This window comes from Felis catus, chromosome A2 (assembly GCF_018350175.1).
Source record: "Felis catus isolate Fca126 chromosome A2, F.catus_Fca126_mat1.0, whole genome shotgun sequence".
Classification (NCBI taxonomy): domain Eukaryota; kingdom Metazoa; phylum Chordata; class Mammalia; order Carnivora; family Felidae; genus Felis; species Felis catus.
Genome location: NC_058369.1, coordinates 14,457,327 through 15,021,656, shown reverse-complemented (window position 1 = coordinate 15,021,656; position 564,330 = coordinate 14,457,327). Strand labels below are relative to the sequence as shown.

General features: G+C 49.2%; 18 protein-coding genes, 8 long non-coding RNA genes, 1 other non-coding gene and 1 pseudogene across 88 annotated transcripts in view; 14 read left to right on the top strand and 14 right to left on the bottom strand.

Moving 5' to 3' along the window:
• CDCP1 (CUB domain containing protein 1) overlaps positions 1–15,852 on the top strand; it is a 71,289-nt gene extending 55,437 nt beyond the window's left edge. The window contains exons 9-10 of one of the 2 annotated variants that reach the window (XR_006591959.1): positions 6,538–6,865; positions 15,319–15,852. Coding sequence is in view for 1 of the 2 variants with exons in the window: in XM_023248002.2 (XP_023103770.2) it covers positions 1,755–2,169 (415 nt within the window). In the remaining variant the exon portion in view is untranslated. Of the gene's footprint in view, positions 1–1,754; positions 5,101–6,537; positions 6,866–15,318 lie in introns of those variants that run through there. The other variant, XM_023248002.2, reaches the window with a different exon arrangement.
• A 1,985-nt stretch (positions 15,853–17,837) lies between these two features.
• LOC111557263 lies at positions 17,838–24,397 on the bottom strand. 2 transcript variants are annotated; one of them, XR_006591962.1, is made up of 5 exons: positions 24,027–24,397; positions 22,495–22,570; positions 22,287–22,347; positions 22,086–22,200; positions 17,838–19,168 (listed from the first exon to the last, which is right to left on the bottom strand). It is a non-coding gene; the product is annotated as an uncharacterized LOC111557263 (long non-coding RNA). The 2 variants fall into 2 exon arrangements; XR_006591960.1 differs by having other exon boundaries at positions 17,838–18,148.
• A 103-nt stretch (positions 24,398–24,500) lies between these two features.
• On the top strand, positions 24,501–26,136 carry LOC102900895. The gene is made up of 3 exons (XR_439698.5): positions 24,501–24,793; positions 25,236–25,364; positions 25,865–26,136. It is a non-coding gene; the product is annotated as an uncharacterized LOC102900895 (long non-coding RNA).
• A 4,059-nt stretch (positions 26,137–30,195) lies between these two features.
• On the bottom strand, positions 30,196–34,361 carry LOC109495124. The gene is made up of 2 exons (XR_002150344.3): positions 33,619–34,361; positions 30,196–31,294 (listed from the first exon to the last, which is right to left on the bottom strand). It is a non-coding gene; the product is annotated as an uncharacterized LOC109495124 (long non-coding RNA).
• A 264-nt stretch (positions 34,362–34,625) lies between these two features.
• Positions 34,626–42,352, bottom strand: CLEC3B (C-type lectin domain family 3 member B). The gene is made up of 3 exons (XM_003982138.6): positions 42,123–42,352; positions 38,155–38,253; positions 34,626–35,119 (listed from the first exon to the last, which is right to left on the bottom strand). Exons 1-3 carry the CDS (start codon positions 42,229–42,231, stop codon positions 34,719–34,721), a joined length of 609 nt encoding a protein of 202 aa, XP_003982187.1. The 5' UTR covers positions 42,232–42,352; the 3' UTR covers positions 34,626–34,718.
• Positions 42,353–44,379: 2,027 nt separating this feature from the next.
• EXOSC7 (exosome component 7) lies at positions 44,380–91,640 on the bottom strand. Of its 11 annotated transcripts, none has more exons than XR_006591909.1 (10): positions 91,359–91,640; positions 79,020–79,121; positions 78,636–78,730; positions 69,942–70,107; positions 64,676–64,746; positions 59,274–59,397; positions 58,047–58,202; positions 52,836–53,076; positions 46,449–46,556; positions 44,380–45,580 (listed from the first exon to the last, which is right to left on the bottom strand). XR_006591909.1 is itself a non-coding variant. In XM_045049010.1 (8 exons), exons 1-8 carry the CDS (start codon positions 91,638–91,640, stop codon positions 46,527–46,529), a joined length of 1,026 nt encoding a protein of 341 aa, XP_044904945.1. In that variant the 3' UTR covers positions 44,380–46,526. The 11 variants fall into 11 exon arrangements, 3 of the variants coding, with proteins under 3 accessions (XP_044904945.1, XP_044904958.1, XP_003982186.2); XR_006591912.1 differs by having other exon boundaries at positions 44,380–44,864; XR_006591906.1 differs by lacking the exon at positions 52,836–53,076 and having other exon boundaries at positions 44,380–44,864; positions 45,352–45,460.
• ZDHHC3 (zinc finger DHHC-type palmitoyltransferase 3) lies at positions 91,613–151,514 on the top strand. 7 transcript variants are annotated; one of them, XM_019820386.3, is made up of 8 exons: positions 91,613–91,752; positions 109,780–110,109; positions 125,667–125,791; positions 132,473–132,569; positions 133,226–133,307; positions 133,418–133,510; positions 137,201–137,331; positions 148,778–151,514. In XM_019820386.3, exons 2-8 carry the CDS (start codon positions 109,804–109,806, stop codon positions 149,033–149,035), a joined length of 1,092 nt encoding a protein of 363 aa, XP_019675945.1. In that variant the 5' UTR covers positions 91,613–91,752; positions 109,780–109,803; the 3' UTR covers positions 149,036–151,514. The 7 variants fall into 7 exon arrangements, with proteins under 7 accessions (XP_019675945.1, XP_019675952.1, XP_019675926.2 ...); XM_019820393.3 differs by lacking the exon at positions 148,778–151,514 and adding an exon at positions 139,859–141,584; XM_019820367.3 differs by lacking the exon at positions 148,778–151,514 and adding an exon at positions 137,954–138,326.
• Positions 151,515–152,532: 1,018 nt separating this feature from the next.
• On the bottom strand, positions 152,533–167,901 carry TMEM42 (transmembrane protein 42). 12 transcript variants are annotated; one of them, XR_006591938.1, is made up of 5 exons: positions 167,615–167,750; positions 167,051–167,448; positions 165,397–165,543; positions 159,469–159,659; positions 152,533–155,725 (listed from the first exon to the last, which is right to left on the bottom strand). XR_006591938.1 is itself a non-coding variant. In XM_003982134.6 (3 exons), the coding sequence occupies exons 1-3, from the start codon at positions 167,873–167,875 to the stop codon at positions 164,509–164,511; spliced, it is 549 nt and encodes a 182-aa protein (XP_003982183.2). In that variant the 5' UTR covers positions 167,876–167,895; the 3' UTR covers positions 164,006–164,508. The 12 variants fall into 12 exon arrangements, 1 of the variants encoding a protein (XP_003982183.2); XR_006591935.1 differs by lacking the exon at positions 167,615–167,750 and having other exon boundaries at positions 152,533–153,543; positions 153,722–155,725; positions 167,051–167,561; XR_006591936.1 differs by lacking the exon at positions 167,615–167,750 and having other exon boundaries at positions 152,533–154,449; positions 155,617–155,725; positions 167,051–167,560.
• A 2,679-nt stretch (positions 167,902–170,580) lies between these two features.
• On the bottom strand, positions 170,581–252,563 carry KIF15 (kinesin family member 15). 6 transcript variants are annotated; one of them, XM_045048991.1, is made up of 35 exons: positions 252,445–252,562; positions 243,840–243,882; positions 242,626–242,809; positions 240,290–240,366; positions 234,220–234,257; positions 232,146–232,243; positions 230,654–230,833; positions 222,891–223,100; positions 219,545–219,670; positions 219,262–219,384; positions 215,696–215,819; positions 212,022–212,098; positions 211,580–211,789; positions 210,307–210,484; positions 205,587–205,728; positions 204,327–204,468; positions 197,791–197,988; positions 196,622–196,729; positions 196,090–196,195; positions 194,963–195,128; positions 191,800–191,950; positions 191,506–191,591; positions 190,442–190,511; positions 189,966–190,052; positions 189,061–189,165; positions 188,006–188,128; positions 182,899–183,045; positions 181,765–181,866; positions 181,331–181,495; positions 179,484–179,593; positions 176,683–176,755; positions 176,166–176,203; positions 171,841–172,006; positions 171,487–171,618; positions 170,581–171,158 (listed from the first exon to the last, which is right to left on the bottom strand). In XM_045048991.1, the coding sequence occupies exons 1-35, from the start codon at positions 252,461–252,463 to the stop codon at positions 171,096–171,098; spliced, it is 4,167 nt and encodes a 1,388-aa protein (XP_044904926.1). In that variant the 5' UTR covers positions 252,464–252,562; the 3' UTR covers positions 170,581–171,095. The 6 variants fall into 6 exon arrangements, 5 of the variants coding, with proteins under 5 accessions (XP_044904926.1, XP_044904927.1, XP_044904930.1 ...); XM_045048992.1 differs by having other exon boundaries at positions 205,587–205,719; XM_045048995.1 differs by lacking the exon at positions 211,580–211,789.
• Positions 216,872–223,420, top strand: LOC123382859. Its single transcript, XR_006591946.1, has 2 exons — positions 216,872–217,034; positions 222,935–223,420. It is a non-coding gene; the product is annotated as an uncharacterized LOC123382859 (long non-coding RNA).
• An 83-nt stretch (positions 252,564–252,646) lies between the features above and the next one.
• On the top strand, positions 252,647–258,773 carry KIAA1143 (uncharacterized protein KIAA1143 homolog). Of its 3 annotated transcripts, none has more exons than XM_045049070.1 (3): positions 252,647–252,832; positions 257,471–257,615; positions 258,157–258,299. In XM_045049070.1, the coding sequence occupies exons 1-3, from the start codon at positions 252,725–252,727 to the stop codon at positions 258,255–258,257; spliced, it is 354 nt and encodes a 117-aa protein (XP_044905005.1). In that variant the 5' UTR covers positions 252,647–252,724; the 3' UTR covers positions 258,258–258,299. The 3 variants fall into 3 exon arrangements, with proteins under 3 accessions (XP_044905005.1, XP_044904995.1, XP_003982181.2); XM_045049060.1 differs by having other exon boundaries at positions 252,648–252,832; positions 258,249–258,523; XM_003982132.5 differs by having other exon boundaries at positions 252,651–252,832; positions 258,293–258,773.
• Positions 258,774–261,188: 2,415 nt separating this feature from the next.
• Positions 261,189–269,367, bottom strand: ZNF501 (zinc finger protein 501). Of its 10 annotated transcripts, none has more exons than XM_045048963.1 (4): positions 267,162–269,367; positions 266,052–266,204; positions 265,670–265,744; positions 261,189–263,285 (listed from the first exon to the last, which is right to left on the bottom strand). In XM_045048963.1, exon 4 carries the CDS (start codon positions 262,820–262,822, stop codon positions 262,034–262,036), a length of 789 nt encoding a protein of 262 aa, XP_044904898.1. In that variant the 5' UTR covers positions 262,823–263,285; positions 265,670–265,744; positions 266,052–266,204; positions 267,162–269,367; the 3' UTR covers positions 261,189–262,033. The 10 variants fall into 10 exon arrangements, with proteins under 10 accessions (XP_044904898.1, XP_044904912.1, XP_044904906.1 ...); XM_045048977.1 differs by having other exon boundaries at positions 261,189–263,176; XM_045048971.1 differs by having other exon boundaries at positions 267,278–269,367.
• A 968-nt stretch (positions 269,368–270,335) lies between these two features.
• On the bottom strand, positions 270,336–285,770 carry ZNF502 (zinc finger protein 502). Of its 2 annotated transcripts, none has more exons than XM_003982131.6 (3): positions 285,621–285,770; positions 275,221–275,334; positions 270,336–274,721 (listed from the first exon to the last, which is right to left on the bottom strand). In XM_003982131.6, exons 2-3 carry the CDS (start codon positions 275,273–275,275, stop codon positions 273,148–273,150), a joined length of 1,629 nt encoding a protein of 542 aa, XP_003982180.1. In that variant the 5' UTR covers positions 275,276–275,334; positions 285,621–285,770; the 3' UTR covers positions 270,336–273,147. The 2 variants fall into 2 exon arrangements, with proteins under 2 accessions (XP_003982180.1, XP_019675887.1); XM_019820328.3 differs by lacking the exon at positions 285,621–285,770 and adding an exon at positions 284,959–285,612.
• A 7,355-nt stretch (positions 285,771–293,125) lies between these two features.
• Positions 293,126–300,265, bottom strand: LOC101092007 (annotated as a pseudogene).
• A 3,879-nt stretch (positions 300,266–304,144) lies between these two features.
• Positions 304,145–309,345, top strand: LOC102900361. Its single transcript, XR_891275.4, has 3 exons — positions 304,145–304,521; positions 305,233–305,397; positions 309,286–309,345. It is a non-coding gene; the product is annotated as an uncharacterized LOC102900361 (long non-coding RNA).
• Positions 309,346–309,922: 577 nt separating this feature from the next.
• On the top strand, positions 309,923–315,186 carry LOC109495070. The gene is made up of 2 exons (XR_002150267.3): positions 309,923–310,506; positions 311,583–315,186. It is a non-coding gene; the product is annotated as an uncharacterized LOC109495070 (long non-coding RNA).
• On the top strand, positions 310,955–311,088 carry LOC111559633. Its single transcript, XR_002740757.1, has one exon. It is a non-coding gene; the product is annotated as a small nucleolar RNA SNORA70 (small nucleolar RNA).
• An 8,502-nt stretch (positions 315,187–323,688) lies between the features above and the next one.
• On the top strand, positions 323,689–340,582 carry ATP13A1 (ATPase 13A1). Its single transcript, XM_023247905.2, has 26 exons — positions 323,689–324,107; positions 326,384–326,473; positions 326,600–326,790; positions 329,133–329,205; positions 329,426–329,581; positions 329,746–329,815; positions 329,893–329,999; positions 330,488–330,617; positions 330,744–330,799; positions 331,395–331,521; positions 331,599–331,736; positions 331,817–331,937; positions 332,301–332,458; positions 332,847–333,022; positions 333,094–333,204; positions 334,208–334,333; positions 335,176–335,284; positions 336,706–336,905; positions 336,988–337,084; positions 338,072–338,232; positions 338,302–338,416; positions 338,509–338,705; positions 339,504–339,646; positions 339,845–339,956; positions 340,043–340,186; positions 340,274–340,582. Exons 1-26 carry the CDS (start codon positions 323,712–323,714, stop codon positions 340,382–340,384), a joined length of 3,615 nt encoding a protein of 1,204 aa, XP_023103673.1. The 5' UTR covers positions 323,689–323,711; the 3' UTR covers positions 340,385–340,582.
• Positions 340,583–342,107: 1,525 nt separating this feature from the next.
• On the top strand, positions 342,108–351,510 carry GMIP (GEM interacting protein). 3 transcript variants are annotated; one of them, XM_019820297.3, is made up of 22 exons: positions 342,108–342,263; positions 343,182–343,266; positions 343,728–343,803; positions 343,916–343,973; positions 344,283–344,408; positions 344,493–344,557; positions 344,633–344,740; positions 345,150–345,230; positions 345,333–345,503; positions 345,597–345,734; positions 346,019–346,215; positions 346,535–346,641; positions 346,715–346,804; positions 347,164–347,241; positions 347,310–347,464; positions 347,680–347,868; positions 347,964–348,101; positions 348,203–348,399; positions 348,739–349,126; positions 350,032–350,082; positions 350,518–350,581; positions 350,711–351,510. In XM_019820297.3, the coding sequence occupies exons 1-22, from the start codon at positions 342,245–342,247 to the stop codon at positions 351,082–351,084; spliced, it is 2,955 nt and encodes a 984-aa protein (XP_019675856.1). In that variant the 5' UTR covers positions 342,108–342,244; the 3' UTR covers positions 351,085–351,510. The 3 variants fall into 3 exon arrangements, with proteins under 3 accessions (XP_019675856.1, XP_044904865.1, XP_003982177.1); XM_045048930.1 differs by lacking the exon at positions 348,203–348,399 and having other exon boundaries at positions 347,680–347,828; XM_003982128.5 differs by lacking the exon at positions 350,032–350,082.
• LOC123382816 lies at positions 350,462–352,263 on the bottom strand. Its single transcript, XR_006591825.1, has 2 exons — positions 351,898–352,263; positions 350,462–351,720 (listed from the first exon to the last, which is right to left on the bottom strand). It is a non-coding gene; the product is annotated as an uncharacterized LOC123382816 (long non-coding RNA).
• Positions 352,264–352,402: 139 nt separating this feature from the next.
• Positions 352,403–355,524, top strand: LPAR2 (lysophosphatidic acid receptor 2). Its single transcript, XM_023247902.2, has 3 exons — positions 352,403–352,545; positions 353,599–354,340; positions 355,069–355,524. The coding sequence occupies exons 2-3, from the start codon at positions 353,599–353,601 to the stop codon at positions 355,380–355,382; spliced, it is 1,056 nt and encodes a 351-aa protein (XP_023103670.1). The 5' UTR covers positions 352,403–352,545; the 3' UTR covers positions 355,383–355,524.
• Positions 355,525–358,115: 2,591 nt separating this feature from the next.
• On the top strand, positions 358,116–402,370 carry PBX4 (PBX homeobox 4). Of its 3 annotated transcripts, XM_023247888.2 has the most exons (9): positions 358,951–359,085; positions 359,773–359,901; positions 377,659–377,732; positions 394,878–395,125; positions 395,404–395,594; positions 395,863–395,998; positions 398,905–399,046; positions 399,258–399,364; positions 401,712–402,370. In XM_023247888.2, exons 3-9 carry the CDS (start codon positions 377,684–377,686, stop codon positions 401,802–401,804), a joined length of 966 nt encoding a protein of 321 aa, XP_023103656.2. In that variant the 5' UTR covers positions 358,951–359,085; positions 359,773–359,901; positions 377,659–377,683; the 3' UTR covers positions 401,805–402,370. The 3 variants fall into 3 exon arrangements, with proteins under 3 accessions (XP_044904870.1, XP_003982223.5, XP_023103656.2); XM_045048935.1 differs by lacking the exons at positions 358,951–359,085; positions 359,773–359,901 and adding an exon at positions 358,116–358,251; XM_003982174.5 differs by lacking the exon at positions 359,773–359,901 and having other exon boundaries at positions 358,850–359,085.
• A 12,306-nt stretch (positions 402,371–414,676) lies between these two features.
• Positions 414,677–423,895, bottom strand: CILP2 (cartilage intermediate layer protein 2). Of its 2 annotated transcripts, none has more exons than XM_003982126.5 (9): positions 423,666–423,895; positions 423,282–423,428; positions 422,156–422,254; positions 420,914–421,186; positions 420,098–420,253; positions 418,750–419,028; positions 418,238–418,346; positions 417,886–418,043; positions 414,677–417,646 (listed from the first exon to the last, which is right to left on the bottom strand). In XM_003982126.5, exons 2-9 carry the CDS (start codon positions 423,343–423,345, stop codon positions 415,311–415,313), a joined length of 3,474 nt encoding a protein of 1,157 aa, XP_003982175.2. In that variant the 5' UTR covers positions 423,346–423,428; positions 423,666–423,895; the 3' UTR covers positions 414,677–415,310. The 2 variants fall into 2 exon arrangements, with proteins under 2 accessions (XP_003982175.2, XP_044904795.1); XM_045048860.1 differs by having other exon boundaries at positions 423,733–423,895.
• A 106-nt stretch (positions 423,896–424,001) lies between these two features.
• Positions 424,002–432,027, bottom strand: YJEFN3 (YjeF N-terminal domain containing 3). Of its 2 annotated transcripts, none has more exons than XM_003982125.6 (6): positions 431,476–432,027; positions 428,137–428,245; positions 426,188–426,298; positions 425,849–425,962; positions 425,618–425,768; positions 424,002–424,268 (listed from the first exon to the last, which is right to left on the bottom strand). In XM_003982125.6, the coding sequence occupies exons 1-6, from the start codon at positions 431,532–431,534 to the stop codon at positions 424,060–424,062; spliced, it is 753 nt and encodes a 250-aa protein (XP_003982174.3). In that variant the 5' UTR covers positions 431,535–432,027; the 3' UTR covers positions 424,002–424,059. The 2 variants fall into 2 exon arrangements, with proteins under 2 accessions (XP_003982174.3, XP_019675819.3); XM_019820260.3 differs by having other exon boundaries at positions 425,640–425,768.
• A 140-nt stretch (positions 432,028–432,167) lies between these two features.
• On the bottom strand, positions 432,168–440,954 carry NDUFA13 (NADH:ubiquinone oxidoreductase subunit A13). The gene is made up of 5 exons (XM_003982124.6): positions 440,721–440,954; positions 434,274–434,352; positions 432,997–433,068; positions 432,585–432,654; positions 432,168–432,361 (listed from the first exon to the last, which is right to left on the bottom strand). Exons 1-5 carry the CDS (start codon positions 440,812–440,814, stop codon positions 432,242–432,244), a joined length of 435 nt encoding a protein of 144 aa, XP_003982173.3. The 5' UTR covers positions 440,815–440,954; the 3' UTR covers positions 432,168–432,241.
• A 483-nt stretch (positions 440,955–441,437) lies between these two features.
• Positions 441,438–442,950, top strand: TSSK6 (testis specific serine kinase 6). Its single transcript, XM_003982123.6, has one exon. The coding sequence runs from the start codon at positions 441,650–441,652 to the stop codon at positions 442,469–442,471; it is 822 nt and encodes a 273-aa protein (XP_003982172.1). The 5' UTR covers positions 441,438–441,649; the 3' UTR covers positions 442,472–442,950.
• A 2,731-nt stretch (positions 442,951–445,681) lies between these two features.
• On the bottom strand, positions 445,682–550,630 carry GATAD2A (GATA zinc finger domain containing 2A). Of its 5 annotated transcripts, none has more exons than XM_023247858.2 (13): positions 550,318–550,630; positions 508,063–508,151; positions 484,560–484,828; positions 461,106–461,238; positions 460,848–460,979; positions 459,006–459,095; positions 458,261–458,392; positions 457,926–458,093; positions 456,041–456,320; positions 452,846–453,144; positions 452,091–452,165; positions 451,611–451,806; positions 445,682–449,235 (listed from the first exon to the last, which is right to left on the bottom strand). In XM_023247858.2, exons 2-13 carry the CDS (start codon positions 508,075–508,077, stop codon positions 449,105–449,107), a joined length of 1,920 nt encoding a protein of 639 aa, XP_023103626.1. In that variant the 5' UTR covers positions 508,078–508,151; positions 550,318–550,630; the 3' UTR covers positions 445,682–449,104. The 5 variants fall into 5 exon arrangements, with proteins under 5 accessions (XP_023103626.1, XP_023103625.1, XP_019675791.1 ...); XM_023247857.2 differs by lacking the exon at positions 550,318–550,630 and adding an exon at positions 535,394–535,523; XM_019820232.3 differs by lacking the exon at positions 550,318–550,630 and adding an exon at positions 535,394–535,438 and having other exon boundaries at positions 484,560–484,823.
• On the top strand, positions 535,912–549,102 carry LOC102899840. 6 transcript variants are annotated; one of them, XR_006591785.1, is made up of 4 exons: positions 535,912–536,074; positions 538,053–538,225; positions 542,814–542,962; positions 548,604–549,102. It is a non-coding gene; the product is annotated as an uncharacterized LOC102899840 (long non-coding RNA). The 6 variants fall into 6 exon arrangements; XR_002739243.2 differs by lacking the exon at positions 548,604–549,102 and adding an exon at positions 547,425–548,024; XR_002739249.2 differs by lacking the exon at positions 542,814–542,962.
• Positions 550,631–564,330: the final 13,700 nt, after the last annotated feature.

The following is a 564,330-nucleotide window of genomic DNA, read 5'->3' as shown; positions in this document are numbered from 1 at the left end:
GGGGCCATGAGCACACAACCGAAATTCCTGCCCAACAGTGAGACTGTCCAGAAATGTCTCTGCTGATGAGGAGGGGGCTGCCCACGGCCGATATGGGGAAACACCTCTTCTCCATGAGATGGGATTGTATATATATCGCACGGGGAGAAAGGACTTCTTTTTGTGAATCATCGATTTATGGTTTCTCTAGGAAGCTTCCTTGTCTGGGGTGCAGTCTCTTCCACCCAGACCAGAAAGCTCCGTGTTAACACTGGGCCCCTGCCCATCAGGAGGGAACCGGGCGACGAGAGGGTCCAGCTTCTGGCCTGAGAATCGCCAGCCCTGGCCTTGCGGTGGGGGAGGCCACCAGCTGTAGGAGGGCAGGGAGGTTCTGCAGTGAGAATGACGGCCTCCTGGACGTTGGGGACCGTGCACGGTGCTGGGGATGCAACAGTGAGCAGGACAGAGTCTCTCCCACCGCCCGGTGTGGGGGCAGAGGGACGAAATGAAGGACCAGCTTCAGAACTGCCTGAAAAGAGTGTTCGTGGAGAGCATCGAGGCTCTGCGAAGCACGAATGAGGGGCGTCCGTCTCAGGGCTTCAGGCTGGAGCCTTCGGAACCCATCAGTCCAGCCAGCCAGACACGCGGTGTTACAAGCTAAATGTACTAGATTATTTTTTTTATCTCAGAAAAGGACAGAGAGCCTGTCCACAGTTAGTGAGCCGCCAGCCTGTGCGTTATACGGTCCATTATGTTAATTGGGCTAATGTCCTCCATTTCAACCACTGGTCAGCTAAAAAGCCAGCGTCCCCTGCTTTTGGCTCGTGGCGATGGAGGGCGAAGCTTTGTTTTCCGTGGCGGCGAGTGCTAATGCCCGTCCACGCCCAAGGACCAAAGAACATTACAAACCAAAGGTTAATGGTGTTACCGAGGAACTCTGGCGTCCCGGCCTAAATGCTGTTTTCTTTTGAGCTCTTTCTCCTTATGCAGCTTCCTGCATAAGGAAGGGGCTGGATCCCTCTGCTAATACTGACTTCCATTGTCCCCGGCTCCAGCTAAAAACTAGGATACAGCCTTCCATCCTGAGTCTCCTATGTCCTATCCCTGAGAATGCAGACGGTCAGAGATCTACCCGTGCAAAGGAGGGGTGAAGCCTTAAGCTACGGGAAGGACTGAGTCGTAGAGGGTTGGCCTGGGCATGACCGCACCTGATGTGGTCGGGGTGGGGCACGGCCCTTTCTCGTAGGAGGGGAGCTGGTTGTCAGATGTTTCCACCCCGGGCTACTGCGCATTCGCCGAAGCACATCCAAGCGCAGACAGTGTTAAAACGGGCACTGTCTCCACCACCCTGTTTCCACTGTGAACACTGGAGACAAAAGCTGGTCCCCTTTTTTGTTTTTTTAGTGTTTATGTATTTTGAGAGAGAGAGCATGTGAGCAGGGGGAGGGGCAGAGAGAGGTGAAGACAGAATCCCAAGTGGGCTCCACACTGTTAGCACAGAGCCCGATGCGGGGCTCGATCTCACAGACCGTGAGATCATGACCTGAGCCGATATCAAGAGTCAGATGCTTAACCGACTGAGCCACCCAGGCGCCCCGGAAGCTGGTCCCCTCTAAATTCTAAGGACAGGAGTTTCCACTTCAAGGACCGAGGGATTTGGGAGACTTGGGGGAGACGTGTGGGAACCCCAAAGTGCCCGAGTTCCGGTAGGGGCTCTACAAATGGAACACAGCTAAAGTCGTTTCCTTCCTGCCCTGTTCCCTTTCTGCCGGTAGGAAAAAGAAGACAAGCAAAGGCCCATCTGTAGGCATCTACAACGGCAACATCAACACCCAGATGCCGATGCAGCCAAAAAAGTTTCAGAAGGGACGAAAGGACAGTGACTCCCACGTGTATGCAGTCATCGATGACACCATGGTGTACGGCCATCTGTTGCAAGATTCCAACGTCTCCTTCCTGCAGCCACAGGTGGATACCTACCGGCCGTTCCAGGGACCCACGGGGGACTGCCCTCCCTCCCCACCCCTCACAGGCTCCAGGGCCCCGACTGCAAAGCTGACCGTAGACGAGCCATCCCCCAGCTTCCCTGCTGAGTCTGAGAGTGAACCATATACCTTCTCCCACCCCAACAATGGGAACACAGACATTCCCTTGCTGGACACCCATGAGCCCACGGAGCCTGGGGAGTAACCTGGACCCATCCCAAAGACTTTTGCTGAAAGTGGGGCACTGAGACACCCTTTAGGGGCCTCCAGCAGAAACCCTAAAGAGGAGTTTTATGGAAGGAACAGCAGGAGGTTTTACTGGACGCCACCAACCCCTGATTTCCAAGCGGGCTCGTTCCGACAGTGGGACGTTGAAAGTGATGAACGCCTACCTGGATACAGTCGTCCCAGTCCGTATCCTTCTGAGGCCAGGCTGGGTTGTAAACCAGCCGTAAGGAGAGGGGAGGGCTGCGAGTCACCCCGTACGAGGTCGTAATGAACTCTGGATCTGGATTTGGAACTCTTCAGGGCGACAATATTGATCCCTAGGAGCCCATCCAAGGTCCCTGCTCCCCCCGGAGCCCCCTAGATGAAAAGGACGATGTGCCTTATTATTATTATTTATTTGGGGGTCCTGTGTTTTTAAGAAGTCGGAGGTATGACCACGCAGTTCTTTTCACCTGACGTAGTGACAGCTCGCGCTCTCTGGTTGGATGGCTGGCTTTTGACTTCTCCCGACCACTAGATAAACGTGTGCCTGTTCCCTGGAAGATGGGAATGATTTGCGATCTGTCCAGCCAGAAAAGGGTGTGCATGTTTGAGGGCATTGACACTTACCTGCTTTGACAAGAGGCTTCGTGGTGCTCTTGCTCTGCTCGTGGGCATCCTCACTGTCCTTCAGTCCCAGAAGGAAGAGAAATTTCCTTGAGTTGCCGTGGGTGGCTGTCCCAGCTCCAGCCGTACTTCGGTATTTAAACAGAAATGTAGAGAGGATTTGCATCCCCTAAAAGTGTTTAATGACACAGGGGAGACCGGCCACTGGGCTCCTTTCCTATCGCTACCGTAACCAATTATCTCAAACCCGGCGGCTTAAAACAACGCAAATTTCTTAGCTTCCGGTTCTGGAGATGGGAAGGGCATAGATGGGTTTCACGGGGCCAGCTAGCATCAGGGTGTTGGCCCCTTCTGGAGGCTCTAGGGGAGAGTCGGTTGCCTTGTCTTTTCAAGCTTCTAGAGGCTGCTCACACTCCTTGCCTCCGATGGGGCTGGGCACACCGTGGCACCCGCACTGTCACTGGCAGGGTGACCCTGATGCCCCTCTTTCCTTCTTTCGTTTAGAAAGCCCACCCACCCGGATGATCCGGGATCATCTCCCCGTGTCGAGCTCTTTAATTTAATCACACTGAAGAGTCCCCTTTTGCCGTGTGAGGTACCATATCCACAGGTTCCTGGGAATTAGGCACATCTCTGGGGAATCATCGTTCTGCCCATCACACCCCCCTGCCAGTGCAGGACAGACTATGAAAGGACCCAGCCCGCCAGTGTGCTTGGTTTGGCCTAAGAATCTTTTTTATTTTATTTATTTTTTTTTTTTGAGAATTAGCCACTAACATTTAAAATTCTAAAATGTTTGCGTAAAAATCCGGATCGGGACGTGCGGCTGGCCTGGGGGGCTCACGCTGTCACCCAGCAGCCGCTGGCTGGAGCTGGTAAAGCAGGTCCAGTTTTAGGTGGGACACCTGGTGTCCCGGTTCAACCCAGCCTCCCCCCCCCCACCCCTGCCTCCACATTTCTTCTCGCCTCCCACACTGATGCTGAGTCTGTGGCTAAAGATCAGTGCGCGTCCCCCCACCCCGCTGCAGGGTTGCTTTGTTTATAATGAATTGGAAAGTTTGGGCCCTAGATCTCTCATCGAATGAGAAGACAGGCCTCGAGGCTGGTGTGTGTTTCAGGAAAGGTTTTTCCCACACACAGCCCCGCGTCCCTCGTTCATACTAATGACCAGCCGAGCTCCTGTGGGCGTTTGCCTTTGCGGCCCCTGCTGTCCTCTGGGAGGAGAGGGATGGTGTTCCGGCTTGACAACACCATCCAGAGGTCAGTGTTTCTGTGGCCAAACCTCCTTTAAAGGTAAACCGGCTTCATCGTGTTCGGTGAATTCACCTGGGAAACACCCGGCCTAGACTTCGCTACTTTGCCTCCATGAGGACTTGTGCAGTCTCCGGACTGGTGTATCTTCTGAGGCCTCTTGGACTCTTTCCAGAAGGAAGAGTCGGTTGTTTTAGTGATGACCTTGGTGGTGCCCCCGGCACCTTTTCCTTCTGAAAGGCGGCCCCCTACCCAGTTACCCTCGGCCTCTTGGCCTGAGATGCGGGCGACCTCCCCCATGAGGGGCCAGCGGAGGGCTGGGGCTTCCTGCCCACAACTGAAATTGGATCGTTGCTTCCAGTCCCTGTAGGAGCCCCAGCCTCCACCTGCCGCCCTCCCCGACCTCCTGGGCTCTGCGGAAGCCCCCTCAACCCATGCCCTGCATCTTGTAGCCACGAAGCGTGGCTGGCCACCCTTGGGCCCCGTGTGGCCATTTTTTAACCGAGAGCTCAAAGCCCCAGACCCAGTTGCCTTCTTCCTGAGACCGCAGGTGAATTGAACCATTTTCTGAAGCTTTGCCTCCCTGCAGGAGCCGGCCCAACATACCCCTGGCCCTTTTCTTGAAAGCCCAGACCCCCCACTTACGTAAAGTACCTCGGGGTCACTGGAAACCAGTCGGACACGTTTGCTGATGCCTTCTGTGCTGGCACGGTGCCCTCCCTGCTGGGACTGCCTGCACCGGGGCCGCCCCCACACCCGTCTGCTGGGCTGGTGAAGAAGCCCGGCTCGTCCAGGCCTGGGCTGTAGCGCTGGGGTCATTTTGCCCAGGAGGAGAAAGGCCCAGGAAGAGTCAAGGGGGAAAAGCGTATGTCCGGGGGGACGTAACCTTGGTCACGGTTAGAGAACCGGTGTGTGTGGATCTGTAATCCTTCGCTGGAAATAATTTATTTTGTTGTCGATACTTTTTAGGTGCCGTTTTCTTCATTTCCTACACTTTTTGTTTTTGTTTTTGTTTTTTTAATAAACAAATGTACAGGAAAGAAAAACGGGCGTTCAGTTGTTTACATGCTTTTGGTCCTTTGCCCCCCCCGGGTCGGCTGAGGGCCAGATTCCCCAGTTCACTGTGACGGGCTCAGCACAAGGTCAGGAGATGCCGTGTCTTCTGGGTGCTTATGGCACGGGATGCCAGGCTTTGGGCTGACAGTGGGTACCTCGGACGCCAGAGCGCGCTCGGCTCTGTCTTTGTTGAGACGACACGCGCCTCCCTGTGTGACCGCTCGTGATTTGCTCCTGCCACTGTTCCTGGACCACTCTCTACCAAAAGCTGTGCCACCTGCCTCCCCTCCTGGCGAAAAGCCTACCAGCGCTTCAGAATCCACCATAGCCCACTTCCTCCAAGAAGCCCTCCAGCACCCCCAGTCTCTCCCTCTGAATAGCAGTAGTCTGCACGGAGGGACATTAGTTTTATTACTTAGAAATTTGTACTTGCGGGGGCCCCTGGGTGGCCCAGTCGGTTAAGAGTCCGATGCGTGATCTCAGCTCAGGTCGTGATCTCATGGCTCGTGGGTTCAAGCCCCGCATCAGGCCCTGCACTAACAGTGCAGAGCCTGCTTGGGATTCTGTCTCTCTCTCTCTCTCTCTGCTCCTCCCTGCTGTCTCTCGAAATAAATTAAAAAAAAAAAAATCAAATGTACACTTCAAAAAAGGAAGTTTGGGGGCACCTGGGTGGCTCAGTCGGTTGAGCCTCCGACTGCGGCTCAGGTCATGATCTCGCGCTTCGTGAGTTCGAGCCCCGCATCGGGCTCTGGGCTGACAGCTCGGAACCCAGAGCCGGCTTCGGATTCTGTGTCTCCCTCTCTCTCTGCCCCTCTCCTGCTCACGCTCACGTGCTCTCTCTCTCTCTCTCTCTCTCAAAAACAGATAAAAACATTTTAAAAAATGGAAAAAAAAAAAAAAGGTTATACTTGTGTTTTGCCCAGTACGATTGTATTTTTCTTGGAGGGAGGAGTCTGTATTTTGTACTTGGTTCGGCTTCCTCATACTGCCCAACACAGCAGATGCCCAGAAACAACATCTGGGACGTTAACTGTCACAACAGAGACATATTGTGCTTCCGCAGTGACATCAGGCAGGTATATCCTACTTGAGGCTACCAGATGGAGGGCGGGGATTAGATGCCAGGCAAAGACCGTGCTAGAAGCTTTCAAGCCTTCCCTTGCGGCAGCCGCTGCCGACTCCCAACAGCAGTGCTTCATCCCGTTTACTGGTGAGGAAAGGAGGCCCGGAAAGATGGAGTCACTTGCCCAGGGACACAAACCCAGAAGAGGCGGAGCAACAAATGTATAGCAGCCTTTCCACCTTGCTCCCCTGCGCAGTTCAGCCCAGGAGGGCCCAGTTCTGGGATCCGGGATCAGGTGAGGGGCTGCCAGGGGTGGCCCAGGACTCCCATGGGATCCTTTTCTCCCCCATCTTTTTCCCCTTCCTACAGGAGGCCGTGAACTTCGGGGGAAGGAAGCCTCAGGGACTCCGTAGCCGCCACAGGCCCTCTCTGGACTTTGTGCTAGCGGCCCCTCCCCCTTGTCGGGGATGCCTGGGAATCTGGTGTCAGCCACAGAGCCAAGGGCCTGCAGCCCTCCAGGCCCTGCCAAGTCCAGCTCCCCACACTCACCCCTGCCAGCGGCCACATCTCTGAAGGATTCCTGCTCCTGAGGGGAAGGGAGGAGTCACGCTTCACACCTGTGTGGCCTCCCGGGTTGCTGCCAGAAAGTGCCATCTCCAGGCACTGATGTGACCTCAGCCCAGGCTCTCCTCCGGAGGTAAGCAAACAGTTCCCTACCCCAGGGCTCACTGTCCTCTGTTTGGGGGTTGATGGGGCTGCTTTTTGGCTTTAAAGATGCTTATTGGGGTATTGGGGGGGGGGGTGGCGCCGAGGTGGCTTAGTCAGGTAAGCTCCCGACTCTTGGTTTCCGCTCAGGTCACGATCTCACAGTTCATGGGTTCAAGCCCCGTATCAGGCTCTGTGCTGCTGGCATGGAGTTAGGATTCTCTCTCTCTCTTTCTCTCTGTCCCTCCCCTGCTCGCTCTCTTTCTCTCTCAAAATAAATAAACTTAAAAAAAAAAAAAAAGTTTAAAAGCTGGAGCACCTGGGTGACTCAGTTAAGCATCCGACTTCGGCTCCCGTCATGATCTCAGGTTCATGAGTTCAAGCCCCACGTCAGGCTCTATGCTGGCAGCTCGGAGCCTGGAGCCTGCTCTGTCTCTCTGCCCCCTCCCCTACTCATACTTGCTCACTCTCTCTGTCTCAAAAATATATAAACATTTTAAAAGTAAAAAAAAAACATTAAAAACTAAAGAAAGGTGCTTATGAGGAAACAGGGAGACATGGAACTCAATCTAACTCCCACCCCCGCCCGTCCCCTCCTTTCCTCTGCCGATCCGTGACTCACAGAGCTGAGCTGTAACGGCCTCTTGGCCAGTCTTTGCTGAAGGTAATTGCCAGAAGCTAGACTGTGGTCGTTTCAGACCCAGACGACAAATAGGCCTAGAAAAAGATTTGCTGCAAAGCAGTCTAAGGATGTGGAAAGAGGAAAGACCCAGAACAGATGCCAGGAAAGATCTCCCACCCCAGCCTTCAGCCCCAGGCCAGTGCAGCAGGCGCAACAGACCCCCTGAGCCCACTCTTTTCACCACTTAGACCACCCAGCAGACCCTTCTCAGACCCTAGAGGCAGCTTCACGTGTGGGCCCCCTTGCAGCCACACAAGCCACGTGTTCAACAGGACCTACGCATAGTTCAGCACTCCACTGTGGCCAGTTCGAAATTCTTTTTTTTTTGGGGTGGGGGGGGAAGGTGCAACTTAGCCAGAGGCAGAAAGCGGGTGGGGAGAGAGGGAGACAGAGAAGAGCAGGGCTCATCCGAAGCAGAGCTCCTGTTTGACCAGAAGCGGGGCTCGTGTTCACCCCACTCAGGGCTCGAGCTCACCCGGAGCAGGGCTCGTGTTTTACCCAAAGCGGGACTTGTGCTCACCGGATGTGGGACTCGAACTCATAAACCATGAGATCGTGACCTGGGCCGAAATCAGAATGCTTAACAACTGAGCCACCCAGGCGGCCTGCCAGGTTGAAATAACTGTGGCACGAGGGGCCTCACGTTTTTCTTCTGCACGGGACCCCACCAATGACGTGACCACCTCTGCCTGGAGGTCAGGGCTGTTACGACCCCTCATCTCAGAGGGTGAGGCTGGCTTGGAGACGTCCGGTAACTCGTCAGGGCCCCGCAGCCAAGGGACAGAAGCAAGATTCGAGTCCTCAAGCGTTTTCAATTCTATCCCTCTTTCTTCAAGTTTTTTGCCCTCCCGTGCACCTGACTTTTGAAACGCTACCGAAGGGCCTTTCTATACCACTCACTTATTAACCGGTTAAAACACGTAATTATTAGGCTGATAATCTGAAGAGAAATTTATAATAGGTCACGGGATAGACCACAGAACCATTCTGTCCAATACAGGAAGGAGCCACATGCGGCTGTTTAAATTTTAAGATTAAATTAATCCTAATGTAGTTAAAGTTTAAGCAGGTTGGGGCACTAATTAGTACATCAACATATATTGGGGCTTTCTTTTTCAAATTAAGTGCACGTGGTTTTGTATGGAGGGGACACCAAGGTCCCAGGGTGGGAGGATGAGGAAAACGGGCCTGGGGCTCACACTTGGCTTGAATGTTCAGCTAAGGGTGTTTGTCTGGATGAGGTACACTTTGTGTTGGAATTGAATTTCACGAGACTGCCGTGTGTCAGCCCCTCCCATAATGTAGTTTCTCAATTGCACTAGACACATGTTCAAGTGCTAAGTACCCACCTGTGGTTAAGTGCTAAGTATGGGACTGCACATCACAGAAAATTCTGCTATGAGGCACTAATAGTGTGTGTGTGTGTGTGTGTGTGTGTGTGTGATATGTAAAGTACCACCTTCCTCGCACAGAATGCTTCCTATGTACCAAGGACTCTTCCGAGGGGTTTATGTGGCCAGCTTGACAAGCAGTGAACACCATCTCTCACTCTTTCCCCGTGAAATATTTTTTTCTCTTGGCTGTGATGGCCCCAGGCTTCCTGGTTTTCCTCCTTCCCCTCTGGTTTCTTGTCAACCTTCTTCACTGGTGCCAGCTTGCCTCCAAATCTCTAAACCTCAGAGGGGCCTGTGGTTCAGGATTCAGATCCTTTTTTCTCCTCCACCCTCACTCACTTGGGGACGTCCCCCAGTCACGTGACGTTGAAAACCCGTCTACATCCTGATGGCTCCCGAGCCGGATCTCTCCCCTGAACTCCGAGCTGTGTGTCCCTCTCTACTCAGCATCTCCACCTGGCATCTGATGGGCATCTCAAATTCAAAACATCCGAAGCTGACCTCCTGCTATTCCCCCTCCAAATCTGCTCCTCCCATTGAGGGTAAGAGTAGAGGAAACAGTTTGCTCCAACTCTGTTGATGGCGATCCCAACCCTCTGGTTGCTCAGTCCAAAACCTTTGGAGTCCTCCTTGACTCTGTCTCTTACATGCATGTTTGGTCCACCAGCAATCCTGTTTTGTTTTTTTTCCAGTATGCTTTACTCCCAACGTGGGGCTCGAACTCGTGACCTTGAGATCAAGAGCCATATGCTCTCCTGACTGGACCATCCAGGCCCCCCCGGGGCCACCACTCAGCTTAATGGCTCTTCCTTGTATCCAGGATCCCCTATCTTCCTATCCCTCACCTCGACAATGCCGTCACCTCCTCATCAGTCTCTGTGCCTTTGCCCTCTGCTCCCTCATCTCAAGACAACGACCACAGTGATTCTGCTCATATATAAGGCAGATCTCGTGACTCCCTTGCTCAGAACCTTCCCCATCGCTCCATCTCATTCAGAGAAGAAGCCGAAATCCTTCCAATGGCCCGTGAAGCCCTGCTGGACCCTGCCCCTATCACTTCTTCTTTTTTTTTTTTTTTAATGTTTATTTTTGAGAGAGAGAGAGACCGAGTGTGAGCGGGTGAGGCGCAGAGGGAGAAGGAGACACAGAATCCAAAGCAGGCTCCAGGCTCCGAGCTGTCAGCACAGAGCCCGACGCGGGGCTTGAACTCACGAACCACAAGCTCATGACCTGAGCCGAAGTTGGACACTTAACCAACTGAGCCACCCAGGCGGCCCATGGCCCTATCACTTCTTTGAACGTCAGCTCCTAATACCTAATCCCTCAATCATCCAGCTCCACTCACGCAAAACCCTTGTTCATTCTTGAACATTCTGGCCTCACAGCCTTTGTGTTTGCTGTTCTCTCCAACTAGAATGTTCTTCTACCAGAAATCCCTCTGTTCTCACCCTTACTTCGGCCTATTTTCTCACATATGTGACGTTCAGAGGTGGGACCTAGGTTCCTATCTTTCTCCTTCACCATCCTGGCTGTGGCTTCTACTGTCAAGTTTACCTCATGGTCTCACTATGGCTGCTGGAGGTCCAGAAGCCACATACACATTCCAGGCAGGAAGAAGAGAGGTGGGGAGTAAACACCTTTCCTGGGAACTCCGCTTAACTTTTTATTGCATTCCCACCTCTATCTTCAAGGATGACTGGAAAGTTAGCTAGGCACATCGGTGACTCTAGCAATGTAAAACTTTGTTGGAGGGGGGGGAATGAGAACATGAATACTGATTAGGCACCTTGGCATTTTCGCTTCGTTTCTGGTTTTTTGTGTAATTGTTTGCATGTGAATATGATTGTAAATCTCAAAAATGTTCAGTGTTTGTTTCAGCATAAAGTAGCGGGCATATCCGATTAGATGGCCAGATTGGCTAGATTCTCTTCCCTCAGACATTTATGCATCTAGGTGTTCTTTTATTTCCTGCCTTATTGGGGCGCCCGGGTGGCTCAGTTGGTTGAGCATTCGGCTCAGGTCATGATCTCGCGGTTCGTGAGTTCGAGCCCCACGTCAGGCTCTGTGCTGACAGCTCGGAGCCTGGAGCCTGCTTCGGATTCTGTGTCCCCCACCCGCCATTCTCTCTGCCCCACCCCTGCTTGTGCTCTGTCTCTCTCTGTCTTTCAAAAGTGAATAAACATTAAAAATATATATATATATTTCCTGCCTTATCAATTTAAGAACCTCTAAGGAGATTCCGCCTTATCCTATCCCTATCCCTAGCTTATTAGAGACCATGCTAAAAGTCACCATGTGTTTTAAGTAGGTCAATCCTGCCCTTATGAAGTAGAGAAATGTCTCCATTTATAACAATGTGTCAGAGCACCTGGGTGGCTCAGTCGGCTAAGCGTCTGACTCTTGATTTCAGCTCAGGTCATGATCTCACGGTTCGCGAGTTCAAGCCCCACATCAGGCTCTGTGCTGACGGCATGGAGCCTGCTTGGGATTCTCTCTCTCTTCTCTCTCTGCCCCTACCCCCTTCTCTCTCTCTCTCTCAAAATAAATAACATAAACTTAAATAGGTTCTGTCACAAGAGCAGGGCTTTAAAAAACTATTGGGTCGTTGGGCATTCAAGTTTTTTTCAAAAATGAAAATGAGCCTGTTGTCGGCAGGCTTCAAGTGAGTGCCGTCCTGTAATACAAACACAGCCCATTATAACGCCGTAGAAAGATCTTGAGCCTAGCTGTAACATGATGATGTTTTGTTCTGTTTCGTTTTGTTTCCATAATGGACATTAACTAACCTCAAAGTGCAATCTGCCACTGAAAGTCTCTGCATGTGACATAGAGCTCTGGGCACCAAAGAGGCCCAAGTGGGCAGATCCGGACCAAGAACGAGCTAATTGGAGCTGTCCATCCACTTAGGAGCTTTCATTATATAATAGTTCATCTTTATTTTCCCCAGTTCCAAGTAGGGCCTGAGTCTGTTCACACTCAAGGCCTCCTTAAGACTTGCTTGGGTATGATCTTTGCCCTTGTGGCCTCGGTGGAAAAGCTTCTAGACGTTTTCTGCCTCACCCCAGCTGATTTCCCATTCCAGGGCCCAGGAGTGTCTCAGTGTGATTTCTCAAACCCGTGTCCAAATTGCCTGGAGTCCGTAAATCAAATGCGAATTTCTGGCCCCAGCTGTGACCGCGCTAGTCAGGATCTCCGGGACTGGAGTTGCCACGTTCTCAACAGGCTTCCTGGGCTTGGGCCAACCGACCAAGACTTTCTTCAGAAAGGGGACTCACAGGGGGGCCTGGGTGGCTCAGTCGGTAAAGCGGCCGACTTCGGCTCAGGTCACGATCTCGCGGTCCGTGAGTTCGAGCCCCGCGTCGGGCTCTGTGCTGACAGCTCAGAGCCTGGAGCCTGTTTCCCATTCTGTGTCTCCCTCTCTCTGACCCTCCCCCGTTCATGCTCTGTCTCTCTCTGTCTCAAAAATAAATAAACATTAAAAAAAAATTTTTTTTAATAAAAAAAAAAAAAGAAAGGGGACTCACAGGTGACGAGACGGGGGCTCACTTTCTGGCCCGCCTGTGTCACCATCACCTGTTTGCTGCTCCTTGGAGCACCAGTTGGGGAGTGGGCTCGCCTTTGAGGGAGTCACTGCTATTGTGACCGCTCGCTGAAGAGTGTCCCACAGAGGACGCCATAGGCCACTCGCCCTCCATGTGTCAAGGAAATGGTGCAGGTCTATCGATTTGTGTTCACGGGTATGTATGGCAAACCCAGCCTGTCTTGTTTTGAGGGAACGTTTGTCCCCAGACCGACAAAGACCTCAGAATTGCTGAGAGGTGGCTGTGAAGTCCAGCTGTTTCATCTGAGCAAGCTCCTTCGCTTTTTTGAGCCAAAATATCCTCAACTACAAAATACGAATCCTAACGCCTACCTAACAAGGTGATTGCGAGGGTGGGGGGAGGTGACGTATATGACAACGTCTGAATTTTAGTGGCCAACCTTCATTAAATCCGCGTCCGAAAGGAAAACCATCGCCGGTAGTCGGCTCATTCTGGCTCGGGCTCGTCTCCGGCAAGCTGGTTGCCTTTTCCTGTGAGTTGACCGTTCTCCAGCTAGCTGCGTCACATTTGAAGATGCCGTTCTCCTCATCTTCTCCAAACCCACTTAGCTGTCAGCTCCAGCAAGCTGGCACGTGATCGCACAGCTTTTGCGCAGCCCTAGAGAGAGCCGTTCCTGGAAGGAGCGTCATGGCGTGAGCCGTGGGAGCTCAACCGCCAGGGAAGAGGGAAGTTCACGGTCTCATCTTGTAACACTCTAGCGGTGAGCTGAGATTTGGCGGCCCGTGTCTGAGGCAGCCCTGTGTGTTTGGGTCTGCCTGGTGAGCAGTGGACACCAATGGAGAGGCATGGCGGGGTGGGGGGGTGCGGGGGGAGGCAGCATTCCCAGCGCTGCGGCTTATAGTAACCGTAACAACTGTCCAGTCTTTTCTCCCTGCCCCATCTCACTTGCCAAAGGACAACGTTCCTCACTGACAAGGGGATGGACAAACACCACCATTCCTTTTAAAGATGGTGCTGGGGAGGGGCGCCTGGGTGGCTCAGTCGCTTAAGATGTCAGCTTAGGTCACGATCTCTCCGTCCGTGAGTTTGTGCCCCACGTTAGGCGCCATGCTGACAGCTCAGAGCCTGGAACCTACTTCGGATCCTGTGTCTCTCCCTCTCCCTGCCCCTCCCCAACTCGCGCTCCATCTCTCTCTGTCTCTCAAAAATGAATAAACGTTAAAATAAATAAATAAATAAATAAATAAATAGATGGTGCTGGGGAGGAAAAATTTTTCTCTGTCCTTCAAGATTCTTCTAGCTGGTCTAGGAATTAAATTGACACGAGATAGATTAACAGGGGGAAATCTCATTTAAGCTTGTACATATGGGGAATCTACACACACACGAGATTCCAAAGACAGTCGGGCAAAATGAGGTACATATGTCATCCTGAACTAGAAAGAGGGGGGAGAGGGTCTGGGACTTCAAAGGGAAGGAAAGCAATTCACGGGAAGGTGAAAAAAAAGTAAAGGTTTGGTAAACACGTGTTTGCCGGGGCCCTCAGAAACAATGGGACAGAGGGAGGAATTTTAACAAACAGACTTGCCAAATCCCTTTCTGTCTGTGCTCTGGTTCATATGATCAGGTAGTTATCTAATGTAGCAAAATCTCCTTCAGGCAGGCTCTTCATCTACATCCTTTCAGACAGTTAGGGGGAAGGTCAAAGTTCCTTCCTGGGTCTTTGGGCCATGATTATTTTGCAACTCTGAACCCCTGCCATGGTCAGAAACCACCCCGATTCTTCTCCCGTGTAGAGTTCAGCCAGTGCCTTGAAATAGCCTCTAAGCATCTGAGAAGTTTTAAAAGCAATTTTTTTTAATTTTTTTTTAACGTTTATTTATTTTTGAGACAGAGAGAGACAGAGCATAAACGGGGGGAGGGTCAGAGAGAGAGAGAGACACAGAATCTGAAACAGGCTCCAGGCTCTGAGCTGTCAGCACAGAGACCGACGCGGGGCTCGAACTCACGGACCGCGAGATCGTGACCTGAGCCGAAGTCGGACGCTTAACCGACCGAGCCACCCAGGCGCCCCTAAAAGCAATTTTTAAAAAATCTTGTTAAACAGAAACTGTGAAGTGTTTGCCTTCATGGAAGGAAACTGTGAGATTGGGAATCTTGTCACCATATACCCTTCTGTAACTTTTGAATCTGAACCTAGAGAATGCACCTCATATTTTAAAACGTAATAAGGGGCACCTGGGTGACTCAGTCGGTTGAGCGCCCGGCTCTTGATTTTGGCTCAGGTCATGATCTCATGGTTCATGGGTTCAAGCCCCACCTAGGGCTCTGCGATGAATATGGAGCCTGCTTGAGATTCTCTCTCTCCCCCCTCTCTGTTCCTCCCCTCTCTCTCTCCTCTTTAAAATAATAAAAAGTTTAAAAAATAAAACGTTTTTTTAAAAAATACAATAAAATTGGGCACCTGGGTGGCTCAGTCAGTTAAGCGTCTGACTTTGGCTCATGTGATGATCTCACAGCTCGTGGGTTCGAGCCCCACGTCGGGCTCTGTGCTGACAGCTCGGAGCCTGGAGCCTGCTTCGGATTCTGTGTCTCCCTCTCTCTCTGCCCCTCCCCGGTCACGCTCTGTCTCTCTCTCTCCCTCAAAAATAAATAAAGGTTTTGAAAAAATATTTTTAATACAATAAAATGAAGATGAAAACTTCCGTGTTAAAACGCAAGATTCTGCGGTTGTTAAATGTCTCCGAAAAGTACGGCAGTCTTGCCAGCCTCGCTTAAGTCCAGTTTTTCAGACTTTGAGCCTCTCTTCTCCCCTCCCCACCCCCAGGTGCTGCGACCGGTTTGGCCAGATTTCACCCCCACCCTCTGGTCAGAGATCCGAGGTTACTCCCGGAGAGGCTAATGGCTGGAAAAGACTGGAAGGTGTGGCGGCAGAAATGCCGCTCACACCCTGCCAGAAGCTTCTTCTACACACCTCTGGTGACTCGGAACCCCATCGCCCCGCACGCTCCTCAACTGTTGGTTCTCCCAAGCCAAGATGTCTCCAGAGGGCTGGCAACCAGCCCTGGGGGAGGGGGTGTTGGGCTCCCACCTGGAAAGAAGAGTCCCGGCACCAGCTAGCGAAGTGACTTCAGAGCCCTTCGAGGGTTCTCGTGTCACCCAGGCCGTTGAGATCTGACCTGTCAGAGGCCCAGGCTCCAATGACTAAAATCCGCTCAGACCTTAACCTTGGGACTCGGGCTGTGAGGGGGCCAGGCTGCTCCTCAGAGTTCAGGGAAAGCAGTCTGCCATAGGAGAAGGGCTACTCAGAAGCTCGTTTGGGGGGCGCCTGGGTGGCTCAGCCGGTTAAGCGTCTGACTCTTGGTGTCGGCTGGGGTCATGATCTCGTGGTTCGTGAGTTCAAGCTCCGTATCAGGCCCCTCGATGACAATGCAGAGCCTGCCTGGGATTCCCTCTCCCTGTCTCTCTCTGCCCCTCCTCCACTTGCACTGTCCCTGTCGCTCTCAAAATAAATAAATAAACCTAAGAAAAAAGAAAAAGAGATTTGTTTTGTGGCTGTTCTGTCATTTTAGGAGAGAATATATTTTTACCCAAGATCCAGGTCCGCAAGCCTGCGGGAGTGAATGGAAGAGCCTCCTGCTCTGCCTCAGACTTGGGACTCAAGCGTGTCCTTTGGACCCCACGTGGGCTCGCTCGGGCTCAGGAGCTGAGTAGCCACCAATTCCATTCTGGGTCCCTTTCTTTTCACAAGACACCAGTCGCTTGGCTGCTGGCCACCCGCTGTGTTGTCTGAACTTGTTTGCAGGCTGAACACCAGCAGGATCGTCAGACATTCCTGAGTTAAATCTCTTTTCCCACCATCACCACCCCCCACTCTGGTCCCTGCAGCCACCCAGGAGACCCAGCCTGCAGGCTGTCATGGGTCTTTGATCGCAACTAATTACACCTTCTCTTTTGGTTTACAAAACACCCTCACAAACCTTATTACAGGTTTATCCCACTGGGCACTGTGTACCTGTGTACCTTAACAACTCAATAAACTCGGAATTCGTTCTCATAACCATCCCGTGAGTCCTGCAGGCTAATTGTCTTCTTCCTCTTCTCTTTCTTTCTTTCTTTCTTTCTTTCTTTCTTCTTTCTTCTTTTGTTTTAATTTAAATGAAGAAATACAAAGAATGTGTGGGTTTTGCCTAAGGCCACCAGCAGGAGAGGCGCAGACCTGTGGATGGGCTCCAGCCTCCTTTTTTGCCGACTAGGGGAGGCGCAAGGGAGGGCTACCCAGACACCATGTGGCACTCCAAAATGCAATTGATATTCACAACGACATGGATGGGCCTAGAGGGTACTATGCTAAGTGAAATAAGTCAGACAGAGATAGACAGATATCATAGGATTTCACTTAGAGGTGGAATCTAAAAACCAGATCAGAACAACAACAAAACCCAGAAACACATTCATAAATAGAACAAACTGGTGGTTGCCAGAGGGTCGGGAGGGCGGTGGGAGGATGGGCAAAACAGGTGAATGGGATCAAAAAGTACAAACTCCCAGTTATACAATAGATAAGTCACAGGGATGAGAAATACAGCATAGGGAATACAGTCGATAATACTGTAATAACTTTGTATGGTGACTGCACTTGTCATGGTATTTCATAATGTATGTAATTGTCGAATTGCTACATTGTGCATCCAAAACTCATATAATATTGCACGTCAACCATACTTTAATTAAATATATATATATTCATAATAATATATAATAATATTATATATTATATAATATAATAATATATATTAATATAATATTAATTAATATTATATATTATATATATTATATATTATATTATTATATATATTATATATTATATATTATAATATAATATATAATATATCATAATATATTATAATATATTAATATAATATAATTACTATAATATAATATAATATAATATATAATAATATAATATATTATATATTATATATTATATATTATATATTATATATATTATATAATTATATATAATTATATATTATATATTATATAATAATATATAAACATATATATATGTTTATATATAAATTTAAATATATATTAATAAATATTAATAAATATATAAATATAATAATAAAATATATAATAAATAAATTAAATAATAATAAATGATTAAATAAAAATAAATAAAATAAATAATAAAATAAATTAAAATAAATAAAATAAATAATAAAATAAATTAAAATAAATAAAATAAATAATAAAATAAATAAAATAAATAATAAAATAAAATAATAATAAATAATAATAATAAATAAATAAATATATATATATATTTATAAAACTGTCTAGTGGCTGCTGATCTCTTTACTCAGGCAGCATTTTGGTTGTCCCAATGGCACGGACCCTACAGAGCTTCAGGGCAGGCATTCTCCAAAGGCCTTCTTCAACATAGGGATTACTGTGACTCCGAATCAGGCCTATTTTCTTTCTTCTGCTTAGATGTCTTTGTATAAGTAAAGTCACAAATGGGCCAAAAAGCTCAATTTAAAGTTGCCAAGGAAGAATGAATCAATCTTTTTACTCACAGTCCCAATTTCCAGGAAAGCCAAACGTTCTTGAGCAATGGTCTTTCCCATTCCAGGAAGACACCAACCAGGAAGCTGCAAGAAATAACTCATTCATCAGATTGTACTGAGACATCGCCATTTCCCCCAGAGGACAGAGGAAGAATCCGGGGAGAAAGACATCTGATATGGTCGTGATGAGGTTTGGAGAAGTAGGGATCTGGAGCTGATGGCCAAGAAAGAATTCTTGAGATGTCTTTGATGCAAAAAGGTGATATTGTTAAAGCAAGGGGACAAGACCCCTGGGCAGAAAGTGCGGCACTGGGGTTGTAGAGTGACTAGTTATATACTAAGGAGGTGGGGAAAGTTAAAGGCAAAAGGGAGGCCTCCAGAAGGACTTCCATATGCTAACGAAGGCTCATAAGATACTGGAGGCCTAGCTATTGTCAAGCTAAGGTTGTTCACTTAGTAAGGTATTCAAGTTCAGACAGGAGGGAGTTCCTGGAAGAATGTTATACTCTGTATTTGCTTCAAGTATTTGTCAATGGGCTGCGGGTTATCAGGAAATTTAATTTTACCTACCCCGTTTCCTTTTTGCCTTTGTTCCCCACATCACTATAGTGGGGAGGGTGATGTTGGGTCTTCAGGAAACTGAGTCTATAGCTTTCTGGAGATTAGGCTATTGATAAGATTGCCTTTTTCTCACAATTTACTAGAACACTTGTAAACTGAAAGGACAGTGATCTCTATCAGTTAACCGTTTGTTTTTCCCTGTCCTTTGTTCTTGGGCAGCCAGGAGTGCCTGAGGAATGCCAGACCTATCCACATATTCCCCCGGGCAGGAGGGGGGGTGCAGGTTGCAGGGGAGGGGGAGAAGGGGGAGGTGTCAGCTTGCCTGATGCTCCCTCATCAGTAGCTCGAGCTGCAGCGGCTCCACAGGCCATGGAAGAGGCACTTGTCCCTTTAATGACGCTTGGTTATTATTTTGCAGGGGTGTGGGCCATCACGTGAAGAGAGACAATCCAAAACTCGAAACTTACACAAAATGATGGACTGAATGTCCTTTCCAAGTCTCCCGGAGCATTGTCTAAGTTCACCTAAGGATCATTCAGTGCTCTAGGGAAATGAAATTGTGGGTTGACTCACTATTGATTGGGACCTAGACCCTGCTAAGAGTATATGTTTATTTGTAGAAAACTGACAAGTTGCAAATGATTTTTGTCAGGTAGACAATGCAAATGAACTCTGTCCAGTAGAACAGATAACCTTAAAGGTTATGGTTTCATTGCCCTGTAGGACATTAACCAGTCTTGTATCTAACTTTGCCTTCTTGTTCTACATTATTTATCCCACTGAGTAAACATTTACTATGCATCATGATTCTTCAGAAAAATAAATCATTCTTAGGGGCTGTTTTTCTAAAACAAGCTACCAGCTTCAAGAGAAGAACAAAACCCATCTGAAAAGCCCAGCAATTCTGCTCCCTGCTGTTATCCACTCGGAGCCTTTGGGGTTGGCTACCCCAGCTGTTGCAAAAAGAAAAAAGAATAGAAGGGAAGACTCCACTGGTATTCAGCTGCAGGAGATACTTTAAGAATATCCTCATCCTGGGTGGCTCAGTCGGTTGAGCGTCTGACTTCGGCTCAGGTCATGATCTCGCGGTATGTGAGTTCGAGCCCCGCATCGGGCTCTGTGCTGACTGCTCAGAGCCTGGAGCCTGTTTCCGATTCTGTGTCTCCCTCTCTCTCTAACCCTCCCCCGTTCATGCTCTGTCTCTCTCTGTCTCAAAAATAAATAAACGTTAAAAAAAAAGAATATCCTCATCCTGTGAGAGAAAGCTATTTGTTTCAAGGCGGTGGGGGCGAGAGGGGTGGAGCCCCCATGTGGGGCATCCTCCAAAGGTCTAAACAGAATCTTATCTCTTTATCCAGTAACAGAGGCTGACGTAGTTAAACTGGGGCTCAGGCTAGCTACAGAATTGCTCACTCTACAGCGCTAGGGTATAAGCCCCCTGAGCACAGAGACTGGGCCTTTGTTCACCTCTGTGTCCCGAGGAAAGTCAAAAAATGGGATGCAAAGGGAAGATGTATGTGTCTGCACTGAAGATCCAGTCTGATGACGACCCACTACAAAAGGAAATGAGGGAACTTTGGGGGGTGATGGGGATGCTGGTTTGTCTGGAGGCAAATATTTGTTGAAAGTGATCAGCAGTACACTTCAAATGTGTGCATTTTAGTGTAGGTAAATAACACCTCAATAAAATTGATTTAAGAAGAAAAAAGCACTAATTGAGATTTCCAGTATCTTTGGGGTGCCTGGGTGGCTCAGTCGGTTAAGCGTCCGACTTCAGCTCAGGTCATGATCTCACAGTTTGTGAGTTCGAGCCCCACATCGGGCTCTGTGCTGACAGCTCTGAGCCCGGAGGGAGCCTGCTTAGGATTCTGTGTTTCACTTTCTCTCTGCCCCTTCCCCACTCGCGCTCTATCTCTCTCAAAAATAAACATTAAAAACATTTTTTTAATTAAAAAAAAAAAGATTTCCAGTATTTTTAAGATAGTCTGTGACTCATTCCAAGCGATGCCTGGTTTACAGAAGGCAGACTTCACTCTCCTGCTATTTTCAGAGTTTCTATTTGAAATGCAAACACTTACCAATAAACACAAATACTTTGGGAGACCTAGTGAAAGCAGAAGTCTTTTCTTATGGAATCACATTTAAGAACAAAAAAAACTAAGATTCATCATTTGGTATTAGTTGACCAATTGACCAATTGCCCTTCATTTCGGCCAGCAAAAAAACAAAAAACAAAACAAAACAAACAAAAAAAAACCCACTAAATAATTGTGAAAATTCTAATTAGAAAGAATGTTAACAATTATCTAGTGACCAGCCCATTCATTTAACAGATGTGGAAACTGAGGCCCAGCTAAGAAAGGGCAATTGGGAAATGTGTTGTTCAGAGGTGATCCTTCCAGTCTGGGGTTAGATCTTTCCAGAAATCTTCCTCACTTCCTCTTGAATGGCAACCCAGTGATATTTCTGCAGATAGTCTCTTTGAGAAGCACTGGCAACAGAGAGACTTCCAATAATGAAGATAAAATGTCCTACACCTTTTAAAAAATGTCTAATGTCAAATTGGTCCAGGATACCCAGGATGAAGTTGTATTTTCAGTTATGTTTTCCTTAAATAAAATGGATTAGGGGCGCCTGGGTGGCTCAGTCAGTTGAGCGTCCGACTTCGACCTCAGCACAGGTCATGATCTCACGGTCTGTGAGTTCGAGCCCTGCGTCGGGCTCTGTGCTGACAGCTCGGAGCCTGGAGCCTGCTTCTGATTCTGTGTCTCCCTCTCTCTCTGCACCCCCACTCGTGCTCTGTCTCTGTCACTCTCAAAAATGAATAAATGTTAAAAAAAATTTTTTAATGGATTCAAAGCCCTTTTTGAGATAATAAAGTCTCTGTCTTCGGCATTAAAAACAATTAATCTAGTTTATTTTCTTCCACCGATTTTTATTTATTTAAAAAAAATTTTTTTTTCACGTTTATTTACTTTTGAGACAGAGAGAGAGAGCATGAATGGGGGAGGGTCAGAGAGAGAGAGGGAGACACAGAATCGGAAACAGGCTCCAGGCTCTGAGCTGTCAGCACAGAGCCCGACGCGGGGCTCGAACTCACGAACTGCGAGATCATGACCTGAGCGGAAGTCAGCCGCTTAACTGACTGAGTCACCCAGGCGCCCCTCTTCCACCGATTTTTAAGATAAAAATTTACACTTGCAACAGATGTTGCAAGGGTAGACTTCTTGCACAGATAGATCAAGACGTTTGTTTGTCTTCAGACCCTTGCCAAGAGTTAAGCAATCATTGAACATGGCATCACATCCACTTTGGTCCCCATGAAGAGTTTTAGCACACTCCTATCAAATACATACGATGTGAAAGATGCGGTGCTAAGCTAAGTGTGGGTGGAGAAGCCCCTGCAAGTGCTAGAAGGAAGGCGGGCGGCAGGGGGTGAGGTGAGGGGTGGATTACAAACCTTTGGTGGTAGCGTTCATTCATTCATTCAACAAGTCTGGCTATGGCGTGCTCTCCTGAGCTGTTAAGACACTTCTAAACCACCAGAGGGGATGACTGTGGGGCCGAGGCTGGAGCTGCAGTAAGAAAGTGTGATGAGGGCTCTTTGCCAATTTCCATTCTGTTCTCCCAATTCAGAGGGAAATTTCCCATTGTTTCTCACCTGCTCCCAAGGCAACAGACGAGTTGCGAGCTGTTTACACTAGCAAGCAAGCTGTATTGATCTATAAACCGAGTAAAGCATATTAAAATGATTTCTTAGCAATAATCCTTTAACTAAGAACTTACATTTTGGATGCTGTAAGGGAAAATCATGCACTCCATCATGGCCCCCAGCAATGCCGAAGGCCAGAGCAGCGAGATAGGCTCACCTCAAGACTTAATCTTGATTCCAAACCTTTGCAGAAAGAACTGTTTCTTTCATAGCAACCTGGTATTTTCTCTCACCTGCAGGGGAGAGGAAACCCATATTCAGGCGACCCAGAAAAAAATAAAATAAAATAAATAACCAAACAGGCTCAGCTGGAGAGGGTGGCCCTCTGGGGTATTCTTTTTTTTTTTTTTTTTTAATTTTTTTTTTCAACGTTTATTTATTTTTGGGACAGAGAGAGACAGAGCATGAACGGGGGAGGGGCAGAGAGAGAGGGAGACACAGAATCGGAAACAGGCTCCAGGCTCTGAGCCATCAGCCCAGAGCCCGACGCGGGGCTCGAACTCACGGACTGCGAGATCGTGACCTGGCTGAAGTCGGACGCTCAACCGCCTGCGCCACCCAGGCGCCCCGACCTCTGGGGTATTCTTGACCCATCGCATCATACCCAGGCTTGGGGGTGGAGAGGGCAGACGCTTCTAGAATGCTTTAGCCCCATCTCAAGTTTCTGAATTAACATTCTTCAGGTCCTCTTTCCCCAGATCTTTAAGCACCCAAACAATCGGGAAGAAAGTGTTTGTTTTTTTTAACATTTATTTATTTTTGAGAGACAGAGCAAGACAGAGTGCGAGCCGGAGCGAAGAAGAGAGAGAGGGCAACACAGAATCTGAAGCAGGCTCCAGGCTCTGAGCTGTCAGCACAGAGCCCAACGTGGGGCTCAAACTCGTGAATCGTGAGAACATGACCTGAGCTGAAACCAAGAGTCAGACGCTCAACCCACTGAGCCACCCAGGTGCCCCAGGAAGGGTTTTTTTTGCTTTTTAAATGTTTATTTTTGAGAGGGAGATAGAGAGAAGCAGAGAGACAGAGCATCTGAAGCAGGCTCTGTGCTGACACAGAGCCCAACATGGGGCTCGACCCCACAAACTGAAATCATGACCTGAGCGGAAGTCCGATGCTCAACTGACTAAGCCACGCAGGTGCCCCAGGAAGGTTTTGAAGATAATGGCTACATTAGGGATGAGCTTCTGCAGAATAAACACCATTCGCGACCGTTCTCTGAACAGATGCCCCAAGATGCTGAGTAAGCAATATGACGTGAGGACAGGGGAAGGGAACCATGAGCTTTGTCTCCTTGGTTGGTCAAATTCTTCCAGCAAATCCCAATGAAAGAGCTCTTGCCACTGAGGACCATTCAATACAGGACTGCTGGTGCACAGGGGACAGCTTCCTCCCCAAAATCTCAAAGAGCTGCCCCCAAATGCCAACTAAAACAAAAAGCCCCATCCGAAGATCCTGGTTTACTTCAGGCCCTAATCCTTCCACATCTTTCTACGTAATAAGGTAGAACTCTCATCCTGGGACTGCGGGGCGAGAGCGCCTAGGTCAGACATCCAGACCCTTCCTGCCGCTTCATCTCTAAGGGAAGAATGAGACAGGTCTTGAGATGTATGCCCAAACCAGCTACTGTCCCTGCTCTCCAACCTGCCTCCCACTTCCAAGCCACGATTTTAAACTATGTTTAAAACGGACCATGGTGCAAAATACGCCTGGGCCTCACAGGTTCAGCGGGTGAGAAAGACCCTTGAGGCCTGGAGGAGGAGACTCCGTGGGCGATGCCTAAGAAAGGGGCGGGGCCCGAGGCCAAGGCGGACTGAGGGCGTGGTGGACTTGGTGGGGGCGTGGCGTCTACGAGGACTTACTGGGCGTGGCAGGGTGAGGTGGGCGGGGCTGCGGGCGTGGGGCGTGGCTGGAGGACGCGGCGGTGACTTGCTGGGGCGTGGCGGGGCGTGGTAAGGTGGGGTGGGCGTGGTTGTGGGTGTGAGACAGGGGCGTGGCGGACGTGGTGGGGCGTGACGTCGGTAGGGACTTGTAGGGAGGGCGTGGGTGTAGGGGAGAAGCTGGGCAGGGCCGGGCGGGGCCGGAGCTGGGCCGGGTGAGGGGGGGCGGGGCCGGAGCTAGGCGGGGCTGGAAGGGGCGGGGCCCAGCGGCCTTTGGCTGGATCTCACCCGGCGGTTGGCGCCGTTAGTCTCGCGGAGTGGAGCCTGTCGGTGTTCCTTGTTCTGAACGCCCGCCCTATCGCCATACAGTGGATAAACCGCTCTCTGGTTAGGGTGGGACGACTGCAAGGAGGCCCCGCCTGGCCCGGCCTCCGGGTAGAGGGCACTGCTCAGGGCGCAGAAACCTGTTGAAGCCACGGCAGCAAGCCAGTGAGGAAACTGCTAGGACCCCCAGGCGAGGATGTAGGCAGGTGGAGAACGAGCCGGTTCATCCATGAAACTGTCCCAAGGGCTTACCGAGTGAGTTTCTGGTGAACGTTTTCACCGCTGAAGGCAGAAGAGGTTTGCCCTAGAAGACACCCCTCTTGGTTTGGGCCCACGTTTTTTAGGGGGGGGGAGCATGCATCTATCTCCCCACCTGGGGCCCCACAGCCCTCCCTCAGTGAAAGAAAGCAGGCAGCTCGAGAGGGTGGCAGTGTGCAGGGGTTGGCGAGGCTTGGAGGCCCCGACCCCGGGCCCTGGGCAGCCTGCACACCGCCCGCCGTCCCGGCCCGCGCCCCGGCCCACCGGGCCGGGTGGGACGCGCGGAACCCCTTCCAGGCACCCTTCTTTTCCTCGTCTGGGCCCTCCCAGGACGCTTTGTTTTCCTAACTGGAGCATTCTGCAGCCTCTACACTTGTCATTTGGCCTCTGAAGTCTCTGGAAGCCACCCTCATTATTGATCTGTCGTTTCTCCTGACAGGCCTGTGCACTTCTAAATTGCACATCAAACCCGAGGTGGAGACTTGGGGAGAGTACCATACAAGCTGCCAGGAGGCTGGAACCTGGCGCCTACTCCGGAGTCTAGCTTCCTTCTGAAATACCCAGGAAGGTAATAAGGGGATCCCGTGCCCATCCGCGGCTCCTCCTTCAGCTCACACTCAGAGGTGGACTTTGAACCCCATTCCCCAGGCGTGGATGTCCCCCTCCTCTTCTCCCTGACCCTTCCCTTGGTGCCCATTTGCCCAATCTTGCCAGCCCCCCCCCCACCATTTCTCTGGTGCGGTTCTCCGTGCCTCCCCAGATCCCTTCCTTTGGCTGAGGGAGACTTCCAAGGGCAGGGGGTTCCCAGTCGGGATGGACTTGGTCTCCCCTTTTCTCTGTCTCCTACAGTTCTATTTACAGCTTTTCCCCCAGATGTTCTTGGCTCTTCTCTCTCCCTAAGATGATCCTGCTTTCACCATCTCTTGGTTCACCTCCTCGTGTTCCCTGTACCTTCCGTCTTTCCCTCAACCTTCCGGCTCCTCCTAGCCGTGAACGAGCGGGTTTTGTGTGCCGGCCATTGGGCACGGCTTGTTGTCATCCTTGATGTGTTTAAAACTCACTCTGCAGGTCTGCGAAGGATAAATGGTTCTCCACTTTTGTCTGAATTGTTCAAGGCCATGGAGCAACTCGTTAGAATCGGAGCCACAGTCAGGAGACCCATCTACACCTCAGCTGCTGTATGGACGAAACCTCTTTCTTGCCTACAGTTCTTTTTCTCTCCTAGGATGGTTGTGGCACCTTGGAGACAGACCCAGGAGCCAAAGTCATAGAACAGGCCAGGGTCTGGCCACCTGTGGACCTCCTGTCCATGCCCATAACCAAAGACCACCAGGAACAAAGTTGGATTTTCTGATTTGTTGCCGACGACGTACGGGTATAGCCGAGGAGTCCTGGGGCGTCTCAGTACGAAGGTGTCACAAGGGACTTATAACAGAACTTGTGTTAAAAACCGTAGGGGGGGGGGTGGAGTTTCAAGGAAGCGGGGGGTCATTCTGGACTGCATGCTTTCAGGAAGCAAGATCCATTCTGTGATTGAGCATCTCAATTTTCATAGAGAAGCTGAGACAAAGGCAGAGCTAAAACTGCGATTGGTAACCAGACAGCCATCGCTGGGGGGCGGGGGATGTTGGGCGGTTTTTGTGGTGCGCACAGTGGCCTTCATTTTGTCTGTGCTTGGACACAAGCGTGGAATAGTCCTGTTTGGTCAGGCCTTGTCTGATGGTGGCTATCCAAGAGACTGGCTCTGTTCAGGCCTAGCTGTGAGCACCTGGCTGATCAGAGCTAGCTGCCAGGGACTACTTTTCTCTTTCTCACCGCAAAGGCAAAGCCTTGACCTTCAAGGGCCAGCCTTCTGTCCATCCTAGTCTCATACCTTCATGTTGGGATAAGGATCATCACACTGGAAAAGGAAGAGGGATGGACAAGAACAGGGAGGGGGAGTTTCCTGGGGGTGGGGGTGAAATAGCAGCCTAGCTTAGGGTGTTCATGGCTCTGTGACTTGAACGGATCCAGGGTTCCCTTCCTCTATTGGAGGAAGCTCTGATAAAGAGGTGGGGGGAGGGCAGTAAATGGCCATTCTTAGTACAGATAATCCTCACTTAGAAACACCATCCATTCTCTTAGGAAACCTAGGTGGAGTGATCATACGTCCCAATTTTCTGGTACATTCCTGCTCTCAAGTGTTACAACTACTCGATTACTGTGGATATAGTTTTGCTACATATTTTATAGAATTCAGACTTTTTAGTGAAGGGAATCCATTACTTGTCTGACCCTATGAGGCGCAGACAGCAAAATGGAATTCGAAGTGCAAGAGATTTATTAGGGGGAACACCTGTGAGGGATCAAGGGTTTGAGGGAGCAGGAGCCGGCAGGGGGAGCCCTCTGCAGCTCGGCGCGGGGTGGGGGGGTGGGGGGGGAGGGGACGCTTGTGCGGGCTGACCGGGGAGAGAGGGACTGGGTAGGGAGAACCACGGGCCGCAGTGCACTTCTGAGAAAATCTTGGCCAAGCCGCTGGGGACTCCCTGTGTTTACCTGCCTCATCAGAGGAGTCCCCTTATTTAGCGGGACAGTGTGGCCTCGGTGCCCCTGTCCTGCTCAGTCATTGCCCAGAGGCAGCGAGGGAAAGACTGGCCTCCTGTCCCTGGGGGGCAGCAGCCGAGGCTGGGGCTCTCTTGTAGACATCTGGGCCAACCCCCTCCCCAGGGGGCCATACATTTCTTCAGTGGGCAGTTCGCTTATTTTGAGCCATGGAACCAGTTTAAGTGCCCCCAGAAGCGGGCACCAGGATGGGATTAGACATGCAAGAGATTTATTGAGGGGAATGGCCGGCAGGATGAAGGGGGGAAAGAGAAGAGAGGGAAAAAAAAACAGAAAACCCTACACAAATGTGATACAACCTGTGTACTACTGGTGAAGAAATAAATTCACAGAAGAAGGTTGTTTTTTAAGCCTCTGTTAAGTCACGTGTGCTGAACTTTGGCGTGGGAAATACGGTTTCTTCATAAGCCATGGAATCTGATACCTCAAACAAGGTCTGCCTCAATTATTTTTTGCACGGCTCTTTTTTGTGAGGGCTTCTCAGGTATCTACGGCTCCCCAACTTCTCAGTGGGGGGCAGGGGGTGATTTTTGCCTTCCCCCAGGGGACATGTGGCAATGTCTGCAGACATTTGGGCTGTCACAGTGGAGTGGCTGGTGGGCAGATGTCAGGGAGCTCCTTAAACATCCTGCCGTGTGCACACAGCAGCGCCTGTACAGCAAAGGCTCATCTGGCCTCAAATGTCAGTACCGAAGGTGAAGAACTCTCCCTTGCCGATCCTCTCTACCCTCTCACAAAGAAACTAGCCACGTGGGCCTAGTGGGGAGACCTCCAGAGCCTGGGACCTCCTGGATAGAGATGCAGCCCCGAATCAGCTCAGAGCAATGGAGCTGTGGGCAGCAAAAGACCTAACACAAGACCGTGTGAGAGAGACCCAGCATCCTGCAGAAGGCTAGACTGCTTTTCTATTTAAATAGCAACTTTTTGTTTAATGAATGCCGCAGACCCCCCTATAGATTTCCAAAGCTGTAACTAAAACGCATGAAATGCCTTATGTAAGTTACAGCAACTCATATCAGAGAGTAAAATGCTTGCAAACCTGATCCACCCCCCCCCCCAGCACTATGCTTTATATGCAGTAACCTCTGAGAGCTGTACCCAGGCCTGCCTGCCCTGACATTCTGTCAGTTGTATTTAGAAGGTAATTCGAAACTTTCCCAGCCTGTCTCGCTTAACATCTGCGTTTGGGGGACTCTCAACAGAAATGGTTCTTCTAAACACTGGCTGAAAAACACGGACTTTGCTTTTTCTCCTTCCCATTGACCCTGAGTGTTTTCTGTTTTACGTCCCAGCCAATGTGACCAGCAGCCTCGAGGGAATTCCGGGACACATTGAAAAAAATGGAAACCTGGATTCCCAGATCTGTTCACTTCGTCCTTACTGAGGTGGTAGCACTGAGCACCAGAGGTGCAGGTGACTTCCTCCTTGACTGCAGGGCATGGACATAAAAATAACAGCACATGTTCGATGTACTTACGCCCCTGTCCAGGCTCCACCCACCTCTCCCCTGTCCTGTGCCCCGGGAGTCTGAGCAGACCGCATTGCCTAGACCCAGTACTGTTAGCTGCTTTTCAGTGGGGTTCACCCAGTGAGCAAGAAGCACACTGTCAAGCTGAGAGGGTGGGCACAGGCAGGTGTTTGGCTAGTTCTCCCAGTCTCCCCTCTGTGCTCCGGGCTGCATTTCCTGGCTGTGGTTGTGTCCCCCTGCACAGAGCTCTCTTCCCATGTGCTCCTGCTCAGTGGTTCCCAGGAAGCACTATCTGGCCCCCAAGCCCCCGCTGCTGATCCTTCTGCCCCACAGGGTGCTTCCTGCTGTGGCCAGGGAGCTTACTTGCTGAGAATGCCCATATCTCTGTAAATACAGGAGTCCTCACGTCATCCACTGGTCGTGGGACTGTAAAAATGCCCAAGCAAGCTGCAATTGTGCAAAACAACCTTCGTGATCAATGGAGTGAATTACGATCCACCTATCAAAAAGTTCGTGAACACATTAAAACCCTCTTGCTGCTGGTAAGAGAAAAGGCACAAATATTAAATACAACAGTTTGAATCACCCCCGGCACTGAGAAAGTATTTCCTCGGAAAAGTCTTGCCAGGAGGAATTTGAACAGTGCCTTGCATGTTTCTCCCCGCCGGCTAATCTTGCTATAGAGTGGGCATCTTTTCTGTGCTTCGGCAAATTGTCACACTGCTTTCTAAGTTTGGATCAGCTTCCAGCATTTATCTTGCAATTTTTTTTTAATTAAGTTTATTTTGAGAGAGAGAGGGGTGGGGAGGGGCAGAGAGAAAGGAAGACAAAATCCCAAGCAGGCTCTGCACTGTCAGCATGTAACCTGACCCAGGGCTCGACCTCATGAAACCGTGCCATCAAGAGAGTCAGACGCTTAACCAACTGAACCACCCAGGTGCCCCTATCTTTCTTACTATTTAAAAAAATTTTTTTTAAATCAATTTTGAGAGACAGAGCGCAAGCAGGGGTGGAGCAGAGAGAGGGAGACACAGAACCTGAAGCAGGCTCCAGGCTCTGAGCTGTCGGTTCGAACTCAAACGGGTGAGATCATGACCTGAGTTGAAGTTGGACGTCCAACGGACTGAGCCACCCCGGCGTCCCCATCTTGCTTACTATTAAAGTCACAAAATACCCCCAAGAGTTCCCCTCACGTGAACTTTGCTGGCATCACTTCTTCAGGGACATCATCAGTTCTTCACTTTCTTACTTACGTATTACAAGTTGACCTTCCCTAAGTTCCTCCAGCCCCATACGGAGTCTCCAAAGGCAGCGGGGTCACTCCTCCATCAGCTGTTTCTTCTCTAACCACGCCCCCTCCCCGGTCTATATTCAGATTTCTCTGCTGCATTATTAGGGTTCATTGCTGGGCTGCATTTTCATCATCATTGGCCAGTTCCCTGTTTCAGGTCTCCGTCTTTGCACAATGTCCCCTGGGTTCATCAGTGGGAGACAGGAGGCAACACGACTGAATACTTTGCTGTCTGTCTTGAAAGAGGTGACATGATTGGTCACCGATCACACAGCGTACCTGCTGTTCACATAGTGATTTCCGGTCTGAAGAGCCAGCAGTCCAACTACACCTTACGTTGAAGCTTGAGACAATTGCTCAGAGTGAATAATACACCAGTGGAATGGAGATTGGAACCATTTTGCTGTGGGACCGGCGTCATTTAAAATAATTGAAATTATCCATAATTGAAATTCATATCTGTCAGAACGGTGCAAAACGAGGGCCTCCCATAGGCCTTTCGTTACAATCCTTCTTACTGCCTGAATTGGATTCGGCTTCCTGCTGGGACCGTAAGTGATACAGTGTGCAACGAACTCTCCAGGGGAGTGAAAGAGAAAGCTTCACAGACAGAATGCAGCCAGGGTCAGCCAAGGTATGCCCTGTGGCTTTTGACCCCAGACGGGCAATCACTGATTCTACCACCCAGGTAAGGGCAGGCAGGAAGCACCTGGGGGTTACACCTTTCTTGGTCTGGGCTCTTCAGGAAGACGGCTGCCCTGGGAGACCACTGACCCCAAACTGAGGCTGAGATGGCTGTGCTTAGGAACTAGGAATTTGTTGAAATTCCTAGGGCTTGACCCAGATGCCCAACTAAAAACAAGTCGGAAGACCCACAGCAGCAAGTTTGGGGGAACAAGATGAACAAATCATTTCTTCTTCAAAATCACTTAATTTGGCCTCCTAGTTTCTAGTTCCCTCCCACGGTCAGGCTTTGGGTCTGCAATGGCTCCATACTACAACTCCAAACGGCTAGTTACCTACCATTTACCCCTTCTTCCTTAAAGACATTTGGTTTTATTTGGAGAGTGAAGGTACCTACCTAAAGGGTTGTACTTTTCCTCTTTTCTTGCAGATAGGCATTTGACAAAGTTCTGGCCTATGAAACATAAGGAAAAGAGAAGAGTCCTTAAAGGGAGCTGACTGGAACTCTCTTGCCCATTCTCCATTGTCTTTTACTCGATGCCTGGAATATGGGTAATAATGGCTGGCACTTCAGCCGCCATCATGGACCATGAGGTGACCCCAAAGACAGAAAGTAGACACTATAATGGTTGAATGGAAAAAATAAAGGGAACCTTGAATACCCTGTGACCTTAGAGATGCCATATCAGCATTGGACGATCTGCCTCCAGATTTCTGTCTTAAGGCCCTGTTATTTGGGATTTTTCATTATATGCAACGAAGTCTAATTCCAGCTGGATAACCATGTCTACTTTCTAGTGAAATTAACTTCTACTAACTCCTTCAAGTTGAGCCTCTGCATCCTGTCAAAATCAATATAAAACAGTAACCAGACTTCTTTTGGCCAATCCTGATTAGCGTGCATTAGGCTTAGAATGCTAGGAGATTCAGACCGAGGCAGACCAAAGAGGAAGATGTTCTGGGGCTGTTGGGCTGTTTCCAAAATCCTAACCTCATAGGTAGCTGGCTTCCCAAAGTGAGCAGTTCTCAACCGCTATTGTTTTGAATTGCCTGGAAGGCTTCAAATACTCCAGTGCTTGGGCCCGCTCCCCGGAGATTCGGATTTAATTGGTCCGGCGTACAGCCCGGGCAGGCGGTTCTAATGTCTGGCCAGGGTTGAGAGCCACCGGCCCGACCAGTAGTTCAAATTGTCCGTTTGTTCGGCATCCCCAAAGCTTCTTACACGCCAGGCAACACAGCATGAGGAAGAGAATAAAGGCCGATTGCACAAGAGGCCTCAATATCAGTTCCAGGGGAATATTAGGACATTTCTTTCCAGGAGAAGTTGAAGTCCTAAACCCCAAATTCCTATCCTTGCTTACATACACCTTGGAAGATTCTCCAAAGTTTGTACCTCTGAGCCGGGGCCAGGACTAGTGAGGTGAGTAAAGCACCGTGTGGAGCAGCCACCCGGGGGTACAAAATTTAAGGAAGCACCCAAAACAAAACAAAACAAAACACAAAAACAACCTTAGTAATCATGATAACTCATATTTCAACGTGATACTCAAAATGAGTGCCAAACGGTCCATAACACAACAGTCCAAAAACACAGAGTGCCAAAAATTAAAATAAAAACAAGAAAAGGGCGCCTGAGTGGCTCAGTCAGTTACACATCAGACTTCAGCTCAGGTCACGATCTCACCATGTGTGAGTTCGAGCCCCACGTGGCGCAGAGCCCGCTTCAGATCCTCTGTCCCCCTCTCTCTCTGCCCCTCCTCTGCTCGCTCACGCTCTCTCAAAAACAAAGTAAACTTAAAAAAAACAAGATCCTGGGACAGGTGTACCCCAGTTTGCCATCCACTGGTCTCCGTTTTTCCAAATGTTAGAGCATCTGTGGCCCTATTAGCGATGCACAACGATTCTCTTGGCCATACTGCCACCTGCTGCTGGAGGCGGGAAGTGCTGGCTGCCTGCCCAAGAGGCACCCGGGTGACACCTCTCCACTAGGACCCGTGCTCACACGCAGAGGCATGGTGCCCTCTTGCGGGCAGCCACCCGCGTCAGGAACTCTGAAAAAAAAACCCTGGTCACTTGCATCCTGCAGCTGAGTGGGGTAAAAAGAGCCCAAAACTCAGGGCTGCAAGGCCTAGATTTGTCTCAGCTTTGCATTTGAACAAATGGCATCAGCCTTCTGAGCCTGTCTCCACAACTGGATTGTATTACCTCTTCCCATAATTACTGAATTACACAAGAGGCTTCCCGTGTCAGTGCCTAGCAGATTGACTGACATGAAGTACGCACACCGATCACTATAAGCTACCTCCCCCAGCCCACCCTCCTGCCATGCAGCAAATCAAACTGTTATCAATTCATTCCTGAAGGCAAGATACACTAAAAAACCGCCAGGGAGAAAAAGGTGGTGTGGACGTCCAGACTGTGGAATGATACCAGGACTGATGGGACAAGGAAGACTTCCCCTAGGGAGGTGTCCCCTAGGGAGGTCACACCAGGAGCTGGCCAGTAGCCTTTGGGGGGGAGGGGGGGTCACTGCACCACTTTTCTATTGTTTTATTTCCAGAAGGTTCCAGTACATGGAGCAAACAGACATCACAGCGGTGGTGGAAAGGCCAAGGCCTTTGGAATCAGCCCTGGGTTAAATCCTGGCTCTGCCGTTTACTCGCTGGGTGACCCCAAGGGAAGTCACTTAACTTCCCTGAGCTTCAGCTTCCTTTTCTGCAAAATGGGAATAATAGCACATCCCGTCCTGGGGGGATAAGATTAAATAAAGCAACATACTTAAAATTCCTGTACTCCGGTGGGCTCAGCAAGTGGTGGGTGTCATTGCTAGCCTGGAGCTTCCTGTAAGGAGTGGGAAGGAGGAGATACACCAGTCAGGCAGTATTGGCAAAAATCGGCCCCCAGGGTGTGCTGGGGGAGGACAGGAATGCAAATTATCTTGCGGGGACCCTCCTCTCTCATCCCCCACCCCAACCCCTCAGTCCTCAGCAGGACTCAGATGTCGGGGCATCCCAGAAATGGATCCACAGCGGGAAGGATTGCAGGGGGTGGGGGGGTCTCCCCTTTTCTGGAGCTGGGGAGGGGATGCTGGATTCCAGCACGTGGAAGTGGAGTTTCCAAAAGGAAGCCTGGACATCGGAATCAGGGCAGTAAGCTAGACAGCAACATTGCGCCAGCGTCAATTTCCCGACTTTGATAACGGTGCTGTGCTTATGTAAGAAAATGCCCTTGTTCTCAGGAAGTAAATACCCGGAAGCATTTAGGGGTCAAGGGGAATCATGTCTGCACTTTACTGCCAAATGGTCCAGAAAAAGATAAAAGGATAAAGCAAATATGGGGAAATGTTAATTTTTGGAAGATGGGGAGGAGGGGGACCTGGGAATTTTTGCAACTTTTCAGTAAGTAGGAAATTAAACGAGAAAATGTTACGCAAAGAAAAGAGGCAGTCGGGGGGGGGGGGGGAATCGAAGTCTCCCCTCATTTTCCATCCTCCTGCAGAGAAACCCTTGGTGGTGTGAACCGTGTGTCCAGCTCACCTTCCCTCTCCTCTCCTCTCCCCCTCTGCCCCTCCCCTCGCCCCTCCTCCTTTCTCCTCCCTTCTTTATACTTTCCCCTCCCCCTCCTCCCCCTCCTCTACTCCCCTCCCATCCTCCCTTCTTCCCCTCGTCCCTCCTCCTTCCTTCCCCCACCCTCCTCCTCCCCTCCCCCCACCCTCCTCCTCCCCTCCCCCCACCTCTCCGGAGCTCCTAGCCCGGTGGGCCCAACACAGACACAGCCACTCCGGGTCCAGAGGCACCGACTTTATTTGCACCACCGACCGGGGATCCGGGCTGGGCGCCCCGGTCCCCGCACCGCCCCCCTCCCCCGCCCGCCGTTGGCTACACGATGGCGAACTGGCAGATGTAGGGCAGCTTGTCCCGGCAGCGCTTGTCGAACCACTTGCCGTTGGCCGCGCCGGACAGGGCGGCGCAGTTCTCGACCTTACCGCCGTCGGGCTGCGCCGTGATCTCCGTCTCCCAGTTCTTGTAGGCGATGTGGCCGCCGGTCATGTCCACCCAGGCGCCCTCGGCCGCCATGTCGTTGAGGCCCAGCCAGATCTCGGCCTCGGCGCCCACGCTCTGGCGCAGGTACTCGTAGAGGGCGTCGTTCTCCGAGCCCGTCTGCGGGGTGCCCAGCGTGCCCCCGCGTGAGATGCAGTCCTCGCTCGCCTCGTGGAAGGTCTTCGCCTGGGTGAAGGCCAGGAAGCACTTCATGTGCACCTTGGTGCCCTTCAGGCAGACTGCAGGGGGCAGAGATGGCCATCACCCAAGGTCTGCAGGTTCCCGAGCCCAAGGCCGACCTCCAGGGCCAGGCCCACTCTCCTGCGGTTCCCGCCCGGCCACCCCCATGGCCCTGGAGGGCCCCCAGGCCAGAAGGGGTGCCGTGACGGACACCGATGCAGAGCCCTCGTCCCCATGCCAGAGGTGGTAAGGCTAGCCCTTCAGCTGCAGACAGCCCCTAGCTCAAGGTCAGGGCCCTTCCTGGGTGCCACCTCCAAGGCCTGGGGCACGCGGGAGTGTAAAGGCGGGGACATCTCTGCCCGAAGCGGGAGAATTCTGGAAGGCCCTATCAGCTTGGGAGGCCGTGAACCTCCTAGGAATCAGCAGGCATGGGGTGGGGGCGGTGTTTGGACTGCCATATGTCAGAGGCTTTGTGCCAGGAAGTCCCCACCACATCCTCACCTCAGGGGGCAAGTGGCACACGGGTTACACGGACTTTGTCCAAGCACAAAGCTTAGACATGAGAGAGAGAGACTTAGGGCCTGTTGTGCAATCTGCCCACGCACCTCCCACTGTACTGAGGAGGAAACCGACACCCAGAATGGCACTGTGCTCACTGGGAACATTCCCTCGGTGTTCCCGGATACTGCCACCAACAACGGCTGATCCAACCAACATCGGTTCCCAACTCCTCTCTCTCTTGTCTGCCTCGACTACGGAGGCTGGAAAAGCTTCCTTCTTGTAATGAAGCTACTGGTGGTCCTGCGATAGAGCTCTAATCAGCAAGATGGGAATAGAAGACCTCCATTCTCCTGGTAAATGGCTGGTCCATTCTTTCTCCATCTTGCTTCAAAATGCACTCACGATGCCTGGAATTGGAGCAGCCATCTTGGGGCCGTGAGGCAAAGCTTCTGAACAAAAACTCAACAGCTACCCTCTTTCAGACTCCCTTTTTGTTTAATCTACTATGAGGTGTTCTATTACTGCAAGCCAAAACATGGTAGACCCTTCCCTTTCTAGAACTCCCTGACCCCAGCTGCTATGTTAAGCTGGTTGAAGAAAATCATTTCTCTTCAGAAATTTAGTGAGTGCTGAGGGCGGGGGTGGCTCAGTCGGTTGGACATCTGACCTTGGCTCAGGTCAGGATCTCACAGTTTGTGGGTTCGAGCCCCGCGTTGGGCCCTGTGCTGACACCTCAGAGCCTGGAGCCTGCTTCAGATTCTGTGTCTCCCTCTCTCCCTGTCCTTCCCCACCCCTTCTCAAAAATAAAGAAACATTAAAAAAAATTCTTTTTAGAAATTTGCTGAATGCTGATATGTGGCAGGCACTATGTTGGGCAAGTTGGTGGAAGAGATAAGGTCGTCAAGTGCAAACATGGTCCCTGTGTCCCTGGGGCTTATCATCTAGCAAAGGAGGCAGACGTAAATCAACCAATGAATATATCATTACAAACTGCAGTAAATGTGATGCAGGAAAGAACATCATTTTGTGAGGATGATAACCGAGGAGACTGATTGAGACAAGGGACGAGAGAGTCCTGAGACAGTGATGCCAGAAGCACGTATTAGGTGGATCTTGGGAGAGCAATTCAAGCTGCCGAAACAGCATGGGCAAAGGCCCTGTGGTAGAAGGAACAGAGCGTGGCACTTCAGAGGGCCAGAAGGATGGCCAGTGTGGAGGCTGAAAGGAAAGATCTTGGTGGGAGGAAGCGTGCGCAAACCCGCCCAGTGAGAAGGATCTGGAGGTCTCCGAGGACGCAGGAGGGGAGGGGAGATCCAAGGCTCAGGAGCTGGATGCACCTCGGTCACCCTAAGTGAGAGGGTGGCTGTGAGCACAGGGAGGTTGGCAGATTTCCTAAGAAGGGACGAAGGTGATTCCCAGATGAGAACCTGAGAGGCAGCGGAGCAGAGCTAAGAGCGAGACTCTGCTCCGTCTGACAGTTGGCAAGACACTCAGCTTCTTGGTGGAAAATGGAGGCGGGGTCCTAGTCATAAGCCCCGCTACGTGGCTTTTCTGCGGAGAAGGAGTTCACGTACAGAAAGCACTTGGAACAGTGCCAGGCGTGCAGCAAACTCACGTTGTAAGCGTAATCTATTACCATTAGCCTGGTTCTCTGGGGCAAGGTCGCAAAGGAGTAGGCGAGTCTGAGCCGCTATGAAAGGAACGTGGTTGAGAGAGAGAGACTAGGTGGCCCAGGTAGAGCTGGGGCAGGTGGCAGAGCCCTGACCTCGCCCCCGGGCTCTGGGGCTGTGTGACGGGGTCCATCCTGGCTTGTCTGGTTGGCGCAGGGCCAGGCAGACCAAAACCCACCCTTCCTCCCACCCAGCCTGCGCAGGCTGCTTGCATTCAGACCCTAATCTGTACTAACCGGCCAGGTGAGTGTGGGCAAGGAACAGGACCTGTCTCTGCCTTGGTTTCCCCATATTCATTTTTTTAATTTATTTACTTATTTATTTGGAGAGAGAGTGAGAACAGGACTAGCAGAGGGAGAGAATCCCAAGCAGCCTCCACACGGTCAGCACGAGGCGGGGCTTGAACCCACAAACCGTGAGGTCATGATCTGACTCGGAATCAAGAGTCAGCTGCTCAACCAACGGAGCCACCCGGCCGCCCCTAGGTTTCCTTAAAATGGCTGTGATAAACCCTGCCTCAGCATCATTACGATGATCAAGAGTGACAGCTTCAGCAAATTTGCTGACACGCAGGGGAGGCAAGCCAACTGCCCCTTAGGGCTGTGGGGCTGGCTGAGGGGACGGTCCTCTGGGAGCTCTTTAGGAAGGCTGCTGGCTGGCTCCACAGTGCTCCTGGGGCCACGATTCCGGTGGGTGGCAATGCACTTCCTGGGGGAGAGTTTTTGTCCTTTGAGAACATTCCCGTTTGCACACACGTCCGGGGACCTGCCCAAGAGGAAGCGGGCCGAGGAGGGGGTTCCCTGAGCCCCTCGGTTCTTGGCCTACAGCCGGGGCCCCGGTACTGGCCGCAGGCACACTGCTGGCTGCCGCCTGAGCCCTCCTCTGGCCCACACCTGCCCGGAGAGGCTGTCATCCACACTCACCTGTCTGCAGGGCCTGTTGTTCCTTCAGCAGGGCCACCTCCTGGGCCAGGTTGTCCAGCTGGCTCTTAAGCTCCTCAAACATCTTTGGGCTCACGACATCTAGGATGGAGACAATCACAGACCCGTGAGGAAGGCAGTTAAGGATGCGGGCCGGCAAGGATGGCGTGGGATAAACGCTACCTGTATCCACCACAAGGGGACAAAGGAAAAGACACCCCTAGACCTTGATATCTTGGACTACTTTCTCTCTGTCCCCGTTGGTGGTAGCCTAAGTCACTGTGATTTTCCATCTGCTGGGGGGAGGGGACCCATCCTTCACTTGCTCCTCCTTAAGTGAGACCTGTACATTTGTTTAGGAATATTGCTGGGGTTCAGATGGGGTCAGGGTTGGCAGGGGCTGGGGGTGCACGCCCAACGCTGCTCCCAGCTCCAGAGGAGAACAAAGCATAGGAAGCAGAGCCAGATGCCCTTGAGCCCTGCCAAGTTCACCCCCCTAGGCTGGAGCAGCAGGACACGGCCCAGCAGGGCACACGCTCCAGCCTGGGGGCTGAGTGTGACAGCACAGGTGCGTGGGCTCTGAGGTCACAAGGCTGTGAGCAGCCTGGGGTGAGTTGCTCAGTCTCTCCGAAGTCAGTTTCCTTATCTGCGAAATGGGATGCTAACGGCCCCACCTCTGAAGACTAGAGCCTAAGAGAAACAAAGGGTGTGAACAGTGCTTGCCTCTTAAATCAACCCTACTGACCCGGGTAATGCGTCTCTCTTCTATCGCACCGCACTGCATCACAAACAGCAAACTGAAGCCAGGAGGAAGCAACTCGCCTAAGATCTCAGAGCCAGCAGCAGGCAGGGCTGGCCCGAACCCAGGTCCACCGGGCTCCAAGCTGGGCCTTCCCCACCCTTGTGACAGCACATGAGTAGGTTCCTGACCTGAGCCATCCTGAGCACAAAGGCCCGTTGGGAGCTGGTTATGCGTGGGCCGGCAGGGGCAGGTGGGAAGTATCTTCCGGTGTGTGTGTGTGTGTGTGTGTGTGTGTGTGTGTAGGATGAAGGCTCTGTGGGTGGACCCTGGTCTTACTGAAATCCCAGGGGCTTCAGGAAAGGCTGCAGGGCTTGGGGTAGAGGGTGGGGAAGCACTTCCGTGGTCCATTTAGCTGTGCCTGCATAAAGTCCAAGGTCACGAGCGATGAGGTCAGAGCCTTTGTCCACCCATAAGAGGCTTTTGCAGGGGAATCGCAGGAAACAAATGTGAGCAAGAAACATACTTGTATGTGCAGAATTTAGTGATGTAACTTATTAAATATGAGGAAAATAACACCCAGATGAGCAAGGCAATAAAAGGGAGGGTTTGAGGCTGGCAGACTAGCCTGGTGGGGTTATGTGTGCTTCCTGCTGGGCCTCGGCCGGTTCACTCGTTCCTGGGATCCTCAATCCTGGCGGCTCCTTGGAAGCACTGGAGATTTGGGGAAGACACAGATGCCTCCCGCCTCCTCCCCTCCCACCCTGCATCCAGCATTTCCAGGGGTGGGGCCCAGGCTCCTGGACTGTAATGTATTCCCCCGCCCCCAGATGGCGCTGGTGCCCGAGTGAGAACCACCAAGGTTTTTGCTCCAATTTGCACCTTAAGAGCAGGCTGGCGATCCTTTGTCAGGATGCTCAGCACATGTCTTGGCCCCCGTGGAGAAGCATTCCGGAAGCATTTGCTGTGTATGTGGGCAATCGGTGGAAGGAAGAAAAACCAGGGTGAGTCAGAACACTGAAGCGGGGCTCAGGGAGAGGCCGGGGCTGTGGTCACTGTCAGCTGTTCTGCAGGCCTCCAGGGTCCAGGGCCTCCAGGGGCCGCCACAGAGACCACCTGGGGCCAGGGTTCGAGGGCGACAGCTGGAGAGGGCCAAGGCATCATCTGGTCTGACCTCCTTTCTCAAATGACAGAACACATGGTTCACGTGATTAAATAAATACTAAATCTTTGGTGGTTGAGAAATCAGCAACTCTTTCCACATGTAAAAATTCTATAATTTGCCTTTGGAACTGTGTGTCCTTTACAAAGATCTCTACGTGGCAGTTTTAGCCAATGCTCATGGACACAACCATGCAGGGTATTGACTCTTCTCTTTTTACTGACAATTTTGTAGAAGGTAATATCTGCATATAACTTTTTAAAAACCCAAACCGGGGCGCCTGGGTGGCGCAGTCGGTTAAGCGTCCGACTTCAGCCAGGTCACGATCTCGCGGTCTGTGAGTTCGAGCCCCGCGTCAGGCTCTGGGCTGATGGCTCGGAGCCTGGAACCTGTTTCCAATTCTGTGTCTCCCTCTCTCTGACTCTCCCCCGTTCATGCTCTGTCTCTCTCTGTCCCCAAAATAAAAATAAATAAAAAACGTTGAAAAAAAATAAAAAATAAAAAAAAATAAAAACCCAAACCGTTCAAAATATCAGTCGCCTTTCCAACTGAGATTGCTGTCAGCTACCCAGTTTTTCTTCCCAGAGGTAATCACTGTCACTAACTCTTGTGGAGCCTTCCAGAAAAATTCTACCCATATAAAAGTAAATGTGTACGTGTATATAAATCTGCTTTTCAAAATAAATGCCAGCAGGGTATCCATTCTGTTTTGAACTTTTAAAAAATGTCTATTTATTTTGCGAGACAAAGAGAGAGTGCAGGGGAGGGGCAGAGAGAGAGGGAAAGGGAAAAGTCCAAGCAGGCTCTGCACTGTCAGCGCAGAGACTGACACGGGGCTCGAACCCACAAACCGTGCAATCATGACCTGAGCTGAAGTCAAGAGTCAGATGCTTAGGGCGCCTGGATGACTCAGTTGGTTAAGTCTCCAACTTCAGCTCAGGTCATGGTCTCTCGGTTCATGAGTTCAAACCCCGAGTTGGGCTCTGTGCTGATAGCTCGGAGCCTGGAGCCTGCTTCGGATTCTGTGTCTCCCTCTCTCTCTGCCCCTCCCCCCCACCCCTCTCTCTCTCTCTCTCTCTCTCTCAAATATAAAGAAACGTAAAAAAAAGAGTCAAATGCTTCGCCAACTGAGCCACAGCCCTGTGGGTCTCCACTGTCCCAAGGCACCTTTCCACACTCCACCAGTCCCTGGCCAATGGGCAGCTGTCGTTTACAGAGGAGGCTCAGAGAGGGGCCGGAATGTGGCCCACGCCCCCTTGCCTTGCCTTTTCCATGCTCTTGGCTCCAGCCTGTCTGTTTCTCTGCCTAAATCCACAATCTCATCCCCTGGAACTCTCTCTCTCTCGGAGCCTCTGAGCCCTATGGGGGTGACAGCCCGGTTCATTGCCATGGCATTTCACTAATGTTGTCTCAACACAGCCTGGGGTGACCTCACCACAGGCAGGGCTCCAAGGGCAGGCCGTGCAGCAGCCAAGGCGACCCAAAGATACCCCAAACCCAGAGGCAACAGAAGGAACACGAACCCGTGTTCTGGTGTCCTCGTTGGGGGTTGCACATTTTTATTTCCTCAAGGCTGTGAGATGCACTATCACACAGAGAATTAACTTGGTCCTTTTATTCCCCCCCTGCACCTAAAGTATATCCCACGCGCCAGGCACTGGGCTCAGCACTTGCATGTTTGGGATCATGAGATCCTAACCAGAAGCCTTTCAGCAAATGCCACGCTCCCCATCTTCGAGCTGAGTGACCGCAGTTTCGGAGATCACAAAGTAGAGCCCACTGGCACTGCCAGACCAAAGGTTTGATTTCTTCAACGAATTTGGGGCGGGGGTGGGGAGTGGGTGTCAGTTTAGGTGATCTGGAAGGTTCTTTCCCAATCTGAGAGTCAACGATGCTTACGATGCTGACAACCGCCCCCAGTATTGGAGAAGTCTCCCCGGGCTCCAAGCGTACCTCACTAAGGTTCCCGGGACTTATGAAGAAGGAAAATGAAGGTGGGGAGGAAAGCAGAAAAGGACAGGGTGATCGGCTCCCTGGAAGATGGGGGAGGCGCCCTGTCCCCCTCCTTACCTTTCCTGACGTTTGCAGCCTTCTTGACCTTGGGGGTTGGCGGCTCGGTGGTGACCTGGGTCAGGAGGGAGAAGAGGCAGAGGAGCAGGTAGGCCCCCCACAGCTCCATGCTGCTGCACTGGCCTGGGTCGGAGAGCAGTGGCGGCCGCGGCCCAGCCCGCACGTCTTAAGGCAGCGGCCACAGGGACTTCTGTCCAGGAAACCCTCCCAGACTTGGCTGCGGGCGTGCCAAGAAAGAAAAAAAAAAAGCCTGCAAAAAAGGAAGGCCTGGGAGAGCCGCGCTGCCCAGGGAACACCCACCCGGTGTCCTGGCCCTGCCTTCTAAAACAGAATCCCTATTTTCTAGGATTCTGAAAAAGACACGATACTTGTCAGAGCTCACATCTGCGGAGCAGTTACCTTGGGCAAGTGCAGGGTCGTGTGCTCCCCTGGCATTAGCTCACGGAGGGCTCGTACTGGCAACACGAGGGAGGTACTGTCATCTCCCCAGTTTCTAGTTGAGGAAACTGAGGCCCAGAGAGGTGAAGGAACCTGCCCCAGCTATGCAGGGGCAGTGCCGGTGTTTGAACCCAAATGGGGGGGGGGGACTCCAAAACTTACCAGTTCTGGAGGCCTCTTTCCAGCGTGGCCTGGGGCTGAGTGCCTGATTGCGTAGAATGTTTGTTATGATCGGGGCGCCTGGACGGCTCAGTCAGTTAAGCATCCGACTCTTGGTGATGGCTCAGGTCACGATCTCGTGGTTCGTGGGACTGAGCCCCGCATCGGGCTCTGCACTGCTGGTGGGGGGCCTGCTTGAGATTCTTTCTCTCCCTCTGTCTCTGCCCCTACCCCACTCGTGTGTTCTCTCTCCCTCAAAATAAATAAATAAACTTAAAAAAAAAAAAAAAGCATTCAACTCTTGATTTCGGCTCAGGTCGTGAGTTCAAGCCCCGACTCGGGCTCTGGGCTGACAGTGCAGAGCCTGCTTGGGATTCTCTCTCTCTCCCTCTTTCTCTGCCCTTCCCCACCCGCCTTGCAAAATAAAGAAATAAACTTTAAAAAAACAAAACAAAACAAAAAAGAATGTTTGTTGTGATTATTTTGCAGTTCTGTCCCTAGACGCTTGGTGCGTTTTTGGTTAAGAATATGAGGAAGTCCTCTCCTTTCTTCACATTCTGTTTCTTGACCATCCCGTCCTGAAGCAGAGGTGGCCCCAGGGGGGAGAGTGGAAGGTGTGGTGCCCCAGAGAGGGATCGGGGAGAAAAGAATATCCTGGCCCTGCAGGGTGCAGAGGGGCATGGGGGATGGGAGCAGAGGCCCTGCGTGGAGTCCAAGCCAGGGGAGGAGGGGATCCTGCACAGGAGGTGGGGGTGGCAGGGATTGAGAGGTAGGGTACATACAGGGGCACCCGTCGAATAAGCACATCTATCAAAGACAACGGGAACCAGGTTTCTCATGATCAGAGAAGTACAACTATGGAGACAGAGACAACGAGAATGAATTGTATGGTGTAGGATGAAATTCAAAGCTATGGATGTGTCAGGGTGGACTTCAACATATAAAGACGAACCCATACATTTAACAGAAGGGTTTTTTTTTTATTTTTTTAATGTTTATTTATTTTTGACGGAGGGAGAGACAGATAGACAGAGAGACAGAGCATGAGTGGGGGAGGGGCAGACAGAGAGGGAGACATAGAATCCGAAGCAGGCTCCAGGCTCCGAGCTGTCAACACAGAGCCCGACATGGGGCTCGGACCCACAAACTGCGAGATCATGACCTGAGCCAAAGTTGGCTGCTGAGCCGACTGGGCTACCCAGGTGCCCCACATTTTCTTAAGATACCTTTCCTTGTTGACGCTGAGGTCTTTAATCCATCTGGGTCTTTAACCCGTACGTTTAGATGGAAATGTGCACATCTGTTCCCTAGCCATCCCTGGAGGGCCGTGGAGCAGGGACCCCTCCTCCAAGGCCTCGAGCCCTCCTAGCCTCCAAGTACTGGCTTCAAAACACAGCCTCCCACGAAAAGCCACCAGAGCACCTGGGAGACAGGCCTGATTCCAGGGCTGGGGCAGGGAAAGTCAAAAAGGAGCCCAGAACAACTTGTTTGGTCAGATAGCAGGAAAGTGCTTAAGGAATGATGGGAACGTGCCAGCAGCACAGGGAGGCAGCTCGGGGGAGCTTCCGGGGGGCCGAAAGTCAGCAAAAGAGCCATAGCAACACGGAGTAGGAGAGCTGAGCACCCACAGACGTAAATAAGCAAATGAATCCACTGCAAATCTGATGAAGAACAGGCTCTATTCATAGACTCAAATTACTTGGCCACAAAATACTTATCGCTTACCAAGAGAAAAAGAGAAAGCGCACGGGGAAGGAGCCTGGCCGCCACCAACCTTCGTCAAGTGAGCAGAGTAAAAGCATCAGGGATCGAGGGGCAGACGGAAAGCACGCAGACCCCCACCCCCACCCCCATGTCCAGGAGATTCCTGCCAAAGAAACATCACACGGACCCAACCGAGCGGCCTTCTGCAAAACTGTGCTCTTTAAAACTGGCCAGACTGTGATTGAGGAACCGTCTCGGACTGAAGGAGACTGAAGGCACAGAACAGCAGACGCAGCCTGGGATTCTGGCCCCTTCCGCTCGCAAGGGTGCCACCGAACCAGTCAGAGAAACCCGAGCGGCACGTGGCTGTGACGTGTCCCTGCTGCTGTCCCGAATTGGACGGTGCGCTGTGATTCCGTAGGACGGATTCAGTGGCCTTGCCTGGAGGAGACACACACTGTCGGATGAAGCCAGTGATGGGGCATCGGGCTGACAACTTACAAACGACTAAGGGGGCAAATGGTCTTCCTGCTGGAATTGACGATTTTCTGTGAGCTTAAGATTGTTCAAAAAGAAAACACAGTACTATGTAATTTGGGCTTTTCTTCCAGGGAGTCTGCCTTAACCCCATCAGATTTTGGCGGGGCTGGCCCCAGGGACTGTGTGGTGGCCCAGGGCGGGAGCCGGGGGCAGGCAGCAAGCACTGGGGGACCCTTTGGTGACACCGTGCTCCGCATCTCCTGTGCTCAGGGCGGGAGAGGATTTTAGAGGTGCAGCTGGGCCCTCGGGGAGACAAGTTGGGGCCACGGAGCACCCAGTCCAAAAGGGAGCCTTGCTTCCTGGAACTCTGGGTGGGTAGCACCGGGCAAAAGAAAACGACTGATCTTTTTTTCTCTTACTAACTCCTTTGCTGTCCTGGTTTTCTCACCTTGGTTCTTCGGCCGCAGGGAAATGGAAGGAGTTTGTTCCAAACACGGGGCAGCCAGAGGTACCACGTTCACCATGAGCTTGGCTGTAGAGGCCTTGCCCTAGGTATACTGGGGAGGAGGCCCCAGAAAAGCTCTGCCGTGGCAATTCAGAAAACTGGAGCCCCTTGCTCCGTGTCTTGTCACGCAGGAGCCACACAGGAGCCACGCTGTGCCAGGACACGGCTGGAACTGTTAGCGTCCCATTAGTCCCTCATTCCCTCCGTGATGTGCCTGGGCATCGGGGGTTCAATATGAGGGGCCCGCTGTGCCATTGGGACTGAGGGACTACGCTGGGGTCTCCCAGGGCACCTAATGGGGTGGGGCGCGGGGGGTGGGAAGGAAGGCAGCCCCCAGCTGAGGGGGGGGGGACCACAGAGGGAAGGGGAGGGGACAGGAGGAAGAAATGTGGACAGGGCTCCTGGTGGACAGAACCCTGCACATTCTCCATCCTGAACACTAATCGGGGTGGGGATGGGGAAGGAATAAAGCCGCAGATGTAGACAGGGCAGACCTCAAAGCGCTGCTCGAGCCAACCTTAAACTTTGGACACAGACCGGGGCCGGGGGATGTAGCAGAGACACATTCAGCCTCTGTCCAGCTTTAGCGCCCCCAAGCGAGGCTAATGGGGGAGTGTGACTCTCTCCTAGGTAACCTGGCAGGTGAACTCTCTGTTCTCCAGGAAGGAGGCTTGCTTAGAGAGTTTTCTAGTAAGTGGTGAGCAGTATCTGTTTTTTTTTTCACCCTGCAACTTTTCGTCGGTGTGTGTGCATGTGTGTGTGCAATACACGGAGCCCCTCTGCAAGCAACTGGGAGTCAGTGTGCTGTTAAAATGACTTATGGAGGGGCGCCTGGGTGGCTCAGTCGGTTAAGCATCCAACTCTTGGTTTTGGCTCAGGTCATGATCTCATGGTTGGTGAGTTTGAGCCCCGTATCAGGCTCTGCCCTGACAGTGTGGAGCCTGCTGGGGATTCTCTCTCTCCCTCTCTCTCTGCCCCTCCCCTGCTCATTCTCTCTCTCTCTAAACTTTTAAAAAGTTAAGTCAAGTAAAATGACTTACATAACATCGCGACAGGGAAGGTGTCTTTTGCCTTGGGGTCTCCCCAGGTGTAGGCTTGGCATGTCTCCCAAGGAGGGTCTACGCAGCCCTGGAGATGCACCCACAGCCCTAAGAGAAGACAAGTTCATCGCACACTTAAAATTGTTTTTAATGTCTATTTATTTTTGAGAAAGAGAATGGGAGCCGGGTAGGGGCAGAGAGAGAGGGAGACACGGAATCCGAAACAGGCTCTAGGCTCTGAGCTGGCGGCACAGAGCCTGATGGCAGGGCTTCAACTCACAGACCGTGAGATCATGACGTGAGCTGAAATCAGGAGTCGGCTCCTCAACCGCCTGAGCCACCCAGGCACCCCATCAGAATGATGCTTTATTTTATTTTATTTTTTTAATTTTTTTTTCAACGTTTATTTATTTTTGGGACAGAGAGAGACAGAGCATGAATGGGGGAGGGGCAGAGAGAGAGGGAGACACAGAATCGGAAGCAGGCTCCAGGCCCTGAGCCATCGGCCCAGAGCCCGACGCGGGGCTCGAACTCACGGACCGCGAGATCGTGACCTGGCTGAAGTCGGGACACTTAACCGACTGCGCCACCCAGGTGCCCCAGAATGATGCTTTAAAAGGGAGTCCCGTCTTGTGAACAGCATTTGCCGTGCATGGTTGTCTGTGTTAGAAGGGCGGTATCGTTAACGGCAAACATTTAACATACATCACTATTTTTGTAAACCTATTTTGACATTTCATCATTTTTTAATTGCTTCGGTGGGCCTCAGAAAATACAAGCGGCGCACTGTCTCTCAGCCTCTGAGTTAAAAAGCAGGTTGGAAGATGCAGTCTGGTGTCTTAATGAGGGATGCCCCTTTCCATTGACCCTCTCAGACTCCCTGGACTCGCTTAAACCCCTCCTGGGATGGGCAGCTCACTACTCTGCAAAGCAGCTCGTCCATCATCAGAGTCTCGGCTTGTTGTGAAGTTCCCCTGCAGTGAGGCAGGGGAGCAATCCCGGAAGAGGCCAGCAAATACCTACAACTGGCCATTGTGACCCTTCTCGGTGTTTTTTTTTCCTTTTGCTCCCATCTTCCTCTACAATATGGTTCCTGGACCTTTTTTAACCTTCTGGAAAATCACCTTTCGACAGAATTCTGCTTGTTACTTGTTTTCATTATGGTTCAGCTCCCAGAGCAATACATGTTCTCGAGGGGCCTGCCTGTGGTCAGAATGGTCACTGTTCAAAAAGACACGGACTCATGGGGTCTCTGCAGCAGCCGTGCCTCATTTGTTGCCAATGTCGAGCTCACAGCCATTAAAATATCCGGCTCCCCTTGTCCACCGCCCGCTGTCCCTGGCCAGTGAGGCCCACCATTGTGGTCACCTGTGATGGACTCTCGGACAGCCCTGGTGGAATTGATGGATTCGATTCTCCCAGAATGAAAGACCTCCTCTGCTGGCCCTGGCTGTGAGGCCTCGGCCAGCCGGAAGAGCAAGTCGGGGATGGTTTCAGCCAGGAGAGTCGTGCTAATGTTCACGAGTGTCCGCCTCCCTCCCCTGGGACATGTCCATGCACCAACACACGGCCTTCCGGGTCTAATCTTTTCGTGCCAATTTCCCTGAACAAAGAATGATCTTGATAACAAAGCCCAGAGGCAGAAAACCCAGGAGAGCTCTAAAGGGCATATTTTTGTTTTTAAGTAAGGTTTTTTGGTTTTTGGTTTTTTTCCATCTCCAAAGTTGTTGGAAGTCTCAGTTATATAAAACGAACCCTGGCCACCCCACCCATGTCAGCCCAAACACCACGAAAACTTCTGGCCCAACATGGAGCCATCCCCCACCCCCTACCCTCGTCCTGCACAGCTGTTTCCTTTTAGTTTCGCTGGCCCTGTATCAACAGAAATGTGGCCCGCCTGTGGAGGCAGAGAACTTTCCAGACTCTCTTCAAAGGTAAGAGCATGAAGGGTACGCACCTCCAAAAATATCGCAAAGGCAGTCTCGGCCCTTCGTCAAAACCAAAGACAAATGGCGTATAACCTTGGCCTCCAGGACCCTCTCATCAGGACAGTCATTTGTTCCTTTTCAAACCTGGTTGGCCTGGTGCTGTCATGCATTCAACCAGTATTGCCAGGCCCTGGGGCACACAACACTGGGAGAGGCGAGACACCACCTAGCCAAGTTCTTGGCTCTTAGGGGGCTCACGTTCCTTGGTTGTCTTGTCTCTAAAGGTCAACAATGGCCCAATGAAGAGAGAGCACTGGCGTCCTGGATTTCAAACCCAGCTCAGACATCTGGCACTTGCAACCTTTGGGGCAAGTTATTCAAGACCCAGATTCCTCGTCCGTAAAATGGGACAATAATCTCTCTCCCACCTACACATGGGATCCTTGCAAGGACACACGCAGACCCCAGGTGTGAGGCAGGCTGGCGACTTGCAAAGGTGTGGGAAGAGGAGGACTGGTCTGAGAAGGCACATGGTCCTCAGGGCTCAATGGCATCTGTCCCTCCCTTTATTCTGTCCAGTCCAGGGGCGAGACAGTAAATCATCTGATTTGTAAATTTGCGAAGGATCAACTAGGCATGCTCAGCCCAGTTATAATCTTGGCTATGAAAGCATACACAAGAAGAAACAGAAAACCTGATTAGCTCTATAGGATACAACAGATTTCAATCTACCTTACTAAAAGTCCCTGCCTCCCCAGATAGCCTAAGAATTCAACAAATGTAAACCTGGCTGTGTTATTAGGGATCATGAGGCTTCCAAATCATCACCCTAGCCCTGCATAATCTTGCCAGGTTTTGCTGGTTTCTCCCACCCGCCTCCCATTAGGATCCTTCTATGTGCACCAAATCTGATCCTTAGTGCACGGGCAGAACCTGCAAATATCCCCAGGGAAGAAAATGGCTGATGATGGCCTGATCGCTTCTGATCTCTCCCTTCTCTGGAATTAAAAAAAAACAAACAAACAACTTTTGGTTTCATTAGTTTTCTCTATTGATTTCCTGTTTTCAATTCCACTGATTTCTGCTCTCATTCTTGTTATTTCTCTTCTTCTGCTAACTTTGGGCTTAATCTGCTTTTCTTTTTCTAAGATGGAAGCTTAGCTGACTGATTTTGGATCTTTCTTCTTTTCTAATAATATGCATTCAATTGCTATAACTTTCCCTCTAAGCCCTGCTTTAGCTGCATCCCACAAATTTTGATAAGTTGTGCTTACATCTTCATTTAGTTCAAAATATTTTTTTAATTTCACTTGAGATTAAGTGAGATTTCTTCTTTGGCCCATGTGTTACTTAGAAGTGTGTTGTTTAATCCCCGAGTATTTGGGGACTTCCCAGCTATCTTTCTGTAATTGATTTCTCGTTTAATTCCGTTGTGGTCTGACAGCAGAACGTTGTGTGACTTCTATGCTTTTACATTTGTTAAGGTGTGTGTTATGGCCCAGAATGTGGTCTATCTTGGCGAATGTTCCATGCGGGCTTGGGAAAAATGTATATTCAGCTGTTGATGAAGTAGTCTATACAGGTTCTTTATACCCAGTTGACTGAAGGATTTGTGGTTTGGTGTCTGACATTAATTTGGGAGAAATCTTCGGTCATTACTGTCTCAAATATTTCTACTGTTCCTTTCCCTCTTTTTCTGGTATTTCCATCATGCCTATGTTACACCTTTTATCGTTGTCCTACATCCCTTGATATTCCATTCTGTTTCTCAAGTATTTGTCCTCTTTGCTTTTCATTTTGGGAGGTTTCTATTGATATATCCTCAGGCTCACAGATTCTTTCCTCTGCCATGTCCAGCCTGCAGATAAACCTGTAAGGCATTCTTCATTTCTGTTACAGCATTTTTATCCCTAGCAATTCTTTTTGGTTCTTTCTTAGGATTTCCAGCTCTGTGCTTACATTTCCCATCTGTTCTTGCATGCTGTCTACTTTATCCATTAGATCCCTTACATATTAATCGTGGTTGTTTTAAATCCCCAGTCTGTTAATTCCAATATCCCTGCCAAGTCTGGTTCTGGTGCCTGCTCTTTTTGTCCAAAGTGTGTTTTTTGCTTTTTAGCATGCCTCATACTTTTTACTTCACGGACAAACACAATGTCCTGGGTAAAAAGGAACTGCCAGAAATAGGCTGATGAGGGGAAGTGATCTGTGGTTGTGACCAGGTCTCTTAGGGTGCCTCTCCTCCTGGACTGTGAACTTCACGCTGCTTCTCAGCTACCTGACTCTGACTAGCCCCCTCACACACATACACCCCTAGGTGAGACAGAGCTGTCCACACTGAGCCTCCAGCAATCTACCAGTTATAATGCAGGTTTCCCTCCCCTGGGCCGGTTCCCTTATTGGTTTCCAGGAAGTTGCGGCTCTTTGTTGCTCTCTCCAATTTGGGGAGCAGTGGTTTGCCCTGTGACCTCACCACTCTTACGCATCCAAGAAGAGTTGTTGCCTTTTCTATGTGTGTTCAGTTCTGGCATCTCCTCCTCATTTACTTCAGGTCCAAACTTCAGGGGGCTACCCCAGCAGGGAACTAGCAACAAGTCGGACCTCCTTACCAGGACATGAAATCTTCTTTTCAGCCATAGCCCTGGTCCAATACCCTCAAGACCCACTCCTATTCCCACCTCCCTGGTACATGCCAAGCCAGGTCTTGCAATTATTTTGCACGTGTTTCTTCCAGGAAATGGCTGCTCTCCTTCAGCTAGGGGGGCGGGGGCTTCTTCTGTCTGCCCAAAGCATTCAGGGAAATACTGGGGATGAAAATCCTGTCTTTATCCCAGGTCTCAGTCCCTTTGTCTCCTGACAAAAGCCCTGACTTTGGCCAAGGAGGCAGCCTGTCTCCTTCGCAGCTCTGCCAGTCATGCACAAGAACATCCTGGGTCTGAATGTCAACACCTTCTATGTAGTAGCTGCAGATCGGTTTCCTTAAACTGTACTATGAAGGTCCCCGGTTTTTATGCCACACCACAAGTTGAGAGTTGGCCGACGAGCCTTTCATTCCTTTCTAAAAGGCTTTTCAGAGTTAATAGAAGCCAGTCAACTAAACAATCCTCATAATTACCACTGACTCCATGCTTCCATGTGGTAGAGCTTTCACATGACCCCACATGACCTCTCCTGGACCTCATCCCAACCCACCACAGGCAAGTTTTGGTAATGATGACACTGATCACTGACCCACAGGGCCTTTGCTGCTATCTGCCAATGACTGGTTTCGTTTCCAAGACCCATTTGGAGGGTCTGCTTTTTTAAGGCCACGTCTAGTACCAAATGCTTAGTCTGGGTCACTCCCCAAGTCAGAGCCTGAGACAAGGACTCGTGTTTGGTAGTTTATTTGGGAAGTGATCCAACAGGGAGGGACTGGGGAGAATAAACAAGGAAGGAAAGGACTGACCACAGTCATGAGGTCATGAGGTCATGAGGCACGGTCCCACTGGCGTGTTTTGTCAAGAGTACCGAGTTAACTCTCAGAAGCGTCCACCCGAGGATCAGATGGAACAGCATGTCTCCATGGTTCCTGTCCCCGCGTGGTTGTGGGTTGCCTCAGGAAGGGTTAAGTCCCCAGCACTTTTGGGGTGCACATACTTCAAGGCCGAGCGGGCTAATATTCTAAACGGATGTATTTTGTAGGCTTAAATTTACATGATTTGGGAGACCAAGAAATCACAGAAACAAGACGACCAACTTAGGGGCTCAGGTCATGATCTCACGGCTTGCGAGTTCGAGCTCTGTGCTGACAGCCTAGAGCCCGGAGCCTGCTTCAGATTCTGTGTCTCCTTCTCTCTCACCGCCCCCCTCTTCCACCACTTGCACTCTGTCTCTGTCAAAAATGTATAAACGTTAAAATTTTTTTTTTAAAGATCAACTTGAATATTCTAGAACACTGCATTCCCTGATGATTATTTAATGGCTGCTAAGGACAGCTCTCTTTCTGCTGGAGGAAACACTGAGTCTCTCCAGGACAGTATTTTTCCAAGTCTTTGCCAGTCTCTGCCATCAGTTTTCTCCTCCTTTATTCTGAAAGCTGCAATAATCACATATTTCCAATATATGAACCTCCTGGACAGACCTTGCTCATTGGGTGTTCCATTTCGTGTGTGATGTATACTTTTTAAAAATTTTGTTTTAAACTTATTTATTTTGAGAGAGACAGAGAGTATGTGAGTTGGGGGGAGGGCAGAGAGAGAGGGAGACAGAATCCCAAGCAGGCTCTGTGCAGGCAGCATGCAGAGCCCGACACAGGGCTCGAACCCACGAACTATGAGATCACGACCTGAGCTGAAATCATGAGTTGGACGCTTAACTGACTGAGCCACCCAGGCGCCCCTGTGATATGCACTTCTTACCAAGAGGGGTGGCCTTCAGGAAAGGTGGTGGCAGAGACAGATGCTAACATATTTCTCACCTCCATTTTCACCGCTCGGCCAGTCAGCCCAGTTGGGCAGCGGTCATACCCCCCAGCCTGGCAAAGCCTCGTCCGTCTGAGGTCTTTAATCAGCAAGACTGAAGCTTCTAAACTTGATCCAAAGTCTGGCTGCCTCTTGACCACTGTCAATGTTCCATCACGGGCAGTCAGCCAGGAGCAGGGGCGGGAGGAGCAGGCTGATGTGTTGGGAGCACTGTCACGGTGCCTGGAGGAACAATCGCTGGAAAAGCATTTACGAAAAATGAAAACCCAGGTTGTGTTCTCGAGAGGGCGGCAGCCCCAAGTCTAGGCACTATTTCTCTCTGCTGGACGGACCTGGCCATGCCGGAAGGTGCCATGCCAGGGCCTCTGGGACGAGTCTGCAACGGCTTCAGCTCACATTATGTTCCTTCCATGAGGCATTAAGTTCCTAACTCCTCACCCTATTTGTCTAGCCGAAATGCAGAGGGCAAGTGCCATGGCTGAAATACTCGCCCTTGGTGAATCAGCTCCTTCCCCAGAGCTCTGTAAGACTGACTGGGGAGTTTCAGTTTGGAAAAAAACAGAGATTGCTCAACCTGTGAGCAGACTTAATTCTAACACACTGCGCTGTGAGTCAAATACAGGCTATGAGGAGCCTTCTGGGGCCATCAAGAATGGCCTTCCCTCTGTCCCCAGAGTGTGAAGACAGGCTGAGTAATCACATGACAACATCTCTGAAGCAGCCTTCTTCATGCTGATAAAGCAAGGAAATCTTATGAAACACAGGGAGTGGTTACAAAATGCAGAGCGATTTCAAAACGAGTGATAAGAAAGCTGTGGCTGAGGGGCAAAGTGGCCACTAAGCACCCCGACCCTAGGGAGCTCGGCGTGAATTTCTTGGGAGGGCAGGAAGCAAGAACTGGGCTTCCCCGGGACTGAGGAAGGTTCACCGGCCCAGCAGAAGCCACGGGTATGTATCTGGGGCATATGCCTCCCTTCTCTCCCTCAGAAGCACCACATCCACAAGAATGAACCGTGTGTGTGTTTTTCTTGTTTTGAAAGCCCTACAGGGGAAATAGTTTTCACAAAATACATTATCATAAGCATTTCCTTTAAACCACTTTTCTGGCAGGCCCTTATTCTCATGTTTGTGTTGTTGTTGTTTTGAACTCCTGCAGCAGGAGATAAAGGAGTCTCCCTGGAGAGGCACGACCAGAGAATTCCCCCTCGGACCGCAACCCTGGGCTCAGCTGCCATTGGCTAGACGAGGGCCAGACGTTCCGGGCGGTCACCGAACAGCACCTTGGCTTACAGCTGAAGAACTCTAGCCATACCGAACCGGACTAGAAAACAGACTTTAATTTTACACGTACGAATGTCAGCTCAGGTTTACAGCAGGTAAGAAAAATATATACAAACTGCGACTTAAAAAAGGAAAAGGAAGAAACACGCAGCCCGTGTTTGCGCTGACGTGAGTCATCCCAGGAATCCGACTTTCTGTCTCTTGGGCCCCAGGCTTTCCTCCTTGTGTAGTATGCTCTGCAGGGAGGCGTGCAGCACCTTGCCCACTCGCTTGCCAGTCTGCAGGGCAGAAGAGAGCACACACCCACTGTGAGGCACACACACCCAGACCAGGAGAGCTTCCCTCGCTGCCTGCCAGCCGTCCAAACTATACCGGCTCCATCTGCCTTAAGGGACTTTTATTTAATTAAACAAGTCAATACAAAAACAACCCCAAACAACAACAACAACAACAACAGAACAGTTACCTTCTGGAAAAATCTCCTACTAAAAACAAAAACAAAGGAGAACACCTACCCCCAGGCCCAGGCGGCCAGCAGGAAGCAGCCAAGGCTGCCTCAGCCATTAGCTCCCGCTTAGCACTCCCGCTGCCATTACGACAAGCAGCAAAACCGTCAAGCAGACCTGGTTTTGGTTACTGCCGAGTCCTGCTGCCCGGTGGGGAGAAGGCAGAGGGAGGCCACAGGGAACCGAGAGTGTGTCTAATGAAGGAACAGATGGCTCTGGGGACACGTTTGAACAAGCAGTTTCTCATTCACCTGCCACCAAATCTCTAAGCAGGACTGTTCAGAGGGGACCCAGCTGATACCTGGGTAGGGTCTCCGGTATCGCTGCCATGCAGAGACGCTAAAAGCATGGGATGTCAGGAGCAAGACGCATCAAGAGGTCAGACAACCCGCAGACTTCCTAATTAGCCCCCACACAGGAGACACGAGGGGGCCCCTCAAAAAGAACTAACATACAAAAATCTTTCTCTATGAAACTGTTTTCTGTGTCTGAGCTCATGAATAATTTTTTTTAATGTTTATTTTTGAGGGGGAGACAGAGAGAGAGAGAGAGTGAGCAGGGGAGGCGCAGAGAGAGGGGGACAGAGGATCTAAAGTAGGCTCTGCACTGACAGCACAGAGCCCAACGCGGGGCTTGATCTCATGAACCAGGAGATCATGACCTGAGCTGAAGTCAGACGCTTAACCGACTGAGCCACCCAGGCACCCTGCTCATGTGTATTTCAAGACTATGATGAACCAACCACAGGTCTCCACGTCGTCAAGTCTTCCACATTCCCATAGAAGTTTTCATTCAGTTGTGCTGCCGGTTCCATTCTCGGCAATGTCAGGGAGAAAGATACCCAGGCCTAGACCCTCGCCTCAACCCTCCCAGTTACGAGGAACTTCTCCCCTGGCCCCTAACTGGAACACAGGATGAGACTCCAAGTATTGCCGGAAATTCATATGAAAAGATCTCATCCCAAAAATGGGAAGTGTTCACTTGCATGAGATGCAAAGTCAGGGCTAAGGACCAAAGTGACCAGAAAGGTTTTTTACTATAACATGAGAGAAGGAGAACATGTCAGAGTCGATCAGAGAGGGGTACTGATTACTCATATGAATGAAGGTGAGGGACGGGGTAAGAGGGGACGGGACAGACAGGACACTAGGACTTGGGAGGTCTGAACGTGAACGGCAGAGGCCAACCCCCCACCGATGTTTTAAGCTTCACAACAGGCATTTCTGGATTGCTGCTTCCCTGGGTGAGGCCAGAGCGGTCAGACAGGACCACGGGGCTATGGTTCCCCCTGAGCTGGGTCTGCAGACCTCATCTGCCGAGCCCCGGAGGAGGATGTAGCTCGGCTCACCAGACAGAGCTCTGGCTCTCCTACCAGCCACGGCAGCCGCAGCCTACCTGGTTCGTAGGGTCAAAAATAGCTCAGTGTGGCTGCAGGGGTGCCAGGGCAGCCCTAGAAGCGCACAGTCTGGGTGTGAATCCTACTGCCGGCATGATGACCTGGGAAACCCACAGGCAACTTACCTATCTGCTACCTGTCTCAATGTCCACGTCTGCAAAACCAAGGATAACAACAATGGTTGCCCCACAGGAAGGCTAAGGACTAAATGACAATAGGTTGGGTGCCTGGGTGGCTCAGTCGGGAGGAGGCATCTTGACTTTGGCTCAGGTCATGAGCTCGTGGTTTGTGAGCTGGAGCCCCGCATCGGGCTCGCCGCTCTCAGCCTGTCAGCACAGAGCCTGCTTCGGGTCCTCTGTCCCCCTCTCTGCTCCTCCCCCACCTGCGCTTTCCCGAAAGTAAATTAAAAATAAGTAAATAGATAAATGACATAATATGTTTAAAGCACTAAACACAGAGCACCTGACACATAGTGAGTGCCCGGTAAATTGTCGTGATTCCTCACTGCTTTTCTTGTTTTACGTACTGGGATTCCCGTAAAATTCTCCTGGAAGAGGTGGGGGAGAAGAGCTCCTTCCAAGACAAGGTTTCAGAGCCACTTGTGTAGAGAGGCAGAATTTATAAAGTATTTGAAGGGTTTTTTATTTTTTTTTTAATTTTTTTTTTTTAACGTTTATTTATTTTTGAGACAGAGACAGAGCGTGAACAGGGGAGGGTCACAGAGAGAGGGAGACACAGAATCTGAAACAGGCTCCAGGCTCTGAGCTGTCAGCACAGAGCCCGACGCGGGGCTTGAACCCACAGACCGTGAGATCATGACCTGAGCCGAAGTCGGACGCTTAACCGACTAAGCCACCCAGGCGCCCCTGAAGGGTTTTTGTTTTTAAAAAAACTAACCAATTAACCAACCGGCCACGAAGAATCCCCCTGCCGTGCACGGCGAGAGACACCTGAGCTCCGGGCAGACCCACGCCGCGACACTGCCGCACCCCCACGCCCTTGGGGGCCGTCATGGGGCCTCACAACACGCCCAGCGGCAGGCACCCCGACCGCTGTTACGCTCTCCCTGAGATGAGCTGCCTCCCAGCCCGGGTGGTCTGTCTTCACGCCTGAGTTCTCGACACCGTGCACACCGCTCAGTTTTGCTTTCCAGTAAGACAACAGAAAGAGAAAAGGGACTTTAAATGCTTAGAGCCTTCAGTGCAAAGTCAGTGTTTCCAGGCGTGAAGGAAGAGTGGGCGTGGCAACCTTGCCTGCTAGTCAGCCATGACCTCTGGGCGTTGAGTTGTGATGCAGTACCCAGAGCAAAAAACCTGGGTCTGGCCAACTCTGTTCCCGGCAAGTCAGTCAGTCAGTCGGTCAGTGTCAGAGTCCTCAAAGATTTCTGGAAAGTCAAGGCGAATGTGGGGGAAGGGGAGTCTGGGAAGACACAGGTGGTCCTTGCCACGGGGGCCTTTCAGGCCTGTAAGGGAGACACACGCATCACCCCAATGGTTGGTGCTGCCTGACAGCCTGAGACCCGTGGGGAGTGACCCACCCCGAGGCAGTTGGAAGGATTTCCTGTCTGTCTCCTTTTGAACACTTCTAGAGCCATACGGGGAGACGGCATCCTTCAGCCCCCCGGCTCTACCTTTTCTCATTCCCTTCAAAGGACAGGAAGCAGTCAGGCGGGACCCCAGTTCCCTCATCAGATCGCGGAAGCCTGGGGTTTTAGTTACAAGCGATTCCACGTTATCAGTCCAACACACTCATCCGTTTCATCTAGAACCATGGAAATGTGAGATCAGAGAGGGAGAGGACAAGGAACGATCACTGACAGGTTCCTTACCTCCCAGTCCGGAGCCCCCCACGGCCACCACCCTTTGCCATGTCAGTAGAAACCAGCTCACACCAGCTGTTCTCCCAGCTCTAAGTCTGGGGTCAAGGGCGCCAAGGCAGAATTCCCCTGGTGTGACCAAGGGGGTAAGAAGCGGCAGCAAACACTCCCAGACAATGCCTGCACCTGCTTCAGGGCCAAGCCTTACCTCCATCATCTCGAAGATGCTCTCTGGGTCCAGGCTGCCCTTCCCCACTTTCCTCATGCATGTCACGACTCCCTTGCTGGTCACGGACACCAGCAAGCTGGCCAAGGAGCAGGCCTCCTCCTGGAGAGTAGCATCCACTACGTGCCGGTAGCCAATCTGCAAGGTCAGAGTGCACACGCGGGTAACACACATCCCAGATGCCCACCCTGGACAGCCTCGTGGAGGGAGTATCTCCACCAGCAAAGAACCTGCACTGCCCGTTCCAGATCTTATTTTAGATTCTGCTCATATGGAAAATGCCTGAAACGATGTTCAGCAATTCTACCACGGGCCACTCTGCCAGCAGAACAACAAAAGCATACAAAGGAAACGTGGGGTGGGAGTGGGGTTAGAGCCATAATTCAGAGACTATCCAAGTGAGTCTCCAACAGAGGGGCCCAGGGAGAAACTGACACGTGAGGCCACACAGATGTTTCACTGAAAACAAAGATGAATCAAGGGGGTGCCAGCTAAGTCACATGCTCAAAAATGAGTCAAGTGCAGATGGCTTTGGCCAGTCCCCACATTTCACCAAAGCCCCAGGCTCGTGAAGTGACTTCAGTGGAATTAAACCTGACCCATACAGTCCTGTTTTTACATGAATCCTGTGCGGAATCAGGGACAATCTCAGCCAACGCAGGCCTGTCTGCACGGCCTTGGGCAGCGCCAGGTACACAGCAGCATCAGCCAGAGCTTGGGCTCCACGGGCCTCGGTGCTAATGTAAAAGCCACACTTGACACAACAGATGCCCAGATCCTGCTCTAACCCCTCATTTCACAGATATGGACACTACAGCCCACAGAGGGGGCAGTGTTCGCCCTTCAACCTCCCTATTATTCTTCCAGCCTAGACCCCACAGAATTGAGGGAATTAAGGGAAATGTGCACACAGGGTGTTTCAGGGAGATGCCTGGTATGGAGGAGCTTAACAAACTCTGGCTACTATTACTATGAACCCCCTCGGGTCCCCCTGCGACTCCGTCATGCCTTCCAATTAAAACAAATAAAATAAAAGGAAAAGCTGCTCATATAGTGGCTTCTAAAATAATCAAATTACTGGATTTGGATTAAAGCTATTTCTATATGATTTGTGAAGCTGTAACTTCTCAATCTACTAAGTAACCTTAATGGGTTGGGGTTGAAGGAGACTCACAAGGAAGTCAAAAGCCGTCAGATACAACCACATACCTTGCACAGGGTGACAATGCAGGGGACATTCTCCACACTTAGCCGGATGCAGTCATAAGGGTCATCCGAGAGTTCAATATCCTTGGACCCCTCTTCATCCTCTAGAACCCGAACTCTTGGGATCCTAGAAACAGAAGCCCAATCAAAATCCCCACTTACTGTGAGGAAGAAAGAGAACTTCTTTTTCTTGAGACTGACAACAGGGGTCAGAATTCCTGCGCCTCACAAGATGAAGTCACACTCTGCTTGTACTTTATCATCCTCGTCCCTACCATCCCTGCCAAGAGTGCACAGGCAACACTGGAGAGCAGTGGAGGAAGGAGGTCTTTTTAAAAATAACACTTGGTCAGGGGCGCCTGGGTGGCGCAGTCGGTTAAGCGTCTGACTTCAGCCAGGTCACGATCTCGCGGTCCGTGAGTTCGAGCCCCGCGTCAGGCTCTGGGCTGATGGCTCAGAGCCTGGAGCCTGTTTCCGATTCTGTGTCTCCCTCTCTCTCTGCCCCTCCCCCATTCATGCTCTGTCTCTCTCTGTCCCAAAAATAAATAAATGTTGAAAAAAAAAATTTAAAAATAACACTTGGTCAATCAGATATGCACATGGGGGGAAGAAAAGGAATCTTGATCCCCGCCTCATACCATATATAAAAATCCATACCAAATGGACTGTAGAGATAAAGGGGAAAGACAAAACAATAAAGCTTTTAGAAGAAAAACTAAAAACCTAAAACCAATCTTCATCATCTTGGCGTAGACAAAGATTTCTTAAACAGGACACAAAAAGGGCTTACCATAAAGGGAGAAAAAAAACAAAACAAAACCCGATAGATTCAATTGTGTTGAGAACTGTGAACTTCTGAAGAATCATAAAACCTAACACACAGATTTCTATATTGTGTTGTTTGTGAACAAGGCAAAGAATCTTAACCTAAGAGTGAATCCCTTCATGCTTAAATTACACAGGGTGTGAGGGACTTGTTAGGGAATGTGATGAGTTATTATGTGATCAGTTATATGAGATTCTTCTTGGTTTTTACCTTGTTACTTTCACGCAAAATTCATTTGTTACTCAGAAACTCTTCTTTGACATTGGAGGCCTTTGTATCCAAGATATTCTGAATATGTAAAATTATGTGTGCCAATGGAATACACTACAATAAAATAATACCATGTACCTGGATAATCCTCTAGAGTTTATTGGAATCCTTCCACATTTATTATTTCATTGAAAACAAAAAAGCAATGAAATAGATAAGAGTTGGACATTTTAATTGCCTGTTACTCAGTTATGTTCTTCAAAGACAGAAAAAGACAAATGAAACCATGGTCAATGTTATCCTCCCCCCCCCCCCCCCCATCCTCAGAGTCTAACACACTAACTGCCACAAGGAGGGACTCATTTATTGCCTAAGATTTAACTACTTGTTCAAGGTCACAGGCACTAACAATTGTTGGAGCAAAGACTAAACGCAGGCCTTCGGGCCCCAACAGCAGTGTTTGCTCTGCACCACTGCTAACGTAACAGCATCTGCCTATATAAAGGCAGAGAAACTAGAAAACCAGAGAAGAATAATGTACATGTGTCTGTATTTTCTCTGAAACTGACCAACCTGTCCACTTTTAACATGCTGGCAGGTAAACAGATGATGAAGATAAAGCCTGGGTCACTAAGGACTTAGGCAAGTGCTGAGGAGTCCCTGCCCATAACTACCGTCAATGTGTCCATCTGCTCTATATTTAGAAACACTTGTCCAAATTAACATATTTAGACCCATGGAAGTGAAGACCATGTTCTGAAAGGTATTAGCAAGTGCTACTAAGGCTGATGAGAAAGCCTGGGGGCTAAGAGAGCATCAATAGCTAACATTTCATTATTCTGGAAAGAGCTACTTAAGCTAGTAGAGACATTCCCAAAGGGGGGAATGTCTCCAGAGCTATCTAAAGGGATAAACCCGACCTCTTTGATTTCATTGGCCAGGGCCTCTGTACACAAGCTGCATTTATTGCTAATTTTTTATCTTGACTAAATGGATATTAGAAATGAAATGATCTTCCCACATCAGGCTGATGTTCTACTTTCAGAAGAGCATGCATAATCAGCACAAAGCAGAATGAGACATTTTCTCAATGGCCCTCTGTACAATGTTTCAAAATTAATTATTATGTGGATCCTGAGAAACTTAACTGAAGTCCATGGGGGAGGGGAAGGAAAAAAAAAAAAGAGGTTAGAGAGGGAGCGAGCCAAAGCATAAGAGACTGTTAAAAACTGAAAACAAACTGAGGGTTGATGGGGGGTGGGAGGGAGGAAAGGGTGAGCGATGGGTATTGAGGAGGGCACCTTTTGGGATGAGCACTGGGTGTTGTATGGAAACCAACTTGACAATAAATTTCATATTAAAAAAAATTAAAATATATATATATGAACTTCTGTTTGTCAAAAGACAGCATTTAGAAGTTAAAAAGAGAATCCAGAATGGAGAAAAATATTTGCAAACGTGTGTGTGCGTGCATGTGTACATATAAGCGGACATATTACGTAAAGAATTCCTACCAAACGTAAAAGACAACCTAACAGAAAAATAGGCAAAAAATCTGGAATGGGGACTTCGTAAAAGAGGCCACTAAAGTAGTTGATAAACATACAAGAAGATATTCAACTTAAATATTCATCAAGGAAATGCAAATTAAAACAATATGATACCAAGAGACACTCACTAGAATGACGGATATTAAAAAGACAAAAAAAAAAAAAAAAAAAAGAGCCCACAAGTTGGCAAAGATATGAAGCAACCCAGGACGCTTATACAACACTGGTGGGAGTATCATCCAGTAAAAGCACTTTAGAAAACTGTTTTTGCAGTGTATCTACTAAAACCAAACACAGCCATGCCTTATGATCCAAAACTTTCACCCATACCCAACAGAAATGGGTAAATACGTGCAAGAAAAATACAAAAATGTTCGTGTTTGGAATAGCCAAAAAAACTGGAAACTGCCCAGATGCTCATCAACAGCAGAATGGATAAATCAACTGTGGCACAGTCACACAATGGAACAGCAGGCCGCGTAGAGCAAACTATGACTCCGGGCCACAATACGAGTGTCTCAAAACATCATGCTCAGTGAATGAAGCAGACACACAAAAACACGACACGGTATGATTTCATTTATATCAAGGACAAAACCATTCTATTGTTACAGGACAACGGTTCTCCTCAGTGGGTGTAGTGACTGCACAGGGGTAGAGGGTGAGAGGGCTTCTGGGTGCCTGAACACGTTGTTTCTTAAGCTGCGTGCTGGAAAATACATTTAACCCACAGAGTTCATTCATCTCTGTCTGGGGTGGGGGAGCCAGGGAGGAAGAGGCGGTCCATTCAGCTACCGTGATAGAAACAGCGTTGGTGCTTTTCCCTGCTCCTCTAACAAAAGCCGTCGATGATTCCAGCCCTGTTGGCTGTCCCTACACAAGGCAACATCCACAGCAGATAAGCCGCGGCCAGGGAATGTCCACAGGAGCCAAGGAGTCCTGCTAGGGTCTGCCCTGGCTCAAAGTCTCCGTGTCAAGGGTACCCAGAGTGGAAGTACTAAGTAACATCCTATTTGAGCAAGTCAGGTAATCCATTTGATTTTGGGTCAGTTATGTTAACACACACACACACACACACACACACACACACACACACACACACACTCTCCTTCCTGACACTTTGGCCACAACACAGTTCAGCAGAAGGGCTACAGAAGAGCCTCTGTCCTTCTAAAGGACACGAACTGGACGTATGGTCTTTCCATGTATCAGGGGACCTGATGTCTCACATGGTCCACATCCCTTGCTATCTGCAGGGCTATTCTTGTTCTGGGGACAAGACTCCTGGCTACACCCAGGACAGGTGTCCTCCCCAACTTGAGCAGCTGGGTCTTACCATCCTGGGGCACAGCTTGCCCAGCGCTTCCCCCCACAGCCAGACAGCCTCGAGCCTTGTCTGGTTCTACTCTCTCTTTTTGCCCTGGTGCCTGTGGAAAACCAGCTGGCAGATGGGGAGTCTTTCCAAAGCTCCAGGTCCAACAGATGGCCACTTCCTTTCTTCTCCAATAGAGCCCGAGCACAGGCTGACACAAATGGCACTGGTACTTGGGCCCCACGGTGGCCACAAGTGCGTGGCCCACCTCCTGACTGGTCTCAGCCAGGGGTCTAGTGGCACAGCTTGGGGTGGGGGTGGGGGGCTCCACAGCTTTCGTTCTCAGCAGGTACTCCATCCTGCAATGTCTCACCTGAATTTACTTAACTCTGTTTTTGTTTTCTTCTGAATTACCCAGGTAGTCTAAATCCACCATAGAAAACCTCTAAAATACAGATGAATGTTAAGTCGCCTATGATGGGAGCCCTAGAAAAGAATCACAATGACCATCCGGGGACATATCCAGACATATTAAATATACGAGTTCCCAAAAGTAAAAATCAACAAAACAAACAAGATGAGAGGTCTGTGTTTAATGACTGGCTTTCTGTATTAACAAACTTCTAAAGAGGCTGCCGTGCAGGATTTCAATCCCCTATGTTGGGACACTCCGGTTGTTCTCAACTTGTCACCATTACAAAGAGGCTGTGATGAACATTCTAGAATAACACCCTCGCCTACTTATCCAATTAACCCCTTAGACGATAACCCTAGAAGTCTCTAACCCTCATTTTCTAAACCCCACGGTCCTCCACTCCCTCAATGTAAGCTCTCTCGTGGCATGAACGTCACCACCCATGTATTTATTTTTGAATGCTGCAAACCGTCCTCAAAGAAGCTGGCATGTAGAAAGGGAGAAGGCTACAGGATCAAACGGTTAGAGGGAATGCCAACTCCAAGAAGGCTGAGTGCCTCGTCCCTTGCTGCACATCTGGTCGGGGAGCCTAACCACAGTGGCGTAACCACTTCCTGCTCTTAAACCCAAATGCAGGCTGCCGCCCTGCGTTTAGAACATTCTTGTGTCCGATCGGGGAATATGGGAGCACCTACTCTGTGTCAGGCATTGCTAGTGGTGGTGGGGATGTAGCAGACTGCACAACAGGTGAAACCCACGCCCCCAAAGTTCTATACCCAGTAACAGTATTTGGACAGTCGACCTCTGGGTGGTTTTCACTCCGTTTGCTTCTCTGTGGTTTTCTAACATTTTTCTACATGGGACATGGTTACTTATGAAAATAATAACATAAAAAACAAATACAGAAATATATGCATGTATTTAGTTTTATCTTGTGAAATCCAGAGCTTACCATTAAAGGCCACCATTTTTCATGCTAAAACCCTTGTCACCTTCCCCTGGAAGCTTTGGTAGAAGTGTCCTGAGTCTTCCATCACAAGTGTCTGCTGGGGTTCTCCGCAGGCCCACGGGGCTGTTTCCAGGAAGACTCACCTTGTATTGAAGAGAGCAGCCTTTACAGCAATGGAGATGGTATCGAACAAATTCCCGCCACATTCCAGCAGCTAAGAGAGGCAGGGAGTGAGGTGGGAAGAAAAAGCAAGGGTCATTTCTTACTCTAAGTATTATCCTAATTAAAGGACACTGGTTCCTAAGAAATACTGACCAAGTATTTACAAAATAAAGAAAAGAACAGGCGGTTGCTCTCCTGGCTGACACTCCAGGCGTCACCCTAATTGCAAGAAGCACCTGGAGGCCGTGCTGGCCTGGGCCCCACGGCTGAGGTCACCACTGGCATCGGCTGTGGGGCCACCACTCAGGCCCCGGCTTGCAGTGGATCTCCTCTAAGTGGCCCCCCAGCCAGTTGGGTCTGCACTCAAGGAGGAAATGATCACCTGCATTTTGTCCCAAATGGCTCCTGATTGCGGAGCCTGGTGGCTACTTACCAAAGGCAGACGGGTCCTAAGCCCGGGCCTTCCGAACCCGACTCAGAATCTGGCGCGTTTCCTTCACTCGCTGCATTCGTGCCCGGGGCAAATCTCTAACTTCCCTTTAAGCTCGAACCTCAAGTGCAGACAGCACCCTTCCCACGATGCTGCATAATTACTGCTTATTAAAATATGACCTCCCCTGACTCCCCACCCCACCAGCCCGTACTACTGCCTGGCTTTGTCACCGCAGCCTACTCGCCTAGCACGCGACTAGCCCTTCTCTACGCTGGTTCACACACACTGCCGCACAGCGGAGAGCTCCAGCTGGACTCCTGAGTCAGACTGTCTGCTAGGATCCCCATGCTCACCAGGCAGCCGGGAGCTACCTCAGCGCTCCGCACCTCATGAAGGGCAAAAATCACAACTATGTCACAGAGTTGTCACCAAGGCGGAAGGAGCCGGGGCGCCTGGGTGGCTCAGTCGGTTAAGCAGCCGACTCTTGACTTCCGCTCAGGTCATGATCTCATGGTTCATGGGATCGAGTCCTGTGTGGGGCTCCGTGCTGGCCGTGTGGAGCCTGCTTGGGATTCTCTCTTTCTCTCTCTGCCCCTCCCCAGCTCACGCTCTCTCTCAAAGTGGATGAACAAACTTAAAAAAAAAAAAAATTTTTTTTTTAAAGAAAAAAGAAAAATGTGGGGTGAGACCCTGGCATGTGTACTTTAGTCTCGAGGTGGCCCTGAGGATCAGCCTGGGCTGAAGGCCACCATTTCACACTCCACTCTTCCACAGCATCTACTTTATGCAGAGAAAGTGCTCCAGCAGCCATGGGGCCCCCCAGTCGGGAAGGACCCTGGAGAGCCCATCACCCACCCTTACTTGGCAGGTGGGGACACAGAAGCCCTGTCACTCGTGCACAGTGGCCCGATACAGACTCTGATTTTCAACATTCTGGCTTATCGGCAAGAGATGAAATCAAGAGGGCCCCCCAAAGGGCAGGTACCAATCAGCCCGCCCTCCTCCATGGATGCAAGGGATGAGCCCGCTCCAGGCCTCAGGTCCGCCTGCCCAGGCTCCTCAGGCTGTGCCACACGATGGGGTAAGCCAGGTGGGGCGCTGTGAGGCTGACGCTCTTCTCTGCAGCTTGCTGGCCACATACCTTCCGGGATTCAGTTTCCCCGTCAGGAAAACAAAGCCACGCTTCTCTACTGGGTGACCGTGAGGATTAAATGAGATCACATCCTTACCATTCCTGGCACATAACAGGGGCTCGAAGGCCCTACCTTCCTCTCTTGGAAGCCAAGCGGGTGCGGCCTAGCGAGAACCTTTCTGCCAAACACAGTGGTACAGCCAGGAGGCAGGGGAGAGTGGGCGCGATATGAAGACCCAAAGCGGCCCGACCCGGTGTCTGAACAGGCCCAGGCAAGCTAGGAGAGAACGGGAGGTGTGGGACGTCTAGCGTTACCGAGAGCCTGGGCCGTGGTCCCGGCTCCAGGGCGAAAATCCCTCCTATAACAGAGGTGGGGAAGCAGCAGAAGTGGAGAAGAAGAGGACACACCTGGTCACAAACACACCTTCCCCTGTCAGGTGCACGGGTTCCAGAACACTTCTTTTAGGGGAAGAGCACAACTTATGCTGTTGGCCTTCTGGGAATGAGGGGGTTTCTTTTTGATGTCTTCTCTTCTTTTTTTAATGTTTATTTATTCATTGTTTAGAGAGAGAGAGAGAGAGAGAGAGCGAGAGAGAGAGAGAGAGAGAGAGCGCGCATGGGAGGGGCAGAGAGAGAGGGAGACAGAACCGGAAGCAGGCTCCAGGCTGTCAGCACAGAGCCCGACGCGGGGCTTGAACTCATAAACAGTGAGATCGTGACCTGAGCTGAAATCAGACACTTAACTGTTTGAGCCAGAGGGGTTTCTTTTCACAAGGCAAACCTCCAAAACTGTAATACTGCTAGGACGCACAAGTATAAAACATGTCTCCCCACAAGACACCTGCTCCTCCTGGACTTCCCCTCAACCATCCTCTCAGACCCCCGGGCTCAGCACCTCCAGCACCACACATAGCCAGCTGCCAGGTGCTGCGGTCGCTCCCCCGCTCCCCCTGCCTTGCCCATGCCCAGTGCCATGGACCACGTGCCAGCCTCTCATCCCCACTCCCGGGGCTCATCACAAGACAGCCTTGTGACGGTCTCCCCACCAAAGGTCGCCTGTGTGCTGTCAATGTGACAGAGTCCTGACAGTTCTCCCACTCGGAGTCACAACCAGGCCACCGAAGGAGTGCGAAGCGGAAAGAAGAGGGAAGCGTCCAGGAAGTTACGTTTCTAGTCTCATAAAATACCCCAATGGAGGTAAAAAGAATAATACTGGAAATAGGTGGTTGGTCTGACTGTAATAGGTTTCAAGTAAAGGCACCTACACTAAAAGCATAAAAACATGGAAAGTTGCCCAGCGAATATTTGGTTGAAAGATGGGCTCCGCCTGAGGACTATCCAGACCGGTTGGTAAAAATACATCGAGATTCACTCACTTTTGCAATTCCAGTGGCAAGACTGGATTCCCACCATCTTGCTTCAAACATGGACTCGATGTATCCCGCGTATTTTTAGATGTAAAAGATAAAACAAAAACCCACGCGTGCCTCGCACGCACGAGGCACATTCCCATCAAGGCTGAAAGCAAACATTTGCTTTCACAGAAGTGGAAGCCTCCACAGATGCGAATTACATGAATGACAAAAACGGATCTACCTCAATAACAGAATTTCAAAAACTGCTTTCCTAATTCATTCAAAACTTTTCTGAGGATGACAACATTTCAAAAGATCATGTCTTATTTCCAAAATAAGACAGAGCCTGGAGAAAAAACAGGCGAGAAGAAATCCAAATGCGAGGAGTCTTAAAAGGAAAGGTCTGCAGGTGACGGGGACACAGTGTGCCACTGAGACACCTGCTAACCATATTTTCCCCTACCCCACCCCCACCCCGCCCCGTGGAAGAGGGCGCCGGTTCTAAGCTGAGACAACATCCGATATTCATCCATCTTGCACAAGCCTTCACTCAGAGAACAGGTCTCTTGACTAAATCATAAAGTGGATCAGGACCCCTCACCGGGCCAGCCTCCTATAAAAATCACAAGCGCGGACAAATTCTGACGAGGAACAAAAGCAGGATCGCCAACGGACAGGTGCAATGCACCACAACACTCCTGCCTTTAGCTTCTTGGGGAGGAAGGAAAAGAGAGAATGTTCTTCAGACACAGGGTGGAACCTTACAGTTCGTACCATGGGGCTGCACCTCCCCAGGCAGCTATGAAGCCCGCCCCTTATCAGTGAGGACTGGAGGCTGCCGGCTCCCGCCTCATCACATCCAGCACCTGCAAAAGTACTTGCTTAGTAGGAATCACACTAAAAGGTACATCCCGCTTATCGGACATGAGGAGAAGCAAACGGACTTGTCATTTCATTATTTTTACCCATTAGCGTCAGCGTCCAGAACACCCCTAACCTGCGGGACAATGGTAACCACTGTTACCTTTTGGCTAGTTGTGCTCCATCCATTATCAAATTAATTTAAAAGTATCCAGAAAGCCCCGCCCTGTTTCATGCAGGGCCAACATCTGGAGACAGCCAGGCTCTTCCTCATCAAGAAGTTCCCTCTCAGTCCACGGAATCTGCTTTATCTCTAGATTCACGAAAGAATCTGTTTGGTTGACGGCCTAGCCTTGTGACCTCAATCTGAAGGGGAAGATGTAGCCACTCATCTCAAGGTTTATGAAATTTCACTAAAAGGAATAAACAGACCCAACGAGAGCCAGCCTTACACGAATAAGCACGTGGCACAATTAATCACACCGTCCAGGGGCCAAAACCAGGCGAGGAGCATTTGGGAAAACATCAGCAAGGAAATGGGAGATTGGCCTAGAGAGGCTCCTGTAGGAGTAGACTCGGGGGAGAAGGCTGCAGGGTCTCAGGGTCCTCCCCTGGGAAGTGAGGAACACACCAAGGGTGGGTTCCATGGTGCTTTCAAGGGAGGAGGGCTTGGTGAGGTCAACAGCAGGCACCGGCATTAGAGACCCAGCTTTGAGTGCCAACACCACTACTCACGAGCTGAGACCTCTTGCGCCAGGTCACTCTACCTCCCTGAACCTTCGTTCCCTCACCTGTAAATGGGGCAATAGCACCGGCTCGCTAAAGAGTTGTAAGGGCTAAGTGAAATGCATAGAAAGAGTTCATCCCCATTCCACGCAGAAGAGTACCCCAACTTGTCTAACTTCTGCCTATAACTTCTACCTGATAGCATCTAGAAAGCATCTCTTGTTTTTTATTTCTTCCCTGATGAGCTCGGTGGATAATTTTAGGTGCTACCATGATATGACTATGATTTCACTGTAGGATGGTATTATATATACAATACATATGTTATATTAATTTAAAAGACTCAATACAGGGGTGCCTGGGTAGCTCACTCGGTTAAGCGTCCGACTCTTGACCTCGGTTCAAGTCATGGTCTCATGGTTTGGGGGTTTGAGCCCCGTCAGGCTCTGTGCTGGCATCACGGAACCCGCTTGAGATTCTCTCTCCCTCTCTCTCTGTCCCTCCCCACTTGCATGCACGTGCACGCGCTCTCTCTCTCAAAATAAATTAATAAATAGATAATGAAGTTTTACAAAATGACAAAAATAAAACTTTACAGGACATCATTCTTTTTCCATCTCATCTCACCCTGGAAGTTGAAAGCATCCACTTGAAGAGGGCAAAAGCACCAGAAGGAAAGTAGGCCAACCAGCCTCCAGCAAAAGCAGAGAGTGTGGCCGTTGCAGCAACGTGATACGTACCAGCACGTCCACATAGAGAATCCAGCAGTGCTCCCGGGGACTGATGCAGAGGGACTTCAGGTCAACGCTGCTCTTATTGTTAAATATCCGGTAGAGGGTGTTAGCAATCTCCGTGCCGAGGTCATCACCTCCCCGGCCTTCAAATTCAGGAGTAGCGTTGGCTGAACTACATAGAAGGGCAAGAGAAAAGCTGTGTGAGTCTTTTCAGAAACAAAGACAGAGGCACACGGCTTTGTTCCAGTTTCCTTATGGAATGCTGGACGGGCCAGCGGCTGTACAAGAAAAGTCACTGAAGTCAGGAGAGGATGGCACCTGCCACTTTTCCAGCCTCCAGACACACGCAATGAGCCAGACTGGCACGGTGCCCTGGATCTGTCAGTGTGTGTGACGGGGGTCCCCCCCCCCCCCCCGCCGACTTCTAACAGAAGCCATCTTTATCCAAAGAGACACGAGAGAACAATAGTAAAGTGAACCTTGGCCAGTAATAATTAACTCTCTTATCTTGACAGTAGAATGCTCTTCTCGGACAGGCCCAGGAGGCCAGGAGGCCTAGAGTCAAGCAGTCTGGCCATGGAGGGGTCACATCACATACACCACCCCGAGTTTTCCTTTAAAATGCACCACGATGGGGCGCCTGGGTGGCGCAGTCGTTTGAGCGTCCGACTTCAGCCAGGTCACGATCTCGCGGTCCGGGAGTTCGAGCCCCGCGTCAGGCTCTGGGCTGATGGCTCGGAGCCTGGAGCCTGTTTCGGATTCTGTGTCTCCCTCTCTCTCTGCCCCTCCCCCGTTCATGCTCTGTCTCTCTCTGTCCCCCAAAAAATAAATAAACGTTGAAAAAAAAAATTTTTTTTAAATAAATAAATAAAATGCACCACGAGGGGCGCCTGGGTGGCTCAGTCAGTTAAACGTCCAACTTCAGCTCAGGTCATGATCTCACAGCTCGTGGGTTCGAGCCCCGCGTTGGGCTCTGTGCTGACAGCTCGGAGCCTGGAGCCTGCTTTGGATTCTGTGTATCCCTCTCTCTCTGCCCCTTCCCTGGTCCTGCTCTGACTTTCTCTCTCAAAAATAAACATTAAAGAAAATTTATTTTTCTGTTTTTTAAATGTACCACCAAACTCCCAAAACAAAAACCACAACGTTAAGTACCATGACCTTCCTTGAATGATTTAGAAGATATGTATGATGGTATGCCAATTATATCACAAACTAGATTATCACTGTACTGAAAAGCAGGAAAATGAAATGAGAGAGACGGCCAGCTGATTAAATATTAGAATAGCCCTTTTACTTTATTTGCTCTTTTTCAAGAGAAAAAAACTTTTCCATTTTGGCCTCTTGAATCTTATGCCCAATTACCTCAACAAAGAATAAACAAGCATCGACATTTGCTGCCCTAAGCATTATTCAAAAGTATTTTGGGGGGTGCCTGGGTGGCTCAGTCGGTTAAGTATCGGTTAAGTATCTGACTTCAGCTCAGGTCATGATCTCACGGTTTGTGAGTTTGAGCCCTGCGTCGGGCTCTGTGCTATCAGCACAAAGAGCCCTCTTGTTCTCTCTCTCAAAATAAACTTAAAAAAACTTAAAAAAAACTTAAAAAAAAAAAAGTATTTTGAGGGGGAAGGCACCTGGATGGCTCAGACAGTTAAGCATCTGGCTTTTGATTTTCGCTCAGGTCATGATCTCGTGGTTCATGGGATCAAGCCTTATGTCTGGCTCTGTGCTGACAGCTCAGAGCCTGCTTGAGATCCTCTCTCTACCTCTCTCTTTGTTCCTTCCCCGCTTGCACAAGCATACATGCATTCTCTCTAAATAAACATTTTTTTAAGTTTTTTTTTTTTTAAGATTTTCTTTTTCAGCAATATCTACACCCAACACAGGGCTCGAACTCACAACACCGAGATCAAGAGTCTCATGCTCCACCGACTGAGCCAGCCAGGCACCCTATTATGCAAAAGTATTTAATGGGAAATTTTTGAGGGTTTTGGCTTAATAAAAAACAAACCCTCAATACATTATATACATCTGTGAGATAAGTAACCATTCCAATAATCACTTTGCTGTAATGAAGAGGGTCCAGAAAAGTAACAAACCAGCTGTTTCAGTCAGTACGGTCTCTACAAAATCATGTATTGAAACTTTCTATTCCACGCACTCATCCATCTAGAAGGTACCAGCTCTATGCTAGTACTGGAGACGGAGAGACTGAGCAAGGTGGATGCAGGCCCTAAGTTGGCAATTTCACAAAGTCAGGGAGCTTCATGATAGGGAGCAAAGAGCAGGAGTAGGGCTGGGGAGGATGTCAACCAGTGCCGAGGACCTCAACCCAGAAGGTGAGCAAAAGTGGGTCAGGGTACAGACAGGCAGGGGGGTTCCAAGCAAAGCAAAACCCACATGAAGGCTCAGGGCTGTGCCTACCCCATCTGCACAATGCTAAAAATCTCACCTAATGTATTTAAACATCCCTTTTGTCTAGACCATTCTCATATAGGTGTCAGGACGACCCCTAAAACAATCAGAATGTATCACTATATAATAACTCTGTTTCTCTAAATATATAGTCTTCCCTTACCACTATGAGCCAGCCAGAGCCCTAATTTAAAATCCCCAAGAGAAACTTCATTACTGCCACAGCAACCTTGCTCTTCCCTCACGGCCTCTGCTGGACTCGGGCACTGAGCCACAAAAAGCAGCTCACTTAAGGTGAAATAATCAAGTTACCAAGGACCAACTTAGTAATTTTGCACAGCCAGCACACAAAAGCTGCTTCTAATTTACACACTCATCAATATCAAGATCTATCTTTTAAGTGTGTAAAAACACATCTCTATAGAGCTAAATAGACAAATCTAGTTAGGAGGTGCTTATGCTTAAAATGTGTCCCTTTCCCTGACTGCAGTGGGCCACACCCTCCTGGGTATGACTAATTAATTACTTAGGGATCGATGCATTCCCTCTTCTACAGCCCCAAGGGCTGATTTACAGAACCTCCTGGGTCCAACTGGCTAAATTCATCTACCCGTAAGACCACGCCCCACTGTTTTTTTGTGGTTTTTTTGACATTAATTTAAAGTGGGAATTTTTCCTATTTTAAAAGTTGTTTGTTTTTTTTTTTTTTTTTTTTTTTAACACATTGTACTTTCAGCATAGCTGGTAGTCAGGCAGAGAGGAAGGTTTAGAGGCTCATGAGACCATGAAAAGCTCCCGCATCTGGATGGTGTCAAGGCCCCTGGAGTGACTCTGGGGAGAAGGCTGGGAAAATGGAAGGGAATCGTCGGGGGCCGGGCGTTGGGGCACAGTAACTTCAGGTAACACAAGAAGAAAAGCCAAAGACCCTATATTCTAACAAAAGATGAAGGGTAGGGCTGGGGAAGAGAACTGAGGGTCCCCCCCTCATCACTAGGGGTGCTCCTAGCACAAGGACACTTCCTAGAAGAGGTGGACGGAGATGCCGGCCATGTCAGAGGACAAGAAACCGAATGCCCGCAGAGGCCAGCCAGGTGACTACGTGCATCTGAACAAAGAGCAACCGGAGATCGGTGATCCGTGAGGGAGGCTGACAAACTGTCCAGCCGCTCCAAAGGCATTTTAACTCACCTCTGAAAACAAACTCCATTAGTGAAACAAAAACCTCACAAGTGGGGTCTGACCTACGGGAGAATGTGGTGAGACCTCAGATGGCCCAACCCTCTTGTTATACAAGGTGGAAAACTTTAACAGCTCTTTTGAATGTTTACTATGTGCTAGAAGCCACTCTTAGCACGTTAGATGCGCCAGCTCAATCAATTCTCACAACCCTACTATTTACGACCCCATTTTAGAGAAAATGAAACAGAGTCCCAGAAAGGTTATATAATTTGTCCAAGCTCACACAACTAGGGACGGGGGAGCTAAGACTCCAAGCCAGGCAGCCCAGCCCTCATCTGCAAGGCTGCACCGGACTCTCCCTGAAGGTGGAATTCGGCATGCCTGGCTTGTAGCCTGACATGAGTCAAGCTAATGAATGGATGCTCTGGTCTTGAGATTTATTGTTAGACCACAAATACTGGAGTCAAGGAATGCAGACCAAAGGAGCCCTAAATAAAACGCTTCTCTATTAAGTGCAAAGTTTAAAAAGAGGGAAAGCACAACAGGCAGTAATCCTGGCTCCCTGCTCAGAGGTATCACAATACATTCTTTCAGCAGGGGAGTGTTTGCTCAGGGTTTGGGGCATAAAACCAAGTGCTTTCTCTGTTTACAACTGCCAAAACCAATTCAGATCCTTCCTAAGTATGACCCAGCCCCTTTTCCAGGGCAGTTGGGAAATTGCTTGCTGAGCCAATAAACTAATAAAAATCCTGGGAATGCTGCCCCACCCAGATCTCCACCCATCCTGACTCATCACCTCTACTGTGCTCCTCCTGCCTGGCACATCCCTGATTTAACTGGGGTAGAGTGAGATCAAGGCCATGTCCACCTGAGACAGGATTTCAGACACTAGCCCATTGTTTCCCTTGTGATCCATCTAGCCTGCAAATCTATAGAGTCTTACAGCCAGGTCAGGCCAGGACCATGACAGAGGACAGTGATTTAGCAGGTTCGTGGGGCAGGGCTAGCTCTGGGCCTCACCTCTCCAGGAGTCAGTCAAATGGTCCCGGCAGCAGGTCCCAATCCCTCCCATTCCCCTGTGTGCACATGTGCTCATTTCTGAACCTGCAGAAGCTTCCTTATGAGTGGGGATGGGAACAGTAACACATTTTGAACTGTTCATTGTAAGTCTCTGGGGAGAGTTATCAGTTCTTTCTGGAGACTTTCAGAGTACAGCCAGCTTCAAATGAGTTCTGTAGTTTGCCTGTCTGCTTTGTCCCCCGTCCATCAGGCACCAACAGGGACCCCCGCGAGCAGCACTAAGCATTGAGGAACAGAGATCAAGTGGCTCCTTCCACCAATTCAGGGCTTGAAGCTTCCGGTTCAATATTAGTGACAAATACGAGCGACCACATCGAAAAGTAAAGATCCCACCGGGAAGTGGCAAGTGTTGAGCACACCAAAATGTCTATGAATGAAACATGTTCTCCTCAGCTCCCTCAGTGAAAAACTGAAGCCGCTGGGAGAGGCTTAACCACGCTTCCTAACCCCCCATCAACATGGTGTCAGAGCAGAGACTAGATGGACCGCCACCTAGTGGTAGCCCAGACTGACACACCAGCTCACTCAATTCTTACCTTTCCTCCAGGTTTCTGATAGAAACCATCTTTTTCAAAGTTTCAAAGTTCTTACTTAAAACAGCCTGGTCTCGGGTTATGACTAACAAATCGAAGACAGGAGATGGGAGTTAGAAGGTCCCAGATTGCTCCCAGTTTTGATGTGTGTTGCCAGGCATCCCTGGGGCAGTGCTCAGGAACCCCAAGTCTTTACTACTCCACTGGGATGGGGATCAGGGCTGGTACAGCTGAGCAGCCCCCTCCCAAGGGAAACATCCCCTAGGCACAGGGGAAAATGATGGGGGTGGGAGGCCAGGTCTACCTCAGGTTCCATGTATTATTCCAAGCCAACAAAACCAAAGTAGGACGAGTTAGTGGAAAAGCAGTTAGCTCTCTAATCACCAGGAATTGAAATAATTAAACCCTGGAAGTTGCTGATGAGTCAAGCTGGGCTCAGACTGACAGCCCCACCCTGCCCCAATTCCTGTCCTCCGGCTGGGTAACACTTCGGCTTCAGTCTGTGGATGGGCAGATGCCCTGGGCTCTCCTGCGGAAGGGCTTCGTGGGTAAAAGCCTTAGAGCTGGGCACATCTACATTCCTAGTCACTGGATGGGAATAAAGGGGTTTGTTTGTTTATGCAATTAAGAGTTGCTCTTTAGGGCGCCTGGGTGGCGCAGTGGGTTAAGCGTCCGACTTCGGCTCAGGTCATGATCTTGCAGTTCATGGTTCGAGCCTTGTGTCGGGCTCTGTGCTCACAGCTTGGAGCCTGGAGCCTGCTTCGGATTCCGTCTCCCTCCCTCCCTGCCCCTGCCTGGATCGCACTCCATCTGTCTCTCTCTCAAAAACAAACATTAAAAATAAAAAAAAAAAGAGTTGCTCTTTGAAGATTCAGATGAGGCTTTGATAAAGGTGGCAGTCAGCAGTGCTTGGTGAATCAACATCTCCCTTCTCTGTAGGAATATGAGGTTTTGTGAATCTCTCATGGTGATTCTATCACAGTAACTGAGCCGCTTAAATAAGACACTAAAATGTGCCACTTGAGACTATCCATCTTGAAAGAGAATCAAGGAGGACTCCCTGGGAACTGGAGCTTCTGGGCCTGTTGAGGGTCTCCTGAGAGAAGAGAGGGGAGAGAAGAGAGGAACGGGCAGCCCAGCTCAGCCGGGAGGGGGAAGCTACTCCTGGGAGCCGGATCTTGGGAAGAGGCAGTTCCCTGCCTCCTCCCACCCTGGAGCCTCCCTTCCTTCACAGTTGGGACAAGAGCAGCAGGCTAACCCGGAGTCGTGTTCAGACACGGAGCCACAGTGAAATGTGTCCCCTATACCTAGCATCTGAAGGCAACACCTTCCCTTTGGTGTGGCTGGGCTGACTGCCTGTGGTCTGCCAAAGATGAAGGAGGTAGAAGACAGTGAGGAGGAAGAAAAGAAAAGCAAATTACAGTTCCCCACACATGGTGTCTGCCCCTCGGTGACCGTTCACTACACTGAATTAGGCAGGTCAAGGCCAGGAGAGACATTTTTCTTCCACCGACAGCAAAGGAATCAGCTGGAGGCCCGAACAGGGTCACCACCATCCACGGCAGCTTAAAGGATGAGCCAGTCCCACTGGACAGCTCAGATCGGCGAGGGGAGGCGGGTCCAACCAGAAGAGGAGACGGCTGGCTGGGGGCGGGGGGTGGGGGGGCGTCTCGCAGGGCAGGGTGCAGGAATGGGCTGGAAGGAATACTGGCCAGAAAGCCGAACGCGGATACGTTCTCGGAACTCTGAGCACCACACCCCCGGCAAGCTGGCTTCTGTAGGCTGCGCGAAGTAGAACAAGGCAAGACTCAGGGTCGGAGAGGCCCGAGCCGGCATTACTAGCTCTGTGACCCCGGGGGTTTGTTTACCTTCTCTCAACCAAGTTGGTTGTCTCTCTCATAGGAATGTCGTGAGGACAAACTTCTGAGTTTGGAAGAAGATCAGAAGAATCTAACTCACCATGTAAATGGAGGTTGGCATCTATGCCGAAAAGGCGGACACAGCGGGCCCAAGGCTGCTATCTTTGGAAGGGCCTGCTTGAAAGGTGGGCCCTCGGCTGGCATCTGGGAACTTGACTCAGAGTGTTTCCAGTCAACAGTGAACTGTGGTCTGCTGTGCCTAGACTATTTGTGCAAATAATATGATAAGGGGAGGATCTGCTTTCCTTCTGGGATTTGGAAATTTTGGTACGTGTTAAGCAGAGGGAGCCCATGTGACCAGCCCCAGTGAAAATCTCGGGGGCCGAGTCTCTAATGGGCTTTCATGGGCAGAATCATCACACACGTTGCCGTGTTTCGTGGCTATGATAAATCTCAGCTGCGAGTACAACTATATGCTAAGTCCTGGGGGTCCTTCCAGCAAATCTCCAAATACGGGAGTGGTCTTGGGGACTCCCATACAGAACCAGTATTACAGACCTGCACCCAGCATGAGCTAATAGAGAGCCTCACTCACCTCGAGAAAGCCTGCCGTCACCATCTAGTTAGAAGCAACGTTCTAGACAGAAGAGGGACTGAGCTAGGATCCCAGGTTTAAAAAGCCCAAGGCCGGAGAAAGGGGAGGCAACAGGAGGGAGAAAGAACACTCACGGAAAGCCCGCTGGGAGCCAGTCACGGTGCTGGCACTCACTCTGCCTTCCTTATTTCATTCTGTCATCCTCACAAGAGTATTAGTACCCCGATTTTTTAGATAAAGAAACTTAGGCACAGAGAGACTAGGTAACCAGCCTGAGATCACACAGCTGGCCAGAGAAGGCTGGCTGCTGCAGAAACTTTGGAGTCCTCACTCTTCTAGCAGCCGCGCGGCCTGCCTAGCTGCCGCTCCCTCTGTCTGTCAGGCTATTTGGCCGGCCCTCGTCCTTGCTCTGCCAAGCAAGTCATGAAAAGTTTTCTGCAAAACTAGAGCAGGAGGAGAAACAAGACATTTTAGACCAAATGATCCTTATTTACCTATGTTTGATATTCTTCAAAGCACTGTAATACCCACCATTTCACCGGACTCTCATAACAACCATGTGCTGGGCTGCCTGGTGCCCTCCTTTCTCCAACAGGGACGAGGCCCAGTGCGGGCCAGGTGACTAGGACAAGGGCAGGACTCGAGCCAAGGCCTTCTTCCACACACCCCAGTGCCTGGCGCATAGGAGGGGTGCAGGAAATACCTGCTGGCTGCAGAGGTGATGACTGAATACAAAATCAAAGCGGGCTCAAAGGAAACCAGAGATCCAGTCTCCAATCTACCTACTCACTTACTTACTTTCTTATTTATTTGAGAGAAGGTGCACCTGCAAGTGGGGGAGTGACAGAGGGAGACAGAGAGAGAATCTTAAGCAGGTTCCACGATCAGGGTGGAGCCTGAGGCGGGGCTTGATCTCATCACCATGAGATCATGTCCTGAACTAAAATCAAGAGCTGGACACTTAACCGACTGAGCCACCCGGGCACCCCTCTGAATCTTCTTTTAAATCGTTTTTCTTTAAAAACACATGCATGGTACTGACCAGTCAACGAAGAACTCCAAGTACCCTTCATTGGGTTTCTCCAGCTTCGGCGTCCCCATTTCGGCTTTCACTCCCACCAAGATGTCTGTGTGACCCTGCAGACACACGCAAGAAGGGTCCTCACTCAGGGCAGGTAGCCAGATACCCAACCGCCTCCTTCCTCTCCCAGACTGTGCCCCCGGGGACTCTCAGGAACTTGTGAAGTGGCCCTTTGGAAAGGTAAAGGGTCCTTCAGATCTAGACAGATACCCGCCCAGAATTTGGCTTGGGTCTTGGGTCTACCCCAGAAATGTATGTGCTCCCAAAGCCCCGAGGGGCCTGCAGCTGGTCCCCTAGGACCTGCCCATCCTCCCCCCAGGCATGGACCGTGGCCACAGTACTCACCAGCTTGACCCTGGCAGACCCACTGGTGTTGGACACCACGTCGGTTTCCACTTCGACACATCGGTAGTCCTCACAGCCACGGCCGTCCACACGGAGGTCTTCCTAAGTGCAACGACCACAATCCTAACACAACCACAACCAAAGCACCAACAGACTCCCCAACTCATCCGTGCCATTTCCCTCCTAGAGAACTAGGCAGTACAACATCCCCTTCCCCCTTAGCGAATCATCCAAAACTCTCTCCTTTTGCTGGTAACAATATTCCTATTTTACATCTGAGGAAACAAAGACTCACAGAAGTAAAGCGGCTTGACGGATGTGATGCAGCCATGATGCAGCCATGTGGCCGACGTCCCACAGCTGGTGAGAGCACACTGGGTTTCTACCCAGGTACGTCCCAGCGCAAAGTCCACACCACATCCCACTATACCAAACAGACACACGGAACAAACAAAATCGGAACAAGAGGCGAAATAAGCTGCCTCTTTCCAAGTCTGCAAGTCCAAAACCGCACCAGGAGGTATGCACTGTCGGGGCCACAGAGCCCAACTCTCTCGGCCGCAGGCCTCCCGCTCCCTAACCTGAACAAAATCTACTCTGTTAACGGCTAAAAAACCCAGCTATCATCTCTACCCTGGGCATTCTCTAGAACAGGGACGGCACACCTCGGCACGAGGGCCACCTGCTTCTGTAAAACGTCTCGCTGGAGCACGGCCAGGTCCGTTTGCTGAGGTTGTCCATGGCTGCTTCACACTCCCAACGGCAGAGCTGCACGGTTGTGACAGAGATCTTACGAGCCACACGCCCCAAATCTTCACCATCTAGCCCCTTACAGGAAAAGCTTGCCGACCTCTGCTGCGGGAGATGCGTTTCAGGGTGGCCCACGTCCTGCCTGCCCTTTATCCCTGTTTATTTACTCTTATCCACGTATCTCACAGATACCCACTTTATGCTGTGGTTGTGATCCAGTACGACCATTACTTATCCTGCTGCTCAACGCGTTCCAGATTTGGCCACTGGGAGTTCCTTTGGGTTGCTTCCTGCATTCTTTCAACACACTTGCGATCTTTCCCAAGCACACCTTTACTTCTGACAAGACATGATGTTCCAGCCTCTTGTATTTTTCCCTGCCCTGGCCTTGGGGTCAGCCCTTTCTCCGAGGAGTCCTGGTTCCTTTTATTGAAGAATGGTGCTTTTAAAAACCAGGATCTGGGTGCTAAGCAAGTTCCCTGCTACTGGGGTGTCATTGCTTCCAGACCTTCTCAGCAGACAGAGCTCGATAACTACATATGTACTTATACTCACCCACACAGCACTAACCCATACAGCTCTTCTATCCATGCAGCTCTTAAAAGGCCCTGATATGGGGCACTTGGGTGGCTCAGTCGGTTGGGCGTCCGACTTCGGCTCAAGTCATGATCCTGCGGTCCATGAGTTCGAGTCCCGCATCGGGCTCTGTGCTGACAGCTCGGGGCCTGCAGCCTGCTTCGGATTCTGTGTCTCCCTCTCTCTCTGTGCCCCTTCCCCACTCATGCTCTATGTCTCTCTCTCAAAAATGAATAAATGTTAAAAAAAAAAAAAAAAAGGCCCCGATAGCTGGTTCTAACTTTCCTTCATGTCTTATTTAGAACTTCTTTCTCAGACAGGGAGACACCTGGCTCTCATTATCCACAAGGTATTTCTTAAATCTTAGTATACTCATGAAGTACTTTCAGAATTGCTAACCCATACCCCTGCGAGCAACAAATTTACTAGTGAACAGTACTTGTGTGGCGTTCTTTTTGTCTTTAGCCTTACAGTGAGTGCCCACCCCACATCCCATTGTCCATCGTCTCCCCCTCCTTGAGCGTGCCTGTTATTCCCTCCTACCCCTGTGAGGCTCATCGGTACCTGTTTGTGCTCGAGTCTGGGGGCCCCGCATCCTGGCTACTTTTAATTACTCGTTTACATTGTGGGTATGCAGACTAGCACCATGACTCTAGAAGTCAAAGCTATCAGAAAAGGTGTGCTCAGGGAAAGGTGGCTCTGCCCTCAGCCCTATTTTCACACCCCCATCTTTCTGCCTCGTTCCCACCCACCCCGGGCAGGTAACCAGGCTATTTACTATTTAACTGCTGGTTCATAGTTCCTGTATTTCCTTTGCACAAATGAGCAGATCCATGAATATATTTTATCCTTCTTAAATGAGGAGTGGCACACTACAGATACTCTTTTACACTTTGCTTCTTTTTCTTTCTTTCTTTTTTTTTTTAACACTTAATACATATGTGGGCAATCACTATACATCAGCTCATGGAGACCTTCCTTATTCTTTGTAAACATTTTCTTTAAGATTTTAAGTAATCTCTACACCCAACACGGAGCTCGAACTCAAGACCCTGAGATCAAGAGTTGGATGCTCTTCTGACTGAGCCAGCCAGGCGCCCCTTTGTAAACATCTTTTGAAAGCACTTTTTTTTTTCTTTCAGAAAAAGACTCATTAGCTTATGAGATTCTCAAAGGGGCTAGTGCTCCTCAAAAAGTTTAAAAACACTGTTCTGAAGTATGTAACTGTCACAAACTTATCTTTAAACTGCCTGGCTAACTGCATATATGACTGAGGTTTTGATTCTGAGACACTGAAATCCAGCAAAGCCCAACCCCCACCATCTGCCCTGTTCGTTTCTACTCTTTTCTTCCCCCAATTCCTGTTAATGAAGAGAAAATAAGCATCAGGAGTCAGCTTGAAGTCCCTTTGCCGGCTCATCCACTCCCCAGGCCATTCCCTTGCTGGAGGCAACCCCCATCGTGAGTCTGGGGAGACCTGTACTTGAAAGCAACAGAATTTCAAGTCTAGGAAATGAGTTAGATAAAGTGACCCCTCTTCACGAAAGGATCCCAAAACGATGTAACTGTCTCTTAACAACCCCACAGCACACAGCAGCACAGGAAAGGCTTCCTAGGTCAGTCTCTGATGCTCCACCCCCCCCCCCCCTTCCCTGCTAGGAAAGTGAAAACAGGGCCCAGAAACATCCTTTACAAAAGACTCCTTGAGGTGCAAGTAAAGTGCAAGTGTGATCAATCACTACGAGTATTAGTCATGGGCTCTGGGCCTGGGCCTGCCATGACTAGCTGCTTGACCTAGGACGAGATGCTCTAGACTAGTTCCCTCCTCTGTTAAAAGAATGGACATTGAATCAGAAGGCCTCAAAGGTGCTGCTCTAATTCTTCAGACCTGTAAATTGAAACAGCCGCAATCATTTGCAACAATGAACAGTAGCTACTACCTGAGTGCCTTTACCACATAGGAAGTGATGTGCCAGGAAATGCTACACAGTTGACACATTTAATTTTCAAAATAACCCTGTAAGAGAGTTTTTTTTCATTCCATTTTACAAATGAGGAAAGAGGCTGAAAGATGCTAAATGGCCGGCTCAAGGCCACAGCCGATAAGGAGCACCCGAACCCCGCACCAGACCTCGGAACAAGTCCACGTGGCCTCCTGCGTTCTAAAGGGTCTCTCCACCGTGCAACAGGAGTGAGCACGGCCTCCCTGCGAGGATGCTGGCTATACCAGTTGGTCCTGTTGATGAAGAGGACTCTGCACGCAGGGAGGCCACAAGGTGACAGGCTTCCCCACCATGGCTTTAAAATACCACTTCTCGGGGCGCCTGGGTGGCGCAGTCGGTTAAGCGTCCGACTTCAGCCAGGTCACGATCTCGCGGTCCGGGAGTTCGAGCCCCGCGTCAGGCTCTGGGCTGATGGCTCGGAGCCTGGAGCCTGTTTCCGATTCTGTGTCTCCCTCTCTCTCTGCCCCTCCCCCGTTCATGCTCTGTCTCTCTCTGTCCCAAAAATAAATAAAAAAACGTTGAAAAAAAAATTAAAAAAAAAAATAAAAAATAAAATACCACTTCTCTGGGGAGCGCCTGGGTGGCGGGGTTGGTTAAGCGTCTCACTTCAGCTCAGGCCATGACCTCATGCTTTGTGAGTTCACGCCCCGCCTCAGGAGCCTGCCTTCTGTCTCTCTCTCTCTCTCAAAAATAAATAAAACATTAAAAAAATAAAATAAAATACCACTTCCCTGGAAAGACCTAGTCACAACCCTTTGTCGTGACATGCCCCTTGTTCCAGGATGGGACTGGGAGGGGGCCAGAAAACTGGGCCTCACCAAGTATTGCCTTTCCAACCTTTACATCACTCTCTGTTCCCTGGGGAAGGCTCTATGGGAAGGGCTCAGGTGACAAATAAGAGATAAACAAAAAGCTACAAATTTTTCTGTGCAAGCATGCATAGAATTTTTTTTTTTTTTTGGATAGGGAAAAAGGACTGGGATGCCTGGGTGGCTCTGGTAGTTAGTTGAGCATCCAACTCTTGATTTCAGCTCAGGTCATGATCCCAGGATCATGGGATTGAGCACCATGTCAAGTTCTGCACGAAGCATGGAGCCTGCTGAAGAGTCTCTCTCCCTCTGGGGCACCTGGGTGGTTCAGTCGGTTAAGTAGCCAACTTGATTTTGCTCGGCTCAGGATACGATCTCTCGGTTCATGAATTTGAGCCTTGTGTCGGGCTGTGCTGACAGTGTGGAGCCTGCTTAAGATTCTGTGTCTCCCTCTCTCTCTGCTCCTCCCCTGCTCAAGCTTGGGTGCTCTCTCAAAATAAATAAACTAAAAAAAAAACAAAACCAAAAAACCTCTCCCTCTTCCCCTCCCCCACTCACCAGCATATAATAAAAAATATATATATAAAACAAAAACACAAAAAAACACCTAAGAGAATAGAGAAAAACAAACCAAAAAACCCAAACAAATTAGTCTATGAATCACTGCACCCACAACTTTTTTTTTTTTTTTAATCCAGCATTCCTCATAAAAGGCTTAAAAATCACCCAAACCTGCTTGGCCTGGCTCAGAGCCAGAGGCCGGACCAAAATATTTATTCTCTGGTAGTATTCAGAAGCCAAGGAATTAATCCCTGTGTGAACATTTAAACAGGGGCCGCCCTGAAGTGAAAGCTCATTCAAAAACTCAACAGAGACGTCAACATGTGCAGGACGACACCACCAAGTGGGGCCCTGTCCTTCCGAGGGGGCGGGGTGGCTCCCGGGACTTTCCAGTTGTTAACTCGCAGTTGGGTGTGGCGTGATGGGGTCCCCTCCAGCCTCTATTTAAACCTTTCCTGTCACATACCAGCTTTGCGACCTTACGCAAGTTAGTTCCTCAACAGCTTGGGGTCCGTCCGTCCAGAAAGGGGAACTGACCCCAACCTTATAGAATTACAGGAGAATCCAGAAGCCAGGAGTCATTTCAGGGGACCCTCAGCGCAGTGTAACACGCAGAATGCCCCCTCCACAGTTCCCTTCCCCTGTTCTGGGGCACGTATCAGCTCACCGAATCCTCGAAAACAACCGTGGAGAGAGGTTACTGACAAGGTCCCTGAGGCACCAGTCTCGCTGTTTGTGACAGACTGGAAGGACAGGTGACTCCACCCAGAGCTGCTTTCCTCACACCCAGACAACCCAGTCCTATGGCTCCCTAACCGAAGCTGAAAGTGGGCTCTGCTAGCCTAATGTGCTTGGGGAGGTTCAGACTGTGTCCTCAGTGATGTTAACCCCCTCCACCTCGCTCTGACATGTCCAACACCTCGGACGTGCTAGCGAACGGTAGCTGGAACGCCACCCCTACTGGAACATGACCCCACTTAGAAGGACCACATCAGATCCAGCTCTGCAGGCCCCGCTCGAGTCACCGCAGGCAAAATCAGATGTCGATCCTCATTCCCCCTCCAAGCTTGTTTGAGTAGTCCTGCATTTCCTCGCAAGGGTGGGATTCTGTTCACCTTGTAAAGTGCCTGAGCGCGGACTTTCCGTGCCGTGGGCCTGCAAATGGAAAGGGCATGGGGCTCCAGATCAAGAGCCCTGAGGGCTGGCTCCAGTTCTGCATGGCCAGGTTGAGCAGCTGAGTACCGACTGCTCAATCTTACAGCTAAAGACCTGTCTCAGCCCTGCTCCCCCTTCTGTGCTGCTCCTCCAGCGACGCTTACGAAGAAAGCTAGAGCCACAAGAAAAGAAACTGAAACCATCAGCTGAGCTACACCTCCCTTCAACTGCCAAGAAAAATTCCATAACATGGCTTTGCCAAAGCTCCAAGGGGAATGCCTCCTGGTGGGGCTAATCCATTGCTAGGGTGGTCTAAACCTATGGAGTCCGGTTTAACGTCCAGGTCATGGCCAGAGCACCAGTAAACAGACCTCTGGAAAGCCTATCGTGTCTACTGAGCCCACATGACCGAGTCACCATCCGCCCCCAACAGCCCGAGCCAATGGTAGGTGCTCACAACCCAGAGAGCAACCAGCTCCTCTGGCATGAATCATATTCTCTCCTTGGAATGTGATCTCTGACCTGGGAAATACTCAAGGAGAAGGGAGTTAAAGAGGAGCGGACACGTCAGGTGTGGAGGGAGGCTGGAGAGGCCACATAGAAGAAAGGCAGGGGGCGGGGGTTGGGGGCGGGGTCAGATTATACCAAGATGAAGGGAAGCTAGACAGCAAATGGCTGCAGAGAAGGGATACGCTTCAGGACAGAGAAGGGGAGGTGTCGCCAGAGACATAAAGACAGGCAGACAGTGCAGACCATGTGATCCACGCTGGAGCCCATGGGATGTGGTGCCTTGGAGCTCCCTAGGGACTTCCTAGCCCTTGCCACAAATCCCCTTTCTCTTTTCTTTTTTTAATTTTTTTTTTAATGTTTTTATTTTTATTTTTGAGAGACAGAGAGAGACAGAGTATGAGCAGGGGAGGGGCAGAGAGAGAAAGAAAGACACAGAGTCTGAAGAGGCTCCAGGCTCTGAGCTGTCAGCACAGAGCCCGACACGGGCCTTGAACTCACAAGCCGTGAGATCATGACGTGAGCCGAAGTTGGACGCTTAACCGACTGAGCCACCCAGGTGCCCCAAATCCCCTTTCTCTTGAGATAATTCAATCATCTCTAGCCTTCCACGCTGAAAGAGCTTAAACCTCAATAGCCACAGCCTGAACCCCTAATGGGGTCACTGTGAAGCCTGGGGCTACAGTGTGTATGGTTCGGGACAAAGTCATACTTCTGATGGAAAAAACAAACTTGAAAAGGAGCCAACGTTTCTTCAGGGTTGACCACACGCCAGGCGCTGTGTATTTTGTCATCTCATCATTCCTCACAACCCCATTCGGCCCCCAGATGGGCATGTTCTCATTTTACGTGTGTGCAGGTGGGGGAGGGGGGCTAGCTCCACTACTCAGATAAAATCTCCCTGGCTGTGAATGGCAGAGCTGGGAAAGGGGGCTGCAAACACAGTGGGCGACCACGTGACCTCAGGCAGGCGGGAGCAGAGACTCCACGGCAGGCTCTCAGCTGGACCAGGCCAGTGGTCTGCCCAGGGGCCAATGTCTGCTGGCTGCATCAAAATCTCCCAACATTTTATGACAATGTCCATTCCCGAGCTCCGGCCCCAGAGGTTCTGATTCAGAAGGTCTGGGTAAAGCCTGGGAATCTGTACTTTGTTGCTGAGTAAAAGCTACTTCCAGGCGTCAGAATCACTGGGCTGTGACGGAGGTTAGCGATGTCTTCTCTTGAAGAAAACACACCTCTAGCCAGTGAAGCAAACTCCAAAGAGGACAAATCCTAGATTCTGCAAATTCTGAAATCTGTCCCCCAGTTCCTGAATATTGTAAACAGGGAAAAAAAAAACAGTTTGAGACACAAGTTAGTAACACAAAAGCTGTACAAGAAAAGGCAAATAGGGTTCTAACAGAACTTATAGCCAATATGGAAAAAATACTGCCTGAAAAGATAATAATATATGTCATACACTTTTTTAAGTCTAGAAAAATGGTACAGGGGGGTGGCGGGTGAGTCAGAACTTTCCCTCCTCCTTCCTGTTTGCTCACATGCTTCCAGATGAAAAAAAAAAAAGAGAGAAGTAGAAATGGGGATTCTCTCTGGCCTTTGTTTTCAGATCCTTATTTAAGGAAGGGAAGACAATGGCTTTCACTGAAGGAGGAAAGCAGCATGAGGATCTGGTATGGGCTCTGCAATCAGACAGATCTGGATTTCTGTCCTCGCTCCACTACACACTTTCTGTGTCACCTTGAACAAGTGACTTAGCCTGTCTGAGCTCAGTTCTTCATCTACAACGTAGAGATAATAATATTCACCTTCAAGCCTGTTTCAAAGATTCAGTGACATAAAAATCATAACATGTACCTGACAGGGGTGCCTGGGTGGCTCAGTCGGTGAAGCATCCGACTTCGGCTCAGGTCATGATCTCGCGGTTCCTGAGTTCGAGCCCCGTGTCGGGCTCTGTGCTGACAGCTCAGAGCCTGGAGCCTGTTTCGGATTCTGTGTCTCCCTCTCTCTCTGCCCCTCCCCCGCTTGCATCTGTGTGTGTGTGTGTGTGTGTGTGTGTGTGTGTGTGTGTGTGTGTGTCTCTCTCTCTCTCAAAAATAAACATAAAAAAAAATTATAATATGTACCTAACAAAAGTGGGACATCCCAGCCTTCAAGGGTGAGAGGCAACCTAACAGAAACCAGTCCAATCGTATGCTAAGAATATTGATGGATCAACCTTTCCATTTTTCCTGCCCCACTTCCTCAGATCCATTCTCCATCTTTCTCTGCTCTCATCTGTGCACCAGGCTGACTCCTTCCAAACTGCATCACCTGGGCTCCCTTTACTGGCTTGTGGCTGGGTTTGGTCAATGAAAGGTCGAAAAGGAGGGGAGACAATGCTCCCCGCTCCCTATCCCCAGCACCCCTAATTGGTACCACATTTCTGACAGCACCTTCATCTACCCAAGCCTACAATTTCTGTTGAGCAGTCATTCCTCCACTGTTCCAATTATCACTAGCATCTGGTAACACAACTGCCTCCTTTGGCCCCCTTCAGCCCAGGGGTAACATCTACTCCCTGGTTGCTCATCTTTGGGCTCCCTGGTCTCTCTTATTGATCCTTGAAACCCCCCCATAGCATTATCAAGAGTGATATCATGAAAGTCTCCTGAATTATCTGAATGAGGTTCCGTATTCTGCCAGGACCTAATGATTCATCTTGCTTGCTCTCAAACTGCTCTCTCTCAAGGGTGCCTCATCCTCCCAGTGGCCAGCTTGAGCCTGTCTATCCATTCCCTCAGGAAGGGACGGTTTCTTATAGAGAGGAACTGTAATCCCAGGAGCTAAGAGGTAACCATATTCTTTCTAACACATGGCCTGAGAAACAGAAAGCCACTCTGAAGACGGGTAAGAACAAAGCAAAAGCATAAAAGCAGCAGAGCAAGGAAGAGCCTGAAGATGACCTTGAACTCCTGGAGAAACACTTGTAACCTTCTAATACATACTTTTTTTGCTTGGGCCAGTTAGTTGGTTACCATTACTAGCAACTGAGTCCTCAACACACATTGTGAAGTTAATTTCAACTGCTTCTAACCACCACCAAACCAGGATGAAATACCCCTAAGATAGTAAAGGAATCAAAGGCTGAAAAAAAAGAGATGACAGAGGGGCGCCTGGGAGGCTCCATAGGTTAAGCGTCTGACTTCAGCTCAGGTCACGATCTCGCGGTCCATGAGTTCGAGCCCCACGTCGGGCTCTGGGCTGATGGCTCAGAGCCTGGAGCTTGCTTCAGATTCTGTGTCTCCCTCTCTCTCTGCCCCTCCCCCATTCGTGCTCTGTCTCTCTGTCCCAAAAATAAATAAAAGTTAAAAAAAAAAAATTTAAGGGGCGCCTGGGTGGCTCAGTTGGTTGAGCAGCCGACTTCGGCTCAGGTCACGATCTCGCAGTCCGTGAGTTCGAGCCCCGCATCGGGCTCTGTGCTGACAGCTCGGAGCCTGGAGCCTGTTTCAGATTCTGTGTCTCCCTCTCTCTGACCCTCCCCCGTTCATGCTCTCTCTGTCTCAAAAATAAATAAACGTTAAAAAAAAAATTTAAAAAAAAAATTTAAGAAAGGGATGACAGAAACTGAAACTGACCACACTGAACCAAAGGTGAAAAATAAAAAAACGAGTAGATCTATAGGTAAGGGCAAGAACAGGATTCCAGCGAGGCACTACTGGCACTCAAAGACCAAAACAGAAGTTGGTCAAAAGACAAAACAAAAGTTGAGGTGATTTAAAAAAAATTAACTCAGTCTTTCTTTTTTTAATGTTTATTTTTTATTTTTTAATGTTTATTTTTGAGATAGAGAGTCAGAGTGAGAGGAGAGGGGCAGACAGAGGGAGACACAGAATCAGAAGCAGGTTCGAGGCTATGAGATGTCAGTACAGAGCCTGAAGCAGGGTTCAAACCCAAGAACTGCACGATCATGACCTGAGCCGAAGTCGGATGTTTAACTGACTAAGACACCCAGCTGCCCCAAAAGTTGAGGTGATTTTAGAACTGAGTCGGTGGAAGCTCAATCACCTGCCTTCTGACCTTTATTCAGATGGTATAAATTCAGTTTCCCTCCTCCATAAATACAGCAATTTTGTGGCCAACGTTAATAGTCCTTACAAAGAGATTTATTTAAAGTCAGTTACTCTGTATGGCTCTACCATACACAGAACAGACCATTTAACAATTGTGGCCCTAATATGTTCATGGTACTGGTAAGACAGAGGTTTAATTTTAAAAATGAAAACAATGTCCAACTGACCTCCTTTTTAAGAAATACCCTACTCAACGTCACTGAGTATCTACTAAGTGCTGGACACTGGCGAGGTTTTAAAAGTACCACACAGACAAATCAACAGATTATTACCTCCCAAGATCTATGATGGAGTGACTGAACCTCTAAAACTCCTAGATCAGGTTTCTAGCCACCTCTGCAACCTAATCTCCCACCACTACCCCCAGCCCACCCCTGTGGCTCCACACTTTCTCCACCTGAAAGCCTGTGGGTGGACTCAGCGTCCCTTCCTCCTGCAAGGCTCAAACCTACTTAATTAATTCTTAAGCGTACTGAAAGCTCAGTTCAAATACTATTTCCTTAAGGAAGCTTCCCCTGACTTCCCAGACTAGATCAGGTCTCTGATTTTTTTTCCCTTCACAGCTATCAGTACAATTTTACATACAAGCACACAAAGAGATCTATAATTTCTGTCTCTTCCTTCTAGCATGGGAGCTATATAAGGGCAGGCTCCTTCCTATCCCTTGAGTCTAGCTCAGTTCTAGGTTGAATGAATGAATACTGAGTCCTGAAAATACACAGGAGGGACCCTTAACATAGATTAGGGGAGCAATTCCACCTCCTTAGGGAAGCCCTCCGAACATCACAGACCAATATTGTATAGCTCCTTTAATCTCCACAAACTATACCACTCCCTTAGCAAACATCTTATATTCCATTGCCTTTACTTTATTCATCTTTGGAATAATAAAGGAATCAAAGGCTGATGGAAAGGGGACACCAGGAATTAAATTCGACCCTATTGGACCAAGAGTGAAAAGTAAAACACAAAATGATTAGGTCTCTATGGGCAAGAACAGGACTATGGTGAGGCTTTGCCCAGACATCTGGGGATGTGTTACAGATAAGGTACATCTGGGTAGGTTACAGATAAGGTCACACTTGGCTTTCCCTGATAGTTCATTAGGCCCAACAGTCTCCAACTCTCGCTCTGGAGAGGTCAAGACCTGGGACCGAAGACTAAGCACAGAAGATCTGACTATAGTTACAGCTGCCTCTGGGAATCTCAGACCTCCACGGCAGAACTAAGGCCACCGGCTGTAAATCCGCCTTTTTTTTTTTTTTTTTTTTTTTTTTTTTAAGTAGGCTTCACGCCCAGCGCAGAGCCCAACCCGGGTCTTAAATTCAGGACCCCGAGATCAAGACCCGGGCTGAGACCAAGAGTCCGGTATTTAACCGACTGAGCCTCCCAGGCGCCCCTCCGGTGGGCGATTTGTATTTTCAAAGCGCTTTCACTTCAGTGTCTTCTCTCCCTGTGCTTCCCAACCACGAGGTAAGGAACAGCGGGCCAGAAGCCCACCGCCAACCCCCATTTCCTAGTAGAGAAAAGCGAGGCTCAGCCCAGTGATGCGACGCGCGAGAGCTGAAGAGTCTGTCCCGGGGGCGATGCTCCCTCATTGAGAAAAGGCCTCAGGGACTGCCCACCCCTTCCCATCCAGGTTTGGAACCTTGTACACGCGGAAGGCTGCAGGTACGCACACACTCCTAAGTGGACGCTCGCCGTGGGGTCCCGAACACAACCGCATCGCGCGTTTCGGGAGGCACACGCCGGCCGCCGTGCTTTCTAACCACAAGGTAAACCCAGCCCGCCGCCTCCCGAGCGAACCGAGGGCGCGCCGAGACGCGCAGGGCCAGGGGCACCCGGGGCCTGACGCCGCGGCGTAGCTACCTGAACGCCGTGCACGATATACACCTTCTCGGCCTCGCTCAGCGCCACGGACGCCATGCTGCCGAGCAGCCCCGTTCGCCGCACGTCATCGGCTCGCGTCGCTCCCGCGCCGGCCGCGCGCCCCCCCCCCCCATGCGCTTGTGCGTCATCAGCCGGCGCGGCGGCCGCTCCTGCAGCCACCGCTGCTGCCGCCACCGCCGGCAGCTCGATGGGCTTCTCCTGCGCGCCGCCCCGTGTCTGGACGAGTCCAGGAAGCCGCGGCGCCTCGTGCCGGGGAGCCATCGCTGCAGCCCGAGGCCGGGTCCCGGGTCGGGGGCTGCAGGGGGAGGCGACGGCGGCGGCGGTGGGAGCCCCACCGGGGGCCTGGGACTGGGGAACTGCCTCCGGCTTCACGGTCAGTGGGGAGGGGGAACTGGGGTTGAGTGAAAAAGGCTGGGGTGAGGCCAGAGGCGTGGGCCGGGGCGGGAGCTTAGGACTTGCAGTGGGAGAGGCGCGCGTCGCAGTTTGCTGGGAGCTGGAGTTGAAGTAGCAGGTCGTGCGTGCGCGCGTGTGTGCGTGTGCGTGTGTGTGTGTGTGAGAGAGAGAGCGAGAGGGAGAGAGAGAAGAGAGACCGACCCCGAGTGAGGGGAGGCGGACGTCGTGATTGTCCTGAGGGGCTGTCTCCTTGCTCTCCTCCTCTCTTCCCCTCACCCCCCGCCCTCCCTCCTGCGTTTCCCTAGTCCCTAGAATGGTTGAAAAGAAGAGACGATGAAGCCCTCTTTACTTCCTTCTCGGTGGGAAGGGTCCGAGCCAGAAGTGAGTGCCCATTAGTCCCGAGGCGTCCTACACCCCAAGGATTCCACCTCCCTGCCGGCTCTCTGGGGCTGACCAGACGCACACCCAGAACCTTGCGGGATCCCCCTTGTCCGGGGTGGTCGCTGGAGCATTCTCCCAGAGGAGGGGGCAGAGTCTTGGTAACCGGCGCTGGCGAAGGACACAGTGCCCAGCCATCTCCAGCGATGGCTGGAAGCTCGGCCTAAGGGAGTGATCGCTGGGAGCTGTGGACTGTTGCCCACCCCCCCCCCCCTCCCCGCCGAAAAAAAGCCAGACCTGGCGGTAGCAAAGTAAAAGTATGGGCCTTAGATATCCAGAAAGGATACCTGCAAGGTGAATATAGGGTCACTGAAGGAGCCCGTTAAGGTGAGGCAGATAGGGTTTGTACAGATTTTAAAAAGGTTATGTGGATAAATGGGGGAAAGTTAACCCAAAGTGATTGAAGCAAGGGGATCTGATGACTTTTCCAAATGTCCCTCCTCTAAGGAGCCTGCCTCCCTGTTCTCAAAAGCGAAAGTACAATAACCCTTGACAGCTTAATCATCTAAAGAATGTATTTCTCAGATAGTAGCTTCAGTACTGTTTCACAGATTACTGAGAGCTTACTATGGATGGGCTTTGTGCCAACCTTGGAACACCAAAACAAATAAAACACAACTTCTGCCCAGAGAAGCTCCCCAGGCAGAGGGAAAGGCTCTGGGTCAACCTAACCACAGGACGTGGTTAAGAGCTATGATGGTGGCACCAATGAGCACACTGGGGTTAGGGAGGTGGGTCACAGGAGGGTACAGGGAAGAAGGACCTGCCCATACTCTTAAGTTCTAAACTGCTGAGTTCCAAAATAAATGATCACTTCTTAGTAGACTGGACATCAGTTCTTTCTTATGTCTCTACATAGTTCTCCGTAGGTGCACTTATAGGGAAGACATCTCACATGGTTGGACTTTGCCCTTCAGGGAAACTGGGAGAGGTGAAGCCGAAAGGGTTTTCTTCTGAATGAAAGCACAGGTGCCCCACCTGTTGTGGCACATGGGGATCTTTTTGATGAGGTAACAAGGGACTGCTGATGTTAGAAATGATATTTTATTCTAGAAGATTGCTCAGAAAGTAGAGACCCTGGACATGGAATTTTAGTAGCTAGGATATCTAAGAGGATTGAAGGTTTAAAAGGTGGCAGCAAATGGACAGATCAGAAAAGACAGAAGGGGGGCTCAGTCGGGTAAGTGGCCAACTTAGACTCAGGTCATGGTCTTGCGGTTCGGGAGTTGGAGCTCTGCATTGGGCTCTGTGCTGACAGCTCTGAGCCTGGAGCCTGCTTCAGATTCTGTGTCTCCCTCGCTCTCTGCCCCTCCCCCGCTTGGGCTCTGTCTCTCTCTCTCTCAAAAATAAACATTAAAAAAAATTTTTTTTAAAAAGAAGGAAGAGTCTGAGTTGGATACCATGGAATCATCTTTATATAGAAATCTTTCAACAGGTCTTTAAAAATATAGAACATATATTTGAACCGCTCCCCTGACAATTGGCTAAAGTTTCCTTGCTGGAGAAGGGTTGGCATAATAATATTATTATGATATTAATATTATGAATGATGTCTGACATTTTAGGCTGACTAGGTCTGAAAGGTGTAAACAGTGGAATGTTTACTTTAAATTCTCTACTGAAACAACGGCACCTTCACTAATCATTCTATTCCAATGCTTCCAAAACATTTTTTATCACATTGGTTGTGACAGTGCATTACACATGTTTAAAACTCACAAACTCAGACTTCTTTTTTGATTTATTGAAGCAATTCAAAGAATGCACATTAGCCAGAAAACGAAGAAGCCAAGGATAACACCTTAGTCTGTAAAACCAACATGTTTTCCCATCACTGTCAGATTCCTTGGGGGGCGTACTCTTTTGTTGGTCTGTCCATTCTGAATCTCTGTACTCTATTAATTTTATTTAACACTAACTTGCATAGTGCCCGTTACACGCCAGGCACTGTTCTTAACCGATTCGATCCTCACATGAGCCCTATGAGGCAAGTATTATCCCAGTTTTACATATTGGGAAACCGAGGGGCAGAGAGGTCGATTGTCTTGATCAAGGTCACAGGTCACATGACTAGAAAGTGGCAGGGCCAGGATTTGAGACCAGGCAATCCAGCTCCCATCCTTACACTCCTAAGCATCCCTTTATGCAGTCTTCCCACCAGGCTCCCCTCTGTGTTCCTGGAGTATTTGGTGAAGGAGGCCTGTGTTTGTTATGGAATTGATAACTGCCCTAGAAGCTGTACTTTTTATTCCAAAAACAAAGGAGCTCTTCAAGCATAAGTTCACATCCCTTGAATCCTTTTTCTAAGGGAAATGTAGAAAACTGCATAGAACGTGGTGCTGAGGGGGACACTCCGATGTCTGTTTCAGTCAACCCTCTTATTATTTTTTTAATGTTTATTTTAATTGTGAGAGAAAGAACGAGAGTGGGGGAGGGGCAGGGAGAGAGGGAGATACAGAATCCAAAGCAGGCTCCAGGCTCTGGGCTGTAGCACGGGGCCCAAGACAGGGCTCGAACCCACAAACTGCGAGCTCGTGACCTGAGCAGAAGTCGGCCGCTTAACCCACTGAGCCACTCAGGCGCCCCTCAGTCGATCCTTTTAGATAAAGGAAAAGGTTACATACAGGCCAAGTACAGCTTAACTCAGAGTAGCTGAGGAGAGCCCTCAACGACAGAGAAGGATGATGGATCTGGGACGGAGGATTGAGATAGGCATGGAGACCCAGATTCTAACCATGTGCCTTCCTCCCAGAATAGACATCCGGAAGCTCTTCAAACAGGAAGTGTTTGTTTGCAGGCCTGGGAGTGTCTAGTGTTCTTGTGGGCCCGAAGAGATGAGACACTGAACACACCTGCCTAAAAGGAGTTTAGGGTTTACTCTAGCTGGGGAGCCCAGGCACTTGAACAAGCGCATGAACAAGACAATGAAACAAAGTGCTCAGTTGAGCCCGTGTAGTAATTAGACGTGAGGCCAACCTATAATAAGGCGCTAATTGTGCAGGCCAGGCATCAAGGGGGAGAGGTAAAGGCCTGCCGCCAGCCACTAGCAAGCAACAATGACATTACAGAGGTGGAGTAAATCTGTCCCACCTAGCCTTGGTTAATTAAAGCAATAAAAGCCAGTTACAGAAGAGCTTGGGGCAATGCTGAGTCTGTGGGGTCAAAGTTGCAGAGAGCTCTTCAAAGCCCAGCAGGGAACATCTTCTTTCCAGTCTTTAAGAGAGGTAGCCAAGTTCTAGGCTTTTCTTTACCTTTGCATTTTCGCAATCAGCCCAGCACCCCAGAAAAGCAAAAGTGAGCGACCCTGTTTCCCTATAGAACTGTTTCCTTTAAACCCTCTGATTTGTCCTGCCTGTACCTTGTCTGAAAACACACTCGATGTAAATAACCTGTCAGTCAGGCCAGCAGGTCTTGCTCTTCTAGAAATTACAACTTGTAATTCCACTGGTAGAAAAATTGATAGGAATACATGGGTGACGCTTATTCTCATTAGAGGAAGGGTCTTCACGTGTGTTTCATTTTGAGAGGGCAGCGGGGCGCTTCTTAAGTCCTTCATTAGGGCACGTGTGGAAAAAAAGGGGTCCCATATTCTGATTAGCCAATCTGGAAATACTTAAGCACACTTACACATGCTGATAGCCACAGAATCCAAACAGAAATGGTGGAGTGAGGTCTGGACATTGACCTGTTGGGGAAAAAAAGGAAGCAAATGCCATGCCTCCAGTTTCTTCCTGGTTTTGCATGTTTTCATCCTTTGCTTTCCTCTTTGAAAGCGGATTTCCAGAAACAACGGCTAGGTTATTCCTGGCTGTGAGCTCTGAAGGTAAGAAGGCTCCAGTTCCGTGTCCCACCTAGTTCAGTTATTCTTCCAAGAAATACAGGGAAATACCAAGAAAACTCCATCTTTTCTCTCCTCCAAACTAGAACCTTCCAGGGATGTAGAAACTTGACATTTGAACCCTGAATTTTCTGGGCCACCCGAGACATGAACTTCTCCTTGTCAGGGTCTGTGGGGATGGAATGCCTTTGGGTGGGATAGGTACCTCACCTTAGAAAAATAAACCTAGCGGGACAAAGGCAGTTCTGGCCACGGTTCTGTTGCAGTAAGTATTGGCTTTGCTATGTGTGTGTTCCTAAACCAAGAAATAGCAGACAATCTAGAAAGGTCAGATGATGAGGAAACTAATGATCTGTAGTGGAAAGACTACTGGGTGTCTACTCCAGTGATCTGGGCTTTGCTGCACGTCATTTTTTCTGATTCTGAGTAAGTCAGTTAACCTCTCAAAGCCTCATTTTACCCTAAAATTTGTATCTTTACCAGATAGTAAATAAAGCTCAGAACCGATCATGGATTTACATATACTTAAACAATGAAAAATGATCATTAGATTTTAAGGTTTCTCTCTTTGGGGCACCTGGGTGACTCAGTTAAGCATCCGATTCTTGAATTCGGTTCAGGTCATGATCCCAGGGTCATGGGGTCAAGCCCCACATCAGGCTCTGAGCTGAGTGTGGAGCCTGCTTAAGATTCTCCCTCCCCCTGCCCCCAATTTGCACATTCTCTCTCTAAAAAGAATAAAATAAAATCTGTTACAAGATTTCTCTCTTTTACCACTTGGATGCATTTTGATAGTGCTTTTTCCACTCTGAAAAAAAAATTAAGTGAATTAACAAAAGGAAATGGTAATTACATGCCATACTTTAAAAAAAGAAATTTTTTTTTAATGTTTTATTTATTTCTGAGACAGAGAGAGACCGAGCATGAGCAGGGGAGGGGCAGAGAGAGAGGGAGACACAGAATCCGAAGCAGGATCCAGGCTCTGAGCCATCAGCACAGAGCCCGACGCGGGGCTCGAACTCACGAGCTGTGAGATCATGACCCGAGCCAAAGTCGGACGCTCAACCGACTGAGCCACCTAGGTGCCCCTACATGCCATACTTGATTGAAAAACTGAACACGCTCAGGAAGATTGCTAACAGTTATTGGTGGATTTCTGTTTGAATATTAACAAACAACGAGGAAAGGAAGTTAAGGGATGCTTTTGGTAGAAATATAAAACCCAAGAAATTAACAATGAAAATACTGAATTTGTTCACGAGAACAAAGGAATCAGAATCTCAACCCTGAAAGGGATCTTAGCAATCAGCTCAGTCTTCTCTCTTGTTTTGTAGAAGACGACACTGGGGCTCCTGGGTGGCTCAGTTATTTAAGCATCTGACTTCGACTCAGGTCATGATCTCATGGTTCGTGGGTTCGAGCCCCACATCGGGCTCTGTGCTAACAGCTCGGAGCCTGGAGCCGGCTTCAGATTCTGTGTCTCCCTCTCTCTCTGGCCCTCCCCCACTCATTCTCTCTCTCTCTCAAAAATAAACATTAAAAAATGTATAGTTATGGATGAAGACACTGAGGCCCAGGGAGGGCAACTGTCTTGTCGGAGATCATGAGATAGGAAGCTGTAGGAGTGGGAATAGAGTTCTGGCATCCTGACTCCAAGCCCAGTATTCATTTAGCACTAGCATCCATCTGTCTCCAGAGCCCTCAAATAGGTGCCAGAGAGCCTGTTGCCTTGGTAGGCAGGGGCTACGGACTTGGACAGCCTTGTTCCTTGGTCCCGGGCTCCTCCGGGGCGCTGCTCTTGCATGACACTTACTGATGTCTGGGATAAGGGGTATCAGACATCTGAAAGCTAAATGGCTGTCCTGCTTGTGGCCCGGTGCCATTGCAGTGACTGTTTTCTCGTTCTGTCTCATAGCTCTTCTCCGATCCCTCCAAGGGCTTTGGCTTTTAGTCTTTCAAAAAGCCAAGCTCTTGCCTGGGTGATGTCACAGTGGCTGCTTGTCCGCACATGGCACAGTGTGGGGACAGGTGCCGTTTTCAGCACCCTCAGGTGGGACCCTTTGCTGGTTGGTCTCTGCCTAGCATGGGGGGGGGGGCTTTCTCCCCGAAAAAGCAGCGTGCTGGAACTTGGCCCCACAAGAAGCATTCCCCACCAGAAGCAGGTTTGAGGGACCCAATCTTAGGGTGACTCTCCTGGCTGAAGCTTCACATCCTTCCTGCTTCCTAGGTTAAGGCAGGATCAGCCTTCCAAATGTTCGCCGGTGCTCAGCCAGGGCCCCACCTGAGAGGACAGAATGCTTAAGTTCAGGCCTGGGGCCTGTGAACGCCCCCACACGTAGCCCAGCCGATACCGCCACCTCCTCATAACCGTGTGTGGGCAGGACACCAAACAGTAAGTCCCCCAAGGTCACGGTGGAGGCCCCAGCACACCTCTCCCTTTGGTTTTCTAGTCATGGGGCAAAATGAATGGTTGTAGTGAGGCATAAACAGCAGGCTCTGGAATGAGAGCAGGCTTGGGAGGCTGTCACCTGCTTCTTAGAAATAGGAACTCAGCAGGGCGCCTGGGTGGCTCAGTCGGTTAAGCGTCCGACTTCGGCTCAGGTCAAGATCTCACGGTCCGTGAGTTCGAGCCCCGCGTCAGGCTCTGTGCTGACAGCTCGGAGCCTGGAGCCCGCTTCGGATTCTGTGTCTCCCCCTCTCTCTGCCCCTCCCCTGCTCATGCTCTGTCTCTGTCTCAAAAATAAATAAAAACATTTTAAAAAAATTAAAAAAAAAACTTGCCCAGTTGGTTGAGCATGACTTTGGCTCAGGTCCTGATCTCACAGTTTGTGGGTTGGAGCTCCTTCATCGGGGTTCTGTGTCAGCACAGAGCCTGGAGCCTGCTTCAGATTCTGTGTCTCCCTCTCCCTCTGCCCCTCCCCCACTCGTTCTCTCTCTCTCTCTCTCTCTCTCTCTCTCTCTCTCTCTCTCTCTCTCTGTCAAAAATAAATAAACATTTAAAAAAAACTAAAAAAAAAAAAAAAAGAAATAGGAACTTAGGCAAATCTCTCCATGCCTCGGTTTCCGCATCTCAAAGGGGGATGGGAAAGCCAGGGTTTATATCAACAAGATAGAGTAGATGTGCAGATCAAACAGGATGAGACATGTCTAGCACCCAGCCCGATGCCTGGCAGGGCAGGGTAGTAGACACCCAGGAAGAATCCGGACCCCGCCCTTACATTCAGCGTGCCTACCCGGACAGAGGCCAGAAGGCAGTTCAGGGCCACATGAGACCACTGCACCTGATTACTAAGGGTTCACATTCAGTGAGAGTAACACACTCCGACCATGTTGAAGGTAGCTAGGTTGGTGATACATTGTTACCTTTGGAAAGAGTTTGCTGCTAAGTTGCAGATTTCTGGAAGGAGTTCCTTCAGGGAGATGGCAGCACAAGCCAGTGGTAGATGCCGTCCACTAGACCGAGAGGGGAAGTTAGCCCCCTCTCTAGATGTTTTTTTGGAAGTTGAACTCACTCCTGGGGCTTTATTTCTTTTTTTTTTTTAATTTTTGTTTTACATTTACTTATTTTTGAGAAACAGAGCGAGACAAAGCGTGAGCGGGGGAAGGGCAGAGAGAGAAGGAGACAGAATCTGAAGCAGGCTCCAGGCTCTGAGCAAGTGGTCAGCACAGAGCCTGATGCGGGGCTCGAACCCACGAACGGTGAGATCACGACCTGAGCCGAAGTCAGACGCTCAACCGACTGAGCCACCCAGGTGCCCGTAGAGCTTCATTTCTTTACCTATCTATAGAGCGGGCTGGACCACGGAGCACCTCGGTGCCTTAGTCAGTTGAGCGTCTAACTCTTGATTTGGGCCCACGATTCGTGGGTTCAAGCCCTGTTTTGGGCTCTGTGCTGACAGTGTGGAGCCTGCTTGGGATTCTCTTTCTCTTTCTCTCTCTTTTTCTTTCTCTCTCCCTCTCACCCACGCCCCAAAAAACAGGCTGAACCAGAGTTTGGAAGAGGTCAGGTAATTCCTACAGTCTCTTTCTGAAAGGCTGTGTGTTAAAAAAAAAATTTTTAATGAAATGGTTTATCTATGTCCTCCCTCATCATAGGCATTTAGTTCATGTTGGTGCATGCCTGAAGACAGCACTGCATGTTTTGTCTAAAACTTATATTTTCAACAAAATCTCAAATGGGCTTCGATTTCCTCATCTATGGAACAGAAGGAGTTTGACCAAAATCGAATAGATGGTCTTTAAGGTTCCTTCCAGCTCTAAAATTCTGGCCCAGACAGTGATTTTTATTTATTTATTTATTTACTTTATTATTTTATTTAAAAAATTTGTTTTAATGTTTATTTATTTTTGAGAGAGAGAGAGAGAGAGACAGAGAACACAAGCAGGGGAGGGGCAGAGAGAGAGGAAGACACAGAATCCGAAGCAGGCTCCAGGCTCCGAGCTGCCAGCACAGAGCCCGACGCGGGGCTGGAACTCACGGACCACGAGATCATGACCTGAGCTGAAGTCGGACGCTTAACTGACTGAGCCACCCAGGCGCCCCTGATTTTTATTTTTTAATCAGTTAATCTTTTTTTTTTTTTTTTAATTTTTTTTTTCAACATTTATTTATTTTTGGGACAGAGAGAGACAGAGCATGAACGGGGGAGGGGCAGAGAGAGAGGGAGACACAGAATCGGAAACAGGCTCCAGACTCCGAGCCATCGGCCCAGAGCCCGACGCGGGGCTCGAACTCCCGGACCGCGAGATCGTGACCTGGCTGAAGTCGGACGCTTAACCGACTGCGCCACCCAGGCGCCCCATTAATCAGTTAATCTTAAGCATGGTCTTGTTTAAAGTCTCGTGAATTTTCCACATTGTCATCACATATCACGAAGCATACCTAGAAAAGGAGAACGTAGAACGTGTTACCCAAACGAGTGTAGTTCCTACTGATCCCCAACGTTTGTGCCCTATGTTACGGCATCCTATATGCGAGTATGTGTTTCTTTAATAGATCTAGAAAGTCACGAGGTGGTGAACTAGTGGAAGGAGTGTTAGCCCCCATGAGCTGTCCAAATCCCAGACTCTGTTCTGAAACGAAGGCCTACTGTTAGAAGTCTGCGTGTGCACACAAGTGGGTTTTAAAAGAAGGTGTGGCCAGGGGTACCTGGGTGGCTCAGGACTTCGGCTCAGGTCATGATCTCACGGTTTGTGAGTTCAAGCCCCGCATCGGGCTCGCTGCTGTGAACACAGAGCCCACTTGGATCCTCTGTCTCCCTCTCTCTTTGGACCTCCCCTACTTGTCCTTTCATCATAAGAAAGAAAGGAAGGAAGGAAGGAAGAGAGAGAGAGAGAGAGAGAGAGAGAGAAAGAAAGGCCAGTTATGAGGCAAGAAGGCAAATTTAGCTTACTGACCACTACCTGATTTTCTCCGTAAACTTTAATGTCAATAGGATTTGGCTTGGGGTGTGATGTTTTACCGTTTTGTTTTGTTTTGTTTAAGTGTTTTGTTGAAGGTTGAGTATGTCAGAAGACAAGAGGCGGGCAGAGCGTGACAGACCCTCCACGGAGGGAGGAAATCGTGTAGACCTAGAACAGGCCAGGTGCTTTCCCTGCCTGGACATCCTCCTTGGCTGGCAGCTTGTGATACAGATGATAAGGCACCTTTCCTTTGAACCACACCCTTACCTTTTGGGGAAAAAAAAGTTTAGTGACTCATTTTGTTTTTGGTTTTGTTTTTAATGAAATATATCAAACATAGTGACTCATGGCTCATTCTTTGTTTTTCTGAGAACCATCTAAAAATGGGCATAAAATTGGGACTCCTGGCTGCCTCAGTCGGTAGAGCTTGCAACTTTTTATCTCAGGTTTGTAAGTTTGAGCCCCACACTGGGTTTAGGGCTTACTTAAAAATAAAATCTTCGAAGGAAAAATAAGTGATAAAAAATGGGTGTAAAATTTGCAACCCTTTTAGATCCTAGCACAAATTAAGAGAATTGTAGCTCCGATTAATTCGTCTTTTACTTTGCTTCAGGTTCCTTTCTAAAGCTTCTAGGATATAGACCATTTATTCATCTTTGAAATTGTAAGGCTGGCTTTTGAACACTTTTAAGTCTATCACTCTGAAATGTGAGAAATTCTAAAAGAGGCAGACACCATATTCTTGAGACAGTGGAATTTAAACCAGGAAGGTTATCGATATACCCGTTAAGATGAATTTCTTAACGTTAAGATGAATTGAGAAAAATGGTAGAAATATCAGAAAAGATGCTACTTTCTTCCAGGGGGCCTTTTAAGGGATTGTAGGGGTAGACAGAGTTATTTAACTGCAGTAAAAGTTAGTTCAGTTGGTGGGGCGCCTGGGTGGCGCAGTCGGTTAAGCGTCCGACTTCAGCCAGGTCACGATCTCTCGGTCCATGAGTTCGAGCCCCGCGTCAGGCTCTGGGCTGATGGCTCAGAGCCTGGAGCCTGTTTCCGATTCTGTGTCTCCCTCTCTCTGCCCCCTCCCCCGTTCATGCTCTGTCTCTCTCTCTGTCCCAAAAATAAATAAACGTTGAAAAAAAAATTTAAAAAAAAAAAAGTTCAGTTGAGAGTGCAACATTTAGGGCAAGTTCAAGAGGATACAAGACAAGCCCCCCCGCCAACGGCAATTCAGCATAATACTAGATTTATTAACATGTTAACTATTCACCTGAAACAAATTTTGACCTAAGCTAAAAGCCTTCTAGTTAAGGGTTTCTACTACCTTGCTATGTTCATGACATCTGCTCAAGAGGGGATGAAATTGAGTTTCAACTATATAGTTCCCACTTGTAGGGATCCAGAAAGCTTAATCCTTAAAAAAAAAAAAAAAAAATTTGTGTTTTTGAGTATTTGGATGATCCTTTTCTCTATGTCAAGGGAAAAAAATTGCACCTGATTGGAGCTGATGAAGCCAGACTGCAGACAGATATTTCATACAAGCCATAATGGTTGGGTTTGTTTATGCTGCTTTAAATCTGTACAGTCCCAAAACCTTCTTCTATGCTGTGGGTGACTGCATGCGTGGATGTGAGAACGTGAGTGGGTGTGGTGTCTTAGGAAAGTAAAATTCACAAAGTACTTCGAGATGCTTCTAAGGATTTTAGATCTAGCTCCGCTGATCCATGACTCTTCAGTATAGGATCTTATGTCATGAAAGCCGGTGAAGTTGGCAGTCTGAGAGGATCTGCCGTCCCTGGGACCCTTGTTGGATTGAGAACAGTTGAGTTTGGGGACTCTGATGCATCCATCACAGAACTTGGATGTCATGGCTTTGATCCTGGCGCATAAAGCCTGGGCTTTGGGTCAGTTGTCTTAGGGCACGTGATGAATTTATAAGGATTTGCTCCTCCTTCAACAAACGATGATTAAGTCCAGGCACTAGATCTGGACTCTTCCCATTGCTGATGGTCAGCCTGCAGATGGGCCACGGGGAGATGGGGCCTGTGAACTTGGCCTTAGCATCAGCCTCTCAAACCCCTTTGGTGTGGCTCCGCTGTGGATGGGCAGCACGGGAACTGAGTCGTAAGTGGCATCCCGCAAAGCCAACGCCACACCCCAGTCCCTGGGGCTTGTAGGGCCCCGGGCTGCGTTTCACTAACCACATTTGTGTCTGCCTGTCGGCGTGAGTGGAAGGGCACACTTGTGGTCAGGGATAATGAAGCACGTGAGTTATTGATGGATCTGGAGGCAGTTCCCCGGACCAGATGCAGTGGCGTGTGTTTTTGTTTTTGTTTCAGGGAATTAACACTAATTTCAGTCATTTCTTGCTTTTTGTTTCTGAAAGTCTAAGAAGGAAGGCTAGAGGATTTCCTTAGATTTACCCCACACTGCCCCCAACAGAGCTCAGATGGTCATTCGGCCAGTGCATCTTCCTTCTCGCGTGGATCTCTAGCTCTAGGGAGCCTCAGAAGTCCTCTGCTTCTGTGAATCCACCTCGGACTTCCTTACCCCCAGGGCTTAGTCCCTCTGCCTTTCTGGGCCTCGCCGCACTCCTCTGCCAGGCGGAAGAATAATTACTTCGGGCCTGGATTACGTGTGGACAAGCCAACTCTTTTTAATGCTACAGAACCCTTGGCCAAAAAACCACAACACAATTACTATAATTAAAATTGCAAAATGATCACTGTTTTCAGTCTTTCTTCAGAAACAACATGGAAGAGGAACAGAAAACCTCCTTCCACCCAGCTGGAACTCTCACCTGTTGCCTGAGTGCCTCTCTGGGCTCTTTGGCCTCTGGTGGACTCTGAGTGTATGCACACTCACGCACAGCACCCTGGACATCCGGCTCCCCCGGGCTGCATCACCACTCCCCCTGCCTTTGGCCAGAACACTTCACCTGGCTCCGTGGCCTGCTCAGAGCCCCTCCCTTTAGATGTCCTGGCCGCGAGAAAGCCTATTTATCTCACTTCTGGGCTTTGTTTGCTTTGGGGTGGTGCTGTTTGCCTCTCCATTGGGCTGTTCATTAGAAACCTGCGTGTTAGGATCATTGTGGGGTGGGTCTGTGCAGTTTCTGTTATCTGTTCGCTCAAGAAATATTGATTTGAGCATAAACTCATGAGATACCAGGCTCCAATGCTAAACGAAATGGGACCTGCAGGTTCATAGAAGAGAGCAAATGAGACTGGTCTTAGCAGATGGGAGCTGGGAGAGAAGTAATGGCAGGGCCCGGACAGGGCAGCACACGCGCACTATTGCCCTCTCCATCCCTTGTGTGGGAGCCCCCTGCATAGTTCCTGACATATAGTGGCTGCTCCAGGAATATCTTTCTGAATTGAAACAAACTGAATTGAAGACAGAGTTAAGAGGGTAAACAGGGCGAAGGAATGAGATGAAAGGGGTGGAGAGGGAGAATGGAGGAGGCTGCCCCTCCGAGGGCATGAGCTGGCAGGCAGGATTGAAGCCTCCCCCCCGCCAGCCTCCTTGCGTGTGCGCCCCAGAGGCCCGAGCAAACACTTCGTGCACGCCCCAGAGGCCCGAGCAAACAATTCTGCCCAACTCTTGCAAGCAAGGACTCTCACGTGGGGAGTAGGTTATGGGCAAAGAGCCACTTCTCACCCCCAAGGATTAGAGTTTCCCCAATTCAAACTAGAAAAGGAAAAGAGGTCAGTGTTTGGCTTTTTGAGTGTTGTCTTCAGAGGTAGAGTGAAGGGAAGGTGGGCAGTTTGTTCCAGGTGAGTTTTCCCCCGTGTTTCTCAGATTCTCAGTTGGCTCATTGAAGGAACAAATCCTTACTGGCACACTACTGCATTGCTCTTAAGGGGCCTGGGGGTTAGGTGCACTTTTTATAGCAGTATGCCTTGATTGGTTTTGAGCAGGGTATTTTGAGACTCTAAAGTGTGGGTTAGAGTGTGAACTTCAGCCCAACACTTGGTGTGTCTAGCTCTGCCTGGTGTGCCCTTGGCCGAGTGCTTTCCCAGATCGCAGACCGTCCCTCACCAACGAGGGGCAACAGGACAACAGAGCTCCTCTATACACATCTGGTCCCGCATTGTTTAAGGATGGAACATTCCAGTTATGGCCCTCCACCTACTTCATAGTCCTACTTGCTGCACCCTCCACCATCTAGAATATGGCCATGCCCCTGAAAGTAAGGCACACGGGGCCTCCAGAGGTGGGCCTTTTACTCAAGGCATTTTACTCCAGCATTCGTGTAATGACACGCATAGTAAGTGGCCACTATGTGCCAGGCCCTGGGCTAATGAAAAGACATCCAGCCCACAGGAACTGTTCGGTGGGAGAACATAGCACCTTCCTAAAGTCCTATTACCTAAAAGGAGTACCCTTCTGTTACAAAGAAATCTAATCGTGGTTTAGTTTCATTTGTTTTCCAGCCTTCGGCCCGTCAGTGATCATAAATGGACAATTTGTCGGGAGTCACTGTAGACACAGAAATGACAGTAGCCAGCAATGGAACAGGAAGACAACCATACAAAGGAGACGTTGGAATTAAAATTATAGTAGTCTGAACAGGCCAGCTGGTGTGAGGCCGAGAGCCCGCAGTGAATCTCTGTAACCCCTGAGGACATCATTACCTAACACACTCCAGTAGTTGATGCTCTGGGTAATGACCTTAAGTCACTCCAAAGAAATGGACGGTTATTGTACTTAAGACAGGGACAGCTATCAGTAGCTTTTTTTTTGTCTTTATCTTACTTGCATTTTTTATTTTTCATTTCTAAATTTTTTTTTTTTAACGTTTATTCATTTTTGAGACAGAGAGAGACAGAGCATGAACGGAGGAGGGGCAGAGAGAGAGGGAGACACAGAATCGGAAGCAGGCTCCAGGCTCTGAGCCGTCAGCCCAGAGCCCGACGCGGGGCTCGAACTCACGGACCGCGAGATCGTGACCTGAGCTGACGTCGGACGCTTAACCGACTGAGCCACCCAGGCGCCCCCAAAATGGATAAACACTTAAAAAACACACACACGCCTTTCTGATCATTGAAGAGTTTGATGGAGCACACAAGTTGAGCTGACGCTCAGGCTGCAGAGGACAGGAGGTTATGCTGCCACAGACGTTGGAGGGGTGGGGCGAGTTGTGACCGACCACCAGTGTCACACTGAGCTGCTCAGTGGGTGGCTAACAACGGCCTGAAACCGTAGGTCAGCAAACTTCTGCACTGAGATAGAGAGTAAGTACTCCAGGCTGGCCGGTCAGCCAGCCTCCCTCACAGCTGCTCAGCGGTGCCAACGCAGGGCAAAAGCAGACATAGACAGTATGTGTCCAAATGGCATGGCTGTGGTCCAATACGACTTGATTGGTTTAGAGCCCGAGTACCCGCAAATCTGTACAGCAGCAGGAAAAACCAAGGGAATAACATGGGCATTGTCAAAATGGGGAGCTTTGATCAGCTTTCGAATCGCGGTGGGATTTCATGGGATTTCAGCCTTCCACCTGTTGGCTTTGGGTTGAGCGGAGCTTGGAATTTTAGAATTTGCTGGGCCCAGGTCGAGTCCTAGACATCCCTGTCTACGAGCTCCTGCAGTCCTTCCGTGTGGTGCTTCAGAAGGTATGCTTGCATCTTTAATGCCTCTGAGTTGTCACTGGCAACACTGATTGCCATTGTCTTGTGGACAGCACTGGCTTGCTTTGTTAGAAGATTCTGGTTGGTGGCCTATTGGGAACTGCTGCTCTTACTCATACTTGGGACGGTCATTCCCTGTGTGTTGCGACTTCTCTTTCCTCAGCTCCCAGCATAGGGTACCCAGCATGTGATAGTCCCTCTTGAGTATTCGTTGAGTCGATGTTGCTTTGGACAAGTACACACTACACGTTTAGCTGCCTTTCGGGCACCAATTCTCCGCCGTGCTGGGAGGGGAGGCCCTGGCCTTGTTCTTTCATTACTAGTCTGTGCAGCGTTTGACTCCAGAACGTCTGTCATTTTGAGTAGTAGTTACTGCTGTCCCCTCTCAGCTTTCTAGACACATCCGTACTCATCATGATGGTAGCGTATTCAGTCCAGAAGCAGGCAGCGGAGGCAGAAGGCAAAGGGTGAGAAAAAGCCGACACAACCATTGAAAGTTTGCACTTGCCCTTTAGAGCCACGGTCTTCAGAAAAACCCACGTCGCCAGTGCTGCTTTTGAACGATTTCCTCTGCTACGAAGTGAGTAGCGTTCTCAGAGGACCAAGATGTCCTTTGCTGTGCTGCGGACTGTGCTACGGCGGCTTCTCCGCGGCCCCGCCATCAGGGTCAGCCCCCCCGCCGGCACAGTGTCTGACTGAGAAACCCACCTGGTGATACAACAGGCCGCCACGTGTACGATAAAGAATCGGAGGAGGAAAATCTGTACTTGCTATGTTTTGTGGCGCGTGCCGTGGACAGATAGACTTCATTATCGATCCTTAGCTATTTCATTGCTGTCTCCAGAGACGCGAGCTGCAGCCGTTAGGAAAAAGGGGCGTGTTGCTCAGCGCTTGTTTAGGAAGGAATGGACGTCTTTCCTAGAGACAATACGTGCGTGGTGTGTAAGGGCTATTCCAGGCCACGGGATTCATCACGGGCACCTCCTGCTCCATCGGCCCTCACACCAGCCCTTTGACGAGGAGTCTGGGGTGAGGAGGCAGGTGAGGCGACCAAGGCTCATGGAGCCCCATAGCCAGGCAGTGCGGACACATTGTTGGACTCATTGTCCAACATTCTCCACTTGACCCCGTCACCCAAGAGGAGGGCAGAGCTAAGGGAGTCTCTTATTCCCGGAAAATCAACCGTTTTGGCCCTAGGATTAAAAAGCCTGGTTTGTTTCGAGAACCTTCCCTATCTAGGTTTTGCCTTTACCATCAGCTAATGCAGTAGTAAGTTAGCATGTCTTTTTTTTTTTTAATTTTTAATGTTTATTCATTTTTGAGAGAGAGAGAGAGAACAAGCGGGGGAGGGGCAGAGAGAGAGGGAGACGCAGAATCTGAAGCAGGCTCCAAGCTCCAAGCTATTATTAGCACAGAGCCCCATGTGGGGCTTGAACCCACGAACCATGAGATCATGACCTGAGCTGAAGTCAGATGCTCAACTGACTAAGCCACCCAGGCGCCCCCCCCCCCCCCCCCCGCCCCGTAAGTTAGACTGCAGCTTAATGGTTGCAGCTTAAGCCTGGTTCTGGGGAAGCAGGTACTCTCGTTCTGCTCATCCCTGTTAACCGCAGACAGCCTCAACATCAGTCTCTGGGTTTGTCCTTGGTGTAGAGGCAGCAGTGCTAACACTGAAGAGTTTTCCCAGAGTGCTTGGCACTCTGTGCCCCATCTTGCCTTTGAAGTCACAAGTGGAATATAATCTGTTGAGACACTGTCTTCCCAGCAGACCCCTAACAAATGAAGAGACCCGCATTCTAGTCCCACTTCTGAGCTGGCGTCCCGTGTGTAGCTGTTGGTCTGGCTGACCTTGGGTGAGGCATTTGCCCTTCAAAGGCTCCCTTTTCATTATCTGTCATGCGAAGGCTTTGGGCAAGGTGGCCCTATTTTGCAAAGGCTAAGTTAACTCTCAGAAATAGGGAAGAGAGCTGAGAACTCACTTTTTTTTTTTTTTAAAGGAAACTCAGTGCCCAGCGTGGGGCCCAGACTCACAACCCCAAGATCAGGAGTCACATGCTCTAGCGGCCAGGTGTCCCAAGAACTCACATTTTATTTATTTATTTAATTATTATTATTTTTTTAATGTTTATCTACTTTTTAGAGAGAGAGAAAGTAGGGGAGGGACAGAGGAGAGAGAGACATAGAATCCGAAGCAGGCTCCGGGTTCTGAGCCGTCAGCACAGAGCCTGACGCGGGGCTGGAGCTCACGAATCGCGAGATCGTGAGCTGAGCCGAAGTTGGACGCTCAGTCAACTGAGCCATCCAGGCGCCCCAAGAACTCACATTTTAAATTTTTTTTTTTTTAACATTTATTTATTTTTGAGACAGAGAGAGACAGAGCATGAACGGGGGAGGGGCAGAGAGAGAGGGAGACACAGAATCGGAAGCAGGCTCCAGGCTCTGAGCCATCAGCCCAGAGCCCGACGCGGGGCTCGAACTCACGGACCGCGAGATCGTGACCTGAGCCGAAGTCGGACGCTCAACCGACTGCGCCACCCGGGCGCCCCAAGAACTCACATTTTAAATGAACAGAAGGTTTAGGCGGCTTTCCTGCGGGAAGTTCGCACATCGACACTCATGGCTCACTTTGGAAAGATAATTTTGTCAGGTCTCCTTGATAACAAGACAACACCAAATTTCTGGGTTCTTTCTTCTCTTCCAGATGCCAGTATGGACAAAATAGCTTATGATGCTTATCCCCACCCACCACTTCCGAGACATTGAGCGGAAGCCAGAATACCTCCAGCCGGAGAAGTGCGTCCCACCTCCCCACCCCGGTCCTGTGGGAACCATGTGGTTTATCCGCGACGGCTGTGGCATTGCCTGTGCCATTGTCACCTGGTTTCTGGTCCTTTACGCGGAGTTTGTGGTCCTCTTTGTCATGCTGATTCCATCCCGAGACTATGTGTACAGCGTCATCAACGGAATCGTGTTCAACCTGCTGGCCTTCTTGGCCCTGGCTTCCCACTGCCGGGCCATGCTGACGGACCCCGTGAGTATGTCTGGGCTTGTTTTGACCGGCCCACACTCTGCTCCTCTGGTCCTGGCATGGCCGCAGCCTGCATGTTCCTTCCCCTGGACCTTGGGCGTGTGGAGATCAGGAGGGCCAGGGCTGGGGTGGGGAAGTGGACTCAGGGCCCCCGGAGGACGCCATCTGTGCCCCAGCGTATCCGTCTTGGTCGAATGATTCTGTCCGTATACTGATGTAGACGTTAATGGAGGCTGCTCTGGGAGAGCTCCGGTCCAGGTGAAATCCAGCCTCTAGTTAGAAAGGCTCAGCCCGATAAGCATGGCGACCGGGGACCGGTCATCAGAGTGGCAAGCATGCTCGGGGGCCGGGGGGAGTTTGGTCAGGCCGGGGCTTCCCGGCGAAGACAGGACTGCAGCTAGGTGCTCTCGAAATTAAAGCCGTATCCAATTCCAGGAACCTGCACGGAAATGGCCTTCACTTTGTTTGGGCGAGGCTCGCCTTTTCCTGAAAAGCTGGACAAGCCTGTTTCAGGCCGCAGCAAGTGCCTCTTGGTGAATATCTGTGGGGAACGCGGTGGTGTTCTGCCTGAGGACTTAGCGAAATACACCAGCTGTGCAAGTGGCCATTGACTGTCGTGTACCCTGGCATTAAATCCTCTGTTCCCGTTCATTATCTTGTGTAGGGAAAGGAGAGTGCGTGATTTGATAAAGACCTCCTGTGGCTTCATTGTCTGAGTGCGTAGGACGAGTGGGTTTAAATTAGGAAAGGGAAGACACCGCACAGACTTTGTTTCTGTGAGCCCCGGGGAAAGCACACTCGAGACCCTGGGTCCCGGGCCGGTTCCCTTCTCAGAGGGCTCCGTTTCGTGCGGGTTCGGGTGGTGGGTGTTACCCCATCCCCCGGGGAGAGGCAGCTTTCGCAGCGCAGTTCCGCGTCCAGATAGCGCCTCTTCTCGCGCCAGGACCATCTGCGGGGTCACCAGACAGTCGGCGCCTGAAGGAAACCAAGTCCAGATTTCCCCTGCTATCTGAGAGTAGAGAGCTCCCGGGAAACCTGTCAGGAGCTAGAATCACATAAAGCGAAGAAGCAGTTGCCGTTGTGTAAGAGCAAAACACCCTCTTCAGATTTGTTTCGGTTGGCAAAAGCAGGTACTAAAGTAGGTCTCTTGGAAAAGCAAAGCGACGTAAGGAGAACGGTTTATAATTGAGGGGAAGCCTGCGCCCGGTTATGACCGGGGTGCCCTCTGTCTAGAGAAGACGGGTGAGGCCAGCCCTGTGCGACTGAGGCTGTGGCGGGGGAAAGCGCCAGTTGCCGTGGAAGAGCAAGGGCGGGGACGTTCACCAGTCTGGACGGCGATGGCTGCTCGGCACACCCAAGCCAGGTCTTGTGAGCGCTGTGTATGCTGTCGGGGGAGGTGACGGGCGGTAGGGAGGGAGGACACTGATGGTGTGCCAGGCAGAGAGAGTAACATGGACGAAGACAGGAATGCAGGCATGTGGCTCCTCGAGGCCCCCAGGAGCTGTTTGCGATGGTGGGAACTTAGGAGGGCGATAGGTTTGGGCTGGCGGTGTGCGCGGAGTGCCAAAGCAGTTGGGTGACGAGGGGCAGTCTAGAGCCCCTGAGGATTTTAAATAAAAGAGTGGCGGCGTGCCTGGGTGGCTTAGTCAGTTAAGCGTCGGACTTCGGCCCAGGTCACGATCTCATGGTTGTGAGTTCGAGCCCCGCATCGGGCTCTGTGCTGACAGCTCGGAGCCCGGAGCCTGCTTCGGATTCTGTGTCTCCGTCTCTCTCTCAAAAATAAATGCACATTAAAAAAAAAAAAAAAAAGTGGCAAGATACAGGTGTCATTTTACAGGGATCACTCTGGCAGTGGTGAGGAGGAGCCCTGGGGGCACCGCGGGATGGGATCCAATGAATGGCATGTGCATTGAGTGCCTCCTCTGTGAAAGGTCCTTTTTGAGCAATGGACACAGCTGTGAGCAAGTCAGACCAGACGCCCCTGCCCGCCTGAAGCTCGCGTCCCGGCACAGGGGTCAGGCAGTGAAGACATATGAGAACAAGGGAATTTCAAACAGCAATGAGTGTTTTAGAGACAATCGAAGGGTGTGACCGAGGTGATGTGGCAGTGACTTTTCTGCGGCGCAGGGGGCCTTCTTTACCTGAAGGGAGTCTGAGAAGACCTCAGAGCAGTGCCACCTGGCTGAGACCACGAAGCTGTGAGTCAGGCAAACGAAGCTTTGAGGGCAGAGCCTTCCGGGAAGAGGAGAGAGCAGGTGCAAAGGCCCAGAGGTGGGCTCGTGCTTGGGGGTGTTTGAGGAACAGGACTAAGACCTGGGTGACCAAAGCGTGGTGAGTCGGGGCAAGAGGAGCCAGAAGAGGTGGATAGAAGCCAGATTGGGGACCCTGAGGGCCTCACGAAAGCTTTGGTCTTTACCCTAAATGCAGCAGGAAGCCATCAGAGAGGCATGATGTAACCTGATTTTTTTTTTTAATGTTTATTTAATTTTGAGAGACAGGGAAAGAGACAGAGTACGAGCAGGGGAGGGGCAGAGAGAGAGAGGGGGAGACACAGAATCCGAAGCGGGCTCCGGGCTGTCAGCACAGAGCCCAACGCGGGGCTCAAACCCATGAACTACAAGATCATGACCTGAGTCGAAGTTGGACAGTTAACCGACCGAGCCACCTAGGCGCCCCAGCATAACCTGATTTTTAAAACAACATTGCCTTGTGCTTGTGATGGAGGTGGGGCAGAGACCCAGGAAGATCACCGGGATTGCAGTGGCCCACACAGGACAGGGTAGTGGCTCAGACCAAAATGGGAGCTGTGAATCTGGGCAGAAGCTATTGGATTTGGAGTATCTTTTAAGCCACTAATTCTCAAACCTGGCTACACATTGGACTACTTTAGGGAGCTTTGAAAAAGTACCGGTGCCCGGGCCCCGCCCCCAGAGATTCTGCTCTGATTGGTTTGGGGCAGAGCCCTGGGTGTTGGGGTGCTTTAAAGCTCCCAGGTGTCCCTTGTGTTCAGCTAGGTCTGAGAAGCTCTGTGCAGAAGGGTTGATTGACCGAATGGAGAGGGACTGGACAGTGTGCCATCCAGAGCCTTCGCTTGAGCAGCTCTAGGGGATTATTGGTGCCATTTAGTAAATGGGAACATCTAGGAGAACAGATTTTGGAGAGAAATCAAAGCTTCTGTTCTGGCCAACTGTGTATCACACATAAGCAGAGATGCCAGGTAAGCAGTAGGTAGCCAGGTGGAGGGTCAGGATCAGACAGCAGGGTTGAGGTCATTGGTGTCTAGAAGGCATGTGAGTCAGGGAACTGGATGTCAGGAGGAGGGCAGCTGGAGGGCTTCTGCCCTGGCATTCACGCCTGTGTCCTTTCACCCCATATTGACTTGCGTGGCCTCTCCAGGGATCTCCCCGGTCTAGCCCCTTGCACTTGGATGCAGGAGCGAATGGTTCTCACGGCTGCCGATCCCAAATGAATGAGAACCAAAGACTATTCCCCAAACACCAGTCTGCTGCTCATTCGTGTGTTTCGCTAGTGGCCCCAAAGAAACCTGGGCCCCAAAATGAAGCAACTCAAACGTGTCCTAAATACATGCCCCATCTCACCTGCCTTTCCCCTCCCAGCACATGACATGTTATGCAAAACCCGGTGTGTACAGAGAGAGTGGGAGGCCCTGGGGCCGAGTTGGGAGCCTCGATCTCACACTGAAAACAGATCAACCTGGGGCTCCTTGCTAACACTGCAGGGGAGTCTGTTTTTAGAAAGGTGTCACTAAGGGGTCTAAGGAGTTCCGTAACAGGATTATAATGTTTTGTATCTCAGGAATTCGTGCTGTATACGGTCCTGCAGGAGAACCTATATGCAAAGGTTATAAACAACATATAACAACGTATGCATTGTTTCCCATTTGGGTTTGTTAGTATTGCTGGGTTATAATTAAAGACAAAAAGTCTCTCACAGTCTTCCGCAAACAGTTAACAGACCGCTTCCAGCTTTGAAATTCTTCCTGCAGTCGTAACAATTGCAGTTGAACAGTTGCAACCACCCCCAGCTTTCTGGACCATTTAGCAATCATTTCCTCCGACACAGTAGGAAATGGGTCCATGTAGAGCTTGAGCAGAAAAGGGAAGAGGGAAATGGCACACAAAGGTGTGAATGGCCGCCTTGGAGGTGAGGTTCCCATGGGAAATGGGGTAAAAAGGACAGGCCTGGAAGGAGAGAGAAAGAGGCCAAAGGGGCCTCACTTGGCAGGGGCGCTGGCCTAGAGGTCACAGGGTGTGGGCAGAGCACAAGTCAGATCGGTGTTTGGTATCTGGTGCCCTCTCCTTGCTCGCTCTAAGAGGATGTGATGTCATCAAGGAGCTTTTTGTGTTCCTGAAACACTTAAGAGGTCCAGAGAGGCTCTGAGTGCCTGGACTCAGAAACTCTTATCTTGGTGCCGGTCTCCCTCCCCGCCGCCCCGCCCCACCCTCCAATTTCATCACTTCTTCCTTTCCCTTTGCAAATCCATTTCAGTGCCTCATCCTGTGAGCTTCTTCAGGAATCCCGAGGGATTCCTGTTAACATTTAGATCTGGGACAATGTCTATCTCCCGGAAGCTGCTTAAAGCTGGAAGGCGTAGCTTGTCTCTTTCTGTCCCGGCTGCCAGGAAGCTCAAAGCTAAGCGCTTCATAATCTCGCAATAATTGTGTAAACCCTTTTGGTCATTTACTAACTAATCGCTTACTAACCTCATTATAAACTATCTCAAATCTGAGGGGCCCCTGGGTGGCTCAGTCAGTTAAGCATCTGACTTCAGGTCAGGTCATAATCTTGCAATTCATGAGTTCAAGCCGCTCGTCATTGGGTTCTCCACTATCAGCACAGAGCCTGCTTGGGATCCCCTGTCTCCTTCCCTCTCTGCCCCTCTCCCCTCAAAAATAAATAAACATTAAACAAAATTTATTTGATTTTAATTTTTTTTAATGTTTATTTTTGACACAGAGAGAGACAGAGCATGAGCGGGGAAGGGGCAGAGAGGGAGGGAGACACAGAATCCAAAGCAGGCTCCAGGCTCTGAGCCGTCAGCACAGAGCCCGACGCGGGGCTCGAACTCACGGACCGCGAGGTCGTGACCTGAGCCGATGCCAGACGCTCAACCGACTGAGCCACCCAGGCGCCCCTAAAAAAAAGTTTTTTTAATTATCTCAAATCTGAGATTTGACAAAGGAGGCCTATAAATCAATTTAACTACATTGTTAAGGAAAAGAAAATTCATCAGTCTGTCTGCCGCTGCCTCTCCCTCCCTTCGAGTCCCGTCTTGTGAACACCTTGCTGTAGACAGACCTCGCGTGACTATCCCAGACCACTGCAGGCCACTGATTTCGGTTCCAGCTGCCGAAACCCATCCATGGATATCAGGACCCATTGTGCAGTTCGTGTGTTCCCTCCTGGAGCCTCTCTCGGCGACGTTATCGATCGCATGTTGCATGTAGAGTCAGTTAGCAAGTACAGTAAACCCTTGTGTGCTAGCGTAATTCATTCTGGGAACATGCTTGTAATCCAAAACACTCGCATATGGAAGCGAGTTTCAAGAACTGTTGGCTCAGTTGTGATCATGCGACGTTCTGCATCCCATACGACTCACGTTGCAAGACATCGCTCATTTATCAAGTTAAAACTTACTAAAAATGTTTGCTCATCTTGCGGAACGCTCGCTGAAAAAGTTACTGGCCATCCGAGGTTTGATGTATTTACTTGGACCAGCGGCAAGACGGCGTGGTGGCAGGCCCGCAGAAACAGAGGAGGAACAGCACCGGGCCCTCCCCCCAGCATGCCGGGTGAGGGTGGAGGTACTGACCCAGTCCCCAGGTCAGGGGGTAATTCGAGCCGGCTGCTACATCCTCCCTCATTCCAGGCAACATCTCATAGCTGTCACGGAGCAACTTAGAAACACCCCCTGAAAAATCTTTCGGGCCCCAGAGAGAAGCGAGTGACCCATTTAGGGATTACCTACCTCCACCTTTCTGTGAAGGAGACAGGTGGCCTGTGACACAGGCCTGAGGCTGGTCACCATGTTCCTGGCAGAGCTGATGGAGAGAGAGTTTCTGCCTGGACAGCAGGTGTGCTCACATCTCCCTCCCAGGGCCCCTGCAACACTTTAGGCAAGTTTCATCCTTGTTGCTTCAAATACATGAGGATATTGAGGCCTTAGATTCGTTGGTATTTCTTTGGAAGTTTCTCTGTTGCTTTTTTTTTTAATGTTTATTTATTTATTTTGAAAGAGAGAGTACAAATGGGGAGGGTCAGAGAGAGAGAGAGAGAGAGAGAGAGAGAATTCCAAGCAGGCTCCATGCTCTCGGCACAGAGCCCACCTCGGTGCTTAATCTCATGAACCGCAAGATCATGACCTGAGCTGAAATCAAGAGGCAGCCACTTAACTGACGAAGCCCCCCAGTCACCCCTCTATTACTTTTCATCATGTCCTTTTTACGCCATCATGTTGTCCTAGATACTTACTGAAACGGGCCTGCTTCAGTTTTTGAGAGAGAAAACATATGCACACACGTGCACATGCACAGGGGGAGGGCAGAGAGACAGAGAGAGAGAGGGAGAATCCCAAGCAGGTTCCTTGCTGTCAGTGTAGAGCCTGATGCAGGGCTCGATCTCACGAACCGTGAGATCGTGACCTGAGCATAAATCAAAGAGTTTGACCCTTAACCACCTGAGCCACCCAGGTGCCCTGATACAGGCCTGTTTCAGTCTTAATGGTAACATGCTGATACAGTTGTTGGCAGAATAATATTATGGCATGAGGGCAGTTTGAAAAAGCCTCTTCAGGGCTCTTAACAGCAATGTCCGATAAATACATACGTTGTCTTCTGATGGAGGTGAGGGCTCTAGACTTGGATTGCCTGGGTCTGAATCCTGGTTCTGCCATCTGTTAGCCATGTGACCTTGGGAAGTTGCTTCATTTCTTTGCTTTAGTTATCTCATCTGTAAAATGGGTAATAACAGTCTCTGCCTCACAGGTTTATTGGCGGAATTAACTGACAAAATACAGTAAGGCACGTGGAACGGTGTCTGGCATAGAGCACTCCATAAATGTCTGTTGTATCATCATTATCATTCAGCTTGGTTTGTTGAATACACGCTCTGTGGCAGGCCCTGGGCAATTCACTGGGGCTGCAAGTTGAAAGACATTGTCTCTATCCTCCAGGAATTTATAGCTGTGGAGGAGAGATCAGCGTGTACTTAAGCGATCCGTGTTGAGACCAATAAATACAGGCTGGAACAGCACAAAAGCCAAGTGATGGCTTCTCTCTTGGGTGTGGCCTGGGGCCACGAGGAAGAAGGCAGAGGAGGTGATCCCTGAGTGGGTTTTGGCTCCGGTACAAGAGGCGAACAGGCTGGGCAGAGGTGCTGATGTGAGTCCCTGGGGGTACAAGGTGAAAGTCTCGGAGAGCATGGTGCCTTTGGGAAGCCGCAGGTGGTCCACAGCCAGGGGACTGCTGGGGCAGGGACAGGGGGAGACCCTGGGTCAGTGGTCTGAGGCTGCGTTGTGGTGGCCCTGCTCGAGCCCTGACCGGGAGCTCGGACCCTGGGCCGGGCGAAGGCTCTGCGAAGCCTGTGAAGGTGTCCAGGCAGGGAGAATAGTATGATCAGATTCCCATTTTAGAAAGTTTACTCTGGGAAATAGGAGAATAGGCCGGGGTGGGAGGTGGCTCTAACATCTGGGGCGCGTGAGGATGGGCCGGAACGAAGGCCGTGACAGCGGCTTGGAGGGGAGGATATGGGATTCGAGGCACGGTTTGGGACAGGAGTAACCTGGTGGAGTAGGAGGGGTAAGGGGTAAGCGAGGGTAGATAGAGGCACCACGGGCCAGGGAAGTGAGAATGGGAGGGGCGGTTTGGAGCGAAAGGAATGGATTCAGTTGTAGCATGTTGAATCTGGGGGGTTGGTTTTCCTCGGTTTTAATGTCTCTTGAACAACCAGGTGGAGATGTCTGCAGCCCGAAAAGAGGCCTGAGTTGGAGCCCACGATTGGGCATCACCACTGGGTGTGATGGGGGAGGACTGTCAGCAGGGGGCCGGGTGCAGAATGAGCAGGGGACGGGGCTGGTGGGGGATCCCTGAGGGACACCGGGGTCCAGCAGGGGTAACAGCCCAAGGGAGAGCAAGAGGCAGGGGGACACCCAGAGGGAGCAGAGCAGCCTCAGGAGAGAGTGACAGAAGGAGGGACTGGTGGTCACAGGAGATCCAAGGGAGTTGAGGGCCTAGAACCGACCTTTGGGTTTGGCCACAGGGAGTTGCTCAGTGACCTGGTGACAGGTGTTCCTGGTGTGAAGACGACAGGCACCGAGAGCAGTGAACCAGAGTCAGGGAGAGATAGTAGAGACAGAAGTGCACACGACCTCGACAAGCTTAGCTGTGAGGGGTGGGAGGGCCCGGAGTGTGCGCACAACATGAGGGAGAAGCTTTGAGCTAAAGGTCTGGGGCCCCTGAGGGCCAGGATTAGCCGGGACCCTCACCCTCCAAGCTGGTGGTTTATCCCAGCTGCCTCAGTTTTCTCTGAAATAGAAAAGGAAGTAGGTGGGGGTTGAGGAAGGTACTGGAAGTTTGGGCTAGCCCCTAAGGGGAACGATTGACAGAATCATATCACACCTCCCTGCCCCAGATTTAAACGGATTCCACTACGAGACCAAACATATATTTGAGGAACGTCTGAGTATCATGGGCCTATAAATTCTTTAGTGTCTTAACTTGCTGTGTGCACAGAGAAAAGACTGGAAGGATATGCTCCCAAATGTTGATTATACAGATCTCTGGGCGATAAAATCAAAGGGTAGGTTTTTCCCTTTTAATTTTCTCGTCTATTTTTTTTTAATCATGAAGAAGTATTACTGTGGAAATGAGGGGGGGAAATCGGTACATTGTGGTCTGCCAGGCTGCAGTAGCCTGGGAGCCCCAAGACAGCCCTGTGAGATGCGTAAGGACGGGGGGGTGGGCGGTTCTCAGTAACGCAGGCGTCACAACATTGGCAGAAATGTCTCAGCAGGCCTAGCGACTCCCTGCCGTCTGTCCAGAATGGTACAGAACGAAATTCCTTACCATGAACTAATCACAGGAAGTTCTGAAGTCTGTGGAGATAAGCACAGAAGAGAATATTAAGGAAGGGAGGAAGGGAGGAAGGGAGGGAGGGAAGGAAGGGAAGGGAAGGGAAGGGAAGGGAAGGGAAGGGAAGGGAAGGGAAGGGAAGGGAAGGAGGGAGGGAGGGAGGGAGAAAGGAAAGGAAAGGAAAGGAAAGGAAAGGAAAGGAAAGGAAAGGAAAGGAAAGGAAAGGAAAGAGGGAGGGAGGAAAGGGGAAAGGAAGGGAAGGGAAGGGAAGAAGGAAAAGGAAAAGACGTTGGAGGCAAAGGCAGGAAAGCACCTGTGTCACAGATCCTCTGTCTCAGGGACTGGCCCAGCTGGCCTCTGGGTCTGAAGGATGGACTTGCTGGGCAGATGGGGTCTTGCCTGGAAGGGAATGAGCCTTCTAGGGGATTTATGTAAATAGAGTCCTGCTGGAGGGGACAGGCTTTTAAAAAAAGCTGAACTGTGGGGCACGTGGGTGGCAGTTGAGCATCTGACTGTGAGCTCAGGTCATGATCTCACAGTTCGTGAGTTCGAGCCCCGCGTCGGGCTCTGTGCTGACGGCTGGGAGCCCGGAGCCGGCTTCGGATTCTGTGTCCCCCTGTCTCTCTGCCCCTCCCCTACTCGCTCTCTGTCTCTCTGTCTCTCTCTCTCTCTCTCAAAAATTAATAAACGTTAAAATAAATAAATAAAAATTAAAAAAAATAAAAAGGCCGTGCTGTTACATGATGTGCCCTGGTCTGGAATAGCAGGCGATAATGAGAATACCGGAAGAGAGTTCCAATTGCCCTTTGCAGTTTAGGGTTTTCCTCTTGTAGGCCTTTACGTGGGGCCTCCTGAGGTTTACAGCAAATTCTGGGACCTTAAAAACTGGATGTGGGGGGAAAATAGCGACCTGAGCCTTCATTTAGGAAAACTCTGCCCCATTGATTTATCTCCTTGGGCAGACGGTGTTCCTTAGGGCTTTTCCTTTGTGCATGAGGAGTGACATCCAGTTGTGGTTTTGTGCCTTCAGGATTCATACAAGTTCACACGGTTGCCCAGACTCAATGACCTTTTGCATTAAAGAGTATTAATGTGGCCTTCTGGGCTTCTGTGGGGCCCTCTCTGCCTGGACCAGAGCCCTTCCCAATCCCCTTTTATTTTTTTATTTTTTCAAAGGGTTAAGAACATTTTTTTAAGTTTGTTTATTTATTTATTTATTTTGAGAGAGAGAGAGAGAGAGACAGCATAAGTGGGAGTGGGGCAGAGAGAGGTGGGGAGAGAGAGAGAATCTCAAGCAGGCTCCAAGCTGTCAGTACAGAGCCTGACGCAGGGGTTTGAACCCACAAAGCCGCAAGATCGTGACCTGAGCCAAAACCAAGAGTCGGACGCTTTAACTGACTGAAGCTACCCAGGCACCCTCCTTCTGGATCCTCTTTCAAAGTCCAGTCATATGGGTGGTCGGGGTCCAGCTTTGCCCTTGTAAAGACTTCCAGACCCTAGTGCCTCAGGGCAGGGCCTCAGATAGCTCAAGATGAGATGTTCATAGCGTTTTGAATATAAAATTTAGTTAAGTTGGGCATATTCCTACTTTGGGTAGTTCCTTCCTGAGGTATATTTTTATGCTTGTATTTTTTAAAAAAAAAATTTTAGTGTTTATTTTTGAGAGAGAGAGAGAGAGAGAGAGAGAGAGAGAGAGAGAGAGAGCAGAGGAGGGGCAGAGAGAGAGGGAGACAGATGATCCGAAGCAGGCTCTGTGCTGAGATCAGAGAACCCGACTTGGGGCTCAAACTCGCTAACCATGAGATCGTACCTGAGCCGAAGTTGGACACTTACCCGACTGAGCCACCCAGGCGCCCCTTGCCTGTATTTTTAGAGTTTCTTTCTAATTGCAAAAGCCATATGTTCATATTAGAACATTTAAGAAATATGGTCAAGAAAATGCAAATAACCTGTGATCTGACTATGTGAGATATCCATTAATAATTTGGCACATGTCTTTGCCTTTATATATATATACAGCTGACCCTTGAACAATGTGGTATGAACTGCACGGGTCCACTTATACACGAATTTTTTTTATAAGAACAGTCCAGTACTGGAAATGTGTTTTCTCTTCCTTATGATTTTCTTAACATTTTCTTTCCTCTAGCTTTATTGTAAGAATATAGTGTAGGATACAAATAATGTACAATATATGTGTGAGTTGACTACTCACATTTTTGGTATTCTGGTCAACAGGAGGCTATTAGCAGTTAAGTTTCAGGTGAGTCAAAAGCCATATGTGGATTTTTGGCTGCACGGACCCCTCAGCCCTGCATTATTCAAGTGTCAACTGGGTATCAGATCTGTTCCGGAATGTCTTATATGCCATATACTCTTTGGAAGTCTGTGTGCCTTTAGCCATCTGTCATAGATGTTCTCCATGCTGATAGCTGTATACTTTTATAGCATATTTAATGCCAAGAAGGACGTCCTAAATGGCATCATATATATCACAGAGTCCTCACCTATCAAAGTTTGTTTGCTTTTAAAGTTTTTTTTTTTTTTAATGTTTTTATTCATTTTTGAGAGAGAGAGAGAGACAGAGCCCAGTGGGGAAGGGGCAGGGAGAGGGGGAGACAGAGAATCTGAAGGCTCCAGGCTCTGAGCTGTCAGCATAGGGCCTGACATGGGCCTCAAACTCACGAACCGTGAGATCATGACCTGAGCCAAAGTCGGACGCCCAACCGACTGAGCCACCCAACGCCCCTGCTTTTAAATTTTCTATCATAGGCTTTTCTGGCATCTGACGGTGTTTTGCAGACTAGGTGGGGTTTTTTCCTACTTTTTAAAAAAAAATTGTAATGAAACATATGACACAGTTGAAAGGGCATGAAGGATAATACAATGATATGATAATATGATCTCTCCACGCCCCCAGCCTCATACATAAAACATTACAAAGGTGGTTTAACCTCTTTGTTTCCCCCCCCACCCCCACTTTTCCTCTCCCAGCCTCCCCACCACCACGGAGGTGACTGTTACTCTGAATCACATGTAGTTTTCAGCATCTTGGTGCCCATAGTGCCTGTGTATCAGGATCCACATTTCTAGAAGTTTCTTCTCAGGACCTCATCTCTGTCCCACTCAAAGTCCTGAGCCTCCACCAATGAGAAGAGCATTCATGTGGATGAGCATGCCTTTGGCTTTTCTGGGCTCGTACTTGTCTGTTGCCCCATCGGCCTCAGGCAGACCAGTGGGGAAGCACAGCACCGTTCCTAGTGACATGTCGGCCACATGCTGCCCATCTCGAGTGTAAGCGGGTCCTTAACGAGACGGGAGAGCAGAGAAAGAGCTGGTGACGGAATGGTCAGCAGGGGAAAGTTGGCGGGGGGGGGGGGGGGGGGGCGCCAGCAAAGAGCCATATGAGGAGAGGGTGCATGCTGGCTGGAGACCCCAGAGAGGCACCCGAGGCCCTCTTTGAGACAACTTGCAAGTCTTCCCATAACTGAACCGTGGTCCTGAGTTGTTTCCTCCGCTGCCTGGGAGACACCCCTGCGCGTGCCCTCTGGCTCTGGTGCTCCTGCTCTATCCATCATCCTCTGGACAGGCCACCTCTGGCCACTGCTTGGACTGCCTCCGTCCCCAGGTGCCCCTGTCCTGCTACGTCCACCAGGATCCTCCCGGCCTTCCCGCCTCCCCTAGCTCCTGATGCACCAGTGGCCGTGGCTTTGGCCGGGTGCTCAGCCTCCTTGCTGTGTCTGGGCATCTGGGCATCCGCCCCAGCAGCTGTTTGGGACCCAGGCCCCCATCACTTCCATGCACTTTCCCACAATGCTCAGTGCGGTGTAGACTTTCGGGAGAGGGTCGGTACTTGATTTGTCTTTGCAGTTTCCATAGCTAGGGTCTTTGTCCCCGTGAGTCATTTTCGTAGCAAAAGACAAAACTCCAGCTCCCTGGTCTGTACAGCTTCTTCAGGGGCTCTTCCTATCCCAGAATTTCTCCTTCGTGGGAAAGGTGCTGACACCCCGTCTTCCTCCCCTCTAACCCGGGAACCCCTCGCTTGGCCTGTTACAGTCCGTCAGCCCTGAAATCCCCACCCACCCACCCTAGCCGACCGCACTGCCCCTCACCCGGGCCCCTTCGGGACTTGGGCGTGGCCCCCAGTTCTGTGGGCAGATGTTGCGTCAACTTCCCTGACGGTGGTGTCCCGTGGGCGCCCGCTGATGAGCACGGCCTCCTGTCACCTAGACCTTAGGTGGGGGGTGTGGAGCCGTCCCATCCCAGAGCCATGACTCGACCCAGTGTCAGGCCTGGTTCTTGACAGGGAGCCGGGCCACGCTGCTGGTGCCCCCCAGGCTGGCACCCTGAGCCCCCTCCTTTCTTGTCCTGCTTGCTTTTGCTCCTCCTTTTACCCCGTGCTAAAACTGACAGACCTTTTCCAGGCTAGAGGCTCTGGTGCTGAATGAGGTAGACCCGTCATGGAGCTCCTGGTCTAGCATAGTAATTCTCAGCCCTGCTGAGCGCTTTGTAAAAACGCGGGTGTCCACGCACCCTGACAGTTTTGTGTGGTAACCCCGCATTAGAGTCGGGGCATCCGGAGGTTGTTACAGGCGCAGTGTTGCGTCCAACACCCGGCCAAGAACACAGGCTACCTGCCTCGGTCCGTTTGGGGTGTTGTAACAAACTGTCAGAGACGGGCTGGCTTATAAACAAGAGAAAGTTATAGTTCTCGCTGCTCTATAGGCTGGGAAGTCCAAGATCGCGGTGCTGGCAGATTCAGCCTCTGGGGGAGGGCCCACTTCCTGGTTCGCAGACGGCCATCTTCTCGCTGTGTCCTCACATGGCAGAAGGGGTGAGGGAGCTCTCAGCAGTCACTATAAGGGCGCTAAGGCCCAGGCGCAAGGGCTCCACCCTAGTGACCTGACCACCTCCCCGAGGCCCCACCTCCCAATAGCACACACTGAGGGTTAGGAATTTGGGAGACACATTCGGTCCCTTGTTGTGCCCTGTGCTGAGCACTCTCTCAAGCTGGCCCCCTGCCCGTCCGTCCAGCCTCCCCTCTGCCTCCCCTGGATTCCACCGTGCCGATTTTCTCACCAGCCCCCAGACGGGCCGGGCTCACTCTCACCTTTTTGTCTTTACCTATGCCCCTCCTCTGGCCAGAATCCCTCTCCTCCCTCAGGACTACCTGGCATGCCTTAGGACCACCCTTAAGCCTCACCTCTTGAGAGGCGTCTGGGTGGCACAGTCAGTTCAGCATCCAGCTTCGGCTCAGGTCATGATTTCGCAGTTCGTGGGTTCGAGCCCTGCGTCAGGTTCTGTGCTGACAGCTCAGAGCCTGGAGCCTGCTTCGGATTCTGTGTCTGCCTCTCTCTCTGCCCCTTCCCCACTCGTGTTCTCTCTCTCTCTCTCTCTCTCTCTCTCTCTCTCTCTCTCTCAAAAATAAAAAAAACAACAAACCTCATCTCTTGAAACCTCTCTGGTTCCCTGGCTAGTTGGTACCTATTCCTCTGTGCTCTCTCAACACAACTGTCTTCTAGCATCATTAGCCTCCCAGAGACCAAGGGCCTAATGGGACAGAGACCTTGTTTGATACCTGAATCCATAGCAGTGAGCACTGGAGCACAGGCTGAGCACCAAGTAGGCCCCTGGCGAAGGCTGGTCATTGAGACCCTGCATAGGCCTGGACACCGCCCACTTTCCTTCTGCTTGGACAGGCACACGGGCCCCAGTAGACGCTGGTGGCACTTTGGGTCTGCTGTTGGCTCCACCGGAGGTGTTCACAGCTAGAACAAAATGCAGAGCACTCACGAGCATACGAAAGGATGGGATGGCAAACCGGGAGGGCACGTCGGGTCAGAAAGCAAGTCAGAGATCCGAAGGCCATGGTTCACAGTTGCTTTTGGATTCACAAGGACCAAATGTAGATTACCAGTGCTTCCTAACAATAGTATTGGTAAGAGAATAAAATAAAACGATTCTAGTTTAAGCAGTAGCCAGTGACATTCAGAGCTGCAGACTTTGATCTGGAAAAACTGAGCTGTGGGGTGTGAAGCCCGTTAGTAAAACTGCGCAAAGGCCCAAGGTGTTACTGGGAAATTTTAACGTAGACCAAACGGGAATGGGCGAGTCAAATCCTAACTGTAGTATTTACGTAGGAAAGAACGGATTCAGTGAAAACCACGTCACTGAGATGAAAGCAGAAAGATCATTAGGAACAGCCTCACTGTCTACTGGGGAAAATCATTTACTTTTCCACAGGAAAACTCATTGTCCATAAGTATCCATCGGTGTTGGCGTGATTCTGAACAGAGTCCACGTGTTGTTGGGATGAGACTGTCCTGTCCGTGTGTGTGTGTGTGTGTGTGTGTGTGTGTGTGTGTGTGTGTGTGTGTTTAGCTGCTGCTTCCAGGTGACCATCTCCACCACGGGGCGTCAGAACCGACGGAATCCCTGGCCCAGCCCTGACCCCTTTCCTCTTTCTCACAGGGCGCGGTGCCCAAAGGAAACGCCACTAAAGAATTCATCGAGAGTTTACAGCTGAAGCCCGGGCAGGTGGTGTACAAGTGTCCCAAATGCTGCAGCATTAAGCCCGACCGAGCCCACCACTGCAGGTACGCGTGCGCCCCGACCCCCTCCTCCCGACCTGGGCTCGCTTCCTCCCCTCCCCCACCTCTCACCTGCTCTGGAGTAGCACCCCCCACCCCACCCTGCCGCCTGCTTCAAGTGGGTGCCGTCAGCAACAAGACTTCTGGACGTCCCCTGCTCTGGGCAGGGAATGGCCACTGTGACTCTCCCTCCCCATCCCCGTGAGCTCACTAGATGGGAAAGGACGTTTGGTTTGGGCTCAGGACACCTGTCCTAAGACTTGACTCTCCCACAGCTGATGAAGCGCCCTGCCCTGACAGTCAAGCGCCCTTGACTGTCTCCGCCCGTTTCCGGATCTGTACAATTGAGGGGGTTCCTCCTCTTCCTACCTCGCGGCTTTATTAAGGGCACAGGAGACAAAGCTTTAGAAAATCATTCTGTGAGTGTCTAATACTTGACACACTTAAGAGGTGGGCCCCATTCGCTTAAATTTTAGCAAAGGGGTTGTTCTTGAATGAAGGCTTCTCTTTAAAACAAAACTTCGGGCACCTGGGTGGCTCAGTCAGTTGAGCGTCTGACTTCGGTTCAGGTCACGATCTCGCGGTTCATGAGTTTAAGCCCCACATTGCGGAGCCTGCTTTGGATCCTCTGTCCCCCTCTCTCTCTCTGCCCTTCCCCAGCTTGTGCTCTCTCTCAAAAATAAATTAACTTGAAAAAAAAAGGAAAAAACTTCTAGGGGCTCCTGGGTGGTTTGGTTGGTTGAATGTCTGCTCTCGATCTCAGGTCTTGATCTCGGGGTCGTGAGTTCGAGCCCCAAGTTGGAAGCCGCGCTGAGCATGAAGCCTACTTGGGGAAAAAACAAAAACAAAGCAAAACAAAACAAACAAACACCACACAACAACCTTCTAGAGGTTGTGACAATTGTAGAATTCGGCCCCGAGGGCCATCTCCCCATCTCCTCTGTGGTGATTTTTCCCTTTGGTTTTCAGATTTCTTCATTGTTTTGAGTCTTCTCAACAAGAAGACATCTAGCTGAAAACTGCATTTTCTCATTACAGGGGAACTTTAAATGATAAATTACAGAAATACAAACGTGTCATTTGGTCCCTTTTTCGGACTGGTGTGTGTTTGGGGCGGGAGGGTCACACCGAGGTCGCACAGCAGGTGAGTACCAGAGACAGGATTGGCTCCCAGTGTTTGCCGCTCCGGTTGGGGGGCTCTTTCCACTAGAATTCCAGTTTGGGGGGGGGGGAAATCATGTGACCTGATGTAATCGTATGGACGTTTCTCTGTCAGAGAGGTGGCGACCTCCCCAACAAGCTGGCACCTCTTGAACATGAGGGCCGAGGAGCTTGGTCATTGCTGTCTACTGTGGGGTGTTGGGCGGTTTGGAGAAGCTAAGTGTCTTTGCGCAGAGCCCGGTGTGGGCTGGTCACTTTACCTCTGAGATCTGTGACGGGGGCACCCGTCTAGCCTTTTCTGCCATCCGAGGCGTGGGAAGCCAGCTGTTTTCATCACCTGAACCAAAAGGCCCAGCTTGCTTGTGTGGTTCCTCAGGCCGTGACTCCAGGCGGCCCGGTGTGGTGGAACCGGCTCCGGCCTTGGCGTTGGAAGGCCAGCCGTGTCCCCGCCACACGTGTCCCCAGACCGTGGACCAGGCAGCACATCGCTCTGAGGCCGGCTCTGTCCCCCCGTAAAGGGACTTGCTGCCCCCCGGCTTGTGGGGGTTGAGTCTGGATAACGGAGTCAGCTCGCTGTCCAAGCAGAAGCCGTTTGTGGGTGGAGGCGGGTGCGGGCACTGGGGGTGCGCAGGGTTTATAGAAGAAACACGGAGCTGCGACCTTTGTAGAAGAGGACGTTCGGTGACCACAGTGGTTCTTTCTCTTTCCTCCCTGGGCCCTCGGCTGCCTCCCCTGCCTGGCATTTTCCTCACCGCCGCCTCCTCGCCTTTCTCGCCAGGATGATCCGAGGGAGGTATTCTTGAGTGCTAGTAAACAAATCAGCTTGAGCAAACAAGAGCCGCTGACTCAGATGAACTCTGGTGAGGCTGTCTGTGTGTCCCCTGTTCCTGCGTCAGGAAGCGTGTGCGACGGCTGCTCGTCTGTGAGGGCCCGTGGTGGCCCGGGCCGTCTGGGGACCCGCGGTTTGGGATACGCACGGTCTCCAGCCCGCCAGACGCAGCCGGGTTTTGCCTGGGCCGGGAGGCCCGCTGCCTGACTCGAGGGTTGCGGTCAGTCCCCCTGCTCAGGGGAAGGTGCGTGTCCACGTCCGTGAGCGCACACCCAGCTCTTTGGTTCCTGACCCCCCAACAGAGCCCGTGGAATTTACAACTGGCCCCGTTCCCTGAGCTCTGGTGGGTACCACAGACGCTTCCTGACCCTGGATGTGTAGATGCTCTTTCCAGCCCGGTGGTGGGTGGGTGGGTCTTCTTTCCACGGAGGGGCACTCTGGAACCCCAGGCTGCTTTCATCCCGGCGCTGAGGACCACGGAGGCATGTGGAAACCCCATAGGGAGCCGTTCACGCTAACGTGGACAGCCAGGGTGTTGGACTCATGCAATAGGTTCCTCTTGCACGAGGAGGCGGAGACCTGTGACCCTGGCAAAGCCTCACACCCCTCCACACACCCCTCGCCCCCACACGCACATAACGTGCTGAGGCTGGGACGGTCACGGACTGCTCAGGGCCCCTGTCTCTCTCTCGTGGTTATTATGACTGCCGATAAAACTTACACAGCAGTCGTATTGTTTTAAAAGCATTTGACCTACATCATCGCTAACCTTGGGAGATCGGGTCGGGGCCAATCCTGCAGAGGGTGGTTCGGAGAAGCTGAGTTTCTCTGCCCGGGGCCCAGAACGGGGATCTGAGAGCAGTGTTCTGTCCGCTACGCTGGACTGCCCTACCCGAAATTGTTGCGGAGCTGGGACCGGGATGCGGTAGATGTGCCTTTTTGCGTCTTTCCTCCTGTCCTGCTGGGCGTCCCATTCTGATGTGGTGGGGCCACTTCCCAGGCTAGCTCTTTCCCATCTGTGGCATCAGGACCCGCACTCAGCCGACCCTTGCTTGGTAAGCGCCTCTGCAGGGAGAGACACAGGCCCTCACGGACACAGCTGTGTCTCCCTGGTGGGCCATCACCCAGGCCAGGCAGGGGCCTCAGCCAGCTCCTCTGGGGCTGAGCGCCAAGGGCCTTCGGACCTCGCCAGAGAAGGAACACAGGCGAGAAGGAGCCTGAGGGCATGGGAGCCCGTGAGCTTGTTGGGCTCCACCAGGCATTTGACGGAAGTGCTTCGGGGCGTGAAAAATGGCAGGGAACCTGGAGGAAGAGGGAAGGAGAGGCATCGCCGTCTTCTGGAACATTGATTTAAAAACACGGAAGGGCTCAGGAAACCCCGAAGGCAGGAACGTCAAAAAATACCTCCGTCGAAGACGTTTCGTCTCTCCAGTGACTGTTAGCGCAGGTTGAGGACCAGCCGCCAGGCCCTGGTGCCTGTGCCCCAGGAGCTCGCCCGCCCGCAGCGTCTCGCACGGGGGGCACAAAATGGTGCCCAAGAGGAGTCCCAGGAGGGGGCTGGTGCGCTCAGTACGGAAAGAGCAGCGAGGAGCCCCAGAGAGAAGAGGTTCTGCCGGGCGGCAAGCCTGGGTAAAGGGCCCCCTGCCTGCCTTGTCTGGGGAGGGGACCCCGCAGAGCCCCCGGCCCACCCAGCCACGGGGAACGGGAAGAGGGCTGGCTCTGAGGCGACCGATACCCCAGTGAGGTGTCCAGGGTTGTGGGAGGCCGCATTTTTTCCTTCCTCCTGACAGATGGCCCCTGAGGCGGAGCAGCTGGGCGGCCCCGGGCAGGCCTTGCCCTTGTTCTCCAGGCCCCAAGTGCAGAACCGTTCAGGCTGCTAGTTTTGAGAGCCGTGGGTGAGACGGCCCCTGATCAGGGCCATGTTCACAGATGGACTCCCCCCACCCACACGTGCCACCTCCCGGCCCCAGAGCCTGCCTCCGAACAACGGCGCCAGCCGGGAAAGAGGGACCACCTCGGCATTCCGTGTCTCCGCGGGCAGGAAGCTCGGAGCCTGGCACTCGGGGCCACCTTCTGTAGCCCAGCTGCTGTCCTCACTTGTCCCTGCTCCCTGGAGGAGGAGAAGTGTTCTGGTGTGGCCTCCCAGGGACACGTAACCCGTTGCGAAACTCACTTCTTGGGGCGCACGCGGGGTCTCTCGAGAAGCTGGGAGGAGAGCAAAGGACGGATGTGACAGCTCGTGGAAACCCTGGGCGGCTTTCGGAGGATGTCAGGCCACTCGACCCCTCCGTGCTGCTGAGCAAACACTGCCTCAGAGCACCTACCAGAAGCCCCTTGGAGAAGGTGGCGGTGGCACTGAGCTGCCAGGCACCCCTCCCCTCGGGAGTTTGGGCCCCAGATTGGAAGGGAGCTAAGACCCCAGGGCTGAGGAAGGACTTGCAAGGTGGCCCCATGAAGGGAATGTGGGGCCTGGTGGCTGCGGCCCAGGATGCAGGGAGCAGCTCATTCTTCACTGTCTACTTGTCTGTGCTTTGAAACTTGTCTACTAGAGGAGGCGCCCGGGTGGCTCAGTCGGTTCAGCGTCCGGCTTCGGCTCAGGTCATGATCTCACAGTTCGTGAGTTCGAACCCCGCATCAGGCTCTCTGCTGTCAGCGCAGAGCCTGCTTCGGATCCTCTGTCCCCCTCTCTTTCTGCCCCTCCCCCACTTGCACACACGTGCTCTCTCAAAAATAAACATTTTGAAAATTATTAAACGTGTATACTGGGAACAAGTGTTAGCTAATGAAATATACATTACACATATTCACATGTATGTTTGTAATTGGAAACACATGCATACAGAGAGAGATGGGTTTATATCCCTGACTTTATATCCCTCCAGGTCCCTTTCGTGCCTCCTTCTTCTCCTGCTCTCCAGGCTCCCAGGGAGATTCTGGAGCCGGGCCAGCATCTCTGAGATGTGCCCATTTCCCCTGTATTAGGGAGGACCTTCAAGGTTGTGGAGAAGAACAAGGGTGGAGACTGACCAGGCCCCCCCAATCTGTTGTCACCTTTTCCTTACAACACTTACCTCCTGTGGATGGGGAAACTGAGGCCCCCAAGCTTGGCCAGCCTGACCAGGGTAGCTCAGCAGCCCCAGGTCTGGCTTGCCACCAAAGCTCACACTGTGCTTAGAAAAAGCCACACGTGGGGCACCTGGGTGGCTCAGTCGGTTAAGCGGCCGACTTTGGCTCGGGTCATGATCTCACAGTCCGTGAGTTTGAGACCCGCGTCGGGCTCTGTGCTGACCGCTCAGAGCCTGGAGCCTGTTTCAGCCTCTCTCTCTGACCCTCCCCCATTCATGCTCTGTCTCTCTCTGTCTCAAAAATAAATAAACATTAAAAAAAAAAATTAAAAAAAAAAAAAAGAAAAAGCCACACGTCCTCCTTGGGGTGCGGATGAGTCCACAGCCCCGAGTTGGCCGTGGCTGTCCTTCAGAGTGGTCTGCGCCTCCTGGCCTGGAGTGTGGGGAGCAGCTCACGTCCACACCCAGAAGAGCTCCTTCCCTGCTGTCCCTGCCCTGACTGTCGGCCAGCCAGAGCTCAGCAAGTGTGAGCTCCCCCCGTGTGACCCTGATGAGAGCCCTTCTGCCGGGCTCCACTTGCCACAGCCCACGGTGTGCTTGATGAACAACCTGAGATAAAGTTAGTTGTGGAAACGGGTGGAAAGAAAAGCTGGGGTGAACTGAGGGGCCTTCGAAAGAGAAAAACCTCTCATCACCTTATTTCCGAGTTTACCTTTACGGTATTTCAAACTGTGTGGAATAATACTCTCAAGGAAATGTCAAGGAGCCTATGTTAATAAATTGAGGAAGGACCAATTTCTCAGTCCCAAAATGAGCCCAATCCCAAGGTAGTAATTTGCAAATTAGAGAGAGAGTGTGTGTGCACACAAGCACAAGTGGGGGCGCAGAAGGGGCAGAGAGAGAGGAAGAGGGAGAATCCCAAGCAGGTTCCATGCCGTCAGCTCAGAGCCCAATGTGGGGCTCGATCTCAGGAGCCACGAGATCATGAGCTGAGCCGAAGTTGGATGCTTTAACCAATTGAGCCACCCAGGCGCCCCAAATTAACAGGATTTCTGATCGACACTTAAGCTCAAATACATTCTGCTTTTTCAGCTAAGTGGATGCTGTCTTAGAGGTAAAAGGTTCTTGAAGGGGCCCTTCCTGCCGCCCCGAGACATCCTGCACTTGAGCCCACTCTGTGCCCTTCCAGCACCCTCCCTGCTAGCGCCCGGCCCTTGGGGTTTTGGTCTTTGGGGGGGGAGTTAGGAGCGGCTTCTTTCTATACCCACCCCAGCCTGTCCACTTTCAAAACTGTTTCTTTGCTCTGTCCCTCTCAACAAACCAGATTCCCAGCCCAGTTACCGCCAGAGAGCAGCTTCCCGCTCAGATCCCCTCAGTTCCATCCTGTGTCTGTGTTAAACAAGAGAAGGGGCCTTGTTGGCAAATGACTGTCCCCTGTTTGGAATGACGTGACCCTGGGGGTCCTGACCCCACCTTCCAGGCCCCTTGCAACACACCCGGCAAGCGGGACACGGGGCAGAGCCCGAGGAGGCCCCAGCCGCGGAGTAGAGCTGGGGGGTGGGTTCTCTGCTCCCCTCGGGTCCCCGCCACCGTGAGGACACCACTAAAGGTCTGCCTTGCGGGTCCTTTCAGTGTTTGTAAGCGGTGTATTCGGAAGATGGACCACCACTGTCCCTGGGTCAATAACTGCGTCGGCGAGAACAACCAGAAGTACTTTGTCCTGTTTACAGTAAGTCAGCTTCCAAATCCTGCCCCACCCTCCGCCGAGCGATGGGGCGCTTTGGGCCTCCGAAAATTCCCGGCACGCAACGATGGTTTTTGCTGCTGTCCCAAATACCGCGTGGCCACGTAGACCTGCGCCTTTCTGCCAAAGCACTCCTAGCCCAGCCACGGCCTGCTCGTAGGCCCTTCGCCTGAGCGTCTAGAACACGGGCTCAAGCGGGTTGGCTCTAAGCAAGGGCCTTGTTCCCGTCCCAAGCGTCCAGTCTGAGTAGCTAAACAAGGCAGTTCTGGTGATGACAACAAGCCCTCCCGCAGCTGCCGGTGGATAGAGGATAGTGTGAGGACTAGAGCACCTACTGGCAGTCAGCACCTTGACTTTCTGAGTGAAGGGAAGCCACGGGCCCGGAGCGCCCCCGCCCACCCAGGGCCCTGGTCACGCCTGGTCACAGGCGCTCGTCCGTGCACTCCTGCTCGCCTCGGTCCCAGGCCTGGGGTGCCAGACCGGTAGGGCAATCAGCAGATGCCTCCCTGGCTCTCTCCTGGTCAACCCTCAAGTCTGACTGAGTGTTCCGGAATGGGAGGTTCTGAGGGCCCCTGCCCCGGGAGCCTGCGCGGTCAGAAGGTTCTCGCAACAATGGCGTCTGCCCCGCTTTCCTGTTTCAGATGTACATAGCTCTCATTTCGTTGCACGCCCTCGTCATGGTGGGATTCCACTTTCTGCATTGCTTTGAAGAAGACTGGACAAGTGAGTATATGCCAGGGCCCCCCTCCCTGCCCCCGGGGGCAGTGTGTGACCCAGGCGGGGCGGGCTCTCGGTTTGTCTCATGGTGCCAGGGGCCAACCCCATTTTATCAGATCAGCAGCAAGCCTACAGACTGCCCAGGGAAGGGACAGCAGAGGCCCGAACCTCTCTTCATGAAATAAAGCAGCCCCTTAAAAGTTCCACAGGTAAAGTAGTGAGGCGGACAGACCGCGTAGCCCGAGGGCGCCTGGGGGAAATGCAGACCCCCCCCCCGCCCCCCAGAAGCACGTCCCAGGGCGTGGGAGCCCTGCCTGGGAGAGGACCTTTGCTTCTGTGTCTTTAAGAAGAGGCACTTTAATCAAAAGTCATTTCCTTCCGATCTCCTGGAAATCCGTCTTGAACTTTGGGGTTGTTTTGTTTTGTTTTGTTAGTGGTTGTCTTTTAACTGCATAATTCCCAATCTACGTAAAGATCGTAGAGCAAAGCTTCCCGCTTTAGAGAAGTACCCGTCTCACAGCGCAAACACCAAGGAAGGAGCTCCAACCAGACGACCGCATAAATCCTGAGGAAAAAGTAGATGCTGAAGGAAGTCGGTGCCGTTTTGTGATTTTTAAAGGAGAATAAAAAAATAAGAGATAAGGAAAAGAATTTTAAATAGGTGCTGGAGGAATTAAGAGAGGCCACGTGCTGGGCGAGATCTCGCACACATACGGTCCTTGAGAGCAGAAACATCAGACGGGTCCCCATTTTCATTCTCCCGTCTTCCAGAAGTTTCGCTCTTCCCGCACGTACTGTCTTCTCGGCTATCTTGCTGGTCCTGTTCCGCAGAACCGGGGAGCCCGTGGGAAGCGGGGGGATCTTTAGCTCCCAGCCGGCTGCGAAGAGACTTTCCCTGCCTCTGCCCGTGGTTTGGCATCCACCGCCTTCCGCCCTCTGTGGCCCTGCCCCCTGCCCTGTCCGGCCCAGCCCCGCCTAGGGGAAGAGACCCCACGAGTCTCCGTCTGTGCGCTGCCGTGACCAAGTACCATGGACTGGGTGGCCTAAGCATTTATCTCTCACCGTCTGGAGGCTGGGAAGTCCAGGATCAAGGTGCCAGCCGGTTCAGTTCCTGGTGCGGGCTGTCTACCTGGCTTGCAGACGGCCACCTTCTCCTGTGACCTCACACGGCAGAGAGAGGAAAGCAAGCTTTCTGGTGCCTCTTATACGGGCACTAACCCCACCGTGAGGGGCCCCTACTGTCACAACCTCGTCTAACCCTCAATACCTCCCCAAGTCCCCATCTCCAAATAATATCACCTGGGGGGTGGGGCTTCCAAATACGAGTTTTGCAGGTGACACAATTCAGTCCATGTCCCCGTGTCCCCCAGTTTTCGTGACTGCTGCATTTCTGGCGCCAGCCGGAGAGGGGTGGGTCAAGCTAGTGGATAGTGGGGAGAAGAGTAGGGGCATCCACAGCATCCTGCGTAGCTGGGCAGGGCACCAGCGCGTTCCTCGGTGAGCATTCTGAATGTACATGTATCCTGCCAGGCCCTGGGGATCCAGTCCAACTCCAGATGTGGCCTTGGCGACTTGACGGTGGAGTCTGACAAGGACGTTCTATCAACCCCATCGCTCCCCCTACCCCCCGCCGTCGGGCTAACAGACACAGGCAGTGATGAGAGTGACACTCGCCATCAATGAGGCAGAACGTCTCTGTCTTCGGCTCGCAGCTGGTAGGGGCCATCTCATTAATGCCTGCCAAGAGCCAGCGTGAGCAGTGCCTTATTTCAGCGTCACCACAAGCCCGCAGGGCGGGAGAGATGCTCCCACTTAGCAGATGATGAAAGCTGGGGCTCACAGGGGCGAGCAAGTCCCCAAGCTCACACAGCTAAGAGGAGGGCCGTGACTCAAGCGCCAGCCCGGAGCGGGTTCTTCCAGCCCCGCCTGGATGACTCCAGCGCCCTGGGTCCTCCCTGCATGTGCTTGATCGTCTGCAGTCAAGGTCCGTGACCAAAGAGGCTTGGGGCACCAGTTCCTGTGGCAGCTAAGGCTAGGAGGACCGTCCCCAAAGCGGAAGCCTGAGATTGGCCGTGCATGACGGTCACCACCATCACTGCTCAGCCGTGGATGAGCGGCCTTGCATCCAGCTTGTGCAAGAAGGGAGTGTCCCCAGAAGGAGGGCATTTGAGTTGATGTTGAGAGAAGGGTCGAGCGGTAGTTCCGCGCGCCCTGGGTCTGGCTTCTGCCTCCCCCACTCCATTCGTAGTCTCCGGGGCCCACTCAGGAGGCCATGGGTGGAGGACATGCCGTGGCCCTGGGCTCTGCCGCCAGCTCCAGCCCCAGGGCAGCCCAGGTGGCTAAGGAAGGAGCAAGGACCTCCGTCCGGGGAGCACCCGCCACGTGCTCACCCTGGGCCGGTGCCGAGCTGTGCAGATGCTCTCCCGTGCATTCCTGAGCGGACCGCCGAACCAGAGCTCAGAGAGCCCCGGCCTTGTGCCCACAGTCTTTCGTTACCAGGCGCTGCTCCGAGGCTGGTTGTACCGCAGGGAGCCAGCGTCCCTTCCTCCTGGAGCCGGAGTTGTGCTGGGAAAGGCAGGCAGGAGGCAAGGGCGGGAAGAAACACGACCGCACGGTGCGCGGGACGGGGAAGACGCAGGAGCCAGAACGGAGTCTCCGTGGCGGCATCTTAGTAGCGGCTCGTGGTCGGGAGTTTCTTCCAGGATCCTCACCCTGCTGCGTCTGCCTGACCGCAGAAGCGTTGGCCTGCCCACCACCCGGCCTAGCACAGAGGCAATAAGGGAAACGTCTGGAGGCATTGTTACGTCCCGAGAGAAACGTGAGGAGATCAAGGCAGTTGGAGGAGATGTTCCTCACCCCCACCACCCATACGGTGCCCATTCCCAGGTTCGACCTCCCTTGCCCCTCCGCACCTTCCTGTGAGGGAGGCGGCAGGGTGGCTCAGAGGGGCACCGAATCCCCAGATTCCCTGAGTTCCCAAAGCCCAGGGAAGCCCGACCCTGCCAGGACCCCTCCAGCCAGGGAAACAGGCCTGAGCACCGGGGCAACAAGAAACGTGCACCACGACCCGGGGTGACAGGCCCAGGCGGCTGTCAGCGGAGGCAGGAGTCCCACAGTAGTGAGCAGTGTCAGCTGGGACCCCCACCGCCCAGTGTCTCCCCCAGGTGCCCCCGCTGAGGGAGACCTCACCGTCTCCCATAACACCTCTGCTTTTGTCTCCATTTGCGGGGGGCGCGGGGGGCGGCTTCTGAGTTAGACTTGGTTCAGACAGAGGATTCTGCTGTTGAAGACAGAGCGGTGAAACCTTGCTGCTGTACCGAGGAGGGAGCGGAGGCCTGGACGGTCAGCCTGGGCTCGGAGAGAGGTTGGGAGAGTGAACGCGCCAGGCGGCCCTCCGGTTGGACCGACCGTCTCAGTGATGCGGACGCTCCCGAGAAGGACGTTTCCCACGGGGCTTGTTTCACACCCGGCTCGGGGCCAAGCCCGGCAGCCAGGCCGCCCCCTCGTAAAACCTCGAGTCCCAGAACCACTTGAGTGATCCTCCAGATGTGCCCCTTCCGGTCACCCAGAAGCAGACAGAGGGACCGGAACGTCCAGAAAATTCACAGCCAGACCAGAACCAGACTGAGGCCGCTCCACCTGTACAGCCCACGTTGTGCTGAGGAGAGGAGGGCCTCCCTGCCTTCATGCCTCAGCCCCGGGGGCCCTTCTGGGTCCTTCCACGTGCTTGGCACCAGGATACAGACACACTGGCCGGGAAAGAGAGCGAGCAAGGAACAGGGGTTAGGAGGGGCGGGATGGGCCCCACCAGGCCAGGAGGAGCCGAGTCCCGCCGGGCCGAGCAGTGCGAGCGGGCGGGGGGGGGCAGCCCCAAGTCCCACATGCCCCTTTTCTTCCAGAGTGCAGCTCCTTCTCGCCACCCACCACGGTGATCCTCCTCATCCTGCTGTGCTTCGAGGGCCTTCTCTTCCTCATTTTCACATCAGTGATGTTTGGGACCCAGGTGCACTCCATCTGCACAGACGAAACGGTAAGCGGGCGGCCTGCCCACCAGGTCCAGCCCTGGGCTCGGGGCCTGGGCGGGGCGGGGGGGGGGGGCGCGGTGGGTGTGGTCGGCTTGCAGGCCAGACCCGGGAGCCCAATGCCCAGGGCCCAGGTGTGCAGGGTGTGCACATATGCGCACACACACACACACACACACACAGATCCCTCCTTGGGGCCGGCACGGCAGGTTGCACCAGGAATGGGACCCAGCAGCCTTGGGAAGGGTGCTCGTTGCCAAAAGACCTTCCGTCCTCCCTTGATGGTTCTGTCTTACACACTGCGCTGTGTCAGGCACTCTGCTGGGCCCGGGGACATCCTTCCCACCCGACGGCCCTAGGCCTGCAGAGAGGATGATGGACAAAGGAAGGGTGCCTTAGCTGGCACGGGCGGGGTCAATTTCCCACAGGAGGTGACTTCAGGAGCAGGTCCAGAGGGCAGAGTCAGGAATCAGCCTGCCTCAGACCCCGCCGAGCGGTGGGCAGGGGCTCTCACCTGGCCTCTAGGTACCTCTGCCTGGCCCAGCTCTGGCCCAGCTCGCCGTTTGCCTTCTCCCCACACCCCACCCCTACCTCCACCCTACCCACAGCCCCACCTCTGGGAACTTTCAGGCAGCTGGCTGGGCAGGACTGAGGCCCACTCACCCGGCGCCACGGACGACACCGCCTCCTGACTGTCCTAAGTGTCCAAAGCCTCAAGGTGGTCAATCCATTGCTGTGATGTGGGCGTTTCTTCCTTTTTCGGCTTTGGGTTCCAGACGAGGGGCCCCAGGTCGTAGGTCCCTCCCGCCACTATTCCTGCCTTCCCAAGGTCCCCCCTCAGGTGGCCAGCCTCGGTCATCTACGGGCCCTCCGGGGCGGCTCTGGGCCTGCTGACTAGTCAGCCTCAGGTGGTGGCTCATAGGAAGACACACTCCCTGCCCCTGCTGCCTAGGCCCCTCCCTGCGGGCGTGGAAAATCAGGCGTTTACCCTCCCGGCAGCCAAGGCAACATCGTTTAGATCGTGGGGGTCCCTGGCGGTGTAGAATGTGGGGGCTTGGGGGGCTCTCGGCAACTTTTTTATCCTTTATAAGAGATAGCGTCATTGTAAGAGTTTCTTTCAAAATAGTAGCCCATGGTATAGTTCCAGCTGTGTGTCCAAGCAGTAAATGCAGCCAACTTCTCTGCATAAGACCTGCAGGGACCCCAGAGGTGACCGGCCCGGCCCGCCCCCTGTTGGATGCTGCCAGGCCCCACAGGCCGTGGTGTGGGGGAGCCCGAAGGAAAGCTCACACAGCCCGGGCCCTAGTCGTTCTCCCCCTTCAGGGCCTTTCCTGAAGGGGACTGTGTTGGGAAGGAAAGGAGAAAAGAAGGAAGGGCCCCGCTTGGGAAGGGATGCCTTCCCCTCCACCTGCATCCACCCAGTCCCTGGCCAGGAATGGAGGCTTCACTTAGGCTGGCCCCTCAGGCTCCTCCCTACTCCTCCTCCTCACCAGAGACCAGGCAGCCAGCTGCTCCAGCCAGACGCTCGGCCAGGCTCCCGCCAGGCTGCTTCTCTCCAGTTCCGCCCTCAGGCCCTGCCTGCTCACCAGCTCCATGGGAAGGGGGGAGAAGGGAGGGAACTCTTCCTCCCCAGCCTACTCTCCCCGGGAGACTTTGGGGGGGGGGGATAGCTCTGGACAACCACCAGGTGGCCCCTGGCCCCACTTCTTCCCAAGGGAGCACTAGGAAGCCGTTTGCCGTGCCTGGGGCTGGCTGTCTGTCCAGGCAGCCCCTCTAACCTTTACTAATCCCTTTCCTTCCTCCTCTGTGGTGGCTTCTCCCCTCCCCCGCCACGGTCTCTTACTCCCGGTGGACCTTCTCAGGTCTGCCTTGCCAGCGCCGCTAAGCAGGGTGGCTTCTTGACCTCCCAGACTGGCAAGACTCACAGCGCCAGAGTGGTCATTGATTTGTTTGTTTCTTTCTTCCTTTCTTTTTTTTTTTTTTTTTTTTGTCTGCAAAGTGGTCATAGTGGCATCAAACTTGAACCTAGCCCAAATGAAAGGCCAGCAACGGCTCTCACGATCGCGAGCCCCTGCCCGCTCCGAGGCTTGTGGCACCAAAGCCTTCTCCGTGCTCCCACACACCGCCGGGCCCGGCACCAGGCCGGAAGCGCCCCTGCAGAACCTGGGCCACGTAGATGTGCGCCTTCCCTTAGCAAAACACACCGGAAGGGCATGACCAGAAATGCTGGCCTAGCGGCCCACAGGCCTGGGCGTGAGTTTGCCCGTGAGTTTGCCCGTTTTCCCCTCCCTGCCTGGAGGGGCTTGTAGACTAGGTGCCCATGCCCCACCCCCCACAAAAAGCGTGATTTTTTGTTGTTGTTGTTCCCTTTAACACCTTTTATGAGCGAAAGGGAAGAAAAGCCGTAGCATGCAGATAGCTTTATGGCTTTCAAAGGAAGCATTGACTCCATTCACCTCAGGCTAATGGACGTCCCTCCCCAAAAACCACAGCAATAAAGTGCTTGACTGAAAGTATGATTGTTCTTGTTTTCAGGGAATAGAACAATTGAAAAAGGAAGAGAGAAGATGGGCTAAAAAAACAAAATGGATGAACATGAAAGCCGTTTTTGGCCACCCCTTCTCTCTAGGCTGGGCCAGCCCCTTTGCCACGCCAGACCAAGGGAAGGCAGACCCATACCAGTATGTGGTCTGAAGGACCCTGACCAGCACTGCCCCTCAGACACAAACCACATCACAGCACTACCGTCCCATCCGTCCTCATGAATGTTTAAATCGAAAAAGCAAAACAACTATTCTCAAACTTTTTTTTCGTTTTTTTTTTTTTTTACATCTCAAGTAAAATGGCTGAGCATTGCAGAGAAAAAAAAAAAATGTCCCCATGTTTTATTTTTAAAAGATCATCCTTTCTATTTTTTGGTGACCGAAGCTGCTCTTCCCCCCCCCCCCACTTTTTTTAAATCACTTCTCTGGCCTTTGGTTTCCTCTCTGCTGTCTGTCTGGCATGACTAACGTGGAGGGTGCTGTCTCCGGGCCAAGCCCACCTCTACTAACTGAGTGAGACTTAACACCGGTACGCGGATGGACCGGCCCGGACGCCCAGTTGGGGATGCGTAGGAGAGGCAGGAAGGCCATGACCTCCCACTGCCCAGGAGGCGGTGGCAGGCACCCCGATGGGACTTAAAACCTCACCGAAGACACCAAAAGAGGGGCAGGATCAGGGCTGGAGCCCTAAGACGGGCCCTGGACACGGCGGCCTCATCCCCCACGTGGACACGGTTTGCCTCCTCGCACGCCATGGGATTGGGGTGCTTAGAGTGACTTTTGGGGGGAGGGTGGTGGGATCAAAGGGGTCTCATTTGTATTCTGAATCACCAATTATATTCCCGCTGATTATTTGGACGAATGTGAAAGACAGAAGTTTTTCCAGTTCAAAATGCCTTACACAGTCAAAAGGAGAAAAAAAAAAACCACGCGATTTCAGGTTTCCTTTGTCTGATTACTCTTAGCACCCGCCCTCTCCCCTGTCCTAGCAAGGTGTCAGTTAAGCGGCAATAATGCTGAGTGACAGAGTGACACAGCACAGTCCCCAAGCGCCCAGCCCCGCCGTCAACCAACCCCCTCCCCCGAACCCATTTTGTAAATCGCTAAAGTGGGCTCCCCTTCTGATATTTTAGACACATAAATGTACACGTACCCACGTCTTCTCTATATTTTAACCTGGGAGGCTGTCTTCCTGGCCTGGGGCTGCCCACGATGCGGGGGCGACATTACAGCCCCCAGACTTTTGAAAGCTGGCAGACGGCCACCCCTGCTCCCCGGAATCATCAATCGGCTGGCACCGGGGACTGAGGTGCGTTTCCACCTGGAGGCACTTCCTGTGTGAAACCCCATTTAAAAGAGGAAGGCCTGAAGATAGCGGGGAGATGAGACGGGAACGGGGAGTGCCCGCCGCAAATGCAGAAATCACTGACATCTGAGCGCTGCCCATCTGTGAATCCGTACACGTGGATTGGGTTTTTTGGTTTTTTTTGTTTTTTTGTTTTTTTTTTTTTTACGTGATCACCACGAAGCTCCTTTTTTAGCTTGTGCTTGGGGAGGGGCGGGGGTAAGGGTTATTAAGCCCAATCAGGATAGGGAGGAAATTCCTCTAGCCTATGTGATTTTCCATGAACAGTAAGTGGAGCGTGCTGCCTCTCTTCGATTCTGTCCGTGCTTCCACATGGAAACAAAAATGCAATAAAATTTTTCCAAAACCTGTTCTCCTTGAGCCGTGCTCTCTCACCTTGTTCCCTTCCGGGAGAGCCCTGGCGGGGCCTTCGTTCCATTGCTCTTAAAGGATCTTTATCTCTGCTGCTCTTGAGCGAGGTTTCGGCCGTGTTGTTTTTAAAGGACGCTAGGCACCCCGCTCTTGACCAAGCCTGCCCCTGGGCCTTAGCTCTGGCTTTCGGCAGCCTGAATCCCTCACATGTTCCTGGGCTACAGAAGTCTTCAAGTCTGCAGACTTTGCTTAGTCCCACGCGTGGGGAAGAGGCGCGTCGGCTGCTGCCCACCCAGCAGAAAGCAGAGTCGGGCCAGGGGAAGTCGCTGAAAACCTCCACGGACAGTGCCAGTGCTTCGAGGAGTTCCTCATCCCCCGTCCCACGTGAGCCGCGACCCTTCCCCAAGCCAGTCAACTCTGCCTTGACTCTCCTATGCACTTGATATTTGCTAGAAGTCAGGGCTGAGATCTGAAGCGGGTTGGGTTTTTATTTTCAGCAGTTTTAAAAAAAAATTTTTTTTCTTAATATTTATTTGAGAGAGAGAGGAGCATGAGTAGGGGAGGGGCAGAGTGCGACAGACACGGAATCCAGAGCAGGCTCCAGACTCTGAGCTGTCAGCACAGAGCCTGACGTGGAGCTCGAACCCACGGGCTGGGAGATCGTGACCTGAGCCGAAGTAGGATGCTTAACCGACTGAACCACCCAGGCGCCCCTGAAGTGGTTTTTTTTAATGCTCTGTTTAAATCTCATTTATAGCATTTGTTTCCTACAGGCTTTTTTCCCTTCCTTCCTTCCTTCCTAACAGTTCCCTGAAGTGTGTGAAGAAGTGTCTCTGACCTGCTCCCTCCCCTCAGGGATCCATCCCGTGGGAGGTATTGCTGCCTTTCTGGTCCTCCCTGCTGGGGGTATATTTTTTAAGTATTTGGTTGCCCTCCTAACACTCCATCTTCAAGGCTTTTTTTCTTTTTTAAGTGACCCAGGTTGGTTCTTTTCCCCATGGAATTTCTAAGGAATGCAGCAGATAGTGCTGAAAATGTATTGATTTTTTTTTTTTGAGTCCTAAAAATAGAAATTCATCCTTTAAACCTGAGCCTAGTATGCATATCCTCCCCAGAGAAAAAGGCTGCTTTTGACAGCCTTTTCCCGTATGATTCTACCTCTGGGCTTTGACGAGCCCTTGGGCTGAAAGAAGGAATGTTCCCAGGCTCTTCAGCCAGAGGGATATGCTGCTCTCAGCAGATAGGAATATCCCAAGACTCCCGGTGGATTTCCTAGTTCACGTTCATGGAGATGGAAGACAGTTTCCCGGGAGTTATTAACTAGGGAACGAACGTGGCTGTTGTTGGGAGTAGAGTGACTGGTCCGCAGCCTGGCGTCCGCACAGGAAGAAGCGATCCCCGCCGAGCTCTCGGCATTCCCAGACGGCTGAGGACACAGGACGTGTCTCCCCACAAAGGCGGCCCAGCTTTTGGCCCTGACGGCGCTGGACGGCACGCACTTGCGAAATGGGTCTGTAGCAGCCGTGGTCTTTCGGAGTGGGGGCCCTGGAGAGTGGCCGGGAAAAACCAAGGAAGGTGAGGCGGCCGGCTGGATTGGGTGACTCCCTCCCCCCTGTGACCTCAGGTTTGTGCCCACAGCAACCGGACTGACCGTGCAAGAGGCCTGCGTCCGGGCAGATCTCTGCCTACGTGCCCGGGCTGGGTGAGCTTGTGCCCACGAAGTGAGCTTGGGCAGCCGTGCGTGTGTCACATCCCCTGCTAGTCACACCGTCTCGTCTCTGGAACACTTTATCTTGGAAGAACCAAAAGTCAGGCACCCGGAATCACCAGTTCTTGCTCATTCTGGCTCGGCCGCTGAGAAAGTTACGACCCCCCTTCCTGTTGCAGGGATCTTTCCGATGAGGGAAGTTAAGAAATGTTTATTAACCACCCGTGTGACGTGAGCATCCCTCAGAAACTTCGGACTTCAGGAGCCCACCTTGGGCTCTCCCAGCCAGGCTGACGGGCTTTTAGCTTCTCTCATCTCACGGCTTGTGGTGCATCGGCCAGACGGGTGAGCCAGCCAGTGGAGCCGGGGGGTCTCAACATAGAGGGCGCCCTTAAATACCAAAGAAATGTGAAGAGAGGAAGATTTTGCCAGAATCCTTCTCAAGAATCTTCCTGCTGGCGGTGCCCCGAGGCAGTGCTGGTCTGGTCCCCAGACCAGCAGCATCCGCATCACCTAAGAACTTGTTAGAAATGCCCATGCTGAGGCCCCAGCCCAGACCCTACCCAGTCGGAAACTCTCGGGGCCGGGCCCAGCGATCTGGATTTCACAAGCCCTCCACGTGACTGGGACACACGCTCAAGACTGAGAGTCCACTTGGGGCGCGCGGGGGTCACCCCTGAGTTGGTCGGCCCCTGGTGCCTGCCGACGATACGGTCCCATGTGATGCTGGGTGGGGCGTGCTGACCGGAAGCCCCTCTCCCCTCACGACCCACAGCCTCCCCAACCAATGAATGCTGAGCAGACGGGAAAAGTCTCTCTTGGAAGGGGAGCCAGGCTAGTAGTCTGTCCAGCGGCCTTTCCGCACATGTCATCTGTCCGACTGGGTTCTGCTCCAAGGGGTCCACAGGATAGAAGGACTTCACGGTGACACGGAAACAGGCCGCTGGCCACTGTACTCTCCCCAGCCCCAGACCTCATTGGTGACCAAGAAAGTCATTGGTGACCTGACCATCGTGAGTACTCTAGCAAATCCGAGTGGCCGCTGGGGGAAGGCACATGGTCTCCCAGGGATGTGAGGATGCCCCACATTTCTGCTGCTGTAGTGTAGTCCGGTCACCACGTCCTTCCTGTGTGACTTTGGGCACTTACGCCTCCATCTCTTCTGTGAAACCGGGGAGCTTGTCCAAATCGCAAGGTTGCGGTGAGGATTACATGAGGGTCGTGAATGTCAGCGTGACGATGGCTTTCGTAGATGTTGGCTCCGTTAGACCTCTGCTGTTTCAAAGCGCGCTCACAACTGTTGGTGATCTGTGAGATGGGTTCACTGGGGTTCGCCACGGCAGTTTTTAAAAAAATAAACATAAAAATGCATTACAGTTGTAGAATACGTGTGGTTTCGTGAAGCTTTGCGGGGGGCGGCGCCGGGCCGCACAGAAAAGCATCACGTGTTGTGGGTCGCCGTCGAAAGATGTGAACCACAGATGCGGCGAGAGTGATCGGACCGTCTGACGAGGAGGGCGCGAGGCACGGGCAGCAGCGGCTCCGACTTTCTCCATCCGATGATGTGGGGAGCAGGGGGACAATGAGCTTTTGCTCTGTGGGCCTCAGTTGAGTCTTTACTTCCTCAGTTGAGTCTCTGCCTTCCTTGGGAGCCTTAGTCCTGGTACATTCAATGTGGGACCTCGGTGGGTTTGCTTGCAGATGACAGTTCACGTGTCTTCCTGGCCGAGGGGGCCCAAAAGCCCCCAGTCACACACTCCCTCCTAGACATGCTGGCTTTAGCCGTTGCCCCAGAACCAGGAATCGACCATTCTTGTCTGCTTGAGCCTGAAGTGGGTATTACTGTCGCCTCTGCGGACCTCCAGCTTAAGAACTCTGCCTTCGGGACGCCCCGAAACCCACACAAAACTCAAAATCGAGTCCTACCGGGAAAAAGAAACCCCATTGGCCCCTCCTGAGCCAGACCCTCGGGCCTCATTGTAGGCATCAGATTTGTTTGGAATATTTGCTTCTGTCCAGACTCAGGACTGACACACCTGGATGTCGGGAACTTTATCTGGTGGACAGGCCGGGCGCTGGGTGGAATTTGTTTTACGAGCTTGGGGAAGAGATTGTTCGCCTGGGAACACACGGCTGGAACGGAACATAGTAATCCCGCTGGGCTCTCTTGCTTCATTTTCCTCTGTGGCTTTGCTCTGCCTTTGCGGTCAGCACGGGGAGAGTGAGAATTTGTAGTAGGATTGAAAACGCGTTGGGCAGAAGGAAGACGCTGGTTCTCGCCACGGCTCTGACGACCAGGACAAGCTTCGGCCGCTGTAAGGGCCTCTCAGAAACCCCTGGTTTTCCATCTGCCAAGTGTCAATACCAACGCCCACGTCCCCTCAGGGCGGTTGTAAGGATCCACAGTCGCGGCTTGGAGTGAGCCCAGTCAGTGTGGATACATACGGTGCATCTGTCATTTCCGGGTGTCCCCTCTGTAGCCTGGCCTGCCTCATGATGATGCCTCAGCTTCCCTGACGTCATACTTAAAATGCCTCTCTTGACCGGCTGCAAAGGATGGCAAAGTGGTGCAGTCATTTGGTGACCCAAAGCAGGTCACCCTCGGTTGGCCATTGCTGCTTGTGCTGAATAAGGAGGCGTGGAGAGGGGCCAGTCCGTGAGCTGCACCACATCAGGTGCTCGTGACCGAAGGGAGGCCCCCTCAAAGGTTGTCAGCAGGGTCCGTGTCCTGAAATAGCTGTTCTGCTCTGATTGTAAAAGCAACACCTGCTCGTCGGTGAAACCTTGGAACGTGTGGAGAGTCCACAGAAAGAAATACAAACCATCTCACATCCCGTCCCCAAAGGCCCCATGATGTCCTGTGCAACTAACTTCTTTGTTCCCTTGTTAACCACGTGGACAGGATTTTCCAGTGCGACATGAAGCTGTATTAGCCCCATTTTCCATGGCTGACTTAGCCATCGCTATTGGACGTGTTGGCTGTTTGCAGCTTTTCACGCTGTTACTCAGTACTCGAGACTGTTGCTCACGTCTGTGCGTCTCAGGTTTTTTTAAACTTTTTATTGTGAAAGAATTTCAGACTTACAAAAAAAAGGGGAAAACATAGCTCAAAGAGCTCCCCAGAACCCCTTCCGTCAGTTTTTCCAAATGTAAACATTTCATATAACCATGATACAAATGCAGGAACCTGGAAACGCATTGATATCATTAACTGATCTATATGCTTTATTCAGATTTCTCCAGGTGCCCCACTGAGACCCTTGTCTGTCCCAGGAGGCCACAGTTCATCCCTTGTCATGCTCTAGTCCAATCCGTGACATTCCTCAGGCTTTGTCTTTCGTGAACTTGACCCCCCTTTTTAATTTTTTTTTATTAAAAAATATTTTTAATGTTTATTTTTGAGAGCGAGCGTGCATGCATGAGAGGGGGACAGAGTCTCCAAAGCGGGCTCCGTGCTGACAGCAGAGAGCTCAATGCAGGGCTCAGACTCACGAACCATGAGATCATGACATGACCTGAGCCAAAGTCAGACAACTGAACCACCCAGGCGTCCCGAACCCTTTTTAAAAAATGTTTATTTATTTGGAGGGGTGGCACAGAGAGAGAAAGAGGAAAGAATCCCAAGCAGCCTCCCGCGGTCAGCACAAAGCTCCATCTCATGAACCGTAAGCCAAAATCAAGAGTCAGACCCTTGGGGGGCCTGGGTGGCTCAGTCGGTTAAGCGTCCGACTTCAGCCAGGTCACGATCTCGCAGTCCGTGAGTTCGAGCCCCGCGTCGGGCTCTGGGCTGATGGCTCAGAGCCTGGAGCCTGCTTCCAATTCTGTGTCTCCCTCTCTCTCTTCCCCTGCCCCGTTCATGCTCTGTCTCTCTCTGTCTCAAAAATAAATTTTAAAAATGTTAAAAAAAAAAAAAAAGAGTCGGACCCTTGGCCGACTGAGCCACCCAGGCGCCCTGTGACCCCTTTTTGTCAATTGAGGTGAAATTCACATAACATAAAATCAACCAATTTCGTGTGTGCAATTCAGTGGCATTTGGCACAGACCTACTTCTGTACACAGTCACCACTCTTTCTGGTTCCAAAGCATTTCCATCAGACTTCGACCCTTTTGAAGGTTGGAGGTCACGTATTTGGTAGAATAGCCTTCAGTTTGCATTTGTCTGATGTTTTCTTGCAATTAGGTCAAGCTTGTGCATTTTGGGCAGGGCGACCGGGGCGAGGTCCCGGGTGTGTCTCGTCCTGAGGCGTATGATGTTGACACATCTCAGTGATGTTAACTTCGATTTGGGTAAGGTGATACCCGCAAAACATTCCCTCACTGTAAAGTTACTGGTCCGCCCTTTGTAATTAGCAGCTTACGAGCAGATTCTTTAAACTACAGTTTTTTCCAAAAGCCAAGACACTGAAATCTGTGAGATGGGGTGGGAAGAGAGAGTGCTGGAGGAGAACTGGCCCGCAGGATGGGGCAGAGCTCAGTCTATGCGTGCCTCAGTTTCTCTTTCCACATAACAGAAGGGATCATTCCGGTTATGTGAGGCTCTTGTGTGGAGAGGAGGAGGAAACCTAGAACGAGGTACTCAGGGATCATTCCGAGGTGGAATGAGTCGTGTGAATGAGCAGGGCCCGTGCCCGGCAAACCCGCAGCACATTCCCTGGGTTTCCGGAAGGGACGGAGAAGGCAGAGGCCCCCGTGCTAACGGTGGGGCTAAAGGCCTTTGTGGAGGGTGCTGTGGCCTGAAGAGCTGGCCTGGCTGTGCCTTTAACTCCTGTGGGCTTTCCCCCTTACCCGACACCCTCTTTCTGTGGCCTGGCAGCTGAGTCGCCGCCGACGCCCAGAGGCAGGTGAGTGGGCAGCTTGGGAGCAGCGGCAGGGCGTGTCTGCGCATGAGTGGGGCCCGACGCCGGCCCGGGCCTCCCCACGGCGGCCCCGCGCGCCCCCGGCTGCCCGCCGCATGTTGGCATTAGCTATGCACACCCCCGCTTCCTCAGCCCCAGCGTTGTGTGTACCTGTGCCCTGCCCTTTCCGCCTGCATCCCTTCTTCGTGCTAAGTCGGCTGCACCTGCTGGGGGGGGGTGGGGCGCGGCCCAGAATCCCCAGGGAGGGGTCGTCTCTCTAGGGCTCTCAGGGCAGATGCGACGTCACTCCTTGGCCCTGGACCCCTGGGCGGCCTGGACTGACTTAAGGAGGCTGGGCGGCCCCCCAGCACCTGTGGGAGGAAAGGACAGAGGCCTGGGGTGGGGGGGTGGGGGACACGGGCCAGCTCCCCAGGAAGGCCCTGCTTGCTGTGCCGCTCTCCACTGCTCTCCGCCCGCACCCCATCGGCCCCTAGGGCCCCACAGCCCTGACCTGGCCCCGGCAGTCCGTGTCCCGCCGGCCCCCTCGCCCACGCCCTGGGCCTCCGTGCTCTGCCGTGCCGGGGCTGGGGGTGAGCTTGAGGGCGCAAGGCCCGCACCACGCTGACCCTCTTTGTCCCGTTGTCCCTCCAGGGCATCGAGCGCCTCAAACGAAAGCACCAGCCCAGGGAGCGCAGGGCCAGCTGGAAGTCGGTAAAGGAGACCTTTGGTGGGGACTTCTCCCCGAACTGGTTCAACCCCTTCTCCCGACCGTGCGACCCAGAGCCTCTCAGTGACAGGGACTGGGTGCGGCAGGTGGCCTCGCTGTCCGACATGGGCAACACGGAGACGACAGAGGAGCAGTCGGAGGAGAGGAAGGATGAGGACTCTGTGGAGGTGATAGATGAGTGAAGCTGCCGTGGAGGGAGGGCCGGACACTGAGAAGCCGCTGGCGCCCCCGGCTGCGGGTGTCACGGCCACGGCGTGTCGTGATGCGCCACCCTGCACCCCTGCACCCCACCGCTCCCTGCGGACCCCTCGCTGTCATCGCCAGCCCCTGTGCCCCCTCCTATCTCCCCAGGCCGGGGGGGGGGGTGGTGGTGGCTGGGGGTGACAGGGGGACGAGAGACTCTGAGGGTCCATCTAAGAAGAGTCTGCCCAGAGCGGGATTGTCTGTTCTTCCAGAGGGTCCTTTGTGACCGGCACGGCCCGGCCAGCAAAGGACGCTCTAAACTGGGCAGCCCAGGGGCAGGGAGGAACTTGCCTTTGGATTTTCCTGGGATGTCTGTCTCCTCTTGGGAAGGTTGGCGCCCCGGCTCCTGACTTTTGAGAACAAAGGCCATGATGTTATGACGGGACAGGGCAGGGCTGGCCTCGGGGCCTGGGGTAGACACTGACACCAGGAGAGACCAGCCTCGAAAGTTTGCAGAGGCCCAGCTGCTCCCAGAAAGGCTTCCCTGAGCCTGTCCACACAGAAGAAGGGCAGGGCTGCCACAGCAGCTGGCACAGGCCAGGCTGGGTCTGAGGAGGGCCCCATGCCCCCTACTGGGCTGCGCACACACACGTACGTGCGACACGTGCCCGGGGTTGGAAACGTGGGTTCTGACCGTAACTGTGTCGGGACAGTGGCACCAAAACTCAGCTCCCTTTCCATCCCAAAGACACTAGAATCGTCACTGAGCCGGGCGGCTTGGAGCCACCCTGCCTTGTGGCTACAGGTCTGTCCATTCACAGACAGGGACGGGGGAGAGGACCTATTCAGAGCTGCTGGGGACTCTCTGACCGCCCCCCTGAGAGCTTAATTAACTTTCCCTCTGGAGGGAGTCTAACAACCCAGTTGTGCAGAACTGACCAGAAATCTGGCCCCTGTGTTTTAGGCCACGTCTCCTAAGATAGGGTCCAACTTGTCTCTCTGAAGGGTGGGTGGTGGCCAGGGCCTGCAGATGGATGAACCGGGAAGACCAGACAGACGCACAGACTCACGAGCACACACACACACACGCGCGCACACACACACACCGCACTTTGCCAGGATGAGCCTGGACCCCGGCCACTCCGTGTGAAGCCTGAAGTGTTCGTGGCCATCACTGAAGGCCATGGCAGGGGTCCTGAGGCTCTGAGACCCCATTCCAACAGGTGGCGAAGAGGCGTCTTCCACACAAAGTCCTACCGAAGGGTTCGGGTCTCAGTCTGGTGTTAAGACTGGATTCACCACCCCACTTCCCCTAAGTAAACCTTGGTTCTCTCTGGCCCGTCGTCCCAGGGTCAGCGGGCACCAGCATGGGAGGAGGGCTCAGGCACCGAGGCACAGCCTGCCCGTGCCAGGTCTCTGTCCCGGGCTCCAGGCAGAAGAGCAGGAGCCCCCCCACCGCCCCCAGAGGGCCTATAGCCCCAGTTAAGTGGGGAAGAAGGTCAGAGTTTGGAGGCACAGCCCAGGTCGCTTAGGAAGGAAGCTTGTGGGAACCGTAGGAAAGAGGAGGGCCAGGCAGCGGCCTAGTTCTCAGGTAGCAACTGTGAAGGGCAGTGACTCTTGTCACAGAGAGACCCCCTGTCTGCAGTTAATGACCTACCAGGCCCCAAGGCTAACTGCTCAGAGGGGCTGGTGTTCACATAGCCACCTGTCTTAATCTCAGCTCAGAGCCCTTGGAAGACGTCCCGTGAGGGGGGTGATGGCAGGGCTCTCGCAGTGACAGAGCAACCGGAAAGGCCCGGACCTCCCACACCCAGGCTGTAGCCCTATCCTCTTGGTCCACATCAGCTTTAATATTTATTAATGACGACGTCAGGAGCCCTGGTCAGCTCCGAAGGCCGTTACCTCGCACTCTGGGCAGGCCACGGCCACTTGCCACTTTGGGAGAGCCGTTCTAAGGTCGCAAGAGGCCTGCCGTTTGCTGTCCTAGCCCGGAAGGCAGGCAGACTGCATACCAAAGACTCCACACTGCGGCATCACCCCTGGAAGGCAGTTAGAATAAGGGAAGAGGGTTCCCCGGTCGCTGCTGGCAGGCCCGTGCTCAGAGGGGTGTTGAAGCGCCTGCTCGGGGCCATTGGCCTGAAAGCAGAGGCACCCGGCAACCCCAAAGCCAGTTCTGTCTCTGGCTGTGGGAGACATGTCACCTGCGGTCAGACTGGCCTCCCCAACGCGTGAGCTCCTCTCGTGCTGGCCCTCGGCCACGGCAGAGCCCGTTCTGGGGGCACAGACGCGTCCGACCCTGAGCTCCCCCCACACCACTGACAGGCGGCCTGCCCTCCTTGGCGGCTGTCGACAGCATAACGCTGTGCTTGCCTCAAACTAACGGGATCGTAACTTGTCCACACATGACGAGGACCACGGGGAGGGAGGCTGGGCGCAAGCTTCCACCTCGTGCTCTGGAATAAAAAGCTCTTTGCTCGACCTTGGTGGCTGGAGTCTCCTGTCTTCGGCAGAAGATCCCGGTCAAGATCTCTGGGCAGTGTCCTCCCTCTTAGGGCAGCTTGAGAGCACCTCTAAGGAGGTCCCTTTTCTCCATTCCCAGTGTGGGACACAAGTGAATGTCACACACAGGCACCAAGTGATGCATGGAGAATTACTACTCAGATCTCTCTGGGTCATCTCCTGGGTGGCACTTCCAGCAGAAGGAAAACTTACCTTTCTTTCTTTCTTTCTTTTTTTATTATTTTTATTATTTTTTTAATGTTTATTCATTTTTGAGAGAGAGACCAGGGGAGGAGCAGAGAGAGAGAGACACAGGATCCGAAGTGAGTCCCGTACTGGCAGCAGAAAGCCTGATGTGGGGCTCGAACCATGAGATCATGACCTGAGCCAAAGTTGGACGCTCAACCAACTCAGGCACCCAGGCGCCCAGGAAAAGTTACCTTTCATGCATTTATCGAACTACTGTATGCCACAGAAGTGGGCATTTGGGGCAAGAGTGCCCAAGGTTGAGGGGTTTTGACTTTAGAAGCCAGGCCACTGCCCCTGAATGTCATGCAGATTACACACTAAAAGACACTCATTCAACACATGACTCTGCCAGAATGTGTCTGATAGGGTTACAGCCTCTGAGAGAGGGGCGGGGTGTCCTGAATAAGGCTCAATAAAGAAGCCCGACCAGGGAGACTGAGGGGCTCAGTCGATTGAGCGTCCCACTCAGCTCAGGTCATGATCTCACAGTTCATGGGTTCGAGCCAGCGTCATGCTCTGTGCTGAGCCTGCTTAGGATTCTTTCTCTCTCTGCCCCTCCCCTGCTTGCTCTCTCTCTCAAATAAGTATTAAAAAAGAGAAAAAAAGAAAGCCCAACCTCTCAAGAGGCCCTTGACCCGGGAAATTCAGAGGATCAGATGGCTCCCCAAGGGCCCACGTGATGCCCAGCACAAGATACTTTAAGAAACTTGTTGGCAGAAAGAAGAAAATGACCCAGGGGACCACACAGTCATCTTGAAGCAGTCTGAGTTTTAATTAAAAGCATATTGATCATCTGTGCTCTGGAGGGCACAACACCAAGGAGCACCTTCGGTGAACGAAGAAGGGCGTTCAGTCCACACGAGGAGGTACCTCCTCCCGGGAAGACGAACCTGCCCCCCACCCCAGAACAGACCCCTGCTCAAGGGAAGGGGGACCTGCTGGCCACGGGGTCTCCCTCCCCTGTGCCTGCCCAAGTCTCCCAAGCTGGGCCGGCCCACGCCCTGCAAGAGCCCGTCTGCAGACCTGGGCGCCTCAGGGTGGGCTCCTGAACGGCCTGCTGGCCATGCTTCCAGACCCACTGGGGCACGGGTGGGCAAGGTGGGAGGCTTCAAGTGGGGTGCCCCTTGGGGGGTATCTGCTTTACCCCAAGGTCAGGAAAGGGCACCTTGTTTGTTTTTTAATGTTTATTTTGTTGAGAGAGAGAGAACGAGTTAGGGAAGAGCAGAAGGGGACAGAAGGTCCCAAGAGGGCTCTGAGCTGTCAGCACAGAGCCCGATGTGGGGCTCACACTCGCGAACCTTGAGATCAAGACCTGAGCCAAAATCAAGAGTCAGCCGCTTAACTGACTGAGCCACCCAGGGGCCCCCAAGGGGCACCTTGTTTAAAATGCTCTTCTCCCAGGCTACTCAAAGTTGGAATCCCCTTGACTGACCTGATCTTTCTGCGCCCTGAGGTGGAGGCCCCCAGGGTCCCAAAGGCAGCGTTAGCCCCGGGGAGCAGTGGATGGGGAGGACCCAGGGGTGCTGGAGTAAACGGTACTTGCTTGGCCGAGAGGGGCTGGAGCGTAGAAGATGGAACCGAAGCAGCAGATCCGGCAAATTCACAAGCCGGCCTGGGGCCCCCGCCCGTGGCCGTTCCCACGTGAGGCCTTCCTGCAAAGGGGAGCACGTCCCTTCATTCAGTGCAGATTCCCAGCCTCCACCGCTGGGGGCAAGGGCACCGGTCCAGGACGCTGCCTGTACGCACACCTCCAGCTGATCTGCTTGTGAAAAATACTGCATTTCAGGAGCAGTGGACACCTGTGTACAACTTGGATCAGTCTCTGAGAGCGGTTGGGGCCTCCACGAGTCTTGGGGGCGGGGAGGGTCTGGAGACCGGGTTTGTGCTGGAAAATTCCTGGGAGAGGGAGGAAAGGGAGGGAGGGGGCGGGCCCCTACCCGACAGGGTCTCCAGTTTCTCTCATCTCGCTCCGGTGGGTGTCCACTCTGAGGTTCTTCTCACGTCGTGGGCTGGATCATAGGTGGATTCAGTGCGTGCTGGGGTGGGGACCCCACGCTCTCAGCTCAGAAATGCCAGGCGGGGTGAGCAGCGACTGGGGGTGCTGGGAGCCCCACTCCTGGGGCCTCTCCCCTCTCCCTCCTGGTATCCTGCCGACCTGTGCTCAGGGTCCCGGAGAACACCGGGTAGAGCCTAGGGCACCGCCCGCCCACAGGTACCAGCCAGGCGCCTCTGGTAGCTCCCGGACCAATTCCTGGCGAGCACGTCCATCTGACGCACGCATGAGGGGTGGGCATCAGCGTCCACCCCGGTGGAACAAGGGGTTGCCAGCCCAGCCTGGCACCCCCGCCCAGTGTGGCTCCCCAGAGCATCACAGAACACATGGAGGGCGTGGCCTGTCCGGACGGGCAGGGTGCCCAGGAGGGCCTGTGCACACACTCACCGTGTGACCTGGGACAGATGCTCACGTTCTGTGCCTCAGTTTCCTCCTCCGTGAAATGGTGATCGTTAAAATGTTTATACCCATTTGGGCATCTTCTATTTTGGAAATTAACTGGGAGTGGCCCGCATCTCTCCCAAACCCTGATGCGTCCCGGCTGGACATTCTTCCACTTTATGGAAACCGGAGAAAGGGCAAAGCCACTTGAGTTCCTCTTTTATTATTATTCTTTTATGTTTATTTTTGAGAGTGAGAGAGGCAGAGCATGAGTGGGGGAGGGGCAGAGAGAGAGAGGGAAACGCAGAATCAGAAGCAGGCTCCAGGCTCTGAGATGTCAGCACAGAGCCCAACGTGGGGCTCGAACCCACAAAGTGTGAGATCATGACCTGAGCCGAAGTCGGATGCTCAACTGAGAAAGCCACCCAGGTGCCCTGAGTTCCTCTTGGAAAAGCACTTACAACAGTGCTTGACGCATAGTAAGTGCTATATAAATGCAAAAATAAATGAGCAGAGGGCCCTAACGTAGACTTTTGATGTAATCTCTAAAAAAGGCTGTACAGGCAAGTGCGGGACTAAAATGACACTTGTCACAAATCTCTGAACCCGTGGCCTGGGTTCGACCACACTCCTTCCCCTTCTGTCCAGAGCATGAAAGTTCTTTGCAAACTCCATCAGGCCTGGTGAAAACCACAGTCACACTTCCCTCTGTCTCCTGAATATTAAAGACACCAGTTTATGGGGCGTCTGGGTGGCTCAGTCAGTTTAGTGTCCGACTCTTGGTTTCAGCTCAGGTCATGATCTCACAGCTTTGTGGGCTCGAGCCCTGAGTCGGGCTGTGCACTGCCAGGTCGGAGCCTGCTTGGGATTCTCTCTCTCTGCCCCTCCCTCACGCTGCGTCTGTCTCTCAAAATAAAGAAATAAACTTAAAAAAAAATTATGTATATATATAAAGATACCAGTTTGTTAAATTCAGGCTTTTACAATGTGCCACAGTTCCTGAAGCCTGTTTTGGAGGTCGTTTGGTTTTAATTTATAAGGAGCCTCAAAAGACAGTGCGGCCTGGGCCTCCAGTGTCCTGTCAGGCAGCCCGGCTGGACGACACGGTCCACCTCTCCTGATTCAGAGGGAACGAGCACCACCCCACGCCCGGGAGTGGTCAGAAGGGACACAAATACACCGGAGAGAGACGGACAGAGGGTCCGGCTGAAGAGGGACACACACACCATCTTAACTGAGGACCCAGGCACCTCTCTTCTCTGGCTGCAGGTGCCCTCCTGTCCCGCCTAGTGGCCCACCCCACCTGTCCCTGCCCTGTGCCTCCAGGCCCCATGCTGATGACAGAGCAATTCAGGGAAAGGGAGGTGGAAGGTGAGGCTGAGCCCCAGTGATACTCACGCTTTCAGAAATCCCAATGGACGATTCTAGTTCCTGCAAAACAAAGCAAATCCCTCTTCCAGGTGTGCTGGGCAGCCTCCTGCCTGTGGAACGCCCCGGTGCCTCGCTTCTAAACAAAATCCAGGAGAAGTGGTGAATGTCACATCTGAGGTTAGGTTACAAGGAGCCTTCGGCTTCCGCCCTGGGTGCGGCCACCCTCGCTCTCGGCTCTGATGGGCCGACGCCCGGTGGGGACCCGTCCTGGGGAGAGGCCCACGGGGTGAGAGACCGAGGCCTGCCGCAGTGGTGTGCAGGCAGCCTGGGCCGGGCCCCCCCCCCACCCCTCTGAGAGGCCTGCAGGCCGTGAGGGGCCCTGATGGAGTCCTGGTGAGAAGCCACAGGGTTGTGGTTTGAAAGCACTGCCCTCGTGGGTAATTTGTTGCGGGGCAGCGGGAAACTAACGCCCTAACTGTTGCATCCAGTTTCCCCCACCCGCAGTGGGAGCCCTAGTTACACAGTCGCAACCAGAAGCCCCAGCTGGTGGCCGTGGCTCCACAGCCAACCCAGCAGGCCCGCTCGTGGTCACACATTTCTCACGGTGAAGAAGCAGTAGCGGTAATGGGGCACCTGACAGGGGAAAGTCGTCGGGCCCCCAGCAGAGGACCTCGGAGGTCAGCTGGGGTTCAGAGATTCCCAACCTCGTGACCTCATCTTCTGTCACCTAAACTTGGACGTGACTCTTGCGACACCTGGGCGTTCTAGTTGCTCCTGCTTGGCTCACAGCCTGCAGGGCTGGGCTTGGCGGACGTCCCGAGGGAGCACTGCGCCGGGAGTCAGCAGAACGGACTCAACCACTGCCTTGCTGGGCAGCCTCGGGCCACCGGCCCCATCTCTCTGGGCTGGTTTCCTCATCTCTGAAGCAAGCAGAGGGGGCTCAGCCCGCTGCTTCCCAAACCCCAACACTGGTGAGCGCCACCCGGGAACAGGCCACCAACGGGCCCCGGCCGTGTCAAGCACTGTAGCAGGAAATTGTTATATGCGGCCGAACCTCCTAACAACCCCCCAAAATGAGACGACCGAGCCTCCAGTCGCCAGAATGTGCCAGCACAGGAGGGGAAGGAACAGGCACGTCTTTCCGTGGACACGGAAAGACCCGGCGGTCAGGGCGGGTCAGCAGCCTCTAACTGGGATGAGCCGGCCGGCCGTGGGGAACGGGAGCCCCCACCGTTTACAGAGCACACGCTCACAGCCGCCTGGCAGAGGGAGCACTTCAGACTCACCCAGCAATGGACACTCGTTGGCCGGCCACCCACATGCAAGCACAACCACGTGGCTAGAGTCCCCGCGGGCCCCTGGAGAGCGTTCTCAGTGTGGCCGGGGCTCCCCGGAGTCTAGAGGCCTGCGAGTCTTTGTACAATAATCCCAAGAGCTGCCTCTTTGTTGTCATCCCCTCAAGGGTACAGTGATGTGGCTCAGAGTCCACACTGCCATCGGCTTTAAGAAACTACCACTGGTGGCGGATGGGGACAGTATCAAAGAAGAACACCCGTTATGTGAAAAGGCTGTGGAAATATTCCTGCCTTTTTCATCTCCGTATCTGAGTGAGGTCAGATTTTCTTCATAGATTTCAACCAGAAAAAAAATGCATCTCAAGGACTGAATGCAGGGGGCGCCCGGGTGGCTCAGTCGGTTAAACATCCGACTCTTGGTTTCAGCTCAGGGCGTGCGTGACCCCACGGTTCGTGAGTTCGAGCCCTGACTTGTGCTCTGTGCTGACGGTGTGGAGCCTGCTTGGGATTCTCTGTCTCCCTCTCTCTCTCTGCCCCTCACCCACTCTCTGTCTCCCTCTCTCTCAAAAATAAATAAACATGTTAAAAAACACAACTGAATGCAAAAGCAATTGGGAAAATCCAGCTGAATTCTACTAAGCCAGATATTAACAAGATTTACAGAAATGTAAAACAATGCTACTCTCTTCTCTACATTTTAGGCTTCCAAAAAAATATAGCTGTTTTTCATAAAAATACGTTATTTATGTAATGGGCGGAGAATTTATTATTCTTCTCTCAGAAGAAAATAAATATTTTTTTAAACTTCTCAGTTTATGGAGCACCTGGGTGGCTCAGTCGGTTGAGCATCCAACTTCGGCTCAGGTCATGGTCTCACAGCTTGTGAGTTCGAGCCCCGCGTCGGACTCTGTGCTGACAGCTCAGAGCCTGAAGCCTGCTTCGGATTCTGTGTCTCCCTCTCTCTCTGCCCCTTCCTCACTCGCATTCTGTCTCCGTCTCTCTAAAAGTACATAAACATTAAAAATAATTTAACTTCTCAATTTACATTTCTGAAATGGTAAAAATTTGCGGGTAGAAACGTCATAACCACAAGCTGACTGGGGTCTTCGATAATTTGTAAGTGTGTAAAGGGGACATGAAACCAAGCTGCCTGAGTACCGCTGCTCTGGGTAAATGGAGTTTCGTGAACCGAGTGGACTTTGGTGACCAGCCCTCCTGTCTGCCCAGGACTGAGAGTTTCCTGGGACACAGCACGCTTAGTCCTAAAACCAGGAATGTCCGGGGGGAACTGGAATAATTTGCTCACCCAAACTGAAGCCCAGCCAGAAGGCAGGAGGGGACCTTCTGTGTAAACCGTTGGCAGCTGGGGAAGCTGAGGCTGGGAGAGGCGGGGCCACTGGGAGAGAGGCTGGGTTCTAAGCTCAGGTCAGACCTGAAAACCTGCCTTCAAGGGGCACCTGGGTGGCTCAGTCGGTTAAGCATCCAGCTCTTGATCTCAGCTCAGGTCTTGATCCTGAGTCCTGAGTTCAAGCCCCGAGTTGGGCTCTGTGCTGGGCACGGAGCCTACTTAACCTGCACTCAGAATAGACATCAGCCAATGTGTATTTCTTGACAGTTTTGACGGGTTGACCAGGAATAGCACTGTCGCGACCGGAACAACACTATTGTGTGGTTCAGATGCCAGCTGGGGTAAAAAACCTAAAACCTGCCGAACAATTGGTGAACGGTACAAGGCAGCATCAGTGAGGCACCGGCCCAATGCCCACCCCCAAGGCTCCTCACCTGCCTTCTGGCTCCTGGGGCCCCAAGATCTGCAGCCTTTCCCCCCCCCCCCCAGCTGCCTCCCCTTCCGGGGAGGCCTCAAGGCCTCCTCTGCCCCGAATTCCCAGGTTTAATTTTCTGCTCAACGTGGATGACTCTCCTGTGCCCCCTGCTCTCCGTGCCCTCCCTGATCCCCCCGAGGGAACTGGGCCTCCCTCTTGTGAAACACTTTGCCGGGGCCTCTGCCACACGTGTCATGTCACGTGTCCCCATCTGCTTTGCTGCTGCCTGCTTAGCCCTTGCCGGGCTCTGCCTCAGATGGAAGGGCTCACTTGCCGTGGGCGGCCTGGGAAGAGGCAGGGGCCACTGCCAACTCTGCCAGCTATCGGAGATCCTGGGGTGTTTTAGAATGATTTTTTTTCATGTTTTATTTATTTTTGAGAGCACGCAAGCAGGGGAGGGGCAGAGAGAAAGGGGGACAGAGGATCCGAAGCAGGCTCTGTGCTGAGAGCGGCGAGCCCAACGCAAGGGCTTCAACTCACGAGCCCTGAGATCATGACCTGAGCCGAAGTCGGTCACTTAACTGACTGAGCCACCCAGGCGCCCCTTGAATCTTCTTATTTAGGAATCAAAGAGATTCCAGACAGGATGGAAAGTGATCAATGCCCACTGTAAAAACTAAGTCTCTCCCACCACAGACCCTCAGACCCTCTCTCCAGAGGCCACCAGTATAAAGTATCTTTCCAGTTTCCTCTGCCATAGACATTTACTGACATAAGCGGGGGCTTTCTCAACATCCCATCCTGTACGAGCTAAAACATACCTTGGAGTTGATTTCTTAACCATCCAAGTAGACGTCATTCTCTTCAGCGGCCACTACTGCCTCTGGGTGGGCCTTGAAGTTGTTCCAGACCTCATACGTCACTTCCTCGCACACGTCTTTGCACTTGCGGGTGACAACATCTGTGACATAAATCTTCCAAAGTCAACTGCTGGGTCACAGGATACATACACCTGGAATTTCAGTACATGCTGAAAGAGCCTTCCAGAGACTGTGCCAGTGGCTCCCACAAAAAGATGGGAAGATGCCTTTAAAAACCAGCCAACCAACCAAACCCTGGCCACTCCCAAACTTTTCATTGTGGCCAGTCTGATAGATAGATGGATGGATGGATAGATGGATGGATGGATAGATAGATAGATAGATAGATAGATAGATAGATAGATAGATAGATAGAAAGATAGATAAGCAATCTCAATGTTGTTTCGATTTTATTCCATTACCACCGCCCCCCCCCCCATCACAAGTAAGACTGAGTATCTTTTCATAGAATACTCTCGGCTACCTAATACTGTGCCCTTATCTTTTGGAGTGTGGGTCACGTTCCTATAGATCCACAGGAGCTCTTTTTAGACTTCAGAATATTCATTACCTTCTGACTCTGAGTTTTGCTACACATCCATTTTTTTTTTTTTTTAACTTTTATGGAGTCGGTTTATCTTTCCCTTTGTTTCTAGGTTTCCCGTTTCCTTGGAAACATCTTCGCGCCAAGATTACTTTTCACACACGCCTTCATTTTCCTCTCCTTTACAGTTTCATCTTTGACCCTTCTGGAATTTATGGCAGAATAAGGCATGAGGTAGGAACCCTGCTTTATTTTTCTCTAAATAGTAACCAGGTGTCTCAATGTCGTGAATGGCACGATCTCTTTTAGCAACATTTAACCATGCCTACCACCATTGCCCAGGTCCCTGGAATGATGTGACCTTTGAGAGGCGTTGGAAAAACAAATGCAGTGCTGCTCCTGTGAGCCCAGAGAGGCATTGCACGCCAGACCACTGCAAGGTGGGTGGTGAGGTTACTGGACCAAGCCCTGTGGAAAGGGAGCCTCACACAGCACAAACCCCCTCCCACCCACACCCCAACGCTGGAGACCAGTCCTTTACAGGATAGATGTTTTGCAAGTATTTTCAGCCTCTGGCATGCCTTTCTCTTTTCTCCTCACTGTGGTCTTATTTGCATTTTCCTATTACCAGTGAGATTGACACGTTGTGTCTGTTTATGAGCTGTTCAATCTTCGTCTTCTATGAATTATCAATTCATATGCCTTGCCCAGTTTTCTCTTGAGGTGTCCTGTCTTTTTCTTAATGACTTAAAGTTTGGGGAACTTTGAGAAAAGAACTTCTACGAGCCCCTTCCAACCACGTCCAGCCACCTACCTGGCTCTCTGCCCGCGGACGGCCGTTCCTGACCTCTGCAGTGAGATGTCCGCATTCCTTGCTAAGCCAACCCTCACTTGCGCATCGGACCCCAGCTCACCTTGGGCTCAGTGCTCTTTTTTTTTTTTTTAATTTTAGGTTTATTTTATTTATTTTGAGAGAGAGAGAGAGAGAGAGAGAGAGAGGGAGGGAGAGACAGTGTGAGTGGGGGACGGGCAGAGAGAGAGAGAGAGAGACAGGGAGAATCCCAAGCAGGCTCCATGGTTAGTGCAGAGCCCAATGTGGGGCTCAAACTCACGAACCATGAGATCATGACCCCAGCTAAAATCAAGAGCTGGATGCTTAACCAAATGAGCCACCCAGGTGCCCCTAGGCTCACTGTTCTTTAAACAGCTCCCCTTCCTGGGGCGCCTGGGTGGCTCAGTCGGATGGGCATCTGACTTTGGCTCAGGTCATGATCTCACCGTGTGTGGGTTCGAGCCCCACATCGAGCTCTGTGCTGACAGCTTGGAGCCCGGAGCCTGCTTCGGATTCTGTGTCTCCCTCTCACTCTGCCCCTCCCCGACTCAAGCTCTGTCTCTGTCTCTCTCCACAATAAATAAATACTAAAAAAATTTTTTTAAACAGCTCCTTCCCTGCACCTTCAGTCTTCTCACTGATAGATCACTGCCATTAGCCTACCTAAATATGCTATTTCTCCTCTCACAACCAAAAATAAAACCAAACAACCCTCCCTCTCTTGTCCCCATCTTCCCTGCCATCTACTGCCCCTTTGTAGAAAAACTTGTTGAATGAGCCTTCACCACTAGCTGTCTCTAATTCCTCCTCCTACCATTCCCTCTTTTCTCTGTTTTGCCCTGTTTTTTCAATTGCGGACAAATACACATTAACGTAACATTTGCCAGTTTTAAGTTACAATTCAGTGGCATTAAGTACATCCACAATGTTGTGCAACAATCACTACCATCCGTCTCCATAACTTTTTTGAACAGAAGCTCTGTCCCCATTAAACACGAACTCCCCACCCTCCCTCCTCCCAGTCCTTGAGCAGCCCCCTGTACTTCCTGCCTCTATGAATTTGCCTGTTCTAGATGCCTCACATAAGTGGGATCATACAATATTTGTCATTTTGCATCTGGCTTATTTAACTTAGCGAAATGTTTCCAAGGTTCATCTTCGCTGTAGCCCCTGTGTTAAATCTTCATTCCTTTTTTTTTTTTTTCTTTTTAGTGTTTTATTTTTGAGAGAGACAGAGCATGAGCAGGGGAGGGGCAGAGAGAGAGGGGGAGACACAGAATCGGAAGCAGGCTCCAGGCTCTGAGCTGTCAGCACAGAGCCCGAGGTAGGGCTTGAACCCACGAACCCACGAACCTGAGCAGAAGTTGACCTGAGCAGAAGTTGGACGCTTAACTGACGGAGCCACCCAGGCGCCCCGATCTTTGTTCGTTTTTAAGGCTGAATAGCCTGTTGTATGTATACACCGTATTTTGTTTGCCCATCCTTCTGCTGCTGGGACATTTGAATTGTTTCCACCTTCTGATTACTGTCAGTGTTGCTATGAACATTGGTATACAAGTAGCCGTTTGAGTCTCTGCTTTCAGTGCTGTGGGGTATCTCTCTAGACCTGGACTCACACAATTGTTCAGCTTTTTGGGGAACTGCCAGTATGGTGGCTGTTACCATACTACATTCCCACCAACAACGCACAAGGGCTCCAATTTCTCCACTCTCACCAATGCTTGTCATTTTCTGTTTCGCTTGTTTCATTTTTGGTTTTGTGGCAGCCATCCTAATGGGCACGAGGTGGCATCTCACTGTGGTTTAGATTTGCAGTTCCCTAGCGACTCATGATGCTGAGCGTCTTTCAACGGGCCTCTTGGCCATTTGTAGATCTCCTTTGGAGAAATGCCTGTTCAAGTCCTTCGCCTGGTGACAAGGAAGGGTCCACAAGTTCACTCTTTTGCACACAGAGATCCAGTTTTCCCAGCACCGGTTGTGGAAGAGGCGGCCTTTTCCCGTTGAATGGTCTTGACATTCAATGTCAAGTCTTCTCAAATGGCTTATTTCTGGGTTCTCTATTCTGTACCCTTGGTTCCTGTCTGTATGCCAGTCACTATCCCGTTTTCATTATGCAGCTTTGCTGTAAGTTGTGGAATCAGGGATGTGGAAGTCCTCCAATCCTGCTGTCCTTTCTCAAGACTGTTTGGAGTCGGGGGTCCCTTGAGGGTTGATACGAATTTTAGGATGGGCTTTCCTATTCCTGCAAAACGCCAAGCATGGAAGCGGGGCTGGACACGGTGGACTCGAGAACTGTTGAGATGCGAATATTTGGGGCAACTCAAACAGAGTAGGTGCAGGGGTACTAAGGAGGCACCGAGAGAGAACTGGAGAGGTGGGCTAATGCCAGATCCCACTCAGTAGGAGCCACGAAACAGTGTTAGGAAGCACATCTGTCACCTGTGCAATGAGCAATAGAGGAGGGCAGTGAGGGTGCTATGCGGGCGGGAAGGAGGGGACAGCCTCGTTCCCCGCCCACCACCAAGTCCCTCTCCACTGTAGGGAATGTCTGAAGAAGACGTGGAGGTGGTCAGCCTCAGGAGAGCTGAAGGGGGCGCTAGGACACCAGGGGAGCCCCCCAGAGAACTAGAGGTGAGCATCGCACGTGAAGCTATGCACAAGAGAAGGTGAGGCAGCACACAGGCCGCGCTGAACTAGGAATTACACACTGTGTAAGAAACAAACAAGTCACAGGGATCTGGGAAAGAAAACCAAAGGACAGACGGGGCCTAAAGGGGAAATGGGGGTGTGGGAGCAGCATCTGGGCCAGTTTCCTTTCCCAACAAGTAAAACAAAACTAGGTCCCCAGAGGAAGGTCAAGTTTTCCTCCTTGTGTACCAAGAAAATGGACAGGCCCTCCTGAACGTGAAGGGCACCAGCCTGGGTGACATCAGGAAGGAACTGTGTGCTCCAGCTCACAGACAGTAGAGCGCATGGGCCCCAGGCCCGGGGGGCGGGAGGCAGGGGCAGCTCTTAACTCCATTCCAAGAACTGCAGCTCACCTAGGCTGCTCCCTCGCACTCCAAAAAATTAGGAAAGGAGGGGGGAAGGCAGGAAAGAACAAAGATTTCACACCTGCTCCCTTTGACTGACAAAAACAAGTGTTTATTAATCCAGTTTCCCTTCCCTTGCCGTACTGCAGAAGGGCCACACAGATGTCCTGATACATCAGCGTGAAGCCATCAGAAAGCTCCACCAGCAACCGATTCCAATGCGACGCGACAGGACTACGATTACAGAGTGGTCTCAAGTCCCTACACCAAGCAGACCAACCCCGGGGTCTCCAGCGTCTGCCAAGGGGCACTGGGTGGGCCCAGGAGCGTGAGAATCAAAAGCACTGTGCGGGTGTCATCAGGGCTCCGGGCAGAACACAAAACTGTGGATGTCCTTCCTGATCCAGAAGCTCCGGCTGGCCACACTCCAGGCTGCTAGGTCAGAGGCCTGCTTCCCTTGGGGGCGCCTTCCTCTGGCTGACGCTCAGATGGCTGCATGCCCAGATCACCCTGGGAAGTGGTCCCCCCACACGCCAGCCCGTTCCTCGGGCCTTCGCGTTGTCTCTCCAGCCAGTCCGTCCAGTCAACCGATGTCACTGTTGCTTGTGTGGAGGGGCCTTCCCGCTTGGTGGCAGCTTCCTGTGGATCAGGCTGAGTCCGCACAGGATGAGGAACACACCTCCCCACCACAAGACCTCCTGGCACTCTCCATACAACACAAAGCCCAGGAAGGCCTGTGGGACAGAGACCGCTGTGAGGCCAAGTAGACACATGCCCGCAGGACTTGACCACAGTGGGCAGGCACAACCTCACTCCCCCTGTGCCTGACTTCCCTCCTGGGGCAGGAGGAAAGGTCTGGAGCTGGAGGTCTGGAGCCTGAAACCCAGCTGTCACCTTCCGCAAGGCACTATCCATTTCTGGCTCCCCTGGAGAGGTGGGGGGAGTGTACCTTCCTTGCAGCATTGGCCCCGAGCAAAGTGCGCAAGAAAGATTCGCAGAGGCCAGCAGCGAAGGCCCAGCACACAGCCGGTGCCTGGTGTTTGCTGATCCAAACAGGCCTGCCATGTCCTCCCTCCCTCGACGGCAGGACTGACTGGGCTCAGCCCCACCTGGTTGACATCAGGCTGTCGGAGGAAACAGCGTCCACCCTCCATGTCTCACGCTCAAGTTTACAGACCCCTAGGAGACAGCTTGCACAGAGGTTACAGAGACATCAGCATGAGGGCTGCATCCTGAAGGGGCAGCAGGCAGGTGGGCTTTTTTTTTTTTTTACACTTGGCCTTCACTCCCAGCTAACACTTGAGGATTCTACCAAGTTCGAGATCAGAGGAGCAGCCACCAGGGCTCAAGCCACAGCCCAATCTCTGCTTCAGCTCTTGTCTTTCCTCCTATCTGGGAGGGTGGGTTCCCCAACTCACCCAGGACCCTCCCAGAACCCAGGTTTGGGACAGGGGTACTGACTGTACCCTCAGGCTACTCACCGAGCTGAGGATGTTTGAAAAAGTCACCGTGACAGATGCAATGGCCGAAGACATGGAGAAACTGAGGCCCCGGCTAAAGAACGTCCACATGAGAGAATTGGTGGTGGCCATCACGATAATGCCTAAGATGCAGAAGACCATGTTCACCTGCGGGAGAGAGTGTCACTGCAGCCGCGCTCGGCCAAGGCAGACCCGCAGCCTTCCTCCCAGCACACCCAGGGCCCTGATGGGCAGCAGCTGGGCCCCTTCTGAGATCCCACCAGAGCCTGGGTGGGCCGTTCCTGAGCTTTCCTGCACAAGACTTCACTTAACGCTGTGCTCAGCACACCCGTTTTATGGCTGAAATAAACCCCGAGGAGACTTCTTCAGCCATCTTGCCGGCCATGTGTCCTTGGGAAGAGTAAACTGCTAAGCCATAACCAGTACTTTCTCTGGAACACCAGTCACTTGTTGGTGCTAAAAGATCAGTGCGAGACAGCCAAGCAGTTATCGGTCAGTATGTCGTATGAGTAAACCAGGGGCAGAGTCCTCACTTCCTGGGATCAGGTAAAGCATGAATTAGCCCATGCCCCGCCACCCCACCCCATCCCATGCAGGCTACAGGACACTCAGGTCAGTCCCGCTGGGCATCCTCGAGCTTTTTTTTTCACTCTGTGCCAGGCCCTGTGCCAAGTGTTTCAAGTGCATTCTCATTTTTTTTTTTTTTTTTTTTTTTGGGGACAGAGAGAGACAGAGCATGAATGGGGGAAGGGCAGAGAGAGAGGGAGACACAGAATCGGAAACAGGCTCCAGGCTCTGAGCCATCAGCCCAGAGCCCGACGCGGGGCTCGAACTCACAGACCGCGAGATTGTGACCTGGCTGAAGTCGGACGCTTAACCGACTGCACCACCCAGGCGCCCCAAGTGCATTCTCATTTATTCCTTACCTTTACTTTACAGATAAAGAACCTAAGGCATTACATAACCTGCCTAAAGAGCCAAAGGCTGGTGGTAGTCACCAGGATTCAAACTCAGGCAGTGTGGCTCCATGCTCTTAATCAGGACACAGCCCTGCTGTGGGAAGGGAAGCCACCACCGACTTGACTACTGATCCCAGACATCACTGGGAGAATCCGCGGCCTTTTTTTCTTTTCCTTTCCTTTCCCTTTTTTTTTTTTTTTTTTTTTAAAGGCGAGAACCTGGAGGAGAGGATCTTAAATTAAGCCTCCTACACAAAGAATATGCAAGACACCCTTGCTTGATTTTGAGTTAGAAACCTTCCTGCAAACAGAGCTGCTTCCTCTGGGGGTGGCCATCCAAATATCAGGCTCTTATTTCTTACAACAGTTTTCCAGCTGCTGAAAAAAGAGTGTCTTAAGGAAAGGGTGTCTTTGTATAATTTTCACAAAAGCACTCTTTGTGCCAGTGGCAGTCTGCTTATATAGTCACTAAGGCCTGGTGCACAACTAAAAAGACTAGAAAACCTCATGGTTCAGAGTCACTCATCTAACTTTGCATCACTTCAAGAATTACACCCAACAGAACGCTAACCTCAAGCATAGTGGTTCCCACTGGATTGGCCCTAAACAGGCTTACCCGCCCCCTGGCCCCTCCCCTTCCCCCCCCCCCCCCCCCCCAAGAATCAGTCTGTAGGCTGTCCAGGTAAGGACCTAACCCTGGGTTGCAGATGCGATGAAATCCCTCCAGCAGCAGAGGAGAGCCTGTGACTTGGGATGGGAGGGGCAGAGATACACTTCAGCAGGCGTGGGGAGGCAGTTTAGGAGTTCTCGGCATCAGGGATGGGAATGTCCAAAATGTTTCTCTGTCCTCTCATGTCTAGGTGTCCCAAACTCCCAATTTTCCGGGCAGCAGGGTATATACTGGTCAAAACACCCGTTAATTACGGATTAAAGATGGGCAACAGGCTTCTCACCTTGAGTTACGAGGAGAGAAAGGTCCAGGCATAAGGGGCTTAAAATGAGAGGTAGAGAGTGGATGCAGGAAAGCGAACTAACCCAGTCGGAGGGCTGAGTTTAGGTCCCTGGTAGGGAAGAGGCTCCGGTCTCTTACCGCCTACACGGGACGAGGATTTGAGGTGATTTAGAATAGAAGGATGCTCCCCCGCCCAGCTGACTGCAGCGCTCGGCAGCTGACCTGGCGAACAGACCCCGCCCCCCCAGCGCCCCCCATCCGCCCGGACCCACCCGCCCGCCTGCCGCAGCGGCGCCCCGGGCTCCACCTCGCTGCCGAAGGCCAGCTTGGCGGAGGCGGCGGCCAGCGCCCCAAACGCGCCGGCGCACAGGCAGTTGAACACGCCCCAGAAGCGGCGCCGCATCGCGCCGGCCTGGAGGTGCGGGGGGAACTCCGCGGGGGCGTCGGGGTAGGAGGCTGGGCACACGGCGCCGCCTGGGGACTGTAGCCTCTCGGCCATGGTGCCCGCTTCCACCTCTCCCGGCTCCTGGGGCACCAGCAGCCGGCAGGACCGAGCGCGCGCCGCCATTGGGCGGTGGCCTCACGTGACGCGACGCTCACGTGATCAGGGCAGCCAACTAGGGCGCGGGGAGGGCCTCAGAGGGGCAGGGCAGGGGCGGGGTCGGGGACCGGGGCGGGGCGGAGACTAGGGAGCCTGGGTGGGGTGGAGGGCAGCCAGCCTCCGGCGTTGAGTTTAGGTTAACCCGGGAGCTGTCCGGGCCTGGCGTCTGAAGCCCCGGCGGTACCGTGTGGTTGCTGTTATAGAATTAACTATCCATGACCCGGCAGTTTCAATCCTTGCCAGAGTGTTGCCAAGCTTCGGCTTTCCTTGGGAATTTGTTAAAAATGCCCAATCCAGGCCCCGCCCAACTGCCATTGAATCAGAATCTGCATTTCAACAGGAGCCCCAGGAGATTGACCTGCACCTTCCAGATTGAGGCGCAAAGTGGAAAGACTCCTCAGCAGAGGGCGCTAGAGATCTCCACGACTCAGGAAGAAGGCGAGCTCGGGTTAGGGTTTTCGGACAAATCAAAAGGCGCAGATGTATTTTGAATATAGAGTAAATCATCCATATTCACTCCAGTCAGATAACCAGGATTAACGTTACTTCTAATTTCCTATGCACTTAAATGTTTAAATATTATTAGAGTACTTTCTATGCATAGTTTTATATATAGCACATGTTAAAAATAGTTTATGTAATCTGTATGAGCCTTTTTTATTTAGTATGATTTCACACTGAACTGTTCAGTAGTATTTTTTTTTCCATTCAGAAAGTTTTTCATGAAGTCCTTCCTTGCCCCCCTCTCTCACAGGGGGGTTTGTTTTGTGGCTCAAATTAAGGCAAAGATAATCCTGATAACTGCTATTTATAGGCTGAATTGTGTCCCCCTCCCCACCCCAAAAAGATACGTTTAAGTCTTAATCCTCCACACCTGTGAATGTGACCTTTACTGGAAATGGAATCCATTGCAGATGTAGACAAATTAAGAAGTCATTAGCATGAGCCCTAATTTCACTGGTGTCCTTATAAGAGACAGAGTCACAGGGAGAACACCATGTGATAAGGGAGGCAGATTGGAGTGATGCATCTACCAGCCAAGGAATGTCAGGGGCTGCTGTCAATACCACGAGCTAAGAGAAAGGCATGGAACCGATGCTCCCTCAGAGAGAACGGCCTTGCCACACCTTGATTTCGGGACTTCTAGCCTCCAGAAATTATGAATCAATTTGTTTTCAGCCCCCCCCCCCTTTTGTGGTAATTTGTTCTAGCAGCCCCCAGACATTCCTATAGGTGAGTGAGTTGAGACCCAAGCCTCTTTAGTACCAGCTTCAATATTCCAACCCTTCTCCACCTTCAGGGCGTTCTCAGTTTCTACTCTCTACCTTACACAGAATTTTATTATTCAGATTTTATTTTTAAGTAATCTCTTCACCCAGCGTGGGGCTTGAACTCACAGCCCCAAGGCCAAGAGTTGCATCCTCCATCAGCCGAGCCCACCAGGTGCCCCCTTCATGAATTTTAATTTCTTTTCTGTTTCTGACTCTCAAGGATTTACTATTACTCCTTGAGAATTCAACTAGGCACTAATTTTTTTTTAGTGTTTTATTTTTGAGACAGAGACAGAGCATGAGCAGGGGAGGGGCAAAGAGAGAGGGAGACACAGAATCCGAAGCAGGCTCCAGGCTCTGAGTTGTCAGCACAGAGCCCGACACGGGGCTCGAACCCACGGACTGTGAGATCATGACCTGAGCTGAAGTTGGACGCTTAACCACCCAGGCGCCCCTAAGCATTAATTTTTTAAATTGTTTTTCCTTGGCTTTATTGAGGTATAATCTACAAACCATAAAATGAAACCATTTTGAATATAGTTTAATTTTTAGTAAACTTACAGAGCTATGCAATCATCACAACAAACCAAATCATTTCCCCCCTATCAAAAAGTTTCCTCCTGCCCATACGGTCACCCGCTCCCATCCCCAGCCAACAGCAACCGCGGGTTTGCCTTCTATCTCTATAATGTTGCCTTTTCTGGACCTTTCCCATAAATGGAATCATACAGTATTCGATCTTTTGGGTTTGTCTTCTTTAACTTTTTGAGGTTCCTTATGTTGTGGCATTTGTCAGTTTGCCTCTTTTTTATTGCTGAGTACCGTGTTCTATGTAACAAATGCTTAGTATCATTAGTCATTAGGAGAACGTTTACATGATGAGCCACTGCACCCCACCGGGATGGCTACAGTAAGAAACCTGACCAGAACAAGGGTTGAAGACATGGAGAAACTGAACGCCCTGCTGGTGGGAACATAGATGGTGCAACCAAATAGCACATCTGGAAAAGTAAACTGGCGTCTTAAAAAGCTAAACACAAACTTAGCGGCAATTCCACTCCTAGGTGTCTACTCAACAAATAGGAAACGTAAGTCACCACCCAGACTTCTATACAAATATTTATAGCCACATTATTCAGGGTAGCCCCAAACTGCCAACGGCTCAGATGTTCATCAAATGGTGAGTAAATACAATGTGGCCTATCCTTTCAATGAGATATTCACAACAAAAAGGAATGAAGTGCTAACACACAGAAGCTCCTGGGGGACAGCAGGCTTTGTTTGCTGTGTTCACTGACAACCAGTGCCAGGCGGAAGACGGACGCTCATTAAGTACAAGTTGAACGAACAAGCCTTTAATTCAGCTTTCCGAAGTGAACAATGTAAATCACTTTACGAAACTGTGTTTAAGGGATTTTATTACATTTTGAAAACTGGCCATATTTACAGTCATAAAAAAAATGCTCATGAGAATAAAGTAGGAATACAAAATAACCTATATTAAACAAGTTTGCCTTTCACACATGCTACACGAACATGAACCTCATGGCAAGTCCTGAAACCACCACATATTGTTAGAGCTTCTGCTACAGGCCTCCGAGGAGAGTATGATAGCATCTAAGGAAGAAATGACCTGGCCAACACCCACTGCAAACCTTGGCTACAGGTTTTTATTTTAAAAAGGCAAAAGGTTTTCCCAGTATTTACAGTCGATTTAAAGCTCTGAAATGGGGTGGTAACTTCTAAGCCCACTGCCACAGGGTGTGTGTGGATGCAGAACTTGAATGTCAGCCCTGCTGCCCCACACGCAGGAATCATGCTCTTAATTCGGCTCTGTTAAATGCACAAGTGTAGGTCTTACTTTTGCAAGAAGAAAGCCTCCCAAGAGGTGATGCCTACGTAGTTGACCAAGATCCTTACGATTCATTTCTTTTCTTTTCTTTTAAAAATACATTTTCAGCACGCAACTTTTCAGTCTCCTAGGGAACACATTTTTTAAAAAAGGAAAAGAAGAAAAAAATTCAGGCTCTAAGGCTTACAGGAAGATATGCTTTGCATTAAGTTTATATGTCAAATTAAGATGACAATTTTCAATTCGTAAACTACTAAATGTCAAACAAGAAGCTGATGTGTAAGAGTCTGATAACGGATTGAGTGATGCTTGGAAATGACGATGACTGATTTTTTCTTTTTTTTAATTCTAAGTGCCCCCCCAAAAAACAGTTAAGTGATTCAATGATTAAACTTTAATTACACACTCATTCTAAAACCCGACTGAGTCTCCTTAGAATCATTCCCAGAGCTTACCTCGGCGAGCCGGACATTCTCCTTCTTCAGCCGCACCACGTACTGAATCTTCTGATGGAGGTTCTGGTGACCTACCAACTTTCCATTTTCCTCAGCAAGACTCTCCACCTGCTTCCTTAACATTTCCATCTCCTGCAGGCAGATCAATCCAGGGAGGGGAAAATGAACCGCTCTTAATTTTTCTCTTACAACAACATTATTTCATGCCTTCCAAGAGCACAGGGCGTTAGAGGGCCCGGGTTCCCAGGTTTCCTGACCAGACATCTCCACGTGTGCTACAGTGGCTCTGAACCACAGGACGTGTGGTCCTACACGTGTCCTAACTATATGCGAAAAACCAACGCACAAATGCACCTGGAATATTCTCTCCTTTTCTTCGTACAACTCTTCCAGCTTTGATCTCAGTTGTTCCTTTTCTTGGAATGCTTTGGATTCCAAAGTTCTGGTCCGTTCAACTTCCTCAGCCATTCTAAGGCAGTCCATTTCTTTGTTCTGAAGGGCACTCTGGACTTCCTCTAGGCTGTAGCAACAAATATCACTTTGTGGTATTCCAAAGGAACATAATTACAACAGTATTCAAATTAGACATTTTTCACCCAAGCCCAGAATTTTGATTTGAAAGCGTCACAAATTATTCAGCCCTCCCCTACTGACAGCCTAGGGAGATAGCGAGGGCTGCAGATAGGCTTTGTTGTTGTTACTTTACCAAAGACTTTCATTTTGGAAAACTCCTCAAACTATTTCTTAAATAATGAAAATTTAAAAGGTAAACTTTTGGATTCAGCCCATCTGGAGCAAATGTAATTTAAGTATTATGACGGTCTGCATCATTTATTCAAGGCTCCATATATTAATCATTTTTTTTTAATGTTTATGCATTTTTGAGAGACAGAGCACGAGCAGCGAAGGGGCAGAGAGACAGGGAGACACAGAATCTGAGCTGTCAGCACAGAGCCCAACACAGGGCTCGAACTCACGAACTGGAGATCATGACCAAGCTGAAGTCGGACGCTTAACTGACTGAGCCACCTAGGCGCCCCTATCTTAATCATTTCTGATTCCAAAAACTGGTTCTCAGACCATGGGACCTTAGTCATTTCTTCAAGGATGTGCTATTTAGAATTTATACACTTTTGAAAAGGAACATGAGGAACAAAGTTATCATGGAGTTCTATAGAATTTCACTGTTTTAATAAAATTGTGTGAATCCTAGAGGCTTCCCAAAAGAAACAAATATGCATATGGAATAGAAGGATTCTTTAATGACATAATACTCAGAATTTAATATACCACTTAAGGCCAACTAATTTCAGGAGCAGTGTTTTTAGACTACACTCCATGAAACCTCAGAAGAATAGCAGGGGGCGGAGGGCACGGACCTTTCCCCCAGGTCACTTGGAGCTGTTCTCCATTTGTCTTGTGTATTTTGCTCCAGTTTGATGAAAAGGTTCTGAGGCATCGGCAGACCCTGCTGCTCACCCAAGGGCCATTCCCTTACTTCCTTGCTTATAAGAACTCACTTTACGTGGGGAAAAAGGAGAAAAAAAAAAAAAGGAGAAGCACACCGAGTTCCCAAGGGTTGGTAAAAAAAAGTAAACTAAGCATGGATCTCTCCACCCCACTGCCAGGTACTGGTTTCCTCAGCTTGCTGGAAGTGTTAATTCTGTCCATGAAGCATAGTCTGATTCTTGGGAGCTACTAGGAGGTTTTCCCCCGACAAAAGAAAGCCTTTTTGAACCCATCTCACCATAAGCCGGGAGCCTCTTGTTTATGACATCTGGGGCTATGGCAGCCATCTCGTGGCAAAGAGGCCACAAGCAAGGGTGCCAAAAGCAAAAGAATGGTAAGGGTATGGGTCCCTGATGGCATTATTGAGTCAATGCACCTCCAGACTGCTTGTGGTATGAAATTAAACATCTCGTGCCTACACCACTGTTAGCTGGGAATTGGTTTCCTTATAGCTTTTTAAAGGAGCCTCACATACACAAATAGATAATAACATTATGGTAAAAATCACTGCTGTGGGTTGGGACCGATAAAACCGGGTGTGCCATTTTCTAGTGCGTGCTTCTCTCGCACACAGTATCTTCTAGAGACAATGTATCACTCGAGACTCTTGGCCACTAGATTATGAAATAAATCACGTGCCAACTTACACAGCTTTTATTCTTTTTGCTAGAAGGTCTAAAATGGGCATTATTTCTAAAATAGCCGCAATTCTACACACTATACAGCTGGATTCTCATAGATCCTGTAAGTGATCAGTATTTCTATCCTAGCTCTACAACAAACTGTCTGGGAGCCAGTCCCTGAACTGTATGTATGATCCAAGTGTGAAACGAGCTCTGTTCCACATCTACACTCTTTGATGCTCTAAAACAGATGACTGGGTAACAAATCTTTCACAAGATAGCTAGTTTTTGTCAGCTGATCACTGAAAAGAATTTTTGATGACAGATTATATAATCTTTGATGTACCAACTTGGAGCTCAAATAATTAATTGTATGACAGGATTCTAACAAAATTTCTTCTGTTGTCATTTACTTACTATATGAATAAGATTTCTCAGCACATATAGTTGTAAAAACAGAAAGTAGGAATAGAATTGATACTGAATATGGTCTCATTCCAGAATTAAGTATAACAGAAAAAGGAGCTCATTGAAGCAAGAGCACTAAAATAAAATGCACTGGGATATGCATTTCCAGTGAAATTTTACCAGGTATACTAATTATTTATAAAAACTTATAATAAATTTAGGACACTGTGAGTAATAATTGTAATGAATACTCAATCTGGAAAAAAGACAGCACTAGACCCATATGAATAAAAAAACACTTACAAATTATTTCCCACTTATATAAATATTTTTGTTGCCAAGGGTACAAAAAATTTTCCAAACAATATGTTAAATTAGGATATAATTCTGTGTAGGTAGGGAACGGAAACTCAGTCTGAAAGGAAAAGGAACAATGTACAATTTTAAGTTCGGGGATTTATTCCTGTGTTGCTAAATGGATAGAAAGTAGCAAGTCAGTTGGATACTTTTAAAAGAACACCACCTGAGCTTTATTTCTATGGCCAGTTCAAGGTGAGACTTTTGATAGGACAATGGCTGGAACAAAAATGGAGACAGGTCAGAAGTGGGATTCGAGCCCACACCTCCAGGTGGAGACCAGAAGCGCTGACCAGGAGAAGCAGGAGCTTGAGGCTGGTGCCTTAGACCGCTTGGCCATCCTCATGCCGAGATCTTTATTCCTAAATGGCACTATTTTCAGTATGAGGGAACTTCCATCCTTTCAATGAAAAATTTCAATGATTTCAATGAAATCAACTCAAAAATGTGCAAGAGGGTATATGGTGTTCCAAAAATCTCTTAAGAGGTATATACAACAACTGAAAATGTTTGAGGACCTCTGTTCCAGATGAATATCTATTCAGGGTACACTATCTTTCTAATGTTTTACCATTTTATTTAATACCAACCAGTATACTTATTTTGAACTTGACAGAAAATACAGTATATCTTGTTCATCAAAAACATGAAGCAATTTATGGGGCCCCTGGGTGGCTCAGTCGGTTGAGCGTCCGACTCAGCTCAGGTCATGATCTTGTAGTTTGTGAGTTCAAGCCCCACATCAGGCTCACTGCTGTCAGCCTGTCAGTGCAGAGTCCACTTTGGATCCTCTGTCCCCCTCTCTCTGCCCCTCCCTTGCTTGCACTCTCCCCCGACAAAATAACTAAGAAAAAAAAAAAGAATGAGGCAGTTTATAAGATTACATAAATATGAAAACTGTATGAATAAACTAAAATTCCTGTTTACAGAACACATGTAAAGAGACCCAAAGTCAAGACAAGAAGAAATCAAGAGTATTGATCTGTGGGTCTCAGGGGGCCTCAAGGTTTTATTTTTTAATTTAAAAAATAATTTTTTTTAATGTTTATTCATTTTCGAGAGCGAGCAAGTGAGAGAGAGTAGGGGAGGGGCAGAGAGAGAGGGAGACACAGAATCCAAAGCAGGCTCCAGGCTCTGAGCTGTCAGCACAGAGCCCAACGTGGGGCTCAAACCCACGAACCACGAGATCATGACCTGAAGTCGGACATTTATTTATTTATTTATTAAAAAAAAAAATTTTTTTTTAATGTTTATTTATTTTTGAGACAGAGAAAGAGACAGAGCATGAACGGGCGAGGGTCAGAGAGGGAGACACAGAATCTGAAACAGGCTCCAGGCTCCGAGCTGTCACCACAGAGCCTAGTGCGGGGCTCGAACTCAGGGACTGTGAGATCATGACCTGAGCCCAAGTCGGTAGCTTAACCAACTGAGCCACCCAGGCGCCCCGGGCCTCAAGGTTTTAAATCAGAGGAAACCAGATGGCGTGAAAGAGTAACCGGGTCAGTTATACTGTTCTCACCATCCACGAGGAGAAGATTCATCAACTACTCAAGAGAAACTAAGCCTTTCGTGACACTTACTTCCTTAAGAATTTGTTTGGAATGGCTTCACGTGAGGAGCCCCATGAGCCAGTGGTGTTTAGGAAAACACCTGCTGTGTCGTGTCCACATACTACTGCAGAAGGCAAGAAGTCACCTACCTTGTGGATACAGGAAGTATTTCCTCCCTGAGAGAAGAAAGAGAAGACCAACAAGAACTTCAATTATGAACAAGTGCACTTACTCTGCTTTCATTTTCAGCATCTCTTCAACTAATTTATTCTGTAATAAGATAAAAAAAAAAAAAAAGATGGCTTAAGTTTTTACTGTTGCCAAGAAAAAGACTGAAAGTAAGCAGTCCATGTCCCTCATGATAATGAAATTAAACCAACACCTTTTTCTAATATCCCAACTGCGCACCCATAAAGGGAGTACATGTCTCTAAGACTTCATGAACTGTGCCCTGGGAGGCCTCACAAAGATGCCCAAAACTTCCTTCTATTCTAAATGCAAAACTGTGTGCAGACAACCGAGCAGCAGACTAACTGTGGAAACGCATGAAGACAAATTCGCTCTCGATTATCAGTGATGTCTAAAAACTGATGGTAAGTATCAATCTGAACAGTGGGAATACAGAAAAAACAAGTTGCAAAAGTAAAAATGGTTTCTAAAAAACATATAACCACAAATCCTAAGTATAAAAGCATTTCTTGGACAAGAAAAACAACTATTACGTAAAAAAAAAAAAAAAAAAATTGTACCTTAGCAAGTCTTTCTTTGATCATTTCTTCTTGTTCATTCTTCAGTTGTTGATGACCTGGATTATTCTGTTGGCTGCATAGATGAGAAAGGGAGGAAGGGGAAACACTGTTAAGCATATTCGAGTAGCAATGTCATATCTATTGTATGCAGCAATGCCAAATTCTGCAACAAAAAGCTAACTCTGGTGATTAGGCCAAGTTAGCACAGTTCACAATGTGACTGATATATGGGGATGAAATCAGGCACCTCCCATGAATTCAGGATGCCCCTCATAAAAAATGAGGTGAACAGAGCAGGGAATCTAATCAAGGCTTGGCTGAAAGTCAAGTAGAAATTTAGCCCAGAATGGTATCTTATGAGGCTCAAATGTGAGCAAAAGGGGCTGAGAGATGGGTGGCCCAGAAGCCTGGTGATCAGCTGGGAGGGGGCATCTCTGGGTATGGGGAGGGTACCTTGGGCCGGCCTGGCACATGGAGCCCCAACACTCCATCTGCTTGGATTTCATGGTCAGCTGGCAATTTTCTGATGACACTCTGGCGTCCCATGTATGCTGACACCAGGAAGGGGATTCCCTGAGCACCAGACATAAATCTCTGGACGGAAAAGGAATGCTCCTCTATATAAAGAAAATGACATTCTGGACGATGCATCAGTATCATGTGAATTTGACTAATGTGAGTTCATTCCCTGTAAGCCTGACCAGGGCAGGATCATAAATTGAGTGTCTGCGGGCAGCTCCTGGACCAGGGGGACATCCCCCAAGGAGAAGCTGCCTGAATGCCACAGGCTCCTCTAGAAATATTTCTCACTGATGAGGAAAAGATCGTTTCTTGAAAGAAAGCAGAAGCTCCAGTAGTTTCTTTCATTTAATGAATCTGGCAGCCTAGACAGAAATGGTAATAAGACCTCAGTGAGGAAAACGCCCGGAAGCATTAGGGAAGTGTTTTCTATGCTCTACTCTAACAGTAAACTTTTTCCTGTCCGGGGCCAGACAAAATGTTCTAGGCTTTGGGAGCTGTGGGGTCTCTGACACAACTATTCCACGTGGCTGCTGTAATGCAAAAGGAGCCACAGCAGTATTGAAATGAAACAGCGTGACTGGGATCCAATAAAACTGTCTTTACCAAACGCGCTGTGGGCTGGATCCGACCCCAGAGTCACAGTTTTCTCCCACTCTAATCTTTCAGGAAGGAGGTTCTGTATGGCTCCTCATAAGGGACATGTGGCTATGAAATAAAGGTGTTTTTTTTTTTTTTTAATTTTTTTTAACATTTATTTATTTGAGAGACAGAGAGAGACAGAGCATGAGCATGTGAGGGGCAGAAATAGGAGGAGACACAGAATCTGAAGCAGGCTCCAGGCTCTGAGCTGTTAGCACAGAGCCCGACGTGGGGCTCAAACTCACAAACTGCGAGATTGTGACCTGAGCCGAAGTTGAGGCTTAACCGACTGAGCCACCCAGGCGCCCCGAAATAAAGTATTTTTTTACCTGTGATTTTATAAATGGGCTAGGAACATTCTATCTTCCATGCTCAAACTAGCTCTTGATAAAAGACAATGTACCAAGTACAATGTTCTTCTTTATTGGGGGCGGGGGGGGGGGGGTTGGTGGGGAGCACGTGGCCAGGCTGCGGACGACCTGCATTGGAATCACCTGGAAAGGGAAGTGAAATCCCCGGGAGGGGCGCTACTAAAATGAGCATGTCCGACGCTCACTGAAACCTGAAGCATTTAGGAAAGGACTGTCAGCACAGCCACCACTACCGTCTTCCAGTATCTGTTGTCTTCGTTAGGTTGCGGACAGAGCATCTCAGGCCCACTTCCGGGCAGGGAAGGGGAACTGCAGGAGGGGAGAGTGTCTGCCCGAGACCTGCTGGCAGCAGCAGGAACAGCAGGCACCCCTAATCTGGGAAGCTGAATTCAGTAAGGGCCTTCATCCCAAATGGAGACCTCTCTCTGCTTCACTTCAACCTGCTATACGATTTTCCTGGTCACCCTCATCTCTAAGCCCTCACTCGGAAACGTTCACAGAAGGGCAGGATCCTAATTCCGCCTTGTATACCTAATATCTGCCATTTATTGGCTGACTCCCTTCTGCCAACCACTGTAACCGGCACTTTATACATGTTATTTTTGGTGTTTAAAACACCTTGTGAGAGAGCTATCATTTTCCTCATTTGATGGCTAAGGAAACTAAGTCACTAGAAGTCAAAAACTGTGCCCAAAGTCACAGGACTTTCAAGTGTCAGCGACAGGACAAAGCCTAGCTGCCTGGGACATACTGCCCTGTCACTAGCAAATACAACTAGAAAGCGCCTCGGCTAAAGGCAAACCACCTGCACAGAGGTACCCAAACCCAAGGGAACGCTCCTCAGTAAAGCTCCTTCCTGCGCAGGAGCATTCCCTGGACCATGAGTCATGGAGCCAAAGAAACTGGTAGGAAATCCTCCCTTTTTCTGCTGGCCCTCTTGAACCTTCTCTGTTGCTTCCCCACCCCAACCCCCTTTTCTTAAAATAGAAGTAGACAGTTTGGTTCAAATTTTTCACAGGTTTCAAATTCCTTTCAATAGCTCTACAACAATGCGAAGGTTAACAGAGTAGGTGATACCATGAAGGCCTATTCTCCCACTCAAAAAAGCGACCCCCTCATCAGACCTGACTCCAAAGCAACCGACAGAGCACCCCCTGGACTGGGGGTGAACGCTGCGCATGCCGTGAAACCAATTTCAACCGCTTTCTAACTAACTGTACACGGGCAGGCCAAGATTTAGCCCACAGAGTTCTGGTGGCTCTTTCTCACCTCTTGTGCTGTTCCCTTTCAAGATCATCCAGCTGACTTTGCAGGAGCCAGTTCCTTTCTCTTAGCTGCTCAGCTTCCAGGCGGAGGTTTTCCATTTCACACAACTGCTCCTAAGAAGACAGCAAATCGTGTCTTTTTAGAAGACACATTGTAGTAGGTGTTATTTGGCTCCCCAAGGCCGCAAATGAGACACATATTCATCTTTTTAGCCCCTTCCTATGCAAAGAACACTGCACTGGGTGTCACTGGATAACAAGTAGACCACGACAAGCTTTTGGGGATTTTCATACCCACTGGGTGTTAAACATAGTCTCTTATCAATAGCACACAATTCATTAAAATGCCTTTATGAAAAATGACGGCCAAAAGTCCATACTTTGATAAACGCTCTATTTGATTCTATTTAATAAATTCTAATTAAAAACAAAACTGATATAGGGAATAGAGTCAGTAATACTGTAAAAACGTTGCATGGTGACAGGTGGTAACTACACTTGCGGTGAGCACAGCATAATGGATGGAACCATGTTGTACACAGTGTGCAACTGATGTGCCACAGCCATCACTCAAAATCCCCAAGTGAGCTCTAATTTGAAAATCACGGGCATAACCATCCAGAAGAAATAAATGCTTGTCTGCAAGGGGTGTCCTTTTCCATTTACTTCTCCTTGTCCATTGTCCGATTTCTTTTAAGCTGACCCAATTTCCTCTGAGTACTAAAAGCATGCCAATCTGGGTAACAGCCACATTCCTCAGCAGATTGAGAGCTGCCCTAATTAAAAAGGCAAGGAGTGATCCCCTCCACGAGGAACGAAGCTTGAGAGACTGTCTTTGCATACTTCACATCACTTGGTTACAGGAAGCTAATTCTGTTCCTGAACAAAACCTCGCTCCAGCGCCAAGGCCTCACAGCCTAAATGTGATCTGTGAAGCATCCTATCTACTCCACCCACACCCGTCCACACCTCCACACCACACACCTCCCTCTACTCGATACTCCTCGAAACACACTCTCCCTGTGCACAATCACCATAACCCCAAGTCCCTGAGTAAAAAAAAAGTAAAACAGAAGTTTAAAGGAATGGCAAACAAGAGAAGATTATTAACTACCTGAGACAAAAGTGAATCTCTAGAATATACAGAGAATGCCTACAAATTGTTAAGGGAAAGTCCAATGATAGCAAGACGGACGAAGGATATAGGTCAGAGAAACAAAACGTGCTCCGTCTTACTCTTTTTTCTTTTTAAGTTTTTTTTAATGTTTATTTATTTTTGAGACAGAGAGAGACAGAGCATGAACAGGGGAGGGTCAGAGAGAGAGAGAGACGCAGAGTCCAAAGCAGGCTCCAGGCTCCCAGCTGTGAGCACAGAGCCCGACGTGCGGCTTGAACTCACGGACTGTGAGATCATGACCTGAGCTGAAGTCGGACGCTCAACCAACTGAGCCACCCAGGTGCCCCTCCATCTTATTCTTAATGAGAAAAATACAAATTTATAACTGTAGCAAGACAGCGTATTTAGCTATGAAACTGGCAAGGATGTAAGTCAGGCAGCACTGTGATCAGAGCAGCTGGCACAGCCTGTGTTTGACACCATCGTAGAAACAGGGAGATGACGGCTGCAGACTTGGTTATATGGAAATGGGGCTACTGTGAGAGCCTCCAGGGACCGTCAGCCAGGTAGTCTGCAGTCGGCGGGGAGAGGAAGGCTTTTCTGCCTGCCCTTTATTTAGTTCTGTGCCTGTTGAATTCTGTACCCTCAGTAACCATGAAAGATACTGTTTCTTTCGTTGATTTTGGATACTGTTTATTTTAAAAGATTTTTTTTGAAAAAGATGATCCAGTTACCTTCATTCTGAGGATTTCAGCATTTTTGACTTCTCGGTCTTCGTTTAGCTTTGTGACAAGGTGTTGCAAAGAAACCTTAGACGCTCTTCCGTCTTCTATCTCTTGTTCTTGGGTTTCTAGGAGTTTTGCCAAGTGTGTTTGAAAGTGAGGTGGTGTTCTAGGGCTCTAAAATAAAATTAAATTCCATCCAAACACCTGATTAAGTGATATTTTATAAAGATTTCATTTCAAATGAAAACACTTAGCTATTCAGCCTGTCATTCTAATTCCTGTGCAGGTGAAACAAATAAAACACCAGTACCTTTTTATCAAGTAAAGAGCAGAAAAGGTACTGGCAAAAATCTCTTTCTATAAAAACACAAAGCTACAGTCTTAGTAATGTCCACACTTGCAATCCCTCACGAAACCGTTCCATGTCCCCAGAGCACAGGTACCTGGGGATGCTCGGCAGCAGAATCCATTACGTGTTCGAGCTGTCTCATTTTGAAGTTATATTCATTCTTTTTCTGTTCTACTTCCTCTTTCTTCTGGTTTAGCTGAGAAAATCGAACAGATGAAGGTGGCAAGTTAGAACTGGGCACATGGCCCGGTTAGAACAGACAAATTTCCCAAGGTGTGAGGATACAGACTTTTCACATTATTTTCTCAGGCTTTCATTAAATACTGCTTGAAAAGCAGTAAGGTGTTAAAACCAACCCAAACCACAGCAATGCTCACAGTCCGTAGCTGTCGACCCTGCGGCTGCCGTTCACGTCCGTAAACGCTGGTTGCTGCTACAACCCTCCCCTCTCCCTCTCTCCCTCTCTCCCACAGACTTATTTACACTTTTTTTAAAAAACATTTTTAATGGGGGCGCCTGGGTGGCGCAGTCGGTTAAGCGTCCGACTTCAGCCAGGTCACGATCTTGCGGTCCGTGAGTTCGAGCCCCGTGTCAGGCTCTGGGCTGATGGCTCGGAGCCTGGAGCCTGTTTCCGATTCTGTGTCTCCCTCTCTCTCTACCCCTCCCCCGTTCATGCTCTGTCTCTCTCTGTCCCAAAAATAAATAAAAATGTTGAAAAAAAATTTAAAAAAAAACATTTTTAATGTTTACTTATTTTGAGAGGAAAAGACAGCATGAGCGGAGGAAGGGCAGAGAGAGAGGGAGAGGGAGAATCTGAAGCAGGCTCCACACTCAGCACGGAATCCGATGCGGAGCTCAATCTAACACTCGTGAGATCATGACCCGAACCAAAATCAAGAGTCGGACGCTTAACTGACAGAGCCACCCGGGTGCTCCTAAAAACAACTTTTTAAAGCTTCGCTGGTAATCAAAGGGTCGTTTGAGGAAAATAAAATGTAAAACAGCAGCCAAGAGGAGGATACAAGTCAGCCATAACCTTGCCCCAGAGGTTAGAACTTGCTGGCACGTTGCCAGGGGGCCGAGGGTGGGCAGAGAGGCAGCCGAGCAAGTCGGAACACACGTGAGCCACCAAGTTGTTCAGAGCCCGCAGCGCAGCCTGACCACCTAAGTGCCCTGTTGGCCCACCTTGCTGTATACAGAGAGAATGAGCCGCGGCACTGGACCTCACCTCGTGCTGAAGTTCTTGGATCAGGGCCTCCTTCTTGGCCATCTCCTCCTGGGCAGACTGCAGCAGCTCTGAGTGCTTCTTCGAGGCCTCGGTGAGCTTGTTCAGTTGCTCGGTGGCATGAGCCAGGTCCTCGCAGAGCATATCCCTCTGTCGGGATGATCCCCGCAAAGAAAGATTGCTTTCATAATTGTATACTCCACTAAGGATTTGCAAATCACTAGTATGTGCAAATTGCAAAAGGTTAAAAAGTCTTAAATAAGAACTTTTAACTTTTTTTTTTGCTTATGTGCTAATCCAGTCCAAAGCAAACAAGCAGTTAATATTATTTATTTATTTATGTATTTATTTATTTATAACATTTACTCATTTTTTGAGAGACAAAGAGAGACAGTACAAGAGGGAGAAGGACAGAGAGAGAGGGAGACACAGAATCCAAAGCAGGCTCCAGGCTCTGAGCTGTCAGCACAGAGCCCGACGTGGGGCTCGAACCCGTGAGCAGTGAGATCATGACCTGAGCCAAAGTCGGACGCTTACCTGACTGAGCCACCCAGTTACCCCATTTAAGAACAGGTCTAAAGAGAAACATTACACGAAATTCATACAAGTATCCCAATTGGGGTTTCAGTGCATTCCACCCCTTTCGCTTAACACTGAACATTTCCTCTGACCCCCCAGGATCTCAAAGCTGATTGATCGCTCTTTCCGTATGAGGACTCCAGAAACAGGTCCCTAGCTTACCTGCTGTCTGACCAACTGACTCTAGTCCTTTATACATTGGAAGGTAAATAGCTATAAAGATGGGTACCCCTCAGCCAGTTGGGGAGGGGCTGGGCAGTCACCAGGTAGTGATACATTGTCATAGGCCATCAGAGTTTCAGAGGAGTCGCTTGATGGAAAGTGGCAGAGAGAATTGGAAGTCCTGTGGGTTGCACACATAATTCCTGTGTACACAGCATGTAATCCCTATCAAGTTAGAGCAGAGTCTGCTTACTCTAACTTTCCAAATGTGCATGTATATATGTACGTATACATATTTATATCACTATAAATATGTTAACATGTATAATATTGCATATAACAGGTATATGTGATATATATTAACATGTGTATCACCTAAAAAATGTACGTACATATATAAATGGTATGATATAGAAGTATGTGGAAAATGTTTGTAATACGTCAGGCATACATGCACGCACACACACATACTTGATGTATCACAAACACTTTTCCACATATTCTTTTATCACATCATTTTTCATTGGGCGGGCTTGAGTTCATCTTAAGTATGCACCACAATTTAGCCCATCACTGAATACTTTGGCTGATTTGAATTTTTCACTATCATATGCATTATATTCTCATACCTAGATTCTTTCTTTTTTAAAAATTATTTTTTAACATTTATTTATATTTGAGAGAGAGAGAAAGAGAGAGAGAGAGAGTGTGAGCAGGGGAGGAGCAGAGAGAGAGGGAGACACAGAATCCGAAGCAGGTTCCAGGCTCTGAGCTGTCAGCACAGAGCCTGGCATGGGGCTCGAACTCATGAACCGTGAGATCGTGACCTGAGCAGAAGCCAGATGCTTAACCAACTGAGTCACCCAGGCGCCTCCCTACTGGATTATTTCTTTAGGCTAATTTCTAAAAAGTGCAAACTCGAAGCATATGCAAAAAAATTAAGGCTGTGTATTACTAGACCACCTCCCCAAAGGCTGAACTTAAACTTCATCACAAGTGTCAGTAATCACCCTTCTCTGCATATCTTAATATTTACTAGCTGTAAGATCAAACGGTAGCTTTGTGCTTAATTTTGCATTTCTTTTAGCAAGGTTTCTAGGCCACTATCTTCTTCCTGGGGGAGCTGCTCATGCACCTTCCTGTATCCATTCACCACCAGGGTGTGTCTGTCCTTTCTTGAGTATTCTGACCTAAAAGCTCTTCTATGGATTAAGGCAAGGACCCCTTTGTCATCAGTTGTAAATACTTTAGCTGAGGAAGCCAGGTGATTAGTAAAAGGGGGAACGTGAAGTGACTGTGGGATGATTCCCCTCGAATCTAAGATACTTCAATATGCACTGTCACACATTTTTTAAGAGAAGAACAAGAAAGACAGGAGACAAAGGGAGTAAGGAAGAGCCTGGAGGTGAATTGTACTGAGCTCCCATCAGTAGCCACTCCCACTCAAACAGCCAGGCTTCCCTCCACACTTGGGCAACAGGCAGTGTGGAAATGAAGATTTAGTCCCCATTTTATACTTGTACAAGACCTTAGGGTGTGACGTTTGTGTGCTACTTTCCACTTTCTTTTTTTTTAATGTTTATTTATTTATTTTGAGAGGAGTGGGGGGACGGACAGAGAAAGAGAAGGAGAGAGAGAATTTGAAGCAGGCTCTGCACTGTTAGCGTGGAGCCCAACGTGGGGCTCGATCTCACAAACTGTGAGATCATGACCTGAGCCAAGATCAAGAGTCAGATGCTTAACTGACTGAGCCACCCAGGCACCCCTAAATTTCTTTTTTTTTTTTTAATTGAAGTACAGTTGACACTGTGTGCAAACTTTCCAACTCACCTCCTAAAAATACTGCCAGCTCCCACGGACTGAGCAACTCACAAGCTGCCAGTCAGTTCCTAAGCCCTTTCCATGTGTCACCTCATTTCACCTCCTCTTAGGCACTAGGCGGCAGTGTTATCTCTGCTCCAGAGACGTGACGAATGAGGCAGAGACAAGTGTAACTTTCACAGCGACACACAGCCAGGACTCAGACTCCATAGCAGCCAGCTCCGCAGCCTGTGCCCTAACAGCTTATTACTCTTGTCTTGTGCTCCTGCGGCCTGGACCGTCCTTGTCTATTTTCATCTCCTTGCACTGCAGGTGTGTCAGCTTCGAGTCCTTTCTGGCATACAGGAGGCTAGAAATACAGACTCCTGGGTAAATCTGCCTTGGAGATCTATCCCCACAGGTTCTAAAGCTCAAAACTAGCGCACACACCGTGTGTTTCACCAACTTTCCCCAGGCCGCTATTTCTCCACCTCAGACGTACAAGGAACCGCCTTCGGTCACTGTGGCTAGAGCCCTCGGCACCCACTCTGCTTGCTGTTGCCACGGCACACGTCCTGCGGACCCCACAACTGCCTGCTGAACTTCTAAAGCACTGCTCAGTTCTAGCTTGCCAACATTCCCACCACCACTTCTGGGCTCTGGCCTTTTCGCCTTTGGCCTGGGCTTGAAGTCTATGCAGCCGACACTCTTGGAGACGCTCCGTGACACAGACTCCATCCATCTCCACCTCAGCTCTCCCCCCACAGCCGGACAGGCCCCACCACCACCCACAGCCCCCTCCCTAGCGAAGCCTTGTACAAATACTATCTCCTTTGGGAAGTGCTCTGCGATTTTGGCACAGTCACTCCCCTCCTCCCTTTCCTGTGCTCCCAGATCCTTTGTTAGATCAAGATACATTTAACTCTTAAAGTAGATAGCATATTTTGACGTAAGTAACAGTGTTTCAATCATTCTTCCAGGCAAGGACAAATGGTAGGTGGGGTCAATAAATATTTGTTGTTTCTTTCATGGATAGCATAGTTTAGCAAGAAAGCTTTACTTCTAAAGCAACCACAGAGTAGTATATATGGTGGGTTACCATTTGTGTGAGAAAAAGAAAACTAAATGTATATGGGATTTGCCTAAAATGTGTCTGGAAGTAGGGCATCTGGGTGGGTCAGTTGGTTAAGCGGCCAACTTCGGCTCAGGTCATGATCTCATGATTCACGGGTTCGAGCCCCACATCGGGTTCTCTGCTGTGAGCGCAGAGCCTGCTTCAGATCCCCTGTCCCCCTACCTCTCCCTCCCCCATTCACACTTGCTGTCTCAAAAATAAACATTTACTAAAAAAAAAAAAATCTCTGGAAGGATACATGACAGAATATCTACTGCTTTATGTAATTTGAATTTTGAACGATGTGACAGTACTGCTTGCTTGTTTATTTACTTACTTATTGAGAGAGAGAGAGAGAGAGAGAGAGAGAGCGCGAGCGAGCACACGTGGAGGGGAGGGACAGAGAAAGAGGGAGAGAGAATCTTAAGCAGGTTCCACGCCCAACGCAGAGCCTGACTCGGGGCTCAACCTCACCACCCTGGGATCATGACCTGAGCCAAGATGGAGAGTTGGCCGCTCTACTGACTGAGCCGCCCAGGCGTCCCAGTACTACTTCATTTAAAAATAGACACATTTACACCAACAACGAAAAATTAAAACCCACTTTAGCTAAAACCTACCTCAGCTGGTTAACCTGTTAACCAGATCTTTCTTTGCTCCCTGCTGCTACCACTCCACCAAGTAAACGCAGTGGCCAATCTGCTCCCCTTTGGGAAGAGGGTCAGTTACAGGAACTTACCAGCGTAAGGGTTAAATTGTAGTGTAGGGCTAAAGCTTAGCTTGAAAAATAACAGCTTTGTGTTGACACTGAAGGTTAAGAGATAACAGCCTTGCTTTGCTCTTGTAAACTACGCCTCATACCCTTGTAAATTAGGCTTCAATTCACCAATTAAGGAAACAAAAGTCCAAAGAAAAGAGCATCAGAGGCAGGGTCAAGGAGATCCACTGGTTGCAACTTCGAGGCAGAAAGTCTAAAGTAAACACCTCATTAGGCAACTGTTTCTAACTCATCTGGCAACTGTTTCTAACTCATCTGGAACCTGTTTCTTTGTTCTGTTCCCAGGTGATGATAAAACGACGTGATCGGTTATAAAAACTCTGTACCCCAGCTGTTCGAGGCCGCACTCTTATGAAGAGTGTTGGTCCCGGTTGGTCGGCCTTGCCTCTCATTGTAATAAACTTTGTTGTGACTGTCACTGGTGCCCGTAGCATTCTGTTTCAGGTGGATGCAACACCAGGTGTTAGCACAAATGAATGCATATCAACTGGATAAAGTATAACAATTTTAGTGTTATCTATTACTGGCCTAACTACCCTATGGGAAAATGGCTCTAATTATGACTTGTCCCTTTAAAAAGCCCTCTATTTCTTCATTAATAACCTCCACACACACATACACATACAAACATTGACAAGGAAAAAGGCAAAAAAGAGTCAGGATGTGTTAACATGTACCTCTATGTCCTCAGAGAGTATTCTCAGTCTAAGGGCTTCTTTCAGGTCCAGAATCTCCACTTCCTGTTTCTTAATCAACACTTTGCTCTCTTCCTTGTCAGCCAAAGCAGAGCTGTGTTTGCACTGCAGAAAGAAAGTTGTAAGAGCTGTCTGCTTTCCTGTGCTTACTTTTTCACTAAAATAACAAGAAGGAGTCTGAGCTCCGAGGTGATGATGAGACTAACACAAATAGTTCAATAACTACTTATTGGACAAACGAATGGAAGAATAAGTGCGTGAATGGTGAAGAGAAGTCAAAAAGTCCCACAGGGAGCGGTGAAAAACCACTCGGGTTTTCTTACTGTTTTTTGGTCATCTCTGCCCCTAACAATGGGGCTCAAACTCCCGACCCAGAGACCAAGAGTCGCACTCTTCACCGACTGAGCCAGCTGGGCGCCCCATATTAATTATTATCACACCTTTATCAAGAAACTGCCTTCAGCAACAAACGTGAGAACAGCAACCTCCCTTTGTAGCAGAGGAATGACCAACGTGGGCAAAAAACTTCACCTTGACCCGAGGTGAGGAGGAAGCACCAACATTCAACTTAGATATGTGCGCGCGTGAGGGGGAAAGTAGTTACTCGTAGAAAATACTTACTTGAGGAAACCAGAAAGTCCAATAATGGAAAAACTCACTCGCTATACAAGGAATGTCTCTGAACTTAACCAAAATGTGTCATTGTTTTTCCTCAAAGCAACGAAGGAACACCACATACCCTTAACTATCACAGATTACAACCGGCCTGCTTCTGATCAGCAATTCCCAATCGGTGCACACAGAGCACTGAACCCAGGCCAGGACGATCAGAGCAGGGCGGCAGCGGGCACCGCCTCACAGGGGTCAGCATATTAAAAGCTCTGTAAGTTCTGCGAATCCAGAAACCTGTTGAGGCTTTGACTAGGATTTCCAAACCGATTTGACCACAGCAATCCTTTTGCTCTGGTGTAGCATTTGTCAAACTCTTGAAGAATCTGGGGAGTGCTCAAATGTATCTTGTCGGTTACAGAACTTACACCAATGTCCTTCAGTTCTTGCTTCAGGGTGTCTATGGTTTCTGTTTTTTCACACACCGATGTTCTCAGCTCCTGGATCTGGCTCATGAGGTCAGCTACAACTTCCTGATGAGGAGAGAAACAATGTCTTCACACCCAATGACATTAAGGAGGAGACCATTACTGAGGTAAACAACAGTTTACCTCTCCGAAAGACAACAGAAGTCCATTTTGTTTTAGCAAAATACGTCACATTATATTATTATCAGTTTGTATATTAATGGCCTTACTCTATTTGATTTAATCATTTGCTTTGGTTTTTCTGAATGAGTTATAGGTAGGCATATAAGAAATTTATACCTAATTTTATACTTGGACATGCATATTTCATTTACTATCCTAATTAAAGACAACACACCAGAAATCTGACAGTTTGTATCATGGGACTCAGAGTCAACCAGAAAGGCTCACACTAACAGCAGCCTAGTAAAGAGAGAGGCAGGATGGGTTTTAGAAACAGTGCCACCAGCGGGCCACCTGGGTGGCTCAGTCGGTTAAGCATCCGTCTCTTGATTGCAGCTCATGTCATGATCTCACGGTTACTGGGATCAAGCATGCTTAAGATTCTCTCTCTCCCTCTCCCTCTCCCCCCACCCCAAAATAAAAAAAAACTATAAAAAAATAATAAAAATAGAAACAGTGCCATCAGAAGTAGAACAGTTTCCTCTTGAAGTTACATGGAGAATTAATAATAATAATAATAATAATAATAGAAGATCCCCTTCTCTGCCAACCTTGGAAGACAAACAAGGCCTAAGTGTCTACAGGAATGCCAGCTACCAGGCACCCTGAGGGCAGGGGACGGGAACATTAAAGCCTCACTTATGAAGAAAATAAAGAGGGATTCAGCTTCAACCTCTACCAACCTTGTCAGCATCTCTAGACTTTTCCAGAGAACGAATTACTTTTTCGGTAGCATATAAACTCTCTTCCAGTTTCTGTACTTTTGCCATCTATGGGGAAAAATAACTATTTTTAGAAAAAGAATTAAATTCCAAAGCCAACCACATACACATATAGGGGGGAAAAAAAAAGAAGGTGAACTCTCCTTTTCATATTGTGTGGTGCTCATCAGGTAACACTTGGAAAGGAGAAACTGGGTTAAACGGCATTGATTCTGTGGGTCTCCACCAGGGGGCCACCAACAAAGTATGATTATAGCCTTCCAGGAGTTAGAAAAACAAGAGTTCAAAAATAATACAACCAACCAAAAAGCCCATCTATTTTTACTACCTATTTTCGACACCTGAGAGCTGAAACCTTGTTCATAATGCACCTCTCCAGACACCGGACCGGGAGTTACAGACCTCAAAGGCTAGAATTAAGAGCACAGATCACTCACCTGCTGCTCGCATTTGGCTATTTCTTTCTGTTTCTCCTGGTGCACAACCTCAAGAACTTCTAATATTTCTCTGAAAGAAAAGAATGATCTTTTTTACTCATGACTTCATCCAATGGAAACAGGAAGTGGGTGCATTTGTACAGAAGAGATTCCGTGAACGGCACCGGAACTTTGTTTGGCACACGCTTGGCATCAGGCATTGCGTTCCAGCAGGAGTCAAGATCTGAACCCGTTTCTTCAACAAACCAAAGAGAACCTATCTTTGTGCTACGAGTTTCTCTTTCTTTGGAGCACTCAGGACTTGCTGACATAAGCATGTGTTTATTACCTATCTCTCTGTGCTAGAATGTGAAACTCATGGGGATGGGGATATTTTGTTCACTGTCTTACCTCTAAATAAATGTTCTGGCACTTACCAGAATAGTGCCTGGCTTGTTGGATATCACCTAGTGTTTGAACAACTAAATGGTTAACTGTTTCCCAGCTAAGATGTATGCCCACTAGATGTAGTTACCTCCGTATCCCCAGGCCTAGAAGAGAAGCCGAGTCGTACTAAAAACTCTACAGGTATCTGCTGAATAAACAAATACTTCCTCTTGCTACAGTAATGATCATCCTGCTGGCTGAGGCCAAGAGACTGACAGAGATCACCAAGGAAAAGAACTTGGAGAGACAGGCAAGAAGGACAATGGCATTCCGTATTAAAGGACCAAGAGAAAAACAGAGCAGCTAGAAAAAGAATAGTAGAGACAGAAATAAAAATCAGTCCCCACCTTCCAGTTATAAAAATACCGAGATTTATTTATAGAAGGACCAGAGTTCTGATCACCATCAACTGCTATTCGTTTCAAAAGTAGCGTAGCTACTTCCTGAATGCTTTTGAAAAATTAAGTTTCTCTACACAGCCTCTTATACAAAAGAATCGGGATATTCATTTTGGAATGTTTTAAAAAAATAACCTTACAGGGCATCAGCAATAAAAAAAAACCCAAACAACTCAAGATAAAGAATGTGATAGTAAAGGATACTCTAGTCAACTAATGGAAAAGATAAATAGCACTCACTTAGAACTGTTTTCTTTATCTTCTTCAAATTGTAATAATAATTTGTTATTGCGTTCTTTTTCTGCCTCAAAAAGCTCCACCAAATTCTAAAAGACAATGTCATGTTAGATTTTAAGAAATTGTTACTAGCAATGCACAGTCAACAAACACATCAAGTACCTTCTATGTGGGCAGGCACGAGGGGCCAGTACAGAAGTTAGGAAGAGGTCAATAAACAGGCCTTGCCCTGTGCTCCAGGGAACAATCACACATTCAGGACAAATGCATCAATAACCAATACCTTTCTTAACTTACATTCAGATCAGATTTCAGAGTTTCATTTTCATTTTTGCAGTTTTGGAGGTTTTTTGAAAGTTGGTCAATTTCAAACTTCATTACTTCTTGTAAGTTGTCATAGGAATCCTGTAGGCAGGCTTTGCTCTCAAGAAGCTTTTCCTTTTCTAATCTTTATCAGGAAAACATTTTTACAATGGTCAATATAAACATCAAATGTAGTTCTGCGAATTCAATTGCCGGCAGTTCCACTGCTCCTGTCTACAGACCGTGCCCAACTTACAGAAGCCTTGACTGACGTGACCGTGTGTGGGATGCCCACGATGCACAAACATGTAACACACAATGGACCACAGAGCAGTGTGACGGGGCCGGAGGAGACAGGGTGGGCATGTTAGCTTGAGCCATATACCTCCTCATTCTGCCTCCCATGGTCTCACCCAGACATGCTTAACTCGTGGGCAATTTTGAGTCGTGGATTCATTTTAGGGAGTTCCAGACCTAACCCTTCCTTACGTAAGCTAGGAAATGGCCGTTCACTTAATTCTGTTGACACCTCACCTCTATTCATTCATCACACATCCTCTCAATTCTAGGAAGATTTTAAGATGGCAAACGTGGCTTTGGTTTGAGCAAGAGAGTAACTCCCTCAGAAAGAACCATTTCTTAATTCACGTGATTATTGTTTCCCGCTTCTCAGGATCTCATCCTCTCGTTCTGCGCTGCACCTGCTGTGACAGGCCCAAACATCCAGGGCTCGGCCAAGAACTAGTGAACAATGAACCTGACTCTGCACCATCCAAAAGAGATGTCCCAGCTTGTAAACAGATTAGGCAGGGATTCATCTGCTTTACTTGCTGAAAGCAGAGCAGAAGTGGCACATTACAAAGCGGTACAGGGGTGTCTGGGTGGCTCAGTCGGTTAAGCGTCCGACCCTTGATTTCGGCTCAGGTCATGGTCGGTTTGTGGGTTTGAACCCTGCATTGGGCTCTGTGCTGAGAGCGTGGAGCCTGCTTGGGATTCGCTCTCCCTCTCTGCCCTTCCCCTGCTCATGTGTGCTCTCTCTCAAAACAAATAAACTTACAAAAAAAAACCCAAAAAACAAAACCAAAGTGGTATAAATCAATTGCTAAAGAGAGGCATACAGACAATAGACCAGAGGAGAGATGTGTGTATTTATGATACAAACTGTGTATGGAAAGCAGCCAAATGATTCAAGGAACACATAGCGGTATTGGGCTATTTCACGCAGGGGCCTTCTCACCACCTGCGGGGCCATGGAGTATAAGCAGCCCAAAGAGTGATACACTCGGTTTGAGCAAGAGAGTTAAACCTGAGACACTGAGAAAAACTGTATCAAATTTAAAAAGCAAAGAAGTACTCGCTATTTTTAGGACAGAATTTAAGTACACAGTCAAATATAGTGGATTCTTAATATTTTAGATCTGGTTCAAATGACTTAGAAACATGAGGAAATTAAAATCCAACGAGATAAGTGGAGTGACCTTTCCAAAAAACGCACACAAAGTTCATTTATGACACAGCCAAGATCAGGGTCAGTGATTCAGATGTTAAAAACAAATGCCTGGTGGGGCGCCTGGGTGGCTCAGTCGGTTAAGCGTCCGACTTTGGCTCAGGTCATGATCTCACGGTTCATGGGTTCAAGCCCCGCATGGGGCTCTGTGCTGATGGCTCAGAGCCTGCAGCCTGCTTCGGATTCTGTGTCTCCTTCTCTCTCTATTCCTCCCCTGCTCATGCTCGCTCTCTCGCTCTCTCTCTCTCTCTCTCAAAAATAAATAAAGATTAAAAACAACAACAACAAAAAAAAACCCCACAAATGCCTGGTAAGAAAAAAACAACAGTGCACCAGGGATGACAAATGACAACTCGGTGCTGGGGAAACAGGGGCAGTGGAGGCTGACATCGTCCCACCAACTCACGGGAAAGGAGTCATTCGGGGGGCAGGGATGGGATTTCAGGGGATGCTGAAAGATGGATTTTTATAAGAAAGCTCTCAATCTTAAGAATGCAATGCGAAACTTTTTTTTTAAATGTTTATTTTTGAGAGAGAGAGAGACAGACAGACAGACAGAGGCAGGCAGAGAGACAGGGAAACACAGAATCCGAAGCAGGCTCCAGGCTCCGAGCTGTCAGCACAGAGCCCAAGGCGGAGCCCGAATTCACAAACCATGAGATCATGACCCGAGCCCAAGTCAGATGCCCAACAACTGAACCACCCAGGCGCCCCTATGCTAAACTTTTTAAAACCACACTGGGAAGATCCAGCAAAAACATGTTTATGGATGAATCCGGTCTGCAGATCTCAAATTTTCTTCCTCTATTTGAATTCCTCGTGCAGAAAACACATAAAAACTTCAGATTTAAACCTTTGCAACGTGTATCATGCTCACAGCATCACGTGCCAAATGTCCATTATTAAATTATTGCCAAGGACCCATACGATGGCAACCAAAACACAAAATGATTTTATAAAAGGTTGAAATTGGCAAGGAAAAGAGTAGTAAAAACAAACCCCTTACATCTGTCATTCCTTTATTTCAAGATTACCAGCACTGACTCCTGCCAGCCTCTGACAAGTTACTGTGGACAACAGTGACAACTACTGATCTGTTCTACCTTGTACTGTCCCTTCTTCTAATAAGAGCATACCTCTCCCTCTGGAAAAGGTGCATCACCTATGTTGGGCCTATATCACCTCAAACCCCTGGGAAGTGACTGGTCCGCAGGTAAGCAGAGGACTCCTGCAAAACCAATTCAGATTTTCCCTGGGATTGATACATGCCTTCTGGGACAGAGGATTTCATCACAGGGGTCATTACGCTAAGAGAATATGCAGCGGTCTGAGGCGATCTGTTCCCCGTCACAGAGAGGAAGGTTCTCAATAGTAGGACTGAGTAAGGGCAACATAATGAGGGAAGCAGAGCAGGAACTGAGAGAGACAGAGACAGAGACAGAGAGAAATGTGCACTGACAGTATCTTTTGAGACTCGGTCTAGTTTGCCCCTGAAACCAAAATCACCTCTAGGCCTCCCCGTTATTGTGAGCCAGTAATTTACCTTTTTGTTTAACTAGTTTGAGTTGGGTTTATAGCACTTGCACGGAGAGCAGTCCTGGACTGCAGGCCCCAACCAGGCAACTGGACAGCATAACAGAACAACTCTACCTGACGCTATCCAGCTGGAGCTGTGTGTGCGCGTGTCGATCAGAGAGGCTACTCAGCTCTCTCTCCTGACTCTCTCTGAACGAACTATACTCCAGCCTCACGGAAGACAGCTCCTTGTCTGCAGAGTGAAGAACTACTCGCAGGTCATGCACCTCACTTTTCAAAACTAAAAAACAAAACAAAATACATTCTCAACAGGTTTCTTTACACACACACACACACACACACACACACACACACACACACACACACACATTTTTTTTTTTTAACAAAGTAGACAAAGAGGTTGGATGGATATTTTCACACAAACAGCAAAAACAAGTTGGAGAGACCAATCTTAAGATGTTGAACAACCAAGTGGTAGGTACCTACTAGGAGCACAGAGATTTCTATTTTATTCCTCCTCATTTATGATTTTTGGTATATTTCTACAAAAAAAGTAAAGGGTTAACATCTGTCCCTGATCTGCAGGTCACTTGACTATTCCACTTTCTCCTGAGGCATGTGTATGGCAACTTTTAATATAAGGGAGAAAAAAATCAACAGATTTAACATATTTTAAGTGACCTAATCTTACTTATTGAAAACCCTTTGGTGATACACCAGAACATTCCAAAATGGGTTAAACACTGCTGGTCTTCTAAGAAAACTCCAATTGGAGGTGACATCAAGTAACTCTTTAGATCAAAGAAAACATAATGGCCACCTTTTGTTTTAGCTTTATTACAAACTGCTGCAAACACTTTGATGAAAGGAGAAATAAACTGCAAAAAATTGGGAATCAAATGATACTCCCACCTCTATGGACATATACAAATACATAGTTATTCTTTATTTTCTCACTGTCAAAATATTATTCATCTTATGATTTCAAGACACTTCATTTTCAAAGCAGTATTAAAAGGTTCAGCAACCAGTTCAATCACTTGTTTATGACCAGTCCTGAAGCAAAGCACCCTTTCTGATATGAGACTATTACTTACCACTGCCTTGCAGACCCAAGTCTGGTCATCTAATTAAAAACAAAACAAAACAACCAAAAACACAGGGGCAAGATTTACTCATAGAGGTCAGGAATACTGAGTCACGGTATTCAGATCACAAAGCTCCCAGCCGTTCGAACTTACACTCATTCTTAGTTTGAGCGTCCCGAAGCTGCTTTTCAAGGACATTCAGTTGTGAGAGATGCTCTTGCTGCTGTCTGGTCCAATCAGTTCTTTCTGACGAGAAAAGCTTTGAGAAAAAGATAAATTTATTAGAAAAAGGTATACTGGCATGCTAAGATACTCTCCAAATCATTACCTTGTTTCTGTTTTTAACATCTAGCTTCAGGTGTCTGACAGAAGAAAGTCGGCTGTTCCCACGAACTACAGTGAGGAAGACCAACAAAGAGGCAGGGCCACTGCAAGCACCTGGGCCATCTACCCTGCCTTGTTCCGAACCGAGAGCAAGGGCCCTATCTGTGCTGTCCACTAAGTGAGCTAGAATTCAGCCTAGGCGGTGTGTGTCATTATCAGAGCAGTGTGTGAAGTAACACAATAAAGAATACAACCCAAATGAGCCTTGACAAAGGCTTTGCAAAGTCCTGTTCTTCTTGTAACGCTCTTCCTTTGAGGATCTGTTTCATACATCTTCTGAGGCCCTGCTCTTGGGTCTCACCTCCCGCGTCTGTACAGAATGATGTTCCAGTTTGTCAATGTGCTGCTGAAGCTTCAGGTTTTTATGCTCTTCCTCATCCAACTTGACTTGAAGGGCACTCATCTGTTCCTGCAACACACAAACTTGAGTTGTCAAAAATTCTTTTCAGTGGAAATCGCAAACATTCCACTAAATAAAACAAAATAGAATAAAATTCAAAACCTCACACAGACAAAGATATCAAAGGCCAGTTTGGAGCCAGAAAACAAGTTCCAAAGACTACACTAATGACTTCTCATGTTTCAGAATTACACTTGTGGTCCATCAAAGCGGATAATTTGAAACACAAAGGGGAAAAATGATTCAATGGAATCAATCCTAGAGCACCTTGAGACTTCTAAGAATCTTTCCCAAGGCTGCATGGAGTGACTTTACAAGAATGGCCTCCATGCCTTGGAAAGGGCGAACTTTTGGAATTTGAGGGTAGTCTGGCTCACTCTAAGTATTGTCAAACAGCAGAAAAACTTTCTGAAAAAATAAATCACCAGAATTCTGAGATAAACACATTTCACATGTTCTTTCAAATACATCAAAAACTGTCTTGGGGCGCCTGGGTGGCGCAGTCGGTTAAGCGTCCGACTTCAGCCAGGTCACGATCTCGCGGTCCGTGAGTTCGAGCCCCGCGTCAGGATCTGGGCTGATGGCTCAGAGCCTGGAGCCTGTTTCCGATTCTGTGTCTCCCTCTCTCTCTGCCCCTCCCCCGTTCATGCTCTGTCTCTCTCTGTCCCAAAAATAAATAAACGTTGAAAAAAAAAAATTAAAAAAAAAAAAAAAACTGTCTGCAATTCGATGTATAAGAAGATTCTTTCAATTATTTTAATTTTCTTTGCAGATACAGTACTGTGCTATATAAACCCGTTCTGGAACTTGAAGCTGGGGACAAGACTGGTCTCTTCATATAGGAGAGAGCCAAAACCTGAGGAGACTAGACAGTGGGACTTGCTAAATACCGCAGAGCAAACAAAAAGAACGAGCAAAAGCAGGCTGATTTCTGCTTTCACACACCCGTGTTTAACAAGATACAATTTTAATACCACACAGATTTGAACACTACATATTAGAGCTGACAAGATACAGGGAGTTTCTCAATGAATGTCTAGTTACTTGCTTTTTCTAAAACTAACCATTACCTGCACCATCCTAAGCTCTTCAGAAATGGCCTCAAAAGCCTGTTCATTCATCTCAGGTGGAACTGGCTCATTCAAGATATTATCATCTAATGTGCTGGGATTCTGAGCAAGCACAGGGCCAGAGCTCCCTGCTTCGGGGCTTAGTTTTGGTACTGGTCGAGACCAAAGTTGATAAGCCTTGGTTGGTGTAGTTATAATCTGCGGCAAAAAGTGATTATGGACAACATTAGCACTCGTGAACAACACAGCCATAGCACTGAGTAATAACCATGTGAACAGAAAGGATAAAATTGAAATTCTAATCATCAAAAGAAGAGTATCCTTGAGAGGCAGCAGAGAAATGCCCAAGTAGAAACAAATCTATCAATTCAATGCGGTCTCAAGGAAAATTCTCTTAAGATTTTTAAAACTGAAACTAGATCAGCCAATTCCAAACTTCATACAAAGAGTAATTGTACAAGAAGAGACAAGTGAAAGGAGAACAAATTGGAAAGATTTCCCTGGCCTACATCAAATACACAGAAAAAGAGTGATTTATGTTGAAAGTTCAAATTAGTGAGAAAAAAAAGGACTATTAAAAGTTAAATCCCTGGTGCGCCTGGGTGGCTCAGTCTGTAGGGCATCCGACTTCGGCTCAGGTCATGATCTCAAGGTTCGTGGGTTTGGGCCCCGCGTTGGGCTCCGTGCTTCGGATTCTGTGTTTCCCTCTCTTGGCCCCTCCCCGGCTCACTCTCTGTCTCTCTCTCTCTCTGTCTCTCTCTCTCTCTCTTTCAAAAATGAACATTAAAAAAAAAAAAAAGTTAAATCCCTAAGTCACACCATTCAAAAATAAAATAGCAGATGCATTAAACATCTCAGTGTAAAAATAAAATTATACTGATGATCTTGAGACTGTCTGGGCCTTTAAAAATACATAAAAGAGGCTCTCTGCTCCTCCCCGTTGGACAGACAGCCTCATCTTCCGCTGTAGCCAGCCATGTCCCCGAGATACCATGGTGAAGGTCAGGGTAACCGGATTCAGCCAAATTAGGCACTTGGTCATCAGCGATGATTTTAACTCCTGGCTAAGTGGATATTGTTGCCATTAATGATCCCTTCATTGATCTTAATTACATGGTCTACATGTTCTAGTACGATTCCAACCAAGGCAAACTCCATAGTACAGTCAAGGCTGAGAACTGCAAACCTGTCATCAATGGAGAGCCCATCTCCATCTTCCAGAAGCCAGATCCCACCAACATCAAATGGGACAAGTCTGCTAGGGTCTTCATAACCATAGAGAAGGCTGGGGCTCATGTGAAGAGTGGGGCCAAGAGGGTCATCACCTCTGCCCCTTCTGCTGATGCCCCCATGTTTGTGATGGGCGTGAACCCTGAGAATTATGAGAACTCCCTCAAGATTGTCAGCAATGCCTCCTGTACCGCCAACAGCTTGGCCCCTCTGGCCAAGGTCATCCATGAAAACTTTGGCATCATGGAGGGACTCAAGACCACAGTCCATGCCATCACTGCCACCCAGAACATCAGCTCTGCTTCTACTGGTGCTGCCAAGGCTGCAAGCAAGGCCATCCCTGAGCTGAACAGGAAGCTCACTGGCATGGCTCTCCATGTTTCCACTCCTAATGTGTCAGATCCATGGATCTGACCTGCTGCCTGGAGAAAGCTGCCAAATACAATGACGTCAAGAAGGTGGTGAAGCAGACATCGGAGGGCCCCCTCAAGGGCATCCTGGGCTACAGGGAGGACCAGGTTTGTCCTCAACTTTAACAGTGACAACCACTCTTCCATCTTTGATGCTGGGGCTGGCATTGCCTCAATGACCATTCTGTTAAGCTCATTTCCTGGTATGACAATGAACTTTGCTACAGCAACCGGGTGGTAGACCTCATGGTCCACATGGCATTCAAGGAGTAAACATCTCCTGGACCACCAGCCCTGAGGAGAGCAAGGGGAAGACAGAGGCCCTCAGCTTCTGAGGAGTCCTTTCCCCAACTCATCCCCAACACACTGAGAATCTCCTGACCTCTACACAGTTTCCATCCCAGGCCCCCTGAAAAAGGAGAGGGGCTTGGGGAGCCCTACCTTCTCACATACCATCAATCAAGTATACTGTACCCAGAAAAAAAATACGTAAGTCACAAATACGAAAGATGAATAAACCTGGCTATATCAAAATTGAAAAAGTTCTTTTTAACAGAATCACATACAAAAGGACAAACAACCTGATGGCGAATACACTGGCAGTAGTACGTACAACACACAAAAGAGTAACACGTTAAAAACTACAAATCAGAAGGTAAAACAACTAATAGGAAAACAGACTTATTTTTCTTTTTCCTCCATGAAAAAGGACAGCAATCATAGATATGAGACTTTAACAGAAGTAAAAGAAATGAGGCTTAAAACCTTCACAAGATAACATCCCTCACCCATCAGACTGTCAAACATTAAAGAGTCAGACAGTGCCAGTTCCAGGGGCTGGCGCTGGGCAGTGAGGGCTCCCAGACCTCCTGGGAGAGCACATGGTGCAGACACCCAGTGGTCACTTGAATGGGAATGACCCCACTCCTGAGACATCAGAAGACGACCACTCCGTCCACAGACTCCACCCCCAAAGAACACCTACCTACCCTGGCAAACACCTAAACAAGCCATGGGTTGTCCAAAACATGGCAGCCTAGATGTAAAATGAGGTAGAGCTCTACGTACTAGTTAATGTGGAATGACCCCAGCATAACCCAGTTAACAAAGGTCCACTGAAGAATAACATACGTAGGATGATTCCATTGAATTTTAAAAACAAAGCACAACAAAAAAACAATGTATGAAATAACTTGGTATATTTTCCCAGTCCATGCATATTTACCATAGAAAACTGCCAAGTAAAAAGATTCCTAAACTGATAACAAATGACTCCCAGGGATGGGGGATGAAGGACTGGATTAGAACCTGACTGGCAAGAGTGCTGAAAAAGAACTTGAACCGAAACTTACAGATGTATGTATATGTTTCTTCTAAACAAGAAGAACGTATTCATAAAGTACTCATATAGTTGAAAACGAACAACAACGAAAGCTCTGAAGGGCTGGGCTACTCTTGGCAAAACGTTATCACTTTAGTCTTATGTGCAGAGCTATAAATGGAGGAAGTAGGACTAGCCTGCCATGCATGGTGCTTCAAGCTCTAGAATTCTACCAAGGTAGAGGGCTACAAACACAGGATTATAAAACATTTGGCAATGTTGTACAAGTATTTTTTTAATGTTTATTTATTTGATAGAGACAGAGAGTGGGGAATGGGTAGAGAGAGAGAGGGATGGAGAATCCCAAGTAGGTTCCATAATGTCAGTGCAGAGCCCAACTCAGGGCTTAATCCCATCCACCGGAGCCGAAATCAAGAGTCAGACACTTAACTGACTGAGCCACCCAGGCACCCCAGGAATTTTTTTTTTCTTAGTTTATTTTGAGAGAGAAAGAGAGAGCGTGTGCAAGTAGGGGAGGGGCAGAAAGAGAGAGAGAATCCCAAGCAGACTCCACACTGTCAGTGTAGAGCCCGATGTGAGGACTGAACCCACAAACTGTGAGATCATGACCTGAGCCATAACCAAGAGTCAGATGCTTAATGAGCCACCCAGGAGCCCCTCTGCAAATATTTTAAAATAATCTCCTACACAGAATTTAAAGGCCATCATTTTTAAAGACCAAAGAAAAACATTCTACCTTTATTTTTTAAAATAGCATTTTCGAGGTTAAATAAATCATGATACATCCATAGAACAGATTTATGTGCAGCTGTCAAAAAACAAAACAAAACAAAACAAGAGAGAAAGTTCTTTTTAGTCATGGGACACACTCTAAGGAAAATCCAAAAAAAACCAGGTGTAGAATGATATGTATAATACGTTACCATTTGTGTAAAATAAGAAAAAAGGAATAAGCAAGTGGGACATCAAAGTAAAAGGCTTTTGCACAGCAAAGGAAACCACCAACAAAACAAAAGGGCAACCTACTGAATGGCAGAAGATACTTGCAAATGACATTCAATAAGAGTTTAAGATCTAAAATATATAAAGAACTCATAAAACTCAAAACCAAAAAACCCCAAATAATCCAATTAAAAAAGGACAGAGGACCCAAATAGACATTTCTCCACAGAAAACATCCAGATGGGCAGCATGCACATGAAAAAATGCTCAACATCACTCAGCATCAGGGAAACACAGATCAAAACCACCATGAGCAATCAACACCTCACACCTGTCAGAATGGCTAGTATTAAAAGGACAAGAGAAAGGAAGTCCTCCTGCACTGTTGGTGGGAATGTAAATCGTGCAGCCGCTGTGAAAAACAGTATGGAGGTTTCCCAAAAAGTTAAAATAGAACTACAATAGGTCCAGCAAAATTCTACTGCTGGGTATTTACATAAAGAAAATGGAAACACTAATTTGAAAAAAATATATGCACCCCTATGTTTTTCTGCAGCATTATTTCCAATAGCCAAGACATACAAGCAACCCAAGTGTCCATCAATAGACGAATGGATAAAGATGTCACACACACACACACACACACACACACACACACACACACACGAATATTACTCAGCCATAAAAAAGACTGAGATCTTGCCATTGGTGACAGCATGGATGGACATAGAGGGTATCATGCTAAGTGAAATAAGTCAGAAAAAGACAAATACTATATGATTTCACTTAAATATGGAATCTAAAACAACAAAACAAGGGGTGCCTGCGTGGCTCAGTCAGTAGACTGTGAGACTCTTGATCTCAGGGTTGTGGGTTCAAGTCCCACAGTGGGTGTGGAGATTACTCAAAAATAAACATTAAAAACATTTTTTTATAAATCTTTTTTTAATGTTTATTTATTTTGGAGAGACACAAACACACAGCACGAGTTGGGAAGGGATAGAGAGAGAGGGAGACACAGAATCTGAAGCAGACTCCAGGCTCTGAACTGTCAGCACAGAGATGTTTCGAACTCATGAGACATGAGATCATGACCTGAGCCGAAGTCAGACGCTTAAATGACTGGGCCACCCAGGGGCCCCTATTAAAAATTAATTAATTAATTAAATACAAAACAAAACAAACCAGAAATAGACTCATGGTGGTTGCCAGAGGAGAAGGGGTTGGGGAAGATAGGTGAGATGGCCTAAGGGGATTAAGAGTTACAAACTCCCAGTTGTAAAATAAATAAGCCAAAGGGATGTAATGTACAGCATAGGGATTACAGTCAATCATATTGTAATAACTCTGTATGGTGACAGATGGGGACTATACTTACTGGGTAAGCACTGCACAACGTATAGAATGGTCACATTACTATGTTGTACATCTGAAGCTACAACAATGATATTGTATGTAAACTAGAATTCAATTAAAATTGAAAAAAAGAAAAAATTAAAAATTAAAGGATGGAAACCAAAACCAAGACTGAGTAACAGTGACTACTTCCAAAAAGGGCCTTGGATGGTCGGCAGGAAGGACAGCAGGGAGAGACTTGTCACCATATATTCTTTGTACCTTTAACAATTCCAGTCATGTGAATTGCCTATTCAAATGAATGAATAAAACTTCTTTTAAAAGAAGTCTCCTATTAAGCGACACCAAAAATATCCCTTGTAAAATAACCAGTAGGGATAAACATCTATTTTTAAGATGTATAAGAAACATTTTTTTAGCCTTCAGAGAATTTGGTCCAAAAGCTCAATCACTGGCATCAGCATCATCACCTCTTTAATGTTTTGCTTCTCCTCCTCTCCACATTCTTAGATGTTCATTTTTTTTTCTTTTATGAAGGCTATGGCTGTTTAGGGAAAGAAGCCCTCCTAGTATTATTAGTGTTACCTGGATCCTTTAGGGGTCTTTGTCTTTAAAATGTCTATTCTTCTACAACAGCTGTGGGTACACAGTACATTATAGCAACAGCTGCCGAGATCCACCAGGCGCCAGGCACTCTACTATCCCATTTGATGTTCTAAAAAACCTACAGTCAAATTAGTCTCACCCTTAATTTGGAGATCATAAATATGAGGCTTGGACATTAGGAAACCCTGGGGCGCCTGGGTGGCTCAGTTGGTTGAGCATCTGACGTCGGCTCAGTTCATGATCTCATGTCTCATGAGTTCGAGACATCTCTGTGCTGATAGCTCAGAGCCTGCTTCGGATTCTGTGTCTCCCTCTCTCTCTGCCCTCCGTCAACTTGTGCTCTCTCTCTGTCTCTCAAAATATAAATAAACATTAAAAGAAATATTTTTTTAAAGAAGTTAGGAAATCCTGCCTAAGTTTAGTGACAGATGAAAATTTGAACCCAGGTCTGATTTCAAATGCCACATTCTTTCCCACCCCACCCCACCCCTGGAGCACCCCATCAGAACACTAGGACCAGAGTCACCCTGGAGTTAACCGTCTGCAAGAGATTCTATCGTATCTGGCAACCATCAGTGCAGATTCTCTCCACTGTTAACAAAATGAGATCAAACTGACTTAGGATCGAAGAAGTGCTTCAGATCGCCTACCTTAAGCGTTTCGGCATGAATTTTATTCAGCTGAGAAACTTCTTGTCGCTTGCAGGCTTTTGTTGCTTCCAGAAGGTTTTCAAGATTAAGGTTTGCTTTTTGCAAAGACTGAAGCTCTGACTCCAATTCTAGCTGCTTTTTCCTAAGAGATATTTAAAAGTCAAGTACTTTAGGTAATAAGTAATGTTATACATTTGTAAAACACTTTACACTTAAAATTTTTTTTTATCTTTATTTTTGAGAGAGAGACAGACAGACAAACGGAAAGAAAGAGTGCGAGTGGGGGAGGAACAGAGAGGGAGACACAGAATCTGAAGCAGGCTCCAGGCTCCGAGCTGCCAGCACAGAGTCCGACACAGGGCTCGAACTCACGTTCGTGAGACCATGACCTGAGCCGAAGTCGGACGCTCAATCGACTGAGCCACCCAGGCGCCCGAACACTTTACACTTTATACTCTCACATTACTTGATAGTTTTCTAACTCAGAGATATTCTCAGATTATTACCTTCATTTTCCAGTTGGGGAAAATACAGCATATGAGAATTAACTACAGTGTAAAGTATTTAACTAGTAAATGGTAGAGTTCCAATTCAAAAGCCCAAGTAGTCCATGACGATAGCACACATGATATATTATTTTTAAAATGAACGCTTCTTTTTTTTAGGACAGGATTAATCTTAGTTATAATATGAATGTGGTTCATCTTCGTTTTCTTTTACACAAAGAGCATAAAGAATATTAACAAACCTATAATTTCTAAAAATCTTGACTTCATTCATAAAAACACTGATTTAAAATTGGTAACCAGATACAGGTGTATCAGTGAAAACATCCGTATCATTTAGTTCATTAAATATATTAAAAGAGGGGCGCCTGGGTGGCGCAGTCGGTTAAGCGTCCAACTTCAGCCAGGTCACGATCTCGCGGTCCGGGAGTTCGAGCCCCGCGTCGGGCTCTGGGCTGATGGCTCAGAGCCTGGAGCCTGTTTCCGATTCTGTGTCTCCCTCTCTCTCTGCCCCTCCCCCGTTCATGCTCTGTCTCTGTCCCAAAAATAAATAAACGTTGAAAAAAAAAATTAAAAAAAAAAAAATATATATATATATATATTAAAAGGGCTTTTTCTTCATGCCACAGGTTAGTTGCTAAATGCGAATTCATATTTAAAGTAAAATGCTCAAATTATCAATATTAAACACGAAAACAACTCAACACTAAAAGATACTGAAATAGGTAAGCACGAATGGGTATTTACACCTTACCTCGTTAGTTCTTTGAATTCTTCATATTCTTGCTTTGAATTATTCAGCTCTGCCTGAATTTGCAGGAGTTGTGTTTTCAACTTCTCAGTGTTCACTAAAGAACATGGCTCCTTTGGTGCTTTAGGAGAAAATCCCGGTTGACCTGGTAATAAGGAAACAACTCAGTCTTTGAAAGACAAGAATAACAGAGCACATTTTTTTTTAATTTATTTATTTTTTTATTTTTTTTTATATGAAATTTATTGACAAATTGGTTTCCATACAACACCCAGTGCTCATCCCAAAAGGTGCCCTCCTCAATACCCATCATACCCTTTCCTCCCTCCCACCCCCCATCAACCCTCAGTTTGTTCTCAGTTTTTAAGAGTCTCTTATGCTTTGGCTCTCTCCCACTCTAACCTCTTTTTTTTTTTTCCTTCCCCTCCCCCATGGGTTCCTGTTAAGTTTCTCAGGATCCACATAAGAGTGAAACCATATGGTATCTGTCTTTCTCTGTATGGCTTATTTCACTTAGCATCACACTCTCCAGTTCCATCCACGTTGCTACAAAAGGCCATATTTCATTTTTTCTCATTGCCACGTAATATTCCATTGTGTATATAAACCACAATTTCTTTATCCATTCATCAGTTGATGGACATTTAGGCTCTTTCCATAATTTGGCTATTGTTGAGAGTGCTGCTATGAACATTGGGGTACAAGTGGCCCTATGCATCAGTACTCCTGTATCCCTTGGATAAATTCCTAGCAGTGCTATTGCTGGGTCATAGGGTAGGTCTATTTTTAATTTTCTGAGGAACCTCCACACTGCTTTCCAGAGCGGCTGCACCAATTTGCATTCCCACCAACAGTGCAAGAGGGTTCCCGTTTCTCCACATCCTCTCCAGCATCTATAGTCTCCTGATTTGTTCATTTTGGCCACTCTGACTGGCGTGAGGTGACACCTGAGTGTGGTTTTGATTTGTATTTCCCTGATAAGGAGCGACGCTGAACATCTTTTCATGTGCCTGTTGGCCATCCGGATGTCTTCTTTAGAGAAGTGTCTATTCATGTTTTCTGCCCATTTCTTCACTGGGTTATTTGTTTTTCGGGTGTGGAGTTTGGTGAGCTCTTTATAGATTTTGGATACTAGCCCTTTGTCCGATATGTCATTTGCGAATATCTTTTCCCATTCCGTTGGTTGCCTTTTAGTTTTGTTGGTTGTTTCCTTTGCTGTGCAGAAGCTTTTTATCTTCATAAGGTCCCAGTAGTTCATTTTTGCTTTTACTTCCCTTGCCTTTGGGGATGTGTCAAGTAAGAAATTGTTACGGCTGAGGTCAGAGAGGTCTTTTCCTGCTTTCTCCTCTAAGGTTTTGATGGTTTCCTGTCTCACATTTAGGTCCTTTACCCATTTTGAGTTTATTTTTGTGAATGGTGTGAGAAAGTGGTCTAGTTTCAACCTTCTGCATGTTGCTGTCCAGTTCTCCCAGCACCATTTGTTAAAGAGGCTGTCTTTTTTCCATTGGATGTTCTTTCCTGCTTTGTCAAAGATGAGTTGGTCATACGTTTGTGGGTCTAGTTCTGGGGTTTCTATTCTATTCCATTGGTCTATGTGTCTGTTTTTGTGCCAATACCATGCTGTCTTGATGATGACAGCTTTGTAGTAGAGGCTAAAGTCTGGGATTGTGATGCCTCCTGCTTTGGTCTTCTTCAAAATTCCTTTGGCTATTCGGGGCCTTTTGTGGTTCCATATGAATTTTAGGATTGCTTGTTCTAGTTTCGAGAAGAATGCTGGTGCAATTTTGATTGGGATTGCATTGAATGTGTAGATAGCTTTGGGTAGTATTGACATTTTGACAATATTTATTTTTCCAATCCATGAGCAGGGAATGTCTTTCCATTTCTTTAAATCTTCTTCAATTTCCTTCATAAGCTTTCTATAGTTTTCAGCATACAGATCCTTTACATCTTTGGTTAGATTTATTCCTAGGTATTTTATGCTTCTTGGTGCAATTGTGAATGGGATCAGTTTCTTTATTTGTCTTTCTGTTGCTTCATTGTTAGTGTATAAGAATGCAACTGATTTCTGTACATTGATTTTGTATCCTGCAACTTTGCTGAATTCCTGTATCAGTTCTAGCAGACTTTTGGTGGAGTCTATCGGATTTTCCATGTATAATATCATGTCATTTGCAAAAAGCGAAAGCTTGACTTCATCTTTGCCAATTTTGATGCATTTGATTTCCTTTTGTTGTCTGATTGCTGATGCTAGAACTTCCAGCACTATGTTAAACAGCAGCGGTGAGAGTGGGCATCCTTGTCGTGTTCCTGATCTCAGGGAAAAAGCTCTCAGTTTTTCCCCGTTGAGGATGATGTTAGCTGTGGGCTTTTCATAAATGGCTTTTATGATCTTTAAGTATGTTCCTTCTATCCCGACTTTCTCAAGGGTTTTTATTAAGAAAGGGTGCTGGATTTTGTCAAAGGCCTTTTCTGCATCGATTGACAGGATCATATGGTTCTTCTCTTTTTTTTTTGTTAATGTGATGTATCACGTTGATTGATTTGCGAATGTTGAACCAGCCCTGCATCCCAGGAATGAATCCCACTTGATCATGGTGAATAATTCTTTTTATATGTGGTTGAATTCGATTTGCTAGTATCTTATTGAGAATTTTGAGCACATTTTTTTTTAAGTTCTCGGCCAGGTATTCATTTTGAAGCAAAGAAGGAAAAATGAGAGATGGGTTGGAAGGTGGACCCTAAAAAACAAGAGCCTGTATGTAGCTCAGTAAGAGACAAAGACACCACACAGGGTGTCAGAGAGTACTGGTTTTTGAGAGGTTGAGAAGCCACAGGATGTAGGGGTGTATTTAAGGCAACACGTTTTCCAACAGGGGAAAGAGCAAGCCATGAAGTACAACACACACACCGCTGGATGGTGAACCATCAATGGGCGAATACTGCAGAAATTCATGCCAAAGGCTAATATCACCAGTCAATAAATTATTTAGAAGAGGAACCAAATAGCAAAGGCAGCAAGTTGAAAGAGCTTGGTACCATCTAACAGGTGGAAAATATTTTCAGGGATTGTTTAGAAGACTAATTATGTTGAAGAGAGTTCCAATGAGTTCCACCGAGGGAAAACTTCATGTAACAGTTATTTAGAGAATGATTCTTGTTTGGAAGATGGTGGGATCCAGAAATGACCATTAGTATCTTTCAAAGGTATGTAAGCCAAGGAATTATTTGAGGCCAAAATGGCGAAAAAACTAGAGAGCATTGTAAGGAAAAATAGCTGAAATAAAGAACAAAAACTGTGACCTTAACTTCACGTCTAAAATCAGCCTCTCTACAAACCAAATACTGTGAATTTTATTCTTTTATTGAGTCATAACAGAATGGAAGAAGGCTTGCAAAATGAAAATTTAAAAAGGGCACAGTGGTGCCTGGGTGGCTCAGTGCTGACAGCTGAGAGCCTGCAGCCTGCTTCAGATTCTGTCTCTCCCTCTCTCTTGGCCCCTCCCCCACTCACGTTGTGTCTCTCTCAAAAATAAAAAATAAACATTAAAAAAAAATTTGGGGGGGATGCGCCTGGATGGCTCAGTCAGTTGAGCGTCCGACCTCGGCTCAGGTCATGATCTCACCATCTGTGAGTTTGAGCCCCATGTCAGGCTCTGTGCTGACAGCTCAGAACATGGAGCCTGCTTTGGATTCTGTGTCTCCCTCTCTCTCTGCCCCTTCCCAGCTCATTCTCTGTCTCTCTCTGTCTCAAAAATAAATAAACGTTAAAAAAAAAATTTTTTTTTTTTTAAATAAATGAACAGGCTTCGTCATGAGTGCTGGTAACATTAGGGTTTTCTTAATTGCAACCGGGAATGACACAAAGGCTGCCACCGAATATGAGAAGAGCCCACAAAAATACTCACTCTAAGAATGGAGCAAATGCACTGGGGTACCTGGGTGGCTCAGTTGGTTAAGCGGCTGACTCCTGATTTCAACTCAGGTCATGATCTCACAGTTTGTAAGTTTGAGATATGCATCGAGCTGTGCGCCAGCAACACGGGAGACTGCTCGGGATTCTCTATCTCCCCCTCTCTCTGCCCCTCCTGTTTGCGTACCCTCTCTCTCCAAATAAGTAAAACTTAAAAAAAAAAAGTGGGGCAAACACAGACTTTGTTGCCAAATCCCACTAACTGGGCCACTTTTCACAGACTACAAATAGACGGGAACCGCCTAGGACTAACAGTGTATGCTGGTCAACATAACTGGCACCCATGTCTTCAGGCTGCAAGCGCCGTGCTGGGATCAGGACCCTGACCTTCCATTGCCTCTCGCGCTGCACAGACCTTAGCTGGCCAGGTAAACGTCTCTACTCAACATTCATCCGTGTTGATTAGTTAAGCACTTTTAATTTCAAATACTTCTAACAGGTAAGTTTCATTTAATAAAAATTATAAGTAATATCTGAATCTTTTATCAACAAAACAGAAATAAAAACTGTCTTTATCAACGCAACACAACTATGTTTCATTGACATGTCAGTTAGCCTACATAACTCACTACATGTGATTTGTGAAAAAAAGCTTTAGGAAATGCCTTTTGATAACATAAAAGCGTAAGTATGTATACGCACACCAGGTCTAGAGGCTACAATGAAGACCCCGCCTGTGAGGTAATATAAATGCCCTTTCAAACAGCCTCCCAGCCCCTACAAGGCATGCAGACAACCATCATTTCTTACCCTTGTCCTTTTTCTCTGTGCCAGATAGTTCGGAGAAAGCTTTTTCTAGTACTGCAATGGTCTGGGCATCCATTTCTTGGGCTCTTTTCACAGGCTCTAACAATCTCAATCTTCTGTTCTCCTCCCTGAGGGAATGGTTTTCCATAGCATACTTTGCAACCCTGGGGTGGTGCTCTATCTGCGACACAGAAGAAGGACAGGCTTACGTATGGACAGACATTTCTCCTTAATGGCCAGTCTTGCCGCAAAGCCATCAGGAAACGTTAGGAATGCTGCGTGCACCGGGGGCGGTGGCCCGTGGCAAGGACTGTGGACAGCAACCGGCGTGTGTGATCACACTAAACATGCCCATCGCCTCCAGCGCCATTTTTCCCCGCCTGGGTCGTGCCTTGAGATTTTCGTGCAGGCACGGGCTCGTAAGGAGAGAAGTGCAAAGGGTGCACACTGTGGCCGACTCTTCATGCAGTGGGGACTGGTGACATGAACACAGTGTAAAGAATAAGGAAAACTCTCTCTTGACCGGAATTCAGTGCCCTCCAAGACACACTACAGGAAAAGAGCAGCAGTAAAGCGTGTCAGGTAAGTTGCCTTTTGTGTTAAAAAGGAACAAGAGGGGCGCCTGGGTGGCTCAGTCGGTTAGGCGTCCGACTTCAGCTCAGGTCTCGATCTCACGGTCCGTGAGTTCGAGCCCCGCGTCGGGCTCTGTGCTGACAGCTCGGAGCCTGGAGCCTGTTTCAGATTCTGTGTCTCCCTCTCTCTGACCCTCCCCCATTCATGCTCTGTCTCTCTCTGTCTCAAAAATAAATAAACGTTAAAAAAAAAATAAAAAAAAAAAAAAAAAGGAACAAGAGTGAAAATATCCACGTTAGTTTGAGTATGCGTTAAAAAAAGCCTCGGAAAGATACAAAAGCCAGAAACAGATTTTCTTCGTTTTTTTAAGGATGTGCCTGTAGTAACCGCCCATCCTCTCCAGGAAAAGGAAAACCGGCAACAAGTCGGAAGGAACCCACTGTAAGGATAATCTGCCCATTGAGACAAGCACAGCGGCCCGCCTTGCCTGGGAGGAAGCGCTAACAGCAACTTTTCGAAGCTCCTCCCCTCCCCCTTCGGCCGGCCATCTTGGAAAATGGAGGCAGGGGAGGTGCAACCACACTTCAGCTGAATTCATTCAAAACACTTTCCACTGTATTAACTTAAGCGAATTTGGCGACAGACTTATATTTGCCTCAAACCTTCTTTCTTTTTAGAAATACTACAAATGTCATGCACTCACTTGTTCCCGCAGGGTTTGGATCTCATCCCTTAATTCCGACAACAAGCGATCCTGCTCTGCAGGCAGAAAACTTCCCCGGGATTCCTTGTGGAGCTTCTCCAGGCGCATTATTTGATCCTCTCGGAATTTCACAATCATTTTATTAGACTGAATAAATTTTTCTTTTTTGAGGGTGAGGTCTTCTAACTGGGTAACTTTTTCTACCAGAGACTTAAGAAATTCATAATTTGGTTAAACATGAAAAGTAAATCAGCCTCCCTAAATTTCCACAAACCAAGCAACAAACGCTAACTTGACACTTAATCTCAAAGGCAAAATTAGATTTTCCATAGCTTTCCTTTGTTTTATTTAATTGTGCCACTTTTTATTTCACTCAGAAAGGTACCACGTAGTGAAAGTCTAAAAAATCTGGAATCCGCTTTATACCGACTCGGTTTCCTACCTTCTTTTCCTGTTCGGATTTCTTAAAGAACAACATCGCCTCTTGGAAATACTTCATGTAATTAGTCTCATCTTTCCCTGTAATTGATCCAGTAAGAAAGAAAAGGAAACAGGAAAGAAATGTTTATCTCTCAATTTTTAGGACCAAGAATTGAGCTAAAATAGCCTCTGACTGACTGCTCTCAATGAATCTAAAAGAATCAGACTGTCATCACCAGATCACAGATTTCATATTAACCCAATCTAATTAGCGACTCTTTGAAGAAAAATAAGTTTCTCTTATCCTGTTTAGTAATCATAATACACATTACATATGACAGAGTCTTGAAAGTGGATCTAAATGAAATTTATTAATATCTCTTTTTAGCACTTGTAAGGGAAGAATTGTTCAAAATTATTTCTACTCCCCCTTCCCCACCACATCCCACAGAACTCCGTACACATGGTATCTGTATCTGGTTACAAAGTACAGGCATTCTTTGTTTTATTGTGCTTTGTAGATGCTGCGTGTTTTACACACTGAAGGTCTGCACAAGCCTGCACAAGCCTGCTGGCACCATTTTTCTGCCAGCAGTTGCTCACCTCGTGTCTCTGTTCACATTCTGTTAATTCTTGCAATATTTCAAAAATTTTCATTATTATTACTCGTTATGGTGATCTGTGATCAGTGATCTTTGAGGTAACTACTGTCATTATTTTGGGCACCACAAACCATGCCCATATAAGATGGCGAACTCAATCAATAAATGTGTTTTCTGACTGCTTGACTATCTGGTTCCTTCTGTCTCTTCCCATCTCCTCAGGCCTCCCTGTCCGCAGAGACACAACAATATGGAAATCAGGCCCATTTAGTAACCCTACAATAGCTTCTAAGTGTTCAAGTAAAAAAAAAAAAAAAAAAAAAAAAAAAAAAAAAAAAAGTCGCATGTGTCACTTTAAATCAAAAGCTAGAAATGATTACACTTATTTAGGAAGGTGTGCCAGAAACCAAGACGGGCTGGCAGCTAGGCCTCTTGTACCAGTTAGCCAAGTTGTGAATGTGAAGGAAAAGTTCTTGAAGGAAATGAAAAGTGCTCCTCCAGTGAATATATGAATGATAAGAAAGCAAAACCGCGTTATTGCTGATGTGCAGAAACTTTTAATGGTCTAGACAGAAGATCAAACCAGCCATAACACTCCCTTGAGCCAAAGCCTAGTCCAGAGCAAGGCCCTAACTCTCTTCAATTCTGTCAAGGCCGAGAGAGGCGAGGAAGCTACAGAAGAAAAGTTTGAAGGTAGCAGAGGTTGGGTCATGAGGTTTAAGGAAAGAAGCTATCTCCCTAACACAAAAGTAGAAGAAGCAAGTGTTGTAGAAGCTGCAGCAAGTGGTCCAGAAGATAATGAAGGTGGTTATACCAATAACAGGTTTTCAATGTGGATGAAACCACATTGAAGAGGATGCCATCTAGGACTTTCATAGCTAGAGAGGAGAAGTCAATGCCTGGTTTAAAGCTTCAAGAGACAGGCTGACTCTCTTGTTAGGGGCCATGCAGCTGGTGACTACAAGCTGAAGCCAGTGCTCATTTATCCTTCTGAAAAATCCTAGGGCCCTTAAGAATTAGGATAAATAGGGGCACCTGGGTGCCTCAGTTGAGTGTCCAACTGTGGCTCAGGTATGATCTCTCTGTTCATGGGTTCGAGCCCTGCATCAAGCTCTGTGCTAACAGTGCAAGCCTGCTTGGGATTCTCTCTCTCTGCCCCTGTCTTACACACACTCTCTCTCTCTAAGATAAATAAATAAACTTAAAAAGAAAAAAGAGTTAGGCTAAAAAAAAAAAATCAACTTTACTTCTACTCAACAACAAAAAAGAATTATGCTAAATCTACTGGGCCTGTGCTCTGTAAACAAAACAGCACAGCCTGGATGACAGCACATCTGTTTGACATGGCTTACTGAATATTTTAAGGCCACTGTTGAGCCACAGTGCTCGGAAAAAGATTCCTTTCAGGATGGCTAAGTCAGTTGAGCGTCTAACTCTTGATTTCGGCTCAGGTCATGATCCCAGAGTCTTGGGATGGAGCCCTATGTTGGGCTCTGTGCTAAGCATGGAGGGAAGGGGAGGGAAGGGGAGGGAAGGAAGGGAAGGGAAGGGAGAAAAAGATTCATTTCAAAATATTACTGCTCATTGACGATGCACCTAGTCACCCAAGAGCTCTGATGGAGGATGTATAATGAGATGAAATGCTGTTTTCATGCTAACACAACATCCATTCTGCAGTCCATAGATCAAGGAGTCATTCTGACAAAATTTAAGTCTCACTATTTAAGAAATACATTTCTAAGGATATAGCTGTTACTGATACTGATTCCTCTAATGTATCTGGGCAAAGTCAACTGAAAATCTTCTGGAAAGGATTCTCCATCCTCGATGCCGTTAAGAACAGTCCTGACTGATGGGAAGAGGTAAAAATACCAACATGATCAGAAGTTTGGAAGAAGTGGACTCCAGCCCTCATGGATGACTTTGAGGGTTCAAGACTTTAGTGGAGGCAGTAACTGCAGGTGTGGTGGGAACAGCAAGAGAACTAGAACCATAAGTGGAGCCTGAAGATGGGACCACAGTGCTGCAATGTCATGATAAAATGTGAATGGAAGAGGAGTTGCTTCTTTTTTTTTTTTTAAGTTTATTTATTTAGTTAGTTAGTTAGTTAGAGACAGCGTGAGTGGGGTATGGGCAGAGAAAGAGGGAGAGAGAGAGAATCCAAAGCAGGCCCTGCACTGCCAGCGCAGAGCCCGGATGCAGGGCTCGGACCCGTGAAGCCGCTAGATTGTGACCAGAGCTGAAACGAAGAGTCAGACGCTTAACCGACTGAGCCACCCCGTCCCCCCAAAGAGGAGTTGCTTCTAATGGACGAGCAAAGAACGTAGTTTCTTCAGCAGGAACCTACTCCTGGTGAAGATGCTGTGGAGATCGCTGAAATGGCAACAAAGGATTTGGAGTATCACATAAACTTCGTGACAAAAAGAGCAGCAGGGTTTGAGAGGACTGACTCCGATTTTGAAAGGAGTTCTACTGTGGGTAGAACATGCCATCAAACGGCATGGCACGCTACAGAGAAATCATTCATGAATGGAAGAGCCAACAGATACAACAGACTTCACTACTGTCTTCTTTTTAAGTAAATGCCACAGCCACCTCAACCTTCAGCGACCACCATCCTGATCAGTCAACAGCTGTCAACATGGAGGCAAGACCCTCCACTGGCAAAAAAAAAAAAAAAAAAAAAAAAAAAAGGCTCTCCACCATCACAATTCGCTGAAAGCTCAGATGATGGTTAGCATTTTTTAGCAATAAAGCATTTTTTAATCAAGTATGTACATTGTGTTTTTAGACGTGACGCTACTGCATACTTAACAGACTACAGAGTAGCGTAAACAGAACTTTTCCCCGGCACTGGGAAACCAAAAAATTTATTTGACAAGCACTGTTGCAGTATTTGCTAATTTATCGCAATGGTCTGGGACCAAACCTGCAGTATCTCCGAGACATGCCGGTCTCGTGTTCCTATGTAAGTCAAATAGACTTGTTCAAAAGTTTGGGTAGCTTTATTGTATTGTGCCTGTCGTCACAGGGTTCTCCCACTAATATCCGCACACGGTCTTCCCCGGGATAAAGGACACTGTGTTCATCTTACCTTTGGTCAGAAAGCTCTCTGGTAGTAACTGCCCTGAAGTAAGCTGGGCCAGCTGTTCTTTGAGCCTCTTCACTTCAGCTTGGAGCTGGCTCACATTTCCTTGGGTGTCTTCATTTACTACTGCCTGTCCAAGAATTTTTTTAAAAAGTGTTAAAGGAATACTTTTGCATCATCCAGTCTTGTGTTCATGTTTGTTTGTAGGATCTGGAGTGACAAACACCAAACAAAACTGTGCTTCGACAGTCACAAGGCCACTAGGATCACAGGGTGCTGGAGTGGGGAGGAGGCTTCCTCTCCCTGTGCCTTGTACCTTCGGGCTGGGGCTCTCCCCCTCACCACCCCTCTCATATGCTCCCCCTTAGGTATACTACCCTGTTGGGCTGGGTCACCCCGGGATCTGGGTATGTTTACCTAACACTGCCTGCTTCCTGGGACAATCCCACCCCCATGGAAAGTAGCAAACTCCTCTTCCCCTCGGGAAGGACTATCCCCTCCCCTCTGTCCTGGCGCACAGTAAGGATGTGATGAACTGCAGAGGTGGCTTGAGCTCCATCAGCCTGGCAGAAACCACTGTCTCCAAAGGAACCCACCCTATATTTCCTAATAGCCCTCCTGGAGGGAGGAGTTGGTCAGACAGCTCCATTTCTGTTTTACTACCACACTAAATGTTACTTTAAAGAAATGTCTCTTGAGAAATTATCTTAAAGAAATTACTTCTTTGAGACATCTTCTAAGAGGTTCAAAAGGCCCATAAAACCCACAGGGTGATAGTAAGAGCCAACAGTTGGCTACCAACCAGATCAAAGGGACCCAGTTGTGAAATACCCAATATCCTAGAGAGGGAAAAAAACTGACAGTCCCAAGGTCCCCGTGTTCTTGTCTCAAGCCAGGTTTGCCCATTGGGAAAGATCTAAATAGCACATCCTTAAACAAGTCCCAGATATCCTAGCCACTTTCCACCGGTAGGCTGCAGAAGGGGACTTACCATTGATAATGACTAGCATAAGTCTCCTGGTTTTATTGTTTGATGTAGTCAGAAGTCATTTCTAGTTGTTTCTGCTGCTAACGGCCAGCCTCATTATAAGGCACTCCTGTATATTCTGACATCACTGTCACATCAGTGACATCATAATCCTAATTATCCCTGCAGTTCTCCCCTCTCCAAAAGCTTCTATTAAGTTCAAAGAGATAGGGTCAGGAAGCTGTAATGATTTTTCCTCCTCATATTACAAATACCCCACACAGCGTCATAATCCAATAAAATGCATGAGTAACTAGATTTATAGTCTTCTGGTTTACCCAGGAGAAGAGGTAACATGGACCTTTTCACTCTTACATGGTAAGATGATCAGAGAGTCTACTTGGCGGGGTAGAAATGACCAACTTCTCCTTTAAAAGAAAGAGGAAATTAATCTGCCAGTTCATGATACTATGATTCTTTTGTCTAGAACCAAAGGGATCTCTAACGTTTCCAGAAGGAGTGGGGAATCCTTGGTGTTTTAACAGTCTGCACCAGAGGGTGGCAAAGCACTACTTGCTCGTGGGCCAAACACAGTCTGCTGTCTGTTTTTATAATTTAGGCTGCACTGGATCACAGCCATGCCCTTATGTTTACATACTGCCTGTAGCTGCTTTCTCACTAACAAGGCAGAGCTAAGTAGCTGGGATACGGACTATCCAGCCAAAGAAGTCTAAAATATTTACCTTTACAGAAAAACTTTTCCGACCACTGGTGTACACAAATATCAAGGAAGTTTCTTACATATAAGAAAAATGGGGAATCCCTGCAGGTATAGACAACTTAAAAGACAAAGCTTGCCAATATCATCAAACTATTTTCATAGCAAAACCACACACACGTACACACACCTCTGATTGCATTGGTTTAGGTAAATAAATTTAGTCTCCAACCCAACTGCAAAGGAAAAACTTTGCCTTTGTTTAGGAAAACACAAGTAAATTAATACTAACCATAAGACCTAATCTAGATCTCAAACTACATGAGCAATACAGAAGGCTAGGAAAGATGAAATAGAAATCTTGCTTAGAATCAATAGCCAAATTATGGAAAGAGCCCAAATGTCCATTGACTGATGAATGGAAAAAGAAGATGCGGTGTATATATACAATGCAATATTACTCAGCCATCAAAAAGAATGAAATCTTGCCATTTGCAGCAATGTGGATGGAGCGAGAGCATATTATGCTAAGTAAAAGAAGTCAGAGAAAGACAAATACAATACGATTTCACTCATATGTGGAATTTAAGAAACAAAACCAGATGAACTTAGGGGAAGGAAAAAAAGAGAGGGGGGAAGCAAACTAAACAGACTCTTAACTATACAGAACAAATGGAGGGTTGATAGAGGGAAGTGGGTGGGGGGTTGGCTAGATGGGTGATGGGTATTAAGGAGGGCACTTATTGTGATGAGCACTGGGTGTTGTATGTAAGTGATGAATCACTAAATTGTACTCCTGAAACCAATATTACACTCTCTCTATATATATACTATATAATGTATGCTTTATATTATAAAATATATACATTTTAGTTACATAGTGTATAAATACACTAACTAGAATTTAAATACAAATTTAAAACAAACAAAAAAAGAAGTCGTGCTTAGAGATAAGCTTTCACAGAGAAATAAATAGAAACTAGTATTAATATTAGGGCAATCACAAAAGTGAGATGCTACAAGCTTAAGTATTTTTCCAATTTATTGTACTCAGTATTTTACCTTATTTTCTTAATGGTTATTTATTTAGAGAGAGAGACAGAGTGAGCAGGGGAGGAACAGAAACAGAGAGAGAGAGGGTGGGGGGGGAGAGAGAGAGAGAGAATCCCAAGAATCTCAACCTCACAAACCGTGAGATCATGACCTGAGCTGAAATCAAGAATTGGACACCCAACCAACTGAGCCACCCAGGGTCCCCTACCTTATTATTTTTTTTTCCAATACATGAAGTTTATTGTCAAATCGGTTTCCATACAACACCTAGTGCTCATCCCAAAAGGTGCCCTCTTCAATACCCATCACCCACCCTCCCCTCCCTCCCACCTCCCATCAACCCTCAGTTTGTTCTCAGTTTTTAAGAGTCTCTTATGCTTTGGCTCTCTCCCACTCTAACCTCTTTTTTTTTTTTTTTCCCTTCCCCTCCCTCATGGGTTTCTGTTAAGTTTCTCAGGATCCACATAAGAGTGAAACCATATGGTATCTGTCTTTCCCTGTATGGCTTATTTCACTTAGCATAACACTCTCCAATTCCATCCATGTTACTACAAAGGGCCATATTTCATTTTTTCTCATTGCCACGTAGTACTCCATTGTGTATATAAACCACAATTTCTTTATCCATTCATCAGTTGATGGACATTTAGGCTCTTTCCATAATTTGGCTATTGTTGAAAGTGCTGCTATAAGCATTGGGGTACGAGTGCCCCTATGCATCAGTACTCCTGTATCCCTTGGGTAAATTCCTAGCAGTGCTACTGCTGGGTCATAGGGTAGGTCTATTTTTAATTTTTTGAGGAACCTCCACACTGTTTTCCAGAGTGCCCCTACCTTATTTTTAATCAGCTTGGCTCTCTGAGCAAAATTAAGCGTTGACAGGGTTTCCCCAAAACACCTGGATCCAGGATGAACATTTGCAATTATGGCTGTTCTGGCATTGCCTCCAAGGGAATCCTGTTTAATGATATGAATGGTACACATTTTCAGGAGAGAAACCACAGATTTTTTTAAGCAAAGAAAATGGATATTCTTACCACTAAGGCTGAGAGATTACCTATCAACCATAGTGAGAGTAACCAGAAAAGGGGTCCAGGAGGCTAATGATCTACTTTACCCGAAGTAGAAAGGTAAGTTTGGAGTCTCTGTAGCAAACATGCCTTTGTTTTCCATTACCCACATCGACAAGCGCAGTGATCACTTGGCCCAGGCAGCTCAACGATCGGTTTATGTTACCTGCCTCCTAAAGGGAAAAAGAACAAAAAGTTAGGTGCACTGGCATTTTGAATTAAAATATGGCTAGCAGTGCATTTTGAATGGAAAGTCAAGTCGTTGACAATGATATTAAGGATAACTGATTTTATAGCAAAAAGATGTTCTCAACTATCCCCTTTTCCTATTTGACACACATTGCAATTTTAGTGTTTAAAGACAAATACAGAAATTATGTGAAGGAAAAAAAAATATGTCACCTCGTGATTGTAATGTTTTAATTTGACCTATAGGTAGGGATGAAAATCTGGAAGGAACAGAACAAAAAGTTGGAGTAGTGTATTAATAGCTATATTTTTCAATTCTTTTGTGTTAAAATGTTTGCTACTGGGGCACCTGGGTGGCTCAGTTGGTTAAGCATCCAATTCTTGATTTTGGCTCAGGTCATGGTCTCATGGTTCACAAAATCAAATCCTTCATTGGGCTCTGTCCTGAAAGCGCAGGGCCTGCTTGGGAGTCTCTATCTCCCTCCCTCTCTCTTTTCCTCCCTTGCTTGTGCATGCTCTCTCTTGCAAAATAAATTAACTTCAAAAATATAAAATTTTAGGGGTACCTAGGTGGCTCAGTTGGTTATGCGTCTGGCTTCGGCTCAGGTCATGATCTCGCAGTTCATGAGTTCGAGCCCCGCTTCGGGGCGGTGTTGCTGACACCTTAGAGCCTGGAGCCTGCTTTGGATTCTGTGTCTCCCTCTCTCTGCCCCTCCCCCACTCGCGCGCGCGCGCGCGCGCGCGTGCGTATGTGGGTGCATGTGCGTGCTCTCTCTCTCAAAAATAAACGTTAAAAAATTTTTTCCAATATAGAATTTTAAAATGTTTGCTACATTAAAATGGTGTGGTAATAGCCCACTCCATGTCCCACAAAGTCACTGATGAACTTATACCAAGAGAATATTCAGTTAAGTCTGTAAGGTATTAAACCTCTTTAAAAAGTGGTTTGACGGGGGCGCCTGGGTGGCGCAGTCGGTTAAGCGTCCGACTTCAGCCAGGTCACGATCTCGCGGTCCGGGAGTTCGAGCCCCGCGTCGGGCTCTGGGCTGATGGCTCAGAGCCTGGAGCCTGTTTCCAATTCTGTGTCTCCCTCTCTCTCTGCCCCTCCCCCGTTCATGCTCTGTCTCTCTCTGTCTCAAAAATAAATAAACGTTAAAAAAAAAAAAATTTTTTTTAAAAAGTGGTTTGGGGAGAAAAAAAATATGTTACACTAGATTCTCACTGTATTTAGTATACTTCAATAACTGGGTCCGCAGTGGTGGGAGTACAGAAAAAAGAGAGACTAAAGAGTACAAATTATCAAGCAAGATGTGCTGAGTTCACACGCCACACTGTCTGTTTCGGCAGTCAGTAAATCAGAAAGGTGCTGACAGCACTGTCTGTGGAGCTGGACTCCTTCTGCAGATCCACTACTAGCTGTGTACTAGCTGTGTGCCCCTGGACAATTTCTCTTCCGTTTCTCTAAAATAGAAGGGATAACAGATAACAGAAGGGACCACTTCCCAAAGATGCTGCAAAGGCTAAATGAGTTAATATGCACAAAACACTTGAAACATGCCCAGCATATGTCCTATTATAAACATATGCTTTCTCTTTGCTTCATGTCTCAATGGAAATATGAGCCTAAGATCTCCTGAAACTGCCCGACAGTTCAGGAGACTCCTATCGTTACTTTTAATGCAAAAGATAGACTGTTGGGGCACCTTCGTGGCTCAGTTGGTTAAGTGCCCAACTCTTGATTTTGGTTCAGGTCATGATCTCGTAGTTCGTGAGTTCGAGCCCCACACAGGGCTCTACACTGACAGCATGGAGTGTGCTTAGGATTCTCTCTTTTTCTTGCATCCATGCTCTCTCTCAAAATAAATAAGAATTAAAAAAAAAAGTAGACTGTCTTCCACCATTTCCAACTGGCCATCATACACCCTCAACTATAGTATCCACACGTTTTACTGACAATGCAGATCACAATACATGTATACACATCAGCAATACATATTCAGAAAACCTGAGGTCCCACTGCCAATCCCTTAGCCTAGGACGAGGTCCTTGCCCTCCCCCTGAAATATTAACCAGCACAGCTGCCCTCCTTGCTCTCTAGGCTCTCCCTGTGTGAACCTGGCAGTGGTGAGCCAGATGGCACATCTTTTATTAAACAGGCTTTTGAGGGGCGCCTGGGTGGCTCAGTCGGTAAAGCGTCTGACTTCAGCTCAGGTCGTGATCTCGCGGTCCGTGAGTTCAAGCCCCGCATCGGGCCCTGTGCTGACCGCTCAGAGCCTGGAGCCTATTTCGGATTCTGTGTCTCCCTCTCTCTCTGACCCTCCCCTGTTCATGCTCTATCCCTCTCTGTCTCAAAAATAAATAAATGTTAAAAAAAATTTTTTTAAATAATAATAATAAAAATAAATAAATAAACAGGCTTTTGAAATCGGTCAAAACTTTTCAGTGTTTCCCAACGTTTGGAGAGTTGAGCACAAACCTGGCCTGGCACTCCTGGTCCTCAGTGGCCTGGGTCTGCTTGCACCTCAAAACCAACCCGTTCAATGGGGCACCTGGTTGGCGCAGTCGGTTAAGCGTCTGACTTCAGCCAGGTCACGATCTCGCAGTCCGTGAGTTCGAGCCCCGCGTCAGGCTCTGGGCTGATGGCTCGGAGCCTGGAGCCTGTTTCCGATTCTGTGTCTCCCTCTCTCTCTGCCCCTCCCCCGTTCATGCTCTGTCTCTCTCTGTCCCAAAAATAAATAAAAAAACGTTGGAAAAAAAAAAAATTTAAAACCAACCCGTTCACTGATCCATGCTGAAGTGCCGAATGCCATACTCACTCTGTATCCACAATCACCCTTGAGATGTGCCCCAGCAGAGCATGTATTCCCTGTTCCTCTCTCCCAGTCCAAAGCCTGCCCCCTTGGAGAATCCACTCAAGAACTACTTCTTTTCCATACTTCCCTCAAGCGGTCCAGTCCCTTCTTCCTCTGACCCCAGCTGATATTTGTACTAGCATCCCTTCTGGTATGAATTCAGATGCTCTGGCTACAGACTTGTCTTATCCTACGTATGTTTAATGTCCCTACACCACAACAAAAATTTCTGCACCTTTAGAATGAGAGCAATATCTCATTCCTTTGTAACCTTCACACACTTACCTTGGTATTGATTTTTAGTAATTAATTCACACACAAGTTGAGTTGAAGACCAGAATTCCATTCTTACCTTCAACCTCATCCCTTCTGCATGGGTGTCTTTTTGCCTTTCAGATCCTGCTAAATCCACCAGATTGAGTAGAGAGGTCCGTATATTCACAGTCTCATTGCTCTTCTCCATTGACTCTATTGTAATTGTAAACACTGCATGAGACCGAGAAGATTCTCTGTTCATTGATGTTGATGCCACACGTCTGTTTCTCCACCCTCCAGACAGCACCTAGGCAACAGGGAAATATATTGTCACAACTTCCAAGTGACACAACAGCCACTATCCTCAGTATGAAATTTTGTAAAGGACAACGAGAAGAAATATTGGTCCATCGAGGAACACACTCAAGTTACTCTCCCCTTTCTGGTTCCCTCTCCATGTTACGGAAAGAGAACAAATAGGAAATCAGCAGGCTGAGGATCCAGAACTAGTTTTGCTGTTCTCGATTTGTATTAACTTAATGCAAATCATAAAATCTCTCTCAACCCTTTTGCCTAGATAATGAGAAAGTTAGACAAAATAAATCTCAAAATTACCTTCAAGACCAACGTTTTGTCGGCTCTTTTGGTCTATAAAGACCTCCCTGATCCCTAAAGGCAAAGAGGATGCATGAAAGTCCAAACTGCAGGCTTTGGAATCAGATGAACATGAAGTCAAGCCCTGGTTCCACTATTTACTAGGTGTAAGGTCTGGGCCAGCTGAACCTCTTCAAGGCTCAGTCCTGTATTTGTAAAATGGGAACATGGGCACCTACCCGACAAGGCATCACCAATGGAAATGAACGTGCTCACTAATCACCTTGGGATCGTGATAAAATTCACATTCTGATCAGTAGGTGTGAAGGCAAGGCCTGACATTCTGCATTTGTAACAAGCAACCCAGGCAATGCTAACAGTCTGAGAGCTACGTTTTTGAGTAGCATGGAAATAATATGTATAGGATAAAATGGGCGAATTAGCATCTTACATCAAAATGTAGGTTAAAAAATTTAAACGAAATAACAGACACAAAAGAAGCGAGCACAGTGCTTGGCACATACACTCAATAAATGGAGCTATTAGAATCCTATTAACCAGGCAAAGCATAAAATTGAAGCTATTGGTTTCTTTTACATTTTTTGGATAGTACTTTATGCTTATTTTTCATAACACTAAATACTGTATATTAAATATTAGGTAAGTCATAATACATTCTTCATACAGCTGGAAAGAGAGAGACACAGACCCTCAAACATGGGACAAATTCTAAAATACTACTGTCTTAAGCAAGGTACAAAGGCAGCACAATATACTATCATTTGTGCAACATATGGAGAAAAAGCAAACGCAACTGTGTTTCTTTAAATCCTCATATAACAGGCAACTCGCTGGTTTAGTCAGAAGAGGGTGCAAGTTTTGATCTTCGGGTCAGGAGTTCAAGCCACACATTGGGTGTAGAGATTAAATTTAAAAAATTTTTTTTTAGTAAATAAATCCTTATATAAAAACCAAATACAAACAAAAATCGAAACAAAACCAAAAACTACTTGGTGAATGTTCATGGACTGGAAGACTTAATAGTGTCAAGAGGTTACTTCTCCCAAATGTAATCAACAGATCCAACACAATCCCACTCAAAATCCTAGCAGCGTTTTGTGCACAAACTGACAAGTCAATTCTATAGGTATGAAATTGCAAAGGACCAAGAATAACCAAAATAATTGTTTTAAAAAAAAAAAAAGCTGGAAGATTTACTCTACTTGATTTCAAGATTTAACTATTCAGCAATAAGAAGCTACCAGGATCAAGAAAGTTTTATACTGGCAAGAAGAGATACCTAAATCAATTAAACAATACAGGTATAAATCCATACACATATAAATCACTGATTTTCATCAAAGGTGCAAAGGCAACTCAACGGGAAAAAAAATTGTTTTCAGCAAAGAGTGCTACATAATGGATCAAAAATAAAAAGGCAACTCATAGAATATACAATACTAAGGGTGAACTCTAATGTAAATCATAGGCTTTGGGTGATGATGATCATGTCGATATAGGTTTATCAAATGTAAAAAATGTACCACTCTGGTGAGGAATGTTTATAATAGGGGAGGTTACTATGCATTTGTGGGGACAGAAGGGTATATGGGAAATCACTCTACCTTCCCCTTACTTTTGCTGTGAACCTAAAATGCTCTTCAAAACTGCAGTCTTGGGGCACCTGGGGGCACCTAAAATGCTCTTCAAGGGGCGCCTGGGTGGCTCAGTTGGTTAAGCGGCCGACTTCGGCTCAGGTCATGATCTCGCGGTCCGGGAGTTCGAGCCCCACGTCGGGCTCTGTGCTGACAGCTCGGAGCCTGGAGCCTGTTTCCGATTCTGTGTCTCCCTCTCTCTGACCCTCCCCCATTCATGCTCTGTCTCTCTCTGTCTCAAAAATAAATAAATGTTAAAAAAATTTAAAAAATTAAAAAATTAAAAAAAATAAAATGCTCTTCAAAACTGCAGCATCTGATTCTTGGTTTTGGCTCGGGTCAGGATCTTGTGGTTCATGGGTTCGTGCCCCACATCGGGCTAGATGCTAACAGTGCAGAGCCTGCTTGGGATTCTCCCTCCCTCTCTTTGCCTCTCCCCTGCTTGTGGGCATGTTCTCAAAAGTAAATGGATAAACTGGGGGCCACCTGGGTGGCTCAGTCGGTTAAGCATCCGACTTCGGCTCAGGTCAATGATCTCATGGTTAGTGAGTTCGAGCCCCATGTCAGGCTCTGTGCTAACCGCTCAGAGCCTGGAGCCTGCTTCAGATTCTGTGTCTCCCTCCCTATCTGCCCCTCCTGCGCACTTGCTTGCTCTTTCTCTCTCTCAAAAATAAATATATATAAATGGATAAACTTAAAATGATCAAGAAAAAAAAGAATGATTTTTTTTAAAAAGGAAAATACAGTTATGTGGTTTACAAGAAACACCTAAAACATTAACACAGAGAGATTGATGGCAAAACATATACCAGGCAAATTTTTTTTTTTTTTTTTATTGTTTTTCCACTTTTGAGAGACAGAGACAGAGCATAAGCAGGGGAGAGACAGAGAGAGGGAGACACAGAATCTGAAGCAGGCTCCAGACTCTGAGCTGTCAGCACAGAGCCCGACACGGGCTCAAACCCACGATCCGTGAGATCATGACCCGAGCTGAGGTTGGCCACTTAACCAACTGAGCCACCCCGGTGCCCCTATACCAAGAAAATTCTAATCAAAACAACGAGAGGTACCTGAATATCAGACAAAAGAGATATTAAAAGTGTTAATATGAAAATATAGGGATACAGCGTCAAAAAAATATACATTTAAATAAAAGGAAGTTATACTAACTCTACTGCTTACATATGCATCTAATAAAACAGTCTCTTTATGTATATATATATATATATATATATATGAGATAAAAACAATCAAGATGAAATCATTACAACCAACACCTTAGCTGGAGATTAATACATCTCCTTCAAGTACTGACAGATTATACAGAAAAAAATCTGAGTAAAAATACAGTATAAATCCTTGTATTCAAGGATATTCTTCTCATGAATACATTTATAAAACTGTCCACTGTATTAATTCATAAGCCGTTTCTCAATAAATCTCAAAGACCAAGCATCACAGAAGACCACCTTCTCTGATCACATTGCAATTAAGAATTAACATGAGAAATAAATTTTAAGTTATCATAAATTTGGAATTTCAAATCACATTTCTTTTAAGTTTATGTATTTTGACAGACAGGGAGAGAAAGCACATCCCAAGCAGGCTCACCCTGTCAGCACAGAGCCCAACGTGGGGCTTGATCCCATGAACTGTGAGATGATGACATGAGCCGAAATCAAGAATCGGATGCTTAAGGAAGAGAGATAGGTGATTCCTGTCAGAGCTGCTGGGATTGAGAGAGTATTTGGGACCGTGTCTGAGGGGAGGGACGTCTTTGTAATGGGAATTCCCAAGTCTTGGGGCAAATCCACATAGGTGTTTGGGTAGGAGATGTGTACCCTTGGGATACTGATGAAACCCAGTGTTTGATTATCTCTATCTAATGGCCTGTGTTTTAGCCTTTCTTCACCTCTCACCTGACTGGGTAATCTGAACCTCCCTCTCTCCCCCCGTGAACTCTGACCTATAACCTCTGAGCATACCCCACAGGACTGGGCCCTCCTTAACCATCCATCTTGCTTCTAACCTATGTAAATTTCTGTAGTGGCTATCTTATGTGAGATACAATAAAAAAATTATTGTATACAGTTTCTATTAAATGTTATGAAAATGTTAAAAAAAAAAAAAAAGAATGGGATGCTTAACTGAGCCACCCAGGTGTACCAAATTTTAATATCTTAATTGTCCTGTGGATCTAAGAATTGTTCCATTATAATTTCATTTTGACCCATGAATCACTGAGAAATGTGATCTGACGGGCACCTGGGTGGCTCAGTCGGTTAAGCATCCAACTCCTGATTTCAGTTCAAGTCGTGATCTCACAGTTCGTGAGAACAAGCCCCATGTTGGCTCCGTGCTGGGCATGGGCCTGCTTGGGATCTTCTTTCCCTCTCTCTCTCTCTCTCTCTCTCTCTCTCTCTCTCTCTCTCTCTCTGCCCCTATCCCTATCCGTCTCCCCAGATCGCATGCACATGCGCTTTCTCTCTCAGAAAAAAAAGATATTAAAACTTGTGTGAAATTTAAACAATAAGAAGTAAACTTAGAGCATTAAATACTTACGTCACAAAAGAAAGGCCAGATAAGCTAAGCATCCAGCTTAAGAAGTTGGAACAAAAGCAGGATGAGAAAGAAAAAAACGCAAGCCATATAAGCAAAATCAACTATGCAAAAAGAAAACAAAATAGGGGGCACCTGGGTGGCTCAATCACTTATGCTTCCAACTCTTGGTTTCCGCTCAGGTCGTGATCTCATGGTTTATGAGTCTGAGCCCCGCATCAGGCTCTGGGCTGGGAGCGTGGAGACTGCTTGGGATTCTCTCTTTCCCTCTCTGCCCCTCCCCTGCTTGTGCTCTCTCTCTTTCTCTCTCTCAAAATAAATAAATAAACATTTTAAAAAACTTTTAAAAAAAGAAAACAAAATTGTAGTTACAGCAAAGATTTTAAAGATGAGAATACTGGAAAAAAACTTTTTGTCAATATATTTAAAAACTGAGAGGAGACTGAAATTTTCCAGGAATAAAAAGCGTCCCTGAACTTCTGACCCAAGAAGAGGTAAGACTGAAAAGCTCTATTATAGAATTTTCATTGGTAGCTAAAAATCTTCTCTCAGAACATAAGGCCCAGATGATTTTGGGAAACAAATGATTTTTCTTTCCAATCATACAAACTTCCAAAAAAAGACAAAGGTGATAATAAAACAAACGAAAAAAAGTTAGGAAAATGGAAAATCACAGGTTGATCTCAATCTTTAACACTGAGGGAAAATCCTACACAAAATACTAACAAATGTAATCCAATATTCTATCACGTTAACATGTTAAATGTTAGCAAATGTTAACAAGATCATCTGAATAGAAGCAGGAAAAGCACCTAACAAATTTAACACACACTCTTCATCTCTGTAAGGCAGCAAGGTGGATTATAAAAGCGTTCTATAAAAATTAACTGCATTTCTATACACATGAAGCAAAATGCAAATTTTTTAAAAAGTAGGCTTTACTCCCAGCATGGAGTCCAATGCAAGGCTTGAACTCACGATCCTGAGATCAAGATCTGAACGGAGATCAAGAGTCGAATGCTTAACTGACTGAGCCACCCAGGTGCCTTATAAAGTGCAATTTAAAAAACAGATTACCTTCTATAAGAGCAACAAAAAATATAAGGTATATTGGAAAAAAGTTAATAATTAGCTTACATAATTATTTTTTAGGTGAAAAGTATTATATTGCAAGACATTAAAGACCTAAAGAAATGAAGAGATATATCATGTTCATGTATGGACTCAATATTGTAAAGATGCCAAACCCTCCAAACTGGTCTATAACTGCAATGTAATTACAATCAAAATTTTGGGGGGTATATATATATATGTACACACACAAACACACACACAAAGGGTCACATGTAAAACCTATTTCTTACTATGAGAGTCACAGTGTAAAATGTTTGAATCATGGGGCACCTGGGTGGCTTCAGTCGGTTAAATGTCTGACTCTTGATTTTGGCTCAAGTCATGATCTCAGGGTCGTGAGATTGAGCCCCATGTCAGGCTCTGCACTGGGTGTAGAGCCTGCTTAAGATTCTCTGTCTGCCCCTCCCTCTGCCTCTTTCCCGCCGTACATGCTCTCCCTCTCTCAAAAAGTAATGAATAAACAAACAGAATCTTAAAAAAAAAAAAGTTTAAATCAGGAGGCTTCCTGAAGATGGAAGACTTTTTTTTTTTTAATTTTTCTTTTTTAACGTTTTATTTATTTTTGAGACAGGGAGAGACAGAGCATGAACAGGGGAGGGTCAAAGAGAGGGAGACACAGAATCCGAAACAGGCTCCAGACTCTGAGCTGTCAGCACAGAGCCCGACGCGGGGCTCGAACTCATGGACCGCGAGATCATGACCTGAGCCGAAGTCGGCCGCCCAATCGACTGAGCCACCCAGGTGCCCCGTGATGGAAGATTATTGAACTATAACTTTTTAAATTTTGTTTAACGTTTATTCATTTTTGAGAGACAGAGAAAGACAGTGTGAGCAGGCAAGGGGCAGAGAGAGAGGGAGACACAGAACCCGAAGCAGGCTCCAGGCTCCCAGCTGTCAGCACAGAGCCCAACGTGGGGCTCAAACCCAAGAACCACAAGATCATGACCTGAACTGAAGCCGGACACTTAACCAACTGAGCCATTCAGGTGCCCCGAACTATGATTTTTATACACACACAGATATTCATACAATGGATTATATACAGCAGTGAAAATAAGTGAAATGCAACGTGGATAAATTTCACAGACATCATTGATTTTAAAAAGCTACAGAAGGCTAAATATGCACAATTTATTAAAAGTCCAAAGTAGGCAAAACCAACCTTTTCAGAAATACACACATTTATGATTTAAAAGTACAAGGAAACGATCATGACATTCAGCATAGTGCTCATGTTTAGGGAGGAGCCAGGTACATGAGGCAGGAGAGGCATATAGGTTGACAGGATAGTGTTGGTGATATCTGGGTCTTAATGGTCTAAGGTCCTCCAAGTTCATTTTGACATTAAGCTTAGTAACTTATATGCATGTGCCAGTATTTTGTATGTATCAAATATTACACAATAAAAATTTGTTTAAAATCAACTGGCCAGGTCAGACCCCATAAAAAATGCGAGTATTTTGCAAATTCCCATCAAGAGGTTGGTTTGTCCTGAGGCGAGTGCTCAAAAGAGGTTGGCTTTTGACACCTAACAAGTAAACAAGGGTAGAAAATAAAGGGAAGACAACAGCCAGCTGGTTTAAAAAGTAGCAATCCCAGAAGCTCCTCAAAAGCACAGCTTCCAGGAAGAATCACTAAAGAGATACAGACGTTAACAACGTCCCCTGGTGGCTTACAGGGCGCCTGACCGGAATGAACGGCACCTAAATAATGCAAAACCAAGAGGCTCAAAGTTCTATTTTAACTACGGGGGAGAGCTATATAAAACAGTCATATTCTTTTTTCTCCTCATGAACCTTCTGTGTCATGCCTTTACAAAATTATTTTTAGTAGCTCAATTCTTGCTTTTTTTTTGAGATCAAGGTGCTCTCACAACACGTTACATTGCCTAAGGATCAAGCTGCTGAAGGGAGCGTACCTGATAGGCTTCAGCCGCTGAGGTCACCACCTGTTCCACAGCACCAACAACGAAGACTCCCTTCTTGATATGCTCCCTTAAGTACAGTCCGGCTGATGCAGAGTCCAGTAGGTCATAGATCTGCTCATTGTAGATCTCAATAAAGGAACACTTGCAAAGGAAACTCTTTCCAGCTCCAGCCTGGAAAGAGAAGCCTCACTGAGATACGTTCTTTGCATGAGTCATCCCTCTCATGAGTGCTACCCTTTCACTTGCTTCACAAGGTGTGCATTTCCTACCATGTTGTCCTTTACACGACACAAGATCCCTAAAAGCCAAGTAAAAGTCCAGATAACTAGTTTTGACACATCATTACATCTTAAGGCAGCATCAAACTGTGATCCCAGGAGGCCTACGTCTCCAGAGGTGACTCATAAGCAAGACAAAGAGATGGGACTTAGGCGGTTCAGATGGGCAATTCCACCTTCTTAAACTGAGGTGAAACTGACATACACCATCATATTAGTTTCAGGTGTATAACATAATGATTCAATATTTATATATATTGAGAAATAATCACCACAGTAAGTCTGGTTAACATCCATCACCATACACACAGATACATATTTTTTTCCTTGCAGAAGAACAATTCCATTTTTATCTGTCACATACTGGACTTGCTCATCAAGTTTTACCTGAAGCAAGTGTTATGTTCTTTAAAGACTGAAAATAATTTGTCTCAAAAGCCTCTCTATAGGATTTTTAGCCACAGAAACACATGGCGCTAAACCTACGTCACTGGCACCCAAGGTGCGTGTCTAACTGCAATTGTTAGGAATAGTTTCTGCACAGGGTAGTAACAATAAGTCAGTGTTATGTGTCAGTCTCCTTGGTACACACAGACTGGAACATGCAACACTAATGGCTCTTAAGCCTGGAATCTACCAAGCTAAAGAAGCACAATCATGAGAAAGGCCCAACTTGGGAGTCAATGGAACAGAGAAGCCCACATCACCAGGGTGATGGGGTCACACTGCATATGAAACCATCAAATTATCCTCAGGTGGTAGAAGGTGCTGCAAAGGAGGCAAGGATGGTTCCAGCACTCCTGGACATCCTGAGGAACTAGGGACACCTGCAGTCAAGTGTGAGCCTATGAGCAGTAGGTGATGGGGCTTAATGAATCTGTTTTCCTTAGTTAAAATTCTCTTTATACTTTCTCTCTTGCAAAATCTGAGAGCCTAAGAAGCACACATTCTTTTATCTTTTAATCTGAGTTCATGGATGATAAAAATTTTAGAAACTAAAAATTTTTAGAAAATTAATAACTCAGAATCCTGCATTTTTTCTTAAGAACTGAGAGGTGGGTTTTTTTTCATGCCACACCAGGCTATCCACATTGCAGAGTACCACTTAGGACCGACCCTCCATGTGTTATGAGCTAATTACTAGCAGCTAACTGCTCAAAACTAGGTATTTCATAGAACCACTTTATTTTCATAGCAAGTTTTACCTTCTCTTTTTCACGATCAATCAAGGAAAACAAATATTCAAAACTTCGTGGGATTACTCCTCTCAGGTTATGAGAAAAATGATCAGATTCAGATGGTCCTGAAGAAAAATGTATAAAAACATATATATATATATTCATTATCTTTATAACAAGAGTCCTTCAAAATGGCAATATTGAAAGGAAATTTATTCAGAAATAAGATGACATTGTACAATCAGTTTCTTATTTGTGCCCCTGAACAAGTTTTAGTCTGAGAGAAAAAACAGACGTTGCCCATCAACGGGACTGAAGGAAGGGCCCTCAATAGCCACTAATGCTGGCTACACCTGGAATATTATAAATGACCCTTGTAAACTGTACCTAAAATAAATAAATAAATAAATAAATAAATAAATAAATCTCAGAACTGTGTAAAGTAAATAAACAAAGAGGACAAAGAATATGAGTATGCAGATAATTTCATAACATTTTCCTGTTAAATAATATACGAAGATATTCAACATATTCTTTATGGTTACCTTCATCATCTCCTGCCTCATCTATGCCTTAGCTCCTCATCCTGCTTCTACTCACCCCCTCCCAGACTATTCCATTCAGCTGCCTGAGTAACCCTTTTAATTGTGTATCATATCATGTAGTTCTTTAAAAAACAAAACAAAACAAAAAACCTCCAATGACTTCACATCGCACTCACAAAATACAAAATCCCAGCCAGGTCCCACATGAGCTGGCCTCAGAGTATAACTCCAACGTCCCTCCCTACAACCCCTTGGTCTGGAAAACTCCCCTCTAGCCCATGGGTCTTCTTGATGTTTGAACACTCTTGAGCAAGTTCCCAACTCAGAGCCTACAGCCTGGAAGATTCTTCTCCCAGAGAGTCTGTGGTTCCTTCTCATTTCACTCCGTAATTCTCTTTCTTACTATAACTCACAATTCAGAAACCATTAAAAAACAACAACCACCCAAATTCAACCACCAAAAAAAAAATTAAAAACTTTGGCAGAGGGAAAAACCTTAAATCAAAAGACAAATGAAAAAACTAAAGAAAAATCTGTTATGTTGTACATAAAGGGGTAACCTATTTTACAAAAATCCCACAAATGAGTAGGAAAGAGATAAGCCAATTTTTTAAATGGGAAAAAAGCTTGAAGGGGCATTTTACAGAAAGGATATTCAAATGTCCAATAAACATGAAAGATGCTCAGTTGTCAACAGACATCAGGGAATTGCAAACAAAAACACAATGAGATAATACTACACATACTCCAGAAAGGCTAAAACTTTAAAAACTGACAATACCAAGTATAAACAAGGATGTGGAGGCCCTAGAATTTCCATATCTATCAGGGCCATATAAATACTAAAGCTGATACACACGTAACTACGATCCAGCAATTCCACTCCTAGAGATGTACCCAACAGAAATGAACTTGAAAAGACACATACAAGATAAAGTGGCATAGCAGCATTATTCATATGGTCTAAATAAAACTGGAGACAATCCAAACGTCTATCAACAGTAAAATGGAAAATGTGGCATATTCATACAATAACACATTATACAGGAACGGGATACAGCAATGGAACAAACTAGCACTCCATGCAACAACATGAGCGACTCTTAGAAACTTAATGCTGAGAGGAAGAAGCCAGACACAAAAGAGCGCATACAGTATTCTCATCTATAGATGTTTAAAAACAAGCAAAACTAATGATGATAGAAGTCAGAGTTATAGATACTTCAGGGGAAGGGGGTAAAGTAGTGACTGATTAGGAGTCTTGGTCTGGGTGGTAATTTTACAGATTTATAAGTATATAAAAAGTCATTAAACCCAATTCAAAAACTGTTTACTAAGCACCTACTCTGTGCTAAGCACAGACGGAACACAGCTGCAAACATGGACTTTGTTATCATGGAACTCCCAATTTGACATAAGCCTGGGAAATATCTCTGATTTTATGAGGTCAACATAGTATATAGAAAGTATGACTTCCCCCAAAATGTACCTGGTGCCTAGGTGCTGTCATTGCAGAGTAGATTAAGCCAGCAAATAATAAATTTTAATTCACTTACCCATCATCGTAAATGTTTTCCCTGAGCCAGTCTGTCCACTGTAAAAACAAATGTTTTATATGTTATTTTTCCACACAAAACTTAAAAGACTACCCTCCTACTTTAATAAGGTCTACTAATAGATAAATTTTCTCCACAAACATCGGGTGACTGGGTGGCTCAGTTGATTGAGCGTCTGACTCTTGATTTCGGCTCAGGTCATGATCTCATGGTTTGCAGGATACAGCTCCGCATGGGGCTCTGCCCTGACATTGTGAAGACTGCTTGGGATTCTCCTTCTCTGCCCCTCTCCCATGCGTGGGCGCGCGTGCGCTCTCTCTCTCTCTCTCAAAATAAATAAATAAACATAAAAAAATTTTCCCTGCAAAGATCTTATTTTCCTTCTTTTTTTTAATTATATTAGGTAGAGACGCTTGGCTGGCTCAGTCAGTAGAGCATGCAACTCTTGATCTCAGTGTAGTTAAGTTTAAGCCCCACATTAGGTGCTGAGCTTACTTTTTAAAAAAAAATTATATTAGGTAAAAAGTGAATGATTCATTTTTTCTCTCCTATTCTACCACCAAGAGCTACACTGTTAATTTTATGGTAATTCTTCAGGATTATACAAACATAGCCATCAGAGTTTTTGTTTAAATTTTTTTTTTTTTTAAGGGAGCTAGAATGCAGGAGCTGGGGACAGGGGCAGAGGGGGAGGGGGAGGGGGAGAGGGAGGGAGGGAGGGAGGGAGAGGGAGAGAGAGAGAGAGAGGGAGGGAGGGAGGGAGAGGGAGAGAGAGAGAGAGAGGGAGGGAGGGAGGGAGGGAGAGAGAGGGAGGGAGGGAGAGGGAGAGAGAGGGAGGGAGGGAGAGGGGGAGAGAGAGAGAGAGAGAGAATGAATCTCAAGCAGGCTCCATGCTCAGCAAGGTGCCCAACACAGGGCTCAAACCCATGACCCTGGGATCATGAGCTGAGCCAAAGTCAAGAGTCAGCCACTTAACAGACTGAGCCACCTAGGCGCCCCTCATTTACTTTTTATTTACAAAACTGAAATACTGCTCTGTGATCTGTTTTGTCCTTTAATTTTATCTCAGATATTTTTCTTTTCTTTTTTTTTTTTTTAATGTTTTATTTATGTTTAAGACAGAGAGAGACAGCATGAGTGGGGATGGGGCAGAGAGAGGGAGACACAGAATCTGATGCAGGCTCCAGGCTCTGAGCTGTCAGCACAGAGCCCGACGTGGGGCTCGAACTCACGAACTGTGAGATCATGACCTGAGCCAAAGTCAGACGCTCAACCGACTGAGCCACCCAGGCGCCCCTCTCAGATATTTTTCTATGTAATAAATAGAGATCTACTTCATTATTTTTTTTAAAATTTTTTTTTTCAATGTTTATTTTATTTTTGGGACAGAGAAAGACAGAGCATGAACGGGGGAGGGGCAGAGAGAGAGGGAGACACAGAATCGGAAACAGGCTCCAGGCTCTGAGCCATCAGCCCAGAGCCTGACGCGGGGCTCGAGCTCCCAGACCGCGAGATCGTGACCTAGCTGAAGTCGAACGCTTAACCGACTGCGCCACCCAGGCGCCCCTCTACTTCATTATGTTTAATACCTACATTGTATTCCATGAATGTATCATTTATTTAACCAGAACCAACTGGAATTTTGTTTTCAACTTTTTCTGTTCTAACAATTTAGCAATTCCTTTCCTAAATTATGCCTTTAAAGATACTTAAATGTCTTCATTTAAAAACAAAGCAATTTCAAAAACCCTTATGGTACAGGCCTGATTTTTGTGCGTAGCGTCATGTCTCCTCCGTTACCCCAAGAAACAAGAGTAACAAAAACTAAAACTAAAAACGTTTATGTTAAAGATAGATGTCGATCAGGATGTCAAATGTCTTTAGTTTGGATTCACAGCCCAAATATTAAAGAAAAAATCTGAATCGACTTTTTGGTTAAATGTCCCCAAAAGATTAAAAAAAAGAAAAAACAGGGGGCACCTGGGTGGCTCAGTCAGTTAAGCATCCAACTTTCACTCATTTCTCTCCAAGGGTTTCTCATTTCTACCTTCTTCTACCAAAAGAAATTTTGGTTAAATTATTAATGAATATGCCACAAATTAAACATAATTAGTAGAACTGTAAGGTATTTAAAGATAACAGTTCTAAAGATGACACAGTCTCTGGCAATTGTGGCTCTATTTCCAATTCATTTTTTAACTTTACCATTCAAAATACTCTGTGGGGAAAAAAAAATCTTCTCTTAAGACAAATGAGAAAACAGGCCTCTGCCTTACTGCTCAAGAGAAAACACTCAGCTCTCCTGAACACAGCTGAAAAGTAAGCATGAAAAGCAAAGGCAAACTTTCAAGTTAGTATATATGTGCATATGAGCCTAAAGTTCATACTTCTTAATGTGTTTTTTATTTTCTTGTGTTTTGACACAATTATAAACCAAGGGCACATGCACAAAAAGCATTAGCTGCCCAAATATATTTAAAAAATTTTTTTAATGTTTATTTATTTTTGAGAAAGAGTGTGGGTGGGGCAGGGGCAGGGGCAGGGGCAGACAGAAAGGGAGACGCAGAATCTGAAGCAGGCTCCAGGCTCTCAGCTGTCAGCACAGAGCCCGACATGGGGCTCAAACCCACAAACCGCGAGACCATGACCTGAGCTGAAGTTGGACGCTCAACTGTATCAAATAATTCAAATGTATCAAATGTATCAAATAATTCACTACATTCTATTAAAAAGCTCTAGTTCTAAATACAATTTGAAAGGCTACGGCTAAAAAAAATAATAATAATACGCTACAAATATATGCCCATTAATCTATATATCCTATAAATCTGAAATGATACTAAAATTCACTTTGTACAAATGCCAAGGTGACAATGCCTTCTGGACTCCATCTCACATTCCACATTAAATCTATAGCAATATTTTAAGGCTGCCAAAATTTAGAAAGTTGAGGATCATGACTCACTTTAAATATACATATAGAAAACAATTTGGCAAGTTTCTCATAAGGTTAATCATAGACTTGCCATATGATCCAGCAATTGCATGCCTGGATATTTACTCAAATGATTTGAAAACTTATGTTCACACAAAAACCAACATTCAAACGTTTGCAGCAATATATTCATAATCACTAAAAACTGGAAGCAACTAAGATATCCTCTCACGGGGAAATGGATAAACAAATGATGATAAATCCATACAGTAAAAAAAAAAAAAACTACTGAGAAAGAAAAAAAAGTTATTTATGCCTGCAACAACACAGGCAAATCCTATAGGCATTTTTAATAAAAGAAGGAAGCCAGATCCAAAAGGCTACATATTGTGTGGTTCCATTCATATGACACTCTGGAAAAGGCAGAACTATAGGAACAGAAAATGTATTCGTGTACCCTGGATGTCAGGGGTTGAGGGAAGGGGGAGTGGCTGACTACAAGGGGGACAAACAGGGGAAACTTTTAAGGTGAAGAAATGGTCCTTTTCAACGTTTATTTATTTTTGGGACAGAGAGAGACAGAGCATGAACGGGGGAGGGGCAGAGAGAGAGGGAGACACAGAATCGGAAACAGGCTCCAGGCTCTGAGCCATCAGCCCAGAGCCCGACGCGGGGCTCGAACTCACGGACCGCGAGATCGTGACCTGGCTGAAGGCGGACGCTTAACCAACTGCGCCACCCAGGCGCCCCGAAATGGTCCTTTTCAAACAAAATTGGGGGGGGGGGGCACCTGGGTGGCTCGGTCAGTTGGGCATCCAACTTCAGCTCAGGTCATGATCTTGCAGTCCATGGGTTCAATCCCCACATCAAGCTCTGTGATGACAGCTCAGAGCCTGGAGCCTGCTTCGGATTCTGTATCTCCCTCTCTCTCCCTCTCTCTCTCTGTCCCTTCCCCACTCATGCTTTGTTACTCTCTGTCTCTCAAAAATGAATAAATGTTTAAAAAAAATTTTTTTAAATTTTTTTAATGTTTGTTTATTTTTGAGAGAGAGACAGACAGAGAGTGAGCAGGGGAGGGGCAGAGAGAGAGGGAGACACAGAATCTGAAGCAGGCTGCAGGCTCTGAGCTGTCAGTACAGAGCCTGACACAAGGCTTGAACCCATGAACTGTGAGATCACCACGAGATCATGACATGAGCTGAAGTCGGACGCCTAACCGACTGAGCCACCCAGACATCCCAGAAACAGTCATTTTCAGTGCCGGGGTAGTAAATACATGGCTCTCTACATTTATCAAAACACGATACAGCTGTATATCACAAAGGGTGAACTTTAAAGCATGCAAACTAAAAAACAAGCAAAACACATCAACTAGGATGTCAGCGGTCCCAGAATGGAATGCACATAACTACATCACAAGTGTGTGACATTACACCAAAGTCAGTGGGCAGCAAAGGAGCTGACCTAAGTAACTTTAGAAAAGGAGGTTGTGCCTGGAAATTATTAAGGCTTTAAAAAAAAAAAAGAGGGGTGCCGGAGTGGCTCAGTCGGTTAAGCATCCGATTCGTGGTTTTGGCTCAGATCATGATCTCGTAGTTCGTGAGTTCGAGACCCACGTCAGGCTCCGCACTGACAGCACAGAGCCTGCCTGGGATTCTCTGTCTCCCTCTCTCTCTGCCCCTCCTCTGCTGTCTCTCAAAATAAATAAACCTAAAAAAAAAAAATTTTTTTTTTAAAAAGAAAATGAACTGTACATAAACATTGTACTGTGTAAATTTGTTTCTCACAGGGATACAGGATAACAATTCTGAAAGTACTTTACATGTATACTGGGGCTGAACGAATCACTAAAGGGATGATAGAAAGTGGCAGCCAGGTTTCTCAATGCCAGCAAGGGAAGTTACAGATAAACAAAGAAGGAAGGTTAGAATGAACCCATATGGATTCTAACCTCCTGGATTAGAGTCAGAGACATAAGCATGAACTCATGTTTAACTGAATATATATATATATGCAAACGGATAGATACAGATACAATTACAGGTACGTCCACATACACGACTAAGTATGTATACATATATTACCTAGCTGTCTACTGAGAAGGCCTAGAAGCAATGACACTCCAGTAGCAACAAACACACCTAGTGCCCACATCCTGGTTTCTGAATACCATTCTCCAATAAAAGGAACCAGGGCTCCTTGTCGAAATGGCTGATTCTAGCCCTAGGACAGGAAAAATACAGATGAGCCAGGAATAGCTTGTATTGTCATAAAGGAAGTGCTCAAGCAAAAGGACACAGAAACCAGCCTCAAAAAGCTCCCAATGGCCAATCTAGGACAATAAGAGCAACACGATAAAAATAAGGTATTGGATTATAACCCAAAGTATAATTTAAAAAATGGGAGAGAAGAGACAAATCTTCCTCAGAAAAGAATTTCAAATAATATAAATACTCTTTTCTCCACAAGGTAGTGTTTAATCCCCGCCACCCTCATTATCCAGGTGAGTCCAATCTAATCACATGAATTAGAGAACCTGTCCCAGCTGTAGTCGGAGGGACATGTGACTAAGGAAGCAGAGTTGGAAGGTTACATGCTGCTGGCTTTGAAAATAAAGGGGCCTGGAGCCAAGTAATATGAGTGGCCTCTAAAAGCTGGAAGAGGCAAGGAAAAGAATGGAATTCTCCCTAGAACCTCCGGAAAGGAACACAGCCCTGGACACTTATTTATTTTAGCTTATTTATTTTAGTGAGACAGCAAGACTCATGTCGGACTTACAGGACTGAAAGACAATACATTTGTGTTGTTTCAAGCCACTAAGTTTGTGGTAATTCACGGTGTGGCCATAAGAAATGGGGGGCGCCTGGGTGGCGCAGTCGGTTGAGCGTCCGACTTCAGCCAGGTCACGATCTCGCGGTCCGTGAGTTCGAGCCCCGCGTCGGGCTCTGGGCTGATGGCTCAGAGCCTGGAGCCTGTTTCCGATTCTGTGTCTCCCTCTCTCTCTGCCCCTCCCCCGTTCATGCTTTGTCTCTCTCTGTCCCAAAAATAAATAAACGTTGAAAAAAAAAAAAAAAAAGAAATGAACAGAAGCGCTCACTACTGCACCCTTGTGTAAGGACAGAGTCGGCAACTTACTATGCAAAGATGGTGCCGTTATACCCGCTCATGCAAGACTCCACAATGCCCTTGGCCACAGTCGAGAACACGGATTCCTACAAATGTAAGCACCAAATATGTTAACATTTCATAAAAATGAACCACATTCCTAAATTACGTTCTAAAACATAACAATAAAAACAGTGTGCTTAGACTTTACAACACTTGTGATAAAATAAAAATTGTATCCAGTATTGAAAAAAAGCTAAAACATCTAAGATGATAAAACGTTAAACATATTTACGTCTACTAACCCCCTATACAACGCTAGATTTAAAACTCACATCTAGAATCCATACAGAATTTTGTCGGCACATTACGTACAAATATCATATGGATATTAGCATCTGATACATGGCCCTGTGTGTTCTTCAGTGCTTTTCCCACAAGTTTGTACTAAATAATCAATACCTGATTTTTTGCTTTCATTTTTACACACATAAGTAGATGTAATCTTATCAACAGTGCAAGAATTCTTAAACCTGCACTAATACAGTAGCCATGAGCCACATGTAACTACTAAGCACCTGAAACATGGCTACTCCAACTTGAGATTTATTATAAGTATAAAATATACACCAGGTTTAGAAGACTGAGCATGAATAAAAAGAATGGAAAATACCTCATTAATAATTTGCTTTATATTGATAACATGTTGAAAAGATATTTTGGATATACTGGGTTAAATAAAATATAGGATTAAAATTAAGTCTGGGGCACCTGGGTGGCTCAGCCAGTTAAACATCCAACTCCTAATTTCAGCTCAGGTCATGATCCCACAGTTGTGAGATCGAGCCCTGCATCAGGCTCCATGCTGGGCACAGAGCCTGCTTAAGATTCTCTCTCTCCCCCAGTCCCTCCAAAAGGAAGGAAGGAGGGAGGAAGGGAGAAAGAGAGGAAGGAAGGAAGGAAGAGTGAGTCTGCCTGTTTTTTTACTTTTTTTCAACATGACTACTAGAAAATTTAAAATTATATAGGTGGATAACTTTATATTTCCATTAACCAGCCATGTCCTAGATGAAAAAAAAATCCAAGGATCCAAATGTCTCACTAAAAACATCCATGTGCATAAAGGAATAATCAAGATCTGTGATGTCTAATACACTAGTCATTAGCCATATGTGGCTATTTAAATTCAAATTAATTAAAATTAAATAAAACTTAAAAGTCAAGTCCTTAGACGCACTAGCCACATTTCAAGTGCTCATCAGCCACATGCACTAGCATATCTGAGAAAATAAATTTTTAAAAATTTTTTATTTTTTTAAGTTTATTTATTTATTTTGAGAGAGAGAGAGAAGGAGAGAGAGAGAATCCCAAGCAGGTTCTGCACTGTCAGCATGGAGCCCCATGAAGGGCTCGAACTCACCAACTGTGAGATCATGACCTGAACCCAAATCAAGAGCTAGATGCCTAATCCACTGAGCCACCAGGAGCCCCCTAAATTTTAAACTTTATTCAATCTTAATACATTCAAACTTAAATAGCCACATATGGCTAGGGGCTACTGTAATGGACAGTGCAGATATAGAACATTTCCCTCATTACAGGAAGTTCTAATGGATGGTGCTGACTAGATCTTAACTAAACTGTCCTGAATTAGAAAACCAGTTACTGACATCATAGTAATCTTAAACCTGTTACTCTCTGCTATGGACTGAACGTGTCTTCCCCAAAGTTCCTGTGTTGAAACCCTAATCCCCAGCGCCATGGTTTTTGGACTTGGGGCTTTGGGGAGGTAATCAGACCATGAGGGTGGAGCACTAGTGAGACGAGTAGTACCCTTCTAAGAAGAGACACAAGAGAAATGCTTTTTCTCTCTCTCCACAGTGAAAAGGCAGCTGTCTAAAAGCCAGCAAGCAGGTCCTTACCAGACACTAGATCTCCTGGCCTGGATCTTAGAATTCCCATCCCCAAAACAGTGAGAAATAAATGTTTGCTGTTTAAGCCCCCCTGTCTTTGAGATTTCTGTTACAGCGACCACAACTAAGATACTCTCCCTAAACTAGGAAGCTGAACCATACTTATTATCAATCACCCAACTGGCTCTGAAAAATACACCTCCACTAACCCCCATCACTGGATGGTGAGAGAAAAGTAAAGCAGGCTGATCATTCTGGTACAAAGTTTGATGAAGGAAAAAAAAACCTAATAAAATTAAATTTAAAATATTTTAAAATAGATTACATCTAAAATATCTAATGTTTGAGCTTCCTTATCTGAGATCTATCAAACTAAAGAGACCAGAAATGAAATCCTCACAAATCATAGAATCTTATCCAAAAGGAAAGTGAAGTTTCCAAAATTATCATTACCTGAGTGGTGTGCATGTCTGCAACATGATCAAATGTGAAGGTCTTGGGCTCAGGGTTGGAGTGCAGCCGGAGAGTGGTAGAGGAGAGCACAGACAAACAGAAGTTTTGCTCTCCATCAGCTGATCCAGAACCTTCTGTAGGTGGACGGATTCGCACAAAAACTTTGATGGCATCACCTTCATTACTAAAGACAAGAAACGTACCAGCCTAAGTTTACTGGAGAAAACTAAAAAAGGATCTGAGTCCCACACTGCCTGTAATGTTTCCATACTGAGATTCCCCAACAAAGCCCCCAACCTACTCACTTACATTCACCTCTTCTAGAAGTGTCGCACGTGACTCACACCCTTTACTGATTTTGCTTCACGATACTCATCGTCACAAGCTTTCACGTGAAATCAACTCAAAGGAAGTTGATTCCACGGAGCTCTAAGCATTGCTTGTCTCTGATTTCCCTCTTTTTTTTTTTTTTTTTTTAATTTTTTTTTTCAACGTTTATTTATTTTTGGGACAGAGAGAGACAGAGCATGAACGGGGGAGGGGCAGAGAGAGAGGGAGACACAGAATCAGAAACAGGCTCCAGGCTCTGAGCCATCAGCCCAGATCCTGACGTGGGGCTCGAACTCACGGACCGCGAGATCGTGACCTGGCTGAAGTCGGACGCTCAACCGACTGCGCCACCCAGGCGCCCCTGATTTCCCTCTTAACAGCCATAATAAAATAGTCACCCCAAGGGAGAATTATGTTACTGATTCCATCTTTTAGCCTGGAAGGTAAGAGGATGGGGGGAGAGTTGGGGAAGAAGTGTGATGTTTCCAGATTTCCAGGTAGCTAAGAACTGAGCTTTATGCTGAAACCAGTATCCCTTACTTTGTTAAACGTTCTAAGAATACTACATCCGCATGGGTGGGGTACCTGATGCGCATGGGTGGGGTACCTCCACCTGATGGTGGAGTGCCTGATTGTTGATTTCGGCTCAGGTTATGATCTCACAGTTCGTGGGATGGAGCCCCACATCAGGCTCCTCACTGACAGCACAGAGCCTGCTTGGGATTCTCTCTCTCTCTCCCTGTCTCTCTCTCTTTCTCCCCTCCCCTTCTCACATGCTCCCCCCCAAAAATAAACTTTTCTCTCAAAAATAAAAAAATAAACTTAAAAAAATATATATTACATCCCTAATTCTTTTGGTCTCAGTGACAAGATTTTTTTCTTACCTTGGTTGGTTAGACTGACAGTTTGTCACATTGCGTAACTCAGCTAGAAAAACAGACAAGAAGTTATTACAGGCATTTAAAATTGCAATATAGGGGCACCTGGGTGGCTCAGTTGTTTGGGTAATGGACTCTCGATTTTGGCTCAGGTCATGATCCCAGGGTCGTAGGATCGAGCCCTGCATGGGGCTTGGCACTGAGCATGGACCCTGCTTGGAATTCTCTCTCTCTGTTCACATCCCCTGCCCCCACTCACGTTCTCTCTCCCAAAATAAATAAATAGATTTTAAAAAATTGCAATGTAAAATCCCATCCTTTTAAAAAAATATTTATTTTGAGAGAGAGAGGGTGCACACGAGTGGGGGAGGTGCAGAGAAAGAGGGAGAGAGAATCCCAAGCAGGCTCTGTGCTGTCAGCACAAGGCTCGAGCTTACGAACCCCGAAATCATGACCTGAGCTGAAATCAAGAATTGGCCACTTAAAGGGCACGTGGGTAGCTCAGTTGGTTAAGCGTCCAACTTCGGCTCAGGTCATGATCTCTCGGTCTGTGCGTTTGAGCCCCTTATCGGGCTCTGCGCTGACAGCTCAGAGACTGGAGCTGCTTCAGATTCTGTGTCTCCCTCTCTCTCTTCCCCTCCCCCACTCACACTGTCTCCCTTTCTTTCTCTCTCAAAAATAAACATTAAAAATTAAAAAAAAAAAAAAAAAAGAACTGGCTGCTTAACCAACTGAGCCACCCAGGTGCCCCTAAAAATCCAATTCTTATCTACCCTACTCTTCTATTGCTACCACTCCTCAGTCTCCTTGGCTCCTGACCTTTTGACAGTGAGGCATTCTAGGGCTTAGGTCTCGATCTTCCTTCTCTTCTTTCCACATCCACTCCATTGGTGAGGACATCCAGGCTCACGGTTCTAATTGCTAAGTATGTGTTGATGAGTCCCAAATGTAAACCTCCTCCCTGGACCACTCTTTTGAGCAACAGACTCTCACATCCAACTGCCTACCTGACATCTCCAGTTGGAGGCCCAATTGGCAATGTCTCAAATTTAAAATGTCCCAAACTGAATTTCTGATCACCCCACCCCTACCCCAAACATGCTTCTCCACCTTGATTAATGACAACTCCATCTTTCAGTTGCTCAGGCCGAAAACCCTGGAGTTATCCCTCACCCCTTTCTTTCTCACGCTTCATATCCAACCTGTTAGCCAATCTTTGGCTCTACCTTCAAAATTCATCAAGAATCCTACAACTTCTGGTTAAATCCACTGCTATGACCACCATGAAATCAAGCCAGCAACATCACCTATTTGAGCTATTACAACAGTGTCTCTGTTTTTCTTTCTCTCACTCTCTCATTCCCCCAACTGCCACCTATTTTCAACCTAGCAGGGAGAATTATTCTGCTAAAAAAGAAGCCAGAGATCAACTTCCAGCATGACTGCAAGAGGAACTATCCTGACCCACTGTCCAGTGAAACTGGTAAAATAAATAAATAAAAGCCACTTAAAGCCTCTAGAAACAGCCATAAAGGCAAACAGCACATGAAAAAACATCTAGTCAAGATCACTGGAAATTTCACAAGAGAAGTGAGCGTCTATTGAACCAAGATGGCTCCCTCCCTCCCAGCTCAACAAGTTGGGAGTCTCCACTCCAGACTTTGCAGCTAAGAACACAGAGATCCTCCTCCCCCCACTCAGTTCCTACTTGGAGGGCTTTCTTCCCAGGAGCAGGTTACCAATTTCTCATCCAGCCTCCAGCCAGCTGCCTAAGGCTAAATCCCAGGTAAGTATGACTGAGAGGTGGGGGTTCCCTTCTTGCACCCAGCCTCCACTTGTGGAATGAGGCTCTACCTTGGACATAGTGTGCTGAGAACACTGGGGCCCTGACGACCCTTATTCTGGCTGGTGAGACAGTGTTTCTCCACTAGGAGAGGCAAGTCAAGAGGACCCCAGGCTGCTGTGGCGGGCACACACACGCGCGCACACACACGCACACACACCCACGCACACACACACACTCATACACACCCTCCCATTCCCAACAAACACTCAGCAACTAGACCAGAGGTGTCACTCTGAAAGAACACTGTTGTTGTTCTCACCCCCAGCTCCAGAGCCTAGGATGAGAGATTTTGCCTCAGGGGAGAGACAGACCACAAAGAGATAGTTCCAAAGGAGCTGACTTCATTTCCAACAAAGCAAGGAGAAGTTCAAGCCCAATGGCACACTCAAGAACAGTGAAGGTTGTGGGGAGAAGCAATTAGGAGGAGATTCGATATCCAAACAAAACTTGCAGGCCTATTAATTTGCAGGTGAGAACTGGGACCTAAGACAGCTGGAAGCAGTTTTACTGGGATGAGAACAAATATCAAACACAGACCTCAGAAACTTTTCCTTCAAAAGGGCAAGAAACTTTTCCTTCCAAAGGGCAAGAATCTAATTGGACTGATTTATAAGGCAATATTCCAGGCATTGTTGGAAAACAACAGGGCAATCAGCTGGCATTCCTGAAGTTTAAGAGCTACATGTGGTCAGGGAAAGAGAGAGAGATCCCCACCAAAACCACCAAAAGTCATCAGGGTGACTGTGGGCGTACCCAAAGCTGGAATTCTCTGAGGAGCAACATCAAAGGCTTAACGTTGGGAGGGAAACAAATGTCACTAAAGCAATCCAGCCAGTTATTAAACAAACAGGCAAATAACTACCCCCAGAGGGTAGAAAGGCCAGTATCCAAAGTTGCTATAAATTTATTATCTAAGATGTTAAGTATCCAACAACAACAACAACAAAAAAATGACAAGGCATGCAAAGAAACAGGAAAGGATGACCCATAAACTATGAAAAACAAAAAAGAAAAAAAAAGCTGGCAAGAGAAATTGCCTATGACAGCATCTAGATGTTGGGAGACCTCAAAGTCACCATTATAAACATGTTCACATTACTGAAGAAAATCATAATTAAAGGGTTAAAGGAATGATGACAATGTCCCATCAAATAGAGAATAGCAATGGAAATTATTCTGAAAAACTGAAACTCTGAAGTCCAAAAAGTACAATAACTGAAATAAAAACTCACTAGAAGGGCTCAACAGTATATGTGAACTGGTAGAAGAAAAAATAAGCAAACTCAAAGACAGAGCAACAGAGATTATACAAGGCAAAGAACAAACAGATGACGGAAAGTGAAGCAAGCCTCAGAAAAATGTGGGACACCATTCAGCACACCAACATAGGTGTAATGGGGAGTACCAGAAGGAGAGAAAAGCTAAATAGCGGGGAAAAAATTTCAAAGTATTTTAAAGCCAAAGACTTCTCAAACTCATTGAAAAAACAACGTATACCTCCAGGAGGTTCAATGAATTCCAAACAGGATAAACACAGTGATCCACAAACAGACACATTATCGTAAAAATGGTGAAGGCCAAAGAGAAGGAGAAAATCTTGAAAGCAGCAAGAGAAAAACAACTTGTTACTTACAAGCGAACCCAGTTACATTGCCAGCTGACGTCTCAACATAACCGATGGAGGCCAGAAGGCATCTCAGAGAGAATTTGCTGCCAGCAGACCCAGCTTTCAAGAGATGGTAAAGGTGGGGCGCCTGGGTGGCTCAGTTGGTTAAGTGTCCCACTCCTGGTTTCAGTTCATGTCATGATCTCACGGTTCTTGGGTCACAGTTCTAAATGCTAAGTGGATGTTGACGAGTCCCAAATTTAAACCTTCTCCTTGGACCACTCTCTTGAGCACCAGATTCTCACATCTAACTGCCTACCTGACATATCCACGTCAATATCAAAAAAAGGGGGTGAGAGGGAATAGAACTACATAGGAGTAAGGTTTATATCATTGGAATTAAGCTAGTGTAAACCCAAAGCTAATTCTGATAAAATTTGCATGTTAGGGGCACCTGGGGGGCTCAGTCAGTTAAACATCCAACTCTTGATCCTCACTCAGTACTTGATCTCAGGGTGGTGAGTTCAAGGCCTGCACTGGGCTCCACACTGGGCATGAAGCCCACCTTAAATTAATTAGAATGTTAGGATATGCATTTAAACTTTTAAAAAGCTTTAAAAAAAAGCAGTAAAGGAAGAACAGAGGAACATAAAAGATGTGAGATGCGTAGAAAACAAGAAGTAAAATGGCAGATGTAAATCCAACTGTATCAATAACATGCCAATGGAGTAAATAACCCAATTAAAAGGCAGAGACTGTCAGACTAATGAAAACATGCTCCAACTATATACTATCTACAGCAAACACACTTTAGATTCAAAGATAAAAATACACTCAAAGTAAAAGAATTAAAAACGGTATCTCACCTAAACCAAAATTGGACAAAACAACAACAAATGTTGAGAAAAAGATAAATGAGATAAAGAGGGACATTTTATAGGGGCAGCAGGGTGGCTCAGTTGGTTAAGCATCTGACTTTTCAGCTCAGGCCATGATCTCGTGGTTCGTGAGTTCCAGCCCCGCGTGGGGCTCTGTGCTGACATCTCAGAGCCTGCAGCCTGCTTCAGATTCTGTCTCCCTCTCTCTCTGCCCCTCCCTGCTCGCACTCTGTCTCTCTCTCTCAAAAATAAGACATTAAAAAAAATTTTTATTTTTTTATTTATTTTTTTTTTAATTTTTTTTTTAATGTTTATTTATTTTTGAGACAGAGACAGAGCATGAGCAGGGAAGGGTCAGAGAGAGAGGGAGACACAGAATGTGAAGCAGGCTCCAGGCTCTGAGCTGTCAGCACAGAGCCCGATGCGGGGCTCAAACTCACGGACTGTGAGATCATGACCTGAGCCGAAGTCGGACGCTTAACCGACTGAGCCACCCAGGCGCCCCTAAAAAAAAAATTTTAAAGAGGGACATTTTATAATGATACAAAGGCCAATCCCTCAGGATAATAATACAAATACAAACATATATTCACCTAATATCAGATCACCAAAATACACAAAGTGAAAACTGACAGAAGAGTAGGGAGAAATAGACAATTCAACAATAACAGCTGGAGATTTCAATATGCCACTCTGAATAATGAAGAAAAGAGTAGATGTTACTTGGGGCTGGGGGTGGGGGGATAAGGAGGTGGGAAGGGTGAGGACTGAAGGTATGAGATTTCTTTGAGGTGACCAAAATGTCCTAATGGACGATGCTGATAATTCCACATTATCTGTGAATATACTAAAAACTGTTTTAGGGGCGCCTGGGTGGCGCAGTCGGTTAAGCATCCGACTTCAGCCAGGTCACGATCTCATGGTTCGTGGGTTCGAGCCCTGCATCGGGCTCTGGGCTGATGGCTCAGAGCCTGGAGCCTGTTTCCGATTCTGTGTCTCCCTCTCTCTCTGCCCCTCCCCCGTTCATGCTCTGTCTCTCTCTGTCCCAAAAATAAATAAAAAACGTTGAAAAAAAAAATTTAAAATAAATAAATAAATAAATAAATAAATAAAAACTGTTTTACACTTTATAGGTGTGGACTGTATTGTATCTGACTTACATCTCAAACTGTTAAAAAAAAAAAAAAGTCAGACATCAGTACTAAATGCAATGAAGGATCTGGTTCTAGAGAAAAACTATGAAAGTAAATTATTGGACAATGGATAAAAGTAAGATACGGACTGTGGATTAGACAAGAGTGCTATATCAATGCAAACTTTCTTGATAACTGCAATGTGATTAGTCAACAGAATATGCCTGTTTTGAGAAATCACTCACTGATAAGTATACATATTTACTCACTGGTAAAGGTATATCATGTCCCCATTTTACTCTCAAATGGCTCATAAAAAATATGTATACACACACACACACACACACACACACACAATTGGGAGGGTAAGAGAGGAGGGAGAAAGAATGATAAAGCAGATGCGGCAAAATGGAAAGTGGTCACTATGGGTAAAGAACATTATGCAAGATTTCTTTGTACTACTCTCACAATTTTTCCATAAATTGTAGCAAAATTAAAAGTTATCTTTTATTATTTTTTCCTTTTTTTTTTAAAGCTGCTATTCTTGTGGATGTCTTTTTTTTTTTTTTAATGTTTATTTATTTTGAGAGAGAGACAGAGGATGAGTTGGGGAAGAGGAGAGAGAAAGGGAAACACAGAATAGGAAGCACACTCCAGGCTCTGAGCTGTCGGCACAGAGCCTGATGGGGGGCTCGAACCCACAAACCATGAGATCATGACCTAAGCCGAAGTCAAACACCTAACTGACAGAGCCACCCAGGCGCCTCTAAAAGTTATTTTTTAGGGGCGCCTGGGTGGCTCCATTGGTTGAGCATCCAACGGGCTCAGGTCATGATCTCACATTTGGTGGGCTTGAGTCCCGTGTCGGGCTCTGTGTTGACAGCTCAGAGCCTGGAAGTTGCTTCAAATTCTGTGTCTCCCTCTCTCTCCTCTCTGCCCCTCCTCCACTCTCTCTCTCTCTCTCTCTCTCCCTCAAAAATAAATACAACGTTAAAAAAAAGTAAAAACAAAAATACAAAACTCTGCAGTGGTTGTCCATCTCAGTTGGAGTAGGCAAAGATCTTAAAACAGCCTACAGGACTGGACATGATCTAAGGCCCCTGCCTCCCCCGTCACCACCTCCACAACTCATTTCCTATTACACTCCTTGCTCCAGTACAACCAAACTAGATTTCTTGTTATTTCTAGAACATGCCACCCTTTGGGACCTTTACACGTGTTGCATCTTCTGCCTGTAACATTTTGGGGGGGATTTACTCAAGTATTGTCTTCTCAAGTATTGACTTTGGGGATTTACTCAAGTATTTACTCAAGTATGGGTCAAGTATTCCATGACCTTGAATTATGGGAAACACCAGCTTATCTCCATACACACCCACCCAATTATCTATCACTCTAACTCCCCTTCTTGGGCTTGTTTTCCCTCAAGGGACTTACAGTCATCAAAATATATATTAGTTTGCTCTCTTTCTCTTCCAAATGAACTGTAAAGCATTATCTAGAGCAGTGCCTGACACACTGTGAACACTCAATAAACTTTGAATAAATAAATACTAGGACATCAGTTAAAAAAAAAAAAACACCTTAATTTCTATTCTTCCTATTCTGCTTATTTCTATTCTTAATTTCATAGCACAGAAGCACAAAGTCAATATTCACACAGAACAACTGTTCTGGAAACTACCCTTTGCAGCTATATCCCCTCAAGCAGATGAAGATCTGTGAAGTGGGAAATGCACCAGATTGCCCAGTTCCCCACCTGCCCTTCCTTCGCAGCTTCTCCAAGAGTTGGCAGCGAAGAAATAGTCCCTGTGTAGCTTTGGCAAAAGGAAAAGTGGTGGAGAGCACTGCCTGAGTTCCCCAAGGCCTGCTCCAGATCTCTGGACTGCTGGGAATGCAAGCAGCACTTGGGATGTCCTCAACCTTGACGTTGTTAAGAGACTTCAAGGAACAGAAGCGTTTCCCATGGAAATCACCATTTTCACACAAGAGAGCTGTGAATACCCTTGTTCCCATCACTTACAGATAGGTCAGAGTCCTTTCAGAGACAGTGACACACAGATGTCACTTTCCATTATGTAAACAGATGCTCTAACTTTATCACAGGTTATCAACTCTCTCGTGTGAGTCCAGATTTACAGAATACCATGGTTGTGCAGAACGCACACTGAACATTTCACTCCACAAGTGAACCAATGTGTGCGCTAATATTCCCTGAATACTGAAAATGACAAGAGAAACATTTCAGATGGAAAGAGAGAGCACACTGTGATGACCTAAAAAGTTAACGAAAACAACAAATCCATTAGAAAACAATTACAACTGACAGCTGCAAGCGTTAATGCTGTTGGAAGTCTCACCAACGACCAGAAATTCAGTTTCTTCAATCTTCTAAATCGGCCTCTCCTCATTACCATTCATACCACTCACCAAGATCCATCGAATTAGCTCAAAATCTAATCCTTAAAGGATTAGGCAATGTAAGACATGGGACACGTACACGAGAACGCCAAAGGACGAAGAAATTAGTGAAAACGGGAGGGTTTATCAAAATCGGCAGTGCTCCTCTCCAAAGTTAAAAGGAAGAAACGGAACGGGTGCCCTTGAGAAGAAAATAGGAATTTGTGATCATAGAAAGACATCCTGTGCTTATCTGAAATTGTACAGCAGGCAAAGACGTGCCTGGAGCATGAAAAGTTCTCCCATTCAGGACAGTCAGTAACGTGGAAACACGCAGAAGGTGGTGAGAGCCTGGGCCGACCTCAGGCAAGGATACTTAGAGACAGCCCCGGTCGGGACACGGGAATAGGGCAGCGACGAAACGACAGAAGCGAGAACGGGAAGGAAAAACCAGCAGGTCGCTGGACGTCAAGCTCCTGGAGGGCTCTCCGGTTCCCTGCTCAGCCCAAGCGCCTAGAACTGTGCCTGGCTTGTGGCGTGGGCCCAATACACAGAGACAAGGGAAGATAGCTGTTCGAGCCGCGTTTTGAATGAGGGTCCGAGAGAGGTCCCAAACGCCCCGCGACGCTGGGTCCGCTTCTGCCCTTCACGCCCAGCCGGGAACCCTGCGGGCGGCTGGGGCTTGCCGTCCTGCACAGTTGCATTTGGGGGCGGAGACAGGGTCACGAAGCCGGAGCTCCTTACTTACTTTTGCAGCCGGGCGCCATGGCGCCCTCACGCCTCGATCCCAAGACCAATGCAGCGGATACCCCCACCTCCAGCCGCGCAGCGCGCCGGGATTCCGAACGCTCAAGATGGCCGCAAATTTGAATTTGGCGCTCCGGTCGGACGTTGACGCCAGCAAGGGGGCTGCCATGTTGCCCGGCCTCCGGTCAGGGGGCGGGGACTGCGTGACGTCACGAGCAGGCGCCATAACCAATGTACACTCTCAAGCGGGCCCAGAGAACCTGTCTTTTCCCGGGACAGCCATGAGCAAGCGGAACCAGGTTTCGTACGTGCGGCCAGCCGAGCCGGCGTTCCTGGCCCGCTTCAAAGAGAGGGTCGGCTACAAAGAAGGGCCCACCGTGGAGACCAAGGTGAGCCCAGGGCAGTTGCGTTACCGGAGAAACGCTGCCCTCCCGCTACTTCCGGCTTCTGCCTGGACTTGAAGGCCTGCCTGGCAGTGACGGGTCCCTCCCCTCACCTGCGCCCAGCCCCTAATCTGGGTGGGCTTCAGTCCCCAGGCTGGTCCTCTTCAAACTACTCCAGCCTCTTATACCCAGGAAGATACTTGTCGTTTTTCGTAGTGCTGTTGTATTCTTGAAAATGACTGGACCCAGGTAAAGCGCCTCGTCCTTGGTAGATGGTTAAGAAAGATCACTTTTCTCTCTCTTACTTGCTTATCCCAAAACCTGTAGTTAGCAGGATGGATGGTAGCGTGGTCTCGTTTTCCAGATAGTTACTGAAGGCCGCTCGATCAAATGACCTGATGTCCTAGACCTGGAGTCTGGATCTTTGGAAGAATGCCCTGGATCTATTGTTATGCTTTATTGTTTAACAACCACACCTCCCTCCTCCTCCTCCCCACCAAAAGTATGTTTAAGAATATTTTGGATGTAAGTAGAAGAGGAGCTTTAGGAAAGAGCAGCCCCTCTATAGTTTAAGGATAGAGATCAGTGGGAGTCAACTTCTGAGCCTTCCCAGGCTTCAGCCCTAACTGGTTCACGCCAAAACCTGCCCTATCTCTTTCAGTAGGAAGAGACTATTATGCTTAGGGGATGTGTGGAGAAATAAAGAATTTACTTAGCATTCTGTGTCTAGCACTTTAATACCCGCCCCTCAAGTCACTTAGAGTTTAGTAAAGGAAACAAGATTGACTTGTGTGAAATTACTCAATCCAATGAGAATATGCTAAGTCCAGGCATTGTGAAAGAAAATGAAAGAACAAAGAGATGTATCTCCAAAATACCATATTCTTTTAAAACCTTCTTCGCTGCTTCGTCTCTGCCTTCACAGGCCACCACCTCTGTGAACCTCTTCCAAGCTCCTACAAATACTTTTCCTCTGTTCACTTTGTCCATATCTGTGATATTCATCTTTTTGCATTGCAACTACTTGCTTTCCTGTGATTGTCACCACTAAATCAAACTCTCTGAGTTAGTGTCTTAATCTTTCTGTATTTTCCTAGCACCTGACACAGTGCCTGGACCAAATAGTAGGTGACCAGTGCTATTGACTGTGCTTATCATCAGGCAAGGCTTCAAGAGGAAGGGATACTTAGATTGAATCTTGAGCATGGGTAGGTCAGCAGGTAGAGATGGAAGGAAGGGTGGATAAAGGTGTAAAGACGGTGAGTGAGCGGGGCATCTGGCTGGCTCAGTCAGTGGAGCATGCGACTCTTGATCTCAGGGTTGTAGGTTCGAGCCCCGTGTTGGGTGTAGAGATTACTTAAAAGTAAAATCTTTAAAAAAAAAAAAAAAAAAAAAAAAAAAAAAAAGATGGTAAAGCATGGACTGTGTGATTGAGGAAACGGTTGGAGAGAAAGCCATATGGACTATTCATTTGGCAACAAGGAGCCATTTTTGGTTAGAGAGAATTTGATCAGGGAGTGACGGATCCCCAGGACCAAAAACGGTGATGATGACACAGAGGATGAGATTTGAGAAAAGAAATATGGATTCATCAATGAGGAGACTATGAAACCTAATTTTATAGTTTTGTTTGAAGTCCTTGTGATGATCATGTGTGTGTGGTTAACACCCTGAAGATTCTAGCTGGGAATGCTGTTTTAGGAGAACCTGGGGTGGGGGTGGTACTTTCCAACTCATATCAGTGACTTAAACTTATGCAAGAGACTTTTCCACAGACAAATACCCCTATGTTTCTGTGTTTGAGAAACCAACTGCACTCTTAATCAGGTTGGCAATATAATCATCAAACTAGTCATCTAGTCAATCTAGTAATCTAGTAATTCTAGTAATCTAGTTAACAAAAAGAAGAGTTTCATGGGAAATCATTATATAGTCAAGTTAAATTACCTTATTCACCTTCTTGAGAGTTAATTCAGGAGTGGCTTTGAACAACCACTGTTTCTTTAACCATTTCTCTATTTTCCAGCCAGTCATGTAAACAAAAAGAGAAGAGTCAGAATTAATGATTCTCAATCTAACAAACACCAGGAATTTTTTTAAAGATTTTATTTCTGAGTAACCTCTGCACCCATTGTGGGACTTGAACTCACAACCTCAAGATTAAGAGTCACATACTCCACCTATTGAAGCAGCCAGGCACCCCAGGATTTATTTTATTTCACTGTCCCATTTCCTTGGTTAAAAATACTTACGGGGGCTCCTGGGTGGCTCAGTTGGTTAAGCATCTGACTTGGGCTCAGGTCATGATCTCACAGTTCATGAGTTTGAGCCCCACATCGGGCTCTGTGCTCAGAGCGTGGAGTCTGCTTCAGATTCTATGTCTCCCTCTCTCTCTGCCCCTCCCCTGCTCGTGCTCCGTCTCTCTCTCTCAAAAATAAATAAACATTAAAAAATTTTAGTACTAGGGGCGCCTGGGTGGCGCAGTCGGTTAAGCGTCCGACTTCAGCCAGGTCACGATCTCGCGGTCCGTGAGTTCGAGCCCCGCGTCAGGCTCTGGGCTGACGGCTCAGAGCCTGGAGCCTGTTTCCGATTCTGTGTCTCCCTCTCTCTGCCCCTCCCCCGTTCATGCTCTGTCTCTCTCTGTCCCAAAAATAAATAAACGTTGAAAAAAAAATTAAAAAAAAAATTTTTAGTACTAATTACCTACTAGTTTGTGATCATTTATTGGAAACTTTCAGAAAAAATAATGCAAAACTAATGAATAATCAGTGAACTAACATGGATATTATTAAAGAGAATGCACTTGTGAAGTGATCGAGCAGATTTGGGATGTAGACAAAATGAGCGAATTTGCCTGTAACTTGCCGGCCAGGGCTTTCAGGTTCATCATTTTTCATCCTATTAGTCATTCCTGAATAGATCAACAAATACTTCTTGAGCCCCTGCTGTTTGCCAGGCTCTGAGCCTCTAGAGGCTCGGTGCCTCTAGTACCTCAAAGGAACTCACCTAGCAGAACCAGATAGAAGAATATTGGCAACTCAGTATGGTACATGCACCCTATGAGCTATGCACAGTGTGAGAAGGAAGACAAGGTGAGATCAGGAAAGTACTTCTAAAGAATCTAAGTCTAGAAGGCAGCTTGAGCAGGTATGCACCAGGGGCAGTGGGGCTTTCTAGGCACTAGGAACTGGTTCAGAGATAGGGGAGGCAAAGGAGCTAATATGGTCATGTGTCTGCAATCCTCCAACCCGGCTGGAGTCCAGAGGCCATGAGTGTGGTGTAGGAGAAAGCTGTGTGTCTAGGCCAGATGCCGTAGGGCTTTGTTGCCTTGTCTAGGAGACAAGGAAGGCTCTGTGAGAGGTGCAGTAACAAGTTATCTGAATAATGTGTGGTGCATGTACATACCTTTCAACCCAGCAACTCCACTTCCAGGAATTTATCTTACACATGAGTTCACAAAATTGAACAAAAATAAGTGCATAGTAGAAAAAGTAAATAAAAATGTGTGACTAGTGGAAAAAACTAGAAACCACCAAAATTTTTATGTACAGGGTACTGGTCAAATAAACCATGAGATGACCATATATATAATTAAATACTAGGCAGTGGTTTTTGAAATACAGAATTTCATATTAACAGATAATTCCAAGGTACTATACAAAGATTATTTTTGAGTAAAAAAGTTGGGGTGCAGGGTGCCTGAGCGGCTCAGTTGGTTAAGCATCCGACTCTTGGTTTCAGTTCAGGTTATGATCTCACGGTTCGTGAGTTCAAGCCCCGAGTCAGGCTCTGCACCTGTACAGACAGTACAGAGCCGGCTTGGGATTCTCTCTCTCCCTCTCTGCCCCCTACCCCACATGCGCGTGTGCGTGAGCCCTCTCTCCTCTCCCTCTCTCTCTCTCAAATAAACTTAAAAAAAAAGAAGTTGGAGGAGTGGGGCTTTTATGGTAGCTGACATTTTTTGAAAACGAATCAACTGACCCAAGGTTACCACTTGTAATGTGTATAGTGAGTACATGTTTTCTGTTGGCATTCTCTGTACTTTTATGTTTGGGAAATTTCATAAAGAAAAGAAATCAAGTCCCATAGTATGTACAGTCTTCTTTTTGCATACAGAATGTTTTCCATACTTCCATATTTTTATACACTTAGGAAATGGCTGTAGGATTTCCACCTGACTGAAGCTGTCAGATGGGAGGAGATAATCAGAGGTGGAAGAACACCTTTTACTTGCTGCCTTCTGTACTTCGGCATTGATTATTTTTTGTCTAACTTTGAGAAGAGATGGAAGTGAAAACAGTTGGTGAAGAGCAGACAGAATTGATGTGGTTCAGCACTGCCCTGAGTCGGCTGGGTGGGCAGTACTTGAAGCAGAGGGCCCCTGACACTGGGAACCGTGAGCTGGGGTCCTGCTGAGATGGAAATTAATCCCTGTGGGCAGGCACTTCAAGGTAACTGGCAGGTGGATCTCTTCCCTAGTGTGGCAGGGTTAGGCTCTTAAGAGTTACTTGGAAATTCACTGCCAAATACATTTTGTCAATAAAGTTACCCTTCTCCCTTAGTAATTACGGTGTCTCACCGAGACCATGGTTGTATTTGGTTCAAGGTCAGACGTCTACATGTGGTGTTTGTGTTTTCCCCTAGAGAATCCAGCTTCAGCTCCCAGATGAAGATGGTGATCACAGTGACAAAGAAGATGAACAGCCCCAAGTGGTGATTTTAAAAAAGGGAGACTTGTCAGCTGAAGAAGTCATGAAAATTAAAGCAGAAATAAAGGCTGCCAAAGCAGGTATGTCTAGAAGTAATCTGATTTTTTTTCTAACAATTTAAGGAGCCTGAAATACGAAACTATCTTATGTAATAGTATGGTATGTTTGAAGGAGACGGTCCTAGGTTCAAACTTCAGCTGTAACACTCACCAGATGTGTGATCATGAACAAGTTATTTCACCTCTCAGCCTCAGTTCCCTCATCAGTAAAATGGAGACAATAATGGTACCTACTTTATTGGGTTGTTACAAGGATAAAGTGCAAATTTAAATAAAAACATCCTGTTTAAAAAAAAAAAGTGGTTAGGCTTACAAATTAGTCAACAGAGGTGTATTTATTTAATCAGTGCCTGAACTGCGGTATGCTACATGGTATGTTTTTCATTATTCCTAAATATTAATTACATTGCTTTAAGGAAAAATGCTAGAGTTCAAAACAATCACTTTTCAAAACACTTCAAAATACAGCCAGATTATAACTAATTGGGGACTGGCAATGTTATGGAATACTTTACAGGAAGTGAGTTTTTATTAAGTGACTGCCCATCTTGTGGGTATGTAGCTAGAAGCAGTGGAGAAGACCAGATCGAATGGACTCAGGACATCTTTAAATACCATCTGAGGTTTTTCTTGCCATTTGACTCTCCAATAAAGGCAAAATGAGAGAAGAAAGTTCTTTAACTTTGTCTTTGCTGCAGATGAAGAACCGGCTATGGCTGATGGAAGAATCATGTATCGAAAACCAGTCAAGCGTTTCTCAGATGAAAAATATTCAGGTCTAACAGCAAGCTCAAAAAAGAAAAAGGCAAATGAAGGTCAAATAAATAAGCAGGACTCCGTTAAAAAGAACTCACAAAAGCAGATCAAGAACAGTTCCCTCCTTTCTTTTGACAATGAAGATGAAACTGAACAAGTGTAAATATTTTGGACTTGGTCTTCCTTTAGAGTTTATGGGGTATTTTTTAAAATGGCATCTTTTTTCCTATTTAAAGATAATACAAGTTCATTACAGAAAATTTAGAAAATTCGGAAAAAATGTATGATAAAAACTTTGTTTATCAATACCCCTTTGACATGATGCAAACTCTGTAGATATTACCAACTATTAACATTTTGGAACTTCCATGTGTGGGGCATGTATGTATGTATGTAAATTATATTTTTTAAACAAAATTGGGATTATGTTGTGCATATTAATCTGTCCTGCTTGTTACATGTCGTTATGAGTGTTTTTCCTGATCAGTAAAATTCAAAAACTTAACATAATTGCTATTGAGAATTTTGTCATTTGATGATTTTGTCATTAAATGACAAAATCTTCAGTATCTTCATGAGCAGAAGGGCACTTCGGATGAGGAAGATGATAATGTGGCTAGTTAAGAATACTTCCCCAGCTCCTGCTAAAGGTAGCCGTATAACAGTCCTGGCAATTTTAGAGATAGAAGTGGGTCTTGTACAGTTGAGGACCTAATACAAGTGATCTTGATACAAGTGAGGATCTAATATATAACATGGTAACTATAGTTGATAACAGTATAAAAGCAGGGAGAGGCTCTTGGGTGGCTCATTCAGTTAAGCGTCCAACTTTGGCTCAGGTCATGATCTCACGGCTCATGAGTTTGAGCCCCGCCTCAGGCTCTTGGCTGTCAGCACAGAGCCTGCTTTGGATCCTCTGTCCCCGTCTCTCTCTGCTCCTCCCCAGCTCATGCTCGCTCTCTCTCTCTCTCTCTCTCTCTCTCAAAAATAAATATTAAAGGGGCGCCTGGGGGGGGCTCAGTCGGTTAAGCTTCTGACTTCGGCACAGGTAACAATCTCACAGTTTGTGAGTTCGAGCCCCGCATCGGGCTCTGTGCTGACAGCTCGGAGCCTGGAGCCTGCCTCGGATTCTGTGTCTCCTTCTCTCTCTGCCCCTCCCCCACTTGTGCTCTGTCTGTCTCTGTCTCTCAAAAATAAAGGTAAAAAAAATTTGTTAAAAAAGATAAAAAATAAACATTAAAAGAAGAGAGAGAGATACAAGTGAAGTCTACTTAATAAAGCCTCCAGGTGTTTGATACAAAAAAGCAGATTTGGCAAGCATGAACCTTCGTCCTCGCTACATACCATCCGGAGCACATACACGGAACGTAGCAAGAGCAGAGCCCTTTTCTGGCCTAAGGAAGGCAGACCTTTGCTCTGGGTGGTACAGTGGAAAGACTGAAGGCACTTGGGTCTTGGCAGCATGCCTGGAGGAGCTGCTACAGCAGCCACGGACTGCCAGCCTCTGGACTCGTTAACACATGAGAAGAATAAACCGCAAGTTGTCGCTCACTGGTACCTCCTGCTGACACCTGAGAACTCCACGCCTCCTGCCCTTCCTGTTCCCTTAAGAGGCCTCCTTTCCTGTTGTGCTCCGAGAATTCGTTACCTTTAAAAATAAAAGTCAGTTATTTTACGAGCAAAATGGATTTACTTGAAAATGGTAGACGGTTGCAATTCAGGACATGCAAGCTACTATAAAACCATCGGCAAGTCGGGAGAACAGAGGAGAGGACGGCTCTTTTACCGAGGAAAGGGGGAATTGGGAGGAGCTGCTATAAACAAAACTCCTTTAGCTACACTGGGTGTTTCAAGTGTCGTGGCTTTTCATTGGCTGAGTTGTGACCGTCTCCTGGGCTGGGCTGTTCCCTGGGCGGGGATTAGTAGAGTAGGCTTCTTCCCCGTTAGGAATGCAAGGTGTGGCTCTTTCTTTTGGTTCTGCGAGGTGCGAGGTGTGAGGTGTGGTATGTGTGAGCTCCCCCTTCTGGCCTCCCAACTCCCATTTTAAATGAGGTTTTCTTTATTCAGTCTCACAAATTCCAAGCAAGCACATCCACATAGTAATCAACATGCTATTTCCACCCCTCTTTATTTTCACAGAACTTCTCCTCACCACTCCCCAACCAAACAAAAGTCCCACAACACGAGTTTTTATTCAGTTAGAGTCAGCAAGGCTTTCCTTTTCACGGAAAAGAGAAGTCTAGAGCTTACAGTGACATAAGGTCCAATAGTGAGGGTAACAAAATCTAAAGAAGGCGCTTCAGGGGACCCAGAAATCCACTGCACAATGTCCACTCAAATACCAATAATTTCTTTTTTCTCTAAATCTGAGTTTTCCCAAGGGTAGTCTTATATTGTATTCTCCTATTTAAATCTAGACATAGTTTAAATAACCTTCTGTAGATAAAGCATGAAATCATAGCCCAATTTCAAGAATGTTAAGGGGCACCCGACTGGCTCAGTCAGAAAAGCACATGACTCTTGGTCTTGGGGTTATGAGTTTGAACTCCACGTTGAGTATAGAGATTACAAAAAAAAAAAAAAAATGAAATCAAGAATGCTCTTAAAAAATATACTGAGGGGTGCCGGGGTGGCTCAGTCGGTTCAGCATCTGACTTCAGCTCAGGTCATGTTCTCAGTTTGTGAGTTCAAGCCCCAAGTGTGCTGACAGCTCAGAGCCTGGAGCCTGCTTTGGATTCTGTGTGTCCCTCTGCCCTTCCCCCACTTGCACATGCGCTCGCTCTCTCTCTTTCTCTCTCTCTCGCAAAAATAAACACTGAAAGTACATCAAGAACCAAAAACGGTAATGCTGAACATTGCTTGTTTTCAGTAGCCAGATTTAAATATTTTTGGAACATCTATAACTCAAAACCAATTAATGGAAGTTATTTATTACATACAACTCATTTTATTCTCAAGATAACCCTAGTAGGGGCGCCTGGGTGGCTCAGTCGGTTAAGCGGCCGACTTCGGCTCAGGTCATGATCTCGCGGTCCGTGAGTTCGAGCCCCGTGTCGGGCTCTGTGCTGACAGCTCAGAGCCTGGAGCCTGTTTCAGATTCTGTGTCTCCCTCTCTGAGCCTCCCCCGTTCATGCTCTGTCTCTCTCTGTCTCAAAAATAAATAAACGTTAAAAAAAAAGTTTTAAAGATAACCCTAGTAAATATCGTCATTATTCTTTTGAGGATGGGGAAAGCAGGCTCAGAATCAGGTCGTACACCCATTATGTGGCAGAGAAGGCATCAAACTCAAGACTATCTAATTCGGGGCGCCTGGGTGGCGCAGTCGGTTAAGCGTCCGACTTCAGCCAGGTCACGATCTCGCGGTCCGTGAGTTCAAGCCCCGCGTCAGGCTCTGGGCTGATGGCTCGGAGCCTGGAGCCTGTTTCCGATTCTGTGTCTCCCTCTCTCTCTGCCCCTCCCCCGTTCATGCTCTGTTTCTCTCTGTCCCAAAAATAAAATAAACGTTGAAAAAAAAAAGACTATCTAATTCTGATCTATTTTCTTAACTTTCAGGACACACTGCCTCTTGCTCAACATATAGAACATTCATCCCAGCTGAAGACTTAGTCTTCAATATCTAAGAATTTGGAGGTGGGGGGTGGCATTTTCATACAAATCTTTCCACATGGTTTATATCCCAAGTTTTATTCTCCAGCATGAAGCCTCTGGTGTCGAACAAGTGCTGAGCTGTGCCTGAAGGATTTCCCACATTCAACACACTCATAAGGTTTTTCTCCAGTATGGATTCTGTAATGTTCACTAAGGTGTGCTTGCTTGCGGAAAGTTTTTTCACACTCACTACACTTATAAAGTTTCTCTCCAGTGTGAGTTCTCTCATGTTCAACAAGGGAAGAGTTCTGAGTGAAGGCTTTGCCACATTCAGTACATGTGTAGGGCTTCTCTCCTGAGTGAATTCTCTGATGCTGCATGAGGCATGCACTCTGATTAAAGGCTTTCCCACATTCATTACACTTATAAGGTTTAACTCCAGAGTGACTTCTCTGATGACGAGTAAGGCAAATGCTCTGACTGAAGGCTTTGCCACATTCAGTGCATTTATAAGGTTTCTCTCCAGTATGAATGCGCAGATGTTTGATAAGGGAAGGGCTCTGACAAAAAGCTTTGCCACATTCAGTGCACTTATAGGGTTTCTCTCCAGTATGAATTCTCAGATGCTGAACAAGGATTGCTTTTGTTTGAAAGGCTTTCTCACATTCATTACATTTATAAGGTTTCTCTCCTGTGTGAATTCTCAAATGTTGAGTAAGATTTGACTGTTTACGGAAACAAGTTCCACATTCACTACATACATAGGGCTTCTCTCCCGTGTGAATCCTCTGGTGCTGAGTAAGAGACGATCTCTGAGTAAAGAATTTCCCACATTCACTACACCTTGAAGGCTTCTTCTGCATGTTAAGTTTCTGATGGTTCATTTGCAGTGAAATTTGGTGGGCATTTGTGCTGCTTGTAACGCACTCAAGGAACGTCTGTCCAATAGGTGCAGTTTACAGGAAACTGTCTCTCAAGTTCATGATACTTACAAGGTACTTTCTCAAAGATGACTATGGTTACAGTAACACTGTCCTGGGAATGTTCTGTGTGTATGTGTGCATGTACTGTACTCCCAGGCATTCCTGCAGGATGCCCCTCCTCTTCCTTGTCCGGCATGTATCGTTACCTTCTCCGATTGTAAACCCCTGATGACCAGGTTCCCTGACCCTCGACATCCTCGTCATCTTCCACAAGTCACTTAACACTGTTTGTTACATCAGGCTTGGTCTTCTTGCCTGAAAAAAAAAATCATGAAGGAAGATGTCCTCTGTGCAGAACAAGGGACCTGCATTGTAGAATCTTGATTTTATCCTCTTCTCAATAATATATACAGATCACAATAACCTGGGGAGAAGATTAGATAATAGAAGAGATTAAGTAGTGACATATCTTGGGAAATCTATACAATTCCCTATCGTGATTGATTCTGAAACACTCAAGTACTAAAAATTAATCCAGGTAATTTAAGATGATGCAGAGTGATAAATAGTAGAATGTGAAAAGGATAAGTATTCTAATCTTGGGTAAACCGTTAGGGAAAAGTACTACCTACCTATGGTCTCTACTCCTCAAAAAACAGATGAAAAGTAATTCCATTTCCTTAGGATACCTATAAGCAATGTCTTGCTCGTGCTGCTTGAGAAAAGTACAAGTTTACATCATTGTCTAGTGACAATTAGAGTTTCTCTTTTAAGATTTCAAAGGTATTCCAGGTTGTTACTTTTACCGGGTCCATCATCCCAATCCTTCCTATTCACTCACCTTGATAGGTGTCTCTTTGGACTTCTCTCTCCAAAACTCAGCATCTGTAGCTCTCCCCTGTGTCTAACTGGAAGATCTTTAGGTTTAAAAACTAGAGCCTTGCTTACTGAAAGCAAGTAAGATATCAGTGTTTTGTTTAGAGAAAAATTAGGATAGGGGTGGTCCTTGGGGAAGAGATTCCCATTAGACAGTAACTTGACTATATCATCATGGTCCAGAACCCAGCCTCACCTGTGACACTTTAAAGTGCTTCAGAATATGATGTATACTAATCAAATTCACAAGATGATACAGAAAACAAAGTCACTTTGCTCATCTATAATGAGAAATTGATATGCTGCATGTCCAGCTAGTTGACACATTCTCTCCACTACAGAAAAACTGCATGGGAACCAAATCATTGTCATCAGGACACTCCTTAGAACTGGAGCAAGAGAAGTATTTAGATGATCTTAATGGCATCAGACTTTGAAATCCCGATGCTCTGAATAAGGGCACAGACTCTGAGAACAGATATTCATGTGCCTCACATTAGCAACCTCCTCCCTGGATGGTGCTGAAGACACTGACACATTCTTCTTCTCTGAGGCCGCTTTTTATTTCAATTTTTAAATATAAGTTACATATGAATATATCCTCACTTTAAAATACTCAAATAATATAAAAGTATGTAGGATAAATTAGTCATTTTTTATCACCGCCCACCCTACCCAAACAAACCCAGTCCCTTCCCAGAGATTATCAAGTTTGGAGGTAGATTCATTCAGTCTTTTTTCTATATATTTTTATACACATACCATTTGCTTCTTTCTGCATAAATAAAATTGTTCTATAGGTTCTGCTGCTCTGCTATTTGCTTTTATTTATTCATTTTTTTCCCAGTAAAGATGTGTCTTCAGGATCATTTTTTCTTGGTCCATACGGATCTACTGGGGCTGAGAGTTGGGACACACTGGGATCTCTGCACAAATTGTATAAAATCAGAGACTGATCTGATTGGGCATTACTGTACCACACTGGTGGTTAAATATATTGAATATTTTTCCTGACTGTATCATCTTTATCTTCTGTATAAACTTCCAGTATAGATATGCTGTATACAAAAATTAACCCCATATGGTTTCAATAGTGAAACATAACACCCAAACTCTAACCACACTTTTCTTGCCTTTATTTTTATTGTCTCAAAAAGTTTTGTTTCGTTTTGTTTATTACAGATACAAACAATGTACGCTCATTCTAAAACAGTCCACAAAGGAAATTACTTGAAATCCCACCACCTAGTGAAAATACAGTTGGTTTTTTGATGACCTTTCTTCTAGGCATATGCATGTGTACATATATTATGCATACATATTAAACTACACTGAATCCTTCAGACCATAGTCACAACCTATTCATAGAGTTCCCATAACCTATGAATCCAGTTCACAGCGTGCTTTTCTTACTGAATTTAACAGATCCCAGGCTCCATCTTGCCTTCTGATGCACAAGAACAGAAGTTGCTATTACTTAGACTCTTGTGCCAAACAGAGCCGGGAGCCCATTCATATTCCCTGAGGAGACACTTAAATCGCCTTTGTGATGGGTCTTCCAGTAATATACCACCAGTTTTCTCACTGGTACACCATTAAGGCATTATACCAAGCAGTTCAGTGAAGCTGCCAGATGTTCCACCAGATAACTGCAGAAGGGGTAGCTACTCTTGCTACAGTTTAAGTACATGTGATATACAATTAGTACATTCTCTGATCTGTCCTGTAGCCAGTTACTTCATTGTCTGCTTCCATAACGGGCCGCACTCACTCTGATTGGAATAAGGTGGGCCCATTTCAGGGTGGTTCTGTGTTTTCAGTCTGCAGCGTTCAGGTGTGGTGGTCACTGGTGGGTCCCACTGTAGGTCCGCCACCACTTCTGAATGAGCACCCCCGTAACAACCCATCGTGGGCTCTTTCGATTTCACTTACCCAGAGATAAGCTGTTAGGAACACAAGCGACACTGGTTTGTCTCCTGGAACCTTCTCTTGAGGGAGGGCAGAAATCTAAGGCATGGAGGAAGGAGAAAAAAGCACCCAGAAATTGTCAGCTGCTGGATTCAGAGGAACTCAGGAATAGCCCATCCCTAACCAAATAACTATTTTAAGTCTGAATGAAGAATATCATTATTCTCCTGAAAAGAGTATTACCAATGACAAAAATCAGTAAGCGGGTACTCTTCTGAGAGACCTGACAGTGCACAAAGAAAGGGGGCAGGTGCTCCTAAGGACTATCCTGGGGTAAACATTCCTCCACAGGAGATAAGGTTGGAACCGAAGCGCCCCCCCCCCTCCGCCCCCAGCCCAAACCTACTGGAAAAGCCGTTGACTTCAAAAGCCAAAAACTGGGGCTACAGTAGAGGACATTATAACAAACACTGGCCTGGTTCTCGTCTGGGCTCTGCCACTAACTTGTTCAATGACCTGAAGCTAGTCACTTGGTTTCATCTGTGATTTGCTTTAGTATCTGAAAGGAAAGTGGAAAACTAGTACAAACATTCAGTGATCCTTTGATTCTAAAAACAGATGGGAAAAGAGCAAAAACCTCAGGTCCAGTCCGTCTGTGGTTGAGGCTGCTTACTGAATTCATTTACTTGGAAAATACTGATTGAGCAGTTACTATGCATCAAACAGTGAGATCAGCTCTTCTTGAGAAGAGGCTGAGTCAACAGCAAGGAAACTCCCCTACAGTTATCTTCCCACAATCCAAAGTAGAGGAATTTCAGGAAAATAAGACTGCATCTCTGTAAAGCAGAATCTCCAAGAAAGGACAGGGGAAGTCTTTTAGGGGAGTCTTATAGAAGATGTTCAGGACCCCTCTTCAGAGGAAAGGTTTTAAGAACTCTCTCTGAATGGAAAGGAAAGAACACTCTAGCAAAAGGCGCGGATCTGGTTACCAGTCTAATCGGTCCCAATCCACAAACACCTTCTATTTGACACTGAACAAATGAATTCAAACTGCTACTCAACTTTAATATTCAGCTAAAATGTGAACTGTACACTTCTCGTTGGTGAAAAACTTTTGACTTGCAATGCCCTTTCTCCTCTAGATTCCCAAAGGATTTCACATGGCTCTATTGTAGCACTTTCCACTGGTTTGATGCTCTGATAAAATGTCTTCCTCCACTAAACTTGAAGTATGCCATTGGCTCCTCTGGATTTGAATCCCTGTTCTACCATTTATTAGACAAGAGATCTTGGGTAAATTACTTAACCTTTCTGAGATCTGTTTTCAAAGGTTACATGGCTGGCGTTGACAATAACTACTTAATAGGGTTGTGATGATGCATGAATTAGTCAATACATGGAAGTATTTAGGAAAATGCCTTCAACAAATAGGACCTGCTGCTAAACGTGTCTTCATATAGCACCTATTTTGTTGCTATTAGAGGATAAAAACTTAAAGGAAATTGCAAACTCTCACCTATACTCATTCAACCCACGCAACTCTGCCAACTGGAAAAGCAAGGAACAGCACTCGCTTCTGGAAACCAGAAAAGCGACGCACCCAGAAGTTCGCTTCCTCCCTCAAGTACATACAAATGGAACCCGGGTCTCCCGACTCCCAGACCAGGCCTCTGGAACAGCCTTCTCCTTTCCCTCTTCAGGGCAAGCTGGCCCCCGCTGGCGGTGCCCGACCCCCGCTCCAAAGGTTCCCGCGCGCCGGGAAGAGGCGCTGCGGGGGGCCGGCCCCGGCTCGGAGAGTGGGGCCGCGACGAGATCACCGCAGCCCGACACGGCCGACTCAACTCCCCCGGTGCCGTCCGCGGCACCGCCCGCCACACGTCTGGACACTCGGCGTCGGGACGCTCCCAGGCAGCCTGGACGCCGGGCGGGCGTGACGTCAGCAGCCCGCGCCGGTCGGAACCACTGCGGTCTCCTCTCTAGGAAGGCGGGAGCGGCTTCCTCTCGCTGCTTCCTCCCCGGCTCAGAGCCAGGCTTCAGCCCGACTCGGGAGCCGCCGCTGCGGAAACAGCCCGCAAACCCACCGCACCAGGCTCCCTCCCACTGTAAGGACACCAGAAGGATGAGAGGCTGGTGGCCGGCCAACGAGGCGCTCTTATTACTCATTCTGCAACCTGGCCATATTTATCTTCCTAAAAACTCTTCCACGTCACTGCCTTTTGGAGGTCTTCCCAAGGGTTTCACGAAGCGGGCTTCAGCCTTCCTTACATTCTCACCTGCCAGAAAATTGGCCTCCTCACAGGAGCCCCAAACACCCTCTGCTTCAGGATCTTTGTTCAACAGTTGGCCGAAAGAATAGGTCTGTTTTCAGCTTAAGTCCCGGATTCTCAGCGTGTAAACTTGGGCAAGTTACTTTATTTACCTCTCTGTCCCTGTTTCCTGACTTCTAAAATTGAATAGTGGTACCAAATTTCATAAGGTTATCATGAATATTAAATGGAGTTAATATGTGTTACTACTAAGACCTCCTGGCACTTCAGAAGAGTTCGGTAAATGTGCATCCCATCGTGCTCTGCAGATCCCAGCAGCCCTCTTTGTTTATCATTGGCTTCAAGGGACCTTCCCAGCCCTCAAGGCCCCGGTCCCCCCCGCTGCAAAACTTCAGGTCTTGCTAGGACTCCTTCAGGAAGTACTTGCACATACAGGCACCTCTTGACAGTGTATTCCCGGGATGAAGGGCAGCAGGGCACCTAATCCGCATTCAGGCAGGATAATAGGGCACATGATCCACTTCCAGGCGTTTGATCTGCAAGCCCCGGAAAATAAGGCTGTCTGCTCACCATATCCCTAGTGGTTAATCCATAGGGGGTTAAACACTTGAAAAAAATGAATGACATGCAGCAGAGAAGTTATCTGCTCAAACTTCCAGCCTGGCTGTTTTACCAAAATGAAGTCCCCTTAGGAGGCTGAAATTAGGAGTGGAGATGCCCTGTACTAAGGTCATCGCTAACCACGTACAGCTAAAAAAGAACCCTTTGTAGAACTGCCAGCTGACATGCCAGGGAACAATAATGTTGGGCTCCCCTTACTTTTTGCCAAGTGTCACATTCTCAGCACATGTTTGAAATCAGGTAGCAAGTTCTTCCCCTGCAAGCCCTGACATCCCACGGGCCAAAGAGCCTAAGCCAAACCATTTTTCCTTAACTTTTAGGCTTCAAAGAATCTAACTCAGCTGGCTCTGCTGTGTGGCAACTAACTGGAGGGGGGTACCCTAGGCAAAGCAATTTACTGGAAATATGAATGGGTTTAACATAATTTGGGCTGAGCTTCTTCAAAGAGGTAGAAAATGGAAGGGGGTGAGAGGGGAAGTGGACACCAAAACCATTCCACGAAACTAAAATGACCTTAGTCCTGTGGTGGCCAGTAGCTGAAGGAGAGTGAAACCGAAGCCACCTGGGGTCAAAGCTACACTTCTGCATTATGTAGGAAGAAAGGCAAAATCAAAATGCAAAACCATTTTATTTCTCACACTCACACACAGGAAGGTCTGAGGGCAAAAAAGCTTTTTCATCTAAAAGGAGCTGCCAGGAGCACCCAGCTGTCTCAGTCAGTAGGGCACGTGACTCCTGATCTTGGGATTGTGAGTTCAAGCCCCATCTTGGGTACAGAGATTACTTAAAAAATAAAATCTTAAGGGACACCTAGGTGGCTCAGTCAGTGGAGCATCCGACTTCAGCTCAGGTCATGATCTCACGGTTTGTGGGTTCAAGCCCTACATTAGACTGTGTGCTGGCAGTGCAGAGTCGGCTTGGGATCCTTTCTGTGTCCCTCTCCTTTGCTGCCCCTCCCCCACTTGTGCCGTCTTTCAAAATAAAAAAAATAATAAACTTTAAAAATAAATATAATCTAAAAACAAGCTCCTCCCATCCTCACAAGCAGGGCAAGAGTGGAGCCCTAAGTGGTCAACTCTATAATAAACAACTAAAGGGGCATCATGGAACAGAAGTATGACCAATAAAGAGAAATCTGAAGGAAAAGCAAGAAAAGATACAGGAATTTAAATTTCACATATGACACTAGCGGTGTGACCTTGGGCAAGTCCAACCACCTGTTGTCTCTATTAGTTTTGAGGATCTGATGTGGCCTCATGCCATGTCCTTCTGAAATCACATACTACATTTCAGCACACTGAGAATAAGCAACATATTCCAGCTCTTTATCATCCTGAGCCAAGGAAAGCCATGAGCTCGGGAAGCGCTTCCATGGTTGGGATTGCTACTAAGCTCGATCGCTCTCCTGCCAGGCCAGCATCACTATTCAGCTCCTGCTTATTTCAGGGATATTCCAGCTGAAGTGGTTGTGCTTCTACAGCTGCATTTCTCTCTTCCGGTTGACCCTGACATCAATATGACGTCTGAAAGTACTCGGTTAAATTGTGATGGGACATTTAAATGACGAATTTATAAAAAGTGGAGTTTTGGGGGGGTTTTGCTACAAAAGGTTACTTTCTCTTAAGAGACCTTCTGCTTAATACAACCACACCATCTGTATCTTGGGGAAAGGTTTGGAGTTCTCGCACCTGACAAATACTTCATGGACACGCTCCTATACTTACCACACCTCCTTTCTGCTGGTAACTGTGGACCTAAGTTATAGCCTGGCAGGGAGGCATGGAGAAATGTCTGACTCAACGTTTTAGTGTAGCTCAACAAATATTTACTGAACACACTCTAAATTCCAGGGACTGTGGATACAAACCTGAATAAATATCACATGGCCCCAGCTTTGACAGAGCTGATAGTTCAGTGGGAAAAGATCTGTAAACAAGCCATTACAATGTAACATGATAAACAAAATGAAGATCTAAAATACACAAATAAAAAATATGTGAGGCCAGACACAGCTTCAAAGGAGATGTTGCATGAGCACGTTCACAAGTGACAAAGGGGAGCTTCCCAGGCAAGCAGAAGGAAGGATATTGAGGCAATAAAAACAGGATGTGCAAAAGGTGCCAAAGTTGAGTCCAGCAGTGATGGGGAATCATGGAATTTGCACAATGGAACAGCATGCAATGCAGGGAATGGCACCTGAGGATGATGATGTAGGCATGGGCCAACATAGGAGCCTTATGTGCCTTTTAAGGGGCTAGAATATTCTGAGGTAACAGCAGCACTGCTAGTTGTGTCTTTCAAAGACCATCAAGAAGAAATGTGAAAGACGGCCTAGTGGGGTAACTGGAAGACTGACTGGAAAATAGGAAAATGGTCTAGGAAATAAACTGGGGAGTGGACTAAAGCAGTAGCAATGGGAATGGCTTTGAGATTTAGGAGATGTAAGCAGGATACAGTGGCTGCTTGGATACGAAGACTGAGTACAAGATTGACAGAGGGGGCATTTCCAGGATTTGGGGCCAAGCTAGAGTAAGTAGGCACATGGTTGGCCTGCGAATGAGAGAATTTTGCCAGCAGCAAATATTTGCAAGTGTGAGAATATGGGATAAGGAGAGTGGAAAGATGACAAGTTCCTTTCCTTCCTGTTTTCCCAGGAAGTGAAAATGGTACCAAAAAATGGTACCATTTTAAAAAAGAGTTGTGTCTATTCTATTTCTAAAAAGCTTTCGAACAAAAAGTTGGAGATGTCTCATCCTTAGATTTCCCATTTCTTCCTTAAGAAAACTCTCCCAATTCTCTCTAATCTCAAGACTCTAAAGATAGTAGTGTATAAATATTCTAAACACCTACATAACCCAGGAAGTTGCTAAAGTTTCTGGTGGGCAAAGTTTGATTAAAATATATTAATTCAACAATTATTTATTACACATTTACTATGTGCCAGCAATGAATTCTTTAGCGTTATTTTCACTTAGTACAAATACATCAATATTTCCTTTCAATAATATAATTTTTCATGAACATGAAGTTTTAACAGGGTTATTTTTGTCCATAAAGCATTGATTTACTCAATTATTAGTTGCCCTGTGGCAGGTTTTGAAAATATACTCTTCACAGCTAGAGAGGAAAAGAGTGATATTTCTGCCACGTTCCTATTCGTGGTAACTAATAGCTCAAACCACTACTTATAAGACAGTTGCTCTGGAAAAAAATTAATACTGAGTTCTAAGTAACCAACCACTCCAGAATCAACTGACTTTGTTTTAACAGTCATTATTTTTGAAACTGTATAAACTTCAGAGCATAGAAACTCTTCCAAATACCAGACAACGGCTATCCTCACCTCATCTCTCAGAGCTCAAGCTCTGGGTAGCAGTGAAGAACATGAAAGGGAGTAAGGAAATAAAGGAAAAAAACATGCCTTCTCTCTTAAAAGAATAAAATACCATCATAGTCAGTGGCTAACTGTGCTGTCTCAACATTCAAGGATTTGAAAAAGAGGTAATTCTCTCTAGAACACTTTCCAAATTTATCCCATGACAGTGTTTCCCTAATTACACCTAACCTGCAGGGAAGGGTAAAATATCCAAGAATAAGATAGTGCCAATAAAAATGGAAACACCTGAAACCTAACTAATCTGTTTATAGCTACCAATGGCATAATTAAATGATACCTAGCCCTCCCCGCTACAATAACCAACATTCTCTTAAGGACTGGTCCGGCAGCCCTGAATCCAGCCAACCTAAAAGGCTGTCTTTATCACCAATGGTTTCCCCTCCCTAAACACCCATTAACGGTTGTTTGGACGTTGTCCCTCAGCACCAGCAGCCTAGCACATACTATGTCCCTCCTGGGTAAGTCAGTGTTCCTCTGGGACAAAGGTTGGACCTTCCTCTTCCTGGCCCTCTGAGCAGATCTGACTCCCTTTCCAAACTGGCATCGCTCAAGATAAGTTTCTCTTGACCTCCTACTTCCACTTTAGCCCCAAATTGCCTTCCATCTTGAAAGAATCAGAAAAGATCTCCCTCACCCCAAGAAAAGCCTTCTTCACTAACATATCTGTAGACATAAGCCCAGTGCTTGCCACATACCCCCTTATTTGTTGAATGAATAAGGATTCTTTGTTTTCCCTTATTTCCGCCTCTCCTTCATGAGACCACGTCTACAGATCGCATGTTGAAAGCAGCCTCAGATACCTGGAGGCTACTTAGCACTACCTCAGAACTCTTGCCACTTTCACACTGAATGTTTGGGAAAGCACCTCAGCCTACTGGCCAGAGAACACAGGTCACAAACTGGGAAGGTGGGGCAGGAGTGCAGTAAGGGAAACACAAGTGCTAACTAAACAATAGCACCTCAAGGTGTGAAAGTCTCAAGGAGAAGTGACAAGCAGCAAAGATTCATCTGAAAAGCAGGGAACTTCCTTTCTACCCTGAATTCCCAGATGCCCAGCTGTAGGCTCTGCATTCTCCAAGCTCCCGCCTCCGTAACTGGAAATACTCTTCTGAGTGTAACAGTCGGTGCTCCCTCCAGGAAATGTACCTGCCCTCCCGGCCCCAGCCAGATTCCTAGTCACTATTTCTAGAGAAGCTGTCATAACCTGAATGCCAGGGTTATTCACCATTGTGAAGTTTCTGATGTCTGAAAAGGACTGAACTATGTCTGAAGAATTTTCCACATTCAATGCATTCATAAGGCTTCTCACCAGTGTGAATTCTGTAATGTTCACTAAGGTGTGCATACTTGCGGAAAGTTTTCTCGCACTCGCTACATTTATAGAGCTTCTCACCAGTGTGTGTTCTATGATGTTCAGTAAGAGATGAGCTATGAGCAAAGGCTTTCCCACATTCTTTACATTTATAGGGCTTCTCTCCAGTATGAATTCTCATATGCTGAGTGAGGCAGGTATTCTGATTAAAGCCCTTCCCACATTCATTGCACTTATAGGGTTTTTCTCCAGTGTGACTTCTCTGATGCCGAATGAGGCAAATGCTCTGAATGAAGGCTTTACCACATTCACTGCATTTGTAGGGTCTCTCCCCTGTATGAATTCTCTGATGTTTAGTGAGTGGGGTGCTCTGAGTAAACGCTTTGCCACATTCCTTACACTTATAAGGCTTTTCTCCAGTATGAATTCGCTGGTGTTTAATAAGGGATGGGCTCTGACAAAAGGCTTTGCCACATTCCTTACATTTATAGGGTTTCTCTCCAGTATGAATTCTCTGATGCTGAGAGAGGTTTGCCTTTGTTTGAAAAGTTTTCCCACATTCATCGCATTTATGGGGTTTTTCCCCAGTGTGAATTCTCTGGTGTTGTGTAAGATTTGAGTGTTTACGAAAAGAAGAGCCACATTCATTGCATAAATAAGGTTTCTCACCAGTGTGAATCCTCTGATGATGAATGAGGTGTGTGTTCTGATTAAATGCCTTCCCACATCGATTACATTTGTAAGGTTTCTCTCCAGTGTGAATTCGCTGATGTTCAGTGAGATGTGAATGGTTGCGGAAGGAATTCCCACATTCGTTACATTTGTAAGGTTTCTCTCCAGTATGGATTCTCTGATGCTGAGTAAGAAACGACCGACACCGAAATGTTTTCCCACACTGCTCACATCCATATGGTTTTACTCCAGTGTGAATTCTTTGATGTTGAACAAGGAAGGAGCTACGACTAAAGGCTTTCCCACATTCCTCACACGCATAGGGCCTCTCTCCAGTATGAGTCCTCTGATGCTGGGTAAGGGATGAGCTCTGAGTAAAAGTTTTTCCACATTCGTTACATTCCCAAGGCTTTTTCTGTGTAGAGAGGGTTGGACATTTACTCTGGTCTGAAATCTCATTGGTGTGTATGCTACTTGTCTCCCACTGATGTAGGCTCTCTTGTGTAGAAACCCTGAGATGTGTAACAAAGCTTGAAGTCAAAAGTAAGCTTCTCTCAAAATTATATTCTTGGCTAATCATTTCAGGAGATGCTTCCTTGTGGATAAAAGTTATTCCCCCAAAACCTCCTTCTTTGAAAAGACATGGTCCAGGAACCTCTCCAGAAGGGTTTTCCTTCATGCTCTCACATGTGTATTTTTCTCCAAATGTAGAATCCTGGTATGCATCGTCTTGTAATCTCTTTGCTACTATCCCTGGTGAATCAATTTCAGAGACATCCTGCTCTGGAACAGACTTGCTCATCAAATCTGAAAGAAGACATCAGAGTGAATATCTCTTGTGCAGGCCAGAGGGGAAGCCCCTGAAGTTACAGGGGCCTAATTCTGACGTGATCAATAATGGCATATAAGTAAGGGCCGATAAAAGCAAGTAGAGCAAGTAATTCAATTACAAGTGGTGGAAGAGATCTGTGTTAGGGTAAGGTGACCACCATTAATAAGGTGCCCCACAGAAGAGGAAGTGAGAGAACCAGAGACAGTAGAAATACAGGGAAAACGATGAAGATCAGGGCGTGGTTTGTATTCAGAGTGGACCATGGGCAAATGGACAAGAGAATGCTGGGAAGGAGACAAAATGAGTACTGGGGAAAGTTGGTCCCAGGAGACGCTCACCCACATCTTCCCCAATGTCCCCCCAGCATCCCTAAAACACAGGGTAATCTTCCTTCCTGAGCTTCGGTCACTTTCTCTTATACAATGTCCAAAGTCCCGCTGTCTGTCCCCCTGGTTTTCCCTTTTGCTCACTCACCTGGACAAACCTCTCTTCCGAGCTCTTGCTCGTCAGCTCCTTGCATATTCAACATCCACGAATCTTCTCTTTGCTTTGATAGGAAAACACTTCAGAGTTGGAAAACTGGGAGCCCTGCTCATAGGGGGAAAAAAGGTGGGGGAGGGGATATCACTGTCCCAGTAAACAGGAAAATGAGAAAGAACGGTTGCCTAGGAACACTATCTACTAACTGACACAAAATGTCTAGATAGCAGAGTGACTGCATCAGCACAAATCGCAGTGGGCTTCCAGCCTTCCAGCTTCACAAATTCCATTGGTCAGCTGTATAAAAAGTGACGGCCAGACTGACACATTAGCAAACACTCAAGCGCTGGATGAATAAATCAGAACGATACCTATGAAGTGGATGGAAGTATTCACGTTAATTAGTGCCCTGTCTTTATATACAACAATCCATATAAAAAGTCCATATAATCAAAAGTTGCACAGGGAAATGGCCTCACAGTAAAGCTAATGCTTTAAAGTCTGATCCACTCATCTCCACTATATGCTATGGAGCTGGACAGTAGTGAGGGAACTCTATTTGTACGACTTGAAAGTATGCTGATTGCCCTTTCTTCTAGAGGTCAGATCAACTAAACAGTTTCTCTTCAGGCACAGCTCAACACGAAGAGCGCAGGCTGCAGTTTAAAAGGGAAAAAAATTCATTTAAATTGTGAAATAATTTTTCACTTAGGGGCGCCTGGGTGGCGCAGTCGGTTAAGCGTCTGACTTCAGCCAGGTCACGATCTCGCAGTCCGTGAGTTCGAGCCCCGCGTCGGGCTCTGGGCTGATGGCTCGGAGCCTGGAGCCTGTTTCCGATTCTGTGTCTCCCTCTCTCTCTGCCCCTCCCCCGTTCATGCTCTGCCTCTCTCTGTCCCCAAAATAAATAAAAACGTTGAAAAAAAATTTTTTTTAATAAAAAAAAAGAAAAAAAAATTGCAAAAATAGTACAGAGTTTCTCATGTTTGTAATATTTAATCACAACTGTTCATCCAAAAATGTCTCCCCATATAATCCTGAAGTGAAAAGAAGAATCTGCAGCGTTATTTCAAGGAAAAAGGAAGACAGAGAGATGATTTTACCATAACCGAGTGCTCAAAACACAAGTCTACTGAAATACATAAGGCTGGTACTGTGGTATTCTCATCCAAAGCCTGTGGCTCTGTGCTAAATTTTAAAGGTTTAAGAGGAGTCTATCTGGGATTTCCTGATCCTATTCTATAAGAGGGGCATAGAAAGAACCCACAACACAATCCTATAGAGAACCATGAAGTAGAGTGGGGTTTCAGTACAATCAGAGGTAAACAGTGAAGAAAAAGTCAGACGTGCCCCGACCTACCCAGAACTTACATTACAGCCGGACAAAGACGTTAAAGTGTAGTTACAATTATGGGAATTACAAAAGTAGAAATATGAGATGCTGGAATGTAGAGCAGAGGGGCCCTGATGTAGTCTGGGAAAGAAAGCCTCGCTGAAAAAGAGATAAAAAGGAATGAGACAGGTAAGGACAGAAGAGAATATACCAGAGATATGAAACGATACACAAAAGGAATCCTGCTCAGTACTTTGGAAAAATGAAAAAGAGATCCAGTAAGACAAATTATTAAGCACAAAAATAAGACATGAAGCCTGAGGCAAGAAAAAGCCAGATCAAATCCAACCCTGAAAAACATTTTAAGGAATTTACCTGAAAGTGAGTAGAAAGCCACAAAAGGAATATGAAAAGGTTTGGGGGCAAAAAGTAACATGAGTATATCTACTGTTTAAACAAAAAACATATCCTGGGGCACCTGGGTGGCTCAGACAGTTAAGTGTCTGACTTCAGCTCCAGTCACAATCTCAGAGTTCATGAGTTCGAGCTCCGCATTAGGCTCTGTATTGACAGACAGAGCCTGGAGCCTGCTTCAGACTCTGCGTCTCGCTCCTCTCTGCCCATTCCCACTTGCACTCTCTCTTTCTCTCTCAAAAATAAGTAAACACTGGGGCACCTGGGTGGCTCAGTTGGTTAAGCGTCTGACTTCAACTCAGGTCATGATCTCACAGTCCGTGAGTTCGAGCCCTGCGTCGGGCTCTGTGCTGACGGCTCAGAGCCTGGAGCCTGCTTCGGATTCTGTGTCTCCCTCTCTCTCTCTGCCCCTCCCCTGCTCATGCTCTCTCTCAAAAAATAAACATTAAAAAAAATTTTTTTAAATAAATAAACGTTTAAAAAAAAAAAAACCCACACATCCTTCTGCCCATAGCACAGAGGAAAACTGTGTATGAACGGTGGAAGGTGGAGAGGCAAGATGAAGGCTGGAAGCTTCCATGGGAGGTTGTTTCAGCAGTCCAGTAAAGAGACTGGACCAACTAAAAGACAAAATCGACAGGACTGGATGAATATTTAGGAGAGGTGTAAGGGTGAGGGAGAAGTCAAGATAATTTGCCAGTTTAGGGCTTGAGTGATGACAGTGACCTTTAGAGACAATGGGAACACTAGTCTGGAGAGAAAGAAGATACGTTTAGTTTTCAAATATCCAAGTAGAAACTAGACTTACATATCTGGAATACAGAAGTGTCATAAAGAGAGTAATTAACATCCTGGGAGTAACAGATAAAACCAACAAATGAGTGTGTCTAGGAAAACCTCAACAATGAGTTTACATATTTAAAAGGAAGTTTGGGGTGCCTGGGTGGCTCAGTCGGTTAAGTGTCCGACTTTGGCTCAGGTCATGATCTCATAGTTCGTGAGCTCAAGCCCTGCATCAGGCTCTGTGCTGACAGCTCAGAGCCTGGACCCTGCCTCAGATTCTGTGTCTCCCTCTCTCTCTGCCCCTCCCCTGCTTACATTCTGTCTCTCTCTCTCTCTGAAATAAACATTAAAAATTTTTTAAAATAAAATAAAAATAAAAGGAAGTTTAACTCTGGCTTTTGATTTTAGAGATTCCTAATCCCCAAAGAGAAATAAATAAAAGAATTTAATATATGAGAAAATTGGCATTTCTAGTCATACAAAATTGATTACTTATGAATTATGTTGCAACTGTTGCTTACCTGGAAAAAAACATTTAGTAAGATTCCTACCTCACACCATATACCAAAATAAATCTAAACTGATTAAAGGGTTACATACAAAAAGTGAAACCACAAAATATTAAGAAATGACTGACTTTAGGATTAGAGAAGACTTTTCTAAGCATTATGCAAAAAAACACAAACCACAAGGGACAAAACTTGATAAATCTGGTCACAGAAAAGCAACAATCTCTATATCCAAAATACAAATAAAATCAAAAGACAAAATCTGGGATAAGTACTTTTGATTTATACATCAAGGAGTAGATGGACCTAATGGATAAAAGACTTCTTATTAATGAGTAAGGAAAAAAGATGAACTCATAAAAAATATGGGAACTATAACACAGAGCAAAAATTATAAAAGACAATAAATAAATAAATAAATAAATAAATAAATAAATAAATAAATAAATAACAAAAGGCCAATAAACCTATCAAAACAAAATTCCATCTTGGTGGTAATCAAAGAAATTGAAAAGAATAAAGAATCTATTTTTAGGTCAAATTGGAAATTTTCTTTTTAGTGCTAAAAGTCAAGACTGGCAGGGGCATCTGGGTGGCTCAGTTGGCTAAGCATCCCACTTTGGCTCAGATCGTGATCTCATGGGTCGTGAGTTTGAGCCCCGGGTAGGGTTCTGTGCTGACAGCTCAGGGCCTGGAGCCTGCTTCAGAATCTGTGACTCCCTCTCTCTCTCTCTGCCGCTCCCCCACTCACGCTCTGTCTCTATGTCTCTCAAAAAATAAAAATAAATGTTTAAAAAAAAAAAAGACTGGCAAAGGTATGGGGAAAGAGCTTCTCATATACCAGCAATGGGAACGTAAACTAGTACCATTCTCCTAGAGATACTTTGGCAATATACATCAGGTCTTAAAGTTGTAGGCTAAGTTGCGGTTGGAATACAGGATCACCATTTTGTGGGTATAGGAACTCAGATAAGAATATTCACTATCTGGGGCGCCTGGGTGGCTCGGTCAGTTGAGCGTCCGACTTCGGCTCAGGTCATGATCTTGCAGCTCGTGAGATTGAGCCCCACGTCAGGCTCTGTGCTGATAGCTCAGAGCCTGGAGCCCGCTTCAGATTCTGTGTCTCCCTCTCTCTCTCTCTGCCCTACCCCACTTGCATTTTGTCTCTGTCTCTCTCAAAAATAAATAAACATTAGGGGCGCCTGGGTGGCTCAGTCGGTTAAGCATCCGACTTCGGCTCAGGTTATGATCTCGCGGTCCATGGGTTTGAGCCCGCGTCGGGCTCTGTGCTGACAGCTCAGAGCCTGGAGCCTGTTTCAGATTCTGTGTCTCCCTCTTTCTCTGACCCTCCCCTGTTCATGCTCTCTCTCTGTCTAAAAAATAAATAAATGTTAAAATAAATAAATAAATATACATTTAAAAAAATTTTTTTAAATAAAGAATACTCACTAAGTATATACAATGTATCTCAGAAGGTCCTTAGAGTCATCAGTATGCCTATAAAACGCCTATATTCTTCAAATAGTAGAATAGTAATTCTACTAATAGAACTCTCTCAGGGCGCCTCTCCGTGGCTCAGTCTGTTAAGCGTCCCACCTTGGCTCAAGTCATGAACTCGCAGTTTGTGAGTTTGATGCCCGCCTCCAGCTCTGTTCTGACAGCCCAAAGCCTGGAGCCTGCTTCGGATTCTGTGTCTCCTTCTCTGTTCCTCCCCTGCTTGCACTCCTTCTCTCTCTCAAAAATAAACAAAGATTAAAAAAAGAAAAAGAACTTTCTCAGAAAGAAGGAACTTCTCAAAGAAGAAAAAAGCTGTATTCTTTTGTTACCTGTGAAAAAAAAGGGGGGGGTGCCTGGGTGGCTCAGTCAGTTGAGCGTCAGGCTTCAGCTCAGGTCATGATGTCGAGGTCTGTGGGTTCGAGCCCCACGTCAGGCTCTGTGCTGTCAGTTCAGAGCCTGGAGCCTGTTTCGGATTCTGTGTGTCCCCCTTCTCTGTCTCTGTCCCTCCCCCATTCATGCTCTGTCTCTCTCTGTCTCAGAAATAAATAAACATTAAAAAAAAAAAAAGATACCCTGCAATGTTGTTGGAAAACACAATCTTTCTACTAACGGACACTGATGCTTAGCAAATCATGGTACTTCCACGTGGTGGCAATTATATAGACATTAAAATAATTAAAAATGAAAATATGTGATCATTTGGAAAAATATGCTCTATATAAATGAAAAACATGCAGGATATAAAATTTTTAAGTACATAATAATATCATGCATATACGTTAAAATGTGCATATGAATAAAGTCAAGGAGGAAAATTAAACATCAATCACTATGGTAATATGGTATATTATGAATGATTTTCCCTTCTACTTCCCAAATCTCCCCTATTATCTACATCTTGCTTTCTTTTTTAAAAACTAACTTAAATCTCTAAGAATATATATCAAATTGTTAACCATGATCATCTCTGAAGAATACGATTATGGTAAACTTTTGTCTTAAGACCTATCTTTGTGTAATGTTTTAAAGTAGTCCTGTAGGAATAAACAGCTTCAATAATCAGAGAAAAAGGGGAAAAAATATAATTAGCGATAGGCACAGAAATTTAAGTACAAAGATCACACTGTTAATATAATTGTAAAACAACAGGCGAATAAACATTGATGGCATATCGATATGATAGATTTTATAACTCTTAAAAGTCCTATTTTCAAAGAATATTCATGAGAAAACATAGTACGTTGAAATAGGAGAATACAAAACCAAAAATCGGAAACACAAGAAACAAACGTTGAAGACAATGTGGAGAAAAAGAAACCCTCGTGCACTGTTGGTGGGAATGGAAACGGGTGCAGCCACTGTGGGAACAGAATGGAGGTTCCTCAAAAAGTTAAAAATAGAATTACTCTATGATCCAGTAATTATACTACTAGGTATTTACCCAAAAAACACAAAAACACTAATTCAAAGTGATACATGCACCCCTATGTTTATTGCAGCATTATTTACAATAGCCAAATAATGGAAGCCGCTTAAGTGTCCATCAGTAGATGAATGGATAAAGATGTTGTATATATACACAATGGAATATTACTCAGCCATAAAAAAATAAAATCTTGCCATCTGCAACAACATAGAGCTAGACAGTATGTTAAGTTTAATAAGTCAGAGAAAGACAAATAGCATATGATTTCACTCATGTGGAATTTAACAAACGAGGGACACCTGGGTGGCTCAGTTGGTTGAGCATCCCACTCTTGATTTCAGATCAGGTCATGATCTCACAGTTCGTGGGATCAACCCCACATCGGGCTCTGCACTGACAGTACAGAGCCTGCTTTAGAGTCTCTCTTTCTCTCTCTACCCTTCTCCTTCCCTCCCTCAAAAATAAATAAATAAACATGTTTTAAAAATGAGCAAAGAAAAAAGAGAGAGCTAAACCAAGAAAAAGACTCTTAACCACAGAGAACAAACTGATGGTTCCCAGAGGGCTGATGGGAGGGGGATGGGTGAAATAGGTGATAAGCATTAAAGAGTACATTTATCAGGATGCCTGGGTGGCTCAATCAGTTAATCGTCCAACTTTGGCTCAGATCATGATCTCATGGTTTGTGGGTTTGAGATCCGCATCAGGCTCTGGGCTGACAGCTCAGAGCCTGGAGCCTGCTTTGGATTCTTTCTGTCTGTCTGTCTGTCTGTCTGTCTGTCTGTCTCTCTCTCTCTCTCTCTCTGACCCTCCCTGACTCATGCTCTCCCACTATCTCAACAATGAATATATTTTTTAAAAAAGGTACACTTATCACGATGAGCACTGAGTAATGTATGGAATTGTTCAATCACTCTATTGTACACTGAAATAGAATACTCTGTGTTAACAATACCGAAATTAATATTTAAAACTTTTTAAAAAGGGGAACACCTGGGTGGCTTCTTTGGTTAAGCGTCCAACTTCAGTTCAGGTCACGATCTCACAGTTTGTGAGTTCGCGCCCCGCATCAGGCTCTGTGCTGACAGCTCAGAGCCTGGAGCCTGCTTCAGATTCTGTGTCTCCCTTGTTCTCTGCCCCTCCCCCACTCGTGCCCTGTCTCTCAAAACATTTAAAAAAATTTGTTTTATGGGGCGCCTGGGTGGCGCAGTCGGTTAAGCGTCCGACTTCAGCCAGGTCACGATCTTGCGGTCCGTGAGTTCGAGCCCCGCGTCGGGCTCTGGGCTGATGACTCGGAGCCTAGAGCCTGTTTCCGATTCTGTGTCTCCCTCTCTCTCTGCCCCTCCCCTGTCCATGCTCTGTCTCTCTCTGTCCCAAAAATAAAAAATAAAACACGTTGAAAAAAAAAATTTTTAAAAATTTGTTTTAACTTTTAAAAAAGGAACAAGAGAAAACTACATAAATTTGATTTTAGAAAAATTATCTAAATGCCTGCTTGATTTTGTTGTATTCGCTCTGCTGGTCTCTTAGGTGTCATGAAGTCAAGGGGTTGTTTGTCTTGTTCACTACAAAATTCCTAAATGCTTATTACAATATCTGGTTCTCAATGGTTACAGAGGAAGACTGATTCTCAGTGGTTATTGTTCTGAAATGGGGTGAGGGCAGAGAAGCAGAATCTGGCAACTTCATAAACTTTTGTGTATGGGAACTGGAGAACCTTTCAGTGAATGAATCTGCAGAGGAATACAGCATATGATTCTCAGGACTCCTGCCTTCGCTCATGAATGAAACTGATAACCTCAATCTAAAACTTCAAAGGTACACCTTTTAACTCTGCTACAGTAATGGCTCAAGGACATATTAACAGCTCTCAAAAACCTGGACCTCACTGACTAATTGGAACCATCAGTCTTGATATATAGATGTAATGGTTGTTAATATAAGAGCTACACTCTGGAAGAAAAGACCTTAAAAAGATCATTTTGGGGGGCACCTGGGTGGCTCAGTCGGTTAAGCGTCTGACTTCAGCTCAGGTCATAATCTCACAGTTTGTGGGTTCGGGCCCTGAGTTGGGTTCTGTGCTGACAGCTCAGAGCCTGGAGCCTACTTCAGATTCTGTGTCTCCCTCTCTCTCTGCCCCTCCCCCACTCGTGCTCTGTTTCTCTCTCAAAATTAAATAAACATTTTTTAAAAATTTAAAAAACCCAGAATGCAAAACATTAAAATAAAAAATATGCATACATATACCAGCACTAAGTAAACATCCAATAAACAGAAACTATTATTAATACACAGATATATACAAAATACAAAGAACAGAAGAAAATCCACCAAAATGTTAACACACTGATCCCTAGGTCATTTAATGTGTTACTTTCCTTTGTCCTTTATACTCTTCTATATATTTCACTTTCCCTACAACAAGCATGAATTATTTTGACGGTGAGAGAAACAATCACATAAAACAAAAATGACAGTTCTTGCTCACAGGTTTCACAACCAAAAAAAAACAGAAACCAAAACAACAACATCAAAATGCCAGACCAAATGGGTATGGTATTGGCCTCTTGTTCAGAGAAAGATTAAAGTGAACTGAACTGGGAATCAGAAACTGCTGTCACAGCCCATGTGAATGGGCCTAAAGGACGAGCTATTTATCTGACAAAACTGACAAAACAGATAACATCCATGAATCCATTCAGCTTTAACATTCTGTGAAGCCTTAACTAAATGAGTTAGTTCATATAAAACATTTATAAAGATGTCTTCTTCCACATGGCAGGCATTCCACAGGGGTCAAGCATTATCATGTTTGATACTAAAATCTACGGAGAAGAAAAGACATCTTGGTGTCAACCCTCTCCTCCAAGCGTGGGTCATCTGAACTGTCAGCAGTTCATATCAAACTGCAAATATTTTCTATAAAGGGCTAGAAAACTAAGTATTTTAGGCTTCATGGGCTATATGGTCGGTCTCTGTCATAGCTATTCAACTTTGCCTTTGTAGCTTAAAAACAGAACTAGACAATATATAAACAAATGAACTCGGCTGTGTTTCAGAAGACTTTTTTTTTTTTTTTTTTTTTTTTTTTACAGAAACAGGTGACAGACCAAATTTGACCTGTGGGCCATGGTCTACTAACCCCTTGCCTATAAATTTCCCAGAAAGGAATGTACAGGTGTCTCCACCAATGCCTAGTGTAGAATAATCTGACTGTCAATGATTTTAAGATGATAAAAGGATCTGAATCCAGGTTTTGGGGAAGAGACAGGTATTGTGGTGAAGGGTAAAAAGGAAAGAAACTTTTAATAGCTTAATCCTGTTAAAAGTAATACAGGATTAAGTATTTGCTTACCCTATAAGCTCTCTCCTCGATGCCACCTCCTTACCTCTCACTAATTAGCCAGAAAGGATTATGGGCAAGCCAGGCGGGGTTTTTGATGAATTTGAAGCGACAGTTCCCTCAATAAGGCCCCACTTAACTGTACTCCTCTCTGAAGCCCTTCTTGGATTTGTCGGTTGGCCAAAAGTAACCTACTCATGCAGGCTGCAGCAGCACAGTCGATCTCTCTTCTGCACCTTGGGTCACTTAGTAGCAATGTGTCCTTAGACAGTCATCTAGTCTTTCCCTATCTCAACATGCTTATTAAGAACTACAGATAATACACTGCGGTTTAGGTCAAATAAATTAGCACAACTGCTTCGAACAGTGCCTGATACATGTTAAGTGTTAATAAGTGTAGTTTAAAATATTATCACAAAAATCCGCTCACATCTCTATCTTCCAGCGCTAGACTGGCTGCATCTTCGCAGACGGCAGGCTCCAACGTCACTCATTCTGTAGCCCCGCCCCTGAGTTCTGGATCATGTTCGACAAGTAACGGAGAGTAAAATTTTGTAGCCAGACACTGACGTTTCCATATGTGCTATCGCATACATGCTGTCAACTGACTACTGGAAAGTCCAACTTTATACATCAAGAAACAGCCTCTGTAGCCTCAAAAATTATGACTCAGAGACTCGAGACTAGCCACCTGGTGCGCTTTACACTACCGCCTTTTCCTATTACGACGGTCCCTAAAAATGTTTCTGAGCTGCAGGATTCATGGCGGGGGGGTGGGAGTAGCTGGTACCCAGCCGGAGAACTCTGAGCCCCGGGACTTCGCTTCCGAACACGGGTCCTAGCTCTTGATCACCTATCTACCCATCACTCAGTCATCACTCATTCGTTCATTCCCTCCACCATGTTCTTAGACTTCTGCTCCGTGCAGGGCCCGGTGCCGAGGCCGCTGGGAGTTCCGGGCCGCACGCGCAGGCAGCAATCTGGGGGGAGATGGGGGTCGGGACAGGCTTTCTACAGAAGCCTCGGCCCGCCGCCCCAGCCGAGGGCGCCCGGCGCCGCTCCTTTCCCCTCCCGAAGGCCCCGCCAGCTCACCGTGAGGTCCGGGGGCTCCCCGCGGGGCGGCAACTACTGTCCCACAGGTGCGCGCCAGCCCAGGGAGCAGGTTTACCCGCCAGGCCGGAAAAGCAGTGGCGCGGCCGGTAGTGCGTCACCAGCGGCTCCTCGCCCCTGGTCGGGAGCATCCTTCCGCTGCCCCTCTAGGAAGCGGGAGGAGCATCTCGATGGCGTGCTCGAAGGCAGCGATTCGGGCCTGGTTTCCCTCCAAAACACAGCCGAGTCCCTGATGTCCCGTTAAAGACTACCTCTGCCCGGAACACAGTGACCACTTCATCCCTCAGGCCGACTGTAGATGGGGTCGTGAGGGTTGGAAAGAGTGCTGGGTAGGAGTCGGAAGGGGCCGTCTCAGCAAGGCGCTAGTCTATTCATCTGCTAAAAACAGCCCCTGATTAAGAACCTCGAATGATCCATTAGTTAGAATAATAGATTCCCAATCTAGGCCCCCACACACTGACCTCACCCAGCAATATCTCTTATTCTGTTATCATTCACATTCTCTTTTCTATCATAAATGACTTCCCATTGGCACCCTGAAATCTCCGGTCTGTTCCTGACACTGGATCTCTATTCCAGGATTTGCCCCTCTGGGATAGTCTCCCTCCCTTCTACTTACTCTCTGCTACCTCCCCCATTCAATTTGTACTGGTTCTTCAAGACCCAGTTCAAATCTTTACTTGACCTTCACTAGTGTTTACACTCCATTATCACCCCATGAGTAATTCCAGCTCTAGCTGGCTTCCTAAATCCACACACTGGTCCACTTTCACACGTTATTAGGGAGATAAACACAGGTAACATTCCCCTCACAGGCAACTATGAAGAACCCAATTCATCTTCTGTACAACTCTACCCAGTTAATGTGGAGCTATTACTTACCATCATATCACAGTGTTTAGCAGTATCTGGCAGAGGAGGTATTCAATAAATATGTGTTGAATCCATTAATCAAATACAAAAAGTAAAGTTCAGATTAATTGCATTTTGAGAAATTGAGAAAAATGTGACTATCATAGCTTAAATCCAGAAAACAAGTTTTTGAACATCCAAAAGGATCATCTAGCTGGCATATTCCCATCTACTCACCTCAGTCTATCCAAACTGTGGTCCCCTTCAATAGGATGTAAGCTTTGTGAACACGGGAACCTTTTCTCTCTTACTCTGTCTAACCACATCTAGAACAGTGGCTGACACACACTTGGCACTCAGTAGATATTTGGTGAATGACTGACTAAGCCACCAGAATCAGATTTCTTTCTTGAGCTGAGGAACTCCCCCTTCATTACTGATACTGATCCACCTGGAGTCTCATCTCTAAACATAAATAGATCACTCAAAATCATGTCATTTTTGAGGAGCACCAACACAAGAGTTTCAAGTTCAGCATCACCAGAGTTATAGGAGATAGGATAGATGGTTATAGTTTATGTTCCAATAAGTTTCATGAAGTAGTTACTCCACATAGATGTATATTTCTTATATCTGAGAGATAAAACTCATGGAAAATCAACTTTCTTCCTCCAGATTACCTACAGCACATGTTCTAAATAGGTTAATGTTACTTCCCCTGGGGAAATTAGAAACTCCTGGTAAATCATATTTAACCACCCTTCAATAGAGACTACATGAAGAATATGCCATAAAGATGTCTTGTTTTTCTATGCAAGATGCAACCACTGTTACCATTCACAGTTGCTTACCCAATGTCTCTATCTCCCTTTCTCTCTAACACTCTATGCCCAATTTACCATCAAGAAAAACAGGCTAAGAGAGTCTGATGCAACCAATATCACACAGACTGTAAGTTAAAGAATCGGCTTAGAAGGCTAGAACTTCAGGCTCCAAACCCAGTGCCCTTTGAAGGTCACAGCAGACAATCCCCTCCCCTTTCCATGATTTAAGTTGCCCCCGTCTAGATCGTCTCCTTTTTCTTTACATTGCTTTAAAGGGGCCAGAACTATATACACAAACTTTAGATCCAATGATCACCGTTTTAGCAAAGATATCATGACAAACACTACATGGTGCCCATAAAGTATCCATTGTCATCATTTTCCTTACTAACTAAACCAAATTTTTATTCAGGGTAGCACTGTGTCCAGAATAAATTATTGTATAAGAGATAAATTATAATAAATTACAATAAATTATTGTGTAAGAGATAAATTATAGAGGGCTTATGAGTGGAGCTTCCAGAACACTGCTGTTTTCCTAATTGAAAAGAACAGACTTGGTTGGAAAATGTTTTGTGTCCTTGGCACTTCTCCCTTCGCGGGACACAATTATGAGGCTGATGATGCAGCAGCCATCTTGTAACCATGAGGGGCGAGCATGAAGATGGTAACCACATTATAAGAATGGCACGACTAAAGGAAAGAAGGGGCTTGGTTTTTGAGTCTCCTGGACACCTTGTTAAGTGATAAAAATTAACCTCTTTTGGACCATCCACCCTAGTTGGGTTTTTTAATATGTAGCCAAATGCTTTCCCAAATGATTCACTTCTGCAAGGAGAATAGATTAAAAAGTATGGTCTACACACCTAAAAGTTTTGTCTCTAGGAAAGATAAAATTACAACTAATTCAGCTTTTTCAGTCCAACCAGGTTGCAGGAAACACAGAGTCCACAGAGGTGAATTTCCTTTCTCTGTGAGATACAGTTACTGAAAACTCGGGCCTTTTGTTTGTTTTTCACCAAAGCAAGTTAAATGAACACACTATTTAGAAATATATATTGGGGCACCTGGGTGGCTCAGTCGGTTAAGTGTCCGACTTAGGCTCAGGCCATGATCTCATGATTCGTGAGTTCAAGCCCCACAAGGGGCTCTGTGCTGACAGCTCAGAGCCTGGATTTTGCTTCAGATTCTGTGTCTCCTTCTCTTTCTGCCCCTCCCCCGCTCACACTCTGTCTCTGTCTCTCAAAAATAAACATTGAAAAAAAATTTTAAGAAATATATATTAATAGAAATATATGTTAATATATATACATACACATATACATACATACATATACACATATGTAAATTTCATCTAAGTGAGATACCCTTGCTAGTAACTCAGGTCTCCTTCTCAAGAGGACAACACAGTCAGTGCTAGATTTTTGAGACACTAAGTATTAAAAGATATGGTGAGACACCCCCAACTTCAGTACACAATTAAAAAGTAATAACCAGGGGCGCCTGGGTGGCTCAGTCGGTTAAGCATCCGACTCTGGCTCAGGTCATGATCTCGCGGTCTGTGAGTTCGAGCCCTGCGTCGGGCTCTGTGCTGACAGCTCAGAGCCTAAAGCCTAGAGCCTGGAGCCTGTTTCGGATTCTGTGTCTCCCTCCCTCTCTGCCCCTCCCCTGTTCATGCTCTCTCTCTGTCTCAAAAATAAATAAACGTAAAAAAAAGAAAAGTAATAACCATGGTGAGGGGAGGTGGAATTAGAGCAAGACGGTCAAAGAAAGAATTACACATCCACAAAGATCTATGTTACATGAGAAAGTAGTGCACCTAACTTTATTCCCCTCAGCAGGCTATATAAAGAAAACAGAGCACAACGTGGTAAGTTTATCTCTGAAAAATAAATAGCTGTTAACACACCTTTCTTCCCACATCAGGGGGCATGTAGCACCCGATGCACAATACAATTATTGCTTCTCTCCATTAAGTATAACTGCTGATCACTCAGCTTCCCCCCCCCAACAAAGTTATATGAAATGTACAACACAGATATGCATGTTGGGTAGTAGCTGATTACATGAAACACACAGCACAGCATTTCACATTGCTTCTCTCATAGAAAGGTTGGGAATCTATGGCTCACAGGCCAGATCTAGCCCACTGTTCATTTTTAAAGTGGTTTTATTCAAACAGTTCGGGCCCGTTCATTTACTTTTTGTCTGTGGATGCTTTTATACTACAAGGGCAGAGTCGAGAAATTGTGACAGAGACCATATGGCTCATAAAACCTAAAACATTCACTATCTGATCCTTACAGAAAAAGTTTGTTGACCACCCCCCCCCCCCACCCCGTTCTAGTGAAATCCATGCTTTGGTTCCTCATCTGCTTTCTCAGGAGACTCCATGATATTTTCACTGCTTAGAAATATATGTTGCCTCCTAAGAGACATCCATTTAATGGTAGCTTAGTTTTCCTTCTTATACAGAGAGGCAACATAAAGCTCGATGTAGAGGGGCACCTGGGTGGCTCAGTCCCTTAAGTGACAGACTTCAGCTCAGGTCATGATCTCACAGTTTGTGGGTTCAAGGCCTGCATCGGGCTCTGTGCTGACAGCTTGGAGCCCGGAGCCTGGAGTCTGCCTTGGATTCTCTGTCTCCCTTGCTTTCTCTGCCCCTCCCCTGCTTGTGCTCTCTCTCTCTCTCTCTCTCTCTCTCTCTCAGAAATAAACATTTAAAAACAAACAAACAACAACAAAAAACACCGTGCCTAGTATACTACCATTTGTACTGTTTTTGAGAGAGAGAAAGAGAGAGAGAGAGAGAGAGAGAGAGAGAGAGAGAGAGAGAGAGAATCTCAAACAGGCTCTATGCTCAGCACGGAGCCCAACACGGGGCTCAATTCCATGATTCTGGAATCATGATCTAATCGGAAATCAAGACTCCAATGCTCAATCAACTGAGCCACCCAGGTGCCACTACCGTATATAGTTTCATTTTTGTATTTTTTTAATGTTTATTTATTTCTTTTGAGAGAGAAAGAGAGAGAAGGAGGGAGGGGCAGAGAAAGAGAGAGAGGGAGAGAGAGAATCCCAAGCAGCCTCCCCACTGCCGCGCAGAGCCCAACTCAGGGCTCAGTCTCACAAATCGTGAAATCATGACCTGAGCCGAAATCAAGAGTCAGATGCTTAACCCATTAAGCCACCCAGGAGCTGTACTTTTAAATGGGAGAGGGGTGAAGGAGAAATATATATATCCTATATGCGTGCGTGTATGTGAAATATATATATCCTATATGCATGCGTGTATGTGTGTGCGCGTGTATTTACTTGCATATACGTAAACACCCACAGGGGCTAACTATGAAGGTTAGGGGTCCTGGGCAAAAAGTGAAGTGGTAGGAGGCCCATCAGCATGTCTTTTTATATTTTTAGGTTCTTGAAACATGCATATATATTATAACCTCTTCAGAAATTTCAAGAAATTAAATTTATTATTTTTAAAGCTTCAAAGATTAAAATGCATAGTACTATTTGTGCTGACTGAATGAATTTGCCTTCCTTGGACGGGCCCTCCCTGAATTTCAGGGCTCCTGAGAGGTTTGTCCCCAGGCCCGAAGGCAGTTCCCGCCTCCCCATCTCTGGTAGCATTGGAGTCTGATTTGCAGCCCCGAAGGCTAAGCCTTTGTGGCCCTGGGAAGTTTCTACTAAACAGAAAAGGATTTCAATGAAGGGAGGTTTTTTTGTTGTTTTTCTTATTTTTAAACAAAATGTATTTCTCTGCAGGCTACATTCTGGCGTTATAGCACTCCTACATCAGAATGGCCAGTTTGAGTCCTCTGCAAAGGGAAGATGGTCTACACTCCAGAGTGTGCTGGTTAATTCCCACCCCTCCCAGAAATAGACATCAATTTCAAGTGAAGTTACTCCAGGCAAAAAAAAAAAAAAAAAAAAAAAAAATCTTTTTAGGGGTCAATACATTGCGGAAAAAAAAAAAAATTCTCCAGCCTGTTAAAATCCAAGTTTTGAGTTGCAAAATCTATTCTAGAAGTAGATATCTTTTCTTTTATACAAACATGTAACACGGGAGCAGGGGAGCCCTGCTACATGAAGCAATGAATTCCTTCCACCATTTCTCTGTAGAATCATTTTACTATGACACTGGTTTGATCATTTCTTTCGTGTTCATCCCTCACTCCCTCCATGGCTTCTGGGTGTTGTTAGTCCTGGAACAAAATCTGCTTTGCCCCCTGTTCATATGAAGCAGATGAAAGTGAAGCTACTCCAGGGCCCCTGGGGAAACATATTTTGAAAACATCTGTCCTACACCATGGAGACGATTCAGTGGCAACGGTCCTAAGAGTCGTCAGTAACTGAACACAGAAAGCATGTTTCCATCATGTGTCGTTGCCCCCAAATCCTCAAAAGGTGGCGGACCTGAAGCAGCCTCATGTAGGTTGTCTCCACTTATTTCCAGAGCCTTTCTAAACAGATGTCTGACTGTATCGTTTGCACCCACTGTGGTGTTCCCTTTTTTTTTTTCATTTTTTTTAATGTTTATTTATTTTTGAGAGAGAGAGAAAGAGAGAGCATGCACGAACAGGGGAGGGACAGAGAGAGAGAGGGAGACACAGATTCCGAAGCAGGTTCCAAGCTCTGAGCTGTCAGCACAGAGCCCGATGTGGGGCTCGAACTCACAGATCGTGAGATCATGACCTGAGCCGAAGTCATGACTCAACCGAGCCACCCAGGGGCTCCCCCACCCCCACACTGTGATGTTTCTAACGATGCCTCAGGCTCGGGCTCCCTCATTTAGAACGTCTTAGGGCAATGTATTCACTTGAATTGTGTCCCCCAAACCTTGAGACTTGAGGGGACACTGTGCTGAGGTCAGCAGAACTGACTGTGCAGTCTTTGAGAGCAGTAGCTGGAACTAGACTTCATAGCTGCTAAACATGAAACCTACAACCCCGCCTCTTCCCTGCTCTTACACACACACACACACACACACACACACACACACACACACACCCTCCACGCCTCCCCAGTAGGCACCCCTCCAAAACAACGTATGACCCATTGCGTCAGTATTTCGGATGAGGGAGACTTTTTTTTTTTAATATAATTTATTGTCAAATTGGCTAACATACACTGTGTACAATGTGCTCTTGGTTTTGGGGGTAGATTCCCGTGATTCATCGTTTACACACAGCACCCAGTGCTCATCCCAACAAGTGCCCTCCTCAATGCCCATCTCCCATTTTCCCCTCTCCCCCACCCCCTCCATCAACCCTCAGTTTGTTCCCTGTATTTGAGAGTCTCTTAGGGTTTGCCTCCCTCCCGCTCTGTTAGAAACTGTTTTTTCCCCTTCGCTTTCCCTCTGGTCTTCTGTTAAGTTTCTCAAGTTCCACGTTATGAGTGAAAACATATGCCATCTGTCTTTCTCTGACTGACTTATTTCACTCAGCATAATACCCTCCAGTTCCATCCACATTGTTGCAAATGGCAGGAATTCATTCTTTCTCATGGCGGGATGAGGGAGACTCTTTAAATGCTGTTATGACGTTCAGAGAAAAGCTGACCAGATTGCTCTAGCTTCCAAATTGCTGAATTGCAGACAGCATCCAGACTATTTTCAGTACCGAGCGTCTACTATGGAATCAGAAGACTGTGCCCATCTTTACAGAGCACACTTCCAAGCTGGGACTTCACCCCCTCCGCAGACCATCCCAACACCCCCTCCACCAGGCAGCCTCTGGAAGTACCATGTGTGACTCAGTCAGAGGAGCCCCCCCCCCCCCGTCATAAACACATTCCTGAACTTCCTTCAATATACGGCGGGGGGGGGGGTTGTCTTCTGGTCTGGTGCTGTGCTCTGTGGCACCCCATGCTAATGGGCCAGAGGCTCCAGGAGCCCCAGAGAGTGGTGCTGCCCGAGGACCTGCAGGGAGGAAAGCAAACTCAGACCCAGGATGCCCATGCCTCTGAAAACTCTCAACTTCCTGTCAAGTGGCCGACTGGCCGGAGTTCTCGGGGATGATGCCTTGCAGGTGGCCCAGTACTGGTGTCTGACGGGCAGGGCGGGCCCTCAGTGATGACAGCAGCTAAATCAGCCTTCCCAAGTCGTCAGTCCATGCTGACAAGCTCCATCTCTACGACGGTGGCCACTTTTATTTATTTATTTATTTTTTTGGCCACACTAATTCATGTGTCAGTTGTGCCGGTCCCGGGGTGGCCAACAACCGAGGCTGGCCAACGTCAGCTGTCTTCGTCGGTTAGCCCTTCCACGATGGATGCTGTCTGGCGGGCAGTTAACATGATACAGCAATCCACATCGTCTCCCAGTCACCCATCCACTTCACATCTCCTCATCTCCAACCTTCCAGGCCCCTCACCGGCCAGCCAGGCCATTCCCCGGTGCTGTAGGTCAATGTGAATTCTAACCCTCGTCCACTGTGCCTTCTCCGCCAGGTGGATGACCGGGCATATCCCCCACCTGAGAATGTTTTCCTCCACCACTGTCATCTTGGGCCCCTGCTGGGTGAGGCTCCAGGGAAGTTGCTGTCTGCATTTTTGGCTCCAGAACCCCAGAGGCCTTCATTATGGCCCTTGCTCTGAAAAGTGCCACAAGCTCCATACGGCACCTTGTCCCACTGCCTCCACTGTCGGCCATTCTGACATGTCAATTCACTTAGCCTGGGTCAATTCACTTAACCTTCTCCATGCTTCTAGGAGCCATCCAGGTATTGAGGTCGCACCATCTCCCAGGGCACTTGCCAGGGCGTTACATCTTGGATTTCAGGAGAGCTCCCCATCTTTGTGGTCTGGCCATGGGGTCAAGGCATCCCAAGAACTCACTCCCACATGTCTTCTCCCAGTTGGTCATGCGGGTCTTCTGGGGGAGTTAGAGCCTGGGGGCTAGTAGAGGAGACAGGTACGGGTTGTTGTTGTTTTTAATTTTTTTAATGTTTATTTATTTTTGAGAGAGAGAGACAGTGTGAGCAGGAGAGGGCAGAGACAGAGGGAGACAGAATCCGAAGCAGGTTCCAGGCTCCGAGGTGTCGACGTAGAGGCCGACGTGGGGCTCAAACTCACAAGCAGTGAGCTCATGACATCAGCCGAAGTCAGATGCTTAACCGACTGAGCCACTCAGGCGCCCCCAAGGTACAGGTCTTAAGGAAAGTGACCTTGTCTTGTAGAGAGAGCTGTTTGCATGGTCTCCAAGCAAGGTGATGACAAATGCGGCTTTTTTTTCCTTTTTTCTTCTTTTCTTTTTTTTTTTAGTATCCACTGAATTTACTCAGCATAACCACAGAAGTATTGGCTTCATGCAGTCACACACCAACAAAAACACAAGATATAGCACTATTATCCACATTCTGTCCAAGTGTATTTCTTTTGAGGCTCATTTATATATTCTCATATGCCACAGACCGTCACTTAAATAATGGATGTTTTTAATGCTAATTGCTTTCTTGACTTACTCAATATCTTCTGCAAATATCTTCATGATTCCCACACACAGAAAATGCTGATTTCCTTCCGCCATGATTGCAACGATCGTACGTACCGCAACAGGGTAAAGCTTGGCTCCAGGAGACGTTAAGCCTGGACACATAATGTTTGCTCGACTGAGTACAAATGTGATGGCTCCTTTATCAACTTGCTGGGGCACCAGGCTAAAAGGATATTTGTGGAGCAACCTTAGGGTTGGATAAAAAGGTCCTTCCCTTTGTCTAAAAAATAGTAAGTTTTACTGCAAGGGTTTCTCTAAATCCATTTACTGCAAGGATTTCTCTAGGTTCATGGCACCGCACTATTCTGACAGGATCTTTCTTAGGCATTATATGATTAAGCCATGGTTCTCTACCTGGAAATTGTCCTATCGACTGGTTCTTAAAACCCTTAATAATTGAGGTTTTCAACTGGATGCAGTTGGACACATTTTCTTTTTCATCCCATTTCTTGAACACGTTCCTAGGTGAAGAGAGCGACGATGGGGAAGAGCCCAGAATGGGAAAAATTGAGTTAGGTAGGGTCGGGCAGATCCCCTTACTCCGGGGAAAGCCGTCAGTGACAATAGGCGCTGTTGTCGTTATCCGGAAAGGGAGACAGCCAGCCGCACTTTACGGCTCTAACAAATACTGACTACTTCCGCACCTCTGAATTGGGTGGCTCTTTTGCTGGGTCGTTTGGGGCTACCAATTTCTTCCCAGAGCCGGTAGCTCAGAGGGCGAGGCTTGAGGAAAAAGAAGGGCTAGATCAATGGTTCTAGTTGTAGGAAGAGAATGGAAAGATAGCGCTTGTTCTTAACAAGGACGGATGGGCCGTTTCTGCAGGCTCAGAGGAGTCTGGTTGACAGTTACCGGCATCCGGGGCGCCTGGGTGGCTCAGTCGGTTGAGCGTCCGGCTTCGGCTCAGGTCATGATCTCACACTCTGTGTGAGTTCAAGCCCCGCATCGGGCTCTGTGCTGACAGCTCGGAGCCTGGAGCCTGTTTCGGATTCTGTGTCTCCCCCCCCCCCCCCCCCACTCAAGAATAAATTTTAAAAACATTAAAATAAAATTGAATTTAAAAAAATAAAATATTTTCTCACCAATAGAAATCTCAGGGACTAAGAAGGTTTTTTGTTTAATTATTTCTTTTGTTTAATTTTTTAATGTTTATTTTTTTAATTTAATTGTTATTTATTTTTGAGAGAGAGAGAGAGAGCATGAGTGGGGGGAGGGCACAGAAAGAAGGAGGCGCAAAATCCAAAGCAGGTTCCAGGCTCTGAGCTGTCAACACAGAGCCGATGCAGGGCTTGAACTCATGAACTGTGAGATCATGACCTGAGCCAAAGTCAGACGCTTAACCAACTGAGCCACCCAGGCACCCTTAATTTTTTAATGTTTATTTTGAGAGAGAGAAAGAGGGAGAGAGCATGAGCAGGGAAGGGGCAGAGAGAGAGAAGGAGAGAGAGAATCCCAAGCAGGCTGTGCGCTATCAGCCCAGAGCCCAACATGGGGCTCGATCTCACAAACTGCGAGATCATGACCTGAGCCAAAACCAAGAGTCAGTCGCTCAACTGACTGAGTCACCCAGGTGCCCCTCTATAAAATCTTTTGGTAGACTGATTTAGTGTGTGGCATCCCTGGCAAGAAGCCTAGGAAAACTGAAGGAATCAGAAAAGCCCAGAATTTTGGAGATCTTTGAGGGTAACCCATGCTTATGATGTAAGTGGAGAGAATTGCATGGAGGGCACCAACTAGGTCTGCTCCCACCACTCCTCTAGGTCCCCTGCTACTTGGTAAAGAGTGAATGAGGGTTTCCCAGGTGTCCAAGCAAAGCAGGAGTCCAGAAAGCCAGGGGCCAGCCCTCGTAGCCAACTACCTCTCTTCTTTGGCACATCACAGAGGCCCCAACCCACCGAAACATTATTTCTTTGCTTACATTGGTAGGAACAAATGTCATAACTTCTCCAAAGGAAAGAAAGTATGTGTGCTGAAAGAGAATTGTCATCTACCAAATAGGGACACACATCCCAAAGCGACATAGAGAGACATAGAAATACACAGATAGGCCCCAGTTTTAGACTATAATGAATGTAAAATTAAGGAACATACAATTTTTAGAGAGCATGAATGAGCAAGGGGCAGAGAGAGAAAGAGAGAGAGAGAGAGAATCCAATGAGGTTCAGAGAGAGAGGGAGAGAGAGCTCAGAGCTGGGAGCGGGGCTCGAGCTCACCCAATGTGGGGCTCAAACTCATGAACCATGAGATCATGACCTGAGCCAAAGTTGGAGGCTCAACTGACTGAACCGCCCAGGCTCCCCCCACCCTTAGCTTTTATTCTTACAAGTGTCCCCAATAAATAGTTAACCAGTCAATCTTAGTCTATTTGGAACTAAAACCATAACATTGGCTTTTAATTTAAATACTGCAGTTTTCTGCCTTGCCAAAACAGTAACTTTTAAACCTGTGTTTAAATCACCCAATGGCTTTTTAAAAGTTTATTTATGTATTTATTTGGAGAGAGGGAGGGAGGGAGAAAGAAAGAGCAGGGGAGTGGCAGAGAGAGAGGAAGAGAAAGAGAATCCCAGGCAGGCTCCATACTGTCAGCATGGAGCCCAACTCAGGGCTAGAACTCACAAACCGTGAGATGACCTGAGCCGCAACCAAGAGTCGAGTCAGATGCTTAACTGACTGAGCCATCCAGACAGCCCTCATCCAATGGCTTTTTACCCAAAGCAGACATTTGTCTGCATCTTCAGAGACACGCTCAGAATATTCCCTAGAGGACAGGGAGGACTTTGGAGGAACGTAACCCTTCCCCTGTTGCCAAGCAGTGAGGGTGTTTATTGTCAAATGTTGACATTGAGAGAGCTTAGAGGCTGGTCCAGCTCATCTGGATGCAGAAATAATTTGTAGACCATCAAAATTCTCTGGCAGGTGCAGGCCCCACTTGAAAACAGTCCTAAATGCCAGTAGACCCAGGCAATTCCCCTGCCCCACTGCTCCCACCTGCCAGAAACATAGGCCCACAGGACGCCAGAAGGGGACTGGACCCTCCAGGCCACTTGTCGCCTCCCACCCTTCCCGACTCCTAGGCAGACAAGTCAAGCCACGTGCATCGGTTCAAGTACCCCAGTCACCTGGAACTCGGCCCAGAAGTTGTGGTCTGTGTGCAGCCAGACATCAGAATTATTTTAAGCTCTCCAAGTGATTCTAAGGGGCAGCACGGTTTGAGAACCACTTCTCCATGCCAGAGCTTAGCCAACGTTCATGCCAATCTGATTTTAGCAGGTAAAGGGGCTGAAGAAGACAAGCACACCGAGCTATGGAGTGTGGAGGGCACTTTACTCCTGGGTGCAAGGTCATGTGCAGGCTGTGTGACGGTGGGCAAGTCACCTGGCCTCTCTGGGCTGAATCTCCTCGTGTCTAAAGTTGAATGGGTGCATTCACTGTCAGAGATCTGCTCCACCGCCAAGTTCTGGGCTTTTACCCTAAGGCCTGAAGGCCTCGGGTGATTGATGTTACCTGCTCCAAGTCGCTCCCTCCAAAGCAGGGTTCAGCTGGCTTGTCCTCGAGGCCATTTGAAAACTCTCTGCTCTTTTCTGGGGGTACAAACCTGGGGTTAATGTGGCAGAAGAGTCTCAGAAGCCCAAGTGGACTTTAGAACAAGAAGGGCATGGACTGGAGAAAATTGTCTATGGGAAGAGAGGTCAGTAACAACATCAGAGACGCCACTAGATGGGCTCAATCAATGAGTGGGATTTGGGAGAGAAGATAAGACTGAGCTTTCTGAGGGGGGTGACAGACCGAGTTGATAGAGCCCTTGTCCCTGGGATGTCTCTCTCTTCAACTCATCTGTAGTTCTACTTCTATTCATGAAACATCTTGTGATATGCATGTCAATAGGGCCTTTCTCTTTCTCCCAAATTAAAAACTTGTTTCCAGTAGATAGAAAGGTGTCTCCACTTGGACTGAGACTTCTAAATGCATCTGAAAGTTGCCCGAGGCTCTGAGCTCCGGTCATCACCCCATGTCTCTGTGATCATTGCACCGGGTCAGGGACCGATAGGAAAATCAGTTCCTTTCCAACATTTGTACTAACGTGTCCCAGCCTCCAAGAAGGCTATGCCTGCAAAGAGGGAACATGAGAGGTTACAATTCTCTAACTAGACCATGGCCTTGATATAGAAGTGACTGATTCCTGGGGCGCCTGTGTGGCTCTGTCAGTTGAGCATCCGACTCTCGATTTCAGCTCCGATCATGATCTCACGGTTGGTGAGATCAAGCCCCGGCTCGGGCTCTGTGCCGATAGGGAGGAACCTGCTTGGGATTCCCTCTCTCCCACGCTCTCTCCTCCTCTCTCAAAATAAATAAGTAAACTTTCGGGGCGCCTGGGTGGCTCAGTCGGTTAAGCGTCCGACTTCAGCTCAGGTCACGATCTCGCGGTCCATGAGTTCGAGCCCCGCGTCGGGCTCTGGGCTGATGGCTCAGAGCCTGGAGCCTGCTTCCGATTCTGTGTCTCCCTCTCTCTCTCTGCCCCTCCCCCGTTCATGCTCTGTCTCTCTCTGTCTCAAAAATAAAAATAAAACGTTAAAAAAGTTTTTTTTTTAATAAATAAGTAAACTTTAAGAAAAAAAAAGCAACTGACTCCTTAACTACATCTGTGACTGAAGTGAGCCAGGCTATGTTTTGGACACAGGTGGGAAAGATGAGCAAAAGCAGATGCTCAAGGTCTAGTTGGGGAGGCAGGTGTGTCAGCAGGTGAGTTCAGTCAGTCCAGGGTCGCAGCGCTGACATGAAGTCTGTGCAGAATTGAGGGAGCAGGAGAAAGAGAGGCACGTCTGTAGGATTGGGCTTGAAGGGACAGCAAAGAGTCAGTTTTGCCTTTTTTTTCCCCCTCTAATTTTAATTCTGTTTTCTTAGAATACAATTGAACATTTGGTAAAACTCTAAAAAACAGAAACAAAATACTTCCTTTTATCCTGGTTCCAAGCCACCCATTGTTGCCCCCTTGTAAATAATCTTTGTTCTGAAACCGGAAGTGATCTATAGAATGTATTGTTTCCTCAACTTCGGAAGTGCATTGAAGAGGAATATTTTGCAGAGCAAAATTTAGAAAACTGTGGCCAGTGTTGAAGGAATGGCGAGACCAGAATTCGTTGCAAGCCTTCGGCTACTCCACGAGCAGAGAATTGGGATGAAGTTATAGGAAGTTTTATATGAAGTTATAATAACAACGAAAGCTGGGAGGTCCCAGGGAAAATTGGAGGGAAAGAGAGCTCATCCTACAGGAAGGGTCAGGCTAGGACTGTCCTTCCGTACAGCAGTCCCGGGAGCCTCTGGTGTGTGAAGTTACACCCGTCTGTCCGCATATCTGTAATGGTTGCCTGATCTGCGCTGAGATGATACAGGCCACACCCGCTGGCCCCGAGTTCCACATAAAGCCTGTTTGGTCATTCAGAATGCTGGACATCGCATCAAGATTCTCTGACATTTTAAAGAATAATGTCCCTGTCGCTTCGATTTGTTGGTTTCTTACTTTGTAAGAAGGCACTTCAACTAATAGCTTATTTAATTACTTACCACTCCCAAAAGGTTATTAAACCATTTCACACTCGAGAATTGTGAGGTTCCTAATGAAAGCAAGGAATGGCACTGGGAAGGATGATATCAGGATTTCTTTATTTAAAACAATTATTTATTTATTTATTTATTTATTTATTTATTTATTTATTTTTTGAGAGACATAGAGACACAGAGCACAAGTTGGGGAGGGGCAGAAAGAGAAGGAGACTCAGAATCCGAAGCAGGCTCCAGGATCTGAGCTGTCAGCACAGAGCCCGACACGGGGCTCGAACTCACAAACTGTGAGATCATGACCTGAGCCAAAGTCAGACGCTTAACCGACTGAGCCACCCAGGTGCCCCTAGCGTCAGACTCTTGATTTTGGCTCAGGTCAAGATGTCATGGTTGGTGAGATCCCTGCTTGGGATTCTCTCTTTCTCCCTCCCCTAACAAACAAACAAATAAACAGACATACAAACAAATAAACAAATCATTTTTTTAATCACAAAGTTGGATCAATGTTCTCCTTTTCAAAAACCATGTTCATATTCTCTCTGTGAGACAGACCTATCTGCAAAGTCTTGAACCACAACATAACTTTGGCTAAGCAAAGCAGCATCTGAAAAGATATTTTTATTTATCTTTTTTAATTTTTAAGTAATCTCTACACACAACCCCAAGATCAACAGTCGTGTGCTCCACGGACTGAGCCAGCCAGGCATCCCCAGAAAGATAATTCTTAAACGGGAAGAGTTGGGAATGTTTACATTTATTTTTTATTTACCCATGATAAGCAGTATTTCTGCCGTTCTAGTGAAGCTTAAACCTTAGATTTAATCTATAAAAATTAGGAGATTCAGATTAAATTCCTGATGCCCTATTGTAAATTCAATAAAGGTTAACATAAAACGATGCACAAAACAAACTTCAGTTGTTCCTGCCCTTCTTTTTGGAAGATCATTTGAGATTAAAAGAACAAAACAAAACCCCACAGTGCATAAGAACAGTGTCCCCCTTCTTTAATAACACTATTTTCAAAGTCTCTGTTAACTGAAACACTACAGAATAACTCACCAGATTTTTAAAAATCCGAAATCTGTTTTTATTTTATTTTATTTTTTTAAGTAATCTCTACCTCCAACATGGGGCTCAAACCCACAACCCTGAGATCAAGGGTTGCACTCCCCACTGTCTGAGCCAGCCAGGCATCCCTCCAAGCTTCTTATTGAAGGGAGTCAAAGTTCTAAACTAGTATATGTGAAAAATTAAGTTGTGTTTAAAAAAGGAAAACCCTCAAGACTTAAACCTTAGACATAGTGAAGGTTAAGAATGCGTGGCGCCTGGGTGGCTCAGTCAGTTGAGTGTCCAACTCTTGATCTCGGCACAGGTAGTGATCCCAGGGTTGTGGGATTGAGCCCTGCCTCGGGCTCCGTATTGAGTGTGGAGCCTGCTTAAGACTCTCTCTCTCTCTCCCTCTCCCTCTGCCCCTCTCCCCTCCTCACACACTCTCTCTAAAATTAAGGGGCACCTGGGTGGCTCAGTCGATTAAGCGTCTGACTTTGGCTCAGGTCATGATCTCGCGGTCTGCGGGTTCCAGCCCCGTGTCAAGCTCTGTGCTGACAGCTCAGAGCCTGGAGCCTGTTTCAGATTCTTTGTCTCCCTCTTTCTCTGACCTTCCCCTGTTCATGCTCTCTCTCTGTCTCAAAAATAAAAAAATGTTAAAAAAAATAAAAATAAATAAAATTAAAAAGAAGAAGGGGGAGGAAGGGGAGGAGGGGGAGGAAGAGGAGAAGGGGGAGGAAGGAGAGGAGGATAAGGAGGTAAATAGGTAAATAGGATTCTGTTCAATATATATTCTTTTCAATATGGGATTTGAGTTTCCTGATATTTAAAAAAATTTTTTAAACGTTTATTTATTTTTGAGACAGAGAGAGAGACAGAGCATGAACCGGGGAGGGTCAGAGAGAGAGAGGGAGACACAGAATCTGGAAACAGGCTCCAGGCTCTGAGCTGTCAGCACAGAGCCCGACGTGGGGCTTGAACTCACCAACCGCGAGATCGTGACCTGAGCCGAAGTCGGATGCTTAACCGACTGAGCCACCCAGGCGCCCCGAGTTTCCTGATATTTAAACATAATATGCATATTTCACTTATATAGTACTTCCCCAAAAGAAAAAAAAAGTACCACTTTATACAATACGTGGCCTATTGCTAATGCCCAGTGATTCACAGACTGTTGAAGCTGAAAAAATCTTAGGATTTGAATTCAAAGATGGTCACCTTTTTTTTCCACACCCCATTTCAAAATGAAATATTCTGCAGAACTCCAATATTTAAAATAGATCATAATTTGTTCCATAGAATATCGTTATTTTCCTAAGTGATATAACTGCACAAAATATCTGGGGGAACAGGACAAGAAACGAGCAGTTTGTTTTCAACAAATATATTTAAGCTCTCCTTTTTCTTTTCATAAGGACAAGTACTTGGCAATAGAATTTTTCAGCAACAAAGTTACTTTTTTTAGTTTATTTATTTTGGGGAGGGGAGGGACAGAGAGAGAGGGAGAGAGAAAATCCCAGGCAGGCTCTGAACTGTCAGCACAGAGCCCAACGTGGGGCTGGAACCCACCACTTGTGAGATCATGACCTGACCTGAAATCAAGAGTCTGGTACTTAACCGACTGAGCCACCCAGGTGCCCCAATAAATTAAAAAAAAAAAAAAAAAAGAAAAAGCCTGTCAGTGTCCACTGTATTAGCAAAGTATATTTCAAGATAAATGAGGGGCACCCGGGTGGCTCAGTCGGTTAGGTGTCTGACTTCAGCTCAGGTCATGATCTCAGGGTTCGTGGGTTCGAGCCCCGCGTCAGGCTCTGTGCTGACAGCTCAGAGCCTGGAGCCTGCTTCTGATTCTGTGTCTCCTTCTCTCTCTGCTCCTCCCCAACTAGTACTCTGTCTGTCTCTCAAAAAATAAAAAGTGATTAAAAAAATTAAAATCACAAAATAGATGAAAAGGATAAGGTCAATGAGACCAAAGATGGAATGCCTAGTTTGTAAGCAGCCCCAGGTGTAGGAGAATGAAAGAAGCTACAAGTAACTAGGATTCTTCACAGCTCCATTGGAGAAGACAGACGTGACAACTACAAGTAGGTAGCTATTGTATTTTTTATTGTACATAGTGACTTATGTAGTGAGGGTGGGATCCCTAAAAACACTGCAAGATACAGAAACAACCAAATGGCTCCTACGAAACAATTACTGCAGCACATTGGAACGGGAATGGAGTAAGCAAAATGTCAGACCCACAAAATCTAAGCAGAAGACCCTGAACCTCAAGGAGCACCCAACGTCCAGCATGTCCTGGGAGTTGTAGGCCTTCAGCCCAGCAAGCAGCCTCAGTCTCCTCTTGGGGAAGAGAGGCCCCGCCTTCCGCCCCGCCCCCCGGAGTACCAATGGCCGTCCCGCCTAGCTCAAGGGAGCATCGGTCTCCCGAGAGCCCCGCCCCCCAGAGACCCAGCGCAGCCCAGCGGGCCCGGGACAGCCTGACTCGAGATGTGATCGTGATAGAGCATCTTCACGAATTTCCGATGGCGCGATTTGTTGTGGCCAAAGCTGGATTTCTCGCAGGCCAGCAAGTGCCACACCTCCGGAAGCCTGAGGCGAGCTGGCCAGGGGTACAACCTGGCCTCCAAGAACCCAGCGCGTCCCGCCCTTCCCGCTGCCTCGCTCCGCCCCCATTCGCCACGCCCCCATTCGCCACGCCCCTCGGACATGCGCAGTGCCGCCGGTAGGGGTGGGGTTAGCGGCTCGCTCGGGCCTGGCGGTTGGGGAGGCGGTTTAGAACACATGCGGAAGCTCCTAAGCCGGTATTTGAAACGGAAACTCGTCGGTTAAAATAGAAATACCGGTACCTGGAAACCTGGAACTTGTCTTTTCGAAGCCACCTTTCCCGTCATCACCTCTGCCTCTCCGGGTTCCCATAATCGTCCTTATGGACCGCCGGTCGTGTGGTTGCCTGCAGAACGCCTCCTGGACCCCCGGCTGGTTGAACTCCCAATACCTTGTCAGGCCTCTTAGAGGGACTGTCCAGTGCAGTACTGTGAAAAGAACCATCACAGTGGAGACGCCCATTGCGGCACACACATAGGCACCTCCGGCGCGCAGGTCAGTGACCTCCTAACCCCCTTGGGGGACCACGCCCAAGCCACTTCCCTGACTCCCAGGTGGGAGTCCCAAGTGGCTGATTATTTTATTTCGGACCTCTTGGCCTAATGCACACCGGCCAGCTGGACCAGAAGCTCCCTTTCATCCTTCATCCTTCCCAAGGGATGGGAAGGTTTGTGGAGGGGCTTCTTTGGAACCCCTTATAAATACCTTCTTTTTTTTTTTTTTTTAAGTTTATATACGTATTTTGAAAGAGAGCGAGCATGAGCAAAGGAGGGGCGGAGAGAGAATCCCAAGCAGGCTCCGGGCACTCAGCGCAGAACTAGACGCAAACCTGAGATCGTGACCTGAGCTGAAATCCAGAGCCCCACACCTGAGGGACTGAGCCACCCAGGCACCCCTCTTTTTTTTTTTTTTTTTTAATTTATTTGAGAGCACGCCTAGCAGAGGGGCGGGGGGGGGGGATGGGGGGAGAGAATCCTAAGCAGGCTCCATGCTGTCAGTGCAAAGCTGCAGATTCCTGCTCAATCTCAGGAATCGTGAGATCAGGACCTGAGCCCAAATCAAGAGTCAGTGGCTTAAGGGACTGAGCCACCCAGGGGCCCCTAAATATCCCTTTCTAAATATCCTTTCAGAATACAGAATAATTAAAATAATCTGTCGCTGTTGGGAGTTGTAGTGATAATTTTCTTATGTCATTTTTCTATTTAGTTTTTCTGGTTAGCGCCAATTACGAGGTCACGACACACATCTCCAGCTAATTTATGCACAGCTCCAATTCTGTGCATGGAGGATGCAAAAGGGCAAACTATCCATGGTAGGACTTTCTGGAGCATCAATTCTACAAGATGTGGAAGAAATGAAGTCATTTCCAAGGTAAGTAATTGAAAACTTAAAACTAAGACAAGGCTGGAAAGTCCTATGCCATTAGCGATGGTCCATAATCTATGCCTGAAATGTCAGACTTTCTCTAAGAAGAGACCCTAAGGATAACTTATTTCCCATTAGTTGAAACAGAAAAAATTATAAGGCATAGCAAGTCCCATCAAAAAACCCGACCAATTTTGTGGCATCTGGCTGGCTCAGTCGCTAGAGCCCCTCGATCTCGGGCTCAGGAGTTAGAGCCCCACGTTGGGAGTAGAGTTTACTTAAAAATTAAATTAAAAAAATAGTCATTGGCATACAGGTGCTTTGTGTGCACTAGCAGTGGCTACTTGTAGACCAATAACGTCAGATGTTGTACATCTTGCCAACACTCCAAAGTGTGATTGGCCTGCAGGTTGTATTTGGAAGCAACGTGGAACTTTTTCTCAATCCGTTTAAAATGTATTTTGGGGGGGGCGCCTGGGTGGCTCACTCGGTTGAACGTCCGACTTCGGCTCAGGTCATGATCTCACGGTTTGTGAGTTCGAACCCCGCGTCGGGCTCTGTGCTGACAGCTCAGGGCCTGGAGCCTGCTTCGGATTCTACGTCTCCCTCTCTCTCTGCCCCTCCCCTGCTCACACTCTGTCTCTCTCTCAAAAATAAAGATTTAAAAAAATTTAATAAAATGTATTTTTTTAAAGACTCAATATAAACTTTATATGCATATCAGCTAAAACTGTTGAGAGGGAAATAACTTCTATGCTATGTATTGAAAATGAAAACATTCTTCCAGGAAAACATTAATTGGGGGATATATTCTGTGGGTATGCCTGTATTATGAACTAGATGGCAAAAATCCCATTTATTTTATTTTTTAAATATATTTTTTAAAGTTTATTGATTTTGAGAGAGAGAGTGCGCGCAAGTGGGGGAGGGGGATAGAGTATCTGAAGAGTGCTCTGTGCTGAAAGCAGAGAGCCCGATGTGGGACTCAAACCTGTGAACCGTGAAATCGTGACCTGAGCTGAAGTCAGATCCTTAACCGACTAAGCCACCCAGGTGCCCCCAAAGCCCATTGATTTTAAAGACTTTAAAGATTAAAGCTATAACTTCAAGTAAACTTGGCGCTGAGAAGTCCTTTCAGCTTATGACCCCAGAGTTCTGCAGTCCTGTGTCAGTAATGATCCCTTGCCAACATCGGCATACAAAGGTGCCCTAATGTTGTGCATTAACACAGACCTCCTTTGACCCCAGAGTCCTCTGTCCCATTTTCCTCTGCTCCATTCAAGCTACCCCTCCTCTTCTCTCCTGAACCCATTCCATTCCAGCTTTCCTCCACACCATTTTGCTTTCATGGTATCACCAATGTTTTCCATTTTGCTAAATTCAAGATTCAGTTTTTGTTCTCTCAGTCTTATAGCTGCATTTGAAACACGATTGAGCACTTCTTTCCTCTGGATTCTCAAGCCCCCCCGCCCTGCCCCCGATTCCTTCCCATCTTACTCTATCTTCCTTTTATTCCTCCTCCTCCTCCTTCAGATCTCTGGGACCCTCAGCCCCTTTCTCTTTCTTGTGGGCCCTCTTCTCAGAGCAAACCTGCAGAGGCTCCCAGCTTTGAATACCATCTATCTGCTGAGAACCCCTAGGCCTGGGTCTTCTTTTCTGAGGGGAGCACTCAGGAGCCATCATTGACTCTCTTTCCCTTCCCACCCCACCACATGCAGTCCTCCAACAAGTCCTCTTGACATGCATCCTGATTGCAGCCTCTTCTCATTGCATCCATTTCTACAACCACTTTCAGCCACTGTCCTCTTACTGATCTTCTGCAAACACTGCCTTCCAAACTAGCTTCCTGCTTCCCTCTATACTCTCCCGCAGTCCATTCTCCAGTCAGCATCCACAGTGCTCCATAAAAACACATGAAGGGGCGCCTGGATGGCTCAGTCAGTTAAGCGTCCAACTCCGGCTCAGGTCATGATCTCGCGGTTCGTGAGTTCGAGCCCACCATTAGGCTCTGTGCTGACAGCTCGGAGCCTGGAGCCTGCTTTGGATTCTGTGTCTCCCTCTCTCTGCTCTGCCCCTGCTCATGCTCTCTCTCTCTCTCTCTCTCTCTCTCTCTCTGGATTCTGTGTCTCCCTCTTTCTGTTCCGCCCCTGCTCATGCTCGCTCGCTCTCTCTCTCTCTCTCTCTCTCTCTCTCAGAAATAAAGAAACATTAAAAAAAAAATTTTTTTTTTAAACATGAAAAACAGGGGTGCCTGGGTGGCTCAGTCGGTTAAGCAGCTGACTCTTGATTTTGGTTCAGGTCATGATCTCATGGTTTGTTGAATTGAGACCCACATCAAGCTGTGTGCTGCCAGCATGGAGCCTACTTGGGATTCTCTCTCTGCCTCCCTCTCTGCCTCTCCCATGTGCAAGCTTGCTCTTTCTCTCTCTCTCTCTCTCTCTTTCTCTCTCTCTCTCTCTCTCTCTCAAAATTAAATAAACAAACTTAAAAAAAAAAAAGAAAACCATGATATATGTTAACCCCACCCCCCACAGACACCCCACTCCCCCTCCACTCCCTCCTATCCCCATTTAACCCTCTCACTGGCTTCTCACTGCAATAAAATAAAAGCTTAGGTAACCAGATAACCTGACCCCTGCCTACCTTTTTGACCTCATCTCCTCTCCTTGCTTGTTCATACTACTGTGTGTCAGATTTTCTGGTATCTAGAGCTGAAAGCAATCTTAACTGAGACACAGTAAATCATAGAATCTATTGAGCATGGGAGGCTTGGAAAGAAATGTCTTAAGAGAGAATGAAGGGCCCAAAATGGTTTAAAAAAAACACAAAAGCATACAAAACAATGAAAACATAACTGATCTGTATGTATATACCCAAAAGAATGTCTCAACAAAGTGAATGTTTAGAAACCAAGCCAGCGTCAAAGAAATGGAAATACCTTTGATTATATTTTAAAAACAAAAAAATATATATTTAGTAAATATAAAAGGACAAATACTGAACACATTACATTTCTGGCCCATAATGCAATACAATTAGAAGTAACAGAAATAGGGAATTTAAAGATGCTCAGCTTGGAGCTCCTGGGTGGCTCAGTTGGTTGAGCATCTGACCCTTGGTGTCGGCTCAGGTCATGATCTCACAGTACATGGGATTGAGCCCTGCACTGGGCTCCCCACTGACAGCATGGAGCCTGCTTGGGGTTCTCTCTCTCTGCTCCCCTCTCTCTCTGCTCCTCCACCACTCATGCACATGTTCTCAAATAAATACACATTAAAAAATTAAAATGGTCAATTCTTTGAAAATGTTAAGATATTCTTTTAAATAAATTAATGCCTGGGTCAGGGTGCAAATCCCAAGCACAACTGCAGTGCCTATAAATATATGTGCTTGTAAATACACCATACCCAGATATATGCAAGGTGATAAGAGAGTTCTCTGACTCAGAAGCTTCTGTTGTAACCAGGTCATGTTAAGCTCTGCCACAGAGTCCTTTAACATCATCTTATTACAAAAGGGAGCAACAGTGAAGGCAGTACTAGGAACTATAACTATTACAGATGCCTAATAAGTAGGACTGTGTTCTACTGGGCCTGACCTTGACCTCAGGATCCTTTCCAGCCAGGGCTCCAGGCCACACCACTAACGGATCTGTGTTACATACAAGCTCAAAACTGCCCTCCCAACAGCAGGCAGCCTGGAAACCGGCACGTGCAGCTGCAGTAGAAAAAAATGATGGCCCTCACGTGAGGACTCAGGATCCCAAAAGTTCTGGTCAGGCCTCAGCTTCAAATCTGCCTCACCCACAAAACACTCCCGACCCTCACCTTGGCTATACATAGCAGTCTCTTCTGAAATTACCCTGCAATTCCTTTTTTCGTAACTCCCTTGCAGGCAAAAGAGGAGAAACACTACTTGGGGAGCGCTGTTATGTGCCAGGACTATGATCATCAAGAAGGCGGAAGCCACAGGATTGCACCTCAACCCCGGGGACCTGCCAAAGAAGAACTGCCACCAAATTTTCAATCGAGGACCCTTCCAGAACTCTTCAGTGACCTCACCGAGCGGTGTGCCTCAGGAAAAAACTCAACACTCACCCTAAATGAGATGTCTCTTCCCCATGCCTGGGAGGATAGGGGATAGATCCTCTAGGGGCGGATGCCTGGGCACAGATGTGACCCAGCAGCTCTGGAGCGAGTGGGTGTACTCAGGCGAGTTCTAGTTAATTTGTACATGAATAAAAAGCACTGGGATAGGGAAAAGGGCTCTTGAGTCCAGTAAGTGAATTTTATTTTATTTTTTTATTTTTAAAAATTTTTTTAACGTTTATTTTTCAGACAGAGAGAGACAGAGCATGAACGGGGGAGGGTCAGAGAGAGAGAGGGAGACACAGAATCTGAAACAGGCTCCAGGTTCCCGAGCTGCCAGCACAGAGCCCGACGCGGGGCTGGAACTCACGAACCGCGAGATCATGATCTGAGCCGAAGTCGGACGCTTAACTGACTGAGCCACCCAGGCGCCCCAGTAAGTGAATTTTAAATATACAGGAGTTCATCCGCAAGACATCAGTCTACATTTGCTCTCTAGCTAGTAAGATTTTGACAGGAGGCTGGAGAAGAGCAGGAAGGCCACCCTGCTGGGCACCACCGTAGATGTGTTTAGATCAGGATCAGGCTCCCACACCAGGGGGCCCACCTGTGTGCTCACCGGCCTACAAGGCACTGTCCCTCGGGCTGAACAGGGTTCCATACAACCTCAGTGTTGCCAGCACTCTGGACAACTTCATTTTTCTTTCATATTTTTGAGGTAGAATTTGTACTCAGGACTGTGTCCTGCGTATGCAAAGGACTTAGGGGCCCGCAAACAAGCGAATTCACAAGAAGCTCTGAAGATTACCGCACAAGTGTTCGGTGTCGTCTTGTGTATTACTGAATTGTCCATTAATCAAGAGACTCGGTGTAACAACCTCAACAGGATGTCAAAAGCAGGACTGCAGAAGCCCCAGGCCTGAGCCAAGGGAGGCCGTAGACCCAAGATTCAACACACGTGCTCTGGACGCCAGCTCTGCGATTGTACAAACTGCTTAACCCCATTCAACATTCATTTCCTAGTCTGGTAAATGGGCACTTTTACCTAAAAGGGATTGAAATGGTGTAGAAGGTCTGGGGCCACTAGTAAATGCTACTGGTATTTGTTGGTGTTAATATTACTATTATCAAACCTGCTGAAGGAAGTGACAGCCCAGTGTTCTCTGAGACAAACATGAATGAGAACGAGTCGTGTCAATAATCACCTTCCACAATCCAGCATTAAGAGCAACTCAGGGGCGCCTGGGTGGTTCAGTCGGTTAAGGATCTGACTTTGGCTCAAGTCATGATCTCATGGTTCATGGGTTCGAACCCTGCATCGGGCCCTGTGCTGACAGCTCAGAGCCTGGAGCCTGCTTGGGATTCTGTGTCTCCCTCGCTCTCTGTCCCTCCCTCGCTCACTCGCTCTCTCGTTCACTCTCTCTCAAAAATAAACATTAAACAAAATTTAAAAGCAACTCAGAAAATAGATGTCAATGCAGCCAATTAAGCCGACTGTGCTCTTTCCCCATGGGAGCCCAGTGTGCAATGGCTGCAAACAGTAGCCTCCTTGGTAGTGTATGCAGCCTGTTGATTGTACAGGTTGCCCTAAGGGACCTTGGAGACAGCCCTTTCCAGTGGACATTGAGGTGTGGCCTCATGCCACAGTCTAGGCTCCGGTCTAGGCTCCAGACAGGTATGTGGGGTGTATTTGGAAAGCCCCAGGGCACAGTGGCCAGGGTCCACATTGGCCAAGTGATCATGTCCATTCACACCAAGTTGCAGAATAAGGAGCATGTGATTGAGGCCCTACGTAGGGCCAAGTTCAAGTTCCCTGACCGCCCGAAAAATCCACATTTCCAAGAAGTGGGACTTTAACACGGATAAATTTGAAGACATGGTGGCTGAAAAGCTGCTCACCCCAGATGGCTGTGGGGTCAAATATATCCCTTATCATGGTCCCTTGGACAAATGGAGGGCTCTGTGCTCATGAGAACCTCGGCACTGCCCCTTCTCTATTCATGCCCACCAATAAGTCCTACTTCCCGTCTTAAAAAAAAGAAAATGGATGTTAAATCCCTTCCCGTTAAATGTGGCTTTTTTTTATTGTGTTTATTTCTACAGAAGCATCTCCCGTCCCTGATAAACACAGAAGACGAGAGAAAAGAGTAGGAGGGAAGAAGTACCCCAGGACGACAGTCCCGTCTCTGAAGATTCACCCAGGTTGGGACAGAGGACCTGCCCGAAGCCAGGACCAGCCTCTCCTCTTATGTCCCCGGTGGCACCCAGCCATCCTTTAAGCTCACCATTATTTTTTGATTCAGTGCTTTTTGAATGCTGTGGAAGCACAGGTACTCCCTTGATTTGAATCCCATGCAGGCCACCTTGGCAGTCTGCACCTGCCATCCTTCCCTGCCTGTGGTCCTCGGTGTCCCCACATACAAGCCGTAAGCTCCTTGCACCACTCCCGTCTCCACGGCTGTCGGTGTCAGCCCTGGCCCACCTCCCACACCTGCTGCTGGGCTCTGTGGAGCTCAGGATCTTCTTGCTGCCCATATAAAAACAGTCTTTGGTTTTGTCCCTTCTTTGGCTATCCACCACGTGAGCTTTCATTGGCTTCATTGTGGTTTAAGGGCCACATCGGTTCTTTCCAGGTGGCCTGAAACACGGTATCTGCCCGAGTAAGAAGTTGAAGAAGCTCCCAGCAGCCCAGTCAGCCTTGTGGGGTGCCAGAGGGAGAGGCTGGGGTCCTATCACCGGGCCACCCAGCATGGAGGGAGTTGCCAGTTGTAGGACAAGCCCTGGGGGCAGCTGGTTCCGTGTGGGGCATCACCACTGCTGCTGATGCTGTGGGTGGAGGGGAGGCCCCAGGGTCACACTAGGGACTGTGCTGGGGAAAGGGATGGTCCTTGTGTCTTGGTGAGGGACTGGCAGGCACTTTGGTTGGGCTGCTGGCCTTCCACTGACTCCCGGTGCTCCCCAGGCTGCTGACTTTCTGAGTTACAGGACACGGCAGAGGTGGGCAGGCCCACCGAAACCAGGCTCCTCCGGGTTGGCAGAGACCCTGGGCTGAAGCCTGTGGGAGCGGGAAGGACAGCAACTATTGGCAGGATCAGCTGAAGGCAGAGGCTTCGCAGCAATGGTCCACCCTCCACCTTGGGGCTCTTGCAGCCTAGGATCAGGTAGTTGGCCATCACTTCCTCTTAATTCTGGCCCATCAGCAGGTCCCGGATCTGGTCCCACTCATAGCCCACAGATAATGTCACCTCAGTTCTGCCAGGTGTCCTTGTAGTCAGGGAGTGGCTCACTGTAAGGCTTTAGTAGTTCTGCTTCACGGGCCATGGTCATCCATGGGTCCTTCATGGTTTCCTCTAAAGCGCTTCTCTCACTGGGACTGAGGGGCAGGAATCTCTCTAGTAGGTCTCCCACGCTCCACAGACGTGGAAAGGGGAACGTGGCATATCCTGCTCAGCACCCACTCCCACAGCTCCCTGAAGTCCTGCCAAGGCAGGGACCTGCTGGTCACTGGACAGTCATTGTATAGAGGATGGCTCCAGGCTCCACCCATCTCCTATGAGACTGTTGAACTCTTGGTGTAAGGGGGACTGCCACAGAAGGGGGTCAGCTTATGGCCGGCAGTGAACTCATTGCTGAATCCAGAGTATGCGACCTTGATGTTCGGGTCAGATTCCAAAAGCAGGCTCTCTGGCTTTAGGTCCCTGTGGATGATACCTTCCTGGTGGTGGTACTACACAGTGGACGCTATCTGGCAGAATCTGCCTCGGGGCTCCCCCTTTCTTATGCAGGCATGGCGCATTCAAACACCTGTCCTTCGCTAGTGGACTCCGTGACCGGGTCGCCTGCTTCCATGGTGCCAGCGACCTCAAGCAGTTTCACGACTCGGGGGTTGTGATTCAGGGCCTTCATGCTCTGGACTTCAAGGAATAGTCTCTGGAGGCTGGAGGAGCCCTGCTGACTCTTGTTAATGACCTTCATGGACGCCTCTGTCCTACTCGGGCTGTGCCAGACCAACCCCACCTGGGCAAAGCTGCCCTGGCCGACGGTCCTGAGGAGCCGGTGGTGGTTACTGTGGCTCTCCCGGTCGCGGGATGGCCACAAGGCCCCGCAGCTCAGTGACTCACTTGCTAGGAATGCTAACTAAAAGTGCCCCCTAACAGTACTAACAAACTAAATAAAGATGGGAAAGAACAGAAAAAATGAGAAAAGAGAGGGAAAAAGCAAAACTGTGCCCAAAAGTCCCTCAGGTCCCCAGACACCAGCTTCCTGGCCTAAAAAAACCAAAACATGTAGGCCTGGCCAAGGGCTAATACAGAGAGGTGCTTAGGATTTTCTCTCGATGGCTCTTCTTGAGATCAGTGCAAGAAATGCACCTGTAAGGCTGGGGATAATTCACAGTGGTTTTCCCACTTGGTTCTCAGGAACCCTTTACTCTTAAAAGCGTGGGGGAGGGATGCCCCCAGAGGCTTTTTTGTTGACGTGTCTTATAGTGATTGATACATACCTTACTAGAAATTAAAACCTGAAGGATGCTTCAGTAGCCTTTTCATGTCTAGTTTGGGAATCTGTAATAATTTTTGATGTTTAAAGAAAGCCATGATATCTATACTTAGAATAATTCAATTCCTTTTTCTTTAAACTCTGGATGATCGGTCTCAAAATGATACCACAATTTAACTGGCTTCACAATAGCCAATGACAAAGACTCTCCCTGACTGAACTTGAGTCGTTCTCCTCTAGGTCTGGACCTTGCAGCCTGCCCTTGTCTGGCCTGCATCACCCAGTTGTAGCAAGAACCTTGCCAAGTCAGTTTAAAGAGAACTCCCCACCCTCAATATCTCATAACATTCTTCACACACACACCCCACCTTTGGTGTCTGTGAAATAATAGAAAATACATATTGGTCTCTGTCCCTGGTTCTTGGCACAGGCTGCTGAAAGCCTTCTAATTTCCTAAGTGTTAAGACACTAGGAGCATCTCGTTTTCTAATATTTGGTCTTTAACCCCAGTTCCTGATTCAGGGCTCCTAAATTCCTTGGAATATCCTGGGTGGTAGGAATGTCTTGTTCTAATGAGGCAACTCTGGATGGGCTCCTGGATGACTCCCAGAGGGGAGTCTTTCTGACTGTTAGCAAAAGGCCAAGCCATGATTAGAAGCTTGGAATTTTCAGCTCCATACCCCCTCCCCAATCCTCCAGAAAGGGAAAAGGGGCTGGAAGTGGAGTTAATGATCTATCATGCCTTCGTGAGGAAGCCTCCATAAAAATCCCAACAGTATGGGGTTCAGAGAGTTTCCATATGGGTGAACACATCCACACTGGGAGCGTGAGGTACCCCAACTCCATGGGGACAAGTTCCTGTGCTCGGGACCCTCCCAGACCTCACTCCATGTATCTCTTCATCTAACTGATCGTGTATCCTTTATCACATCCTTTAATAAATGTAAGCGGAAGTGACTGGGTTTTCCTTTGTATGGCATCTGACCACCCTGGCCTGCCCACAGCAAGAATCCTGTTAGATCTGTTTAACTAGAATCCTGCCATCCCTGAGGTTTCCTTAGTAGTTTTCCATCTACTGACCCCAACCCTGCTCCTTGGCTATAAACCCCCACTTTGTGCTGTACTGGGGATGGGTCCCAGTTCTATACTGAGGCCTCTTTTTCCCCCTATTGCGGTAATTCCTGAATAAAACTTGCTTTTACTGCTTTAACTACTACTGTCCCGCTCTGGGTTTGTTTGTTTGTTTGTTTTTCTTAACACAGTAGGGAAATATTCTGTTGCATAAGACACAACAAGGTACATTATTGACTTCTTTTCTAAGAGAGAAAGAGTACACACACAAGCAGAAGAGGGGCAGAGAGAGAATCCCAAACAGTCTCTATGCCATGAGTATAGAACTGACGCGGGAAGCTCGATCTCATGAACCCTGAGATCATGACCTGAGCCGAGTTCAGGCTGCTTAACTGACTGAGCCACCCAGGCTCCCCTGTTATTAACTTCTACAACGCTGAAGGGAAGTTGGCTTTCATCATATTTTTATTTCTTAGTTACAAATTTTGCCCAGAGTCTTTGGAGTAGATTTCTCCCTTCCATAAGCCAGAGAACTTGCTATGTCCATTGCAGTATCCTTAAATGTAAATGTTGGGGGGAGCCTGGGTGGCTCAGTCAGTTAAGCATCTGACTTCGGCTCAGGCCATGATCTCTCAGTTCATGGGATTAAGCCCTGCTTTGGGCCCTGCACTGACCCCCAGGAGCTTGCTTGGGATTTTCCCTCTCCCTCCCTCTCTCTGCGCCCCCCCCCCCCAGCTCTCTCTCAAAATAAATTAACTTTTTAAAAATGTGAAATAAAATATTATTTGAAAGACAGCACAGAGGAATCATTGAAAATATTGACGTGAACAAGTTATTAATTTAATATGTTCATTGAAAACTATTTAAAAATCTATGACTCAAGGAACTTCAGTTAGGTAGAATGAATCAATATTGTTAACCTTCATGGGTGTTTGTCAGTAAATATTAACTGATCCTCCCAATGGGCCAGGCATTGTGCTAAGTACCAGAACACAGAAGCATGGAATCTATCAAATGTGACACGGTACTGTGTATTAACTTAAGAAATAAATGTGTAAATTAAACTAAGAAATGCCTGGAGTATTGTTTTGCCGCCCATCCAGTATATATGTGCACACAGGCCAAGATCCCTGATGAATATAGACGCAACATTTCTCCATATATTAGCAAACCAAATTCAACAGGACATTAAAGGATCATATGCCATAACCAAATGGGATTTCTCCCTGGGATGCAAAGATGATTCAATACACACAAATCAAAAAATATGATATACCACATTAAAAGGATGAAAGACAAAAATTGTGTGATTATCTCAACAGATGCAGAAAAAGCACTTGATAAAACTCAACATTTTTTCATGATAGAAAACATTCAAGTTGGGTATAGAAGGAATACACCTCAACATAATAGAGGCTGTATATGAGAAACATACTGCCAACATCATACCCATTAGTGAAAGGTTAAAAGCAGGAACGAGGGGCACCTGGGCTCAGTTGGTTCAGGTCATGATCTCACAGTTCGTGAGTTCAAGCCCTGCATTGGGCTCTGTGCTGTCAGCACGGAGCCCACTTTGGATCTTCTGTCTCCCTCTCTCTCTACCTCTCTCTCAAAAATAAGCATGGGGCGCCTGGGTGGCGCAGTCGGTTGAGCGTCCGACTTCAGCCAGGTCACGATCTCGCGGTCTGTGAGTTCGAGCCCCGCGTCGGGCTCTGGGCTGATGGCTCAGAGCCTGGAGCCTGTTTCCGATTCTGTGTCTCCCTCTCTCTCTGCCCCTCCCCCGTTCATGCTCTGTCTCTCTCTGTCCCAAAAATAAATAAACGTTGAAAAAAATTAAAAAAAAATAAGCATAAATTTAAAAAATAAAATCAGGAACAAGACAAGAGTGCCCACTCTCACCACTCCTTTTCAACATAATTCTGGAAGTTTCGCCCAGCTAAGCCAGAAAAAGAAACAAAAGACAGCCAAATCAGAAAGGAAGAAGTAAAATCATCTGTTGATAATATGATCTTGTATATAGAAAATCCTAAAGACTATCAAAAAACTGTTAGAACTAAAACATTCAGAAAAGTTTTTTTTATATGTTTATTTTTGAGAGAGAGCATGAGCAGCCAAGCGGCAGATGGAGAGAGAGATGTAAAGTTTTTTTTTTATTATTATTATTTTTTTCTTTTTTTTTTTTTAAATTTTTTTTTCAACGTTTATTTATTTTTGGGACAGAGAGAGACAGAGCATGAACGGGGGAGGGGCAGAGAGAGAGGGAGACACAGAATCGGAAACAGGCTCCAGGCTCTGAGCCATCAGCCCAGAGCCCGACGCGGGGCTCGAACTCACAGACCACGAGATCGTGACCTGGCTGAAGTCGGACGCTTAACCGACTGCGCCACCCAGGCGCCCCAAGTTTTTTTTTTTTTTAATTGCTATTCTTAAAATAACTGGAAAGAAAGATTTCCTGTATCAGGCTGGAAAGGTAGACAATGTCATCCCAACTTACCTTTGCTTAAGACTTAAAAAAAAATGTTTATTTTGAAAGACAGTGCATGCAAGCGGGGAGGGACAGACAGAGAGAGAGAATCCCAAGCAGGCTCTGCGCTGCCAGCACAGACCCCAGTGTGGGGCTCCAACTCGCCAATCGTGAGATCATGACCTGAGCCAAAACCAAGAGTCGGACGCTTAACCGACTAAGCCACCCAGAAAGTTTTAAAATACAAAACCAGCATGCTAAATTCAGTTGCATTTCTACACACCAACAGTGAACTAGCTGAAAAAGACAATAATCCCATTTACAACAGCATCAAAGATACCAAAGTGCCTAGATACGAATGTAACTAAAGAAGTAAAAGCTCTGCCTAGAGCTTTAGATATTGGTTAATATCCAACATATCAAAATTAGATTTTGATGGAAGAAATTAAAGTCACAAATAAATGGAAATAGAGCCCATGTTCATGGATCAGAAAACTTATTGTTAAAATGTCTATACTACACAAAGCCATGTAGGGATTTGATGCAATATCTATCAAAATTCCAATGCCATTTTTCACAGAAATAGAAAAAAAATCTTAAAATTTGTGTGGAACTACAGAAGTCCCTAGATAGCCAAAGCAATCCTAAAAAAGGTCTAAGCAGAGGCATCATGCTTCCTGATCTAAAACTATACTACAAAGTGACAGTAAACAAAATGGTATGGTAACTACCATAAAAACAGGCACATAGACCAATGGATCAGAAACAAGAGCCCAGAAATAAATCCCCGCATACACAGTGAGCTAATGGTTGTCAAGGCAGCCAAGAATAATCAAGAGGGAAAGGATAGTTTCTTCAGTAAATGGTGCTGGGACAACTGGCTATCCACAGGGAAAAGAATGAAATTGGACCTCTATCTTACACCACTCACAAAAATTAACTCAAAATGGATTACGGACTTAACAAGACCCAAAACCATAAAGATTCCAAAAGAACACCTAGGGAATAATTTCCTCCACTTTGGTCTCAGCCATAATTTTTTGGATACGCCACCGAAAGCACAATCAACAAAAGCAAAAATGAACAAGGGGGACTATATCAAACCAAAATGCTCTGCACAGCAAAAGAGATGACAAAATGAAGAAGCAACCCATGGAACGGGAGAAAATATTTGCAAATCATCTATATGACAAGGGGTTAATATCCAACATATATAAATTTAAAAACGGGCAGAGGACTTGAATGGACATTTTCCCAAAGAAGACATAGAGATGGCCAATTGATGCTCAACATCACTAATCATCAGGGAAATGCAAATTGAAACCGATCTGATATATCACCTCACACCTGTTAATGTAACTATCATAATAAAGACATGTGATAACAAATGTTGGCAAGGGCGTGGGGAAAGTAGAACGCTTGTGCACTGTAGGTGGGAATGTCAACTGATACAGCCACTATGGAAAATTGTATGAAAGCTCCTCAAAAACACTGAAAATGGAACTACCAGCAATCCCATTTCTGGGCATATGTCTGAAGGAAATGAAATCGCTAGCTCAAAGAGATAGTTACACACCCATGTTCATGACAGCATTATTCATAATAGCCAAGACATGGAAACAACCTAAGTGTCCACCAACATATGAATGGATAAAGAAAATATTATATATAAAGCTAAATGTGAGATTATATATATATAATATTCTATATATGTATAGATTAATATTAACTATATTAATATATTAATATAACTATATTATAGTTATATAATATATATTATATATTAATATAACTATATTAACATATAACTATTAATATAACTATATTATAGTTATATAATATATATAATATAAAATATTATATATTAATATAATATAATATTAATATAACTATATTAACATATAATATTCTAATATATGTATTAGAATACTAGTCACAAAGAAGGAAATCCTGCCTTTTGTAGAAACATGGTTGGACCTGTGGACCTTGAGGGCATTATGCTAAGTGAAATAAGTCAGACAGATAAAGACAAATACTGTATGATCTCACTTACGTGCGGAACCTAAAGACATGGAACTCGAGAGAATGGTGGTTGCCAGGGGCCAAGTAGTGGGAGAAATGGAGAGATGTCGGTTAGAATATAAACTTCCGGTTATAAGATGTAAATTCTGAGTATCTAGTATACATTATGGTGACTATAATTAACAATATTGTATACTTGAAAGTGGCTATGAAAGTAGAGCTCTAATGTTCTCACTGTAACAACAACAAAAAAATGGTGAAGGGCGCTTGGGTGGCTAGTCAGTTAGGTGTCCGACTTTGACTTGGGTCATGATCTTGGGTCACGGTTTGTGAGTTGACCCCACATTGGGCTCTGTGCTGGCAGTACGGAGCCCGCTTGGGATTCTCTCTCTCTCTCAAAATAAATAAACTTAAAAAATGGTGAGGTAAAGGGTTAAAAGGGTGTCGACTGTATTGTGGTAGGCATGTTGCAATATATACATACACCAAATCATCACATTGTACACCTTAAATTTACCCAATGATATGTGTCAATTACATCTCAATAAAGTCGAGAATTAATTAGAAGTCACCATGTAGCCATCAATGAGCAAACAGTCTGCACAGAGATGTTTATAGCAGCTTTACTCATAATTCAAAACTTGAAAATCCCAAGATGTATGTGAATGGATAAACAAACTGATAATGGAATATTATGCAACATTAAAAAGAAGTGAGATATAAAGTCATAAAAAGATACGGAGGAACCATAAATTCATATTACTAAGCAGAAAAAGCCAATCAGAAAAGGGGACACACTGTATGATTCCAATGATACATTACGGAAAAGGTAAAACTATGGAAGACACTAAAGATCAGTGGTTCCCAGGAGGTGAGAGAAGGAGAGATGAGGAGACAGAGCACAGTGGACTTGTAGGGCAGTAAAACTACTCTGTATGAAACTGTAATGATGGATACATTCATTCTGTATGTGTCCAAACCCATAAAATGTACAGGACCAAGAGTGAACCCAAAGATGAACTACAGGCCCTGGGATTATTGGTAACAATGTATCACTCTGGTGAGGGATGTTGCTAATCAGGGTGCTATATATCTGAGGTGGCAGAGGATATATGGGAAATCATGTACCCTTCTCTCAATTTTGCTTGAACCTAAAACCGTTCTAATAAACGCGTGGGTGGCTCAGTCAGTTAAGCATCTGACTCTTGACTTTGGCTCAGATCAAGGTCTCATAGTTCATGGGTTCGAGCCCCACTTTGGGCTCTGTGCTGGCAGTGTGGATCTTGCTTGGGATTCTCCTCTCTCTCTCTCTCCCTCTCTCTCTCACACACTCTCTCTCTCAAAATAAAAGAAATAGGGGCGCCTGGGTGGCTCAGTTGGTTGAGTGTCTGACTTCGGCCCAGGTCATGGTCTCACAGTTTGTGGGTTCGAGCCCCGCGTCAGGCTCTGTGCTGACAGCTCAGAGCCTGGAGCCTGCTTCAGATTCTGTGATGCCCTGTCTCTCTGCCCCTTCCCCACTCATGCTCTGTCTCTGTCTCTCAAAAATGAATAAACGTTAAAAAAATTAAAAAAAATAAAAGAAATAAACTTTGAAAAAAAGGTGTTTTTTTTTAGTTGACCATCATAATATCAGTTTCAAAATAGACAAAAGAAAAATGTCCTCTAATTTGGAAATGCATTGAAGATTAGAGTGGAGAAAACAATTCTAGTAAAGCAGAAACTTAGGTACTGTTTCTCTAAAACTCTCCGATGATCTTTGAAGAAGCCATAGGAGCCCAGACAGGTATGAAGTGACTGCTCCTAAAACCTCATACGGCAAAAAAAAAAAAAACCACTCATTTTTTTAAACATTTAGTCATTTTTGAGAGAAAGACAGAGTGTGAGCGGGGGAGGGGTAGAGAGAAAGAGGGAGACACAAATTCTGAAGCAGGGTTCAGGCTCTGAGCTGTCAGCACAGAGCCTGTTGTGGGGCCGGAACCCATGAGCTGTGAGATCGTAACCTGAGCTGAAGTTGGACGCTTAACCAACTGAGCCACCCAGGTGCCCCTAAAAAAGACTCACTTTTTTTGCAATAAGGACTGATTCAGAATTCAAAATGTATTCAGAAATGGGCAGTCAAGGGGCACCTGGGTGGCTTAGTCAGTTGAGCTTCCGACTCTTGACTTCAGCTTAGGTCATGATCCCAGGCTCGTGGGGTAGAGCCCCACGTTGGGCTCTGTGTTGAGCGTGGAGCCTGCTTAAGATTTCCTCTCTCTCTCTCTCTCTCTCTCTCTCTCTCTCTCTCTCTCTCTCTCTCTCCCTCTGCCCCTCCCCCACTCACGGTCTCTCTCTCTCTCTCTCTCTCTCTCTCTAATTTTTTTCTAAAATTTAAACATTTTTTTAAATTAAAAAAATTAAATCAACAAATTTAGCAGGATATTCTCAGTTTCTTTCTGAATAAAGTAGCTATTTGGAGTCTAGCTTTGATATCACAATTTCAAATTACCTATGTGCTTAATATCATTGTCCCTGAGAAAGGGAGGTTTAACTTACGATGACATCCAATGTGCTCTAGAGTGTTCAAAAATAATGAACATTTTGGACACAGATAGCAATGTATTATGAATTTATAGATGCAAAGACCTGTGACGAATAGGGTCTTCAGAACAAACAAACGTACCCTATTTTCAAGATCTAGAAACTATCCAAGTCAAAAACCTAACAAGTAGAATCCATTCTGCAAGGCTTTAGTCGAGACAATATTCAGCTTCATGTTATCACATTAGAATGACACCAAGAATCTGAGTAATCCGTGGGCTTGATAAAAGCAGGGAAGCAAATCAGTGATATCACCTTTGACTGCATTCGTTTTATCATTATATAAAACAAAAAGCTGTCCTAAGGGTTGCAGTCCACTCAGATAAGTATTATTGGAAAAGAAAACTGAAAGAGTAAAGATATTCTACTGTGTAATGGGACAGAAAGAAACGTCATCATTACTTTCATTAAATATACAATGTTAACTAAAGGGGCGCCCGGGTAGCTCAGTCAATTTATCATCAAATTTCGGCTCAGGTCATGATTCACAATTGGTGAGTTGGAGCCCTGCATCTGGCTCTGAGCTAACAGCGCAGCGCCTGCTTGGGATCCTCTCTCCCTCTCTCTCTGCCCCTCCCCTGCTCACTCACGCTCTCTCAAAAATTAAAAAAAAAAATTAAAAAAAGAATATTAACGAAGTCCTACTGCATTTATTATGTTCTCCTTTTACAAAGTCTTACAGTTACTACCCTAAGAATATGCATCAATACAACCTACAAATATAAATATCCTATAAAGAGTTTAAAAAGCAGTTCAAATAAATTTTTAGGTGAGAGGAAAGAAACATAAAAGCGTTGTTATACATTTTTCTCAAACATATTGTTTGAGAAACAATGTTTTTTATTTGTAGTACTACCAAATACTACTAATTGCCGCTGTTAATTAGCCCTATTGTGGTTTTGCTCAAGCAATAGTAGAATAAACATTACACAACATACGTAATCTCAAATAAACAATTTTTCGTATATTTATGTTAAAGTAGTAACACGTGTGTGTAATCATTATTTCATGATCGCTCTGGTGAGCTGTGGCTGTGTTCTGTATGCCTGTCAGCACCTGCCCTCCCCCGGGACCCCTAGGGAGGGACCTCCCCGGCGCCGAGACCAACCAAAGACCCCGGTCCTTAACAAGCCCCACCCCCGTGACAAACCCCGCCCCCTCGGCGGATCCTGGCCTCGCCCCCAGAATGCCTGCGTTCCAGTAATTGGCCCCGCCTCCGCAATGCCCAGGCTCCGCCCCTAATACGCAAACAGGCCCTTGATCGGTAGCCTAGGACAAGGGCTCCCCAGTTCCGGTTTAGTTGTCATGGTGGGGCCCAGCCCGCCTAGCCTCGTCTTTTCCGGTCTCAGTCCGGCGTGGCAGGGCGGCGGGGGCAGCCTTAGCCCTTTCAAGACTTTCTCTGTCATGGCCGCGCCCTACCTCTCCTTCCGGCCTCAGCCTGTCATGGCGGCGCCCGGAGTAACAACTTCCGGACGCAGCTTCTGCAATTGTCCCGCTCTTCCTAGCCCCAGCTGCCATGGCGGCACCCAAGGTTCACCGGAAGTAAGCCGTCGGAAGTGAGGCGGTGCCTCTGCCCGGAAGCGAGTGCGGCGCTGGGAAAGATGGCGGCGGCGGCTGCGGTGGGCAACGCGGTGCCTTGCGGGGCCAGGCCTTGCGGGGCCCGGCCCGGCGGGCAGCCCAAGCCCGGGCCGCAGCCGCGCACCCTCCTCGCCGCCGGGCCGGCGCTCATAGCGAGCGGTGACGAGCTGGTTGCTGCCGTGTGGCCGTACCGGCGGCTGGCACTGCTGCGGCGCCTCACGGTGCTGCCGTTCGCGGGTCTGCTCTACCCGGCCTGGCTGGGCGCCGCGGCCGCCGGCTGCTGGGGCTGGGGCAGCAGCTGGGTGCAGATACCCGAAGCCGCACTGCTTGTGCTCGCCAGCATCTGCCTCGCGCACGCGCTCACCGTCCTCTCGGGGCATTGGTCCGTGCACGCGCACTGCGCGCTCACCTGCACCCCGGTAAGTGCTCGGGCACGAGCCTGACCCTGGACTCGGTCGAACCTTGCGGCGGGTCGCAGTCACGACGTTTGTGTAGGTCCCCACTCCATCCCGGGCTTCCCATTTGCTGGGCCTGAGTCCCCAGCGTTGCCCTCTGGGTGTCCAAACCCTGGCCCTACTACTGACTTGCTGTGCGACCCTGACGCAGGTTATTTCCTTTTTCTGGAATCCTTCCTTGGTGTGGTCATTTAGGCTCGGGAACCTAATATCTATAAAAAGCTCAGCGTAGGATCCGACATATGTTCTTCTTTGTTATGGCTTGTTAATGCTAGCGACCATAATAGCAAGTACTAGGTTGCTTCTAGAAACGGTTCTACTTTCTACCCCTGTGTCTCTGTCTACTACTTTGGTTTTCAGAGTGTGAGGCTAGACCCGCCGGGTGAGTTTACTTGTCTGTGGAGGTTGGTTTGAGAGCTCTGTTGTCTGGTGTTTACAGGCCCTCACATACTAGGACCAAAATTAGGTTGAAATGCACTTTGATCATAGCAAGCATTTAAGAGGAGCAGGAGCAGTTTGTGAGCAAGTGACTTCAAGTGCTTTTTGCTTTTTGTCTCTTTATGCCTGCCTGCAAGCTGAGTGTGGTGACAGTGAGGACTTCTTTCAGAACACACTTTTAGAAGCACAGTAGCACTTCTGACCCTTAACTGCCAGGATCTGGATAGGGAGAGCTGCCCTGGGTCAGCAGTTACTATCAGTGACTCCACCACCACTCTCTGGGCCTGCCTTGGATGACACTGGCATGTTTGGAGCCATGGGCACTGAGGTCCAGCCAGTCTCCCCTTTGATCCCAGGCACGTGTCTGCTGGAAAGAGAGGGAAAGGGAGCAGCATTAAGGGCGGCAGAAAGAGAAGTCCACTCTCTTTGACTGCAAACATGGGCTGGGTCCTCTTTCTCTCCTGAGAGAATCAAGTTTCTTGTTTCCCCAACAAGCCTTGTCCCAGGGGAGGGGCTCAAACTTATGGGCTTGGTGGCTTCAGGTCAGTACAATGAAAGATTCCAATGAGGGACCAAAAAATGGAGGGAAATTGGAGAGAGTGTGACGTCTCTCCCCAAACGTCCAGCTGCCTTTTGGCCTGCAGGTAAAAAACGTGACTGTTCACTTCCTCTCCAGGGATGAACGACAAGGAGCTGAGTGACTGTGGGGTTAGGACAGGCAGGTCCGGGATCAGAGATCTCGGACGGGTGCTTCTCTCTGGGTTTCAGTTCACCCTGTGTAAAGCGAGAACTGTAACACCCACCTCCCGTTCCACAGTGAGAAGAGCCTGAAGTGACCGCAGCCTTCCTGGCGTGGGGCCGGCCCCACATAGCACTGTGCCCTTTTTTTCCGCGGCATTCCCATGCCCAAGTTCATCGCTTAATGTTTTGTCTTTGTCGTTCTTTTCCGCCTGCTTCCATGCCGGTGAACGCCCCGAGGGTCAGGGCCTTTCTACTGAGGGTCACCCTTTGGCGCCTCCCCGCACAAACACACACGTCCCAGGGGCTGAGTGGGCTGGCCCAGCAGCCGCGAGCTGGCTAAAACGTGGGCTTGAGGGACCGCTAACTGACCTCCAGCCAGTGCCTCCATGTCATAGGTGCTGAGGGGCCTGCAGCGAACAAAGCAGACGAAAGCCGTTGCCTTCATGGCGTTAGCGAGAGAGGTAGAGCTCGTACTCAGCCGTCAGGGCTCAAAAGGAAAAAGCGGGACGAGGAAAGGAGTGTTGTGAGGGCCCTTTACATGGAGCCTCCTCCAGGGGAGGGCTCCTAAGAAGGTGACATTTGAGCAAGGGCCTGAAGCTGAGTGTGTGACCGCATGTTCCAGGCAGAGAAAACGGCTCGTGCAGAGGCCCTTAGCTGAGGCAAGGACGAGTCTTGCCTCGTCGTCCCTGGTCACTTCCGGACACGTGATGAACGGTTAAAGGAGGGGAGGCAGAGCAGCAGCAGGCCAGCGGGCTGGGACAGGGCTAGGCCCATGTGCATTGAGGGCGCATCTCATGGGGGGGGGGGCCTTCTTCCTGTTTGAGTTCAGCAGCGCCCCAGGCATCAAGTGCTGTCCATCACTCCTGCTTTTATGACACGAGACCAGCAGTGTGGTCAGGTAGTGTCTATGTCTCAATGACAGATGGGGAAGCGGCCGGGCCAGCCTCCGGAGCCCAGTGGCGTGTTCTGCGCCCAGACCTGCGGTGCGTGCAGCCTCCCTGGTGGGGGCTGTGCAGCTGGGGGGTGGGAAGGGCTCAGCAGCAGCACTTTGTCTCTCACAGGAGTACGACGCCAGCAAAGCAACCTTCGTGAAGGTGGTGCCGACTCCCAACAATGGCTCCACTGAGCTTGTGGCCCTCCACCGGGATGAGGTAGGGACCTGCTGCTGGGCCGCCCAGCCCAGGGTTTGGGTCGGGGGCGGGGGGGTGGACTCCCAGGCACTGGCAGGCATGCCCAGGTTAGGGGCTTCTGCCACAGAGATGCCTCTGCTCCCACAGGGCGAAGATGGGCAAGAGGTGCTGTCCTTCGAATTCCAGAAGATCAAGTATTCCTACGATGCCCTGGAGAAGAAGCGCTTCCTCCCTGTGGCCTTTCCTGTGGGAAATGCCTTCTCATATTACCAGAGCAACAGAGGCTTCCAGGAGGACTCTGAGATCCGCGCGGCCGAGAAGAAGTTTGGGAGCAATAAGTGAGTCCCAGGGTGCCCCCGTGTTCTGACAGGGCTGGAGCTCTGCCCACGGTCACAGCAGGGACGCTTGGCTGCGCCAGTGGCCCCTTTCCCATTTCTGCCCCGCCACGCTCCCGAGTCAGGGTGCCTAGGAAGTGGGGTGGAGGAGGTCACCCTTTAAACAATACATCCCAGGGGCGCCTGGGTGGCTCAGTCAGTTGAGCGTCCAACTTCGGCTCGGGTCATGATCTCACGGTTTGTGGGTTCGAGCCCCGTGTCGGGCCCTGTGCTGACGGCTCGGAGCCTGGAGCCTGCTTCCAATTCTGTGTCCCCCTCACTCTCCGCCCCACCCCTGCTTGTGCTCTCTCTCTGTCTTTCAAAAATGAATAAACATTAAAAAAAAATAAATACATAAACAATACATCCCAGGTGAAGATGGCGGGCACCTTTTGAGAAATGTGCTGTAGTCTTGTCTCCCCTGAACTGGCCTGCTGACAGGGACCCTGGAAGGCCCTCCAGCAGGAGTGCGTGCAGCTCTTCATGGGAGCCTGGCCTGAGGCCCCGGAGTTGGCTGTTGATCCTCGTTTTGTAATTACTATAGTTTTTCTCCGGCTTATTTATTTATTTATTTTTAGTCTTGTCGTTTTATTTTTTTTTTAAGTTTAGTCATTTTTGACAGAGAGAGAGAGAGAGATAGAGCATGAGTGGGGGGTGGGGGGTGCAGAGAGAGGGAGACACAGAATCCGAAGCAGGCTCCAGGCTCTGAGCTGTCAGCACAGAGCCCGATGCAGGGCTCGAACTCACGGACTGTGAGAGCACAACCTGAGCTGAAGTCGGATGCTCAAGTGACTGAGCCACCCAGGCGCCCCTGTTGTTTTGGAGTTTATTTATTTTGAGAGAGAACACGCACGTGCACTCACAAGTAGGGGAAGGGCAGAGAGAGAGAGTGAAAGAATCGATGCAGGGTTCGAACTCAGAAACCTCAAGTTCGTGACCTGAGCCGAAGTCAGATGCTTAACCCACTGAGCCACCCAGGTGTCCTATTTCTCTTTGTTTTTAAGTTTTTTTTCCTGAGTGTAAGTTGTCACCTTTGTCCTTGTATTTTTCCCAGCACTTCAGGAAGAGTGGTAAAAGGAATTGTTAGTGATCACCCTGGCTCTCTTTTGTGCCAGGCAGGATGCCAGCTGCCGTGTACATATGTGCTTTCTCTTCAGTCACCGAAACCACCAGTGCCGACACGCTACTGGGAGGGGGCAGAGCTGGACTTCAGAGCCCCTGTCCCTGCCACCATGATAATCATCCTCGACCTGAAAATCCTTAGACCCTTTAGGGAATTCTTCCCTGACTTCATTGCTTTTTAAAAATTACAGATGGTGGCAGCAGGGGCGGGGTGGGTTGGGGGAGTTGGCACCTGGGTGGCTCAGTTGGTTAAGCGTCTGACTCTTGATTTTGGCTCAGGTCATCATCTCAGGGTTTGTGAGATCGATCCCCCCCAAATCGATCCCGCGCTGTCAGCACAGAGCCTGCTTAGGATTCTCTCTCTCCCTCACTCTGCCCCTCCCCTGTGCTTACAGACATGCAGGTGCACACACAGTCTCACTTTCAGAATAAGCAAACGTTAAAAATACAGATGTGTTATTTCAAATAGCAACGTAGTGGGAAGGTTTATAAGAAATTTTTTACTTATTTCACTGCTTAAGGTCAGCCTTGATGGTGGCATGGGATGTCCCCTTGCACACCTTCCTGCCTCATGCAAAGTCACCTGACAATGCGGAATGGGCCCCGGTTGTCATTGTTTGTTTTTATCACAGTGGATTCTTTTTCCCGAATCTCGCCTCTAGTGCTCATCTCTAAGGGCAGGGCGAGGAGGACCCAGGCTGACCTGGCTCGTTCCCTGGCCCGGCTGGGCTATCACACACAATGCCGCAGAACACACCCTTAGGCCCCACTCCTCAAATTCTGGGGCTTTCGTTGAGGGAGTTTGGGGGAAATTTCAGCTCCAGACCTCCCCTCTCGAAATCAGGGTGGGGCTCAGCCCCCAGGGGACCCCACAATACCCCACAGCCAGGCCTCTTCTGCACAGCTTCAGGGCCCCCATCGCACAGTCAGGTACTCCTTCTCCGCCTGCTTGTCACCCAGTCTGATGACCGGTTCTGTCTCGCACTAACCCTGCTTGAGTGCGTGGCTACCTGAACAACCTGTCGCTGATTCAGAAGCTTCACCTGGGTTCTGTGGAGCAGAGGGCTGGCAGCAGTTGGCATGCTAGTCACAGTCGAGTGGACTGTCCCTCCTGGCTCCTTGTTTCCCGAGGGGCTCCCGAGGCCTCACGCTGTGAACAAGATGTGGGGTCTGGTCTCTTGCAGGGCCGAGATGGTGGTGCCTGACTTCTCAGAGCTGTTCAAGGAGAGAGCCACGGCACCCTTCTTTGTGTTCCAGGTAAACAGCAGCTTGGGCTCTCCCCCCACCCTGTTCCTTGGGCCTTCCACAGCCAGAGCAGTCTCCTTTCTCCACACCTGAAAATCTGTCTGTCTGCACGGGCCTGGGCCGTGGGTAGAACAGCCCGTGGTGTGCCTTCCCAGCCTCCTCAGGTGTCCATCTTCGTGTGCTCCCGTGGATGGACGGGCGGGGGTGTGGACACACAGCCTGTGTCCTGCAGGTTTTCTGCGTGGGGCTCTGGTGTCTGGATGAGTACTGGTACTACAGCGTCTTCACACTTTCCATGTTGGTGGCCTTCGAGGCCTCCCTGGTGCAGCAGCAGATGAGGAACATGTCAGAGATCCGGAAGATGGGCAACAAGCCTCACATGATCCAGGTGTGGCCAACAGGGAGACTTGCTGGGGGGGGGGGTATGCGGGGGGCACCTGCCAGTCTCAGGGTGGGCGTGGAGCGAGGGCGGGGTGAGGTCGGCTCTCGGCGTGCACCTGCATCATGCCCCCTCTCGAGAGGCAGAGCTGAGTGCACCTCCCCTCCACCCAGGTCTACCGCAGCCGGAAGTGGAGGCCCATCGCCAGCGATGAGATCGTTCCCGGAGACATTGTGTCAATCGGTGAGGCACAGTTCTGTTCCGTCCTGGCGGGAGCCCTTCTCTCGGCTTCCGTCCAACCCTCCCGCCCCTTCCCGCAGGCCGCTCCCCACAGGAGAACTTAGTGCCCTGTGACGTGCTGCTGCTGCGCGGCCGCTGCATCGTGGACGAGGCCATGCTCACAGGGGAGTCGGTGCCACAGATGAAGGTGCTGGGTGGGGAGTAGGGGTCGTGCTCGGTGTACTCACGTGCCTCACTGTCTCATTCGTGGAGCAGGGAGAGGGCTGGTCGCTAGGCCGAGATCCTGCCTAGGCACGGCTGGAGGAGGCCAGAGGAGGTGCGGTGCCTAGATGGAGCTGCCGGCTCTCCTGGGGGGGTCTGCACCCTGAACGAAGGGGAGCTGGGTGGTGAAGAGAGAGGCCGAGGTCGTTGGGGGTTGTCCAGGCCAGGGATCGGGGATGTCGGACTAGGGTGGGCCAAGAGAAACCAGGAGAGCGTGAACCCCGAGTGAGGCCAGTTGGGGGATCCCGAGGAGTGGATGCGCACACGCAGGTGGGGAGAAGACGAGGTCAGGCTGGGAACCCTGTGAGGGTCAGAGTGGCCCAACCCAGCCCCAGGGGCCCCCTCTTGAGAGACTGGGGATGGAGAAGGAGGCCGAGGTGAGAGCGCCCTCACCATCCTCTCTTTTCTCCTCAGGAGCCCATTGAAGACCTCAGCCCTGACCGGGTGCTGGACCTCCAGGCCGACTCCCGGCTCCACGTCATCTTTGGGGGCACCAAGGTGGTACAGCACATCCCCCCACAGAAGGCCACCACGGGCCTGAAGCGTAGGTGCCTTGGGGAGATCCGGGGGTGTTCTGGCCCCACCGTCCCCACCCCCTCAACACCTGCTTGGCTGTGCGGGAGTCGGGACGAACAGATACAAGTGACGCTCGTTCTGTTTGTCTCTGCAGCAGTTGACAACGGGTGCGTGGCCTACGTCCTCAGGACCGGATTCAACACGTCCCAGGTATGGCCCCTTGTCTGGCTCCGGGGAGGGTGGGCCCCAGGGCAGGAGGCAGACAGTTGAGACAGTGGCTCTTATGGACCCCAGAAGATCCCCACCACAGGCTTACTCTGACAGAGGGTACTGGTTCGGGGCAGGGTGCAGAGGCAAACCCTAGACTGAGCCCGCTGTCCTCAGCTGAGCTTCTGGTGGGGAGCACAGACGGAGAACGGGCTGTTGCCACACACATTGGGATGGTGTACAGAGTCATGCTCATAAACTCTTCACTAAAATGGCATGAGGGCTGCCTGGTAGAGGTGATGGCCAGACCTCCCTCTGGAAAACCCGGTCCCCCATCTAAACCACTTCTTTCCCTAACCCCCAGTTTTTGGCCACTGGTCTCTATAACCCTTAGCTGAGTTGCAGCCTCCCACATACCTGTGTGGTCCCTGTGTCACGGCTGCAGGACTCACTGGTGGGCCCAGGGCAGGCCCTCCCCATCAGCAGAGGGATACTCTGACTCTCTGTGCTGTCAGATGCTGGAGGCCACCCCTACCCCACACCCCCACACCCCCACACCCCCATGCCAGGAAAGGCCTCTAACCCCCTGTCCTTCTAGGGCAAGCTGCTTCGAACCATCCTCTTTGGAGTCAAGAGGGTGACTGCAAACAACCTGGAGACCTTTATCTTCATCCTCTTCCTCCTGGTCTTCGCCATCGCAGCAGCTGCCTACGTGTGGATTGAAGGTATGCACTGTGGCCCCCCACCTGTCTGCTGGGACCTGTCCCCATGGCCCCCAGGCTGGCAGGCCCTGTCTCCGCAGGCACCAAGGACCCCAGCCGGAACCGCTACAAGCTGTTTCTGGAATGCACACTGATCCTCACCTCGGTCGTGCCCCCTGAGCTGCCCATCGAGTTGTCTCTGGCTGTCAACACCTCCCTCATTGCCCTGGCCAAGCTCTGTGAGTGCCTGGGACAGGGTTGGGTGCCTAGCGGGCCGGGGCCTGGCAGAGCCCCTGACCCTGGCTCCTCCCCTTCCCAGACATGTATTGCACGGAGCCCTTCCGGATCCCGTTTGCCGGCAAGGTAGAGGTGTGCTGCTTCGACAAGACAGGGACCTTGACTAGCGACAGCCTAGTCGTTCGTGGGGTGGCCGGGCTCAGGTGAGCATGGGGGGCCTGGGCCTCTCCCCCAGCAGGTGGCTTTCTGGGAGCTCAAGGGACAGACGGCACCCACCCAGACCCACCCACCACCACAGTGGACCACTGAAGTTTGATCAGGCGGCAGAGGGGGGTGTTCCCCGTGTACTCTTCAATGTGACAGCAGTGTGGAGGCTCAGCTCCCACCCCAAGCAGCCATACGATCCCTAGAGCCGTCTCTGAGATGGGCACAGTTGGCACGAAGACCAAGACCATGCGTCTCAGCCCCTGTAGTGACTGGCACAGAGTGGAGGCCCATCCCTCATCGTGGCTAGCAAGTCCCAAGAGTCCCTCCACTCCATAACAAGCGGTTTCCTCTCTTTGCAGAGACGGGAAGGAGGTCACTCCTGTGTCTAACATCCCTGTAGAGACACACCGTGCCCTGGCCTCATGCCACTCCCTCATGCAGCTGGATGATGGCACCCTTGTGGGTGATCCACTTGAGAAGGCTATGCTGACAGCTGTGGACTGGACGCTGACCAAAGGTGAGGGGCTGGAGCTTTGGGCCCAGTTCTCACACCCCTGGGTGGGCGGGCTGCACCCCTCGGAGACACCTGTGTGTCCACCTCGGGCAGGCAGGCCTATAACCGTGATGTTCCCCTAGGTGGGTGGGCACAGGCTCACCTCTGACCTGAGACAGTCCATGCCCGTGGGAGTAGAGCCTGCCCCACCCTGTCAGAAGTCACAGGCAGGGTCCTCTGAGCACAGGTCTCTCAGCCTTGACCCTACCTGGAGTGAGGAGCCTCCCCCCAGCCCCCACCTGCAGGCCCTGGGTCTGGGGGTGGGGGGAAGAGAGGGGTGGAAGGGGGAGGCGGGGGCTTGGCTGCCTCTTTGGAGCGAAGGCCCTCAGGATTCGTACTTATTTGTTTCCAGATGAGAAAGTATTCCCCCGAAGTATTAAAACTCAGGGGCTGAAAATTCACCAGCGCTTTCATTTTGCCAGTGCCCTAAAGCGAATGTCCGTGCTCGCCTCCTATGAGAAGCTAGGCTCCACTGATCTCTGCTACATTGCGGCTGTGAAGGGGGCCCCCGAAACCCTGCACTCCATGGTGAGCCAGCCCCGGCCCAGGGGGAAGGGGGGCGCGGGGCGGTCGGTGACATCCCCCCGCGTTCCCTGCAGTTCGCCCAGTGCCCACCTGACTACCACCACATCCACACGGAGATTTCCCGGGAAGGAGCCCGAGTCTTGGCGCTGGGGTACAAGGAGCTGGGGCATCTCACCCACCAGCAGGTAAGGGCCCAGGCTCTCCACCTGCTGGCCCCTTGTCCTCACCGCCTTCTGTTCCCGTCAGCGCCACTGTGAGCAGGCATGGTTCCTTCTTCCTCTTCCCATGTCTCTACCTTTGGAGGCCCTGGGTGGCACTTGGTCCTTGGTCCCTTCTTCCGCACTGTGTGCCCTGTCCCTTATGGGAACCCATCCCATCTTGGCCCCTGAGGCCACTTCTGCCGAGCACAACCAAGGCCCGCCTCCATCCAGCTTCCTACCCCTACACCCTTGGGTCCTCACACCTCCCCAAGGATCACCAGGAAGCACCTCGGATTCCTGTCTCCATCCCAGTTCTGCCCCTACCCTGTCCAACCACCCTGTCACCGTGTGGTCTTGGGGCACCTCCAGGTCTCGTTCACGCCCTACATCGTCACATCGGTCATCGGCTTTCTTCTCCCCCTCCACCGTCAGTCCTCCTCCTTTATCTGCTTCCACCTGGGCCCTCATCCAGTCCACTTAACACCTGGCGGCTGAGAGATTCTTCCAGAGTGCGCACCAGATTGTGGGCTTACGTTCAGAGCCGCCCTGCTTGATGCCACTCCCTGAGTCTGTCTGTCTCGTTCCCCTGCTGTCCTTTCTCATGGCAGTTAGTGCTCTGATTTCTGTGATTTTATTTCACATCGCTTCTGGTAGTAGGCAAGCTCTGTGAGGGCAGGAGGTTTGGGTTTCTGATAGGAGGAACAGGGTGAGTGTGTGCTCAGTGATTAACAAAGGAGTGTCTGACTTTGTTGTCTGGGAGGCTGAGTCACAGGGGCTCCGTGCCCTGCTGTTGGCCACATAGGGAGGAGAGGCCCCATGGTGGGGAAACCACACAGCACTGCTGAGCCCCTGTGGGTCGCCCTCCCCACTTCTCAGCTTCTGACCCTCACATGTTCCTCCTGTAAAGATGGGGCCTTCCCTGACCTCCCTTACCAGCTCAGAAGTGATGGGGGGATGGATTGTAAGGCACCCCTGTGTCCCCACACAGGCCCGGGAAGTCAAACGGGAGGCCTTGGAGTGTAACCTCAAGTTCGTTGGCTTCATTGTGGTCTCCTGCCCGCTGAAGGCCGATTCCAAGGCTGTGATCCGTGAGATCCAGAATGCGTCCCACCGGGTATGGCTGCCACACCCCTCCCCATTGGGCCCCAAGGGTGGCCTGACGGGTGGGTGGGTCTTTGTTCCTTCCGGAGAGGGGATGTGACAGTAGAGGACAGTTCTCCCCTCAGTGGGGCAGGTTTGAGTGGGTATCCAGGTCTCAATAGCAAGGACGTCTTTCTTGGATTTCAGCTGAGCTCCGTCACAGCTCTGGTGCTAACGCTTTTCCAGGCTTGAGGATGCCTTGGGACCCGGCCTGTGCCCACCCATCTCAAGTTGCTTCCTTGGCCCTCAGCATCCTTGGGATGCAAGGGCAGTTCCCCCACTCCACCCCATCCTAGACAGGAAGAGCTGGAGCTGGGACAGGGGATACAGAGGCACTTCCCAGATAGACCTCATCCATCTGTCCTGTGGTTTCTGTTTTCTAGTTTGGGACTCAGGATGCAGTTTAGAATGTGGGAGCTGAGTGAGCAGTCACAGAGGTGGTGACATGAGCAGCACCCACCTGGCTCTCAGCAATCACAGCCCGTCTTCCCATCACTGGGCCCTAAGTGCAAAGGCTGGAGCATCTGTTCCCCTCTGCCTGGGGCAGCTACGAAGCCAAGGGGGTCCACACCAGTAGCTGGTTCTTAGTTTGTATTACGGAAAAGGCTTGGGTGTTTTCAGAAAGACATGCATATGTGAATTATTTGCATAAAACGCCACCAAGTTGGGGTGGATTGTGGCCCCTGGAACCCATTCTGCGTTAGGAGACCAAGACCTCATGCTGTGACCTTCTCTAGAGGGGACTCGATCACCAGGTCTCCAGGCTGGAGTTTGACCTGCTGAGCCCTGCCCCACTGAGCCCTCTTCTCTTGCCAGGTGGTCATGATCACAGGCGACAACCCGCTCACTGCCTGCCACGTGGCTCAGGAGCTGCACTTCATTGAAAAGGCACAAACGCTGATCCTGCAGCCTCCCACAGAGAAAGGTGAGGCGCCGTGGAGCCCTGGGCTCTGGGGGACCCTGAGTCCGAGAACAGCTCCTGCCTGGTGGCCCACCTGGATTTCAGGCCTGAGGAACATAGCCTTGCCTCGTCGGCATGCTCAGGCCCCCTGGCCAGGGAGTTCCACACCTGTGTGTCCAGCAGCGTGCGAGCAGCTACTGGTTCCAGGATCAGCGATGACTTACAGTCAGGGTGGTTGGTTGTCGTCAGCCAGTCTGTGTTTTCTGTCCTCACACCTGCCTTGGGGCCGGCAGGCTGTCGTACCTGGTGAGGGTTCTCGTAAGCACGGGGCTGCTGGCATGACCAGACCCCAGGCAGAGGGCACGGTGCGCATTACCACCCTTGTCATCTCCGCACCCTATAGGAGGAAACTGACCAGGTCAGCTGTTAGGGCCCCCGCTTTGTAGACAAGGAAAGAGAAGTAAACCCATCGACCTCAGTGGCTCAGTGGTACTTGAAGGATTTGCTCCCAGGTGTCCTGACTCCAGAGCTCATGGCCTCTGGTCATTTCTGAGTAACCAAATTTGGCTGCAAGTGGTGCCCAAGGGTAGAGTCCATTGAGGGGCACATCCAGCCCCAGCACCTCCAGCTGGTGGGGTGTGGGGTCTGTTAGATTGTTAGATGCCAAGGGATGGCGTCTGGCTGGGGAATGACATGCGTCGGAATGTCACCAGGCTGCAGATCAGAGGAGGTTGCGGCTTTGGGAACTGTGCTGGATTCTAGAATCTCCCAGCCCTTCCAGTCAATGCGTTAGTGCCAGATCTCTGTCGTCTCTGTCCCAGCCCCAGGCACTATGGTCTTCCAGAGCCCAGGGATTGTAGGCAGGTGGCCCAGAGGTGGCTGTCGGGACTGTTGATTGGCAGATGAAGCTGCTCTAACAAAACGGCCACAACAAAAGGCACGTGGAGGCTGGTTTTCCTCCTAGCCAGGACAGCCCAGGATGAGCCATGCAGTGCCAGAAGGCCTCCCTCAGCCGTCCTTGTCACTCAGCATCCACGTCTAGGCCAGCCATCTAGAAAGAGGAAGTGGTTGGTAAGCAGTGTCTGGCCCGAGGAAGTGACTCAGGGTGTCCAGGCCCTAGGAGAGGAAGGTTTCAGGCAGGCCCCAGGGGTAGGGGTGCCTTGCTCCTGAGGTCAGGCTGTCTGGATTTGAATCTGACTGTCATGTGGTCTCAGGCCAGTGGCCTAGGCTCTGGGTTCTTGAATCCTTTGTATGGGAGGGTTCTGTGAACAATCTGTGGGGTTCCTGGGCTGCAGGTGTGGACCCGGTTGGTAGGGGTAAAGAGGGGTGAGGGCAAGAACATGCTTCAAGGAGATGAGACTAGGACCGTATATGTGAGGTCCATGTGAGGGGGATTTGCTGAGCGGCTGAACCCCTCTCCCTGACCCTGGGCTCTGGCCCTGCAGGTCGACCCTGCGTGTGGCGCTCTATCGATGGCAGTGTCATACTGCCCCTGGCTAGGGGCTCCCCAAAGGCGCTGGCCCTGGAGCACGCCCTGTGCCTCACGGGTGACGGCCTGGCCCACTTGCAGTCCGAGGACCCCCAGCAGCTGCTTCGCCTCATTCCCCACGTGCAGGTGTTCGCCCGCGTGGCCCCCAAGCAGAAGGTGTGTACAGAGGAGGCAGAGGGGCAGGTGGGGCCCTGGGGGCGGCACAGAGCCCTCACTCCGCCCACCTCTGCCCACGTAGGAGTTTGTCATCACCAGCCTGAAGGAGCTGGGCTACGTGACCCTCATGTGTGGCGACGGCACCAATGACGTCGGTGCCCTGAAGCATGCTGACGTGGGTGAGTCCCTCAAGCTGATGGACTGTCGCTTCCATCGCTGTTCTGCCAGCCCGGGCTTAGGCTTAGCTTCAGAGACACGTCACTGAGCGAGTTCTGTGAGGAGGCATTGGGGAGGGGTGCAGGGGCCAGTGGGATTGGGGATCTGGGACCTGCAGGCCTGGAAGGGACACAGGTGTCTGAGGAAGAGTGAGGTGAGGGCATCAGGGCCTCTGGGAGGCTCCATGTGGCAGACACAGCTCGGTTTGCTGAGGCCCCCCGGCCCCACGCAGGGACCACGTGGGCACTGAGGGCCAGAGGCCAGTGAGAGATGGGACAAGTGGCGATGCACAAATGGAAGCTGAGGCATTTGCCAAGCGTTCATAGGCTTGGATTCCTGTCAACAGAATGTAGTCATCGGGCTGATGTTTAAAGACTGATCTGGCGTACTCGTAGCTCTTTTGAGATTCTTTTTTTTTTTTAATTTTTTTTTTTTCAACGTTTATTTAATTTTTTTGGGACAGAGAGAGACAGAGCATGAATGCGGGAGGGGCAGAGAGAGAGGGAGACACAGAATCGGAAACAGGCTCCAGGCTCTGAGCCATCAGCCCAGAGCCTGACGCGGGGCTCGAACTCACGGACCGCGAGATCGTGACCTGGTTGAAGTCGGACGCTTAACCGACTGCGCCACCCAGGCGCCCCTCTTTCGAGATTCTTAACTGATTTATTAGTCAGCTGTGGTGTTTATCACCTATTACGTCTTAGAATTACGATCCTTGGCAATAGACTTAGGGAGTCTGTTCATTTTGTCTCCTTTGTGTTTTGTGTATTTGGGTTTTGCTTCCTAAATGTGGAAAGTAAGATAGATGCTCTCTGAGACACTCCCTGGGGCGATGGGCTAAGATGAGGAAGTTGGGGCTCCTGTGAGCAGACTCTGCACTCTGTACTCCGCACGGGGCCTGAGTGGCAGGCTCCTGCCTCCAGACATACAATCACATGCCTCTCCCCTAGGTGTGGCACTCCTGGCCAACGCCCCCGAGCGAGTTGTTGAACGGCGACGACGACCCCGAGACAGCCCTGTCCTGAGCAACAGTGGAGTCCGGGCCACTTCCAGGGCGGCCAAGCAGAGGTCGGGGCTCCCGCCTCCCGAGGAGCAGCTGGCCTCCCAGCGGGTGAGTCTCAGGAGGGGGGCACCAGCATCCCCTGGTGGCCATGTCTCACCCGTGTCCCCCACCACACAGGACCGCCTGAGCCAGGTGCTGCGGGAACTGGAGGACGAGAGCACACCCATCGTGAAGCTGGGGGACGCCAGCATCGCTGCACCCTTCACCTCCAAGCTGTCTTCTATCCAGTGCAGTGAGTCCCATCCCCAGCCCCTCCCTCGTGCCCACCCCAGGCCTATCCTGATTGGCACCCATGCCCACACCTTCCTCCCCCACCCCCCGCAGTCTGCCATGTGATCAAGCAAGGCCGCTGCACGCTGGTGACCACGCTGCAGATGTTCAAGATCTTGGCCCTCAATGCCCTCATCTTGGCCTATAGCCAGAGTGTTCTCTACCTGGAGGGCGTCAAGTTCAGTGACTTCCAGGCCACGCTGCAGGGGCTGCTGCTGGCCGGCTGCTTCCTCTTCATCTCCCGCTCCAAGGTGGGCTGAGACACAGGCAAAGCAGGGGTTCCCTCCCCAGCCCACGAGTCCCTTCACCTCTTTGGGCTAGCTAGGATGGGCTGTTAAAGACACCACCACGTGTCATCCATTTGTCCTCACAGCAGCTCTCAGGGTGGGAACTGTCATCGCCACATCACAGATGAGAATCAGGGGACAGGGCAGGTACATGCTGAGACTCCCCAGAGTGGCACAACTCGGTTCCCAGCACTGTCTGCCAGCTGGGGTCTCAGGTGGGCCACATAGAGCCCACAGACAAGGAGAGGACAGATGGGGAAAATAATTATTAAGACCACTCAAAGCGTGCGGTGTCGTGAAAAATACAAAGTGACTCACAGGGCACAGCCTCATGGTCATTCAGGGGAGCCCGTAGGGTTCCCTACAGAATGAGGGAACCGGCCAGGAAGTAGGCAGAAAGGTCATAGATTGGCATGGGCTGATGCAAAAGAGGCCCTGGAAGCTGGAGAGGGTGGGAGGTGGGTGTTGTCAACCATGCACACCCAGTGGGCCCCAAAGAGGGCTTTGGTTTATTGTAGAACAAGGGGAAAGAGGATGGACTTGAAGTGCCCATTGACTGCTGTGTGGAGTGTAGGCATTGACTGAGGGTGTGATGGCATCTAGACTGAGGTGCTGGGGGACAAGCAGGACTCCAGGGACTGGTACTGACTTATAACCTCCAGGATTTGGTGACTGCTCTCTGCATGAGCCCTGCTAGGAGGCAGGGTGGGAGAGTAGGCCCAGGGTGAGCCTGGACCTTGACCCCCCACCCTGCTGCTACAGCCCCTCAAGACTCTCTCCCGAGAGCGGCCCCTGCCCAACATCTTCAACCTATACACTGTCCTCACGGTCGTGCTCCAGTTCTGTGTGCACTTCCTGAGTCTCGTCTACCTGTACAGCGAAGCCCAGGCCCGGAGCCCTGAGAAGTGAGTGCTGTCCCAGCATGGGGTTTGGGGAGGGGCGGAAGGCAGTGTCCCTGCGGTGGAGGGTGCACGAGGATGCACACGCAGACATTGCCCTGTGGTGACCACAGCCAGGCAGTGGAGTCAGCCAGGGACAGCCCTGGCTCTGTGCAGGGATGGTGAGAGTCATAGGGTGGCCCTGTCCCCCATGTGTTGCTGCAGGCAGGAGCAGTTTGTGGACCTGTACAAGGAATTTGAGCCGAGCCTGGTCAACAGCACCGTGTACATCATGGCTATGGCCATGCAGATGGCCACCTTTGCCATCAACTACAAAGTGAGGTCCAGCCCATGCCTGAGTTCACCCTGCCCAGTTTTCTAGGCCCCCACAGCACTTGACTGTCCGTCCATCTGTCCCCACAGGGCCCACCGTTCATGGAGAGCCTACCAGAGAACAGGCCCCTGGTGTGGAGCCTGGCTGTGTCACTCCTGGCCATCGTGGGCCTGCTCCTTGGCTCCTCACCTGACTTCAACAGTCAGTTTGGCCTCGTGGACATCCCCGTGGAGGTGAGTGGCCCCGTGGACGTGGCCCCACGACTCAGCCTGGGCCCCCGACTGTGGGCTTCCAGCTCACCAGTGCTCCCTGCCCCGCAGTTCAAGCTGGTCATCGCCCAGGTCCTGCTCCTGGACTTCTGCCTGGCGCTCCTGGCCGACCGTGTCCTGCAGTTTTTCCTGGGGACCCCGAAGCTGAAAGTGCCTTCCTGAGATGGCGGTGCCGGCACCTGCTGCCCATGTTGGTGCCGCCGGGCGGAAGCCCCAAGAGGGAACACTGCCCCAGTGGCCACCAGGACTGATCTGAGCTGGGACACCCCCTATCCCCACAGCCATCTGAGGGCCTGGCTGGCAGAACCAGCCCTGGGCTGGCACCTTTGGTAAATAAAGCCGCATCCATGATTTTAAGAAGCCCTGCCTCCACCTCTGTCTGCACCACAGAAGGGGTCGTTGTGGGGCTGGGCAGTCACTGAGCAGGGTCCCAGCACCCTCCTCAGGAGCCGTGAGATTATTAACGACAGTCTCTGTAATACATTCAGCACTTAGAAGGGCCAAGCTCCAAGTCCAGAGAGTTGTGCATATTTTCCTAATTTGACAAGCACCTCCATATTTCCGTGGTCTCTCAGCTTCATGTTTTGGTCCCTCAGGCACTAGGGGGGAGTTTGGGGATCAATGGCATTTTCTGTTTTTCAGTAATATGTAAAAAATATGAGAGCATGCCTTTCTCTCATGATGTCTTAGATGGGAGGAAGTTCAATCCGAATCATTGCAAATAGTAGCTCGGGTCACACTCATTGCGGTCCTATGCCACACAAGTGCCATCACCATCTCACGTAACAGCCCAGCTTTGCATCTGGCTCTGCCCTTGTACTGACACTATCCTTCCTTTCAAAGGGCACTCATTGCAACTCAGGAATTGTGGAGTAGGCAGCACGAGAGCAGAGTCATGGTCAGTGGGAAATTTCCTACCTTCACAACAGCCAAAAACTTGAGAAAGCAAAAGTCATAAACATGATGTCTTTGTTTCCAGCTAGAAAATCCACTGAGTGCAGGGTATGGGTGCATTTTTATAACTTTGACAAGCTGCACACGGGGACCTGCTGCTTATCAGTGAGGGGCTCACAGCCCTTTACCATCTTCACCCCTTTGCTGTCCTCAGCGAAGGACGCACAGCCCAAGGAAAGCCCTGGGATCTAAAGCAGGGAAACCGTGGGGACCAGTTGTGAATGCCTGTGAGCATCACACGGGCCCTGAGCACAGATGAAGGTGTATGCAAGTGTAGGGGTGCCAGACCACACCAGGAAAGGGGGCTGCTGTGATCATTTGGAGTCCCTGAGACAATTTGAGGCCACCCGATGGTGACTGGTCTTGGGATTTGTTCGTTGGGAATGATTCTTGGGGTGCTTAGGGTGGGGGTCTATGATCACCATGCATGAGGGAGGTGCTAGGGGTGCTTCTGGCTGCACTGTAATCGACTTCAAGAGTCTGATGCAGCTTTCAGGGTGACACCAGGTGCCCCAGACCAGCGTTCTCCAGCCCCTCCAGCATTGGGAGACCGGATCCCGCTGGAATAGGATCCCGCTGGAATAGGTCCTCTCCACCAGGGGGCTCCAAGGCTCTGCGGAGCCTGGATGGGTTCAGGGGTCCAAGGCCCCTGGGCAGGGAAGTCACTGAGTCGTGGAGTGTGGAAGATTCAGGGGCAGGAGCCCGGGACCAGAGAGTGTGCTGGAGCTTTGGCGCCGTGCAAAGATCAGGGGAGGAGGACCCTGGCCGGGATGGAATCATGGGGTGCGCAGCCCTAGCCCCACACATCTCCCGCATCTCGGGCAGGGGGCGCAGGGGACGCAGTACACACTCCAGGGCCTCGGGGGCGTGGCCGAGCGGCTGAGGTGTAGTCGTGGGCGGAGCCTCTGATGAGCAGGGGCGTGTTCGCTCGCGGGCGTAGCCTCCGCTGGGCGGGGCTACGCAGAACCCGGGCGGCGGCGGCCGGGGCAGGAAATAGGGGCTGAGCCCCGCCAGCGCGAGATCCCATCCCAGACCGGGTCCCCCGCCGAGCAATCCTCTGGTCTTGTCATGGACGCAGCAGAGCCGGGTAGGCGGTCCGGGGTATGGGATCCGAGAGAGACCTCCCCCAACTGTACCCCACCTCCTAAACTGAGGCGCTTCGCCTGTCCTTTTCCGTCCAGAGACCCGGGAAAGGGGTCAGGAATGGGAAGGACACGGGAATCCTCTATTGTGGGGACCCCCAAGCCTAGAGGGGCCCAGAACACCATTCCCTGACCCCCTCCCCCTTTGGAGTCTTCACCCCGGATGCCTGGGGGAGGGAGCCCAGGAAGGGGAAGTGGCCGCTTCTGCTTCTGATATTTGTGATGGGGGGCAGGGGGAGGGCGACGCAGCAGGATCCCTACTGAGGAGGGGCCATTGCTGATCTGGGCCCCTTAGAAGGGGGACTGTGGCAGAAATGTGGCAAGGTCCGACTTGTATTTCCGGCTCTCTTTGTGTCTCTGCTGTGCACGTTGAGTGTCACACGGTCTTTATGTTCCTCTGGTTTCAGTCTGCCTGTATGTGTTTGTGCCACGGGCTCCGTGCCGGCCTCTCCCACGTGTATTTCCATCTGTCTGGCCTGAGGTCCATGTGGTTCCATTGTCAAGCTGGCTCTCTCCCCAGGGACAGTGCTGCTGCATCTGGGGCATCTGTTTTGCTGCTTTGCTTCTGGGCCCATGTGTGTGTGGGTGTCTGTTCCTCTGAGCAGCTGCCCCTGTGTTGGGTTGTGCCTGATCCATCTGCCTGCCCTGAGCTGGCTTCACCCCAGGCCACACTGCCTCCATCCTGACTCTGACACCCACCCCCATCCCTCCCCCTCCCCAAGGATCAGAACACTCTCTTTCTGTCTCCTCCCCTTCCTCCCCCCACCCCTTCAAAAAAACCGGCTAAGGGCCTACCCTAGGTGTAAGTGCTGAGAGTGGAGGGAGGCCTCCATTGGCCCATGTGTGACACTCCCCTCCCCCAGGGCTACCCCCAGCTCCAGAGAGCAGGAAGAGGTACAGTGACATCTTCCGGAGCCTGGACAACCTCGAGATCTCACTGGGGAACGTGTGAGTCTGAGCCTGGGCCACCCTCAAATCCCTAATCGTTTAGGTGCCTCACTAGGAACCTACAACGTCTGGATCCACTTACCTAATAACCTGAGAAGTCTTAAATGGGTCCCTCCAAAACACCTGAAAAATCCCCAAATCCAACCCCCCAGATCCACTGGAAATCCACAAAATGGTCCTAGGACCCCTCCCCATGTATTCTTCTTGTAACCCCTTAAAACGTTTGAGATCCTTATAATCCCACCCTATGAACCCCAGATTTACCTGGGACCTTTCAAACTCTCAAGTCCCATGACAAAAAGTCACCTAATTTCCCCCCAAACCACTCAGACCTCCCACGTACAAGAGATGTCACAGAGGTAATGTCCAGGACCATCATTCAAACTGCCCTGGGGGCCCCCAGCACCCCTAGGCAGGACAGACTGGGTGGAGGGTGGCATCTTGACACCCTTACCTCCCAGGACCCTTGAGATGCTGCCTGGAGACCCCGTGCTTTCAGGAGACCCAGAGTCTGACAAGACCCCCACAGCCACTGAGGTGAAGGGCGGGGCCAATGAGGCAGGGAGGAGGGGGCCTCCAGGAGGAGGGGCTCTAGGGGGTTGAGGCCCCTGCCCTGCTTGCTCCTGAATGCTGTCTCCCTACCTCTCAGACCAGTGAAACCGGCCTTTGGAGTGGCCTCTCCCTGGAGGGTCCGGCACCCCTTACAGGTAGGGGGCTTTGAGGCCAGGGGAGTGGGGGCAGAAAGGACTCCTTCCCTCAGCAAGTCGTCACCGACTGCCTGTTCCACGTGCCAGGGAAACAACAGTATGCGACAGAGCTGAGCCCCTGCCCTCAGGGATCCCTCAGTCTGGGTGGAGAGTCAGTATAAAATTGCAACCTGGACAAGATCATAAAAGGGTGTTTGGGGAAAGCCACAGGGTATAGAATAGTGGTCACTGGTCTGGCCTTGGGGCTCAGGGAAAGCTTCCACAGCAGCCTCGGGGGCCAGAGGTCAGAGGTCCACTCTCCTGCCCCAGGGGAAGAATTGGACCTGCGGCTCATTCGGACCAAGGGGGGTGTGGATGCAGCTCTGGAGTATGCCAAGACCTGGAGCCGCTACGCCAAGGAGCTGCTGGCCTGGACCGAGAAGAGAGCCAGCCTTGGTGAGGGTCCCTTCTACCCTGCCCCAGACCCCAGGCAGTGCCCGCACCCTGCTTAACTCAGACCCCGGCTGTCTCCCCCTGCAGAGCTAGAGTTTACCAAAAGCATCATGAAGATCGCCGAGGCTGGCAAGGTGGCAATCCACCAGCAGGTAGCTGTGACCAGATCCCCCCGCCCCGATCCCCTAGATCCTCGGCGTCCCCCAACACCTACTCTCCCACCCCAGAGCCATATGCCACTGCAGTACATCTACACCCTGTTTCTGGAACATGACCTCAGCCTGGGAGCCCTGGCCATGGAAACAGTGGCCCAGCAGAAAAGAAATTTCTCCCAGGTGAGGGGGCCCGGCCGCACACCTTAGTCCATCCCCACCTCCCCCAGGAGGAAGGCAAGGTTACCATCCAGGCTGTTTTGCTGATGAGGAAGCTCAGGCCCAGGGATGCTGAGGAACTTGCCCAAGGTCACCCAGCAGAGATTCAAACCAGGCTTCCTGTACAATTGCAAAACTGTGCTTTTGCTCGTTTGCAGGGCTTGGGGGGAAAAGTGTCGAGTGTTCACAGGCAGAGAGCTTTGGCATCTCTGGGGCCAGGCTTTAGCAAGGATGAGGTGGGGACACTGCAGGGAGAGGGGGTGGGGAGCGTGCAGACCCAGAAAAGGGTCCAGAGGATGAAAGGCACGCGGTAGCGGGAAGCAGAAAGACCGGGTGGCCCTGAGGCAGCACCCCCATCTGTCCCCCTTGCCAGCCCCTGGCAGCCAAACGAACTGAGATCGAGAAGTGGCGGAAGGAGTTTAAGGAGCAGTGGCTGAAAGAGCAGAAGCGGATGGTGAGGCCTGGCAGGGTGGGTACCAGCGTGCGGCTGGTGGATGAGAGGAAGCGGTGCTGATCTATCCCCTTCTGTCCCTGTCCCCGCCCCCCACGACCCCAGAATGAGGCGGTGCAGGCACTGCGGAGGGCCCAGCAACAGTACCTGCAGCGCAGCGAGGACCTGTGGGTTCGCTCCCAGGCGTCCCCTGAGGACCCGGCACCCCAGGCCTCGCCAGGACCCAGCAAACAGCAGGAGCGGCGGCGGCGATCACGAGAGGAGGCTCAGGCCAAGGTGGGGACCTGGCCCTGTGCCCCCCCCCCCAGCACTTCAGTGCGCCCCACCCCACACTCCATCTCACCGGTGCCCCGGCCTCGGTTTCCCCAGGCACAGGAGGCCTTGGCGCTGTACCAGGCCTGTGTCCGTGAGGCCAACGCACGGCAGCAGGACCTGGAGGCCGCCAAGCAGCGGATCGTGTCGCATGTGCGCAAGCTGGTGCTGCAGGGGGATGAAGTGCTGAGGCGGGTGAGGCCTTTTCCCACTGCCGCCCCCCAGCTGAGGGCCCCCTGCCCCTAACCCTTCTCCAGGGCGCCAGAACTCCACCCTAGACAACAAGTTTCCACCCTCAGTCCCTGAGGGCACCTCGGCCTCTCGAGTTCTGCCCACCCCCCACCCCTGCCCTTACCCCACTCCATCCAGGCCAGGCTCTGATCACACCCTCCTCCCTAAGCTGTCCCCAAACCCTGACCATGCTGGTGTCTCTAAAGTTCAGGCTCTGCTCCTCTCTCACTGTAGTCTGCTCCCCACAGGTGACCCTGGGACTGTTAGGGCTTCGAGGGGCGCAAGCAGAGCGTGGTCCCCGTGCCTTCTCTGCCCTGGCTGAGTGCTGTGAGCCCTTTGAGCCTGGCCAGCGCTACCAGGAGTACGTGAGGGCGCTGCGGCCCGAGGCCCCACCACCCCCGCCGCCTGCCTTCTCCTTCCAGGAGTTCGTGCCCACTGCACACAGGTGGGCCCCCTGGGAGCAGGGTCAGGAATGAGATCCAGAGACACAGTTTCAGGCTGTTGGAGCCACCAGGCTGAGTACTCAGGGTCAGGAAACTCAATGAGGTTTTGAGTTCTTGGATTAATACCGAGGCTCTTATTTTGGGGGAGGGGTCCCAGTTCTGGGAGAGTCCGAACTTCAGGGTCACTGTACTGGGTGCTCACTGGTGTCAAGGCTTGCAGCAGACCCAAGTGCTTGGATTTGGGTCCTAAATGCAATGCCTAGGTGATCTCATCCCAGGGCAGTTTCCGGGTTATCAGAGCCCTCACACTTCTCCTTTCAGCTCCCCTCTGGACACAAGAAAGAAGCTCTCTGGCCCCCTACCCCCACGGCTGGATGAGAGCGCGGCCGAGGCAGGCCCTTGGGATGATGTAGGCACAGGCTGCCAGGGTGAGTTCAGTGAGGGGTGGGCAGGAGTGGTGCTGGGGCAGGGGTCCATCCTAACTGACCTGTTCCCTTCTAGGGACTCCAGGCCCCACTCCAAGCAGCGACGTGGACAGCGTGGGTGGTAGCAGTGAGTCTCGGTCCCTGGACTCTCCCACTTCCAGCCCAGGTGGGGCCGGGACCTGACCGTAACCCATTCCCTACGTCTAACCGCCCTCCAGACCCTGGCCAGGCTCTGACCCTCAGTCTCTAACCTATCACTTGACCTCTGACCTACCTGCACTCCTGACCTATTTCCTATATCCTCTGATTCATTCTCTTGAGCTAATTTCTGAACTGCCGCCCAGATCGCTGACCCATTTCTGCAACCCCTAACCTCTGCCTTGAACTCCCTCCTGATCTCTAACCGTTATCCCAAGGGCATCTGTGGGTGGTTCTGGAAAGCCTAAAAACCAGGCATATCTCCTTAGCCCTGGCGCTTCCTAATGACCCCTGTGACCCCCGACCTCTGTGACCCTATGACTCCAGGCCCCGGCACAAGGCGGTTGGTGAAGGTGTCATCCACAGGCACCGAGTCCTCAGATGACTTTGAGGAGCGAGACCCTGGTGAGGCTGGAAGCAGGTGGGGCATGGCAGGGGGTGGACCAGGCACCCCTGACCCTGTATCCCCACAGACCTGGGAGATGGGCTGGAGAACGGCTCAGGAAGCCCCTTCAGGAAGTGGACACTATCTGGCGCAGCCCAGACCCACCGACTGCGGCGGCTACGGGGCCCAGCCAAGTGCCGCGAGTGTGAAGCCTTCATGGTCAGCGGGATTGAGTGTGAGGAGGTGCGGCCTGGGCCCATGAGCCAGTGACCTGTTATGACCCCAGTGACCTCCCTGACCCCAGGCACCTGACCTGAAATCCCTATGACCTTTCTGCCCTTGGGACCTGCCCTGATCTAAAGATGTCCTATGAGCCCCCTGCCCCTGAGGATCCCTACGACCTTCTCTTCCCCTGCTGACCTCTGATGACCTCCTTGACCCTATAACCTTCCCTTCAGTGCTTTCTGACCTGCCACAAGCGGTGCCTGGAGACTCTACTGATCCTCTGTGGACATAAGCGACTCCCCGCCCGGACTGCCCTCTTTGGAGTTGACTTCCTGCAGCTGCCCAGGGACTTCCCGGAGGAGGTGCCCTTTGTGATCACCAGGTGCACGGCCGAGATAGAACAGCGTGCCCTGGGTGTGCAGGTGCCGCCTTGACTCTTGACCATCCCCAATAGTGACCTGGTCCTCTTGATGGCTGTATCGTAAGCCAGATGTCCATTTCCTGCCTTGCCCTGCAGGGCATTTATCGGATCAGCGGGTCCCGGGTCCGCGTGGAGCGGCTATGCCAGGCTTTCGAGAATGGCCGAGGGTTGGTGGACATGTCAGGAAACTCCCCTCACGATGTCTCGAGCGTCCTCAAGCGATTCCTCCAGGAGGTGGGTACTCAGTGGCTCAGGGGTAGGGGCCGGGCGGGCTCAGGCTGAGGACCCTCTGCAGCCCACCCACACCCATGTCCCTCCCACCATTCCACCCTCAGCTCACTGACCCCGTGGTCCCCTTCCACCTCTACGACGCCTTCATCTCTCTGGCTAAGACCCTGCATGCAGACCCTGGGCACGACCCTGGGACCCCCAGCCCCAGCCCTGAGGTTATCTGCTCGCTGAAGACCCTCTTGGTGCAGCTGCCTGACTCTAACTACAGCACCCTGCGGCACCTGGTGGCCCATCTGTTCAGGTGTGCACTGTCCCTGACCTTGAAATGTGATTTCTGACCTAAGGCACGGATCTGTGACCCTGTCCCTGGACATATGACTACTCATCTCTGGGACTGACCCCTGCCACTGGCTTCTGACCTTTGCATGTGTTTTCTGAGCTCTGAATCTTAATAGATGACTCCAGACTTTGGGTGCTGACCCCTGATCTCCATTGCTAGGCATGTAGCTGCTGGTCTCAATGACCGGGACCACTTACCCAGGACTTGGGCAAGTGGCCGCTAGCCTGGCCTACAGCTCCTCCCTGATGACCAATGACCACGCATGCCATGCCCTGACCCTTTTCCTCATACTGTCCCCAGGGTGGCTGCACAGTTTGAGGAAAACAAGATGTCTGCCAACAACCTGGGCATTGTGTTTGGGCCAACGCTGCTGCGGCCACCAGACGGTCCAGGGGCAGCTGGTGCTGGCCCTGTCACCTGCCTACTAGACTCTGGGCACCAGGCTCAGCTCATTGAGTTCCTCATTGTTAACTACGAGCAAATCTTTGGGATGGACGACCTCCCCGTGGCCACTGAGCCTCCACCCCAAGACCCCAGTCCAGCTCCTGGGGCTCTCACAATCAACCCCCAGCCACCACCCTCATACCCTGCCTCAGATCCCCTGCCCTCAGTCCTAACCTCGGACCCCAACCCAGACCCTGATCCCCACAGTACCTTGGAGAAGCATCCTGAAGCTACGCCTCCTGAGGTAGGAACCCACTGGGCCCACAGACGGGTAGGCCTTCTCTGCATTTAAGCGTCTCACTCTCCTGTCTCCCTTCCTTCCTTTGCCTTTAAAATTTCCTCTTTCATCCCCTTTCTCCCTTCCTTATTTACCTTGTGCTCATTCTGGAAGGAAAAGAGAGGAATGGAACGGGGGGGGTAATAAGGGAGGAACAACAAGGTATAGCTCTGCAGTTACTAACAAGGGTGATCATTTATTCCTTCAACAGAACATTTGTTGAACACCTAGTGTGTACCGAGCATTGTTGTAGCAGGCATTACACATACATCAGTGAGTAAATTATTGAGAGACCCCATCCTTTTGGTGACTGCACTCTAGTGGGGAAGAGACCAACAATAAAAAAAAAAAAATAGGATAGAGACAAAGTCAGGACATTACAAGGTGACAAGTACTATGGAGAAAAGAAAGGGTAGCATAAAGTAAGGGACACTGGGGGCACCAAGGAGAGGTGGAGGGCAGCTTGTAGCAGTAAATAGGATTCTGTGGGCTGGTCCCATGGAGAAGGTGGATTCGAGCAAGGACTGGAACAATGTGGGAACAATCTGGGGAACGGTGTTCCAAAGAGAGCAGCCGGTGCAAATGCCCCAAGGTAAGAACATTCCTGGTGTGTGTAGGGCACAGCCCCAAGCCGTAATGAATTACTGAGGAGAAGGTGCTAGAAAGTGAAGCCAAAGAGGGGTCTTAATGCCTTTAATGCCCTTAATGCCACGCAGACCGTGCACCTACTATGCATGGGCACTGCATAAGCGTCCTATCATCCTCACCACGGCTGTGAGAGGTAGACACTGTTAGTGAAAACCATTTACAGACGAGACTCCTACAGGGGGCTTCCCTGTCCCTCGGGTCCTGATACACATATCATTCCTTAGAACATGGACCTCCCCCCGACAAGCAGCCCGGAACTGGCGAAGGAGCAGTCAGTGAGTTCTGGGTCTCTGAGAAATGGAATGGTTCAGAAAGTGCTTGGGACATGTGGAAAGAACTCCAGCAGCTATTAGCATTTAACTAAAGGATGAACTGAAGGATACACAGATCAACTGAAAAGCAGGTGCAAGGTTGCAGAGAAGGAGGGAGACAGGTAGTTCCCCTGGTCCTAATGTGGACGTGGCTGAGTCACTCCCTGGGCTGGCCCTCTGCTGAGCAAGGGCATTCCTGCCTTCATGGAGCCCCCAGTCGAAATTAATAACATTGCTCTGCACGAGGGGACAAGCAGTACACTGTTAAGGGCATCGTCTCCCCAGATACCCAAACTGCCAAAGATCTTTTGCATGTGGAACAAACTCTCAGGTTTCCCAAGAGTCTCAAAGAACTGGAATTTTATTGTTGGGGTTTTGGTCTTCGGTTTGTTCCTGTAGATTCCAGTTCCACAGAGTGACGACGGAGAAGTGGCTGATGACACCAAAGAGGAAGGAGAGGAAGGTGAGTAAGTAGGGGGGAGCCCAGGAGTTATAGGGATATCCTTGCTTGGGGTGGCTTAGCTGAGAGATGACTCCCAGGAGATACCCTGAGGACTTAGGGATGCTCAGCACTGACCACCCCAACCCACAGTGTCCAGCCAAGGTCCAGAGGACTCACTCCTGGGAACACAATCCCGTGGTCACTTCAGCCGCCAGCCAGTGAAATATCCCCGGGGCGGCGTTCGGCCAGTCACCCACCAGCTGTCCAGCTTGGCCCTGGTGGCTTCCAAATTGTGCGAGGAGACCCTTGTGACATCAGTGCCCCGAGGAAGCTTGCGGAGGAGGGGACCTGGCCCTACCGCCTCCTCCCCTGAGGGCAGCCCTCTGCGCCGCACCCCGCTGCCCAAGCATTTTGAGATCACCCAAGAGACAGCCCGGCTACTCTCCAAGCTACACAGCGAGGCTGTGCCCAAGGCCACCTGCTGCCCAGACTCCCAACCTGAGGAAGTCGAGGACCATCTCTGACCATCCCAGCATTCTGACCAAGGGGGAAAGGACTCAGAAGGTGTTTGTTCAGCTGGGGTGTCTGGAGAGTTCCTGTAAGGAAAGACTACATGGCCTCAGGTACTAAAACCCTTTTGGAGGCAATCTATCAGGATCCCTCAACTGGACACCGGTCACTGCCAAGCATCAGGGCCACTCAGGTTCAGAGAGGTTAGTCAGGGTCAATGCTCAGGGTCAATATAGGTCATGGGATTCTTGACATCCACTCTAGTCTCTGACCCCGAGAACAGGGGTGCCTTTTGCTACTTTGGTTGTGGCCACTCCCCTACCTCTGCCTGTCTTCTTAGCTGACCTCAGGTGACCAGCACTTGGGAGTGGGCAGCCCAAACTCAACATCCACGTGGTACCTGGGGTATGATGGCCTCAGAATAAACTGTGTTCTTTATACCCTTGAATGTCTTTCTTTGCCAGGGGAGGGTGATGGGAGAGATGGGTGAGGGTAGCATCCTTTGGCCCCATTTACCCACCAGAGACACCAAGGCCCGCTTTCATCCCCAAACATGCTTGAGCACCTACAGGCAGTAGGGGCTGAACCCGGGCACCAGGCTGAGTCACACCGGCCCGGCCCTCCCGGAGCTCCACGTCCCCGATCCGGTCCTGCATAATCAAACAAATATAACAAAGTGCAGATAACTGGGACAATGGGGCTGTGTGCTCTGGGCTGTGGGAGCCCAGGGCCGCCACAAGCCGGGGCCGGGCAGCGGGCAGCGCTGCCGGGGGTGGAGGGCGTGGGGGCGGGATTTTCGAGAAACTTGAGTGCTCCCGGAGGGTCACCTGGGGCCGGAGAGGTCCGAGGGGCACCGGAGGCCGCTGCGCGCGGTAGCTGAGCGCTCAAGAAACGGAGGCGGGGCGGGGGTCCCGGCTGTAGGAGCCCAGTCGGATCAGGGCGTGGCTTGGAACTCAGCGACGGATTGGACGCCAGGGAGCGGGCGGGGTGGCCGGGCGGGGGCGCGGACCCTGAGACCACCCGGAGCTGCGCCCAGGCTGCTCGAGGTCACTGCGGTAATTCTCGGGACTTGAGTGACTCAGCCCCCGGAAGGCTCGAAACTGCGTGCGTGTGGGGTGCGCGAGGACGGGGGCGGGGGTCCCGCGCCGGAAGTGGAGAGGGGCGACCGAGAGGCCGTGAGGCCTGGAGGAAATGAGGGGGCGGAGGGGGGGCTGAGGTTCCGGGAGACCTTGTCCGTACCGCAGCCGCCGGGCTCCCCCAGGTGGCAGAGACGGGGCGGGGCTCCCCCAGGTGGCGAGGGCGGGGCGCTGCGCCAAGGCAGGGGCGGGACCCCGCCTCCCGTGCTCTTTTGGCTGCCCGCGCCCAGCGCACCCGGACGCTCCTCCGCTCCCCGCCGCGGTCACCAGGCTATGGGGCTGGGGCCCGCCCCGACCCCCGGGGAGGCCGCCCCTACTGCGGCGTGACGGGCGGCCCAGGTGAGGCGGGTACTGACGGTGGTAGGTGGGCGCGGGTCCCAGGTAGGGCGCGGCACGTGCCTGCGGGGCCCGGGCCCGCCCCTTGCCCCCCTCCTCTCCTGTTCCCCAGCTCCTCCTCTAGCCTGGGGGCGCCGGGAGGCCCGGCCGGCTGCAGCCTCCCTGACCGCCCCCTTTGTCCGCGAGGGTGCCAGGGTCCTCCGACCCACTCAGAAAGGCCCGATGCCCCGCCCGCTTCGGGAGCGCTCGCGCCCAAAGCCCGCCGCCCAACTTCTGGGGCTGCCTCGCTGTCCAACTCTGATAGACTTGGTCACCTCCACGCTCTCGCACGGACAGCAGTGACCCCACCCTGCGCACACACGTCCCCTGGGCTCTGCTCCCTTCGATGATCCCAGCACCAAACAGACCCTCCCTCACTTACTTTCACAGCTCACGCCCCCTTTGTTCCTCCCTCCCCCCATCCCTAGTACAGGTTGGCCGCGCTTGGGCAGATGATTTCTTGTTGGTTTTTTGTTTGGCTTATTTTGCTTCTTTACTTGATTTTTTTTTATTTAAAAAAATTTTTTTAATGTTTGTTTTGGGAGAGAGAGAGCATCAGTAGGGGAGGGGCAGAGAGAGAGAGAGACAGACAGACAGACTCTGAAGCAGGCTCCAGGCTCTGAGCTATCAGCACAGAGCCCTACTCGGGGCTGGAACCCACAAACCACAAGATCATGACCTGAGCCAAAGCAGGCGTTTAACCGACTGGGCCACTCAGGCGCCCCTTATTTTTCTCCTTTAGATTAAAAAAGAAAAAAAAGCCAGTCATTTGATTTGGGAGATATCTTTGTAAGCGTCTTAGTAGTCAATAAGCAACCGCTGCCCATCCCCCCCGCACTCCCACCGTGTAGCTTGCTTTTCCAGGTTACCCTGGTCTCCACCAGGCCACTTTACCCTGAGGCATCTGACTTTGAGACCCTTGCCCTTCCTGTCCTGACCCTCCCCTCTGGCCGCTGCTCCTTCCTGTATCCTTCCAACAAATGCCACCTGCGCTGACCTCTCCCTCTGTGCCCCCAGATGGTCAGCATGGGCCAGTGCTACTACAATGAGACCATCGGCTTCTTCTACAACAACAGTGGCAAGGAGCTCAGCTCCCACTGGCGGCCCAAGGATGTAGTTGTGGTGGCTCTGGGGCTGACCGTCAGCGTGCTGGTGCTGCTGACCAACCTGCTGGTGATCGCGGCCATCGCCTCCAACCGCCGCTTCCACCAGCCCATTTACTACCTGCTGGGCAACCTGGCTGCAGCTGACCTCTTTGCCGGTGTGGCCTACCTCTTCCTCATGTTCCACACGGGCCCTCGCACTGCGCGGCTCTCGGTGGAGGGCTGGTTTGTGCGGCAGGGCCTGCTGGACACGAGCCTGACGGCGTCAGTGGCCACGCTGCTGGCCATCGCTGTGGAGCGGCACCGCAGTGTGATGGCCGTGCAGCTGCACAGCCGCCTGCCCCATGGCCGAGTCGTCATGCTCATCGTGGGGGTGTGGGTGGCCGCGCTGGGCCTGGGGCTGCTGCCCGCCCACTTCTGGCACTGCCTCTGTGCCCTGGACCGCTGCTCACGCATGGCCCCCCTGCTCAGCCGTTCCTACCTGGCCGTCTGGGCCCTGTCCAGCCTGCTTGTCTTCCTGCTCATGGTGGCTGTCTACACCCGCATTTTCTTCTATGTGAGGCGGAGGGTGCAGCGCATGGCAGAGCATGTCAGCTGCCACCCTCGCTACCGAGAGACCACACTCAGCCTGGTCAAGACCGTTGTCATCATTCTGGGTGAGTGAGTGCCCTCAGCTGGCCCAGGGTGGCAGGACCCCTGCTTCCCCCACCCAACTCCCACGACACAAGGGAGGGGAGGATTTGGGTGGGGAATGTTCTCCAAGGAGGTGACATCTGAGCAGAGACCTGAAAGCTGGGGAAGGGAAGAGTTCCAGGCAGAGGGGACAGAAGGTGAGAGCCCCGCAGGACTGGGCCAGTGTCTCCAAAGAGGAGGCCGGCGTGGCTGGAGAGAAGCAAGAGAGAAGGTCAGCATCGCCTCGAAGGGCACAGGCAAGAGTCAGATTTTGTTCTGAGTTCTGGGGGAAGAAGCCCTTAAGAGTTCTTAGCAGGGAGGAACCAGATCAGTCTGGCTGTTGAGTAGTCTGAGTGGGGGAGGCGGCAAGGTGTATCCCAGGAGGATACACCCCCATACCCCAAGATCAAAGAGTGCCTCTTCCCTACGATCCCCTCCCTCCCCGCCCCAAGTAACTGGCCTGTCCCACAGTGACCTCCTTTTCCCCACAGAACCAGCCTCCATGTAGAAATGCCCAGCACCCTATCTACCGTGTACCGGTTAGGAAAGGTATCCCTCTGGCCGACAGATCAGAGAACCGTGTCCGGCCGCTCTTGCCCTGCAACAGTGGCCGTTGTCTGAGCTCCAGAGACCCCTCCAGCCCTGAGCTCTAAGCTGTGGGCGCCAGGCCCCCTGCTAGCCGGCTCTGCTTACCTCAGGCTCCATCCTGCAGGGGCGTTCGTGGTCTGCTGGACGCCGGGCCAGGTGGTGCTGCTTCTGGACGGTCTGGACTGCAAGTCCTGCAATGTTCTGGCTGTGGAGAAGTATTTCCTGCTCTTGGCTGAGGCCAACTCACTGGTCAATGCCGTGGTGTACTCGTGCCGAGATGCTGAGATGCGCCGCACCTTCCGCCGCCTCCTCTGCTGTCTGTGCCTTCGCCGGTCCACGCACGAGTCTGCCCGCTACGCACCCTCCACCCGAACGGGTGCCAGCACTCGCATCATGCTTCCTGAGAATGGCCATCCCCTGATGGACTCCACCCTTTAGCCAACCTGGGACTTCACTGGGGTGCCGCAGATGCCAGATCGTAGCCCCTGACCACTCGTGGACGCACCTGGCTCTCCCCAATCTGCAGGACAGACTTAAAGGCAGACCCCCAGTCTGCCGTGGCACAACTCCACTGCCAGTCTCCCCCAGGCACACAGCTCTGCCTGCTCCGGGGGCCTGGGGGTGTGGGGTCACCTCTGAATGCCCAGGAGAAAAGTCAGATGGGGTTCAGGAATCTGCTAATTAATCATCTCAGGTTTTGGGGGTTTTAACTGACATTTTCTATTTTTACCACACATCCCTGGTAAACCCTGTGGACTGCTTCCTTGTCTGTGGTGATGTGGGTGTCAAAGATGGGACAGATGAGGCCACCCCGCCCAGTGAGACAGGGTGACACGGACCGTGGATGCACCATCTGCCTGAAGCTGATTCTTTAGGGGCGCAGACTGAGGGGTGCTGAGTGTGATCTGGGAAAAGGTTTGTGGCCCCTTGCAGCCTCTGGGGTCTTGTCAGTCCGTTATTAGAATCGAGGGGGTCTGTGGGGGAGAGCATGATATAAGGAGTAAGTCTTTCCACTGAGGTCTCCAGAGCATTTTCTATCAACAACTCAGAGAGTCCCGTCTGTCCCTGTGTCCCAGAATTGTCCGCCTCAGCTCAGGCTAGGCTGGGATCTCCTCAGCCCTGTTCTCTTTCATCTTTGATCTCTGCGCGGCTGTTACTCTCTCTTTTTTAAGTCATCTCTACATCCAACATGGGGCTCAAACTCACAACCCCAAGATCAGGAATCGCATGTTCTACCGACTGAGCCAGCCAGGTGCCCCACTCCATTTCTCTTGTTGGAGGTCTTACACGCATTCTCTTCGCCTCGGTCTCCTCTGCCTGTTCCCCTGCCTCGAATTCACCCTCTTTCTCCTTCCTGCCCTTTCGTCTGAGTCCAGGTTATTAATAGTCAGGTGTGTCCATCCCCTTCCCTGCCCCCCCGACCAAGGGGAGTAGGGTCCATGGAGCAGGATGCCGGATTTGAGAGTTGCCATTTCCCAGGCTCCTCTGATGTGCCCGGCACTCTGATAAGCACTGTAGTTGCGTTATTTAATCATCACTTGCATCTTGTGGTGCAGGTATGACACTTACTTTCACAGGACAGGAGCTCAGAGGGGTTGCCATCTGGCCTGTGGTTGCATAGCTTCAAAAGACACAGAGATGAATCAAGGGACTAGAGAGGCACCTGGGGAGAGGGCTTTGGACTCCCCACAGAGTCAACAGTTGGTCACAACCTCAGCTTGGTTTTCCTCCTCTCACCCCACAGCCCCCCAAGGCTCAGACATGCCATGATGAGCCCCCTCTCAGGTGCTCATAAAGGCACCCTGCTAGGTACAGTGTAGACCAGGATCTGGATTCTCTGCTTCCGCTTAAGGGGGGGCAGGGGGATACAAGGTTATAGCCTCTTAAGGTTCACATGCTAAATAAAAGCCTCCCATTGGAGGCCAAATTCTTAATTCACTAAAGCACACATTGCTGAAGAACCAAAAACATCTAGGTCCCTTCTTCACTGAATGGGGCTGGGTTTCCCTTTGGGAAAACTCCCTCTGCCCTAAGACAGCTCTGTGGGGCGGCAAGAATGAACCGGGATGCTGGATACTTCAGGATCCGAGGTGGGCAACATGTCTTCTAGGGCCTGAGGCCTGAAATCTCCAGAGATGATGACCCTCCCACCTTATGCCTGGGCACAGGCCCATGAAAGGCAGCCCTTGCCTCTGCGGGACTCCAGGCCCACTGGACAGACATGTCACTTTAGGTGCCAAAGCCACTTCGTATGGGGTGGGGACCCCAAATGGCCTCCCAAAGGCAGTTTTTAAGTTTCACTTGCTCTGAGCTGGCCGCTCGCGCACTAGTATCCTCCGGGCTCTAACCCACACTCCTCTGGTCTCCTTTGGCATCTTGTCGCATCGATTTTTCCTTCTTCTGTAGGTGTCTCCGCCATGCAAGTTTTGGCCCCTAAAGCTTTCAACCCTCCGCCCCCACTGTTCTCTGAGAGACATTGAAATTACAAACAACTTTGAGGTTTCATGTACAGGGCTGCTGAACTTTTGTACAGGGCAACAGCTGTTGCCCTGACAACGGTCGTGGTCGCCACAACTTCTAGTACTTCCTCTTACTGGGGCCAAGTGGCAGGTTTCCTTAATCGGGGAGCTTCCAAAGGGGTTCTTCACATCCCGCATCACTCATTTCCATTCCCTGCCGTCCTCTTTGGGGTCCTCCAATCCAGTCACACCAGACAGGGTGACTGTGTTTCCTCTCCAGCGGCAATGAGAAGATGGGCCTTGGCCTGAAGGGTTTCCAGAGGGACTGAGGACCCTTGAGGAGCCTGCGTCTCGAATCTGTCCTCAGAGAAAAACGGGCTCCAGCAGGTCCTGTGACTTCGGAGAAGTGATTCGTGTCCAGTCCGTTCCTTTTCTCTCACACGATGAGCCTTCTCTGACGCTGTGAGGTCTGGTGGTTTGAAACAAAAGACCTGTGGACATCCACTCTTACTTGGGGTGGGTACACCTCAGAGCGGACCCTCAGGAAGCATCCTTCAGTAGCTCAGTGACCGCGTGCTAGGGTTTTGAAGGCCCAGACCGGAGTAGATGGAGAGAGTGAATCAACGGGCGATCACTCGTCAGCCAGACCTTGAAAAGAGAATTGATTTCTGCAGCCGAGAAAATCACTCACTTCAAACCCTCCAGCCACCATCACCACACACAACTGCACCCCGCGTGGAAAGCTCTAGAGGGAAGCGCCGGGAGGCCAGGAGCCCTAGTGCCCATCTACGGGCCGAGACTGAGGGGACCATTAGGGGACTGGGTGTTAGGGCTTCTGGAGATGAATGGTGAATGTTGGCGAGGATCTGAGAATCATAGGGATTTCTGAGAAAGGAAGGGGTGGCCTGAAGAGTGGGGTACTCTGAGGAGGGCGGGGGGTGTCTGGGACACGGGGGCCACTGAGGAAGAGTGGGGACCGTTGAGGAGTGGAGGCTCTTCAGGAGGAATGGGGGCTCTGAGGAGGGGTGGGGGCTCTGGTGGGGAGTAGAGGGCGTGAGGAGGTAGCGGGGATGGTCTCTGAGGAGACTTGAGGGTCTCTTGAGGAAAAATGCTGGAGTTCTCTGAGGGAGGTGCGGGGGCTCTGAGGAGACATGAGGGGCCCCAAGAAAGATTAAGGTCTCTAAGCAGGAGTCGTTCTGAGCAGGTGAGGGAGGTGGACATGGCGGGGCGGGGAGCCTCTGAAGCAGAGCGAAGCAGTGGTCGCCCTTCCTCGGCCGGGAGGAGAGTGAGGACGGGAAGAGCCGTTGCCTCGGCAACTCCCCACCGAGTCCCGGGCCGTTGCAAGGGGCAGTTAGGGGCGTGTCTGTGGGCGGTGCGCGGCGGCCTGGCTGGCGGCGGTTGGCTGGCGGCGGCGGTGAGGGGTGGGGCTTGGGCGCGCGCGCGCCCGGTGCGCGCGGGTGGCGGTGGTTGGCTGCGGCGCTTTTGTGAGCGGGCCCGCTCCTCCTCGGCGCCTCCCCGGTCCCGCCGCCCATGGACTCCCCGCCGCGCCCGCAGCGCCCCGCGCCGCCTCTCCCGGCCCTGCGCCGCCCGCCGCCCGGGCCCCCACCAGGCCCCGACACAGGCGAGGTCCTGCAGCAGATCATGGCCATCACCGACCAGAGCCTGGAGGAGGCGCAGGCCAGGTGCTGCGCGGGCGCGACGGGGGCCTGGGCCGCCCAAAGTCGCGGGAGTGAAGGGGGCGGGCCGCGGGGCCAGGGCCAAGTTGACAGGGGGCCTGAGGAGTGAGGACGGTGCACAGTGAGAGCTTGGGGTGCATCTCTGGGCGGGGAGCTGGGAGGGGAGATGTGGGGGCTCAGGGAGGACTGAAAGCGGGGTGGGGGGGTGGTTCTGAGGCCGAAGGGATTTATGAGGTTAAAATGCGACGGACTGAAAGGCTTACGGGGTTAAGCAGCAGGTGATGGGTTTTAGGAGCTTGTCCTGGGGCGAGAGGGATGGGTTTAAGGGGGGTCTGTGGATGGGGAGGTATATGGTGAAAAGCAGTTTGGGGGTTTATGGAATGTAAAGGGTTAAGAGGGGAGCTGGGGGGGTGTAAGGGCCGAGAGGTGGACAGCTAAATGGATGCATTCGTGGGGTTTACGAGGTGGGAAGTTGTGAAGGCAGATAACGGAGAGTGGGTTGTGGGCAGTGGGACTCAGGTTGCAAGTGATGGGGGTGACCTGGTGCGGGAACCATCCGGAAAAAAAAGGATGGTGGGGGAGCCGGGGGGAGGGATGGCGGTCCCCCGTTTTATGAAAGCAGCAAAGTTTTATTAGACACTTAACCATGTGTGGGACCCCCAGCTGGGTGCTGACGTAGCCCTTGCTCTCAAGCTCATAGTTTGAGGAAGAGAAAGTGAGTAGCAAACACCAAGTCCACCTCGTGAGAGGAAGTCTAAGAAAAGCGACGGCATCCTGTGCGAAGTCAGGTGTAGAGGACACAGCACTTTCAGAGGGCTCCAGGTGAGAAAGAGCTGGAAGGAAACGCAGCCAGAGACTGAAAGTCCTGGGTTCAGTTCGGAGAGGGGTTGGAACCAGATCGCACGCGGCCTACACGTCTCAGGAAGGAGTTTGGGTTTTCTTTCAGTTGCAGTGGGAAAAATCACAGCGGGTTTAAGACCACCTGCCCTACTTCCCTCCGCCCACCGCTTGTCAGCCAGTGAGGAGTGGTAGCATCTGCTTCACAAGGCAGCCCGTTGTGTTTGGGGCCTTCTCGAGTTGTTAGAAAATAGGAAAGGACTGAAGTCCTTTTGGAGGATGAGGCCTCGCTGAATGGGGCCTGTTCTTTGGGGTGAAGGGTGGTCCCTGAGGATGGGGCCAGGGTCTGGTGGTATGGACTGTGTATACAGTCAGTAGAGCCGCGTAGTGAGGAGGGGTTATGCCAAAGCCAAGTGAGCAGCAGCCACGGGAAGGAGGAGGCGAAGAAAAGGTGGATATGGCATGCATTGTTCGTGAGACTTTGTCTCCTTTGCTTCTTGTGGATCGTCCACGCTCTGCAGGTTCATAGCCTCTATCTGGAAAGTTAAGAGTGTTCTCCCCCCACCTCCCTATGTTCATTCTACTTTGGGGGGCGTTGTGCTAGGTGCTGGCGAAACCAAGATGGCTAAGACCCTCTCTGCCCCATCAGAGCTCATTGAGAAGTAGGGGGTGTGGGAGACTAATTATAAATCATTGTCGTAATGGGTGTGCACTGAATAGAGGTGATCCCCGACACCTGGAAAAAAAAGAGCTGGGCCAGGAGAGGGTGCCCTTGTGTGATCCCCTGTCTGCTAGGCTAGTCTGAGGGCAGAGGCTTTGTCATATTTTCCTGTGTATTCCCAGGACTGTGCACAATGAGCATATAGTAAAGTTTGTGGCACTTAAGATTCTGGAAAGCTCAGGAGGGGGAAATGGGCTCTTCACACCCAAGGAACCACAGAGGCAGCGCTTTGGGTGTTTGTGGAGCTCCCTGAGTTCCTTCTCTTCTAGGTAGGGAGCTGCTTAAGGAGTGAACTCTGCTCAGGTGTGGCCTTCCTCAAGCATCTGTCACCCTATCACAGCCCCATGGCTGCTGGGTTTTTTTTTTTTTTTTCTTATAGCAATCCAGACTTCCCCTAGATAGGCTTTAGAATGGCGTGCAATCAGCCGCCTCTCCCTTGCTATTCTTTTTTTTTTTCTTTTAAGTTTATTTATTTTGAGAGGGAGTGCAAGTGAGAGAGGGGCAGAGAGAGAGGGAGACAGAATCCCAAGCAGGCTCTGCACTCTCAGCACTCATGAAACTCAGCGCTCATGAAACCATGAGGTCATGACCTGAACCCAAACCAAGAGTCTGACACTTAACCAACTGAGTGACCCAGGCACCCCTCTTCCTTGGTATCCTTTTTTTTTTTTAATTTTTAAATGCTTTTTAAATTTATAGATTTGTTTTTGAGAGAGAGAGAGACAGACGTGAGTGGGGGAGGAGCAGAGAAAGAGAGGGAGACACAGAATCTGAAGGAGGCTCCAGGCTCTGAGCGGTCAGCACAGAGCCGGACACAGGGCTTGAAGCCATGAACTGGGAGATTATGACCTGAGCTGAAGTCAGATGCTTTACTGACTGAGCCACCCAGGCACCCCATTCCTTGTTAATCTTGAAGGCAGCTTTTTTTTTTTTCTTTTAAGACTAGCAAATTGAATAGTGAGGCATTATACATGCAAGGCAACTTGATTGTTGCATAAGTGGTTCCTGGTTTCTTTTTGAGGTAAAAAGGCCCCTGGGGCTTTTCTTTTGAGACTTGGTAGCTTCTGATCTGCCCCCGTTTCTTTGGATGTAGCCTTTACCTGAACTCACCCAAGTCATTTAAAAGTCACTCAACTCCAGACACAGTCTTCAGTCCGCTAGTGCAACGTTAGTTCTACTCTGGAGCAAACAACTTGGGTGGGTCTTTTCCTCATAGTAAACTCTGCAGCCTGGTAGATGACCAACTCAAGAGGGGAAACAGATCTTGTCTGTCCTGATCAGGCAACTGGGTGAGGCTTTTGCAAGTCTTTCTGACCCTGCCCTCTCTCAGTACCCCTGCTGACCCCTTCATAGGCCCTGGAGTCAGTTTAGCTCAACTGTCTAGCAAGAAAGAATTTTTCATCTCAGATGTGCAGCCCTTTCAAACTATTTGGTCACCACAAATGTGTTTTGTTTTTGTTTTAATTTTTTTTTAACATTTATTCATTTTTGAGAGAGACCGAGTGTGAGCAGGGGAGGGGCAAAGAGAGGGAGACACAGAATCCGAAGCAGGCTCCAGGCTCCGAGCGTCAGCCCAGAGCCCGACGCGGGGCTCGAACTCACGGACCGCGAGATCGTGACCTAAGCTGAAATCAGATGCTTAATCGACTGAGCCACGCAGGTGCCCCACAGGTGTGTTTAAAGAGGGAAAGCAGGGGCGCCTGGGTGGCTCAGTCGGTTGAGCATCCGACTTCAGCTCAGGTCACGATCTCGCGGTCCGTGAGTTCGAGCCCCGCGTCAGGCTCTGGGCTGATGGCTCGGAGCCTGGAGCCTGCTTCCGATTCTGTGTCTGCCTCTCTCTCTGCCCCTCCCCCGTTCATGCTCTGTCTCTCTCTGTCTCAAAAATAAATAAATGTTAAAAAAAAAAAAAAAGAGGGAAAGCACACCTACTCTCTTTAAACCTTCATTATTCAAAGGCAGCTGCAAGTGCTTGTGCGTTGTTCATTGTGTCATTGTAGCTGAATAGTCTTAGAATAGTGAACTGTGTATTGTTCTTCCTCTGGGCTACACGGATAGTGGAGTGTGGGGACTTTGGAATATACTGTCTTAGTTTAGATTCAGCCTGAGTCAACTGGGTACTTTCTACTACGTGAGGGATAACCAGTCTTCTCAAATGATCTTCTGACCTTCAGCTATATTCTAAGCTCTTCCTCGAGAAGGGGCAGTTCTGCATTTTCTGATTTGGAACTGTTTACTGATGATGTCCTCATTTCTTTCTTGTTAAGATTTTGTTTTTATTTTAAAAATTTTTTTAAGTTTATTCATCTTTGAGAGAGACAGAGCGTGAACAGGGGAGGGGCAGAGAGAGAGAGGGAGACACGGAATCCGAAGCAGGATCCCTAGCAGACTGAGCTGTCAGCACAGAGCCCAACGCCGGGCTTGAAGTCACGAGTCGTGAGATCATGACCCGAGCCGAAGTTGGACGCTTAAGTGACTGAGCCACCCAGGCGCCCCTTAAGATTTTATTTTTAAGTAATCTCTATACCCACCATGGGACTTGAACTCACAACTCTGAGATCAAGAGTCACATGCTGTACCGACTGAGCCAGCCAGGTGCCCCTTTTTTTGTATGAAACCAGTAAGGTAGAAAATTTTATCTCATTTGCCAAGGTTTGTCTGAGTATTTTGTCTTTTTTTTTTTTTTTTAAGTTTATTTATTTATTTTGAGAAAGAGAGCATGAGCAGGGAGAGGGGCAGAGAGAGAGAGAGAATCCCAAGCAGACTCTGCACTGTCAGCACGGAGCCCGAAATGAGGCTCTCTCCCACGAACTGTGGGATCATGACCTGAGCGGAAATTGAGTCAGACGCTTAACCTACTGAGCCACCCAGGCACTCTGACTATTTTGCTCTATCATGCATAGCCTTGTTTTTTTATAATAATAAATTTTACAACATTTTACAGTTTCTACATAGGCTATTTCATTTGCTTCTATGACTACCTTTATGAGGAGTTTATGAGGGTTATTATGAGGGCTCTTTTGTCAAGACTGTCAGGCTCCAAAATTCTTCCCTCCTCCCAGGGTCTTTAGCCAGTGTTTGAGTCATAAAAATCTGTTGCAAGCTCTGGGCCCTCTCCCACTCCCCACCCCCACCGGTTTGTTCAGGTACCATACCCTCGGGGATCCTCAGGACTCAGAGCCAGGAAGCTGCCTCTTATCAAAGGCTGATCGACTCGTTTTTTATCTAGTAGTGAGATTTCTAAGAAATTAGTATGAAAACTCTAGAGCTGAGGGGTTAATTTTGGAAACCTGATGGAGAAAGGAAGCAGAATGGTCACAGTGTCATCTGGAGATTCATTCTCCAGGAGCACCTGGGTGGCTCAGACAGTTAAGCATCCAACTCTTGATTTCAGCTCTCAGGTCATGATCTCACAGTTCATGGGTTCGAGCCCCGCATCAGGCTCTGTGCTGACAGTGCAGAACCTGCTTGGGATTCTCTCTCTCTCCCTCTCTTGTTCCTCCCCCACTTGTGCTCTCTCTCTCTCTCTCAAAGTAAATTAAAAAAAAAAAAATGTTACTGGAAATTCATGCTCCATACCTGATGTTCTGGGAGAGGCAGCTGAAGAGGACTGGCCTTCAAGTCGTTCTGCGTGAATTGTGTTATGTGTTGCTGGATTGGCGGGTTTGGCTGCAGTGGTCACTTCTTGACCCTTTGCTTGTAGGTGTACGCTGACTCCCCAGATAGCTGTACCAGTCAATGTGGTAGTCACTCACTATGTGTCTTTTATTTTTATTTTTTATTAAAAAACTTTTTTTAATGTTTATTTATTTTTGAGAGAGAGCGACGGGGACAGAGTGCGAGCAGGCGAGGGGCAGAGAGAGAGAGAAAGAGACAGACACAGAGTCTGAAGCAGGCTCCAGGCTCTGAGCTGTCAGCCCAGAGCCCTACACGGGGCTCGACCCCACAAACCGTGAGATCATGACCTGAGTCAAAGTGGGATGCTCAGACGCTCAACCGACTGAGCCACCCAGGCGCCCCTCTATGTGTCTTTTTATATTAAAATGAATTAAAATTAAATAAAATTAAACAGTCTCTCAGTCGCACTAGCTACATTTCAAGTGCTCAGTAGCTACATGTAACGAGTGGCTACCATATTAGGACAGAGAGAAAACATTTCCAAAATTGCAGAAAATACTGAATAGTGGTGTTTTAGAGCAGTTCTTCCCAGGCTGGACATGGAGAAAATTTCTGTGGGAATCTTATTGCAATGGAAGTTCTAATGTAGCAGGTCCCAATGGAGCCCAAGAGTCCACATTTCTAACAAGCTCCCAAGGGTGCCAGTGCATTGGATCCCAAAGCACACTTGGAGAGGTCAGGCTCTCAAGAGTGGAGATAATAGTGTCCCATTTATTCCTATTTTCATGAATCAGTTTACATAATAGTTGGTTAATCTGACAAATGAATTTATTTTGGAGCTTAAGTTGTGTTGGTGGGCATAATGGATTTTAAATTAATCACAAGGGTCACATATTAGCATTGTTTTGCCTACTTAATATGGAAAGAACATTCAAAGTGAACAAATAAAATTCAGGAAATAGTTGATTTTTTTTTCTTCTTAATGAAAATCTTGGCTTGGGGCCATAACACCCTGTTGTTTCAGGGTCTGTTTCCATTTCAACCTAAGGAAATCAGGTTGTGGAAGTTCCAGGGTTGTTTCTGTATTTCCTTTATAGTGTCTATAAAACCACAGCCCAGGGGTGCCTGGGTGGTTCAGTTGGTTAAGTGTCCAACTTCGGCTCAGGTCACGATCTCACGGTTTGTGAGTTTGAGCCCTGCATTGGGCTCTGTGCTGACAGCTCAGAGCTTGGAGCCTGCTTCAGATCCTGTGTCCCCCAATCTCCCTCTCTGTCCCTCTCCTGCTCACTCTCTGTCTCTCTCTCAAAAATAAACATTAAAAAAATTAAAAACAAAAAACCACAGCCCAGATTTGTGTTTGTAGAACTTGAGTGTAATAGCAAGTGACTGCTGGGGGATGGGAATAGGTTCTTAGGGCAAAAACCCTTTATATATAGTGAATAAAGATATGATGGAGAATGGTCACTGTTGTATTTGTTTAGAAGCAGGCAATTTGGTATATGGGGTGATGTATTTGAAACTATAAAGATCACATTTAGAAGTTGGCTTTTAGGCAACATAACAGGTACTACTCCAATTAAAGACCTTCACAATTTTTCTTAGGAAGAGATTTCTCTGAATTTTTTCTTTTTTAAAGTTTATTTTGAGACAGAATGGGTGGGGGAGGGGCGGAGAAAGATGAGGGACAGAGAATCCCTAGCAGACTCTCTGCTGTCAGCACAGAGCCCAGTGTGAGGCTCAAACTCAAACCATGAGATCATGACCTGAGCTGAAGTTGGACGCTTAACCGACCGAGCCACCCAGGCACCCCTCTCTGAATTTTTTCTTTTATTTAGTTTCTATTTTTTTAATGTTTATTTATTTTTGAGAAAGAGAGAGAGAGAGAGACAGAGACAGCGCACCATCGGAGGAGGGGCAGAGAGAGAGGGAGACACAGAATCTGAAGCAGGCTCCAGGCTCTGATCTATCAGCACAGAACTCCATACGGGGCTCGAACTCACTAACCATGAGATTGTGACGTGAGCTGAAGTCATATGCTTACTGACTGAGCCACCAGGCGCCCCATCGTTTTTTGTTTTTTTTTTTTAATATTTATTTATTTTTTGAGACACAGGGCAAGTGGGGGAGGGGCAGAAAGAGAGGGAGAGACAGACAGAGACAGAGACAGGGCGAGTCGGGAGAGGAAGAAAGAGAGGGAGACACAGAATCTGAAGCAGGCTCCAGGCTCTGAGCTGTCAGCAGGAAGCCTGACACAGGGCTCAAACCCACAAACCATGAGATCATGACCTGAACCGAAGTCAGGTGCTTAACCAACTAAGCCATCCAGGTGCCCTGAATTTTTTAATTTGACTTTTACATATACGACATGCTAGATATTTTCTACTAGTAGAAATTTGTACGACTTTCTTAATTCCTCCAGTATTTCTGCAGATTGACATTGCCTATAATATGGACTAAATTTTAGTTGTTAAATAAAAAAAGATGATCTATGGGGCGCCTCGGTGGCTCAGTTGGTTAGGCGTCCAACTTCAGCTCAGGTCACGACCTCGCGGTCCGTGGGTTCAAGCCCCGCGTCCGGCTCTGGGCTGATGGCTCAGAGCCTGGAGCCTGCTTCCGATTCTGTGTCTCTCTCTTTTCTCTGCCCCTCCCCCATGCATGCTCTGTTTCTGTCTCAAAAATAAAAAAAATGTTAAAAAAAAAGATCTAATTTTGACTATCTTTAGAACTTACACAAGTGGCAAAGCATAAACTGTCAACTGAATGGTGTGCCCCTTTTCTAAAGATCTATGTCCCTGTATTTAGTATTCTAGTTCTGGAATGCATGTCAGTGAGCATTTGGTTTTCAGCATGCCTGTTCAAAGCATGTGGGGAGTCAGAGGAGGAATTTATGGTTTGGAATTTCCCAAAGCTAGATAGTATTAGCCAGATGGGATCTACTTGTCCAAACCTGGGAAGTAGAACTTCAGAGTTGAAGTTTTTCTTTTCATCAATCTTAAGAAGGTTCATTAGATCCCACCCACTTAGTGACAGCACTCTCTTCTTAGCCTGCTTGTAGGTTTTAGCTTTGCTCTTAGGATTAACATGCTTAGCTTGGCTTGGTCTAGTGCCAAAGGAAAGTCTTGCTGTCTTTGGAGTACTTTCCCTAAGAGTTGAATTTTGTTGGTTTTAAAACAATTTCCTAAAAGCTATCTAAAATCTAAGGTCACAGCAAAATCCCTTTTGAAGCGGTTTTATTAAGTAAAGCAACATGCAGAATATTTTAGAAAAGTTTCACAGGGGCACCCGGGTGGATCAGTTGGTTAAGTGTCTAATTTTGGCTGGGGTCATGATCTCATGGTTCATGAGTTCAAGCCCTGTGTCAGGCTCTGGGCTGACACCTCAGAGCCTGGAGCCTACTTGAGATTCTGTGTCTCCCTCTCTCTCTGCCTCTCCCCCACTCATGTTCTCTCTCTCTCTCTCTCTCTCTCTCTCTCTCTCTCTCTCTCTCTCTCTGTCTCTCTCTCTCTCCCCCTCAAAAATAAATAAAGGTTAAAATTTTTAAATAATAAATAAAGGGAATGGAGCAGGGGAGGAGTAAGGAATCCAGGATGGGACAGGCCACCCATCAGAGTCTTGCGCATAAAAGAGGAGTAGGACTTCCCCAAGTACAGAGGAGGGAGAGGGTCAAAGAGAAGCTGGTGAAGAGCCTTGAATGCCTTGCTAAGGGGCTAGAATTGATTAAAGCAGGGAGTGAGAAGTCATACCACCTTTTTGAGCAGGGGAGAGACCAGAAGTTGTGGTTTTGAGTAAGAAATTTAGCAGTAGTATTGACTGTAACCAGTCCAGGGACAAATTAAGAAATAAGGACATTATAATGAGCTTTTCACAGACTTAAATTTATTCATTTTAAAGGTCATTCCTTTATTCAAGTTCTGCAGCTTGTTTTCTTGTGTCATGTGAAAGAATCCCCCCCCCCTTTTTTTAGTGCCCAAACTAGCTCCTGATCCAAGGTTTCATTTTGCTAAATTACTGTAATAATTTCCATGGTTGACCTTGGATATCCATATATAATCTCAACCCCGACTCATCTAACCATTTTTGGCTTTTTGCTTTTGTGTTTGCTTTTAGAGTGACCTTTACCAGTGATTGATGGCTTCCGTTAATGGATTGATTTTTCCCAATTTCACTGTTACAGAGAACCTTATTTTGAAATGCTGGCCTCTGAGTCCTGGGCTGCTGTTCCTTCCTGGAACTTGGGACCCTCTGTGAATTTCTAGGCTTTCCATCGAAGTTCTATTACTTAAGAATTCATGTCTTCTAATTAAAAAAAAAAAATTTAATGTTTATTTTTGAGAGAGAGAGCATGTGAGCGGGAGAGTGACAGAGAGAGAGGAAGACACAGAATCCGAAGCGGGCTTCAGGCTCTGAGCTGTCAGCACAGAGCCCTATGTGGGGCTCGAACTCACAAACTATGAGATCATGACTTGAGCCGAAGTTGGATGCTGAACCAACTGAGCCACCCATGTACCCCATCATGTCTTCTAATTTTTGTTCTGTACCTAGGTCTGTCTCTGGGAGGTACATAATATTGTTGACTGTTTTTGTCAGCTGAACAAATCTTTCTAGAAATGAGAATAATTAAGGAGATCCTATTCCATCTTTGGTTAAGGCATTAGAATCATTATTGCTCTCAGGGAAGATTTTTCAAGAAGTATCCTGTTCTATGAAGAAGAATATATCTCAGTATATCTTTAAATCTCAGTAAATCTTTAAATTCCCTGGTAATTTAAAATGATACCTTGTTAAGGAAAGTAGATTGTTCCATAATTTGGAAAAGTAAAGTAAGTTCCAGCTAAAATTAGGAGCTATAATATACTGGTAGTAGAAGCCAGAATGTGGCTTATGTTCTTTTCATTTCCATGTTCCTTTCTCCTGATATAGTGACCAGCATATAGTTGTTCCAAAGTAAAAGTCCTATAAATATTGAATAAATGAGGTTAGGGAGGATAAACCTCTGTGCTTTCATTTTCTGGAGTGATTCTTATATGACTCAGTTTTGCTATAGATTTCTTAGCATTGGTTTTAAAAGGATATTCACAGTGTTGCTTTGTTTTAATTTAGTTTAGAAAGAGCCTCAAAAGTATCTTTACTTATTTTTTTTTAACATTTATTCATTTTTTTTGAGAGAGAGAGAGAGAGAGAGAGAGAGAGAGAGAGAGAGAGAGAGAAACAGGGTGGGGGAAGGGCAGAGAGAGAGGGAGGCACAGAATCTGAAGCAGGGTCCAGGCTGTCAGCACAGAGCCTGATGCAGGGCTTGATCCCACAAACCATGAGATCATGACCTGAGTCAAAGTCAGATGCTTAACTGACTGAGCCACCCAGGCGCCCCCCTAGTGGTATTTTTTAAAGAATTTTTGAAGTTTATTTATTTATTTTGAGAGAGACTTCTCTCTCTCAAAGAGAGAGAGTCAAAGAGGAGCAGAGAGAGAGAGAGGGAGATAGAGAGTCTCAAGCAGGCTCTGTGCTGTCAGCACAGACCCCAATGCGAGGCTTGAACTCATGAACCGTGAGATCATGACCTGAGCTGAAGTCAGATGCTTAACCAACTGAGCCACCCAGGTGCCTCCCTCTTTTTTTTAAAGAATTTTTTAAAAGTAAGCCTAGCGGTTTGAAACAACATAACATTTGCGATCTCAGTTTCCATGGGTCAGGAATCTGGGCACGGCTGAGCTGGGACCTCTGCTCAGGGTCTCCCAAGGCTATAGTCAAGATGCTGGCTGGGCTGTGGTCCTATGTGGAGCTTAGGGTTCTCTTCCATCTTGTGGGATTGTTGGCAGAATTCAGTTCCTTGCAGTTATGGGACTGAGGTTCCTGTTCTCTTGCTAGCTGACAGCCGGGGCTACCTGTAGTCCTGCCACCAGCTCTCACCACATGGCAGCTGGCTTCAGGGCCCACAGGTGATGCTGTCTAGTCCGCTTAGATGGAGCTGTAGATAATGTAACATAAGCATGGGAAAGACTGTCTCATCATCTTTGCCACTTTGCAAGTCACAGGTTCTGCCCGAACAAGGAAAGAGGATTATACTCATTGGGAGTCACCTTCAGAATGTCCATCACATAAGTTCATCCCCTTTGGTAATGCTGTGAATGTGCTGGACTGTCCCCACTTTTTTTACATCGTCATTGATGGTTTGCTGTCAGCTGCTTGATCACCTCTAGGCCAAGATCATGCCCAAAGCTTAGACATTTGTTTACTTTTCATAATAAACCACAAAAACTCCTGTGAAATTACTTTGTGTGCATTATAAGGTACTTTAGGGGTGCCTGCCTGGGTGGCTCAGTCAGTTGAGCCGTCCGACTTTGGCTCAGGTCGTGATCTTGTGGTTCATGAGTTCAAGCCCCACGTTGGGGGTACACCTCAGAGCCTGGAGCCTGCTTCAGATTCTGTGTGTCTCTTTCTCTGCCCCTGCCCCGCCCCCTCAAAAATAAACATTAAAAAAAATTCTTTTGAAGTTACTTTATACCTGTATCTGCAATACGATGTTTTATTAAGCAGAAAACTGAGCTGGGGATAAACATTCCTGAAGTTCCCTTTAGGAAGCAGAACGGCTGACTTCATTTTCTTTCCTCGCATTTTTAGAATTACATTTACAGAAGATAACAAGCTCTAGCTGGAATCCATTTCATTAATGGTACTACTGCTTCCATAGAAGGAAAACATTCCAGGCTGAATATCCTGTGTGATCAGTTACCGTGCACTGCATAAGAAAGACTAATATTTGGGTTTAGATTTGCAGAAGATCAAATCTCAACCCCCACAAACATTTTCGTATTTGAGGTTCGGAGACGGGGACCTGATTCCTGCACCCCAACTCTAGCCTTTTGAAATGCATCTCACGGGGAGGGGGGGTGCATGGTGAATTTAGAAGGCACCTAGAAACAAGGAGGCTCCTGTAGACTGACGATGTAGGGAGCTGTGGCAGATGTCTGGCCTTCCTCGTAGCGTTCATCATATTTGACTTCAGTCATGAAGTTACCAATTTTCAGGTACACTATCCAGCCTTGGCAGTGTCTTTTAATAATGGGTACTTAGATGATAGCATTACGAGATTTAAAGTCACAATAACAGCAAATGTTAAAATAGATGGCACGGTACTTCCTCAGAGTTCGCAGAAGTTTTGACACACGGACACACCATTACAATTACAATTATGCTCACTCTCTTGTGTTATCACGTTCTCCCTCTAGACTGGCTGTTTGGTGTCTAAGCATGTGCAAGTGTCTCCTGTCTTTAACAACAAAGAACAACCACCAAAAACGTCCCTTGACTATCCCCCGCATCTTGATTTGTAGCTGGGATTTGTTTTATTTTTTTATTATTGTTTTTAACGTTTTATCCATTTATGAGACAGAGAGAGACGGAGCATGAGCAGGGGAGGGGCAGAGAGAGAGAGGGAGACACAGAAGCCAAAGCAGGCTCCGGGCTCCGAGCTGTCAGCACAGAGCCCGACGCGGGGCTTGAACTCACAGACCGTGAGATCATGACCTGAGCCCAAGTCGGACGCTCAACCGACTGAGCCACCCAGGCGCCCCAGGGATTTGTTTTAATTAGTCAAGGTAAGATGACAGACATAGAGACAACTTTGAAAGAAGTTTATTACTTACAGTTCCCCAGGGGAGGAGGCAGGGCCATACTGGGAAGCACCCAAGTCCTTCCGGAGAAAGAAGGAGTGCAGGGAAAGCATGGCTCAGAATCTTTAGTGTGATTTCCAAGGGAAGGAATGGGCAAACCAGGGCAGGTGAGTTTGAGCAAGTTTAAGATTGGGCAGTGTAAATACTTATGGCAGGCTCTGGGCGATAGCAGCGGTCGCTAATTGTTAGCTGGCCATCTGGAAATTTAGGGCAGGAGGAGTGTTGGCCGGTGCTGAGAGGTAGATAAAGAAGGTGGTTACGCATATGGGCTTAGGATTTGGATTTGCAGGAAAGGCGTGCTCTCAGGCAAGCTGTTTGGTATATCTGGAATTAGCTAGTGCTGGGAGGGACAGTTTCTCCCGGCCCCAGGGTGTCAAAGCATCATAAAATACAGAAGAAAAACAAAACATACTGCACACCTTTTCTTTAAATACCTCCTGTGTTTCTTTACTCTCTTTTATTTGAGGTTGCTGCTTCTACTTCCTCTTCTCCACCCATTCTCTCCCAACCTTCTCCCTCTGCTGAGTCATCAATGACCTCCTTGTGGCTAAATCCAAGGTCTCTTCTGGATTCTTCTATTGCTTTGCCTCTAAGTATTTCTCACAGATTGCTCTTTTCTCCTGGAAACTGTTTTTCTTGGTTCCTCCTCACTGGCAATTCGGTCCCCGTCTTTTCTGCAGGCTTTTCTCTGCTTGACTTCTAGAAGTCAACGGGCCTGGGTCTGGGGCATGGACTCCTTTCTCTCTACCCCTTATGATGCTTTCCTCAAATCTTGTGGCTTAAGGTGCCACCTCTATGCCCAGGACTCCCCATCTTTATATTGCTTATCTCCAACCTTGAGGCCATGTCCATGTGCCTGGCTGCCTATCTGATACCTCCTCTTGGGTAGCTCCTAGCAATCTCAAGTGTAACCTGATCAAAGCACAGCTCTGCTTTCCAGACCCTTCTTCCCTAAACCTGCTGTCTTCCAGTCTCCCCTGTGGCAGTTAATGGTGTCTCCTTTCATGCAAAAACTAGTAGTAGTCATCCTTGGATCTCCTCTTTCCCCCAATCCCACACCAGTTTATCAGGAGGTCCTGTTGATTTCATTGCTGTAGTCAGAGACCTGCCTATTTTTTTTAAAGTAGTCTCCATGCCCAACATGGGGCTCGAACTCAGGACGCCGAGATCGAGTTGCATGCTTCACTGACTGAGCCAGCCAGGCAGCCCAGATCTATCTGCTTTTTATGTCTAGTACCATAACTAACCTAAGCCAGCAGTATTTCTGGACTATTCCAGCTGTAGTAGCCTTCAGACTAGCATTCCACCCCTTGCCTTCCATTCTGGTCTCAGAGCAGCCGCGGGGATCTTTTAAAAATGCAGTTCACTTGAAGATAGGCAATAGATCGATGGAATAGAGTTGAAAATGCAGAAATAAACCCATATATATATATATATATATATATGGCCAATTGATTTTCTACAAGGGTGCTAAGACCGTTGAGTGGGGAAGGAATGGTATCTTCAACAAATGGTCTGGAAAAGTGGATCTGCACATGGAAAAGAATTAATTTGATGGGGTCAGTCATAAGCATCTGACTTCGGATCGGGCCGTGATTTCATGGTTTGTGGGTTTGAGCCCCCTACTGGGGTCTGCTCTGACAGCTCCAAGTCTGCCTCAGATTCTCTGTCTCCCTCTCTCTCAGCTCCTCTCTCTCTCCCAAAAGTAAACAAACAAACAAAATAGGAATGCATTTGAACCCTTACCTAACACCGTATACAAAAATGAAACGGATCAAATACCTAAGTGTAAGAGCTAACCCTGTAAAACTCTTAGAAGAAAACATAGGCATAAATCTTCATAACCTTGAATTAAGTAACGGTTTTTTTTAGATATGCCTAAAGCACAAGCAACAAAAGAATAGATAAATTGGATTTCACTAAATGAAAAACTTTTGTGCTTCAAACGACACTGTCAAGAAAGTAAAAAGACAACTCACAGAATGGGAGAAAAAACTTGCAAATCATATATTAAGAGTCTAGTATCCAGAAAATATAAAGAACTCTTACAACTCAACAATAAAAAAGACATCACCCAATTAAAGAATGAGCAAAGAATTCGAATAGACATTTCCCCAAAAAAGAATGGCCGATGAAAACCTGAAAAGATGCTCGATGTCATTAGTCTTTAGAGAAATATAAATCAAAACATTCCAAAAAAATATAATGAGATACTGCCTCACACCCACTGGTGTGGCTATAGTAAAAAAGACAATAATGAGTTTGGGTGAGGTTGCGGAGAAATTAGAATCTTAATTGCTGATGAGAATGGAAAATGGTGCAGCCACTTTATAAAATTTTGGCATTGCGGCGCCTGAGTAGATCTGTTGGTTAAGTGTTCGGCTTTTTTTTTTTTTTTTTTTTTTAACATTTGTTTATTTTTGAGAGAGAACACGCGAGAGTGGGGGGAGCAGAGAGAAAGGGGGACAGAGGATCCAAAGTGGGCTCTGTGCTGACAGCAGGAGCCTGACATGGGCCTTGAACTGTGAGATCATGACCTGAGCTGAAGTCAGATGCTTAACCGCCTGAGCCACCCAGGCACCCCTAAGTGTCCAACTCTTGATTTTGGCTCATGGTTCGTGATTGAGCCCTGCATCAGGCCCTGCACTTGACAGCATAGAGTCTGCTTGAGATTCTCTTTCTCCCCTTCTCTCTGGCCCTCCCCTGCTCTCTCTCTCAAAAATAAATAAATGGGGGCGCCTGGGTGGCGCAGTCGGTTAAGCGTCCGACTTCAGCCAGGTCACGATCTCGCGGTCCGTGAGTTCGAGCCCTGCGTCAGGCTCTGGGCTGATGGCTCAGAGCCTGGAGCCTGTTTCCGATTCTGTGTCTCCCTCTCTCTCTGCCCCTCCCCCGTTCATGCTCTGTCTCTCTCTGTCCCAAAAATAAATAAACGTTGAAAAAAAAAATAAAAAAAATAAAAATAAAAATAAACATTAAAAAAAAAGTTTGACATTTCTTCAAAAGGTTAAACAGTTACCATATGACTCAGCAATTCTCCCTAGACACACGCTCACATAAAAACTTACCTGTGAATGTTCATAGCATAATTATTCATAATAGCCAAAAGTGGAAACAACCCAAGAGTGCATCAATTGATAAATGGACAAACAAAAGTTATTCATACAATGGAATATTATTTGGCCTTAAAAAGGGATGAAGCAGTGATACACAAAAACTTGGAAGAACCATGAAAACATGCTATGGGAAAGGCACATAAGGTCCCATACTCTGTGATTCCATTTATATGAAATGTCCAGGAGACATTTGTCCAGAGACATACCTATAGAGACCAAAAGATTGGTGGTTGCTGGGTGGGAGGAGAGGAGAACGGGGAATGACTGCTAATGGGAACAGGATTTCTTCAGCGGGGTGGTGACAGTGTTGTGGAAATAGACAGTGGTGATGATTAAACATTGTGAATTTCCAAAAAGCCACTGAATCGTATTTATTTTTTTAAATGTTTGTTTGTTTTTGAGAGAGACAGAGACTGAGTGTGAGCTGGGGAGGGGCAGAGAGAGGAGGAGACACAGAATCCGAAGCAGGCTCCAGGCTCCGAGCTGTCAGCACAGAGCCCGACGCGGGGCTCGAACTCACGAACAGTGAGATCATGACCTGAGCTGAAGTCGGACGCCTAACTGACTGAGCCACTCAGGCACCCCAAAACTTTTTTTTAGTGTTTATTTTTGAAAGGGGAGAGAGAGAGGGAGACAAAGAATCCGAAGCAAGCTCCAGGCTCTGAGCTGTCAGCATAGAGCCCGATGCAGGGCTTCAACTCACAAGCTGTGAGATCATGATCTGAGCTGAAGTCGGGCCGCCTTCCTTCTGGAGGCCACAGGGGAAGAGTCCATTTCCTTGCCTTTTCCAGCTTGTTGAAGCCACCTGCATTTCTTGGCTTGTAGTTTTCTTCCTCTGTCTTCGGAGCCAACCGCATAGTGTCTCTGACTCCGTGTCACTCGGGGCGCCTGGGTGGCTCCGTGTCACTGTATGTCTCTCTGAACACAGCTAGAAGAGGTTGTCCACTTCTAAGGACTTGTATGATTAGATTGGGCCCATCTGGGTAATCCAGGCTAATCTCCCCATCTCAAGGTCCTTAACCTTAGTCACAGCCACAGAGTTCTTTTTCCAGTGTAACATATTCTGAGGATTAGCAGCACATGGACATCTTTGGGAGCCATTCTTCTGCCAACCACCATTCCCATCACCAGGAACAAAAGCCAGAGTTGTTCCCCTGACTGACAAGGCTCTTCTAGGTGACTCCCCCTTGCCTAACTTCACCTCCTGGCTCTCTCCCTCACCCCTTACTCCACAGCATCCTGGTCTCTTAAAAAGCCAAGCGTGTTCTCACTTAGCCTTTGCACTGGCTGGTTCCTCGATCCAAATGATTACTCTCTTCAGCCTCTCGTTTCCTGCCTGACTTATTGTCATTCTGATCTCAGCATTGAGGTCACATCAGAGACATTCGAACTCCAGTAAGCCTTCTCCCCATCACTCTAGTCTGTTGCCACAATGCACCTGCCGTGGCTCGTGGTTATCTCGTTTGTGTGTGCGTTTGGTGTCTCTCACTCCCTCCCTCTTAACTGCCACGCGGGTAGGAACCTCATCTGTCTGTGTCTGTGACACTGGAATGGTGTATGGCACATAGAGGCTGCTCAGTAAACACCTACTAAGTTAACATCTCAGGACGTTGGGGTAGGATGGCTGGCATTTCTGCTTATGCATCAAAGTGCCAGGACAGGGCAATAGTGTGAACACAGCTTTGAAATCACTGGATCTTGAAAGTTCGTAGGGTTGGTTTTTTTTTTTTTTTTTTTTATGTTTATTTTGAGAGAGAGAGAGAGCACAGCAGGGGAGAGGGGCAGAGAGATAGGGAGAGACAGAGAATCCCAAGCAGGCTCTGTGCACCACACTGAGCCTGACATGGGGCTCGATCCCATAACAGTGAGATCATGACCTGAGCCAAAATCAAGAGTCGGATGCTTAACCTACCGAGCCACCCACGCGCCCCCAAAGTTCGTAGTCCTTGACAAGTTATTTGCATTATTTAAATTTGCATTGTTTAAAATTTTCCATGGAGGGGCACCTGAGTGGCTCAGGCAGTTGAGTGTCCGACTTCAGCTCAGGTCGCAATCTTGAGTTTGAGTTCAAGCCCCACGTCAGGCTCACTGCTGCCAGCACAGAGCCTGCTTCAGGTCCTCTGTCCCCTCTGTCTCTGTCCCTTCCTCACTTGTGCTCTCTCTCTCTCTCTCAAAAATAAATAAACATTAAAAAAAAAAAAAACACATGGGGCGCCTGGGTGGCTCAGTCGGTTAAGCGTCCAACTTCGGCTCAGGTCATGATCTCGCGGTCCATGAGTTCGAGCCCCGCATCGGGCTCTGTGCTGACAGCTCAGAGCCTGCCTGTTTCGGGTTCTGTGTCTCCCTCTCTCTCTGACCCTCCCCCGTTCATGCTCTGTCTCTCTCTGTCTCAAAAATAAATAAACGTTAAAAAAAAAAACACATGTAAAGGAAATGTTTTGAATATTTGTGTATTGCTCCATTTGAATTTTACAAAATGGAAGTCATAGGAAATGCTTTTGTAGTGTCACTTCGTAAGAGCAATTTTCAACAGAACTGGCAGGGTCAATATGAAAGATCTTTACTTCCCTGAACAGGATGACTCTTCTCTCTCTCACACTCTCTTCTGTTGTTTCCCTTTCAGAAAGCATGCCCTGAATTGCCATCGGATGAAGCCTGCTCTCTTCAGTGTGCTCTGTGAGATCAAGGAAAAGACAGGTAGGCCATTGAGAAGACTTTTGTGTGTGTGTGTGTGTGTGTGTGTGGATCCAGGACCATGACAATCATGCACCCTCTGATCTGGTCCTGACGCGGCCTGACGCATGTCGTGGGCCGTCTTGCCTGTCACGTCTCTCTCTGGCAGTAGACGGTCCAGATGCGTCCTTTCTGTCTCGTCAGTGCCCTGCTTTCTGATGTATCCGTGTATCGCATGGATTAATTTTGCAGTTTGTAACTGGAGAAATACTGTTGCCAATGAGTAACAAGCAGCTGCTTTGTTCTTAAGGAAGACCTAAGAGGCACTGTGGCATTCCATTGTTTTGGAAAAGGAAAAGGAAAAGGTGAGGGGCACCTGGGTGGCCCAGTCTGTTAAACACCCAACTCTTGATTTCAGCTCAGGCCACGATCTCACGGTTTGTGGGTTTGAGCCCTTGGTCGGGCTCTGTGCTGACGGTCTATCCGTCTCCCGTTCTATCTGCCCCTCCCCTACTCACTCTTCTCAAAATAAAAAAAGTTTTTTAAAGAAAAGATGATAGATTTAGAAAAGTAGAATACTAATGAGATTACTTGTTTTTGTTTTTTAATGTTTATTATTTTTTGAGAGAGAGACAGAGACAGAGAGCAAGCAGGGGAGGGACAGAGAGAGAGGGAGACACAGAGTTGGACGCAGGCTCCAGGCTCTGAGCTGTCAGCCCAGAGCCCAACGCGGGGCTTGAACTCACAGACTGTGAGACCATGACCTGAGCTGAAGTCAGCTGCCCAACTGCCTGAGCCACCCAGGCGCCCCTGATTTTAGTTGTTTTAAGTATTCAAAGTAATCCCCATGGAAGTCTTCTGCCACTGCCAATCCTTTTGTTAAAAAAAAAAAAGAGACATTTTATTTTGAATTAATTTTAGATTTGCGGAAAAGTTGAAAAATGGCAAGAGAGTTCTCCTATACCCTTCTCCCAGCCTCCTCTAACGTCAACACCTTGAGGACCGTAGCGCAGTGATCAAAACCAGGACATTAACCTTGGTACAGTGTTCTTGCACTGACCAACAGACTGTATTCGGATTTCCCCAGTCTTTGCCCTGATGCCTTTTCTCTGATCCACCCTCCCACATTGCATTTAGTCGTCATTCTGTCTCCTTAGTCTCCTTTGATCTGTGATGGTTCCTCAGTCTTTATCATCTACAACCTTCACACTCTGGTTGAGAACTGCTCAGTCATTTGGTGGGACTGACATTGGTGGGGAACCCTATTAGTTCAAAGAAATACTTCATGGGGCACCTGGGTGGTTCAATCGGTTAGGCATCCGACTTCAGCTCAGGTCATGATCTCGCGGTTCATGAGTTCAAGCCCTGCATCAGGCTCTGTGCTGACAGCTCAGAGCCTGGAACCCGCCTCGGATTCTGTGTCTCCCTCTCTCTTTGCCCCTCCCCTGCTCATGCTCTGTCTCTGTCTCTCTCTCTCTCTAATATAATTAAACATTAAAAAAAATTAGGGGCACCTGGGTGACTTAGTTGGTTAAGCGTCCAACTTCAGCTGATGTCATGATCTCACGGTTCGTGAGTTCGAGCCTCGCATCAGGCTTTGTGCTGACAGCTCAGAGCCTGGACCTTGCTTCAGATTCTGTGTGTCCCTCTCACTCTGACCCACCCTACTGTGCTCTCTCTCTCTGTCTCTCAAAAATGAATAAACGTTAAAAAAAAAAAATTTGAATAGGGATGCCTGGGTGGCTCAGTCGGTTAAGCATCTGACTTCCTTCATGATCTCACAGTTCGTGGGTTTGAGCCCTGCGTCAGGCTCTGTGCTGACAGCTCAGAGCCTGGAGCCTGCTTCGGGTTCTGTGTTTCCCTCTCTCTCTGCCCCTTACGGGCCCATACTCTGTCTGTCTCTCCTTCAAAAATAAATGGACATTAAAATTTTTTTAATTAAACAAAACAAAACAAAGAAATATTTCATGATGGATCTTCATGGTATTGCTACCAACCCAGGTAACAGTCAACGGTTTCTCTGTTGTCTTTACCACCACTTTCCTTTTTCATAAAAGCCAGCCTGTGCTATGTTTCATCCCTGATTCCTTTACCTTTGAGTGCACTTTGTAACCCAGAAGCTGTAATTCTGCTTGGCTTACAAAGCCCTTGTACTTGGAGTGGCCTCCATTTGTTCTCATAGGTTGCTTGTGTGTGTTTAACTTTTTATTTTGAAATAATCACAGATTTACAGAAATGTTCCAAGAACAGTGCAAATATATTTTTCTTCCTGCACTGTTGCGGAATAAGTGGCTGCCATGATGCCCTGTGACCCCTGCACACTTACCTGAGTGTGTTCCCAATGAATAAGACGTTCTCCTGTTTCCTCCCGGGACATCCCTTAGAGTCAGGGAATGACATTGATAACGCCACTAGCATAGAATCCTCAGACCTTATTTAAGCTTTTCAGTTGTCCCAATAATGTCCTTTATTGGGCCAGGATCTCATGTTACATAGCATGTCACTTTGGTCTTTTTCCATTTGTAACAAGCCTGTTATTCCTTGGCTTTCATGACCTTGACCGTCTAGAAGATCACAGGCAGACCCCTCCATTTGGGTTGATCTGATGTTTCCTCACAATAAGATTTCTGCTCCCGGTATCCTGAGTACTTTTACTTATTGTTTTTTAGGTCTTATTTTTGAGACAGCACAAGTGGGGGAGGGGGAGAGAGAGGGGGACAGAGGATCCCAAGCAGGCTCTGCACTGACAGCAGCAAGTCCAGCGTGAGGCTTAAACTCATGAACTGTGAGATCATGACCTGAGCCGAAGTCAGAGACTTAACCGACCGAGCCACCCAGGCGCCCCGGTACTTTTACATATTCAATCAGTTGTTCCTTGCCCCCCATGTATACCCAATCCTCCTCCCAAACATGGACCCCTTTTCACCCCTCAGTCCCCACCATAAAAACAATTTTTAAAAGTAATTCCATCAACCGTGATGTCAGCAAGCTTTAGTTCTTGATGATGTTTATTCTGTCTGTGGGGTGCTGGAACTGAACAGGAAACCAGTTCTTGGGAGGTGTGCAGTCCGGGCACATCTTTTTTGCTCCGTCTGATTCTGTACGTGTGGACATGAGGGCAGCTGTCCGTCACCTTCAAACTCTGCAGTTTCAAGAGAGAAAGAAAGGACTGATACCTACTGCCACCAGGACAAGCTGAGGTGTCCGTTTTAAACCATGCTATCACCTGTCCCATCCTTCCAATCTGCAGAGGTCATGCTTGGGGCTTTTGACTTACCCTAGGCTGAGTCCCAAGGAGGCCATGGGGCTCAGAGCGTAAGCCACACACATCAGATCTGGGCATTCTTCAGAAAATCAGGCTTCCTTTCCACCAACTGGCTCAAACATTGGGGTGCATAATGCATCTTGGGACATGGTTGCACGTGAATGGGGCAGCCCTGCTCAACCTGGGAAAGTGCAAGCTATCTGCAGTTGCCACCAGCCGGGCTCCACATGGTCTGGCTGAATTGTCAAGTTCAGTGTGGCCAAATCTCTCTTCTCATGATTAGGAAGTGCAGCCATGGGATCGCTGTGCGTCCAACATGTGAGTGGCAGGAAAGTAAACAAGATCTCAGTTCTGCTTCAGCTTCTCCCAACCTTGTGACAGGAACGACCCAGTATTAGCCCAAAGAAAACTGTTCAGTGTCCTGATGTCGCACACTGGCACCAGTGGGTCACCACGTTATTGGTGATCCTGAGAGCCAGGCCTTCTGGGACTCCTCCTGCAGGGACAGAGCATGACTGTTTCTTGGTTTAACCCACATTCCTCACATTCCCCTCTGGCTGAAGTCTGCAAGAGGCCTTTAGGGTAAAGACAAAAACTGTGCGGAGCATTTGTTTATTTACTTATTTTTTATTAATATATTTTTAATGTTTATTCTTGAGAGAGAGGGAGAAAGAACATGAGCAGGAGAGGGTCAGAGAGAGAGGGAGACACAGAATCTGAAGCAGGCTCCAGGCCCTGAGCTGCCAGCACAGAGCCTGACACGGGGCTCGAACTCACGACCTGTGAGATCATGACCTGAGCGGAACTCAGACGCTTGACTGACTGAGCCACCCAGGCGCCACTTGTGCAGAGCGTTTAAAGCCCAGTAGGCATTGATGGAGTATGGGTTGCAGTCAGTCAGCTCTGAGCTTCCTGGCATTATCTCCTGAACCTTCTAGCAGCTCAGGGCAGATGCTGACTCTCCTCTTGTTTTATGGATGATCAGAGTGAACCTCTGGAGAGAACAGGTCGCACCCCAGTAACCCACAGCCGGGCTGTGTGCCACCCTTCCACACCCTGTCCTGGCTCAGAAAGGGAACCCGTCCTGTGCCTCACAGCCTGCACCCACCAGTTCCAAGTGCCGTCTGTGCGTCGCTGGTCTCACTGCGTCCATGATGGCTCTGGGGCTTTGCCATCTGTCTCCTCCAGTGAGCGCAGGGCCTAGGATGCGCTGCGTTCTAGGACTGTCCTTAGGTTTTTGTTGAATGGAGAACTGTTCCTGGTGACTGATACCTATGAATTGAAATCCTTTTCATCCTGTTCCTTTTATGAGGTTCGGGAAGATTGAGGGCCTGGGGCCTGACTTCGTATCATCCTGAAGAGAAAGCCATCCTCTGTGTAAACCCTGTGTTGGCAGACATTCCTGGAAGCACTGCCTCACTTCCTCACTGCCTCCCACTGTCTCCTCTGGCCTGTGGGAGGGACGCTGGCACATCTTCCAGGTCAGGGGTGTCTGGGTGTCCCTCCCTGCAGAGGCCTCTGAACACCAGCAACACCCTAGGAGTGTACCCTCCTTCCCGAATCCTTCCCTTGAGACAGCCGTTGTTCTTGGTGTCGAGAGGAGCTGTCCTAAGAGAACAAAATAAACCGTATTTAGAGAATTTTGAATTCAGCTGAGAGGACCAAATACTAGCCCAGTCCCTTTCCTGAAACCCTTGGGGCTAGATGCTTTACAGCATTCAGAGTTGTTTGGATTTTAGGCACTGTTGTGTTGATGACTTCTGGGGCAGAGCCTGCATTCCAAAGGTGACATTTAGCACCAGACAGGAACATTCTTACACCCTGGTTGGGTCAGGCTTTGCCTCCAAGTGAACTCGAGTGCCAACTTCTATAAAAGCATTTGGACCTTGGATGGCGGATGGGCGGGCAACTTAGACCCCGTGTGCATAGGAAGTGCCCTGAAAATCCACCTGGAATGCTGGGCGGTTCACTCAGAGAGGCCTGTTTTATCTTCTCAGTGCTGTCACTGTGCCCTGTGCTGGTCTCAAGCGCGTGTCTATACCTTGGTCGGTTCTTACTGTCTGCTGAGGAATGAGAAGTCCCAGAGACCCGGCTCGGCCAGACTTGCTTTGGGCCAAGGAACCCTCTCTGGGCTGCGAGAGCACACACAGCTGCCTTTCAGAGCAGTAAATGGAAATAACACATAACATAAGGGAACTCGCTGTTATTTCCTGACCACTGTTCATTGGCCTGGCTAGGAGCTGTCAGGCTCAAGTAACCCAGCAGGTTTTATTTTGTTTATTGTTTTTTTTTTTTAATGTTTATTTATTTTTAAGAGAGAGCAAGTGGGGCAGGGGCAGAGAGATGGGGACAGAGGATCCAAAGCAGGCTCTGCGTTGACAGCAGCAAGCCCAACGCAGGGCTCGAACTCACAAATGAACTCGCGAACCGTGAGATCATGACCTGAGCCGAAGTTGGATACTCAACCGACTGAGCCGCCCAGGCGCCCCCAACCCAGGAGGTTTTTTTTTACCTTTGTTCCCCTTCCTCATCACCTAGTCAGGTCTGTTGCAATTGTGCAAATTCATGATCTGCAGGTCCAGCCTTATGGTTGGGTTTATCCCAACAATAATTATTCTTTGGGCCATTATCAATTACGCTCTAGTGTGACTTCATCTGGAACTCCAATCCCTTTTCTGATTGGCTGTACCCGAGGCTGAGTCTCATGTACGTTTCCTTACAGCTGTGCTAAGAGTGGATCTCCTAGAGCTGGGGAGTTACTTGGAGTGTCCTTTTCTGGTCCCCCAGTTTCAGGGTGACTTGTGAATCAAGCCTCTGATTTCTTTTTTGAATTTTTAAAGCTCATTTATTTATTTTGAGAGACAGAGATAGTGCAAGCAGGGGAAGGGCAGAGGGAGAGGGAGAGAGAGAATCCCAAGCCGGCTCTGCACGGTCAGCACAGAGCTGGATGTGGGGCTCGAACTCATGAACTGTGAGATCAAGACCTGAGCCGAAACCAAGAGTCAGATGCTTAACCCACTGAGCCACCCAGGCGCCCCACCTCTGATATTTTTTTTAAAGTAAGCTCTATGCCCAACATGGGGCTTAAACTCACAACTGCATGTTCTACCAACTGAGCCAGCCAGGCGCCCCTGGCCTCTGATTGTAATCAGCCTGTCTCTCGGGTGCTGCTATAGACCGGAGCTGTGGTCCTTCCCATGCACCAGCCTCTTACAGCAGGGAGCTATATATGTTTGAATTAATTCAAATTAAATATAATTAAAGAAGGAATTCCTCAGCCATACTGGCCACATTTCAAGTGCTCAGTAGCCACATGTGGCTGGTGGCTCTCATTAGACAGCATAAGTCTAAAATAGTGGAAAGTTCTATTGGACAGATAGGTGACTAGTATATACAAATATATAAATATACACATCAAGTGTTATGAAAAAAAAAAAAAAAACAGTGTCCATGATGACAATGTGGACGAACCTTGGAAACTTTATGCTCAGTGAGAGAAGCCAGACACAAAGACCATATATTGTATGATTCCATGTATATGAAATATGCAGAATAGGCAGAAAGAGATTAGCAGCTGCCAGGAGCTAAGGGGCAGGGGAGCAGGGAATGACTGCTAATGAGGGCAGAGTTTCTTTTTGAAGTGATGAAGATGTTAGGTAGTGGTGATGGCTACACAACATTATGAATGTACTGAAAAGCACTAAATTATTCACTTATTTTATTTTTTTAAGTAGGCTTTATGCCCAGTTGAGAATCCAATGCGGGGCTTGAACTCACAACTCTGAGATCAAGACCTGAACTGAGATCAAGAGTCAGATGCTTAACTGACGGAACCACCTGGGCGTCCCAGACTTGTTCACTTTATTTATTTATTTTTGTTAAAGTTTATTTATTTATTTTGAGAGACAGAGACAGAGAGAGAGAGAGCGATCAGGGGAGGGGCTGAGAGAAAGGAGATAAAGAATCCCAAGCAGGATCTGCACTGTCAACGCAAATGCGGGGCTCGAACTCACGAACCGTGAGATCATGACCTGAGCTGAAACCACGAGTCAGATGCTTAACTGACTGAGCCACCCAGGCGCCCCAAATTGCTCACTTTAATTGGGTGGGTGCAGTTGGTTAAGCATCCAACTTCGGCTCAGGTCATGATCTCACAGGTCCCGCTCTGGGCTCTGTGCTGACAGTGTAGCGCCTGGAGCCTGCTTAGGATTCTGTGTCTCCCTCCCCTCTCTGCCCCTCCCTTGCTCATTCTCTCTCTCTCTCTCTCTCTCTCTCTCTCTCTCTCTCTCTCTCTCTCTCAAAATAAATAAATATTAATTTTTTTTTATGGGTGGATGGTATGTCACATGAATTCCATCTCTGTAAAGCTGTTATAAAAACAGCTTGGGGCACCTGTTTGGCTCAGTCAGTGGAATATGTAACTCTTGATCTCGGGGTTGTAGGTTTGAGCCCCACAGTGGGTGTGGAAATTATTTGAAAATAATAAAAATCTTTAAAAAACAAACAACCAGCTCAGGAACTAAAGCGTTTTGATTGCTGGTGCACCTACAATAAAGAATGAGCCAGGAGCTTTAAAACCTTATGTAAAGACACAGATTCTTGTGAAACAGCGCTTACTTACAGAATCTCTTACCCTGTTCAGGTGTTTTCTTAGGGCGTGGCCATTGACTAAAATGATCTTGTGGTTTTGTTTCTGGTTTGTTTCCTGTTCCCGACTTGGAACGCCAGCCCCTAAAACACAGGCGTGCCCACAGTGCAGCCCAGTCCTGTCAGGGTCTTGGCTCAGAGTAGCTATCAGTAGACGTGGTGATGGCATGAGAACGGCCAATCTTTTTTGACAGAAAATACTCCTTTATAAATACTTAGAACTTGCTTAACATCAGTTCCTGGGATAATTCCCTTTAGGGTAATTAGGGCATTGGCTGGTCTGAAAACCTGATTCCAGCCTGGAAAATTGGGTAGGACTTGGTTGATGTGCGGCTGGTCACCTCCCTATACAGGACACGGCAAAATAAAGGTCACAGCGTGGGTGACGGTAGCCCAGCTTTGGAATTTTCTAGGCCTTTCCCAATGGCTCACATTGTTCAGTTAGGGTTGGAGCATTTCTTTGGATGGGAAATGAGATCATTGGGGTGCCTTGGTAGCTCAGTCGGTTGAGCATCCGACTCTTGATTTTGGCTCAGATCATGATCTCCTAGTTTGTGACATCGAGCCTCGCATAGGGTTCTGTGCTCACAGTACTGAGATGGCTTGGGATTCTCTTTCTCCCTCTCTCTCTGCCCCTCCCCCTCTCATGTTTCTTCTCTCTTTCTCGCTCTTTCTCAAAATAAACTTAAAAAAATAATAAAATGATAAAAAGATGAAATTGTTTAATGTAGACAGAAATCATCAGTAAGTGTTTTTTTAGCTGTTGCTGTTAAATGTTCTCAAAGCCTTGTCATTATAGGAGAGCATGGACCAATTTTCTACACCTTTTACCTGGCCGTGTTGTATATTACAGCATTTTGCTGTCTTTTCCTTTTGCCTGTTGCAACGAAGACATGCAACGAAGACAAACCTAAATAAGCTGCATATCATTTTTACTTCATATAGTAGTTTATTACAGAACTGCAGAGTTTTAATAAATGCATAAATATAGTGAAATGAAAATTAATTTGCATATTTGGTTGAGGTTTAAGCACTTAGGTTGCGATGCATTTTTAAAAAAATTTTTAACGTTTATTTATTTTTGAGACAGAGAGAGACAGAGCATGAGCAGGGGAGGGGCAGAGAGAGAGGGAGACACAGAACCCGAAGCAGGCTCCAGGCTCTGAGCTGTCAGCACAGAGCCTGACGCGGGGCTCGAACTCACGGACTGTGAGATCATGACCACAGCCAAAGTCAGATGCCCAACCGACTGAGCCACCCAGGTGCCCTGGTTGTGATGTATGTTAATTAAAGATTCATTAGAAATGGTGGGAATTTGCATAACGTACTTCCTCAATTTGGTAACTATCTAGTGTGCGTGGCAGTCATGATTTCAGATGAGTGTTTGTTAAAGGGATATTCTCCATAAGATCCTATAAGACTGAGAAAGTTCAGGGACTTACAACATGGATTTATCTCGAGTGCTGCTTAAATGAGCTGCCCTAGGATACATTGCCTGACAAGTAAATGCAGGCAGGTCTCAACACCAACAGGCTGTGCTTGAAAGTGTCCTCACTTAGAGTGAAGAACTCAGGGCCATTATCCCCAGGAAATAAGAATATAAAAGGGCCCTTGGTAGAGTAGTGTGAGGGGCAAACTGTGCCAGATGGTTAGAATGCCATTGTTCAATGAAGAACCAACCTGGAGTTTGGTTTGGGGTGGGATGGAGGATGAAAAGGGCATTGTTGGTGAGTCCCTGGGCCACTGCAGGGACACAGGGACATCCTTCAGCCTTTGAATTGGTCACATCTCCCATCCTTACCTTGACTATCTGTCCCTCCCAGACTCCTGGTCTCATCCTCTCCACCGGCACCTGAGGACAGAGCTGAGGAGAGGCCTCCTTGCCCGTGTCTGACTTGAAGGAGTGCTTCTAAGGGGTCCCCAGTAAGTCCAAGTGTGCTTTGTGGTCTGACGAGATGCTTGTTAGCAGCTTAAGGAGGGTTCTTTCTATTCATGGTTTGCTAAGGTTACTTTTTTTTAAAGATTTTATTTTGGGGATGCCTGGGTGACTCAATTGGTTGAATGTCTGACTCTTGATTTCAGCTCAGGTCATGATCCCAGGGTCATGGGATCGAGCCCCATGTCGGGCTCTGCGCTGGGCATGGAGCCTGCTTGGGGTTCTCTCTCCCTCTCTCCCTCTCCCTACCTCTCTCTCTCTCTCTCTCTCTCTCTCTCCCTCTCTCCTTCTCCTCTACCTCTCTCTCTCTCTCTCTCTCTCTCTCTCTCTCTCTCTCTCTCTCTTCTTCTGCTCCTCTACCCCACTCTCTCTCTCTCTCAAAAAAAAAAAAAAAAGAAATAATAACAATAATAATAATAAAGGGTTTATTTTTAAGCAATCTCTCCACCCAATGTGGGGTGAGATCAAGAGTCACATGCTCCGCCAGCTGAGCCAAAACGAGGCCACCCCAGTTTGCCAAGGGTTTTTATCATTAGTAAGTATTGTTTTAGTTGATTTTTTTTTCTTTTTGTATCTTTTGAGTTATTTTCCTCCTTTAGGTTGCTGTGATGATTTACATTGGTAGATTTTCATTTACACGGATTATTGACACAGACACAGTTTGAAAGCACCCAGATGCAGAGGTCAAGCTTCTTGGCTCTGATTCGTATATTTATGCATGTACATGTACATGGATGCTGCTGGCTTCAGATTGCTGGTCATTTAGTCAGACATCTGGCTGTCTGTACATGAATGAGGCTGGGTCGTGACTTCCTTATGAGCTCCTGTCTTGAGGTCTCCATACAGTGAGTGTGGCTTCTCCTGGGTCTCTTCTCTGAAGCAGTTTGTTGAAGGAAAGGGGGTCTGTCTTCCTGGAGAGCCTGGTAGCCATAAAATGGCCTGGTAGCCTGGGGGGAGAGATTTCTTCGCACAAGTTCCTATTTTTGGAACGTGATTCTGTGAAGCCGGGCATGTTCCAAGGAGCAGACAGGACAGTGATGGCCTTTAGTGAGCTGGGTAGTTTCACACAATGATAATAGAGGCAGACGTACAGCTTCAGGGCTGTGGCCTCTACACCTCGACCGGGTGGGCCTCTACCTGCCTGATGGCACACCTTCCCTTCCTTGCTGGGAAGGGGTCTGAGAGGGCAGGCAAAGCTTGGTGTTCCTGGCCAGGCTGGAGCTGAGTGGGTGAGGGGAGCAAGCAGCAACGGAGAAGGTCAGGAGCTTCTCAGGGCCGGATTCGGAAGGGTGTGGGGGGCTCGGGTTCTCTAAGAAGAGTCAGGCCACCTCCTGCTCTCGCCCGCTCGCCTTCCTTCAGTGTGTGGGTGTGTTCTCAAGATTCTGGGGCTCAAGACCATAACCCTGACGTCCCAACACCAGGCTTGGGCTTTCTTTCATCAAAAGGCTCCTCAGAAAGCCGTTCGATTGCCGCCTCTCTCTCGGCTTTGGTGCATCTTTCAGTTGCACATTGTCAGCTTCAGCCAGCCAGCCGGCGGGTGGTGGAGACCCCACTGTGTGGGAGTGGGGGGCAGGCTTCTGAGGGTCTAGGGCCCTTCCCATTGAGGGCAGCAGGGAGGAAGCCCGCATCCTGGCAGGCTCCAGGCCAGGCCTGTCCTGTGTCACCCCATCCCATCAGGTGCTCAGGGAGAGCTGTGGCCATTTACTCATTTATACGTTTACAGGGTGACACAGTCACAGCCATGCGGTCAGGCCAGTTAGGGGCATCGGCGGCCTCTGGGGCTCAGCTCATGGGTTAGACTGCCTCCCACAGGGGTATGGGTCCCGGAGACGGCTCTGCCCAGACTCCCACCCTGGCCCGGGACGAAGCTGCTACACGGTTTTGCTGCCAAGCCAGAGCACTCCTGAATGGGCGAAAGGCTGGGCAAGCAGTATGGGGGCGTCAGGGGGAAGGAGGCTTCCCCTCTGAGCCTTCCGTCTCCCCCAGCAGCCATATGTTTGTTCCATTAAGGAGAGAAAAATAAAAACAACTTGGGATCACGTTCCTGTCTTAGTCTGCTTGGGGTGGCTTAAACAACAGGCATTTATTTTCTCACAATTCTGGAGTCTGGAAGTCCAAGGTCAAGGTGCCAGCTGATTTGGTTCCTAGTGAGGGCCACTTCCAGGCCTGCAGACAGCCGCCTTCTTGCCTGTTCCTCAGACTGAGGTTGGGGGAATGGGAGGGCTCTCTTCCTCTTCTCAGAAGGCCACAGGCCTAGGATGAGAGCATCCTCATTACACTCTTACAACCTCATTCAATTTTTTTTTTAAGTTTTATTTATTTATTTATTTATTTATTTATTTATTTATTTATTTATTTATTTATTTATTTATTTTGAGAGTGAGAGTGAGAAAGAGAGAGAGCGCAGGCAGAGAGACAGAGAGATAGAATCCCAAGCAGGCTCTGCAGTGCGGGCCTCACGAACCCTGAGATCATGACTTGAGTTGGATGCTTCGCCAACTGAGCCACCCAGACACCCCCCAACCTCGTTCAATCTTAATTACCTCCTCACAGGTCTTGTCTCCAAATACAGTCACATTGGAGTTGGGGCTTCAACATGTGAACTAGGGCTTAAACACAGTTCAGTCCATAGCAGTTCCATATTATTTCTTTAAAAAAACAAACAAAATGTGTTGATACTCACAGTTTTCATTGTTTGATTCGCTAGGGTTTTTATCACCTTCAGGAAGTTGGGAACAGAAGGAAATCTGGCAATTGGCTGGGTGGGGGGGCAGGTGTTGAGGGGCTTTATTTTAGGTCCTACCTCCTCTTCTAAGTTCCTCTGACAGACAGTGTCCCTGAGCTAAGCTCCTGGTCCCCAAGGCCTCCCAGGCACCAGTGGAGGGCCCTTGAGGGAGCTGAGAAGTAGTCTGAGATGCTCTGGAACAGGCTACGGGAATGATCTTGCTGTAATTGACGGTAATGAGTAACTAATGACCCTAATTAGGCCCGTTGCGGTGCCCTGGGAGGACAGACGCTTGGTGCCGAGGGAGAGACAGAGCTGCACTGGAGGGGCAGCTGACGAAGGGCACAGGGCACTTTGCAAGCAGGTAAAGTGACAGCCAGACACATGTACTCTGCACAGCCATATCCGCAGCTATGATTGGCCGTGATGACCAAAGCGCGGGGTAACTTTTTTTTTTTTTTTGGTTTTGCTTTTACTCATTTGCAAAAGTGATCGGCCTTAAAGAAATAAAGCTTGTAGTGTGTGATTGCTTACCAAAACAGCACCTCAAGGCGTATGCATGGTTAATACCACAAGGCCTGAGGTGTGACAGGCATGTTGTCTCCTTATTCATGGACATCTAGGTGCTTTCAGTTTTTCAAAAGTACAATATTCACCATTTGTACTTTTGTAGGTAGAGTATACACCTGTAGGTGTCAGTGTTCCTGTAGGACACGTTCTCAGAATAGTAATTTGGAGATCAAAGGATATGTCCTTTTTCTTTTTTTCTTTTTTTTTATTTTTTTAATGTTTACTTATTTTTGACAGAGAGAGAGAACGTGAACAGGGGAGGGGCAAAGAGAGAGAGAGAGAGAGAGAGAAAGAGAGAGAGAGAGAGAGAGAGAAACACAGAATCCAAAGCAGGCTCCAGGCTCTGAGCTGTCAGCACAGAGCCCGACGCGGGCTCAAACCCACAAACCATGAGATCATGACCTGAGCCAAAGTCAGATGCTTAACCAACTGAGCCACCCAGGCGCCCCATCTATAGGTATGTATTGATGCAGTCATTTTTGGAGCTGAGTTTTGAAATGCTGGTTAACAGTGAAAAAGCACATTGAAAAGCGCCTGGGTGGCTCAGTCGGTTAAGCATCTGACTTCGGCTCAGGTGATGATCTCACGGTTTGTGGGTTTGAGCCCCGCGTCGGGCTCTGTGCTGACAGCTCAGAGCTTGGAACCTGCTTCATGTTCTGTGTCTCCCTCTCTCTCTGCCCCTCCACCCCCTTCAAAAAAATAAACAAACATTAAAAATACATACCTATAGATAGATGTGAGAAAAGGCTTGGGTATTCTCTGTAATTTGATAATTTTCATTTGAGAACAGCAAGCACCATGTTTTTGGTGTATTTTTAAAAATCTTCTGCACCTGGTGTGGTACCCAGCTTGTGATGGGCTCTTAGATGCTTGCTGTTGGGTAGATAAAAGAATATGAGAAAGATTGCCACACTCCCTGGATCAGCCCAGAGTCACACATACACGTGTGTACACACGCACCCATTTACCCTCACGTGCGCCCACACCTCTGCGTGCACACACACGCCTTCACTAAACCTCATGCTCCAACCCTGTCCGCTCTTTTCCCTAATTCAGTTGAAGTCATAATGGAAGAGGTGGAGATAGCCTCTCCACCATGGACGCCAGGACATGCTGGGGGTCCCCTGGGGAAGGATCGGGCCTTGTGTGTTCCTCTTGGCCCACTCCCGATCCCCTACCTGGGCCACGGGCACTCAGGGAGGAGCTGCGAAATAAACACGAGACAGGAGCGGTGTCCGCCGTGCTGACAAAGGGTGGTGTGCAGGGCCCAGCAGAGGAAAAGTTCACAAAGGTGAGTCTGGAGAGACGTCAGGCAAGTCCATGAGTGCCTGGTGTCAGATTCCAGATTTTACCTGTGGATGCCAGGGAGTTGTTGAGGTCTTCGAACCAAAGACTGGCACGATGAACACCGTGTTTGAAGGTGGTCAGCTTGCAGGTGTGCATGATGGATGGGACAGAGAGAGGGATTTTCTCAGCAGATCATGGAGGGCCGGGGAGGGGTCAGCACAGCAGGGCCCAGGAATGGCATTAAGGGAGGGGATGGATGGTGAGTTGATTGAGGAGGTGGAGTCCATAGGATTTGAAAAGGGACTGAGCAGGAGGGCCTCCATTATCTACTCTGGGCAAGAAGAGGTGAGGCGGTGAGGGGGGCAGGGCCTGTACACAGACCAGGCAGTGCAGGTTAACTCTGCAAGAACCAGATGGTGGGTGTGTGCAGCCCTGTGAGCCCTGTCCTGGTTGAGCCCAGGAACTAAAATTCACCTCTGGTGCCTCTTGAACATCAAGTAAGATTATGAGAGAATTGGGTCTCCACTTCTCTAGTGGGGAACCGATGAAGGTGTCACTTTCCCCTCCGTGCTTTCAGAAAGTCCCCCACTGCAACCCAGTGGGACTGAGTAGATGGCAAGCGTCCCCACACATGAGGGACATTCCTACAAGGATATCTTCTGAGCTCTTTATGGTTTCACAAGTAAATTTTAGGCAGAAAAGGTTAATCCTTTATGCAGGGAACAGGAGAGGGACAGTGATATGTAAATAAATATCTATGACAGGGCTTGACTTCTTTCTTATTTGAGGGCTTAAGTCAGTAGTTGATAGTATTAAAAGAGCCAGTTCCCAAGAAGACACTTTAATTTTTTTTTTAACATTTATTTATTTTTGAGACAGAAAGAGTGTGAGAGAGGGAGGGACAGAGAGAGGGAGACACAGAATCTGAAGCAGGCTCCAGGCTCTGAGCTGTCAGCGCAGAGCCTGACGCGGGGTTCAAACCCACGAAGTAGGACCCTTAACCAAATGAGCCACCTAGGCGCCCCCACCCCCACTAAGAAAACCCTTTAAACTTTGTTTTTCTGGAAAGTCAGAACTAGATGGACATCATCGCTTTCTTCCCCATTCCCTGCCTCCCTCCCCTCAAGGACGCCCCCCCCACCCGACCTCCGCAACCATCACCCACCTATTTCTCTGTAGCCACGGACACTTGTGCTGTCACTAAAGAAGCAAACAAAACTCAGGTCCTGCAAGCCCACCCTCCTCGGATCTGAGCCTGGGTCTACAGCCCCTGCAGCAGCCTTCTCCCCACCCACCCCCCTTCACTGCCTGCCTCCCATGGTCCCCTGGAGCTTTCTAGTTGGGTTCTCCCCTGCCATACCCCACAGCTGCTTTTGCAGAGAGCAACAGCGGTCTAATGACTACTCCCACATTTCACCCCCATGACTACTTCTCTTTTTTCCTCGACCTACCCGGTAATTCTTTCCATCTCCTCCTTTTCCCGTCCCTTATGTTGGTTTTCCAGCACTCAGGGGGCGTGGCCTACCTCTCATAAGTACAGGTGCAGGCACAGGTGGATACGAACACCCCACATGCCGATGACACATGAATACCTGTCTCCCACCCAGACTGGCCAGCTCAATCCCAACTCCCAGTAAGCAGCGACTTCACATCTGTGCTTGGCTAGGTCAGGGACCCAGGCTGGGTCAGCCTTTCCACCTGCCACTCTGCATACTGTGCTTGGGAGAATGTGGTGCCATCTATCGTGCTGCCCACATGATTTGGGAGTTGCCCTGGCCTCTTTCTCTCACAGCCACATCCAGTGGTCAGGGATCCTGGGGACTCTCCCTCTGGCTGCCCTGCGGCTGCTCTGTGTCCACCTGGATGGGGACAGCTCTCCCCACTGCCTCCCCTGCCTGTCTGGCCCTGCCCTCCAGCAGGCCACTCTCTCAGCCCAGCTGGAACAGCTTTTTCAAGTTTCGGAGCCAAATGTCTTGTTTCTCTGCTTAAACTAAGTGGAGGGGCACCTGGGTGGCTCAGTCAGTTGAGCGCCCAACTCTTGATTTCGGCTCAGGTCATGATCCCAGGGTCATGGGATCGAGTCCTGCATTGGGCACTGCCCTGAGCGTGCAGTCTGCTTAAGATTGTCTCTCTCTCCCCAGCTTGTGCTCTCTCTCTCTCAAAAAAATTCTCTAAGTGGATTAATTCATCTTTGCTGGTACCCTCTGGATCAAGCTTTTCCTCTCTGACTTTATAGTAGCAGTTCCCCTCCCAACACACAACAACACAGTCCCAGGCACACCAACACAGCCCTGCACTCACGCTAGGCTCCCACTCACATTTGTGTCCATGTGAATGAGTCGTCCATGTCCTGGCGTGAGCATCTGGAAATGTGCCCTCCTCTCCCTTCTGCAGGCATGGTTCAGGGCTTCAGCCTTCTCCAGGGCCATGTGCCACCCCAGACCTGCCCTGTCCAGGCCTTTGTGTGGACCCAGCCATGGACTCTGAGCTCTGCCCACATGGCTGCACTGAGCTGTGTCCTGTCTGCACTCCCTGGACTGCCCTCTTGTGTGGCACCTGGGCCACTATCAAAGTGGGTGACTCAGTGTGTGTTACCGGATAAAAGGAAGCCTTCCTTTCCCCTCAGGAGTTCTGTGTTCAGACATGGAGGGTTCAGATATGACCCCAGTGCTGATAATCTGTTGTGGTTGTTTTCGCTCCGACGGCAGACGCTGATTTAGTCCCATCTTTCTTATCTAGGGTTAAGCATCCATGGCATTCAAGAAGAATGTCCCCCCAACGCTCAGCTCATGAGGCTGGATAACATGCTGCTGGCCGAGGGCGTATCCAGGCCGGAGAGGCGAGGAAGAGGAGGCCCGGTAGCAGCGGCCAACACAGCAACACCAGGTGGCTGTTCAAATGACAATAGCCTTGAACACTCTGACTACAGGGCCAAGCTGTCCCAGATCCGACAGATTTACCACTCTGAGCTAGAGAAATATGAACAGGTGATCTTTCTGCATGGAAGAGTTTCTATCATGTGAATGCACATTTGTCAGAGCAAAACGTGGAACACTAACCCCCTTTCTTTTGTGGCACAGACCGGGGAGTACACGCACTTGGCCTCACGGCAAAGGTGGCCAATTTTGCTGGAAACCCTTTGCATTCACTTCTCAGTAGCCAGCCTGTGCGGAGGCCGCAGGGGGTGGCAGGTGGCTGGTCCCGCGTGGAGCCCCGAGCCAGCCCGCTGGGTGGTCACAAGCTGGCATGTGCGTCCCCACCCTAGGCCTGCCGCGAGTTCACCACGCACGTCACCAACCTTCTCCGGGAGCAGAGCAGGATGAGGCCCGTCTCGCCCAAGGAGATCGAGCGCATGGTCAGTGTCATCCACGGCAAGTTCAGTGCCATCCAGATGCAGCTGAAGCAGAGCACCTGCGAGGCCGTGATGACCCTGCGTTCACGGTTCCTTGATGCCAGGTCAGGCCCTGAGCTCTGCCCTCAACCCCAGGGTCAGCTCTTAAGAAGAAGAAACGGCTGCTGGCTTGGGTTTAAGTTCTGGGGGCCTCCGAGCCTGTCCAGGGGCTCCACCCATGGCTGTGGGCATAGCCCTCACACAGCCTCTTGGGAGGCAATTCAGAAGTGTTGACTGCTGCTGTTATAACCGCTAGAAAATCACAGATGGGCGTGAGGGGACATCACTAGAGGCCAGTGTGTACACACTGGCTGAGGCTGTCCATCTTTGCAGGCGTAAGCGGCGGAATTTCAGCAAGCGGGCCACGGAAGTGCTGAATGAGTATTTTTATTCCCATTTGAACAACCCTTATCCCAGTGAAGAAGCCAAAGAAAGGCTGGCCAGGAAGGGCGGCATCACAGTCTCCCAGGTGACGGTCCTCTCCTGCCATGCCTTCCTGAACATAGAAGGGGGAGAAGGTCACGTCCAGTGAGGAGGACACCCAGGGAAGTTCATCAACTGTGTGGAGCACACAGGTGGCGCGTGAGGTCCCTGACACAAGACCAGTGGAGTGTAGAGGGTGGCCCTCTGTGAATTGCAGTCCTTAGCGTCTAATATCATGCTTGTATGGCAGGGATGTCCTGTGTTGTGTGAGGTGAGGTGAGGGTGTGAGCGGAGGCGAAGAAAAAGAGCTTGGGGCAAAATTAAGACTTAATTTAGACAGACCAGCTCTCGTGCCAAAGTACCCGTTCAGCTATACTGGGAGAGGTTTGAATGCACGGGTGCTTGATTGTTTCTCCGGTATTCCAGACTGTGTGGCCAGGGTTGTAGGACATCTGGCAACATCTGGCTCCACATGGGGAGTGGTGGTACAGATCAGAGCTGGGACCTGGACGACCTTGGGAGACCCTGGGAGTCTGGACTGCCAGTGTTCTCGGTGGAATTGGGGGCAAGGGAGGTGGTGCTGAGACAAGAGCCCAAGAAACATCTCAGGAGGTTTACAGCGGGAATGGTGAGTACAGGCAGCTGACGGTGCGAGGCCGGGGCAGGCCACGCCGCAGGGCAGCACCCGGGCCTGTGGCCCCAGGGTGACTGGCACTAATTCTAGCTCATCGCGCATCACCTTCCGCTCGGAGGCGGCCCCTCCTCCAGTTTTTGAAGGGCAGTTGGAGGGCCTGACTTTCCAGCCCAGCCCGGCCGCCTTCAGAACCTGTGCCCTTAGCCAGAAGCCTCTGCCCTGGCCTGGGCCAAGTCTAGCTGCGACTTCATGACAGGCGCACGCAGGAGCCCCACAGGGTTACATAGGCAGCAGGACCTTGCTGACACATCTGACTGCATTCACTGGGGAACTGCTCTGCGTCCTCGGCACCAAGGCCAGAGCTGAGGTCAGGTGCACTTGCGAAGCGCAGCGGCCACCTCATGCAGTTGTCTGGAGGACACCCAGACTCGTTTCAGAGCCCGGCGCCTACGGAAAGCAGATGGGTCTCGGGTCTAGACTTCGTCTAAGGGGAGGGTCCGTTGGAAACAAAAGCTTGAAAAGCTCTGGCCACCTTCCGGTGACTCCCACTGACCGAGCAGCGGAATTCTGTGCTGGGAGCCGCTCCTCACTGTGGCGGGTCCCCCGTGACCCGGGACGGCCTGAAGTGGCAGACGGTCAGCAGAGGGGGGATTCTGAATTTGGGGTGCAGATGTGCAAGCCGCGAGGTTCTCATGAGGAGAGAGTAAGGGGGGCACCATTAGCGCAAGTGTCCCAAGTGAGGCCGCAGATGTTCTCAAGATAGAATCAGCTGCAGCTGCAGGCTGAGGAGGCCGGAGGGGGCGAGGGGCCGTGGATGAGCCTCAGATGGGGTGCTGAGGGGAACCTGGGCAGCAGCTGTAGCTGGCTTGGCCGACAGGGCCAGAGGGACCGGGTAGGGGTGGCCAGTGGCTCCCAGCTGCACTGTTCAAGAGGATAGCCGAGAGCCTGTGCTGTGCCCACACGTGCTTGAGGTGCCCATGTTGGGGTGCAGACCCTGGCCCGGGACCAGCTCTTTCCCCAGCCACCCGGACCCCTATCTGCCCAGGACAGGGCCAGCCTCCCTGCCTCACCCACGCACGAAGTTTGCTCTGCCAGTTAAATTCACATGGAAAACTGCTTGCTACCATTCCTCTGCATACTTAGTTCCACAAAGACGTTCCAGCCCATTCCGTGTAGGTAAGTGGGAAGCAAGTGCTGCTCTGGCCACCCTCACACCCGGGGGCAGAAGGGAAGAGACACTGTTTGAGGGACAGGAGCACACACAGAGCTTTTTCTTTTCATGGTTAACGCAGAAGATAATGTAGGGACATTAAAGGAATACATTTTTAGAAAAGAAAAGGTCATCGAAACCCTGCCACCGTAAGTCAACTGTTTATGACTGTTGGTTAAACCACATATATTTCACGGCAGGGCCCCAGGCCTTACTGTGGGATATTAAAGTGTTTCTAGTTGTGTATGTCTCCGTGGAAGGCGCTGGCCCTGGGGTCTCACTGATTCTGCCCCCAGGGGAAATTTCCATTGTCACAACCCTTGGGTGGGGTTGGATGGAGGCCAAGGATGCTGGTCAGTGCCCTCCTGCGCTCAGGACAGGCCGCCGCAGAGAACGACCCCGGAGGAGAAGCCCTGGCCCGGTCCTGGTACAGGTTTGGAGGCCTCTGGGCTCGGCCCGCTTGGCCCTGGGCCAGCTCCTGCACCCGCCGGGCCTGCCTGCTTGTAGGATGGCTGTGACGGCGGCTGTCCCCAGCTGCTCTGAGGACAGGGGCAAGGCGCAAGTGAAAAGGCACCGAGCTCAGCGCTCGGCTCCTCCCCACTGCCCTGTCTGTCTGTCCGTCCATGTCATCCTTTGATAAGTTGTGGATCCAGTGTGTTCTTTCCTTAGACCGAATTCCCAGGGATGTGGTTACTGGGTCCCAGGGGATATGTGTCTCCCTGACTCTCACTTTCCCTAAAGAGGAATCCAGAATTCAGTCTGTTCCTGCCCCTGCAGGGAGTGGATGCTCGTCTCTCCACGTGTCCGACGCGCCTGTGTCCTTCCAGCCACTTCCCGTCCCTGGCTCTCAGGCCTTCCTCTGCCACAGGGCAGGCTGGCTCCGAGGTGGCCCCCACCCGCTGCGGCCACTGCCCTGGGTCCACGGTTCAGTCAGCACCAGCTTCTCAGTCCCGGCCTCTCACCTGGCCCCAGGGGCCCGTGTTGCCACTCAGAGATGTTCCTCCTGGACAGTGGGAGCACGGGCACCTCAGAGAGTGCCCACCATCTGCTCACATTATCTCATTACTGGTCAGCTTTCCCAGTGACTTCTTTCTCTGTGTGTCCGCAGGTCTCTAACTGGTTTGGCAACAAAAGAATTCGGTATAAAAAGAACATGGGGAAGTTTCAAGAAGAAGCTACCATTTATACGACTAAAATGGCAGTCGGGGGCCTGGGGAGCCAGGCTAGCTGCCCATCGACACCCAGCTCCGGTGAGTGAGGCCGCCCAGCCCAGGCACTGTCCTTCATGCATGGCCATGCCCACTGAGCTGCAGGGGAAGGGGCGAGGGGGCCAAGGGAGCCAGATGCTGGGAGCTGTGCCCACCACCCCTTCCTGGCTGAGGGGCTGGTAGATCCCACCTGAGGAGTCTCTGTCACTTCTGGGGCTGGAACATCTGTCCCAACACCTCCCACCCCTTCCAGGTTCCTCTGGTCCCTTCCCGCTGACCAGTGCCGGGGATGCACTTGTCACCCTGCAGACACTGGCCTCTCTCCGCCCCGCCCCTGCGGGAGGCAGCTTACGGTCTCAGGTGAGTTTCAGGGCACAATTCGAGGATGCCCTTGGGGTCTCCAACTCAGTATTGGGACAGATATGCAGAGCCCAGGTGGGTGGTGGGTCCTTGGAGTGGGTCATCTTGTCAGCCACGTCTCGGCCTCCACGACCCTCCCTCAGAGGTCCCAGCAATGAGTAGGGGCCCACTGGGTACGTGGTTCATCGTCCTGATGGCTGCAGTTGGACAGAGCTGCCTCAGGGGCACGGCCCTGTGGGGCCCACTTTGTAAAAACCTGTGTGCTTCACTCCCAGTCCCAGGACTCGGTAGTTCGCAGTAGCTGCTGGGTGGTGGGCCCGAGGCAAGGGCTGGGGCTGGTGGGATGGAGCCCTCCCTCCCAGTGGACATCTGTACCCCAAGGGGGTAAGAGGGGACAGGCAGACAAGGCCCTGACCATTGGAACATGAAGGCTCTCTAGGCTCAGACCCTTTGCCATGTCAGTGCCTTGGCCTTGACATAGCCAGGCTACCCCCTCCCCAGGGCCCAGCTGGGCCAGAGTGAAGATCTGTTTTGGTGACTGGAAAGAAAATGAGCCAGGAATCATGGGCACCTCAGATGTGCCCTCTGGAACCTTCTCAGGATGTTGGGCAGTGTGTTGGACCAGCCAGGACTGGGGGGGCCCCATCCGTCTCATGGCCCCTGGTGCCTCCCCTGCATCCTGCTGTCTGTCACAAGGGCCTGGCCCACATACAGGGTCACCCTAAAGAGGATGTGTGGCATCGGGCAGGGCCTTCGCCCACCATTTTCTTCACACAAGTGTACCCTACTGTGCCAGGTGACCCTCCACTGATTTATTCCCAGCCAGCCCTGTGTTGGTGCAGGGAGTGCATGCCCCCTGGAGCCATTTGGCAGGACCTGATGCTGGGTGGTGCGTGTCCCGTCACCATGGCAACCCCACAGCCCATAATGAGCACCTGGGCTGAACAGGGAGCTCTGGCGCCACCAGGTGGCCGAGCCTCATCTTGCTCTGTGCATTCCTTGGGGCTCAGTGACTCAAGTATAGTGAGTGTGAGTGTGAGAGTGAATTGGGAGTGAGTGTTCCCCAGAGGGGAGCTGATAGATGAGGTCTGCCCTTACCCCCTAGAACCATCCCCAGGGGATCTGGAGCTGCCTAAGTCCTGATGTGGCCTCCCTGTAGGCCTCACACAGCAAGTGGGAATGTCCTCGGTCTGGTGTGGACACCCTTGTGCTGGGCAGACACAGATGCTCTTCCAAGAGAGCAGGTCAAGGGCTGAGGCCACCCCAGCTGGAAGCCATCACCTCTGCCCTGTGCACTTGAGGAACGTCTGGGCTCCCAGTCCCACACCTGGGCACTCACCTGTCACCTCTCAGTCCTGTGGTTGGACCCCTCCCTTCCACCACCCATGGCCTCCTTCCTGGAGCACAGGCTTATGGGTGTCCTTCCGAGGGCAGAGTGTCCCCCAAGGCCAGGCCTCGTCCCTGCTGCTCTCAGACTGATAGCGGAGCACCCCCATGTCCCAGGATGAGGCAGCGCCCTCAGGAAGCCCACAGTCTGTCGATCGCTCACCTGACACTGGCCTGGGGACATGTGCCAAGCAAATAGACCAGGCGAGGTGGGGCAAGGAGCAGGGTCATGGCCTGGTGGGGTCAGATGAGGAAGAGGGTACAGGCAGGAGGCCTCAGCCTGTAAGGAAAATGCTAGAGAGAGGAAGGTGGAGAGGAGCTTTTGTGGTCTCTGGAGGGACCTAGAATTCAGGGTCACATGGAGGGTGTGACATCACACCTGGGAGCCGGGAGAGGGAATGGCCCTGCTCTCGTGCGCTGCAAACAGGACTCGCCGTGGAGCAGGCCACCCGTGAAGAGCCATTTTCGGTGGTGTTTTCCTTACGATGGGTGGGGGGATCCCGTGGACAAACATCCTGAGGCTGTCCCTGTGCCACAGACAAAGCCCCAGGCCTGGTAGCCATGGCTGTCACCCTGCTGGCTGCCGAGCCAGACCAGCGTCCAGCCAGGGTTCCAAGCCCCTTCCTGCTCATTGCGTCTGGCCGTGATGTTTCAGGGACTGTCATCAGCTCCGGGCCTGACAGGGTCTGCGTCCCCCTCAGAAAGTGTAGAAGCCTTGGCTGTGCCACGATGCCATATCAGTCCCTGACCAGAGCCCCGTAGGTGGCCAGTGGAGGCCGCTTCCTGCCGAGGAAGCAGGTCCACATCAGGGGTCAGGTGGCGAGGCCACCTGTAACTCAAGAGGGACCCCTGGGTCTGCCCCCTGTCTCCTGGCTCCTCTCCTCGGTTCTCGGGGACGTGGGGTGGGACAGGCCGTCGGTATCATGGGCGGCCTTCTGACGCTCAGTCTCTGTCTTCTCAGGCCAGGGGCAGCCGGCTGGGAGCCGCCCCCCCGGTGTTGACCGCTTCCCCCTCCGGAGACCCCGGGAGCATCAGCTCAGATGCATCTAATTAAGTTTGGGGGACAAGCAGGACAGCAGACTGCGTGACCCGCCACAGTTTGCTGGCACTTGACCTTCTACTGCGCGTGCAGCCCATTATACCTCGGAAAACCCAGAACCGTTGGGTTGCTGCTGTCCGTTGCTTGCCGGCTGGGATTCGAAATGGTCTGAGATGCTCTCATTTTCTCGATTCAGTTTGGGTTTTTTTTTCATAGTAATTTTATGATAAGACTGTGCATCGTTTCTTCTAGGACTTGTCACAATCCTCCCATTACAACTTTTGACTTCTTTTCACGTTGATGTTGTTCACACAAGGTTTGTTTCCGGCCACGGCGGTAGCTGGGCGGTGTCCGAGCCGTGAGTCTGTCCGCTCGTTTGTCCCTCCGTGTGCCGACTGGCCCGGACGCCGCCTTCCCCACTCGCTTCTGCTGTATCTTTTCATTATGCTTTTGTTTAAGTCTGTTGTGAGCTCAGAATTTTACTGGGAATTGGTTTTGTATTTTTCTCTGTTAATATAAGTTCTTCCATTCTCAGTTGACGTGTCAGTAAAGACAATAAATTTCCCAAGTGCTTTCCTGCATCTGTGCTCATGAAGTGCTGAGGGCCCGAGGCCTTCCCTGATTCCTGGGAGTCCTTCTTGGTCCCCTCACCCCTCTCCTCCTCTGCCTCCTCGTCCCTCTCCGCCAGTGAGCGTGGGGGCCAAGAGGAGCTCGGCCCAGCCACGGGTTTGTCACCACACCATGTCCACATTCCATCTCTGTTGCTATTGAAGAGCCGGGAAGTGACTCTGTCGTGCGGGCGGTACAAGAGGGCCTGCGTAGAAAGCATCACAACCTGCCTGGGCCGGGCCCCTTCTCCGTAGGTGACCACTGCCGGGCAGGGCTCAGCGTATCCCGCCAAGATGGCCTGTGATATATCCCAGCATGCGTGTCCCCACCCTGGACACGCTGCTGTACTCCACACAGTGCAGCTTGGGGCAGCCATCGCCTCTGTGTCTGACCAGGATTTTCCTCCAGCGAACGAAGCGCCATGGCAGGAGCCCCTCAGCCTCAGCGCTGAACATGTAGTTGGGGCCCACGTCAGTGGCTGTGCGCCCACGATGCCACTCGGCTCGGGGCCTCTGTGGGGCTGCTCTGGGAACCTGCCCCAGCCAGGCGTTTGCACAGTCGCTGGCGTGGCTGCCCTTCCTCTTCCCTCACTGCCTTGCAAGCCTTCAGGGCGGCCGAGGGGCAGCCATCAGGGACCTCCCGGTGCAGCAGTGGTTTCCCCCTTGCCCTCCCAGCAATACTTCACCACGTCCCTGCCAGCAGGAGTTATTTGGGTGCTGGGCAGCCCCAAAACTACAGCTGGCCGGGGGGGGGGGGGTCTCAGTGGGTCCAGGCAGTTGTGGGACAGGAGGGACATCTGAGGTGAGGCGTGGTTCCCTTGCCAGCCCTTTGGCCTTGGCCCAGTCTGTTCAGGTGCCAGCTGGGGACCCGCCCTGCACTGCGGGCTCCTTGCAATGCTCAGTGTGGGTTTTTTATTGTTTGCAACCGAAGGTGGCAGCTGACTCCCTCCCCCTGCCCTAAGTGCCTGTCCCCAGGTCTAACGAGCCTGCTTCCTGGTTCCCTACAGCCCAAGACTCACTGACAGACCCAGGCCCTGGTCTAGTGAAATTATGTTCTAGAGAAAAAGGAGAATAAACATGAGCAGAAGTCGGCAGTGCGTTCAGGGCTGGCCTCTGGGAAAAGGTGCCTTCACCACCACCCCCCCCCCCGCCATTTTTAAAATTTATTTGTTTTGTGAGAGAGACAGAGTGGGGGAGGGTGAGAGAGAGAGAGAGAGAATGAGAGAATGCCAAGCAGGCTCTGCACTGTCAACACAGAGCCCGAAGCAGGGGCTCGATCTCACCAACCATGAGATTGTGACGTGAACTGAAATCAAGAATTGGACACTTAACTGACTGAGCCACCCAGGCTCCCCTTTCCCCTTTATACAAATTGTGTAAGGGGCACGCCTGGGTGACTCAGTCAGTTGAGCCTCCAATTTCGGTTTAAGTCATGATTTCACAGTTTGTGGGTTCGAGCCCCACGTTGGGCTTTGCACTGACAGCGTAGAGGCTCCTTCAGATTTTCTGTCTCCCTCTCTCTCTGTTCCTCTCCGGCTTGTTCTCTCTCTCTCTCTCTCTCTCTCTCTCTCTCAAAAATAAAAATAAACATTTAAAAAATTGTGATAAATATATATAGCAAAATATGCCATTTTAGTCATTTCAAGTGAATAATTTCAGTGGCATTGATTACATTCACAGTGTGATTGTGAAATCACCACCTCTATCTAGTTCCAGAACATTTCCTTCACCCCAAAGGATACCCCATCCCCACCAGCAGTCACTCCGCATCCCCTCCCCCAGCCCCTGGCAAGCACTGATCTGCCTTCTCTCCCTTCTGTGACTACGGACTTGCCTGTTCTGGACGTTTCATATACTTGGAATTGCACTCTGTGGGCTTTTGTGACTGGCTTCTTTCACTCAGCATGTTTTTGAGGTTCATCGTGTTGCAGCGTGAGTTAGGGCTTCATTCCTTTTTATGACTGAATATCTCATTGGAGAAGGTGGATTTATATATATATTATATATGTTATATATGTTATATATGTTATATATGTTATATATTATGTATGTTATATATTATGTATGCTATATATTATATATAACATATATAATATATATAAGACATATATATATTATATATTATATATTATATATATATAATATATATATATAAAACAAAAACCCTCCTAAAGACCCAGCTCCAGGCCTGCAGCCCAGAGAACCACAGTCCGAATTCACACCATGGCCACAAGAGGGCGCGCGTGAGCGGGAGGCCAAGCCGTAGGAGGGCTCCTGCATCAGGCTGGGAACCGCAAGTCGCTGCTTTGTCTGTGTCTCTCGGGAACCCCCGGTCACCGCTGTCTTCCACGCCCACACCTTCCACCTCTACCTCACACCTCTCTGTTGCCCAGACGACCTGTCCCGGAGTATCCCACCCTCTCTCACCCTCAAGATTTCCCTGGTGTAGCTGTCCCAGTTACCCTCCCACGTGGAGGGGACCCTGGCCAACTCTTTGCTGGGAATCTACCCCCCCCCAACCCCCCCGAGCTGACTGTGCTCCAGTCTCGGGTTCTTTCTTGAACCAGTCGGTGGCCTCATCGCTCCACTGAACCCACGCTGCTCTGTCTGGCGGTCACTTCTCGATGCTAATGCAGCTTCATTTCCTTCCTGCTCCTGAAACCTAGTCTTCTGTCTTCCATGACATCCTCTCTTGCTTGGTTTCTGTGCCATATTCTGGCTTCTCCGGACTTCCAAATTTCTCTCTCCTGAACACAACTAATACATCCAGCTGTGTGACAGACACCCCAACCCTGACGGCCCAGAGCTGAACTACCTTCCCTCCATGGCATCCTAGTCTCCCTGCGGCTCGGTCCACCCCACTCCCACTCAACAGCAAGTCAGGTGTGTACCCCCCCAACCCCGCCTGAATTTGCCCACCCACCACCTGGGTGATCACAGGGCTTGGAGGTGCATGATCAGGGTTTTTATCTGAGGGGACCCATCAGGAGAGGGAACTGGAGGCCACAGCAGAGAGAGGAGATGGGGGCGGGGGGCGGGGGGGGGGGGGAGGGGAGCGCGGTGTGAGAGGTCCAGCGGTCCCTCCACCTACCACCAGGGGTCGCCGTGGCCCGCAGACCCTGCCAGAGAGCACAGAGCTGGGGGTCTGGACGCCTGCCTCTACCAAGGACATAAGACCCCCTCACCTTGTGTCTGTGCTGTCCAAGGGCTGATCCACGTAAAGGGCCTGACTCAGGGCAAGAAACGGGACCTCATTCGTCACTATTACTATCATTATTATTCAACTTGTCCCTTGCAATGTGTCTTTTTGAAGTGGGAATAGAAAGTAAAGCTCAGTAGGAATCGTGTGAGACAGCACTGAGACGATGTGCACGTAGGGGGCGCTCTCAGAAGGTGTGGGCTATCCTGTACCCCTTCTGCCGAAGGGAACACTGAGACAGGAAGACAGGAGGCCGGTCGTCTGAGCAAGATCGGCCTGGCTGTGACTGCCAGAATAAACTGGGAGACACCCCCGTCTCTCTGCCCGTTCTCCACGGGGACGCCAGAGGGCGATCTTACAACGTAAGTCAGATCCAGGCCTATTTACTTAGCTAACCTGGTTTCCCTTCTCTTCCCTCTCGGAATCCAATTCCCCCTCCTGTGTCTCCTCCAAGCCCAACAAAGTCGATCTCGTCTCCCTCCTCGCCAACCTCATTACCCGTCCTATAAAGCATTCCCACCCCAGGGCCTTTGCACTGAGTGCCTGCCTGACTGGCCTCTCTTCCCGTCTTTGACTAGAGCTAACTGCTCTACCAGAGCTCCTTCTGCTCCCATCCCACTCCCTCCCAAACCCCTCTTCCCAGGCCCTGACCTCTCAGAGTCCCTGACACCAGCATCCTGGGACTTCAGTCTAGCGAGGGGTGGCTAAGATGCTGGGGGCGTTGTCATGTCTCTTGCCTTGCACCTCATTCTCTTCTGGGGTAGAGATAGGGCGGTTCCCGCAGTTGCGGGGGCGGGGGCAACTGCCCTGAAATCCCGGGGAGGGGAGTGGACTGTGTGTTCCTAGAGACAAGGCTGCCCCTCTCTGTCCTCAACCTCACGACTGCCTGGTTGATGGGGAAGTCCTGGGGAGGGCTGAGGGGTGAGGAGAGCTGGGGTCTGTGTGTGGGGAAGGTCTCCGACTTCACTCACCCCACGTTGGTCGTGGGTCGAAGTTTCCCGCAGCTTCTGGTTTCATTTCATGATCTCTCCTGGGGCGGGGTAGGGTTAGGGAATCTGGCAGGCAACTGGTCTCTGTCCAACTAGACCCCGCCCCTCATCGACCCACCTCCTCTCAGGGACCTCGGCTCGGCTCGAGTATTCAAGACCCCTAGTCTGGTCCCTCCCCTCGTCTGGCCCCTCTCCTTGTGCGGTCCCGCCCCAGCCCTGGGTTCATCTTCTATTGGGGGTGTGGGGCCCGCCCCCGGATCCTGGCCCCGCCTCTTATCGCCCTGAAGCTTTTCCCCTCGCGAGAGCTGCTCCCGGCCTCGGGCCTTCTCCACCTCCCGGGAAGCCGTCAGGGTCGTCTGGGACACAGGGGAGGGTCAGAGACTGGGGTTCTGGTGGCTGCTGCCCTGGGTCCCGGATGCCGCCCCCTCCCCCAGGCCCTGGGCTCAGAGGGGCCCAGGTCCAAACCCCTTTCAGGTTTCCCTCCCACCTCACCCGCACCCCAGTCTCCTGCCTCCAAGAATGGCCGCAGCCTCCCACCCTTCGCAAAAGATGTGATCCTTGAAATAGGGGGTTTGAGACCCCCCCCGCGGGAGTTTGGAGGCTCCCCATGACCAAGCCCTTGTTGAAATTTCCAGATCCCCTGGACCAGTCCACGGGAAGACTTAGAGGGCTCCTAGAGTCCAGGTTGCAGAGGTATATCCAGGCGCAAGTTAAGTGCACTGTGGCAGTTTCAAGGTCCCCGCGTGCAGTTTCAAGATAGGAAGTCCAGTGCCTGATGAGGGCCCATATCCAATCGTTAGTAAAGATTTCTGTTCCCCTAAGACTCCAGGAGGTGTTTCAAGACCCTCCACACCAGAACCCTGGAGGAGGGGTCGGGAGGCCCTCAGACACTGGTGGGGAAATTGAGGCCCTGATTTAGGTGCTTTGGGGAGTTTTAATATCCCCCACTCAATATCACTGCAAAGCTCAGGGGTGGGGGGGGGGTGGCAGTAGCCTAGGGAGGGGAGCCCAGAACACCTCAACTCAAACCCTGCCCCCTCCTGCATGTTACTGAGAGTGAGAATGCAGTTAGTGAGCACCTACTGCATGCCAGCTTGTGTTCACTAAGACCCGAAGAAGCAGAGGCGATTGTTGGGCCTACTGTTCTTCAGCTGAGAGAACCTGAGGCTGTGAAGTTGACAGGGGTCGGGGCCTAGGTTTGACCCAAGAAGCCAGGCTTTGTGTTCAGGGGTCTCTGTGGTGACCCCGCAAGGGTTCATCCAGAGCCCCCAGCCCCACTGAGAGGGACCATGGGAGTCATGGAGGGTGTGTGAGTAAGGGAGTGACTGGAGCTTCTGGAAAGCTGGAGACACTCAGGCCCACCTGCTCCCCCTATGGCCTCCAGGGGATGCCTCAGCCCAAAAGATGAGGTTGCCCAGGCTGCTCTCTTGGTTCCAGTAGGAAACAGGCTTCCACGTCCAGGATCTGCCCCTGTGACCCCAGGATACCAAGTTAACTGGCTGAGCCTCAGTTTCCCCATCTGTCAACTGAGGCAATAACAGAAACAGCCTCCCTGGGAGGGATCAGAGAAGAGATGTAAGTAAAGTGCTTTAGCAGTAGGTGCCTAATGGATGTGTGGGCCACCGTGTGGCTCAGGACAGGTGGATGGGCAAATAGCACCGAAACATGGCCAGAAGGTGAAGAACACATTCTGGGAAGAGACACTCAGGTCCCCTTGGGCCACACTGAACCCAAAGGGCCTGGGGGTCATCCAGAGGCCCGGGAGGGGTTGGACGCACAGAGGGGTGTAGGTGCGGGGTGCTCGGGCTGCCTGACCTCCCCTCTGTGTGGTCAAGGGAGCCAGAGCTTCCTGTGAGAAATCTGCCCAATTACAGGCTCTTGGCTGCAGGGAATAATAGCCATAAAGGGGTGAACTCCCCATGGTCAGGGTCATGCAAGCAGACAAGGGGTCTCCAACAGCAGCTGGACCAGGAGGCCAACCCAAGAGACCTGATTCTTCAAGGACACCCTAGGAGGCAGGTCACAGCCTGACGACACGAGACAGAAGGTAGCACCACCCAGCAGCTAGATTGCTCAGATGACAGGTTCCAAAGAACTCGAAAACCAGCATTCCTCGGCTCTGGGCACTGGGCAGGCCACTCCTGCTCGGTGAAACGTAAGCTGGGCCTGGCCCCGTGGACTGCGTGTTTTTCCAGTGGCTTCTTCAGCCACAGCCTGACCACAACCTAGATTCCGTTGGGTCGGCCATTTCCAAGTGTTTGTGTTCAGCCGGGCCAGACGGCAGACGGGGGCCAAGGCCAGGGGCCCAGGCCTCCCAAAAGGGAGGAGGAGCACCCTCGGGCCTCTGCCTGGACATCCCTCCGCCTCGAAGCCCCCCCATTAAAGCCACTCAGCAGCCAAATGACAAGAAGCTTATGCGTAAAAGCTCCCTGGCCAGGTGCAAACACATGACCCTTGGCAAAGCTGACTTATTTGAGCCTCACCGTTCTGTCCTTCAGACTTTCGGGTTAGCTTGGGACCAGGTCAGCAGGCAGTTTCAAGTAGGAGGCCAGGGTAATGTACGTACGCCTTACCTCCCTACAGCACCCTGGGCAAAGTACTCGCCTCTCTCAGCCTTGGTTTCCTGAGCTTTAAAATGGGGATAATAGGGGCGCCTGGGTGGCGCAGTCGGTTAAGCGTTCAGCCAGGTCACGATCTCGCGGTCCGTGAGTTCGAGCCCCGCGTCCAGCTCTGGGCTGATGGCTCAGAGCCTGGAGCCTGTTTCCGATTCTGTGTCTCCCTCTCTCTCTGCCCCTCCCCCGTTCATGCTCTGTCTCTCTCTGTCCCAAAAATAAATAAACGTTGAAAAAAAAAATTTTTTTAATGGGGATAATAATGGAACCCTCGAAGGGTTATTAACAGGATGCAAACCAATGCAGAGCAGGTGCTTCACAAACCAGAGGTCTCGTCTGTTCCTCCTGGTTGGATCTGGCTCTCCTTCCCCCACCTGATTAAAGAGCTCCCTGAGGGCGAAGGCCGGGTCCTCAAGAAGTGGTCGTGAGTTGGGGTCTGTCCGGCCGTGTCATTCCCCTGCTTAAAATCCTCACGGGCAAAAAAAAAACAAACTCTAAAACCAGTCTTCAAGACCTCTGGACATCTGATTTGGGTTTGGCAAACTCCTATTCACCCTTCAAAGCCCATATTAAATGCTTGCTTCCCCAGAAAACCTTCCCTGGGTGCCCCTCTCGGTTTTCCCAACCCCTGGCCCCAAAGGCTGGGATATCTGCACCTGTCTTAGCCTTGCTCTTTAGAATGGGGCTCTGTGAGGGCCAGTCCAGGGGCTGAGTCTATGAATGCTCAAGTGTATTTGTAGCCACAGGTCTGCATGTAGACATCACATGGGAACATATGAGCACATCTGTGTGTGTGTGTGTGTGTGTGTGTGTGTGTGTGTGTGTGTCTGTCTGTCTGTCCCTGCGCTGGGCCCCAGGATAAGCCGCCAGGCCAACTTCCCCCAGACCATCTGAGACATCCACGTCTTTACAAGGCTGGGAGAGTGGGCTGAGCAGGGCCCCTTTACGAGGGAGCCTCGCTCGGCTGGGAACTCATTGCTCCGCCAACGTTCAACCGGAAAAAACCGGAAAAAAACGGAGGTATGAGCAGCCGGCCTCAGCTCCCACCACGCTGGCACCGGGTCTTGAGCTGCACCATTAACGCTCAAGCTCCATCTGGGGCAAAAGGGGAGGCTGGGATCCGGGGAAGGGCTGAGTGCTGAGTGGGAGCTCCCCTCCCACGCCTTGATGGAGGCCCCACCAGGCAGCCTTCGAGGACATACCTGAGGTTCGGCAGCACCCCGCCTGCCAGCCCCCAGGGCTGAGTCAGCAGGAAGGGATTCGGGACTTCCCAGGAAAGGCCGCTGGGACCTTGAGGCCCCCTCCCCAGCTTCCAGCCCCCCGCCCACGCCCTCCCCGGGGCTCCAAAAGGGTAGGAGGTGCCACACGTGTCCGGCTGTGGCCCAGTGTGCTTGGAGGGACTGAATCGTGGGAGGTCGTGGCGGGGGGGAGGGTTACGATCAGTCCTGACCCAGGCAGTTCCAGCCATCTGGGGGTCAGAACATCCCCAAGTGCAGGGAGACTGTGGCTGTGTCCATGCTACATGACGCACAGGTGCGCTTGGCTGCACGCACACGGGCCTGCGTGTCAGGCGTGCGTCCCCCCCGGGGTGGCTGGTCAGGGTGCGCGTCCAGCGTATTCCCCACATCCGGCAAGTCGGATGGGGGGTTGGTGACCGCATGTGGGGCTATAATGGAGAGTGACAGCATCACCCAAATGGGTGATGAAAAGGTGTCCCCAGTGGTGTGGGAGGGCATGTCTGGGGAGGACAGGGACGGGGTGTGACGAGCACAGTGTGACCTTGGGACGGATGACGAGGGAGACTGGCTCCACTGTGTGTGGCTCCATGTGGTGGTTGTGACCCTGGGTAGGACAGTGTGTGTGGTCCCGCGTATACACCAACATGTCGGTGCCTGGTCCTTCCCTCATCTTTGGGGTCTCCTCCCTCCTGCCTGCTCAGACCCCCCACCCCAGGCCCTGGGAGAGGGGTCAGGCAGCAGGGCGTCAGCATTCACCTGGACCGCTCTCTCTCTGCTGGCCCCCTGCCTCTGTTTCCACCACTCCCCCCAGCCGACGGAGGCCAGGTCTCCCCGCCAGGCTGGCTCCAGTCTTTGGGGTCTGAGACTGGGACGTACCCAACTCCGAGGGCTGATGAGAGAGACAGACGGGGCCGGGGAAGTGGTGGGTGGCCACGCCAGGTCCACGAGGCCCCGATGGAGGCGCCAGCAATGTTCAGCCAGGACGGGAGGCAGCCGAGGGGGAGGGGGCGCTGGACTGCAGGGTTTGGACCCCACAAGGGCTGCCACGTGGGAAGAAGCAGACCACAGTTCCATGAAAGAAACACTCTCCCACAAGCTGAATCCCGCACCAGTTCCAGAGGAGTCTTTGTCATGAGCAAGTGTGCACACTTCCACCGCTCCAGCACCTTCTTTGGCTCCTGATCACCTGCTAGAGATAGCTCAGGCCTCTGACTCGGCGTTCAAGGCTCCGTTCGTCTCCCCTGCGTGCTTCGCTTGTGCTCCCTTCTGCCCTCCGTGTCCGCCTGAGGTTTCCCTCCTCCAGCCTTCCCAGACACATTTCTAGCTGCCAGGAATGCCCTTCCTGCCTTGCCTGCTGGGCAAACTCCTACACCATCCTTCAGGGCCCAGCACCTATGTCCCCTTCTCTGGGAAACATTGCCCTTCCCCCACCCCCAGCCCACAGTGTCCCTGTTTGCTTTGTGACCCTGGGCCAATTTCAGCTGTGAAATGGGGGTTGTATGAAAATTACCCTCCCTACAAGTCGATTTTGACCTCCAAGACAGTAAGTGTACATTAAAAGCCCTTAAAGTGAGGGGTGTCTGGGTGGCTCAGTCAGTTAAGCATCTGACTCTCGATTTCGGCTCAAATCATGCTCTCACGGTTCGTGGGACTGAGGGCTGACAGCGTGGAGCCTGTTGGGATTCTCTCTCTCTCTCTCTCTCTCTCTCTCTCCCTCCCTCCCTCCCTCTCTCTGCCCCTCCCCTGCTCATATGCTCTCTCTCTCTCTCTCAAAATAACTAAATAAACGTTAAAAAGATAATAAATGCCCTTAAAGTGAGTTAGTTCTTGGGGGAGCAGGGAGGCCTTGCATCCAGTCAGTGCTTAATGTGTGTTCATGATCGTCTTCCTCCTCTTTGATTCTGCGGTTTTAAGCCTCTCTTGTTTTAAGCATTGTTCCAAAATTCTTCTCCCACTCACAGTGCTAGGAATTTTAAGAACCCCTGGTTCTAAAATTATAAGAGTCTGAAATGCCGTGGGCGGGACCAAGGGCCTCCTTGTGCCCTGAGCTGACCCCAGGGTGGCTGGAGCCAGGGTCTCTGGGTGGGGGTGGGGGGGCTCATGCCCCCCACTTACCCAGACTTGAGGGCGTGTGGTCTGGCAGCCCCAGTTTGGGGGGAGAGCAATGGATTTACCAGGAGGTGGATGGCCAAGGTTCCAGAACGGGGGCGGGGGGTTGGCGGGGGGTGAGGCTGAACTCCCCCTCTGCTCAAACAGGGTCACAAGGCAGCAGCAAGGGGCACGGGGCTGTCAGCTCAGGGCGATGGCTTCTTTGGGAGACTCAGTTTCCTCATCTGGAAACTGGAGCCAGGCGCTGTCCTCTTAAACAGTGTCGGCAGGGATGGGCAGGAGCTGAGGCTACAGTCCCTGCCCGGTGCCAAGCACTCACTTCGGCTGTGCCCTCCACCTGGAACGTCCTCCCTGATCCGCTTCCCTCCGGGAGCCCCTCTCAGTCCTGGCCTGGCCCCGCATCTGGGGAGGGGCTTCAAGAGGACGCCCATCCACCCCTGCCCCACCCCAGGGAAGGGAGGCCAGCTGCCCGCCCCAAACCCAGCTGCCCCAGGCCTGGCAGCAGCCACAGCCCCGACACTTTCTCAATGAAAGGTATTTGGCCACGGAGACTGACACCTCATCACCCTCAGCCTGGAAGCCAGCTTTACCCGCCGGCCGCGGTGGGGGGGCCCCCCTGGCTCTTCCTGTTCCCCAGGACCCCACGGGGCAGCCCAGAGCCCAGGTTCCCTTGGGCGAGGAACTCCCCCTCCGAGCCTCCCTGTCAGCTAGGGGTGTAGACACAGTGTGTTGTGGATCAACGCACATGCTCCCTGGCTCCCAAGGCATCTCAAAGCATCTCTCCACTCCTGTGCATTTTAGCCTATCCAGGCAGAGGCTGGGGCGCCGGCCCCCCTGGGGCCGCCCAAACCTGGACTCCAGCAGAGTTCTGAGGCCCACCCTCAGAGACTGGGGTTGAGGCCTCTGGGCTTGTCAGATTCTCCCTGACCCCCTAGGCCCCCTAGCCTACCCCTGGCCAAGGGAAGAGGTCCCCACAAAGGAATGGCCTGAGCAAAGGCATGAGGGCTGGAGAGGTTGAGAGCTGTCAGACTGAGCTGGACGGGAGCCAGCGGACCATGTGGGCCCAGTGCTGACCCCACGGGTGTGCTGGGGTCCGTGTGTGAACGTACCTCCCTACCAAGGCCGGATCGGCTCCGCGTTGGCACAGAGCTGAAGCCTCCAAATGCTGCACAGGCACATGATGGCGTGGACGGGAGGGGTGGAGGCAGCAGTGGGTGGGCGGACAGGCGGGTGGTAGAAAGGTAAGTGGGTGGGTGGGTGGGTGTGCAGAGGGCCCTGGGTTAAGGCAACACCCCGCACCCCCACTCCCCGCTGTCACCCCATCCCTGGGGTGAGGGACACAATGCCTCCCATCCCAGGTCCCCAGCAATGCCGCTTTGATGGCCTTCCATGGGGCCAAGGGAGTCCCAAGCATGTGCCGGAGGGGGCTGTTGAGCCATCCAAGGAGCCCCTGCTCCTGCGGGGATTCACTCCAGGGCCCGGGCAGCCCTTTGCCTCTCCCTGTGGGGGCTCAGTTTCCTCTGTCTGGAAAGCGGGGGCGTGGCCAGGAGGACTCGCGCGCGCGCACGCGAGCACACAGAGCCACGCACACAGAGCGCCAGCAAGCGATGTTCTGCCGCCTCCAGACTGAGTCCTGGTGAAGTAGAGGGCCCAGGGCCATGGCCTCGGGCAGCCCGGTCACCATGTGGCCAAGGTGTGGCCAGGCCTCAGCCGGGTGGGGCCTAAGGAGGGGCAGCGTGACCCTGGCTGAGGAAGTCCAGAGCAGGCTCGATTGCTGCCGCCTGGGGCATGGGCCCCTGCCAGGGCCCCTCCCTGCCCAGTGCGGCCCTCGGGCACACGGCCAGGCTCAGAGGAAAAGGCCAGGGCGGCAGCTGCTACCGTGTTCAGCGGTCAGGGCGGCACAGGCTCGGGCTGCCCACGAGTCAGGTCTGCACACACGTGTCACAGACACACTTCTGTGTGACTCTGCCAGGACCCACACACCAGCCCGAGGCACGCCGGGCACCTCGTGGAGGCCTCTGAGCTGCTCGCACACCCATGTCCGTGTCTGCTCCAGGCCTCTTTCCACCTGCCAAGGTCTGGGTCCAGCAGCCGCAGCCTCCATTTTCAGTCCCCAAGACTGACACCATGAGTGGGAAATGAAGCATCTTTAATTGGTTCCTTGCCCCAACCCCCCGCCCCCGGGGGGGGGGGGTCTCCAAGCACCAAACATGTGAGAACTGTGCCCTTCAGCCCCAGAACCAAGAAGCCCTTGCCTGACTTTCACTGGGCCTGGACCCCCACTCTTAACCCCTGCGACCAGCCCCGTAGGCTTTGTTTCAATAAATAACCCCTAGAACAAAGCTTGGGGCAGGGGATCCAATAAAGCACCCAGCTCGGCAACAGGCAGAGGGGGCTTCAGGCGGAAGGCGGGAAATCCCAAGGGGCAGAATATCTGAAATCAGGGTCAAAACACACATAAAATCAGAGCCAGCGCTCGAGCTGGGAATGACTCCTCCCAGGCCTCCGTCGGCTGCCCGATGGTCTCCCAGGATGCTGGCTCCTGCTGTCAGGAAGAACTCCATTTTGCCTCACACAGCGACAGTCCCCTGCCTGGCAGTTCCACAACGCGACACTCCTAGTTCCTATCTTGACTCTGAACTCTGGGCAGGGGAGGGAGAGGGGGGCCCAGAAACCTAGGGAGGGAGCATCTGGGGAAGGGGGCTGAGACTTCCGAGGTACAGAGGAGTCCGGAGCAAGGCAGAGGAGTAAGGCCACGAGCCCAGGTCACTGGCGGGCCCTGCCCCGGCGGGTACGGAGGGGACCTGCGGCTTGAGCCTGTGCCCGGGTCACCTCACCCATCTCCCTGCGGATGTCACCAAGCGCTGTTGCCGGGGACTCCAGCAGCCTCTGGAAGAGGCTAGGCCGGCCGGCTGGTGGCTCCCGACACTGGAAGGTGACAGCTGTGCCAGCATCGGCCTTCATTTCCCTAGAGAAGCCGTCAGAGGAGCCATCGAAGCAGCGGCCGATGGCGATCTCCTTGGCCAGCCTCGGGCTCTGGTCGGTGACCGTGTAGACACCGTAGTTGTGGCCCAGAGGGTCGAGCGGGGCCAGCATGGCGAAGGCAGCCGGGTCGTCAGCTGGGGCGGCTGGGGGGTGCCGGGCCAAGTAATCCCGCAGGAGTCCGTTGACCGCCACTCGGCGGCAGCTGCCCTGGGGCGTGATGGTCACCAGCGTCCGGTCCACCTGACGTTGATCAAATAGCATCCCGCTGCACTTGAACTCCACACAGGCCGCGGACGTGCCGGGGTGCTCGGGGTCTCGGACGCTCCGGGCGTCCCGAAGCCCGTAGAGCTGGCCCTGGGTGCGCGGGTGGCTGCCCCCAGCGTTGTGGGAGCGGACCATGTACTCCTGGGGGCCCTGGATCTTCACCTTGAGGAAGCAGGCCCGGAACTCCTGGGGGTTGGGCCACCAGGCCAGGAGGTCCCCAGTCCAGGAGGCCGGCACGCCCTCGCGGAACGGGACCACGTTGTACTCGTACTTGTCCGCCTCCACGCGCGCGAAGCGGAAGTGGCTGGCGGTCACCGGGGCCTCCTGGCATTCTCGCAGGCTGCGCCACGGGTACACCGGGCCGTTGGCCTCGGCGGGGTCGCCGGGCCTGGGTTTAGCGAGGTTGATGCGGAAGCCGTTGCGTTTGAGGGCTGGGTCGTCGTGGTCGGTGCGGCGGTAGCCCAGCTTGTCCAGGTAGGGCTGCGCCACGCCCACGGTGGCCGCGTGCGGGCGGGGCCGGGAGGGCGCGGGCTCCAGCTCCTCCCCGCCCAGGGTGGCCGTGACCAGGGCAGTGTAGGCGTCCGGCCGGTCCGCGTCGCAGAAGGCGGGGAGGCAGGCGCCGTTGGGGCCGGTGACCGCGCTGTCGAAGCGGCCCCAGGCACGGGGGTTGGCCGCGAAGCCGGGGGCAGGCTCCAGGTTGACCAGCGTCACCACCACACCCTCCACCTGCTCGTTGGGGGTGAACTTGTCGTTGGCATAGGCGCGCACCTTCACGAAGCAGCGGCGGCGCTCGGGCACGTCCAGGTTGAACAGACGCCGCTCGCGGATCTCCACGTTGCCCACTAGGAAGACCCTCTCCTCCCTGCGGACCCGAGGGGCTGCTGACCCCTCTCGCTGGAAGTCGCTCTCCTCCTCCCACAAGCCTGTGTCAGGGTTCAGTGACCACAGCTTCAGGGCCTCCACGTGGCCCTCCATGTGGATCTGGCCGGCATTGACGCGCACGGCCACCGGCCCTGCCTGCAGCTGCTCCGCCGAGCCCGCGGCGCGGAGGTCCACCGCGAACATGCCATAGGTGCGCAGCGGGGCCAGCTCGCCGTCACTGTCCACAAAGCGCAGGTCACTGGGGGCGGCCGCCGCCGAGGTGAGATCTCGGGGGTCCACGAAAGTCACCCGGGCCTCCACGGCCCCCGTGTAGGGTGCACCATCGGCTCTGCGGAAGGCTCCGGGCGGGAGGACCAGCTCGCCCAACGGGTCCTCCTCTTCCAGCTCCCCAAGAGGGATCGTGTTGCTCTGGCTGGCATCTAAGATGACAGGGGCTTTCTTCCGCATGGCTTTGACATCGTGGTATACGCCACCACCTCGAGGGGCAAAAGGCAGAACTCTGACAGTGTCCATGAACTCCCCACTGGGGTCCACGAAAGTTACCACCAGCCGCTGGGTGGAGGGCGGCACCTCGATGGTGAAGTCGCCCTGATAAGATGTGAATCCAATGGGCTCCCGGCCTAGCAGGATCTGGGCAAAACGCAGGGGTTCCCCTGAGTCGGTAGCCACCACGCGTCCCCGAACCAGCCCCCGAGGGGGCAGACATTTCTGACAGCCACACTCAGCCACCACTTTGACGGGGAGGACATAGTTGGAGCAGTGGATCTCCTTGCTCTCCAGGCGGCGAACGGAGCAGCAGCGGGACCCTGAGTCCCCACACCGGGAGCTGGAGCCTGCAGGGCTGGGGCAGAGGGTGTCAGAGCAGAGACCCACGTCCAAGTAGGCGGGGCCACTGCCAGGCTGGCCACAATCGTCTGGGAGCTTGATCAGATGCTCTTGGGGCTGGGGATTGCAGGCTGGCTGGCCCGGGGCTGCAGAGCAAGAAATCAGAGCAGATCAGAGTAAGGGGGAGGGCTCCACTGAAGCCAAGGTTGGGGCCTGGATTGGGATCAGGGGCTCAACCCAGGGGCTCAGTGGGGGCCCGGGATCAGACTCAGCAGGGTCAGAGAGCAGTCTGCAGCTGGGGCTCCATTTGGGGTTGCTTTCTGTGGTGATGGGCCTCGGCTAAGTTTCAGGGCATGCTCAGGGTTGGGGGGCTGAGGGTGCTCACCCAGCACGGTGAGCCGGGCGCTGCCCGAGCGCACGGTGCCCGCATCGTTCCACGCTTTGCAGTGATAGGTGCCTGCCTGGTCTGGGCGCAGCCCCCGCAGCTCCAGATGGGCCCCGTACCTGTGTTCTCGCCGGTCCAGCAGGGTCCCGTTGTGGAACCTGGGTGGCAGGTGGGCAACACCAGGGGGCCCTCAGCACAGGGAAGGGGCTGCATCCGTCCCCCATCCCCCATGCAGCCCAGCAAGGTTGTAGAGCGTCTTTCTCCCAGTCTCTGAGGCACCACATGTCATGGAAAATCCAATCAAACCGCAAAGCTGGGTGCAAGGCCCTTGGGCATGGAGCAGGGCACTCACCAGGAGTATTTCTTGGGCATGGGGGTGCCTGAGGCTTTGCAGCAGAAGGTTACGTTCTGGCCAGCCTCTCGCACTCGGGACTCGGGGTGCTTCACCAGGTAGGGTTTCTCTGGGGGCAAAGGTGGCAAAGGTCCTGCCCCATCCCAGCTTCTCCCAACAAACCTTCCCAAGGGCAGGGCCCCATCCTTGCCCTTCCAGGGATGCCCTGTTTCACCTGTGGCTCTTCTGATGACCTCTCCATTCAAGTTCACCCCATGGCTGCTCAAGATGGTGCCCCATCTTCATGCTGCCCCCCTGCAAGTCCCTGTCTCATCTCGCGCCTTCTCCAACTTCTCACAGTGTATTTGTTCCTCCCATGGCACCATATTTAGTGTTATGCTCTCTCCAGTGGCTGTGTCACATCTTATTTCTTCCCCAGTGACCTCATTCTGCACCACATCCTCCCAAGTGTCACCCAGAATTTCCTTCTTAGCTTCTCAGCCTCCTCACCCTCCTTGCCCTGGGGCACTTACCCAACTTATTAAGGACAACAGTGACCACAGCAGAGATAGAGCCATTGGCCTGGGCCTGGCCCAGGCCTGCAGAGAAGCCATCCATTTGGGCACTGATGTTGGCCCGGCTGCTGGCACACACTCCAGGAATCCGGAAGGTCCCATGGGCATCGGTGATGGCCACGGTGCCAGGCCAGTCTCTCAAGGAGACCCTGGCTCCTGGCAGTGGACGCCCAGATGGGGTGACCACCGAGCCCAGGAGGATGTGGTCAGGACATGTGCAGGTCTTGGAGCTGCAACCTGGGGGACAAAGGCAGGCAGAGGAACAGAGGAGCCTCTTCACTCCCTCCTTCCACTCAATCACTCAGCAAAGATGCCTAGACACCCCCCCCCCCACCTTGTGCCCCTCAGAGGCCTCAGCATGGCCCTGCTTGGAACAGCCTCTTGTGTGAGTGGGGACATAGGGTTGAGCAGTCAGAACTGGGGCAGACCTGTGGTCCAGAGGGGTGAGGAAAATGCCCTGGTGGAGGGGACAGGAGAGGTGACTCTCACGGGACAGAGAGGCTCCTTTTAGCATGAGAGAAAATGTCCAGCAGGGGCTGGGGGCCCAGCTAGGGGTTGGGTCTTGGGCTCAGAACATCTCCCTCCCCTCCCCTCCCAATCCCGCGGTTTCTCCATAAGATGGAAAATTCCACTGACAACGTCAGGGCAGAGGCGTCAGGAGGGCAGAGCCAGGCGGGGTAGGGTGGGGACCCCACTACCCCATTGGCCACCGTGCTCCCCCACCCTGCCATGGGCTCTGCGGGCGCAGTCTCCAGACCATGTTTGTGGAGCCCAGGCGGATCGGAATTTCCAGTCGCCTCCTGGCTGGCCTGGTGTCTGGCCCTGGGAGGGCTTGGGCATGGTGTCTGCCAGGGTGTGAGCGCGTGTCCGCGTGGGCGTGGGGTACGGGAGAGGGGGGCTGTGAATGCCACGCGTGTGTGCCCCAAGCACATGAGCTGGCTTCAGTGTGTCCGTGTCCACCAGGACATCCACACGCTTGGTGGCGCGCCCAAAGCAATGCCCACTCGGATCTGCCCGTGCCTGGACATGACCTTCTTGGCGTTCACCCATCCAGATACACACATTCACCAATGTTCCTCCGCGTGGGGCGGAGGGACGGGGGCGCAGAAGGGAAGGAAGGGCCAGTCTCCATGCGTTCCAAGTTCTGGCCCCCCGACGACCCGCCCCTTCCATTCCAGCCCCATCCCATCAGGCTCATTCCCAACCCGCCTCTCCCCACTAGGTACCCTCCTCAGCAGGCCGCCTCCCTCCAAGTCCAGGCCCCGCCTCTAACTCAACACTCTCCTCCAGGCCCCATCCCTCCTACCTGGACAGGGAGGGCGTACACACTTCTGCGCCTCCAGGGGGCGCCCCGGACACGCATCCCCAGACGGGCTTGGGCAGCGGCGGCGACGCAGGCGACGGCCTGGCCCGCAGCTCCCTGAACAGGGACCCCACGGGCCCCACGCGCCCCACGTGGCCTCTGCGGTAAGGGCGGAGAGGAGGGAAGGTGAGACGGTGGCCCACGCCAGGGACTGCGCCTCCTGGAAATCTAGTAACAATGTAGGACTGGAGGACGCCCCCCGCTAAGTGCGTCCGAGGATGGGTACCCCAAGAGAGAGGTTCTGCCCATTGCTCTCATCAGTTGTCCCCCAGGCGCACCTGTCGAACGTGCAGTTGAGGTAACACCCCATTTGCCCCAACCCCAGATAAGCTCCCCGAGGTTAGCCGTGCTGTTCTCCCTGCGTCCCTCATGCATTTGGGGTCAAAACACGCCCCCCAAAGAATGGAGCTGTTACAAATGAGCAACTGAGGGCAGCAGGAGGGAGATGAGCTCCTGAGGGGTCTTTCTTGTTCCCTACCTGGGCCCCTATTCCCAGGCCTTCCTTTCCAAAGCCCCGCCTCTATATGATCCAGCCCACTCCTTGGGCCCTGCTAAAGGACCCCAGCTCTTTCTAACCACGCCTACATCCACACGGCCCTGCCCCCTTTCCCCAGTACCACCCATCCAAGCTCCACCCACCTATGACCCACGTCTGCCAATCCCCACTCTCTTCTCTGCATGACTAATACCGATCCCGCCCTCTCCCCAGCCCCGCCCAGCCCCACACAGTCCCCGCCCCTCCCTGGGCCCCGCCCTCACCAAGCGGGCAGCGGAAGCGCACGTGGTAGTTGGAGCAGCGGCGGCCGCGGGGCTGCTCGCGGTTGAGGCACCAAAAACCTCGCGTGGGGTTCAAGTGCACACGCTCGCCTACAGTGGACGGCAGGGCCCAGTCCGTGGTGCGCGCCTCCAGCGCCAGCGGCCGCGGGCACACGCGCGCTGGCCCGTAATAGAAGCGGATGGCAGCCAGGCTCTCGAAGTCGCCGTCGCCGCCGGGGTGGTCCACGTTGAACCAGGACGTCCACTGGCTGGCCTCTGTGGGCACCGCACGCTCTGGGACCCGGGCCACAGCCTGTCGGGCCTCATCAGTGCATGCACGGGCCAGGAAGCGGCCTGCCCACCCCCATCTCCGAGGTAACTGTTTACCTGCTAAGACGGTCACCCCACCCCCAATGAGCACGGGCTAACCCAGCCCGCCCTTGACCCGCCCAGATCCAGGGTCCTCTAGGGCCCAAGGAGCTATAAAGGGATTAGGGGAGGTTGGCCTCCGCTAGCACCAGCCCCCGTCCTGCTGCCCAATACTTGAGCTGGCCCGTTAGTTCAGGTTGACATTTTGCCACGCTGACATCTTGACACTGTCTCAGCAGCCCCCAACCTTAAAATTAAGCCTGTCCCCCACGTCAGAATTCAGAACCCCTGAGGTGTGAGGAGACACAAAGGTAGCAGGAGGAGACCCGATGGAGAGCAGCCATTGCCTGGCTGCTCCTGGGTAGAGCCAGCTGGGCCCTTGCTCACTGCCTGGATGAACCCACCAGGCAACCTGTTTCACAGAAGCCACAGGTGGGGACGGTCTGGCCCCCCCGAAGTCAGCTTCTGCTTCCATCAACTCCCGCCCCCACCGCCCCCCACCGCCCCTGCGCGGGGGGGGGGGGGGGTGCTCGCTCCTTTCCTGACTTTCCCAGCTAGGAAACCAGAGACCCAGGTTCCAGAACTACAGGTCTGGAATCTACTAGAAGCACCCTGCATGAGGCTTCCAGTAGCAGGGAGGAAGCACCCACTCCCACCCTACATTGGTTTCCTCCTTGACAAAACAGGCCCTGGACTCTCACCCCTCTGCTCCTAAAACAGACTTCTTGGGGCACCTGTGCCAAGGGCTGCCATGTCCAGGGACCAGGAAGTTACTGGCCTTTCACCCCTTGTGTCCCCTCCTTACATGACCACACCAACCAGAGCTCACATAGTGAGTCCACAGCAGAGCCAGGACTTGGACCCAGGATGACTCACCTTCCCAATCCTCCAGGGCTGGTGAGGGCTGTCCGGGGCGCAGAGATGGGCCTTCAAAGCCCCAGGCAGTTGCTGTGGGCTCCTCAGGGGGGGTAGTGACTGTGGAAGGGATGAGGAATGGAGGGAAGGAGACATGCTGATGGGGACCTCTGTGGGCTGCTTGTATACAAGGTGCTGTCATGATCATCCCCATTTCACGGGGCAGGGTTGGGGGGTAGTGAGTGAGGGTCTCAGAAGCCAGAACCATCTCTCTGGCTGACCCCAAGGAATGCAGGAACCCCCCCCCTCCGCCGCCTCCAGGAAACCTCCCTATGGCCCCTACCCCCAATCTCCTGCAGCCCCATCCCTCCCTCTGCCCTGGCCAGGATGCCATAGTCTGGGGAAGTCTGTGTGTCTGGTCTGACCCAGTTCTCCCCCTCAGTGTGCCCAGCGACCATGAGTTTAGTTGGCTCTGCCTCTGCCCTCAGGTGGAGCTGCGTTCTTCATCCATTTGCGGGGTTGGAGGTCTCTCCCTCAGTGTACCTTCCATGCCTTCACTCGGGGCCCAAGCTGCCATTGGGAGGTCTTTGGAATCTAGCCTGGCTTCTCTGACCTTGAGTTATCTAAGATAGCCAGGCTGAGCGGTGACCTCAGACAAGTCCCTTCCCTGTCTGTGTCTCAGTCTCCTCATCTGAGAAATGGATCCAGAGCCCTGTTCCACTGAGTGCTCCCGAGACGGGAAGTTTTCTGAATGGTGTGTTTGTGGAAGAGGAGGAGTTGTGTTTGAGGGGACCGCTCTGACCCCTGAATCCTGGGCCAAGACACAATGCTTCAGAGTCCAAATGCTGGGGGTGAGACCGGCCCCCTGCTGTCCCCAGGAACCTAAAGGAGCCTAAAGTTCATATGGATACTCCGAGTTCCCCTACCTCTCTTGAGGAGGCGAGAGAACAGAGAAGTTTCCTCCCTTCCCTCCCCCGGGCCCGTTGTTGGTCCCAAGAATCCATACCCCCGACGCCCCTTCACTCCGCTCCCGGGCTGACGAAGGGGGACCCAGGTCTGAGGAAGCCAGAGGGTCCCTTGGTTCCCTCTCCCGGAGCGGCTGCGTGCCAGGCCTAGGGGTCTGGGCTGGGGTCATGGGGCGCCTCACCTCGAGCCCCCGCCAGGTGCGCGGCGGCGACAAAGAGGCAGAGTAGTGGCGGCAATGACGCCATGGCCGGGTCCGAGAGTCCGAGGGAGGGTCCGGGCTCCGCGGCGCGCTCGGATCCGACTCCCGCGGGTCTGGCGGCCGCTGGGGCTGAGGGTGGGGGCGGGAGGTGACCGCAGGCCACGCCCCGTGCAGGCCACGCCCCTTGCAAGCATCGCTCCCTGGCCCTGGGTGACTTCGGTGAGCTAGCAACCTCTCCGGTCGCCCCCTTCGGTGCGTCCGGCTGTGCCTCCGCCCTCAGGCTGGCCTGCGTCCTCCCCACCCCCCCACCCCCACCCCCCGTCGCCAGCTGGAAGTCCCTCCCTCAACCCACTCTCCATTCTCCACCTTGGGTCCCAAGCTGCCTGCGGGACGTGCCTCTTGGAATGGAGCCTGAGGCTGCCCAAACACTCACGCTTCGGGCAGCCGTTTAGGCGGCGAGGAATCCTCCATCGAGTCTAACTTCAATCCTGTTGGCGTTAGGCCACCCCAAGCAGGCTGGAGGTCCCACCCCGAATCTACCTTCTTCTCTTCTGGCTCGAGTTTTCCCGGCCAGCGGGAAGTCCCGCTCTACGACTACCCTCCGCGCCTCCAGCCTTGGGCTCCGGGGGGCGGCGGGAAGTCCCTCCCCGAGTCTGCCCACCCCCGCAGCGGAGCCGGCGCACAGAGGAGGCGGAGGCGAGGTGGTGGGGGGACGTCTGTTTATTGGCGGGGGTCCAAGCCGCGGGGACGCGGGTGGCGGTCAGAGCGCCGCGACGCAGTCGGTGCCCGTGTATCCTGGCAGGCGTAGAGCGAACTTTCGGCGCACGTCGTCGGGCACGAATCTGCCGGCCACGAAGTGGTGGCGGCCGGAGAAGCGGCCGGCGCAGCGCTTGGGCGCAGCGAGCGATACCAGCACGTCCGGTCGGAGCCCGTCCTCGGCGTCGCCGCCGCCGGTCTCGGCGTCCCAGCCTGAGGGAGGGAGGGAGGGAGGGAGGGTGGGGGGATCGGGAGCTGGGAGGGGTGCTTGCCTTCAGGCGAGAGAGTCTTGCCTCCTCTCCACCCGTTTCCCCTTCCCCATCAGACTCAGCCTCTGCTCTCTGACGCGTGAGGCTTGGTCAGACCTGCCTCCCCATAGTACTGAGCCTCCGCCCTCAGACCAGTGTCTCCCCTTCCTTGGAGATGTTTCCCTCCTCCTATGACCAGGGCGTCGGCCCTCATCTTTTCTGCCCCTGCTGCCATCATGCAACCAACCTTTCTTCTCCCTCTGACTCAGCCTCTGCCTTCAGACTACATCGTTTCCACCTGCTGCCCTTTCCCAGTCAGACCCATGCCTCTGCCTTTGGACCCAGCATCTGTCCCAATTCCTTCCTCCCGATCGATCTTGACCTTCCCCACTTCGACTAGAGCCTCTTTCCACCCAGGCTTCCTAGCCAGCCTTCCTCCTCTGACCAGATCCCCACTCTCCACTCAGGGCAGACTGGCCTTCATCCTCAGGCAAGCCTCCCCCGCCAAGACCTGTCTCCTTACTCCTGGTCCTTGCCTCTGACAGGATGTGGCCCCCTCCCCACCCAACCCCGACGTCCATCCTCCTCCCTCTGACCTGACATCTCTGTCTTCATCCTCACACTAGATCTTGCCTTTTGAATGGACAGGACCCCGCCCCCTCCCTCACTGTGCCCTAGCCTCTGCCAGCTCTCAAATGAGCCTCTACCTTCAGACTAGGGGCCTTGGCTTCTCCCCTGCTTCTGACCAGAGTCTGGAGCCACTAACTAAAAGCCTTCTCCGTCTGACTTTAATCCTTCCTTCTGTGACCCTAGTCTCTACCTTCAGACCAGACAGCTCCCCTCTTCATAGCTAACCCCTTGCTCTGTGGCACCCTGCTGGGGGTGGCCCTGAGGTCTTGAAAGCTGGGGGACATCCCCCTGAGTATGGCCACCCCTGTGGAGGGTCCGGCTGGCCAGCAGCTGTTTGTTCCGTCTGCCCGTCGCCTAATGGCTCCAACAGGCGTGGGGCGGCGGCCAGGACGGGCGAGGCCTTTGCCGAGTGAGCTCACGTCTGCCCAGGCAACTGGGCCAGGGTGGGCAGCGGGCATGCTGGGCCGGGTGTGGAGGGGTTGGGACAAGGGATCACCTGGGCAGCAGCCTCTGTCTTCCCCATCTTAGGGATGGACGTGACCCTCACCCAGAGTGCATGAGCCATCCACGATGGGGAAACTGAGGCTCAGAGAAGGCAGACAGGCTGGGCCCATCAGAAACTGGGGTGCAGAGGGCCCCCCTCCCAAGGCCCCAACATGCCCCGCCCCCGCCTGCCTGGCATGCCTGAAGGAATGTCCAGGCTCACAAGGGGGATGGACAGCAGCTTGAGTGTGGCCAGCGCACGAGTGCAGGGGCCTCCGATCTCTCCCGGCTCCACACCAGGGCCCAGCACGGCATCCACCACCAGCCCATAGGCATCGTTGATGAGCTGGACCTGAGAGGGCGGGCATGGTTAGAAGGTGGCCTTTTGGCACTGCCTCCCCCTCCCCCCCTCAGTTGCCACCAAGCGCTGACCTCTGTGGGCAAATAGGACAGGAAGGGGATGTCCATTTTCTCGCACTGGGTAGTCAGGTCCCGGTGCAGCAGGTCTAGTGAGCGTGTAGGGTAGAAGATGGTCGGTTCATACTCCTGGTGGGGAGGGGCAGAAAGGAGTCGGCCCTGAGGGCCCTTCCAGGCTTCCTACTGGGCCTTACTTAGCCCCCAGATCTGGATATGAGGCCAGAGACCCTGCCTGGGGCAAGCACTGGGCATATTCTGTCCCTCCTGGGACACTATCAAGAGGAGGAATTAATTTCTGCGGGGACAGGGTTGAGGGGGTGACCCTAGGAGGCCAAGGGGGTCCTTGCTACTCACAAACACCCGCAGGTGCCGGGCACAGACCAGCCCCACCGCCCCGTTCTGCTCCGGGCCACACACGACCAGCACTGTCCTCTGCTTCCGGGAGAGAGTTGGCAAGGGGAACACCTGGCAGGGGGCACAGCAAAGGCAAAGGCATGATGCTTGGAATTCCTCCTTATTCGGGTGGGGAAACTGAGGCTCGGAGTAGCGAAGGAACGGGCATGGGCCTGGAGGCAATAGAACAGGAGGAAAGACATTCTGGGCAAGGGGCGTAGCCCCTTGGGGCCTCAGTTTCCTCCTTGGAGATGCAGAGTCCTTGCTTCAGGCTCTGCCAAGCTGGAGCAGGAAAACGTGCCTTCTGCCACCACCCGGCGCCCAGAGTGTGGTTTGTTTATTCTCGGCCTGAGTTGCAGACATTCTTCCACCTTTTTCCACCGCAGTGGCTGCCCCTCCCCCGCCCACGTTTCCAGGCCTCAGCCCTCCCAGAGGCCCCAAAGTTGGTGGGAGGGGGGGGGGCAGAGGGAGGGTATTTTTTCCAACCTGAGATGCCCTGTCTCTCTCCATCTGCCTCTGTCTTCATCTATCTTTCTCTCTGTATCTCTCTGTGTCTGTCCCCGTCTGTCTCTCTGTGCCTTCATCTCTGTCTCCTAGACTCTGTGTCTCTGTGGGCCTGTGCATCAGTCTCTTTAACACAGGAGTTAAGAGCACTGGTGTTCAAGTCACAGCCCTGCCCTGACTCTCTGCATGGCCTCTGCCCCCTCTCCTCTCCCAGCCTCACTTGGCCTCTATCGATTGGGAGTGACAGTGGCACTGACATGGGGCCTCTCTCGGAGACAGGGCACCCCAGGGGGCCTGGCTGTACCCTGACCTCCAACCACACAGAGAGCCAGGTATACCTTTTTGTCTCCTCCCCAAGGTCTCGGTGAGGTCCTGAGCCACCTGCGACCACACTAAGCCAGGTGCGGAGCCCTGAGACCGGAGACTGAGGGAGGCAACAGTGACTCCAGCTTGACTGGGACCGAGGGCCCTCCGGACAGACTTGGGGCTTTCGGGGCAAAAACTGGACGGCGACTGGTCAGCAAGGGCCAGGCAGGAGTTTACTACGCTGGGTTTACTTTTACTTTTGGGGTTTCACCATTTCCTTCTCCTTCGGGACCTTCACTCGGGATGTTTCATTTGAAATAGAAATATTAAAAAAAAAAACACACACACAACATGAAGAAAGCGATTGTGTTCAACAAAAGTCTGCAGTGGCGACAAGAAGAGGAGGAAGACAGGGAGGCAGCGAAGGGTTACATGTGGGAGCCCTGACACCATCGGGCACTTCTCTAAGGCATTCATGTTTATTAGCTGGTGTCCGTTTATTGCTCTTTCTTTGGAGGGGGAAACAGGCCCGCGGTTTGGCAACATGATCAAAAGCATTGGATAGCGGCATCTTCGTTGCTTATCACTCTCGCATCCCTTGCAGGCACCTCGAGGCTGGGACTCTGCTAACTCCTCCCTAGGACCTACACTATGCAGGCCACCCCTGCCTCTGGGCCTCAGTTTCCTCATCTGCAGCATGGGGGGGGGGGTACTCCGCCTCCAGGAACCGATGTCTCCTTTACGGAGATCCAATTGATGGCAGAGGCAGGTGGTCACATCTGTACCTCAAGGACCTCAGGACCATCCTGCAGCAGCTTTAGTCTCTGCTCCCCGGCCTCCAAGTCTCTGGGGACTTCTCTGTCTGCCCTGACCCTCACTGACACCTGGGGTCTTGGGTCCCTGCCTGCTCTAGACCAGTGATGGTCCTCTCTGGGCCTCAGTTACCCCACCTGAGTGATGGGCTGGAGTGGCTCCACACAAAAAGGGGTTTCTTGAGTCCTGGATCAGCCTGACCACAGGGCTCATGCAGCTAGGCCTCCTCTGCTCTGGTAGGCTGGCCATCTGGTTGGGGTCAAGGTCAAAGATCAGGGGTTAGATACCTTGGTCACAGCCACAGCACTAGCATGGCCACACAACTCCACCAGCTGCTGCCGCCCAAAGCGATAATCTTCCAGCAGCTCCCGCTCCAGGGCTGCCGCCTCTGCAGTGCTGGGGGACAGAGTGGGGAGAGACGCTCAAAGACACACAGAAAGACAGAGACAGAGGCTCAGATGGAACCGGTAATGTTCCACTAATATCTCCAGCTAGGCCCTAATGCGCCCCCCCCCCCCCTCAGTTTCCCCACCAGACGTGCTGGCGATTGACTGGCACAGCGGAAGGTTTAAGCTGAAGCCCAAGGCACGGGCGCCCTCTGGTGGTCGAGGGAGGCGTGGCGGCGCGTGTTGGTTCTATTGCCCCAAAGCGTGGCAGACTGGAGCCGGGCCCAGATGCGCCCGCCCCCACCGCGGAAAGAACCCAGAAGGAGGAATGGAGCGTGAGAGACTTTGATGGGGGCGAGGGGCCAGTTGCATGCAGTGGAAACCGCTGAGCAAGCTCCAGAACACTGGAGGGGGCAGACTGGCCTGGGGAGGGGGGTGGTGCCTGAGGGAGGCGGATTTTGAAGGCTGCAGAGGGGTTCACTTAGGGAGGTGGATGGGGAGCCCATGGCTATGGGGCCTTATTGGTGACCCTGCAATAATTGTGGCCAGAGAATTGGGGCTTACCCATCTGGGGTGAAGGTCTGCCATCAACTCACCGAGTGACTGGGCTCTGTCACATCTGAGTTTTGCTTCCTCTTTTGCAAAAGTAAAGGCAGGGAGGATAGACTAGATAATTTTCAAGGTCCATTTCAAAATGCAAACATGGGGCCCGCTATTTAAGATTTAAGAATTTTCAGATAATGACAACAGCATGAGACTAAGCGTTGGGCCCTATTAAGAGCAGGGACCAAGCTGGCCCTGGCTTAGGGACCTTCCAAGGAGCACCTACCCCCCCACCTCAGCAGACCCTAGAGAGCCTAGTAGTGGTAGTAGGACCAGGCCCAGAAGAATCAGAACATTCAAGCACTCTGAGAAGCCAAATGACTTGCCCAGGGTCACCCAGGAAACAAGGGGGACAAACCGAGACTTCTGCCCTTGGTGTCTGTCTCCAGAGCCATGGATAGGGTGTGAGCAAAGAGGCAGGGGCAGACCTACAGACAGCAGAGGTTTCTTAGGATGAATCTTTAGGGTCCTTCCTTCAGTTCTGTGAGGAGACCACAATCTTTTGGCCAATTTTTGCAGTGTGGTCAGGCTGGGCAGGAGGAGGGGCATAAGTAAGGACTGCTGTGGGATGGGGAATCAGGGAGGACTTCTGGAGGAGCTGGCCTGGAGCACTATGGGAGGTAATCCACGTGGTAAGAACAGCGAGGGTGGGAATGAGCTTGGCAGATTCTAGGGACGGAAGTGAGGCCAGTGTGGCTAGAGCGGAGCAAGCAAAACAGAAACTGGGTCAGAAAGGCACTTCGGGGGTCCACATAGATGGGGGAGGGGGATGGAGGCTTAGGGCAGGGAGTCTACATGCCCTGAATCATCCCAACCAGAGCCAGATTCAACCCCACCTGACTTCAAGGTTGAAAGACCAGTTGAGGAAAAGGAGCTCACGGTGGGACAAATGAGGAGCACCCCTCTGGGCAGGCCACCTCGGTCCCAGGAAAGAACATGGGAGAAGGTGTTTGGGAATGTGGTTCATTCCTCCACCTTCAGCTTGTGACGGGTCTGGCTGTTGCCCCCACAGGAGGGCAGAGAGGAGTGTGGGAGGACCACCCATTCCTCCTTTTCTTCCTCTGCCCCAAAGTTTTGGCCTCAGGCCACCACTTGGAACATTATCTCCCTGCCTAACTGGTCATTAGAGTGATAATGGGGACTCCATGGGCAGAGGATGGTTCAGGCTAGGAGCCTGGGAGTGGCGACCACGGTGGCAGCTCTGGGTCGGGTATGAGTGGGAATTAGGGCTGGTGGGGGAGGGAAACAGGGCAGAGCCATGTGGGACTGGGCAGGGCGGGGGGCTCAGCTATGAGGGTGCCTCTTGCTGCTCCCAACATCAGCTCCCAGATGAGAGGAGCTGTGAGGACCAGGATTCCCCCACAAGCAGGAAGGCTGAAGTGGCCTGCTTTCAAAGGAACTGGGCCTGACACTCCCAAAATACTTCCGGGGCAGGCCCTTACGGAGGCGAAGCCAAGGCCAGGGCACCCGTGCCAGACCCTCCCTGCTCTCTTGGCTCCCTCTGCTTCTCCACCTTCGGGCCTCTGCCCACCAGCCCACCATCTTTGCCCATCTGGCTGCCTACAGCAGTTTCATGGCCCCCAAGCTCAACACAAGAGCCACGGGGCTCTGAAACTTGAATGCCAGATGACATCACCACTTGTCTCAAACCTACTTATGGCTCCCCAATATTCAGAGAATATTCAAATTCCTCACCACACCTACACGCCCATTATGTCTCTTACCTGTTTCCTCTCCACTTGCCATGTTCTACTCCTACCCGCCCCACGGCGCCCCATCACCCCTCAGCTGGCATCTGAGGCCCCACGCAATCCCCCCCCCCCCCCATGCCAGATGAAATCGCAGATCCAGCTTCCTTCTGCCTAGGATGTGCTGGGTCTACAGGCTCAATCTGGACATCAATCAGTCACTGGACAGTGTCTGCCCTGAGGGCCTGAATGGACAGTGGGCAGAGAAGGACAGATTTGTCAGCCAAATCTGGTTTCCACTGAGGTCCACAGCCCTGCTTGGAGTCCCAGGGCACAGGGACTTAAAGGAGGACATAAGATGAGGACTCAGGACGAGGTGGGAGACACAGCCACAGCTGGCTATTTCAGACCCCAAATCCAATCAAACTACCGGCAAGTGGTCCATGTGTTCAAAAATGCCCCTAGCCCTGGCTCAGGCAGTGGCTTCCTTCCCCGGCCCTCAGTTTCCTTCTCTGGACAAGAAGATAGTCGCAGGTGGACCACCAAGAGGGGTGTGAGTGAGGAGCTAACAGCTCAGCTCTTCCCAGGGAAGACGGGGAGATGAGGGTGGGAGCGCCAGGGTCCCTGGGTGAGTTGGAAAGGGGAGGTGGGCCTTGATTGGGTTGAAGGGTGATGGGAGAGCTACTAGTGGTGTTCTGAATAATTCAGAAGGGCGGGCTGAGGAGGATGCAGTTTCCCTGGCAACTCGGCTAGGAGGCGTTGGCAGCAGCAGGCTTCAGGCTTCGTCTTTCCAGTGAAATGCGGGGTGGGCCTTGGATTCCCCCCAGGCTCCATCCCGGCCATGCCCTTCCTCTGATCTATCCTGCCCATGATGCCCCCCTCCCAGCCATGCCCTTGCCTCGGGGCCGCATCCTTGCCACAGTCTTTGACGTCCCCATCCCTGGCTGACCTGAGGAAACGCCGCTCCTCGGGCGCCTCCACTGGGTCCGGGCGGGCCGCGTTGCTCATGGCCAAGGTAAGCCGGGACGCGCAGCCTGGCTGCCACCGCCACAGCCTTTTAAGAGCATCCCAGGGCAGATGGGGGCGTCCCCGGTCCTCCTCCCTTCCCGCCCACCCTGTGTATCCGCCAATCAGGTGACACCGCGAAGGCGCTGCGCGCAGGGATTGGCTGGCGGGTGCAGGCAGATTTAACCCTTTGGTGCCAGGAGCGGAGCTGCCTCGGGGACGGAGAAGAGTAGAGACGTGGGTATTAGCAGGGCAAGGCACGGACGGGTAGCGACGGACCTGCTACCCCTGTAATGGGGTCTTGGCCTGGGGGCAAGGGGACCTACCTCTGACACCCCTCTACCCCATGCTCCACTCTTCAGATCCCCCATTTACTGATGAGTCCAGGGTGCAGGATGGGGAGCCCCGGCCTGGGGGGGGTGGGCTGCTGACAACCAGGACTTCAATAGAGGTAGGTAAATCCAGGCATATTCTTGAGCCAAGGCTGATGGATCCAGGGGCAGTCTCTGGGTGGGTTTTGAAACCACCCTACCTGGCATCTTCTGCAGAGACCCCAGGTCTAGACCCTATATCCCCAGGCCGTGTGCAACCCAATGGTGTCCCACGAGCCTTCCCTCAGTCGCCGGGACACAGGCAAACAGGTCTCCAGAGCATTTATTCTTTCCAGGGGGGAGGGTGCAGGGGTCCAGTAGTCAGAGGGGTGCAGGCCCCTATGTGTACCACGTGAAGCCGTAGGCGGCGTTGAGAATCTCCTCGTTCGTGCGCAGCCCGTAGAGCTCGCCCATTATGGGGTTCACCCAGCGCGTTGTGTGGAACACAGACTCACCCACCTGTGGGAACAGCGGGGTATGGGTGGGGGTGCAGCTACCCCTTCAGGCCCACACTGCCTATTGGGACCCCACCAGGCCTGGTGACTACCGTGCCTACACCAAAAGCTGCTGCCTTCCCCTCCTCACGCCTGGCACCCACTACCCCTCTCGGCTCCAGGTTTTCCCTGGGAGGCTGTGTTCCTGCAGGGGGCCTGGACCCCCACCCTCCCTACCCAGGGCCCACCTTCCAGTCAGGCACGTCCTTCATGATGATGGCCTCCTCCTCCAGGTTCTCCCGAAGCATCTGCAGAACCCTGTGGGGATGGAATGGGCGGTAGGGGACAGGCCTGAGCACCGAGAGACTCCCAAAGACGTGCCAGATCCTTCCCTGTTCCACCCCAATCACCTCCTGCCACTCCCAACCCTGCACGTGCCAACCCTTCTTGTCCTTTCCTTCCCCTACAAACATTTACTGTCCTCCTGCTGCAGCCTCAATGTCCCCTCCTCCAGGGAGCCTTCCTATTCTAGCCCTTGGGTCTCCCCCACATATGCCAGGACACAGCTGTCAGCCCCCAAATGCACTTTTGTCATGTCCTGCACTGCAGGCTGGGACACTCAGGCCTGTGACCTTCCAACCCTGGTCCCAGCAGCCCCACCTCCGATCCTTCTCTGCCTGCAACAGTGGCATCAACGCAATGCGGGCCTCGAAGTCCTCAATCTGCAGGCGCCTGTGAAACCCAAAAACCAACAGTCAGATCAGATGAGGCTGGAGTTCGGGGTAGATGATGTGGCCTCAGACTCAGGCTGATGCGTGGGGAGGGGAGCCGGCAGAGAGGCAAGTGAGTGGGGCAGGCTTGGGGAGTAAGCTCTACCCACAAGAAGATGAGAAGGCGGGGTGTGGGCACGTGGGCTGGCACAGGCACTGGTCTACAAGACTAATGGCTTCGCACTTTCTTTTCAGTTAAAAACTTTAGTTTTTAATCCTAAAAATAGCCCTGGCCTGATGATTGTGGTGAACTGGGGACAGGGGATGGGACCTTCATCACAGGGCTCTGGGCCCTACAAAACCATATCCCCTTCCTGTCAAAATAACCCTGGGGTGTGAGCCCGGAGCAGGCAGTTCTGTGTGTTCCAAGCCACCAGCCCCATCTATACTGAGGGCGCGGCACCCTGTGATGTGGTCCCTGGCCCTGTCCCCTCATTGCCAGAAATCTCACAGCCTCACAGGGAAGGGTCTGGATGAAGTTCAGCCCCCACTCCAGCCCTCACACCTCCTCCCATCTTCCCAAACCCAGAAGAGCATCCCCACCCCAGGCTGCTGGCCCCACCACAGCCCCACACTATTGTCACCATGTCCATACTCCTGTGCATGGTGCATATGGGGCAGCTGGACCCGGTTTGAGCTCACTCAACAATGTTGAGCACCTGACACAGGTTGGCCTTCTCCACCACCACCCTTGGGGGGTGCTAAGGACACATATCGCAGGGTGTGGCAGGGCAAAGGGGCCCAGCCAGTAAGGGGCCAATCAGAAGGGGTCACCTGGCAGGGCATCCTGACAGCTTAGAGGCAGCGAGAGTCTGAATGGAGGCCACTATCTGCCTCGGTCCCTCAGGCCCCATGTGGCTGGCAGGGTCACTGTGTTGCATGGCCTGTTTCTAAGCCCTTATTGTCCTCTTTGCCTGGTTAACACTGACAAAAAAAACACTAAACGAGCATGTCCTGAGCCTGCCCTCCACCTCCACCTGATGGGTTGTCCTAATCCCAACCCTCGAGTCCCTAGCAGCGGAGGCCAAGAGACACCTGGTGAAGAGCTCCTTTCTTGCCATTTCTTTCTGGAAGGCCCATACTTCCTGAGCCTTGAGGGGCTGATGAAGGGCCCCGAGGGACACCAAGACCACAGTTGCACCCCACGGTCCCCAGCCTGGGGCCTACCTCCGCTCTCGGTTCCACTTCATCATGCTCCAGTACCCAAACAGCAAGGTCCCGATGCCCACAGCAAACATGCTATAGCCTGTGGGGAAAGGGGGCACCAGCTCAGCGCCTACCCTCGGGAAAGGCCCCCCCTTGTAGTTCCTTCTCATGAAGCACACCGGAAGTATGGACGCGAGAGAAGGTGAAAGTCTTAGTGACCCCCTCCTAGAGATGGCCAGTACCGTCTCTAGTGCGTATTTCTTCAGATTCCTTTTTTGTCTCTGTGGAATGTCCACCAACCCTCTCCCCTGGACCCGTCCTTCCCAACTGCAGACGACTCTCGATTCCGTGCACCTGCCTTGCAGGCAGGGACACCAGGCTGCCTCGGCTTTCCTCTGACAAGTGCGGCAGCTGCGGCTGACACACCTCCGCCCCCCCATCCCCCCATCCCCGTTTCTGGAAGGTACAGGCTGAGCAGGGCTTGCAGGAGGGCCCGAAGGCCTTGCTGTTTATGATCGGGTGGCCCCAGCCCCACAATCTTGTTGTTTGGTTCCCAGTCAGCAGGTGCTTCCACGGGGAAGGGTAGTATCTATAGCTGGGCCCAGCTCCATGGTGGCTCCGGCTGCCTGGGCCACTTCTCTGAGTGCTGCCCACAAGGAGCTGGGAGGGGCTGCCAGAGGCAAGCAGTGCCCTGCAGGGGCGGCCCAGCCCCCCCCCCACCCCCCACCCCGGGCTCCCGGGGGTGCTGCTGCTTCCTGGCCCAGCAGGGTCAAGCCCCCTGCCTGGACACCAGGGGACAGAGGCTGCCATGAATATTTACTGGCACCAGCAGGCACCTGTGCTATAATTCTGACTGACAGGCTGTGGGCCTGCTGGGGTCTTCAGGGAGGCCCAAGCTGCCTGGGGCCTGGCTGGGACTGGCTCACCCCATACGCTCTCATCTTCTGAGTTGTGATCTCTTCCCTGGACAGGCCTCGTGGCTGCTGGGAAGAACTGACAAGCTCAGGCAGGTCAAGTTCCAGTTAACAGCCACTAAATGACCAGCAAATAGTGGGTAAGGCCACTCCCTAGAACCTGTGGGGGTGCACAGTGGGGACTCTGGGAGTCGCAGCCCTGCTCCGTGTCTGCAAGGGGCCTCTGTTGTCCTGGTCTTCGTCCTTCTTCTTCAGCTCAGCTCCAGCACAGGGCTTTTCTGGCACCTCTGCTGGACCCAGAGGTGCATGAGGAACTGGTTAGATTTTTTAGCCCCTCAGTCAAACCTGTTAAACATATGAGCTAAGATACTTCCATGTTACTGAAGGTGGGACAACGAGGGCACCCTGGTTCCTGTGCACAGAGGCAGAACCTTTCTCGAGGCCCGAGTGCCTGGGACCAGCTTCCAGTGCACCTGTGGCTCTTACACATGGCTGACCACCTGTGCTGGGCAGGAGCGTTTTAGAAGAGCTGCCTCTTTCTTTTCAGTAGCTGCAGAGGAGCCCAGGGGCCTCTTCTTTCGACCCGGGGGATAAGCCTGGGCTGTCCTCACGGAAACCTCTTGCCTTCACACCAAGCCCCCGCGTGGGCCCCTGAGTAAAATAAATTCCAATCAGGGGGCCTTTACAATGGTGCAGCCCTTTCTTGCTGACAGTGGCGAGGCCGAGACCCCAATCCCTCAGTATGGGTCTGTGCCTCAGGAGCTGCCCGTCTGGTGGTGGAGGCTGACGAAGGGCATGCCCAGAAGGGGGTGCAGGCCATGAGTAAAGAAGACCTGAATAAATAATCATCCTGTGTTCATGTACTGGAACTTAACACTGTTCAGACGGCAGCCCTCCCCAAACTAAGGTACCGATTCAGCGCGGTACCCAACCTTCGGAATCCCAACCTTCCCCCTTTACCAGCCCCACAGGAACTGAAGAGCGGATTGTGAAATTCGTGGGATCAGATTAACCAAACAATTCTGAAACAGAACAAAGGGGGAGGACTTGCACTTTACAGTTTCAAAACTTAACACCCAGCTGTGTGTACAAGATAAAATAGCGTGGCACGGCACCAGGGTAGACATGTACATCGATGGAACAGAGCTGACTGGGAGTCCAGAAATAAACCCTCACATTCACGGTCAATTGATTTTGGACAAGGGTGCCAAGACAATTCAACGGGGAAAGAATAGTCTCTCAGCAAATTGGATAAGTGGACAACCCCACACAAAAGAAGAAAGTGTACTTTTTCCTTCCCCCATGCACAAAAATTAACTCAAAATGGATCAAAGACCTTAATTTGAGAGCTAAAACTATAAAACGCTTAGAAAACAGATGAGTCAGTCTCTGAGACCTTGCATGAGATAATGGCTTCTTAGCTTTGGCACCAGAAGCACAAGTGGCAAAAAGAAAAAAAAAAAAAAAATAGATGAACTAGACTTCATGGAGATGAAAAACTTCTGTGCCACAAACGATACTGTCAACAAGCTGAATGGAAGAAAGTCCTTGAAAATCCTGTATCTGATAAGGGAATGATATCCAAAATGTATAAAGAACTCTGCAAACTCAGTAATAAGATGAACCCAATCAAAAAAATGTACAGGGGCACCTGGGTAACTCAGTCGGTTGATCATCTGACTCTTGATTTTAGCTTAGGTCATGATCTCATGGCTCATAGGTTCAAGCCCCTCATCGGGCTCTGCACTAACAGTGGGGAGCCTGTTTGAGATTCTCTCTCTCTCCTTCTGCCCCCTCTCCAGCTCTCTCTCTCTCTCTCTCTCCAAGAAAAAAGAAAAAGTACAAAGGACTTGAAGACATTTCTCCTGGAAGTTATACAAATGGCCAATAAACACATGAAAAGATGCCCCACATAATTAGTCACCAGGGAAATGCAAATCAAAACCCAAGTGAGATGCCACCTCACACCCACCAGAATGGCTAGAATTTTAAAAAGAGAAAAGAAAAAAAAAAAAAAAAAGGAAAATAATCAGTGTTATCCAAATATGGAGAAACTGGAACTCAACACACTGCAGGTAGAAACGTAAAACAGAACAGCTAATTGTGGAAAACAGTGTGGCAGTTCTTCAAAATGTTAAATGTGGAGTTACCATCTGACCCAGCTAGGCCACTCCTAGATGAAATTTCACTTAAGAAAAATGAAACATATCCACACAGAAGCTTGCACAGGAATGCTCACAGCAGCCAAAATGTGGCAGCAACTCAAATGTCCATCAAGTGGTAAATGGATACACAAACCGTGGTCCACTCATACAAGAATATTATTTAACCATAAAAAAAAAAAAAGAAAGAAAGAAAGAAACTGCCACACGCTACAATATTCACATTAAAAACATTATGCGCGCCTGGGAGGCTCAGTCGGTTAAGCATCCGACTCTTGACTTCAGCTCAGGTCACGGTCTCTCAGTTAGTGGGATGGAGCCCCAAGTCTGGCTCTGTGCTGAGGGCCCTCAGCACAGAGCCTACTTGGGACTCTCTCTCTCTCCCCATCTCTCACTGCCCGCCCCCCCCCCACCCCCCCACCCCACTCACATATTCTCTCTTTCAAAATAAAAACATTAAAAAATAAAAACATCCTGCTGAGTGAAAGCAACCAGACACCAAAGGCCACATAGAGCAGGACCCATTTATACGAAATATCTAGAACAGGCAAATCCATACCAGACAGAAAGCAGACTGGTGGTTGCCAGCAGCTGGGGGAGGGAGGATGGGGAGTGACTGTTCATGGGGTTTCCTTTTGGAGTAATGCAAGTGTTATAAACTTAGATCCGGGGGATGGTTACGCAACTCTGGATAGACTAAAATCAACAATTTGTACACATGAAATAGGTGAATGGTCTGGTCTGGTTTGTGAATTTCAATAAAAATGTTAAAGACACAAAGGAAAAAAAAAAAAAAGGCCCACCTATTGGGCACAGGAAGGAGCGGAGAGAAGACAGCTGAGTGGAAAAGATGGAGGTGGCAGTCACTTTGGGAACAGCAGAAATTAAAGAAGGTCTGAGCCAGCTGGGCGTGTTCTAGGACCCTAGTGGAGAGTGATGTAGGCAGAGAGAAGGGGAGTGGGTGCCAGGCTTGGGTGCCTTACGGGAGCAAGGGAGGGTAGGGCTAATGAGAACAAGGCTCAAAAGCAAGGCTGGAGGAGGGGCACAGGAAAGATGATTAGGGTGGGGCGCAGGATGGATGGCAGGGCCTTTGCACTTGCTGTTCCCTCCTCCTTGGGGATTGTTCAGAGAGGTCCTTCCAGCCCACCCTGGGTAAAGCAGGCCTTGGTTATCTGGGGCCTCACCAAAATGAGAAGTTCCGGTGTGATTATTTTAATCTCCTCTGCTAGGCTGTGAGCTCCTCCAGACAGGGCTCAGTGCCACGTGCGCATTCAACAAGCAATTACTGAAAGCACGTATGTACACAAAGACCACGCCGCCAGAAGGGGTCTCTTCCTCACCCCTCTGCAGCCAGGAAAGACTGGGATGGGTTTGTATGTAGTACAATGCGAGTTGGTGTGAAGGGGTGCAACTAGGAGGCCTAACCCTAGATAATGGTATAGAAGCACTACTGTGTCATGAACTGGAAGAGGACTGGAATGAAGGGCACATTTGTGACTTAAAAATAAAAAAGAGGGGCACCTGGGTGGCTCAGTTGGTTGAGCATTGGGGTCTTGATTTCAGCTCAGGTCATAATCTCACGGTTTGTGGGTTCAAGCCCCTCATCGGGCTCTGCCCCCCCCCCCCCAATAAATAAATAAACTTTAAAAGACAGAAAAAGAGAGAAAGAGAGAGAGATGCTGACTAGGACTCCAGGGAGGACCAAGGGCTGGGACCCTTCTGCAGCCTGGTCTGGGTACAGGTCACACAGGTGCACATGCATAAACAGACTTCATGCCACACACCCGAGGGATACACTGGCCTGGGTGTTAAGTTATACTTTGAGGAAAGAAATGAAGACATTCACATCACATTGTATTTGTTCAATCTATTCTACGATGAGTCAAGTGCCAATGTGATGCCAATCTAGCCTGTAACCTGTTTTTTCAATGACCCTCGGGCTAAGAACACTTTTAGGTTTGTAAACAGTTGTTTAAAAAAAAAAAAAAGCAGCGGCAGTGGACAGAGAGCATCTGGCTAGCAAAGCATAATTTTTTAAAAATTGTTAATGTTTATTTTTTTAAAGGATCAATTTACTAGCAAGTTAACTGAATCACATCTTTTTTATTTTTTAAATTTTTTAGGGGCCCCTGGGTGGCTCAGTTGGTTAAGCGTCCGACTTCAGCCAGGTCACGATCTCACGGTCCGGGAGTTCGAGCCCCGCGTCAGGCTCTGGGCTGATGGCTCAGAGCCTGGAGCCTGCTTCAGATTATGTGTCTCCCTCTCTCTCTCTCCCCCTCCCCCGCTCGTGCTCGCTCTCTCTCTCTCTCTCAATAATAAATAAACATTAAAAAAATTTTTTTTTTAATTTTTAACATTTGTTTATTTATTTATTTGAGAGAGAGAGAGAGAGACAGAGACAGAGACAGAGACAGAGACAGAGACAGAATGTGAGCAGGAGAGGAGCAGAGAGAGGAGGAGACACAGAATCCGAAGCAGGCTCCAGCCTCTGAGCTGTCAGCACAGGGACCAACGCTGGGCTCGAACTCAGGAATCGTGAGATCGTGACCTGAGCCAAAGCCAGATGCTTAACCCACTGAGCCACCCAGGCACCCCAATGTTTATTTATTTTTGAGAGACAGAGCATGAGCAGGGGAAGGGCTGAGGGTCTGAGAGAAAGGGAGACACACAATCCAAAGCAGGCTCCAGGCTCTGAGCTCTCAGCACAGAGCCGGATAGGAAGCTCAAACTCGCAAATTTCAAGATCGTGACCTGAGTTGAAGTCGGACACTTACCGACTGAGCCACCCAGGCACCCACAAAGCATAAAATATTTATTGGGCCTTTATAGAAAAAGTTTGCCAACCTCTATTCCGGGACACAAAAAAGCCAAGAGCTTGGGAAGAGCTTAAGTTTTCAACTGATACTAACTTTCCCACTGGCTGAATTACCTTTTTTTTTTTTTAAACCATGCCCATATATTTTTTTTAATTGAGGCATATTTGCGTAACATTAAATGTAAAGTTCCTCGAGTTAGGGGAAATGTATTTACCCTTGTTTAAAAGTTTGTATTTCTCTGTTAACCCTGGGTGCAAAGCATGTGACCCTTTTTTTTTTTTTTTTTTTTACATTTTTCTGTGTTGAACCCAATAACACAATTTTAAAATGTTATTAAAACATCTGAAGAATTTAAGAATACATATTCCTGGGACATCCACAGGTAGGGACTACCAGAGAGGAACATCTTCTAAATTCCCTCAATGTTCCCGTTTCCGCACCAGTTTTACTCTGGACGGCCCTGAGTGCAAGTAGCAGCCTCTTACTACAGAAGCGATAGGGGATCCTCGGGTTCCACCTCCTTTCGCGGCGCCCTATAGTCCCAACCCTGACACCCCGGCGCAGTGCGACACTGACCCGACAGTCCCCGACGTGGAAGGTTCCGCTTGTAGTCAATGGGGCCATAGCCCCCCGGCGGGGGCATGTCCTGCTTCACCTTCGACGCCGCCATGTTCGCAGGACCCGTGCTTCCGGCCGCGGGCGGAAGTTACGTCCGGCGGCCGCCGCCATGATGAGTGTGGCGGAACGTACCGCGCATGTCTTAGGCAGGACTAGGGCACGTAGTACGCTAGGGTAGCGGTCCTACAGCGAGGTAGAGCTCCGGGACTGGGTTCAGGGATCGTCTGGGCAACCAGGCTGCAGCCGAGGACTCTATTTCTTCTCTCAGACGGAGCTTAGCCCAGTCGGTGTAGACGCCTGGAGCTCGTCCGGTCGCCTGGGCCCTTGCCCTAAAGGACCTCCCTCCCCTACACCTTCCCTCTGGTGCGATGCTCAGACCATTCAGAGCCAGGTCACCGAATTAAGCCCCCTCTCGTTTTCTCCCCGTCGCGGGGCACTGCGGGCAGCCCAGAGCTTCACATGGCTAGGGCTGGGTACACGAAGTTGGGGGACGACTGTTGTTCGTATTTGACTCATGAGAAGCTTCCCCAGTGCCAGGCACAGACTCTGCTTCCCGGTCGTGGTCGAGACCCCTTGCCAATAGCCTCTAATGGGAACTGGGGCATTCAGAGCAATTATGAGTCACAAAGCCTGATGGCCTTGGGGGACCCTGCAGGGCGGGGTCCAGGGGGCCCTTACCCCGAGGCGGGGTGACGCCCACAGTCACTTCACAAGGCAGAAACTGTTACCTGGGCAATAAAAGACTCCGCAGGGGCAGGGACCCGGGAGTGGGCACATGGGGGTGCGGGTGTGCAGGTGCCAAGCGCCATGGGTTAGGCCCGAGATTGGAGTCCGGCCGCCCTCCGACAGCAGCCGCCTCCTGCTCCCCGCGCGCCCCAGGCGCCACCATGTCGGGCGACAAACTTCTGAGCGAACTCGGCTATAAGCTGGGACGCACGATAGGCGAGGGCAGTTACTCCAAGGTGAAGGTGGCCACGTCCAAGAAGTACAAGGGCACGGTGGCCATCAAGGTGGTGGACCGGCGGCGCGCGCCACCTGACTTTGTCAACAAGTTCCTGCCCCGCGAACTGTCCATCCTGCGGGGCGTGCGGCACCCTCACATCGTGCACGTCTTCGAGTTCATCGAGGTGTGCAATGGGAAGCTGTACATAGTGATGGAGGCGGCTGCCACCGACCTGCTGCAGGCAGTGCAGCGCAACGGGCGCATCCCCGGGGGTCAGGCGCGCGACCTCTTCGCGCAGATCGCCGGAGCTGTGCGCTACCTGCATGACCACCACCTGGTGCACCGTGACCTCAAGTGCGAAAACGTGTTGCTGAGCCCTGACGAGCGCCGAGTGAAGCTCACTGACTTTGGCTTTGGTCGCCAGGCACATGGCTATCCTGACTTGAGCACCACCTACTGCGGCTCGGCTGCCTACGCGTCGCCTGAGGTACTCTTGGGCATCCCATACGACCCCAAGAAGTACGATGTGTGGAGCCTGGGCGTCGTGCTCTACGTCATGGTCACCGGGTGCATGCCTTTCGACGACTCAGACATCGCTGGCTTGCCCAGGCGCCAGAAGCGCGGCGTACTCTACCCCGACGGCCTCGAGGTGTCCGAGCGCTGCAAGGCCCTGATCGCTGAATTGCTGCAGTTCAGCCCGTCCTCCAGGCCCTCAGCGGGCCAGGTAGCGCGCAACGGCTGGCTGCGTGCTGGGGATTCTGGCTAGAAGCCGGGGTTCCCGCCATTTACGCCGCCCTGAGCACTGCGCAAGCGCAGCGCACGCGTGCGAGGCGTGCTTCCGTACTCCGGCGAAGCCGACACGCGCCACTGCGCACGCGCATACCCCTTCTCCCCCCCTCCCCCCCCCCCCCCCGCCACTTTTCCTTTCTCTGGATGGTTGGGGCTGCAGTCGCCCCTGTTTAGAATCTAGCTCCTCTCCCTATGATCCCAAGAGCAAGAGGGCGCAAGCGCTTCCTCTCTTTCCTAAGAGAAGTCCCCGGGAGGGGAAGGGACGAGAGGAATCGGAAGCATTGCGCTAGCGCGGAATGAGCGATGGCTGCAGACAGGCCGTGGCTACTTGGAGGAGCTGCCAGCGAGTGGACGCGTGTGAAGGGCGCCCTCGAGACAGCCGCGAATGCGTGTGAGGGACCGCAAGCTCCCGGCGCTGCCTCCTTGAAACTTGCAATAAAGTCGCTCTTTCTCGCACCTGCCTCTGGCAATGGCCCCCTTTTACCGAGTGTGTGTGTGTGGGGGGGAGGGTGTTTCATCCCGCAGGGGAAGGCAGGCGTGGAGCCCCATTGTAGAAGAGGCTTGTTGAGGTTCTTGTCCTAGGTCTCAAAAGGGAATTGGGAAGATTCAAACCAGACTTTTGGGCTCCCCAACCTCAGCCGACTCGAAAGGGCTTTGGGGCCATCCCAGGTGTCGTGATGGCAATGGAATTGATGGGCTGGGGAGCAAAGATCCTAGCACCCTGCCCGTGTTTAAGGATGGAACCTCGTGGGGGTGGGGGCCTCCTGCTTTAACATAAATTGAGCGTTTACAGATGAGGAAATTGAGGCCCATACAGATGTCGTTTGCCCAGGAACACAGCTGGAATTTGAAACCAGAAAAGGCTGGAGTGGAGTTGGGGAGGTGGTGGAAACTCTCCTTAGTAAAAGTCCTTCCTTGGTAAAGAAGTTGTCTGGGGCAGGGGGAGGGGAGAGTCAAGGGTAAAGCATGAGACTGCTGGGCAAGCTGGTTACTTCAGTCCTTTCTTTATTCATACATTTATTGAATGCCTACTGTGTGCCAAGCTCTGGGACTCAGCAAAGAGGCTTGGATCCATCCCTGCCCTCAGCTAGGAGGCAAGTAAAAAGTCAAGTAAAAAATGAATGGCGTGTAAAGAATTGTAACTTGTGCTAAAAGCTGGGTGAGGGGAAGGACGAGTTACCAAGGAAGGACTGAAGCAGACATTTGAGCTGAACCCTGAAGGAATCAGTCACTGGAAATAGAAGGAAAGTGTTCCAAGTGTTCCCAAGATATGTTGGAGCTGGTGTGTTTGGGTAATGCCAGGAAGGTCTATGGCTGGAATAGAGAGGGAGGAAGAAGAGGTGGAGAGGTGTGTATCTGGACAGGGGACTCCACAGGGCCTGGGGGAGATTGGGGACTTTTGTTGCAATGAGATTACTGAGTTTAGTGACAGCAGCTGTCTCTCATTTGCGGTGTGTGGCGATGTCTCCCTAAGCCCTAATCCTGCTTGCCTCCAACGGAGCTCCACGCATTTCCCAAGGAGGCCGATCATCTTGTGTGTCTGCCCATACCCTGCTCCTGCTCACTCACCCTTCGTGGCTCTCAGGTGCCCTGAGCGTTAACTACCAGCTCTTCCCTAACCCCCTTAAAGAGACAGCTGAAGCAATTGAGGCTAAGAGAGGGGAAAGTGCTTTGCCTCTAGTCTTGGCTGGTTCACATCTGAGCTGAGAGAAAACCCACCCCCTCTGGGTTGCGCTAGAAAAGCGTCTCTTCTGGTCTGGACCATACCTTGGAAAATGGAAGTGGGAACAACCTCCAGGTTGTTGGGAAGGGCTGTGGGTTATTGAAGGATGGCATCCTGAGCCTTCTTAAGGGTCCCACCACTCTCAGAATGAAACCCACTTCATCCTTTTGCCCCGTGGTCCAGCCACACTGCCTTCCTTGTCCTTGACTCTCCAGGTTTGGTCTCACCTCTGAGCCTTTGCATTGGCTGTTGCCATTCCCTACCACTTTTCCCTCTGTCTTCATTCCATACTTGGCCTAACAAGCCACTTCTTCCCTGACACCCCATTCTTTCCCTCCTTGCCCTTGTCACAGGGTGGGGTTCTAGTGCCTGGGGTATGGCATGTGCCTTAATCTGTGTGAGCAATGGGGCCTGGGGCTCCTCCTACCCCATAGCCACAGACCTGTGTGGCTCAGTTCAGAGGGGACAAAGCCTCAGGGACCAGGGCAATTGTCCCATTTGTTGGCTGGAGAAGCTGCTTGAGACTCACCCCTGAACAATTGAGGAGCCTGTGCTTGCCTCAGTGAAAACTCACTTGAGGGCTGAATTTTGAGCCCCCAAGAAAATGCCCCATATATGTGCTTCTTGCAGCCAGTGCTGAGGCATGCGGCACCAGTCAGGATGTCACAGGTGGACTGGGACAGGTTTGGGCTTAATTTCTCTAATGTCAGTGTTAGCAGTTCTGTGTCTTACCCATATGAAGCCTAGCCAGTTGTGGTGGTTGGAGAGGACAATCAACACCCCCAGGCCAGAGGCAGGAAGGTCTTAACAACAACAACAACAACAACAACAACAACAACAACAACAACGACAAACTGCAAAAAATAAAAGCAGCTAGGAAAACAGGCTTATATTTTATGTACATTAGAATTTACCAGTGATCACAAGTCTCACTTTATGCGTAACTTTTGAAACTGTGTCAATATCTGATAACAAATATTGATGAACACCTGAAATTGTTCATTTCAGAGCTGGCAGGGCAGCTCTGTCTGTGCTAAAACTCACATCTTTAATAATGTCCTGCAGCAAAGACACCCAATGTAGATGCCAAGCTTGAAAATTCCAGAAAAACCTACCACTCCAGGTTGGAGGCTGGAAGGGGCTAAGAACCAGTGGATGGGCAAAACTCACTGGACCCTCACCCTGCTCCCTCAGCTCTGTGGGTAAGTAGGCCACAAAGCCACAGGTTCTGGTGAAGATGGGAGGCCCAGAGGCAAAGCCACAGAGCCCAGTTTGGGGAGATACTCCACCCACTTTTGGAAATGAAGTCTGAAAGAAGCCCAAGAATCAGGTGTCTCATTGTTTCCCCATTAACAAGGGATCACCCTACTATACCTTCCCCAGTCTCCAAGCTGCCCCAAAGCTGGGACAAAAATAATGCAGGGAAACCAGGACTGGGGGGACAAAAGAAAAATACAGCCAACACATTGTCCATTTCTTTATTTTCCTTCAGATTCTAAGACTTCCTCATGACACAATGTATAGCCATTGATTCCAGCCTCTGTTCATTGGAACTTCTATTCCGGTTTGGTGGTCAACTTTTTACATTTATTATCAAAGATTTAGAGTCACAATAAATACAAGTGACAACCTCTCCACCCACCCCCCAAAACCCCACTTTCCAAATACCCTGCACTAGTGTAACTGTCTATTACACTTTCATTGTTAAGTATTATAAAACTTCAGCTGTCCTTTAAAAAAAAAAGCTCAGTCCAAGTTTTGTAGGCAACCATCATGTGCAGCATAGCTCAGCATCAAATAAAAACCCTATGGTGGAGCAGCAACAACTGTCTTTTTCATGATCTACACCCCTGTGACGAGAATGTTTAAATTATATAGAAAATCCCTCCCCATGACTGTCCACAGGAAAATGACATGTAGGACACAGGAGCCGCAACACAGCAGGGCTGTACTCAGTTGCCTTTCATTCCCTCTGCGCTGGGGCCAAGCCTTGCTTCATGAAGGTCTCAGGGTACAGATAGGACCAGAGGCTACCCCTGGAAGGAGGGCAACTGTCGGCCTTGTCAAAGGTGTGGGTCCCAACATCACGGTTGGGATACTGGGAACCAGGACCCCATGACATGGGCAGGATGGCCAGAGAAATGGGTGGCTCCAAGTGGACACACAGGTATCTATGTGCACATGCATGTATACACATATGGCCATTTCAAATATGCAAACCTTCACCCTTCCAGAGGTGGCCAGCATCTTGAACAGTTTCCCAGTTGCCATTGGGAGTTCATGTCACAGATAACTCTGGACCTTTATCGTTTGGGACTGAGGGCTCCCAAATTCTCACTGCTCCTAGGAACCAGGTCCTCTTGGTCTGAGGCCCCAGGGGCCAGGGAGAGACCAGAACCCCAGCACTGTGGCCAATTTTGAGGGATGAGCTTTGCTGCTGGGAAAACACCCTTAACATTAATATCCTTTCTGAGTATGTCCAAACCCCACATGCAGAGAGATTTAATATGCCTTTCCTGTAACATCGTAAGTCTCATCAAAGAACTTATTTGGGTCTTATCAGAGAAGTTATACCACAAAGGGAGAAACTAAAAAAAAGGGGGGGGGGAGTAGGAGTTTTGATACAGTAGAAATGAACAAAAGGTTAAGGCATCTCACGTTCTTGTCCCCTTTAAAAAAAAGTTACATGTCACAGTAAGTGGCCCCTGATGGGATTATTCCCAGGGACCCTGGGCTGGAGGAGGCAGAGCCAGGGCTTGTAGCCCTATCCTCCACCAGTGGTGGTCGGATTTGTACTGAATTCATGAGGCTCCCTTAATAGCTCAGAGGCTGGTAGAAGTCCAGCCAGGCAAGGTGAGCAGAGGTGGTTCCTGAGCACAGTGATGAGCGAGGTTCTAATGGGCTGGGGTTGAGGCCCAACCTGTGCAGCACAGCTCAACTCAGGCCCTTGAGTCACAGACCCATTCAACTCCAGCTGGGGTGTGACAATCTTGGCACACCCCTCCAGTGCAGAGGTGACTCTCGCCTGGATGCCTGATCCCAAGTTACTGCATAGAACTGAGGTCTGTTTGCCCACGTAAGAGGCCAGACCAGGTGCTCCTTCTTGAAGGATTTGGAAAACCTGGCCCATGTCATTGAACAGAGAGGGCTAACAGCTCAGGGTAGTATAAGACAAGTATTTATTTGCCAGGCACACAGAAAAATGTGAGGAATAGAAATGCTTGCATACTCTTAATTTTTTGGTGTAAAAACACCTCCCCCCCCTAATGTCAATATCCCTCCTATCCCCCAAATCCCTGGATCTTGGAATGAAAGCCACTCTTCCCCACCCTCCCCTCCTTCAGCCCATGTAAGTTATGCACTCAAAACAAAAATCAATGAGCAATATAGGGTTTTACACAACAAAAAATTAGAATGTTGCAAAACTAAGTCTTCTACCGCAGGTCAAAATGTTGCTAAACATGGATATTCACACAACATGAGAGAGGGGGTTAAATGAGCCTTTATTAGAATGTTGTAGCAGTGTGTTTTGAAGGCAGCGGCCCTACAAAATAAGGATTTTAAATTAAGTCCCTAACTGCATGGATAGGAAAACTAGGGCTGGGGCTGAAGTGGGGAGCAGTGTACCCCATCTCCACATCGACACACGTGTGTGCATGCACACAGGACACCCTTGCACCTGCACAGAGACAGCCCGTGCACAGCACACTCACGACAGCTTCTGTCTATCCTCATGGAACTGATTTTTAAAGAGTGGGAGAAACCAAAATGAAACTAAGAGCAGACCTGATCCTTTGAAAGACATTTCTGTAGACTCGAAAGAGGGTTTAAAAAAAAAAAAAAAAAAAGTCTGAAGGCGAACCCTGGCAGCATGGCCCCGCTTTAAGGAAAGGTTCTAAACTAGACCCAAACAGAAACCCTGACGTCTTGGAGGGGCAGGGGCACCTCCCCACCAGACACACCTGACAGGAGCATAGGCCAGGGTACCTTAGGATGTTGTCCATCAAAATAAGTAGGAAAAGAAAAATTTAATAAAATAAAACCACAACAACAACAAAAAACACAATAGCCTGCCCCTCTAATTTCCCACTCAGGCTCCAGATGTTGCTGCCAATTCTCTCCTCCCTCCACTGGCGGTACGCGGCTTCCGGGATTCCAGGCTCTCTGTCTGGGTCAGGGTTGCAGTTTGTTCTTCTGCTAAGTGTGGGAGGTCCGGGGTCTCCGGGATGAGCAGCAGCAGAGGCCTTCTGCTAGACTGAGAGCTGGGCAGTCAGTGGCCCACCCTCTGGGGTGTGGGGGCCGTGCTCGGCAGGGACCCCTGGGTCTGCACGGTTTACTTTAAACTCCATCATCATGAGGTGATTAAAAAAAAAAAAAAAATCTGTCAACCTAGAGATTGCCATGAAGGAAGGCAGTCAAAGACTTGGAGGGCTAAGATGGGGAGAAGCAAAAACAAAACAGAACGCTCCGCTCGACTTCAGAAGCCCCGGGCGCCGGTCTCGCCGAGCGTGTCACAGTGTCCAGGGTGAGCCGTCCATGCACCCTGCCGGGCTTGGGGGGATTGGGGAGAGAGGGGGGCTGAAAGGAAGGGCCGGAAGCAGAACCAGCCCCCGAGGTCCACTTTTCTGCTGGTGTTGGGCAAACTAAAGGCAAAGAAAGGAAAAAAGCCCAAGGGAAAGGTCCCCCAGTGATATTCCTCGTCCACCTGTGAAGCAGCCCCTCAGCTGCGACGAGATTTTGCAGCCAAGAATGGAGCCCTTGCTTCTGCAGCATGGCCGGCGCTCGCTCACTCATTCTCTCGGGGAGCATGATGTCTTCCCGAGTGGAGGGTGGCAGGGCCAGGTGGGAGGGAGGAGGGAGCCTGTTCTCCACCGGGCCCGGCTCGCACTATTTCCACGTGGCTGACTGGGGGATGGAGCGTGGCGGGATCATGTCCAGGAGGTACTCCCGCTGGCGGTCCACAGCTGAGGAGGTCTTGTGCACTGCCAAGCTCGGGCTGACAAACGCAAGGGCCCCACCTGCAAAAGAACAGAGTGACAGTTTTAATGGTGTGGTAATAATCTCATGACATTAAAGGGAACATGGAATGGTGAAAAGAGCAGGAAACCTCTGTAGGGCACTCAGTTACACACAAGTGACACACCAGTGGAGATGCAGAATAGGGGAAAAGCCCCGAAATACAGCATTTGTTCTCTTGGGGTAGAAACACCGTTATATTTGTTTTGTATTCTCGAAATTTCCACAATGAACAAGCATCTCTTTTACAACTGAAAAATGAAGAAATGACCCCCAATCTCCCAACACAAATAGGTTTTTGGCTGGCCTGGGGGTAAAGACTGCCCCATTCCATTCCCCCTATCACTGTGTTACCCCAAGAGTGCTTTTGGTGGAGGTTAATGTACTTTGTGGAACAAGTGTTTTGAGGTCAAATGCAATTGGGAAACCTCTATACATTCTAAAGAGAAACATGACTGAGTCCTGCCAAGAAACCAAGGGTTAACTAGGAATGCTGGGAGAACTCTTTTGGGAAATGCTGTTTTTAAAACTATTACACACTTACCTCTAGTCCTACTGCTGAACACAGCAACTATTTATTCCTTCATATTCCCTTTCAAATATTACCTTAAATATGCAGTTTTACATGGCTCCTACCACTGTGTACACATGCACACACCTGCATTGGACTTTTCCCGCTGATTTCATATACTTTCAAAATTTTCCACAAAAGGAATTTCCAAACTGCTCTGAGTTCTTAGCTGCATCTTAAACATGACACACAAAAGTATCTCTGCCCGCTTTATGTTTACAAATGCTCTCTCTCTGCTCTACAGAATAGGTTCTTCGGCAATCAGACCAATGTCCTCCCTTTCCTGAGCTACATCCTGTGGAAGTCTGATATTTGGCCGTATTTCTAACTCTGTGGTCAGCTGCATGCACAGCAGACTCCTGTGTTTTGTTTGCAGACAGCCTGGCTTTCCCAGTTCTGCCTAGGGAGACAGATCTCATGATGGTGCCTCCTCTTTTGACAGGGACGCAGCGAGCTCAGGTGGGGGGCAGGGCACTCACTCCCACAGTGAAAGCACTCACCTGTCTCTCTCAGCCCTCTGTGTCTTTTTCACTTTCCTGTTTTTAATGGAAATATTTAACTGCCACCTTAATGACAGCACATAAATAAAAAATGGGGCAAGTGGTGTGGGGGATGACCCAAAGATGATGGGGGCTGTGGCAGACTAGGGAATGCTCACCTAAGTGTATCCCTCCTCCCTTGAGTTGTTTCTCAAATGTGGTCTCCTCAGAGTCCTCTGATGCCCACCATGGTCTTGCCCCTGCTCCAGGGATTTCCCTCCTCTTCCCCCAATGTTTTTGGGGTTTTGAGTTTTTTCTTTCTTTTTCTTTTTTTTTGGAGTTTTTTATTTATTTTAGAGAGCGACAGACAGACAGAACATGAGCAGGGGAGGGGCAGAGAGAGGGGGAGGCACAGAATCCAAAGCAGGCCTCCAGGCTCCGAGCTGTCAGCACAGAACCTGGTGCAGGGTTCGAACCCATGAACCGTGAGATCATGACCTATGCCGAAGTCAACACTTAACTGACTGAGCCCACCAAGGCACCCTACCACATTCTCATGCTAGCTTGCAACTTTGCACCACCTGACCTGTCCAAACCAGAGGGTGGGAAGAGTGAACCACAAAGCAGGGAATGAAGAATGCTGCCTGGCTCAACAATAAATTAATTACTGCATCAGAGAAGGTAAAACATAACAGCAAAAGCAGGCATTCCCTATGGCAGGAAGGTGGGGGAGTGGGGAGGAGGCACAGCACCCAGAGTTGGCAAGATTGAGTGTTTGTGCTGACAGATGCCCACTGGCTGGATGGCGTGTGCGTGTGTGTGTGAGACACACTACCTAAACTGGGTCTGCTCCACGTTTTGGGTCAAGAGCTAGAGTCTGGGTATAGAGCGAGCAAACAAGGGCAATTAGTTATCCATCCAGGGTTACCAGCTGTTCAGGGCATCTTATTTAGTGAACAGAGATTAAGCTGAAGAGTCAGAAGCAGGTGTTCTCAGGGGACAGGTCTGGGGTCTCAGGGCTCTGTCTATCATTTCTGTTCACCTGTATGTGTGCATGTTTTTCTTTTCTTTTCTTTTTGAGGTTTATTTCCTTTGAGAGAGGAGAGCACAAGCTGGGGAAGGGGAGAGACAGAGGGAGAGAGAGGATCCTGAGCAGTCTCGGAACTGCCAGCATGGAGCCTTAAGCAGGGCTTGAATGCACGGACTGTGAGATCACGACTTGAGCCAAGATCAAGAATTGGATGCTTAACCAACTGAGCCACCCAGGTGCCCCTGTGGACCTCATCATGACAAGGTCCCCACTCTAAGCCCTGTGGGGGCCACCCACCTGTACTCAGGGGTGCCTTCTTCCAGTTGGTGGTGGCATTGCCCTTGCCGGTGCTCACAGCTCTCTCGGAATGTCTGCCGGTCCTGCTGACAAGGGCTGTGGCCGAGGCTGCATTCTGCAGTTTGGGTGACTGGCTGAATGTGTGCAGGACACCTCGGGGCGTTGTGGCTGAGCCCCGGGACAGCTGGCTGGAGGCCTACAGCAGAGAGAAGGTATGATGGCTCATGTGGGGAAGGGGATGACAGAGGGCAAGACGCTCAGCGCAGCCTCTCCGTGCTCTGGCCGACCTCTTCCCACCCACACAGGGTCCCTAAAGTCCAAAATCAGGAGACCAGGTAAGTTACACCGGGGGAGAGGGGAAGGAGGCAGGGAGAGACAGACGCAGGCAGCGTGACAGTCGGCGACTGACGTGGTCACGGTCTGGGGCGTGAGGGCTGGTTGGTGGCGCGGTGCAGGGGCTCCCGGCACCGCAGTTCTGACCTGTAGCACAGCCCCGTTACTCCAGTCGCGGGCCTCTCCTGAGCGGAACGCCAACTTACGCCGGGGTTTTATGACCTACACAAACGGGGGGGAGGGGGGGGGTTGAAACCGAGGTCAGCACCATCCACAGGCCGGCCTAGGGTGACCTAGAGTGACCAAAGGGCAGCAGCTGTGGCCGCATGAGGCCCAGTCCCCATGGGACAGGCTGTTTCCCGAGGGCAGCACAGCCACCCACTACATAGGGATCTTGAGAAGATGTATTTATTAGTGAATTACAAATGACTTCCAAGGACACAAAAAGTTGCCAACGGGGTGCTTTGGGTCTATAAGGGGTGGGAAAGCAAAGCATTAAAAAAAAAAAGCAGCCAAAAAACTTGATTTCAAACTTGCTTCTCTCCTTAATTTAGCTAGAACATTTCTTCCAAATGCCCCTTTTGCATCTCAATGTGGCTTTCAGAAAAGTCGTTTTAGACAAGAAGTACTTGTCAGCTGGAACACTGCAAGTGAAAGCTACAAAATCTAAAGAAACTGCAAATTAGTATTTTCACCACCAAAGGCCACCATTAAATGCAATTTAGACACACAGTTAACAACCAGGCAGATGACTGCCCAGTGTGAGACAGAATGTCGGAACATCTTGCTTGCTAGCAACAACTCCCAGCCAAGGGAACAAGGCCCCTCTCCTAGAGGCAAGGCCGCCCAGCCCATGATCCCAGGCCTCAGGGCCGCAGCTCTGGCTCCCTAAGGACTCTCACCTGCTTTAGTGCGGGGTGTGGGGCAGTGGCAGGCTCAGCCTTGGCCTGTGCGGGGGCGGCACCCTGCTGTAGGAGGCGCTGCTCGATCTCCTGCTCCTGCTGCAGCGCCTTCACAAAGGCAGCCTTCAGCCGGCTGGTGTGCTCTACCTTGAGTGCCTTCTTCTGGTTGGATGCCATGCAGTTCTCACACATAATGGCACCACCCTTCTCCTCCCGCCAGCGGCACGTGAAGTCCGTCTTGCACTGCGCACACATGTAGGGCTCCCGGGACAGAACAACAGCGGCTGACATCCTGCCTGCTGCAGGGAGAGACAGGTGGGTTCACGTCAGAGGAACAGGATGCCAGAATCAGAGCCCCTACCATCCCAGGGCAGAATGAGGACACATGACAGATCTAGAGCAGTGCCCTGGGCTGCATGGCCCAACTGGCATCAGGAACCAAAATCCCAAGTCGACAATGTCTGTTTGGCACACACATACCGGGTGCTGTGTGTGGACACTAGGCCAGCCCTGGGGAAGGTTTGCCAATAGAAGGGAATTTGAGAAGCTTTGGAAAATGCCATGGATCAGGTACACTGGGTATCAATTCTCAAGAACATCAATGCTCTCAGATTGGCTACTCCCAGTTGCCTTTCCCACCCTCAGTGCAACATTAAATTTCAGGGATGGAGGTTTTTCCAACCCTCCCACACCTCATCAGTGAAAAGGAAATGGTAACCCCCTCCAGGTCCCACCTCGCTGTGATGGGCAAGTCAAATAAGGACCAATCATCCAGCAAGTACTCATGCTGACAAGTATCCTACCCAGTGTCTTGTGCATATACAAAGGTGTTCGATTCTCACAATAACCTCCTAACAGGGCACCCTAGTCCACTAAAGGTTTTTCTGAGGAGAAAACCGAGGCTGAGGAGATGAAGTGACTTGCAGAGTCACACACCAGTCAGCAGCAGGGCCAGGACTCATACCTGCTGCCCAGGTGAGAGCACACAACTGCTCTGGGTCCTTGGCCCCCTTTTCTGAGATGGGAATGTGGCATCCCCTCGGATGGCCATAGGAAGGGTGACTGGGGAAAGCCAGGTAAAGTGCATGCTCAGGCATGGGATCAAAATTATTTTTGCCATCCAAAGTGAAGGGGTACTTTTGGCATTTTACAACTATCTTTTTGTGTCTAGTACTCAAGGGCTTAACTTCCTTTTAACATCAGAGACCATGCTGCTGAGAGACCCTTGGCCTGCCCAAACTGCCCCAAATGCTGAGGGGCTGTGCAGGATCAGACTGGGGAAGCCCCTCACCCCACAGAGCAGATGAGATGTCACCAGATCCAGCCACCCAGGGTCTACTTCAGGCCCCCAGCCCCAGGCCCTCACCTGCAGCTAACATGCTCTGGTGAAAAGAGCACATCCCCTTCCAAACATCCAAGCCTGGAGGACAAGGTACCTTCTCCTAGGCAGCTGTGGTGGGCATGAATGGCACCAGAGTGGAGACGCCGGTATGAGGCTGCACACAGCCAACCAGACGGAGGCTCTGTGAGGTATCAGGAGACACCTCAAATAGGGCTCAGAGCCTCCTCCCACACTTAGGACCAGTTTTGGGCAATACGAGAGGGATACTGACTCCTGATGAGAGAACAGGTAGAGAAAAGGCTGATCTGGGAGAGGAGGTCCCCAGGGCAGATGGCTGCAGATGGACGGGCATTGTGTCCTGACGTGGGTCTCCCACCCACCCATCCTGCACTGGGCTCGCAGCAGCTCTTTTGCCAGTAACACTCCATCATAAAGACATCAAAGGGATCCAAACACATCCAAGCCATGTGACAGCTCATACCTGAAGCCAATGTTGGTTGGGCCTTTGTGGTCTCCTACTCTCAACCTGACTCATGGTCAATCCTTGATATGGCCCTGTGGTTGGGGACTGTTTTAAGAGCAATGGGGTTGGGTAGGTGGGTGGGGTGTAGTAAGGAGGCTACAAGTAAATCTGAGGTGGCCGGCTGGGTGTTCTCTGCCCTGGGTCTGGTCCTGCCTACATATGGAGGGCTCTGCCTCTCAAAGGCACTGAATACAACACCTGAGGAGGAAATTCTGTGATATGCTGACTAATGAGGGAGAAGAAAGCACTCCCACCAACACCCTGACAGCAAGCAGGCACTACGGGGGTCACAGCTCCCTGTTATACACACCTGCCTCCCTCCCTCTCTGCAGAAGCAAGCAGGCAGAAGGTGCTTTCCCTCTGTATGGGCCCCAATTACGGTCGCCCCAGAGTCTGTGCCCTGGGAGCAGTCGGCATGTACTAAGGGACAATTCAAGGTATGTGGTCTAAAGCCTACTGAGCCCTTCCTTGCCCTGGACTGGTTATGGCTCCACCTTCTCCTCAGCTCTGAGCATTTGCTGAGATCACATAGGGAGAGGATTCAGGCTGGCTGCCCAAATAAAGTCACCACGAATCAATCTCAGAACAAGAACATCTTCACATCAGCATCTGGTAGAGGCCTCCCAAGGGCCAATATCTGGTTTCCCACCTCCATTTCCAGTGTTACTTTTGATCACTAACTGATATATGCCCTTTTATCCCTAAAACCTAACATGCAAGTGGTGCTTTCCAAACTGTTTCCAAGGAGGATGTTCAAGGGAATCTGGCCCAGACATAGGTGTCCCTCTCCCACCTTGGGGGCTCAGAGCACTCAAGGCTCTGGAAAGTTCTAGCCTGAGAGCCCTATCTGGAAGCAAAGCCTGTCAACTTCCTGCAGACGTTTCTCCTCACCCTCTTCTCCCTGCCCCAACGTCACAGAGCTGTTGGGGAATGATTCTCACCCCCCTCAGACCATGTGTGCAGGGCCTCAGGCTTCCTCAGGGCCCAGCTCTCAGAGGCAGCCTCAACAAGAGAAGAAAGGTGACTGTCATGTGTTTAAGAAGTTATCTAAGGTGACAAATGGTGGCTTCATTTATTGTGGTGAACACTGATTAATGCATAAAACTATTAAATCACTATAATGTATACCTGAAACTAATGTCACATTGTATGTCAAGTATACTTCAAAAATAAGTATTTTTAAAAATGCAAGAACTAAAACAAGCAAAAAAGTAATCTAAGCCTCGCAGCAAGCAGAACTGATATTCTAACACGTGCTGTGCATTCAAAACAACCTACGTAAGAGAAACTTCAGTGGCAAGAAATGAAAATGGCCCCAAAGCCCACTCACCTTGCGTCTCCAGCAGGTTCTGCACCACTTCCTCCAGGCCGACCAAGTAGATGAATTCGTTATTGGCAGCGCTGGGCAGGAAGTTCATCTCTGGGGCAGGGGGCTTGGGAGGGGGGATTTCAAGCAGCGTCTTCTCTAGCTGTTTGCGCAGCGCAAGCTTGGCAGCTGCCTGACGACTGGCTGGAGAATCCGCAGAGGTGACCACAGAGGCCACGCTGGTGGGGGTGGAGTTCGCCTGAGCAGAGGTGACTGTTGTCCCTTTCAGCGATGCTGGGGAAGGCTTTTGGGAGATAACAACCTGGTCAGTGTGCTGGGGGTGCCTGACCCCACAGCCCAGGATGGCATCATCAGCTGCACTGTCTTTAAGACAATAACTCTGAGCTTCCTGACATCAGCAAGCAACAGGCAAAGCAGCGTTAAACTCATCACTCTATGAGATTGACCAATCCTGTAAACACACTTGAGGTTTAGCTGATATCCAATAAACTACATGCATTTAAAGTCTGTAATTTGCTGTGTTTTGCCATGACGACACCCATGAAACCAAAACCACGACTAGGGCAGTGGGCACCCCCACTCAGGCAACACAGTCACTGTCCTGTCACTATGGCCTAGCAGCCCTCCTCCCAGCACAGGGCTAGGTGACCTCCTTCATTACAGCAGTACGGCAGTGGATCACTAGAACACTGGTGGCATTTCCTTCATGAGCATCTTTGTGTGTGCTTATCTGGAGACTAATGTTTTACTCAGCTCATGTATCCTCACTGGGGTTTCAGGGGAGACCGGCTTCTGGACCAATCCCTGCCCCTACCCCCTCTTGATCTTTGGTGCTCCTGCACTACTTTTCTTGCCTTCATCTGGATCCCAGTGGCCAATGCTCCGTTTTCTCCTTGCTCTAGTTCACCCAGCCCCCAACCTTGTCGAGCGCTTTCCTCAAAACTCTGAGTTGACCTCACCAGTGCCCTTCTGGAAATCTAAGGAAAGCAGCATACACCACCCCCAGGAAAATAGACATACCCAAGAACTTGCACACAACACATCACAGGACCCAGGGAGCCTACGATGCTATCCCAGGACCACTCTCACAGAGTTGAGCAAGCCTCCCAACAGAGAGGAAGCCAGCCATCATAGCACACTGGCCTGGTCTGACTTCAGAGAAGGCAGGGATGCTGCCCAGAGCTCTGTTGGCCGGGGTCTTATTTGAGGGAGGCAGACAAAGATGCACCACACCATAGGAGGAAGAGAAGCTAACACACCCATCAGCAAAAGCCGCTGTAGACCCAGTAATTTATCTGTCAATAAAGCTCTTGCTTCCAGCCTGCCCACCCACCCTGATCCCATCTTCTTGGCTCTGCTGGGTGGAAACAGACCCACCCCATCTCAGAGGCTCTGTACAAGAGGTGAAGGGACTCACGGCTAAGAATAGATGTGCCGGTGCTGTGAGGACATTTGTAGACATGCTCCCCTCATGTGCTCATGCTGACAGGGAGGAGGGTGGGGAAGGCTATGGTGCCCCGCATCTATCTCCAGGCCTATCAGATTCTTCACCTGGCCTCATCCATCCCCCAAAACATGCTGAGTCCTATACGCAACCTCAATCTTCCCCCCACCACTCAGCTCTGCACCTCTCCCCCTCTCAATAGCTACCCACCTCTGCTAGACCACAGTTCTGAACACAGGACTCCTGCTCGTGACTTTCATACTGTGACAGGTCCCAAGGAGCTCTAGTCTAAACCTCCATAGGGTATACAAGGCCTTGCCTGGTTCTGAGTGGGCAGGCCACACCATACCACTCCAGTGACAAGACTATGCCCCAGGACTGTGGGCCCTTGATGTGTTGTGTCTGTAGGGCATGTGCCCCACCCTGACTCAGCACAGCCCTCACCTGTGGGATGTTGACGAGCAGACTGGTGTTGGGGACATTGGCGACACGGATGAGGCCCTGCTGGATGATCCTCTGTCCCTGAATTTGCACACTGGGCACAGAGGCCCGAGGGGCCAGGAGGAGCGGTGGCGGCCCCGTGCTGGAATGTTGTCTGATGTTGTGGATTTGCTGTGGGGTGGGATAGGGGATAAGATGGTAAGAGGGACGATGGAGGGAGGGAAGATTTGGGCCCCAGAGCCCCCAACCTGATGACTGGGAAGGGTTGTTCTTGTGAGGTGGTTGGTTGGTTGGAGCTGCTTGGACACTCTTGCATCCTAAAAGCACGCCCTGCTCACCTGAGCCCCCCTGACGAGTGGGGGCATGACGACCTGTGAGCTCGCCTGTGGCCCCAGCTTGGAGGACACCTGCTGTCCGCCGCGGACCAGGGGTGGTGGGATGACACTGCCAGGCATTCTTGTCGAAGAGGTCTGTCAACGGCACCGAACCCCAGGTTTTACATGGCTTTTTTTTTTTTTTAAACAAACAGGTTTGCTGTTTTGTAAAAGTACACACTTGTTTTAAAAGGCAGGGGGGAAGCACTAAAATGTCTATTCTAGGCACAAGAAAACAAGGAACATGGACTCTGACAAGAGCTGTGCAGACTGGGCTCACTCAAAAGTGAATTGCACCAACAAGGTAGCATATTTTCACACACAGCAGGTGTCCAGCCAACCCAGGCTGGGTGTCACTTGTGTGCTGGTCTGAGCTGGGGGCTCAGGCCTGTTTGAGGGAAGGTGGGCCCCTGTCTAGACCTGGATCTCATGTCTGAGAGTAGGAGCTCTACCCATCTCATCCTATGGACAGAGGAGGTCCTGCTGCATCCCACAACCACCCTTGGGAGTGTCAAAATGAAAGGAGCCTGCTCTGCCTAAATCTTGGTTCTTCTCCAGTTTTGCTAGGAGTCCTCCTAGCAGTGACTATTTATTCATGATGTCAACAGTGGCCTAAGTTTGGGCCTCACTCAAATCTAATCAGAAGGAATGGGCAGCCTTTCACAGGAACTGGATCAGGACTGCCCAGGATCACAGAGGGAACACTGACCTGAAGGGATGGCTTGCCAGAAGGAATGTTCTGGGTGCCCCGCACAAGCGGGGGAGGGGTGGTCACGGCACTCCCAGCAGAGCCTGTGGGCTGCAAGAGAGCAGGACATGTGAGAGATGAGGGAGTCGTCAGTCCTGCTCCCCTCACACATAATCCAGACAGAGGAAAATTGGTTTTCTTCCTCTTCCAAAAGCATCAGTCTCTCAAAGGTTCTGCTTCCAGTCTGTTTACGTCTGTAGCAGGAACTGACATGTCTGAAATGGGCAGGGGAGAAATGTTCCAGCCCCCCTCACCCCTGGGGACGCTTGGCATCTTTTGTGGTTCAAGAGCAGGTTCTGCCTTCCTGGGGATATAAGGGCTGGCAGTGGTGACTGAGCCAAAGGGCCCCAGGCCTGGATAGACTAATCCCAACCTCGGTGAGAAAACACTGAGTCCAGGCACTTCTTAAAGTAACATATTCCACTAGAGAAGGGACAGTGACAGACTTCGTTCACTTCATCGAGTCTTAAACAGCTGACAAGAAAACAAGTAATAAGCAGGGCTCTGTCCACTGGGAGATTAACAGATGTCAGGCCATGTCCACTAATTGACTATGTGCAAGTGGGAGCTCAAGCAAAGCCTTAAGCAGACCAATGAGTATCCTCCTGTCCTGTTCCCTTAAGAAGACATGTGTTCCACATACTGTCAGCTCATAATGCCCAAGACACATTTACTTTCTAGCTTACTTACTGATAAAGTGGTTGAAGTAAATAGAAGGGTAGCTTAAAAAAACCCAAGAATACAAACTTGACCTTGGCCTCACACAGTAAGCTGCATTAAGAAGCAGTATAAGGATGGGGAACCTGGGTGGCTCAGTCAGTTAAGCGTCCGACTTCAGCTCGGGTCATGATCTCCCAAGTTTGTGAGTTCAAGCCCCATGTCGGGCTCTGTGCTGACAGCTCAGAAACTGGAGCCTGCTTCCACTTCTGTGTCTCCGTCTCTCTCTGCCCCTCCCTGACTCACGCTGTATCTCTCTCTGCTTCAAAAATTAATGAACATTAAAAAAAAAATTTTTAGGGGCGCCTGGGTGGCGCAGTCGGTTAAGCGTCCGACTTCAGCCAGGTCACGATCTCGCGGTCCGTGAGTTCGAGCCCCGCGTCGGGCTCTGGGCTGATGGCTCGGAGCCTGGAGCCTGTTTCCGATTCTGTGTCTCCCTCTCTCTCTGCCCCTCCCCCGTTCATGCTCTGTCTCTCTCTGTCCCAAAAATAAATAAATGTTAAAAAAAAAAAAAAAAAAAAAAAAAAAAAAATTTTTAAGAGGCAGTATAAGGAGCCTCAGACCCCAGGGGAGATAGCAAGAGCAGAAGCCCTAGGACCGAAACTCTGGGGCCTGGGCAGCACTTGGCATGCCCCTGTAGCATTAGGGAATCTGTCCACAAAACCATGGTAGCCACTGATGCCCAGCATGGCCATCCACAGGGCAGAAGGCCTCTCTGTAAATGGGCTTGTGACAGTTCTCAATCCAGAAATGTTCTTCTAACAGCTTCAAAGACATCTGTTTTCTTAAGGCTTATAATCTATAAGGAGTAAGTTTTACATACTCAGATTGAGAATATTCTAGACCAAAATGCACTGTAATATCCTTTTACTCTGACATCGTTTTCGCTAAATCCAAAATTCAAACTTGAGACTGCAAATTTCCACTTCAGATCTTGACCCTCACACCCCTGAGGAAACCTGTTCACCCATGACCAGCCGCTCCAGCTCCTGGTACTGAGGTGGGCCAAGGTAATGATTGTGAACTTCTGTCCCCTGTTCTAAATGGCTCTTGTTGGCCTTGAGGAGAGAACAGACGCACACACACCTTCTGGGTGGTGGTTTCCTTTTGTATTTGACTCTGCCGCAACTTTTTTAATAAAACAAGTTTTGCTTCTTCTAATCTTAACTCTTCTTTCAGTTGCTTAATCATCCTTTCTCGTTCTTCAGGACTGCTTTTCTGTAAGGGCAAGAGAACAAGGGTTGAGGGGGAGGGCCACAGCCAGGGAGCACAAGCCCCATGTCACCAGGTCCGTTTCAGGGTGTTGTCAGGCAGGGTCATCCCCCAATACAGGGACAAGCTCACCATGAGGGCCTCAGTACTGGTCTCCTTCAAGGCCTCTTTCGTCAGCCCGTTCACCCTTGGGCTTGCGGGCTGCTCATTGTCGGAGAGCACGATCACATCAGGAGAGGGGGCTCTCCTCTCAGACTTCATGTCACTGTGAAGCAGGGATAGCAGGTTGTTACCAGCTTGCCTGGACACTGCCAGACACCGTTCCCCAGAGCCCAGAACCTATACACCACAGATGCACAAATTTAGTCACAGCATAGAGGTGGAGAGCATGGCTGTCCTGCTCACCTTCCCAAGTCTCTTCTCCTTGGGTGTCCTCCCTACCGTACACCCAAATTGACTTCTCTCACTGCACTCATCATAAGGCACCCAAGCCCACAGCTAGGCCTCTAGCTAGGACCATTCTTGGTTGCCCACCTCTGTGTACCCAGAGCCAAGGACAAGCTGGTGTGTTCAAGGGTGATACGGCCATTTTGGAAAACACCAAAGCTTCCTTCTCTACCATGTGGTTCAGTGTTGGATAAAAACACTCAGCCCTTGATCCTGGGGCTGAGGCAGGGTCTTGGCCTATTGTTGGGGCTCCTGTGTGTTGGTGTGACAGTGTCTAAGCCTCTACTGTGTCGCAGAGTCCACACACAAGGTCCCAGAGACAGTGCTTGCCTCCCACCAAGCATCTCCGTTTTGGCCAAATGTGAACTTTCCCTTAAAACCTGGCCTCCACTTGTGATGAAAAGGATCTGATCCTTCCTTTCGTCAGTGGGAAAACCAGTGGAGGACCAAACACACCCACTAGGTGGCACTGTGACCCAGAGAACAAACTGATGAAGTTAATTGGGAAGAAGAGCTCTAAGTTGTCCCACTCCTCCTACCAGACCCCCAAGGAGAGACAGAGTTATAGAAGGAGAATTAGTACTTTAATAGCCCAATGAGCTGCCTTTTTCATTCCTGGAATGAGCTGTCTTTAGGGATGGACGGGCTCAGAGGACCAAATCCCGAGGGTTCATGTCTACCTCTGGACCCTTATCCCCATCCCCTAGAGTTCTCCCCCTGTTCCTCCTAAAGGGTCACATGGTGGTTACACCTCAATACTCCTAACCTTGATCGGATTTAACCAGTGTAGCTGTTGACTGAACTCTCACAAGAGATCAGGGGAGTGGACTAAAAGGTGCTATTTCAAGGTATACAGTCTCCTCATTGGGGTTATCAACCCACATTCTCAAGTCCAGAAACTGGTTGGCTGTTTATAAAGTAACTCAGAACATCACATTGGACCTCTCCAAACCAAAGACCAATGCAATTTGGGAACCACCACTCATCTGTGTGTCTGCGGACTCCCCAATCTGCCCAAGATCAACTCTCAAGGTGACCTCGGGACTCCAGTTCCATTTTCTCTGGATGCATCCACAGATATTGAGGGGCAGTGCAAGGCCCTAGCATAGGAGCTGTGGCCACTGGTCCCAGCTCAGGTGGGCTCCCAGGTGCCTTTGTGCAGACAGAGCAGCAACCCAGACAGAACCATGTTTAGAGTTGCAGACTGCAGGCACTTCTTCCAGAGCAAGAGTGCACAGAGATCATGGCAATCACTTTTTATCATCTTATTGGGGGCATGCAGTTTTCTAAAGGTGAGAGGTCCAATAAAACTCAAATTTGCCTAAGGGAAGAGGGCAGGGTGAGGGACCAAGACCATCTGGAGGCTGAAGCTCCCTGAGATGGCCACTCTGACCACAGCACTCCCACGTCTCATATTGGCCTGAGACTAATCAATAACTCATCCAAGAGATGACGTCACCCCACCCCCCATCAATGATCACTCAGCATCCCAGCAGCCAGCAGGGAGTGAACTTCCTGTATGCTAATCATCCGCCAAAAAGTCATGTGACAAAGGCATTTCCCTCCTTGGTCATGTGACCCTTTTAACTGTGCCTTCCAACATGAAAACCATGGCAACAGCCAGTTCTAACCGGTTCGTGACACGCAGCCTTCATTTTGAGAAGTGAGGTAGGGTTCAGGTGCTGTCAGAAAATGGAGGCAACCCAGCTCACCCCGGGGCTGCCCAGCTGCAGGAACTTCATATGTGGCACCAGCCCACAGGGAGCTGTTGGTGTATTACAGGGATCAGGGTTACCTCTTCCAAACACAGAGAGGCCACCAGCCCCTCTAGTTTCCAACATGGAAAACTTTGCTGAACTCAATTTTTAAAGTAAAGGTGTTTCAAAAGTCTCAGTACTTTATCAGAGTGTGCTTTTAATTCAGGAAAAAGAACACCCCTTTGACACAGGCTGAAAATTACTATGGGCATTCTTTAAAAAAAAAAAAATTGTTTTAAATTACAAAAACATTTAGGCAGAAGAACAAAAGCAGAGGAAATCTAGCCCAACAATGCCAGGGAAATGGCATTGTGGCCAGGTACGCTGTTCTACTGCTTTTAGTCCATGGTAGCCGCCTGAGCATGAAATTTATTTGGGAGCCATATGATTTCTGGGCAAATCTAATAAGCCCATTCTGCCCATCTTGGGAGTCATGATCAAAAGAGATTTTATGTGACCTATGAAAATCCCTGGAAGCAGACCAGGCTATTATCAGCAAAAACAGTCTCACCACCTTCTCCTCTATATGTCAGCCCTGGCTAAAGAAACACAAAAGTTCTGCTACTTACTTGAATCTTCCATCAAGTTTCCTAGAGAGAAGGCAAGGACTATAATCTTATCTCAAGACAGATCCCATGTCTTCAGCACCAGGGTACCATCCCAGTAGTCAGCACAAGGTTAATATTTAGTGTCCCCCTTAGCCTGTGCCAGGGGAAGCAGTCTCATCAAGAGAACACAGAAACTGTGCTTGGCAGCTCTGACCTTTGTTATTCTCTGAACAGGCATGCCTGATGTAGGGTCTGACTGTGGGAAAGGGGACACTTCATTCATTCATCCACTCGTATTTACTGAAAACCCACCTAAGAAAGCAGATGCTATGCCAAGCAATGAGGATAAATCCCCGGATAAAAGGTAGTTTTATCCTCAGGATCCACCAGGAGGAACAGAACCCCCAGGAGGAGGAAGGGCAAGCAGGGCCCAAGAAATGGACCACCACTTGCCTAGGCTCACTGAACAGCAGGGACAGCTTCACTGGAGCTCGAAGAAATACAGTATCTTGTTACCCCAAAGACCTGCTCCATCACAGCCTACATTTCACAAGATCCCCAAGATTCTTGCACACACTAGAGAAGCTGGGGAGGACTGTAAACAAAACAAGGTCTCAGGACAACAAACTCCTCCTCAGTGCCCACTTGAAGAGACAGGTATAGTCAGCTACAACCATTCCCTACCAGAACTCTCCCCTGCTCTCCTCATCTTTTGGGCCTGGCTAGGTGGGGAAAGGCAGGTAACTATTAGCTGTGTTTAAGAGCTGGGTAGGGGGCTTTGCTAGACCTAGCACCAGCCTCACTCACTCTTGCAAATATTCACTTTGGCTCCACCTGACCCTCCTTCAGTTGTGTTCCTCCACTGGAGCCCATTCACACCTCCCAGGCCAAACCTATCCACTGCCTTTTCCAGCTCCCAGCCCCTATAAACCCCAGCTCCTACTCACAGATACATGGTGCTGTGGGTTATTCCCGCCTTCACGATCAGTCCCTTCATGGAATGTCCCTCCACCAAACTCCTGAGGCCCCCTTGTGAGCCTCAATGCACACTTCAACACACATTTCAAACCATGTACCCTCCGAAAGGTCCCTGGCTGGCCCAATCCTCCAACATGCCAGCCCTGGGAGCATGATCAGCACTCCCCTAGTCCACTCATGCATGCCTGGGGAAGCCTTAGCTATGCTTGGTACTATTCCTCCTGGGGGCGGAGCCCAGGACAGAATTCTGGGGTTCCACTGAAAGGCAGCACAGGCCTGAGCAGAGGCTTCCTTGCTGGTAGCCAGCTTACTCACCCTCACTCCAGCAAATTAGTCCAAGGAAAGTGACTTCACCTTTCTACTAGGTCAACTCACCATCCTACAGCCTCCCAGAGTGACAATGTTACTGTCTGACAAGCAGGTTCCCCCACTGTTAGCTGGGACTGGAAACCATCATAGGCACAGTAGCCATGGCCCCCCAGCCCCACTTGGAGCCTGTCTCCACGAGGCCGAGGCACTTCAACTCCCGATGAGGACCAAGATATTCCCAGGGTGACCCAACACGCAAAGGGCAAGAGTGAGGGAGGGGTCCAGCCCTGATGTGACACCATGGCCCCAGGAAAGGGGGTGATGCCCCCTACCTCCACAGAGCCAGAGGGGCAGGAACCTCTCTCTCTAGTGCCACACTGGCTGGGAGGTGGGGACAGGCAACAGGGCCTCCTCCAAAGCCTGTGGCTGCACTCATGAAAGCTCACCATAAATAGGCACTATGAACCAAGCCTGCACACTGGGGACTTCCCCCACAAAGCCACCCGAGTTTCACTTGGTTCTACCTCTTGTAAGTGAAGACCCGGGGCAGGACATTTCCCTCCCTGTGCCTCCTAAAAGGACAGGACAGGAATTCCTGCTCTGCTGACCCTCAGGATTGCTGGTGAGGTGAGATCTCGTTGCCGAGGCTCGGACACCCTATGAACCCATCAGGAAGGTTCAGGCTCCAATCTTTCCTAAACAGTAAGGAGCTGCTTGCCATGAATACAAGCTTGGCACACAGCAGACAACTAGCCATTGAGGGTTAACACTCAAATATTCTCAAACCCAGAAAGGGCAGCAATGTGTCTGTTCTGTGAACTGCTCTGTCACAGCAGCTGGTGCAGGGCCTGGCACAGTAGGTGCTCAGGCAACGCGGCTGGTGGGCATGCCCACCTTACTCTTCCTTAGCACCTGGTTCCAGGATGAAGTCTGTGAGCTCATGAGGAATCCAGTGATGCCTGTAGACGGACTGATGTGGGCGGCTCTTTCCACATGCACAGATGCCACGTTGCTAAAGGATGTGCAAATTCACTTAAAAGGATTTCTGAATTCTGTGTCGTCATGTCTTTTCAAGCAATAGGTCTTGGAAGTCCAACTCCTAACTTGTGAGTCAGGACTTTGGTGACTGTTAAGAAGAAGCCTTACTACTCACAGTCAACAAAACCATGTACAGAAGACCACACCTCTCCACGCTCACACACCCTTCCAGTCCTATCTCTAGGATCTGGGCTGGTTTTGTGGCTCACTCTCTGACCTACAGGAATGCAGAGGAAACAATGCTACAAGCTTTTGTGGCAAGGACACAGAAGCCTTGCAGTTTCCGCTTAGCCCCTCAGAATGCATGCTCCAGTAGGATCTGACCGTACTGAGGATGCCAACCTAGCTGTATGGATGGAGGGTCAACAGACACACAGAGATGGGCCCAGCTATCCTAATGAGTGACAATGCCACTGGGGACATCCAGTCTGGTTGACACAGGACTGCAAGGAGGAGAGCCCAAGAAGCAGTACCTAGCTAGGACCAAACAACAAGCAGACATGACAAGACAATGCTACACTAATGCATCTATACCTTAAACAATTAAGCTAACGGGGCTGATAGCCCAGCTCTGCCCTCCCCAGGGAACCAGCCCACACCATTATAACTCCATATTCTTTCTCAGACTGTCCCCAACAAGGAGACCCATTCTAGAAATTACCCTGGGACAAAGCAGGGAGAAAGAAGGTGGAAAAGAAAAGGTTTACCTAAGCAGTCACCCCTGCTGAATTTTAAAGCACTCCCAAAAGTTGGGGGCGGGGGGCAGTTCTCTGAACATGGAAGACCATGGCAGATGCAGACTTGAGATGATATGGAAGCACAGCTCCAGAAAGACCTAAGACACCAGAGTGGCTCAAAAAAGGAAATCAACAGAGTGTCCCATAGGAGAGGAGAGGGCCATCTGTGGGTCTGGGAGCCACCATAGCTTAAGCACTGCATTGAGTGGTGTGAATCAAAGCCAGAAAGCAATTCCACATGCTTAATCTAATGAGTATCCCCTTTCCAGAAACACTTCTAGAAAAATCCTACGAGAGAAAGATGGTTACCACAAGTTCCCAGGTTAGTCCTACCACCTCAAAACATTTCACTGGCAGATCCTGCACATGTCTCTGGGATCTTTCATGGCCATCTGGACATGGGACTGCTCATTAGGACCCCACAACACCCCACCCTGCTTTCCCAAGGGGCACAGTTCACTAAGGGACACTTGATGCGATTAAAGAGGGAACTCTGTTGCACACAGATACGGGCTGTGCCCCAAAGCTAAGGACTTGCCTGCCCAAGGGATGGTAGGCGCTGACGGGTGCCTGGTCCCCTCCCCAGACCCTCAGGGCCCTGGAGCCCACCTGCTTCCTGCCTGCCCTGGCCCCTCTTCAACTCCCTGGACTCCCTTTTTGGCATCCATTACCATTTCTTCCAGCCCTGTAACTTGACACTCTGTTGGCTGGGATGTCAAGAGAAAAGCCCAGAGTCTGCTTTATAGGGGCTGGGAAGTCAGAACATATTTTGTTTCTTGGCCACAGAGGCCATGGAGGTGAGCAGCTGGGGATGAGAGTTTTGAAATCCAGCCATCATTCTTCCTGGAGATTTCAGGTCCAGTTATCACTCTGGGAATCCATTATGGTGCACCCTGCAACAGCTACAGCTGAGCATCTCAGGAGAAAGAGAAGGAGCTCCTGGAATCGGGCTCTGGCCCTGCAAGCCCAACCCCCCTCCAGGACCCCCAGCACAGAGGAGAGCAGTCCCAAGGTGCATGGCCAGAGAAGAGGAGTGTTGTGCTGTTATGTTAGCAAGGCCAGGAAGCATTCAGCCTGACCTGCTGGGGCTCCTTCTAGGAACATACGAGCCCCCGAAGTCACAGCCTGGCCAGAGAGGCCCAGATGACTTCACTATAACTGGAGTTAGCAACAGGGGCCAGTTTTAGGGGCGTGGAGAGTCACTAAGGGCTATAGACACAGGGCAAGGATGGGTTAAAGAAAGCACTCCTTGGGGAGAGAAGCTAATAGTGGCTCCACATAAAGACCCCAACACCAAATGGCAATGGGGCAACCTGGAGGGTTGGCATCCACCCAAGGAGGTCACTGCAGCCTAACTCTGCCAGCAGCCACATGTCTAGCCAGGATCTGACACCACTAGAAGTCTAAATCCAATTCAGTATGCTCTGCTCAGAAATTTGGGAAGGGGCACTTCTTACAAATGACCACAGTCATAGAACTGAAAGGCTGACCTATGTTAGGTTTGGAAAATCACCCAGGACATTTGCTGACCCTCTACGATGGCCATCTCCGTGACAACCACCAAGATGTAATCTTGTAATCTGTGTACTCCTCTCAACTGACTGACTGTCACCCCATTCAGGCAAATCTGAAAGGTGTGACTTCTTGAGGTCACACACCTATGGCGGCAGATAACCTGGGCCCACACTAGGCCCAGGTTTCTGTGGACCCTTGGTAATCCTGCCCAATTCTGGGACACCGAAGGCTGTGCATTGCACAGGGACCGAGGCCCCCACCACGGATCAGAACAGTTGCATGCCCATGGCCTAAAGGGCTCAATGACACCCCAGAAAAAGAAGCAGTCACAGCATGGGAGAGGATGGGTTTCACATGATGTCAACTCTGACACCTCTAACTCAGATTATCAAATATCATTTTTGGACTAGTTTAAAGAAGAAAATGTTTTTATTTATACTTAGGATCCTGGACAAGCCAGCAGCATCCACAGGCCGAGTCTCTGAGGTGAGAAAGAGAGAACAGTGTGACAACATGGATGTGGCCCTCAGACTGACTGGGCTACAACTCTTGCCTGCCTAGGAAATGAGCCGGGGGGGGGGGGGGGGGGGAGGTGGATGCAGCACTCAGGCATCCAGACTCCCAAAGGGCCCAGGGCCTGGGAGAATGAGGAAAAAGAAACAGGGGACCCTAGACGCCACAGCACCAACACTGGCGTTCCCTCCTTCCTCCAGTCACTGGACCCACATGCCAGACCAACCTTCCTCCAGGTACGAACACAAAGAGAACCTAGGAGCACTCTGCAGCATGGAGGGAATCCCTACATCACATAAACCCAAACACATCTCCTGGCATGCCAGCTCCTTCACCACCTCACAGCAAGAGAAAACTCACCTGTGTGCAGATGAAAACCACCCATGAGAAATAAACATTGCTTTCCAGCCTGGAGCAACTACAAATTTTTGTGATAAATGGAAAGTGCTTGCTTTTGCCTGAAAGTTTATTGCCCCCTTAAAAAAATCTGTGTTTCAAACAGCTGGATCCTCCCCCACCTTTCCCTGGCAAATCTCAACTTGTTCTCTCAGCACAGCTCTGGTGCTTCCCACACCCCACCAGATCTGCTCCAGCTGCTGTAAGTGCAGCAGGACCATGGGAGGCTGGGCTTACCTCTGCAGCTACGGGGGCTCCACTCAATCACCAAACCTCAATGACCCTCAGTTCCTTCATCTGCAGAATGGGATTCTGTTGACCTCCAGGGAATGTTGTAAAATGTAAAAGGCACAAAAAGTGCACCTAGTCCACAAATGACAGCCCCACTTCTCTTCCCCATCCTTGCTGAACGTGACGTGGACAGACAGAACAGTTCCCATCACCTTTGCAGCTATAATTTAGCTCTGAATTGACTCATCAGGCCACCTGCCTGCAGTCAGAAGTCCCTGGGAACAAGGTTCCACACTGAGGGCTTCTCTTCCTTCTACTGTCTGACTCCAGCAGGCCATTAACCACTGCTGCCTGAGATGTGAGCACACTGCTCTGGTGGATGTCCTGGTCTCTGCCCATGCCAGATGACCTATCCCCAGCCCACCTAAGCAACTCTGCATTGAACTGGGCTCTGCCAGGTCGTTTTCATTGTAACACTGAGACAACTGCCTTTTTCACCAAATTAGGACAGTAGAGCCAAATTGCCAGGATTCAGTGACACCATACTGTAGGCAAAGCCCTGAATGAAGTACAAGCTATTGACTTTATTTAATCTCAACCCTGGAGTATGTACCTTTTCAATTTTTTTTTTTTGTTTTTTTTTTGAGAGAGCATGAGTGAGTGAGAGGCAGAGGGAGGGAGAAGGGAGCGAGCGAGCACGGGGTGTGAAGCCCAGAGTGGGGCTCGAGCTCACCCGAAGTGGGACTTGAGCTCACCCCAGGTGGGGCTCAAACTCATGAACCGTGAGATCATGACCTGAGCCGAAGTCGGACACTTAATCGACCGAGCCACCCAGGTGCCCAAGTACGTACCTTTTTAATACTCTGTGTCAAGATAAAGCACTCCTGCTGTGTACCAAATGACAGCCATCCAGAAGAAAAGCATGTGTATGAGCACTCACAATGCATGAAGGAAAGACTGACAGACACATTGTGGTTATTTAGACTTTTGAGTGTTTGGCAGACATTTCCCCCAAAATGGTTAAAGCAAAGCCTGTTTCTTCTAGGAAACAACCGACAGCATTTGTTGCCAATGATAAAAGTCCAAGCTTCCAACAAACAAAATGTAGAATTTTGGAAAATTTGTGTTTGCTTCCATGAGCCCAAGAAGTCAGATATTAGCTAATCTGATTTTGTGATATTGAATAATGCAATGTATATTTCAAAGGTCTCTATAACTCTGTAAACTACTATTTTCTAATGTTTCATGGTATTACAAACTCAAACATGAGTAAAAGATCACTTGGGGAAAAGTCACAAATCACCGAGGCAGAAGAATCCCGAATAATTCGTGCAGCTGCTCTGCTCTTCGGGAGGTGTGTGTTAAGTGTGACTCTTCACCCCTCAGGTGTGAGCTGCACCTGGTGACTTCCTTCCAAGGAGTCCAACATAGAAAGAGAGAAGAGAGTAACTTTACAGTGGAGATACCTGACAGATGCCAAGGTCAACATCACAGTGAAAAGTCAAGATGATGGCATGTGCTGTAGAGACAATATGGTAAGAAGAGTACTGCACCTCTGTGGTCCTCTCCAAACCCATCAACCCAGGCCAACAATGAAAAAACACCAGACATATCACAACTAAAGGATTTCCCACAACACACCTGACCGGTCCTCTTCAAAACTGTTGAGGTCATCAAAAATAAGAAAGTCTGAGGAACTCTCAGCCCAGATGAGTCTAAGGAGACATGATGACCAAATCCAGGACACAATTAATAAATATTTTCAAATTTCCAACACAGCAAATGGCCAAGAGATATTTTTCACATAACCAAGATGGAAAGGGGGTTGCACCAATGCTTTCAGCAAGGCATTGCCAAGGTTTCCCATGGCAAGGGCTAGTGTGAGCAAAGGCTCCTGAGTGGAGTCCTCCTGACACATCATGGCCCATATGGCTGTCACTTGCTGCCAAAGTTGTGTTCTGAAAAGTGAGACACGCTAAAAATTTCACAGAACTCACCCAACAGATTCGCCATAATTTCCCTATAAAATCTATTCAATTATAAGCCAACAAAATTTGGCCCTGTTTATGGCCTTAAAAGCAGCAACTGTAGGAGCGCCTGGCTGGTTTAGTAGGTGGAGCATGCGACTCTTGGTCTTGGGATTGTGAGTTCTAGACCCACACTGACTTTTGAGATTGCTCAAAAATAAAATCTTTAAAAAAAAAAAAAAGGTGGGGGTAGTGGTAACTGTACAGGCTCTGCAGTTACCCAATTCACAGTGAACTTGGCACCATTTAGGGCAGCCTAGACACCCTGCGTATGCAGATGGGCAGGCCAAGCCCAGACTTCCCTCGGAGGTCAGTCAGGTGCCCCAGGCTCCTAATGCCAGGACACTAGGGGTGGTGTCCATTCTCATACCCCATTCCCTTCCTACCTCCATTCTCCAGGTAAAGGCATTTCCCTCCCTCCCTCCTCCAGACATGTTTACCTCCACCATCACAATCAGGTGTCCCACAAGCTTCTGGGCTATATCCAGGCCCAGAGCACATCAACTCTCTCCCCTCCAGAAGGTGTGTCCTATGGCTCATCGTTCCCACCAGATAACCTGGCCCTGCTCCCACTGCCACTGTGGGCCTTCTCAGGCCCTCTCACCAAACCCAGTGCCTCCAAGGACTTGGAGCCCCTAAGCACCCCAATTTCTGGTGTGTGAGCTCCATAAAATGTGCTACCCAGACCACTCTTTCCCACACTGCCCACGGACACTGCAAGTCCTCTTGAAGGAGGGAACAGTGGATACCTGGACTTGTTCCCTTTAGAGAGTGTGGCTGTGTTAAAGTTGCTTCTGAATGCTATCAAGGCCCTGCACTAGGGAACTCTGCATGTCACCAGGTCTTAGTCCCGCTAAGATCCAAATAAAGCTTTTCAATGTGGTTATTTACATCAGGACTATTTTTATGATTTAAGCTCTAAAAATAAGCAGTCTTATGGCTTGGGACCCAAGGAAAGGGATTAGTAACGTCTGGTATGTCTCCCCTCTCCACCCAACAGACACTCCCTACCTCCTCTCCCATCCCACCCCCAGGCAGGCCCCTCTCACCAACATCTAGGCTGCTTTGGCCACTTCAGTGTCTCTGAAGGCAACTGACCTTGCCTAGCCACTGTGTCACCACCTTTTTCCCACAGAGGTCTGTGACCATTCACCTGCCTTCCTTTCCCTCATTATTGGACAACTGTAAGTCCCAAGACGTCTTCCTATCAGCACTGTGACACACCTTACTAGACCACACTGGGAGCTTCCGAAGCTTAAGAACGACCAGCCTCACATCAGAGAAGACAATGAGCTTCACCAGGGTAGAGTGAATGGTCCCGGGCCACGTGGGGATGTGAATGGAATGAAGCTGCTGGGCGCCAATTCTTTTTCCACCACCTGCTACTCCCCTTGGGCTCACAAATTATAATTCACATGCTCATCTCTTTGACAGAAAGAAAACCACCCTGGAAATCTCTTACCACTGGGTCAGCTCTCCTTTTCTTCCAGGCGCTTTCTGCTGAGAAAAGTCTTCTCAAGGTGGACTCCTGGTTGCCCCACCTGGAGTCACACAGGCCCTTGGGAGGTCCCAGGCATTTACCCCTGTTTTTTACCTATTCTACACAGGGCCCTCTTCATCCCACTGTTTCACCAGGCTAGGTGACTGCGAGGGACAGGACAGGATCCCTCAGGCCAGTGTGCTTGCCACCCCCACCATCCAGGTTTGTTATGGTTTTGGTACAAACAGTTCTCAATACAGCACAGAATTGGCTGCAAGATACAAAACAAAGCACATGAAAGCAGTTTTAAGTGGCACAGTGGAGGGCTGGTAAGAGCCCTCACATATCTGCGCAGGTAAAACATTTAAATGACCTGCTACAGCAGCTAAGGCACCAGTTAAAGGATGAGGAATCTGTCAGGTGACAAACAAGGCACTAGCAGGAATATGTGCTGAAGAGGTATCAGAAACTTCAACTGCAGAATTAAACCAAATAATTTCAAAATAAAATGACCTGCTTAATCTATAATTCTGCTTAACTCACATGTCTGAAGAGCCCCTGATTGCTAAAGGAGGAGTCTTGACAGGCGTTTACCTCACTGACTGTACACAGTGGCCTTCTGGTTCCTGTCAGGACCATCACATCCCTAAGAAGGCAGGCACCATCCAGTGAGAAAGGGACAACCCTTCATGACTAGAGGAAGGTATTGTAAAGGCAAGGGGCAGGTGGCTCCTTACCTCTTATCAGGCTGGCTTACACTAGGCCCCATGTGAACTAAGTCTCTTTGGGAGTTAGAAAGAGGACATCCAGAGTCTGTCACTCTGATACCCCAGCATTACCTAATGATTTTTAGAAGTACAGGTGAACCCCTCAAATTTCAATAATTTCAAACCTAGGATAAGATATAGTCCAGAATAAAGGCATGTGGACAAAAAGAACTGGGATGAAGAGCCTGGAGGGAAGGGATAAGGCAGAGAATGAGGAGATAAGAGAGGCCACAGCTTACGCAGGGAAGGAAGCACAGAATCAGAACCAGATTTCCAAAGGAATATACCTCTCAGTTCCCATGCACTAACCAAGCTAAGAAAAGCAAGCAGGCTATGGAGAGTTCTAGTCTGAGTTGATGGAGCTGCTCCTTGAGACTGCCCAGCCCCTCCTAGAAGTCACCTAGCAGTAGAGAATTAGAAAGTAAAAGGCAGCAGCCAGCCCACAACAGGTGCTGGGGCTGGGCTGGACTCCAGAGAACCTTCCAGAAGAGTGCAGGAGGCCCCAGACTCAGGGGAAGTGATGGTCACACAGTAGATAGGCTTCTGGCTGAGAGACTTCCAAAGCTTTCACACAAAAGGGGAGGGGGAGGGAGAGATGGTCATTCCCTATGAGGAAGACTGTCAGAGAGTCAAGAGTGAGGGTTGCAACCACACCTGCCCAGGCAGTGCAAAAACCCAAGCCATCACACCCACAGCTGTGTTACATCCACCCAATTCCCTCAAGGATGCACATTCCAGCAGACAGCTGGCCAGACCAGGCACAGCTATGATGGGGCACGGTCCTGAAAAGAGAATAGATGGGGGCTCGGGTCAGTACATAGCTGGTGAGAACTGCCTTTCTATCCTCATACAGCCCATGTGGCAACGACCACCCTTTTATCATCACGGGGTAAAGGTGAAAGTCACACAAGAAGGCTAGGACCTGGACCCAGACCTCTTTGTAGACCCCATGGCTAAAACTGTAAAGAATGACAATACCAAATTGAGTATGAAGCAGCTGAATCCCCATACCTGTGAGAGCAAAACAGCCCAGGTATTTTTGGGGAAAGGCCTAGTAGGTTTTTTTTTTCTTTTTTTAATAACAATTCAACATGCACTTACTCTGTGACCCTGCAATTCATCCCCTACGTATTTACCAAGAGAGAGAAATGAGAATTGATGCCCATGTGCAGCCCTATAGGAATAATCATAGCAGTTGTACTCACACCAGCCCCAAACTGCAGACTGCCAGGTGTCTATGGACAGGTGAGTGGATACACTGTGCATACCCACATAGGAGTCATTCAGGAAAATACTGGTACAACAGGGATGAATCCCAAAGCACATGGAATGAGGGAAGTCAGGCCCCACTGAGCACATGCATGATTCCATTTCTAGAATCCATTTTTGAGAAGAGGCAAGATTAGTCTAGGGTGAGAGAGTACACCCAGTCAAGGATGACAGGAAATGTATAAATGGCCCCTTCTTATGGTGATGACTAGGTTCTGTATCCTGATAAGGCTTTGGACTACACAGGTGAAAAACACACCAGGAGAGGCTCACTGCGCTTTACCTCCTTGCAAGGCAGGCAACCCAAGTGTTTATCTTTCCTCTCCCAAGAGGCTGCTTGTAAAGAGCATCCACCACAACAAGAACTCTACCTATGACCTAGAATGTCATCTTGGAAAAGTTAAGGAATACACACCTTTTCCTGCAGGCCCCATTTCTATATAGAACAGAAGAAGACTGTTCACATAATCCCATGTTATAGACAAGAGGCAGCTGTGGCTGCACTATCATGTTACTTTCAGATTCATTTTCGCTTTGGAAGAGACATCAGACGTTAATGTGAGTGTAGATGATTGTGCCCTCACACAACACACCACTGCAGGACACCCAAGCCCTGTTTCAATACCAAATGATGAGTAGTGACATCCCTAGGCACAAAAGAGATGACTAGTTTATTTACAGATGTGTCACCTCCTTGGTGAATGCCAAAGTCTCTAAAGAAAGATGGAGCAGGGATTCTGTCATCAAGAACACCAGCTTTAACAAAAGAGCCCTGCTTTGCAGGCTTGGTAAAACAGAGAGTACTTTTATGCATTTTTAGTATGCTCAAGTTCACAAGTGTCTGACAAGGGAGTGTGGAAAGCCAGAAAAACAAAAGTCAGGGACAGCTCTAACACCTCAGGTGCTACTGCCAGTCCCCAACAGGCCAAGGGCCCCTCAGTGCCAGATAGGAGCCCCTTCTACCCACAGCACAGGGCAAGCCCTTGGTTTGAATGAAGCCCCATCCTGTGGGTGAGATGCATGATGCAAAGAGGGATAAGAAGAGAGGAGGGAGACATGCAGTTACCCAAAGGCCACACACCCCAAGAGAACCCGACAGGAAGTCATCAGTACATCTGCCCCACATCCACTGAGGCCCATGTAGCAGGCTACTGAGAAGTGGAAGTTGGCCTACTAGTCTGCCACTACCCCGCCCCCCCACCCGCCCCCGTGGGACCCAGGGAGCCCCAACGAGGTAAAATGAAGAAGTATAGATGATCTGCTTCAATGCCCATTGACTTCCATCCCCAATGAGCCATACCCCTTAACTTCTAGTCTTTCTCCCCAAGACCTCTGTACATTCTTTCATATTACAGCACACCAGAAAGTAGCTGTAGTCAGATCTTGTCCTATCATTTCTACCTCCAGGGACCACCACGGTGCCTATCACAGTAAGCCTGGTCCTGGTGTGTTAACAATCCAGGGAGGGCTGATGTCTCAGAAAAAGGCATATATAAACACGTTTTCAGTAAAGCATGGGGGTGGCCATTCATGGAGTTCCCACCCTACAAAGGCCCAGAGCAACAAGACACCTAGTCCTTACCTTTCAGGTGCAGGACATCTAGAGAAGAGGCTCATACTTTATTGAGTTAAATGCTCCTCCACCCAAAATGAGGGGGGAAAAAAGTTGTTCTCATCTATGCATGGCCCAGATTATTTCTAAAGATCAACAATTTGTGACAGAAAGAGATTCTCTATAGCAAAGTACAGGAGTAGAATCTACTTATCACAGAAACAAAACAAAGAACTCAACATAGCTTCCACTGCCTGCCCCAGCTCTAGCCTCCTCCAATAGTCCTGACTTGGGGGGAGGGGGGGAGGGGGAGGGTAGGCATGTGCCCATGACCTTTGGGCTGGTCTCACAAGGCCAGCAGGCTCAACTTCCACCTCTGTGGATTTCTGTTTTCTTGTAAGCACATTTATGGATGCCAGAACAGAAACCAAACTATTTTAACCTCATTAGTTTTTTTAAACATCCATATTGAGATCTAATTTACATACCACAAACTTCATTCACTGTAGGAGTACAATTCAATGATTTTTAATAAACTTATTGTGCAACCATTACCACAATCCAATTTTGGAATACTTCCACCACCCCCAAAAGTTCCCTTTTGCCTGTGAGATGTTAATCACTGCACCCACCCCTGCCCTCAGACAACCACTGATCAGTCTCTACAGTAAGTTTGCTTTGGACATTCCCTGTAGATGAAATTATACAACAAGCAGTCTCTGGATCTGTTGTCTTCCCACCAGCATAGGGAGTGTGAGGTTTATCCACGCTGAAGCATAAATCCGTAGTTCACTTTTTTATTGCTAAATAGTAATCCGCTGCATGGATATAACATTTTATTTAATCTTGGCTATATGGACTGTTTCCACTTTTTGATTATTATGAATCATGCTGCTATGAACATCCATGTACCTGTCTTTGTGTGGACACATGTTTTCATTTCTCTTGAGTACCATCCTTGGATAGAATACTGGGTCATGTTGAATGTTCATGTCTAACTTTATAATAAACTGCCAACTGTTATGCATTTTACATTCTCACCAGCAAAGTATGAGAGGAGTTCCACTTTCTCCACATCCTCACCAACACTTGTTACTGTCTTTTAAAAAAACAAACAAACAAAAAAACCCACAACCATCTTTGAGACTTGTTTTATGGCCCAGCATCTGATCTCCCCTGGAGAATGATCCATGAGAATGTAAAAAGATATATTCTGTTTTCTGTAGTCACCAGGTCTTCTATAGATTCCTGTTAGACCAAATGAGTCAACAATGCTCTTTGAGTCTTCTAGAATCTTACCAATTTTCTGTTTAGCTGTTCTACCAATTATTGAGTGGAGTACTTAATTCTCTATAACTGATGAATTGTCTATTTCTACTCTCAATCCTAGCAATTTATTCCTAAGGTATTTGGGGGTTGTTGTTAGGTGCATATACATTTATAACTGTTATGTCTCCCTGACATATTGTTATAAAATGCTGCCCTTTGGCTACAGTAATATTTTTTTGTCTTAAAGTCGATTTTATCTGACATCGATAGTCACTCTAGCTTTCCTATGGTTACTTATGGTATAGCTTTTCCCATCACTTTACCAAAGGATTTTAAGCATCCTTAAATCTAAGGGGTGTCTCTTACAGATAACATATAATTAAGCTGGATCTTGCTTTTTCATCTAGTCTGAAAATCTCTGCCTTTATAATTGGGGTGTTTAAACCACCTTTTTTTTTTTTTTTTTTTTTTTTGAGAGAGAGCAAGAGCGAGCAAGTGCATGTGAGAGCACAGGAGGGGCAGTGGGAGACAAGAGAATGTTACGTAGGCTCCACATCCAGCACGGAGCCTAACACAGATGATGCAGGGCTCCCTCTCACAGCTGTGAGACCATGACCTGAGCCGAAATCAAGAGTCAGACACTTAACCAACTGAGCCACCCAGTACCCCTAGACTACTCACATTTAACACAATAATTGATATGATTGGGTTTACAGGTGTCATATTGCTATTTGTATTCTACACCCATTCTTACTTTTATGTTCCTCTGTTCCTTGCTGATGATCTCCTTTGGTGTTAAACATTTTTTAGTGTACCGTTATATTCTTTTGTTGATTTTTTAAGTCATATTTTAAAGCTATTTTGTTAATCATTGCTCTAGATATTATAATAATTTTATTAATTTACCACAACATACTTCAGATTAATATTAACTCGACTCTGGTAAAATGTAGATATTTAACCCCAAAAGAGCTCCATTTCATTCCTCCTGTTTTATACTATCATTGTCTGACAGATCTATAAACATATAAACACAAGAGATTTTTGTATACCTTGGTCAATTTCCAGAGAGCTGAAATGGTTATTTTTGTCTATGCTGACCAGTGTTAGTTACAGTTAATGCTTTACATGATATGTGTTATAAGAAGAAATGAGAATAAAGTATTTTATATTAGACCATGTATTTACCATTTCCAATGCTCTTTATTTCTTCCTGGGAACTTAAGTTACCAACATGTCATTTTCTTTTAGTCTGAAGAACTAGCTGGTCTGACCGTGACAGATTCTCTTGGTCTTTATCTGAAAATGTCTTTTTTGCCTTCGTTTCTGAAGGAGTTTTGCTGGACACAGAATTCCAGGTTGACAGTTTTTGTCTTTGAGTACTCTGAATGTCACTCAACTCCTTTTTCGTTTCCATGGTCTTGGATGAGAAGCTGGCTGTTAATCATATTAATGCTCCCGTGTATGTGAGGGGTCCTTTTCCTCTTGCCACTTTCAAGATTTTCTTTTTCTCTGACTTATTAACAATTTGACTATGATGTGTCTAGTTATAGATCGCTTTGTATTTAAGCTCCCTGAGGTTTGTTGAGCTTCTCCTCACATGTTTTTGATCATTATTTCTTCAAGTAGTTTTTCTGTCTTGCTCCAACTATGACTGCAGCCTGGGGCTAATACAGCAATCATCCTTCCCCATTTGCCCATCTCCAAGACTGTCACTTCAACCAACAAGGCCATGGGCCCAGGGTTGCTATCCACCACTCTCTTAAATTGAATGAGTCCCTTCTCACCCCTACAGAAAAGAGGTTGGTCTTCACAGCCTAGGCAGAACTTCCCTACCAATAGAACTGGGGAGATGGTATGGAAGGAGTCCCAGGCTAAATGCTACAGATTCTCACTATTCTTACCTGAAGTTTGGCAGTTTCTTAGGCACAAACACTTCTCAGATTGCTGTATGCCTCTGGTCAATTTCTAGAGTGCTCAAACGATGGGCTTTTTTTGGGCCAATTCTGTCCAGTTTTATGGTTTTTTGGGGGGGGACTGGAGGGGGGGAGGAAATTATTCCCCAGCTTTGATTTATTTTGAAAATAAAACATACACAAATTGGGGGAGCTTGGGTGTCTCAGCTAGTTAAGTGTCCGACTTCGGCTCAGGTCATGATCTCGTGGTTTTTGAGTTCAAGCCCCGCATGAGGCTCTGTGCTGACAGCTCAGAGCCTGGAGCCTGCTTCAGATTCTGTGCCTCCTTCTCTCTCTGCTCTTCCCCTGTTCATGCTCTGTTTCTCTCTCAAAAATAAATAAATACTAAAAAAAATTTTTTTTTAATACACAAATTGAGGGGCATCTGGGTGGCTCAGTTGGTTAAAACCTCTGACTTAGGCTCAGGTCATGATCTCACAGTTCGTGGCTTCGAGCCCTGTCTCGGGCTCTGTGCTGACAGCTGGAGCCTGGAGCTTGCTTCCGATTCTGCTTCTTTTTCTCTGCCCCTCCCCTGCTCGTACTCTGTCTCTCAAAAATAAATAAACATTAAAAAAATTTTTTTGAAGCACTATCAACAATTGCCAAAGTATGGAAAAAGCCCAAATGTCCATCGATGGATGAATGGATAAAGAAAATGCGGTATATATTACACACACACACACACACACACACACACACACACACACACACACACACTGGAGTATTACTCAGCAATCAAAAAGAATGAACTCTTGCCATTTGCAACTACGTGGATGGAACTGGAGGGTTATTATGCTAAGTGAAATTAGTCAGATAAAGACAAATATCATATGACTTCACTCATATGAGGACTTTAAGACATAGAACAGATAAACATAAGGGAAGGGAAGCAAAAATAATATAAAAACAGGGAGGGGGACAAAACATAAGAGACCCTTAAATACGGAGATCAGAGGGTTACTGGAGGGGTTGTGGGAGGGGGGAATGGGCTACATGGGTAAGGGGTAATAAGGAATCTACTCCTGAAAACACTGTTGCACTATATGCTAATTTGGATGTAAATTTAAAAAATAAAATTAATTAAAAAAATTTTTTTAATATACACAAATTGGGAGCCTAAGTCAGAAAAACTGTCAGAGATAGAGAGGGGAACTGTAGAGAGGGAAAGAACGGACTTTACCCCTTTGTCTGCCTATGTATGCTACATATCACCCCAATGTAGTAAAAAAAAGGTTTTATCTTGGTGATTTCAATTCACCAGCCACTCACTGCCTTAAAGAAAAAGAAAATTATCTCTCCTAGAAGCCACCAAAAACTCCCTCCAGTCTTCAACAGCCCAATTAGAGTCATAAGACAGCATGAAAGAAAATGAGGCAGTTTTGAAACAGAGCCAAACAAATTCTAGACACAGAATACTATACAATAGTGAAAATGAATTAACTACTGCTCAATTCAACAACATGGGTAAATCTCACAAACATTATATTGAATGAAAGCAAGCAAAGGGTACAGACTGCACAATTCCATTTATTTAAAGTACAAAAACAGAAAATTATCTATGCTGTTAGAAGAAACTGGTTACCCTCAGAGGGTAGTGATAAGTGGGCTAAAGGGGGCCTCAAGGTTGTTTCTTGATTCTAGTTTACAAGGATGTATTCAGTTTGTGAAAATTGGAACCCATCTGTACTTTTCAGTATGTGTACTACATCTCAATTAAAAAACAAAAATGAAATTCTCTCAGCACAACAATCTAAAATTGGCATGTTAGAGGCATCTGGGTGGCTCAGTCAGTTAAACATCAGACTCAGTTTTAGCTCAGGTCTTGATCTCACTGTTCATGCGTTTGAGCCCTACAGTGGGCTCTGCACTGAACCTGCTTGGGATTCTCTATCTCCCTCTCTCTGCCTCTCCCATGCACGCATGCATCCTCTCTCTTTTCAAAAATAAATAAATATTTAACGTTTATTTATTTTTTATTGTTAAATGTTTATAAACAATAAACATTTAATGTTTATTATTTTTGAGAAGAGAGAGACAGAGCATGAGTGGGGGAGGAGAGAGAAAGAGGGAGACATAGAATTTGAAACAGGCTCCAGGCTCTGAGCTGTCAGCACAGAGCCCGAAGCAGGGCTTGAACTCACAGACCGCGAGATCATGACCTGAGCTGAAGTCGGACGCTTAACAAACTGAGCCACCCAGGTGCCCCAATAAACAAACATTTAAAATAAATGAGTAAAAATAAAACTGGCATGTTAATCTTACACGATTCAGTGAACCTGAAGCCAAAGAGCTTCAGCTAACCTAAACTATGGCCAGATACAGCCGTGCCGTGCCACCTTTTGATCTGGCCAGTGAGGGATCTCACACTAACCTGGGAACCAAGAACAACCACATTGTGCTATAGGAAGGTCCTTAAAGGGATGTTCTTGAGCCACATGCTCTCAACAAGGATCCAAAGACTGCCTGTTTCTAACAGAAACTGGGGCCATACACTCCAGAACAGATTACAGTTTGGAAAGGCTTTGGGGTACTTGTTCCTGTAATTTTTGTCAAAATGCACAAGTGTACTTCTCCAATGAATTAAACAGAACATTCTACGTGGGCACTTGGGGAGATACTAGCTCTACATATGGATATCTTATTTTGAGCCAAGATTGAAGGGCAGTTGTTACCAACACTTGCTCTCCACCCTAGGACCAATTCTGGGTACATGTCTGTCACCCATCAACCTATAAGCCAGAGATTATCACCCATTTTACTATTGAAGAAACAAAGACTAAGATCATGTGCTCAAGATCAGCCAGGGAGTATGATGTGACCCCAACTATGCCTGTTGGCCACCAAGGCCAAACTCTGTCCACATTCTCATACTGCTTTATAAGTGTCTTGAGGTGTTTCTAGTCCTGGAGTACTGATCACGCAATGCCCTGTGTGCCTAAGTTAATCTCTGATCCCTGCTCCCTTGCATCCTTTATGTGTTGTAACGATATCATTCTCCATCAACTTCAGAAAACATAGTCTAAGTGACCTTGGGTTGGAAGCCAATGGGCATAGTGGGAAAAGTCTGGAAGCAAGAGGCCCAGAGGCCAAATGTAGCCCCAGGCTGTATCAACAGAAAGATCTGGTAACCTCTCCCTCACAATCCACTGGGCTGCCCTGCAGGGCAGCAAGGTGATAACATGAGAAAATGCACACCAGGAGCCCAGGATCACGAGAAATATCCAGCAGATGGAGTGCCTGGGTGGCTCAGTTGGTTAAGGGTCTCACTTTGGCTCAGGTCATGATCTCACAGTCCGGTCCATCGGGGGTTCAAGCCCTACTTCCGGCTCTGTGCTGACAGCTCAAGCCTGGAGCCTGCTTCAGATTCTGTGTCTCCCTCTCTCTCTGTACTTCCCCGACTCATGCTTTCTCTCTCTCTCTCAAAAATAAACATTAAAAAAATTAAAGAAAGAAAGAAACAAACATCCAGCAGATCTTCACAAACAGCAGGAGGCTCTTTCTCCTCCTCAGCTACCTGATATAGTACCTGAGACACTACTGAGGACCAAGTCAGAGGGAGAGAAAGAAGAACCAGACTTACAATTTTATTTCTGGAACTTTAAAAGAGGCCTCTGGGACAGGAACAGCAAAAAGCACAGCCAGACAGAAAAAGGCCTTTTTGGGTAGTAGAAACACAGAGCACACACCCCCTCAAACTAAGATGCTTCCCCAGTAGAAGGGGTTGGATTTTCCCATTTATCTCAAAGAGGTAAAAATTGTAAAGCTGAGAAATACCAGGCCAGATAATCTCTGAAGTTCTTAGGATTCCAAAAGTCTGAGCTCCAAAATGAATTTAACATGAAGACTACAGGGTGGAGTCCCTGTGTGTGGTTAGTCAACACTCATGAGAAGGCAAAACGTTCCCAGCTTCCCTAGCTCTGCACCTGCCACCCTCACCCCCACTCTGGGCAAACAGACATGGAAGGGAGTCTGCAGGGGAGGATTAGGGGGTTGGTGAGGGGTGGCCAGGAGACTGTGGCCATACAAACACACCCACTGTGGCGTATCTGGCTCATAGGACATCTAAGCGTAAACATGCTAGAGAGAATGGTTCCCACCAGAGCTCCAAGGGGAGCGGTGACAGCAGAAGTTAGGCCCAGATTTCTCTTTACAGAAAGAAAAGAATGTTTCTGAGTGAAGAAATGAGGGAGGTAGGGAAAGGGGGTAAAATGAGTCTTAATTCTTTCAAGTTTTTTCCTTAAGAACCTCACAAAACTGAGGATCTGAATACTCTTGAAGTAATCAGTACTGACTAACGAAAAATCAACAGACCACACCACAGACTTGAATAGTGACCTCCTCCTTCACAACGTGCTGCCTAAGAGGAGTGGTGGCGCGTGTGAGAGGCATCTCTGAGCTGGACTCCAGACTCTGCCCCCAGCCTAGTTACCCAGATCCAGTATAGAATCCCTGGCCTCCAGAACCCCAGATCTGTAAAGCAGGGACATATACTGAAATGAAAAACTCCCAACTTTTTCCACAAGCCAAAAGCACCAGCTGAAGAAACAAATGGTATCAGTTTAATGAAGACTCACTGCCTTGCAGGGCAGCCAATGGAGGAGGATACTGCCCCTTCCTCCTGTGAGACCCACACCCCTTTCCATTGATGTCCAGGCCCCAGTGAGGAGATCCCTTGTCCAGGACAGCACAGCAATGCCAGGACTAGAACCCGTAACTCACCAAGGGCTGCTTCCTCAGGCCCATCTCCCCACCGCCTTCTCACACCCACAAGACCTGGTTCCAGGTCCCTCCTGCTCACCTGTATGAGGTACGCATGTCCACGGGCCCGTCGCCCGCCTGCCCTTCACATCTGCCCATGGCTGTCACCTCTGCCCCCCTCAGCAACCCTTGGGCTGGGCCTGCTCCTGGCTCAGGCGTCACTCTCATGTCTCCGTCAGTGTTTAAATCTGAAGACAACAATCCTCTCTCCATTTTTATTTTCTTGCTTTCCACATCATCTTCTGCTGGGTCCCGTTCAAGCGCTCGTTTCTGACTCCGTGTTCGGCATGCTTCTTCAGTCATTCTGAACTTTGGAAGGAGAAAACATGACATTTAAACTTGGCACAACCAAGTTGCTACCTTCTTAGAAACTTCAGTGTGTCAGCTTGAAGAGTTTTCCTTGCCCCATGATGATAGTAGAAGTCGGTACAACAAATGCAGGCCTCACAAAGTGTGCCCAGGACCTTTCTTAACTGACATGGGAAGGCTGGGCAAGATCCATGGAGCATCTGGGGAGCTGAGACCTGCAGGGACCTGGACAGGAACAATGGAAAGTGGCTGATTATTAGAAGGAAGAGGAATTCTCTGTGCTCCAAATTCAAAAGCAAAGAGAGGAAAACTGTTCTAGATCTGAACTTCCTGCCTATGGAATTCTGAGTACCTGCCCTAGGTTGGAGATTTCTGGAATCCGGGAAGGGGAGACACCACTGTACCAGAAGCAAGGTCACTGCCCAGGTCCAGAACTGGACTGCACTGACTCGGGTTGACCATTCTCCCCTTTAGTGAGGGGCGGCCTCCTTACTCCCTGCTCACCTCAGGGGAGTGAGAAGTGGGGGTCACCTTTAACCCTTTGACTGCCAGCAAGGTAAACTTTGAGTGGGGTGAGAGCTGGCCCGTCACCATGCCAGCACCCTGTACCTGCAGCACACACATATCTTGATTTAAAGAAAGAAAAGAAGAAAAAAACAGCTGAGTCAGTTTTTGATCCCATGACATCACTGGGCTCCACATGACCCTTCCCAGGATTCAGTCTGAGAGACAAAGCACTTTCCAGAAAACCAGTCTGAACCGGTTCCAGACAACAAGCTGAAGTGTTGTTAACCCTCACAGAGACAGGACGGAGGACAGCGCAATGATGTCTGTCTGCAGGGAGGCTGCTGGCATTCCACAACAGAGTCTGGGACACAGGCGCTCGCTCTTAAAGGAGCCACTCCAGCCCTGATGTCCCAACAAGGCAGGACGCAGGAAATAAGACTGCAAGAGTCAGGGTCTAAAAAAGCCAAGCCAGAGTTCATGAGGGACAAAAAAGAATTTAGCTGCCAGGCTCTAGGATTCCCAAAATGCCAGTTCTACACAGGATGGTAGGTGCCTATGTCTACCAACACAGGGTCCACAGAGGAACACACTACAAGCCCCTTGAGAATCTCAATTCATGCCTGTGGTGTGCCTACACTGAAGGCCTCCTGGCTCTGTGTCCACACAGGCAGGGCATCTGGCACCCCAGTTTCCTCACCACGAATACCCTGAGAAGCCTGTCCTGGAGCCCACCTTCTGGGAGACTAGGGGCAACACAGAGCAATGAAGGGGCAACATCATCATACATGGGATGCATTCCTAAGATGACTCACTCACAACCTTGTTAAGGAGCCGATTTCTCAAATGAGCAACAGTGCAGGACCATGTCCTAGTGGCCTCTTCGGTGGACTTAGAGTTAAAGGAAAGAAACTGACTGCTGTTTCATGCTCCTGGCTCAGGAGGCAGAGCAGTCCACATGCACACGTGTCGGGCCACTGTGGCCTGGCCAGGGCACTCAAATATCTACTCCTACAGGCAGTCCAAAAGGGTCAAAATGAGCAAGTCTCCCGGTGGTCATATTACCCCCAGAATGCTCTCCACCCATGTTGACAGAAGGTGGGGCTGGAGAACTCTGAAGCCCAAGGGCATGGGCTACTGACAAGACTTCCATCTGCCCCCAACCCCTCCTGGCATACTAGCCTGTGCCTGCTGCCCACCCTGTACCAACTGCTCAGTCCTAGTCACCCCCCAAACATCCCCCCATCTCCTCCTCCCACACTCTGTATGGATATGGTCTCCTAACTGCCCCAGAGAAAAGCAAAGGATACCCCATGTCCCTCTTAGCCTAAAACTCTATGGCTTCTGTCCTTCTTTGATATGTCTTGACAACAAACCCTGTCAGCCTGCTCAGTGAATCTATCAGTCCTCTCTGTGAGATTGCAGATAAGTCATTGCCCTGAGATGAGTGTCAGTCAACCTCCCCTCCCTCACTGTGGGAGGCATGGGTCATCTTTCCTTTGAGGGCTGCCTAAAAGAGAAGCTCCTTAAACATTTGGGGAATTGGACAAGAGTAACAATTTCAGTAGCTGCCTTGGACAGCAGGTAGCTGTGTTCCCAGGGCAAGAGAGGAGCCTGTCAGGATCAAAAAGGAGAAGAGACAAGACCAGGAAAGAGGCAAAAAGGCATGCCCACTAGAGTCAGAAGAAATTCTGTCCCTAAGGGAGAAGTTCCCAGTCTGGGCTGGTACAGACCAGGGAAGAATGGGACTGAGGTGGAGGAGGAGGATGCCCCCACCTCAATCCTGTACTTAAACTCCCCCATGCTTCCCCACTCTGCCTCTGTTCCAGCCTGGCACACCCACCTAGTGCAGTCTCTGGCCTTATAAGCTCCAGGCTCCAATCCAGGAAAGTCATCCAAACCCAGACCCTGCATGAAGTCCTTCCTCTCAAATACCCACACAGATTGGGCGGGTGGGGACCAACAACCAGTTCAACGTGTGCCAGGTCACCAGACTGACAAAGTAGTACCCAAGTGACCTCACTTCATTGTCACTAATATAAAATAAGCAAGCATAAAGGGCCAGAGCAGAGCCTCATACCCACACAGGGCTGCTCCTCTTCTAGCTCCAGTGACCACTCTGGGTCACAGGGCCCCAACAACACCCTAGTTCAGGTAGCTGATCAGGGTCCCCAGCAGAGGGCCCGGAATACAGCCTGTTTATGTTCTGTGTGCAGTGTCAAGCAAGGTAGCTCACTCTAAAGCCAAGGGACTGGAAATCTGCCAACCCTGGACCCAGAACCAATGGCCAGCCTGGCAGCACATGCATGCCCTGCCCTCTGGCTCCAGCAGGGCATTCTCGGGAGGGGTGGCCAGCTGCATCCCTCCCCCACCACAGAAAGGAACAGCACAGCTGGAGGGGGCAGGGCTGACTATGGCAGAGGGTGCGTCCAGCTCTGCACCACCTGCCCCGTGCCCCCCTCCATCTTGGGTAGGGCCTACTCCACAGCAAGATGGTTGCCTCAGAGGCCAGAGGAAGCATTTGCTCCTGGGGAGTACAGGTGCTAATAAAGAATGCTCCTCCCTCCTCTCAGCAGGAAGGACCAGTGCCCTAGCACATTAGGGCTAGTGTCCATCACCCTGCAGGCACAAACCCAAGATCAATGACAAAGCTATAGGGAAGAAACCAGCCTTGAGGAATGAAGCATGACCTACAATTTCTGCAAAAAAGCAGTGAGTGAGGAGTTACCTCAGAATACTTTCTAAAGAGCAGGTAAAGGGGCGCCTCGGTGGCTTAGTCAGTTGAGCATCTGACTTCAGCTCAGATCATGATCTCACGGTTTTTTAGTTTGAGCCCCACATTGGGCTTGCTGCTGTCAGTGCAGAGCCCACTTAGGATCCTCTGCCCCCCTCTCGCTGCCCCTCCCCCACTTATGCACCCACACTTTCTCTCAAAAATAAACAAACATTAAAAATAAAAAAGAACAGGTAAAGAGGCTGGATTATTGTGATGGAAAGTTAGGATTTGCTTCAAAACCCCTAGCCAGTGAGGGTTCTACCACAGGCCCATTCAGGAACTGCCAGCCCACAAAGAGCAACCCCCTCTTACTTAAGGGGGATCCTGTCCTGGCTGTTGCCTGAAGACAGGGGCAGATCCTGACAACAGCGGTCCATTGTAAAGATGAGACTCCCAGGACTGCAAGGCTGCCTGAGGCACAGGCTGCTACCCAGGAAGCAGGGCTGGAACCCAGATGGCCTCAGTCCTTTCTTCTCACTCTCACAAACACAATTAAGTCACGCAGAGCCTGCTCTAATGCATCCTCAGACAGGGCTGGGCGGGCAGAGAGGTGGCAGGAAGCAACCCAGGTCTTCCTCCCAAGAAGGGAGGTTCCAGTCACTCTAGCGGCTACATAGGCACAGCACAGAACGACCGACCTCAGGTCGAAGAGGCAACCAAATAACAGGTGGAATGTGGACAAGGGGCTTTGGGTCAATGCAAATTGTAAATGCCTCTACCAAAAGATACTTTATTTTTTAGTAAAATGCCACTGTCTAACTGATCTGAGAACCTCAGGTGGAAAACCTCTTCTAAAGCAACTCCAAAGAGGTGAATGATGCAGGAACCAGAATTTTTAAACAAGACTCAGGAAACCAACAGAAAGCACCTGGCACAAGTTGAGCACATAATGCCAGTAAACATATTTTTTATCATAAAAAAAGTTAACTTAAAAAAAAAGTAAACAAACACAAGTCATGGAGCCATAACTCTGAAGCATTATCATTATCTGTACCAGGAAATGCTATTTATATTACTCTGTTACTAACATACCAGCAGGAATACTATCAATAACACTCCTGTTTCAGGCATGAGAAAAGTGGACTTGGGGTGCTCTTTCCAGAGCACAGAAGAGTGACCATGAGGAGGTGGAAAAAAAGAGGGTACTAAGTGTGGACTGTCCTCAGGGGGAACGTGGAGGGGTGGGGATGAGGGGAGATCCAATTTGTTCTAAAGGATCATCTGGTTGATATGGGTATAGACTGGAGTAGGAGATGGCAGGGAGAGCAGTTTGGGGGAGACTTCTGTATCTTGTGGCTCAGGATGGGAAAGAGACTGAGAAGTGGGGAGATATGACCAAACCCTAAGTATACTTTAGACAACACAACATACCAACAGCTGGACAGGAAGCAAGAAAAGATTGCTTTGTTTTATTTTTGCCTGAGCAACTGGATGGAATTGGTTTTCTGAAATGAGGTAAGAGCAGATCTGGGAGAAGGTGGTTGGAAGCAGGGAAATTTGGACATGGTGAGTAGGAGTCTACCAGACCCACACAGAGAGGCCGAGGAGTGTCTACTGACAGGTGGAAGCCTGCACATGGGGCAGCCACTGTTTTCGGCAGCACAGAGCACCCCTCCCTGTCAGGAAAGAAGGGCCAGTGAAGTGTCCAATGCCAAGTTGGGTGACGATGAGGTCCAGACACTGGTTTCACTTGGCACTGGCCAACCTCCACACTGCGACACACAGGCCCTGCCAGGTGTGCAGTTCCAGCAGGCCTGCAGCCAGGCACCCACCACCAGAGTGCCCCTCAGCAGATGCACAGTGCAGGTGGATCTTTGTGCCTTGGTGGTCCTGAGGCTGGGACTATCTATGATGCCCTTCTGCATGATTTCTCTCTTGTCTCCTGCCTGGACCCAGGAATCCCATTGACCCTCCCAGACACAACAGCCTGCAGAAGCTGCAGAAGAGAAGTCCCAGACCTGTACACCCTTCTGCTCACCCTCTGGAGGCTCCCTACATTCTTGAGAGTCAAAGCCAGGTACCTGGGGAGGGGACGGGGAGAGAACAACTAAGCTATACTTTGGTGTCAGCAGCCTCTGGTTGACAGGCACTTATCTTCTCTTCCAGAACAGAGGGTTCACTCTGCTCAAGTCCTGAGCCACTTCCTGATGCCTCTCTCTGAACGATAGTAGCAGGGATGCAGTGGCTGTGTTCTGGAAGGAACGCGCGATAAAAATGCCAGCTCTCAGGTTTTAAACGTCAAACCCTGTTAAGGCTGAGTACAAGGGATGCAACTTAACCTGGGGAACAGAAGGACGATCCCAACAGCCAGCCTCTACTACCAGACACAGGAGAGAACAGAGGCCAAATCTCAGGCAACAATGGGCTGAGAGAACTTGTTAGTCTTTCAGCCTCAGTTTCCCTACCCACACCTCATAGACATGCTATGTGAAGAAACAGAGTGATATTAGAAATAATTTGAATGAGGGTCGCCTGGGTGGCTCAGTCATCTGCACATCCGACTCTTGATTTCAGCTCAAGTCATGATTCCAGGGTCGTGGGATCAAGCCTCCATGCAGAGCATGGAGCCTGCTCGAGAGTCTCTCCCTCTCTGCCCCTCTCCCCCACTCACACGCACTCTAAAATTATAAATTAAAAATTTTTTTTTTTAAATGACTTGAATGAGGGGTGCCTGGGAGGCTCAGTTGGTTAAACATCCAACTTCGGCTCAGGTCATGATCTCACGGTTTGTGAGTTTGAGCCCTGCATCGGGCTCTGTGCTAACAGCTTAGAGCCTGGAGCCTGCTTTGGATTCTGTGTCTTCCCCTCTTTCTGCCCCTCTCATGCTCATGCTCTGTTCTCTCTCTGTCTCTCAATAAATGTTAAAAAAAAAAAAATGACTTGAATGAGAAAATCAATGTGTAGAACAGTATAATACCATTCACATGGCTTAAAAATGCTTATAATCTTCAGAAAAAACTACTGAAAAAGCTTAATAAAATTAAAAGTGAAAGAAATTAGGCTAAAAGCCACAGCACTCATTTCTGAAGAATTCAGAAACTTTCACTTTCTGTATTAAATTATTTCTCCTAACAGTGACTTTCTATCAGTCTTGTATTCAAAGAACACAAAGATAAAAAGGAGAGCTAGCTAGATAAAATAACACTCCCACATGCAGATGCTGAAAACTTTTTAAAAGGATAAGTGTATAGGGATGAGACAAGGGGAGAGGGCCCTTTGGAGGGAAATGCTCCCAGGCCAGAGGGAGAGTGCTTTATAATGTAGGAAAATCAGGAGGCTGGCTCCTCCAACAGGCAGAACCAAGAACATAAGACAAATATGCAACCTTCAGTGGACTGAGAGGTGCCACTGCTGTGACTTTCCCACTCATTATTAGCAAGTGTCTCAGCAGCTTAAAAGTCCATCCCCTGTGTTACTTACTAAAGCAAATCTCAAGCTCTACACAGTAAACTCAAACCCCTCAGCTCATCCCCGCAACCCACCTTCTACCTGGGCCATCAGTTGTGCGGAATGGCTGCCAGGCCACAGCATCAGTGTGGGCTCGCTCTGAGGGAGCCCATGTCTCACACAGTTCCACAACAACAATCCCCATACTATTCAGCAGCTTCATCTCTTCTCCCAGCTTGTTGCTAGACTCCTCCATGGCAGCAGCTTTTTTTCTTTCCATTCACCTCCATATTCAGTGTGGAGCAAAACAATGTGGGTTCGGTACGTGCTACTGAGTTAAACCTACATTTCTGTAGATTATCCTCATGAAACGTACGATTCCTGGGGTTTGCCTTATAGGTCAAAATGAAGCAAACAAGTACTTTCATTAAAAACTCTGCCATTTGGACTTTCTGAAAGGCGAATATCTAGAGTCTCACAGACTGAGGCTGAGACAAGGAACAGGAATCTGGGGAGATGGTCCAGGCATGGGTATAGACATCAAGGGCCAAGCCGCTGAGCAGGGATGGTCTCAGACAGAGGAAAGGAGCCACCCTGAGTCCTGTGCTACAGGTTTGTTCAAAAGAAGAACTAAGTCTTACTTACTCACTGACTGAAGCTGGGTTCTTAACCCTTAGTGGTCTGAAAACCTAAGATACTCCAAAAATATAGGCACTTTCTCTCTCATACACCATTAGGAAGGCACTTGGTTTACCTGCCTGGCCAGGAGCTCCATGGGCCCTCAAAGACCTGGACTAAAAAGATGCTAGGGAGACCCCCTCCTGCAACAGTCCAGTGACCAGGGCAGTACACAACATCCCAAAACTTAATCATGAGATTAAAAAAAAAAAAAAAGACAAAAACCTGATTTTTAAATGGTAGCAAGTTAAACAGTTAAAAAATACACAAATTCTACCTGAAGCCTAACGCCTCACCTGAGGGAAGACCTGGCATTTGCTGTGGCTGTTTTCTGAGTTACTGTGACATGCTGGAATGAGGCTGTCTGACCCCAGGAGAAAATGGTATGGCCTGGAGAGGGCTTGGTGCATATCTGAGGTGTGTGCATTTTAATTTTATGTATGGTCAGGTGCTCTTTTACTGAGAGCAATCTTCTGGATTTATCTAGTGAAGGAGTTGGCAAACTTTTTCTTAAAGGGACACAGTAAATATATTCAGCTCTGCAGGTCTTTCTGTCTCTGTCCTGATTACTCAGCTCTGCAGTTTTAACAATATGTCCTCAAATGGGTATAGCTCTGTCCCATTCAAACTTTATTTACCAAAACAGACCACCAGCCTGTGGGACATAGCTTCCCAACCCATAACCTAGCACTTTCCTGGACAAAATTTCACACAACCACATACAACGTGTATGTATCATGCTCCAATTGTGCCCTAATACATCAATAGTGTTGAAACAAATCTGCTTTTCCAAAATGAGCATTATCACAGAACTGACTGCAAAGAAAAACAGGTTTCAAAAAACAACTTGAACATGTAAATTCAATCTGAGCCCAGGACTCAAGGTTAACCCTTTTTTTTTTTTTAATTTTTTTTTAAAGTTTATTTTTGAGACAGAGAGAGACAAAGCATGAACGGGGGAGGGTCAGAGAGAGGGAGACACAGAATCTGAAACAGGCTCCAGGCCCCGAGCTGTCAGCACAGAGCCCGACGCAGGGCTCGAACTCACGGACCGCGAGATCATGACCTGGGCCGAAGTCGGCCGCCCAACCGACTGAGCCACCCAGGCGCCCCAGGTTAACCCTTTTTAAAAGTCAGAAGAAATTTAGTTTTGAAAAGTGCAGAGGGAAGAGCACTCACTGAAGGGTCAGTCTGTCTCACTACGTGGGTCAATTTTATTCCATCCTAAAAGCCCTACACACTCTCAAGATAAATAGGTCCCTCGTATAAGGAAATTATGTGCTATAAACTCGATTACTGCAGTGAATCAAACTTTAACCCAGTTACAGAAACAAGCAGTTCCTCAGCACTCATGCCTGAGCATCAGACCAAAGCTCTAAGGAAGAGCACAGGGAGATGTGAATAACCTTGATGGGCACAGGGCTGGGAGGGGGTGGGGTGAGCCCTTCTTGAAATAGGGTTGTTTGGGACGCCAGTATGGCTCAGTAGGTTGAGCATCCAACTCTTGATTTCAGCTCAGGTTATAACCTCATAGTTCGTGGGTTCCAGCCCCGAGTCAGGTTCTATGCTGAAAGCACAGAGCCTGCTTGGGATTCTCTCGCTCGCTCGCTGCCACTCCCATGCTGGTGTTCTCTCTCCCCGCCTCTCAAAATAAATAAATAAACTAAAAAAAAAAAGAAAAAGAAAGAAAGCAAGAAAGCAAGAATAGGGATGTTTGAGCTGGATACAAAGTATGACCTGAGGGGCACCTGGGTGGCTCAGTTGGTTAAGACCTGACTCTTGATCTTGGCTCAGGTCATGATCTCAGTTCCTGAGTTCCAGCCTCGCACTGGGCTCTACACTGACAGCTCAGAGCCTGCTTTGGATTCTCCCTGCTTTGGATTCTCTCCTCTCTGCCCCTCCCCCACTCATCCCCCCCCCCCCCCCCCGTCAAAATGAATAAACTTAACAATAACAACAAACAGTGTGACTTGAGCACACTGGGGCTGGTCTGCTAGAGACTTGGGGGTCCCTGGAAATGTTGTGCAGTAGGAAGGGAGGTGCAGGGCCCAACTTCTCCAGGTAAGCAGGACTTCACCCTTGAGGACTGGGAAGAAAGGGGTCATCTGTGCCAGGGAAACTCTTGAGAAAGGGACAGGGGAACAAACAGGGGGATGATGCAGGTCCATACCACAATACCCCCAACTGTCCCACTCTAGGGAAGGTCCTGGGCAGAAGGCTGCACTGTCACAGCATCCTGTCCCACTGAGATCTCTTAACAACGACAATCCTCACTTGGTGCATTCTGCCTGTGGCTGCAGCTCCATAGCCTACTCCAGCCCGGGGACAGCAAGAGAGCCCCAGGAACCTTCCTGGGACCTTTCAGGGGCTCAGCCTCCATCTGGTCACTGCCTTGGTCCTTCAATTCTTCTGACCTTTATATGGACACTGGGCCTGACTAGTGGGCATATCACTTCACCCCCCAACCTGGTGGTGCCCTATCAATCCTACACTGGGGCTGTCTGGACCTGGGATCTCAATGCAGGTTTTCCTAGCCTTCTGCTTCGTGTTAAGAGAAACCAACACAACTCACCAGGTGGACAATCACTTTATTAAAATGAGACACGTGACCAACAAATTCTTCTATCCTACTGAAGGGACTCACTCACTCTTTCAAAGGCTTCTCACAAGGTAGACAATCTTACTGTCAGCCTCCAATGGCCATGGCGCCTGGGCTCCAGTTTCTGGGGAAGCTGAGGCAGTGAGAAGAGAGGGAAAGGGACAAGGAACACACAGCACCCCAGACTTGGGATCATTTGACCCCACTCAATGCATACCCTATTGGTAGAAGAAGCACATGGGAAACTGGGGCACTGACAAGACAGCTCCCCATATCCCAAGGCTGCAGTGCCCCAGGCTAGTTGCACACCACACAACCTTGCACCACAAATATACATATGTGTACACCCACATTCATGCATACTCAGACACAAGTGCCCACACATGCACACCACATGCACTCACACATGTGCACAGTTTTCCTCTCCTCTTCCCACTTCCAAATCTTGCCCAATTGTGTCAGAAAAGGTCTTTCTCTGTTCAATTCTGAGCAAAAGATCAGCAGTTCTTATGTGTGATCAGTATTCATTCCACTCCTGATCCGCCTGTCCCGAAAAGGAAAACCCTAAAGTACAAAAATTAGATTAGAATCATCAACTTCTAAAACCCATGAAAAAACCCAGAGCCCTGAGGGACCTCAGGTGGATCCCCATGCACCTCAGCCACTTCAGCCCACACCTTCCCAAGCCCTATCCAAGACAAACAATTTCACACCTGGCTGGAGCAGCAGAGTTTTCAAATCACTAGCACTGAAACCATGCTCATTGCTACTACTTTGTGCACACAGTAATTTAAGCTTCCAGAGAAGGCAAAGAACCAACTGCTGCTTACAGTTGTTGATCTGAGTAATGCCTTAACCCAGAAGGGAATTTCTGCAGCACAGGAGGCTGGTCAGTTACTAACCACCTAGGACACCCCATCTTCTAGTTCACAGCCTGTGTGGCCCAGCAGGATGCGGATGCTGTCAGACTCCTAACAAATACTGCTAATGCAGCAGACAGTGACCTCTCCAAGGGACCAGTGACCCAGGGGGTGCCTCATATGTAGAGAGCAGAAGAGTAGCTCAGGGTCCCCACCCTCATGGGAGCATAAACCCAGTAAGGGCTGTGAGATGCATGTGCTCATCACCACGTTATTACAAGTCTACACCAGAAAGTAGTTCACCCTGCTAGTCCAAAAGAGGAGGGGGAAAAATATAGAAATGCTTCATTTGAGCTGGGCCCCAAGGGCAGAATACAGAGATTGAGGAGGGAGGAAAAAATGCCAGAAAAGATGAAGTGACAGAAATACATAAACACGTGAAAATCCATCTCCAAGAAGGGTAAATGAAACCAAATAAAAGGAGATCCAAACTTTAAACAAGGATTTTTTACATGAGAGGAGATTGTGTAGAAGAAAAAAACATCCCTGTTGGAAAGACCACTTATATTCAGTGTGAAAAGGCTCAAGTGATGACAGGGCCTCCCATGGACTTCCTTGGGCACCAGATGCCCTCCAGGACTCCAGGGACTGGGGGTAGGGTGGAGGTCAGGACCAGCCATCAGCCTGTGAGAATGAGAAGGGCTGGAACCAGCAATTGGGTCCTAAAGGATGGGTGTGGAGGGAAGCACTGAGAGCTGTGAAATGGCACAGAGTACACTCCAGACACATACACACAACTTAAATGAATGCCTCCAGTCACTCCATCAAACAAATCAATCTGAGCACCAGCACTACCTTCAGAGGACCTCCCTGTTCCCAGTCCCTATAAGTGCTCTCCACTTAACCCTTCCAGGAAAAGACACCATTTGTAAATGTAGCGCTCAGCATGGACCAGGAGCCAAAAGGGAAGGTTAAGTTCAGGAGCATCTCAGCCTCCTAACAGGGAACTTTAAACATCTCAGGCATGCCCACACACCACACTCCATCTGAATGCTAATGACCCATTCAAATATAAGCCTGTTACCACCAACAGGGTGGAGGAGTCATGCAAGGTAAAGTCAGACCAAGACCAAGAAGTCCATCCTATCTGGTCACCTTCAGTCCTTGGTTCAAGAACCAAAAAGAGAAACAGGTTGTTAAGTGAAAAGAATAAAAAGAATCAGCACCACATTTACAAATAAGCACACATTTACAATCTTGATTGTTTGTTTTTAAAGATTTTATCTTTCTTTTTTGTTTTGTTTTTTGAGAGAGAGAGAGAGACAGAGAGAGAGAGAGAGAGAGAGAATATATGCACACGAGCAAGCAGGGGAAGGACAGAGAGAGAGACGCAGAATCTGAAGACAGGCTCCAGGCTCTGAGCTAGCTGTCAGCACAGAGCCTGACACGGGGGCTCGAACTCCCAAACTGTGAGATCATGACCTGAGCAGAAAGAAGTTGGATGCTTAACCAACTGAGCCACCCAGGCGCCCCAAGATTTTATCTTTAAGTAATCTCTACACCCAACATGGAGCTCAAACTCACAACCCTGAGATCAAGAGTGGCATGCTCACTGACTGAGCCAGCCAGGAGCCCCTACAATATTGTTGTTTTTTTAAAGTGGAGGACTTGTAATTGAGGTCTCTGAATTAATGTTTTGGGATATATTTAACAAAGTTAACCTGGAGAGCAGAAACCAACATACTTAAGTGGTGGCCATCAACATTTTAAAGACAAAACCTTAATGGTCTTCAGATTCCTAAACACAAATCACAGACTGCCCAGTAAAAGAACACAGCACCGGTAGTATCTCACTCCAGCATTGTGTGTGGGAACAAAGCAGGTTTTGGGACAAGTCGTCTCCAGAAAATAGACAGTCACGAGGCCGGCCTGCTGACAGTTCTCTGGGCTGTTCAAACTCACCCCAGGGATGTACAGGGCCAGGCCTGGGACATTAGGTCCCCAGGCCTCAACCTCCATCCCTAGAGTCATGGGAGAATGGGGGGGCACAGGGAATGGGTACGAGAGAAAGCACAGATCCTATCCTGGGAAGATAATGTAGGGAATATATTTTTATCTTCTCTCAGACACAGCTGATCTCCTGCAAACTTCTGAAAATAGGGAACAATGTGGACCACACAGATCCCACTCAACTCCGCCTGCACTCCGGCCCCATGCCTTGGCTTCTAAGCACCTTTTCCCAAAGACATGAGATCGAAAGCCCATCTTCATCTCCAAGTCATAGCACACAGTAGGAGAAGGTGCACTTATACTGATCACAAGTTAAGAGTGGGGAAAGACTGGTAACAAGTGTCTTTAAAACTATCAGTAGCTCCCCTAGGCTCACACTGGAGATAAGGACTTGGCTTTTGTGTTTGCTCTCTCAAAAGTGCCCAGTGAGCACCCAACACCAACCACCTGGAAGTGGACCGACATGAGCATCTGAACTGCCAGCAGCCAGGGCCATTGGGCCAAAGCCCAACCCTGCAGCCAGAGAGGAACAGATGCTGTTGGAGAAGCACATAACACAGAAACAAAGGTACTGCCTGTGAAGGGGAATCTGAGCAATATTAAATGTCCACAGGGAAATAGCAACCAGGAGTCCCCCTGGTGCGGGATGTCACTGTGAGGGCGAGCTGGCTACATTTGCCTCCCACGGGAAAGGAACAGCCTCTGTTCCTTCCCAGCTGCCTCCTGGGCCATGTGCCTCCATGGCCTACAAAGGGTTACACCTGCCATTTCCATGCCATCTGCAATGTGCCCATCGGGTGTCACATCACAAAATTGGAAGTCTTAACCCTTCCAGTGCCAACTCCCTCAGGGCCTGGCCAAGACACAGCTCTAACCACCAGCTCCATTGAGGCCCATGGCTGGAAATGGCAGGGAGGTTTTGCACAGACAATTGCAGGAAGGGCCAGAAAAGCTACCTCCATTCCTAGGAGGAGACAGGAGGAGAAAGTAGGGGAACCAAGGGTGCTTCTTTTGTCATTTTCATCAGGGGGCCCAGCAATGTGGGAAAGCCTGGAGGCTCTTCCTGGGCTTCCTTTGTCAAGCTCCTCCCTGCACATATTCTGTGGTGTCAGAGCACACTGGCAGCTGCCCCAGGAGGATCAGAGCCAGCAGGGAAACTTACTTCTAAGACTAATGTAAGTTTCTGGTCTCAATAAAGCCCATGGGCCTAAGAAACAGTTCCTACCAGCGAAAAGTTCTCTTAGCACTTTCTGTACAGCTGTAAGAGCTGAACCAGAAATCCCACATTTAGCTTCTACCCTGTAAGTGGAAATCTTCCTCTTGGGCAGGGAGCTGTTCAGATACCTACAATAAGCTCTGGGAAACAGCAGAACTGGACTTGAACGTATCATATTAGTGGCCCTTCTGTAAAAGATACTGTTCAAGATAAAAACAAGGCCCTCACCACATCCTTGAGGTCTGGTCAGCCTCTCTGACCTCATCTGCCATCTGTGCCCCACCAACCCTGGACCCCATTCTCTTACGTCACACTGACAGTCTGGCTGCTCCTCTGATGGTTAGCTCACTCCCACCCCAGGGCCTTTGCACATCCTGCTTTCTCTGCCTTGAAGTCTCCTCCCTCCAGGTCTCTGAACTACCCTCTTTTATAGGTCTCACCTGAGAAACCAAAATGGCACGTAGCTCCCTTGGTGGACCTCTAACCTCTTTTCCACTTCATCACCACTTAACATTCTATTTATTTGTCTATGTGCCCTCCTAACCCCATCTCCCATAAGAACATGGAACACCTCTTTGTTCACTGCTACCATCCTAGGGCCCAGGATAGAATAAGGGCTCAATACATAGGTGTTTAACACACAAGAAAAAGCATTTTCAGAATTCCCAGGTATCATTCTCCCTTCCTAAAAAAAACCAAAATGTCTTCAGGCCAATTAAAAAAATAAGGATCAAAAACAAAACCCTTATCTTATAACAAAAATTAACTCAAAATAGGTCAGAGACCTATTAAAAACTAAACTTATAAAAACTCTTAAGAGAAAAGCTGAAGGGTAAATTATGACCTTGGATTCAGCAACAGATTATTAAATGTGACACCAAAAGCACAATGAAAGAAAAAAAAAAGAAATTGGACTTCAACAAAATTAAAATCTAATGTGCAAAGGACACTAATAAGAGAATGAGGGGTGCCTGGCTGGTTCAGTCAATACAGCAGGCGACTCTCGATCTTAGGGCTGTAAGTTCAAGCCCCACATTTGGTGCAGAAATTACTTAAAATAAAATCTTAAAGGGACCCCTGGGTGGTTCAGTCAGTTAAGGGTCTGACTTTGGCTTAGGTCATGATCTCGCAGTACACAAGTTCGAGCCCCAGATTGTGCTCTGTGCTAAGAGCTCGGAGCCTGAATCCTGCTTCAGATTCTTTGTCTCTCTCTCTCTTAAAAATAAATAAACATTTAAAAAATTAAATAAAAAAAATAAAATCTTTAAAAAAGTGAAAAAACAACCCATGAAATAGGAGAAAATATGTGCAAATTATTTATCTGATAAGGGTGTAGTGGCCAAAATATACGAAGAACTCTTATAATTAAACAACAAATCCAATTAAAAACCAGGTAAAGGACTTAAATAGACATTTCTCCAAAGAAGATATTCAAGTGGCCAATAAACACATGAAAAGATGTTTAACATCATTTATCATCAGATAAACGCAAATCAAAATCACGAGATACTACCTCAAACCCACTAGGATGGTGGTTAACAAAAAAAGAAAAAAAAAAGAAAAAAGAAAAAACAAGTGTTGTCAATGATGTGGAGAAAGTGGAACCCTCATACACTGCTGACAGGACTATAAAATGGCATGGTAACATGGTTAACAGTCTGGCAGTCTCTCAAAAAGCATTACATATGACCCAGCAATTCTGCTAGGTACACAAGCTAAGAGATGTGAAAACATATTCACACAAAAATCTATACACAAATGTTAAAAGCAGCACTATTTACAATAGCCAACAAGTAGAAACAACCCAAATGTCCATCAACAGATGAACAAATGAACAAAATGTGATATATCCATACAATGAAGTATTATTCACTCATAAAAAGGAATGAAGTTCTGATTCATGTCACAATGTGGATGAACAGTGAAAATACTACGTTGAGCAACAGAAGCCAGATAAAAAAAAGGCCACATAGTATATGATTCCATTTATATGAAATGCCTAGAACAGGCAAATCCATGGAAACAGAAAGTAGACTAGTGGTTCCTAGGGCCCTGAAGGACACAGAGATGAAAGAGGGGATAGTGACTGCTAATGGGTACAGGCTTCTTTTGGGGATAAAAACGTTCTGGTATTTGATAGTATTTGATAGAGATGATGAGTGTACAATATCATGGATGCACTAAATGCCAATGAATTTTACACACTTTAAAATGTTTAAATTGGGGGAGTTTTTTAGGTTCTGTGAGTCAACCATCCAGTTCTCACAGAGTCTGAGGCCACAACAAGCCCACCCCACAGGTGGGAACTAAGAACCACCTCCAAGCAAAGGAAAGCTGATGCCTGGTTGTGTGGCCATGTGGTACACACAAGAACCAATCTAGCAATGGGGAACCAAGGCAGAAAGAGGGTAAGGCCTCAGACAACTGGGGTCACACAAACCACCACCATCAGAATACAATTTAAGTCAGGCTCATCGTAGGCTTCATACTGTCTAAAACCAAAACAACACATGCTACGGTTTTACATTAACACATTACTGGGAATGTGCCACCCACCTCAGTCTCACAGGTGTTTTATTCATCTGTCCAAATACCGGCTTAGTTTCTACCAAGAACAAGGGGCTGACTGGGCCCCTGGGACACCCCGGGGCCTCCTCCCTGGAAACCCTGGGAAGATATGCAAGGAGGCAGGTGCATGGGCAGTGGACATCAGGCGGAGAGACACACAGTGAGGTCCCTATCACTCTGAGAGTTGCAGTGATCCCTAGATCACACATGGAATCAAACCATCTACTTTATCCACTGGCTATAGCTGCTATGGACAAATGACACCAAGAGGGAAGTGAGACTGGTCTCTAATCAAAATTATGTTATGTCAGAAAACAAAGTATGGGATATCACAGAGTCAGTACTGAAGTGAAGAAGCACATGCAGGGGTAAGGTGAGCTCCAAGCACTGGGCAGGGAAGCCAGGGGCTCAGAAATAGGAAGGTGCCATCAGCATCGCAGTGCATCAGGTAGAAACCAGAATGCCTGGTTCACCTCAGTTTTCCTCACCTGTGAAATGGGAAATGCTCTGACGGCTCCATGAAGGGTAGCTGTGAGTATTATTATTATTATTGAAAATAAGACTGCTGGAAACGGAAGTTGTTCCACCTGACAGGCCACCAGCCACAGCCCCTTAGCAATTCCAGAATCTCTGCTGAAAGTATTCTGCTTAAATTTAACCACAGTGGCCGCCACCCTTTTGTAACAGAGGACTCCCCTGCCCTGGGTGATGTATGTGATAAAGCTCCCTGAGGAATATATATGCCTGGGTCAAGCCCATTTTTCAAATATTTGATTACGGAAAATTGCAGAAGTAGCAATGCCCTCAGAAGTAGCACAAACAACAGGATTCACAGCGCACATGCACCACCCAGGCTGCAGGTCTTCCATACACTGCTCCTTTCCCCCATACCCCACTAGCTCCTGTGAAGCAAATCCTACACAACATTCATTTATGAATGCACTGGTCAGTATTTGTATCTACAAACCACTACAATTCCGTGACCTGACCTCCAACAATTTAACAAGCATTTCTTAGTCTTTGTCAGAGTCACACTTGGTTGAAATCTATAGGTCCTCCCAAAACCTTTCCTTTCAATCATTTATCTTATTTCCCCACAGTCAGGTTTGCTGGTGGCATCCCCGTGGCATAATGCAACATGCCCCCGATTTACTATAAACTAGATTCTGCAGCCAAAACAAGCACACATCCTTCCAGTAGCACATGTACCCTTCTTGGGTGCAAGGCGGCCACTGAGGATCACTGTCTGGACTCACCATTTCATTAGGTGTCTGAAAACTTATAAACTTCTAATTCCATCATTTCATTTTAATTAGCCAGAATATGTCAATAGCAGCACTGTCCACTAGCCACATGTGGCTATTTAAATAGACTAAAATTAAATAAAATTAAAAGTTGACTTCTTCAAACTATTCCAGGTGCATTGGACAGTGAGGGTACAGAGAGTTCCAGGAAGTTTTGTAGGACAGCACTGATCTTGTTCTCACCCACTGTTTTGTTCCTCGAGAGTTCAGTCCATCGAAAAGAGGATAAATGCTTGTTTCTCTCCCTTTATTTACCAATTTTCAAAATGAGTTGGTTCCCTAGCACCCCCCAAAGAGGACCAGCAAGATTCTTCCTTTCCTTTGAGTACCAATATAAATGAACCTGTTGATTTTTAACACATTTGACACTCCAAATTGGGAATCTGTTCTTATTCATACTCCCCTGTCTCACCCTTAGTAGTCTTACACATGTTCCCAATGCAGATTTAGAATTAAAACATTTTAACTTAAGTGCCTTGATTTTATACTTGCATTTTTCTTTGGTGCTGAAAATTCTGGTTCTTAAAGACATTAATTACTACTTATTTGTTATCTCCTATAATACAGTTGTCCCCACTTATCCACGGTTTTGCTTTCCACGGTTTCAGGTACCTGTGGTCAATCACGGCCCAGGAGCAGATGATTCTCTGACATATCATAAGGTCAACAGTAGCCTAATGCTATGTCACAATGCCTGCGTCATTCACCTCACTTCATCTCATAACACAGGCATTTTATCATCTCACATCATTACAAGGGTGAGTACAGTACTAAGATTTTTGAGAGAGAGGCCAAATTCACACAACTTTTACTATAGCATAGCTATGATTGTTCTACTATTAGTTAGTTATTGTTGTTAATCTCTTATTGTGCCTAACTTATAAACTAAACTTTATCATAGGTCTGCATGTATATAGGAACAAATCACAGTATATATAGGGTTTGATACTATCTGCGGTTTCAGGCATCCCACAGTGGTCTTGGAAAGTGTTCTGGTGGGTAAGGGGGCACTACTGAAACAGTAGTGAGTATTGGTATTATTAACCTAAAACCAAAAATAATTCTTAAAGATAGTTACTGATTTTTTTAAAAAAGTTTTTGCCCTTATGGCATATCTCACTAAAACATTTATAGTCTACTATGTTTAAAAGTTGAGCAAAGGAAATCCTGAAACATTAGTTAAGTCACAACTTGAATCACAACTGACATACACCTAGATTCATATTAATTTCCTTTTGCTTTTTAGGGTTTGCTTCTCTCCACTCGCCTCACAACTTGCCATACTTTTGTTTCATAATTATGTAAAACACCCATCTGGTGCTACACAGAAAAGAAAACCAGAGACATCTCCTGGTAACCCTGTCCTCTCTCATCCCTCCTCCTAGAAATAACCATATTGTTCATTTATGGTTTGTATTTCCATATTTAAAAATAAAATAGAAGCAAATACACATACATCCATGTCCCTCCACCTTTCCTTGGAGAGGTAAGCATACTGTATCTCTTTATCCTCCACCTTGCTTCTTCCACTTCTCATTTCACCCTAGAAATCCCATCACCGTGACATAAGGACGTCCCTTCTTCCTTTGCTCAGGGGGCTTGATGCCATCCCCACCCAGGAGATCCATCCCCATAAGTCTCCAGCCCCAACTGACAAACATCTAAGTCATTTCCAGCTTTGTTACTTCAGAATGTTAGAATGAACATCCTTGTCACAATTCTTATGTTTGACAGTGTATCTTTGTGATACATTTTTCTAGAAGCGGAATTTCTGAAGCAAAGGGTAAACAAATCTCTCTCTGAAGAGCTGTGAGCCTCCAAAAGCAATATATGGCAGTGCTTGATTCCCATCAATAGACTGGTATCCACCTCTGGGGACAAAAGGTCAGAAATGTTGTCTTGAAACTCCAATGAGCATTATTCTTAGTATCAGAAAGACTTGAGCATCTTCTATACCTTTGGTAAGAGCCATCTGCACTCACTTTTTCTGTGAACTGTTTTTCTCTAAGTCACACCCATTTTTAATCCTTAACACCCAACATAAGGCAAAGTCATTCAGCACATGAGCAGTGTGTACCTGCTGAATAAACAGGACCCCTGACAGGCAAAAATTGAGGGGCAGATGCCACATCATTAGCCCAAGCAGGCAGTCTGACCCAAAGTGTGCACACCTACAACTGTGTACAGTGTGGGGCACTGTGTGGGGGCTGTGTGCATATGTCAGGCTCACCAGGAGCCAACCCTCCTCCTGTCTTGCTCCTCTTCTATGCTTACTAAGTCCTGGGTGGCAGAAATGGGGAGACCTGAGGTGACCACAGGCCACGGTTCAACTGAAAGGGGGTGCCGGGCTGGTGTTAAACAGAGAAAACAGAAGGGGTGCCTGGGTGGCTCAGTCAGTTGAGCGTCTGACTTCGGCTTAGGTCATGATCTCATGGTTCATGGGTTCCAGCACCCCCGTCAGGCTCTGTGCTGACAGCTCAGAGCCTGGAGCCTGCTTCAGATTCTGTGTCTCCTTCTCTCACTGCCCCTTGCCTGCTCATGCTCTGTATCTCTCTCTCAAAATAAATAATAAAAACAATTTAAAAAATTAAAAAAAGAAAATACAAAATCAATTTGTTGAAATGACTTACACCCCACAACAAAGAGTACACAAGCTGACATATTTATAAATCCTTAAAAAATAATTACTCAAGGGTATTTTTTTGCCCGTTTGACATTAGCCATCACTATTCACAGACTGTCCTTTCCCATCAAACCCCTTCATGCAATGGCTGTCTTCCCTCCTGGACAGGGAAGGAGGAGGTCTGTTTTTTTCTTTTTCTTTCCTTCTCTCCATCTTTTCTTTCTCTTTCCTTCTTTTCTTTCCCTCTCTTTCTTTTCTTTCTTTCTTTCATCATTCATTCATTCTGCAAGTACTTACTGCTCTGACCATGGTTTTTTTTTTTAACTATTTTTTTTTTTATTTTTTAAATTTTTTTAACGGTTTATTTATTTTTGAGACAGAGAGAGACAGAGCATGAACGGGGGAGGGGCAGAGAGAGAGGGAGACACAGAATCGGAAGCAGGCTCCAGGCTCTGAGCCATCAGCCCAGAGCCCAACGCGGGGCTTGAACTCACGGACCGCGAGATCGTGACCTGAGCTGAAGTCGGACACTTAACCGACTGAGCCACCCAGGCGCCCCTATTTTTTAAATGTTTTATCTTTGAGAGAGAGAATATGAGCGAGGGAGGGGCAGAAAGAGAGGGAGACAGAAGATCAGAAGCCAGCTTTAAGCTGACAGCAGTGAGCCCAATGTGGGGTTTGAACTCAAGAACCATGAGAGTATAACCTGAGCTGAAGTAAGATGCTCAACCAACTGAGCCACCCAGGATCCCCTGACCATGTACTTTTGAGTTAACAAAGGACTAGGCAGAAGCAGGAGCACCTAGCCTAGGACCTCAGAGAACCCTAAGCTAGCCTACTGCCTTCAGACAACAACCGGGACTGCAGGACAAGGGCAGTCACTCACCACACTGGGCTGAGCTTCAGGTGAGACCTTTTCCAGATGTAAAGTTCCATGATTTTTAAATGCTAATGTCTAAAGATAGCCTGATGACAGTCAAGTGCCAGACCCATCCTCTAAGGATGCCCCACTATGCTACCAACACCAGGTAAGAAGCCATTAGGACCAGGTATCAAGCATCATCAACACTGGTGATCCTCAGCTAGCTCTAGGAAACCAGCATAGACTTTAGATCACTTCTTGTCTCCAGAGGGCTCTGAGGGTCTCAGGTAGAGCTAGGGCAGGGGGCGTGTAAAATGGTAGAGCTGCCATGACAACAGTCTGGCAAGTCCTCAAAATGTTCACCAGTTACCATATGATCCAGCAATTCCACTCCTAGGTATATACCCAAAGGAACCAAAAACATATCCACACAAATTGCGTTCACAAATGTTCATAGCAGCACTATTTGCAAATGCCAAAAGGTGGAAACCACCCAAATTTATCCTGATGAATAAATAAGTGGTCCATCCATGTGATGGAATTACTCAGCCATAAAAGCATATGAAGCACTGAATCATGCTACAATGTAGATGAACCTCAAAAACATTACTCTGAGAAAAGCCAGACACACACGTTATATAGTCTATGACTCTGTTGATATAAAATGTCCAGAACAGGCAAATGTATAGAAACAGAAAGCAGATAGATTAGTGGGAGACGGAGGAATAAGGAGATAAGGAATGACAGCTAATGAGGATGGAGTTTCTTTTGGGGGTGATAAGTGTTCTGGAACTAGACAGAGATGATGGTTGCACAACTCTTGAATATACCAAATAAATAAACACTGAATTTTAAATCATAAATCGGTGAACTGTATGGTAAGCAAATTATATCCCGATTGTAAAACAAACAAACAAACAAAACTAAAGCACTGCTAAAGCTTTTGTTAGAACATTCTGGAAATGTTTTCCTGCTAACAGGAATACTTGACCATACTCTTTTTTTTTTTTTTTTTTGCTATATGCAAGTAAGAGCTGAAACCTCACAAAACCAACCCCAACTCTCGTCTTGAAGCAGACAAATCCAGGCAGCCGGTTCTCACCCCATACAGCTATGCTGTTAGAGAGACATGCACCCCTCAGCAAGTCACCTGCTGGCTAGCCTGTAAAAGCAGCTGACCAACTCAGGAGGTCCTCCAAGCTGTCTTAGAGTTCTAAGACAATTCCCAGTTCTACCTTCTTCTCTAGGTAGGTAGTTCTGGGCCGAAACATGGCTGGCCAGACTCTGATGGTAACAAGATAAAAATTCCACCCAGGTCTCAGGCTCTGCCCTGCTGGGTCCTTTCAGCCCTTGAGAGTCCTAAGCAAGGGGTGAGGCCGGCTCAGTTTCCTCACAGGTGTGAGTTGGGGTAAGGGCAACCAGTTCCAAGCACCAGTGCAGGGCCCTGCACTACCGACAGTGGTGAGGGAAAAATTCTACTCATTTTGGTTAGTGTTGGGAAATCACAAAAGTGGCCAGAGGGCAAAGGCCACCTGGCTAGGATTAATTATCCTCTTCCTGATCTTCCCAGGAAGGTTTATCCCATTTAGGCCTGGGCTTTTCAAGTGAGTGAACCCTGAGATAGGAGGGGTGAGCAAACAGCCTCCCTGGAAGCAACAGGCAGGGCCTGGGTGATCCTGTGGTGACAGCCCAGTACACAATTCTGGAGGAACTTGACTCTCTATTTCCTCTAGGAGGTAGCTGTAAGCTTCTGAAGCAGTGCTCAGTTTCAAATGTCCAAGGAGCTGAATGAGGTTCACTGGACAAGTCAGAGCCTTCATTCCAGACACCAGACCTCAACCACTCACCTGGCTTCTGGGCATGGGATGCTGGTCCTACCAGCTGGCCATGGCGGCAGCTACGTCAAAAGGCAACTTGTGTCGACGTGCTGACCAACCTAAAAAAAGGACAGAAAAAGAAATACTGAGTTTCCAAGGTAAGTTTCTGGAATGTATAGACAATTTTCAATGTCTCTGACCCCTGGAATTAGTAAAAATTTAGATTAAAGTAAAATTTAGATTTCAGAGCTCTGCCTCTACTAAGGGAGGCAGGCTGAGGAAATAAATTTCAATCACTCTCTGACCTATGACCTGATGCAGTGCTAACCAATAAACACTAGCATCCCAGACACTGACTTCAGCAATATGGACACAGATATGAGGTGGTAACATGCAGCCACACACCAACATACTGAACACACAGAAAATGGCTCAACATTTCAGTTATGACAGTAATAACATTAATAGCAGAAACAGTAATACTTAGAATTTAACAGGTGCTTAGTAGCAAATTCCAGTTACTATGCTAAAACTCTGTATCTCTTTGAATCCCCAGGACAACCTTGGGGTTACATGATCATCCCCATTTTCAGATAAGTGATCTAATGTGTCTAATATTCAGGAATTTGCCCAGGGTCACCCAGGTCTCCCTCTACAGACATGACTTCTTTGCTCCCCGGTCCACACACCAGGGAAACCACTCACCATTCCAGGCAGTGCAGGGTTTGCCCTCAAGAAGCTGAGGGTGCAGTGTGCCTGGGGCCCAGGCAGACTTTACCTCCATAGGGCAACTCGAAGTTTTACCCCAGGGATCATCTCCACAGGGATTACAAAACTGCCCAGGGAGGAAGGAAGTACCTGTTTTACAGACAGGAAAATTAAGGAACAAGAATGTTCAGAGACAGTGTGGCTCCAGGACTTCTCCCTCCTTTATGACATCAGACACGCAGGGCTCCAGGCGCAGAGGCTAAACCTAGAGAACCAGCCAAATCCCAGACTCCTAGGCAGGGCTATCAGTTGTAGCTTGCCGAATATTGTCAGTATCACCTCTGTTGTCATTCTTTGAGCCCACATGACTACCAGGAGGCCTGGCTCTAATATGAAACCTTTATTTTTAAACTGGGTTCACAACAATTCACAGTTCATGGATAGCAAGAAACACTCCCATGGGAGAACTTGCAAAATAAGCAAATATCAATGAACTCTATGCAAAGACCTTTGGGCACCAAGGAGCACACATGGCATCCTCCTCAGTGAGGCCCAGGGCCAGATGTAGCCACCACCAGGGCTAGTTCCTGGGGAGGGGAGCCCTTTCTGCCACTCCTTTTTGGCCCCATTCAGGCCAAAAAACACAGTGGACACCATTAATCCTAGTTCTTTCATATCTCTTGAACCATGGCCTCACTCTGCCATGGAGGGGGAAGCCCAGAAGGAGAGGCTTTCTGAGCACCTACCCTCTTCAGAAACAAAGTCAATACACACAAGTCAGCAGTATTTCCACACAGATTTTTAAAAATCCATTTACAATAGCATATATATGAAATACTTAAGGATAAATTTAATTTTTAAAAAGATGTTCAGGGTGCCTGGGTGGCTCAGTTGGTTGAGTGTCCGACTTTGGCTCAGGTCATGGTATCACAATTAGTGAGTTCAAGCCCTGTGTCAGGCTCTGTACTGACAGTTCAGTCTGGAACCTGCTTTGGATTCTGTGTCTCCCTCTCTCTCTGCCCCTCCCCCACTCGTGCCCTGCCTCCCTCCTTCCCTCTCTCTCAAAATAAGCATTAAAAAAAATATATGTTCGGGGCGCCTGGGTGGCGCAGTCGGTTAAGCGTCCGACTTCAGCCAGGTCACGATCTCGCGGTCTGGGAGTTCGAGCCCCGCGTCAGGCTCTGGGCTGATGGCTCAGAGCCTGGAGCCTGTTTCCGATTCTGTGTCTCCCTCTCTCTCTGCCCCTCCCCCGTTCATGCTCTGTCTCTCTCTGTCCCAAAAATAAATAAACATTGAAAAAAAATTAAAAAAAAAAATATATGTTCAAGACGTATCAAGTAGAACCACAATAACACATCACTGAGAGAAATAAAACATAAAGGAAGATATGCCTTGTCCATGGATCAGAAGATATCAATTATCTCCCAAACTGATCCACAGATTCAATGCAGATCCAATCAAAAACTCCCAACATGTTTCTTTTTTTGGTAGAAAAAACAATCTGATTCTAAAATGTATACGGAAATGCAAAGGAACTAGAATAGTGAAAACTGAAAAAGGCAAACAAATTTGCAGGACTTATCCTACCTGATTTCAAGATTTATCATAAAACTACAATAACCAAGACAGTGTGATAAAGACAGACAAGAGATGGAATAGAATACACCCATGCACGTGTGTACAACTGATTTTTGACAAAGATCCAGTATCCTACTCTGCCAAGACTGCAAGACCACAAGACACACTGGACAAAATTTTCCTGGAGGGTTAACCCAGCAAGGAAGAAGGCCTTCTTAATATGTTATCACAACACACACAATGCGTGGATGGAATGCAATGTGCAAGAAATTTTAAGGTAAACTCAGACTTTCATACTCAAACATGGCTTTTCCCCATCTCAGCTCATGACAGATCCAGTCTTTCGGCTGCTCAGATTAAAACCTTGGGCTGCCCTCTTGATAAGACTACCCCACCTTCCAGTCCATCAGGAAATCCTTTTGTTTCTGCCATTAAACACATTTGGAGTCCAACAGCTTCTCACACCTCCAGTGGACACCATGTTTGGCATTTGCCTAGAGTGAAGCCCTACCGTCTCCTGGCCTGAGGCATGCCTCCTGCTATCCTACCCTAGCCATGCTGGCTTCCCGGCCACACCTCCAACACACCAGGAACTCTCCCTCCCTTTTTATGTTTTAAACAAAATTCCAGATACTTTATCATTTTAACAATCACTTCTCCAACTGGCATCCCAAATTGAAAACGATCTTTGAAAACATAACTACCATACAATAATCCCTAAATGTCAGCAAAAGTCCAGTTCATATTCAGCTTCACACAATTTCTCAGAAATGTCTGTATACGGCCTCTTACAACAGTAGCTGTTCGAGTTTTTAATACTATACCTGCTCCCTCAGCCTCAATCACTCTCATGCCCAGATGGCAGACCCTTCCATGCCCTCCCCCATGTTACCGCTCAAAATGTCTCCTTTGCAGAGGTCCACCCTGCTCCTTCTCTCCCACAGGCCTGACCTCTCTGCATATTCCATATAATGTGGTACTGTATGGACTTTCTCACCCAATAAGAACATAAATGCCACAAGTAAAGGGGTGTCTTGTCTGCCTGATGTGATTGTATTTCAAACACCTAGAACAGTGTCGGACACACACCAGTGCTTGATAAATATTTATGGAATGAATGAGCTGGGATGATTTAACACTGAAGGAGAAGGAACCTATCTGAGAAGCCCACACAGCAGCAGCCCCTCCATACAATTAGTGCAAAATTCACAAAGGAGCTGAAACCAAGCAGAGATCACTTAGCACCATCAGAACTAGGGACATTTCTCTAAAATAAACTGTAGTTGCTTTTTACTGATATATCATGTGGACTATTTTGCCATCTACCCGCACTGGCTGGATTTAGAGAGCTTTTACTGTTTTTATTTCCAACCCATACATTTAAAATAGTATCAAGTAACCCTTAAGTACACAATTACCAACTCATAAGAGACTCTTCCACTCCCTTGATAAATGATTATGGCTTGGCTTTGACCCCACACCTGGGTACTGTGGCGCGTGTGCGTGCGTGCATGCGCGCGCGCGCGTACACACACACACACACACACACACACACACACACACACACACACACACACACACACACACACACACACTGCAACCCACCCAAACACAATGATTTCCTAGTCTAAAGGAGATCATACTTGGTAAGAAGGCAGTCATAGTAATTTACATGAAATCAAGTCACTGCACTTTGGGCAACAGAAGTCCTTTGTTGCCATTTCATCCTCTCTAGCTTAGACAAGTGAGATTGGCTCCCTTTAAACTTGAGGGGAGGAGCACTGGGCAAAACCTGGCTGCTATCTGGGGAACTCCAGTTCTGAGGATACACTCGGGTTGCAGCACCCATGGTCAGCACAGGGATGAGTCTCTGGGGCCATAGGCATCTGACGGGGAAGCCTAAGCTCTCCAAGGCACCCCTGGAGGGCCCCATCATCCCTTCTGAGGCCCTGCTCTATAGAAGCTGCACACCTCTGGTCTCCTTCTACCACCATCTGCACTCACCAAACAACTGTGCTGTGTAAAAATTTTTCAACTGTGTCTATAACTAAACATTTACCACCCTGGCTCTAATCCAGTCCTGGAAACATGACATAAGGCCAAAAAACTCCAAGAAGGAACCCAACAATATCCCTCACCTTCTCCCACCTCTAAGTCCACTAAGTCTACTAGCTCCATGAAAACTGAGTGCCCCTGAAGAATTACCTAGACCCTGTCTGGCAAAGGTCTTAGTGACTGCACCACCAAATTGTCAAGGAGGGGACTCCCTGGCCAGCCCTATCAGAAAGGGAGAAACTGAGGCAGCACAGTAGTAAAGCATCTCAAGGAAGCCTAGAGGTCACACCATGTGCTGGCTGGTTCCATGTGCTGGCTGGCTGGAGAATGATTAACTTGGGCCGAAGATTCCATTTTCTAATCCAGGGTCGGCAAACTTCCCTAAGTTGTCCTGGTGAACGGTATTCCTGGAACACAGCCACACCCACCGGAATATGCACTGTGTACAGCTGCTTCCACCCATAAGGCAGAACTGAGTAATAGAAACAGAGACAGTACAGCCCCAGAGGCTGAAAACATGGACTACCTGGTTCTTGAAAGCAGGAGGAAACTGCAGCCCTGGCAGGCTGTGCTGAGTATCAAAGGGACAGAGGTGACCCAGACACAGTGGCACAACCACGACAAAAAGTCAGGGCACAGGCACACCAAGGAGATGCTCCAGCTCTGTATCAGCCCCAGGGTACAAAGCAGTACCTACTCTCTCCAAAGCATGGAGCCTCATTAACCCTATGTCCCCATGGACTAGGGGCGGGGGCGGGGAGAATGACTTGGCATACTAGAGAGGCAAAGAACCAGCCCCATGAGGGCCAAGGAGCCAACGGTAAGGCCAGCTACACAGGCCCATCCTTGGCAACCAGAACTGGCCTCTCTCCGCTGTCAAGGGGAGAAGGCATCCACTGGGGTAACAGCCAGTTTGTGCCCTCCAAGCCCCTGATCTATCCCTGCCCTCCTTCCCTTGGCCACGGTAACCATGGCCTCACTGAGGGGTGATGGGTCATCCAACTCCTCACACTGTGCCAGTGCACAGTGCAGCCTTTCCTAAGGCCCTCAATACCCCCCAATGCTTGTAACATCTTACCGTGACCTTTGAGGCCCTTCCTGCTTTAGGCCGAAGTGACTCTATGAAGTCATCTGGCATGCATGTATATATGTGTACACACACACACCACATTCTTGGCTCTGACCACACTGGCCTTGTCTCAATTCTTCATACCACCACATCTTGCCTCCACCACTGGGCCTTTACACATAGTGTTCCCACCACTGGGAAACCCCTTCCCTCCTCCCACTCATCCTTCAAAACTCAAGCACCTGTTACTCAAGCATGCTCTCCCTAATCAGTCCCTCCCCATTCCCCCTTCTATTACTGAGGACTACAGCCCCACCACTTGGCACAGCTGATCTTGACATTTGACATACAGCATCCCATTAGGTTCTCTTCCCCAAACACTCTTGAGAAAGACTCTTATTCACCTCTTTATCCAATTCCTAATGAAGCACACAGGAGGAAATAGCATCCTCCATGAGTTATAAATACTCAAAACATCATAGACTAGAGGCAAAAACATAGCAACATAAATATAAACCCTACCCTTAATTAGAATAGCAAGTCAACACCAGGAAGAAGCAACATGGAGATAGGCAAGGCCACAGTACCACACTTCCCCTCTGGGAAGCTCTCCCCACCTCCCTTACACTACTATTTGGAGAAAGGCAAAGAGCCTGAAGAAAGGCACTCAGAGGTTCCAGAGGCCTCTACGGCCTTATATCTGGGAAGGCCTCCTCTGCCACTGCTGAGAAGTATGAGTTACCCCAGCATCTACGCACCCACATCTTGTACTCCCCTTCTCCTTTCCTAACCTATCCTAAAACAGCCAGCACAGTCCTTCCAACAGATCTCCTTCCTCTCCAAGGCTTGGCTCCAACATACCCCTTTACCCTGGGCACTCCAGGAATCCCTCCCTTTCACACCACCAAAACCATCCTGAATGTTATAGCACATCCTCCTGATGAATCATGACTAGCTGCAGGAGCCCACCTGACCCTTGGGCAGACCATGCTGAGGATCAAATGACAGGCCCTGGCACTAGGCAGGCTCTCAGAAGTAACTAGTTCTCACTTTGACTAGTATGATTAATGTTGTCCCTCAAAATATTTCAACTCCTATCTAGAGTTTCCACACTCACCCCCCAGCAGCTGCCCTGGCAAGTCCACAAAGATCATCAAAACTTTAGGGGTGCCTGGGTGGCTCAGTTAAGCATCTGACTTCACCTCAGGTCATGATCTCAAGGTTAGTGAGTTCGAGCCCCGCACTGGGCTCTCTGTTGTCAGTGCAGAGCCCACTTCAAATCCTCTGTCCCCCTCTTTCTCTGCCCCTCCCCAGCTTGCACGTGCTCTCTCTCAAAAATAAACAAACACTGAAAGGTTCAAAACTTTAGGGGCGCCTGGGTGGCTCAGTCGGTTGAGCGTCCGACTTCAGTTCAGGTCATGATCTCACAGCTCATGGGGTCGAGCCCCGCGTTGGGCTCTGTGCTGACAGCTCAGAGCCTGGAGCCTGCTTCAGATTCTGTGTCTCCCTCTCTCTCTGCCCCTCCCCTGCTCATGCTCTGTCTCTCCTCTCTCTCAAAAATAAAGATTAAAAAAAATTTTTTTAAAGGTTCAAAACTCCCATATTTTAAATGCTCAGGAATCAGAGGCACCTGGCTGGCTCCGTCAGAAGAGCAGGCAACTCTTTATCTTGGGGTCCTGAATCTAAGCCCCAAGTTGGGTACAGAGATGACATAAATAAATAAACTTAAAAAATAAAAATAAAAAGCTCAGGAATCAAATGTCTCCATCTATCTATCTAGACAGGTCTGAAACTTTGGGAAGTATCTTAAGTGTTAGTGTTTATCACTGCGGCTGCTTGAAAGGACATCTTGAAGAAGAAAATGTCACAAGAACAAAAGAGATAACTTCTTTGTTAACAATGAGGACCTAAGAATTGGTGTCTCCCATTCTGTGTACATGCACCAATATGTGCTATATTAAGGAAATTCTCTGAAAAATAGCCATAGGAAAACAAGGAATACCTTCTATCTCTAAGCCAAGCACTGGAGCAGAAAAGACCTCAGATTGTTTCTGGACTCTGTTCTCTTAAGTCCCCTGCAGACTCCAAGAGTCCTGTGTCACCCCAGACAGCTGGAGAAAATGCATCCAGGCCCCATCCCTATGGGGACCAAAGAACACCTACAGAATCTCTGCTCCAGCACTCCCAAGATGATGCTACAATGGGCCTTCTAGAACCACACATCTATTTTTTTTTTCTTTAACCTCATAACATCCAGCACAAGCTAGGCCATCAAAATATGAGTGCCTTTGTTCCTTTCTCCCTAAGCTAACTCTTGGGAGGGTAAAACACATGCTCATAAGGATGCAGGATATTTCTGAATTCAGAAAGGTTCCATTTTTCCTTACTGTACTAAAATATAGGTAACATAAAATTTACCATCTTAACCATTAAATGTACAGTTCAGTGGTGTTAAGTCCATTCACACTGTTGGGCAACTATCACCAGCACCATCCATTTCCAGAACTTTGTCACCTTGCAAAACTGAATTTCTGTCACCAGTTAAACACTAACTCCCCATTACCACCACACCAGCCCCTAGCATCCACCATTCTACTCTTCTAGCTCCATGAATTTGACTGCTCTAGTGACCTCATATAAGTGGAATCATACGGTATTTGTCTTTTTGTGTCTGGCTTATTTCATTCAGCACAATGTCTCTTAAAGTAAAACCACACAGATTATTTTAACCCTTTGGGGCCAATGTGTGTACAGAAAAAAGCCCAAGGGCCTGGTATACCTATAGCTAAAAATGACTCTAACACCCTGATTCCCAGACTAGGCATGTACCTGACATCCTCCACTATCAATCCTGCCTTCCACTCGCCAAACTATATACAAAATGGCACTGGAAAAACTTAGAATGGTAAGGTTAGAGCAGTGGTAAACATTATGCCTCAGATGGACTTTAAGTATGCTTAGGTCACCTCAGCTCTGACTTCCCAATGTACCCCATCTCCCTGAGATACAGCTTTCCCAGCCCCATCTCATAGCTATGAACCAAGACAATCAAGAAATGCCTCGTGAGTGAATGGTAAAAATGACTAGCTCATCTTGGATATAAGCATTCCTTAAAATGGAAGCCAGAAGACATAGCAGCCCAACTCAAACATATTCCCTGGAGCACCTGGGCTAGATGTGGGAACACTTACACAGGCCACCAGGGGTGCAAGCTCCTGACACAAAAAACTCTACACAAGAGAGACCCACACAACTAGCCCAAAGAGCTTAACCACCAATCATCATCACCAAAAAGGAAAACACTGTATCCCCCCTCAAGTTCTGAGCACCAAGCTCCCCTATCTTGTGGGGCAGAGCCAGGCCCAGGGGATTCACCACTGACATCTAACATCCTGTGTGGCTCAGTAGTTGAGTGTCCAACTTTGGCTCAGGTCACAATCTCACGGTTCTTGAGTCTGAGCCCCACATCAGACTCGCTGCTATCAGCACAAAGCCCACTGCAAATCCTCTGTTCCCTCTCTCTGCCCCTACCCCTGCTTGTACACTCTCAAAAATATTTAAAACAAAAAACAAAAAACCCAGTAACCTCAAGTAACCCCAACATGAGGTATCCAACTCACACAGAGGGAGGGCATTTCATTGCCTATCATTTCAAATAGGAATACCCAGAGCACCCCAATTATCTCTTGGTCAACTGCTCCAGAATGAATTAAGACTAAGAGCAAAAAATTACTGTCTGGGGTTCCCCACCTAGTACCTCTGCCTACGGCAAGCAGGCAGTCAGTCTCCTTTGAAAACACATATATCCCTGTGTGAACTATGACTAAAACATGCAAAGAATCCTCTTGAGATGACAAAGAGTGGTCCTGAGTCTCCAGGATCAGTCAAGACAGAAACATTTGGGAGTGAGGATCACAAAAAGCCCCACCTGCAGAAGACATCAGCTCCATCTATGAGGTGGCCAACAGAAAGTTCTAATGGCAGCCAGCCTTGTTCCCAAGAATGTACCATCCAGGCTGCCTCCATGTCTTACACACCAGCATCTCAATCAGCTGTATTAACTTTATAGCTGGCTAAAGGGTTATGTTTATTTTCACGTCAAGAAATAAAACCTCCAGCTATTCTGCTATTCTATTATTTTTTATTTATTTTGAGAGAGAGAGAGAGAAGGAGGGAGGAAGGAACGGAGGGGGAGAGGGAACATGGGGGAGGGGCAGAGAGAGAGAATCCTAAACAGACTGTAAGCACAGACACAGGGCTCAATCTCACAAACCCTGACATCATGACCTGAGCCGAAATCAAGAATCAGACACTTACCCAAATGAGCCACCCAGGCATCCCCCAGCTATTCTATTCTAATGGCAAGTTTTCTTGAGTTTGTTTTTTATTTTTTTTAATGTTTCTTTATTTTTAGAGAGAGAGACAGAGAGAGAAAGACAGAGCATGAGCAGGGGAGGGGCAGAGAGAGAGGGAGACACAGAATCCAAAGCAGGCTCCAGGCTCTGAGCTGTCAGCACAGAGCCTGACATGGGGCTTGAACCCACAAACCAAACCATGAGATGATGACCTGAGCTGAAGTCAATTAATTACCAGACTGAGCCACCCAAGCAGCCCTCTTGAGTTTGTTTTTAAAGAAGCAACACGTTACTTATCACAAAGGCAACCTCCTGGAAGAATCCTTCCACCAATGGACAAAGTTATCTTCCACTACCACTAAGGCATTCTGGGCCCTAGCTACAGGTACCATGTGCTCCCTCATCCAGGTCTGGGTGGCCTGGAGCCTACATGCGCCAAGCTAGCAGGAGCAAAGCCACCAGCTGAGCACCTTCTCCAAGCTGTGAAGACAGCCCCTAAGTCAACAGCCCACTCACTCTCTCATTTGGTGATCCTAACACAGGCACCAACCCTGATCTGCATATTCACGAGCAGCGCAAGACCAGCAAATTAAACCAAGTCTCTCTAAGGAACAGCATAAAGGCTATCTCTCCTGAGTTAACATCCCCAACAAACCATCTTCCAATAGGCGGTCCTGATGAATAAGCCGCTACACTAGTACATCTGAAAACTAATACAACATTATGTGCCAACCTTTTTCAAATTTAAGGGGAGGCGGGGTAGGAAGGGCAGCCAGACTGGCACAATCACCTAATCTTCTGCAAGTACTCCCCAAAAGCTTAAGAACCGTATCTTATTTTTCAGAATATTGTTCTTTGGAAGGGTGAAGGGAATACTTTTGTTTTTCAAGAGCAGGATTCTAAAGATGGCTCCATTGTATAAAAATGAAAACCTGAGCCTAGAAGAAAAGAACTTCACAATCCTGAAATCCAAACAAAATCTACCCACAGTAGTCATGTAACTTTTCTTTGAAAGGTCCAGGACAAGACGAACTATTTTGGTCAGTTACCAGAAGCTGGTAAGATAGCAGAAATCTCACTAAAGAAATGTAAGTGGGGGAGGATCTCCAGTTTTCACCTCTAAACCCCACCCCACTTCCAGCCACCTTCTCACTGTTGAGGAAAGAATCCACCAGCCATCCTACTATATCTGGATGGATTTGGAACCTCAGGTGGCCTTTGCCACCTTGATTCCCAAGAAGGGTACCATCTTCCAGGCTGGCAATGGGAGACCAGGAAGGAGTGATTCAGGTCTATTTAAGCTAGTAGTTTCCAGACCACTAAAGGGTCTACCTAGATCCAAATCCAGAGGGGCTAGTGAGTACCCAGGCAGGCAGCAGAGTTAGTGTCGTCCACCCACAAACCTTCCAGATCCCCCGAGCCGAGATTCAGGCAGGAGAGTAGACTTGATAGAATTCTAGAAATCCAGTCTGACACTAGGTCTTCAAATACAAAACAAACTACAACCATCTGACCAACCAAGCTTCCCTAAGTAGCAGAATTGTTTCTTTGACCATCAAGGCCCAGGTCAAATAGTCAATACCATCTGGTAACTTCTCAGAAGTGGCTGGAACTGTCCACCAACCACACCATGGCATTGATAGCCCTGACTGAAGCCACACAGCTAGCCCAGAAGTCCTGAGGCCTTGCCACAAGGTCCAGGCCAATGAAATGATCCTTGGCCCCAGATGCTTCATCACTGCTACACATTCTGACGATGTACCACAGCAATCACAAAAATCACAAGACTGACTAAAACGCTGCAAAGTGAGAAGGGATAAACTATAACGACGGCAACATCTATCAGTAAAAAGTGGCTTACACTACCCACACCAATTAAGAACAAATGGGGGGGGGGGTGCGGCGCCTGGGTGACTCAGTCGGTTGAGCGTCCGACTTCGGCTCAGGTCATGATCTCACAGTTGATGAGTTCGAGCCCCACATCAGGCTCCGTGATGACAGCTCAGAGTCTGAAGCCTGCTTTGGACTCTGTGTGTGTGTCTCTCTCTGCCCTTCCCCTGCTCATACTCTGTCTCTGTCTCAAAAATAAAATAAACATTAAAAAAATTAAAAAAAAAACAAAAAACAAATTAGGAAATGATGTCAACAGATGCTACACCTTCCTGACAATGTATCCAACAAAAGTATAAGAGGATGTCAGGAACAAAGGGGATCCCCAAGGAGGATGTTCACAGAACCATCAACTGTCCTCACCGTCACCAGCCCTAAGGGTAAACTGAGGCTAAGATGGAGGTGAGGATGGGCTACACCTGGCTTCTCTCAATCATCAGAGCTCACCAGTGGACTGCATGGACACTTCCCATCACTTATCCTCACAGAAGGGTCGTGACAATGAGGAAGAGAAGGGACGAAGTGGACATAGGGCCCCACTTGCTAGTTCTCCTGACATGACTGGCATCTAAAGGAGAAGGAAGGAAACTGCACTGAAGATCAGACACCTGGAGAACCCTGCTCCAAGAGGAGCAAAGCAGCCAAGGCCAAACTGCCCCCACAAAAGCACAGTTCTTAAGAATAGTTAAGGGCCTACCTCCCAAGGTGCAATGGTGAGGAGACCAGAGTCTTACAATTTACTTGCTGCTTCTGTCTCCAGTCAGAGTATTCCTTGCTGGTAAGAAGTTTTAGTACTAAAACTCTGAGGTATTAAGAGGTACAATGCAAATGTCACATGAAATCTCTGCCTTAAAAGGCATAAAGAAATCTGCAAACACCACACAGGCTCAAATTGTGCCCTCACTGGGACATTGCCTACACCTGAGACTAACCCCAGAGTAAGCTGGAGGCCCCACAAAAGGCAGAACTCTGCCACACAAAGTCCATGTCAAACATGGACTGGTGTGTCTTTCTTCCATTTGCACATGCCAGAGTAACCGCACATGTTAGGCTCTATTCCAGCAAGCAGGACCAGCAGACACAAACATATGCACGTATATGGCCACCCTAAACACACATGTACAAGTACACATGCACATATGCATACATACACCCAGGATCAGCACATGTGCACACAAAGGACCAATACACTTAGGCCACCATACTGGGCCAACAAACTTTGTCCTCCAGGCAAAGGCATCAATTGTTGAAAACATAGACCACACATCCCCAAGAAATACTGTCCTAAGCTGGGCCAGGTCCAAAGTGACCTACAACGTCCACCTCACTCCAGTGTCTCTGAAGCACAGTCTTGCCAAGACAATCCAACCCCCAAGCAAGACATTCCCTGGTAAGTCAGGGTCCCAGGCCATCAGCCTCCCTGTAAAGGATGTTGCAAGGCCAGCAAAGGTACAAAGGGGCAGGTCTACAAGGGCGGTGGTATTCACTTACCCAAGTCTTTACTGTGTCAGCCTTGCAGCGGACCCTCCTGCCTCCACCAAGGCCCACTCTACTGCCCTGCTCTGCCTCCAGCTGCTTCACACAGACCCAGGTACTATCAAACCATTCAGCACCAAGATCCAGCCTGAGACCCAGGCCCTGCAGATCTGTCCCCAAGACCACAGTGACTCTACTGTCCCCATGGTCCAGGCCTCCTCCTGAGGTTTAGGCAGGTGAGGGCCTAACTCTTCATTGAGAAAGTGACCATTAGGCACACAGAATCAAAGTGCTACAGAAAAGCCCACTGACAACAACTTCTGAGACATGGAGAGAATCACCTTTAACATACTGACAAGAGATTTTATTACTAAAGGAGAAAAGAAAAGTATAATAGTGGCTAACGGGGCACCTGGGTGGCTCAGTCAGTTGAGTGTCCGACTTCAGCTCAGGTCATGATCTCACGGTCCATGAGTTCGAGCCCCACATCAGGCTCTGTGCTGTCAGTTCAGAGCCTGGAGCCTGTTTCGGATTCTGTGTCTCCCTCTCTCTCTGGCCCTCCCCCACTCATGCTCGGTCTCTCAAAAAATGAATAAATGTTAAAAAAAATTTTTTAAAAATAAAAGTGGCTAACAATTATTGAATTCTTGGGGCACGTGGGTGGCACAGTCGGTTAAGTGTCCGACTTTGGCTCAGGTCATAATCTCACAGTCTGTGAGTTCGAGCCCCGCATCAGGCTCTGCACTGACATTGCAGAGTCTGGAGCCTGCTTCAGATTCTGTCTCCCTCTCTCTCTGCCCCTCCTCTGCTCACACTCTCTCAAAAATAAATAAACATTAAAAAAAATTTAAAAAAAACAATTATTGAATTCTTTATTTGATGCAGAGTGCCAGCACTTTACATGCCTGATTTCATTTAATCCTCATAACATCAGAATGAGGTCCTGCCAATGTTACCCACTTCACATGGGGTACTGCCAATGTTACTCACACTTTACACAGGGTATTGCCATTACTACCCCTCCTTCACATGAGGTAATACCATTGATGTTCACACTTCACACAGGGTACTGCCACTGATGCCCACACTTGACAGGTGAGAAAACTTGGGCTGAGAGAGAAGTCAAGGTGACTGGCCAGGGTCAGAGGGCTAAGAAGTCAAAGATCCAAACCCAGGTCAGCCATCTCTAAGGCCCAGGCTCAAATATGAACCACTTTACTATCAGGGACAGTCTGACTTTGAAACCATCCTGGGGCTGGATCCTTCCCAAGGCTCTGGGAAAACTTCCTAGAGCAAAGATCAGCACACCCACAATTCCTCCTCTAAGAGCACACTAACTTAACCCTTTACTAAACTGCTGGAAACCTCATGGAGGAGCGAGCCTCAACTGTGCAAGCTGTATCCTGTGGACCGTGCAACAAATTCACTGACTCATGTGCATCCTCCATTTTTGTAAAAGGCACAAAACCCCTCAGAGGTTGACAAAGCACATAATTTCTGAGCCTCTACCTACCAAAGTACAAGCCAAAAGAAGGGGCTTAAAGGAACTGATCAACACTGCCAGCCTGGGTCACAAACCAGGACCAAATTCCATCTTCATTTCCAGTAAGATGTACACACACACCAACCACACTCTAGCACACTATGGGAAACCAGGGTCCCTTAGCAGGAAGATGTGTGCAGATTTCTCTCCTTTCCGTAAAAACAGCACAGGACTCACAAGTGTGAAGCAGTAAACAGAGCAAACAGACTAGTAGGAAGAAGATTGGTCCCCTGGCCACTGACACAGCAGAGTGAGAGGACATAGGGCTCAGGGACAACCCAGGCCCTATAGAGAGGGCTTCCCAGGGTGGCCAGGGGCCAAGACACACGCCAGCCCTCCCAGCTCTGTACATATGGCACCAGGCTGCTGCCCTCACTTAACTCATCTGATTCTCACTCCCATCCTCAACCCCCAAATCAGGACCCCGACAGTATCTTGTTCATCGCCAACCAGGTGCCACTCTGGAACCCAAGTCATTCTTTTCCAAGTGCCAAATCCCCAAGGCCCCTTTCCTTCCTGCAACTACAAGCCCCCTCCCCACCAATACTAGTGTTGTCACTCTGTGGGACGCCCACCTGTCTTCTCTCCTGGACTCTGCCAAAAGAGCCATGATTTGAAAACATTTCAGCAATGCGTGAAACAAGGAAACTTTCTCAAACCAGGAAGCAGCAGCTGTTGGAATAATTCATGTGAATGTTTCAGAGAAGCATCAATTGCTCTGGGTCTTTCTGGAAAAGTGTTGAAGACCTCAAGTTGGAAAATCCTCAGAATCTAGAAAATGCAGGTTACCAACCAGTTCCTAGGCCACTGGAATCACATCAAGCCTCTTCCTGGTCCCTCTAATTGCTACAAGTTCTTAGATTACAGGCTGTGTCCCTCTAATTTTCATCCATCTGTCACTACTTCACAAACTTTTCCTACAATGTACAAGATGGCCCCTCTTATATTTTATTCCTTCACCTATTATTTATTGCACTTTCTTCTAACACAAAGCACTATCAGTAGGGAAAGAGGAGACATAAGAACAGATCAAGTTCTGTACCTTCCCCACCAACAGAGGTGGCCACCAACCTACCAGATTCACAGACATGCTCCTTGAGGGTTCTAGAGGTCACACAGGGCCTTCATGCTTCAACACTATATCCTCCCATCCTGGCCATGTAAAACAAAGAGGAGCCATCCAGTACTATGGGCCAAGCTGTCTAATACCCAGCTTCTCCCAGGCAGTAGCTACTACCACAGATCACCTTCTCCAGGACCCAGCTCACCTCACCTTTGCTCAAACTCAGCATCCTTAAAACCAAAGACCCACAATCTTGGGCCCCATGTCACCTTCCAGTCTTCATGCTGCTGCTACCTCTTGGACAGGCTCCTACCCTCTCTTCCCTCTCTCTCAGGGTTCCCTATCCTATCTCGCTTCTGTGGCCATAAGACCCTAGAGGGCAGGAAAAGACCATCACCAGACCTCAGGGGCATAGCACAGACTGAGCAGGGGAAGGAACCCCAGTTGTTAAATGGACAGATGACTTGTTCTCAGCCCCTGGTATCCAGCTAATCCCCACCCAATCTCCTTGCACAGTGTCTCTGGCACCTGTCCCTGTTTTTTATTCCCCACCAGGCAAATCCAAGACTGTATTAGCATGAGCTAATGCCTGCCTTTTCTCAACCTCCCTTTTTCCTGACTTCTCTGCTCAATTCAAGTGAACATTCTCCTCCTCACAAATCTGAGGGCTCTCGATGCTTTTCAGATGAAGTGTAAACAGTCTTCCATTTAAGGTCATCAATAATAATTGGAACAACCTGCATTTTTTTTTTTTTTTAAACCTTACTTCCCACTTTGACTTTCTATAAACCCTGACGTCCGGGAGGGTTATCTGCCAACTCCATTCATCCTTGATGCTCCAATGCAAGGGAACACTCCTTGTAAATGGTCTAGTCCAACATCACCAACCTTCTTCACAAGAGCTGTAGACCTCCTGAGACCAAGAAAACCATCGCTTCTCAGAATAATATGCTGAAGGATGGAGGGAGATAAATCAGATGTCCCATCTTTTTCACATCATGGCATACAACAACAATTACATTGGCACAGCGCACTGGAGTAAAATAAGGGCTACTCACAGCCCAGGGCTAGGGCCACCTGGCTGCAAGGACATCTCTGTATCCCTGTCACCCATCCCAGCTAGCCTACTAAGAAGCTCTTCTTAGATAATCCTACAGTCAGCAACACATCTCCTGCTCTGTTCATTCCACTACGTGGTGATAAGAAGCCTGTACTTCATTTCACTCCATGGGGCACCTTCCAGAGCAGTTTAGGCTCTCAAATGTTGATGGTTAACTTTTTAAAGTAACTTTTTAAAAAAAAGGCCAACAGTGGCTCATAGACTCAGAAGGCTGGTTAAACAGACCAAAGTTACCCTAATTGTTCCAAGCAATTTAAGTTTCCTTTTTCCCTTAAGCAATAAACCAAGGCAACAGAGTAGACAAGCTCTCCCACCATCTTAACCTTCACAAAAGATAGGTGCATGCCTGAAATGCTCATCCAATGCTAAGCCCCTTACCCAGGTGGTGACCTGTCCACTCTCACTGCCTTTTTTTGGCAGGGTCACCTGACCTTACCTCTAAAAAAGCAAAAACAAAAACAAAAACCCCAACCATACCCTCTGAGGGGGTGAGTATGTGCCCACTGGCACCATAAGTAGAAAAGGCCTCTGTCAGATGACTCACAGGGCGTCCTGGAATCTCTCATGGCCACGACCCCCAATCTTCTCTCTTCCAAACAAAACATGTTCAATCTCTCTAACCAGTTCTGTGATACAGTTTAAAGACCATTCCAGGGGCGCCTGGGTGGCGCAGTCGGTTAAGCGTCCGACTTCAGCCAGGTCACGATCTCGCGGTCCGTGAGTTCGAGCCCCGCGTCAGGCTCTGGGCTGATGGCTCGGAGCCTGCAGCCTGTTTCCGATTCTGTGTCTCCCTCTCTCTCTGCCCCTCCCCCGTTCATGCTCTGTCTCTCTCTGTCCCAAAAATAAAAAATAAAAATAAAAATAAAAATAAAAATAAAAATAAAAATAAAAATAAAAATAAAAATAAAAATAAAAAAAAGACCATTCCAGCACAGGTTGTGCTGTTCTGGAATCATCTAGCACCCTTAGCTGGGTATTAAGCCCCTACCCCCCCAGCACAGCCAACCACTAAATGTCAGCATCTGACATTTAGCCCATTCCACCTTATTTCCATGGTTGCTTTTTTTGATCTTGAAATGGTCATCCACATATCACCTGAAGAATTTCTGCAAGAAGTGCCATTACTTTTTTTTTTTTTTTAATAGACCAGGAGAAATAGTTTTATGCTCTTAAAATTGGATGTCTTCATACACTCAATTCCAGAACAGGAAACACTGCTTCAGTTTTTTTGGTTTTGTTTTTTTAAAGGCAGCCCTAAGATTCCAAGAGCAGCCCTGAGATCTTCCTCTCTATGTCCTGTCCCATCCTCACACTGTAGACACCATGATGACCTCAGGGCTCAAAAAACAAGGCCCTTTGGGAATTAAGTTGTGTACCTGTATTGATGAGCACCAGGTGATGTGTGGAATTGAATTACTATATTATACACCTAAAACCAGTATAACATTGTATTAACTATAATTAAAATAAAAACTTAAAAAAAAAAAAGATGAGGCCATGAGGAAGGAAACCTGCCAAACGACCTCCTGATTAGGGAGGAGGAACAAAGGAGAAAACAAAACTGAGCAAACCATAAAGAAATAAGGATGACATAGGGTGCCTTAGCTGACTTGGTCGGTAGAGCGTGCAACTTTTGATTTCAGGGTTGTAAGTTCGAGCCCCATGTTGGGTGTAGAGATCACTTAAAAATAAAATCTTTCAGGGGCACCTGGGTGGCTCAGTCAGTTAAGTGTCTGCCTTCCACTTGGGTCATGATCTCACCGTTTGTGAGTTCAAGCCCTGCACTGGGCTCTGTGCTGAAAGCTCGGAGCCTGGAGCCTGTTCGGATTCTGTGTCTCCATCTGTCTCTGCTCCTTCCCCACTCGTTCGTGTGTGTGCTCTCTCTTTCTCAAAACTAAATAAACATTAAAAAAAAAATTAATAATAAATAAATAAATAATAAAATCTTTCAAAAGGAAAGAAAAAAGAAATAAGGATGACAGAAATCAGATCAAGGAACCTGCAGTAGAGAACAGAGAGCTACATTCTCCTCCCTTTTGCAAATTAAACCCGGGGCAGGTCACTCTCCTCAGGCCTCAGTTTCCAGTTTCTAACATCAAGAGCTGCCCTACCCATCTTGAAGTCTGTGCTGTGTTCAGTAAAACTAAAATGGCACACAGAAGCAACACAGTCCCAGGTGAATCCTAAACTTGTCTGGGGCCCAAGGACCAAACATAGTTACATTTCTAATGCTCTGCCTGACAAATATAAATTGACTATAAAGCTGCAATTACATTTCCATCCAGACTTACTATGTAAAATCTTTCCCTAAGAAAACTTCAAAAGCAGACCAGACATAACTCCTACACTACTGACAGCTGAGGTTCCCACCTCCTCAGACCTCAGCAGAGACAAAAGCCTCAACAATAGAAACTAAAGTTTGGGAAGGGGAAGCAAGAGACAGATAACCCACATACAAACTACTGAGAAGGTCAATTAATCAAACAAAAATGTTAAGGAAAACACTAATCAAACCCTGGAAATCTCCCAGGGTTCCAATGCATATTAGAGAATCCCAAGGAGGGCACAGATTCAGAATCCTCTGAAAAAAACCACTGCCATTGAAGGGGTAGGTATGAACCCTTTACATGCACAGAAATAACACATGAGACAACAAAAAATGAAGTTCAGGCATTCTGTCAACGATACAGAAGTCCTGGGGCACGCGAGTAGCTCAGTCGGATAAGCCTCCGACTCCTGATTTCAGCGCCGGTCATGATCTCACAGTTCATAAATTGGAGCCCCGAGTAGGGCTCTGTACCGACATTGTGGAGCCTGCTTGGGGATTCTCTCTCTCCCCCGCCCCTTCTCTGCTCCTCCCTGCTCTTGCTCTCTCTCAAAATAAATGAATTAAAAAAAAAAAAAAAAAAAGGATACATAAATCCTGAGAATATCACAGGTCCGGAGTAACTTGACCAATTCAATTAATGCCTTTGAACCAAGATTTCAGTTTGCTACACTCCTACTTTCCCCAAACCACTGAGCAACTGGAAAAAATAGGTTTCCTCTGTGGATGCAAATAAGGTTGTAGTGGCAAAGTTTTCAGAACTTGCTGAGTAAGCTTGTCCAAAACACACAAGAAAACTCTCTTATCAATGCCACAAAAATCCACCAGCTACAAACTCAAGTGAAGAGAATACTGGCCTGAAACCTACTCACCTCCAAGGTCATGTTGAGCTACTGTCTCTAAAGTAAGAATGAGGTGAGTACAGTTTAACAGCCACTGACTCAGAGGCTAATTGCACAGAACAACCAGGATTAGAGTACATGTTATGCTGGGATTACATGCAGGTTTAAGGCCACAGGGTTTTTTGTTTTTGTTTTTTCCCTTTTCTTTTCCCACTTCCCTTCCAAATAATTTGGCCACCTTTTTAGGTGAGAGAGAGCTAGCTCCCTACAATGAGCTCTGAAGACCACTAAATTATGGTGGGATTGTGTTATAAACAAAATACAGCTCCTTAATCTGAGTGTTTCATTGTTTGTGATAATTTGAGATGTGAGACCTTATAGAGATCATCATGTAGTTGTCATCTGGGGGAGGATTTTGTCTCAGAGGTGAATGGAGGAGCAGGAACTGGGCTACCTCTTACTTGTGAACGTTTCCCACTTGTCCTTAGAGCCATCCTATGAGATCAAAGGTATGTTCCCTGTCTATAGATGGAAAAGCTGAGGCCAGCCAGGTAGCCAGGCAACCCGCCCAAAGCTGAAAAGCAGTAGACTGTAGTCAGTGATGATACCAGATCTGTCCATTCCCAAGCCAGTTTGAGAACTGTAAGTTTGGAAGAAGACTAGGATTCAGGTCTGGGCTCTCCAATTTGCCACTGCATGTACTTCAAGGAGACCCACTTCCCATCCCTGACCAGAATCTACTCAGGGATAAAGCCAGAAGTGCAAGAGCCGTGTCTTGGTTCTTAAAGGCAAGGCCCCCCATGACAGATAGGCCTGGCAAACAACTTCCCACCTCCCAGATATAGGGACTGTTCCTGAAAATCAGAACATGGGATTTAGCAAAGTCAGGAAAGGTGCTATCTCCTTTACCCTAGTAGGCCTCCACCAACCCAGCTATTCTGTATCTCTAGGGAGGTGCTGAGGCTAGTGGAAAAAACAAGCAAAATCTGAAATCAGAAAAGCTGATGCCCACTCCCGGTTGTAAAATAATCAGCAAGGTGGCCCTTAGAAAGCATCACCCTCAAGGCCCCTAGGTGGCTCAGTCGATTAAGCATCCAACTTCAGCTTAGGTCACAATCTCATGCTTCCTGAGTTCAAGTTCCATGTGAGGCTCTGTGCTGACAGCTCAGAGCCTGGAACCTGCTTCAGATTCTGTCTCCCTCTCTCTCTGCTTCTCCCCCACTCATACTTGGTCTCTGTCTCTCAAAAATAAATCTTAAAAATAAAGAAAAAAATCACCCTCTATAGGGGACTTCACCTTCTTCCATCTGGAATATGGGGATAGGCTATGGCTCCAAGGGGAACAGAGCAGACAGTGACAGGCTTTGTCCCTGAAAGTTGTGAAGGTGCAAAGCAGCACCTCTGTGCTCTGCCTTGTCCATTCTAATTGTTAACAATACTCACTAAACCGTACATGCACCAGGCCTTGTGCTAACCCACTTGCATTTCTAATATCATTCCCAACTCAGTTGTTCAAGGTAGACATGACCTCCTTTTTAGAAGGGGAAATGGGGCACCTGGGTGGCTCGCTAAGTTGGTTAAGTGTCCAACTCTTCATTTCGGCTCAGGTCATGATCTCAGTTTCATGACTTCGAGCCCCATGTCTGGCTCTGCACACTGACCTTGAAGAGCCTGATATTGGGATTCTCCCTCTCCTTGCTCTCTGACCCTCCTCCGCTCATGCTCTGTATCTCTCAAAATAAGCAAATAAATAAAAACTAGAAAGAAAGAAAGAAAGAAAGAAAGAAAGAAAGAAAGAAAGAAAGAAAGAAAGAAAAAGGAAGGAAGAGGAAACAGAGGGCAAGGTTCAGCAAAGTGACATCACTAGGAAGTGGCAAGTGAAGCTTACACCCAACCTGTTTGAGGCAAAGCCAGGGCTGGTCCATGACACTACTGCAGGGACCTGCTGCCTAAGAACAGGCACACTAAGAAGGCTCACTTCTCACCCAGCAAACAGCAAGCAGCCCTGAATGAGGAGCTGGTTGGCCACTATAGTATGGCAGTATTTTTTAAAGTGTGCTCAAAGGCAGGGGCGCCTGGGTGGCTCAGTCAGTTAAATGTCTGACTTTGGCTCAGGTCATGATCTCACAGTTCATGAGTTCAAGCCCCACGTTGGACCCTGTGCTAACAGCTCAGAGTCTGGAGCCTGCTTCAGATTCTGTGTCTCCCTCTCTCCCTGCCCCTCCCCTGCTCTCTCAAAAATACACATTAAAAAAAAAAAAAAAAAAAAAAAAAAAAAAAAAAAAGATTCAGCAGCTCTTCCTGCCCACAGGTCCTGTCCCTGTGCTTTAATAAAATCACCCTTTTGCACCAAAAAAAACCCCTATATATATATTCTTCAACCTTCAACAAGTAGAGACTTTCTCACTGCCTCTACCCTCTCCCTAACCACTGCCACTGCCCCCCACCCCCAGCTGCAGCTTTTAAGGCCAAGCAGCCTCAAAGGCCTACCATCTCAAACCTACCCCAAAACACCTGAAAGCCCACTTTCAGGTACTGTCCATATCCTGTCAGCACATTCTATCTCAGATGTTGAAGGTCTCTCTGATTCTCAGACAGATACTGTCTTCAGTCCTTTCATATGAGGAACCAAGAAACAAGGCAGAAAGACCCCTGACAAACTTGCCTGGGAAATAGAGTTACCTTTCTGAAGATCAAGACAAAGTGGGTGCAGGGCACTGAGAAGCTCCACAGGCCCTTTTCCCTGACACCCTAGAGGGTTCCAGAGGATTCCCAGTCACTTCCTAAGGCTACCTGCAGGTATTCAATTAGAGTAAGTTCCTTTGTCTTCTAAAAGAATAACCTACATTTTCATCAGACAAAAAGAGGTCACAAATACAGCCTAGAAAACGAGAGGAGGGGCAATAAGCCCATGGTATGACATTCCTCTTGACTAAAAAGTCCTGGATCAACGTTTACCAGCACCTACAAGTATGCAGTATCTGTCCCCAGCTGGTACTTTTGTTTCTAAGAACACAGACTCACTACTTCTACTTTGCTGCCACCACTTCTGGTCCCCTGTCTCTTATCTCAACCTTCTTAACACGTGGCCTTCCTAATTCAATGCAAAGATACTAGTACATCACTGGAATAGCAACCTGAAGCCAGACTAACTCATCTTCTTAAAACAGCTCACAAAACTCAAGAGCATCCATTCTAACAACCAACCACACTAAGCAGGCAGCACAGTTCTGTGAGCCTCAAACTATGACATTGCCAACTTGTTCCTCTGGTTTTGCCACACTTCCAACCCAACAACTGTTACAAGGAAATCCCAGAGATGCTCTATTACCCCAAGACGACTACTCATAAAGACCTCACCTAATCACCTGTTTCATAATCTTTCCAGTTTTCTACAATGAGCATAAATTAACTCAATTATCAGGGGGAAAAAAGTCTAGGGAAAATAGCCTCGTTCATTCCATGTAATGGCACACATATATCATCACAAGTCCAAGCAAGTAGTTCTCCAGACAAGCATTTGAACTGCCCATGCTTTTAGAGGTTAGCACACCAACAGTCCGTAATTGAACTCCGTTACATTTTGGTTTCTGTTGAGAATTGACATGTCCAAGGCTCCGAGGGTTATTCTTAATTTTCCCCCATGAGAACAAACATCAGAAAATGCCAATATCTGGGGGGCCTAGCTGCTCAATTGATAGAACATGTTACTCTTGGCCTCAGGGTTCTGAGTTCGAGCCCCATGTTATGGGTAGAGGTTACTTAAGTAAAATAGGGGTGTCTGGGTGGCTCAGTCAGTTAAGCATCTAACTCTTGATTTTAGCTCAGGTCATGATCTCACATCATGGTTGTGAGACCAAACCCTGCATCCAGCTCTGTGATAACAGGGAGGAACCTGCTTGGGATTCTCTCTCTCTGCCCCTCCCCTCTTCATGTGCTTGAGCTCTCACACACACTCTCTCTCAAAATAAACATTTAAGATTTTTTTAATGTTTACTTATTTTTGAGAGAGAGAGAGAGAGAGAGAGAGAGAGAGAGAGAGAGAGAGAGAGCAAACACAGGCATGAGTGGGAGAGAGGCAAAGAGAGAAGGGAGACACAAAAACTGAAGCAGGCTGCAGGCTCTGAGCTGTCAGCACAGAGCCCAATGCAGGGCTCAAACCCATGAACTGCGAGATCATGACCCAAGGCAAAGTCAGACACTTAACCAACTGAGCCACTCAGGTGCCCCTAACCACGTAAAAATAAATAAAATAAATAGCTCTTTAAAAAAAAAAAAGAAAGAAAGAAAATGCTAGCATTTCAGAATGGCTTTGCTGCTTTCCCACCCATCAGAAGCATCCTTCAGTGGTCTGCTGTCTAAGGCCCAAGGAAGTCCTAGCTGTGAACCTCATCACACCAGTCCCTGCCTTGTCCTCTCTGAAAGGGGTCCCACTGCTCTCAAGGTAAATCCCAGACCCTCTTATGTCTCCATATCTCTCTGTTCCAACCACCCCAATCTTCCTTCAGTCTCACTCTACAAGAAATGCCATTCTTTTTCTCTTTACCTACTTAGCTCCCACTCATCCTCCAATCCCAGTTGGAGAAAGGCCCCCTTGAGTCTTGTTCACCAGGTCATGGTATCCTTTTCTCCTTGGCCCTTATAAATTTCCCCACGTTTATGAGATTAATTATGATTTCTCTCTCACTAATCTCATGGTAAACTCCACTGAGCAGGGATTCCTAGCACAGTGCCCGAGGCACAGTGTGCACTCCGATATTTATTGAATAAATCAATCCAGAAATCATTCCTTGCCATGCCAGAAATTCACAAAATAAATGATGCAAAACAAGTGAGAGCTACTAGAGAATTGAAAATTGGAGCCTTTAAAATGTGTTTTATTACTCAAATAAAAAAATATTTCTTGGAGTGCCTGGCTGGTTCAATCAGTTGAGCACACAACTCTCGATCTCAGGGTCACGAGTTTGAGCCCCATGTTGGGCATAGAGATTACTTAAGAATAATGATTTTAAAAATATTTAATGCTTCTAATTTTTAAAATAATCACAAAGTACAGAGATACCAAAAAGGTTAAGGAGGAAAAACCCACTCCTAACCCTAATCCAGAGATTTTGTTGTTGACATTCTGATACAAATCCTTCCAGGATTTTTTCTACCAAAAGTAGCATTATTTCTTTCCTCACTACCAAAATATACAATTAGAGGATCTGCCAAATGATACTGCATTAATAGAGATGACTTGACATTAAAAAAAAAAAAAAAAAGTGATGTCATCTGAATAGAAATAACAATGCATCCAAATCGGTAATACAGGACCTATCCCAATTTCTACATCACATCCCAGATGAGAGGCAATCCTCTGTAAAAATCAGCTTCAGAATTTGTGGGGAGGAATAAGGGATGAAAAATCAAGAATGGGGGACTACATGAGGAAAGAATCTTGCAAAATGCTCTCAAAACCTCCGTCGTAAACTATTTTTTCTAGAAAAGGACCAACTTTTCTGAGTTGGAAGCTGAAGAAGCAAATGCAAAGGGGCAACTCTATGGCCTGGCTCCTTCAAGGCCAGCTGGTAACTCTGCTCTGAGGACAATGCAGGGCTACAATGGTGTTCCCAAGTCACAGGTCATCCCCCAACTCCCAGCAGAAGTGGACTGGAGCCTGGACAAGTAAATGGCTTCTTGTTTTAGGAGTGCCCAGGAAATGTTCACACAGTGGATTGCAAACAGGAGCATTCCTGGACTCTGGTGCCCAAAACATCAGGCTCAGTCAAGCCCAGCTCTGCCCCTCCACCACTCAGCAGCCTCGGACAAGCAGCCTGGCCTCCAAGAGCTTCAGTTCCCTCACCCATGATGTAGGGATTATATCCTCCACCCCACTGGAGTGTTATGGGCATGGAAGATGTCTGTGCACAACAGGCGCTCAAATCTGGGGATTGGTATGGTCTATCAGCCCTCCTCCACAGCTTGCTGTCAGGTGTAACATGCTACTAATCTTAGCATCCTTATCTGGTGCCAGCAAACATTATTTCACCTAATCTAACTTAAAAGAAAACTTGTAACAACTACCAGAAAGAAAAAGATCAAAGGACAGTCAGTACAAGTCTGAAGCAATTACACAGAAGGCTGTCTATCCCTCAGTTTCTGTGCTGCCACAGCCAGAAGGTGTCACTGTACGAAATGGACACACAGAACCAGTGACTTAACAAGCACTGTGTACTCAAGAAAACTGAAAGAAGTAAAAGGGTGAGGAAGAGAGAAAAAATTAAAGGCCCAAGTGACTCACCCGGACTTTGATCTAAAGAATCCAAAGCTCTCAAGATAAGGATGAACTACACAGCTAAAGACGCTGGGTCAGATACACAAAATTAAACAGCCCCTGCAAAGTTCCCAAGGCAGGGCAGAAACGCGCACCCAAGGTTGATATTCAGTTCCTAAGGGAGGGATCCCCATTCATTTCTGGGTCCCAAAGTGTGCACACACACCAGTGTCAATCACGTTCCGGGCTGGGGCCCTGCCCATAAGCCTCTCCTTGTTGAAGTGATCAATTCCGATTCTTGGCAATAATCCCTTTAAAAGGCCAGCTGCTGCTGTCTAGTCACCGATGCCGACCCATTCCAGGTGGGAAAAAAAAGAAATCAATACAGCCACCGCCTAAATAGGGAGGCAAATTTAAAGTGTAGGTCCCTGTGACGGGCTCGAGCCCAGATGCGGAGCAAGGGTCCCCCGAACCCTGGGGTCAGGCAGTAAGGGCGCGAGCGGGTAGAGGGACGGCCCTGCAGGCGTGGGCGCGCGGGGACTCTTATTCTGACACGGGATCCTCCGCCGCCGCCGTCGCCGCCGCCGCGGGGTTCAGAGCAGCGGCCAGGCCCGCCCGGGACCCCCGCCCCCCGGCCTGGGACCCCCCGCCCCGCGCGTCCACGTGCCGTCCGCCCGCCGCCCCCTCCCCCGCCCGTCCCAGCCGCTCGCAAGCGACCCCTGGAGGCCCAGCCCCTCCTCCAGCCCCGGAGGAAGCGCAGAAGGAAGGGGGGCGACGCCGAGACTTTCCGGGACCCCCACCCGGCCCGGCCCCCACGTGCCTGGGCGGCGTCGGAGCGCGGAACTTTCCAGGGTAGCGCTAGGAAGACGCTCCCAGAATACAAGGAGTAGATACAACTCACTCGCTCGCGCTCACTTTTCTATGCTCACGCGGGGTCCCTCAGAGCCCAGTGACCCCCTACCCTGCCCGACCCTCGCCGCCTCCGCCGCTTCGGGCTCCACCTCACGACCCCAGCCCCGACCCCAGCCCCGACCCCAGCCCCCGGCCCCTGCTCCCCGCCAAGTTTGGTCCAGAACTTACCGGGCCGCGGGCCGGCCGGGCCCTAGGGCAGCGCGCAGGTTCGCGGCGCCGTGGGGCCGGGGTCGCCTGCGGGTCCGGGCGGCCGAGGGGCCGGGGGCGCCGGGCCGCGCGCGCTTGCTCCGCCTGTGGGGCCGCCCGGGCCCGCGGCGCTCGCTCCGCCGGTCCGCCCGCCCGCCCGCGCCGCCGGCCAGATAATGCGCCCCTCGGCCGCACACATGGAGCCCGGCGCCGGCGTCACCGCCCGGGACATGCGCACCAGGTCAGCGCGCCCGGCCCGCGGCCCCCAAAACACCGGGGAGCTCTTAAAGGCGACGCCGCCCGCCCGCGCCTGGCTGGGCGGGGACAGATGGTCGGTGGGCGTGGCCTTATTGTAGGGGCGGGGCAATGATGAGGGGAGGGCGGGGCAAAGCAGGCCGGCACCGCCCCGGAAACACAGCCTCTGCCGACCGCGCTCCACGCGCCTCCCTACTTTGCCAGTTGGTTTCCCACGCGGGCTCCCCCCCCCCCCCCCCCCCCCGCCGAGTCCCAGCGCCTTCCGCAGGGCCGAGGGGTCGTCGCCAGCTCACCGGCAGCAGAGCCGGGCGGACCGCGCCCAGGGCTGACTCACAACGCGCTCACTGCTGACCTCGCTCAGGCTGAGCTACAAGACCTGGAGCAACTCAGCTGCTTCCGAAAACGGAGGTTAGAGTGCCACCCCCGCGGGGGTCGTCAGCTAAACCATCACTTCTGTGAAGTGAAGAGAGTTCTAAGTAAGCTCCAGACCCACCCACTTCAAGACACTTGAGGATGCCGGCTCTCCCTCTCCAGTTACCTCCCAATCGGCACCACCCCTACCCCGTGCCTCTGGGAGAAGGTGAACCCCCCCCCCCAACACACACACCAAGACAGCAAATCTGCACCCTTCCTTTCTCTGTGACATAGAGGAAACACGGGAAACACAGTTTAACCTGAGAGAGAATGATGGGCTTTGGATATATTAAACTATATATAGGGAAACACAATTTCAATAGAAACACAAAATATCTAATATTACAAGAAGGCTCCCAATATTAAGACTGTTTTGAAGAATCAACAGAAAAGGCCCTTTTCATGTTCTTTTTCCAGAGTTAAAACAATTCGTGATAAGACACCTAGACTCCTGAATAGTGGCTTTTAATTTGTTTTATAACACACCTTAATACATATTCATACTACTGAAACAAGTTTTACCAAGTATACTTTCACTACTTGCAGTGTATTCTGATATTAACTATTCTATTTCATTTTTTAAGAGATTCAGTGTAATTTCAACCCACCATTGGTCTTGCCTCCAAACCTGAAAAACAATGTAGAACAAGTTTTACAAATTGTTTTTCTGCTATATGCTACCCACAATAAGAAGTTCAAAAAAAAGCTCATTTTAATTGTGTTGAGTTTCACGCATAACTGGCAACTTTTTGTCCTTGATTCCACCCCCACCCCACTCCCCAAATCTTCCAACTGCTTAATGCAACATCTGGCACAACCTCCCCTGGGCCAAAAGCAAGCATTCCTCAAGCTAAAAATGATACAAAATACAAACTGTTGACCCCAAACGCCTTCCCTGACCCAATTTTGTCAGCAATTTGTTTTGCTACAAAGAATTTCAATTGTTCAAATTCAAAAATAGTCTTATTCTCAAACAGGTGACTTGGTATAGGAATGCAGAAACTCCCTGATCCCAGTGCAAGAATAGGTTAAAAGCAAATATCCAAATTTTCACTGTAATTCAGCAGCTGTGTATTTTGAGAACTGCTTTACTGTAGGACCATTAATCAGATGATGTATATTAAAGCAATACAAGCAAAATATTACCTCACAGCTCCTCACCTGGGTCTTGATTAATGCCAACTTAATTAACTACAGACACAGCAAAGTGTGGTCAGGTGGGAGACCCAAGACTTGAGATAGATGTAGAGATTCCAGTGTCTGAGCTGGCAAGCCCTGTGTGAGTCACCAAGGTGACAACCACCCTATTTTAAAGAGAGAGGCATCAGCTGCGACATATTAATGACACACCCCTGTGGGCTGAGGTGTGCACTGGTGACAGGTGGGCTGCTCCAGAGGGCAGTGCCAACATCTCCAGCTGGGAAAGCAGGGGTGGGGGTAGGGTGAAGTAGTTAAAGCGTTTATTTTTGTGATAGAAAGAGAGGGGCCAGGTGTGTAGATGGAAAAAGCGACAGTAAATCCAGACCTGTTTAGAGTCCTCGAAGCTCAGGCAGGCAGCTCAGGCTGTTCAGACTAAAGACCTTGCTACCTCAATGCCTAGTGCTGGACTAAACGGCAAATAGTTCAGCTGGGTGATTATGAAATATGATGCAATCGCCTTTAGATTCCATTCTAAAGCTGAAGAAACTAATTAAAAGACATATAGGGCTAGAACCATGTTTTTCTCAGTTTCCCCTTGGCCATAAAAACAAGGCAGTCAATTAATACTGACAGATACCAGTTAATATAATACTTTTAAAAACACTTCTGTTCTAAAATAAAAAAAACTTCTATTGTTTAAACAGAATTTTCTTACAAATTCATTTTAAATTTAATATCCTTCAAAGATCAGATCCTTACTAATAACAGCCAGGCTTCCTTCTGCCCTAACCACTGCAAAAATATTCTAATTATCTTTCTAATGTACTGTTAGATAAACTTCTACTAAATACCATCTGAGCCTATTCCTGCACAAAAGAGAGACTGAAGAAAAGAAATTTGGGCCAAATTCCATATTCCTGTCCTCTTTCATGGCAGAAAATTGGTCAAAGGCACCACAGTAGCATGAAACTGAAAAGGAGTAGCATCACCTACTGAATGTTTAAGGTACTGTATTTTTTTGTTTTTAATTGGGAGACTTCTTTAAAGTTTCTGGTGGAGGGGCGCCTGGGTGGCTCAGTAGGTTAAGCGTCAGACTCTTGATTTCGGCTTAAGTCATGATCTAACTGTTCATGAGTTCCAGCCCTGTCGGGCTCTGCACTGATAGTGCGGAGCCTGCTTGGGATTCTCTCTGCCCTCCCCCACCTCAAAATAAATAAATAAACATTAAAAAAAAAAGTTTCTGGGTGGACAAAATTCAAGATATCTTATGTGATAAACACTGATGGAGAAAAACTAAGAGACCACTCACCCCAAAGGTTTTGCAAGCACCATCCCCAGAAGTTCACAGGCTGGCGGCACAGAAAGACAGAAGATTTCAATGCAAAAAATGCATTCATAGGAAAGACAGGAATCACAGAGGAAGGGGCTACTGCCTGCCTGGGGAGGAATCAGGGAAATCTTTCTGGATGTGACATGTGGGCCAGTTCTTAACAGATGGGACATCCCAGGCATCCAGAAGAGCAGAGGCAGAGGCCAGAGCTGGCCACACCTGGAGTGTGGGGCTTTGGAGACAGAAAGGGCTGAAAAGGGATGGATTCATTATCCTTTAAACTTTCTAGATGCCTGTCTCAAAACACAGAATGTATTGTCACTTAATTACTTAAATTTGCAGGCTAAGCAGACCTAGTTCTGTAGGCTTTAACCAATTTTGAGATTACTGCTATCAGTGACCCTAGGCTCCCACTTGGTTTCTGAGAAGTTCTCTAAAGAATAAACAGGTTGTTTATTCAAAAGTGTACCAAATCTCTTTTAAAGTATTTTATGAAAAGATCACTGACCGCTTTCCACACTTTGCATTTTTATAACTCAAGTCTAAAACTGTCTTCACTGAGTTTAGGGACAATCATAAGCACAATCTCTCAGGATTGTTTTATAGTTTCTTATTTCACCCTAAATTCACATTCACTTGGTGAGATTAGAATGCAATTTGTTGTGAAAGGGAAGGAACATTTCTATGTTAATGTGATTTCCTTAGTACTTTGATAGTTTTGGTACTTTTTTCAAGGACCAGAAAACAGTTAAAGGAACTATTACAGTGATGCTTTATGAAAAACAAGACACTACCAGTGCATTATAACTGCTATAACAGGGGCGCCTGTGTGGCTCAGTCGGTTAAGTGTCTGACTTTGGCTCAGGTCATGACCTCACAGTCCGGTCCATGGGTTCGAGCCCCGCATCTGGCTCTGTGCCGACAGCTCAGAGCCTGGAGCCTGCTTCAGATTCTGTGTCTCCCTCTCTCTCTGCCATTCCCCTGGCTTGCTCTCTCTCTCTCTCTCGCTCTCTCTCTCTCTCTCAAAAATAAATAAGCATTAAAAAATTTAAGTAACTGATACAACAAATGTCATTTTTTTTTTTACTTTTATTTTTAAGTTTATTTATTTTGAAAGAGAGAGAGCGAGCATGTACGCACAAGCACGAGCAGATGAGGGGCAGAGAGAGAGAATCCCAAGCAGGCTTGCACTGTCAGAGCAGAGGCCAGCGAGGCAGAGCCAGATCCGGGGCTCAAACTCATGAACAGTGAGATAGAGACCTGAGCTGAAATTAAGAATTGGATGCTTGGGGCGCCTGGGTGGTGCAGTCGGTTAAGCGTCCGACTTCAGCCAGGTCACGATCTCGCGGTCCGTGGGTTCGAGCCCCGTGTCAAGCTCTGGGCTGATGGCTCAGAGCCTGGAGCCTGTTTCCGATTCTGTGTCTCCCTCTCTCTCTGCCCCTCCCCCGTTCATGCTCTGTCTCTCTCTGTCCCAAAAATAAATTAAAAACGTTGAAAAAAAAATTAAAAAAAAAAAAAAGAATTGGATGCTTAACTGACTGAGCCACCCAGGTGCCCCACAAATGTCCTTTTTTAAATCACAGCATTCTTAAGCTAGATTAGGAGTTTGTGGGAGACATATCTGCACCTGTTTGCCTCATCCCTGTCATATATATGCTGAAAAGCTCTCTAAAACACAGCTCTCTAGAGACGGGCCACTTTGTCAGCATGTGTTTGTTTTGTTTTGAATGCCGTTTCTAACCGTTTCTAACCACAATTCCGTATACTTAGTGGCTGGGCAACATGGAGTTCAGGCTCCATCTGTACTTAGTCTCTGTGTGGCCATGAGGAAGTCCCAACACTACAGAGTTCTGCTTACAAATGCTCCCCTGAAGGGTTAAAAACAAACTGCTAGATGTATTACTGTGAACCCAGAAGTATATCTCCCACTCTGTCTTCACCTGCGTGTGTCACCAGTTGGCAAGGATTATCTCTTTTGTGTCTATACGTGGCTTACAAAAAAAAATGCCCACCTATTTTAGCAATTTTAAGTCTTTGAAAAGTGAGTAAGTGAACTATGTTTTCTATGAATTAAAGAATTAAAAGGAAAAACATCTGGGGCGCCTGGGTGGTTCAGTAGGTTAAGCTTCTGACTTTGGCTCAGGTCATGATCTCACAATTCGTGAGTTCAAGTCCCGCACTGGGCTCTGTGCTTTCAGAGCCTGAAGCCTGCTTTGGATTCTGTGTCTCCCTCTCTCTCTGCCCCTCCCTCGCTGTCTCTCTCTCAAAAATAAAATTAAAAAAAATTTTTAAGGAAAAATCAAAAAGCTACCAGAAAAAAGAAAAAAAAAAGTTTATGTTAGTCTTAGGTCTAAAGATGAACCTATTCAAACGTATTTAGCAAAGAAAGAGTGTTAGTCATATCACTGGTCTGTTAATAAACATCCCATCCATGATTTAGACATGAAAAAAAAAATTTTAACACTTGGTATCCAATTCATACCCCATTCCCTGATTGTTAAATAGCAGATCTTCCAACCTGACATAGGAAGGAGGTAAAACATTTTTCCCAAAAGTTTTCCTGACAGGATGGGTATCCCCCACCCTTTCCTACCTTGGTGTCTAGCATTTCCTATTAAAAATACAGAGGAGCAGGGGGCGGTGCCTGGGTGGCTCAGTTGGTTAAGCGTCCGTCAGCTCAGGTCATGATCTCATGGTTTGGTTTGTGGGTTCGAGCCCTTTGTCAGGCTCTGTGCTGACAGCTCAGAGCCTGGAGCCTGCTTCGGATTCTGTGTCTCCCTCTCTCTCTGCCCCTCCCCCACTCACACTCTGTCTCTTTTTCTCTCTAAGATAAATAAACATTAAAAATATATATATACAGGGGATGGGTCTTTCTGGTTTTCTCCTTCACAGCTTGATAACAAAACACCCATGCCTTTTTGCATGCTGACTTGATCAGGCCTACATTTTACCAACTCCTTGTTTAACAGAAGAATAAGATATTTATTTCAAATTTAAGTCAAAAGTCAACCTTCAATAGAGATACATTGAGAGATTAAATATAAACCTTGAAAGTTTCAGGGTGCCTGGGTGGTTCAGTTGGTTAAGCATCCAACTCTTTTTTTTTTTTTTTTAAGGTTTATTTATTCTTGAGAGAGAAAGAGAGAGAGACAGAGTGCGAGTAGGGGAGAGGCAAAGAGAGAGGGAGACACAGAATCTGAAGCAGGTTCTAGGCTCTGAGCTGTCAGCATAGAGCCTGATGTAGGGCTCAAACTCAGACTGCAAGATCATGACCTGAGCCGAAGTCAGTCATTTAACTGACTGAGCCACCCAAGAACCCCTATCATCTGACTCTTGATTTTAGCTCAGGTCATGGTCTCACAGTTCAGTTAATGAGATCGAGCCCCACATCCCCACACGGGCCTCTGGGCTGACAACACGGAGCCTGCTTGAGATCCTCTCTCTCCCTCTCTCTGTCCCTCCCCCATCAGCACACATGGGTACACGTGCCCTCTCTCTCCCACTCTCTCAAAGTAAATAAATAAACTTAAAAAAACAAAAAAAAAACTTGAGGAGAGCCTGGGTGGCTCAGTGGGTTGAGCGTCTGACTTCAGCTCAGGTCATGATCTTGTGGTTCGCAAGTTCAAGCCCCAGAGCGGGCTCTGTGCTGACAACTCAGAGCCTGGAGCCTGCTTCAGATTCTGTGTCTCCTCTCTCTGCCAGTTCCTCACTCGTACTCTGTCTCTCTCAAAAATAAATATTAAAAAAATTTTTTAAATAAATAAATCAGTAACTTGAAAGTTTCCTAAGTATAAAACCTAAACCTTGAAAATGCCATGCAAGTTAAAAATTTGTTTTGCTGTGTTAAGAATTTTAGACCAGCTTAAATGATAACAATTCTCAAAAAAAAAATAATAATAATAATAATAATAATTCAGAAGCAGCCCCCAAATCTGTTTTCTTGAAGCTCTTTAGGAGATTAAACTTCATGTAGACTACATACCAGTACAAAGAGAGTCCAGATGGTCTGATTTCACTGGACATCATTGATTTCTGATTGAAAATGTTTATTAAGAATTCAATTTAAATATTATTTTAATCTGAGTTCAATTTTGAATTGAACTTTCCTACTATGGACATTTTATAAAACTTTCTACACCTTTAAAGGTAAACTTTAGACTTTTCTTGCCAAAGGTGCTCAGTTCAAACTCTTGACTTTCCAATGTTCATAACCTCCTCAGGTCAAGAGAACTCACCTTGTTTTTTTGTTTTTTTTACCTCCAGGTCCCTGCCCATGCCTATGCTGTTCTTCTCCCTAGAATGCCTAGCCACCTAACAAGTAGCTCTATCACCCTTCCTTTACCCACCCTCCAGTTTGAGCCCTTTTCCCAGTCACCCTATCCATGCTTCAGGAGGCACCGAAAGTCTATATAGTAAGTACACCAAAGTGATACACAGCAGCACAAAGCCATAGTGAACTGAGAGAACTCACTGGGAAAAAAATCAACCAATCTGGGAACCTCTAGATACCGGTCCTCAGCTGCACCCAGCTTGTGGCCCCAACATGGACTGATTTACTCTCAGTATTAACTGGCATAAGTAGTTAGTTATCCAAACTTGAGTGCCAACTTTAAGAGGGCCATTCAGCTTTGATATGATTCCATAACAACTACCTTTATCGGGCGCCTACAACAATCTGGCCACCTGCTTCATGCTTACCATCCCTACCCCACAAATGAGGAAACTGAGACTCAAAGAAGTTAGGCCACTTGGAGTTAAACCACTTCCCTGAGGTCGCAGAGCCAGCAAGTGTCAGAATCTGGATACAAACCCAAGTCTTTCTGGCTCTAAAGTTTCTACTGCACAGAGGGTACTTTTACAAAGTAATAAAGACAAATAATAGTAAACCATTCTTCAAGAACACACTCTTGCAGAAGGACGTTGCTAATGTCTGCTTCCTTGAGTTCTATACACATCTCCAGAGCAGCCCTCTACAGGCACGCTCCTGCAGGGAACACTGTGATAATGCAACAGAAAACCATCCTGTTGGCTACCCTGCCAGATAGTCCTAAGTTTGTAGGTACATTAGCTGAGCCCCCAGAACTGCCAAGTGCAAGTCCACTGGTGGATCACAGCTCTAACAAAGCAGCTTACCAAGAAAAAAAAAAGTGAGAATTTGAATGTATTTTCTATACTCAAGTTGGGGCCCAAGAACTCTGCTGGAGGGCAAGGGAACAGGAAGTGAGGAGGGAGCAAGCATCCACTTCCCAAGGGCAGCAAAGCCCAGAGGTGGGAGCCTGGTCACATGCAGTTGCATTACTTGTCCACGCCCACTTCCGGCCAGAGCCTGCCTCTTCACCTCTAAGTCAGTACTTTGAAGGAAAGCAAAACACTACCAGAAACTCTCCTTATAATCTCTCTCTCCTCTTGAAGCATGTGTCTTGAAGGAATTTCCACCCCTGCTCTCCGGCTCCACCCCTCACAAATACACTTAAGAAAAGCATCTGTCACATAATTGACCTATGTGGCTTAACATCAAATCTGACATCATGGAAAGGTTAAGGTTAGTAGTGCTTCTCCAACCCCAGTATAAGAGGGAACCCTAGGGCAGAGGGAACTGTGCACCAACAACCTACTAATGCACAACAAAGTAGTCTATCTATTTGAAAGCTCACTACTCTTTCCCATACCATAAACAACAGCCAAGCACTCTGCTTGTCTGAATTTTCTTTTAAGATTTCAAACAAGGCGAGAGGGCTTTTAGAGCTGTTTATCTCTGTGCCTAACATGCACTGCCATGAAGAAATGCCACGGGATTCCAAAAACACACTGCCACTGACTTCAAGAAAAGCGAAGCTGAAAATGCTCCTGCCAGTGACCATCCCAGATTCTCTTTTTTCTCAGATTATAGTCACAGTCATCCTGAATCAACTAGTGCCAACAGCCAACAATCACCCAGGAAAATGCCATGATTTTTGCCTCCTTTAAGATGGAGGAAACAGAAGCAGAGTCCAGTGAGTAAATTAGAGTAGTAGTGAGGTTTCACTTCTAAACCTCCAAGAAACTCCACCCCAAACTCCCAACATCCAGGGATATTCCCAAAGAAGCTCTGCAATAGTCTTTCATTTGATTGTTTTCTTCTCTGTGACTGGGATTAAGTTCCTTGAGAGCTGACTTCATCTATCCTACTCACTGTTAGGCTGCCAGCACCCAGCATGGTAAACCTGGTGCAACGTCGTCACACAAACATTTACTGGTGGATTATTTGCTGATATAGGAAGTTACATGAGCCAGAATATTTAACACTATTTTTCAATCCAATTTAAGTTGCGTTTAAAAAAAAAAAAAAAATGCCCTGGGGCCCTGGGTGGCTCACAGTGGGTTCGTGATCTTGCAGTCCATGGGTTCGGGCCCCGCGTCAGCCTCTGTGCAGACAGCTCGGAGCCTGGAGCCTGCTTCTGATTCTGTGTCTCCCTCTCTCTCTGCCCCTCCCCCACTCATGCTCTGTCTCTCAAAAGTGAATAAATGTTAAAAAAAAATTTTTTTTAATGCCCTACCTTATGGCCACACAAGAAAAGTCTTGTTTAGTTGAGTGCTCAAACTGTCCCTTATAGGCCAGTTTGAAGAGATAAATTATTATTCTAACAATGCACCACAATAAACAAAGGCAGCCAGGCTACAGACAGGAAAAAGCCAAATTTAATACTAGAAATTAAAAATAACACCTTCCATGCATTTGGATGGAACAACTTCATACAGTAGTTATTTCCCAATTCCAGAAGAGGTCAGTCTCTTTCTTATCATTAAGATCCTACAGGGATTTAATGCCCCCAGTGCTGTCTCCAACAGGAAGGAAACCCTGACTTCCCTAGCTATTTCAGTAATATAAATCAACAGTTTATCGTCCAGAGTTAGAAGCTGGGCAGTGTTGGGACCCATATGCCTTTTAGAGCTCCCCACCAACAGATAACCATGTTACATTACGTCTAATAAATGTACCTAGATCAATATCATTTCTAACTATCCAAGGGTTTTTACTGCTGTAAGGGTCTTTCAAATTAAAAAAAAAAAAAAAAAAGTTTAAAAAACTTCCTGTTAGATAAGAGACTTGGTGGTGACGCCACCATCCACCAGAGTGAAGTCTGTGACACAAAAAGACACAGAACAATTTCAAAAGGGATAGTGAGCCCTTTAGAGTTATTTACTTTATTTTTTATATCTTAAAAATAATAAAGCTTTGTTGTTTTTTCTTTAATGGAATAACTGTCTTTAAAAGAATTAAGAGGGGGCACCTGCACCTGCGTGGCTCAGTCAGTTCGGCTCAGGTCATGATCTCATGGTTTGTGAGTTTGAGTCCCAAACTGGGCTCTCTGCTATCAGCAATGAGGAGCTGGCTTTGGATCATCTGTCCCCTTCTCTCTCTGCCCCTTCCCCCCTTGCACTCTCTCTCGCAAAAATAAAACATTTTTTAAAAAAAATTTTTAAAAAGAGAGAAATTTAAGATTGTTGGATTCTTTGCCTCAATAGCGAGGGAGGCAGGGGGAGGGAGAGAAGAAAGTAAAGAGGGGAAGAGGGAGGGAGAGGGAGTAATTTCAAAGGCAGGTGGGGAATCCTTCAAACCTGGGAGTAGCCCAGTGGAGGCCTAGCTCAGATTTTCACCCATTATTTCACCCATATTTGTGTGCCATCTGTCCCCACACTAGTAAGTGAAAAAGGCTAGGCCCAACTCTCTGGCCATGATTTCAGGGCTTTCAGTAATTGCTAAGAAAGAATCCTCCCCCACCCCCCCAAAAAAGTGTCCTGCCCACCCCAGCCCCTACCTCCACCCCCACCCTAAGTTACCATCTTCCACAGCTCTCTAGATCCTGGGAGCTCAAGGTGAACTCTGATCTCCTCATGGGCACTAAGCCACACACTGGCCCTCTCAATGTACTATTATTATGGGACAGCAAATGCCTTTGTACATCACTTTCCCAGTCTTTTGTCCCCAAATCTGATCCATTACCCTAAAAGAACATTCTTCTTTCAAGGTTCTATTGTGTAAGAAGAGATCACTCACCAGGTAACTGCTGTATATTGCTCACTCAAGCAGTCCCAAAATATGAATATGATCCTTTAGGTTTATAGTTCACCTATTTTTTTCTTCCCACAACTCTTAAAGTTCATTATAGTCTTCTACTTTGCCGACAGTCTAATTATAGTACATCTCCCTACTTGCCCTCCATTTACAAATTACCCCATTTTACAGAAGCAGAAGACAAGGCCAAATGCCTTCTACACAGCAAATGCCTGCTACGCAGCAAGTCCATCTCATAGCTGCTATCTGAACACAGAAAAATGCTACAAGACCCAGGGTGATAGTGGGTTTTGCAAGAAACATACCACATTTCTTTCTCTACGGGCATATTTAGCCTTGGCAGAATGTCAAAAGCTTCCTGGTCTGGAACCCTGATCTCATAAGCACAACAGGCAACCTTTATTGCACACCAATCATGTGCTAGGTGCTATGCTGACTGCCTCCCCTTCATTCATTCATTCACTCATTCATTCATATGTCTATACTGACTGCCTCCCCTCAGATTCATTCATTCGTATGTCTAGGAAGCACTTCCCATCTGTGGACATCTTCACACACATTCATAGAGATGTGGCCCTCAAATAGTTAGTAACGTGCTGATTTTGCATTTTAACTTGTGCAAGGCCACACAACTAGGAAGGACAGACCAAAACCTGAATCAGGTCCTTCTGGCTTCAAAGCTCCCCCTTCTCTTTCCAACACCCCATCCTGTTGGTCCTATGGGTTTCATTTAAAATAAATATGTGCCAGCTCTTCTCTGCCCTGTCTCAGGAAACCCTAACCCCCAAGCTCCCCACCATCCGTACCCTTCCCCTCAGGGCAGTGCCTGCAACTGACCAGGAAGAGGCAGTAAGAGAGCAACCAGGTCTGCAGCACCTTCCTGCCTGGACTTGACTACCCCAGGAGCAGAGGGCCCAGGAAACTCTCCAAGCACTTCTCCACAGAAGAAAATAGCTCGAGTTGAAACTTGTGTCCACATGGTCCCCCGACGGATTTAGAACTCAAATTATAGCCTCGGCAGGAATCTTCACAAAGGACTCAAATTAAGCAAGACCCAGATGGAAACGAACAGGAGAAAGACAGCTTTAAGTCACACTGTAAAGTGAACTACAGTTCTAGCAGAGTCAGAGAGAAGAACTTGTTGAAACGCTAAACCAAACAGTTCAGCCTACATTTCAGAACTCCACTTCAAGAACATTCTCCCCCATGTTTTTAGCCTGAGACTTGTGCATGGACACGAAGTGGTTACAAGTTACTCAGGTTTCAAACTGAGTTCATTCCTGTCCTTTGGACCATCTCTCAATGCCAGCATTCATCTACTTGGGCTCCAGAGAGCTCTGCGTTTGGCAAAGCAGATAAAATTAGCTACTGGAGTGAATTTGGAATCCAGGGTGGGCCATTAAAAAAAGTACACATGAGATTTGTAAAAGCCATGTAAAAACTTCCTTTGGGCCAGGCTGAAGTTACCTAAAACTTAGAGAAATACTGTCCTTTGCCTCCCTTCCACCCTTCCTGGATCTAAGGTGACCCATTTCCTGCTTCTTGCCCTGCCTTTCAAACCAGAGTGGCCCACAAACCAGGGATCCTCTAGAGATCAAGGGGTGAATCAGAAGGCCCAAGGAGAGAGAAAACACAGCAGGAAGACCTGAAGGACTGTTTTTGCTTCTCCTTTTTTGTTTGGGGGCGGGAGTGGGGGGTGTGGGGAGGAGGGGGGAGTTATACTATGCAGAGGGAGGATTGAGGGATGGGACAGGAAATGGGTCAGTCTCACAGCCTGACAGTGTGACAATGGGGGAAAACGGGAGGACAACGCTCCAACCCTGTCCCTCCAGCCTTCACGTGGGCCTCACAACACTGTGGTGGCCCAAGGCTCAAAATTAGAGCGAACCAAGGTGGTCACCTGGCAAGCGGCTCCTGCCCCCCCTCAAATCTAGCAGGTCTCAGAAGGACAAGAGAAAACAACGCTTTTTGACTCTGTCTCCCAAATTCCTTTCCAGCCACAAAATTCTCCAGGTCCCTGGAAGCTGAGGTAAAAGTTCAAAGAACTCCTCCTCCAATCTGGCAAGAAAGAAGACAAGAGGGGACACATTTCTGGTCTCTCCTTCCAGAAAGGAGGAAGAGGGTGCCATAAACAGAAACAGGGGAGGCTTGGAGTTGGGGGATCCAAGGAAAATGAAGGAAGAGTTTCTCCCTCAGAGAATCAGGAGGGAAACCTCAGGAAAGGGGGAAATGTCCTCTGGCAAGTGGGAGGGGAAGGCCTCAGAATGCGGGGGCACCCATTCAGAGAAGTGAAAAAGTCCATGGTGTTTCCCACCAGCAGAAGTGATCTTGGAAAAGTGGAGGCACACTTAGGGGACAAGAGGATCCCCTAGGAATGGGGATACTAGGGGCAGAACCTCTGGAGGAGCCAGAGACCCTCAGAAAATTGTGGCTTCCATAGATTAATGGAGAACCCAAAAGAACACATTTTGGAAGACGGGGGAACTCTTCCTCAGACAACTAAGGCTCCAGTCTGATGAATGGGCATCTCGGGGTAGTGGGGACCCCTCGGGAAAGAGGAGGCACTCGCCAAAAAGGAGGGGGTCGCATCAAGAATGGGAACAGTTCAGAAAAGTGGGGACCACCTCCAAGAAGGATTGTGACAGCAGCAACAGCAGCACCTCAGGCGGGGGAGGGACGCTTGGGAAAGGGATGTCACCCGCTGAAGTGGGGACCGAGAGCAGGGAGAGCGTCTCAGAAAGGCGGGGGGGGGGGGGGGGGGGGGGGGGGAGGGGACCCGTAGAAAGCGGGAGGCACCTTAGAAAAGCAAGGGCAGGGGCGCCTGGGTGGCGCAGTCGGTTAAGCGTCCGACTTCAGCCAGGTCACGATCTCGCGGTCCGTGAGTTCGAGCCCCGCGTCAGGCTCTGGGCTGATGGCTCAGAGCCTGGAGCCTGTTTCCGATTCTGTGTCTCCCTCTCTCTCTGCCCCTCCCCCGTTCATGCTCTGTCTCTCTCTGTCCCAAAAATAAATAAATGTTGAAAAAAAAAATTAAAAAAAAAAAAAAGAAAAGCAAGGGCAAAAGGGGAACACGTCAGAGAAGAGGGACAACAGCTCAGAGAAGCAGGGGCCGCCTCACAGACCATGGGAGGGGGGAGGGGCGGGGGGGGTGGTCCCTGGAAAGGCAGGGAGGTCTGGGTCCCCCAGAGAAGTGGGAGTTCCCCTAGAATCAAGTCGTCTCCTGAGAGAAGCAAGGGTCCCCAGGGAATCAGGGGGCCCCGCAGAGACAGAACATCGCGTCGTCTCCTCAGAGAAGTTGCGGGGGGGGGGGGGTGGTTCTCAGAGGGTCGAGGGTCCCTCAGTGAAGCTGGCGGTTCCTCAAAGACATGGGGGAAGGAAGGCTCCCCCGCAGAGGCAGGGGGTCCCTCAGAAAAGTGGAACGTCCATCCGGGAAGAAGCGCTCCCCTCAGAAAAGTGAGGGTCCCTCAGAGGACTTGGCATTTCTCCGAGGGGGGGAGTATCTCAGAGAGGTGGAGCCCCTCAGAAAACGGGGGGTCACTCAGAGAGATGGGGGTCCCTCAGAGAAGGGGGTCTCCGCTCAGAGAGGCGGGGTTCCCCTCAGACAAGGGGGTCCGCGCACCGGAGGCGGTCCCCTCAGAGAAGCGGAAGCCCCAGAGAAGCCCGGGGCACCGGAAGCCGGGGACCCGCCACCAGCGGCGCCGGCCCCTCACTCACCGAAGTTGCTCGGCGCCTCCGCGGGTGGCTGCTGGGCCCCGGGCGGCCTCGGGAGGCGGGGTCCGGTCCGGTCCGCTCAGGTCCCGCGGCGACGGCTCCCTCAGGTGGCGCCCGCGGCGGCGGCGGCGGCGGCGACAGGACGACAGACGGCCGACCGACCGACTGCGCGGGCGGCGCGGAGCGCGCTCGGGTGGCGGGGGTGCGCGTGCGCGCGCCGGGGCGCTGACCCCGGGCGGGAGGAGCCGCCGCGCCGCGCTCGGAGCCGCCGCTCGGTCTCGCCGCTCCTTCTCACACTGAAATTGCCCGCTTCGCAGCCCGGCTTCCCCGGTTGCTAGGCAGATTTCGCCTCGCACACTTCCGGGTTGAGGCGCGTCTCGTCGAGTGGCGGCGCCGCAGGCCAATGAGGTCCGGCCGAGGCTCTCGGGGTCCGCGCCCCACCGTGGGCGTGGCCAGCCTCACGACGGACAGTGCCGGACAGCCAATGAGTGCGCGAGCCGGCTGGCCCTCGGGATCGCGCCGGCGGCCTGGGCGGGCCCGAGGGGGTGGGACGGCGTGACTGACAGGCGACCTGCCAATGGGAGAGTGGAGCGGGCCTCAGGGCCAGTCGCTGTTTTTCGGGGGCGGGGCTTCGGCTCCGGGGCGGGAACGCCAAGAGGGGCGGGGACTTGGGGACGCGTCAATTCTTGGCCGGCTCGCTCGGACCCCGGAGGGCGTTTCGGCTGGGCCGCCCGGCGGCCGACAACTGGCTGGGCAGGGGGTTCCCCGCAGTGCTCAGCAGGGGCGCCCCACCCACAATGCACCGGAGAGGGCCTGGGCAGGGCGGGTGTGGGGCGGTTACGCCGGGCGGTGGGCGGGGCCGCGTGAGGCGCGCTCGGAGGAGACTGGACAACCAGTGGCTCGGCCTTGTTCCCGAGGGGATTCTTTCCCCCTCTGCGCTCTTTTCTGACAAGAGTTGTGGGTTCGACTTCTTCTGAGAAGAATCCTGGAAATTCTTGTCCTTGGCCCCCGTTCTGAAGAGAATCTTCAGAATTCGTTTGCTAGCCCCTCATTCTGAGGAGAATCCAGGAATCTTGCTCCTGGCCCCTCTTCTAAAGAGAATCTTGGAGGTTCTTGCTCTGGCCCTCTTCTGAGAAAAGTTTTGGCGATTTTTGCCTTGCCGACTTTTCTGCGAATTGCCAGGATGAGGATGACTTTGTAGATTCGCGACCCCCAGCTCTGTTTTCAAAGAAAATGTGTCGAGGTTAGGGCCCTTGACCCTTTGACTGAAGGGAATTTGGGGCACTCGGCCCACTGCCTTTCTTGGACAGTATTTGGGGGGCATACTCTGCCTCTTTTCTGAGCACTACTCGGGGCCACCGCCCTCTCCCTCCCTGACCCTCATCTCTGAAGATAACTTGGGAAATTCCTCCCTTGTATGTCCACACACAGTCCACCCCACCCCACCCCCCACGCACGCACCAGAGGAGAAATTTGCAACTTCAAGCACCTCTTTCTCCAGAGCGGAATTGCAGGAGATTTTTGTCCCCTCATCCCTTTCACTAAAGAAATGTCAGGCAGTTGTGCTCCCTGGGGTTTTTCTAAGCAGTGTCCTTGTTGCAGTAACCGTTCCCCTTTTCCTGAGAAATGTGACCATCAGACTCTTCTTTCCTAGAAAATTTTGGGGAATTAAATACTTCCTTTTTGGAAAAGCTACCCATTTAGCCCTCTTTTCTCTCTCTCTCTTTGACAATATTTTTCTGTGCTGCTCTTTTACTCTTTCCCAAGGGTCAAATTTGTGGCCATTCCTGATTCTGTGCCCTGTTGAGCTCTTTGGGCCGTTTCCTTCTCTGCTGGGTGGGGCCCTTCCAGGAAGCATTCCTGCTTCCCACCCACCCCCCAGACAAAATTTATCAGTCACTCAAACTGCAGTGTTTGCACCCCTGCTGTAGCCCCAACCATGGCCCACCAGGCATCTTCCCGCTGTTAATCTGAACTCACTCGTTGGCTGATTTCCCCCTCAAAGAACCTATCTTTAGGGAACCTGGCTGGCTCGGTTGGTAGAGCATGCCAGTCTTGATCTCACGGTATTGAGTTCAAACCCACGTTGGGTATAGAGATCACTTAAAAATAAAATCTTTTAAAGAACCCAGCTTTGGGGCACCTGGCTGGCTCAGTCGGGAAAGCATGCAACTCTTGAGTTTGACGTCCCACTGTGGGTGTGGAGATTACTTGTAAATAAACAACAACAACAACAAAGAACCCAGCTTTGCTCTTAGTAGACAACCAAAACGACCCTTGAATCAAAGGGGTGAAGAAGGCAGCAACGAGAAAGACCCACGAACACTGTGAGGAGTCAACATGGCAAACTCTGATCTCCCCCACTTTGTGCACACAAATGCGCAAGGTACCGAGATACCTGAATTACATATAGGATGGAACTTGTCAGCCAAGATGAATGCAGTAAAGGGAAACAAGCCTGTCAGGCAAGACAGAATGTTGTACTAAAGATGTACCAAGATGTAGGAATGTGATTAAATGAGATAATGATGTAAAACTGTTTGTAAACCATGAAGCCGCAGTGGAAAGGATTATTGTGTGGACTGACATTCCTGAAAGAAAAGTAAAGGATAAATTCTGAGAGTCACAGGAATGGGTCCTGTGGAGCCTGATTCCCTGACTGAGCTCAGCCTGGACCCAAGTGGCAAGGGTGACAGAGTCCTTGGCTAGGGAAGGAAGTCACTGGAAACAAGATAGTGTGTTCCCAGATCCCCTTGTTTGCGCCTCTGTTGTAACGGTTCCCATATTCTGCAAGTGTCTGAGGCGGTCTGGGTGGACAATAAACACTCAGAACTTGGTGGCCCGCAGAGCTGCTGTTGAACCCCCAGGAGCTAGGCCAGTTACTTTCCTCAGCCATATCAGAAATGAGAGCGCCAGTCTCTCAAGGTCACCCTGAGGAGTGTGAGCTCAAAATGCCTTGGACCGTGCGTGGTGCCCAGTAGGACTCAGGAGCTTTTCCTTTTATTCCAGCCACTAAGCAAGATGCTTCCTGAGAGCGGGGCTGCAGACTTATTCCTTTAAGTAACCCCTCAGTGTTATTATAGTTACTGAACTGAACTGGGATCAAAGAGCAGCTCAGCCTAGAAGGTAACTGTGACTTGTTCACCTCCCACTGCTACTTTATGGCCGGATCCTAAACGTGCATCGCCTTAATCTCACTTTGGGCCTATGTGCGGGAAAGGGGAGAAGAAGGGGGACCTATGAGTCCTTCTGTCAAGCAGAGACATGTTGAGAACCAAAAACTTCCTGAGCCTTACTTCTCTCTGAGGCAAGCTGTGAGAAGGTTCTGGATACAGGTCTAGTAAGAGCAAAGGGCAAGTGAGGGACCATAATCAGGGTCAAGGCCACCGAAATTAACTTTGTCAAAGGGAGATTGCAAATGAAGTAAGGTTATTTCAGGGAAATCTGGTGTGATTTCCAGACCAATCCTTAGAAATGTCAGGACCTAGGGGTGCCTGAGGGGCTCAGTCGGTTAAGCGTCCACCTTCAGCTCGGGTCATGATCTCGTAATCCGTGAGCTCAAGCCCCACATCAGGCTCTGTGCTGACAGCTCGGAGCCTGGAGCCTGCTTTGGATTCTGTGTCTCCCTTTCTCTCTCTGCCCCTCCCCCACTCATTCTCTCTGTCTCTGTCTCTCTTTCAAAAATAATAAATAAACATTAAAAAAAATTTTTTAAATGTCAGGGCCTATAATTATGTTTCACCTTTTTATTTTAAGAATGTACAGAATTTCCTTACTCTCTGGAAAAAGGCATTGCCTAGAGGCAGAGATGTTGGATTAAGGGATGTCCGTGAAGTCTGGAATCCTAAACGTAAAACGAAAACCTCATTTGGCTGGAAAATTGTATCCTGGAAGAGCCCAAGGCAAATGGACATTGATCAGAGGGAGCGAAATGCCCCACCAAAATGGATGACGTGAGCACAGCTTCTGACATAAAAAATGGAGAGAACATGTGATCCATACCAAGGATGGCTTTCCTTTCCACAGTGGTAACAGCGATTACATCTCTCTGCCTTGGATTGCATCTCTCTGCATCAAGGCGTGTCCCTTCCTAGGTCTGGGAAATCATGTGGGCAAACTGGCTAAGTGACATTCACATCCAAATAGGGAAACAGGAAGTGAGCCAGGTGACTTCACAGGCAGCAAGGAAGGCAGGGCCTCAGTGGTAGTTAGAAAAATGAGGGCCTGGTGGGTGCCAGCCTACAGAGACCCCCTATTGGTGTCATGGTCTCGGACAAGGTAGAGTGGCCGCTAACAATGAAGAATGACAGCTGGTTAATTCCAGTGGGAAGGGACCTAAGCGCAAATGTTAAAGTCCTTTGATGGCACTCGATGACAGTGGCAGTTCAGGTGCCCAGAGCAAAGTGCCCTTCCATTATTGCCTTCTAAGATTGTTGGACTGCAAAATCCATTTGGGTTTGCCAAGCACTATGAGGTTCACATATGTGAATTGTTAATCTACTGAAACCTGCATCCTTTAGCAGATCCATTGGAATTCGCCTTGGCTCTCCCAGGGAAAAGATGATAAAAAGTCAGTGTCTGGTTCCAGAGAGAAATAGACACTACCAATTCAAGAGTTTGACCTGTCACCCTCCTGCTTCCCCAAGAGAAAGTCAGGTAGCCCCTGAATTATCCAGGCTAGAAAATCTAGAATTAAGTCCAGATGGAGCCCAGAAGCCCTTTCTGCCTGGCTTTTTTAGTCTCTAGATCAAAAACCTGGACTCTAGTAACAAATCTTACCTGATTCTTATTGACATAATTAAATGGGATTAGTGATAACCCTTTGCTGAAGCAAAAAGTATTGTCTACACCTACATGCCTACAGCCCAGAAGACTACTAACCCAAAAGGGTAACTTTCCCAACCAGGAATCAAAGTATTTCTGAGCAGGAGCAAGTTCATTTTAGACATGTGTGGCCACTTTGCATGCAAAGGGAGAAGCCAACTGCTGTGCTGGATGGAAAAGAGTTGCTTTACTGCCGCCAGTGGAGAATTCCCCTTGAGGTTCTGCGGAATCTGAAGGCCTTTGGCATCCCAGACAAGCAGTTACATCTGAGCCTAAAACCCAGGTCAGGGGTTTCACTCGGCTGCGTTTCAGAGCCTTCCCTTAACCTCTCTCTTCCTTGAGACAAAACAGTCCTGCGCCCTAGGACTGAAGTGACTCCCTGTCTGCCTCCAAGTGGCATGCATATCACACCTGTAGACCTGGCCTAAATGCTTTCATTCCCTTGCCATTCCTTCTTCCTGTCAGGCTGGAATCTAATCCTGCCACTAAAACCCTTCTCTCAAATTACTGAGAAGTCAGTGATTCCCCTCTTCTTGGTCCGCCTTTTCGCCAACCTCCAGCGTCTAGAGGACACTCCGTACTCCTTGAAATGTCTTTCATGGCTTCTGGGGAACTTGCCTCTTCTGGTCTCCTGCTCAGTCTTCGTGCCAATTTACCTGGAAATTCTGCCAGGCTGCTCCTGTCTTGCTACTCCTCTGTGCCCTCTGTGTTTCTTCAGAGAATGAATCCCTTCGAGGAGTGGAACTCTTAGGAGCTCCCAGATGTGTATTTCCAGTCAGCTTGACTTCCTATCTAGGATCTCCTTCCTTTCTACATGGGATGTGACTCAACCCCAACATCTGAACGTGTTCCAGACAAAATTTGATGTCTTTCTCTTTGATCCATTCTCCATTCTGTTTTTCCCCCCAAACAAAAGTTCTCATATATTTATTACTGAACCAACCTACTAGTGCAGAAGCACAAAGGGAGAAAAACATTATTTGCCTAATAAAACATGTCCACCTACCCAGAAAGAGTAGTGACCTTTTCAATATGACATGGTAAGATGTTAGTGACCTTGAGACAGTATAACTATGTGTGCCGTCTCGCAAGTGACTTATAGATTCAGTTTGGTTCTTCTCCAACGTCTCTTCTTAGAGTTATACCTGATTTTATCACTAATTTTCATCGAAACCCACTTGGAAATGGGATGAGTCTGCTTTTGTTTCTCAACCAAGAATCCCTTGATCCTGAAAGTCATGTAAGAAGACATGGCGAGGCACAGAGTCAATTACACACACCATAATGGCAGAGAAAAGGGAGAGGGAGCCCTATCCTTTAAACTAGTTAGCCTTGGGGCGCCTGGGTGGTGCAGTCGGTTAAGCGTCCGACTTCAGCCAGGTCACGATCTCGCGGTCCGTGGGTTCGAGCCCCGCATCAGGCTCTGGGCTGATGGCTCAGAGCCTGGAACCTGTTTCCGATTCTGTGTCTCCCTCTCTCTCTGCCCCTCCCCCGTTCATGCTCTGTCTCTCTCTGTCCCAAAAATAAATAAACGTTGAAAAAAAAAATTTTAAACTAGTTAGCCTTTATCACTCTTTTCTTTTGCACTAACATCACTTTCCAGTGTCCTAGGCTGAAAGCTCTTAAATCTCTGGAGAATTCTTTTTTTATTTTAAATTTACTTATTTATTTTGAGAGAGAGACAGAGAGAGTGGGGGGGGGGGAGAGGCAGAGAGGGAGAGAGAGAATCCGAAACAGGCTCCAGGCTCCGAGCTGTCAGCACAGAGCCCGACGCGAGGCTCGAACCCACGGACCGCGAGATCGTGACCTGAGCCGAAGTCGGCCGCTCAACCGACTGAGCCACCCAGGCGCCCCCCAAAAACTTCCATTTTTAAGGAGGCTGGTATTGTATTGCTTTTGTGATTAAGAAGAAGATGTTTCTGAAACTTTCAGCACCGAAGGTTGAATCTTAGCTTGGCATTCAAAGTCCTCCCGTGGCCCTCCCTTCACTCCAGTTTCTCCCTGGGATGCGTCATTCTGGAATGATGCCTCACAGCAGTATCACCTTATCCACACCTTTTCCGTGGTTTCAGTTACTCGTGGGCAAATGATGGTCTGGACGTAGACGATCCTCCTTCTGAGGTATTGTCAGAAGGTCAACAGTAACCCAATGCTGTGTCACAGTCCCTACGTCCTTCACCTCACTTCATCTCATTGTGTATGAATTTTATCATCTCACATCATCACAAGAAGAAGGGTTAAGTACAATACAATAAAATATTTTGAGAGAATGTGAGACACCACATTCACTTAACTTTTATTACATTGTATTGTTATAATTATTCTATTATTAGTTACTGTGCCTTGCTGTGCCTAATTTATAAATTAAACTTTATCATAGGTATGTATATAGAGCAAAATCCATAGTATATATAGGGTTCAGTAGTATCTGTGGTTTCAGGCATCCATTGGGTGTCTTGGAATGTATCCCCCATGGGGATACATTAATCGGCACAAAATGCCCCTCTCTGGACTCCATGGGACATTAGAATGCCTCAAGATATTCAATAGGGATTCTATGATTAATTTCTCTGTTAAATTATTTTGTCAGCTACAGGATTTTGCTAAACCTTTACTATTGATAATGGATGTTATTGTGGTATATTGCAAACTTCCTTGACCATGTGATCTGTTTTCTTTTATTCTAAGAACACCCATCAACATCTTGGCGAACTCACAGTCGGTAGAACGTTGTTTATGATTTGAAAAGGGCTGGTTCAGCATGCTGCCCTTGGCTAAGCCAGCTTTTGCCTCCCTCACTACATCTCCCTCTCTTAGTAGTTGTATGGGGTCAAGGAATAGTGCCCCATTTGGGAGGGGATACAGCTGAGGTTCAGGGTTTTTTATTCGGCCGGGGTCACAAATAAACAAAACCAGAACCTAGGTCTGAATTCCCATCCTGAAATCTTTGCAATTGTCTGCTCTCTCCCCCAAAGTCTTCCCGGCCACCTCAAACTAGAGCTGGGCGTGGTCACAGGTCTTTGGGCTGCAGCATGGAGAGGCAGGAAGGTCCAGAGTGAAGGACGAAATCCCCGACTCCAGCCAAAGGCTTTCCACCTGCGGAGGCCATGAGTGTGTTGGTGACTTAACGTTTTCTGTTCATAATCCTTTAGTTTTTGTGCATTAAAAAAAATTTTTTTTTAACATTTATTTATTTTTGAGACAATGCGAGAGACAGAGTGCAAGCAGTGGAGGGGCAGACAGAGGGGGACACAGAATCTGAAGCTGGCTCCAGGCTCTGAGCTATCAGCCCAGAGCCCGACGCGGGGCTCGAACCGACGAACCATGAGATCATGACTTGAGCCGAAGTCGGACGCTTAATGGACTGAGCCACCCAGGCCTCCCTGTTTCTTTCTTTTTTATCTCTAGTACATAATATAGTCCCAGAGAATAGAACTACATTCCTCAATATACACATAATAAATACACACACGCAGTTAATCTACCCATGGTCAATTACCTATAAACATTAAATTCTTGAGTCACCCACAATTTCTTAATGCCTCTTCATTTCTCTCCTCTGTGTCCCCTCTTCGCATAGATAATCCTATGTTGGATATCCCAGAGAAGAAGTTAAGAAATCAGCTAGTCCACCTCCTACATTTCCCAAGTGAGGAGTACGCAGAGAGGGTACAACTTAGCTCGACAACAAAGCAAGGACCAAGCCGCTGTCTGGGCTGAGCCTGACTGAGTCTTAAAGGCCAGAAATTCACTGTACCTTCATGGTCGTTTAAACTCCAGGAGCAGAACAGGCAGCTTGGGGATCCGGGGTTTGGACTCCTGTCTTGGGCGGAATTCGGCAGTCCCCAAGGAGCTCTGAGCACTCAGGAATCATGCCCTAAAGGTCTCACGTGTGCCTTAGCGAAAGAAGTTTCCCTGTCACTGCTGAGCTGTCCCCGTCCTCCGTGTTAAGGCCTTTGGGCCAGTCTGTGGGGAAGCAGCCGGCCATCAGGGCTCCCTGCCTTGGCTTCCACCCAGACTGGGCCAGGCTTGTCCTTCCTGTTGCTCAGCCTCTGACACATCTGATCACCAAGGCTCTGGGCTTCTTCATGAGAATTTCCTTCTGGATTGTTGCCGAAGCATAGACAAGAGAGCCGGGAGAAAGAGATTTCCCCCCAGACATGTAAATACTATAGAAACAGATCTGTGCAGCACAGAGTCTCCTCTCTTTCCCCTGCAGACCTACATGGGGCTGGCAGTGGACAGATGGCAAGGTGAGCATTTCAAGGATGGCCTGGCATGAAAGAGGCCACGTAGTGCCTCCACCTTAGTTTGTCCTTTCGGTTTTAATCTTTCAAAAGTTCACTCATTTGTTCAAGGACAAAGGCACCAGGAGGAGGCATCTCTCTCTCTCACTCCAAATTTCAGGCCTCCTGTCTCCTTGCCCACAGGCTGTGACATCAGGCTCTTTCATGTCCCTCCAGGGGGGTGCCAGTCCATATGCAGACATATGAGGCCCACTTTTGATTTTGTGCACGCACAGAGGTACAGTCAGTCCATAGGCTCTGATCTCTTAAATTGAAAGCAAGTGGTCTGGCGAGTGATGCTTCTCACCACAGACTCAAGTAACCAACCTCAATTAGTGATTCAGAACTGTCCTGGGGGTGGAGGGGTTGGTTCCAGCCTCTAGAATGTTCCTGAGAACGAAGCAGCTTGCTGTCCGCCAGAGAAAGCCCTAGAAGCCCCTGCACTGGGGCCTTCCAAGGAGGGGAGAATTCCTAGGATACTTGGAGCAGGGGTATTTATTTCTACATGTCCTGGGTTGGGAAAGCCTGAACCACAACTTTTGCCTAGCTTTAGAGACTAACTTACCTTCTTACTAATTTTACTAATCTTACTAATCTAGGAGTTCCCTAGAACCACCTGGTCTTGGAAACCTTCATTCCTGCTCCAGGCGATGCTGAGAGCCAGGAGCTAAGAGCACAGGGAGAGATGGGGTTGGGGTAGGAGCTTCAGTATAAGGCCCAGGTTCCCCATTGGAGTTGTCACCCATCGCTACTCAGAGGCCTGTGATCACCTGTCTGGATGCTGGGGTGAGCGAGTCGAGTGGGAAGGGACAGACTGACAGAGAAGCGAGCGAGGTAATTTCAACTACCGATGATGAGGATGAAAAGTAGTCAAGGGTGTGACACAGTGACTGGCCAAGGCAGGAGCCATGGGCTTGCAAGCAGGCGGATTTGAGCAGAGACCCGGGAAACGAGCCTTCTGGGCAGAGGGGAATAGTAGGTGCCACCGTCCTGAGGTGGCACCAAGTACGGGACAGAGAGTGGCCGGCAAGCCTGTGCGCAGGGATGAGGTGGGAGAGGCTGGGAGGAGGTGAGCTTTTACTCTGATGGGAAGAAGGAACCATCCTGCAAGGCACCGTGAGCTCTGTTTCCCACCAGTAAAATTCTCGTTATTTGGATTCCGTAATCTTCCAGCTCTCTGGTTTCAGGCTTACACTCCTTTTATTCAAAGATCTTATTGAGCCTCCAGGGTGACCAGACCTAACAAATGAAAACATATGACGCCCAGTTAGATTTGAATGGCAGATCAGTGATGGACAGTCCTTTAGTATAAATCTGAGAATGGGGGCGCCTGGGTGGCGCAGTCGGTTAAGCGTCCGACTTCAGCCAGGTCACGATCTCGCGGTCCGTGAGTTCGAGCCCCGCGTCGGGCTCTGGGCTGATGGCTCAGAGCCTGGAGCCTGTTTCCAATTCTGTGTCTCCCTCTCTCTCTGCCCCTCCCCCGTTCATGCTCTGTCTCTCTCTGTCCCAAAAATAAATAATCGTTGAAAAAAAAAAATTAAATCTGAGAATGGCAGAAATCTGCCATGTGCCAGGCCACCGCTAGGAGTCAGTCCGGGTTCGCGTAGTCCACGCCACGTGACCCCACAGCCTGGTGCCTTTGGGGAACTGGTCAGATATAAAGGTGAGAATCTGGCGTGCCTTGGGAGAGAGAGATGAACGAGCTTCAAAAATCCACGTTGGCCTCAAGCTGTGAACCTGAATTGCTGATTCTTTTGGGTCCCCCGACTCTTGTTAAATGGCCACACAGCATTCATCGGAACGCCTCTGGTGTTCCCTGCATCACAAACGCGTATCGTGTTGTCTCCCGTGTCTCCGATGGATCTAGGTTCTGGCCTTTTTCGCGAGAGTTAAGAGACGGAACGGGAGTGTGTTCAGCGCTCACCCGCTGTCCTCACTGGCTGTGATCACCAAGGTAAGGTGTGGGTGTCCTGTAACCAGGCCAACCACAAGTGTGGCCCGTGACCATTTCAGGACACGGTCGGGGAGGGGTAAATAATCCCTGGAAAATAATCTCCTTAAGGTTTGGGGTCCGAGGAGAACTAGATGCCGAGAGGGAGAAACAGATCCTGTGAATGAGGGATTTGGGTGTGGCCCAGCTGGGACTTCCTTCTGTTGGCACCAGAAGGCAGAGGAATGTTCTGGAGGCAGGAAGAACTTCTTCAAGAGATGAATTCCCTTTCCCTTGGGAGGGGGCAGCTCAGGAAACAGTGTGGTAGCTGCTGGGCTGGGTGTTAGGAGCACTTGGATAAGGAACTTGGCACTGAGGCATCTGCTCTGGTTGGTTTGTGGTGATGTCCGGAATGCCCTGACCCCCATCACCTGTTGTTGGCGTCTGCATTATACCAGCGGGGGGGAGGGTCAGCGACCCCATCTTTGTTATTGTCACTATCCGACCACCCCCCCGTGCACATTTGGCCCCGTCTGCGTCATCCCCACCCCCCGTTTGTTTCTGGGAGATAGGCGTGAGTGTGGTGGGGGGGAGAAGGACCTGAGGGGGACCCAGGGACTTGATCTTTCTTCTGGAAATGGGGGCTCGGCCGCTTTCTCCATCCATCAGTGTCCTCCTGGAGATGGCCCAGCGTCAGCTGTACTCAGGGTGCTGTGGGTGGCAGCCCCTGCTCTTCAGAGTGCCATAGGAGGGCTGGCAGCCCCAGTGCCCACCCAGTACCCTCTTCTGAGTAGCCGGGCAGGAGGGCCGGTCCACGCCCTCTCCAAGACAGTCCTGGTGTCTGCGTCGCAGAAGTTGAAACGTCGGCCGGCTCTGACTGGCTGGTTGAGGGAGGTCTCCCCTCTGTCCCGTCACTGTGCCTCCCACCTGTCCCCTGGTTTACCATCCTACAGGGTGCTGCTCTCCTCTCTCAAGTGGGACGAGGCTCACTCCTACCTGAGGCCCATTGTCAGACTCCTGGCAGAATGGCCACTCCCTGAGGACAGGGACTTTGCCTGATATGGCTCCTGCTGTGGCCCCAGCACCCGGCAGCGAGTAGATACCAAATAAATGTTTGGCAAGTAAATGAGGGAATGGTGTAGCCCTAATACCTGGAGAACCCTGGGGGTCAGCATCCCCGATCCCACAGGATACAGGAGAGGAACTGAGAGCCCCTGTGGGGGAGGCTATTCCACATCCCCGCAAACGAGGACAAGGCCTGGCCTCGCCGGGGACTGGTAACCTCCAGCCCATCCTTCCCAGCTGCAGCCGGACTCCAGTCGGCCCTACCAGGTGGGAACACTGCTCAGGCCGCCATGCCCCTGGTGGCAGAGGATGGAGCAGCCCGAGCTGCCCACAGCAACTGGTGACACATGCAGATGAAGACAGAGTGGGAGATACACTTCCGGTTCAAAGTGATACTTCTGAGCAGTTTGTACTTAACCCTTTAGGGGAGCATGTGCGAGCAGAGCTCTACGGCAGCAGAACTTGTTCGGGACCACACACTCGCTCTGGACCGAGTCTGCCTGATTCCATGGATGCACACGGAGCTTGGATTCCATGTTGCACAGATGCTACGTATACGGATTCGTGGTTAGGAAGGACACTCAAAGCAAAACAAACACACGCTGACGAAGTGGCCCGTCTCTAGAGAGCTGTGTTTCGGACAGCTTTTCAGCGTGTCTGAGACGGGGATGGGGGAGACGGTGCTCTCTCGCTCACAAACTCCTAATCTAGCGTAAGAACACTGTGATTTTAAAAAAATGACGTTCCTTGTAGCAACTGTTAATGTACTGGGAGTCTTGTATTTCTCACACAGCAACGCTACAATAGTCTTTTGAACTCTTTTCTGATCCTTGAAAAAAGTACCCAAAATATCAAAGGTAGTAAGGAAGTCAAAATAACACGGAATTTTCCCGTCCAATTGCGTTGTAGGCTCACTTTGTGAGCATGACTTTGGGGTGAAAAAGCCTTTAAACTCTTCGGCAATGCTCCTCCTCCCCTTCCCCTGGCCCTCTGGGGCCCGGAAGCAGCACTTAGAGGGGATGGGGGATGAGGGAGTGGAGCTCCCTCACCCCCCAGCCCGTCCCTTGACCCAGGTGGAGTGGACAGCCCACCCTCCTCTGACCCCAGTAGCACTTTGGCCTCTTGTATCCAGTCGACAACTTTGAGCTGACTGGGGTTTACCAACATCGTTCAAATCAAGGAAGCCATGTCAGATGCTGGACAGACGGGACCATAGACGCAGGGCTGCCTGCCTCTCCTTGAAGAGCCTTCTTTGTGGGGAAACGTCAACCTGACACACTCAGCTAGGTCCAAGGGGGAAGCCAACATACACCGTGAACGTTTCAATTCCCAGAACCCCCAGTGTGCATTGGCCTGGGGGTGTGAAGTTCATACCCCCCTGCCGTATAGTAGGGTCCTGTTGGCATTTCTGGGGGGTGGGGGCGACCCAGGCACAGGGACGGAGCATGCTGACACCCACAGACAACGTAGGCAGGTGTCCACAGTGGCACCTGCCAGTCCTGCCTGTGCTCTTCCTCTGGGGCTGTCCTGTGGACTTGCTGACATGTGCCGGGCCCGAACTGGGACATTCCTGGCTGATGCCGGGCTGCTGAGCGGAGCAGCCACAGGGAGAGTCCCCCTGGCATGGAGACAGGTGGGAGCAAGCGCAGAATGTTCCAGGATCATTCAGGGAGGAGGCTGGACAATATCCAGGTGGGAGATGTGACTGTGACTTGGGGAGGGGCGGTGGAGATGGCCAGGAAAGGGTGGAGTGACAGACAGGATGTCTGAGGACCGGGGTGTGTGTGGAAGGACAACTAGTGACCCCTTACCCTGGCCACTCAGTGCTTGGGCCAGCTGCCCTCGCCATCCGCTGGCCTCTGTGAGGCCCACTCCCGTCCTCCCCCTCCTCCCGTGACCGCTTGCTGGGTA

Excerpts from the sequence above, each read along its gene's own strand:
- CLEC3B (XM_003982138.6), bottom strand. The coding sequence starts at position 42,231 with ATGGAGCTGTGGGGGGCCTACCTGCTCCTCTGCCTCTTCTCCCTCCTG. Across the intron at positions 38,254-42,122 it reads GGCTGCAAACGTCAGGAAAG|ATGTCGTGAGCCCAAAGATG; the intron begins GTAAGGAGGGGG and ends TCTCCATCCTAG. Across the intron at positions 35,120-38,154 it reads ACAACAGGCCCTGCAGACAG|TCTGCCTGAAGGGCACCAAG; the intron begins GTGAGTGTGGAT and ends TGCCCCCTGCAG.
- EXOSC7 (XM_003982137.6), bottom strand. The coding sequence starts at position 91,640 with ATGGCTCCCCGGCACGAGGCGCCGCGGCTTCCTGGACTCGTCCAGACA. Across the intron at positions 58,203-59,273 it reads GCATTGTCACCCTGTGCAAG|ATTGGCTACCGGCACGTAGT; the intron begins GTATGTGGTTGT and ends CTGACCTTGCAG. Across the intron at positions 54,399-58,046 it reads GCATCTTCGAGATGATGGAG|ACTGGCAAGCGAGTGGGCAA; the intron begins GTAAGGCTTGGC and ends TCTGCCCTGCAG.
- ZDHHC3 (XM_019820369.3), top strand. The coding sequence starts at position 109,804 with ATGATGCTTATCCCCACCCACCACTTCCGAGACATTGAGCGGAAGCCA. Across the intron at positions 132,570-133,225 it reads AGTACTTTGTCCTGTTTACA|ATGTACATAGCTCTCATTTC; the intron begins GTAAGTCAGCTT and ends TTCCTGTTTCAG. Across the intron at positions 137,332-137,953 it reads CCATCTGCACAGACGAAACG|GCAGCTGGCTGGGCAGGACT; the intron begins GTAAGCGGGCGG and ends GGGAACTTTCAG.
- TMEM42 (XM_003982134.6), bottom strand. The coding sequence starts at position 167,875 with ATGGCGGCGCGCGCTCGGTCCTGCCGGCTGCTGGTGCCCCAGGAGCCG. Across the intron at positions 165,544-167,614 it reads AGCTGGCCTTCGGCAGCGAG|GTGAACATGGTCTTCTGCAT; the intron begins GTGGAGCCCGGG and ends TCTCTCCCGCAG. Across the intron at positions 164,650-165,396 it reads TTTCAAACATCCTCAGCTCG|GCCTTCCTGGGCTTTGTGTT; the intron begins GTGAGTAGCCTG and ends TCTGTCCCACAG.
- KIF15 (XM_045048991.1), bottom strand. Across the intron at positions 230,834-232,145 it reads TTGATCGTGAAAAAGAGAAG|GCTGGAGCTGGAAAGAGTTT; the intron begins GTAAAACTTGCT and ends TTCTCTTTCCAG. Across the intron at positions 210,485-211,579 it reads TCCAAACCCTGCGGGAACAA|ATAGAGCACCACCCCAGGGT; the intron begins GTGAGTGCATGA and ends TCTGTGTCGCAG.
- KIAA1143 (XM_003982132.5), top strand. The coding sequence starts at position 252,725 with ATGAGCAAGCGGAACCAGGTTTCGTACGTGCGGCCAGCCGAGCCGGCG. Across the intron at positions 252,833-257,470 it reads GGCCCACCGTGGAGACCAAG|AGAATCCAGCTTCAGCTCCC; the intron begins GTGAGCCCAGGG and ends GTTTTCCCCTAG. Across the intron at positions 257,616-258,292 it reads AATAAAGGCTGCCAAAGCAG|ATGAAGAACCGGCTATGGCT; the intron begins GTATGTCTAGAA and ends TCTTTGCTGCAG.
- ZNF501 (XM_045048963.1), bottom strand. The coding sequence starts at position 262,822 with ATGAACCATCAGAAACTTAACATGCAGAAGAAGCCTTCAAGGTGTAGT.
- ZNF502 (XM_003982131.6), bottom strand. The coding sequence starts at position 275,275 with ATGTTGAATATGCAAGGAGCTGACGAGCAAGAGCTCGGAAGAGAGGTT. Across the intron at positions 274,722-275,220 it reads CGGAAGAGAGGTTTGTCCAG|ATTTGATGAGCAAGTCTGTT; the intron begins GTGAGTGAGCAA and ends GTCTTCTTTCAG.
- ATP13A1 (XM_023247905.2), top strand. The coding sequence starts at position 323,712 with ATGGCGGCGGCGGCTGCGGTGGGCAACGCGGTGCCTTGCGGGGCCAGG. Across the intron at positions 330,618-330,743 it reads GGCCACCACGGGCCTGAAGC|CAGTTGACAACGGGTGCGTG; the intron begins GTAGGTGCCTTG and ends TTGTCTCTGCAG. Across the intron at positions 334,334-335,175 it reads TCCAGAATGCGTCCCACCGG|GTGGTCATGATCACAGGCGA; the intron begins GTATGGCTGCCA and ends TTCTCTTGCCAG.
- GMIP (XM_019820297.3), top strand. Across the intron at positions 344,409-344,492 it reads CGAGAAGAGAGCCAGCCTTG|AGCTAGAGTTTACCAAAAGC; the intron begins GTGAGGGTCCCT and ends CTCCCCCTGCAG. Across the intron at positions 350,083-350,517 it reads AACTGGCGAAGGAGCAGTCA|ATTCCAGTTCCACAGAGTGA; the intron begins GTGAGTTCTGGG and ends TTGTTCCTGTAG.
- LPAR2 (XM_023247902.2), top strand. The coding sequence starts at position 353,599 with ATGGTCAGCATGGGCCAGTGCTACTACAATGAGACCATCGGCTTCTTC. Across the intron at positions 354,341-355,068 it reads GACCGTTGTCATCATTCTGG|GGGCGTTCGTGGTCTGCTGG; the intron begins GTGAGTGAGTGC and ends TCCATCCTGCAG.
- PBX4 (XM_003982174.5), top strand. The coding sequence starts at position 358,934 with ATGGACTCCCCGCCGCGCCCGCAGCGCCCCGCGCCGCCTCTCCCGGCC. Across the intron at positions 395,595-395,862 it reads TCACGGTTCCTTGATGCCAG|GCGTAAGCGGCGGAATTTCA; the intron begins GTCAGGCCCTGA and ends CCATCTTTGCAG. Across the intron at positions 399,365-401,711 it reads GAGGCAGCTTACGGTCTCAG|GCCAGGGGCAGCCGGCTGGG; the intron begins GTGAGTTTCAGG and ends CTGTCTTCTCAG.
- CILP2 (XM_003982126.5), bottom strand. The coding sequence starts at position 423,345 with ATGGCGTCATTGCCGCCACTACTCTGCCTCTTTGTCGCCGCCGCGCAC. Across the intron at positions 421,187-422,155 it reads AGCCCTGGAGGATTGGGAAG|AGGCCAGCCAGTGGACGTCC; the intron begins GTGAGTCATCCT and ends CGGTGCCCACAG. Across the intron at positions 420,254-420,913 it reads GCGCTTCCGCTGCCCGCTTG|AGGCCACGTGGGGCGCGTGG; the intron begins GTGAGGGCGGGG and ends CCCTTACCGCAG.
- YJEFN3 (XM_019820260.3), bottom strand. The coding sequence starts at position 431,534 with ATGAGCAACGCGGCCCGCCCGGACCCAGTGGAGGCGCCCGAGGAGCGG. Across the intron at positions 426,299-428,136 it reads GTGCTGTGGCTGTGACCAAG|GTGTTCCCCTTGCCAACTCT; the intron begins GTATCTAACCCC and ends GCCCCCTGCCAG. Across the intron at positions 425,769-425,848 it reads TGTCCTATTTGCCCACAGAG|GTCCAGCTCATCAACGATGC; the intron begins GTCAGCGCTTGG and ends CCGCCCTCTCAG.
- NDUFA13 (XM_003982124.6), bottom strand. The coding sequence starts at position 440,814 with ATGGCGGCGTCGAAGGTGAAGCAGGACATGCCCCCGCCGGGGGGCTAT. Across the intron at positions 434,353-440,720 it reads TCCACGTCGGGGACTGTCGG|GCTATAGCATGTTTGCTGTG; the intron begins GTCAGTGTCGCA and ends CTTTCCCCACAG. Across the intron at positions 433,069-434,273 it reads AAGTGGAACCGAGAGCGGAG|GCGCCTGCAGATTGAGGACT; the intron begins GTAGGCCCCAGG and ends TGGGTTTCACAG.
- TSSK6 (XM_003982123.6), top strand. The coding sequence starts at position 441,650 with ATGTCGGGCGACAAACTTCTGAGCGAACTCGGCTATAAGCTGGGACGC.
- GATAD2A (XM_023247858.2), bottom strand. Across the intron at positions 458,393-459,005 it reads CTGGCAAGCCATCCCTTCAG|ACCTCTTCGACAAGAATGCC; the intron begins GTCAGTGTTCCC and ends TGCCGTTGACAG. Across the intron at positions 451,807-452,090 it reads GTAACGGGGCTGTGCTACAG|GCCTCCAGCCAGCTGTCCCG; the intron begins GTCAGAACTGCG and ends TCTCTGCTGTAG.